The sequence below is a fragment of the Anas platyrhynchos genome, chromosome 3 (genome assembly GCF_047663525.1).
Source record: "Anas platyrhynchos isolate ZD024472 breed Pekin duck chromosome 3, IASCAAS_PekinDuck_T2T, whole genome shotgun sequence".
Taxonomy (NCBI): Eukaryota; Metazoa; Chordata; class Aves; order Anseriformes; family Anatidae; genus Anas; species Anas platyrhynchos.
In genome coordinates this window covers 36876869-37453584 of record NC_092589.1, presented here as the reverse complement: position 1 = coordinate 37453584, position 576716 = coordinate 36876869, and the positions used below count along the sequence as shown (strand labels likewise).

At 39.6% G+C, this 576716-nt stretch overlaps 2 protein-coding genes and 2 long non-coding RNA genes across 17 annotated transcripts; 2 read left to right on the top strand and 2 right to left on the bottom strand.

Annotated features, from left to right (window-relative positions):
* The first annotated feature begins 285879 nt into the window (after window positions 1-285879).
* Window positions 285880-299699, top strand: LOC106016144 (uncharacterized). Its single transcript, XR_001188638.5, has 5 exons — window positions 285880-286061; window positions 290611-290671; window positions 291693-291741; window positions 293939-294061; window positions 298381-299699. It is a non-coding gene; the product is annotated as an uncharacterized lncRNA (long non-coding RNA).
* Window positions 299700-308600: 8901 nt separating this feature from the next.
* On the bottom strand, window positions 308601-317915 carry LOC140001999 (uncharacterized). The gene is made up of 3 exons (XR_011807840.1): window positions 317574-317915; window positions 316785-316871; window positions 308601-309277 (listed from the first exon to the last, which is right to left on the bottom strand). It is a non-coding gene; the product is annotated as an uncharacterized lncRNA (long non-coding RNA).
* Window positions 317916-317969: 54 nt separating this feature from the next.
* On the top strand, window positions 317970-350184 carry MOCS1 (molybdenum cofactor synthesis 1). Of its 3 annotated transcripts, none has more exons than XM_027454044.3 (11): window positions 317970-318127; window positions 324059-324191; window positions 324833-325000; window positions 331268-331432; window positions 336230-336291; window positions 337555-337666; window positions 337992-338104; window positions 338798-338908; window positions 341220-341340; window positions 342614-342661; window positions 346451-350184. In XM_027454044.3, the coding sequence occupies exons 1-11, from the start codon at window positions 318008-318010 to the stop codon at window positions 347320-347322; spliced, it is 2025 nt and encodes a 674-aa protein (XP_027309845.3). In that variant the 5' UTR covers window positions 317970-318007; the 3' UTR covers window positions 347323-350184. The 3 variants fall into 3 exon arrangements, with proteins under 3 accessions (XP_027309845.3, XP_027309846.3, XP_027309844.3); XM_027454045.3 differs by having other exon boundaries at window positions 342614-342676; XM_027454043.3 differs by lacking the exons at window positions 317970-318127; window positions 342614-342661.
* Window positions 350185-366844: 16660 nt separating this feature from the next.
* On the bottom strand, window positions 366845-570416 carry DAAM2 (dishevelled associated activator of morphogenesis 2). Of its 12 annotated transcripts, XM_027454030.3 has the most exons (30): window positions 558209-558293; window positions 556041-556119; window positions 553678-553777; window positions 541827-541961; window positions 494166-494205; window positions 483047-483249; window positions 462115-462204; window positions 441578-441652; window positions 435143-435237; window positions 427921-428254; window positions 421142-421252; window positions 420028-420131; window positions 418118-418184; window positions 416807-416924; window positions 415115-415253; window positions 413595-413653; window positions 412993-413177; window positions 411772-412089; window positions 404750-404857; window positions 401870-401902; window positions 398135-398241; window positions 389381-389465; window positions 387752-387858; window positions 387122-387210; window positions 386188-386356; window positions 384185-384292; window positions 382607-382667; window positions 378315-378446; window positions 370205-370375; window positions 366845-368387 (listed from the first exon to the last, which is right to left on the bottom strand). In XM_027454030.3, exons 5-30 carry the CDS (start codon window positions 494173-494175, stop codon window positions 368172-368174), a joined length of 3294 nt encoding a protein of 1097 aa, XP_027309831.2. In that variant the 5' UTR covers window positions 494176-494205; window positions 541827-541961; window positions 553678-553777; window positions 556041-556119; window positions 558209-558293; the 3' UTR covers window positions 366845-368171. The 12 variants fall into 12 exon arrangements, with proteins under 12 accessions (XP_027309831.2, XP_071891814.1, XP_027309830.2 ...); XM_072035713.1 differs by lacking the exons at window positions 553678-553777; window positions 556041-556119; window positions 558209-558293 and adding exons at window positions 559267-559326; window positions 559511-559575; XM_027454029.3 differs by lacking the exon at window positions 553678-553777.
* Between the last annotated feature and the right edge of the window lie 6300 nt (window positions 570417-576716).

The following is a 576716-nucleotide window of genomic DNA, read 5'->3' as shown; positions in this document are numbered from 1 at the left end:
TCAGATTCTGGATAAAAATAAACCTTTATCAATGAAATATGGGTATTATATCAGCAATGTTAAAAAAAAATTACACTGCTTCAAGGAAATTTTGAGACATGATTCTGACCTCTTTTATATGAGTGAAAATTAGAAGCAATTAAAGACAGTGGAATTATTACAGACTTTTTCTTGTAGACATTATACTGATTAGAACGAGAAGATTTTATTTTGACCCTTGTCAGAAAATACTGAATAATAAAATTAAAAATAGTTTATGCGAGTAAGCCATTCTGCCTGAGTTTATTTTTACTCATTTTTTTCAGGAAAATATTGCAGAACTGTGCAAAACAAAGCATTTTAGCTTCTTTTCAGAAATTAAGGAAGTAGTTTTCCTTTTTTTTTTTTTTTCTTTTTTGAAATGAAATGAAATCCAATTCAACAATTAGAAAGAAATTAAAGTACAGTTTTAATTTGCATCCCAGCTGGAAAGGGATGATATTTTTTTTCAGAATCAAATTTTCATAAAACAATAAACATACTTCCTACCTTCCTACCCAGTATTAATAAAGACGTCTATACGGCTAATCAACCTTTTTGTTGTTGTTGTTGTTTGTCTTGTTTTTTAATCTCATTATCATTGACATTAAAAACAAAACAACAAAAAAGTTTTTTTTTTTAAATATAATTTTATATTTCCCTTAAGACTTTTTCAGCCACATGACATTTTTGGCAGACAGTGTACTGTGCTATGTGGTTTGTTTATGCTGCAAAGTTTAATAGAAACTATATATTTAATGTGTTTTGGCTGGTCCAGACACTGAGCAGCTCTGTATAGAACATAATTAAAGCAGTACAAAGCTATGCAGGCAAATCTTTTAAGTATGATATTCAGATTTTATGATCCTTGTGACAGTCATTGTCTTCTGTTTTACTTCTGTATGGGCTCCAGTGGTGATACAACACACATTTTCCTGCACACTAATGCAATATAAATAAGTTAACTGTATTACTTTATGGAATTTTGATACAATTCTGTTGTCACATTCCAGTCAAATTCTTAGAATAATCCTGGAAATGATAACCAAAATATTTCTAGATTCTGTTCACATTTGGGATCTCTACTTGCAAATCAAGCAATGAAGTTTTTCAAAATATTTCTCATATGTTTTGGAAATAAATTAATAATCTACCCATTATGATATTTTAACTGCTTATATGGTGCCAAGGTCATCCATAAATGGGGCAAGTAAGGTCAAATGAGATTTCTTACAGAATAAAGCAGACTTCAGACTGGATCAAAGCAATGTCAGTCTAGCCTTGCTATATCATTTCTGACAATTTTAACAGTATTTTTACAGTAGCTCTGTCACTGTAAGCTAAATATAACCCCTTTGTTTGGCTTCACAATAAAATCTACCCAACATGGTCTCACAGGCCTGGCTGAAGTCACCAGTAAACAACTCACTGGCGTTTATTTACAGTGGGAAAAAAAAATAATAAAAAAACTCACACATTCAGGTCCTTCTGGCTAATAGACAGGAGGAAAATAAAGGAAAGATTGGTTATCTCTTTCATTGAGCTGTTTGCAGCCCAGATTGAAAGTTTCCATGGTCTGCTGCTAATTCTGTTAACTCCTTTCTGGAGGTCTTACTTAATTGCTAATCTCACGACATCTCTGTAATCTTTTGATTCACCTCCTCCTGCTTGTTTCTCTGATCTGGCTGTTCCTGTGGATGCTGACTGGTGTGTGGCAAAATGATGCCATTGTCACTACCAATTACCCCTGGCAGGGAGTCCAGCCGAAGGCTGTCGTGGACCTAATGAGGTGTACCCAATCAGGAGAAAAATGTGGCTCCATTTCCATCCCCTGGGTGGTAACTTACTTTATAAGAGTGATCAATTCTTGGTTAGGTTAAGAAGTGGAAATAAACAAACCTGCATAATTACCCTGTGTGATCTCCTGCACAGCCGGGGTGGGGAGGGAATTTGGCAGCCCAGAGAAGCACTGGAAGATCCATAGGCTGAAAGTCCTTTAACACGCACTGTGTTTGTCTTTCCTATTTAATACTCGCATTTGTACCAAATAACAAGGGACATTAGGCTTGATTCTGCGCTTATGAAAAGTAATGAAAAATTCCTACTGTCTTCAGGGAGAGCAGAAGCAAGTGCTTTGCCAGGACTCGGTGCTGCTGCATGCTCGTTAGATGAGACTGTAGCAGGGGCACTGTTTAGGAAAAATATAAAATAAAGAGGATCAGAACACTTAGACTGGGATTCATCTAAAACTTAATTGCCTGATGTAGATCTGTTTCTTAGGTTTCCTCTGCAGCCATTGTGCAGAGAGACAGATGCACTTCAAGAGGCTGATCAATCCTTTCCATTCTACCAGCAGTATATAGGAGTCTTTCTTGAATTAAGATGAGGCAGTCTCCCATGAATAGAGCACATAAGCTTTCTGGATGTCCACACAAAACAAGAATGGTGAAATCCTTTCAAGAACAATCCAAAAACTGAGTCTTGTCAACAAACACTATTCTCTTTCCATCACTTTTAGCTGGTTATATATTAGTCCATATTAGCCAAGGACTATATTAACGCTGTCAAAGGACCTGGGCTACTTTGCACAAAAGATGTTTAAACCCAAAGGTACTATGGAAATGTATGGGGATAAACAGGCAGTGATAGGTAGAGGGTAAAAAACAGCTTGCTTTTTTGGCTCTCTGTGTCAGCTTTGATCTTTCCTGGCAAGCTACCTACTGGCACTTGATGCTGTGACTGTGCACGTTTGCTCATTCCTCCTCTCAAGTGGAAAATCATTCTGTGCAGGGAGAAAACAACAAGAATGCATGACACAATCCACGTAAAAACACAGATAAATTCTTGGTTTCCTATTATATCCTGCAGGAAGAAAAGTCAGGAAGAGTTTGACAGAGATGTGTTTGTCTTACTCAAAGTAAGAGTGCCTTGCAATAAATCACATTTACCAGCAGCCAGCCTCTACTGAATAGTACAGTTACTCACAAAAGAGTTGCATGAAGGATATTACAACAGGATTAATGCATAAAGCTTTATTAGTGGGGCCAGAAGGTGAAGTACGCATCAACTTCAAAGTTACTGAAGGTATTAAAAAATAAGAGGAAATGGGAGAAAGAGAAAAAAGGCAGAGAAAGGCTCTCCCTGAGGCCAAATGAGAGTCATCACCAGGCAAGCTTCCCCCTCTGTGGTCTCTCCAGCACGGCAGATTGTGATAGTGACAGTGACAAACAATCACCATCCTTGTCCACCAGCACTCTGTACTTTCCTTCAGGACCTGCTCTAGATCCTGTGAGCTGTTCTGATTCATGATCCATTCTGTGCTGACTGGACAATATCTAGTTGGGCACAGACATTGCACATGGACTGGTGCTAAGCTTTTTTTGAATGTATTTGATTAGGTAATCCAGAACAGGCATCTAGATGATTCCTGTCTACTTTATTGTGCTCTAAGTTTTGGGTTTCCCTAATAAAAACTAAAAGACATAAGAAGAGGGTAGGAAAGGGGCAGGAAGAGTTGATTATTAATGTCAATGGCAATTGCATTCTATGAGTCACCCAAACAAGTGGTATCTGGGCTTGCAGGCCCAGGGCCACAAGTAAAACCATGAGAGAACAACAGCATAAAACAACAGAAGGAAAATATTGTCCTGGCCACTCTAGAAAGCACTGCCACAAGAGCCCAGGTGAAAAGCTGCAGTGAGCTGTGAGCATAGGCAGGCTGCAAAGCAGCACGTGGAAAGTGCTCAGCTTCAAAGTGATTACAGCAACTAAGGCACAGTGCAAGAACAGAATGTGTTTTGGCTGGAGATATCTATATTCCAGAATATAGAAAAAAAAAAAAAAAAAAAAAAAAGAAAGAAAAAACCTACCAAATACACTGTGTTTGCAATTCTGAAAATTGCTGCAATCTGGCTTCCAAAGTTTCTAAACAGCAAATGTTTATATTTTCAATTAAATTAAATTGACAAAAGTGTCATATTTTCTTTCCTTCAAAATTAAATTTTAAGTGTATTTTATGAGTCTTTCTTTTGCTTAAAACAAAATGAAAACTGGAAAAAAAATATTTGTCATTTTCATTTCCGCACTTAAAAATCAAGTAATTGAGCTGAAATCAGCTTTAATGGAAAATTTTCTGAAGATAAGGTTGTTATAATGTGAAAATATTGAAACTATTTGAAGTTTATGCTGATTTTTTTTTCTTTCTCATTTACATGTTTTACTCTTTAATTCACCTTAACCATCTGCAACGGACCTTCAAATATGAATTCATGTCTTGACATATACATAGCCTGCTTTTTTGTTGTTATTCCTTTTCTTCCAATAATGCTCTCTCCTCTTCCTTCTTGTCAAATTCTCTTCACTTTCTTTGAAGATCTCTTACCCTTATCTCTTTTGCAACATGTCTAAGGCAAAATATTTGGAACTTATAATACAAAAAAGCATACCTACATGTGTCAGTGAGACAGAAACCTCTCAGCACTCATGCCCTATCCCAGAGTGTTCAAGGCCAGGCTGGATGTTTTTTTGGGGCAGCCTGGTCTAGTGAGAGGTGTCCCTGACCATGGCAGGGGGGTTGGAATTGGATGATCCTAAGGTCCCTTCCAACCCAAACCATTCTATGACTCTAATTCTCTAGGGAAATCTGATCAGATTGCATTCTCACCTTGGGAAATATTCTGAATAAAGTAGTCCTTTTCCTCACAGGAAAAGGTTCTTCCTTCATCAGGGCACCAGACCTACTCTCTTCCTTCATAAACCAAGTGACAAAGGTGTATAATTCTTCTCCCAGACAATTCAGTTTTTCTTCTTAGGGTACCTATATATAGAGAGAGGTGGCGATTGGTTAGTAAGTCAGGAAAACACAACTAAATGAAATTATTTTGACCTCAATGAATAACTAAGTTTTTGGACACTTTGCAAAATATAAAATTCCACTTTCTCTAGAAGGGGTGCACAAATTCAGTGGCAGAGCCAAGTCCTCTGATGTCTGAGTAGATTGCATATTGTACTCTGCCAGTTAAACCCTATTCGCAGAGAGCTGAAAACAAACCCATGACTGAGACTCAAGATCACATATCTTCAGAACAGCTCTTCTTCCATGTTACAGCATGTGAACAGCATGTGAACTAGTGTTCACAACCATTCTGGCTCTTCAAATGTTCTTTCCCAAATTCTTTTCCTGGGCTCAGAGTATAAGAAGACCTTAATGGTGTTTCTACTGTAAAAAATGTTCAGTTATCATAATCAGTCATGACTCAGCTCAACAGACCATAATCCACCATGAAGGTACAATGCAATTAAGACCTTAAAAGGGGGGGGGGGGGGGGGGGGGGAAGGGGAAGAAGAGAGAGAAAGAAATGGAGATTTGCCATTAACAGACACTACATCCCTCTGTACTCAGTGTTTTAAATATGTTTGTTGGAATTGTAAACTATGTATACGGTAATAGCATTGCTGATGCTGACCTTGCAAAGTACAGCTCTGCTTTATGAATCAATCATCACAGCTTGGAGCAAGAAGGAAAATAAAATTGCAGAGAATAATTTGAGAGAGAAGATGAATGAGAAGTATTTGCTGTATATGAGGACAGTGGTTCTGAATTAAGCAGAATTTGTTGGTTTACTCCTATAAGGCAAAGCCATGAAGATCAGCAAAACCCAGACATAAAAATAGTCACATTGACTGGAAGAGGTTAGGAATTAGCACCTAATAACACATCAGATGGCCTCAAGAATTAAAGGGAAGAAGAAAACTTTTTAATGGGGGAAAGGACCTTTCCAGCTGACTTGGTCCGGTGAAAAGAGCTTGTGTGATCTTGTCCTCAATTTTACCTCTGAGCAGGAGCCCCTTGCTCAGCCACCATCACAGTGCTATGGATACATGTAACCCTTCTGCTGGAGTTGCCTATTTTATCAATTCAAATGGCTAGTGGAAGAAACGCTTCTGTATTTTTATGTTTGCACATTTCCTATTCTATTGGGTGTTCAGACAGGCTCACAAGAATGGCCTTAAATGAATTAGTAGGCAAATTGCTATGCACACTGGAAGATCAGAAAGAAAATGTAAAAGAGAAAAATATACATTAATGATGTCTGCCATAAACAAAGAACTGCCTTTTTGTTTTCATATCTTCAATTACTCTTATGGGGTAAGGCAAAAAGAAGAAATTAAGCAAACAATTCTTATGAAGATGTACAGCACATACATTTCCTCTTTAACATACTACATCTAAAATGAGCATAAAATGTCATTGCTCTAATAGACAGCAAGGTCTTAGGAATATGAAGATGCAAATTACAGGAAAGTGTTAGCAGCTGAGTGGTCACATTTATGACATTACAACACCTGGGATTCCTTTACATCACAACGGTTGTGGAACTATGAACACTAATAAAAGTCACCTGCCCCTCTGTGTTTAGGAGGTTTACTCAAAACTAGAAGAGATATGCAGGAACAGATTGTTTAAAATTGAAGAATACCTTCCCCCTAAATAATGATTATAATAACACTTTGACGTGTTTTAATTGAGAAATTTCAGAAAGATGTGTGTGCTTATTTTTCCCAATATTTTTGTGAGATGGTTAAATATTATTTAGTCTTATTTATTTATTTATTTATTTATCAGGTAGATAAAGCAGCTATAATTGATTTGTCAAGTACTATGAAGAATGAATCCTTCTCAGTTCTTCAGTTCTTACTTTATTTGCAGGGTAATCTTTTGGTTCTTTCCTCTTTTCAGCTGCCAAACAGACAAGGGTTTAAAATATGAACATCAGAAAACAATACTAGAAACATGTACTTTTTTGTTTTGTTTTGTAAAAAATATAAATGTAAACAGATTTCATTAAAAAACAATTATTTTAATTGTCCAACATTCATTTCTGCAGAAAAATGACAAACAAAATAACCTTGGTTTCTGTCCAAAGGGGGTATTTGGATTATCTAAACTGTTATATTAGCAAGGGTTCTATCTAGCAGCCAAACAAGTGGTTTATATTCATTCTATTTTATATGTATTACCTTGTATGGTAACTGTAGGGCTCTAAATTTTTATGTAGCCTTTGCTCCAGAAGCATAAATGTTACTGCATAATCACAATATTTGACAGCACTGCACTTTTCACCTGCAGAGTATCAAACCTCTCAGAAGCTGTGCAAACATTGCTTTCATTTCACAGATGTGAAAAGAGAGTGCCCAGAGACACACTGCAACACAGTCCAGGAGAGAACACAGCCCTGGTAGCTTCCTGTATTGGCAAAGGCATGAATGTGTCCCACTCATTTTTTTAGCTAAGAAAGCCAAGTGAAAAGTCTCAACTGGAGGGGTAGAGGTGGGGAGCGGGGTAGGTACCACTGTAACACAACTCAGGCCAGCTCCTCTAAGATCAGATTTATCTCATTGATAATATGAGTAAAAGTTTTGGTCAAAATACCAGCCACTTTCTTGCTTCTGGCCACACTCCAGTCTAGACCAGTGACTGATATTTTTGGTACAGTGACAACACATGGTCACATAGTCGTATTTTAATATATTCACACTAGATAGATCTCTCCTAGATAAGAGCTGCCTCCATCATTTTAACTAATCCTTGGTGCTGCTTCTGGGCTGGCAATTCAAGTAATTTTCCCATTAGAAGTCCTCTTCAATGCAAATCTCAATACATCTTAACAAACAGGACAGGGGACACTATGGGCGAAGCACCATTTCAAGTGGATCGACATCAATTCTCTGAGGTTTGCAAGCCACACAGCAGTTCAATTTGTTTCACTCAAATATTAATATCTGGTTTATTTTAACATCCATTTACTGAATTTTACATTCTGAGAAAACATTGAAGTGTCAATCAACAGCCTGCACAAACTGTAGAATAGACATGCAACAGCCAAGAGATATGTGTAAATTGGAGCATCCAGTCACATCCTCTGTTACTCTGACACATACTATTCTCATTGTTTTGTTTCAAATGAACATAAGGGAGCTGAAGGAGCTGGCATTGCAAGGTCACTCTTGTTTTTGAAGCGTTGAGGCAGTTGAGGAAGGTCTCTAATGATCAGAATATACATATATGTGTGTGCATACATATATACACACATATATATACATATATAAAATAACTAATAGAATAGGTATATTCTATATCTGGTCTAGTCTGTTTAGAGATAGAAATCTGGTTTAATGTTGATATAAATGCACTTAATGTGATCTTCCAAGACTCCACTTCCCACCCCATTTGTTTTGATTTGTTTTGTTTGTTTTTTTTTAACTTTGTGGATGTTGATTTTGAAGTCTAAGGAATTTAGAGTTTCTTTATCTCATATGTTAAGAAAGCCAGTCAAGAGAAGAAATTCCCAAGAATGTGTCCACAAATACAAATCAAAGTGGACTGTAAACAATAGCATCATGATTAGTATATACACAATCATTACTATACAGCACTCTCTCTTTTTCTTTTTATACACATACTGTATATGAATACTGTATGTATAGGTGTACGCTGTATATAAAATCACAATATAGATATTTTAGGGACACACTATATATATATATTCAGTGTATAATACAATAATAATTTAAAAAATACAGAACCAAACAAATACTTTAAAAAAATAAAAGTCAATTGTTGTAGATCTAATACTGAAGCAGATACCTGACTTTCCCCCAAATAAGGTAATAATGGTCCCTATGGGGTAGACGAGAGAATCTGGTATCTCAGGAATAAAGAATCTTTCAATAGCAAAGAAATGAAATCCTCTGAGGAAAATATTTAAATTCCAGTTGTTTCCAGACCTTTAGCACCTGACACAAGGTTTTCAGAAAGTACTTCTCCAATTTTTAGGTAATTAGCTATTCTGAAATGGCAAGTATCATGCACATCACCTCTCCTACCCTTCTCTGCCCCCATTAAAGGTTTGTCATTAATTCACTGTTCATGCGGCCATTAAGGGAGCATCTTTAGAACTGTTTTCTTAGAAGTGTTCTTTCCTTTCTTCTGCAGAAACAGCTTTTCCCAGAGAGTGTGTTTCAGACAACAGAGGTGTCTAACTCTGTTTTGAATGTCCAGCTGCATCTAAAGTATTTGCATGGTGCTGGCAAACAGGACACGAGACCTATGGTGTGTCCTGCCTTTCTGGGTTGGCAATGAGAAGGCAAAGTGAGTTTATTTTACTGCCCATGTCCTTTAGTTGTGCAATTTCTTTTGGATATAGCTGGGTATCTAAACCTATATTAGATATGATTATTTAGGTAGCTAAACCCCACTCATAGTGATGGTATTTAGGAACTGGTCCTAAATACACATCCCAGCTCACAAGGCACTAAATGGGCTCTGCTGGATTTGTGAAAAGGTTCAGTATCCGCAGATTTGATGGGTTGGTTTACTTTGACCATTCTTAGTTAAAAATAATACTTTCATCCTGGGTCATTATTGCATTAGTAACACCAAAAAGGCTCATGTATTTATTATTTATTAGATTATGACTCAGTACAAACAGCAGTATAAAGTATAACTTTTGAGTAAGAAGGACTGGTTTAACAGAAGACATATCTGAATCTGGTGTGGAGCTATGCTCTGAAACCTGCATATCTCTCATTTGCCACAAGGTGGAAACAATCTCAGGAGCTCATCTCAATAACATAGCTGTAACAGTTTAAATCTAATAGTTAAATGCCATATGTTGTACATATGAATGCAGATGCAGCTGATTACTTGGAACAGCTCTGAACTGAGCACAAGGTATGGTTTTAAATAGATGCCTGAATGCCTCTTTACACCCAAGAGAACAGCATAGCTCCTGAGGTGCTGTTCCAATCTACTATTTAAATGACAGTAGTTTTATAAAATTATTTGTAAGGTTTGTTTTTCTTAATAAATTAGATAACAATAAAGAATCAGTGTACTAATGGAAGGAAGAAAAACTCAGATCCAAACATAGCTAATGTCTCCAGGTATTTATCTCTCAAAAGATTTTGAATGGGCAATTTAAGACATAAACTGCATTTCTGAGTTGAGGACAGAGGTTCTCCCTACTACATCACTGGTTTAGAAATATCTTCCAACTAACAAAGACAGTCCTTTCATGGTGGAGGAAAAAAAAAAAAAAAAAAAAAAAGCGTAACAAGTGCCCCTCTTTTTTCTTGTACAGAATAAATGATTGAAAATTCTACTAAATGTTCCTGTCCCTCCCAAATTAGGGATTAGCTAAACTCATTTGATTCAAGAGGCAGTGACGTGTGTTGCAGTGAAGTTGTTTGGCATTGCTACTGTGCCAAGCAAGCCCCGTTTATGATCTTTTTTCCCACTTGATGGAAAAATAGATTTCTCTTCCTTAGATATGTTTATACAGCAACATTACAATTTCTTAATGTTCAATTTAGAATGAGAGAAATTATAGTCTTTGACAAAAATTGATCAAAAGTTACAAAATCTTGTCTGTTAAACCTGCCATGCTCCCACTGTAGATCAGCCTATTTGTACCTTTTTATCCACAGCTACCTGTGGGCACTTCCTTCTCTTCCTTTTATGTGACATAGTAGTAAATGACTTTTAATCTGAGAATCATGTTCAGTTTGTATTTTAAAGCTGCTGACATTTTGCATCCAACACCAGTGGGGCTTATTATACATGGGAACATTCTCTGAGAAAACACTAGATTAGTAGCAAATTAGCTAATTGGAGCCTTCACAAGATAACCTGTAGCTTTAGAAACCCTTGTGTTCAGGGACATCTTCTGGCATTGTCCCACCACGGCTAACTCTAGGCCAGACCTTGCAGCACTGCAGTACAGGGAGCCCTCCAAGCCACTGTGCTGCTGTTGGTATTTCCAGCCCTGCACAGGCAAGACCTGCTTGCAGCACGGTTAGGTCTTGTAAATAATTGACAAGCGAGATGTACATTGGCAGACTCTTTTCTGCACTTTGCCATTCCCCTCCAGATATCTCACATTCCCTATTCAGTGGATTTCCAAATGCATCCACAGGGTAAACACACTCCTTCAAATTGCTTCAATTTAACGCCCTGTGATTAATCAATGTCATTGCCTCAGGCCAGGGAAGGCTTCTGGGCCCTTCTTTGTAAAGAGAAGTAAATGTTTGTTTTCCCCACTCCCATAAAGTAAGAGGGAACAATAATGACAAGTCATTAACAAGATCTTCTGTGCTTAGTTTTGCAAGTGTCAGCTGCTCCCAAGCAATCACTCATCTAAAACCAGCATTAAAACCAGACTCCTGTGGGACATGAGGACCACACCAGCAGTGATCAGCTTTCCAGTTAAGGCCAGAGTGGGTCTTACTGTGGCACTGTGTACACTGCTGACATCCCATGCTGGGACCTGTGGGGAATGCCTGCACCGGCGGGGGTCACCAGGCACCTCTTTGCTATTGGGGATGGGCTGAGGGTGTCCATGGGCCTGCATGTGGGCCAATGGCTGAGTAGGGTTGTGGGGAGCTGTAGCCTGGCCCTGATGCAGTGTAACTGGGGCAGGGACTGATGGCCCAGAGGTGGGGCTGAGGTGAATCCCATGAAATTTGTCTTTCTGCAGCTCCAGCTTTGTGGATCCAGTCCCTTGTACAGTTCAAAGGCCCTGAATATTTTTATATATAATTTTACCTGCAGCTCAGAAAGGTAAACATCTCAGTGCTGCTGCAAAACTGTTGCAAGGCCATGAGGCCTTGTACTGGCTAGGCCAAAGCCTTTGTCTCCTTGCTAGTACGTTAATGAAGTTATTCTCTGTTCAGCTAAGAGGGGCCAGTGGCATAACAGCACTGTCAGTGGCATAACAGTACACTCAAAGTTGGTTCTGTTTACCTTTTTGGGGGCCCTCCCCTGAAATCCCACACTAGAGTCAAACCAAACCCCCAGAAACCCCTTTCTCCTAGTTCTTAGAAAAATGGCTAAACTAGAAGACTGCACAGCATACTAACAACATTCAACAAGTTCCTTGAAAAATGGCTTAGAATAACCAGTGAGATATATCATAGTGCAATATATTGTACCGAGGGTTCCTTGCAGGGAGGTGGAGCAGGAGAGCATGGTCAGATTGCTGCCCTGGACTCTTGGAGAGCCAACTTCAGCCTCTTCCAGCCCCTATTTGGGAGTATCTCATGGGCTTTATTGCTAGAAGGTAAGGGTGCTTGTGAAAGCTGGGCAACATTTAAACAGTACTTCTTCCAAGCTCAGGATCTGTGCATCCCTAGCAGTAGGAAATCGGGGAAGACGGGCAGGAGGCCTGTGTGGATGAGCAAGGAGCTCATCAACAAGATCAAAAGGAAGAAGGTCTATGAAATGTGTAAGAAGGGCCTGGCCCCTTGGGAGGAGTATAGCAGTGTTGTCAGGGCCTGCAGGGATGTGACGAGGAAGGCTAAAGCCCACCTGGAGATGAATGATACTGACCACCTTCTTTGCTTCAGTCTTTGCTTCAAAGACTCCCCCCTCGACTCATGGACCCTGGAGGGTGCAGAAAGAGTCTGGTAAATGGAGAGCTCCCCTTTGTTTCAGGAGGATATGGTTTGGAAGCATCTGAGTGGGATCAAGGCACACAAATCCCTGGGCCCTGATCGGATGCATCCACTTGTGCTGAGGGAACCGGCAGAGGTGATTGCCGAACCACTCTCTCTATCATCTTTAAAAGGCCTTGGAGAACAGAAAAGGTGCCTGAAGACTGGAGGGTAGCCAATGTCACCCCGGTCTCCAAAAAGGGCAAGAAGGAGGATCTGGGAAACTACAGGCCAGTCATTCTCAACTCTGCTCCTGGAAGGGTGACGGGAAAAGCTTGTTCTGGATGCCATCTTCAAGCAATTGGAAGAAACATTATGAGGAGTAGTCAGTGTAGGTTCACCAAGGGGAAATCGTGCTCAACTAAACTCGTTGCCTTCTATGATGGCATCACCAGCTGGGTAGATGGGGGTAGAGCAGTGGGTGCCATCTACTTTGACTTTAGCAAGGCTTTTGATACTGTCTCCCATGACATCCTGCTAGCAAAGCTAAGAAAATAGGATAGAGGAGTGGACAGTAAGGTGGGCTGAGAACTGGCAGACTGGCTGACTGGCTGAGCTCAGAGGGTGGTGATCAGCGGCACAGGGTCTGTCTGGAGATCTGAACACGCTAGCGGTGTTCATGGGGGGGCAGTGCTGGGTCTGGTCTTGTTCAACATCTTCATCGATGACCTTGATGATGAATAGTGTTCCTCATTATACAGGATGTATAATGTAGAAGTATACAAAGCTGGGAGGAGTGACCAACACACCAGAAGGCTGTGCTGCCATTCAGTAAGACGTGGGCAGGCTGGAGAGCTGGGCAGGAAGAAACCAAATGAAGTTTAACAAGAACAAGAACAAGAACAAGTGTAGAGTCCTGCATGGGGGAAGGAACAACTGCATGTATCAGTACAGGCTGGGGGATGACCTGCTGGAGAGAAGGACCTGGGGGTCCTGCTGGACAAAAGGCTGACCATGAGCCAGCAGTGTGCCCTGGTGGCCAAGAAGGCCAATGGGATCCTGACATACATTAAAAGAAGCATGGTCAGCCAGTCAATGGAGGTGACCCTCTCCCTCTACTCTGCCCTGGTCAGGACTCATCTGGAGTACTGTGTCCAGTTCTGGGCTCCCTGGTACAAAACTGACAGGGATCTCCTGGAAAGAGTCCAGCAGAGGGCCACAAAGATGATGCGGGGCCTGCAACATCTCCCCTGTGAAGAAAGGCTGAGGGACCTGGTCTGTTCAACCTGGAGAAAAGAAGACTGAAAGAGGATCTTATTAACACTTAAAAATACCTTAAGTGTGGGAAACGGAGGGATTTGGCTAACCTCTTTTCAGTGGTTTGTGGGGACAGGACAAGGGGTAATGGCCACAAAATGGATCACAGGAAGTTCCTCACCAACGTGCAAAAGAACTTCTTCACGGTGATGGTGATAGAGCACTGGAACTGGCTGCCCTGGGAGGTTGTGGAGTCGTCTTTGGAGATATTCAAGGCCTGTCTGGACACCTACCCGGGCAACCTGCTCTAAGGAACCTGTTTTGGCAGGGGGCTTGGACCCGATGATCTTTTGAGGTCCCTTCCAACCCCTGAAATTCTGTGATTCTGTGATCGTGACCAGGGTAACAATTTACACCATAATTTTTGAGTCCTCATCTCTGGACTGGGAAAGAACTTCAGTGTTTGCTACTGAGTGTTATGAATTTAGCCAGTTTCAAGCCAGAAACCTGGCTGGGAGTCTCCATAGACATTCCTGGTACAAGCACAAAGTTCATGCTTCATTCTGTCAGTAATCAAATTTGTATGAAGGGAAAGCCAAACAGAAAGGAAGAACAAAAGCCCCCATGGTGGAGAGCAGAGAATCTTCTGCAACATACACTATCTGAAATGAACATAAAATGGCAGCAGCCTCCAGCAAACTCTTGGAAGTTTAAAGATGTAACACATAGAAAATAAAGCCATAACTGTTCCCAACAGTAGCAACATAAGCCATAGCTAACAATCACCTGAACCATCTGCTCCCCTAAGCAACAGCTCTTAATACTGGCACGTGATGGAAAGGTCCTTTCATTTCAGGCATATACTCAATCCACACCACAAAATGGCAACAAAAGTCAAGTGTTTTCCTCTGTACTTCAGCATGCAAGGGATTCAACAGCAGGATTATCCACAAAAAATACGAAGACAGAAATTGTACCAGCCATGAAAGTCTCTGCAACACAAGCCCAGTCTTGTTTCACACAAATGCTGACAAACTTGATAAGCACATTTTCCGTTTACAGTCAGAATATATAACCTGAAGTGGCTGTTATAATGGAAAAGTAAATGATCCCTTAATACTCAAATCAATCTTCTGAGAAATAACCTGAATAATGAGATACAATTGCAAGAGATGAAATTAAGACAAGAACAGTTAAATAAGGATCTAAAGGAACAGATAACATTTAACATGGTGTTGGGAGCCTAAATTAGATTTTAAAATGTATGCAGAGACATAGGAAGAAGGATGGGAGGGGGGATAAGGAGCTGGAGCAGAGGCCTCACATGATGATGAGCCTTTTGATGAGAAATAATCAGAAGCAGTGTCAGATTTACATTATTTGAGGAAAAATCCCCATTTCAAATAGAATTCTTGATCTACCTTTTAGAGCTTGAAACTATAGGAGGATTTTCATTTACAGTATAAAATACTTCAAAATGTTAACAACTCAAACCAACTTGTTGCAGATGTGATTAGAAATTGTCTCTAAGAGCATGCTGAAGCACAAGACATGGAACCAAATATCATCTCTTTCATTTTGCATTGTTTGGTGCCTAATGCTAATGGAAGCACTTCACCCTCACAGAAATGTAGTGACAGAAAGGTATCCTTGTTTTAAAGGAAGAGAATGAAATAGATGGCTTTTCTAAAATCAGCTAGAACACTAATAACTAACTGAAAGCATTTATTATGGAGGAAGGGGATACAGGATCCTGCAGTAAGATCTTGGCTACAAAATTTTATTTCAAACACAATTAATTCCAGGAAAAAGATATCTTAGTGACTAATACTGTAGGGTTCATTACCATGGTCTTTGTTTTCAGTCTAGATTTAGTAAAATTGAGCCTAAAATAATACAAAAAGTCAGAGCATGTAAGGATGGGATTTATCTCATATGTCTGCATATCTACGGTATAACCATTTCACTGATCACCTTAGCTTTGTATTCAATGAGGAGAAATAGATACTCCTCAGATGTGATTCAATTTGCCCTAAAACATATGTCTAATTTAGGTCAGAGGACCAATGTTAGTGAAGTTCCTATTTCTCTCATTGTCCACAAAAGGAACCTAGTGGGATTTGTTCTGATAACCCCTCAGCCACTGATGCTGCAGGCATCCATAAAATGAGAAGAGTACGTCAGTCCTTGGAAAGTGAAAAAATAAAACTTAGGCAAGATGGTCTGGTCTATATTTGGGTTATGACACCCAAAGGTGTGTCATAATAAACTTTACCTAAGGGTGACATAATAATCTTTACTGCAGCTTGCCTATTTACTTAGTCATTTAGTCTATCTACTTGTTTATCTAGTTATGCAATATTAGCTTATCCACACACTCACCTGCTCAGGGTATTGTAAGGAATCTCTCAGGTTATCAGTCACCTTGGTATCTGAATACCTGTGCTAACCCTCATAATTTTATCCTGCAGACCACACAAAAGGTGAATTGTGAAAAGATTTGAAACTCACTACCAAGAAGTTAAAAAGTAGCATTGAGCTAACAGCAAATTTTATTTTTCAGGTTGCCTCTGTAAAAAGAATAGTTACACCTGCTTTGAATTTTCCAAATAACTCTCTGCAAACATAAAAGTTGAAGAATTTTTTCTTTGAAGTGTAACATGAGGTATTAGAGAAAAGACATGAGAGAGGTCCATGTTGTTCACTGCTATCCAGTTTTGACACTGACTTAGAAAATCCAGAATATTGTCTGCTGGATTTAGTGCTGGGTTTTCCTTTGACATCAGTTGACATTAGATCAGATCCTTCTAGCACAGCCTTGATTATAATGCAGAACCTGAAAGATTTTGGAACAATCAAGCTTTCATATAATCAGGGACATATTTAAAGTATTAAATGCATACCAAGAGACATGATTGTGTAACAGCTAACAGGCAGTTACAGATCACTGACTCTGGAAAATGAAAGACAAAAACAAATCTCTTATTTCATGTTATTATTATTTCAGCAACATTTAGTAATCCAACCAAAGCCCTATTAATAAAATAATTAAGTAAGTTTTTATCTTTATTGTCTTGTGCTCTTTAATTATTTTCATGCCATCTGGACACACTCTTCTGGCTGAGGATGATTATTAAAAACAAAAGACATTGTAAATGTAAATAATTGTAAATAATAATAAATAATAAAACAATCCTTAGTAGCCATCTTTCCATAAGCAGTAGGCAAATCTCTCAATACATTGTGAGAAAAGACTGGTATGTTGCAAACAAAAACCAGAAACATGAGAAAATTTAGTGACTTTTCACCCCAACAAGCTAGTGGCAGTAGCATCACTGTAACCCAGACCATCTGTTTGATAGTGTTATTCTTTAATGATTAGTATACAGTTCTGAAGGGGTTTCTGAAATGAATTAATTCCCATTAGCACTGAGAATGCTAATTCACATAAGTCTGAATACTCGAAAGTAGCTAAATATGAAGAAGTAACTTAATTCCTACTTGTTGTTAAATCAGTAATGAAGATTCTTGCAATAGTGGATGAAAAGACATGAGTCATGGGATACCAGTGAGATTCAAGGCACAGCTTAGATTTCACATAAAATACAGGTGCCAGACTGAAGTCACCCACGAGGTAGAAGGGGGGGATTTTGAATCCAAATCACTTCTGATCAGGTCAAGGTCTTGACAATGCTATCCTGAATGAACATGCACACTACTCATGCTCTCCAGAGCTGGGTGGCTGATGCTGAGGAGGACGTAGAGATTATGATAAGCATCATAGAAATAACTCAAAGCTCTAGCAACCGTTATACATTAGACTTATATATTAAATTAACACAGGCATAATAATGGGAGGTCCCCAAAACCTTGACTGAAAAGGTGAATTCCAACTTTGAATCTAATGTACATGTACATTAGATTGAAAGATTTCTGTGAATCTTTAGGAAAACTTTATGTTGGAAGCTTCAGCAAAACTTCCAAAAGTATCATGGTTAAAGAGGATGAAATACCCCAGAGATCCTCAGAAAAGTTATCTTCATACCCAGGAAAAGGTAGGTTAAATTTGAAGAGCTTTTGTGACCTGTTACAGTCTGTACAGTAACCTCTAGAGCAGGTTGTATTTTAACTTTCAACACTTTCAGCTTCTTATCTTTTTATTCCTAACAATAACTGCTTTAAGAAAACAAAGGTGAATGTTTTGTAAGTTAGGAATTTTCCCAGATTTCCAGTTGCTGTCATTTTCTGTTTCTAGAGGAGAAATACTCTTTTTTTTTTTTTTTTCAAAACACAATTTTCTATGGGTGTGGTGATGACTTGATTATTTTTTTTAAGCTTTTTATTTTCTATTTATCCTCTCTTTTATTCTGACTTAAAAAAATAAATAAATAAAATAAAATCTGGAAATCTCCAAACCACGGTCTCACTGGCAGTGATTCATAAAGTCATTTGGATTACATGGGCTGTGAAAGGTTTTAATCAAATGATGAATACAATATTCATTTCACTCCAATCTCATTTATTTCTTGCAAGAAAACGTTGGGAGCAATTTTGCAGCACATGGCATCATAAATCCTAATTTGTGTATTTCATTTGTATTGTGTGAATGTGGACCATAGTGAACTTGACAAAATTCACTAGGTTCTCTCCAGAGAAAGTGGTAAGACTAGAAATCGTCTCTACCATGGCTTGATGGTTGTACTCTAAGAGCAGTGGTCAATGGTTTGATGTTCTGATGGTCACCAGTGACAAGTGGTGTTCCCTCAGGGTCAATATTGGGACAAGCGCTATTTATCATCTTTGTTGGTGACATGAACAGTGGGATTGAATGCAATTCAGCAAGTTTGTAGATGACACCAAGCTGTGTGATTACTGAATTTGAGGTTTGGTGAAATTATTCCATTTTTCATACTACTCTTTTGGCTTCTTAGGGATGAAAGCTATTAGAGATATCTGTAATTATACTCCAATTCATAATTAACCACTTGCAAAGCAAACAGAATTCCAGTTGACTCAAGAAAAAGGAAAGACTGATAGAAATCTTTGAGATTTCTATAGGAAAAAAAATGCAGATGACTTGTATGGGATAATTATAATTTGCAACTACTGGTGAAAAATGAACCAGAATGGAAAAAAGTACAGGAAAAGGTCAATTGGAAGAAAAGAAATGTGCCCCAAGTATAGTCCCAGTGAACAATTGCTTTCCTGCACAGCAATTACAGCAATGGTTTTCTATTCTGCTTATTCACTCTGACCTATCACTCAAGAAAAGGGAAATAAATCAGGCTGCCGCCTGACCTTTAAAAAACACTGGTTCCCAGTGAATCATCCCACCACTGACACCATTTGATTGTCTTCTCAAGTCTCTTTCTACACATCTAACAGCTGATAATAACAGAGCTCTGGGTCTAGCGTTTTCATGAAGTAGCCCAACTCCCTTGCTCCATAAGGTAAATAAAGTATAGCAATTGGAAGCAAATGAAAGAGAATTTTATCATCATATCTATGGCATAGAAAATGAATCAATGTCAAGAATGAGACCTACATGATCTTATATCTGAAAACTCAACATGGCATCAAACCATTACTTTTTAAAGTAAGTAAACCCTTTGTTTCTTTCCCTTCACAGTTATTTATAACTTGTTCCGGCTTTCACAAAGGTGGAGAAAAATGTCCAACCACCAGAAGAAATTCTTTGTGTGTTTATAGTTTGAGTTGACTCACAAAGTTCTCAGAGAAAGACAAGTTTAGGAATATTTCCAGAGAGATTGAATAAATAAATGGAAACACCCTTCTCCTGTGCACTCATCCAATCTCAACATTGAACCCAGTGACAGATTAAAAACAAGATATGAAAAGCTTTTGCTATGCACATATTTCAACAATGAAAAAGAATGTTTCATAGTTATTTATGAACATTACAAGGTTCATAGTCAAACTATGGCTATTACGCTAGCATCAAAAACTAAGAATCCATTAGCTCTGTTACACCATACTGTGCCATAAGCCATTGGAAGAGCAGATGTAAAATATAAATTGGATTCTGCTTTCATTCTCCATTCCACCTCTGCTCTAATAATTTTTTTTTCTCTTTTTACCAAAGTCAGTTATGCAGAGAAAGAAGTAGATGTGATGTGAAATGTATTGCCTTCTCTGGTGTGAGATAAGTAAAGAAAGAAAATTTGCTTTTGACCTCCAATGTAGTTTCCAGTAGATATGCTGCCATTATTCAGTTTGTGTAAGACCTACATACCTGACATGTCTAAAATCATTGTCTGTCCTCTGAATTCATGTGCAGATTCTTCTGATTCTTGTCAGCTGTGGAATATGGAATAGAAATGAACATAGGAACTTGGAACAAGTGAAAATAATAATAATAGAAAAATATTCACATAAAGGAACATCAAATTAATCCATCTTTCTTCTCGTTGGCCTTTGTGGTTGAGCTCCCTAAGAAATAATTTATCTGAGTTGTCCATTTAGGTCACCTAGGTCACTGACTCACTGCTATTGGAGGTAATAACCTCCTATAACCAACAAACAACAGTCATTTTTATGTGGTCCCCAAAAATTTCACTAAACTTCACTGATAATTTCACCCATTTCACTGTTCTTATTATTGCTACTTTTCTTATCTGTAGATTGACTTTATTCATAGCCAGTTCATATCCATTTAGTCTTATACTAATGTTTTCCTTTAGCTTAAAATGTTCCTTCTTCTTTGATGTTTATTCCCTGGCCATATTTATAGAGAATAGTAATATACCTTCTCTGTCTTCATTTTGTAAGACTTGAAAAGGCAAGTTTTCTTCTAAGTCTCTGGGGCAATAAAGTCATTATTTTGCTATTCATCTAATAACTTTTTTGTACCTCATTCAGGTTGATTTAATCTTTCTTGACTGTGGATTTCCAGAGATTTCAGTGTTGAAGAGCATTATTGCTGGCATGATTGAAAGTTTTCCACATCCAATATACATGTATATTTACTTGTGAGAAATGAATATCAATTTTATACTTTTGTCAAAACTGTCCTGTAGTTGAAGTAGCTCTCTTCCTTTACTATTGTTTATCCTCCTGTTTTATTCCTAGGTGGTAATCATCTGACTCTTCAGCTTGTGTTTTGCTAGGCTCAACAGCCTATGTTCTTTTCTTTCACAACTGGATACCTATTTTCTTAATCATTTTACCAGTCTTTCTTTTACTTTGTTCCAGTCTGAAGTCATTTTTCTCACAGTTGGTGAGACTCACTCACAGTATTCCAAATAACACCTCAACAAAAATTTGCTATTAACACCCCCATATAATTTCTAATATTATAAGGAAAACATTTCACTTTTTGATAATGGCACCATACCAGTGGCTAAATCACCAATAGATTTTGGTACTGATAGATATATCGGTACTGATATAGATATATCAGGTCGTTTTCCTTCTCTTTCAGCTCTGGCCAGTGAGATCCCAGGGCACTGTAGAAATTTTTGTTATTTGACCTGTTATATATGGCTAAGTCTCAAAATAGAATTATAATCAAAGTTTACAATTTATTGAAGGAATAAAGGTAAACAAACAGCACTGGGTGCGCTGGGAGTCTCCGCTCCACCTAGACACACACCCATTACATCAAGATGCTGATTTTTATGCTCCTAGACTAATACATATTCATTACTACTTCTAAAAAAAACCACACAGGGTTATTATAATTAGTTTCCGGAATCCAAACCCTCCTACTGGAGCATGCATATCAGTCTCTGGTGGTCCCTCTGGGGGTCTCTGGGAGTGTCTCATGCTGAAGGCTCATACTCTTCCTCTCAGGTATTTTTTCTTGTCCTTCTCCTTTGTCCATCTTGGCTGTATGTCAGAGGCTTGCACAGCATTCCCTGCAAGCTTTGTCTTTTAGCCGTCCTTCAGCTTTCCCCTTCTCCTTAATCTCCTGGCCAGATATCAGAGACTTGCATAGTGTACTATGCAATAGTCATAATAGTTAGCAGTTATTCTGAAACCTCCCAGATATCAGAGACTTAAGTAAAAACCTACAAATACATTTCCCTTCAAGCTCTCTATTGACACGAATTGCTAAAACATTCCTCACAGACCTGAGGTGTATGACATTATTGCTGGCATGATTGAAAGTTTTCCACATCCAATATATATTTACTTAAAGAGTAGCTTATTTTGACCATTTCCTATTACTCTGAATCTTCTGACATCTAATTCTTCATGGGTAATATTTCAAAGTTGATTTACAAGGTTAGTATCTCTTGTGTTTGCAGCACTTCTATTTCTGTTCCACGATTAAGATCACTCACAAAAACAATATATTAGATTGCTCCTAAGAATAATTTTTGAGAAAAAAAATACCACTTTATACCCCAGTGATTCTTGTTTTAATAATATCCTTTTTATCTTTCAATCTTTTTCTTAACAATTTTACATTTTTTTACTAATCTACATGATAGTAATCTACCTACAACAAACTAGTAGTGCACATAGCATCATAATTGAAATTACTGTCCTGGTTTTGGCTGGGATAGAGTTAATTTTCTTCCTAGCAGCTGATATTTTGCTGTGTTTTTGATTCAGGGTGAAAATAAAGTTGATAACACACTGATGTTTTAGTTGTGGCTAAGCAGTGCTTGCAGAGCAAAGGACTTTTCAGCTTGTTGTGGTGCCTTGCCAATGAGGAGGCTGGAGGTGCACAAAGAGTTGGGAGGGGACAGAACTAGGACAACTAGGACATCTGACTCAAACTAGCCAAAAGGCTATCCCATACCTGGTGACATTGTGCTCAACAATGAAACTGGGGGAGTTGGCTCTGGGGGCTGCTATTTCTCATTATATATATATATATATATATATTTGTGTATATACATATATATAGAAAAATTATTATTATTATCATCATTATTATTATTTCATTTTCTGTTCTATTACAGTGCATTTACCTCAACCAATGAGTTTTAACTTCTTATTTGTTTATTCATTTCTTATCTTCCCCATTCCAGTTGGGGTGGAGGGTGGGGGGAAGAGAATGAGTGAATGGATTTGTGGTACTTAGCTGCCTGCCAGGTTAAACCACAACACTTACTAAGTCTGGCTAAATAAGATCAGATGTGTTTCATTTCTACAGAAAAAAAAAAAAAAAAGAAATCACAAAAAGAAATCAGATTAGCCTAGCAATATTTAATAAGCACTCATTTCTTTCTTGTTCTGTTTGTCAATCTCTTCAATAATTCTTTCTTTCTGAATTCTTAACATGCTTCCAAGGTCTTACCCATGGATTTCTTGCTTTCAAAAGTACTTCTCTTTCTACTTAAAAGCATGGAAGTTTCTTCTTTCCAGTTCTATGCTCTTGCCATCTTGAAATGGAGATTTAAAATCCTTCACAAATAAATTAAGATTTCATTTGCTGATTCTTTCAGGGTGCTGGGCTGAAGATAATCAACTCCCCACCAATTGAGATCATTCAACGTTTTCAGTTCAGCTTCCTCTCGGTTTCTAATTGCAATTCTCCTTTTAATTGCCTAACCTCTCTTTGTCTTCATGTATATATATATATTTTATTTATTTTTTTTTTGTTCAGTGTCCTCTTCCCTCTGACATTTTCTTATAAAAAATTGGGAGACTCCTGAGCTTTCAGACATCTCTTTTTTCTTTTGGATAATTTTCTCCATTTACACTATGATGGCTATTTCTGCGAATGTACTTTTCTTCAGAGTGCATGGACTACTGAACTCAATAATATTTTTAGACATGCACAAAATACTACTTAAAATATCTTGAGAGAAGGCTGCATTCTGAAGAGTTGCACACTATCTGGATTTCCCTGGGTTCTGTTTTTACAAGAACAGACCGTACTGTCTCTCGCCACTCAAACAGTCCTGTGAGAGGTAACTCAAAAGGCTTATTCTCCAGTAAAGACTAATCCCAGGAAATCAATGTTAATGGCAGTTTTCCCAGCTTCAGAATAAAGACTTCTTATGATATGCAAATAATGGAAGTTTTGAGTCTCTGCCATGGCAAGAAAATAAATGAATAAATAAATGAATAAAAGTAACTGGTTCTGGTTTATTAAAACTTTATTGTTTGCTGTTTTCTTTTTTTATTATTATTATTATTCTTTTTTTCTTTTTTTTTTTTCCTACAGTAATGCTTAAGTGTTGACTGAGAAGAGAGTCTTTTTGTGCTTCAGACTGTAAAACATACAATGAATGACAATATCTGTCCCCAAAAAGCTAATCTTGTGCCATGTAAGGTATCTCCAGTGACTTCAGCAGGATTTAGAAATTCATCCATGCCTTCTGGGGTCTGAATAGCAAACATAACCAAGGAACTCTGGACTGTGCAAGTACTTTTCCATTCAGGCAGTTTCTGAAGGAGGAAAGCTGTAGAACAGAGAAGAGACAGGTACATGAGTGTAAGGGAAAAAGATAACTTTTAGTTTTTTGTATCTGTTCATGGGTCAAACAAGTGGGAGTTCTGCAAAATTTTGAGCACTGTATTGGACAAAAAGTCTTTGGTGTCATCAATATTTCTTTTTACTGACTGCATTGAACTGGTTTAGGAAATAGTCTTAGTTGTCAAGAATTAAAATCCTGTCTTATAAAATCCTTTATTTCCTTGTATCTCTGAGTAGGCTGGAGATTTAATTACAAAGAAGAAAATAATCACAAGGACCTATCAGCCTTTCCAATTTCCTTATCTGCGTTGATGACTTTCAGGGGATGGAGTAATTTATTAAGTTCTTCAGCATTAGCAACACATTATTGCATTCCCATCAGAGTTGTGTATGCATAAATAGTTATTTGAGAATGATTTCTGGAGATAGGGATAAAAAATTAGTTGTGCAATGGCCACTGAATACATGTAAATGTAACTAATTATAAAGCATATTGCTCCTCATGTACCAAGTAACATCTTGTGTGGCTCCATTGGCCCTTTTTGCTCAATTGTTGAAAATCTATTATGAGAACATATTTTAACTTGTAAATCATTATCTTCACAGCTCATCTAATGCAGAATGAAAGGAGGTAGCCAATCCAGTTCTGCGTAATCTAAGACGTTGTAACTCCAAGTAAAACTGCTTTCTATATTTTGGCCTTAATTCAGAAGAAGGAAATGCATCTGCAAAGCATTCTAACACTCCAGTATCCATGTCTCAAATGACAAGCAGAGACTCCTGTCAGGTCACAGTTCAATGCCTAGACGCCAGAGCATTTCACAAATACTTCCCTACTCAAGCAATTCTTAATGTTTTGTTCTTGCAATTCTTTAAAAACCTTCATTTACAGCCTGTAAGGCAAACTTTACCTTCTTTATCACAGATGCGTCTAGTGCATTAGAATTTCAAGGAGGGGGAAGAAGCCCAGTAGAAAATAACTGCTGAAGAGTTCATCAGTTAGTGAATGTTTTAAGCCATTAGTCCCTTATTAGTTGGCACTGCCACTTCTACTCCTAACACAGTAAATCCATCTAGCATATGAAACCATGCAAGAAGAGAGCGGCTGTGACTGAGTTTGTAAATGCTTATATGTAATCCTGGTTGGGTTAGTTCTCAGAAGAGAGATGTGAGTCTCAGTGTCTGTGATATCCATCATCTGCTTTCTTCTGAAGTTTGGGCCTATGACTTAATCTTTCAAGATAACTCATTGTTTCTTTAACCATAGACTTGGGATGCCCAAAGTTTTTAGAAATGCCTGGGGACTTTTTGTTTGTTTGTTTGTTTGTTTGTTTGTTTGTTTGTTTTCCTACAAGAATTAGGTGAGACACTTTGAGACACGTTCAGAAGGCTGGCTTCAACCATAGAGTTAGTAATTGTCTCAAATGAGCAACCATCTGGCTAGCTTTGTAAAAAAAAAGCATCTATGCTCAGCTGTGGCAAGAAGTATGTGATATATATTTCTTCTAATTAATTACTGAGTTGGAATTTCAAATGGGATAAGAGCTATGAAAGTAACTTGAATTAATACAGTCAGAGCTGCAGGATAGTACAGTCAACAATTTTTACAGTTCTCCCCAACTCCCTTCCAAAGCTGGATTGCCATTCAGCAGAGCAGTTAAACAGTTTAAAGCATATATGATTGTGTGATCTGATAAGTCAAGGCTATCTTTCAACAAAGGACCTCCCAGTACAAAACTGACAGGGATCTCCTGGAAAGTGTCCAGCAGAGGGCCACAAAGATGATACAGGGCCTGAAACATCTCCCCTGTGAAGAAAGGCTGAGGGACTTGGGTCTGTTCAGCCTGGAGAAAAGACTGAAAGAGGATCTTATTAACACTTAAAAATACCTTAAGTGTGGGAAACGGAGGGATTTGGCTAACCTCTTTTCAGTGGTTTGTGGAGACAGGACAAGGGGTAATGGCCACAAAATGGATCACATGAAGTTCCTCACCAACGTGCAAAAGAACTTCTTCACGGTGATGGTGATAGAGCACTGGAACAGGCTGCCCTGGGAGGTTGTGGAGTCATCTTTGGAGATATTCAAGGCCTGTCTGGACACCTACCCGGGCAACCTGCTCTAAGGAACCTGTTTTGGCAGGGGGCTTGGACCTGATGATCTTTTGAGGTCCTTTCCAACCCCTGCAATTCTGTGATTTTGTGATTCTGTGACCTTTCATAAACGCCACCACAGGAGAAAAAAACACATCAGTAGCCTAATACAGTCTCCACACCTTGTAGATTCAGAAATTTTATCAACTCTTTGAAAAATATATACATAGCCTATACATATACATGTGTTTTTCCTCTATGTGTGTGTATTTATCCCTGTCTAAAACAACTATAGTACAAGCACCACAAGAACAGATATCTGATGCTGCCCAAGTGAGAAACAGCATATGTACCTACCACATGGCATGGCAGGTGTTAGCAGCCAAGATTTGTTTTGTTAGCTAGTGAATAATACTGTGTATCAAGAAATAAAATCTTCTTTGGGACCAGAGAAGAAATTAACCTCGCCTCCTAAAAACTACCTCTCTCTAACTTTGTTCTTTCTCCTTGACCACCCATGAGTTTTAATAACCATAAGACTACCGGTGCTTTTTATCATTAATGTGATCCTTTGTGTTTTCTTCTTTAATAATTACCTGGCCTCACTTCCTTATTTGTCCAAGGTCTAATGGGAAGGTGTCATTTGGGCAAATCCATTGAACAGAATCCTGTATGAAGCAGCAGTCTGTAGCAATTAATTAAATGGTATGATTAATCTCACTGTCAGATAATCCCACTGCCTAATGATACACCCCTGTTGTCAGACTGCTGATGAGTTGTCAGCCATAAAGCTATTTGGAGAAGAGAAGAATTTACATATCTACCAGTGATGATCTTATTTGTCCACACTAGTTCTTAGCTCAAGGCAATGTAATGCAGAAAAATGCAGCTACCCTCTTGATTGCTGGTATGATTCAAGCTGATTGATATAGACTGACACTATTCAGCATAAGGGGAATGGGAGAATATCACAGGATTCATCTTACTCTCATTATGTCAGGCTATTCCATTCCCTACTCACTCCACTGGAGGAAGGAATGGCCCCGCAGTGAGTACCCCAAAGGCAACTGGCAGTTTGGGATCAACTTTCCTGTTCCCAGCTTGACCTACAGAGGTTCTCCTGTGATTCTCCCCAAGAATTACAACATATTCATAAATTTGTATCTCTTCCACAACTTTATCAAGGGGAGATATCTGAGTGCCTGGGCTGGAATGAAATGAACAGTTTTTGTGAAGGTTGAATGCAAGCAAAAGGAACAGATAAAATATTGGCAGACAAAAGGAGCCTAGTTATCACCAGGGAAAGAGAAGTATTGAACAAAGTGTTCTTGCCACCCACATGCTAGCTGAGGATAAGCACCATGAAAAAAAAAAAATACAATAATATAAAATAAAATAACATATAAAATAAAATAAAAAAGAGAGTAAATAAGTTTAACAAATTACTGTGACACCATGACACCTTGGCTGAAAGCCAAGATAACTTGTAGTCGTATTTCCAAGGAACTAAATTTCTTGCAGGTCTTAGTCATGTGTAAGCTGTCATCATGGTAATGCATGGGTTAAATTCAGAATCTTTATTTGCAGCTTCTGGCCAATGTTAAATGAGCCTTTTAGCCCAGCTTCTTAACATTTTCATTTAGTGGTGACTGCTAATTTTTTTGCATATCCAGGAAAGTGCTACTCAGGAAAACTCTTGAGGCATTGGGTGGCAAGAGTGGTCCAAAACTAGCAGAGGTCTACTGAATGTTGATCTGTCCATGGACAAAAATTTGTGCTTCTCATTCTCAAGCTACATGTCTTAGTGCATACCTGGAGAGTACATAGAACCATAATTTTGTAACAAATCAGACAAATTATGCTGGTTGTTTTCACTCTTGTTAAACCTCCATTTTATTATTTTGGAACACATTTTTCCAGAGATGACTGTCCTGTCCTTCACAACATTGTTGCCTGCAGCTAGGACCCTTTGGTTCTGACAAATATCCTATTTCATGCAACAAACACCTAAAGCTTATTACCCATCACTGGCTGCATAAAATTACAGGCTGTCAGTATGTGTTAGATGAATCCATCTGGAGAAGATAAAATAACCACAAATGAAACCGGGTTTAACATTCCAGATAAGCTGCTTTTTAAGGTTAAAAGGAAAAAAAAAAAAAAAAAAAAAAAAAAAAAAGACCAAAATTTAGTTGCTCTCTTTCTCTTCTTGCAAACCAGGGAAGGGGGCAAAAAGCTTTAGATAATGTAGTCAGCTTCCCAGCTGTTTCAGAATGATATTCCTCAGAGGCTGTTTCATTTGAGGTAGGGTTTTTTTGCCCAGAGGATGTTCTCTCCTCTATTATTTATCATGGTATTCTGACTCTGTCTTTTTGTAGGAAAAAGATATAGAAACAATGATTGAGAACAACAAATTTGTTCTGTCTGGAAACAAAGAACAGTAATGTTCCTTGAAAGAAAATCCTTCTTAGAAAGCTTACAGGAAAATAGGAAAAATTAGGAAAAAAAAATGTACTTGCTTGAAACTGAACCTCAGACCATCTCACATTCAGATCAGTAGTTCTGATTGCAATGATTCATGAATACTAAAATCCCTTAATACCCTTTTGGGAGCAAATATAGACAATAAAATTGTCTTAAATTATGTTTACACCCATTTCAAGAGCTTTTACATGAGGAAAGGAATGTAGAGGTTATTATACAGTGATTAACAATCCAGCCCTGTGTGAATTCTCCTGTTTACTACTACCGCAAAGAGGAAATGGACATTTGGATTAGGACTTCTGAGAATCTGAGTTAAACCATTAGGCCTGTGACATTCACTGTGCAGTCATCATAATCACAAGGCTGTCTAAGTGCTGATGTGTTAGCAAAGGACTCAACTGTTTTCATCTGGATGTGAAACATGCTACTAGTTTTTTCTGTTTCCTTCAAATGGAGATAGAGGATTTTCTTTTTGACTAAGAGATTCTTGGAGATACTTGGATCATAGTAGCTAGTTCCCCACTTACCCCACAAGTCGATAGGAGTGAAGCACCCTCATGGGAAGCCATAGAGCGTGCTTATTTCCTGGAGTGATGCCTTCAATTTCATGTTAGAATTTTACATAATTCTGTGGAATTGGAGCCATAATGCCTTGCTATAATATCTCCTGCTGCCAGAGCTGAAGGAAAGGCACAGATGGCAGACCTGACTATAACTTATTGAACATCACAGCCCAGGAAAACACACTAAAGTCCATGAAACTAACCTTAGAAAGCAGTAATATGTTAGAGTGGAGAAATACGTCTTGCGTATTTCTAATGAAGATATGGAGTCTAATCTGACAAGGTCATGACAAACCGTCATTTCATTTATATCTCACCATGTGCTTGAGGAATGAGTCCCTTTCAGCAAGCTGAAACATCAACAAAACAAAAAAAAATAATAATATCATTTCAACTTATTTGTAATAGGAAACCTGGAATGGGAACAACCTGTGGGAAATGCAATGCAGCAAAGAACAGAGCTGACCAAGAGCAGTCTGTTTCTGGTGAGCAGTAGGACACAACAGGGCATGCCATGTGAACTGTGCACACTACACCATTTATGCTCTAATTCTCATCAGGTATTATTAACAATGCTCCCAGGAACTCTCTCTTTTCCTCCTGCAATTGAAGAGCCCATGAGCTTTATACTGTAACCTGGGCAAGTGTGACCTACATCAAGTGTCTGTAGTATGGCTCACTCCAAGAAATCTATTCTACTGAGTACAATACTAATGCTGTTTAACTGAAGTACTAAGCATTTAACTGGCTGACTCTTGTGCTCCCTTCTAGCTCTTAATAGCCAGCAAGGACCCAAGGACACATAAACACTTGGGAATGGTGCAAGAAAATTGAAATTCATAGCCACATGGATACAAATTAAAAAAAAAAAAAAAAAAAGGTCAAAGTACAAGCAGCACAGCAACCCTCTGCTACAGTCTACATTTACTGTTTATGCCTCATTAAAAGGACTGGGTACAGTTTATAATGGGAAGAGGACCTAAAACTGAGCTCTTTTTATTCTTTTCATTTCAAGGCTATGACCCTGGACTGCTTGAAAGTCAAAGTGACAAAGAGGAAAAGAAAAAAAAAAAGAAGAAGAAGAAGAAAAAATGATACGCCAACAGAGAACTAGAGAGGAAGATTTCAAATGCAGAAGAAAATGGGAAGAAGTTGTATGATTGATTTTCTGTGAAAATAATTTTCTATATTACTTTTTTCACCTCATTAAAAAAGACAAATTTCTCCCTCCAATCCAACACCAGCCCACTTGGAGGCTAAATTACGCATAGGCTCTGAGCATTATGCTGACTGACATGAGCATCTTTCACTGCTGGGGTGCTATGGGACAGCAGGTGAGATATTCCTAAAATTCACAGAGGCTCAGGTTCACTTCACACCACTGAAAAACTCCCAGGATGTTACTAGTGTCATGCTAGTCTAAATTTGGCATACATTATCAAAGCCCTGTTATTAACTCACCCAAAATGTATTTTTTGGTTTATTTGGGATTTGGTTCAGGCAACAGTGATTTTATAATCTAGATAACTCCTTGAAGACCCATGAATTCAATAGTGCTATAGATACAGAAAATAACTATTTATTATTTTACTACTAAAAACAAACAAACAAAAAACTTTGATATATTATTAGAAGCTGCTCCCTTGTGCTCCTTTAAGAAAGAGACACATTAATGTCAATATGAACAGTTTGCAATAGAAGTTGCTAAACAAAAAATGTGTGAAATCTATCTTTAAAGTAGCTTCATAGCAAATTGATTACATCTAGAAGACAGAACAAAGTATAAATTTCTGTGTACAAAATATAGTCTAATTCTGAAAATGGAAGAATAGTCAAGAGAACATTCTTTGACCAAAACCAAAGTTTTGGAAAGAGATAACTGTTTTGCATAAAAACTATTTCAATCAAAGTCAACTCTCAGGCACTTTCATGTAACCTTGGCTCTGATAAGCTCTTAATTTACAATTTTAGCATTATTGTTATATGCAACCTGTTACAAATAATGAAGTCCAGTTGGAAAGTGACTGAGAAAATCAGCAGGAATTTTCTGGGGTCTAGAAAATTTCAGGGGTCTAGAAAAACGTATAAAGAAAGATTGAGAGGAAAGATTGTCTAGAAAAGGGAAACGTGAGAGGAAATATGGAAACAGAAATACGCAAGAGGATGCTCTGCAGATACAGGATATTAGCTTCCATATCCATGAGATTAAGACAAGAATCATTGGGTTTAAAGCACAATACCAGTGAATCATTAGTTAAGATATTAAGAAAAGTATTTTAATAGTAGAACACATAAATCAGAGACGTGGGTATGGAATCTCCATCATGAGATGATTTTAAGAACAGTAAGGCCAAACTTGCTTCAGAAATAGTGTAATTACAGTTAATGTTGCCAGAACAAGAGCATGAAGGATTTGTCCTCTCAATATTCCTTTAAACTCTTTCCACTTTGATTTTAAGTTCAACCTTTTCTATTTTAACATACAGATTTTTTGTTAGAAAATCAGATTGGTTTACATTTTTTTCCACTTTATGCACTTTGTTTGACATAGAAGAAAATCAAAAACAGTTTGCCTATTGAAAGATGAATTATTTGTATCATAATAAGCCTATAGTTCCATTGGGTCAAATTTAGAAACAAATTCCTGGTTTGGAAAAAAATACTGAGTACAATCTCAGTATTCCAACTCTGTTTTATTATGGGAATCGATCTTTTTAAATATCCCATTCAAAACAGTTGTATAATAAATGGAGCAATAAGCCAGAATAATCATTCAAATAAGATGCCATACCCAAAATACAATGCCAGAAAGTTCTTAAAATAGAATTTGCCATTCTGAAAGGATTTATTTTCAAGTGAAGTCTTTCATCAGTGTCTCTTTTTATGAAACAAATTTATATTTACAATATATTTATAGACTTTTTCACAACTTAAATCTCAGTGCATGGGAAATAAGTGTGGCTTTATCTTCTACATAGTGAGATATACCCAGACCTTTATATATCTACTTTGTTTCTCCTATACTGTAAACAACTATCTTCTCCTTGGAGCAAATTTCAGTGTCAGGAAGAGTTTTGAAAAGATTACCATAACCTGTTGCCTAAGGGTCATTGCTGTTATGTTTTGTTTTCCCCTTTAAGTCACACTTGATTATTCTACTCATGACCAGATGAAATAGCAGTATTCAGATTCCACGTGCTTGTGACATTTCTGTCATGTATGCAGCACAACTTTGTAAAGTACTTAAGTTACTATTTCTTATTGTGAGACTGTCTAGCCTTAAACTGGGAAGTTTCAATTTGAACCCAAAGGAACAGCTAATAATGGATTATAAACAATACTGCAGTGATAGATTGTGTAATCAATCAAATAATGTGTGATTCAGAAAACAGTCATAACAAATGCACTGTGAATCACCTGTGGGCTACAAATGGTTCATTCACATTAAATAATGAAAAGTTATAAACTTAAAAAAAAAAAAAAAAAAAAGGCACGTTATTTCATGAATGATATATTAACCCAAGCACTGGCAGAATTCATAAAACACGGCTGGGCAAGTACTACTCTTCATTTTCACAAATTGCATGGTGTCAAACACATTGTGAACCTGGACTGAAAATGCAGCCACAGAGCATTGCAGTGATCAAATGCAATTATTACATTCCCACAAATAGAGGAGAAAAAGGAGGGGAAGGAATAAGAAAAACTCTTAAAATAACAGGATTCCTTAACTGCAATTCAATAAAAGTAATTTTGCAGCTAAGACAAAGTAATGACCACATTTCCGAGATTTGTAATACATATCAGGAACTGCGCCCAAGGGCAGTGCATACTTATTACTGGTAGTGAGTATGCTCCTTCAATATCCATAAAATATTATAAAGCTTGATCTGACACAGTCAGCAGACAGTCTGCACATTTTGTTATTACAATAAGTCTAATTTCAAGAACAGCTCAGAGTCAGAAGTAAATAAATAAAATAGTAAAATAAATTAAATAAGGAAATAAGTAGAACAGCTAACCTTTCTCAGAAAAAGAAGGAAAAAGATAATTTGGCTGTCAACAAAAGGAGCTGTATTTCTGCAATGTTATCTTCTCTGAAGACCGTCCTAACTGGCAGAACTCAGGTGTTGAAAAACATCAACATCTGGAAATAAACAAGGGAAACATCACAATATCCATGATCATCAGCAGCCACAGAAAGAGTAACTGAAATGTTATGTTCTTCTGCTAAGTTCACCAGGGTTTGTTTGGCCTAACAACTCCTGCTAAAAATTTTGAGGACTCCTGAGGTTTTCTCATAATAGAGGACAAGGTACTGTTAATAACATTGACACTATGCAGAGCTTCCTGAAAGGAGTTCGTATAGCCATCCCGCCACACAGGACAAAGCTATTCCTCATAAAAATTAACAGATAAACAGATAGCTGCTCTGATTTGGATACTGTGCTTACATGAGATGGAACCAATATACAGTGTTTTGTTGTTGTTTTTGTGAGCCTTTTTCCAGGTACAAACAGGTTGCTCAAAGCCCCATCCAACCTGGCTTTGAACACTTCTAGAGTTAGGGCATCCACAGCTTCTCTGGGCAACCTGTGCCAGTGACTCACCATCCTCATAGTAAAGAATTTATTTCAAAAAAAAAAAAAAAACCAGTCTAAATCTACCCTTTTTCAGTTTAAAGACATTACCCTTTGTCTTATCACTCTCTGATAAAGGATTCCTTGCCAGCATCTCTCTACCCCCCCCCCCCCCCCCCTTAAGTACTGGAAGTATTAGAATTCCAAATTTTGGTTAAGAAACTAAGCAAACATCAGTGGGCATCTTAATGATATTGGCAGCTCCCAAAATGTAATGCGAGTAATTATCAGCACATGAGTTAATTTCACTGTACTTTTTTTTTTTTTTTTTTTTTTTTTGGCTTACACAATATAACATACTTGTGACTTAAATCAATCCATAAATGAGTATTTTATTTAATTTAATTTCTTAGATGAAACACATATTAAGGACTGGGAAACAAAAAAAAAAAAAAAAAAGGAAGATACAGTGCAGTTCAATAAATCCCTGATAAACAGCAGTGGATAGCATGTGTCTAGGAACTTTTTTTCCCTGGAGCTCTAGGAGCCTTTTTTTTCTCTGATAGAATGGATGTGTTATCTCCTAAAGTAGTTACTGAAGAAAACTTAGAGGTCAAACAAGCAATTCAAGAAGAACTATTTTTAATATGATGTCACAGGAAAAACAATAATATATATATACATCTTCGATTTAGAAGTAGTAGAAACTACAGAAGGATGAAAAGATAATATCATCTTTGGATTTGATACAAGTAAAATTGATTTCAAAACACTGATGTTCTGGTGTCCAAATGTCAAGAAAACTCTTAGGAAAAAAGAATAGGATTTCAAAGAACCACAAATATGACTTAAGACCAGGAAGCCACAGCTGGTAGCGTAAGACTCCAGAACTACATTTCCTTATTAAAGAATCTTATTTATAAGCTATATTATACTGATAAACCTGCCCAACTGCCTCCTCACAGAAAAAGTTACGCTCTGAAGCCTTTCATATTGCACTCTTCTGTCCACTTTGAGCTGCATATCAAATGTCCTAGACAAGAAAATGTAAAGCCAACTTTTCAGTCCTCAAGTATGTGCCTTCAGTTTTCAGAGAACTGAAGGATTTCTGAACTTAGGACATCAGACAACCTGAGGCAACTGCAATAGGGCATTCAAAAGTCATGAAGAAATATCCAAAGTTTCTTTTACTGTCCAGACAAAATGTGGCCATCAGAGAATATTCTGGCTTGCTAGTGTCAGCTTTTCTGAAGAAATTGAAATATATAGAACAGAAATGGCTCAGAAGTCTCTGAAATTAAATTATGTTTGCTAGGCAACCTTAAGTACCTTTTCCAATACTGAAGGTTGAATTGACTTCCTCAGACTAAACAGCCTGGTGAGTGCATTGCACCTCCTGGCAAGTTTCATTCATTTAGAGGTTCCAAAGGGGATGAATATACTTTTGTTGTATTGAAGATAGCTTGAGTTACTTATTTCAGTTGTTCACTGGATTTGAGATTGAAACCTTCTAAATCAAAATATAGAATTGACCAAAACTATGCTCAGTTTGGAATTATAATTCAATCATAAAAGACTGCAAGCAAAATTTAAATCAGAGACAAAAGATTGAGAACCAAACCAAACCAAACAAACAAACAACAAGAACAAAAGCCATATGAACAGAGGTGAAGAAAAGAAAAGAAAAGAAAAGAAAAGAAAAGAAAAGAAAAGAAAAGAAAAGAAAAGAAAAGAAAAGAAAAGAAAAGAAAAGAAAAGAAAAGAAAAGAAAAGAAAAGAAAAGAAAAGAAAAGAAAAGAAAAGAAAAGAAAAGAAAAGAAAAGAAAAGACTTCCAAAACCACATGGACTGATGTTAAGTGAAGTGACAAAAAGTGAATGATCCAACGGAGAATTTGCTATTGACATTAGTGACAACAAATCTTGACCTCCATGCTATTCAACTTAACTACTTTTTAGGGAAGTACTCTACTGGGAAAAATATTCAGAGGCTACAAAAAGACATTGATTTCTTTCAACTCATTTGATCTGATGTAGGAAAGACAAATGGCAAAGGTGTTCAATGGACAAATCTAAAATCACATAGACTAATGCATAGAGTTACAATTGCTCCCCACACCAGGACACTCTTTTCAGGTTTATTACTGACCAAGATGAAGGATGCATGTTGAAATTCAGAAATTACCCACCTATCAGCCATGCAGTTTCAGGACTTGGAAAGAAAGTCACAGCAGGCAGAAGAAAATTACCCAAGGCCTTTTCAAAGCCTAAATCTAAGACAGTTTTAATGCAGGTTTCAAAGTGCTCTGAAAATCCCCCCTGATGCAGCAAATGTGAATAGGTGGAATGTTTATAGACAGTGACTGCTGGCTGGGCAAAAGACAAGCAATTGTTCCTCACCTTATATCTTGCTCTCCAAAACCTGTTGTCTCACAGTACTAGAAAGCTCTGAGCTCCATTATGCTTAAATTGCTCTATATTACTACATTCTACTGCTGTTTGATGTGGTTTGTTATAGTTACACTCCTGCCAGGCAGGTGTAAGGAAATAAATGATACATTTTGGTACAAGCTATTTTACTGAACTAGATAGCTTAAGGAACTGGTAATAAATTTATTTTTTCTTTCCTAGGTCACTAGTGCAAATCCAGCCCAGATCGATAGTGACCATAAGTTATTGCTGTCTGACAATAAAATAAAATCCATGTGAAATGGATTGGCAGTTCTTAGCCTAGCTCCTAATGACTTGATCAAGAAATGAACACCACTCCTAACATAAATTGGCCCTAGTGAAGCTGTGTTAGCACAAGCACCCAAGGACAGAGTGGACAAGTGGGGTAGAACACTTACTCTGCTTTTCATGTGCCAGGGAGAATCAAGTTGCATTTTTTCTTGTATAAAGTTTACTTCATAAAAAAATAAATAAATGAAAATTAAATATTAATAATAACAATAACAATAATAATAATAGTTTTGCCAAGACTGAAACCTTTCTGAAGGGAAATATAAAATTCAATGTAAAAATTGATCTTTTTATGGGAAGTATCAAGTTGAATTATTTTTCATTTTATCTTAAAACATTTTTCTGCTTTGGATTTTTAGTTTAAAAAAAGGAAAAGAAATGACATGTTGCAATGAGTGTTGAAGATGACAGCTAGGGTGGGATTCATTTTACCCAACTTAGACATCCATAATGTAGGCGTTAACCTCAGAGCTAGTCACTCCAGGATTTCTTTATAGTCAATGGAGAGAAATAAGTACATTTAAGGTATGATTCATCTGATCTATTTTAAGTATCTACTTTAAGATGAATAATGATCTTGAAATGACTGCCTCTTTCCAATGACTAGAGTGTGAACCTACAGAAATTACCTCAGATACAGATCTACCTCAGACACCTACTACCAGTCAAGTAAATCATCTTCCAGTTCTCTAACTCTTTATTACATACCATTGCTTTTTAGGTTTTTTAACATTAGGAATCTGAGCTAATATGATATTTTCATTTAAAATAAAATGAAGCCTGTATTGTGTTTCAGAATTTTAATTTGAAGAATTAACTTCATTTTCAAGATAGTTTGAAATTTTCAGCAGAAAGCCCTGTTCTGTAACAGAAACCCCTCCAGCTTTTCTAAACACTTGTGTGTGTGTGTGTGTGTGTGTGTGTGTGTGTGTTTGTGTGTGTGTGCAATGAAGACCTAAGTATGTAAGACTGGCTGCTCTGGGTCATATCAAAAAACAATTCAATACCTTAAGCATTTAAAAACAAATGCTTAGGAAGATTTTTAAAACAATGCATGAACTAATAATAATAATAGCATTTCTCTAGAAAATAAATAATATTCCATATTCCATCAGTTTGCAGACCAAAGACTTAATGACTCAAAGGTGGTGGACTTCTTGTTCTGTTAAATGTATCCATTGGCCTTTTAAAGACGAAGTGCCAGCAGGCAGCTACATCTGATGACAAAGATGTTCATAGTCTAAAAATACGGTATAAAAACCTACCTAGTTCTGTTTGATCTGAGACTATACCATCTTCTATTCTAATGTGGTCATTGGCCACAACAGCAAGAGTAATGATGCTCCTTCCTTGTGAATCTTCCTGACGGCAATGCCCAGTTGTCCAGTGTCCTTTGATTGCCAGTCAACAAGATCCACATTGGAATGAATGTGAAGACATACTAAGGGACATTTTAGTAAGTAAGAAAGATGAAAAGTCATAAGTACTCTGAGTCCTATGTCTAGCATCCCATAAAGTTACTTTCACTGCCAGCTATAATGTCAACAGAGAAGCTCCAAGGCAGTTCTGTGGGATGGAGAATTCAGCCATTTTGCTTTGTGCTCAGAGCTGCAGTAGGGGAAAGGCCAAGAACAAGACAGCTAGAGCAGCAGATGGCAAGGATGGGGGCAGTTGGGACTGGTTAGGTTCCCCTGTGGGTGGAGATAACATGAAGAAAAAGATCTTCTAAAGTGCAGCTGAAAAGAAGGGACATTTGTTGAGGAGTGGAGAATGTCTGAAAGGAAGGCAGAGGTAAAAAGAAAAGGAGCTGTGGAGACATTAGCATTTTGCATTAAGTTAATAGATCCAAAATGAAGATCAGTATTTTATTACAGTTCTGATCATTGTTTCCTACATTTCTAAGCACACAGCAGAGAAGATCTGTGGTTCTTGCTTTTCCCTCTATATTTAGTGTATCCCCATTCAGCTCCAGAGCTGTTCACAGACCTCCTTCCTGCCTCTTAGCTGATATTTCTACAGATCCAATCCTTTTCATCTTTTCATTACAGACCTTTGGTTGCATTGGACTCAGTCCAGGTTTATCCACACATCTGGGAATAAAGCTCATTTTGTTCATCAGAGCCAGGTATATTGATAAAAACAAATTTACATTGATTGCCTCTGAGCCTAATACATAGACTTTCTCCATCCCTCTGCCTAACAAAGCTGTGAGGGAGATTTTTGACTTGCCAATAATTTTACAAACAAATTAACTTGATTTTTACTCCATTACTCAGGCTAATCTCTCTTGGATTTCATAGCATTTACACAGGAAATGGCTCATTCATTATAGATGGTGTGTACACTTAGCTTTTGTAATTCAAGGAATGTGTTAGGTGGTTTGTGGTGACATTTTTCTTAATAATGTGGGCAGTACTGGAATGTCTTTCTCCAACTGCTGTTCTCTAGGTACATGAACATTACTTAGACTGAGAGCAAGAAACTCTCTTAGGTGGTTTGCAGGTAGAAGAGAAAGTATCTGCTGGAAAGGTTAGAAATAAAATTGAGCTGTGCCTTTGTCTAGAAAGGAGTCCCAGACTGGTAACAGGACTTTGTGCAGGTACTTTTCAACAATCATCAGCTGCCTTTTTCCTTCATCCCTTACCCCTTCTCTTTCAGCTAAGAGGAAGCTGTTCGGTGAGTCGAAGTCAGACCAAGAGCAGGCAGGAGTTTTAGGAGTCTTTAACACTGACTCACCCTGCAACTTCATGCTAATATGTAGCTCTCTGCTTTAGTGGAACAAGTCTCTTAGGGGATGTCAAATTAACTGCACTTCTGATCCTGCACTCAGAAGCAGACTCTGATTATCACCATGCAAATCTACTCTAAAAGGCAGCCTCAGCCCAGAATCCTACCATCTCATTGCTTTAGAAATGGGCTAAAGTTCCTTTGTTTACACAGTCAAACAAGTGGTCTCCAGACATTCCAGACACACTCCTACCACTGTGTTTTCCTCACTGACCTCCAAGGAAACTATGTGGATAGATGGTGTTTTGGTCCTGAGCCATGCTGTCATTTTGATTTTTTTCACTCTTTCCCTTGTCCCCCAGATGCACTTATCTCCCAAATCCACAGGAGAGTGATATTAATATTTAAGTACAACAGCAGGTATTTTTGATGTTTGAGCTTATATGACTTGGCAATTACTTCCTTTTCTGAAAGCACAGGAAATTCTGTTTGGTTTTCTGTTCGCTCCTGTCATTCCCCTACTGGAGTTTTTCATCTCTTCACAGTCCATTCAGGCATTGGTCTGCACAGAAGACATTCGCTGCACAGAAGGGATAAGGGACACCTTATCTTCTAAAGTTCACCTAGGAAAGATCCACGCTTGAGAAAGGAAATAAAAGACCAGAGTTTTGAACTGGAAGTAGTGATTGGTAATGTGAAAACAGGAGAATCCTGGAACTTAAATGACTTTTCCCATGAATCTATAACCTACTTACAAAATACAATTTGTGTATTTTGGTTAGGAAAAATAAATAAATAATAATTAAAAAAAAAATTGTTTGAAGAGGATAGTACCACAGAGAACTAAGCAAAGATAGTATGATGATATGATAAAGGTTCGTTACTCACTCCTTTCTGTTTTTAAGGGCCAAGATAATATTTTCCAGTCCTACCTTTCTCCTAATAAGCCACAAATAAGCTTCTATCATTCCAGTACAAAATCATGTAACTTATGAAAACACTTACGTGCCTGAGCTGTGAAAGATGGTTTATTCTTACATGATTTGCCACACAGGTACTGCCTTATACAGGAGCTGCAAAAAAACAGCACTTGGTGTAGCTTACCCACATATAGTTTTACTCTTTTAGCAGCTCAGTGGGTAAGATGCTCTCTGCAACCAAATCCCTGGCAAAGCACTTTACTTATTTTTGTGACTTTCACCATAGCATCAGAGTTTCCTCCATCTTTTTTTTTTTTTTTCTCATCTTATCTTCATCTCATCCCTTCTTCCCTCCTACACGCTTTATTTGGAAAATGAACAACTCCAGAAAAACTGCAAAATTTAATGTTTCTGAAAGGCTTTAGCTTACTTCCTTGCTTCAGTGCTATCCTTTTCCCCGAGTCTAAAGCTACACCCAGAATTGCAAACTCAAAATGTAATTGCTGGAGGTGCTCAGAAAAGCACAGCCTTTACTGCATTCTCAGCAAGGTCCCACACTGTTGTGTTAGTATTTTCCCCATTCCTTTTCAGGTCATTCTCCTCCTTCATCCATTTTTATCCTACTTTTTGTCATGATTTACAACTGTGTAGATTCTCATACACACATATATATTCATATATTTATATACACTCATCTATTTCCCCTGGTTGATACTTGTATGACCTATAGTTTCATTTCAAAATGACCATTTTATTGTCACAGGCTCTCAGAAAATCTTTGAATGGTGATTTCAAAACAGGCTTAAGTATGCACATTTCTTCTGGGTTTGAGAGCTACACCATGAGAACCATGTGCCTACTGGATTGTACTAGTATCAGCAGTAAGCATTGCACATGTTTAAACGAGCTACATGTGGTGTCCTACTACACTGTCCTACCATGAGGCTTTAACATTTCTGATTTCTTACTAAATACCAGTTCATTTCAGCAGCTGAGCTGGAGTGCTCTGCAAACCTTAGCCATTTCCATCACTGTAGCATATTTATTCCAATGAAGAGCATTGCAGAGTCAATGCAGTGTTCCCCTGTCTGTAAAACGGGCTCCTCATGTCTGACCTTTAATTTCAAGTGGCTGCTGGCATCCTCAATAAACACCAAGCACAAACCTGCAATAACAAAATGTGTCTGGAGCAGTGTCCATGAGCATATGAACAACACAAAAGGTTTCTAATTTCAGCACAGAAAAGCCTAACTAAAATATTCTGTTCCAGAATCATTGCCTAATTAACAGATTATGACATTTTCGTTTGTTTCTTTGTTTCTTTGTTTTATTGTTTGTTTTCCAAAAGAAAAGAGGTAGACAAAAGGAAAAGTTTCTAGTTACTGCAAAAAATAATGCAAGGGAAATCCATTTGTTTCATGACATGCTTGTTTCAAAGCCTCTGTAAAAAATACAGAGATTTAGCCCTAGTTAGGTTCAATATTGCAGGGAGTGACAGCACTATTTTCAACCAATATTATAGAAGATAAGTGCTGAGAGCACTGTTTCTGGACTGTTTTCCATGTTGCCTTTGTCTTGATCTGCCTCTCTTGCCTCTGTTGAAAATTCAGTGAAACTCAGAAATTTGGATTTAAAAACAGCCCCCTAACAAAACTAGACAAAATTAAGCAGAAAGAAAAAGAAAAAAAAAAATAAAAGAAAGGGGAAAGGAAGGGAAGGGAAGGGAAGGGAAGGGAAGGGAAGGGAAGGGAAGGGAAGGGAAGGGAAGGGAAGGGAAGGGAAGGGAAGGGAAGGGAAGGGAAGGGAAGGGAAGGGAAGGGAAGGGAAGGGAAGGGAAGGGAAGGGAAGGGAAGGGAAGGGAAGGGAAGGGAAGGGAAGGGAAGGGAAGGGAAGGGAAGGGAAGGGAAGGGAAGGGAAGGGAAGGGAAGGGAAGGGAAGGAAGACTCAGCAATAGATAGAAACCTGTTTTGAGCCCAAATATGCTCAATTTCTATTTAAGATTTGGAGAAGCCTCTACCCCAGTCAGGTTTATTCAGTTTCTGGTTATACAAAGCAATTTCTTTAAAGAGACAACTTAGGTGGGAATCATCTGAGTAAAAGCAGATGTTTCACACATAGACGTTTATACATGAGCTAGCCAAGCATAATCCTCTTGCAGTCAGAAAGAAGAAACCTCACACATTTGTCAAGAATTCCCTCCTGGACTATTCATGTAAATTAGATCAGATTAACCACACATGCAGAGTAACTAACTTACAAATGGACATCTATTTTTCTAATGTCTAAATATAGAGAGACAGCACAAACCATTCACTCCAGAATGCAGTGGTGATACACTTACAGTAGTTCTTAATATTATATTTTATTTTTACAAAATTACTTTAGCTGTCCTTAGTAACAGGAGTCCCAAATAGAAATCAGCACAAGTTATAACACAGACTAACCGGAAGAGTCCTCAAAGCACTTACATGCTGCCTGCTGACACGTGCTGAAGCCCATATCACTACATCTTTGCAGACATCATTATTAATATTAGCTAGATCACAGCAACACAGATATGACAGCAGGCGTGTACTGCTCTCTTTTTGTTGGTCAGATAATCCCCATGTAATTCATAGGGGAAAACAAGTACCTTTTTTTTTTTTTTTTTTTTTCCTTACAGTCTCAGAAGGTAACTAGCTCTTTGTTTTAGCTGGTTTAGCTAACAGGGACTCATTTTTGCATGAAAATACAAAAAGCATACCAAGTAGGAATTCTTGTGATTCCTGACTGCACGGTTAGGCTTTAAAAGTCACCAGAGTGCTGCTATCTCTCTATTAGCTACCATGTATCCTGACTACTTTCCAAAATGATGAATCTTACCCTCATCCCTGGGAAACTATCATGGTTCCAAATCTGCAGTCTCAGCTTGGGGGAGTCCTGGAGGGGGGATGGGAGAGGGGCCACAGACACACAACACTGTCTAAGCAAAACATAAATAAGCATAAATATCCCACACAATTAATTAGGGGTTTGGAACTTAATCTGCACATCAGAAACAAATACAAGATCTGTTTATACATCACTGGAAAAAAAATCACTGATCACTCTGAACAGAAACAATTTCCCTCTTTTGGAATTAGAACTGCCCAACTGTATGCTCCTTGTCTAAACTTAACACTGATCCCTTATCCTCCAGTTGTGGTGATAAAAGTATGTGTGTAGGATACTAAATGGCCCTGAAGAGTTATCCAATGGGTCTAGAAATTGGAACAGGATTTTATGAATGTTCCTCTTTATTCACCTAAATGTGTTTCATTCCTATAACCTAATCTTTTATCTCTTCTTTCACCCATTTTCTACCCATTTTTTTTCTTGAATGCACAGATTTGCTTGAATGCAATTGTTCTGTGAAAAATATTCTATCTTGAAAAAAATTTTGAAACAAAAGAAAATGGAAATTCATTTTGTGTGAATTGCAATTTTACTTCCAAAGGTCATTTACTCATTTAAAAAATCCATTCTACCTATCTTGTTTTATTTTCACACCCATACCAAATCAAACTATTACCCAGAGTTAAATAAAATTGCTTCATTGCAATTTTTTTATGGGGGCGGAGGTAATCTTACAGTTAATATTATTTCTGGTGTCTCTCTTCTGCTTAGCGTCACCATAAATAGGAGCCACATGCCTTCTCAGCCAAGGCATTGGTTGCCTTTTCTTTGCTTGTCTTTGTACTCCACCACAAAACGATCACATGAATTCACAAAAAATTAAATCTCAAATAAGCCCAGGTTTTGTAGCAGGAGCACTGATGATGTGACAGCAAGAGAGACAGCACACCTCTATGTGTGATCGAGTTTGTTGAGTTTGAAGACCTGAGTTCTGTCACTAACTCTGTCCAGTTTTAGGTATGGCACGTATAAGTTTCTGCATTAGTGAATTGGATTTGCTGGTATCATATTTCCTTCTTCATTTTGTAATCTTTCAGTTCTAAGAGGTAAACATAGCAAAAACAGGTAATCCTACTATCAATTATAATATTTTTTGTGCTAACATAATTTTTACTGTCACAGGTTTCCTTTAACTGGATAAAAGCTACATACAGAAAGAACAGGGTATTATAGAAAAACACAATGATCACTCATTAAAGAAGTTCTGGAACAGTCTTAAAAGAAGGATAACATCAACAAACTAAGAAGGCTAGGTAATACAAGTTAGGTAGTATGTTAAATTCTAAGAACCTGTAAAATGAATGAAGTTTCTGAGCTTGACAGACAGCCTATAGAGAAGTGTCCTAAAGGTCAATATTGGGACCAGAGTTTTTAATGAATTACTAACCTAGTAAAAGAAGTAGGCAGCAAGTTATTGAAAACTGATAGAAAGTTACATTATTTCAACTAATAACAGCAGAGGATTGTAAAATTCTACAGTAATACTAAAAGTCATTGGAGATTTAGGCAGCATGATGGCAGATTAAATTAATCTTGGATAAGCAGGAAGTAGTGTACATTGGTATAGTACAAAAATCAAAATCAAAATCACTGACAATCTCTAAGCCCAGCAGTCAGTTATTCTAGTAGAGAAAGAAATGGAGGAGCTGGCACATGCAGTTTAGAAGCTAGCTGATGAACAGAGTTAAATTATCAACGTTAGAGGCAGATGTCTCCTGTAAGCTTGAGAGCAAACAGGGTGTTTAGCATGTTAAACCAGGGAGAGAGAATAACCAAGATTTTATTTTCTTTGTATAGTATAATCAGTATAATACACAGCTCACTCAAGTGCATTTTAGCAGATGTTCCTGTTAGAACAGGAATGATACTTTACGAGTAAAGGTGGTGGAATTAGGGGCCTGGCTGGATTCACAGGTAATGAAGATCATCTATGCTAGAAGTGAGTTGCCTGAAATATTTGTAGGGAGTCTTAAACGATGTGTTTAAAATTTTGAATGGTTCAATGAAATAAATATTAATTTTCCAATATGAAAAGCTGAGAGGAAAAAGAGAGAAAGAAATGGAAAAAAAAAAAAAAAAAAAAAAAGAAACAAAAATGAAGTTTGTAATGTAGGGAAGAACTCTAGAAATTGCACAGAAGCTCAGGCAATTAATACGATGTATTTTAAATATGGACCAGACAAGTTGCTAAGCAATAACATAAGTATTAAAGGTAACTGAATCCCACATTTCACAAAGCCATCTAAACCAACTTCCTATCCAATTTGGAAGGCAAAAGACAATTTTATTCCCTCCCATGGGCACTTTAAACTCTGCCTACTACAATCTTGACTACTTTACTTGAAAAAAAAAAAAAAAAAAAAAAAGATAAAAATCTCCTCTGCTTCTTCTGTCTGTTCTTTTGGAAGCCTGACAGGCCTCTCAGCTCTGAATGGTTTCTTATATCCTGTCTAAATATTCCTTTCCAGACTAGTGGTCTATCATGCTCCAATCAACTCTTTAGTTTCCTCTCACAAGAAGGCTTGGATCTTCTTTGACTCAGTTGGAGTGTTATTTTATTCTCCAGTTGTTCACTGAAATTAATGGTGCTCATCATAGGAAGTTATTATTTGACATAAATGAGAGTAAAAAGAGTGAATCTGAAAACTAAAAACATAAGGGCTTTTTTTGTCTTATAATGACCAAAAAAATTGCCTAGGTACAAAAACATACTAAAATTGCTTGTGCCAGAAATACATAGGAGAATTTGCCTAAATGTCTCTTTATCCTTAGGATAGGTTAGGATAGGTAAGGTTATCCAGTGCCCATACATGCATGGAAGGTCTGTAAAATAAAATCAACATTAGGTTCTAAAATTCCTCCTTAGGGGATCATGTATACTTAATAGAGAAACCGGTAACATAACAGAGCTTAAGTTTCAGTATTTTTTCTGAGCGCAGGTAGCCTTCTAAAGCATGGCATTATATTAAGCTATTAACCATCTCTCTGCTACTCCATTGTAAAACAAATTCAAATACATGTCAGAAGAACGAGCTCCTTGAATCATCTAATCATCTAAGGAAAAGTTGTGATGATGTTCTCCGTTATGCTTCACAATAAGAGTTTCTTTTGTCTTATTTTGCTTTCTTTAATTCCTCAAATCTCAAATCAGAAAGAGAAGGGAAAAGAAGACAAATTACTTTTTTTTTTTTTTTTCTTTTTTTTCCCCTCAGGTTCACTGAGCTTCTGAGAATGTCAGGTCTGGTCTCGCTTGCTTTCCTTAGGATTGCCCAGATGGCTCCTTTGAAATGGATGTGTCTAATTTTAGAGCAAGAAAATGAAGAAAAAAAACTATAGAGTCTAAGGCAAGGTGACTTTTTCCTGCAAGCTTTGATGTGTTAAAATTCTATTGCAACATTTTTCTCTCTTTGCCTTTTCTTGACTCTCCCTCACTCTTTTTTTTTTTTTTTACTTTTTTTTTTTTTTTTTTCCCCACAGAGATGTGCATGCCTTATCTTAAAATTAATGAAGTCCAGAGATGTCTCAGATCAACGGAGACTGATCTAGGGTTGATTGATCTGGAATGCTCTTAGCATGTAAATGACACATTTGCTTTATTGGTTTTCTGTGGTCAACCTGAGAAAAAAATCTGTTAACACCACTATAATAGCAAACTAATGGGGCAGCATATAACATGAATTCCAAATCAACAAGGAGGCTGCCAATTAAACTGAAATAATGAAATACATATATATATATTATCTTGTCATTACAGCTGAGTGTTGTTTTGTTTTGTTTTGTTTTCAGATTAATTTCATTCTTGTTAAATATGTATGCTAATTAATAAATTCTGAATTTTATGATGTAACCAAAGAATTTACCAATTCACAATGATTCCAGGGAATCATGCAGAGACAGATACATTTCTCAAAGTCCAAATAGCTAAATATTTTTGTAAAAAAAAATAAAAAATAAAAAAAAATCTTACTTTGTAATTTTCTAAACAAATCATATGTTCCATTTTTTAAGGAGTTAAAATTTTGTCCAGGCTGAAAATGAGAGATGGACAAGCAGGTATATTGACAGACAGGCAGATAACTACAGCCTAGCAATTAGGATGAAAAAATACAATTTTATTTTCATTGAATGTATATCAAACTAATGACTACAGTTTTGAAATGCATCAGCTTTCTTCAGTTTAATACAACACAAGGTGGTATAAAAAGAAAATAATAAAACATTTTAAAAGTTAAAAACTACATAATTAGATTTAAGATATGAAATTACTGCAGACAAAGGATGTAGATTTCAAGTGAGCTTGAGATAAATCTTTGACATCTTTGACCTTCTTAGTTTACTGCAGAATAGCTGGCAACAGTACTTTGAAATTGCATGCACAGTGCTTTAGATAATTTATTGTTCAGTTTGTACAGACCTATGGAATAAAAATTCAGCCTTCAAAAGCAGAGTCTATTGTGTTAGACAGGTAAAAGCCTAAGAGAAAAATAGGAAATTATATGAATGACAGGAAAGTAAACCAGCTTTGCATTTGTCTATCATGTCTGTCATCCAAAGAATAAGATCTTTGCAACAAGATCTTTTAAGGTATTCTACATTTTTACAATATGAAATATTTAGCAGAATTTCTAATACAAGAAATAAAACAAAGATTTTATAGCAAAGAATACTTAGATTGTAACTGTTCCTGTAAATCTGGCCCATTCAGGAGCTTGGCTAAGTTCTACAGGCAAAGAAAAGAGATAAGGTAGTATCTCATATACTGAGTTAAAGGACCAGAAGCTTGTGCTGTTAATTGAGATAGAATTCAGTACTACCTAAAGTTTCTTGGTTCTATCTTCAGAACTTCATCAAATTAGTTTTCTGAAGCCCTCTTCCTTCAAACAAAGGTGCATTAGATTAGATGAGCATTTTTCTCCATGTAGCTTTGAGAGATAAGGTACAGGAGGTCTTGTGGAGGAGATGCTGGCATGGATTGAGTCTTATCAGCTCTGGCCCTACCAATATAAAGGGGCAGATGAAGCCTGGACTTAGGCCAAATTAACTTCCATTTTGTCATTGACTTCAAGAACACCTGGAGTGATCTCTCACTCTCATGTCTTTCCTTTCCTGGAGATGGAAATAAGGGTCTATGGTCTTTTTTAGGTACTGTAGCAAAGTTTAGTGTAGTAGGTCTTTGAAACTCTGATGGATATTTTAAAGCAGCTTTTGAAAAGGGAGTAGCTTAGAAGTACTTATCTGCTAAGTACTTTTCCTATATTTTGTTGCATGAATGATTCATTTTGAGTAAGAAGAGAAAGGTACTGACATACACTTCACTATGAATGACCGTGACAATAGATGGGGAGACCAAGAAAAGGTTCTGCTCCTAGCACTCTGATTTTAGTGGAAAATACAAACCCTTCTACTCATTTCATTAGTGAATTCAGTAAGTGCTGTCTTTCTCTGACTGTCTCTGTATAGAAGACATACATCTTAGAATAAATATTTAGATAGAAATATAATGTAGTTATGCTTCTAGAGAGCAAGCTATTTTCAATAAACTGGAGTTGTGATGAGACATGGGAGTATTAATAGGCATAATATTACAGTGAGGCCCACTTACAAGAATGACCTGAATTATGTAGTTGTAATTCAAAGTCCCAAGTGTTTTAATGTACTCGTGAGGGTAATTACAGCTGCAGTACAACTGATGTTAAATACAGTGTTAAATACAGTTAAATACAATATTCCATTTTTTGCTTGGTTTTCTCAGTCAGAGATTCCTTCTGTTTCAGATGCTAGCTAACACAGAATCACAGAATGACTGAGGTTGGAAAGGATCTCTGGAGATCATCTGGTTCAACCCTGCCAAACAGGGTCACCTAGAGCAAGTTACACAGGATGACATCCAGGCAGTTTTCAATATTTCCAGAGAAGGAGACTCCACAGACTCTGGGCAAACTGTTCCAGTGTTCTATCAACTTCACAGTAAAGAAATGCCCTCTCATATTCAGAAAGAACATTCTGTGTTTCAGTTTGTGCCTGTTACCTCTCGTCCTGTTGCTGGGCACCACTGAAAAGAACATGGACCCATCCTCTTGACACCCTCCCTACAGATATTTATACACATTGATCGGATCCCCTCTCAGTGATTTTTTTTTTTTTTTTTTCCCCATGTTAAACAGGCCTGTATCTTTCAGCCCCTCCACGTATCACAGATTCTATGACTGTTCCAGACCACCCCACTGTACACCTACCACAAAATGAACTCCAGTTCTCACATTTAAAAGGTACACAAAACCACCTGAAGAAAGCTTTGTGTTGGGGAAATATCAATAGCTAGTGTTTGTCACAGCAGGAGATATTAAAGAACACAAAAGCTAGCACCAAAGAGCCCAGAAGCTGACCTAAGATACAATAGTGTTGTGAGGATCAGAACCAGCTCCATATCCACACAGAGAAACCAAAGTTTTCACCTGCACATCGAGAAGGGACACCCTAAAGCCTTCAGACTCAAGAGACTCTTGGAGTTTCTTGTGTTCCAGCTGCTGAAGATCTGCAAAGCCCTTTGAAAAAGTCTGGTCCTTCTGTTCTTGAGATTAAAACCAGTATGCTAGGAGCCTGCTATAAGAAGGTATTCCTGTGCCAAAGTATTTTCTTCTTACAATAAATGTTATTCTTATGTTATTTTTCTGCTAATAATGGATGTGTTTGAACATGGAAGAGAATAATCAGGGAAACAGCTGTGGAAGAACAGATTTTATTGACACAACTCAGACTTTGGACAGGACACATTATTTGATGGCAGCTTTTCATGTATTTGCCTTTCTCCAAGCACAGACAGTTGCATATCTCGTTCAATTAAAGACTGCTTTCTGCTCCCATTCATGCCAGTAAAATCTCACAAAACTCGGTGGAACAGGAGTGACAAAAGACCCTGGACCTAGGTGATTTACTTTTATGAACAAGAACTTGATGAAAGAGCGAATACAAGAAAGTCTTCAAAGATTAAGAATAATAGTACTGCAGCATTATACATCAGTAATGTTTGTCTTTTGGATTATGGACTGGTAGCAATCTGTGAAACTTGGACTTTGGAAAGTGGTCAGTGAGATAATCACAGAGGGGAAATTAAAAAACAAAGGCGTTCTCAGCTATGGTTATACCACTGAGAAAGCAGGCAAACAAACAACAAGAAATTAAATAAAACAAGTGAAAGAATGAGTGAAAGTATAACCTTTTAATTTGCATTAGTTGTAATTAAAACCATCATGGCAATAGGGTAAAAGACGGCTCATGGATCTTCCTCAGACATGCTAAGTGTTTATGGATTTTTTTGAAGGCTCAATGGCCTTTTCACAAAAGTTAGAAATATTACTATCCAACACATTAGAAGAATCGGCAGCATACATGTTGTGATTAACTCCATGTTTATTACAGTTCAGGTCATAGATACAAGGAAATACAGAGAAGTTGATGACAGAGTCAGGTGCAGGTTGTTGATAGAACCAGGTCCCAACCTATTTGTTACAGGGTCCTAGGAAATCCTGCTATAGAAAACAGAGATGAAATTTGCTGCTGGCATTATTCACCACTCTGCTTTAGTGACAGAAATAAAATTACATTCATTTACCTGTATGGGTCATGGGGGCCATGTCTCTTACTGTGGAAGTGAACATTTTGGTTTGCAAGAATATGAAATGTTTACATAAAAAAAAAAAAAAAAATCAGTTTTAATGCCTCCTGCACAGGAGCATATCATAGTATATTGGTTGTCAATAAAACATTTTTCATTGGGAAATGCTATTTCTTGTTTTCCAGAAAAGGTTTTTTCTGAAGAATTTCACATTTTAAATCAGGTAGCCAAAACAAGCCTGTCAAGTTATGTGAGATTTTATGAATTACATAACTGCATATTCCTTTCTGTTTTAACATTTAGATGATTTCATTGTGAGAAGGAGTGAAAAAAATGTTTGAAAATCAGTTTGGCCTGATTTTTCTTTCACAGACGTATGGTGCATTTGTCTTAATTCAGGACAGGAAAAAATGTAAAACATCTTGAAAATTGCCTTGGAACAGAGAAACTAGCTATAACCAGATACCTCTGAGCTCAAAATTTATCTGCTGTCTCCCACACCACAAAGATACTGCTTCAACTCTTACATTGCCACACAAGCTTATTAACCATGGGGGAAACAACTGTATCAGCCCCTCCTTTTTCTCTCTCTCCATTATTTGCTCCAAGTCAGCAGCATAAGGGTTAAGAAATAAAGTTTATCAGGGAATTTGTCAAAAGGAGATTTCTGAGAACTGTTAATTTGCAGCATGCTATTTAAAGAAAACTTCTGCTCATCAGAGGATAATCTCAGAAATCTGTGGGTTTGCAAAGTGGCAGGTACCCAGCTCTCCCTTGGCTGAAAACAGCAAAGAATTACTTTCATACCTACCTCCCACCTACAGGAGCTTTTGCCTGGATTTCTCTCTTCAGCTCCTCATGGCAAGGCATTTCAGGCCATCTATTTGTACATCGATGGAAGTTTCTTTACACATTTAAAATGAGGGATGCAGAGCCAAGCGTTAAAGCTTTCAGTAGATCTGAGACATAGGAATGTGTTGTCAAAGATGAAGAGGGGTTGTTCTATGCTCAATATTTCCAGGCTCAAATGCCAGCATTTTCCAGTAGGACAACCACGTCATCCTTTCAGTCATTTCTTTGAGCAGTTCCTGATTTTGTTAAATGCCCTTGATGAGACAACCAGAACTGAATAATTTTTCAAGATGTGAGAATATAAAGGATTTAAGATACAAAATTATCTTATAATCCAATAAATAAATAGTAAGGTAGATTAATGCTGATGTCTGAGCCAACACTGATCAACATGTCAGTGATAACTGAACTATGTCCAATACACTAAAGCTTATTAATGCTTTCAAATAGATGTCCTCATCTCATTTGATGAGATGTGTGAGTCAAAAGTCAGCTTATTATATTCATTAGTTGCTCTCTCAGGTCTGTGGTTACCCTTGATTACAAAACATAAAAAGAGATGCAGCTCAGGCAGGGGCACATTTCCACACATTATATGGGTGCTGCTGGCCTAGCCAAGCTGTACAAGAGGACATTATCTTTGCATGTACCACTTGCTGCAGCTGGTTCCTACAGCAGATTTCTATCCAGTTTTCCAGCCAGCCACCTTGGAAGCCATGCTGTTTCACATGGGGTGTTTGAACAGCTCGTCAAGATGGAAAGAGGAGTGGGAACAGAGACCACCTCTCCCCAAGACCAATCAGAGCCCCAGAAAACTTTAAAACCCCAAAAGCAGCTGCAAATCAGACATCCTTATTCACTGTTAACCCCACTCAGCTGGAAGCAGGACATACGAGGATGCAGACTGTCCGATGTTTTTTCTGTAAGCAGCAATATCTTGCTTTTCCATGCCAGGAAGTAGCACTTGCTGAGAGCTCTGCCTTGCTGAGAGCTCAATGTTCCTGTTAGCACCTTCTTAACTGTTTGCAATAGAAAAGGAAAAATTATGAGGGATGTTAGTGGGAATTTTGATGATGTGGTGCTTTGCAGTCACCCGTGTCTGCGAGAGGCGTTCAGAATCAGCTTAGCAGAGGATGAGGACAGCATGACTTTGTGTTCTGGCTGTCCCAGACTTCATCTGCAGTGGTCCTGTCTTTCTTCATTGAAAATTAATCATGATCTGCATGATGTCAGGGTTGGCAGCCCATAGGAAAAACACTTCACGCAATGGTTATGTTTGCCTGCTTTATATTTTTCTCTCAATAAGCTTGGCTAGAATCTCTGCCTCCTAAAGCAGCAGCAGACAGATTTGATCACTGAATTGAGGACAGATGAATAATAACTAATAATAAGCTCTGCAACGCAGCAAGGGGCCTGAAAGTAGAAACTTACACATCAGTGGATCTGGAACAGCAAATTTTGTCAATGAAAAATTGGTTTGGAATTTATGCTTGTCTGTGGGAGCAGCTGGGCTTGCTGGAAGTATGGGGGATGCAATTACTTTATTAGATCTTTTCTTCTTCCCCTTTTTTAATTAAGGAAGACATTTGGTACCAAAGCCTTTTAACATCTTTCCCAGTCACCTGTAAGTACAGGTAGGAAAGTCAACCTGTGCTTTATCTTGATAGCAGTCGCTCAGGGTTGGGTTTTGCTGCAGTCAGCAGCGACGTGTGTCATGAATTCAGGCAAACATTTGCTCTGATGACAGTATTTGCAGACACAAGAAACTGCATAGAAATCAGGGGCATTGTAATAAATTTGTTTCTTCCTGCCTAGCTTCTGTTCTCAGAGCTTGTGAAGGTAGGTCAGCATGGAGTAAAAAGTTAGAAGAGAAAGAACTCAAAATATACACCTATATAAACACTGTAATATACATACAGATATAGATGTTTATACATGGATTCTAAATAAGCACATGTATAATATACAAAAAGCATATGTGTACAGTGAGGAGTGTTGTTGGCGTCTACCCCCAAATACTTATTCAGCATTCTCTTCCTCTGCAAGTCTTTGCATTAGTGACCCCATAGAGTTCCTGCATTTTCAGTTCATTCCAGTACAGTAAGTGTCACTTTTGTTTGGTAGTAAATCTGGGGAAGAGTTGTGAGCTTGGCTGTTTTTTACTTCCACGTGCTAAATTAACTGCTAGGTCTTCAGTGCAGTTCTTTTGCTTTTACTGCTCTTACAGACTAGAATCAGAGTGATTGACCTACTTGTCTCTACAACACATAACTGGCATGTAATAATTGTGTTCTTTTCAGTTTTTAAGAGTTTATATGACATCTTAGCTCTGCCAGAGAGTCTAATAGCAAATAATAGGCCCAACTGAGCTCTGTGTAGCTCCACTGAATTTCAATTGAGCTACCCAAAGGAAAAATTAGGTTGTTAATTATGATTATTACTGTCTTATTATTTTCTCTTCATAATATCATCATGATTTTAAAACATAATCAATAGACACTTGTCTGGAATCCTACCGGGTACAACACAAGTACAAAAGGAATAGGAACTCCATTTGTGCAGCAAGGCACCAGTTCAGCAAAGCATATAAATCCATGCAAAACTCAAGGCACATATTTATATTCTGTTGCCTTCTATGGGACTTTATGAGTATGCCTGGGTATTTTGTGTACTCAAGTTTTGATAGACTAAATCAGCATCTTCAGCACTGTCAATGACAATGAAGTATGGAAACATCCTATTTCCCCATACACACATGAGACCACCTGGTTTCTAAACCAGAAAGGAGAAGAAGAGGAAGAGGAAGAGAGAAGAGAAGAGAAGAGAAGAGAAGAGAAGAGAAGAGAAGAGAAGAGAAGAGAAGAGAAGAGAAGAGAAGAGAAGAGAAGAGAAGAGAAGAGAAGAGAAGAGAAGAGAAGAGAAGAGAAGAGAAGAGAAGAGAAGAGAAGAGAAGAGAAGAGAAGAGAAGAGAAGAGAAGAGAAGAGAAGAGAAGAGAAGAGAAGAGAAGAGAAGAGAAGAGAAGAGAAGAGAAGAGAAGAGAAGAGAAGAGAAGAGAAGAGAAGAGAAGAGAAGAGAAGAGAAGAGAAGAGAAGAGAAGAGAAGAGAAGAGAAGAGAAGAAGAAGAAAGCCATAACTGCTGTAAGAAGAATTCTACCATGATATTAGGTTCACTCAGATACTACACAGGAAATATCTAGTCATTTTGAACATTCAGTCATTTTTTCTTTCTTTTCTTTTTTTCTTTTTTTTTTCAGATATGACACTTTGAAGTAAACATGTACATGGTACACATCCAATGTACAGCAAAGCTCTACCAAAAATAAAATAAAATTAAAAATTCATTATATAAAGGAAATGAAACAATAATATGATAATTGTATTCTAGGCAAGTAATTGGGAACTCCATGTATAAATTTCTAACAGCATTATTTTAGTCTAGCTTTATGAAAGTGTGGAATCAGACCTCAGAAATGTGGGATGTGATAATTCTATTCTGATCCATGTGCCTATCCATATGATACTGGCATTAAATCATACCAAGTTGCAAAGCACTATCCATTCACATTCCAAGTTTTTCTATCCCCATTTGTGTCACTGGCATGATTCGTTCCTTCTTCTGGACTAGAGCTTGGCAGAGGGATGTACCTGTTTTTCACAAACCAATCCCATTTGCAAGCAACTGAGAGTACTTTTGTGACAGCTGGAAGTATTTTTCTGTTATTAGAATTTTATATAGATAATGAAAAAACAGTTGAGAAAATAGGCCAGAAAGTCAGGTGGCTGTCCATCACAGTTCATAGTCTAACAGAACAGCGGATAAGTGTTTTTTGTAGAAATAATTCTTCAACTTTGTTCCACAGACTAGTGCTTGCATGGAAGATAATACTGTTTAACTGCTTGGATGCTTGGCATATTGATAAAAAATCCTTCTTCCTTTTAGACACATATCCGGGTAGTGGAGTTGTTAGCAGGGAAAAAAATCTGAATTTTAGGAACTTCTAGCACAATTTCAATTTTTTATTTTATTTATTTATGTATTTATTTATTGTAATTATCTGTGCATAAGTTGAAATCTGAGAATATTTCACCATCGATTCACAAATTAAAAATGGGAGCGTGGGCTAAATGCATCAGATGAAGTATTTATAATGCATAATTCAAGTATTGGAAAGGCAATATTCCCATCAGTTTCAAGAGGCTGGAGATATGCATTTTGATTGCCTTTGACTCTTTTTTTTTTCTTCCTCTTTTCCTTCTCTTTTTACATAACCCTGCTTTCATCTCTCGTCACTATCAAGTGATATAAGAGCTTACAGCTCTGAAGAAATAACAATTACCCCCACCCTACATTTCAGCAATTCTTGGTGAACAGATTGATTTTACATCTCAAGGTATACATAACATCAATTTATGATTGTGGGGAAACTGAGATAGAATCTCTTCAAAATCCTCTAATGAAAATTTTATGTAAAGACGTTTTTGTTTGTTTGTTTTTGTTTTTAATAATATTTCTCTTCTTTATTTGGAAAATAATCATCATGTTTTATAAGCACTGATATGTACAACTCCCATATTCTCAGCTGAGTATTTTGTATTCTTTCTCACAGGGCTAAAAGCAATAACTGGAAAAAAAAAAATAAAGAAAGGGAAAAAAAATGACAGCTCCATTTTGTCTGGATTACTATGAACCAGAGTCTTCCAGTTCTCAAACATGCCAGAAACAAACATGAATAATCTGTTATTAGCTGTGCATGGGAAAAGCACTGAGAAAATGACAATCTAGGTCAGCATGACTTGTGCATGTGGAAAAAAATCTCCTTAGTGCTTCAAATGTAACCATGCAGATCACAACTAATTTCTTATTCAGAGTGATTTGGCCAATCATTGCCACAATTAAGAAGATGAGGAGAAATAAATCAGGCCCAAATCTTCTGCCTAACAGAGGAGTCTGGGAGCTATACAAGGAGCTCACTTTAAGCAGATGTGGGAGCAGTCTTCTGTTATGTTTCAGCTTGCTCTCTAATGGTTACAAATAGGCTTAAAGTTTAATGTCCTTTTCAAAATGTGTTAGTATTCATTGCTACAGCTGTGGCTGCATTTCAAGGTATTATTTGTGAACTTGCATTGCAGTCATGCTTCACTATGTCCTGATACAATATGAAATTCAGCTGGGAAATATTTCCAAGGTAACAAGGTAATTTTCCTAAAATCTAACACTTTCAAGACTGGCTTTTAATTTTACAAGATTTCTTTCCATAATTAAATAGTCATTTCTCAGTGCATCATTTCCCTTTCCCTTCTCCCCCCTCTCCAACCTCCTTCAACACTCAAAATGAAAATCAACAAATAAATGTTTGGTTTAAAAACATCCACCTGCAGTCAAAAGATGGAAACTACTTTAATTTTTGTGAGAATGTATGGTGTATGGTCTTAGTGTGCTCAGCTGGAGAGACAGAGAGAAAGGAAAACATTGCTTATTGCCTCTCCCTGATTTTTCAACAAAACATTCTTGCCAGATTTGGGAGGTTTCCCCCAGGCAGCAAATCTCCAGAATTATTGACTTTCTTCTGTTCATGTGTTTCTCAGGTTGGGGATGGTTCCCCAAGCCGATCAAAATCCCTTGCTTGAATTGTTAACTGTGGCTAGTCTAGTAAACATTCTTTCAGACTTTCTATATTATTGTATGTTGGTGCCTCCTATCTTTAGGATGAGCAAGTGACTTCTGATCACATACACAGAAATTACAGCTGTGACTGTGCTCCTGTTTGCATTGTTCTTCTTTAATCATTGCCAGCTGCTACTGATGTAGGAAGTGTGGCAGAGATAATCATCACCTATAACATGGGACCCAGACCAGTGGTGTTTGGGGATCATTAGAGCACTGAATGACAAGACTCCAAAGACTGGAACAGACACTGAAGATCCAGGGCCCCAGGAATGCCCAGGATTTGACTGAGCCCTAATTAGCCTGTTCATGCACACATCTCTTGACCCATAGCAAGGATGGTGCACACAGCCCCATGGAAGTTCACCATATCTTGTACAGGCTGTTATTACAGAGTGACCTAGTGTGAACCTCAGCATCCAGCCAGAAATCACCATGAGAGCGGAACAGACGGTACTCTGATCTACCCAAAACCACATCCAGGGAAATGCCAGGAGCTCTTGCCTGAAACACGGATGCTCATTACGGTAGTACCCTGCCACATGTGTCCTTAGCTGGGCTCCTTGGCAGCTCTGCAATAGCAGCAGACAGCTGGGCTGTATAATTGGCCCCAGGAGAAGGTTAATCCTCTCTGTTCAAACAGCTGGATGTGTGGTACCCACGCTGTACTCAGAACAAAGAGGAAAAGAGCAAAGGGTTTCATCTGCTCTGACATAGCAGCATCCTTTTATGTTCAGAAGGCAACTTGTTGATCAAGAGAGGTACTACAGAGTGACAACTTCTCACTCCCTTAGTTTTACCTATAATTTATAAATAATGCATGATTTCAAGACATTAAAGAACAGTACTGCTAATCCAAAAAAGGCACTTTTTTTTTTTTTTTTTTTTCCCAGAGTGTTGTCTGGCCTCCTGTACCAAATAACAGTAACCTAATACATAAGAATATGGGATTTTATGAGTTTAATGTTTCTGACATCAGTAATCCATATCAAATAACGCCTGCAGTTGTATATGTTAAGGCAAAACAGATTCTTCCTCTAGGGTAAACTCTGTTCACTAAAGAAGACCAATTCTATCTCCGTTCTTCCAGTACGTGGGATTGCAAACATATATCAGTTCATTTTAGATAAAAGAGCCACTGTATTCTGAAGCAGCACAGATGTGCAACACAGAGAAAGTACTGATCACGATAAACCATTGGCATTTAACAGGGAATGAAACAAAAGATGGGTTTAATTGTAGAAGCTTGGGAGCCAACAGATTTGGCATTTCTACCAAAATGTATCCCATCCTCACTCAACTCTTCATTTTCTGTGCCTGTAAAAGGGAATTGTGCTATCAACTCCATAGCAACAGAAGCAGGCTGCTAATGTCTTTTAACTCAGTTTCCCAGCCTATTAAAATGGAAAGGCCTGTACCTCTTTCATGGGAGCATAAACACACTAATACTGGCCCTGCATGCTGAGCTCTATGTATTCGATTCTGGAATGTTATTGAAACTGATTGATGCAGCTCATTACTGGGCTATGGGCCAGACAACCATTTAAGTCCTTTCCATGGGAGCAAATTTTGGCTGTATAATAAATGCAGCCATGCCTATAAACAGATCTGTCATAAATACAACACATCTGTGATGACAAAAGCATAAGTTTACAGAGCAAAACAAAAAGTGGTGAAGTGGAGGGACTGGACCATTGTAATATTTGGTGGTCAGCCATGATCAGTGGGACACAAGTTCTCATCCCACATGAAGGCAGACTTCATTTCTTTCCCTACTATCAGATTGCTGCTATGCTGATCCCTGACACATTTAAATTAGAACACGTCTGCATGACTGCAAGAGGGTGCACACTGATCCATGTGTAGGTTGCAAAGGGGCTTGCAGGGAGGGAAGAACTCAGATCACGTTGTAATACAAATTCTCCATATGTGTTTTAGCTAATGATAATTTCTTCTTTGTCGGGGTTATTTACATATCCTATTCCGTTTAAAAAAACAAAACAAAACAAAAAAAACAAACAAACAAACAAAAAAAAACACGCAAATCCTTTCAAAATTTAAACAAGCTAGAAATAAACAAGGCCAAGATAAAACTTGCATTCGAAGATATTGGCCATAGATTCATGTGGGGGAAAAGACTGTGCTAGTTCACCCTATCTCCTTTTCCAAAACATTTTTATGACTGCATTACTCTTCCCATTTTCCATATCTTCACTCTTGCATAATGTAGTTCAGAGTGTGGAAACTAGTTTATTTCAGCCCTAGGGTCCTACCCTGTCATGTTTCATTATATCAGGTTTTATAATGATCATATATATTTTTTTCACCCTAAACTTACACAAACTGTTCTCTCTTGCTATTTACATTTTAATGTACACTTTAGTGTCTGTAAATTTCTTTCAGCTTTCTATTGTCTGTGTTTACGTAGGATCTACAAATATTGCTGCTCTGCCATGGAAAAATCAGTGACACAAGTATGTACATATGACAACAGTAACATTGTCCCGGAGATGACACAACACAGAAATGTGACTTTCACTTATGCTGCCAGAGAGGGCCTCCCTGCTAATGAAGTTTTAGTAGTTCTCAGCACAAGGAATAGCTAAGATGTTCTACTGCTATGTGACCCTTGGCTATAAAAAATGTGCCATCTGCTGAAAGGTCCTGCTCTGATGTAAGAGCCCTGAGGACTACTTTTTCCATTCAAGCTATACTTCACTGAAGGCATCTGTCTCAGGGAGCTATCCTGAGCACATTGCAGGGTGGCTCGGATCCAGATTGCATAATACTGCCAGCTTCTGGAGGAGATGAAGCTTTTTTTATCACCTACTACTACTAGCCCTATATATTTTTGAGTCCTCTATACACATCCTTGGGATAATGTGTGATTTCTCAGTCCAAAGTGCCTGAAATATCGTGGTGCAAAAAATGTGTGTTGTGTTTTGTTGTTGTTATTGTTGTTGTTTTTATACCAAGATGACAAGCTTGTATAACATCTGGCTTGGCACAAGGGGGGACTGTGGAAAAGGGGGAGTACAGAGCCTGCTGAGGTAATGCTGAAAGACTGTGTGTGGTAAAAAGTCCTAAGACTAGCATGGAGGGGTCCACACTGTTGTCCAATGATGAGTCATGAAGATGCTAAAGGGACTGGAGCATCTCTCATATGAGGACAGGCTAAGGGAGATGGGACTGCTAGGCCTGGTGAAGAGAAGGCTCAGGGCAGGGATCTTATCAAGGTATATAAGTACCTGAAGGGAGTTTGAAAAGAAGATGGAGCCAAAATCTTCCCAGATGTGCCCAGTGAAAGCACAAGGTGATCAGCACAAGACGAAACACAGGAGGCTCCACCTGAATGTGAGGAAATACATTTTTAGCATGAGGGTGACCAAGCACTGGCACAGGTTGCCCAGAAAAGCTGTGGAGACTCCCTCCTTGGAGATATGCAGAAGCCATCTGGAAATGGTCCTGAGCAGCTTGCTATAGGCAGCCCTGCTTAAGCAGGGGGATTGGACCAGAGTAGATCCAGAGGTCCCTTGCCACCTCAGTTGTTCTGCAATTCTGTGAAGCCTTTACTGGGTCTGAATTACTTGAAAACAGTAAAGTTACTTTTTTAAGCTCAAAAGTAAAAAGATTTCTAGGCTTGCCATAGGAATAATTATGATTGTTAAAGATGAAGAACATTAAATTTTTAAGTATATTTCAGTGAAAGAGGCTGAAATTTTACTTTAAAATTTTTGAATGTGACAGAGAATATATAAAGTTAGCAAGTTTTCAGAGGAATTCACATGTCTGGCCAAAGCTCCTATTTTTAATCTGTGGGCTCAGCATGACTGGCTAAACTTAGGACTGACTTATCTTCACCCCTGAAATAAAAAGGCATATGTCATTAAGGTAAAAATTGAAAGCCTTTCTGAAGAAGAATAATAGCTTCACACTTGAAGGAAAAAAAAAATATAGAAAAATTATGGCATGAAAAAACTATCTTGATTTTGTTGGGAAGAAGGAAGTCATCAAAACAAAGTTGATAATCAATTTACCTTGTTGGAAGGAAAAGAAAGACAAGAACTACAGAAACACAAAAAAAAAAAAGCACAACCACTTAACACTGATTGTGCTGGTAAGACTTCTCGCTGTGGTGTTCCTATACCTGTTAGCATCCTCTTTAAGTGTAAAACATAAAAAAATATAATGCATTTTTAAATATTTAAACTACATTTTATTTCATCTTTCTGTGAAGGTGCAAAGTTTGCTGGCAATTATTCTCTACCCATAGCTTGCAGGACTCATGCCAAAACCCTCCTCCACATGGGGTGGTATTTCAGCTGCATTTACTGAAATCAGCACATTTTCTTCAAAGCTGTTTTGGCCTGTAATTGAGATACTTCCTTTTAGTATCTTGTTTTTGTTGTTTAAACTGACACAAAGGGCAGAAATTCAGGTCACTGTAAGAAACTTCCCAGTTTTCCTCATACAGTATTGTAGTCATCACTTTTTCTCATTATGTTCAGCATCATACATCCATCTATTCATCCATCTATTCATACCATTCCTTTGGCTTTCTATCTGTCCATCCACCCATGTCATGCATACCTATCATTTATCTATGTTCACTCATTTGTCTAATGCATTAAAAATGCATTCATCGTAAGAAATCAAAATGCCCTCCAGTGCAAAAAATAAAATTGACCAGATTTTCTCCCTTATATTCACTACGACAGAAAGACACAAATATGGGGCAATTTGACTGAAGTTTATAGGGCAAGATTTCATGAACTAAGCAATACAAACTCTAATGTATACTCCACAGAGTGAAAATCAATCCCAGGTTGCTCTCTTGTCTCTGTTTCCATTGGGCTGCTTCTGTGATATTGAATGTTTTCCTAATATTAGTTTTCTAGCTGAGTTGCCACAGGGCTCTTAGAGAGTTGTTGATGTGAAAAGGAATGGAAACCAAGACGCAGGACATACATCTTAGGAGCATACAAATCTCCGCTTAGAGGCAACTGGCTAGGATTCCAGGGTAATCATTGTTTCGAGGAAAAGTACTGGTGATAGGCAGGTAGCTAACATCAAACTCAGAAAGGTTGTGGAGAAGAAACCAACAAGACAAAGCACTCTTTTAAAGCATGAGGATCGCCAAACTAGTATAGAGCTAATGAAGCCTGATGAAAGACCCAAAATTAAAACATTTCAGCAAGCATTCACAGATGCAGTATCTAAATCAAAAAGCAGCTAAAATCTTGAAGCTGATCCAGAAATACATTTCTGTGAAAATAATGAAGAATCATTTCCTTCAAATTTAATCAATATTTTCTTAGATCAAAAGCAATCAATATAATTCCTAGAACTGTACATCAATCTCTGTTGTACTGTTAATTGTCTACCTAACAAGTTCTTCAGCCCTCTATTGCTAATTTCCTTCAACATGTTTTCATGTATTCATAAAACACAGTTTTTAGTCAAATATATAGGAAGATATTTTAAATGCAACATCAGAAGTAGTTCATATTTTTTTGTAGAAGTAATATAAAATCCAAACTTAAATCTAGCTCTCAGTCATGATAGTCATCCCCATGCAAACACAGTAAACTATATCATCATAGTTGAATGTCTTCAGCACTGAAAACGCTTGAAATACAAACCGGGATCTTAAATCCAAATATAGATACAGGTATATAGCTTGAACCTCTCATTTTCTTACTAGCCAAGAACCAAGTACAAGAACTCAGAAGGAGAAAAGGAGAAGCATGAATGGTAGTCCAACACAGAAACTCTTCCTTCCTCTTCTGTATCTTCATGTTTATACTATGTCTAACATTATTTCCTACTGCACTTTCCATGGTAAGCAGTATCTATTGCTTCTTATAGGCACCCCTCCAGGATTTCCTCCTGAGCCTTTTCCTTTACATCTGATGTTTCTCCCTCAGACCCATACCCCTACAGTATGGGTATTCTTCAGATCAGAATGATTTCTGAGGCCAACACAAATTTTCTCTGATTTTGTTGCTCAAGAATGAAGGACCAACAAAACATTCAGCTATTTTTTAGTATTTCTGGAAACAGAATCAATGCCAGGGAATTAAGGTAATTACAGAAGATTAATTGCCCAAGAGGAGAAAAGGCATTTGTTGAACAGCAGTGTTGACAGTGTTGAGAATGTATGATGCCAGAGCATGCAGTCAGATACAGAAACACAGGTGTTAACTCCATTGCTTGAGATTGTTATTCAAATGATCTTATCCCTACTTGTCTCCAAGGCTATGCTTACCAAAAAGAGAGGAAATATACTATGTTGACATCTACTGAGGCAATCTCAAAAAAATCTATGCTGAGAGAATAGTCATGCATTCCTCCAAGGAAAGATTTTCATATGGTTGTTCCAGTATTTCTTATTTTGCAGATGGGACATTTTTTTCAATAGCTTAGTATCTCTTGGAAGGTTAAGGCCCATTTCTTTCTTTTCATAAACATATGTGTAGTCAGAAAGACCCAGTATGATCATCTGGTTAAAAAAAATCCAATCAGAGACCATAATATATTTTTTTTTTTTCCAGAGACTGGACTAAAGGGTGTCCAGACCTAAAGTTTTGTCTGAAAGACTTCAGACACTGGCATATCTGTCACCTCTCCCATTGAAATTCTTCCAATGTTTAATTATCCTTAGTGTTCAAAAATGTGTTTTATTTCAAGCTTGAATTTGTCTGACTTCCAGCAAATTGGATTTCATTATATCTCTGTCTGGAAGACTGCAGATTTTATTATTACCATAGTTTTCTATGTCTAAAGATTCAACAAAATGAACAGGTAATCCCTTAGTCTTTTCTGTGATAAGCTGAAGAGATCAAATTTATTGAAGCTCACATGAGAAGACTTTTTCCAGTCCTACTTTTTTTTTTTTTTTTTCTCTTCTTTAAATTCCTTAAATTTTACATTTTTCTTGAAGTGTGGTCCCAAGATTGAGATGCAGTATTGAGATAGCAATCTTAAGATTTCTGGGCAAGGGGCAAGATTGTTTTCCTATTTGCTACTTCGCCTTCTCACTATACATCCAAAGAATGCATCAGCCATTTTAACACAACACTATATCAAATGCTTATACATTGGGACATAACTATTACTCATACAGCATCTTTTTAATCCAGTGTTTTCCAAGACTATCTTCCATTCAGCTGCAGCCCAAATTCTTTGTTCACATTTTTGTTTTTGTTTTTCCAAACTCATTTTTCTGCACTGTGCACTTTGAGCAACTCAAATCAAGTAGGACAATCTTCACCACACCACTACAACAGTAACCCCAACACCTCAAATCTGTTTTCAGTGGTCATGCCTTTCAACAAAATAGCTACCACCAAACAGACAAGGCAAAAGAAAGGTACAAGAGCCTGAAGATGGGGCATGTCTAAAGCATTAACTTCCACCTCAAGTTAACTTCTTAAGAGAGACTGTAGGTAGAAAATAAATAAATATATATATATATATAAATCACTTGAAAAACACACTAGGATAAAGCCCTTCTACAAAGCATGCTTTTGTTCTTTTTCCATGTCCCCAAATACAAGGACTCATTCCTTAGCCTCTGCATTTCAATAAATAAATAAATAAATTCATGTTATATTAATTTAAGGATTGCCCAATAGCGGGTATTCTGTTCTGGCACACCGAGAATTTCAAGAGCCTGACTCAATGTCAGACACCCCCAGGTGCCTGTGACCTCCTCCTGTGAAACTGCAAGTGATGTATCGAAAGCTGCAAGCAGGAGACATAGCTGGGGAGGGAAACCATCAGCTGACAAACATTAGTTTTGGTAGGATTTTCCTGCCTAAACATGGTGGTGCCATGCTGTTCAGATTTCTAGGAGACATCCCACATGGCCCCCAGCTGCTCTTCTGGAAAGGTCTGGGTTTCTCATAATTCCTGTGTCATATTTGAATCTAGTAATTTAGTGTATTTTAAATGTCACCCGATTTATTTTATTTATTATTATTATTTTTCTTCTTACATTAATTGAATTTCACTTTCTGTGTCATGACAGAGGACTTCAGAGAAGTTAAGAAATGTAAGGGAATTCTCAGAATTTTGGCATTCTGCAGGCACTTTATCACTGGCGAATTTTACCAGGAAGACATACCAAAACAACCAATCTAAATAAACAGAGCTGCACCTGTAAATTATCTAAAGATTTTTTTTGCTGATGATCCCAAACAACTTCTGCATTTTCAGCTCTGATAGTACAATGGTTTTAATCCACTTAAATTGTGCCTTTTTTATTTCATATATACATACATATATATATATAAATATGTTGCTTTTTTCCCTTGACATGTCATGTGGTACTAATGGCCTTAGAGAAATTCAACAAATCCACTGTACCAACAATGTTGTTTTTAATCAACCTGAATTATAATCTTGCAAAAAAGATTAAAAGTTTGTTTGGCAAGGCCTTGTTTCCATGTAACTAAATTGCTTAGTATTAATTTTATTTCTACTTTTTAATGCCTCATTAGCAAAGCCCCAAATTAATAGTTCCATTATCTTATCCAGCACTGACATCAACTTAACTAGTCTACTGTTCCTTTGTTTATCTCCTTTTTGTCTCTTAACATATATAAGGTATATAAACAGCAGCCCTCTAGCAATTTATTTTTTTTTCTTTTTAAGAATTACTATATATTAACATAAGCTGTTTACAAAAAATCCTTAGCTTATTTACGATTCTTACAGAAAGTATCATAACATTGGTTTTAAAATATTTACTTTTAACACATACTGTTGAATATTGGCCTTTTTTTGTAGAGGGTGAGCCTTACTGTCTATCTGCATTATTACATAATCCAGGTAAATCTTCCTGCTTCAAGCTAGATCTTCCCAGGAAAGAACAAAAATTAGAGCTAAGAAAAATAATTCTGCATGTGCATGATGGATATAATTCTGAACTTTCTCACAGGTAGCATTCTTGGGATTTTCTCTGTTGTCTTTTAAGTCGCTGCTGCTTCTGAAAACACTTTTAAGAGTATCATGAGCAAACACTGTTTACCAACATGTATTGTTCTGTCTTGTACCTAAGGCATAGGATTCCAAATTTAAATTCCTGGATTCCATTCATATCTCTCTGATTGTCATAGAAAATACCATTGCATCAGCTCATTTCAACTCTTTGTGCTCATTTAATCTCTCTCTCTCTCTTTTTTTAACAGTAACCTCTTTGGGACAAGGATTGTCTCATGCAATCGGTAATACCTACCGAGTTCCTGTTAAATACAGGGCCTTAATGTGATGCCACTACACATATATTTAATAATATCAGTGACTATTGAATGGGCTGATGGTACTATAATTCAGATGAACTTCCTTAGATCCTTACTTACCTTTCATCTCACCAGACAATCCTTGAAACACCACTGCCAGTTGCTTACAGAGAACATACATTTCAGTTGCTTGCTTGAAATTTTAATTAGAAGGTAAGGCAGACATGATCCTTGCTACCTGCAATTGGTTCTGGCCAATGATCTTTGCTTTCTGACAGCAAGCTAACTACGAAGTGTTTTATAAAGCCCAATCATACCTGTAATTTATTATTTTAATTTTCTCTTCCCCTCTTTCATGCCCCATCTCATATATAGCTTTCCCTCCCTCCTCTTTTTCAGTGTAAGTGGAAAACTGATTGCATTACTTTATGCATGAATTTTATAGATAAGAAAGAAAAATGGTGTATGCAAATTTATAGTTAACAACCCATGCTTTCCTCCACAACAAATCTTTCCCCAACATCCCAATTGCACTTCTCCCTTTACCTTGTACTTTCTGTCAGTGCTGGAACACGCATCCAGGATGTTTTTTTAATGAGCACCCAAACACATGGCTTAACAGCAAGCTTTCATAAATAAAGGGATGTGGAGGCAACAGAACTGGTGTGCACATGTAAAAATCAAAGAAATTGAATATACATATAGGATGAGTGTCAAGTCTGGAGATGATAGGAGAGACAGTGTACAGTCGTAGATTGGTTTCACAGAACATGCACAACATGCTAGTTAGTAAGCTACAAAGGGGACTTAAGACCTTGAACCCTCTGAATGAAATGTGACGCGTAAAGTTAGCATGAACTCCTCAGGAGGTAGAGCTAACCTCTTCCAATATCTTCAAGTGTTTTTCTTCTCAGTCTTCTCCCTTCTAAGCCCTTGGCTTCAGTTATATTTGCTTTAACTCACTACTTTGATGGACCCAGCAGGCCACATGCAAAGGTGATGTTTTAAGTACAAAGGATATGAGTTGCTCACTGGGAGGCTGTTATGAACCTAAGAACTGATCTGTACAGCTCTTACAGATCTTCAAGAGCTACTAACATAAGTATGATTGCTTGTGCGGTCCAAATATTCACCAGTGTTATAGCTGCATATTCCAGACCAGGACAGAGATATCATCCTGCACTCTTATTCTTGCTTTAATATATAAAAGTCACATTCAGTAAGCATGCTTATCCTGATAAATAAAACTGTCAGCATCTATATCCCTTTAGCATCTTCACCAGCTCAGTCACTGCTTTGAGTTGACCTGAAACTTCATTCTTAAGACCCTTGATTACAGCAAATTTAAGCTCATTGTAACTCACTGGCGTATATTAATTTTTATATGTCGAACTGCCATTCTCTATCCTTGTACAAAATCTGTCTAGATTATTCACTTCTAGCTTGCAGCTTTATCTGTAAAGATGCAGATTGATTGTGGTAAAAGTACGTGCCATAAGTCACAGATGTGTACCTGTATCACTTTCACAAAGAGTACACAGCAGTAGCGATGCTAATAGTCCCAATAACTTCATACTTTTGCAGACTAATGCAGCTTTATTGTTCATTTCTCTTTGACATTTGAAAAACTCAGCAAGCTATAAGGCCTGAAGCAAATTACTTTGCAATTGGACTGGGGTATCCCCTTCTGGTCCATGGTTATGACAACCTCAGTAATCAAAATGGCTGTCAGCAAACTCATTTCTCCCTTGCTCAGTGAATTGCACTGTTCTATTTCTAAGGTCAGCACTCTCAGCCAGGGGAAGGCTAATTGCTAGTAGCTACCACCTGAGAAAAGACATACAACAACAAGTAACCCAGTATGTAACAAACGGGGAAAGAGAGAACCTATGCAGCATCCAATCATCAAATCATGTGGATCCTCCATATCTACAAAATAGACAGTTGATTCTCTTTCACTGCTGTGCCTTAGTGAAGTCTTAGACAAGTCAAATGTTGTCTGGCCATAAAACTGCAAAAAGAACTGCATGACTTTTTACCTGAGATTGATAAATTTGGATAGATGGCAGGCAAATGCAAACACTTCTGTCAGTGCCAGCACAGTATGAAAGCAGAACAAGAGATTTGCAGTTAGCTCCTTAGTCTCAGTGGGCACTATGACTGTATGAAGATGACAATTTATTCCATCCATAACAATATCACCCCAAAGGAATGTCTTGCAGCACTTAGTCTGACTTCCATTTAACCTCTTCCTAATATGAGTGGTTTGACACCATTTAGTGAAAGTAAAATCACATATAGCAATTGTATTTCTCCCATCAAGAAATTCAAATGTGTTTTCACACCTGATATTAACCAATAACAACAGAAGATGAATGTTTTTTTCCATTTATTGATGAGGGAAAGGAACAAATAAGTAAATAAGTAAATGTAGAAAGAAAGAAAGAAAAAACATATCAACAACCATAAAAAACAACACACAAGTAAACAAACCAAACCAAAACCAAACTAACCAACCAAACAACCAAAAAACAGATAATCTAAGTCCAGACTGATATGAACCTATAGATTGTCTCCACTACATGTGCTCAGGCTATAATTCACAACGCATCTTAGCAGGATCTGTGGGTATCAGAGTACAGGCACAATGAGATCTGAATATCACAAAAACGTGTGTTATGAATGGTAACTTATCCTTGACTCCTTACATAAATTGTATTTCATAGTCTGTTCAAGTTAATCCCACCATGAGAACACATCCTTAAAAAAAAAAAAAAAAAAAAAAAAAAAAAAAACAGACAAAGAACTGTATCATTTTATTTATTTATTCTTAATGGGAAGTGACAAGGACTGTAAAATGATGATTATAGTGCACAAAAGCAGTGCATTGAAATCTACCAGAATATTAGGCTATTTCTGTATACAGAGAATGGAGGATAACAGTAATTATCCATAGATTTAAAAATCAATTATGAGAGTATGAAAATGAAATAACATCAATGAAATAAATTGCTATTCATGAGTATAGCTGGCCAGTAACAGTTCTTATTCAGACAGGGCAAGGAACATGGAGCCAGAGCAGAGTCCAAGCAGACTGGAGGAATGAATAGCTCTGCTGAACCAAGCACATATGCTGCAGAAGCACTGGAAACATTTTCCACTTAACAGCATGTTCTAGCAAATCACTCCCAACAAGCCCAGTGCCTTGATTTGAGATCAGCTGCTTTCTCATTATTGATTTTCACACAGTTTGATTAGAACATATCTGTCAGGGATCTGTATTACCAGTATTCAGGTTAAACCTATATGTTTCCAACTTGTTATGTTGACTCAGTAAGCTCTCAACTTTTCCCTTCAAGAAATCTTAAACTTGTAAGAAACAGCACAGTACTCTGGGGTACCACCTTGAAGTGGTTACCAACAACTCATTCGTTTGTGCAGAAGTCTGAGCACACTTGAAACACATCGAAATAATTAAGGACCCAGAACCTCAGAACAACTAACTCACGTGTATCACAGGATGGACAGACAAGGACCGTGTCATACAAAATCAAGCATGAGCTGAGGTCTCCAGGTGATCCTGCAACAGTGAAGAGTGACCAGACCTCGGTTGTTTACTAGGTATACAGAAAAAAATACAGTAATCAAAAAATAGTGGATACATCTGAGTATGTTGGGTTATATATTTTTTCTCCCAGTTTTCTCAGTTGTTAAAGAGGATAATACTTACTGCTGTGCAACTTTCTAAGCTTGTTTATGCTCATTTCCTGTATTTCTGGAGCAATTCTGAGAAAGGCCGCCCAAGGCTGTTGAGAAGTTCATACAGGATGAATATCCCAAAAAACATCACTTATAGACTCCAAGTCCTGTTCTCCTATCACTTACATCACTGCTGGTACAGAATAACTTGGACAACCTGACAGGAACGTGAAGTATAAAATGAGAATAATTTCTCTCTGAACAAGTCAAAACACCAGCTCAGTCTTCAAACATCCACAACCTCAATGATTTTATTCACTATAATTGGATGAGAAAAGCAATATTGTCATGTGAAGACTGACTTCTCAAACACAGCTCCAGTCATGCTTGCTAGTACAATCTCCTTCCCAGGGAGCAGGAAGGAAGACTATGGCGGTGCCAGGAGATGTGCAGGAGACAGCCCCTGCAGCAGCTCAGGGTTTAGTGGCTTGCTTTTCTCATCTTTATTAACATAGTGTCATTCATTAAACCTCTCTAAGATGAAAATAAATAGATTATTCTTATCATGTCAATTATACATTCCTTAATGAAGTCTGAGAGTGCAGCTGTCAGAAAATCCTTTCTTTGCAAAGCCCATGCAGCAGTTTTGTTTAAGAGTTTCTTTCCCTCAGACATTTTTTTCTTTTTGCAAGTTCTCCATTCTATGTTAGTACCACCAGGAGAGCTGATTGTCAGGGCAGAAATGATCTTAATTCATATTGCTCCAGAGTTTCTGGTTCCTTCCAGTTGAGAATATCCACATATACTCATATTTTTGCTTTCTGTAGCTAGTCTTGCAAAACTGATCCAACTCAATAAACCTGTTTCCTGTGATAGTCTCACAGACTTCAGTATTATCATATGAGGAGTACAATTTTATTCATGTGCTCAAGTCCTATAAAAAGAATTACCTGAGTTACTCCTGCTACAATGTGCTTTAACATTGCTGTTCGCGTGGTGAGAAGGGATGAGGATGGCACACAGATGCTTTATTATACTGTGCTACAGTTACCTTGTTTTTGGCAGTCTTTGGCCACATAAAGGTGATCTGAATTGCTGCCTGGTATTTGGGAAAATTGTGGGATGGTGTGGCAAACCAAGCTATGTTGGTGAGGGAATAAACAGATAAAAGGAGAGATTTGTTTACTCCACCCATTGTGCAACTGCCTGTAGGCAGGGAGGGAAGAGAATACTCTGCATCCTCCAAATGATGTTAAGCATTGCTTGTTTCACTAGGTACTTCAATAAGAACAATTTGCTGTACAGGACATAACCACATCACTAAACCTCCCAGTATCCTTATGGGAAGCACTGTTGTGTATGCCCCCACTATGGAGGATGCAAACAACACCTCATAGCCCACAGCTACAAAGAAGATCTGACGTGTGCTACCTTCAAAATGCCATTTTCCTATCAAAAGCAAAGTTAAGCTTGAGCTCCTTTGAAAATCTACCCACAGACATTTCAAATCATTCAGTTTGCACAGCTCCAAATGATTTCTCATAATACAGTTATTCTTCTTACCTGTTGGCCTCTAAATTAGTTAGATGAATGTTTGGCTCTCTCAGCATTTGGAACCCAATTTTTTTTTTTTTTCAGAAAAGTGAAGGTGGTTGACTTCAGAAGGAGATGTTTTGTAATTTTTCATCATCTACCTATTAGACAGTGACTCTAATTTTCTCCACATTTTCTGTCTTCTTTTGATTAATCCTGACGTCTCCATTAAACTTCACAACACCATTCACATAATGATATTGCTTCCATTTTGTCTTTCCTCTTTCTATGTCTGTCTCTAACTGTAGTACAAAGTTTTCTGTGACAGCAGGATCAAAAAACCTGCAGCTAACCAAAAAAAAAAAAAAAGTTTGAATTTCAGTGACTCAACAAATTTTGCAATTTTGCAGGGTTCAAGAAAAAGCATGTATGAATTTAAATCTGTTTTCAAGCAAAGCACTCAATCACTGTTCCCTTGTTTTGCTACTGATCCTAAATAACTCTAAATCCTCCAATTTTTCAGGAAACAAAGTGTGGTTTTCTATTATTTTCTCCATTACAAATGCACCTTTGCCAGACTGTGTGTCCTGGTTTCAGTTAGGACAGAGTTAATTTTCTTCCCCCTGCTGCTGATCTGCCTTGAGCAGAGCATAACATTGGCAAAAACAACTCAGATGATTACTCAGGATCCTCATCATTTTGGTTGTTTTCCTTAAGATCATATATTTTGAGCTGTAAGGACTGACATGACACTGTTTATTTCTGAAATATTTGATTTTTGTTTAAACCCGAAAGACTACCCTCAGCTAAAATGTGCCATCTTTGTATTTTCAAACACACTTTTTAATCCATTTACTTGTCTGTTTTAAAAATATAATTATCTGTTGAAATATATAATGACATAAAGCTGTCATATACAGGTACACAATTACAAATATTAATTAATTGATAATATATTAATGATCCTATTTTGCATATAGATGTTAAGCCTTTGTTGGAGATCCTTAGCATTCATGTATCTTTCCCACTGTTGTGTTACATGCCACCAGGACCTGCAGTCAATGCTAAGCATTAGGGAAGAATCTACTCTATGTAGAAATCCTGTGTTACCAAGTCCTTGGTTGTCTTGTACAGGTTGTAGGATAGCATGTTATTTATGAGTTACCACACCCAAAAGTGCCTTACTGTTCACAAGTCACCTTGAAGATACCCTTGAAACAGGTCAGATTTAGGAATACATAAAGTTTACAGACATACTTTGTGTTATATCTCAATTTGACAGTAGGCTTCCGCTCAGATTGAACTGTCTCTCCTTTGTCCCTGAATGTCCCTGATATGAAATTTAATCAGGAAACATTTTATACTATGTTTATAAAGACCCTTTAGATTACCACTAGTTGAGATTCCTACTGAAAAGGAAGATGTAACTGCTGTCCACCTGATCCAACCTCCTCCCTTCATCCAGCCATATTGAAAACCACATCAGGTAATGGATTCAGGAAAAAAAAAAAAACAGACCTGTAAATAAAAAAGCAGAGGTCACTTTCCAGCTGGAGCTGGTTCCTGCTCTGATCACCATGGGGCTGCAAAATGTGACCTGAGGCACAAAAGAAAAGGTGACAATGGCATCCAGCACAGGGAATGGGAACAGAGGTGAGAACTAAGATTTTTGGAGTTGGATTAGATTAACATCACACAACTAGTGCTTTATCTTCTTTCCAACTACTTGGGAACCTCTAGGGCATTAACAAACCACTAGCCCCTTGTGAAGTTATTATTTCCACCCCTGGAAAGGGTGCATAAACCTGAGGCTGAAGCCTCTGTCATGCTCTGAATTCACAAAAGAATGACATTCATATACAGTACATACAAATTTAAAAATAATAGTTTCAACCCATGTTCATTGCAGACATTAATGTTAAAATGAAAAATGTTGTTTCAAACTGAAAAGTCAAAACATTCTTTTTAAAATGTTGAAATAAACGAGGTTGGCATTCATAAGTGAAAATAATTCAGTTGTGAAAAGGACTAGGGGAAATGTTCTTATCTTTTTATTTTTTTTTTCTTTTAATGTACTCTAATGTTTTTTATTGATGCTTGAATCCTGCCAGTCAGAGCCAAATACATGTATGTTTTTAACCTCTCCAAATGAATTTTGCCAAGATACTAATTATGAAAAAAAAAAAAAAAAAACCAGTCTGAAAAATTGTTCAGATTTACTAGCTACCTTTTCAGCTACCACATTTATATTTGTGTTGGGTCTGTCTGAGCTGGAGTCACCTTTTCCCTGCAACAGCCCACACAGTGCTGTGCTCTGCACTCCTAGCTGGAACAGCACTGATATCACTCCAGTGTTGTGTCTATTGCTGCGTAGTGCTGGCACAGCATCAGGACTCCTTCCGAGCCCCCAAGAGCCAGCAGGCTGGGGATGGGCAAGTGATGGGGAGGGGACATTGCCAGGGCAGCTGACCTAAACCATCCAAAGGGACATTCCATAACACCTGATGTCACACTCAGCAATAAAAGGAGGAGCTCTCATGGGGGAGGAGGCTATTCCTCCTGAACAACCACTATGCATTTTGAGGCCCTGCTTCCCAGGACGTGGCTGAACATCGCTCATTGATGGGAAGTAGAGAATAATTTTTTTCCCTCTCTCTGTGCTTCCACGCAGACTTATTGTTTCGTTTCTTTTTATCCTCCCCATTCCCTTTCCCTTTAATTAAACCTTTCTTATCTCAAACCTCGAGTTCTCTGTGTTGTATTTTCTCCCCCTTCCTCTTTGAGGAGAGGGGGAGTGAGAGAGCAGTTGTGGTGGAGCTCGGCTGCCCACCTGAGTAAAACCACCACAATATTGCATTTCTTTGTCTGACACAGCCACAGGTAAGATGTGGGATACAAAATGCCCCACACTGTTTGACACTGTTCTGTCCCAGAAAATAGCTCCTACCTCAGCATCAGCTTTTGTTCATCTCTCCAACATGCTCTGGGGATGGTCAATCAATGCACATAGTAACTCTGTAAGGTGAGTAAATACTACTGTCATACTGAAATGAAGTGATGCAAGCCAAGCCAAAAAAAAACTAACATTATTACAGTTGTTGTTGTTAGTACCATTATTACTAAAAAAAAACCACTCATGTGAAAGCCAATAATAGGACTGAAAGAATCAGACTCATAAGCTCCAGGTATTAACACCAGAGGAAGCTAAGAGTCTATATGAAAATCTTGGTGCTTATTAGGTAAATCACGCATAAAAATCTTTTTCTAGCAGCTTTTTTATCTGATCATTTCAATTTTCCCTTTGCCTGGTACACTGTGTAAGAGGCTTCTAGGCACAATTAGCAGTTGGGCCTATCACTACAGAACTGTGGAAAATTTTTTTTTTATTAATTGCAAATATTACCATCTTCACACTCACATTCAGGTGATAAAAGCAATGTATTTTATTTCTCTTTACCAGGAAGCTGGTTAGCAGGCATTAAAGTGGTGGTATTTACAACAGGTCTAGTGTTCTCTGCATTGGCCTAATGCAGCATGTGAATAATTCTGCCTCACAAAGACTTAAGGGCTATTGGCAGCCACCAAGCACTACATAGAACCAATTTTATTCAAGGGAATTTTTTTTCTGAACTCAACAGTTGAGGTCTTTTTCTCTGAACATATATATATGTTTAGCATTGTCTTTCATGTGGAAAAGAAAGAAATTTACTATTTCTTTGCCTTTAGATTCCTTATGCTGCATGTTCTTTGGGGGAACAGGCTTCATATTTGAAAAATGTTTAACACCGAGTGGAAGCTATAGACAGATAAACAAGGAATAATACACTGAAAAAGTAATATTACTATATGGACAGTGATTAGTGGGATGCAGGCTCAAATGAACATAAGGGGCTGATGAGACTTGTGTGTTTGGCTGGAATTACATGTTCCTGAGCCAGTATGCTGCTGCTGTCTACGATGAGTATGTACAAAACCAGGGTCTAAGGGTTCATCACTGTTTTGATTCACTAACTTTCCTCAGCCACTGAGGCTCACAGTTACTGTGGGTTCCCAGGCCCCCATGTAGGAAATAATATTTCCCTGGTAGTCTCTTGGTGAAAGAGACAGGACTGAATCCATGAACAGGATTCAGGCCTGGCCATGAACACCCTGAATTTTAACAGTCTCAGAATCCAGATCCAAATTATGTTACAAAGGTACAAAATGCTTTATATCTGCCTACAGATATCATATCTGCCATTCATTGTGCTGGATTCTTGAAGTGCACCATTGACATTAACAAACAAAACCTACTCAGTGTCTAATTGTCATGTCATTATTGGCATTTCAAGGGAGCTGTTGGAAAACAGTTCTGGGCTTTGCCTAGCTGTGAATATCATTAATTGATTCTGTAGTTGGTTCATTCTTTTTGCAAAAGACAAAAGTAGGAAGTTCTGGGAAGTGGAAAGTAACAGTGATGCGTCTAAGTGTCAATACAAGAATTCATTTTGTATCTATTAGGAAAGCAAGCTGTGAAATCATCTTGTTGGGACAAGAATAGAATATGCTTCTCTTAAATTTTGGCAGATCATTAACAATAAGAAAAAGTAGGCTTACAATGAGTATCAAGGTAGTACAATCTTGTTATGATGCAGCACCAAGAGTTCTCTCTACCAACTTAGATCTAAAAGTGGTTATCCACTTCTGGGTTTCTCATCACTCCTACAGGTATATTCCACTCACTCACAACATTCAGATGCCACTTGTATACTATCCATGTATTTATTTGTCATTCCTTTCATGAAGGTCTCCTGTAATTACTGAAGAATAAACTAATGCACACAGCTGAGAAACTACACTTGGGAGACCAACTAGGAAATAAAAGCACATAAACTAGCTCAGTAAAAAATGAATGTTGAAAAACTAAAAATAGTTGTTGCAAAAGCAATTAGATGAAACAAACAAGGTTTAAAAGAAAATGGACCAAAATGAGCTGTAGCTATAATACAGATGATATAATGCAGAACTGGAATTGCTGAAATGTGCCAAGACTTGTCTGAGTAAAGATAGCAATAACAGGACAAAACCTTTGAGCTTAGTTAATAAATCAAAGACACAATTCCCAGACATATGCATAAAACACTGTATCCGTGAGGGAAATAATGCCATATGAGAAATGTGCCACTGAATATATTAAGCAGGGGAGAGACAATTCTGCAGACAAACAAATGGCAAATAGCCAGTCAGTTCCCAATTAGAGATATTGACTTTGGCCAAGTATACATCACAAAACGTAAAGGAGTAAATAAAGTAGCACAGCTCTAGAAAGAAAATAAATAATTGCATTATCATCCAGAGATTATCAGAGAATAGGTGATGGCAAAAGATTTCGCTGGATTAGGATATCAATTTAGATGTACAACCACAAATACGGCTGAGTGATGATAAGGTCTCACATAAAGCGTGCACATTATTCTTTGATTGTTATAAGACCTAAAGGGGGAAATTTAGGCACCAGGAAGATTTCCATGATCTGCAGATGGATACCATACATCTGAACACATTGTTTGCTCAGACAACCGGAGAAAATGCCCAGGCTTTTGGAGCTTAACTTAGAGACAAATCATTCTGGACAGTTGGAAGCAGAGAGAGAGAAAAAACAGTGTCAGGACCAGAGAAAATAGACACAAACAGTGGACACAATTTTTTATTTTTTTTTTAGTTTAGGTAAATTTGTCTTCAACTCACAAGTTCTTGCACATTTCTTTTCAATTTTCTCCCCCCTCCCACTGCCCACAGTGAACAAATACCTGTGTAGTGTTTAGCAGCCTACTGGGTTAAAATAAAACAGGAGATAATCAATCATTGGAATAGGTTTCCCTAAAAGTTTCTGGAGACTCAATTTTTGGAGATATTCAAAATTGATCTACACACAGTTCTGGGCAATCTGCCTTAGTTAACCATGCTTTGAGCATGGGTTTGGACCAAATGGTATCCAAAGTCTCCTTCCTACTTCAGCTATTTTGTGACTCTGCAGTTTTCTGTTCCTGAGCAATACGACTTTTTTTCTTCTTCTTGAATGCTGAATATCTAATACAGTGTGATGTAAGTTTAAAAAAAAAAAAATTTTTTTTTTTTTTTTATGTAGAATTCAGTTCTTGTGACAATTTTTCTGCAAATTAAATTTGTTTATACAAGATAGTTCTTCAGAGAGACTGTGATACTTTCATCCACATTTCCAACCATAACCTCATCATACTAGTCCGGAATGATTCCTCTAACCACGTAAGATTCACCTCTCACTTAAACTAAAGATTGCTGAGAGGGCTTCCCTGAGCACTGGAAACATAATTCCTTATCAGTAATGAAATACCTTGTCTCTGAAGACAAAAGAAAGAGTTTTCATCAACATGAAAAGCTTTCCACTGGATTTCTGCCAAAATTATGAGCCATAGAAAGAAAGTGTTACTAAAATGTCTCCTTAGACATTTTAGCCTCCAGAATTTCATGAATCATTGAAGAGGAGTACATAGGTCACCATTGTCACTGAAGCTTGCTATTATAAGGACATATTTCCTACTGTAAAAACAAACAAGCAAACAAACAAACAAGAAATAGGAGAGGAGCCTTTATAACAACTAATACCTACTGTTATGGGCATATATAAAAGTCTAAATGATAAAGTGGAAATTAGTCACTTTAATGTTATCAAAATAAATTCTTCAAAAGGTCATTTGGAGCTTTCTGAAACAAAGTCTTTTTAGAATTAGTTTTTCATCTGAATTTTAATATGGAAGCACTTAATTGCAGTGGGAGGTAGGTCAGAATTTAAAAATTCAATAAATCTCTAAGAAAGAAATTTCCAAGTCTCAGCCACTATATTTTTGTTTTGACTTTGTCCTGAACTCTTCTGTATTCTGTGTTCAAGACACTGTACAGGCTGAATGAGCCCAAAACCCAAGCTGAAGTAAGTTGCCAATTTCTCAAGAGCTTTCAGTGAGTTCTCTACACCTTGCTTTGAAACAATACTTCAGATTTACAGACCTGAAGTAAAGCAGAATGTTCTTGCTGTTGCCCTCAAGGAAACCCATCTGCCATTTGATAAATTATATGCCTATGGGAATCCTAGTGTGAGCCTGGCCATTGGAGACCAGCTAGAACTTGGTAACAAGAATTAATGAAGTGACAGTGGGCCAGGAGACCAGCTAGAGCTTGGTAACAAGAAGTAATGAAGTGACAGTGGGCCAGACTTTCTCCATGGGCAGTTCTGTGCACTCAGGGACACCTGAAAGTATTGCCGTGTTACAGAGGGCAGAAATGTCTCAAAAAAAAAAAAAAAAAAAAAAAAAGCAGAGGGCTGTGGATTACATTATGTGAGGAAAAAGACAGAAAAAAGTTTCAATCTGGAAGCCTGAGGTAAAAGATTTGTAGCATCAGACATGCAACAGACTAAAGTCCATCAGATAGACATAGTTCTAGGCAAAGCTACTAATATCATGGAGGAAATACATTTTTTTTTCATTTCTTAGGTGTTGTAGTGTTGTAGTGTCTGATTTAGTAGCCTGTCACTTTGGAAAAATTTTGTCTTTTTTTTTTCCTGCAATGTAGATATTGTGAATACTGTGCAAATGCAACCAGTCCCATGCCATTAAAAAAAAAAAAAAAGTTCTAAATGACATAAAATTTAAGGTCTCAATACTGATACTAATTCAAATGGATAATCATAGCAAAAATTAGGGTTTGAGTATTGAAAGAGTAATAAGGATTTCCTCTCTTCCTACGTGCAATGTAAACACATCTTGTACAGTTTGAAAGTTGGCTTCTGAGCTGCTCCATGTGCAGATGCATTTACAGGTGTACACAAGCAGAATGTTAAGCTTTATCACACTAAAATAAGACATTTCTCATTCTCTCTCTTTCTCTCTACCATAAGACCCCCTGCAACTTAGCTTAGTTCATGGAGCAGGTTTAAACCTTGCTGCTTCAGGTCTGCTGGTGCAGTATTTATTCACAGCTTTCTATATGCAAATATGTACTCACAGTCTTTGGGTGCAGTAACAACCTCATTCATCCCAATTTCTTAAAGAGCAGGTCATGGCTTATTAGAGTGAGACAACTCTTCAGCAATAAGGAAGAAGATATAAGGGTAAAACCAGTCATATTCATCTGCTAGATACAAAGATAGGAAGCAAAAAAAAACCAGACAATTGCAAAATAACTATTTAGATCATGATATTTTCTCTCTGTAGCATTCAATGTGTTTTACAAAGACAGCGAGAATCTTTATCCTCATTTGAAAGACAGCAAAACAGAAATGCATATGGAGGTGAAATGGAGAATGCCACAGAAGGCATGAGAAACTGGGAAGAAAAGCCAGGGTGGTAATGTTGCCTTTTTAAAGTGAAGATTTAGATGAGCTGACTGAGTATCCTGCCATCAAAAGCAGAACACTTTCAAGACAAGGTGTTAGGTAAGGGACATGTCTTGGAAAGAGTATCCCCTCATCTGGGATTAGACAAGGATTAGAAAGTGTAGCCCACACAGCTCACAATAATCTCCAGGAGGACCTTTTTGTATTTTTAAGAAACTCAATAGCAGCCATCAGTCTGACAACATTTTTGGGACATGGTAGAACATGTCAGGTTGCTCTCTACTGAGAATCTAGTTGGGCTGTGGAATTTCAGCATAAATAAAATAAAGAATTTCTGTCAATCAAGACTGAGAACAGAATAACTTTCGCATCTCCATGCAGAGAGTTTATTGCATGTGAATGTGTTAGTTTTGCATGCAATAGACTGCAAATAAACTCTAGAATGATAAGAATATTTACAGGTGCACATGCACACAATAATTTTTATATGTGAGAGTAAGAAAGATTTGCAATTCCAACCTTTTGTTTTTGTTCGCTTTTGTGGATCTTTATAACATTTATATATATATTTAAAAAAAAAAAAAAAAAAAAAGTAGCTCTTGGTTTGTACTGACAATGTGCTTAATACAGTATAAGAAAATGTCCCTGCCTTAAAGAACACAGAAAAACAAGACATATTAGATGATCCGTACTGGAAGGGTTTATTTTCCCTCTTTCCCTACTCAATCTTGCTCCACTATTTTTAGATGCACTTGCCTTAGGCCTTATCAAAAGAACAGGACTGATGTACAGTATTCATAAGCAAAATCTGAAGTTCCTGAATCTAACCAGAGCTAGATATATTTCACTAAGAATTGCACTGGCTTTGCTCATCAAGGGCTTGCTTTCTCACTCGGCATCTGGACAAGCATCTCACACATTCTTCTCACTTCAAAAATCTCCAGTGCTGTAGCTTGGCAGCCTGATAAACCCCTGATCTATTCTTGTAGGCAGCTATCTCTTCAAGCTTCTCATCTTGCTGTTAACGATGACCTCCTCTTCAGCTGGAAAAAATAAAAAATACTCTGCAATTCATTCCTTGCTCCCTAAAATGGGGTTTTCTTTCACTAGTGTTTGTGTGTCCCACCTGCAATTAAATCACCTTGGCTTCTAAAGTCACAGATTAGGGATGAAATCTCTAACAATGCAGCAGACTTTGTAAACTGAAAACAGCCAGTGATTAACATACTTTTATCCAAAGCAGCCATCATATGTGTCATTTTTTCCTTTAAATCAAACAGTGATGAGGAAGATGACTCTCAGAAATGAACAGGATAGAAAAGCATAAACTGTCTATAGCTTGCTGTGGGACTTTGATTTTTTTTATGAGCTACAGTGGGTTACAGGCAATGAGATTCCCAAAAGCCTCAGTATACCATTGCTTGTGTCTGCAAATTATTATAAACTCCAACTACTTCCCTAATTAAATAGTCCCTCCTCACACAAATATCTAAAAGAATACCTTTTAGTGGCGTCTTATATTTACAATGTCTTGCAAAGGTAAGTGAACTGTGGACAATATGACTTCCTATGGCAGAAGAGTGGAAATGGGCAGAGTGAAGTAAGGGAATCACCCAAGGTCACAGAAGAAATTGTCTGCCAAGCCAAAATATGATCCCAGTTCACCTAGATATTAGTACGGTACTTTGCAGACTGATCAAGGAATTGATGATTTCCAGTTAAATTTGGTATACCTATATAACTAGAATTCCACAGTGTATTAAGCATAACTTTTCAGCAGAAAAACAAGTTTTCTGTGTGTAAATTAGGCAAAATTTAGAACTAGCAAACAGCTTGAAGACAGTGACTTTAAAAGAAAAAAGTAATATATTCAGCATTTTTATTTTTCAGGCTTAAAAGCAAGTTTGAGTAGTTCTGATGACAATCCCAGAGTGGGACAGATTAGGTTGCCAAATGAATTTGACAGAGAATTTTTTGTGATGCAGAAGGCAGAGAGGAGCCAGATTACAATTTAATTTCTGTTTAAATAAATACCTAGTGACTAGAGGCAGAAAAAAAGAGAAATATATATATATATATATATATATATATATATATATATATATATAATTTATTTTAGTAAGCCATGGCCCTCCCAAAACCTTCAAAACCAGCTGCACAGAAGTTCCCTTCTGAATGATCTGACAGAGCACCAATGCCCAGTTTTATTACACCTGATTTACAGTAAATAAGTCAACACCTAAATGTGGTCTTATCAAGAAGGAGGGGCCAGAAAAAGACTAATAGCATGTTTTTTTGAAAGAAAACCTCAATGCATAGCCTCAAAGGATCGGAGATTGAGGTAAAATTAGATGAGAATGATCCCAAGGAGAAGGACTGACTTGCAGAGGGAGAAAAAATTATTTAGCTGAATGGTGAAAGAAGAGAAGAAAGGTTACAGAGGAAGAGGAATCAGCAGTTGTGAGGGGAGATTAAGAAGTTTGAATTAACTGAGACTGACATAGCCTGATGCACTACTACAGAACACTCATACTTCACAGTGAAAGGGATATCATATAAACAGACCAGAGATTTTATAGCCGGATTTGCAAGTAAGCAGGAAAGTGCAGGAAAAGAGGTGGAATAAAACTACTAGAGCTGTAAATCAAGTCCCGTTCTGAATTAGTAACTTTGTTAAGAAAGATTTAAGGCCTTACATTTGTCTCAGACTGGATAAGCAACCAACTATTACTTGTACTATGGACAACTGTATGCTGATATTCTTGCTGTCTTAAATAATATGTGGTTTTCTACTTCTGTGAATCTGATTTTTTTATATTTTATTTTTGTATGCAAACTAGACTAAACCATCAGCCCCCTAAGGCTTTCTACAACTGTGACTTGTCATTTCTCTGTACATGTTAGACTTTCTCTTTTTTCTTCTTTTTTGAAGCACAGTAGAAAATCATTTTGTGATTTCTATTTCAAAGTTCACCTTGTTAAAAGTCTGCATTGATCCCCCTAGAGAGAGAAAGAGCACAAGAAAAGAAGAGTACATAGAAAAGAGAAAATTCAATACAAAATCAACACTGCTTGGTGACATGCAAACTGTCCTAGTGACATTTCTGACATATTTGTGAGGACACTTAACAACTTCTTTCTTTTGGAAGTTGTCATCATAGCAAAAATACTTTTTGCTTTCATTAAAATCGGAGGGTCTTGTTCTCTCACTCAAGTCAATGAAAGCTAGTCACATCCTGCAGAGAGAAGGCAGGATCACTCCTCTCCTATGACTCTCGAGCAGCAGACACAGAGACATTAGGCACCCCTGCTTGTTTCATTGCAGATACTGAGAAGTGGAAAAGTGCTCCTTTGTAAGAATTTCTGGTGTCTGAAACTAACAGAAACTCAAAATCTGCACAGATTTTTAAAGACTGGGGGAAAATAATAAAAATTAAATTAACTGCCTTAACAGCTAGCTCCTCAAAAATGATTTAATTCTCATCAATTTGCAAAATTGTTTTAATTTGTTAAATTTTTTGCTCAAAATGCTTCCTGGAATTACACGTTATATATTTAAGTAGGAATTGTGAAGAAGCCTAAGAATGAGAGATTTAAAGCTGTCAAGTTGGTGAAGGATAAATCAAATGCTGGCAAATGCTGGCAAGCAGCTCATTCATGTGCATTAATGTAGAAACTGATTCTGATAATACAGGAATAATCTTGATGTCAAGATGTAATCTGATATTTTGTCTTCCACTTAAAGGAGTTTGTTCTACTTAAACATAAACAGGTCAATCTTGAGTTAAAATGATGTATAGAAATTTGATGCTGAAGCTCCCTCCCTGTGGGAAACAACCATCAAAATTTGGAATCGGTTTGCATTAGCTGAAGTTTTCCATCTTTTTCCAGCATTTGCATTTTGCTACAAAGTGACATCTTCCCTTCCTGGGCATTTGTTTTTAATTAGGTGCAGGATGTTTGTGTTCTTTGAGCAAGATCTCGATGCAGAGAAGTGGGTTACTGCACAAACAGCCTTTATCTCAGCTTCCCACTAGTCACCCTGCAGTTCAGCTGGGAGATGCACAGAGCTTTTCCAATCATTGGTACGGACTTCCACTTCAGAGATGCTCTCTTGTATTGCCTTTTTTTTTTTTTTCTCCTTTCTTCTCCCAGAAATAAAGTGTACCCTTAGCAAATATGGTTGACTGACCTGAGTCAGGTGACAGCGGTTTTAATTAACCCTCATCATATTGACTATATTAGGAGATCAGGGAGAGAAAAATCTGTTCATTCTCACACAGATCTTTTATGTCACACCTTTATGACAGTAGCAAACAGGATTTGTCATGAAAGCCAAGTCCTCTGCCAAGCAGAAAAATTATCTACCCAAGACTCAGAGTGAACTGGATGTCTTTTTAGAAAAATCCCTCACTATCAGTGGATGCAATTGTGAAGATACATTTTCATTTTAGTTCCTAGAGTTTGGGATGACTTGGATTAAAAAAGCAGGTGGAGATCTGCCCCCACAATTCACTTGTTAAAATTGGCAATGAATGCTGTTTAATGCAGCCTTATGGTTGCTATTTTAGAGGATCATGTGTGAAACAGGACTCTGGCTCTTAATCCATTCACTAAGAAAAAGCTGTTTATAGTCTGGCATATGGATGCTGGATTTAACAGTTCACTCTGTCACAAATTTGCTTGTTCATCAATGGTCAGATCATTCAGCTTTTCTGTGTACAGTAGAACAAAGTCCAATAAAAGTTCTATATGTTTGGAATGCTGGTGGAGACAAAAATCTGAAGTGCCATGAGATACAAAGGAATAGCTAGGATGTATTTCTTTCAAATAAACTAAAAAAAAATAAAAATAAAAAATAAAAACAGTTAATAATAATAATAATAATAATAATAATAATAATAATAAAAGATAATTTATGAACAGTTCTAGTTCTTCCTCTTCTGCTGGTAGCAGCAGCAAAGTTAAAAGTGACTAAATACACTACTAACATCTCTCTTCAGTCTTCGGGGGCATTCCCTTCTCTTCATAGCCAATGTGTATATGAAGATTCAGACCTTTTAAAACTATGGCATGAGGAAGAGTCATTTCTATGCTTGTGCAGTGGTTTAAGAGAGAATACTGGACTCCAGGGCTGTCAGTCCTCAATGTCCAAGTTCCCTCCTTTATTTCACTTCTTCTCAGACTTTCCTTCTTGGTACTGAGTTTGGTGTCTTTCTCAGCTTGGTGCATCATATTTTAGGCTGGGCTTTCCCAGACCAAAAAGTTTGTGGAAAGAATATAAATTGAGCTGTCTGCCCAGCCTCTCACAAGTTCTACTGTAGCCTCTCACGAGGTCTACATGCAGTCTTTCTCTGTAAGAGCAATAATGTCTGCAAGACCCCAGAATTACAGGATATTTAAGGGCTGCCTGTTCAGCTGTTCACTAGGGCATTGCCAAAATCCACCTCACTGTCAGAACTGTTATGCCTCTTAAGTATCAGGCTTCCAGAAATCACAGAAAAATAGTGAAAATCCTCATATTTTGTCCAAAGCAGAAAAGTAAAGAAAGAGGATTTGCCTGGAAGCATCCAGTTTCATAGTTGTTCCCTTGCAGGCACATTTGGCTCTATCATTCCTCTTATTTAGTTAATCCTTATTTTTCCTGGGGTGAGGGCCAATAATGTCTGTCTTGAAAAGAAGGCTATTTCATAAGTCCCTTTCATCTTCAGAGATCAGAAAAAAAATATATATATAGTAAATTTAGCTTCACTGACTTTCCTGATATAATTTAAAGACAGACAGTATTGTATGAAATTCTCTGATCAGCTGCCCTCATCACCGGAAAGATTTAATGACATGTCATAACTCGTATTTATACTTTAGCCCCTCAAAATCAGTTAACCTTGCTTTCTCACAAAGACAAAAGTTTTTCTGATAAGCTCTAAATGCAGTGATATGCAATATACATTCCTTTTTTCTCTACAAATAAAAGGAAACATCACAAAAAAAACTTTTCTTTGGTGGTCAGATAATGAATTTAAGTCTTTCTTTATCAACCCATATGAGATTTCAGTTCAGATAAGAGAATCTGGGTCTGAAAATGTTCCTAAAGTAAGCCTTGTTTAATTTCCACTGCTGCTTGCTACTACCCCATGCTGCACAAATAGTTAAGTATTAAAAATTCTAACTCTGTCATGAGAAGATAAAATGTCATCAGATTATAACACTGAGGGCCTGATGTTGTTATGATCTTTCCCTGTTCCACATCAATATACTAAATAAGTAAATATATTTTTGCAGTTCTTTCTAATCTGTAAATATATATATATATATATATATATATATATATATATATATATAATTTAAAAAATATATTAATTTTCTCTGCACTGGATTAACTTTCAAAACTAGAGCAAAAAAATATGCTTTTGTGGGTTGTCAGCAGAAGTTATAAATAAAACCAAAGACTTTGGAGAGGGCTGGCCTCCTTCCTTTCACTAGTAAAAGTCTGCTACTTTTGTCAAATTGTTAAAAATCCACCAGGTCAACACAGTTGTATGTGTTTTCAGGCATTTTAAGTATTTCTTGGACACTGTAATTCCCAAAGACTTCATAACTGAAACGCCAGTTTAAAACTTAAAAGCAGAAAATAAAAATGATTTAGCAATGTATATACCACTAATCCTTTTTGTATCTCTTTTAGGCACATAAGTAATCCAGATGAATAAATGAGATTATGTTTAAAGTTTAATATGTATTGAACCACTCACTGAATCTGGACCTATGTGAAAATGGATCAGGATCAGCAGGGAAAGGCTAGTTCAACTTCTGCAGCCTCCAGGTAGAACTCTGTAACAGCAGAAGTGGTGCACTAACCTTCCTGGAAAGATAAGGAACAATAATCCTAGGAGAAAAATACTCCAAATACATTTCTGAAACAATGCACTTTTATTTCATTCCCCAGAGTGAATTAGATAAATATTTTTTTTAATTAAATACATTTATTCAGTATTTTGAAAATCTATGTATGTAATTAATTAACAAAAGAAAAAAAAAATCTCACTTTGATTTTATCTTCATAGACAGTGGATTTCTGAAGCTTGATTGCTGTTGCTGTTTAAGACATAGTAGAAGTCCTCCTATGACATGTTTGTCAACCTCCTCATTGAAAGGTAATTTTAAAGAGAAAAGTAATAAACCATTCTCTGTGAACACTGTGAATAAAACAAAATAAAATATAAATATGTATATATGAATAGTGTATATTTATTTGAAGAAAAAAAATAACATATTTTTGTATAACTGTCATATTAATAATCAAGTGACTTTTGTAATAAAGTCAAGCTCTCAGATGTCGTTATATTTATAACATCTCTTTGCCACAGTAGACAGAAAGTAAAGGACAGGTATTAGTAACCATTTCTTTAAAAGAGAGTATATTGCATTTATTTGACACTTTCACCCACATTTCCATGTGCCATTATCCACCTTATAACCAACCCCATGCCCAATATCTCTTTAATTTAGCTAGCAAGGTGCTATGGCAATAACACTTTTCTGTGTAGAAAGCCAAAGTAAATGACATGCACTTGCAAACAACACGAACTTCTCTCCCTTCATCCACATCAGTCATTTCAACAGAGAAGGCAATCAGGTTGTTCAGGCACAATTTGACCCTTATAAATCTCCATGCTGAAGTCTTCTAAATTATCTTCTTGTACTTCTTCCTGTGCCCAGAAACAGCTCCCTCTCTCTCTCTCTTTTTTTTTTTTTTTTTTTTAGGCTGAAGCCCATAGTCCAGATTGCTCTAATTTTCATTAAAAAACAAAACAAACAAGCAAACACTTTATAAGATTTTCAAATTCACTTAGTGTACTAGAGAACTACCTCTTCTTTCTGTTGTTGTTCGCTAGCACATAAGATTTGATGTTCTTATGTTATATTGAAGTTAATCATCATAATACTACTTTCCTAATATCATTACTCTTTTTATAGAGACAAGCAGAGGTTTTAGCTAGATCTCTTTCTGAAAACAAACAAAAACAAACAAACCAATGAAGAGTGATTTCTTGTAAGCTTACAAGAAAATTAGTTCAATACAATTCTATACTAATACTAATAAATACTAATACTAATACTAATACTAACACTAATACTAATAAATACTAATACTAATTCTATACTAATGCTAATACTAATTCTTATAAAGAATTAGTATTAGCATTAGTATAGAATTAATTGTAAAGAATTAGTTCACTAATTAGTTCACTAATTAGTTCAGCATGGGTCAGTACCATGTAGAAAGACTGATACTTCTCCAGACCATGGATTTTTAAAGTGCTCTGTGAGCTACATTGCAGCTCACACTCTTTATGCCTGGGATGCTCTGTAGGCATGATATTCATTGATATATGCCACAGGGTTCATACACATTGTATATAGGAAATTCCATAAGGAAGTATGATAAGGGAATGTAGTTTAGACATCAGTGGTTCTTTTTAAGCATTAGCATGCAGGACTGTGGAATCTCCATCTCTTGATGGATTTTAACAGAAAAACCTGCCAGGGATCCATGGATACATTCAAATTGACCTTGAATCAATGTTCAGAATCAGATGACCTATTGTTATCCCCTCCAAATGAATATTGCGTTGTTATCAGAAAGTACACATGTGATTGAGGGGGGAAAAAAAAAAAAAGACATCCGATTTCCAAGAAGTGACCCACTTTAATTTCAGTTAGTAAAACAATGCTCTAACTTAACACTGATAAATGATGTGTTTCAAGTAAAATGTACAGCATAGACCTTAAATTCTTAAATTTAGCAATTAGAAGTGTTGTTATTTTTCAGAAGACTGAATCAACTCCTTCCCAGACTGAGTCCCAGTTTCTGTCACTTGCAGTTTATTTGTCAAATGCAGCTACAGTTGGATACTCTGTTCTTCCTCCTTTTCAGCCCTAAACTGTTGGCTCTTGCAAACAGCTCCTGCCTTTCAGAAAGCCACAAAGTAATTAATTGCTCAATTGACTTCATTTTAGAGGGGATGAAGTTATTCTTGTATACTGCTGGTAGAGCTCTTCAGGATGAAAGGAGCTTTGAGAAGACAAGATAACATTATTCTAGAAGCCAAGGAGACAAAAGACCACAGTGTTAACAGACAAAGGAATTAAGTGTCTTCCAAAATCTGATATACTTCATGCCCATCATGCACTGAGACATGCACTAAAGGTGCAAAACTAGGCATGCAAGCACTCCAGCAAAAGGTGTTAGCTTATCATTTTCTGGATGCTACAAAACTTTTGTTAGGTCTCAGAACAAGATGTTTTATTTATGTACTGAACTTCACCATGGACAAGTCAATATGTATCAGTGGTATCAGGGGTGAGGTTTTGTAACAGTGAAATGTACTTCTGAATCTCTTTGGGTTTTAGTACTCATTGACTTGGACAGGTAATCAATTGCTACATCTCCGAAGGCCCATAGATATTGACTTTGGTCTCCAAAAGACTTTATAAAGAGTCATTTGGGGGATACATTCACTTCAAATTGAACTGTGAACCATTAAATCTCTTTAGTAAAATGCTGGAACAAATACTAGATGTAAATGCTCCTTTTGCATTTTTAAATAGAACAGAAATGTTTGTGGCCCAAGACAAGGTTCCTAGAAGGATCCCAGGTCATTCTTTTTCTCTGGCAGATTCTTTTAATCATTATAGATTTTATTTCCCCTACAGACAAACTGCATTAGCTGTACAATACTCACACTGCTTCCACCACAAGACAATAATATAGGTACCTCCTTAGCTTGAGGCATGGATCAGCTATGGAGATTCTGGAGAAAAGAGAGGAAAAGAAATTATATGGTAACAAATTACTTTGATATTTATCTCTTGGTTTCTTACCTACACATTTGATAAAAGACCTGAGGATGAGAGAAGATGGGAAAAATCTCATTTTAAATAGTAGCCTCTGTTGCATGTTACCTACTTTGCATCTTCACAGATGAGATTTTTCTTCCCTCTCCTGAAAAATGAATGATCCTTGCAGAATCTACAGGATTAGTAAATGTCGATGACTCAGTTTGCTTGGCAGTAGCCGGTACAGTGGTATTACTGCCATTTTGTTAGTTCACTCCTATAAACTATCAGAGTCTGATACTATCTAAATAACAAACCAGTAGCAAATATACTAGGTAGCAAATACACACACACATTCAAAAATGTAGTAGCAAGTGTTTACAAAGAAGAATGTAGTAATGCTGCAATATAGACTATACTAGACTTTTTGTTACTCATAAACAGTTTTTAGGACATTCCATATGAACAAGGCTAGGCTTTATAGCAATTGCAACACATGAATGCTATGCAATTATTTTAGCTTAATTGTATTCTCTGTATGTCTTTTTGCATGCAATACATTTACTACGACACATTTATCATGCTCAAGATTGTATATTTTGCTAAATGTTTTTTACTTCAGTTAAAAACCATTCTGCTTTGAAAACCTCTAGAGTTCCAGCTTATGCCTGTGAGCCATTACCATCCATGTGGCCTTAGCCCTCCTACAACCCAACATTGCCCTTCAGTTGCAGCTCTGTGCCAAAATCTTGCAACAAGCCAGTACTTGTGAGGTTCAGGTGCCTCTGCACTATGAGCCAGGCAGGGGTGAGAAAGCCAGGTGTGTGCCGATGCCAAATTGTCAGGCAGCTGATAGTGCAGCACTGGTTCACCAGCCACTTCTTGATTCTTCCTAGCCCTCCTGGCTTCTCTGAGCCCAGTTCCAGGCACTATATTTACCCATCCTATCCTTTCCAGGCACAAGTGCTGGTGGCTCTCTCTGCCCCTTGAAACAACACAAGTTGTCCTCAGAATATGCAAAAGTCTTCCTTGTCCCAAAGGTGGTACAAATGACACAGATAGGTGTCAGTTTGGTAGGAGGGACATGGGAAGGTATATTAGAGGTAATGGGTACCAAAAGCACCGAAACCTTCATGCATGGCAAAGTATAAAAATGTTATCTTACTATTAGATGTGTAACTACTTTCTCTTCCTGAAGTTATACTGGCTTCAAATTGGCCATTAGGAAGAGAATTCCCTGTTTCACAGAAGAGACAGCTTGTCTGTGTCACTGGGAGGCTAAAAAATGAATGTAGATAAACAGATAAAAAGGACAGATAAGCAGGCAGGCACACATACAAATTGAAAGACAGGCTGGCCTACCCCTCTATCAGCCTGAGTACTTAAAGCCCACATTAGAACATAATTCCACAGATATTCATCCAAATATATTTCCAAAGTCAATAAACAAAGATTGCTCTGACTTTGTCAGCATGTGTCCCTAGAAGTACCAGACCAGCAGCCATTTCTGCCTGCAATCTCCATTTGAGGCTGGATCTCAGTCTCTTGATCCCTTAGTTCACTAGTAGGGTCCATTGCTGTAGACTGTGAAGGATGCACACAATGCTTCCCTTTGCACGTCTGAGGAAAATGAAAACAAAACCTCCCAAAATGAAGCCTTCTGAACCTCAGTTCCCTGTGAAGAAAAACTGCCTCCTCAATGTGTCTCCTTTCCTCCACTGAACCTTTGTTCCCAGGCTGCTCTCATTGTCATGGCCTTGGGAAGTGATATGTTTTCTAAAGGGATTTGGAGAATACCAAGCATCAGACCAGTGATCTTGAACTGCATGAAGTCCAGAAGGGAAAAAGTGTTGTTGTTTGCTTTTTTTTTTTCTTGGTTGGTTGGTTTTGGGGTGGTGGAGTTGGGGGAGTGCAGGCTGCAGAGTTTAGAGCCCCTTTTAAACCATGGATAAAATTTGTAATGCTGCATTGAGGATAGACAGTGAAAATAACCTGAGTTTAAATACTACACTATGCCCAAAAAAATGCATCTAAGGAAATATGCACTGAATAATAGATGTATTCTGACCAACAAGTATAGGAAGTGTTTAAACATATCATCACTCTTATCACCATCTTATTCGTCTCTCTGGTGTTTTTATCTGATAGTAAAAGATTTTATTTTATTAGTGCCTCTCTAATCCTACTTCACAGGTATTTCTAATCTTAAATGCCAGGCTAATCTTTGATTAGACATTCTGCACATTAATTTCCCTGTGTACCAAGGGTAATTTTTGATATCAGTGCCTGAAATAATTTCTTGTTGTTCCTGCCTCTGCATCTTGTTTTGTGCCCTGTCATCTCAGTGTGCTGTTTATCCATTCTTTCCCTTCCAAGTCCAGAGCACCTTCCCTTTTCTCCAGTTGCCCCCTTAACTTTCTTCATAATTCTCAGATACCTAAGATTTGCTAAATATTTTGCCATACAGATCTCTGGCAGTTCAGGTTTGTGATCTCTCCCCTGAAGCTGGAGAACTGAAGCAATTCGAATCATGGCCGAGGGAAGGAGAGCACACAGTTCAGTTCCCCTCACTGCATCTGCATGAACCAGAATGATTTGCTGCCACACAGTGATGGGAAAACCCAACCTGGATACAAGAACAGCAGCAGCCAGAGAAATGTTTCAATGTACCTTTATTCAGATAACATCAAAGCCTTAGTGCTGCCCCATATTTCTACTTCCTTCCACGCCCTCAGAGCTCCTCACTTACGTGTGCCTGTCTGTTCATTAACATCTAATTAAGGCATACATCTGCTGCAACTTTACATCAGTACTGTATTCCCACATTAAATCTGCCTGGAGCTTTCTGTCTTCTCTTCATATTTGTTTCTGGTGCACTAACAGCAAAAGAAACTTTTTTATGCTGATTGACAAACAGAGGGAAAACAAATGCTGAGTTTTGAGAAGGATGAAAGAGCAGAATGCGCTTCTCTGTCTAAACCAATCTCTCCTCAGGGATGTGCCCCAGAGAGGCAGGGAGTTTTCTTTCGATTAATGGAGCAATGTATAGAAAAGAATAACAGAACAGTAGACACCACAGCCAGGGCAGAAACACAGTAAAAGCAGAGATTTTATTTAAACTCATTATTTACCATGGGAAGCAGTTGCACTATATCATTTTACCTCACTTATTCACCTCTTTATTTTAAGCCCATTTCTATATGACGAAAAGCTAACCCAATGCCACAGATTAATGGTCAAATCTGAGGTGATTTCTCAACCGCTCTTACCTCTTCATTTTCTCTTTGATCCACTAAACATATTACATTTCCTTACTTTTTTTTTTTTCCTAGAAAATAATATTTTCCCATTATTCTTTTCTGAATCCTTTCAAATCCTTCATCTTTTTGTTGTTGTTATTATTATTATTATTAATTTAAAGAATGACCATTAGAACTCAAAACAAAGTTTTGTCATTAGTGCCAGCGGTTCGTGACTCAGAACAAGTGTACCTGTCAGTTAAACAAATTAAATAACTAAAAGGAATCATGTGAGTCCACCTTCACACCATGAAAACAGCATAAGTATTCCCTTCATATATTATATGTATATATAATTCATATAGTATTCATATATGACTTTTCCCCGCTAATTCTTCAGAAGTTGTATTGAGCCTAAGCTACATAAGATTGTGTACTCATGTTCAGTTGCTTCACTGCTCTGGTGCTCTTCAGTGACTGATTTCACGGAGGAAAACAATTCTGTGAGGTTGACTCACTTTCTGTGTGCCTGCAAGTACAACCTTGCAAGGTGACCACAGATATAAATTTGCGTCGAACTACATGCTTATTTACTTCAGTAAGTGATAACAGTAGCAGCATCTGCCCAGAAACTGATCCAGGGGACTGTGATGACTTGACCTGTTATAGTTACTCTCACTCATTCACTACCCTGCTTCTCTGGGCTCTGTTGGTTTTCTATAGAAGCAATCTTCTCTTCAGAACACAGTGCCAGTACATCAACTGCCTCAGGATACACTATATTACAGAGACACTTTCAATGAATGCATCTGAGATCTCAGAAATGACACTGTTTGACAGGGTCTATCTTGTACGAAAGCATGCTGATGGCATTAATTATACTGCCACTCCTTTCTATTTTCCCATTTGTTTCCCATCAGTGCTTGTCCATGATTTTGCCATGAGCAGTTGCTTTATAGTTTCCTAGGCATATTTGCTGAACCTTTTAATTAATTAAAATTATAATGCATAAGTTTATATGCTGACATGTTCTTATTTTTCCAAGATAAAAAAAAAATAAATAAATAAACAAGTAAATATCTGAGTTCTTTGTCCATCCTTTTATTTTTTTTTAAAAGTACTCAACTGTTGTTCTTCAACACCTCATATGGTTAACATTATAATAGGAAGAATGTTATTGTTACTTTAATCTCTAATATATAAATATATCAGTCTGCTTCTTTTGGCGTAGCATGTATTTATAAGAATATATTGAATACTATATTTTTTGTGCATCTTAGTTGGATGTTTTTCAGACTGTACAGGTTTTTAAGATCTGTACAGGAATAGAATATCTATTTTAGCAGAAATAAATAAGGCAATTATACTTGAAAGATTTCTGGAAGTTTAGAACAAGAGATCAGAACTATACATAGATCAGAAAGAAAGGGTTCATAAGTGTGCTTCTGAATTCTCAAGTCTTATTTTACTCTTTCTTGTTCATGTACATGTATTTCCCATTTTCCTGATGGTGTCATTTTCTTCCCACAGATGAGTAGAGGTAGCAGAACAACATTTGAATTCTATCAAAATGTACTTAATACTAACAATATTGTTTTTATTGGTAAATCATAGAATCATAGAATCATAGAATATCCTGAGTTGGAAGGGACCCTTAAGGATCATCAAGTCCAACTCTTGACACCGCACAGGTCTACCCAAAAGTTCAGACCATGTGACTAAGTGCACAGTCCAATCTCTTCTTAAATTCAGACAGGCTCGGTGCAGTGACCACTTCCCTGGGGAGCCTGTTCCAGTGTGCAACCACTCTCTCTGTGAAGAACCCCCTCCTGATGTCAAGCCTAAATTTCCCCTGCCTCAGCTTAACCCCGTTCCCGTGGGTCCTGTCACTGGTGTTAATGGAGAAAAGGTCTCCTGCCTCCCGACATCCCCTTACGAGGAAGTTGTAGACTGCGATGAGGTCTCCCCTCAGCCTCCTCTTCTCCAGGCTGAACAGGCCCAGTGCCCTCAGCCGTTCCTCGTACGTATCATAATTCATGAGTAAGCAGAAGCTGTTTATAGAATTTATAACTTGGACGAGCCAAAAATAATTTTATTGCCAAAACTGTGTTTGGATTAAAAATTGTTCCAAATAAAAAAAAGTTTCACTACTGCCTAAAATCCCGGTTTATTCTGGTCCATATTCTTTAACACAGAGTATGCAAGGGTAAGAGATTTTATTTTTTTTAATCCCTTTTTATCCTGTGCTTTTGCAGTGTTGATAAACTGAGAAAAAGGAAGGGCACAGTATGAAAATGAAAAAGTAGTGTGTTTTTTCAGGGAAAAAATGTGGAAAACAATAAGAGAATAGAATTAAACTTTTTTTTTGAAAACTTTCCATGAACCATATTTCTCTCTTTTTGATTGACTCTAGTTGTGTCATCCAGAGCAGGAGCAGAAACAATCACCATGTGACACAATAGGACACAGTTTGAATGGCAAATCACTGGGGTGAAACACTCAAATCAATATTAGCTACATGAGTGAAATGGGTTGGAACAAACTATTCATCAAACAATTTCAAATAATAAACTAATTAATGCAAATTATGATGTGTTCATGGAGTACTAAATTCAAAAAGAGCAACTTTCATTGTCAAATGAATTGTTCTCGCGTAATAATTCATAGCTGCAGAAGACAGAGAAAAGAGTTGAATGCTAATATGTAGGAATAAGGAGAACACTACTACAGAAAAAGAGCTAATTTGTAGATGTCAGAAAGTCTACTGCCTCCCTAAAAAGAAAAAAAAAAAAAAGAAAAAAAAAGAAAAAAAAAGAAAAGAAAAAAACGGACTATGTACTGCTGAGCATCTTGAAAAGCCAGACATAACCTAGGTTTAAGCCCATGCATTAGGTTTTGTAAGATTAATGTTTCAGACTGTAGGGTCTCTGAAAAAGTATCTTAAAATGAACACACAGCACGCAAAAGAAACACTAAATGATAGCAGCTGTTAATAATACATGGTTATAGAACTATTTCTTTTATTCTGATAAATTTAGTATAACCTCGATAAAGTTAAACACTTATTAGAATAACCACACAAAGCAAATCCCATAGATCACTATACAGTAAGTTTAAATACAATCTGTGATCTTCAATTTTATGCATTTGTCTATATGACTGGACCCTTGCACCTGCTTTCCAGACACTGTGGCCCCAAACAACCTGTGTCTTTTTTCAGTAATGCAGAACTGTCAGAAGAGTTTTGAGTCATTTATGCATTAAACATCTTCTCAGTGTTTGCTATTTCGTTGTGGCAGAGCACAACACATACATAAATGCATACACACAAAGACCTGAATGCACAGCTCATTTTTTTTCTGGATCAGATTGATTAGTTTTGGAGAGAGGGACTTAGAGAAAGGGAATTGTGATGTCGATTGTCATTGACTTCCAAGACAAATGAGGAATTGACCAGCAAAATCCTGCCCAACCAAAATAACAGCACTTAAATACAGTCCAAGCACTAGGCAAACGATTAGCTTTGCTGAAGTATCAGAACTGCTTTTAGATAACATTAATTTCAGGTAGGTGAGTTTAGATAGTTTACTGTTTCATGACCAGGAAGACTGAATCTTTTTCTTTTTCATTTTCAGCTCTTAACTAGTTATATCCCCAGTGTGCATTATAGGATGCCCCACTGTTTACTACAAGCTGAAATTTTGGTATTCAAAAATAGCTGATTTTGTTCTGCATTCATGATCAAACCTATTTTAACAAGGTAATAATTATATGCAAGCTCTTCAGTTGTCAAATGTATGTCAAATGGAGAAACATTTATTAAATGTGAACATTAATGCCAGGAGAACCAGTTACAGCGACATTTCTTAAAAAAGAAGAGAAGAAGCTGTTCAACACCTGCATACTCTGTTTTGTACCAAGCTGCTCCAATTAGCACATTTTGAGATATGATTAGAGCACTAGAGGAAGCTTTCCAAATGCCATTAATTATGGATGTGATCTTAAATTACTCACTTTGAATAATTTTTTCTTGCTATGCCCCTTTTATCTTCCACTAACTTTTTGTTGCATCCTAGAACAGATCCAATTAAACCCCAAATGGAAGTTTGTTACGCTAAAGAAAAGATAAATTTTTTTTTTTTTTTTTTTTAAAGATGCTTGTTCTATAAAGGGAGAAGGAGAGATCTTTTTCTCATCTTAAATATTCATCATTCTCTACCTCAGCCTCTATTGGTATTGGAAGAGTGACATTCATGCAGACATTAAGCACAAAAATTTCCACCTTCTGCTAAAACTTATTACAGAATATAATAAAATATTTGCATATACATTCATTGTTATTCCTTTTAAGGATTACTAAGGAGATGATCCAAGTTATCCAAGGTTCTGGTATACCACAGACATTACCATATATCCAATAACTTGTGCTCAACTGACAAACCTTTTCCAGACTTACATGCAGCCTGACCTGGAAGAAGTCTGTGCCAAGAAAGGAGGAAGGAAGGAGACAGAGAGCACAGGAGGGCAGCAGTCATAATGTGAAAAACAGAAAAGAGAGCCAAATACAGTCCAAGGTGAGAAGCAGACCAGGAAGGAAGGAAGGGAAGAAAGAAGAAAGGAAAGAAGAATTAAGAAGAAAAAATGAAGGAAGGAAGGAGATGAGGGACCTTTTTCTTAAGGCAGCAAAGGTGTCTGTTTTCAGGTTGCTGGTGGCACAGGGTGCTATGATGTCCAGCACCAAGAACTAGCGCTGCAATCCATCACAGTTTTGATGCTGCTGCTCCCTGCATGGCTAGTCATCTAAGAAAGGTCATCTGGCCACCAGCTTTTTCTAGCCTTACAAAGACACCGTCTGGAACCCTGGACACCTGGCTCAGGTATCCAGCTCACATACACATGTCCTAAATACCTCACCAATGAAAAACACTGAGAGCATAGTAAGTACATTTCTTTCCCTCCTTCTTCTTCCTTTTATGTTTTCCTTTCCACATAGTAATCATCTGATTTACTAGTGCCCTTCACAGACACAGTGGTTTTGCAGAGAGAGAAAGAAAGAGAATTCATATTGTCTGCTTAAAAATAAATCTCTCATCTACTGAGATGTAATACACAGAGACATTAAAGAAGGCTCCTATGTATGTCCTCTGGACTAGGCAGAACACTTAAAGAGCCTAAGTGCTTGTAGTAACTGAATAGATTTTGTCTTTTTTTTTTTTTTTTCTAGATCTAAGTTCCTTCTTTACAGCTTCATCTGGGACCTGTTAGAAGCTATGAGTACATACTTGTCTTGTTAAAGACTGCTGAAAAAATCCAGTGAACAGGAATGACAATTCCCTTAAAAGGTGTTTAAAGCATATGTGGAAAAGAGAGGGACAGCTGTGCTCCAGACTGGAGTGCTACCACTTTACACAATAACCACACCCTTCTTACTATAAAACATAACTGAAGTTGGTCTCAGGATAGGAAACTTCCAAAGGAGTCATAACCAGGAATGATCAGTCTGAAGCCTGTCCACCTGCTGAGTCAGTGATATTTGGTTGATGATATGTGCGAGCTGTCCTCTTCCTGATGAGATCTGAGGGAATCTCTTTTGCATTTGGAGTCTTTAAAGCACATTAGAAAGAGTATTTCTGACATCTTCAATGAATACCTCATATGACTATTATCCACAATCTACTAAAGCACTTCTGCTGTTTAATGTTTTACCTTGTCTTATTCTTTAACTTACTCTTGTCTTGTAAATAACTATTGTGATCTTGGTGCAAGGTGCTGTATCCCCAGACCTTACCAAGAATTCAGTCAAGCTTGAGTGTGCTCAGGATCAGGCTTAAAACATGCACAGATCTCCTTCCTTATCATCTCTAAATCAATGGAGTTTGTCATCGTCTGTCACTTGGCCATCTTAGTATCAGGTCCACACCAAACAATTAGAAACCCCATAGAACTGCAAGTGAAAACATAAAGCATAATTTTCCATTCATGGATATGGGAGAGAGATCACCATTAGGTGAATAAAGTACATGTAAATTGGTGGGTTTTTGTTGTTGTTGTTGTTTTTGTTTGTTTGTTTGTTTATTTTTTCTGCCCTTTGAAACCTTGTAATCTTATCCTTTTTATTTCTCCATGTTCATACCTTGTTCTTCATTATCACTTGGGGTTCTAAACTACCATAACAAGGAGATAAGCATTTTCCATGATTTAGTCCTTCCTTGTCATCAGGGGCTTAGCATTATACACCAACAACTTTGTGTGGCAAGCAAGATGCTTTCTGCCATCTAGAACCTGCTAAAAGTTACCATCAAGTTGGAAGAGATCCAAGAAAAAGATAACATTTCTAATCAGCCCATCAGAGAAAGGAAAACCTGGTGGCAAAAGCAGATGCTTACAGACTTGAATGCTATCTTTAGTGCTTTGCACATATAGTTTGGCTTATATCTTGAAGAAAATATCTTGAAAGAAAGAAGTTATTGATTTTTTAAGTTTATGATGTTGCCTTGGCAATATTGCCAGTTGCCTGCAAAAGCATACTAGAAAAAACAAACAAACAAACAAAAAAAAAACTGTAATGGAACCTGAATATTCTGTGTTATCTTCTCTGCCTACGGTCATAAATGCATAAATACAGAACTCTAGAGTATAAAACTCCAAAGATATAATGCCAATATAACTCAGAGTAACTTCATTGACTTTCTCAGTAAAACTGAGATCAACAGAAGAATCACAATCAAAATCACTGCAAGGGATATCTCAGATATGAGCTCTGAGTTTTGGTATCATAACATTGCTTTCCATCATTAATATTTTTATAAAACATTGCCTTTAGTGTCATAGAGACATCCCAGCAGAGGATTCAGTTTCAAATGCTCTCAAAAATTGCCATGAACTGTATTTCACACATGAAATTTAACATGTTATTTATATTCGTTAATTCAGTTGTAAACACAGATCTACCTGATAACTTATTAGAACTAAATCTAGTGCTATTTAAGATGTATCCTATATGAAAAAGACATAATGTGTCCAAAATTGAAGTTGTCCATGTCATAAATGCTGTTCTCTAATTGCCCAATGTGAAGCATAACCAGATGGGCAAAGGTATCAATATATCAGATAGACTGAAGACCACCTTGACAGCTACTCCTAAAAGCCTAAAGTGGGGCATCTTAGAGAGTAAGAATCCATGTCCATTCAGTCTTATATGGATGAAGGATATTTTTAACTTGGGTGTTGCACAAGCATCTTATTCTAGAATTAAATATATTGGAGAAATTCTTAAAATAAATTAATTAATTAATTAACCCTGCCTTCACCCATTTTCAGATGCCTTAAGAGATGTTCATTATGCTTTTATTTCCATTAGGAGAGAGAGTGAGTGGAAAGGAAAGAAAGATGAATACCAGACAGTGCTGCAAAAACAGATATACTGATGCAAAAATGATGGATCTGGCAAATCTTTAATTAATCAGCACTGAGGCTTGCTGTAACCACAGATCTCCCATGGTACAGGTATATTTCCAGTCATATAAAAGTTTCTTGAGTTGCTTAGGACAGTTTATCTGCTCCACCCTGGAAAAAGGGGAGGGGAGAGGAGGAGACAGGAGGAAAGGGAAGGGGAAGGAAGTTTATTTCATTCTCCTTCTCCTTCTTCTCCCCTCAAAAATTCCAAGAAAATTCAATGTGTCCAAAATGGGGACAATTAGTAAAGAAATAACAGATAAGATCAATAAGATAAGATGATAAAATACAACATGACAGAAAATTACACAATACAGTAACTATCCTTACATTGCAGGCCAGGCAAATCCCTTGCTAATCCGTCATGCTGGAATAAACTTCCAAGAAAGTACTGTTGGGATGATTTAGGAGACTCCATATGAGGTCCTTCACTCAGTCAGGCCAAACAGGGAACAACCAGAACCCGAGTGCAGCTTCAGGTTGTGTTCCCAGCAGAAAATCTTCTGGTAGCATATCTGAGCCCATCTCCTGGGGCCACCAGCAGTGAGGCTACAGCAAAAGCCCTGTGCCTAATTGTTGCAAATTCCAAATTACTGAATGAGGAACATGCTACAATCAGTACTCTAGGTTTTTTTCCCTATTACCTCAGTTTGCATCTTCAATTGCCCTCTACATGTTTCTAAGATGCCCTCAAAGAGGTGTGTAAAATTCCTAGTTTTTTGTCACTGCTTTTAAATGGCTGACGTGTAAGGTAAATGCCGGGTGCTGCATCTGAGACAGAGCAATGCCAGACATATGTACAGACTGAGAGCCAAGTGGCTGGAGAGCAGCTCTGTGGAGAGAGACCTGGGTGTGCTGGTCTACAGCAGGCTCAGAATGAGTTGCAGTGTGCCCTGGCAGCCAAGAGGGCATTCTGCATTTTGGGATGCATCAAGCACAGCACAGCCAGTTAAAACAGTGACTCTATCACTATATTTAGCATTGGTGTGGCCTCACCTTGAATTTTGTGTGCAGTTCTGGACTCCGCAATATAAAGAAGATGTTAAGGTACTCAAATGTGTCCAGAAGAAGGCAACAAAGCTGGTAGAATGGCTGGAAAGAGTTTTCTGTGAGAAGATGCTTAGGACACTTGATTTGTCTAGTCTGGAGAAAAGAAGGCTGAAAGGTGACCTCAGGACTTTTTACAACTTCATGAGGAAGGGAAGTGGAGAGGGAGGGATGAGTGTCTTCTCCCTGTTAACCAATGACTTATATTGGATGCAGGAATTCAAAGCCAGCCTACTACTAAACAGCAAGATTGGTAAACCCTAGGTTAAGGAATTCAAGGCTCATAGATATTCATGGAGACATTTGTTTATGTTTTCACAGCCTTTCCCCATCCAGCCAGACCTGCAGTTATCACCTACACTACATCAAAACTGGTGTTCCAAATCTAGGGAAAGGTACAAATTGGATTTTGCAGTAATTAGACCTATTGAGTCCCATTGGAATTTACTTTCTACAAGTCATTTAGTACGGGAGATGATAGATCTTCACAGGAATAATAGCATCATCCTCATCTTTCTGTTTCATAACGTTTTGCTAATTATATTATAGGTGACATTTTCTTCTCCTCCCTGTGTGGAAGCAGCTCTCAGGCATGGCAGACAGAAGTGCTGTTATGCTAGAAACATTTTTCTAGATGCTTACTTTCATCTCAGTTAAAAATTACCCTTCATACCTTCTGCAAACATTAAAGATCACCTGGTGAGTTTTATGTCTGCTCAGATTCATTCTTGTCTGTGTATACCAGGACGTATTAGAGTCATCATTATTACTACTTCCACTTACAGGAGAGGAAAAAGAGTGTATTTGATTGATCTGGAATAAAGCTAAAGCAGATGTGGACTCCAGCAGCTATAAAACACATTAGCTTTTCTGCCTCTTATTTTAGTGACAAAGGAGTTTTGTAACCTCTTGTAAGAATAATTTGCCAGTCACGCAACTGTCCCCTAGTACCAGCTTGCATAGTAGGTTCTAGGTGAATCAATAGAATTGGTTCTGGGTGCCAAAAATGGGAAGTTAAGACCAAAGTTAAGGAACGACATTGGCAGGAGAAACAGTGAACATTTTTAAAGTCACAAAAGTACATTACTATTAGAAACTCAACCTTTATGTCAAAGGAAGACAAGCTTTACCCAATCGTTCAAAACATCAAAAAACTTGTGTTTTAAAACCTAAAAGCGCATATTTGTTTCTTCTTTTATTGTCTCAGTGGATGATACAGCTATTGCTGAAGATGATGAGACTATTTCCACTGATTCCACAGACAGCAGTTTAGGCCCTCATGCAGGTGAAGGCAAAAAAAAAAAAAAAAAAAAAAAAAAAGCTGTTTCTCATTCATGCTCAAGACTTGTTATTCTGTCCTGAACACATAAAGGGATCTTAAAAGGCATAACTGCAAGTTGTGCTTATTTTTAGCTCTCTCTGCATCAACCAGGATGGTGAAAAAGAATTTATATGGAGGCATGAATCAAGTCTATCATCTTCAATGATTAGTAATTCATTTAAGGGCTGACCAGCGCTTTAAAAACTTAGATATTTAGGAAATAAAAAATATTTCCCATATAGGTTTGATAGTAGTGTTAAATCTGAAGCTTTAATGAGAGATGGCAATAACCATCAGTTTATTTTCAGTATTGATTGAGACATGGACTCCTGCCAGTGTTCCCAGAGGATTCTGAAGGACAACGAAGTGTGAAAGCATGTACAGCATGACAATGCAGACAGAATAAAAGTAGGACCCTAATGTAAAGCACAACTTCTGCCCAGATTTCACCACTGTAAATTTATTTTTCTTGGCAATGTACTCCACTGATAGACCCCATGCTGCTCTAATTAAGCTACAGTGGCAATTGTATCTTTTTATCTGAATGTAAAATTTGAGGCATATTATGAAAACACAGATAACACCACAGCTAGCTGTTGATTTTGTCATTTAACAAAACTTTTGAACTATGCCTTATTTGTTTTTGCTTTAATGCTTGTAATGATATCTCCATCTCACTGATGGGAAACGGAGGAAAAGATTATGAAACATAGGGCTGTATAAAAATTCTAGCTCATTTTCTTGGACGTGCTAGAGTCCTATGACAGAAAGTTAAGAGAATCAAAATGAATTCTACAAGATCAATATAGATCAAATATCAGTCGCAGAGTTAAGAGCCAGTGCTCCTTGTTCTGACTACTTTTCCTCTAACTACCAGTAGATCTTGCTGTTCAGAAGGCAAGACTTCTGTAGTCAGCACACTTTGCTTGTTTTGCTCAACTTGTGAACAAAGCATACACCCATGGGGAAAAGGTGAGAATAACTACATCTCCCATGCTTTCTATTTAATATAAAAAATGCCAGAGTTACTTAAATACACCAGTTATAATTGGTAATGGGGAGGTGGAAGCAACATTTTTTTTTCTTCCTTGACTAAGACAATTCATAGCTATTGCAATTATAGAGCATACTGTATTTATTAACCCAGCAGGCATTCTCAAATGTTCATCAGCCACTTGCACGTAATCTGGTCAGACAGTATCTTTAATACAAAAATTGCTTTTGATGGTAAATTTACGATGTCCAGCAGTGATAGCCAATCTGTTGCATTACAAAGCTGCCCTGAGTGACAGTATTCCAGAAAAGCTTCCTGTGAACTGAGAGATTTGAGGATTGTGTCATTCAGTTCAATCAGTTTCATTACTGAAAGTGTCATTAGTATTTTTGCTGTCATTCACTTCCAGTTCCACTTCAGTTTCTGTAGGCATCAGCTGAAGAAACTTTAGAAAAGGGTTATTTCTAACCTGACCAGAATCAGGGAAGTACCTGTATTGTGGTGACAACTTTGTCCTATTAAACTTCATATCTGAATTTCTTTAAAAATAGTAAACTGTCTCCTTATATGACATGTGCATTTATTTGTTCATAGGTTGAAAAGCAAGCTATACTCAACTGTGTGCCCTAAGGTCTTCACACCATTTAAAATATATCTGTTGAAATAAATAATTTCCAAAACTTGCTTGCATAAATCAGAAGAGATTTACTGCCCCAGACTGTGCATCTGCCATGCACACAGATTGATGCTTCATTAACAAAATTAGACTTTCTGCAAAAGTTTGCACTGTTCATTTTTGATTGATTGATTGATTTTTTTTCCTGGTAAGAATGTTCTATATCATACCATACCCTGTATCAGGCACAATGTCTGTATAAATGCCTACCATAAAATCATGTGACCATTGGTTCAGCATGGATTTAAGTTAACTTAAGAAAACTGTCCTTATTTTGAAGGTAGCAAATATATCTTAAGACGTAAGTAATTTTCCATATCTCAAAGATGTTTGCATATGCATAGAAGTTTGTGACACTGACTTTACTGTCCTCTCACCATAAAGTTTTCTAGTACTGTTCCAGAGCAAGGCAGCACTATTGATGACAATGATAAGAGTGTGACCTACAAGGAATAATTGAAAAATTTTTGAAAAAATGTAGAGTGTGGAATATTCTCGCAAGGCACACTCAGCAGAAGTCAGAATGAAAAATGACCCAAATGCCAACAATGCCAGTGAATTTAGAGCAAAACTGTTGGAATAAACTTCAGATAATAAAATATAAGCACAATTTTCATTTTATTATAGCTTTGTACGAGGTAAGAAATTTCAGTCTTGGTGAATTATAAGCCTGAAGGAAAAAGGATAAAAATAGTTGTTTCTGTATGAGACTTAAAAGTCCTCAGATACCATTAGTACACTAAGGAATGTATCTTGTAGGTTTGGGTTCTCTGTCACTTTGCATCGTGCCAGTAGCATAGTATTCAAGCTTCGTAGTTTTCCTGGAAATATGATAAAACAGGGCAGGTCTGACCATAAAACAATATCATATTTTTTGTTAAAATGAACTACTGGAGGTTAAGAGAAATAGTCTGTCTGCTGACAGTCTGGAAATCTTAGAAGACCCTTTATAGTAAGATAGCCAGGAAATACTGCCCAGAAGTCAGTGTTTGAGTGCACCAGTTGCCTTCAGGGAGCTGCTCCATGAAAAAAACCTTATTGCCCTTTCTTTTTTTTTTTTTTTTTTTAATTTTACTGTTCGTCTTCCACAAGGGATTACTTCTAATCTTGATTCTTTTGTATTGAGCCTTCATCGGAATACAGTTATTGATGTCAAAGAGCTGACTGTCTCCAATCCACTCTTTCTAAATGAAAACATTGAACCATCTATGTAGATAATTCAACCTGGTATAGGCTACCCTTAAAATTTATCTGGTTGGCCTTGCTGCTCTACTAACTGCATTTGAAAAATAGGAGAAAAAATCACATAAAGTAAATCAATGCAAAGTTTTAATTCTTGATTTTGTATTAGCCAAGAATGGTTTTAGCTGCTTTTACACTAGTGCTAAGCTGAAATTCCCAAATGAGAGGAACTATCTGTCTGCCTTCCTAGGCAGGGGCCTGTCTTTATTGTAGGCAAGTAGTGTTTCTAATCATTGCCCTCTAATGAGCATATTAACCTGGATTTCTGTTTTCATTGTGATTTCTTTCAGTATTTCAGCCTAGTATTACTAAAGAAGACCATTACTGATTCAATAATAGTTGTGAATTCAGGCTTATTGCAAGGATATAAGCAAAAGGCATCTGTTTATTTAATTTCTTTCTAATCAGCTAAAGAAATGAAACTCTATTATAGATCAGCAAAGGAAAAGCTATTATAAAAAAGATCCAGTGAATTGTCTATAACAATAGTAAATGACAATAAAGTAATGCATTACTTGTTCAACCAACAGCATAAGCATTAACTGTTCAATCAGCCAATACTAACTAGTAACATGTAAAAAAAAACAAGTTAGAGGAAGGCAAAGCGATGTACCCAACAGCTCCCAGAAAAGCCAGGCAGAGCTCCAACTAGATGGTGGATATTTCTGGAGCCCTGCCCAGCATCCTGTGCCACACTCCCTGCCTGAACAGCCAGCCCTGCACATTCAGCAACTGACATCAGTGGCAAGCGTACTCAGGAGGTCCATCTGTGGTGAGGCTAATTCAGCTATCTATAGTTTTTCCTTTTCAGCACTATGAAGGGTGTGTTTCCAAATCTCTAACTGCAAATCTCTAACTCCAGGCCTACAGCTAGAAGTAGCTTCACCTCCAGTGCCAGAAAGATCTTTTCTCACTGTGGCTGACCTCATTGCTGAAGATGCATTATTTTAGCACACAACCTGACCTAAAAGCCAGTGGCTCAGCATGATGGCATAAAGACCAATGTACATTTTCTAAATTTGCCATTTCCTAAATTGTAAAAAATTGTTACTAAACACAAGGATAACACATTTTTTCACCCCTCCCCACTTCCTTTATCCCTTATGATCCTCCCCTTTTTTTTTTTTTTACTTTTTAATTTATTTTTTTTTTAGTTGCTCTACAGGAAAAGCAGAGAAAGAATCTTATTCCAAAGATATTTGTGTTCAGGTAGCCTAACAGTCTCAATGTATTGCCATTGATTTTCAAGGGGTATAAGCAAACATGGTCTCCCCCCTGACCTAATATCTCAAGGAAGAATTGTTTACTAGTTGGCCACAGTGTAAAAACAGCTTAAATATTCACATTTTGGTGACAGCTGTAAGACTACTTCTGACTTCTTCCTCAACCCTTTTTTCAGCCTCTCTTTCAAAATACTTGTACAAATTCATTGAAAGGGAATATTGCACTTTTTTCCTAAATTTATTGTATTCAAAAACAAAAGTTTTACACAATTGTATTTGCCTTGAGGAAAATATTGAGTAGTATATGAAGATCAAATCTAGCTAATAGCACTATTAAAAAGGAGAGAAAAAAGGTTATTGTCTAACTTTCCTGCACTAAAATTATTAACATTTGTCATTGAAGTAGAGGGATCTATTTTTTTCTTTTTTAGTTTTTCACACAATATGCCTATAATTTTTTGCAGTCAAGTAATTAATCAACTATTGCAAAAGTTTGTGGTGGGAGTCCAGTGATGCAGTCAGCATGGGCTTGATGAAAAGTCCCCTAAAACAATGGAAATTCTTTTGACTTAGTTGTGTTTTGCATCCAGCCATACCACACAGAGTTCCTGACACTCTTGATCTCAACGGCTAAATAAATGTTCTTTATACAAGGCCAACATCCCAGATGATGGAGAAGTAAGCAGTTACCTTCAACACTAAGAAATCCCTGTGCTTCAAGGTACTGGCTCAAGTAAAGTGCTAAAGCTTTCTCTGTTGCTTTAACACCCTTTATTACAGATCCAGACCTTTTTCAGAGTAACTCAGCATCCCCAGTGAGAGGTGCATGCTGATAAAGTTTTCCTTACAGTCAAGCAGAAGATAACTGTACGCTGTTTATTCACCAGGATAAAATGGTATACAAGATGCTGAACCTAATTTGTCCAGTTCTGAAATCCTTTGTCTTATGCTTTCAGTTAGGAATATTTGAGTTCTGCTGTGGTTAGCAGATATGAGCAGGTATTTTTGAACCAGCATGAGAATTAATAGCATCTATCCTCCTTCTTCCTATAGTTTTATTTCCTAAAACACTCATAATTACTACTTCTTCTTGAACTATGTACTCAGATCCACTTCCCATAAACCTTGTGCACATGTTGGGGATGGATGGTTTTGAAAGATACCAATATAGGAAATCATATATTTAACATCTTCATTCCCAATTTCAATTAGGAGCTTCAGAGCATGAATGAGGCACAAGAGCTGGGTAAACATGTACCTGCTACAAAGGGTTCTTTATTTCTGTCTTTCTTTCCTTATCTATACTAAAATTATATTCTCCTGGAAACAGAGCAGACTTTCCAAATAAGCCTCTTGTCATACTCAAGGGAAGCAATTACAGGTAACACAGGCCACCTGGTATGACAGTAATTGGGCTCTACATCTGTTCTTATCAGGACCCAAAGCTTCAATGTGAATCAGCTCAGAACTTTTAATTAAACCTGTAGTAACAACTTACTTCAATTTATTTATTTTTAATTATTTTATTCGAATGCAGCTGAACAGAGGGCTGAATGGCTCACTGAACTAGTAAAAACTAATACAGCTATTTTCTCTGTATTATCAGTAGATATCTGAACCACCTTAGCTGTTACCAACAGCTATTATCACAAGTATCCCTCTAGCTCTTTAACATCTTTAGAGAATTAATTTAGAGGCTCAAACCGGTGTGCAGTTAGCATTTCCTACTGTCACCTTAGACTCCATGTAAGCAAGCAGAACAATCATGGTCTGCATTTACATTAATACTAGCATAAGGGTTCAGGGCATTTTGGTGATTCTTCTCAATGTACTCATTCACCATGCACAGATTTCATTTGCAGAACCTTTTCCAGATGTGGTCCAAATTTGATAGGGACTCAGAGTGCAAATCCAAACAGCTCCAAGACCTTCACATAGCATGCTTGGTCCCGGGTAACAAGCTAAATTTGGCCTAACCAGAAACCCTTAAACCTGACATTATGAAAATGCGAGGTCTTCAGCACCATTTCTTTCAATCCACTGAACCAGTCCTATTGCGCCAAGTTTTTCATCAAGGTAGACAGTCATGTTTGGCAATTAGCCACTGGCATTTTACAAAACATTAAAGTCAAGGAGCGGATGTTATCAAAAAGTTGTGTTCATTTTCATCTATCTGTGCATGGCACTTTGAACACAAATGTATAAACAATAACCTAAACAAGACGCCCATATGCTTACTCCTTCGCAATGAAAAGTTAAACTCAATACATAACACAAGTTAGGGGATATGAGGGATATTACTAATATAATATAATATTATTGGTTTGCAACTCTGAGCTTGGGTATATTCTATCACCAGTCTCTTCCATAATGTCTAAATCTCTGTATACACTTGCAAGTACTAGCAATTCTAATGCCCAGGCTTTTATTCCACAATATCAACAAAGAAAATGGAAACAGGATCCATTGATTCCTACTGAATTAATGAATGCTCTTTCTGATTAATGCTAGTGAAGCCCAAGGTAATTCCAGGGAATTCGACAGGTCAACATTTCACTCCTATTATCCATAGCATTTGACATCCCATCCCAAGAAAGGCAAATATTCTTGGAGAAAACTGCTTCAGATTCATCTGCATAGCTGTACCTGAAATCAAAGGGGAATGCACACATGAAGACAGAATTTTGTTCTCAGTTTGAAGCCAACCCCAACTGTGAGACATTGTACTTACAAATTCTCTATATATTAAATGAAAACATGTACTATCTACCAATGTTAATTGGTGCTTTACATCAAAGCGTATCATTTGCTAGTTATGAAGTCAGAATCAGAAGACAACTGAATCTGAGAACAGAAGACAACAATCAGAATCAGAACAGACAACTTCAGCGGTAGGCAAGGGGATTCTATTTCTGGATTTGTGCCTCCATATGAGAGTGATTAACTGGAATGCTCTGTATTAAAATCATTATTCTTCAAAAGCTATTAATACAGCTCATCTGGTCCATTCCTCTTTCCAAAGTACAATTGTTTCCTGAAGTACATAACCACATTCCATTTCAATAGGATGGGATTTTATCCCCATAATACTTATATTTAAAATACCAGTAATGTGCTTTGTTCAGGCTTTACGACTAACAAAATGTTTGCAATTTAGTTTTGACTTTTCCTTAATTTATGCTCTTAATCATTCTTGACATTCCTCCTTTAGGATAAGAAATAGCATGATCTGATTCTCATAATGTCTACACAATGATAATACTGGTTTGTGCCTTTCTTATCCTTAAACTTGAAATCTGCATAATAGAACTACTATAATGATTAATAAACTTGGTTTTTTCCTTTTCAAATGGAAAAAAAAAAAAAGGGGTAGCAGTCTCTTTCTATTGAAAGGATGAAATATACTTACATCTACAATACACTCTGAAAAGCCTAAAACAAAGAAATTCTAATTATATTTAATTGGTAACCAAGGAACAATTAAAATATCTTTTTATATTATGGGGCAAGAAAATGATCTTTAGAATATTTGTTTTTACTAAAACTATAGTCACAGCTAAAATGTCCTTTATCCTCATAGATACATGTTTTCATTATATATTTTAATGACTGCCTCCATCATGTTAAGTTCATATATTTAAAAGAGAAGTTTCTGAAAAGAAAACAAACAAACAAACAAACAAAAACATTAGTGGCTTCTTCAAAGTTCAAGACACAAAGTTAAATTTCACTGATAAACTTGTTTTTACATACCTTTTACCTAGTTATATCTGCAGTTCCCAACTTGGTCATATACTTTGATGCATTCTTCCTGACCACTAGAACTTGTATTTTATATATATACATACGACTTCAAAAAACAAAAGTACCATTTTCTGACCTTATCATCAATCTTATATAAATTCTTGCAGAGATTTGCAATATGCTTTCCAAACAGCCAAACACCACCATCTCCGAGAGGCCAGTCCTGGAGACAAGAGGCAAGATTCTCCACAAGTAGGAACCCAAAGTATCATGGAGTATTGCCAGAAAAAAAGCTGTTATTCCAGGTACTTCAAACGCTTGAATAAACCAAACAGAACATCCCGCACAACTATTCTGATGGAGCTGGGAATAAAAATAATAATAATACTTTCCAAGGCAGCCAGGTCTCTGCTTCTCACAGATACCAGTCAGGTTCCAGAAGCACATTCTGAAACTGGCTGTGAGGTAACACAGTATATGGACTTTACTTTTAATATGTTCCACATTGGACATGAAACTGCACAGAAGGTTACATCTATTCCCTGAAGTAACTAGTAACACGGTAGTTTTGTGAGCATGCCAAAGCATGACTGTCATGTATATTATTAAAGCAAGAATCTCTAACCAAATAAAGAACATCACACAGCTTGCCAAAATATCCAAGAACATCTACTCTGTGCCATACCCCTATAGAACAGCCCAGGTCACAGTCACAAGGCCTGTGAAACAGTGGCTTCTAGCCAACTTCTTTCTGTGAAAGAAATGTTATGAACAGAAATGTTCTCTCCAGTAGAAATGTATCACTTTAAGAGTTTGACAGTCATCTCTGAAGTATATCAAATGAAATCAATGAAGAAGGTACAAAAAAATAAAATAAAAAAAAAATTACATATACCCATAGCAAAATGTTTTAAGACATATATGTATATACATAGGCTTTTTCTTCCACCAGCATCAGATGACAGCTTAGTGTGAGAAAGGGAAGAGACACTGTGGAACTGGAATCAGCAGATTTGAGCTCTCTGTTCCTGGCCTGTATAGTCAAAGGAGAAATTAGAGTAGCTGAGGTTATAAAATCCCTTGAGGAGATCTGAACTAAATTATTTTCAGCCAAATTTTTGGGTGGGGAGAGGTTTCCTAGCTAGTCTATATTTTGATGATAAATTGTTTCATAGATCTGGGCCATTTTACCTACATTGTTTCAACATAGAGTAGCTGGAACAAAAATTGTAAACATTTTGAACTTTTTCATCTCTTTATAAATTTTGGTTTTCTACTGCACTTTTAATTCAGAATAATATTACATGTCAGTTTTTTGACTGTTTTAGAATTATGAACAATTTAAAAGCAGTGAAAGTGAAGTGATTTTTTTTTAATTCAAACAACTATGTGTACTCTTCAAGCTGTCATCAAAAGTTAAAGTAACTAAGTAGAATGTAAGCAGATTTTATATATTTATTTATTAGGAACTGCATGCAAATTTTGAAATTATTAAGATTTGTGACTGCAGGGACAGAGAAATTTTGATACCATTGAACGATGGAATATAGAAGTGTCTTCTCAGTAGCTGCAAACGCAGTAACCTGGCATAGGAAATGAAGAATTTCATCTCCCTGCCATTCTCCCTGTGGCAAGGCAGCTCCTCACTAGCCATGTGTGACCAAACAGAGCATGGCCACTTTGATTATTATCTAATCTCTGCATGGTGTATTTAAAAATCTGGGTCATATCTCAGTTACAAGGATGCAAAACAGACTACCTCACTTCACTCTCATAATGCTACTATGGATGTGCGCAGGTGTAAGAAAAAACAGAATTAGGCCCACCATTTTCCAAAGAGAAATACCTGTCAGGGTCTCAGCACTACTGGAACCATGCATAACAACAGTACTGAGCATTGTCACAGATGTAGGGCTGATGCCTCTCAGCCCTCCAGCACTACATTCCAGCTGGAAGTCGAGACTGATGAATGATGTATTTAGACACAGAAAATGGTTCTCCACTTTCCATTGCATCACAAAAAGGAGAGTGACTTCTGAAGTTATTTTTGGTGAGTTCTATTATTTAGATGTTTTATATGGGGTTGCTGCTCGATGGTTTAACACAGCTGCATTGCTACTGTCTGAAAATATGTCAAGCTGTCAGGAAAGCAGCTTCCTAATAGCCCTTACAGCATCAATTTCAGAGTACATTACAAACACTAGTGATCCCCTCAAAATCCCTCTAAGGTACTAAGTCAATATTATTATTATTATCTTATTTTTTACAGTTGTTGAAATTGCTGTAGGGAAATACAATCATCCTTCATTACCATTACAATGTGGAGGGTAGATCCTCATGTGGCATAAAACTTGTTAATGCCATTAAAATCAAAACAGGAATGAAAGTATCATATTATGTGAGAGTCTGCACTTACAAAATGTTAGTTTCTTAATTGTTATTGTGGGTAATTTTATTAGGAGATGGCGAGCTTACAGAGAGCAAACGAATTGTGAAGACTAAAATCTTTGCTATCTACAGCTACTAAATTACATTTCAAAATAAATAGTATTTAAATACTTTTCAGTCAAAGAAATTGCTGTGATTGCCTTAGAGCTGCTACACAGAACTGGCTGCAGCTGTGACATGCTGGAGGCCTTTGCTATGCTATATCCTCCCCCTCACAGTGGACTAATAACCAAACGTGACAAGAGTGTCTGTGAGACACCATTGCATACTACAGTAGTTCCCAGTAAGAATGGGACCTTTCCATTAAGCTTTTCCCTCTTTGTTTTATTCAGTTATTGTTATATGTGGAGTGGTAATTCATGTCGAGAAAATGGTTGATATTAATAAAGAAGGGGGAGATTTGAGAGTGTGGCCATGGGGGTTGGAAAGCCCCGTGGTTGAGATAACATTAGAGTCATAACGGTGAGGCCATCGGGAATGTAAAAAAGCTTAGAGGGAACAAAGAAGGGTGATTCAGGAGATGCCATGCAGTCTTGGGTTTCTTGTTCTCCAGCGTTAAGGCATGGAAGTTTCTGGGTGTTTGCTGTTGTTGTTACATTCAAAGTTGTTTGACCAATGAAAAGTTGTTTTGAAAAGAACTGCTGTGGAGAGATGAGTATAACAGGGGAGCCTGCCCTCAAGATAAAAAAAAGGTAACACGATGAAGTTACATCAATAAAGAAGCAGGAAAAAGAAGTGAAGAGGAACAGGCTGGCAGAATGGAGACCAGGACGGGAACAGGCACTTTGATTGCCTCATGAAGATAGGTTTGGACAAACTCAGCAAGCAGCTCAGAGAAGCTCATACAGAAAGTCGCTGGAAACAGGCACACTGGAGCTGGAGAGAAGCTCGAGCTGAGAGATGCGGACCCGTGCACACAACTGCCTCTCGCTGGTAAGCAGTTATGCATTATGGGGAATCATACGCCCTTAGAAACAAAGACTGTCCTGGTAAACTTACAGCTAATTCTCCTTATTAACAATCAGACAGGCTATGAGCCTGAAATATGGGACCAAACTGAGGCCAAGGTGTGGGACTCTGCAACTAAAAATGACAAGGTTGCAGTGGGATTGCTCGGCAGCTGGTGAGCAATCTCTGAGGCCTTAAAGAGCCGTGTGGGACCACAGTCAGAAACGTGTGGTTTGCCAGATAGCGAGGGAGCTGCGGGCTCCTTTACTGATCCGACTGCTATGCCATGGGCTCCTCTGCCCCCTGTTGACCTGAACGTGCCTTTTGACCCAGGCCTATTGGCCTTGAAAAGGAGATGGATATGCTTTTCTTTGGTCTGGGAAGAACAGGATACATAAGACCTGAAGACCAAGTTGCTTGACAACTTAAAGCGAGACATATTGTTCAAAAGGAATGGAAAATGGAGACTGTTAAGTCATGGAACTTGGAGGATTGTTTGTTACCTTTCCTGATTGTACATATGTATAAGCATACTCAGGTTTAGTATGTAAAGCAATGTTCTGTATATATAGAATGTTTGATGTTTGTGCGTGTTGGTGGAGCGTAGACTCCCCACACACCCAGTGCTGTTTACTTGCCTTTTATACCTTTTAGAAATATTTGTTTTATAAATATTACAGAATTCAGATTGAGTTGGGACCTCATTTATAACAGTTATGATTTGTCTTTACTTCTGCTTAAGGTGTTTTCCAGTAAGTTGTTTCTACTCCTCCTTGTAATTAGATATAAGGTATTAGGTTGTCTATTCTGTTACAGTAACATTTTCACATGTGGCCACAAGTCTGGAGTATGAGTTTTTCTTCTGTTGGCCATTTGCTGACATGAAATTTCTGTCCCACATTGTTCAAATAAAGTAACCTTCCTATCACAAAGGCAGGAATTTCTAAGCTAAGACCAAAGCCTATTTAGGAACATGGAAAGACAAGGTCCGGAAAGCTCATCACAGTTAATTTCATTCATAAATCCAAACTAAGCCTGAATAGCTCCCTGAGTTTCTATCCACTTCATTGGCTTCAGTCTCTAAAATAAGAGAAAATGAATACAGTATTGACATGTAAGGAATGAAGTTCCAAATGCACCAAAGAATTTTGGGTAAACAGTCTAATGACTGTGACTATACAAGGAAATTCTTCATTAAGGAAAGTGAATGAAAATCAGCTATTGGCCTTTTCCAGTCATTGACTAGCTAGGTACAGACTAAGCTCCACTGAAATCAGCTCAAAGGCTCTAAATTTATTTTACTATATTGAATTTGGGATATGGTTTCTTACTTGTTTTTGTTTTCCTTCAGTCACTGTTACTGTATAGCACTCTTTATATCGTTGTTTACTTGCATTAAAAATACCTAGCACATTTGTTACAATTAAGGATTACAGCAGTAATATGTAGATGGGTGTATTTTATAAACACAAACTAGCTTTTGGGATGATTTCACTGATCATCCTTTGAGAGCAGGTGGCACTAGCAGCATGCAAGTGCAATGCTTTGGAAAGCTCATCTCCTCTTGCTCTCTAGATCTTGGTTATTTGTCCCCTACAGATATCCAGATATCCATGCCCCTCTGGTTGACACAGGTGGTTAACAGGACTCTCCTTGCAGTGAGAAGCGTGAGGGCCAGGGCAAAATAAGGTCTGCCAGGTTTGCATTTTACCTTTCCTTCCCTCACTACAAGGCACAATGTGGGTAAAATAGTAGTGAACCAAGTGGGAATCAGTGGGCATGGAGCCAGAGAGAAGCAGGAAAACAGTAAAAGCCAAGGGGCATTGTCTGCTTTGTATTTCTAAGGTCCTGAGGCAGATAACAGGACAGCAAATTGGAGTAGCCCCCAGTGGAAAATGGGAGCTACTGCAATCTCCACAAGTACTTGAATAGGGGAATTTCCCTTCTCTTCCTCCTGCATGTCTGCACTGTAAGGAACACAGACTTTCCTCAAAATATAGTTCATACTCTGGGAGCTCAGTTTAATTTCTGGGAGATGCCCAACCATTCTGAATGCTCCCAATAAGCCTGCTTTAAGATGTATTAAATTTTTAATATATTAATGTCTCTAAATAGCCAGAGACACAAGAAGGAGCCGGCATAAATAGAGGGGCCTGCCACTGTATATAACTCAGCTGATTTACCTTAGGCAACACTAAGTGGCAGAGTTTTAAAGCCATCATAGTTAGTTAGTGATGATGACAAAGAGATGTGCAAGGAGATAAATTACCTCCTGTTCTTTGCTGGCCTGCTGGACCTGTCTGTGTAAAAGAGGCTATTTACTGAATTAAGCAGCAGTTGGTTCTGGAGTGAGGCTTCTGTGTATTAAGAGGCAGACAGACAAGCTTCTGGGCTGTAAAGGCTGGGAAATCATTCATGCATCCTGCATTTGCTTAATGTTCATCTAAAAGTTAATGAAACTGTAATTTCCGTTTTAATTAGAATGTGTCTGAATGCAGCAGCAGTAGTTATTCTGGTTATTCTGCTGGACCAGCATGGCCACTTTGGGATCAGAAGGGTGATTGGTATTTGAAAATCTTTTAGTGCTTGCATGTTTCCGAAGACAGCCCACAGATCCCAGGTGTGGTGATAGCCCAGGACAAAGGCAAAGCCAGCACTCCTTTTTGTGTAAGTCACCGGCCAACCTTTCCAGACCAACAATTTTTGCTACATCCCAAGGTATGGTTTAAGTCATGTGATCTAGAGGCAAAAGTCTCCCAAATCCGCCAAGTCTTTGTTCTGGACAGTGCGCAGGCTCAGAATTTTCCCACCAAAACCAGGAAAGCTTAATCATCTCGAAGTATTGTTTTCAAAACAAGAAGAATCTCAAATGCCTTAGGTCAGCCTTTGTTTCTGAACTGGCAGAGGCAGCACAACCATGGGAATAAATTTATAGGTAGGATGAAGCTCTCTCTGCATCATAAATTTACTGCAACCGTAAAAATAACATTTCTCACACACTACAGTGTCCAACCATGCCATAAAGATTCCCCTCCCCAAACAGATCCTGACAAGTGTCAAATATGTTATTCGGTCAAAGTAAAAGCTATAATAATCCCTCTTAAATTCTCCTTGAGGAGTTGAAGCTCTGTGCTATCCTTAATACAAGCAAGTGTTTTAAGGGTGTAGTTTAATCCCGTACCAAAGCACAACCTATCAGAAATGACAATTACATTCGAATGCTTTTCCTGCTGCAGGATTTTGGAGCAATATTTTCAACTTCTGCAGCGATTTCAGCAAAGCACCTCAGAGTGTTTTAAAAGCAATAATTAATTTAAGGCCCATGAGGTAGAGAAGCAGCAATAGCATTTTCCAGACTAGGTAAATTCCCACAACATAGATTCCCTGAGGTACCACACAAGACAGGCGACAGAGCTGGAGACTGGATCCCTGGGTCCTCCAGTGCCAGTGTCCTGGATTGAACATCAGACATCCTCCTCTCCCACCCCACATATGCTCTTTTGAATGCTTGGTAAATTCTCATTATAACAAAAAGAAGGAATGCAATGAAATCTTTTTAGTACTTATTTACAGTAAATGCACATTATTATCTCTAGGTGGTTTTGTTTTAATGTCATCTTTTTTTTAAAGTGAGCTCTTCTTCCTTATTTTTAAACAACCAAAGAAGTATAGAGAGTTACCAACAGCTGACTACATTAGTCTCAAATGTCTTTTCACTGTATTAAAGTGTTTTCAATTACCTCCTAATACACCTCCAGGGAGCCTGGGAGAATGGAAGGATTAGTAGAATAATGAGTTTAAATTATTTTTTTTTTTCCCTTTCTCTCTCTCCTTTGTTATGTGACTATGTTGGATTGAATCCTAGACCAGAGATATTTGACAATACAAGCCAGGTTATATCTAATGAATGATCTTGATCTCAAATCAAAGAGTTGAAAGAAAAGGATATTAAAATGCAAATTTTCCCTTCTTCTTCAAAGAAGATACTGTAAAAAGAGTGGGGAGGTCTGTTTAATTTTGCATTGATTTAAACAAGGTGGCTGCTGTAGCAGTTATTGAAACTGATTGATAAGATAGTTGTGAATGGCAGTGAATTTATCAGGAGGATGGCAATCATGAAGAAAAAAGGCATATGATCCACTTTTATTTTATTGCATCATGATGTAATAAAACTCCAAGATTCAGGCAACTGAATTGGTGGTTGAACTGAATTCCACAAGAGGTAAACAGAGGTAGCTGAGATTTGCCTGCTTCTCTCAGACAGCTACTCGTGTGACACCGCACAAATATTTGAGCACCTCAGAGCTACCAGATGTATTTTAGCCTTATAGCATCCTGATGGGAAATTTTGTTTTGATTGCATTCAGGAACAGCAGATACTAAATCACATGCTAAAAGCTCAGAGAAATCCAGGAATGCAACCTATATCTCTTGAACCTGACCCCTAAAAAAAAAACATCCTCAGTGGAGCAAAAATCTACACAAAGCAATGAAAAGACAAGTATTGTATAGGACTGAAATGGTATGTGATGGCATAGTTTACCCATTTCCAGTCTGGTTTGTTAAATCAACGGTCTTGATGCTTTAGACTGCATTTCAAGCCTTTTCTTCTTACTACAGTTTTCTGCTTTACCCAGTTACTAAGACAAGTTTAATTTGGTTTCCCAATTAATTTTTATGAACCTGAAAAATTAGGTTGCATTTTCTCACTTCTCTCATTATGGCTGTCAATATCTTCACCATAATTAATCAAATTCCCTTCACACTGAAACCTTCTGTCCTATATGGTCATGTGGATTAAACATGGATTTGTGGATTACAGGTCCTAATGCCAGAACTCCAGTGACAGATATAGAATGGTGCTCCACATAGTTTCTAATAGATAGAATCTTTCTACATAGAAAGTATTACCAGACCTCACTGTACTTAGACCCTATGAATTGACAGCACCATAGCTGTATCAGCATTTACAAATGTACTGAATTTTAATGTAATCAATGAAAAACACAGGGGATCAGAAAAAAAATGCATCTGAAATATTTGAAATAAAATTCCCATTGGTTTATATTGTAGAATATCAACCACATATTGGTTGAAAGAGTTGAAAAAAAAATTGAGAAATTGTAGTAGGTTTGAATATTTCCAGAAACTTTTTTCCCAGCCTCAGAAGTAATCATTCAAAACCCACAAGTTTGAGGAACAAAAGCAAATACACACCTCAACAGGTACGGTATTGAACTTGAATAATAACTCATGATGTGATTGTCTCCCATACTTAGCTCTGGTGAGGCCGCATCTTGAGTACTGTGTTCAGATTTGTACCCCTCAGTACAAGGACATTTAGAAGGTATGTAGATGTGTGCCTCCTTCTGGAGGCGCCCTAGATCTTAGTTCTCTTGGTAAATCCCTATCTGCACTCATATGCACCCCAGATTGCATGCTGTAGCACAGTTATACCTGGGAACCGTAAAGTGACAGAAGATGCTTTTTACGTATATTAAACATTTCCAAATGTCCCCAGGATAATCTTCCAGCTCCAAAGTACCCAGAAGCATAGGAACCTAGAGCCACAGAAGAAGAAGGATGCATGTGTCATTTGAGTGCCCTTCTCCTGTTCTTTGTAAAATGTGTTAATGTGAATAGATAGAAAGTTTTAGCCTGAAGTAAATTAACTACATTATGTATAATGACAAATTATGCAGATTTACACCAGATAATCAGTTAGCGTGGTTGCCGCAGGAGGCAGTTGATGTCCAAACAGAATGGTTTGAACTTGAACAAATAAGTTCAAATTGTTCTCACTGGGCACATCACTTTACAGTCTTCTGGCAAAATATCTTGTCATTTTCTTTAAAAATATATTTTCCTTTATTTCAGCGTTTTAGAATTTCAGTGCAACCACCTACCTTCACCTTTCCTTAGCCACTTTATTTTAGCCACAAATACTCAACAGGATGCTAAAGTGTAGCAAACTAAAATAAATATGGTGCAGAGAGCTCCAAAGCCACTTCTGATGGCTTAGGAGCAATTCACCGGGCATTACCACTTTGTTAGACTAAGATGTTAATTATAGTTTTTAGGAAGGAAGAGGACAAAAGGTGGGGGATGATATGTCTGATGAGAGGGAAGGAAAAAAAAAACAAAAAAGGAAGACAAGCTTCGCCCAAACAACTGCACAAACACAGATAGGATTTGAGTTCCAGCTGTTCTGGAGAAACATTTTTCCTTCCAACACCATAGGGAGCACTGGCTCACTACAGAGGGATACACAAACCCATATAGTGAGAGCAATTATAGTCTTGAAATTAACCCACCGGGCTCTGACTTTGAAAGTGTTTGCAGCCACGCATGTGTGAAGTACACTCATTTTTGGTGCCTGTTCCTCCTCTTCCCTATCATTCTCTGCAGAAAGGGGCCTGAGGTGCTGGCCAGACAGCAGGCTCAACGTCCACCAGCAGTGTGCCTTAGCAGCCAAGGCAAACTGCATTTTGGAGTGCACCAAACACAGCACAGACAACTGGTCAAAGGAAGTGATTCTCCCCCTATATTTAGCATTGGTGTGACCTCACCTTGAATACTGTGTATAGTTCTGAGCTTCACCTTATAAAAAGGGGATGTTAATACCCTTGAAAGCATCCAGAGTTGGGCTAACAAAGCTGGTAGAAGGGCTGGAAGGCATGTCCTGTGAGGAGAGGCTGAGGACACTTGGGTTGTCCACTCTGGAGAAGAGGAGGCTCAGAACCCCACAACTTCTGAGCAGGGGAAGCACACAGGGAGGTGCCAGTCTCTTCCCCCTGGCCATCGATGGTAGGACATGCAGGAACAGCAAGAAGCTGTGCCAGGATATGAGGAAACATTTCCTTCCTGTGAGGGTGGTCAAACACAAGAACAGGTTTGCTAGTGAGGTGGTGGATTCCCCATGCCTGTCAGTGTTCAAGAGGCATTTGGACAATGCCCTCAAAAACAAGCCCTAACTTTTGGTTAGTCCTGAAGTGGTCAGGCAGTTGGACTTGATGATCTTTGTAGGTCTCTTCTACCCGAAATACATCAATTTTAACATGTTCAGGTGTTTCTTATCTTTACATTATGCGTAGTACTGCAGAGATCTTGTTTTGGTTAGTACTCTGTGCTAGTATAATCCCATTTCTAGAAACATACACTCACCTCGTTCCCCAGGTAAAGCAGAGCCAGATAGCAGGCAGGCATTAAACACTATTGTTTCCCCTGGGAGCTTGTGCAATGTGCATCCTTCCTGACAGAGAGGTCAGAACAATCAAACCCCTTGTACCACTTAACAGGGAGTCAAACCTGCAGACTTGCCCGAAATCTGAGCTTCACCTGAATGATCTCTTTCTCAGCTGAGGTATCCAATTTACAAAGAACAGCCCAGAAGGAAAGGAAGCCAAATTTCAGCTCTTTCCCTGAGAAGAGGAAATATTAAGCCCTTCACAGCAGCAAGTTTTTAACACTCCAGCCCTTAACCCCAAAAGAAACAGCCCAGCAGAAGCCTTCAGGCTGGACCCCTAAAGGCAGTTGCTCCACCTGGGCTTGGATGATGAACAGGAATGGGCACAGTGGCTGAACCAAGATCGAGAGATTTGCCAACCTCACCACCTTGAGTTATCAGACAGCGAGCATGGAACAGATTATAAAGTGACACTACACAGAATGGCATCCCTGATGAAGTGTCTTATTGAATAATTGCAAAATACAAGAAATTCAGGATTCCACTTTTCCCTCCCTCTCCCTTTTGACAGTACTATAAAGCTTGCATATCTGATGTGCATATTGATTTTCATTTCATGCAAAGACACTGCACATCTTGTTAGGAATAGTCTAGTGGAAGAGTACTCTTTCTAAATCATTTAATCTTCATGCTTTTTTTCTTTTTTTTTTTAATCCATCCTACCACTGTGGGTGCTGAGACCAGTGCATTAACTGATTTTTGCTTGACTTTAATGCTTACATGAAGAGCCCATATAAAATGGTCCAAACTTATTAAGCAGGATTTCTGGCATGCAGAAAAAACACTGACCACACAGTGACCTGTTAGATGTGTCCTGCCACTTCAAAGAGTTTCTAGATTGTTCTGGAAGCAGATGCATATTTTGACAATGTTTATCTGCAGTAAATAAACATTACTTCATCCTGATACATCTTAATATCAAACATCCTTTCACACAGACCCAAGTTGCTTGCCTGTCCCTACCTGAGGGATGCTTTTGCCTCATCATGCAATTTACAATAAAAAGATATTGCTGTATGTATGAGCAATTAACCAATACCAGATTGTTCATGAATTTGCTGTTCTAAGGTTTGTATTTGTACCTCAGTTATCACAGACAAATTCTACAGCACTAACAAAGCACATGACCTCTGCTGTGCAGAGCTAACACTACAGAGAAACTACAGCAGGGTTCACCACTGGAGAAGATGAAAGAGCTGCATCTGGACCCAGCACTTCAGTGAGCCACCCTCCTTGCCCTGCCTCTATCCTACCACAGCCAGGAGATCAAGGGGGATGAAAGATCCCCACGCACTCGGCAGTATAGCTGCTGCTTCAGGTAGACTTTGGGTATCTGCTGGACACACACTATGAGCAAGGCAAGATCATTGCAAAGCTGAGTACATAGGCAGCAGCTGTCAGGGCTGTTATTTCATTCTGTGAAGATCTGGAAAGCAAGTTGACAGTAGCCAGCGTAGTGCCAAAGGGGCAGAGTAGCCTTCTAGATAAGGGACTGGAGATGAGTGTTTGCTTCTCAGCATATCTGCAGGGCTGTTTTATGATCATAGACAATTCGCATAAGCTTTCCAAACCTCTATTTCCTTATCAGCACAACTGGGGTAGTGATATCTATCTCTCAGGGCTGCCAAGAAGTCAGATTCATTACAATGTATTCAAGACACTTTGCAGTCACTAGTGCTCATCCTAAACACACTGAAGGCAATAGAAATATCCCCACTGAGTTCGGTGAACTCCAGGGATTAGACATACAGAGTAGAGATTCCCTGTTACCATATGGCATAGCATGAATCCTATTAAGAACCTGAGCACCTTCTGCTTTTCAAATGAAAATGATGATTACAGGAGATATCTCCACATTTCTTAACAGCACATTCAATGGAAGCACCTGAAGCAAAGAGCCATGGAAAATCTCATCAAGAAGGGAAAATCACATCACTGAGTTTGGCTGTAGCAGCCCTTATAGTCAGAAGACTGCAAGACTCAAGATCACAAAAGTTTGCTTAAAGCAGATGCTTATGATGGGGAAAGTAGACTGTTGGCTACCTGCCTAACACACTTTAAAGTAAATGGAGGACTATATTACCTTAGTCAGTGAGCCTGCTCTAACAAATATATGTAATTTTTTGCATTTTGCATAAATTCAAGAACTCTTCTCAAAGTTTTGCGATTTTTTTCTTTAAATTTTAGAAAGAAATTCAACAATTCCAGTGTTTTTTCTATTATCAGACACTGGTAGTAAAGAGGCCTGAACACCATTGTTAGTCTCTATTGCTTTGATAAATACCAGCAAATAAAAAAGGCAGGGCATCATTATCTAAGACATACTGCCTACTGGACTGCCACAGCTTGTATTATACAGATAAACTTTCTCATAAGCTAAACAACACAGTTAAACCTCTGTTGGGACAAATCTGATTCCATTTAGTTTATTATTTACCATCCCTCAATTTATAACTGAAGAAAATTTTGTGATTTGTTTCTGAAATGAAATATAAGAATACTGGGGTAATTTGCAAAAATGTTTTAAAAAATTCAAATGAAAAAAAATGGACAGTTTTAACCTGGTCTGCATGTATTATGTTCCTACACAGTCTCCATGGTGTATTCTACTGATTTCAAGGCAGATAGGAAGTACCATATGAGAAATGAGTGACATTACATCTGGATTTCCCATATGGTCCTTCGTTCACAAGGAATTTACTTTGCTACTTCATCTCATTTTTTACATACTCAATCAATACTTGTATTGGTACGTCTAGCACAGCACATGCAGTAACAGTTATCTGAAAATTAGATCCAAGCACAAAGCACTGGTTTCTCATGAAGGAGTTGCTGCCCATATCTATGTTCTACCTATCATCCTTTATAATTAAAAAGTTTGTGTTTTCAGACCCTAATACAGTTTTGGCCCAGGCTTTTCTCCAGTGTATTTAACACCACAGAGGTGTTCTGTGAGCTACATTATTTTATGATTCAAATGTGAGAAGTTGTTTAATATTGTGGTAGCTTCTCTTTGCCTGAGTAACGATGGCAGTACTGATTACCCTTAATAACATTATTATGCTGCGTGCACAAATCAAGCACAAAGAGCAATCGGGTGGAGAATTAGATTGTTTTTTAAAAAAATGATCTTTATTCTTGCTACATGTCTACTGGACCTTGAAAACAGTAATAGGATGGCCTTTAAATTCCTACTGCTTTTATAAGAGATGAGAGGCAAAGCCAAATATATTCCTTCCAGTTTGGTAACAATAGCTAGTAAGCACTACTCAGAGTCTAGAAATTACTTAAAGTCCAAGTTACGAAAGAATTACGAAGGAGGGACTTGAACTGCTTATGTAGTTGGTAGAGAATAATATTTTAATACAATGATGACAAATTTTATGCAGATATAATTGTACATGGCTCTGCAGTGAGTTGAAAAGTATATGGAAAGACTAAATCTTTCCATACTCCACAAGACACTCAGAGGAAATTAAAAGCAAACAAAAGCATAGGAAATTCCAAGCCATCAGTAGCCAAACTGTTTTGGATGAATCAAGATCAATCTTGATAAGAAAACTTCAAAAGTCAGTAAAGTGGATTTGTCTGCAGCCACCTCCTGCTAGAGTCTGTTCACAAAATGCTTTTACATATGATTGCATAAACTGCTGCTGAGGCAGCTCTGGTTCCTCTTACACCCCAAAGTGTAAGTCAAGATATAGCCCACAGACAGATCATCCCCTTTTTAAGGAATCAAGGACTTCATAGAAGATACCTCATACATAACCATGCATCTCTTGAAAGTCTGAAGCCTTGAACACAATAGTTCTCAGCCATGTTATTTTATTTTGTCTTATAATGTCAAAGGGTTGGATATAGACAGAAAGTGAACTTAAAGACTCAGGGCAAGGAAGGCTCTTCTCAGCAAGCATCGTAATGGCTTCTTCAGTTTTTCAAGGGAGGTTCATAAGTCCTGACAATTTAAAATACAGGTATTCCATTTTGAGTCAGCAAACTGTTTAGCAACTCCCTGCAAATAACTCCAATTTGTAAACAGGTCCCTGTTGGGCTGTACTTGGACAATGTCTTCTGACTCCTTCCTTGTTTGGTTTTGTTTATGAAATAGCACAATGGGATTCATGGATAATGGACATGAAGTGTGAGGGCCCTTTCATTTTACTATCCCCACCTCTTTCAGCTATTACTCAAAGCTGTTTTACACTTTCTTCCTACTTCCTATCTTAGAAATTCCTTTCAGCCAAGGTAACTTAGACAACACTTGTACAAATGACACAAAGGACATAGGTATTTAGTCTAGTAAGCCAAGTAAAGGAAACTTCTGATGATTGATGCTGGATCAAAAAAAGTCATAACAGCTCTAATGAAGAAAAAATGGGTAAACTAAATTTCTAGGCATACTCCCTAACTCACAGCAATATCTCCAGTGTATTTTACTTTCTAATCTATTGAAGTTCATAGCCATCATGCCTGGAAAAAGGCAAGTGTCACCCTACGTATGGATTCCTGTGGGATGGAGCTTCTCTACTAAATGTGTTTCTAGAGTTTGAAGAGTTCCATCATTCACAAGCTCAGTTACTGAAACAGAGAATGTAGTTGACAAGTTTTTGGATGCACAAGGTAGCCCACCTGACCACACAGTCAAAGATGCAAAAGTACAGATGGTAAGTATACCCAAACCTTACTCCAAACTTTGCCTCCAAACCTCCAGAAAAATCCCAATGGGCATAACTCAAAGTAATACCATTATGTAGGACCTACTTCCTGAAGGGGCCTAAAACCTCAACAACACACTGGGAATTCATTCAGTGCTTCAAATTATGCAGACCAAGTGTTTTCTTATCATTGCAGTCTCAGATCATTGCATTTATAGGGTGATAATTAGTAATGCCACCATGGAACAAGTTTAACAGTGGACCTAGAGATAGGCAGATAGCAGCTAAAGCTCCCTGACAGCTCTATGCCTTCCATGACAAGGACTTGGACTTCATCTTGTGGCAAGATAAAGATTTTGCTTCTGATCTATTGGATGTCACAGCAACAGACTCAGCACCAGCCCAGTCCTTTGACTACAGAGAAGAAACATCAAGAAGCACTGCTACTTCCAATAAAGAAGGAAAAGTTAAAATTTTCTATTGACTTTCTTATGAGAAAGAGTCACTTCTCTGGGAGCAAACAAGCCAGGGCTCCTTTGTGGCTTGTCTGGTCCACCAGATGATCCCAAGCTGGCATTGTGGCTGTAGTAACACACAAAGGTTCATACACCACCAGGTTCTGGGTACAGGAAAGCAAAAGAGAGGAGTCAGAAGGAACTTCACTAATTGTGTAAGTCTGCTCCTAGGTCTGCTGCCAGCTGGCAGAAAGTACAACCGCCTCATTAAGTTTCACTAGCTGTGCTGCTCACTTTTGAGGAGCAACCTTTTCAGGAAGAGGGAGGCAGCTTTTTCCCTCCACACAAGTCAAAAGTCATAAAGAGGTATTTCCACCCACTTCACTGACGATGCCTGGCAAGAATCAGAGATGCCTCTCCAAGTCTAATGCTTTTCCAAGTGTTTTTAAGTTCTCCTCTTCGATTCACATTTAAGGCTATGTGGAGGAAATCACCCTCTTCTGGCTAGAACAGCACCAGACTGTAGAATAGAAGGTCCTGAAGAATGGCTGAGAGCCAAATAACATAAGGTGAGGAATTATGAAATCAAACAGTAGTGCCAGAGTTTCTTTATTCCTTCAGGAAGCACAGATTTTCTATTTCATAGTTAAATTAAAAGACTACTTTGCTTCAACTCTTAATTTATAGATGGAAAGCTAAGTGACTCCTGTGTTTTCCCCTGGGATCAACTGCAGGGAATTAAAAAAAAAATCATTTGAGTTTTGTGTTTTTTGTTTTAAGCACACATCAACAACACCCCACAACCACCCCAATAATACCCCTACTAAGATACTTCTGTGTTTCTGGGAAGGGTGTTTTTAGGCTGGTGGGATCCCCTAAGGCCCCTTTTCTTCACTGAGGAAGGACAGGAGTGGGACGCACTGATGCCTGCACTCCAGGTTCTGTGTTCTTTGTTTGTAAAGAGCAACATCTCTGTAGTCTGTGAGAAAGTCCCTTGCTCGGCCTCCATCCTGATGACTTTTCAAGTCTCTGGTTTTTAAAAAATATCATTTTAATCTTTATCCAGTAAGTCACCCTTCAAAATACCATTTCAAAATAGGTTGCAGGTGTTTTCCATGAGGAGACCTTGATTACTGCAACTCATTTCTTGCTTTGATAAACATAGTGCTGATGGGTCTCAGCTCCCTGTTCCCCGTTTTCTTCTCCAATGTTTTTAAAGGTAAAAAATCACAGGGTAATGCATGGGCCTGAAGGAAAGATTTTTGTATTCTCAAACAATTGAAATGTATTTATTCCTTAAATTATTTCAAGTAATAGAGGCAATGGTAAAAAAAAAAAAAAAAAAAACAAAAAAAAACCTTGGATAATAGGGTTCTGAAAATCAAAAACTCAGTTTAAACCATGCATAGGTGTTGCAGGAAGAACGGCCAAAAACACGACAGACACTAGTATGGTCAGATCATGCTGCCTCTTTATTACCCGAATAGCCTGACTTTTATAGTGAATTTAACAGGGGCGGATAGTATCTCACACAAGATTATTGGTCAAAATCACTCAGACAAACATCTGCACGAAAACAACCCCACCTGCAAGAAAACAACCCCCTTGAAGCCCACTGCTGGCAACAATATTTTTTCTAAATTCCTCAATTGGGTGATGTGGGAACACTGTCGTGGGAACACTGTCATGGGAACTTCTCATAGTCATCCTGGTAGCTTGGTTTGCTCAGCTGCAGCAAGCCATGGGATCTTTGCTGTTTCAAAAATCCCTCAACACATTGGCACCAGGGAATGGAAGGTTCTGCAGCTGGTGTGCAGAAGTTGTGGGTGCAGATTGTGTAAAACCTATACCCTTCTTCCCCATTTCAGAGTCTACCTCCCAGTTACACACCCACATGAGTCTGCAATCCATTACCAAAAAAAAGCTTTCTGGATTTAAGCACTTAAATTACCCTTCTGGAAAATGACTCATTTTGTCTTTTATAACGTGGTGGATGATGCTGCTCATCTGCTATGGATTAGCCATAGCCGAAACATTTATTAAGGACATGGCTCTCAGATCAGTGACAATCTCTAATGAAAGAAATGTAAAATCCTACCTGCAACGCAAACTGTCAAGACACAAATCTTGCTGAGTTAAACCTTCCTTGTCCCTGTGCATCTGGGCCTAGACTCTGAAATCCTGATGTCTGAAGAGAGAATAACCACCAGCTTATGTTCCCCTGCCACAGCCAGGAGCTTTACTGTTCTGACATTGTTGTGTTTTTTTTGTTTGTTTGTTTTTGTTTTGTTTTGGTTGTTGTTGTTTTGTTTTTGTTTTGTGTGTGTTGTGCTTTTTTTTTTTTTTTTTTTTTTTTTTAATTTAAGGCAAAGAACGGTCATGTAACAGCCATAAAATATCAAGGATAGGATACAGCATGTATAGGTACTCTACACCTACCAAATCAATTTTCTAATTTTGCTTAAGTCTGGCATCTCCAATTTTCTGCTTGCCCATCACTAGCTCTGTAGAATGTTTATGAATATGCATCAGCAAAACAGAGAAAGTAAGGCAGAAATCACTTTTGTCTTGTCTGTACCAAATTACTCAAAGCAATAGCAAAAATTGCAGATGAAACTAGTAACACCAACTCTTGTCCCCCTGCTTTTCTCCATCATGCAAAAGAAAAGCTGCTCCTGTCAGCAAAGCATCTGCCAAACAGGTGACTGCACGTGGGCAATTTCATACTGAACAAGGCAGGAGCCTTGGCTGCCTCCAGAACTTTTACATTCTTCTCACTGCTTGCTCCAGTGCCAACCTGCACAAACATGCCTGTGGCTGAAAGCTCAGGAATGTCATTGTCAGCTCACTTCAGCTTTGCTTAGCAGCCACATCAGGATCTGAAGGTGCTGCCTTCCAAACTAGAGCCTGTATCTGTGATTATGGAAATGCATGCAGAGGTCCTATTAGGAAGAAATCCTACCCTGTCTGGCATATAAATGGGATTTACCCTGGGAGGAACGTATTTAGTGAAAGACTTCTCAGTAGATATTCAACAGCTTTATCCCTCAATGATGATGCAAAAGTCAAGGCTGTGTATCTGATGCACGTGCTTCAAGCCTTCTCACCTATTCTTACAGGATGTAGTTGCAAAGAGGCTGATGAGCAGAGATGCAGAAAAAAAGTGCACAAGAGAGAAGGCAGACATCACAGGTCTGCTTAAAAACATATCACAACTCCTCTAAAAGATGGTCTGGAAGGGATATAATATAGTCAGAACCAAGGCAAGGAAGGTAAGTTAAGGCTTGACTATTCCACCACAAGAATTAACAGACAAGCAAGGAAAGAGCCAGGTTCAAAGTAAGAAGAGAGAGACAGGTCTTCACATTACTGTGGCAGAGCTGTGGAATTCCTTGAAGAAGGAAGATAAAATGGATGCTAGTTTCTGTGATTAGGAGAGCATTGTTTTCAAGAGCTGCAGACCAGAAATGACAAAACCTCATAGTCAACCTGAATATTTGTCTCTGCTGTCTCCTCATCACTCACACTGATGACTTCAGGATCTGCTCCACTTCCCAGTCACATGGACAGAAGTGCACCATCTATGTTTGATCATGGTACATCACCATTCAATTTTCATTAAAGGGGGTCTCTTGTGCAGGTTTTGCAGTCTTATCTAGCTCCACAAGAAATTATATAACCTGAAGATCATTCATGGATATGTTTGGAGATATTTCATATCCCAGGAACACTTAATGAGACTGAATCATAGAATTCCTCTTCTGGGATAAGCTCTTCTAGGAAAACACAACCACCTGGTTATGTTTCCCTCCTAGGACTAGAGCTAAGGAACAAGTACACTAATGGCATTAGCCATATGCAGGATGACACAAGGGCCTCTGGAACAATTCAATTAAAAGAGATGTATTTGAAAGTTCATTTCTGATCTTAAATTGGTTCATTTTGCATTTGTGCAAATACAATTAGCTTCTAGAAATTCTAGCATCCCTCTCTCTCTCATGCATATCTCAGCAGGCCCAAAATAGAAACAGCAGTAGTTCACTGTAACCACACGACTACTTCTTAAAACATCCTCTTGTGTTTAGAATCACAGGTTGTCACCTCTACCTGCCCTGAATAGGTTTCCATCCTAGCAAGTGTCTCATTGAAGCAGCAGTGCAAAGTCTCTCAGGCTTGGAGCCCCATCCCTCCACCCAAAGCAAACTCATTCAATGGAAAACAAACAAACAAACAAACAAACAACATTTCCAACACAAAATGCTAATATAAAAATCAGACATTTGTTTCAGTTACATGATAATCCAAACCTATGTGCAATCCAAATAGAGTGTGCCTACATGTATATATACATATAACTATAATTACACTTGCCAAGAAAAATCCACCAATTCATGCTTTGTTTTCCTTCCCCTTTTAAAGTTAATAATAAACTAAAAGGACTTGTGCCATTCACAGCATACTCTTCAGCCTTCTCATTAACTAGTTCTCTTCAACAAAACAAATATTTAACGTAGTGCTCCTATATGAGAACTAGACTGAGAACTCAAAAAAAAACAATATTGGGTGTCGATGTAAAAGCAATGATGATGCACGCTATCAATTTCCTACATACACCTACTTCCTTGCTAACATCCTTTAATGAGATTTTTATTAGGAAGAGAGAGTAATTCATTTTTCATAATCTCGCTCACCTTTTGGCCTCTCTACCAACTTTGACAACTAAGGGAGACAATTAGCAGCAATGGTGAGCTGGATGCATATGTTACGAGTTAGCTGACAGAGAGGATGCACTCCATTTTCTTTAATGTCTTGAGACAATGAGCTGGGGTGGACTTGAACTGTTGACCCTGTGCAATAAACCACCATGCAATATTACCACCCTCCTGAGACAGCTACTGCCACAGGAGTTTGTTTGTTTGGTTTTAATATGATTAATAGCAGTTCTTTAAGGAAGAAAAAAAAAACTAATGATCACAACACCTGCAGAGAGAAAGCACAAATTCAAGGGCTTGCTTCCCCGCCCCCAAACATAGACATATTTGCTGTGCTGGTTTTATACAGCTGGGAAGCTGAGATCCACTATAACCGCTCTCATACCCCACTCTTCAAAGGGAAGATGGAAGAAAATACGATGAAAAGGTCTCAAGGGTTGAGGTAAGGACAAGGAGATTGCTCAGCAATTATCATCACTGTTAAAATAGACTCAGAATAGGGAGATTAATGTAATTTATTACCTATTACTAACAACCTACAGCAGTGAGAAACAAAGAAAAACTAAAAACAACTACCCCACATCCACCCTCTTCCATCTCCCCTCCCTGAGCGGTGCAGAGGAACAGGGGAATGGGTTGCTGTTCCTGACACTTTGCCTCCACTGCTCCTTCATGGACACTCTGCCCCTGCTCCATGTGCGGTCCCTCCCACAGGATGTCGTCCTTCCCAAACTGAGCCTGCAGGGTCTGGCATGAGCTGCATTTTAGTCCTATTGTATGTGTCTATACAACATCACTACATATATGTATATATAGAAGCAATGAAGTGGATGTTCTCCTTGCAGAGCTAAAGCACAAGTGCCACAGTTGTACCTGACGTAAGTGATGCAAAATGCAGCAGGAAAAGAACTACATAAACCCAAGCTCTACTACACCATGGTGAAGCCTAGAAGCAGCAGGCTATTCTTTCACTAAAGGACTGCATGCTATACAGCCAATTTCATCTTTCATCCTAAGGAAATGATTTTATCTGATCAGACCAACAGTACATGCTGTAGTCCTCAGTCTAAGCCTGAATGCACATAAATGAGAGTAACAGTATTTATGAAGCAGGTTTTATCAACCAGTTAGAAAAGAAACTGAAAATTAAAGCCACTATTGGCATTTGGAAAATTACCTTCCCCTGAATAGCTCAAGTGAGGAAGTCTAAATCCTAGGCCCAGTCACTAATGTACAGGTAATTCGGCTGTGTCTACAAACACCTGGGATACCAAACTACACTGCATCGATATTTTGGGGGTCATTCCTAGTGACCCCCAAAAGGACCTTCAGATTTCTTTAAAAAACAGCATTAAAATTAATTTTAAATATGGGAGCAGAATCAATACTACAGGCACAAATAGGTTTCATCTTTGAGAAAGTTCAGAATTTGAAACAAACTTTTCACTCAGCTGTTTTGTTTCTTCTTTCTCCTGCTCTCCCATCTCCACTACCCTTTATTTTTTCATCTTTCATGTCTCCTTAGTGACAGTTTCAGTAAAGCATTCATTTGTTCAGGAAGCTTCACTGAAATGAACCCACTAACATCGTGACAGCTTTCAGCAGCAAACAACCTTTCTGTAGAAAACTGCTGATTTGGTCATCAGCTGACTAATGCATTCCCACTGTCAGAAGGGAAGCTTCAGATTGAACAAGTTTTTGATTAGTTGTATCACAAACAGGGCAGCATTTATTTTTATTTTGTTTTTAGTCATGACACTTTCCCCATCTAAAGGAAATAACTATCTAAATAGATAAACATGAATGAAACTTCATGCACTTTTTAATATTAAGAAATATTGTGCTTCATCTCTCTTCAGGAGTTTGAATGTCTCCAAACAAGACTAGACAGGATTAAAATATATTACAAGGGAAGAACATCTTAATTTGGCCCTAGGGATAGCCTGGGTGACTCAAATAATTTATCTCTAAAAGTCTATAAAAAGAGGAGTTCAGCAGAATAACGTGCAAAAACTGCCTGATGATTAAAGTTCTTAGGTCAGTTTTCTGATCTTTCATGCTGTTGTATTTACAGCCATAACTGCTCTCCCTTCCATGGAGCAACATCTGATTCATATTACATCCTTGCGGTAGCAACAGCTAGCTATTCCTGGCCAGTGAGCCTCTTCCAAGTGGACATGAAAGAGCTCCGGATGGTACAGAAATTACTTGCTGTTGTGCTTCTAATTAGTTGTGGCAGTTTGTTCTAAAGCTTAAGCACTGAGCAAAATGAAAGGAAAACTAAGGAGGTGAAGGGAGGGGTGAGGGAAGAAGAGATATCAGTGACAAATAAGGAGTTTTGAAGAATATTCCAAATAACCAGAAGCTTAAAAAACAACCATGCCAAGAGGTCCTGCTCTAATTATTTCTGTTGTGATGTGTATATTTTATAGAGTGAAACCTTACTAAATCACAGAATCATCATAGAATGCCTGATATTGGAAGGGATTTCTGGAGGTCATCTGGTCCAACCCCAGGGGGCTTTAGTGGGAATGTAGCATTGGTAACATAGGTAAGCATTTATTTAACAGTATACTAAATAAAAATAATTCCCTGAAACTTTTTTTATAATGCACAGGTACATCTACAAACCAGCTGCCTTTCCCAGACAACACATTCACCATTCATCAGTAATCTATGGAAACAGTCTGACATGTTGCTGGCCCAGGTAAATTAGTCCTTTCATACATAGGGTCCGAGTTTTGCTCTGCCCATACAGCACCTGAGGAACCACTCCTAACACATGCTCTGCACAGTGCCCCCTTTTGATGGGGTTTTAAAAGCACATATCAGCATGTGTGAAAGTCATTCCTTGCCACAGAACTCAGTGCCTGCAAACATTCCCAGGCACACTGAATTTATTACTGTGCAGACAGTTCTGCTGAATTTATATGGGTTTGCTCCAGAGGCAATTGATCAGTAACTTAACCTGGCTGACCTTGCACAGGAAAAGTTGAGGAGAGCTCCCATTAGCTGAACTAAGGGAGCAGTAACAGAAAACCTAGGGGATTTGGGACAGAATGGTCTCTTGAATTGTTATATCTGTCAAGATTACACACCTGCTTAACATTAGATGGATGAACATACTGAAGTTAAGTGTACCTTAAACCTCTGCTCTTCCAACGCCAGACAGAAGACCGACTCATGCCAAAAAGCACCATCATCCCTGCCCCAGTACTCTGCTTAGGATGCCACATTGTACTTGTATACCAGCTGTTTTGCTATGACATCCAGATACTGTTATGATCCAGATTTGGTCTGATGTCAAAGCACCTCTTCATTTCCCTTCCACTGGTATGATCCCCAACGTCATGAGTTCGGGCCTTGCTCTTCTTGTCTAACTAGATCTATGCAAGCTACCTTTTCTGTCACTTCTGATGGGTGTAACACTTTAGGAGCAGAAATTCACTCACTCACACTGACCTATAAAGTCAGAGACCCATGATTTGAAACTCCTTAGTACACAGACATTTGACTACCCACTTGACCCAGGCCCACTGTCAGAACTTAAGTGACAGCCACATTGTTTAAACAGACAGTATTACACTGCCACTAGACAAACGTTCAGTAGATTTTTAGCTCAGTGGTATTAAGTAGATTTGTCTGATTTCAGGGCTTCTGCTTCTACTTGAAGTATCATTAAAGGCCTAAGGATATAACTCCCTTAAGCACTTCAGAAATATTGCAAACAAAACAGATCAATCTATCAGCGCCTTAGTCAAATCTGACTATCATCATCCAGCCAACTTTCTCCAAGAAAACTACCAGCCACTGCTGGGACCTTGAACAGAGCATCACATCACTGAATCTGTATTTTCTCCAATTTAAAACTGCTTTTCTGATCTACCCTTGATCTCTCTGCTTTATTTCTTCTCTTTTAACAATCTTCAGAATAAAAGTAAAGGCAACCCCAGAGGCTTCAAGCAGTTTTATTTTCATTCACTCCTCATCTTCATTTTCTTGACATAGCTGACAGCAGATTGGGCTAATGGCTGTATACTCCTAGGTTATTCTCAGATGCACAAAACAGAAGAACACCCAGAAAAGCAGGGAGGTGAAGATGCCAGTCTACACAGCCACAATGCAACAGAGCCTTCAGAACTGAGGATCTCTATATTCTTTAAATTTAAGAAAAAGACAAGGACTGAAAAGACATGAAAGACAACTATAAAGAGATATAAGGACTAGAACAAAATACAGAAAGGACAGGTGACAGTTAAAAAAAAAAAAAAAAAAAAAAAACAAAAAAAAAAAACAGAGCTTAAAATCAGAGTCTAATACCTTAAAAAATATGTATACTAAGTGAAAGAAAACTCATAGCCTCAGAAAATAGGACAGAAAAATAGCCTGAAATGAAAAATGAAGAAAGGTAGAGACAAGTCCAGGTATCACTTAAAGGTACTTAACAGATGGAACAAAGACAGCAGCAGGTTATTTTAAGGTAAGCACCTAGTAGGTCCTCACTGTGGACATTCAAGAGATTACATACAATATCAGTGAGAGAGAACGTGACAAAGAAAAAAAATGTGTGACAGGCATAGGGCTAAGAGGACCAATATGGGATGCTTTTGTTTATTGTACCAACTTCTACTTGTCTTTTGAACTGCCATGCCCAGAGTAAGAGTACTAGGCACACATTAAGCCACAGCATGGGCCCCTCTGAACTGGTAGAAAAACTAGACATACTGCAACAAGAAATCCTCCCAAATATCAATTTTAAAAGTAGTCTTACATTCAAGCATTCATTCTAGGTGAAGGAGAATGAAAGATGCTTTAACCTTATTCCACCTCCTTTTCTGAAATGCTCTACCAGCTGTCAGAGGTACAGACTGAACAGGCTGACTTTACAGCCAGTAGCTCTATGGAGTAGTGACATTTGAAGAAAAGCAAGCACAGACTCTGCTGGTTAGCTGCCGGCAGGCTTTCTTAGCCTTGATGCACTGCATGCATTCTCCAGTAGAGCCCTTCCCAGAGGTTTTTGCCCAAATTCAAAGATCCAAAGAGAGAAGCTGCTGTAAGAGTCAACTTGCTACATTTTCATTCCTTTTTTTCCCCTCTAGTTTGTCAAGTGGGACAGAATGCATTTGCTTTGGCAGAACTAGGTTAGCCATTGGATCTTGTAGTTCCACATATAATTCCTCTCTTCCTCCCAAAACACTGCATGGCTTATTTAGCTGGTTAACACAATTGTATCAGCTTAGAGGCACCAAGCAGTTAATTGATCAGGTAAAACCAGAGGGGTTGAAAACTAGCATAATCCTATCTATCAGGAAAAAATTATTTGTAAACTGTTTGCTTTAACTTTGTGGGTTTAACACTTGATCTTGTTTTATTATCAGTCCCCCAGACCTCCCTAATACTCTGGACTTCCTTTTACCACCCTTGAAATCATGGCACTGACTTAAAGACTGCAAGGTCTACAGAAGAAATCAAAATGTATTTGCTCTCTGCTTCTGCTTTCTCCTCTTTGAGCCAACATGCCAGCCCTGTCTTCACATTTTCCTCTCCTATAGAGGAGGGCAACTGCATTTCATTTATTTGGTTTTGAAATGTAGGAAATATTTAATCACATGCCTCCAGCAGTCAGATCTTTAAGAAATATAAGAAATAATATAAAAAGTGGACATGGTATTAATCTGGTGCCCAACCTTTACTGTTTCCCCCAGCCTCCATTTTGCAGCTTAATGAATAATAACTACCACTCTTCTTGGCATGGTGACATATACTCCTAAGTTCATCTATAAACCCTGTAAGTTCATAGAGCAGATAGAAAAGTTATACTACCCTAATTTTACAGCTGGAGAGCTCCCACACACAGAAAATCACTTTGCTGAACTGGATGAGATTTCTGTGCATGACTAAATGCTTTGATGACCAGTGCCATAAATGATATACCACTAGAAAAAAAAAAAGGTGTCTTCTCAGAAGCTTGGTTTACTGCATTTCTTACAGGAGTCTTCACCTCCCAGCTAGGCACCTTCCTAGGAATGATATTGGACATAATTATAATCTTATGTCAAACATTTTGAGATTCTCTGACAAGAGCAAAGATGTTAACTGATCTAGTAAAACATCTATTTAGAGAATTAAAATTACAGTCCTGGCAAGATGTATGCCAAGGGAGGACATGGCACCTGGAGTTACAGACTGCTCTCAGGAGCGGGCCACTTCCACAGGGGAGAATTAATGGTCTCAGCTAATTTTGTATCCTGTTTCAGCAAACACAGCTTACACTTGGTAATTACTTCAAAACAGAAGTTATATGTCATATATCAACACTTAAGCTTCTCAGGTATATGGCACAGCTATAATTTTAATGGATGCTGAAAGATATTTTTTTTTTTTGTGGCTCAGCAAACCCATTGCTTAGAATATTTTGGAAGTAAAAAGTACTGCCTTGGGCTATAGCCCTTGATGTTTCCTCTCTGCCTCTTAAAGAAACAGCAGCTGTCCTTGCTTGTGAACCTTGTGAATCGAGATGTCAGGACCTGGATTCCCCAAGAAGTTAACCAGCACCATATGTGTTATTTGCAGCCTTCTGTCATGCCTCGTCACACAGCACATTTGCCCGCTGTCATCTTCCACAGCAATCTACTACCACTGTGCCAGACAGACAGAATGAAATGTAATCAGTGAATACAAATTTATACCCAGTTTAAAATTGCCTGTGAATTCTTCTTCCTCCAAGACTAAATGTCCAGGTGAAGCTATAGTACAAAAGCAGAATTACATAGTTATTCAAACACCTCTTGGGTTTCAAACCCTTGCTGCCATCACTGTTTCTCCCTGCTTGTCCCCACCAGGCCAATTGGTTGCTCATCTCTAGTATCCACTCACCACTCAGTTAGGATCTGCCTTCTGCAGCCTCCAGTCTCCTTCAGGATAGGGACAGATTTAGTTCTTGAAGGATCTCTTTTCCATATAGGAAGCGGCATTGGTACAAATTTTGTAACTGTCTCCTAAAATAAATAAATAAATAAATAAATACAAGTAACTAAGATCTTTGAGGTACATAATTTTAATAGAAAAATTGAGTGAGCTTGGCTACCTAGATGTTGAGTACTTTAAATATTGACCCTCAGAGTTAATCAGTATGAACTGTTTGTAGATCAAAAAGGAAGTTAAATAGGGAAATGGACTGTGAAATGCACATTACTTTGACGTTCAGCTGAAAGCTGAGTGCCTTACATCTCCAAAAGCAGCTCCAGAATGCTCCTCTGTCCAGCAGTCCCTCTGGGCAAGTCTGACAGATGCTTGTTCCAGTCAGTAGTTGAGCCCCTGTCCCCGAGTCCAGCTTCACATGCACTGCTCAGCACGTCTTACAGCTGCACAGTTCTGCCCACTGGAAGGAATCTGTAGCTGCCATTCTTCCTTGCAATTCATAACCTGACCAGCCAAGGTCTGGGGGCTCATCTGCCACAGCTCCCAGTCTCTTTGCACGGTAGGAAGTCAAACAAAAGCAAATACACTAGCAGAGTCTCTGGAATATTCCCCATAGCTGCATTTGTCACCCTTCCTAGTATAAACCAAAATATTTTCCACCCCTTCCTCCTCCCTCCCCTAGTCTCTTGCATTTAGTCCAAAAAGAATAAAAATATATCAAATATGACAGAAAAATATCTGAATAAAATACCTACTGCCACATTTTACCTTGTGTGCTTGGAAAATTTTGCCACTCCCAAATTCTGTACTAGATATTATATTTTCTTTAGTCTAGGATTATTGCCGTGTTTTCAGCACGGCTTAATTGCATATCTGCAAGGTCATGGCCCACAAATTCAGATGTGTTTCTCCCCTCAGAGATACTCCCTTCCTTGATCAGTGAGGTAGAGAACAAAGAACTTAAAGGCTAGAAAAATGATGCCAACTAGGAGGACGGGACAATGTGATTTAACAGGTCTTCACCATCTTTTTTTCTGAGAGCTGACCCAGTAGATGAGATTCGTGGAAGTGTGCATATTCCTTGGTGGTTGGATGCTAATGCTTCATGGCAGAAACTGTCTCCATATAATTAGAATACAGGCATATGTGAACTAGGAGACATCCAGTGGACTAATTAATTGTGGCAGGAAGCACATGCTTCTCCATTTTCTAGTAATTAACTGGCACTGAATCAATTTCTTTTTAAACAACCCAATTTTTTAACTAAAAAAGGTGTTCATAGAAATTCCATGATCAACATCAATTACAACAGAAGTAGTCTTCCAGAAGTACAGGATCCTGTCAAAGGTTCAAGTAAGTCTGAATGTAATAAAAGCAGACAACTGCTGCTTCCTTTACAGATTAAAAAAAAACTACAGACATTTTGCAGATTCCATACCAAGAGGTGGGAAATGGTCAGAGTTCAGATTTGAAGCTTGTGATTTAGACTGTTCAGAAATAGGAATCAGTTTGATAAGCAGCAGTTACAAACTATTCATTGCACAGATGTAGGCAATATCTAGTACAATAGATACTGTGCTGTACTAAAAAAAAAAAAAAAAAAAAAAGCTGTTCAAGTCAGATTTTTTTTTTTCTATAAAGAAACTTGCCTACAAATATTTTTAGGAAATCCTAACACAATCACATGGATGGATGGTTGGAAACTATTAGGACTGGCCACTAGGAAATGGCTACCTTCTAAGCCACTTTATTTTTCAATAGTTTTCTCACTGAAACCTCTAGGTAGGAGGAAATAGGACATGCAGTAACAATAAGACTATTCTTGCATCAATAAAAGTGATATTTTGCCCACTGTTAGAATTCATCCCTGTTTACCAGCTGCTTCTTTATAAATCATGAGTCATGCTCCTGCTTGCCAAAATCTGACATAACCAGATGGCTTCCTAGTTTCTATAGCTACTTGAACTCTGGAAAGGATGACTGGGAGGAGGGAGAAGGGAGCTTAAAGCTGTTTTTCCTCCTTTCTACAATTCTCCAGTGCACACACCCAGGGGGACATGTTGATCTGACAGAGGTTTGCACACTCGCTTGTTGCAGCTGTTGAGAAAAGCCTCAGAGGGCTTAACTCAAGGCTTTGTAAGCTTTGTATTTGCTTTTAAAATGCATTAAGAAAAGGCCACAGCTAAAATCCACATGGGTCCTCTTATGTAATTGTTGTGTAATTAACTAAAGCTCCCAGAGGGAAGCTGCTGACTTCAGCTTCAAGGTACATCCACAAAGATATGTTTGAGACAAAGGCAGAACAAATATTCAGTTATTGTTGTTAAATCGTTCAGCCGAATGGTATACCTACATTTTGGGAAACTATGGTTGCCATTATATTTTGCCTATTACCACTCAAGTTTATTCAAACATTTATCCATCTTCAGAATCACAATAAAGATTGTGTCCTTCCTTGCATCTCCCCTAATGCTCATTTCTCCAGTGGGTAAAATGTTTCCCCATATATGCAAAATTTCATGAAACACAATTGGAAGTCCCTTTGAGAACATTAAGTACGAGCAGTTTTGGGGCTGGTAGTGCAGCACTGAACAGACAGTCCCCAGAACCTCTTTCATTTACCCCATTCCTGGCTCTTCGTAGGCAGACCATCCTGGGGGAATAGGAAGGACAAAGCCCTGGTCCAGCCCTGCAAACCCTTAACACGAAAGTGTTGTGCACAGATTATCACCCAAGGACTTGACTCAAGCCATCGCAGACCCGGAAACACTGCTACACTGGCAGTCAGGAGTACCTAGCTTCAGTGCCCCATACATGCCACCAGTCTGCTTGCAGACTGGAGCAAGACTTGATGCTTGCAGAGCTTTTGTGGGGTTTTCATGGTGTCACAAAAAACACATATAATTTCATCTCAACTTGGCTGAGGGTGCAAAACCAAGTGGTATAAAGCATGCCCTTTAGTTTCCTAATGTTATAAATGAGGTCCCAACTCAATCTGAATTCTGTAATATTTATAAAACAAATATTTCTAAAAGGTATAAAAGGCAAGTAAACAGCGCTGGGTGTGCAGGGAGTCTACACTCCACCGACACACACAAACATCAAACATTCTATATATACAGAACATTGCTTTACATACTAAACCCGAGTATGCTTATACATATGTACAATCAGGAAAGGTAACAAACAATCCTCCAAGTTCCATGACTCAACAGTCTCCATTTTCCACTGCTTTTCTTGATTACATACAAGTCTCCATTTTCCATTCCTTTTGAACAGTATGTCTCGCTTTAAGTTGTCAAGCAACTCAGTCTTCAGGCCTTACGTATCTCTTTCTTCCCAGATCGAAGAAAAACATACCCATCTCCTTTTCAAGGCCAATAGGCCTGGGTCAAAAGGCATGTTCAGGTCAACAGAGGGCGTAACAGCAAAAGCCTTCGATGGCTGTAGCAGCAGAGGGGCCCATGGCATAGCAGTCGGATCAGTAAAGGAGCCCGCAGCTCCCTCACTATCTGGCAAACCACACGTTTCTGACTGTGGTCCCACACGGCTCTTTAAGGCCTCAGAGATTGCTCACCAGCTGCCGAGCAATCCCACTGCAACCTTGTCGTATTTAGTTGCAGAATCCCACACCTTGGCCTCAGTTTGGTCCCATATTTCAGGCTCATAGCCTGTCTGATTGTTAATAAGGAGAATAAGCTGTAAGTTCACCAGGACAGTCTTTGTTTCTAAGGGCGTATGATTCCCCATAATGCACAACTGCTTACCAGCGAGAGGCAGTTGTGTGCACGGGTCCGCATCTCTCAGCTCGAGCTTCTCTCCAGCTCCAGTGTGCCTGTTTCCAGCGACTTTCTGTATGAGCTTCTCTGAGCTGCTTGCTGAGTTTGTCCAAACCTATCTTCATGAGGCAATCAAAGTGCCTGTTCCCGTCCTGGTCTCCATTCTGCCAGCCTGTTCCTCTTCACTTCTTTTTCCTGCTTCTTTATTGATGTAACTTCATCACATCATGTTGCCTTCCTTTTCCCCTTTTTTTTTTTCTTCCCCTTTCTTGAGGGCAGGCTCCCCTCTTATACCCTTCTCTCCACAGCAGTTCTTTTCAAAACAACTTTTCATTGGTCAAACAACTTTGAATGTAACAACAACAGCAAACACCCAGAAACTTCCATGCCTTAACGCTGGAGAACAAGCAACCTATCTGGAGAACAAGAAACCCAAGACTGCATGGAGTCTCCTGAATCACCCTTCTTTGTTCCCTCTAAACCCTTTTATATTCCTGACGGCCTCGTTGTTATGACTCTAATGTTATCTCAATCACGGGGTTTTCCAACCCCCATGGCCACATTCCCAAATCTCCCCCTTCTTTATTAATATCAAACATTTTCTTGACACAAATTATCACTCCATATATAACACTAACTTATATGTGCAAGCCCTTTACACAGGCACTATTTTCAGGAAAGGGTCTGAACATTTTATTATAGTTTATCCATGCAGAACACTTGAGTACATTCATCCATTTCTATTTACATATGAGTAGAAAAAAAAGAAGTGTTGTATTGAGATGCGTTCTTTGCAAAATAAAAGTGGAACAATCCATTCTGGCAAGCCTGGGATACAAAGCTTGGCTGGCTTCTTAAACAACATCTCCCTGTGGCTGGAGAAACAAAAAAGCCATGCATTCAAATGCATGACCTGCCCTCCATTTCTTTTTTCCTGAGACAACACTGCTCTAGAGAGAGAGGGAGGAGGAGTAAAGGCATTTCTCATGCCATAGAAGAAGGGAAGCTTCCTTGACTCTGACATCCAGATTGATGTAATATGGTCAGGTGGAGCTGAGTAGGTGAGCATGTCAGCAATTTTGCTACAAAAAAAGATTTGAGAAAGATGAGAAGCATCAAGACAATGAAGCCTTGAATGGCCTTTGATTAGACTGCTCCTGAATTTGAGAATCGGAATGGTTTCAGAACAATACAACTGTCAGCATTACAGTGACTTCTTTTTCAGCCCTCACTGGTTTGCTATTGTAAAAAATAAATTGACATATTTGCATGTGAAAGGTTTTTGTATCATCTATGGGCTCAGGATGGATTAAGAACTAGCAGGTCTGGAAGAACGAAAAGAATAAACTTCTAATAAACTTCTCTCCAATAACAAAACAATTCCACCCCCCCATTGTCCTCTTCTTCCTCCTCCCCTAAAAGGAGAGAGATACAACCTTCTTCCCAGGTATCAAGTTACAGAGGGGAAAAGCTTTTCTGTTACTTCTCCTCCAATGTTCACTCCAAGGGATTTTCATTTTGTGCAAACCTTGAGAAGAAGAGTATAAGATAACAAAGTTCCCATTCAGAAAGTACTCATGGCTTTGGATTTTGCCCACTGGTCAAGCTGGGCTGAACAAAATACTACTTGTTCAGTCTTCCACTATTTCTTCATCACACACACTCACTTTGTTTCAACTCGAGGATGTATGAGCTGGGGGATGTTAGCTCATATGCTAAAATTTAATTACTCGTGTTGCCTCAAACTAGGGATTTAGGACGAAAAAGCACCTTTACTCTCTTTCCACACCACAACAGCTCAACCTGATGTCAATAACAGGTTATAAGAAAACAGCATGAAAAGTGAGGCCCTTATTGAACAAAGGCATCATGCGCTCTTTTTGAAATGATATCAGGGTCCATTCTGAGCCTAGACACAGATTGTAATCAGTACTTCTTTTCCCTCTTTTCTTCCCCTCCCCAAACCAGTAATTTTCTAAGGAAAATTTATAAGGAAAAGCAGACCTGTATACAAAAGAGAGCAAAACTATCGGTAACAACGAAGGTCTCCTGGATTTCAAACCTTCTAATGCTTAAGCCAACAACAAAAGTTACTGACACAAGATGAGAAAAGATAGCACAGACACATTTTACAACATCACAGATTTTAGTAGCTGCAAAGAACTGGGACAACCCCTGAAGAAGAGGACCAGACTTTCTATGCTAGCTTGACAGAACAATAAGCCTTTTAGAAAGGAGCATAAATCTCCAGAAAAATCCCATTAAGATAGCCTTGAACAAAAATGTTTAAAAATTCTAAATAGGTCCCTAAAAAAAGCAGGAACTACTCACCATGTCATGCCAAGTTTCTACAGAGCGTTTTTTTTTTTTTTTCAGTTAGGTAAGAACTACAGACTAAGGATAAAGTAGCAGAAAACAGAGTTCCTAAAAAAACCTCCTATTCTTGGTCTTCATCTAAGCTAATACTTTTCTTAGCTACCCCCTCCCAGAGAGATAAGGGGAGTTAGGGAGCTAACTCTTCCCTCATATATACTGACTTCATGATTACTCCTTGTTCATCTTTCAGATGCAAAGGTGCTAACTAACATGCATTTTCCAGGTGCATTTGAATTATAAGCCATTAGCAACCTCTCTAAAAGCTCCTAAGTTAATAATAATGTAAACAAATCCAGGCAGAGGTTACTGTCACAAACACAACAGATTGTTGATGGAACTAGATAACCCTTATAATAACTCTGTGTTCTGTTATTTCAAAAAAATTATTCATTAAAATATGGTGTTTATTGCTCCAGATCCTGTACCATCACCCTTTATTATCTAAGTCAAGCTGTGTACCCTCAGCTAAAAGCACTGTCTTCTACATGTTTTATTTCTCCTGGTAGCCAGCCATGGTGAACTGTATATGCAAACAATATTTATTGGGGGTCTTGGGATTTATTTTGCTTTTGTCAGAAATGCTGTGCTTTGTACTGCATGGTTCTTTCTTGAGTGCCCAGCTCTTGCTCAGCTGCAACCACAGACCACTTGCAGCCGGCTATTATAATGGCTTGTGACTAATGCTGCTCATCTGCAACGCTTGAACCAAATATTGGAAAGACACCATGCTGGAGGGGCTGCATAGTGCTATTTCTCTTTTCAGGAAGATCTTTTTTCTGTCTTGGTAGAGCACACTTAGAAGATTCAGATGAAAAATGTCAAAAAATACTGAGTAGAGAAAGAGGAGGATTTTATTTTTATTTTTTTAAAGGGGGTCTTTTAAGTCTCGTTTGAAATTGCAATTATTCCTACCTATCATCAACACTACACAAGCTTTTTCTAACATTTTAGAATAACTATGAGTAGCCCAAATTAACATATTTTGCATTTTGCATGAGCAACACTCTCAAGAAAGGCATAGTCTATGCTTTTTCATTTCAAATTATTAAGGCTGATGGTGTGAGAACCGGGCTTAGTGATTTACACAGCACCAATTCTTCAAATGGTTCAACACCAGAAACTGGTATTCATCTATCCGACATCATATAACTAAATAAAGAACATTCATAGTTTAAAGTCTCTTTCTTGATGGAGAGAAAAAGGCATCTCCAAGAGACATACACCACCACCACTACACCCCCTCTTTAAATCTAACTGCCTTATGATGACATCCATCCTTCCAATGACTGCAAAGAACAGGGCAACTCCATCTCCACTGACTGCAGGAACCATATATGCTTTTAGTTCCCAGATGAATATTACAGATATAAAGTAGGACCTGTAGCCTGACCAGGAAAGAGGTGTCTTCCAAATGTATCACCCAGCACTCTAATGAAAGCTGAAAAGGCTGTCTGAAGTATCTTTATTAACTAATGTCAAATTTTCAATACTTTTGAAGCTTGCTTCTTTTACAAAACCACAAAGGTATCCAGCCACCTTGCTGAGGTACCTAACTTCAGTCTACATTCCAGGTACCTGAGTACCCATCCATCTAGAAGGGTGTCCCATTTGTCTTCAGCAAGGCAGGGACTATCAATGTGCCAAAGTTTAAGTATTTAATTTAAATAGACACTTTCTGTTGACCTTCATAAGTAATATTCCCAATCCCCATATACCTAGATATCTGCAGCACTTGTTTCAGCACTGCTTCACTATCTAGCTAAAATGTGGACAGATTTGTGTTAAGCATATTAGAGTCCACTTGAAGTTGCATAAAGGAAAATTTTGGAACTGACCGAAGGGTATCAGATCTGACCTTAAGCTGAACCTTCATAGCTCCCCGAACCCAAGCCTTTTAGTAAATTTTGAAAAAAAAAAAAACCACCATCCTCCCGTTCCAAACCTTCAGGCTTTTATGTTCCTTTTCTTTCAATTGATCTGAAATCAGAGTCTTTCACATGCAATTGGTACTTCTCATACAAGCAATAGTGTAACCTTGTGTAAATGGTACTATAAACATCTTGTAGTGTGTACTTGTCTACTTTCCTCATTAAGACAACTCTGGAGAAGGAATTAATTTCATTATGTTTCATTCAACAGCAAGTGACCTGTTTACACAAGAAATCCCAGGGACCAATAATTTGCAATTCCACCCTCACTTATGATAATAAGTTCCATATTTTCTGGAATGAATAGCAAAATCATACAGCTCTTGCAATCTCACCTGTGTCTTTTAGAATTATGTCTTTTGTTGTTTGTTGTTTTTTTGTTTTTTTTTTTAGCGCCCTGAAGAAATTAATGCCTTGCATTTCTAACTTCATCAAAGCAAGTTTCTTCTCCTCCAGGCAATTTTTCACGTTTCAAGTCCTTGGGTTATGGACTGCGATAGAAGGAGCACGTACTCAGACTTCTTTATTGGTTTTATCACATTGCACAAATAAACTAGTGTGTTTGATGAAGGAGCTTGACATGAGCTATATGAAGTTTGAGTGTATAAGAGAGACAGAACTTGTGATCTGCATCTGTGATGCTTCCCAGCCTGAGAATGAACAGCTCTGTTTTGTGCTTGCTGATGTTCACTTGAGTCAAAGTCCAGCCTTTTAGTCAAAGGCGTAAGTTTCTCTCCATGGGCGTACAAGCCTGCAAAAGTTACCCTGATAACTGGTGTTGTGCATTGCATTCCCCTGCAAATGGTTGTTTTCCTCAAGTTTGACTACTCTGAGCATGAAACAAACTTAGAAAGTTCATCTGAGTCCTGGCCCTGGGGTTCTACATGGCTCTATAGGTCTATCATTGGGGAAGGGTTCCTGAGAAGAAACAAATGTTTCTGTCAGTCAGTTTGAAACCATGTCAGGGCTTCTGTATACTAAAAGGGAAACAGAAAAAATCCAAAGCAGCAAAGTGACATTTGCTTCAGTACTATTTGTTTTCAAAGGAAATCATGTTGGGATAAAGACTGAAAGTGCCTTTCATATAAACACTGGGCCCTGAATTTCCAGGAAACAAGGTATCTCACAAGCCATCTGGCAAAGAAAATCTGAAGTGAAAAAAAAAAAGAGTAAAACATCACTGAAGGTTTAGGTTCACCTTCTAACAGGTAAAAGCATGAGCAAAAAAATAATAATAAAATAAATAAATAAACAAATAAAGGAAACTTATACACACAAAAACCAAACAACCAACCAAAACCAAACAAACACAAAATAAACACAAAACCACCCTCCCCTCTTCTTGCCTACACAGACAGGAAATAACGACAGATAGTATTGACCCTAGACTAGGTCAGCTGCAACGTTGTAAGTGTCAAGTAACTGTAGGATTAGACATAACAAGAGACCGAAGTAGTGAATTAAGATTCTTCCCTTCTTTATTCCTTTAGTAATAAGTTTCTGTCAGTGGACACGGTAGATTGAAAACTGGCACTAAATAAATTCTTTGCTATATGTCTAGTCTTATTTAGATTGGCAAGGAAAGGTCAAAGTGCAATATATGCTCTTCCATCCCACAAAGATGCTGCTATTGATTACCATTCCTAGCAACCGACAAGCATGGAGTAGGGCCCCACAGATTCAGTTCCACTGGAAGAGCAAGGCTGCACTGAGCTGTAGGGTTCAGCTTTGCCCCTCACTCCCTCTCTGCAGCATGACAGTTTAACAGAGCAACCAAGCTGGAACAAGACTCAGAGTAAATGTGTGTGTAATCAAATTGTCAAAACATAAGGCAGTGTATTGCCACAGCTATATAATACAGACAACATGTTTGAAGCAACTGCACTTGCACAGAACAGGAGAGAAGGTAAGAGGTTTATATATGCTCTGGGGAATAAGTTTGTAGGCTTAATAGTTCTGCAGGACATTCCTGTGTTATTATTAACTATTACATCTCTATTTGTAGAGTGTCAGTCTGATATACCAACAAAGTGAATTATAAACTTTTCCCATAGAGCCTTGAACCTACATGGCTAATTCCTTCTCTTGGAAAGAGCACTCTGAGGGTTAAGAGTTTATTTCAGTCTCCATGTGTATTCTTTGGCTTCTCCGATGAAATTGTTGGTGGATAGTCTGATTAAATGGCAGTGTGGTATCCTCCTCCAGCCACTGCATCACTAAAACTAACACTCTATAACTGGCAAATAGAAGAGCTATTGTGCTAAATCAACTTTTGCTAGTAGTTTTCTCTCTTTGCTTCCATGTGGCCTTTGCTTGTTTATTTGTTTTGTTTGTTTATTGATGTTTTTGTTTTGTTTTGTTTTGTTTTCTCTTTCTTTTTCCTATAAGTGAATTATCTCAACCCATTTTATCCCTTTTCCTTTTCCTTTGATGAGGGGGAGTGAGAGTGATGTGGCGGAGTTTACTTGGTCATTGGTATGAAAGCACCACACCGAGGAAGTTGGTAGACCACAAAAGGCCCTAAAAAGCAAAGGGAGAAGTGAAGATGCTACCTAAGAAGGCTCCTAAGAACGATTTACTGCCTGAATATGAAATGACATTGTCTAGGCAGATCTAGAAATACATTTTATTGCAAGTGGTATGTGAAATACCGTGCTGGGTGAACAGAAGACCCTCATCCCTTTCTACCCAAAGAAGACCTGAACATAGTATCGCTTGCACCTTGGTTGCACAGGCAGACAGTCTGAACCTCAGCATGTGCCTGAACAGAAGGGTATGGAAAAAAAGAGGGACTTAGAAGTGAATCGACTCTCCCCAAGGTGCACAATCTCTCAGTAGCACAGCAAATATCCAAGGTTCCTGGTGTCTTCACTACTAAGTGGTGCAGCCATCTGTTTTGGGATCTTTTAATTTAGTGATTGGGTATTTGAAATGCTTATATCTGTCATAATATTTGAAGTTAAAATAGTCAGATTGCTGGAAAAAAATCTGAGCATATTCTTATTTCCTGTCCATAAGTTCTTTTATTGTGGTGCTCCACAGCTATCATTCCAGGAGCCCCCACAGCCATGTCACTATGGATGGTGCAGAGCAGGAGTAATCCTTTGTTCTAGTAAAGGAATTTTATCTAGAAATGGAAATAAATCTAGTAATTTAGTCTAGTAATGGAAACTGTACAGATAAAAGCAGCTGCCATCAGCACATTTTCTTCCATATCAGCACCCTGATGATGAATTCACTGTGGTTCACTGAGATCTGGGCCTGGGTCACTTTTAAGGATGAAATGAGCAGTGTCTAATATGCTCATTATGGTAACTGTTTTCAGACATATTTCTGCATCTGAGCATATAATGGCATTACATCCAGTATTATGCTTGCGTGCACGTGAGTTGGGCAGTTGCCAACCAAACATCCTTAATGTACATGTATCTTCCTTTGGGTTGGAAGCACCCACACTGATCCCCTTTCCACTCCAACAGCTTCAGTAGCCTTAGAAGTCTTTTGCTCAGTGCACCTCTCCCCCCACAAGACCCTCATTAAGGTGGACACCTGAAGTGGCTTTACGCCAGACTTCTGCTCTGCAGTCATTAGCTCATTCCAGTGCACTATGATTGTACAGGTACACAGCAGATGCCGTTATCGGAGTTGGCATTTACCAGCAATTAAAACACAATAGCTGTAGAGCTTATCAAGGCATTTTCTTTTCAAAGGATTGCTAGGTTCATTTCCATATTCATGAGCAGAAATAGCCGCAATCCCTGTTGACAAATATTGACACCTAACGTAATACAACAATTACATTGCACCTTGGGTTATTAATATTATTTTTTTAAAGCTTCCAAAACTTTGCATTTGCACTATGAAATTATGTTTCACAATATTTCAGACATATTTCTTCTTTGGAAAATAGTCATCTACTACTTATTTGTCCCATAATAGTCCTCTCCTGTACAAGCAAAGAGGGGTTAATTAATGCACCTGTAAATCCGACCTTTTGGTATCTATTTCGTATTTGCTGGGAGTGAGGGGTGTGCACCTGGGATTTGCTTGCTTTTTTGCCATCTCATCACAGATGTTGTGTAACACCACATGTGTTTTCCTCCTCCTCAGTAATCAGCACAGCTGTGAGAGGTCTATTTAACTCTTAATCAGAGCATCCTTTGAAGCAGATTTTGTATATTGCATAGTCTTATGGACACAGTAATTTCCATTGCATCAGTCTTCAATGAGAAATTGTGTCTCTGGGGGAAGTCCGAGCTCTTGTACTACCATGCACAAAAATAGCACTTACTGTTCCTCCAGAAAAGGTTTAACACCTGAATTCCACCACTAGAACTCAGCTGGCAGAAATCTAACTCTCATTACATGTGGACAAGAACTCAAGCAACATATTCTATGTTTTTCTTCATCTGCTGTAAGCCATTAAGTCTATTGGACGCAAGTGGCTTTTATTGTTACATTTATTACTAAGCGCATCTAAGAAAGAATGAATGACAACCAAGCTTCACTTTCAAAACAGAAAATCCCATTCAGTGATTCTGATATAATTGGAAATGAAATCGGGAATCTCCTTCGGGTCCCTTGGACTTCATGGCTGGGTTGGGAATGGAGAAAGTGCTAAGAATAATTAAAAAAATATAATAAAATAATAATAATAAAAAATAAAAAGACTCCTCATTGCTTTTAATTAAAGCCTTAAAGGCTCCCCTGGGTCCAGCTGGCTCCACCAAATTGTCATCTTCTGCTTCTCGACAGAATATCTCTGCTGCATCATTTATGGAGGTGTATTTGCTTAAGAGTGGTCCTCATTAAAATTCAATTACAATGAAACCATATAATCCCTCATTGTAATAACATGATAAAAAGCCCTTAACTGCCACACCACGTGCCCATTTAGCAAGGAAATTAGCTCAGCAAAGAACATAGTCCTAATTTAGCAATTAGGGTGTAGTTTGTATCAGGCTATTTCAATAAGATTGGAAGGCAATTTACAAGGTAGTTTTGATCATTGCAAACTATTAAAGGCGTGTCAATGGTGACCAGAATTTCTAGTGCATGTACGTGAAGAGAATGATGTCTTCTTGCATTTTTACAAGTCGAAAAGCTGTCATGAACAGGATATTCTATTTATAGTCATATTTGCTAAACCAATATACTTATGGAAAAAAGAATATATATTACGAGAACATGTTACAAGATGAATTGTATTTGTATAGTCCAACCCTTATTGACTTCCTTGATTTTTGGAAAGGAAATTTTATGGTCAAATTCCCCTGATAGTATCTTAGAAACATCCAGTGGGATGTAAGCTTTCATAACAGTTCCCTAAAGGAAGTGCAACGGATTTAATTTGGTTGTGCCTGGATCTGAGAATTACTTTCCATCTGCTCTAGATGACTTTCCCAGATTTTCTTATCAAAAGAAGATTACACATCCAAGGCCATGAATGCCATTCATGCAAGCTAGCAGACAGTCAGTGTGATGTTCCCTGTCTTCTCCGGATCTTTTATCATCAGGATTAGTGGTTTAAAAAATAAAAAAATCGCTGCAGCTTGCTCTCAGTACCCATTACACTCTCAGCTTTTAATTACTGTGATATATTGGAAGCAATGGGACATTTCAAATCAAAGCTAAAAATTCTTCTAGAAATGAAGTTAATGATGTCCTCCCAAAGTTTTCAGCACATTGAGGCCTACTAGTACCCCTTGCCAGTGTAGTGTAATAATAAGTTTCAAAACAAACAAACAAGTAAACAAAAAAAACATTGCTTAGGAGAACTTCAGGACTACGTCCACAACTCGGGGAAGTTTCAAGATTCCCCTGTCAAAATTGGTGGGCAAAAGTCTAAGAAAAATGAATGTTGTCCTGGCATTTAGGCTCTAACCCACAATACTGCCAATATTTATTTGGAACGGGATTTGTTGTGATCAAGACAAACTGATTTTACAGTGTCTTTTCACTAAATTCTTATACTTAGACTATGCAGAAATTGGACTCTTCTCTTATCTTCCCTTTTATAATGTTTCATGACGATATGCAGAATTCCAGTGCGGAATCCCATTGACAGAATCCAGGAAAGAGAACAAAGCTTGTACTCATTGTAGCTGTTTCTAACCCCAGCTCACTTCAACCCCACAGCACTGCAGGGAAGGTGGGATGAGAGTGTTTTAGGAATGAGGATATAATCTGACAACATTCCAAGTGGTTTTTTTGTTCATGTGCCTTCTAGACATGTTCAGTCTATATTTAGACCTTCACTTTGGTCTCTTGCTGTTTATTTTGTTATTAAGTGTTAATGGTTTAGAATTAAATGTCTCTTATTTGTACAAGTTGTTATCTCATACTAAGTCACACTCTTCGGCTTTGCTATGCTGTCTATTGAACAAATTATTAGCTTTAATTAATTGAATTAATAACTTTAATTTCTTTGGTATATTTTTAACGAAATTAAAATTATTTTCATAATTTATAAGTATATAGGTACAGATTTGTGTAGAAACAGACAAACCAATACATATGCTGTCCTCATGCATAATACCTAAAATAATATAAGGGTCTATGCAAGAAACTTCTGGTATAGTACTAAATAGGCAATTAAATAAAGTCCTTGTGTACATTTAGCTAAATACATTTTTATATGCAAAAGTATTACAACATCTATAAGTACCCTTTCTGCACAGACAACATTTTTATATGCAAAAATCTCATGCATGTAATTTCTGTTGGAAGTTAATGCTTATATTTTTTCTTTAGTAAAGGTGAGCTGCTTGACAAACACAGAGCTAGTTTAGTGCTATATCACTGCAGTTGACTTTGGGGAAGAGAGGGGTGTGCTATATTATTCACAGAATTGAAGCTTTCATACCAACAAAACAAAAGAAAATTTTTCCCTTGGCCCTTATAACGCAAACCATACTCATCGGACTCTCTCTGGTTTTCTTCATTTCTCAAGCTGAAACAGAGTCATGAAAAAGTAAATATAAGATGTATCTATATGATTACTCAAGTTTTGTCAGTTTTGAATCAGGTCACCCTGGTTATACAGCACAATTAAAAGAGTTCCATACAAAGTAGAAAAACAAAAGTCTTCAGGTGAGCAGTCTTGCTTTTACACAAGATAAACCATTTATCAGTGGCTCTGAATTCCTGCAGTCACTGCTCCAGGGGCCCCCAGCTCCCTCAGATCTCTGGTGAGCTCTTGTGATAGGGATGTGTGACTGAATCCTGAGCCTTTGCTTGCTGTCTGGTGAGGTCTTGCAAGGTTTATGTGATGTTCTTTGTAGTATGCAAGTGCCAACTAGAAAGATACAAAACAATCTGAAAATAGTTTATCTGAAGCCACACAATCTGTGACTCGTCTCCAGTCCAACAGGCTTTTCCTTTTAGAGAATTTCTCTACTTTATCACTTTTTCTCTGTACTCAGTGGTCTAAGGGAGGATGCTCCCATTGCATCGATTCAGTGACCAGTAGGAACTGAGTCATAACTGATCTTCCAGAGTGCAGCAAGACCAGGCTGCTCAGTGAAGGTGACAGCAAAGCCAGTAAAGTAATGCCCTCACTGGCCAGGACATAAACCCCCATTGTCCAAAGAAGAACAATGCAAGGGCTGGTGATGGTGTCCTCAAGCACAGGTAACCAGGGCACTCAGAAAGTAAGAGAAGAGATTGCAGTGCTTGTTTTTATATCCCTTGTCTGCTCCCAGCCTCTTAAAACAGGCAAAGTGCCATCCTGGTTTTGCTCAGAGGAGGCTCTAAGACTACATTAGGTGCATTTTGTTTCCCCTCATGTACTGCTGTGAAACATCAATGTCCTGGCTTCAGCTGGGATAGAGTTAATTTTCTTCCTAGTAGCTGGTATGGTGCTATGTTTTGTATTTAGGATGAGAAAAGTATTGATAACACAACAATGATTTAGTTGTGGTTGAGCAGTGTTTACACCAAGTCAAGGACATTTCAGCTCCTCCTGCTCCCCTGCGAGGAGACTGAGGGTGCAGCAGGAGCTGGGAGGGGACAGAACCAGGACAGCTGACCCAAACTGGCCAAAGGGATGTCCTATACCAGGTGACATTGTGCTCAGCAGTGAAACTGAGTGGGGGGACTGCTGCAGCTGCTGCCTGGGGACTCACTGGGCATCAGTCAGTCGGTGGTGAGTTATTGTATTGTGCATCACTTGTTTTTTGTATTGTTATAATTACAATTATTCAATTTCTTTTGTTCTATTAAACAGTCTTTATCCCAACTCATAAGTTTTACCTTTTTTTCTGATCTCCCCCTCCCCCCCCCAAAAAAAAAAAAAAAAAAAAGGCAAGGAGAGTGAGCAAAAGGCTGTGTGGTGCTCAGCTTAAACCACAGCACTCACCTATGACACAGCTTTGCCTCTCCAGCCCCTGGACACTACATAAACATGCAATAAGTGGACAAAGCAGGGTGAATTGTAAAGAACAATAAGGTTTATTCTGCCATAGCCCTGTGACAATCAGCATCCAAGGTAGCTGTACAGTAGTCCAGTCTGCATAATCTACCAGCACATCACAGACTGAGGTGTAAGATGCTACAGGGTCCTGAGTTTGGGTATTCTCCTGAGCCCTGTGGATTCTAGTTTCTCCACCCACAAAATAAGGCAAGCAGAAGTGTTTAGAGCATGAATTCCTGGATGTTTGTAAAAGGCTTTGAAGACCATGGGTGATATATGTCATTGAAGGGCACAACTGTCCACTTATTGGAAGCTAGCACTTGAGAGGACATGAAAGGGAAAAAACCTGGGAGCTGGACTAAAGACAAAGCATAGGTTGGAGGGGGGAATGAGAGAAGACATGTAACTGTGGTTCTTCCCTTTGGTGAGATTCATTAAAAAAATAATAAAATAAAAGGTAGTGGGATGTTGCCAAAACAGACAGGCCTGATTACATCAAAAAAAAAAAAGACCTTCCTACAGTGATTTATGGCCTAATCTCTCAGCAAGAGTGCAACTTATCAGTGAGTAGCCAGTACAATTAGTGCTGCTCCATGAATCACTTGCAGCGCTGGTTCCTCTGGAGAACTTTCACACACAGTTTATTACAACAAATGAAAGGCTTGCCTGGCCCTCCTTTCACCCGGCCCAGGAATTACTGCTATAGGCTGAAGATCACATTAGCAGGTTTCTGCAGCCTAAGCAGTGCTCTGCTTAATTGCCAGGTCTAAGCCAAAGGGACATACAGAGAGGACATGAACTGAGAATGGGGTTTGAAACTCCAAAACAGGAAGACAAGTAACATACACAGAAATGGACAGATAGATAGGTATGGCTAAGAAACAGTGCTAGGAAGCAGCATGTGATCTACTGAAAGCTAACCCATGCTCACTTTCTGGGTTTTCCCATTTTAATACAATGGGGTCTGTAAAAGGAATAGTTTAATGTTTTTGAACTGGCAGAAGTTAGTATATGTGTTTACTGTTAGCCAAATTAATGGAGAATAAATCCTCTATAAGTCATAAATAGGGAAACAGTTCTGTCCCCTTCATTCATGCTATTATATCGGCTCACAGAATTGACTGTAATTTAAAAGACCAAGATAATGCCTGGTTTACTTTCTCTGAGTCAGGGGGAAGAGCTGCTTTCACGGTTTACAGGCTAATGTTTACAAACTTTACTATCCATTATGGTTTCTGAAGAGACATTTTCAATCACATCCCTTTTGTGGAAGAGGTCTACTCTATTTCTGGGGTGCTCTGAGCCCATAATAATGCTGCTATTAAACCAGGTATAGGGAATCTCCCTAAGTATAGAGAGTCTCTGGATGATAGTTTTACCTTATGGAAATTAAAATAAATAAATGAAATTTTAAAAAGCAGAACCTCTTCCCACTTTCTTTCAGCTTGCATTAGTGTCTATATCAGCTGATCTGAAACAGGTTTCTTTGTCCAAGAAATATAGCTGAAGAGAATGATTTGGCTTTGTGCTGCATGTGAAGTAGCTCAGAGCAGCAGCACAAATGAAGGAATCAATAAAAGGGCATCGATACCACGATGAGAGGGAAGCCTTTCAAACCTTGCAGGTTTCCCCTAGGAAATGTGCTGCTGCTGCTGAAGAAATGATTGTTCATACAATGGTGCTCACTCCAAGCATGCAAAGCTATGCAGAGTTTATCCTGCCTATTCTTACTCTTCCTTATAGCTTCACATCTCCACACAGTCTGCAGAGTGGATATTATGTCCTCCAGGCACAGAACGGACTGTCAGCAAGAAGTGGGGCCTTGAGCCCAGTTCTTCTTGCACATGGGTAGAAGGAGCAATTTAGAAGTCAGCAGGATAAGGGGTTTGTCTTCCATAAGAACTATTACCTTGCAGGTAACACAGGCAATATTGAGAAGTAAGGGCACTGGGAAGACACACAGAGAATACTTACCGGAAAATTTGTCCTACAGGCCTCATTTGAGTCATGTTTTCTGCAGAGGAGGGGGAGTAAATAATATTTTATTTTATTTTTTTTTTTACAATTTCCTCCAAGTCACTGACTTTTTACTTGGATCAAAGTGGTTGAGGGGAGACCTCATTGCTCTCTACAACCACCTGAAAGGATGTTGCAGCATGGTGGATGTTGATCTCTTTTCTCAGGTGACAGAATGCAAGGAAATGGTCCCAGGTTGATCGAGAGGAAATTTAGATTGGACATTAGGATGAATTTCTTCATGGAGAGGCTGGGCAAGCATTGGAATGGGCTGCCTAGGAAAGTGGCGAAGTCCCTGTCCCTGGAGGTACTTAACAGATGTGTGGATGTTGCACTAAGGGACATGGTTTAGTGATGGGACTAGGTAGGTTGGGTTGATGGTTGGACTTTGAAGGTTATTTCCAACATAGATGATTCTATAAAATGAGTGATTTTCCTTTGGATGTATGGCAGTAACACATATAGAGCAGAAACAAGCTGAATCAAGACACTATAGTTGAAAGTGTGCAAGGACAGGGACCTGGCATCCTGTTCGCAGTCAGCCAGAAAACCAGGCTTATATCTTGATTGTGTTTGGCATCTGTATCCACAAAACAGAGAACTCAGTTTGCTTTTTGAGCCTGTAACTTTCCAGCTTTTAATTTTTTTTATTTTTCTTGAGGAGCATATTTTGACTTCAAATCAGGCATCAAGGCAAATGACAGCAAATCTGCTCTGAGGCTGTAATGGTAAGGTGAAAGGAATATAAATGAGGTACCTGCCTCTAGCCTGTAAGTTCAAAATCATTGTTTGTGTGATTTCCATTGTTAGTCAGCATCTGTGTCCAAGTTCTAATTCTATCCTTGAGATGATTGAGCATCACCAGATTTTCAACATTTTTATAAGATTTTTTCAATAACTGCCTCAGCAAAGCCACAAAATTCAGTGCAACATTTGGGGACACAGAAAGAGTTGGTATTCAAAAGTAAAGCTATGATGCTTGTTCCTGAGGAAATGAGTCATAATTATCTTCTTAAAATGCCTGACATGAGGCACGTCCAAGCCTGAGTCCAGTATCTGTGTGTTTGTGTAATGCACACATCCACTGCTGCCCAGTGAGGTGCTTGGTACCCACTTAGAGCAGAATGTGGTTTTGTCATCTTCCAGACCTACAGATGGAGATATCTTTCAAATGTCTTCACTAGTAAGTCTGCAACAATAATGATAGTGATGAATTAAGGATAATTATTCAGTAACTTATGTAGCAAAAGAAATAGGGTCCACCCAATATCAGACCAGAAGAATTAATACAAACAAAAGAAGGACCTTTTCACATACCTCAAAATAAACTAAACAAACTTGCAGAATATACTGCTGTAAGGTGTCATAGAGGACAAAGAAAGGTTCAGAAAACAATGGACAAAAATCAAACCAGGCCACTTGGGAACTATTAACCATCATGGTCCAGACACCATCTTTAATTTAGCAAGTCCTTAAGTTAAAGTTTATTGGCACTTGGGAAGGTGTTATTAGAGGAAGAGGTATGCCATACTGACACTCTTCTCACATGCAGCAGCTGCTGGAGATATGAGCGATGTACAAAAGATAAAGGTCTAACCCAAAGTAGTTATATTTCCTAAACTAGGATGTACTAAACATCCTTGTCTGCACCAACTTTGAAAATGTCAGATTTAATATTTCAGTTCTCCCTTTCTGCTGTTAGACAGCTGCTGCATTTATCCTTGGGACTGAATTTAAGTGCTGTTTGATGCCATATCTTGGGCTGTGTTAAGGTCTTGTAGCCCTAAGAGTAACAGGAATTATTCACCATTTGTTCCAAAGCCCAGCTTTAAGAGAACACTTGCCAGCTGTGTTCTGTTGTTTTTCCTCCATTGGATTAGGATAAGAAATCTTTTGGCCATTGGCGTTTCAAATGCAAATCACTGAAAACAATCCATGTCCTAAAGAAAAAGAAACAAACAAACATGTCGTCCTGTCCTGTAATCTTCAGTATCCCTAGCCAGCCCACTGAAGAGCAAAGGAAAAGCCATAATTTGTGCTGAAAAGTGTGGAAGAGGCATGGTGGGCAGTACAAGATCAAAATTAAGTGAATTCTCCCTTATTGTTTAGATAACACCTCTATCTTGAGATTAAAGTCCTATTTTGTAGGCATTGTGCATATTCAGTGCCTTCCATTCATATTATCATGCTGTTGGTCTCTGGTGTTAATTTTTATTGCCTCTGAAGATCACAGTAGGAGGAGGTGACAAGTAGGCCCATCTCAGGGGGAGTTAAAAAGTGCCTTTTTCTTATTTGATTATTTTGTCCTTATACAGAGAGATGCTAAGCACAGAACTAAGTGAGCATTAAAGTGTGAAATTAATTTCTGATCATCAAATAAAGAGGAGGATGAGACCGTATAAGAAAAACTGTAGTCACAGTGAAGAAGGCGCTTTAGAACACCTCATTTTGTCCTCCTCTGTCACTGCCATGGCACCTTCAGGAGCACCAGCTTCTATAAAGCATAAGTTCTTTCAGGCATCGGCTCAGACCATATGGCCTGGCAGTGGTGACAATCAGACCTCACTGTGTCTCCAACTCCAAAACCCTTATCTGGAGACAAGAGTCCATTACCAGTGACTATAACGACTATGAAATAGAGATGTGGCAGATGGCCCAGACCAAAGCATCATCAAGTGTGTGTGACATAAAATATCTCAGCAGTGATGTACATCTCATTTTGCAGAGGAAGAAGGGCTACAGCATTTACCACAGAGAAGAGGACAGTTCACAGCCATGTGGCAATTTCCAGGACAAGTCCCACACCTTCTCTGTGCCAAAGAAGAGGTTCAGCACCCTGCTGCAGGTGATAACCCCATTCTTGCTTGTAACTAAGCCCAACTCTGGCATATCAGAAATCTTTTATGCAACTTAGTCTGTAAGGCATGCTTCTAGCACTGTCCTAACTTGTTTCCAGTTTATCCTACCTAAATATTTTTATCTAAGAATAAAAAAAAAAAAAAAAAAAAAAAAGAATCAAGGAATTGTACAGAGCATCCTTGGATTTTTGCAGTTTCTTTTTGAAAATGCTTTTTGTGAGCTTGACCTTCCAAAGCAGTGATAACTTCTGAACACCACAGTCTCAGTCCTTTTCCATCTGGATCCAAATGAAGTGGATAGAGTGATATAAAATAAGTCCACTGCAGCTGTGTTGAAGCTAATTGCTTATCCTCCAGGAAATCAACCACTGTTTCTTTTTCAGAAAATGTTTTCTGACAGCTTCCCTGATCATCTCCATCCACCAAGGAATTATGCATCAGAGCAGTTATCCCCGTACTTTGCTGGTAACATGACTGATACAGCTACTGCTGCTGCTTTGGTATTATCCAGATTGTTTTTCCTTTCAAAGCTGCATGGATAGTGGGATCCTGTAAACCCAGGCAATCTTCACACCCATAACCCATTGCCACATTGCCCACTTTGTCTGTATTTAAAAAAAAAAAAAGTAGTCTACCACGCTGGTCCCACTGAAGAGTATCAGCAGGTCTGCCAGTGTCTGTGCACATGCTGTCATTCCCTCTGCAGTTCCCAAAATCCAGAGCTCAGAGCTGCCTACTCTGCCTGCCCCCCAGGAGGTTGCTCAGGGAGCCCCCAGGGGCCATGCACTGGGGCCCACTAAGACACTCCCCAGGCTGCCAGGCTGAACTTGTTTCAGCTAAAGCTGTATTGTGTCTAGCTATGCGACAATTTGCATTGATGGCAAACAAGGAACCGTAGTCAATATGAATGAGCACTGGTGATGTTATTGTATTTACCCTCATTACTGCAGTTATCACTTGATCTTGTGCAAAGGAGGATTCTGCACAACAGAATACTTCCAAAAACTGCCTGAAATGAAAATTGTATGAAATCCCAGCTAAGGTAACATCTTCTTTCCAAAGATTTGTAAGAGATGATGACATATTTCTGCTAAATGATTAAGCTGGGAAGTGCATGGATAGGCTGAGAAAAATTGTGAATAGAAAAGAAATCCACCCAAAATGAGACAAGATAAAAAAAAAAAAAAAAAGCAAGTCCAGGAAGGGTTATACCTCTGCACCAGACAACACTGTTAGAGAACAAGTGACTACCATGAACAGACCACAAGGGGACTAACGAAAATGTGACTACTTAGCAGCCATCAGGAATTCAAGCCTGCCTTCTAACTAGTGTTAACTGAGCCCTTAATAAACAACTGATGGAGCCTCACAGTGTACCTTCTCTATGTGAGAGTACTATTATCTTGTTTTCAGAAATGAAAACTTCAAAATTAAGTTGCTTATGCTGATTTACCATGGATAATAGAAGACAAGCAGAGAAACCTGACTTACTACTTCTATCCTTTTCATCTGCCATCATTTCCCTTCCTTTCAGATTCAGGTAGGAACTTTCCATGGCTTGGCAATCACTCTCCCCCATAAGAAGAATGTCACTCTGGTTTTAATTCCAGCCAGAAATCACTCCTACAAATGACCAGATACAGATGGACATCGTATATGCAGAATGTGCAATGAGCAAACTATTTAGTCTCTCCTTTTAGGAGCAAGTGCAAAGACAATTAACAAACATCACACGAGTTTCCATTTGAAAAGTCATTTCTTGCATGCATAAAGAAGATGAACTCCACGTCCCCTAAGGGTTTTACTGGAAAAGGGCCAGCAATTTCTCATTATTAACTACAATTGCCTTGGCTGTATGGATATTATCAATGAAGAGCCACGTTCCTCCTGCATAACTTACTAATGCCAGTGAGCATACTGCATTCTAAAGAGTATGGGATATTATTAACAACATTATTATTCAGGGGTTTCCTTCTTTGATTTTGAGCTTAATCAGAAAAGAGTTTTAGCAGGTTGGTGTTTAGTTCCCTCCCCTCCCCCCCTTTTTTTTTTCTGTAAAGGAGCTTTAATAGTTAATGTTACCTTTAAAAATATTATTGTTGAGGTTTTAAAAGCAACCAGTGTGATTTGCTGCTTATTCCTTCAGCTTCAGCACTGAGCCATTGCCTCTCACCACTTGTACTGCACCGATGCAGTGTTCCACACAGAGCTGGCTTCATTTTAATGCTATGTAATGCAAATTGCCTCCAAAGCACTTTCACTGTGAAAGTTAGGAACTCATATAAATATAACATTAACTATCCATATGCATTTCTTATATCAATGGTATCTTGTGGCTCAATAGCTGATCAGACTTACCCTGCTACAGTTAAATTTATTCATGACTCTACTTCATCCCTATCTCTACCCCTGAAGAATTTCCTCATTTCGCTTCATTTTATTTGTATCCAGGACTTTGCTGATTCCATCAATCCCTATAGTCAGATGACTTAAGCTTCAGATATACTACATACCTGAATATGCCAACACTGTACTGGTTTCCGTGCTGTCTAAAGCTCCTTTTTGCTTGTAGAAGGTATAACACAGCATAGTTACAGGCTCTTGCTCAGGAAGGAAGTTATAATTGGGATTTGTAGCACTGATGGAGAGAAGTCTGGGAATATTCAGTGATTTTCTTTGGCTTCTGATAAGCATCTTTTCAAGTTCTCTTTTTCAGTTTTGTAACTTGTTTTACTCTTGCACGTAACAACAAATTTTCAGTCTTATGTTTTACAGTTTATACACAGAATCTTATAGCACTGAACTGAACCTGAAGCAATTTCAGGTTAACATAACTACACAAAACAGTGTAACCTAAATGGCCAGTGAATTTTAAAAAAGGGTGTATTTTCACAAGAACAAGTAAGCCCTTCTGCAGCAATTCTGTGTATTTTAAAACCAAGCTTCCCCTCATGTTTCATCATCATCTGCTTACAATATGAAGAAAAGCAGATGTCTCGCTACCAAGAAAACATTTCCTTCCAAAATCTTGTGTTAAATATTTAGAGTACACTTCAAAGCACACAAGGTAAAGCTTTTAAAGATCCATGTGTGGATAGTGAACAACATTCTGTGAAGTTTTAAGATAGGGAAAACAAAAACAAAAATAATTGTTCCTAACCCCCACTCTTAGAAACATTTTCTTTCATAAAATGATGAAACTTTTTTGCAACATGTTCTATTCTCCAAATGCACCATGAAACCAGCAGCTGAAATTGTCTTATAGACAAGTCTTTCTACCCCACCACCTCATCCTCTTCTCCTCTTTCCAAAACAAAGACAAAACAGAACATGGAAAGTCACAGTTTTTTGACAATATTGAATGTTTTTAGAACAGCTGATAGAAAACCCATAATTTTTTCTTCTGGTTCTTTGTCACCTTCAAGATGAAGAGAAACATTACCATGAACAGAGCTAGATGCATGTTTTTTTTTCCAAAACTAGCTGAGTCTAGACAGAAATTACTTCTGGGGTCTATTTACTCTGTTTCCTTGCTGCCACTTCAAAGAAGTTTAATAAAGCTCTGAATATAGGGAGACCAGAGAAGCAAAAGTGAATGCACCTCAGCAAAGACTTGAAGCTAAACATGGAACAAAAGTGGCCTAACTGTTCATTAAAAAGCATATCTTTAATCAATCTCAGTCCATGGTCCTCTTACGCCCGTCTAGATGTTCTGTACGTGCTCCTGTGTGCTTTATTTTATGTGCCTTGCTATTTTGAAATTCTGCATGTCATATCTCTCTCCCAACACCTGCCATCTTAGTTTTACTGAGACTCAAGTTAAGCATGTGGAGCAGCATTCAATTCTTTTAATGCTCAACATCTACACAACAGACAGCTGCACTGAAAACGGTCACCCTCTGCTCCCCTGACAGCCATTGGGCACAAGTGACAGTGGAGATTAACTACAATGAGAAGCCCAGCTATAGATGTCTACATTGCTAACATTTACATTTGTCCAGAGAAATCCTATCCCCAGGGTCTGACTTAAAAAGCCTCCTTTGATTCCGTTCTTGTTCTTCTTCATTTCCAACCCCATTTCTGTCCCCCTAGCTGTTGACAGAGGCTGTCTTCTCCAGCTACCTGCCCTGTACTCTCATACCTTGCGCAGGTATATACAGCCATTATATTCTGTAGGGCCTGGGCATCTCCTGGAACAGAGGTCAACGATACATTTTCATGAGCTACTTTCTCACATAGAAAAAGACCCCACAGCCTCATGACAGGCTGCTAATGTACAAAATGACAGAGGTTTGCCCACTTAACGCGCTTTTGAGTTGGAGTTACAATAAGCCAGTCACCAATTTCCACTCGTTATATGCATCATATTCAGGAGCTAAGATGCAAAAATACTGATGAAATATTTCCCTGTGATTTGGTATGATATTTTACTTTCTCAAATGGAACTGCTTTGCAAAATAGCTAATGTAATATCAAAATTACACAATTTAATTCTCACCTGTTACAAGCCACCTGCTCTCCCAGGAAAGTGGGTATTGCAAGGACTATTTTCTGCCCAGCACCACAGACCTTAGGACAGAGATTTTCAAAGCTATCTACAGGACATTTAGGCCTTTGAAAATTCCATTAAAAATTCATTCTGTAGGGCATTTTGCTGCACTGCTGGATTAATTCTTTTGAATAATATTAAGTCCCCTCCAAGGCCTCCACTAAGCTCCTTCAGGACAGTTGGAATGTTAAAATTATAGGACCATACTATGTAATTATTGCTCCAGGGGTAAATAGGCAAAGCTTGAATCTGCATAGGAATAAATGTATTAACAATACAAAACACTGCCTTGCAGGGAAAAAAATAATCTTAGTTTTCAAGATCATACACCACCTGTTTGAATTCCCCTGCTGGAAGAGCAGATTCCCAAAGTCTGCTGCTTTTTCTGTCCTTTCTGATTTCCTTTGCTATGTATGAACAATGCTTTCTCCCACATGGGAAGGAGATTTTTCCTTCTTTTCCTCTTTCTTACTTGATTTTAAAGTAGCAGTTATAGATAAAAGCTTATTCTCTTGCTCTTGGAAAAAAATAAAAATATGCTCTCTCTCTGTTTTATGCATATATACTTATATATGGATAGATGTATATATATACAACATATGCAAACAAATATTATTTAGCATATCTGGAAAGTTTTTTTAACAGTAGTACTAAATGAAAACTTTTTTTATTTTAAAATAAAAATATTAAATTGTTATTCTCTCTGTGTTACTATTATTAATATGTAATTAATATGAATATGTTATTAATATGTAATATTAAATTGTTATTCTCTCTGTATTGAAATATATAAACGTTGTTGTTCTTCAAGACTGCAATTCACTTTTGTGCAGTAGGACACAATACCTGCTGTGCATACTTACTTTCATTCCTAAAGGTCAAAGTGAGTATCTCTACCATGACGCCTAATTTTTTAGTTTTCTCCTGAAGGTCATTTCTTTAATTTAGCTCTGAATTCTTCAGTGTGTATGACAACTAAGAGACTAGTAAGTGCAAACTCCAAAGTACAAACTGGACTCTGATTCTCCAAATTACAGGTTACAAATCTTTCAGAGGAGAGCAGATTTTGGTAAGGTGTGATCTCAGACTTCAGCCGCTGAGCTGTGTAAGTGGTAGATGCAGTAGATACTTCTGACCAACCTGAAGAATCTGCTGTCCTTAAAAGTGAAAACATTTTCTAATCCAAGGGCATCATTTAGATTCTTTATGTGTTAATACTGATGCATAAAAAAACATGAAAGAAAAATCACTTGGATGCAGCATGAGAAATGTTTAGCTGAGTTCAAGCACGTTGCATATGGATTAATAATTTGGATGCCCTTCAGAAAGTTCTTTCCAGCAAAGTCTTCTCAGACTCATCTGAAAACTTCACGAACCTCTTGGTCTAGGACTCTCTCCAATATTCTCCATAAAAATTGCTTTTTATAAACTGCAGGAATTTTGGTGCTGTGTGGGTTTGGCTGGACAACCCAAATGACGCCTCTCAGAGAAAGGGTCACCCTGTCCAGACACCTCCCAGGGCTGCCCCAGGAGAAACTCAACTGCGTGGTCTAGGGGTGACACCCATCAAGAAGAGTTGAGGGTGCCCTCCCATCTCTCTGCAGAGCCTTTCAGACAAAGGGGAGGTCACTGCTCAGGGTTACGTGACACAGAGGATGTGAGAGAAGTATTATTTCCGGATGGCACAAGATTTATTAGGGGATGCTTAGGGGAAGAACCAAAGTGGGGGAAACGGAGAGATCCAGGTGATTTGGGATCAAACATGGGAAAACAGGGAAAAAAAAAAAAAAAAAAAAGAATAAAAAGGGCTGGTTGCCTGTATACAGGTTGCTGGCCAGCATGTTTTTCTGGCTATGCACAGCACCTGATTAGTGCAGACCATCCTATCTTAAATTCCTTTTTTTCTTGTCCTGCATGAACATGTATATGTGGTTCTAAAGGATCAAGGGTCAGAGACTCTTGGGGTGAACTGAAGAGAATGCAAGTATGCATGTGAGCAGTAGCAATTTTCAAGCTGGGCTGCACATGGTCTGGGATGTGCATTTCTGTGAGTAATAGGTCTTTACAGCTGAAGCAGGGCTGTGGACTTCAGGAGCTCCTACGTCCAGATGCCAGAAGCTGGGGTGACTGGGATCGAGGGACCAGCTACTGTCTAAGCCCAGCTGCTGGAGGGATTCACATCATACATATGGTCACATGTGTACAGATGTATATTTTACATGCATGGACCTTCCTCCTGATCAGCCAGAAAGGGGAACAGGACAAAGCCCATGGGACTGTTTATGTTTTAAAGTGCTCACTGTGTCCATCTGTGCTGACAAGCACGTCCAGCTGTCTGTATACGTATTGTGTACATGTGTTTGTGTGTGTGTGCCTACTGGGAACCCATGCTCAGCCTCAATGTTGCTTGGCCAGGGGGGTACAGAGCTGCATCAGCCTTGCCTCTGGAAGGCTCCTGGATTTCAGACCTAAAAATTTTCATTCATTTTAATTTAGAAGCAGGACTTGAAGTAAAAAAATTCATTTTCTGTCCGGGTCACTTGAACCATTATACCTTCTGCTGAAGGTTTTGTCAGCCTAGCTTCTGCAGCGCTCACTAACAATAACAGCACCAGCACAGTGCTTACATTGCAATTTGTGTCTTCAAAGCTCTTTGAAAATATCTACTAATTAATTCAATTAATTAAAACAATTAGTCTATGAAAACACTACACACTCCTCAAGTCATCCAAGTGGAAAGCATTTCCTTTCTAACTTTCAAAAACTAAAAATATAAGTGCATTGAATTCCCTTAATACCTGTCATTCTTACTCTATGCCAATTAACAGCTCACATATTCCTACCTAATGACCAGAAATAAAGAGATACAGGGTGTGAGAGAGAAGGAAAGACTGTTTTAAGGTATTAAAGGGAATTTAATTAAATATTTGTTGAGGAGTAATTGTGCATAAATTGCATGACAATTAAGTTTTATATCATTAGTACATCTTAATTAGTGTCTTTTCATGAAGAGTGTTTAATTTACTCACAATTGTTTTGCCTTATTTTAAACTGTGTTTCTTTGTAAGCCCTTTACTTAAATCCATTACCCATGACTTTTACACTTGGTACTAGAATTGATGGTTCTGATATTACTAAATGTCTGCAGCTGCCCACTATGATCTAATTGAGTCATAACATCTCATTTCCCATATTCAGTGAAATTCTTATTATTTCCTGACTTAACTCACAGTATATTTTTATATACCTATATAAGATTTAAAAAATGTATGGGTATAGTGGGCTTGTGCACTTTGCTGAGAGCAGCAGCCTTCTCCTTAAATTTTGGAGATGAAAGGTTAATTACTTTGTGGTGCTAAAGGAAAGCTGGTATTAAATAATAGAACAGGAATATGTGAATGAGATCAAAGCATCTTTTGATTCATATTACGGAGCACTGTTAGAACAGGTGCATCAGAGCTACCTTGGCTGCTGGAGGTCATTCGGTCAAGTATTGCTGAATTATGCAGGACCAGGCAATTTTATGGATAATAAAAGCACTGATAGAGTTTTGCATAAACATATTGCCTCCAAGGAGGATGACTGACTTTTTAACTGTCTTCAGAAACATCAAATTTTTGGCAGCTCCTAAAAAATAATTTCCAATCTGTAGTAAAGCAGCAGTTCAAGACAGAAAAGTCTATATCTTGGTCACAGAGGTGGTGACAAATTGACACACCAAAAATCTGTAGGAGAACAAGTAATCAACCAATCAACCATCGGAAAAAAAATAAAAATAAAAATCATGCAAGGCAGGGCAATGTGCTCAACTGACTGTGACTAGGAGGATGCCTCTCTTTCCACATATAGTCTTCCATAAGTTAACGATACATATACCATTCCACAGGCAATATATCACATCATCTGTGGATTTTTTGTGTGTGTTTTTTGAGGTCCTTTTAATACAGAAAATATCTGTAGTCTTGGTTCTTTACTGAAAAATGGGCATGCCTGAGACAAGTTTTAACAATAATTTAAGAATAACTGACAGCATGTAGCTTTGCAAGTCAATCTGAGAACATAAGACTAGCTCTACTGAATCAGACAACTGGTGCACGTAGCCAAATGCACACCCTGATATAAAGACAATGACAGATCTACTACTCAAAATTTCAAGAGAGCAAACAGCCTGGGCTATTCCTGCAATCAATTCTGTTTATATTTCCCAGTTTTGTTCATGGATCTGGGGTCCATGAATTTGTCTAATCTTATTAAGGACTGTTGTGTTTTAACTTGGTCTGCAGCTAAACGCTACACAGCTGTTCACTCACCCTCCAACCTCCCTCTCTGGGATGGGGGAGAGAAACAGGAAAGTGAAGCCTGTGAATTGGGATAAAGATGGTTTATTAAGACAGGAAAATAATAATAATAATAATAGTACTACTAATAATAATGTGTACAAAACAAGTGATGCAGAATGAAATTGCTCACTACCTGCTGACTGATGCCCAGCCTATCACTGGGCCGACCCCCCACCCTGGCTAGTTACATAATTTAGCATGATGTCAGATGGTATGGAATAAACAATATGCATGGGGGAGGAGGGGCAAAATTCCTTGTGGACACCTGAAAGAGTTGCAAACTAATAATAAAATTTAGGTGAAGGAAAAGTTCCTTCTCTGTTGTTGTTGTTGTATTTGTTTTCTTTTCCATACAATCTTAAAATGAAGGTCCCTTTTTCTGGCCTTTGGTAGATTGTAAGCATGCCGGAACACTTCATATTATGTAGATCATATTTGTCTGAAACAATAATATCATACCTATAGTCTGCTGCAGGCTGAAATGTAGCCTATGCCTCAGGTACTGTTTTATGCCTTTGCTTTTGTTACTACATCCTTTTAAGTCTTCAACAGGGACAAGAAATTATCCTATTCAGAAGAAACACCATCCAGAAGTAACTTCAGTTGTTAGGGCCTGAATGAAACCAAAGATGGCTATAGAATCATAAAGTAGCCTGAGTTGGAATGGTCTCCTAAGGATCATCGAGTCCAACTCCTGGCACCACACAGGTCACCCAAAACTTCAGACCATGTGACTAAGTGCACAGTCCAAATGCTTCTTAAACTCCGACAGGCTTGGTGCAGTGACTGCTTCCCTGGGGAACCTTTTCCAGTGTGCAAACACCCTCTCAGTGAAGAACCTCTTCCTTATGTCTAGCCTAAACCTCCCCTGCCTCTTGACACAATTCCTATCCAGTGGGTCCCATCACTGGTAACTAAAGAGAATAGATCGGCACCTGCCCCTCCGCTCCCCCTCGTGAGGAAGCTGTAGACCACGATGAGGTCTCCCCTCAGCCTCCTCTTTTCCAGGCTAACAGGCCAAGTGACCTCAGCCGCTCCTCATACATCTTCCCCTCTAGGCCCTTCACCATCTTTGTAGCCCAGCAGCTTACTGACTTGAAGAGGCTTTAATCTATCCTGGTTTGTTTACTAGTGAAGGAGCATGAAAGAGATGCATGTCCTTCCCTCTGAAGAGTAGGTGAAGGAACAGCTAGTGCAAGGAACACAAAAATCAGTTGCGCCAGACTACTATGTGGTTGTATCTGTGCTTGGAGACTGCAACCCTCTTCAAACTTTCAGATGTAGAGGAATTCTTTGGCTGCAGCCTAAAAGCCACATGTGCATAAGCTCCCCCAAGCCAGCAAATCTTCTGCCCATGACCTTCCAGAAAAGAGCAGTGTAAGCATGTAACCAAATTAAAGCCAAAACTTTCAGCCCGGTCCTTGACCTGAATAGGGAGTGAGGATCCGGATCCTGGCATTTATACGTGATAGTTCATATGCAGCCAAAGTAAATACTGCAGTCGGAGGTCATGGCGCAAGATTTTGAAAAGTCCGGCATAAAGAAGAGATCTCAGAAAAGCAAATTTAAGCAACATTAATGTCAAGTAAAGTCTTTCTGATTGCTATATTCCTTATCTGTCATGACTAGACAGATGAAAATCTATGATGGCAATTTTGCCTTTTAGGTCATTTTCTTTTTTCTTTTATTTACTTCTTTTATTTATGTTTATGTATCTTATTTTAACAGGCTCTGTTCTACTTTTCCTCACAGAATGACTAGCAGAAATATGACCCTTACACGCCTTTTGTATTTAATTCATTAGGTCAACTCTAACCACTAAGCCCCTTGTCAGGTTCTTTCTGTTAGTGATAAAGAGCAATTGAACCTTAAACATTGCAACGAGGTTGATGAGCCTATTCCACAAGGTCTCATGACTCCACAGATGTGAAGTGAAATCTGCCAGGTGGGGATCATTTGACCTTTGCTATATAGGAAGCATGAGGAGTGATGGGAAGAATTGCTACTCCAGGGGAGTTTGAGGTTCAGGTTACTGAGGGTGCTTTTCCACCATCCTGGCAAAATGGACTCTGTGTTCCAAAGTAGGCTGCTTTTTCTTCGTGTTTTCTACCATCTCCGATAAATAGTTTTGGAGAAACTATGAGTTATTAACATTGGTGGTTACAACTCAGAACTGGAAAACACTGGTGGTGCTACTTCCCTGTGAAATTGTTCAGCAGCTGGTCAAATTCAGAAGCTGGCAGGTGAGTGTTCCTGGGTTAGAAATTTCATTTTGGTTTGGGATGGTCCCCAGGGTGCCCCGGTCCCCAGGTGCCCCTTAGTTTTTACTGACAAGCGCTCAACCTATCCATCACCCTCCCCTAGCTGGAGCTGGGTAGGCTCTAATTGCTCCTTTCCATAAGGGCAATCCCACCCCCTTCCTCCCCAGCCTGTCCTTCCTAAAGAGGTCTCAGCCCTCAATGGCAGTGTTCCAGTCATGTGAGCTGTCTACCATGTCTCAGTGATTGCAGTGAGATCATGGCCCTGCGACTGAATACAGATCTCGGTGTAAGAAGATACGGGATAGGGATAAGGAATGTTACCTTCTCTGAGGAGCCCTCAGGCAAGTTCCTTCTCTGTTGTTGTTGTTTTCTTTGTTTTCTTTTTCTGTACAGTCTTAAAATGAAGGCCTCATTTTCTGGCCTTTGGCAGATTGTAAGTATGCCAGAACACTTCATATTTTGTATATCATAGTTGTCTGAAATGATAATATCATACCTATAGTCTGCTGCAGACTGAAACGTAGCCTATGCCCCAGGTACTGTTTTATGCCTTTGCTTTTGTTACTACATCCTGGTAAGTCTTCAAAAGGGAAATTAAATTATCCTACCCAGGAGAAACACCATCCAGAAGACACTTGAGTTGCTTGGGCCTGAATTCTTACTGAAACCAAAGGCAGAGATCTTACTGACCTGAAGAAAGAGGCTTTAATCTCTCCTGGCTTCTTTACTCCTGAAAGAGCGTGAAAGAGATGCATGTCCTTGTATATGAAGAGAAGGTGAAGGAACAGCTAGTGCAAGGAACAGACAAATCCATCGTGCCAGACTAATAGGTGGTTGGCTCTGAGCTTGGAGACTGCAACACTCTTCAAAACTCCAGACTTTGAACGCAGGAACGCGTTGTCTGCAGCCAAAAGCCACGTGTACATAAGCTCCCCCAAGCCAGCCAACCTTCTTCCCATGACCTGCCATAAACAGCAATGTAGACATGCAACCAAATAAAAGCCCAAACCTTCAGCCTAGTCCTTGACCCGAATAGTGAGTGAGGATCTGGATCCTGGCATTTATATGTGATAGCTTATATGCAGCCAACAGTAATAGTGTAGTCATGGCTCATGGGGCTAGATTTTGCTAAGTCCTATGTATAGAAGAGAAAAGCAGATTTAAATAACATTAATGTCAAGAAAAGGAATTCTGATTGCTATATTCTCTATCTGTTATGACTAGACAGATGAAAATCTATGATAGCAATTTACCTTTAAGGTCATTTTCTTATTTCTTTTATTTATTTTAACAGGCTCTGTACTAATTTTCCTCACAGACTGACTAACAGGCTTATGACGCTTGGGCACCTTTAAACCTGAGAAGCAACAGGTAGTTTCTCTGTTTCCCTTGGGGCTAGTGTACTCTTCTGTATTTTGCTTCTATACAAACAGTTCAAAATTTTAACTCTTTATTCATTAGGTCAACTCTAACCACTAAGCCCCTTGTCAGATTATTTCTATTAGTGATAGGAGCAATTGACCTTAAAAGACTGAAGCCAGGTAGGTGAGCTTATTCCACAAGGTCTCTTGGCTCTATGTTTGTGAAGTGAAATCTGTCAGGTGTGGATCATTTGACCTTTGCTATATAGGAAGCCTGAGGACTTGTGGGGAATTGCCTCCCCCAGGGTGTCTGGGGGCCACATACTGACTTATACCACGTGTATTGACTTGCATATTGTGAAAACAGCATTTCTTTTATGAACAGCACATTCTCACAATTTCCATTTAGTGAAAGTAACGATAAGGCCACCAGTATCTACCTAGGTCTGTTTCTACTTACCAAAAGGCATAATTTTATTTCACTTTAAGGCACCTTTTCCACACAGTCTGTTGTTCTATCTTAATAAATACTTAAGCCTGACTTTGAGGAATATTCTTACCTGTAAGAACTTGAGCTTCTGAGTATTTTTACTTTATTATTTTATTTTTAAGGGCTGGAAAGGGCGCTTAGAATCTACATAAGTAAGTTCACTGAAAACAGACAAGCTGAGGGAAGTACTCAAACTCCTCAGCATTAAACAACTGTAGAACCCAGGAACACTAACCTGCCAGCTTCTTAAATTGAGTCACTTCCAAGCTCCTTCACAGTGAAGGTGTCCCACCATGGTTTCACTGTACTGAGAAGGCACCACCAATGTAGTTAGCACCTAGAGTCCCTAAAACTATTTCACAGCGATGGTGGAAAACATGAGGAAAAAGCAGCCTGCTGGGGAACAGAGTCTATTTCACCCAGCCTATCCCTTAGCAGCCAGCCCCCTCACCCCAGCTGGCCATCTGTATATATTGTTTAGCATGATGTTAGATAGTATGGAATACCCCTTCGGCCAGTTTGGGTCAGCTTTCCTGGGTCTGTCCCCTCACACTGACAAGTCCTTGGCTTAGTGTAAGCGCTGCTCTACAACAATTAAAACATCAGCATGTTATCAGCACTCTTCTCATCCTAATCCAAAACACAGCACCTAGTACCTATCAGGTACTAGGATGAAAACTAACTCTATCCAATCTGAAATAAGGACAAACACATTGATACCATCTGCCTCTACATCCTCCTGTGACAAAACTATTGCAGTAGTTTCAGTTATTGTTATACCTTGTTCAATCTCATCCTTCAAGGAGAAGAAGGAAATTAAAATCTCCCTGATCTTGATTGATATCCTTTCAATAACACTTTACTTTTACAAGATTCATGCCAGATTGTCTGAAAACACTTGACAAAGAACAGCAAATTTATGAGATTTACAATAGGCTGCATCCTGTTTGCCTCAAGATATCCAGTGAAGTAATAGTAAATCAAAGCCAAGATCTCTGAAGGTTTTGTCTAGCCAGTCTTAACTGCATTATATTTGGAAGGCATTGTCATCACAGATGAGGTGTGATTAACTGGAGTTTTGGGTAGAAGATGAAAAAGCACATGCAGCACACCACACCCTCAGAGTAACAGAGTTTCTGCTGTAAACAAGATGCTGGTGTGGAGGAAAAAAAAAAAAAGAGAAAGACCACGAAGTGGATGACTTAGTCATTTTAGGTCTGCAAGACACCACTACACTGTATAGACATGGGATACAGTCTTTGAAATATAGTCATGGAAGCTGAAATTAAAGACAGGTCTGAAAAGAGCTACTGTGGAAGACGAGATGAGATTAGCTCATTTAGCCTCACTAAATAGGAGGGTGAATTGAACACTCTGCCATAGCCTCATCTAGCTTTGGTTTCTTTTCTGAAACAGTGTAAGATCTAAATGCATGAAGTAAATACTCAGGGAGGAGAGAAACAATTTCTGTTATTTTATTTTATTTTATTTTAAATTAAAGGAAAAAAATGGGTGTAAAATGATGCCAAAATTAAAATGTTTCCAATGAGATTTTAAAACAACTTTTCCCCAGGAATAATAATGTAAGAAATAATTTTAAGAAGGAACTCAATTGTGTAATGGATAGGGTAAATCAAATTACCAGTGATAACTCTGTGGGTAGTTAGGGTCTGGCGGCCGGAAGATGTGGCGCTGTACGGAAAGGTGGAGCCCCTCCCTTGATGGACAGTAGCGTGTGGTCTGTAATGTAAGCAAGCTGAAGTGACGCTATGGGCCTCGGGTATATGACGCCATGTGACTCGACAATAAACGCCATTTGCCATCCACCACGTTGGTGTCTGTGAGCCGATGGACCGAGCGGCCTGGGGTTGGTCACCATGCTGTTACTGAACCAGGTCGCTACCGCCCCCTGAAGGCAACATAACTCGAGGCCAGATTTGGTGACCCAGGAATGCCTGTAATTCTAAAGACTTTCTGCTAGTAGTCTACACAGGCTTACCTTCAGAGGATAACACCCAAGGTTATTCACATGTGGAATGGAAATCTAAATTGTTCAGTAAGACAGTATGAACAACTCATATTGGGAAGCTGATGTGCAGGCAAGAGCAGTGACAGTCTCTTTCCTTTCTTGATGTGAGTTCATTGTCCTGTTGCACTCTGATTGCATCAGTACCAAATCTGATACTTTTAGAATGAATATCCACAGGTATCCTGACAGGTACCTGCTTCTGTAGAGAACTCTATGAGAAATAGCCTAGTGTCTAGCAGAAACTTGATCCTTTGGGATCATTAAGGTATATAAAAGCTGCTCATTCGATTACAGCTGTTATTTTAATGATAACTAAAGAGACATGATGAACATAAAGACAGGTAGTTCTTTGATGGCCGCTTTATTTTGGTTTACTTTTTACTTGGAAACGTAGAGACATGACAAAGCAAGAAAAGTCAAGTTAGGAAAATATTCAGAAATAAGCAGCCTAGTTCTTAACTAAAAGTAAAGGTATGGTAATTTTCAATATCATATATTATATATTGTCAATGCTGTAAACATGTGCCTTTTTACACTCTGACAATATCCCCATGTTGACATTTTAATGGCTACGTTTCCTGAAAAATTTTCTCTGACACATTTTCAATTCACCAAGAACACAAGGCCAAGTCTCAGCACAATTTACATATCTATATGCTCAGCAGCCAGGCTTTCCTATAAAACACTTGCAGACATTTTTTCAGAATAAATCAGCTCCCATTCATGTGCTTCAGGTATGGCTATATCTTACAAAATGTGCCGGATCCAGTCATTTGTAATATAACACTTAATATCAAGAACTCAGAAAAATACAGCACTGTGCTTTTCATGAAAATATGGTTCAGCTTGGGGCCCTGGACTCTTCTTAAAATTGGCCTATAAATCAGTCTGATTATTCCTCATTTATATAGCTCAGTTCCACTTTCAAAGTCAGCTGGAACTTTAACATTGACTTCAGTGGGACCACTATCATCAAGTCAATATTCTAAAGCAAGTCACCAAAGCAGCTTTTTAACAAGTAGTGCTTGATTTAAAGAAAAGAGAACAGGGTGTGCATGAGAAAGTGCAAGAGAGGGAGAGCTAATAACCACCAATAGAAAAAAAAAGAAACATTTCTGAAGGTGATATTGAGAGAAATGAGTGAGGTATCTCCATGTTTTTCCAGTGGAAAAATACAGTGATTTACTAATGGTTGATGTTGAAACCCCATCATCACCAAGTGGGGTTTAGATAAAACACCTCCACACAGAGGATAATCTTACAGTCATGTCAGGATGGAGGGTGGGATAGATAATCTATTTGATACTTCAGCTCCCGCATTTTGCAATTCTGTCTACCAACTGTGCTCACTTCTCTCTTTCATGAGGTATATAATCATTTCATTGTACCATGCACTGTTAATCTCTTGCTGTAATTTCTGAAATCTGTGAAATCACTTTTTATGCAGTATATATTTCAAATCTCTTCAGGGTAGATTTGTGGCTCTGTATTATTTTCTTTCCCTGTATGAAATGTTTCAAAAAACAAGGTGCAGTCACACAATGTTCCTTTTACTGGATGACTGTACACGTTTTTATCTTTCCGAGTATAAACATATCATCACATTCTCCCAGGAACTTGTAGTGATATAGTTGAAATAGTTTCTGTGTTATTTTATGAAAGCAATGATAACATTCATAGGCTTAAACACAGCTATGCCTTAACAACCAAGGGAAATACAATGTTTCTCACACTCAGCAAGTCTTATTAGAAGGGCATGAATAAATAATCTCAACAATTTGGGCTAAAGTATTCATCCAGCAGCTTGTCCCACTGATGGGCCCATTACTAATACCACCAATATTAATCATTATTTAACATCATGTTTAAATTTGTCATTGCCATTTAGACTACAGCATGAAGAGAATAAATTACCTGTAAAACAGAAACAGTCACTGTTTAATCTTTCCTATTTCATCTGATCTTAACTGATTACAAAGCCTAGTGTGCTATGCTTACATAGGGATTGTGATTAGGTGGGTATACAGTGAGTGACTTCTGAGCTGAGCTGAGCTCTTATTTTGATTTGTCTGCAGCAAACTACCTTTAAGTTTTACCAGTCCTGACTGTTTGCTCCCAGTGGAAAGTGCATTTACTTAAACCACCCACCAGGAAGACAATTCTGAGCCTGTCATCCCTTTAATGTCGTATAAGCAAACTAGAACGACATGCCAGTCACCACCATTTGTGAATGGTTCATTTCTACTGGTTCTTCATTGAAAATACAAGAATCAGCTTTTTATCCTTAAGTATTCCTGATACTAGAGCATATCCTCTTAACAGTTTTTGTTAATGAGGATAGAGGATTAATGAGGATTACATGTACGAAGCTTTGTTTTTAGTAGCTGATAATGGGGGAAAGAGGGAGAGGAATAGAAAGAAAAAGAAAAAAAGAAAAAAACACTAAGACCAACAAGCCTTCTTTCCTCGTTCTTTTCTTCCAACTGGAACTGGAATTTTCCTTCCAACTGCTGGGAAAAGCAGTTGTTGGGGCCCCAGGTGACAGTCCCCCTCTGGGCAGTCTCTCCAGCTTCCAGCACAACCAGGGTATGTGACAAGCTATCACCATTCCTGTCCTATAGCACTTTGTGGTTTCCATCATGGCTTGCTCCAACCCTACTGGGTTGTTTCCATTAATGATGCTCTTCATGCTGACTAGAGTATGACAGCACATTGCTTAGTCTTTGTGCATGTATTTCTTTGGGTAATCCTGACTGAGTATCTAGGTGACCACTATATGCTAAGTTTTGGGTTTCCCTAATGCAGACTAAAAGCCATAGGCCTAGTTGTAGGATCAGGGTAGGAGTGGTGATTCCCTGTGCTGATAGCAATTGCATCCCATGAGAATCCACCAAAAGATCAGTATCTGGGCTTTGGGGTGCAAGACCAAGAGGAAAACCATGTGGGAACAAAATCACAAAACACTAATAGCAAAATATTGCCCTGGCAGCTGTGGAAAAGCCTACCACAAGAGTCCAGGTGAACACTTAGAGTCAGCTGACAACATGCAACACCCTCCCACATGAAGTCTGCTTCCACAGCCTGGAGTTTGTGAGTGGAGGCCATGATGCAGAGATACCTTCCTTCATCCTGCATTCATGGGCTGAGTCTCAGATCAATATTTTTTTCCTAATAGGTTCTCTAACATCTCCCTGAGATCTGAATGGGAGTTTCCTACAGCAACCCATTTCAGCCATTATGTACTGATACTCTGTCTCAACGTCTGCAGAAGATGCTGCTAATAACTCACACGCTCTCCTGGGTTTTGCTCAGCAGAAAAGAAAAGAGTAAAAAGATGCACATGACATGTTTCTCCAACAGAATTTGCTCTTGACTTTTCATTTGCAGTTCCTCCCAAAGGAAGCAGGAAATATAAAGTGAAATTAGCCCTTTGGGAAGAGGTCAATATATTTAATTTGCACTCTAAGTAACAGAATAATATTCCTCCACAGAACCTGTGCTATTCAGGTATATAATTTTTGCTCTTATAAATTCTTCTTTTAACAAAACTTAAAAAAATAAATACATAAAACTTTCAAAATGGCAATTTCAACGCAAAGCTCCTATAACTAATATGAGCAATTGCAGAAAATCATAGCAATATTTTAAAGCCCTTAACAGTTTTTCACAGGAAACCTAGAAGATCAGTTTTAATTTCACTGACATATTTTGTATGCTAGCAGTGAATTCTTGCAAAAAGTAGTAATTGATTTATGTTTTTAATCTATATACAATGAGTGTGTTATGGAAATAGTAGAAGCTATTGGCTACTCCTAAACACACCCCTAGTAATGGTAATTTTAAAAAACAAACAAACAAACAAACAAACAAACAAAAAAAACAGCCAGCTTCTGTTTCATCATTTCATGTGAAATAGAATGAATACAGTGAACACTGGTGATATGATGAAAAGCAATGTTAAATCATCTAAAATAGCAGCAGCAGACGGAAGATATTTGCTCACTTTATTTTTTGTTTGTTTAGTATTCTCTTTCTCAAAACGTTTAAAGCGTCCAGTCAGAACGCAAAAACATTATCGTGTAAAATATGTGACTAATCCAAAACTATCCTAATGAACCAAAATGAAAGGGTTGGATTATCCATAAGTAAAAATAAATAAATAAAACCCACCTGCTTCCTGTTGCAAAGAACCTCAAGTTTTGCTGAAAAGAACATCCTGGAGAGGCTTAGATACCTCTGCACCATTCACCACATGAATGGAAAGGTTTTGTGATGGGTTGTGAACAGATGGAATTGCTTTTAGCAGGAGTTGGTGGTCATCCCAGTATTTAGTCTGCAGTCATGAACAAGTCATATAACCAAAGACACAGAATCATGGCTACAGAATATAACTGCAAATTAGATGAACAGGTGAGAGTAATAACCAGTGGGTCACAAGAAAATGGAAAAGATATGTTAGGTGGGACCCACTTTGCTTTTCTTATGTCTGGATTACCTAGCACAAATGAATTGAACAATGCAAAATACAATCCCACCACTTCACATATATTTAATTCCAGTCTAGAGAAGAGACATAGTGGAAGTACAGTGAAAGACAGGTTTAAGATTTAAAATAAATAAATAAATAATAAATAAATAATTCAGATTAAATAGCTGAAATAAATTTATAACCTAATAAGGATGAGAATGAATGAATGTGATTCAGTAAGAACTGCTAGTGACTCAAAAATGAACTGACGAATAACTGGTACTTGGCTGGTGTAAAGGGAATGGCAACTTGAAAGTAATCTGGCACAACTCAATGAGGTTAAAACAGCAAATTCAGTACAGAGATATATAATCATGAATGTCGCATACAAAAGATTCAAAGTAATCCTCCCAGTGTGCGCAGTTCTAGGCTGGACCACAGTGTGTTGGCTTTTATGTGTAATGCTTTTGGAGAGCTGTGGACTGACTAGAGAAAAAGTAGAAAGCAGTAAGAGTGATCTGAGAGTCATGATCTTGGAGAAAAGGCTGTAAGAACTGGATTTGGAAGAGAGTAGGTTAGTGTCTGTCTGGGATGGTACTTGTACTTTGATAATTTGAGGATTTGTTTCAAGTAGATGATTTCTTGAGTATCTTCTGCATTTTCTATGATTTTAAATTTATGATAGATTGTATGGTATATTGTGTTTACAGAGTTAGATAAATCCATCCATACACGTCTGTCTCTTTTGTGAACAGGATGAGTCTCCATACTGTTACAAAAAATCAGCTATGACAACACTATTCGTTTTGGTCTTTCACTTACCTATCTTGACTGTATCAGGGCAAAACCCAGACCTTTAGAAAAAGCAAAGTAATATGAGAAGGAAGGAAAGATATCACTTCCTTTCTGCCCTGAGAAAGTGTCCCATCAGTAAGCTTATGTAAAAATATATATATAAATAAATAAGTTTCAGTTATGACAAACTGACATGTTGTGATGACAAATAATGTTTCATAGAAAATTACAAACTTTGTTTTGTATTGGCAGGTAGAGGAAGGAACAAAGCTAACAATAAATGTCTTCTGTGACTGTAGTCCATAATTAAAAAGAAGATTAACAAAAACCCTGCAAGCCAAACTGCAGGAGAAAGATTACTCTCAGTTTCCTTGCCAGGAGATTTTAATTTTTAGATTCCTGCTGAGCAAGCTGAAGAATCATGAAGGACTAACCATGTTGAATGCCTCTTTTAGCTGTCTGAGTTGCAAAAAGGTTAATAATGCAGGCCATGTGACAACTCCAAAATGGGGACTAATTTCGTTATTAGGTTGCCACTCCTGGAGATATTCCAAGGAGCCCTGTGGCTTTTCATGATCAGCAGAGAAAAGAAAAGAGGAACTCCAGGCTGAACTACAGTCAGCAGATGCCCTCCCTCTGGTGTTTAATTTAATTAATTGATGTTTGTTGAAATAAAGCCAATTAACCTGGCTTATCTCTTTATCAATCTTTCTTCTGCTTCCAGCTGGAAAAATGTCATCACGTGTCTTATGGCAGACAACAGGAACAATTAAAACCAACCTGTGCTGCATTGCCTGCAGCAGGCTTTGCAAGGGGAGATGAGAAACGTTTTTTGTTTGTTTGTTTTGTTTGTTTTGTTTGTTTTGTTTGTTTGTTTGTATTTTATGTAGGACAAAGCAGTCAGGCTTTTTACTTTAGTTGTTTTCTGCCTCTGGATCCCCTTTAATTCATTTTAATATAGGGGAGAGGAGGAATTGAGGCATAACATAGTCAAAAGTTGCAATTGCTTAGGGTCTCAGGGAGCAAAACCTGATTTCTGTTCTCAGACCCCTGTTGTAGTTAGTGGGAAGCACATTGTACTCCAGTGACAACAGCCATCAAAGGATGATGTTTCTGGTTATGTGCATGTTGTTAAAGGCAACAACATGATGTGAAGATATATAAAATCTACTTCTTTTCTATCTAAAAGGCTTGTTATCTGTCACAGGATATCCTCTACTCTGCCCTGGTCAGGCCTCACCTGGAGTACTGTGTCCAGTTCTGGGCTTCCCGGTACAAGAAAGACAGGGAGCTCCTGGAAAGAGTCCAGTGGAGGGCCACAAAGATGATACGGGGCCTGGAGCATCTTCCCCAGGAAGAAAGGCTGAGACTTACCTGGGTAAGTTCAGCCTGAAAAAAGAGAAGACTGAGAGGGGATCTCCTCAGTGTATATAAATATCTGAGGGGTGGGAGACAGAAGGATGTAGCCAACCTCTTCTCAGTGGTTTGTGGGGATAGGACAAGGGGCAATGGCTGCAAGTTAGAGCACAGGAAGTTCCGCACTGACATGTGAAAGAACTTCCTCACGGTGAGGGTGATGGAGCATTGGAACAGACTGCCTAGGGAGGTTGTGGAGTCTCCTTCTCTGGAGATATTCAAGGCCTGTCTGGATGTCTACCTGGGCAGCCTGCTCTGAGGAACCTGCTTTGGCAGGGCGGTTGGACCCGATGATCTTTCGAGGTCCCTTCCAACTCCTACAGTTCTGTGATTCTGTGATATAGTTTTATATCACTTGTTCATGATAAAGACTTCCTGATTATTTGTTATCCCTTAAATATTTGCCAACAGATTGATGTTCCAACATTTCTCTAGGCATTAAAGCTTGCATTTCACTAGTTTTACCTTTTTTAAGTAGGGTTTATCTTTGCCCATTTCCAATCTTCTGGAACTCAAGTCACTCCAAAAAAAAATCAAAAGTGTTTGTTTAGAGAGTGTTGAAGGGACACAGCCCTTGATCTCCAAAGTTTCTTCCAGTACCAAAGTGCCTGCAGAAATGGACCTTTCTACATGGAGAATGTCCTCATGCAATAGAACATGTGTTTGATCCACACTTCTGGGGAAATTGTTACAGTCTTTCCATCCGCTCCTATGAATTCTGATCAGGTCTCCTATATACCTTAATTCCTTACATCGTACACTGTAGAGAATTTGAAAATGATAGTAATTATAGCAGTGAATCTCAACACTTCAATGCACAAAAGCAAAGAAATTTGCAATCTGTGATCTCTACTGCGGTGTTAACTCAGATGACTTACAAATACATTTCCTCTAGGTACAAATTAGTAGCATAAATATTCAATCAAAATCTCGTTAACTGTTCTGTGGCCAACTTTGATGTAATGTTTGCCATTATGTGTACAAAAAAAGATTATTTCCAGTCATTTAACTCCAAGCACTGTTGTTAGGGGTAGCAGTACAAGATCTATGACACATCCCCATGTAGTTCTGATTCCATACTCAAAAATGTACATAATGAATATGCACCCGCATATCAGCATGGCCTTTTTATTTTGCCTAGCTCCACCTTTACTGTGCTTTTAACGTATTTGCACTGTAGAGAGGAGACCCGTGTCTATATGTGGAATAGTGGCTCTATGATAAGCTCAAGACTGTTGTTCTCTATGTGTGCACTTTGTTTTTCTGTGACATTTTTCTTTCATTATTGTTTGTCTGGAGAGTTCTCAAAACATCTCCAGCTCAGGTATAGGAGTTATACACAGTATCTCTCCCTTCTACAGGCTCCCCAGGGAAGTGGTCACTGCACCGAGCCTGTCTGAATTTAAGAAGAGATTGGACTGTGCACTTAGTCACATGGTCTGAACTTTTGGGTAGACCTGTGCGGTGTCAAGAGTTGGACTTGATGATCCTTAAGGGTCCCTTCCAACTCAGGATATTCTATATTCTATGATTCTATATTCTAGAAAGAAGACGGGGACTCCTTTGTGCTTCCAGCAGCTATCATATGACATTTCTTTAAAGTCTTGGGAGCGAGGTGGTGATGAATGCCAGCTTCTCATGTTTATCCATCTGTACCCTAGTTGCATTGCTAGTAGAAGCACTTGAATCTGTGTTAATAAGTAGCACAAATACAGTCTCTCATCTAGACCTCAGCTATGGCTTGAAGTGGGCTAGCAGCCAATCCACTGGGTTTGGACTAAGGCAAGATTTGGTGCAGTCATGACCAGGCCTGGAGTACAGTCTGCAACCAGAGAGAAAAATTGTGGATTTATTTGTGATATTGTCACTTGGTGTCAGTTCTGTAATGGTTAATCTTGTCAAAGCAGGATACATACAGCAGCTCCTTGGTTTGCCATTGATTCCATAAGTTTTTCTAAGTTCAAAGGATTTGAAATCTTAGCTGAAATTCAGTCAATAGTTGATATAGTTGGGAGAAAAAACTATGAAAAGAACATTCCCAGTCCCTAAACCAGGCTGCCACTACACATAAGCAATATTTTTGACCCATAAATATAACACAGGCTTTTCATCATGACCATGTGTCTTTGGAGTTTCATCTCTAGCCAGATCCAGCATGAGAAAAGCAGAAAGCAGATAGACATGAAAAATGAAAACAAAACACTATGAACTTAATTTCTGTCATTGTTGTAGGCAGTCACTGGCCTCACAAAGGGACAAATAAATATGGTTGCACATACATTATTAAATGTAATTGCATTGTTACTTATCGGTTTAATTAAATACCTAGGAAAAAAATGTAATAATTCAAGGCACAGTACGAGCAGCAATGACTTTAACCCTTAATAATCATCTTTTGCCTTCACACTGTGGTAATGACCATATTAATTAGTAATGAAATGATTAAATATGAAGAGTGTGAACAATGCCATGAATCTCTATGCATGGGCACCTTGCGAGGAATAACTGCTCTTGTGTCAAGCACACCTTGAAAGGTGCAGTCAGAGAGTTTTATTATTGCTGGCTGCAGCCTCTGGGCACTGCAGGGATTCTGCAGCCAGGAGGGCTAATGTAATGGACTGCTGTTTTGGTAAATTGAATGATCTAAAACAAATACAACCAGGTTGTGCTGCCATCCTGGAAAATGCTATGACCTTGACAGCCCTGCTCCCAGCTAAACTCTGTTCCTCGCTCTTTGGAGACCAAAATCTCTCCTAATCCTGGAGATCACATATTGCCAAGTACAGGCAATCCTTTTAGCGGCCTCTTTAAAGGTGTATGCACCTGAGTGCAGCTTCAGAGTTGAGAGGGGTACCCCAGACTTAGGACATGCCAGGTGTATGTTATGCTGTACTAGAGAGGAAAGCAACAGTGCATGCTGCAGCATGCTCTTCTCACTCCTCCCACCTAAACACACACAGTGTTTCTCATCAATCTCTTTACAAAGGCTGCCAGTGAAGGCTGCTGCCCTCTTCACCATAACAGTTCTTTTCTGAAGGAGTGAAGCTACTTTGTCTGCCTTAAACCCTGTCCCTTTAGAGGGGCTGTTCTCAGAGGTTTAGTGCCAAAATTAACCAGTATTAACTTTGCAGGGGTGAGGGAGGGTGGGGGGCACATGAATTGCTCCAGAGAACACTGACAGGTTCCACAGAATGGCTGAGGTTGGTAAGGAACTCTGAAGGTCCCCTGATCCAATCCCCCAGCAGGGCCACCAAGCCCAAGTTGCCCTGGACCATGTCCAGGTTGCTTCTTAATATCTCCAAGGAGGGAGTCTCCAAAGCTTCTCTGGGCACATGTGCCACTGCTTGGTCATCCTCACAGTGAAAAAAAAGTATTTCCTGACACTCAGTTGGAGCCTCCTGTGCTCCAGTTTGTGTCTATTGCCTCTTGTCTTGTCACTGGACACTGCCAAAAAGAGTCTGGCTCTGTTCTCTGCACACACACACACACACACACACACACACACACACCCCGTAGGCATTTCTACACAGGATGTTTCTGCACACACAGGTATTTATACACTGTTTGATTACATGACTTCTGCCCCTTTGCATGTCAATCTGTATAGCTTGGATCTCAAAAAACATTTGGTGACTAACCCTCTGTAGTTCCACACCAATCAATGACACTTGCCATCAGTAGGGTGTTCAGTACAAGTCCTGCATGTTGCAGGCACATTCTGCTCTTTGTTACCCCTGAGCAATCTCAGGTCACGGTTCTGTCATCAGCAGGAGGATGCCAGATTTACTCTAACATAACTAGAAACAAGTTTTGGCTCTAGGAGGAGGTAATGTAAAACCCTCCCCATTCTGCATCATGTTTTTTCCCCTCCTAGGAATCCCAGGCTGTTCCGTGTCACCCAGTGGAGAATAAATCCTTACAAAGAGAAGAGAGAATTCATAGATCCCAGCAGTGCTTCTGTGTATTGCATTCTCTCATAGGACTGCCACAAGTCCCACTGCCTAATGCCCACTGAAAATCAACAGCAAAAACTCTTTCCTCTCATTACAGACACAAATGACAGGCTTTTAGAATGATTAGCTGGAAATTGCCTTTTCCATCAGATACAAGCCCAGAGGAAGGAGGGTGCCAGAGAAAGAAGATGCTGATATGGGTTTCTTTGTAATGCAAATGTAGGAACATGCTTTTTATCTTCAGACAAGTGCAAGTGCTTCACAAAGATTTTATTTAAGGCCTGTGTTCTCATGCATTACAAAAGTGAAGCAAAGAGACATGCCAGCATTAATGAACTTCCAGGAGCTGTATTATTAGTTCCTAGGAAGAGAGAGAAAGCAAAAGAGATAGAGAGAGAGCACATACGATTTAATGTCAGGCTTATTAACAAAGAGACAAATGCTATTCATGTGAGGAAGATGGTAGAATTGAGTCACATCTCTGTTTACTCTGGGGACCTCATATAAACACAAAAACAGTTCTATCTCCATCAACAGCTAAATCACGCCACTTTGTCCTTACAGATCCTTTTTTGGCTATTTTTCTCACATTTCCATATCACAAAGGTCTGATAGTCATGGTGACAGGAAGATGGAGTTTAAGGGAACGCATATGCCTACAAGGCACTTTCTCTGCTGTGTGCTTGCCTGGCATTTAACAATGATGTAAGTGCATAATGTCATGCCTTCCTTTCATTCACTTTTATTTCTGCTCAGAAACATGTGCAGACTGGGCTCTGCAGAATGGGCAGAGCTTTGCAGGCAAGTCAGGAGAGGTGAAAAGAAAAAAAAATCAGGGAAAAAAAATCATTCCGTTCGTATCAGCTTTATTCCCTCACACTAGCAGCTAAATCTTCAGAAAAACAGAAACTAATGTCACATCCCAATATGTTTTGTTGTTGTTGTTTTTTCCTATACTTCTCCATCTCTACTTTCACAGCTACCCTATTAACTCCTAGGTGTTGGTTTCCAACTAGGTGAGAAAAAGAATGGCTAACACACATCTAAGAGCATCCAGAAGGGGAGGTGAGGTAATGTCTTTCCCCAGATGCTCTCTGAAGCCCCAGTTAGCCATGTAACTGACCCCCATTGCCCAGGCAAGTACAGGGGCTCCAGCTGCACAGCTGGGCCAGCTCTGGGCTCAAAGGAAGTATTAACTGACTTTTTAAGATCCTTTTCTTTCTTATTTTCACAAATCAGAAATTATGTGAAATTGAAACCGGATTTGACTTATTACTAATCAAGGGAGTAGGAAAGCTTAAGATCTTATATCAAGGTATGTGAGTCCACAGCTCTTTGGTAAGGAGTTACATATTATAGCAGGTCTCACTTTCCAAATGTACCCAGCAAGGTAGAACATCTCTCTTCTTTGCCCATCATCAGAGGCTGCTGCACAGCAGGCGCAGCACTTGTCCTCACTTCTATTTGGCCATCCTTGGGAAGAAATTGATAGGCACACCTCATTTAGGATGTTGGCATGGAAACCTTCACTATAGCACATAAAACTGGTTTTCAAAAAATGCTACATTTTGAGAAGTCCTACTGAGGGAACAACTTTAGCCTAAATTAAGGCACCTCTCTGAAAAACTTTGGTTTATATATACTGCTATTAAGTCTTTTTGTGAAAAGCCTGTAAGGAAGTAGATAAAAGGGCCACTTTACTGTAGAAAGAACTGTTAAAGGATTTCTGCAGCCTGAGAACCTACTGATTAGAGGCTTTCAAGGCTGCTCATAATGGTGCATACCTGTTAAGCCAAAAAAAAACAACCCTTCATTTTACTAAAGATGGAGATGACCTCATAGAAGCTAATCATTCATGTGCCCTCTTGGACATGCTGTTTCTTAACAGAGCTCCTATTCCCATTTACCACTCCTCCCCAAACACACACACTGAGAAATGGTTTCCAATGTAGCCGAGCAATGCACACAGCCCTCTTCAAAATCTCTTTCATATGCTCAAAAACAGAATATTATTCTGTTTATTGCACTGGTAAGTGGTCATAACTCTAGGTATTCCATTCAGATGAGAAGAAAAAGGCAATGTAGTTTCCTTCCACCATTGAAACAGAGAGGGATCCATTACACATTCAATTCTGCTTCTCTCTGAACACATGACTTATACTGCTTTTATGACATGAAATTCCCCAAAGATGGAACACCCTACTCTAGGTCTTCAACAGCTGATAAAGCTCTCAAAGGCAAGAAATTTGCAGTGTTTATGCCCCTTACTCCTTTGACACCAAGCCTTCCAGTCTTCCAAATCTTCCAAGATCTTTTCAATCTTCCTCTCAACTCCCTACCCAGCTTTCAGCACTGGTGGGCCGAGGACCTTTCTGATTCTGTCATGCACATTTCACAACTCATTCATGGTGAGACTTCATCTTGCCTTCTGGTCTTCCTGACTGTGCCAAGCAAAACAACTTTTCCCTTGGTAGCTTGCTCCAGGTATTATGCTTTTGCTCTTTTCTTCAATCAGCTGTCCTGCTGCAGAAGCTGACTGTATTGCAGAAGCCAGGCAAGGCATATTGCACCTATTAATGGCTGTGAAATGGCATATAAGGTGTGGAAATAAAAACCAGAGGTTGCATAATAAAGAAGAAAATAGTTTCTTAAAAGGCTGAATAATACAAAGGAATTCCTCACCTTCCCACCTTTAGAAGGCACTACCTGCAAATGAAAAAGTCAGGATTCAGAACTCTTGCTGAATTTATCTGCTGAATAATTTATGAAAGCCAGTTCTGGGTATGCTTGAACATCTCTGCTAATCACCAAGGCTTATTTAGATATTGCCCAGTGGAACACAAGTCGGGAAAAAATATATTAAAAATGTAAAAACCTTCAGAAGAAATAAAATATCTGCTTGCAACACGTGGCTTCCAAGTAATTGGAATGACCTCTGCTTTTGTTCAAACTCCATCCTATGGTCAGAAAAATCCCACCTTTATTGCAGAGAAGGAAAGTCTTTTTTTATCTGGGCTCATTGCCATTCACTGAGACTCAGTTCCCACAGCAGGAAATCCCCAGCAGCGGAATGGCATTATAAAGCCCTGGGTTGGTACCAAGAAATGGAGTGAACCGTCAGTAAAGGACTTGCTAGGACATTAAGACTCAGACTGGAAATGAAGCCTGTTCTAGTCATTGATTTGGGTGATTGATCCTATCCATTCACCAATTCCTCCCATCTCACTACACGTTTTCAAGACTGTCTTCTAACACTTCAACAATACATGATAAAAGATCTTTGAACAAAACAAGATCTTTTGATTTCTTTCTTTGCTTAGTCCAATATTTAGGAAAGACATACTTTCCACTGAATGAACGCCAATTGTATCCCGGCTTCTGTAAGCCATGCCTGGCACATTGGGACACCAGTACATCCAGACTTGGAGAATGTGCAGCAGTTACTTCTACCAAGCCTGCCTCTCAAAGTGCCAAGGCATCAGAAATTCCCTCTTGATATGATAGTCCTGGCCACTCTATTATGGGATGGATGAGATGTAAAAGCTTAGTGACCAGGTCAAAAAAATGCTGTCCCCCATCTCTCCATTATGGGAGATGCTGGCATCACTGTCACCAACAGAATGTTGTTCTTTTGAACCCTGAACACAGCACATTCTGCAGTCATATTTTCTCGGATGGCTGAACTCCTGGTGACATTACAGTGAAGCTAGAAATGTTCAAATGGCCGTAGTAGGGGGTGGGATGTTATATTTCATGCCTTGATCTCAAGTGACCAGCTATGACAACATGTTGGAATATGAGGACAATCACCTCAAATCTTAATCTGACAAGTCTTTTGCAGAAGACATTTGGAGAAAGTTTTTAGAGATAGACACTGTCCTGGAGAGGTGGGAGGTAGAAACAGTCATGTAGAAGTGGACGTAGGGTTTAAGAGCAAGAACAGACATTAGGTGACAGCACTCTGGCAGAACTCAGAGCAGAACTTCAGATCAACCCAGCAGTCTGCAAGACTTCTTCCAGTTGTGTGCCTTCCAAGAGAACAGACTGTAAGAATTCATCCTCACTGCCCACCAGATGTGAAGGACTATCAGTAAAGATTTAATATCACATCTGATTTCATTTTGGCACCAGAGTATCTTTAAAAATCTGCAACCTAAATCTGGGGTCTAAATACCATTAAAATCCCATTACTGAAATTCTCATTATGTTACCAAGGAAGAGAACATTGTTAATGCTGCAAACTGAAAGTCTTTGGAAAAAAAAAAATAAAATAAATATATATATATATATATACACACACATATGTGTTTATTGGTTTATTGCTTCAATCACGTCCCTGCTCAAGATGTGACGGGAGGAAGAAAAAGATAGGTGAAAAGAAAATTGTGAGTGATACGCAGTTGTTCTTCATTTGCTGAAGTGGCCAGCACATTTCTTTCTCTTTAATTATAGACTTTTACAAGTCTTAAAACCTCCCTAAAGAGGTTCAAATTTTCCTGTCTATGAAGATTTAATATGCTATTAAGCAAGAGGTGATTCTTTTTTACTTTGCTCCAGTGTTCCTCTTTACCTGTATTGAAACTGTGAACAAGAATTATATCAGTTAAGTTGAGAGGCAAACCAAAAGATCCTGTAATCTACGGAATTGAATCCCTTTCTTGGGTATTTGTCCACAGAAGTAGGAAACCACTTTATTGTCAGTGTCAAGAACACACACCAAACTACATAACTCTCTAAATGGCTTACATCTGAGAATCAGATTTATTCTACAAGGAAAGCTTTCTCTTATGGTACTATTCCCTTCTCTGTTTCTTTACAAACTCAAAACTAGTAGCTTGGATTTTGATGCTAATAGCTCACCGAAATGTAATCAAGCCCAAGTAGTGTCCCCAATTCCCTCTTGAAGATTACTGTACACTATTTATTGTTCTTTGACTGCACAGAGTAGCATAAACAGATGGATCATCAGCAGGCAAGACTGAAGCTTATTGTTTCACTGGGGTATTTTTATGATTGTGGCAAGCTGATATCATCTAACAGCTTCGAAAGTGAGCACATTCATATAGCTGCAGCTGCCTTTCCTAGAGATGAAAATCAATACCTTCTCACCTTCAAAAGTATAGTTACTTTACATTTCTCTCCTTGCTATGTCTTATCTCCCACAAGGAAGAAAGGAATCCACAATACTATTTAGATGCAGATCTATAGGTGCAGTTACAGCAGTATTACTCCCATACCCTGCCTTCAGTGTACTTAATTCCTGCTGGTGGAAGGACAATATATAGAGGAAAAGAGAAATAATGAGGAAGAGTTTATTGGTTCAGCAAGGTTTTGGCCATTCCTCTGAACCAGGACTGTCCATTAAAGTGGTGCAAAGGCACTAATAGAACGCATGCCCAGGACAGGGTCAACTGCATCATCAGCTATAAGAATTTCCACATGTTTTGACTTAGAATGGGTTTGAAACAGACCTGGAGGCAAGAATCACTCAAGTTACTCAGTTCTGAAGAGCTACAGTGTTTGAAAAAGCCCACAGATACAAACTCAGGTCTAGTATTTTACCACCTTTACTGTGTACCACTCCAACAACACAGGTGTAGTCATTTACATGTATATAGCAACATAAAAATGACCAGTCTGGAACCAAATGTTGGACTCTCCAACGTGACCTCCTCACCTGGCAGAGGACATTGACAGATGCTTCAGAGTGAAGACAGAGGCTCTACAGTGCATTTATAGAATAACTAACATTGACCAGTCAAGGAAAATTAATATCTTTACACCTTCTATTGAAGTGAGAATTATTCACATTAATTTCAGTGTCAAAATGAAAGTAGAAGAAAAGGAGATCTCAGATTCTACTGATGTCAGTCTTCTATTGCTCCTAGAGATCAGCTTTATTACTTCAAGTTTCAGACCCCAGAAAACTGAAGAAGGTTGTATTGTGCAAAAGGAGCAAGTCTGACCCTTGAGGTCTGCTTTATTAATGAAGCAAATTGGTCTTTAAGATAGGTATTATATCATCAGTGATGATGAAGGGCAAGACCCCATCAGCTGACTGCAGAGTTTCTAGCCCATTATTTATTTACACAGATAATTAATTCCTCTGAAGTACAAACATTTATCAACAATTCCATTACCTAACTCTTCCCTCTTAGTTCTTTGTGGGACTAGGCACACTGACAGCTTCAGTAACCACCATCTAATTAAAGTAATTGTTGGACTGCATTTCTTATTCTGTTTCATGTATAATTATACTCCATGGGAAATCTTGGGGGATTTGAAACAGACTTTTAATCTATTCCACATGAATCAAAAACAACTCCCAAGAAAATAGCTTAATAGCCATGTTTAACAGTGTGCCATTTCATTTGCACCAGAGATTTCACAGCCTCAGTGCTATTCACAAGCCTTTTCAGTCATACAGAGACGACAAAAGGCTTTTTCAAAAAGGAAATTCTTTCTAAAATCTTTGTACATTAATTAAGTCAGTTTTAAAGGAAAATCTTTGCTGAACTGTTTGGACAAACTCTCTTAGAGTAACTGACAGTTGCTACTCCTGAAGTTTTATGTCCAGTTGTACTTTTTGACTTTGTTCCTTAGATTTGTCATGACCCATTCACGCCCTCAAGAACTCTCCTTCCTCATTACCTTACACGAGATTATTACCTATTTTGATTCAGTGACAGCATGTAATTTCACTACTAGTTTACAGCAGCAGATAGTTTCCAGATGTCTTATTCTGGCACTGATATAGCAGTTCTTCACTGTGAAGTGTTTCTACTAAAGAACACACACAAAGAAGGAACTTTTCTAGGGCTGTCACTTTGGTGGTACTTTCATGCTCAGAGTGATGGAGTTTGGGTCTAGACTAGACAGGTTCATTGGAAAGGAAGATCTCTGAGGTTACCTGTGGTTACTTTTAAATTCAACTGCTGGTGTGTACTATATCAGGACACCGGCACAACAGTGATCTAGTAGACCCAATGCAACTCCAGAAACACTTCTCATTAATTTCCTTTATGTGGAAAATAGCACACAGGAACAGCTGATGAGACTCAGGGCTCAACTCAGTATGGAGCAAGATGCTGCCAGGACCAATACTTTGACACTTGAGCAAGAAAGCATTCCTGTGTCCCTTACATTAAACGTGTCACACAGAGAGGATACAACTTTTAATTAATCTGTGAGAACCTTCAAATCTTTTCTTGCCATTTGAATAAAAGATTGTTCAAATTGCCCATGCCATATCAAGAAAAATCTCCAAACACATTTTTCTTAGGGTAGTATTCAAAACTGTACATTGATTACGGATACACAGCTTTACTTTATAGAGGCAGGCAAGGTGAAGCTGTCTAATCTTATAGGTGTGTTATATATAATACACAAACGCTTCAGACTAGGAAGCTTTCAGATATCTTTGTTTCTCCTCCTAAGTGTTAGTAGCAGTGCCTACACTTATGCTTTAGAATAATAATCCTTGCCATTCAGACTGAAACACTGTAGTTTGCCTTACTGGCAGGTTTTCACATTGGCTAAAATTGCCAGATAAGTGGATCTACAATGTTCGTCTTTCATGTTTATCTTATCACACTGTCTTTCTGTGATTACAATGTATTAAATCAGGAGTGGTCATTAGAAATAGAGCTTGCCAAGCTATTTATCAGATTGATTAATTGAGCCCCTTTTCCTGCTGTCTTATTGATTTGGCAGCCTGAAGCCAGTGGACAAACAACTTTATAGACATGTTTATTACAGTTTTAGGGGATTATATATGTATTGAACTTTACTATCGTGTCATCTGGGCCCTATCTTTGTGCTAGCCAGTATTTATATAAATGGCAATAATTTTACGTAGGCGGATCTCAACTGCCATACAGACTTCACATTGACTCATTACAGAAGAAGGAATTTCATCCACTGAAAATACTCAGTGGTTTGTCTGATATTAGCTGATAGGGTTTGCAGCTGACTAAGAAGCATGTTATTTCTTCTCCCTGGCTGGACAGCCCAAGCAGCATTGTGTGCCATGGTGACTGCAGTCAGAGCACATATCAGGCTTGTATTTCCTGTCCAGACAGCTGCTTACTGCAGGCCTGGGACCTCTTTTGGGTATTATCTGCCACCTGGCCAGCAGAAGCACCTAGCCAACATGCAAAATCAAATACTGTAAGATAGGCTGAAAACAGATTTTGTTACTATATCCCAGATCTACCTTTCTTATCACTTTGTGAAGCTTTTCTAATCTAAAACTACAATGATCATACTTGTTTATTTGTTTGTTTTTCCAAAAACTATTGGCCAAAAATGAAATTTTTAGAAATCACTTTTTCTCAGCATGATTACTGTGCCTTCACAAAGAACAAAATTCTTTGTCCTCTGATATTTCTATATTACAAACAAAGCTTTTCAGACTATTCTCTTGTGTCTTTGTAAGCAAATACCTAGCTGGTAACCCAATTAATTGTGTGTAAATGAGTTTCTATCATAATTCAGCATTAAGAGTTAGTGGTACTTGTTAAATGCTTGGACATTTTGAAAGGAAGAGAATTAATGTTATAGACAGACCACAGTGGATTTCAAAATGACAGCAAGGCCAGGGTGAATTTCCTTAGAGGGTCAGATGCATCAAAAGCATTTTAAAAAACATTCTGTTTTGCAAACACTCTTGTTTATAGAGCAGTGCATTTGCATGGGGTTTTCTTATCTTTCACCAGTCTTTATTTTCTGTAACCTCTGAACCCCTTGTAATCCTGAACAGTCTGTTTGCTTTAGGTCTGTCTTCATGCTGTGCAGGCCGGCAGCTCCCAAGGCCTGGGAGTGCTGGGAGCTGCAGCGTCACCCAGGCAGGTGCGGGGCACCAAGACAGCCCCAGCTCCAGCTCCAGTCACCTCCATGGGATTGGGGACAGGCCAAGCCCAGGCTGGGACATGGGTCCAACTTGGGCCCAGCTTGGCAGGGCCCAGGGCTGGGCAGGGCTTTGGGGAGCTGGAGACAGGCCCTGCTGTGGCCTCACCAGGCAGAGGTTAATGGCTCCTAGGCCTGTGCAGGCAGTGCTCTGGGGCCTGGCAATTTCGCTCCATTCACTGCCTGCAGAGATGATACCTGACAGTTTTTTTTTTAATTTTTTTTTTTACAGTCATCTGTGACTAAACCCTCTATTGGATCTGTTTTTATAAACAGAAGTCATCTGTGACGCTGTGCATCCTCACTTCCTATCCAGTTAGCCCTAACTAAGCAGTGCTTCAGCATGAGATCCCACCTCATCCTCAGCAGCTTCACAATACATCTCCTATCAACAGAGATGATTTACAAGTGCCACACTCAAGTTTTTAATCCTCTGTTGAAATATTGGAGTAGTGTAATTTTTAAAAATGCTGAACCCCAAACATTTTCTCATTTTCTCGTTTCCTGTGATCATACCCTGCTATCCAGCTCCACACTTTAGAAAGTGTGATAGCTACATATACAAGTGACTAAATTTAGTAATCTAATTGCTACTACACACCAACCCGTGAAGAACTTCAGTGGGCTCTGCAGACACTTATTCCTCTGAGCAAGGTTTCTACAACTCTGTCAGTGCTGGGAAAATCAAAAGAGGGTGACCAAAGGCACCTCACAGTGTGTATTCTCTCAGTTTAGCTGTATATCTATAGTGAATTAGAGCTTCCAGAATGGATTGGCTTCACTGAATACTGACAGACTAATGAATTGTGACACAAATCCAATGCATTTCAAAGTGTCAGGCACATTCTATGTGATACAGAGCTGTTTTCCCATGATTGCTGGTGATCCTCCAAGCCCCAGCCACCTGACACACAGAAGTGATATAATACTACTTTACTGGTAGACAATCTAAAAGATTACAAGAACATGAACAACACAAATTACAAGAATTCTTAAGAAAATAACTTAGAATTTACATTCACATAACATTTTATTTTTCTTATTATTATTACAATTCCAAAGCATCTCCAAAGGATCACAAAGGATCCCACTAACAGGAATCATAATCCATGTTGCTGGAAACAATATTTCTGTCATGAATAATAACAGAACAATTGTTTAAGATAACATAGATCAGGAACCCAAATATAATTTGACAAATTGAAAATTCAGGGGAAAACTGAAGAGACAGAATGCAGTGGTGCAGAATTCTTTCTAATTTACATGGACAAATGTAGAATAGGGAATACAGTTATAGAATATGCTGAGTGTATTGAGAAGATGACTACAAGTAAAGGTCATGAAAGAAAATCCCAAAGACATTTTAATTACTAGATTTAAGCTGGCTTTTATATTAAGTTATATATATATATATACATTTATATACATATATATATCAAGTTTTAGTGTCTGTCCACTTACATCTCTCTGGAGTCTATTTTCACAGCTGACTCAGAAGGAAGAACACTGTTTCTTACATTTGCAAGCTTTGGAAATCTGTATACCAACTGCAGAATAAATAAATAAACAAACTAAATCTTCCCTTCCATATTCAGATTTATTTCAATCAATATTTTCCAGACACAGCAAGACATCATGTCTTTCTGCAAATTTTCAAACCACTCCTCATCCCTACCTGACCTCCTGTCATCGCTTGAAGAAACAGGGTGTGAATACCAGCATGTCAGGATATCTCACACTAGCAATAGAAATAAAAATTATCATTTCAAACGATTCTTTTAAATAAGTATTGGATTGAATGGGCAATAGCACATCTCATCCACCTACAAACTCATACAATAAATATAAATGGTAGGTGGAAATGCACCTGCAACATCTTTAACACTTGTTAACATTGCCCAATAGAGAAGATGGAGTCAAGTTGAGATTCTGCATCATTCTTCCTTCTTAATATTCTTTATTTCATCCATTGTTTCTTCCAGTTTCGCTGGTAGTGAAGGAGAAGGGGGTAAAATATCAAAGGGCTATTGCGTCTTACGGATATATTAATGTATTTGGTTGTTTGTTAGAGCAGATGTGATATCTGCTAAAGCACCTTAAATATATTTGAGGATTATGATTACTAAGTTATGGAGTGGTCAAGCACAGAGGTTCTGTGACTGAAGCACAATCAGTCACAGCAAGGGAAAAGTCCTGATCATCAGCGCAGCACTCTGGGATATAGAATCATAGAAACATTAAGGTTGGAAATGACCTTCAGGTTCATCTGGTCCAACCATCACCCTGCTACCAATGTCACACACTAAACCATGTCCCTGTGCACCAGGTCAAACCTTTCCTTGGCTACTAAGCAATGCTCCTTATTGGTCCCTTCCAACTCGGGATATTCTATGATTCTGATTTCCTTGAACACCCCCAGGGATGGTGATTTGATCGCTTCCCTGGGGAAACCGTTCCAATACCTGACCACTCTTTCTGAGAAGAAACGTCTCCTAATTGTTTTAATTGTGGAAAAGTTGTACTCTTCTTTTATTATTTTTTTTTGTTTTAATTGTGCTTGCTAACTTTTAATGGAAGTCATGGCTAATCTATCACTCTTGTAGCTGTATGATCAGAGCTTTTGCTGCTCCAAAAATCTCCTCTCCTTTCCCATGGTTGCCCATCACACCTTTAGACATGTCATGGATGTTAACAATGATGTTATATCCTCCTGTGCTATAAAAATCAGAAGGAAAAGTAGGTATTTGTAGACCATACTAACAGAGTAACTAGTCCTCTGCCATACAAAGGATCACTTACAGTATTTTTCTTCATAGGAAAGACCAGTATAAGATCTTAAGTCCAGGAAAATCCCATTCTGATGAAAAAGACATGAGAATTTTGTGCATCAGATTGCAAAAGGTATCATTAACTTTACTAAAACTGTAGTTGAACTCTGTATTGAAAATCAAAATATTTTACAACTTTTTTGATGGGCAAATTCTAGTCCCTAGACATGATTATATTTCATCTCAGAAAAAAATATTGTCAGAAAACTATTGAAAACTAAAAGAATTTTAACTGTATGGGATTTCTACAAGGGCCCTTGGAGCTAAGCCTGTTGAGCATCTCACTGGCAACAAATGGGTCAAAGACAGAGAACAGAATTATTTGAGTTTATGCAAATTGTTTTCAGAATAGCATTTTACCTTGCTAAAAAGTCTTATTTCTTTCACCAACACCAAAAGGCAGTTTAACTTAACAAAACTTCACTGCTATTCCAATAAATGTCATCTTCCCCAGTGGCAAACTGGAGTATGGAGAGCATACATATGAAATAACATGAGTTGACTTTGTGACCTTATTTCTTTGTAATCCAAAATCCTGTCTTATAATTTTCCCAGTAAAAGCATAGTAGAGGAAAAGATGATCCATACCACATGGCTGGAAAGTAATGTGACACAAGGTCATAAGGTCCGCGGCATTAGATGATTCTTGCTGATGCAGAAATTACTTGAGAATCCTCATCAGAAACAATCTCTGAAAACCATGGAAGGGAAAGAGCTCACAACTGGTTCCCAACAGGCTGCCAGAGGCCAAGGTGAGGCAAGGGACAAGTGGACCATATAACAATGCAGCTGTTTATGTTCTCATTCTGAACTATTATGTACTATTTTGTACTATTCATTTGTAATGCATTTATCTCCATAAAAATAAAACAACAACAACAAAACAAGTTAACTCATCGCAACTCATAGTTTTCTGATACTATTGTCAAAAAAAAAAGAAGAAAAAAAAAAAAAGGACAGACTTTATAGTTTCACAGATATAGGCATCACAAATTCACGAATGTATCATTCTGTGCTCCCTTTCTGATTTGGCAATTGTGGTGGTTTTACCGTACTGGGCAACTAAACCCCACAACCGCTCTCTCACTCCCCCTCCTTTAGATGAGGAGGGGGAGAAGTAAAGCAAAGAACAACTCACGGGTTGAGATAAGGATAGTTTAATTAAAGGGAAATAATTATAATAATTAAATAAAGACTACCATGAACTAAACAATTTAACTAAGGGGAAATAAAAAGGGAAAGGGGAAAGGGAGGGGAAAAAAGGAAAATAAAAAGAAGGGAGGAAAACAAACAAACAAAATAAATGAAGGCTATATGGAAGTGCAGAGGAAAGAAATTACTCTCTACTTCCCACAAATGAGCGATGATTGACCACGTCCTTGAAGCAAGGCCTCAACGCACGCAGCCGGTGTTCGAGAGGAGGACCGACGTCTTCCAAACGAGAGCCCACCCCTCCCCTCTTCTTCCTGTTTCCACCTTTTATTGCTGAGTGTGACATCACATGGTATGGAATATCCCTTTGATTGGTTTAGGCCAGCTGCCCTAGTGATATTTCTCTCCTCACCTTTTGCCCACCCCCTAAGAGGGTTAGAGAAAGGCCTAATACTGTGCCACTGCTGCTCAGCAGCAGACACAACACTGGTGTGATAACACTGCTGTTCCAGCTACAACTGCAGAGTACGGCACTGTATGGGCTGCTGCTGGGAAAGTTAACATTCCAGCCAGACCCAATACAGCAATAAAGTCAAGTTACTTCAATGCAATGATGCCAAGCTTCTAAAAGCTGAAAGAGCTATTGCAATATCTAACATCAGTGGAAATGCTATGATGAAATGTGTTGCAAAATGGGTGAGCCATTTACTTTTTAAAGAGCAACATTTTTCTTCCATGGAAAATAACATTATTACATTTAGAGAATTTATCAGGAAGGAAAACCTACCATAAACAAAGCTGAAAGTAATCTCTTTCATAGTTCATACTAAATTGAAAGAAAAATAAATGCAAAGAAAAAAAAAAAAAAACAAGGAAAAAAAAAAAACAAAAAAACAAAAAACAACCAAACAAAAAAAAAAAACCAACCACCCAGTAAGGCAGTACTCTAATATAAGTCCAGCATACTGTTCATTCTACAGGCAAGATCAGGTGAAAAATTTATGTTGGATGACTACCTTGACAGAGTATTTTTAATGCACTTTTTGCATGGTGAAACTAACTCATAACTTGGCCAAAATGTTTAGAAATAATTATTAATTTCATTCCTCAATATTATTTATATAGGTGTAATATAAGCTGAAGTATGTATTGCTGCTATAATCAGTGCTGTATGTTTCAGCTGCTTCCCCATCCTGGAAGACCACTGTAGTTCATTCTCCTTTGCTTGGCAAAAGTGTTCATCTGTGCTAATCATGTTACTGGTCCTGTCCCCTAACACAGAAACTCAGACTATCCTTCTTAAGCTAAACAGTCTGTGAAGTATAACCTGAAATTGTTTTCAGCGTGTTTTACATGTAGTCATGATTCTGCATGGGAACATCAAGAGGCATTTCCAAAAAAGTTTGGATATTTCACACTGTACAGTAGGAGAAAGTATTCAGGTCCTTAGAACTTTGGACTGCAGAATTCAAAATTTTGGTCAGTTTCCTTTTGGGGGGGCAGATAGGGGGACAAAAGCAATAATTACATAGTGCCAACCCAACTACTGCATTACTGGAAGGTGCTGAGATAGTACTGCATATATTAAAAATATGTTTGAAGTTGGCAAGAATAAATTCAGAGTTATTATTGGTAGGATTAAAAAGAGAGCGTGCAAGTACATGAGACAGTGCCAACAAAGTTTTACTTGTCAAAGTTTGTGGAGTGAACCTTTGATTGTGTTCCTGAAGCCTTTCCTTTTAAATTTCTTTTTGTTTCTAAATTCTGTGGCTCTAGCTGTAAAACTGCTACAAAGAAAACTGGTCTTAGAGCATTTCCAGCTGCGCCAACAGTTGGAGGAAGAAGATATCTCAGGAGATACCTGCAGTTGATTATCCACATCAAAGGAATTAGAGAGAATTCTGAACTTTCTTTGCTTATCACACCATATCCTTGGCCTTTTCCAAGATATAGCTGTGAAACTGAAAGTGTTTTTCTATTATATTTGCAGTGTCTTTAAACAGGAAGCAAAATCTACCTCTTAATTGAATGGGAGTTTCCATTTTGTGTGTCAACTGAGACAATCTTCCAAACATAGTCACTGTAACTCACACTGTCACTCAAAAACCCTTAAGCATTTTTTTTTCCTTCTCACGGAATAAAGGTTAATCAGAACAAGAACATGCCTTGCCACTGAGACAATCAGAAGGAATTTGATTACTATCTTTTTTTTTTTTTTTGAGACTTTCTGAGCTCAGCCTTCAGACTGCAAACCTTCTTCTACTTTCTCTGTTTTCCATAGTATTGAGCGCTCAGCCAAAGACAATCTATTTAACATTTAGCAATCCTCACAGAAAAATCAGTTGTGAGAAAGGCTTACAAAGAACAGTTCATTTGCTTTGAAATTCTAAACCCTCCTGACAATCTTGGGATATTTTCAATTTCCATGACAACTGGGTCTTCTCCCAGCCCCTCAACTTCCATTTTCACTGAAATTTTCCTCCGATCAGATATGTCTTTAGCTTTAAGGTAGACTTAAATATCAAAAGAACCATCGTAAAATGTCAGAAATTGAAAGCACTGTAGTGTTAAATAGCTAATAAGCATTTGTATCGCAGAAGACTCCATTATAGACCTACAATCAGCAGTCTCCAATGTAGCATTAGTTTATCAGTGGTTGCAAACTCTGTATCAAAGCATATCTTTCCCTTTGAAACCAAGGCAATGTTTCTGGAACTGTGATGGATGGCTTAGCTATACCTCAGCCAGCTTTTCTGTTTGTGCGTCAGAAAGGATGGCTGGAGATGGATGCAAAGGATGGCAGCATCACTCACACTGTCAGTGGGCACCGGGGGCTCTGGAAGGTAGGTAGCTCTTCTCTGCTGCCATCCCACACTGGCTCCATGACACAGAAGCATTCCCATGTCCCTGAATGTATCTCCTGGCCTCCCACTCGAGCTGTTTAAAAGTCAAATATAATTTGCTGCAGTGTACACACAGCATGTAAATGGCAGCAAAAGTCTAAAAGCTTCCCAGATATAAATACTGTGGGAAAGGTTTCCTGGACAGATATTGAGGACTTGCTGATTTGCATTCAGTGTGAGGTGCATGATAGTTTTATTCACCATCATGCTGGAGTCTGACTCCCAACTGTGGTTTCTACAGATCTCATTTTGGAGGTTTACAAGACCTCTGAAAGAAGAAAAGGTGTTGTAAGAAGCGGGTAGGAGTGATTTGAATTGGTAAGTGTCAGTCTTCCATGGGATCTGGTACTAAACTAAAACTGCAGAAAAACAAAGAACAGTTTGTGTGACATGCTGGAATGAGACATAATTAAGTGCTGCTGCAGAAATTCAGCCATAGCTAGTCCCTCTAAAAAGGATCCTGGCTTGATTTTTATTAGAAGTTGAAGGTCAAGGTCTTTATCTGAGTGTGTTATTGTACACTTCAACATTTGGATCCATATGGAAGAGCTGGTGTTTCTTGATCAGTCCTATGTAATGTTTTCTTGGTAAACCCTGTTCAGCCCCAGATGTCCAGTGAAAGTAGACTACACATACCCCGAACCAGTAAAGATGTTTTCTAACTCCTGTCAAAATCTAGTGCATGGAAGAGTTTACTAGACAAGAAAGTTTCTCAACAGAAGAAAACACAAATAAGTCTATGAGTGCATATCAGGTCTTAAGAAACAAATTTTTTAGACAAGGTGACATACTTTCATTGGCAGCCATAGGACCATATACTATAATTCATCTAAAGTCAGTGCTAAAAATAAATAAAATAAAATAAAATAAAATAAAATAAAATAAAATAAAATAAAATAAAATAAAATAAAATAAAATAAAATAAAATAAAATAAAATAAAATAAAATAAAATAAAATAAAATAAATAAAAATCCTCCAACAGTTCCAGAAATGTGGTTTGTTTTCTAGGAGAAAATCTTCCCAATTCCTCCTGAGTCTTTGGTCCCGCATCAGTGACCACGTAATGGTCTGGCACAACTTCCTCTGAGTTAAGGTTAGCTAGCTCAAAGGTTTCCAGAGAGATTACATTGTGATTGCAGCCCCTTACACTGTCATAGATATCTTTCATTTGTTGTTAGTTTTCAAGATAGGTCTGCTGCCATGTAGAAGTCCTTTCATTGCACGGAACAAAGACAAAAATGTAAAATAAATAAATAAATAAAATAAAACTCATGTAACAGTGATATATATATAAAAAAAAAAAAGGCTGTAAGATAAGACAATCTTGAGACAAAGAATATGGAAATAATAAAATGAATAGAAGATAGGCAAAATTGCTAATTTATCACTTCCAATTTTCTAAAGAAAATTTTGACATACAGAGAAAAACATTGAATAAAAGCCACTGATTTCTGTCTCTCTCCTTAAAAGGGTACATGTTTGTATGCTTAAAGCCAGCTATAACAGAATGTGATTAATTTAATATTTTATGTTAATAAGAGAAGGGCAAGAGATAATTAGTTTACCATTCTTAGATACCCTGAATGACTCCAGCTTGTGACAAAATGTCAACATTTATCAGAAGTATAAATTTTAGTTTCAAATCTTCAGCCCCACTAGGGGTTGTTAAAATGACTATTTTCTGAGAACAAACAAACAGAAAAAGAATGAATTTCAGCATAAAGTTAGATTTTCTTTACACAGAAATTATTTTAGGAAAGAGGTAAAACAAACAAACAAAAAAAAAAAAAAAAAAAAACAAAACAGACATAACATACTGAGTAGGACACTGAGAGATGCAATAGACATTCATTCCCCTAATAGTGTGTTGTAAACACATGTAAACACATGAAGATAGATAAATAACAAGCACAGGAGAGAGTCCCCTGGGTCTACAGCCTCCCCTGTGAGAAGGCTTGGAATTAAAAAATAGTTTACTAACATGATCATGTCATGCATTCAGAGAAAGAAACTGGAAGAGTACAAGGAGAAGCAGCGAGATCACAGCTGGCTTAGGAATAGAAAGTAATATTCATTGAAGAATGTGTAATATCCATTGAACAATATACTTTGCCTTTCAACTCCTGGTTATTTTAAGTACATACGTACATATACACAGAAAAATATATCCCTCTCCACTGCTTTAGGTATACAAGAAGAACATTTATATATACAAGAAGAACATTTTTAGCATTTTAAAATAGATAAGATGCGTAAAGCCAGTTTGTGAACATTTCCAGTTCTAATCTTCTGTCTTAATTGAATGGCAAAGAAGATCTGATAGATTGTCATGGTTTTGGCTGGAATTGAGTTAATTTTCTTCACAGAGGCTCACGTGATGCTGTTTTGGATTTTTGATGGGAACAGTGGTGATACCATACCAATGTTTTAGCTGTTGCAGAGCAGTGCCTGCACAGAGCCAAGGATGTCTCTGCTCCTTGTGCTGCCCTGCCAGACGGCAGGCTGGGTGTGTGCCTGGAGCTGGGGGTTGGGGGGCACACAGCCAGGACAGCTGGCCCTAACTGACCAAAGGGATGTCCCACACCACGTGGAGTTGTGCTCAGTGATAAAACCTGGGGGAAAGAAGTAGAGTAGAAGAGGGAGACGTTTAGAGTGGTGGTGATTGTCTTCCCAAGAAACAGTTATGTATGATGAGAATTCATTTCTGCTTTAATTAAGGACAGCTTATGTAATCTATCTGTAGGTCTAAGACTAGAATAACAGAAGAATAATGAATCCTATCACATATATGTTGTAAAAGTGTAATCAAGTAACATTGCTATGTACCTGTTTTGACTCTGTCCTACCTTCAGGTCAGAACAAGACCAGGGTACAAATCTGCCCTAACAAAAATGCAGATGTTTAGACTGAAAAAGAACTTTATCATACTCCAGATAGCCTCCCAGTAGAGACAGTGGGCAGAAATGGAAAATACCAGGGTAAACATCTGTTCCTCATCTCAGGCTCAGATTGATTTCCAAGGCACAATTTAACATAAATGAAATACAGATGTCTGGGAGAGCATGACCTTGGGATGAAACACAACACGAACCAACAACACGAAGTCAAAGTACCCATTCTCCACAGTTGTCTGGGCTTCCCAGTGAAATACATCAATCTTGATGTCCCTTCCTAGAAATCAGTTATTGTGTGCTTGTAGTTCTTCTTTACCTGGCAGCCAGACACATCAGGTAGAGATCGAGAGCTTGGTACACTCTGCAATCTGAGTAGAAAAGCCATACAACAGGTGGAAGACAGAAAATATTCAGGGTAAAAATTCAGTTCAGGGTAATAGATGATAAAAGCAACATTTATATATATATATATATATATATATATATATATATATATATATATATATATATATATTTGTAACTCCAAAATCCCAAAGCATTCAAAAGTTAGGGAAAATTAGAGTTGAAAATGGAAACAAGACTTTTTTTATTTCGTTTGGGTTCAATACTCTTTTATGAGTCAGACTCCCCACCCGTACAACATGTCTAAGGAATTCTACATCCAAAGATACCTATCTTATTAAGAAACAAGATTGCAAGATTGTAGCGCAATGACATATGCAGTTCAGACAGTGGATTACTTCCAAAACTGATTTAAAGACTAAAAATCTAGATAAATATTAAGGATGTAAGCAATCTGTCAATTTTAACCTCAGTTTATGGGTTAAAACTGCAGGTTTTAGGGAAATTCTTTGGGGCATTGCCTGAAATATGTATTTCTGATTATATACCAAAGGGTCAAGACTTTCTACAGAAACATATTTAATGTAACTTTTCTTCCTCCCACGCTTATTGTCTTTTTCCTCTAAGGAGAAAGTAAAAAAACAACCACACAAGAAAACAGTTGATCAGCCTCACCCTCAGACAACAAATTAAAGTCAAGAGGTGTTATAAAACTTGCTTAAGACACCTCCAGAAGCCTAAATAAAATCACAAGCCTAAATTCAAAAGATAGAACACACAGAATAAAAGACATCATTTTAACTCATGATTGCCAGTCCTAGGTAAGGCACAAAAGCAGAACAGCACTCAGAAAATGTGTTAACTGTTTAAGCTTCAAAGACACTTGGGATTTTAGATAGACAAATCCTAGTTGCATGATAAGTTTGAAATTCAAGGAACATAATAAACTTGTCTTGGGTTTCAACAATAGTACCTACAAGATTAATTACCCTTCTCAGCTACTAGAAAGTTCAAGGACCCAGGAGAGGAAATGTTTAATTAGGATGGATAATCTATCTGGGAAGAAATGTGCATGACTAGTTGTCTTCTGCATTAAGAACAGAGGCAATGCTGACTGATTTCACTGCACTGAGGGGAATTTAAGAGATCTCTTGTGTTGACAGGATCCCTAAGGCCCCTAAGGGTAGGTATAAAAAGCACAAGAACCTTGGATAAGTTGGTCTGTTGCCAATAAACCAATAAATAATTATATATTAAGGCATTCAAATCCTTCTCATCAATTCTAGAATCGCAGAATCACAGAATACCCTGAGTTAGAAGGGACTGATCAAGTCCAACACCTGGCACAACACAGAACCACCCCAAAATCAAACCCTATGTCTGAGTCCAAATGCTACTTGAACTCCAACAGGCTTGGTGCTGTGACCATTGTAAACAACATTTGCCAGCTTACAGTCAGCTGGGACCTCTCCAGATTCCCAAGACTGCTGGAAAATAACAGAGTTTTCACAATAACATCAGCCAGGTTTTTCAGTACCATGGAATGAATCCTATCAGGCTCCATAGACTTATATGTATCTATGCATATATGCATCATGGAGAAGCAAATTCCACATTAGTTCAGAGACAACTCGGAGTTTATTGTTCCCACAGTCACAGTCCTCCAACATCATTAGTGTTGAAGACAGAGGTGAAGAAGGCAACCTGTTCCAAACCCTAACAAACCCTAACTAAGAAGATCCCTGCTCAGCCAAGCCAGCCACCTGCTTGACTTCCAGCACTTTGGAATCACCTGCTCCTGTACTCTGAAGAGATGGCTCTTAAAAAGTGACCAGCACTAACAGACCTCAATACCTTCAAAAGTGGATTCCCAGGGAACATTACTAATTTCCCTGAAATCTGCTCCCTATATCTAAGGACGAAGTTTAGCTGGCAGTTTTCTTTTGCCATTTTCTTCATTGTTATACTAGAATCTGGGGATAATTCAGAAAAATGTGCTGTGACTAATGCTCAGCACTTCTTTTTCTTAATGCTTAATATTGGTTCTATCTGTACAATATATCTGATTATCAGTGAAGAAAAAATATGGTCCTAGTTCTCTACTTTAATACTAGTTACTGTATCTTTGTGACATAAAGCGAGACACCCATTCATGGCACTGATATTCTTTATAAAAAGCAATATCTTAAGACTCAAAACAACTGTCTAAAGTGTTGTTCTTGATATTAGTACGGGGGGAAATTATTTGCTTATATTTAAATTGCACATTCATGTCCAGCCCGGAAAAAGAAGCCAGATCTCCTGAATACTAATCCTCTGATATAATAACAGGTTGTTCCTTTAATTTTAATTTCTTCCTCTCTCCTTTCTCACTTTTATTTTTTAAAAGCATTTGGACTCTACCACCAGTGCAAATTTTGAATATGCATTGGAAAGCTCACAGAGACCCAAGGCATCAAATCTGGGCTAAGATGTTCCTTTTACTTGTGTAACTTCATAGCTATTCTTTTATCCTGACCAAGTATTTCACACCTATTTCATTAGTATTTAGAATTACTTTACAGGCCATATATTGCCAATGCAATATGTTACAAGAATGTTCCCTGTAGAGAAAAGTCACAATTGAGAAGGCATTAAAATTTATTATAATTATCAAATTATTATCAATCTTAAACTGAATATACAGCCAAGACTCTGACCTTGCTGGTATGCGGGTTTGAGAACTGTTACACATAGGAGTCACAGTTATTATTATAACAAAAGCTATGTAGTCCTTAGAGGATCACAGCATTTTGAAGTCTTTTCTCTGTGGATCATCTCAAATTTTGGTTCTCTTCTTAAAGAGGAGAACTATTTATCCTCAGTAAATTTGACAAGAAGGGAAAATACAATCACATTTTCTAATCAGCTTAGCCTATAGCATGCTGGCATACTGCACACTACCAGCTGAATGAATCCTGAGGATGACTGAGATAAATAACACATCCACAAGACTTAAAGTAGTTACAGCTATATGATATTTAAGGAGCAAGAATTCAAGTTTTGCACATTTTCTTAGAGCTCCCAGCTTCAGCTCTCACATATATCTCTCTTCTGGTTAATGAAGTGGAAAATGGGTCTACATTTTACTCAGGTTTTAAAATTTCCACAATAGAAACAAATTAAATAACTTTCATTTAGGCCATCCTATCAATTATGATTTCTCCTGTTCTTATTCCTGCTTTGTCAGATTCCAGATTCTTAAATGCAAGGCAGCCAACAGCATCCACCTCTCACGTCCTGTCATTATCAATCACTTGACCAAGGCAATCTATAATTAAAGCTGAATAGATTCAGAGAATGCCTTTGGGAGAGTGGGAAGCCACATGAATTAAAATGGAAAGCAAACAAGTACACAGTTTTCGCAGGCTGGAATTTCATAAAATAAGACAGAAGAAATAGATTATTTTTTTTTTTTTCCTGAACAATGTAGAAAGAACTTGGAACAGGCTGCCCAGGGAAGTGGTGGAGTCACCCTCCCTGGAAGTCTTTAAAAGACGTTTAGATGTACAGCTTAGGGATATGGTTTAGTGGGGACTGTTAGCGTTAGGTCAGAGGTTGGACTCGATGATCTTGAGGTCTCTTCCAACCTAGAAATTCTGTGATTCTGTGATTCTGTGAACTTCTCAGGCTTCTATTCCAGTGCCTCAATTCGCCGTTTCCTCCACTGTCTGGTTCTTTGCCTGTCTCTGTACTTCCCTCATCACCCACTTGTAGGAAAGGGAGATGGACCCATATAGGAGTCCAAAACAAATATGGGCCAAGGAAATTCACACATTTCAGGCAAGCAGACAGGGAGCTGTTTCCTTGCTTACCTTACTAAGAAAGAAAAGTACTGTGACAAAACTGAAGTTCTCACAAGAAAATTTGAACTTCATTAGGAAGAATTCTCACACAAAATTTGTGCCAGAAAATTGGGAAGATTCCCATTGCCCTATATTCATCTGCTCTTATCTTTACCATAAAATGACCATCACAGACTACTTGAAAACTGTTGATTTTTACCAAGATGGAAATTCTTCCCTATGTTTCTGTTACAGTGATTTTTCCCCTTTTTCTGGAGAGTTCCTCTTCAGCTTAAGCATTTCTCCATGAAGCTCTGACATCTGTAGGACTACATCTCTGTTTTCTGACACTGTTTTTTTCAGCTATTCATAGATAACTTTATGTTCTTCAGATCTCACAGATATGTTCAATACCCGCTTCAATACAATCTTTGTCTTCTTCAACAACACATTTTTTCAGATCTAAAATGCACTTTTTTTTTTTTTTTTGTGAAGATCAGCATTTTTGTTAAAACAATAAAAACTAATACTTTTCTCGTAGACCAACACCCAGAATTTTCTAGGACATTTTTAGCCCTCACTGCTGACAAACACTGCCCCCACCCCCAATCCTGAAAACACAAACTGCAAGATTCAAAATATAGATGATGAGTGGAACTAACCTAGTTGCTGTATTGTAATAAAATGTTGTTTTGAGACTGATCCCACAAGTTCTGATGCCCAAGACATAATTTTTTTTTAAATCATTTTGGGTAAGACATACATTTTGCATCCTCTGGAGATATTTTGTCACTCCTGCTTCTCTTTCAGGTTAGAGGGATCCTGCTGCATGCCCTGCCTGCTTCTGGTAGCAGCACTAGAGCAGGCTCACATGTGGGGCCTTTATTGTTTGTAGAGCACACAGAGACCCCACAGCAGCAGAGCATCCTGGAGCTCAGCTGAACATCTGCAAGCATGTGCCTCCCCCTAAGGGAGGCGGAACCTTTTCCCAGCCACTAGCTCCAGCCTGCTGGAGAGAAAGAGAGAAGAAATGCTGACAACTCTTCTTGCTGCCAGTGCTGGTACCTGCCTCAACAAATCCCAGAGCTGTAGAAGACTGTTGTGATGTGCTTCGGTACCAGCAGTGTTGTCGTGACTCCTTCCATGTCCACACCAGTGCAAAGCACAAACATCTGCTGCAGTTTTTCTAGCTTTTCTCTGCTTTTTGATGCCACAAGTGTTTGTCGTGTACAAGAAGCACATGGCAGATTGCAATTTATCATTAGCAGCTCTGGGCTTCTAAGTCTGAAGCTTCTCCTCTTTCAATCTGCAACCCCAGGCTGACTTGCTGACAAGAAGTAATGAGGGACCATGTGAGTTCTTGTCTGTTTCAGCTACAATAAATCCTCAGCAAACCTGATTTCCAGGCACTGCACACAGCACCATGACAACCTCTCTTCACAAAGGCATGTCTTCTTAGACTGGAAGCTGTGTCCTTAATAAGATATGTCGATGTGGATGTCATTTTTGTCATAAGAGGAAAAGATTCTTTGTCCAGATAAAGACAACTGCATCGTCTCTGAGGCAGGCTGTATCTGGGAAGCAGAGTAGAACTGAACTCCAGTGCTCTTAACGACATATGGGAGTTCCTGTTTTCAGCACCAATGTGACTGTCATCATTATCTGTGGCTTTTTAAGCCCTTGGGTCCTCATGCTAAACTGCTTCTCCTGTGGCCGGGGCTGGAAGGCAATTAGATCAGCAGTCAGTGGGGAACGCAAACCAAAGCTCTCTGATGAAAGGTTCGGCCCTTTGAGATCCTTGACACAAAGTGGCAGTGGAAAAATTAACAAGCAGAAAAGCAGAGCTGCCTGCCTCATGCTTTTTCCCCTTTCTACTAAATAGTAGTAAATAAGATGTACAAATATCAGCTGTTTCTTTTTTATTATTTTTATTTATTTTTACTTTTAGCTTGGAGTTGGTTTTTGTTTGCTTGTTTGTTTCCTAGCTTTACAGATTTTTTTCATGCTTGGACAGATTTACAAAGTAGGGACTGGATTCTGACCTAGCAGGGAAGGACCCGGTTCCAGGTACAAAGTGGGAAAGTACGGATGTGCTTTCTGTGTTGCGAACAAGCAGAATCCCAAACACTTGACTCTCCTTCCCCACATGACTGCTACACAAAAGAAGGAGGATGGGGCAGTTTATTTTGTTCACAGGGGTCCCCTGCCTTCTATCACAGATGCACACTTTACACCAAGCCCCGAAAGACAACAAGTGTTATAAAAGGAAAGCCCAGCCCCACTTCTGATTTTCATTAGCAGAAAGATGCCACTTTCTGTGTGGTGCTTTCACACTTCTTCTACTGCATCCAAGGTACCTAAGGCAGAATCCAGCTGTGTGTGAAACACTGTGGATTTCACCACAAAAATGCAGTCAGCTCTGGGATGATGCAAAGCAATACTACATGTCCATCTAGGGTAATTATGAAAAAGAACTTCACAAATGAAACTGCTGGAAAAAGAAAATAATAAATTGTTGGTATAATGTGTATGCTGTGCCAAATTTGGGATATTTACATCCACAGTGGTAAGGAATTAATGCTAATGCATCTTCTCTGAAAGATGGTGCTATACTTTTTGTTCCTCGGTCTGTAATGCTATTATAGCCCTGGTAAAAAACCCAAATGTCTCCTTTTTAGTTCTCTACCAAGACAAACAGCTGAGAGTAAAATCTAAAGCTGTCTGAATTCACCCCTTCTGATGCAATTTTTTATATGCTTATCATAGCACTGTTCTTAGTATTGAAAATCTCTGCAGGATTGACTGAGGATGAAGCTAATGAAGTTTTGTAGAAATTAAAACCAGTTCTGTATTTCTATGGAATCAACAGAGAACTGTACATTCCATGCCACAGAACTGCACAACATCTAGGTGTTGGTGTTGTTTCTATCAGGTTGTTAAGAGGAATAGCAACAAGTTCTCATTCTCTGCCATTTACTGTAGGTAGTGGTCTGGGAAGAAACAGGGGATAAGTCAGACAGCAAAGAAGGAGAGATTTCAAGACAGGAACATGGTTGTTTGGTATAATATACTGTATAAATATAAAGATAAAAGTGTATCCTGCAAGGTCTCCATAAAGGTTTCACCTTGAAGCTTTTTATTGCCCCCAGAGAACAGTTATATTTCTTCTCATTACAGATGATCCTATGGTGCTAGTCTATAAATGAAGTGAAAGAGTCTGTTTCTCATGTTCCTTTGATTCTGCAGTACCCTTGGTAAGAGAGTATTGTGTGGGTTAATTCTCACCTGAGGCAGCCTGCTGCTATCTTTCAAAATCTTTGAAAAACAAAGCTATTTTCTACCTAAAAGCCACAGGCAAAAGTTATTAAACAAACAGCAGCACATAACTTTTCAAATACAGACTCAGGATTGTCTACATATTAAATACTCTCCTAAAATCCAGTGTGAGCAAATTTTGTTATAAGCATGACTTCTTTGGTTTGTTCTGTCTCTAGGCTCTTGCAAAGAAGCAGTGCTTCCCATTCTCCTTGCTGATTACAGAAGGTTGTTAGGCCGTTGTTAGGGAGAACAGATAACTTCCAAGTACTTCCTAACTTAGAACTGATATAGATCTGTCTACAGAAAAATAAATAAAAAAATCATACAGCCCCATCCATTCAATCTACTGGGCAGGAACTCTGAGCTAGTGTCACTAGGGGGGAACATTAGGGATTTTAATGACTTCGGGAGTATTCTCTCAGGCAAAATTCCCCATATCAAACTCTGCTTTGCAGGAAGAAAAGGAACAGCAAGGAAGAGAGATTGGGAGCACCAAAGCTCAGAATATCCTATATAACAGGCTTCTGGACCCCTCTGAAGGGTCCTGAATTGTCTGTTGTAAAATAGGCTAAAAAGTTATATTTACCTGTATATCACAAAGTGTAAGAGGCTGGAAGGCATTTTTTCCTGTTGATTGTTACTTCAGCATGCTCAAAGCACATACACAAGGTCAGTCCCAGAAGCAAAGACAGGCAAATGCATACCCAAGCACTTATTGATACCTAAACACTTATTGAAATAAGCCAAAGTATACAAGCATGCAAAGTAAAAATAACAGAAATGTAGACATCTGGAGATTTCAAGGCTAGGTCACAAGTAACTGCCAGAAATGGTTAGAATTTAGTAATTGGTTCAGTTAGGAACATAACTTCCCCCATCCTCTTTCTTCTTCTAATATGAGGAAGTTTTGTTTTTTTTTTTAATACTCTGCCAGTTGTGGACAGTTCAAAAAATACTATTACAGAATGTCTACTGCTGTGGTGATCATTACAAAATTATTATATACAGCCAGTAAAACTACTGAATGTAAGCTATACATAGGTGAACTATTCATCTTTTATTTATCAGCTCTGCATAATATAGAGCTTTTTAGGTTTTTCAAACTCAAGAAGAAATACAATAACACCGCAGAATCAAAGATCCATCTTAAGGATTTACTTGTACACTTCTGAGGCTGCTACAACATAAGGACAATTAAAATACCACCAATAGGAAGATAAATTAGCATGCCAACTAAACCATTGCCTATAACGATATTTACATAATCCTGGTTTGTTAATAATTTCCTCTTTTCACTTTCCATGCTTTTTCTTTTCTTTCTACCTGTATCATAAAAACATTTCTGTATGTGAAATATAAAGGTGTTTTGTGTTTTTTAAATTTATTTATTTATTTATGTTTATTCTCACTTTCAGAAAACATGTCAATAAGTCTACAGTTTAGAAGAGCCAGAACTTGATGATCTCCTTTGATCTTCTTCAGAGATCAATGGGTTCACTACAAATGACCAGATGAGAGCAGTAAATGTGTCTGAAAAAGCCAGTATAAGCCCTAATGCTTGCTAAGGATAATTCACTTGAATCACCCAAATGCTGCTTGGTCACCAGTTCCTGAGACATTTTAACCTTGGTCACTTCCAAAGTACTTGTATATGTATACACTCACTTTGATATATGTACATCTACCCAGCTTAGTTTGTTCCATTCTATTTCCATTTCAGACTTGACTCAAGATCAGTCTGCTATACTTTCACAAATACTTAGTAACTGAGGATCAAAATTCACTCCAACCTGTTATTTCTATGTCAGTCCATTTCTTCCCTACCTCTTTAATTTCTAGTCTGTAATCTGTAATCAGTCTTTAATAGCTGACATATCCCCATTGCTTACAATAACTCATATGAGTACCATTTCTATTCTTATATTTGTGAGTTGTATTGAGCTATCACCTAAGTGAAAATTTCCACTTCAGAGCAAACTGTTAAATTAAACCCTAGCTTATTTCTCAAGAAATTCAGAAAAGTAGAGCATGTGGTCTAAAACACAGGCTTCAAGGTTCTCATGGGCTCGCTCTGCATTAGCAGATAGAAGCTTGGTCAGGCTGCACTGAGACAGAATAATATCCATGAATGAAAGAAGGTTTATTTGCAGAATCATTTCTTTAAAATTGTAACCTTTATCCCCTAATTATTTTTCCTAATAATAATTAGATGCAACATGAAAATAATGAAAATAGAAAAATAAAAAAAATAAAAATAAAAGGAAAGAAACAGAGAATATTGCCCCATGATTTCCACATGACATTCCCCCACATAACTATGCAAACCAAGAGCCAGGGTCATTAGTATCAGTGTATGTTTCTTTCAAAGCTCCTGACTGGTATCCATATGGCAAAGAACACGAGTCACTTTTCTGCTTCGCTTCCCTCCTGCCCTCCCTGAAGATAGTTGAGGTGATGGCATGCACAGTATCATTAATTACATGTGACATTAATAATTGTATACTTCCTTTATTAGTCAACCCTGAAGAAAACAAAATACAGGAAACCTTATTCTAATGTCTTACACCCCAGATTATCAGCACATGCTCTTCTGAGGACTGTAAGATTTTAACAGTTAAAAAAAAAAAAAAAAAAAAAAAAAGAGAAAGAAAGAAATCAGTACTGACATCTTTCAGGGCATCTAAGAGAGAATAATGATGTGCATATTTTGAGACCAGAAAAATATTTCTTACAACAAGAATTTGCTGAAAGTATTTTCACCTTTGCCTGACCTTCCTCCACCAAGTCTTCTGTATTTCTGTGTTTTACAAAGATTGATAAGAGATCAGTGGATTCAAAGGATGAGCATGCTATACTCTGGAGCTCAGTGGGTGTTCTCCTCTGCAGTTGCTCTCTTGTATACAACTCAGCAATGTTGTTTACAGTCTCTATATGCAGGGTCTCACTAGTAGATGCAATCTACCTGTATATCCTGTAAGTATTCAGGAGTATATTTAAGTGTTTTGCATTTAGACAGATCGTATTCATATCAATGTTTTTCTATTATATTCAGAAATATGACAAGAGAAATCCTTGTATCGTATAAATCAGATTAGTTTTGACAGGTTACACCAGACAAGAACCGAGGCCAAAATGTATTAAATCCTATATGCATCAAACCTCCTAGGCTCTGTATGAGTCATTGCAATTTCAAAACCTCGCTCTGAAAATAGGCATTGTTTTCACAAGAACTCAGGGTTAGCTAGTGAAACCTGCCCAGCACAGTAGGAAATCTCCAAGCTGCAATAAATTTTAAAACTACACTCTTGTTAAAGCAGACATGGTTCACCCCACACTCGTCTGGTACCTAATCTACATAACGTGTGTATAGTCCCAACACAACTGTCTGAATACATCCATGCTGCAACTGTACGCTGTCTGGATGGAGCTGCTTCACACCACAGTAAAACAGGTGTCTCATGAGTAGCTGTACCTGGTCCATCTGGCAGTAATTTAACAATTATGCTTTTATTATTATCAGTCTATAATCAGCTCATTTTGTGATTGCCAGCCTGTTCCCCCTGCCATTTTCCTGTGTGTATGTTTGCATGTTTTCATATTTTTGTTATGAAACCAGTCTTTTGTGCCTTATGACTAGTGCGCACAACACAGACTTGAAGAATGGAGGCACATACAATGGGCCAAACAGCTGGCTTTGTGATGCCTTAGTAGAAAATGTCTAATTACAGCGGAGTACACATGCCACCATTGATGATAACACATTTGTATTAAATGCCTTTGTTCTGGGTAGAGTCCTATCATTTATCTAAATGACTATTATTTTCCCTTTTTCCTCAGAGCTTTTATTAAATCTCTGAGCAATTTCAAGCCATTAGCCCACAGATACAGGCTTTATTCAACAGGAATGCATTACTAGGAGAATGGCTGTCTGCCTAGCTTTGTCTGGCACTAGCTAGTCATGTCAGGAGTCTCACATCCAAGGGGCATGGCTCTTCTCGCTTTGATTGATGCTCCACTCCCTTAGTTTTGCTGCCAACTGAGGTTGTAATTCATGCCTGGATTATTCTGCTGTCACTTATTTCTGCATACAGTGCCTGTCTTTTTCTGGGTGTTTTTTTTTTTTAATTTCTGGGGTTTATTTCTGCTACTGCCAAAATCTGCTTGATGCTGGAGAGATTTCTTCCCCACTACAAACTAAATGAGAGGAATATCTAAGTGGAAAAGTATCGGGGTGAGGAAGAAATTGGTGCAGCCAACATATATACATCCCTCTGTTCTTCACCCAGTGACTGCTGGTGAACAGGGCACATCTGCAGTCATTTTTTCTGTGGGCTATGCTCTTGTCAACCTTCCTTGACAGATAAGATCAATCACATCATCTGCGTTCTTCTTGCCTACTTAAATTAAGCTATTTGGGCTAGGGACTGCTTTTACCTGCTTGTATATACAGCATCAGACATAGTAGGCCAAGCATAATGACACTGCTAAATTGCAAATATTCATTAATATTTTATCTTATTAAATATTTCCTGGAATGTTTTTGAAAAACAGTGGCAGCAGGGCAGTCACAACTTTTTTCAAATCACAACTGTTATTCAAAGCGCCACTCTTGCTCACCATTGCTACTCTGAACAATGTACACCAAAGGAGGAGGATTTACTATCAATCTGTTCTATTAATTTTCTTTACACATACATACATCTCTGCAAACATAATGGATAAATTAATTAAATAAATTATATTTATTACCCTGCCCCCAGATAAGACAATCTAAGTCATGCACGGGTGCACTGGGAATAAATAAATAAATAAATAAATAAATAAATAAATAAAAAATATATATAAACAAACTCAGTTTCCTTTTTCAGTCTTACACTAGTCTGATATTCTTCTTGGATCTGCAAATAACAGAATAGGCAATTGGCCAAAGGTTTAAGCTAGAGCTCAGAAGTCCCAGGCTGTGATCTGTTCAGTGTCAGAGACATCCTGTATGATCTTTCATCTTCATAGATGAAATGGAGAAAGCAACAACATCCTTCTCTCCAGAGATGGTTTGGGACACTCAAGTTAAAGTGCAATGGGGAACATGAAACCACCTAATAGACTGGAAAATTGAATAAAAGCCATGACCTATCCTTTCTTTGACCTATTTTGCAAGATCAAAGCAGATAGCTTTCAAAAATCTAAGGAGAAGGTGAGACACGCATAGGAATAAGTTTTGCATCTGTAGTGAGACTAGATAGAAAAAGATTTTAATGGCTACAAATTGCAGTTATCCCAGATTTAGAGATACAAATGACTCCTTCATACATTATCTGGTATATCCAATGACAGGATTTCCCATGTAACTATTCTCCAATGTCTTTATCCAGCATACTTCTAGAGTCTTTGTGACTTGAGGCAGAAGGTGATTTCCAGATGAGGTCATAAATAAATTTTTCCCTGTGGCACAATATAATTTCCTGAGCATGTCTGAATCAATTTATTAATTTCCAGCGAGAGACTCTACCATTTTTTTCCCACCAATTTGAAGCAGATGGCCTCATCTGAAAGCTAGTGACCTGAAGATACGCTTTTTTCCCCTCACAAGTCAACAACTCATCAGTGACCTTGAGGAGAAAAAAAAATCTAACTGAAAGAATTTGCTTGGCTAAAGGAGAAAATTAAAACATTTAAAGTGACTGATTCAAACTATCATATTAAAATTACCACGTAACCAATTAGGCACTTGTAGTAGTGCCTAAGTAGTGCTCCATGTTATCATGCATTACAAGGGATTTCAGCCCACAAGCCATCTGTAGACTTATATGTCAGTTAACTCAGACTGTAGCCTGCTTCTGGATTCTCTTTCAGGAGTCTCAGTCTGAGCAAACAGCAGTTTGTAAAGCAGGATCGTTTTTTTCTGAAGACATGTTGCTACCTCTCCCCAAACATCTTTTTCTATGTCAAGTGTCTGTGTGATTGTAAACTGCAAGAAGGGCTGAGGGGCCCAAGAGGTAGAAGAGCTCCCAGGCACAACCTGATCCTGCATTTCATCGCCTACTACTTATCCTGCTCCGAGGAATCACAGAATCACTGAGAAAAGCAACAGGAAAAGTTGCAACGGTGAGGAGGCTGTATGAATTATTTTACTCGTCACATTCCGCAAATGCAAACCATCTTTCCATGCCCCTGCTAGCTGTACACAGGCCTAAGTACAGTTGTTGATCTGCACATGAGGAGTGCAACTAGAACTGTTCTCACTTGTCTTTCTCCCAAACGCAAGGCAACTATCACAAAAATCGGGTGCAGGTTTCCTCATTTAATTCATATGAACTTTTTTTTTTTCTTGAAATCCCTGCCTGGAACTTCCTTATGTTGTGTTTTACCATCTTGTGCTGAATCCCTCTGCAGTGCTGAAGGACTTCATTTTCATATCTCTGTCTTCCATTTGTAGTCCATGGTGTCACTGCTGAGGAGAGGGTTTTTTTTTTGTTTCTTTGTTTGTTTTTCCTGAGTTTATTCTAGGCTACTGGTACAGATTCTCAGCTTCCTGAAGACCCCAAGAGCACATGAGGGCTTCCCATTGCACTGTCCAATTCCAGCTGATCTGATTTGCAGAGCAGCTTATCCAGCCGTTTGTTGGAAGACACATTGACAAAGGGCATGAGAAAGGACCGTCTCATGAGAGGTCATAAAAGACAGGAAAGAAGTAGCTATAAATGGATAATTTTTACAGTAGAAAGATAAAATAAGTGGCCCCAATACCTTTCAGGGTATTCATATAAGATGTGGAACAAAAATGCCCAGGGCAGTGAAAATAAGAATTGAAATCTTATTTCAATTATTTCAATTATCTTATTTCAAAGTTGCAGAGGGCTCTTAATGCTAAGTAACTGAGAAACAAAGCTTCAGGTGAAATTCAATGTCAGTATCTGAAAGTTATATTTTTTTCAATCTGAAGCACAAGGAAAATATAACTTTAGTTAGACATGTACAGTGTTGGTCCGTAAGTTAACATTTACTACTAAAAAAAAAAAAAAAAAAAAAAAAAGATCCTGGAAGTCATTGAAAGTGATAATTCAGTGCTCAGCATCAGGCAAACAGTGAAACTGGCTACTAGAAAGAAGTGGGAGAAAATAGTGGAGGGAAAAAAACAGAGAGAGAAAGCAGCATTACTTGCTATAATGGCAGGGAGCAGTTAAATAAGACCAATGAAAGATAAGAAGAAGATTTCAGATGAGGACAAATTAGAAGATCAGAGATCTCAATACAGGGAAAAATAAATAAATAAATAAATAAAAAAGAAGACATATTAGAGCCAGCAAAAATACCATGACTGGCATGGAGAAGGTGAACAGAGAACATTTGCCATTTCACACAATGAAAGGGCTAGAGGGAACCCAATGCAATGACTGAGCAAGAGTTTTAAACTAAAGGAAGGCAGTATTCTCTTCACATTTCGTTGCTTCAGGATATTACAGGGATCAGAATTATAAATGGTTAAGAAAGTAAATAGATTTATTCATGCAAGAAAATTCTTCAAGGAGTATTAAACACAAAGATGAGGTTATAACATCTGTCTCAGGAAATTCTTATACCAACGATTTCCAGAACCTGGGAATAAGAATGGGAGAAAACATCATTTTATACTGCTTTGTTCGTATACTTTTTCATATTCAGTGTCTACTGGACACCACGAAGAAGAGTGCACTAAGCTAAACAGACTGTTAAATAACTTGATATGGTTCATTTACCTAGTGTAGCTATTCTTAGGCCTGAACACCTTAGATTTCATCCACTCCATTTTGATTTCATGGTTAGCAGAGAAGATTTATCAACCAAAGGACCCCATGTTGAGGCCAAATTCCTTTTTGCAGTCCATCATACATTGTGGGCCAGCAGTTCAGCAAAGGTGAGTATGCAAAGGTGAGTGTATGGAGTTATATAGCATATTCCTGAATGAAGGTTTGGCACAGATTAGGTGGGGTCTCCCCTTGGCAAACAAGTTGTTTTGGAATGTATATTAGACTAACTCATAGTTTGCTCTTACTCGTCTGTTTAGTATGTTCTGTTTAGCAGTTTCACAAAGTAATTGAAGTTCTTGGTTTCCGTGGCAACATGTGATCCTCACCTGAAATTGATTATATGCTCTTGAAAGAACATTGTCTTCTTACACTTTTCTGAGGAGTAATGTTGCATGCGTCTTCGTATAAAGTACCACTGTTTAAACATGTAACATATACCGTCTTGTTAAATGGCAAGTACTCTTCTTAGTCTATCGATACATCTCGCTCTCACTAAATAACACTTCCCTGTATGAGAATTCTCATTGTCTGTTCAGGCAAGGAAGTGCTATTCAGCACCATCAAAAGCAGTAAAATCTGACTTGGAGTAAATATTAATGGCACTTTACAAAATAATAAAAATATTATTAGAACCAGAGCGTAAGATTTTATATCTAAGCGTAAGCTTCAGTAAGTACAGCTCCAAAGTGGTGTTTTATTAACTTGAAAAGGTAAACTGAGTAAAAACTCATTTCCAATCATCAAAAATGGTAAAAAGAAAAAATCTGCTTCAACTACTTAGGTATTTAGTTTGTCATCTTTGTTGATTTCAGTATGTGAGTTTGATGGATTAAATAAAAGATTCAGGTAATATTTGCAAATATTTTCAGAGTTTATTTTCTTGAAGAGCTAAAGACTAAGAGTTATTGGCATGTAGTGCTTCATGGAAAGTTATATCATTACATATTCTCCTAAGGAGTAGAAGAAAACAAACAAACAAACACGTCAAGTTACTTTAGATGTTATTTGCTCATTTCTAAACTATATATATTGAAATAAAGAACTAATTCTAGATACAATCCTCAAAAAAAAGTAAATCCATGCTGGAATCAGTACCACAATATTCCAACGTAAATTATGCTTCCATTGACATGACCATCTTATCAACTTACATAACATGAAGTGGCTCCATAAGGAAGAGCATGCTTGTAAGGCTTTACTCCAGCTAAGGATCTGCATCAAAAGAAAAATGTCAGGAAAGAGAGAGAGGTAAAAGAAGGACTATTCCACATTTAATCTCATAACAGCTAGAAAACTTCACAATACTTCAATGTGCTATTGTTAAATACTGAGGAGAAAAACACATTGTGTTGCTGACCTTAGAGGCTGCAATTTATCCACTTACTTTTCTTGTTACATTCCCCACTACATGCGGCTCAACAATTTACTAAAGCGATTGTTACTCTTTTACCAGTGGGCACTCTCTTCGAACAAGCCAAGTATTCATGAGTGCAATATGTCCCTTAATGTTAGTATTTGGCCTCTTATTTATTCTTAGCCTCCTGTATCTGGAATGATTTATGTTCATAAGCTTCTTTGTAGCCTTTTCTATCCTCCAGGCTTGTACATACATTTCCATTGCATGATTGCTTCCTTACATAATGGGATAATAATTAACAATTATTGACAATATTTCCCTTTTCTAGCTAATTTGCTTCCTGATCACAGTGCTGCCATCAGGAATGTTCAGGTGCCAAAGGTTATGATACTAGTTAGGGCTCTGAGATAGGAAATTCCCAATGCTTTTAATGCTGGTAGGTGTCACATCTGCTGGAGGTGTCCTTTTCCAGATGCGGTAGGAAGCCAGGATTTGTGTTACACTGAGTTGCTAGAAGATGATGGTGACTCCATATAGGTCATTCTCTACCTCTGATTTATCTGCAAAATTTCATCCACAGATTTAAGTAAATCTGATATTTGAAAAGTTAGTATGTGGTACAAACAGCTATCTTCTGTGCTACAGATGAAGTAATGAAGTTTGTACCAGCAACATAAAAGCAGGTCTCCTCACTGCCACAGCTTCCACAAGTTTCATTGATAAAGAATTTTTCCATATTCATTTGTGTTTCATCCATATGCATTATCTTAATTTTCTTATATAATGATAGTGCCTAAAACTGAACACCTGTCAGCTGAAGCTCACAAAACATTTGATCTACAGATGTGCAAATGTCTGAGGGTTCCAGTGACCTTAAAACCACAGATGCCTCAGAGGCAGGCCTTACCCTTCCTCCCCCGCCCCCCCCCCCCCCCCAAAAAAAAAAAAAAAAAAGACAAGTTCTAAATCTGAAACTTCAGGTACACAAAGTTATAGTGTTAAAATAGTGAAAAAGGCCTTATCTGGAATACATGTAGCTTATACAGCCTTAGTCACCCTTACTACAAAAAATAATTGTAATAAAAAAAAAAATGGAACAGGTGCAAGAAATGGATGCTAATGTGATTTAAGGGGATAGGAAGTCTATCTTGTAAGAGAGTGCTGTCCTTCCTCACTATAAACACACTGGTAGATGAAAAGTTTCCACACTTTAATTCTTTATTGTTTCTCAAGTCTCTTATCTGTTTAAATAACTGTGTCTGGAGCAAGTTTTGTCCTTAGTTACATATTTGAGCAAAGCCTTACACATTCAGTTGATGCTTTTGTAAAAGCCTCAGCATGTGGTAGCCTGCTATATGCTGTCCTTTAACTAAAGAGAAAAAAAGAAAAAAAGTACAGGAGACCAAAAGACCTTCAAATGCAAAGTTTTTCACAGCACCTAGAAAGCTTCCATCTCCATCTGATATTTGTACTACTAGTATCTGCTTCACTCTCTAGGTACAGAGATTGATACAGGGATTGTGTCAAACTCGGCATTAATGTTGGGCAAAATTAATTTACTTGGGTATTGCTGCATCAATAAATTAATCATTTTTGTGTGTGCTGACTTTCATTTACAATGGGGACCTGTCATTAATAAAATGTCTGCAATCAAAAATGGTATAATTATTTTATTTTTGATCAATGGTAATTTTGTTTTTCATAAATATAAAGATCCTACTTCTAAAACCCTTAATTCCCATGACAGCTTCTACAACAATAATGTTGATGGATTATCTTGCAAATTATGGTCATTTGTTTCCAAAAGACACCTTACAACAAACGATTGTGGCATTAGAAAGAGGCTTTTTCCCATGAGATCTGATCAACATCCTTGGTAACTTTCTTTGTAAACTGTTGTTCAGCTATCTTGAAGTAAAATAGCCATTAGTCTTGGAAAAGAAATAGACTGCACACAGGAGGCTATCTTATACTTGCAGAAGCAAAATAGATATGGTCAGCAGAAATTCATATTTTAGGAGTGGCATTTCTTATGCTACCTGGTGGATTACTTCATTCATCACAAAGCACTTTATTATACACTCTGGGGGGAAAAAAATCACCAAATAGTCAATTGTGCTGCCAAACAATAAATCTGGACTTACCAATGAAGTGTGTTTGAATGTTATGGTTAAATATATTTTATCTCTCTCTCTCTTTTTTCATTCACCTTAATAAACAATCTACAGGATATAACTGGAACTTGAGGTCAAGATAATGGTAACAAAAGGTACCTTTAGTTAGGGAGAGGTTGCATTTTATTTCTTATCGGCACACTGAATTATATATGAGAGTGGAATATACTGGCTTTTTGGAGATTCTGTTTTGTACTGGGAAAACACATAACCTACCTCTATACTTGTAATCTAAAGTCAATGGAAAAAAAATAGAGAAATCAAAATGACAGTTAGGAACTGTTTCAAATCCTGGAAGATCCCAAAGGCACAGTAAGGGAAGACAGATAAAAATCAATTTAGGGAAAAAAAAAAAAGAAGTGAAAAAAAAAAGAAAAAAAATAAAAAAGAAGCAACTGGTCATAAACAGACACAAATAAATATATTTGTGGTTTTGTAAATGAATATTCTGTCTGTGTAGTAACAGGAATATATGTCTGTGTAGTAGCTGAAGAAAAATAGAGGGTGGGTAATTAAAAGTATATATTTGAAGCTATTATTTGTATAAATGAGCATATATTAAAGTCTTTGAATTGTATTAAATTTCCAAAAATTGATTTCAATCATATGGCAGAGATTTCTTCTGAAAACAGAGTATCAGAAACTCAGGAGCCATTTTCCAAAACAGGCAAGAGACAACAGAAGAGAGAAACCTTCCTTTCAGCAAGCAGGTGATAAGTGCTCTGTTTTATTTAACCTTCTATTCAATTTCAGCTTCAGTTTATATGTGAGCACTTGTTCCAAGGCGAATCTCAAGAAAAAGCTCATCAATAGTATCTCTGTTGCCTTCTAAGGTAAATCTAAATTCTGTATCGCATTTCATTACTAGCCACATCCTCTGGAAAAAAAAATGGACTCCAATTTTATTTATAGCATTAGCGCTCCTTTCTATACTTCAGAGCTTAAAACCTCCCACAGTATAACAGTTCCTGTTAGCATGTGTTCCTTCATAACATTAGAGAGGCCTCTATTCTAATCCAACCCTTAGTATCTACAGCAGCTACCAGAAAGGGAGATGACAGTGCCTCTCCTCCAGCTTTAAGTCTGTGAAGTGAAAAAAGGGAGAGAAAGAAGACTAGGGAAAGAGTAGAAAGACAATCAAAGCACCCGTACAGAACTCAATACAGAACCACCTAGATTTGAAACCGTCTATCAGACCTGTGTTGTGGAGTCTTACTTCACACTTCACATTTTTGCAGCATAAAGCTGTGACCTCTTTCTCTTACACACTTTGGAATTGCAGACAAAAATGTTTTAAGACATAGTATGAGGGGATCTGGGTTTCTTCTCTCCTCAAAACTACATAGTCAGTGCACAGATTGCAATGTGATTAGGGTATGAGCATGGATTTTCTGTCCAAAAATTAATGATTCTTTAGGACAGGCATGAATCCAAATGTGAGAACTGCAGTTCTTGGATACATAGGACACTGGACTAGAGGAGTGGGTACAAAATCTATAGAATTGCACTGCAACTGAGAATGTTACTTCTCTTCCTCAGTGAGGGTCTTTCACTCACAGGAGCACCAGTAGAAGGCCTCCATGAAAGAGAGGTGACATGCAGCTGGTCTAAGTGGAGCTCACACCTCTGCCTTAAAAAAGTTCACAATTTTTCAGGATAAATGTTGCATATTTTAGCATATTAGCTCAAAGCCTGTTTCTGTGAATTTCACCCTGGAACAAAATCTTTCATGTGGCCTAATGCTTCCCCCAGCTTCACAACAGGGAACTTCAGCTCTGTTTCACAGAGGTTGCAGAAACAAACATTTCAACAATTTGACTTAGTTTTATTCTACTTATTTTCTTTTTTTTTTTAATTCTTTTTCCTAAGATTACATAATTGTTAGAACTGCTTTATAACAACACTAGTAAATGAGAATAAGAAGGAAAGTCTCATTACTGCTTAAAGTAAATAAATAAATAAATGTTGTCTACTTTTCCTCTTTGCTTTTTGGTGTTTTTCATTGGTAAAATTGAACAGCATGCTGTATCACAGGTGGTTAAACAGCAGTGCTGTTTATTTATCTGTAGACTAGAAATTGTATCCATATTTTTCAGTTTGAATTCCCAGAACTCCTTACAGAATAGAAACCAACCGGAGAACTTTCCCAGACAGCTTCATTTTACTCCAATAAAGAGCTATGAATCTGGTTGTCTGCAGGAGAATGATGATGTAATACCATGACAAAGCCATTAAAAATCTAGGATCACCTATATCAAATTAGATTTTGTGCACCTGCCTTAAAAACAAAACAAAACAAAGAAACAACACCACAGACACACTCCAAAACACAAAGAAGCCCTGAAAGGGTCTGTGAAGCTGAACCTGGGACTAGCAGTACCAGTCTTTACAGCTCAGCTGAAACATGTTGCATGGTTAGCTGTCAAAAGCAGAGTACTGTGATATGTTTGTGAACAAGTCAGTTATGAGAAGGTGCAGTGAGCACTGTGCATCCAGCTGCATCCATGTGATTCCTGTGTTGAGAAACAGTTGCACCATCAGAGGAACTTAAATTTCTTGGCTCAGTGCTGCTGGGAGTGACTAGGCCCTGCAAAATAATGTGGGCAGGTAGAGGTGGTAGAGGTAGGTATAGGTGGCAGGAAAGTGCAGCATATGGAGGAAGTAGTTGGAGGACACGTGTCCCTTTCCCCCTCAATAGCCTAATTTCATGCTGAAATGGCCCCGCGATGGCTGATGGTTGGCAGGCAGCCTGTGTTAGCTGAAATCACCCTGTGAGATCATTTGCTGCAGTGAGTCTTCCAGAGTACCAGAAGACACTATAACCTGGAAATGAGGGTACCTCCATTATTCTTTGACTTACACAGCATTTTGCTAGTTGTTTTTTTTTTTTTCTTTTTTTTTTTTTTCCAAGCAACATAGCTTAAATAATGTTAAATGCATTAGAGTAGGCTGATAGTCAGTGTTTATCGAGTGCCTCAGAGAATCATGTGCAATAGCTGTTTACTGCCATAACCACCTCCTCCACAAACATTACCCTGTAATTATTTCAGCCTTAGCATTTCTGCACTGGAGCATAAAGCTCTCTCTCTAAGTTCATAAGTCAGATGCCCCATGGTATTTCTTCTTCTTTGCCTATTGCAATAATATTAATATTGATTAAATGGAAATCCAAATGTTTAATCATTCCCTCTTGCATTCTGTCTTTGCTTTGTCTGCCTCACATAAAAGGGAAGGTGTTCAGGGCAGGGTTCATCTGTTTTCTGCATCATTTGCTTCCATAAGTAAATTATATCAATAGAAAAAAAGAGGAATGAGTATTAGTGGAATATAATATTCCAATCAGTGAACATAACTTGTTCTAATAGGGAATTAATTTACTTAATAAGACTCTTTTCATCTGTAACTACTGATCTGAGTCTGGCTTCAGTGAATTACCTCCCAGGAGTTATTTTTTTCTTGTCCTGCCAGCAAGTCCTCAGCCATAGGAGAGTTCATTTGGGATTTCCAAAACAGCCCTGTTGAAGGAACGGACCTGCCACAGCCAATGTTCAACACAGAGGTAGAGAAGTGGAGGGTTTTTAGCTCAAATTGGTAGTGATGACCAACAATGCCTTTTCACCTCCACTATGAAGATACTAGTAGTAGATCAAACAGTAGGGAAAAGGAGTATCAGTGGGTTTTGTGAATAGAAGACTACTTTTCCCACTTCGGGGTTTTGTTTCAAGTCATCCAAAAGAGGTTAGAGGCAGAAAATTGCTCTCTGAATAAGAGGCCATTCTGAGCTCAGAGCAAAGATGTATCTGCCATAAAACTATTCCTGAGAAAAGTATTCTGCAAATAAAAAACAACAGGCTTATCTGTCTATAATTCTAACCAAGACCCATCAATACAATCTCTTCAGTTTAAAATCCATTAAACTATTAAAGTAACAAGTGCTACACTCTTAACTTTCAGTCATGCTCTGCGTAGTTGTCAGCACAGGTTCCTGTGTTGTCCATCTCTTCATGTTCAGAGGGAGACAGAAAGAGACTGACAACAAACACATCAGCATACTTCTTCACTATGGAAAAGAATTAACAGTTCCAGCCTTCCGTTACCATGAAACTATGGTCTTGCACCCCAAATCCAGTTCTGCAAACTCTTTTTTGTATTATTTATTTATTTATCATGATAAATCTCAGAGCTCCTTAGTGTTATCGGCTCTTCAGCTGACCTTAGATAATCACCTCTTGATGACACTTGTAACACAGTCCTTGCTGCTTAATTCAACCCGCAGAAGCAGGGGACCAGGTGAGAACCCAAACAAAAGGAAAAAAGGAAAACATACATAACATGAAACTGTATGGTAGATCACAGCATTTTAAATTGCGTTCATCTCTGAAAGCAGATTTCTGTAGTAAGCAAGGAGCTCCAACAGCAGCCAGCAGAACTGAGTTTGAGATTAGTGCTATATATGACATATGTTGTGCATTACAGAACAGCAGCTGGAGGTACCCAGGGAGGGGAACAGCTCGGGACCTGATTAACCCACAACCTGAATAAAAAATGTCAGAATCATGGTCAGTAACCTGGATACCATGGTGTAGGATATGAGATACATAACCAGAGGAACCAGAAGTCATGCCACTGGTGTAAGTACACTCTAGCTACATCTTCTGAGGCATACATAAAAAAAAAAAAAAAAAAAAGTCTTAATACCTATCCCAACTGCTTCTACCAAATGTTTGTATACTTTGAGCTCAGTCTTTTTTTTTTTTTTTTTTTTTCCACTTTAAATTACATCTATCCATCTGAACATTTGTAGCAGCATAAACACCGCGTGCTTCCAGTGACAGTCCAGTCAGGATGGACAAGACAAATTAATTCATCACAATTCCTTCACTAATTTCAATGATTTCAATGCAGTCAGACAGCTGTTTGCCGGTGGTGGCAGCATCTTGGTGATGTGTTACTTTCTCTGACTTAATATTTTTCTTAATGGAAACATTAGAGGGAATAGAGCAGAGATGTGAAGCTGTTAAAGCAGAATTAAATGTCATCTGGGAACAAAGATTTAATCAAAAACCCCTCAGTTTGCCTATTAAGAGTTCAGGGAAATCTTGTCAAATTTAACCAAAGGCCAAAAGAATAATAAATAATAATAATAAAAAATGATAATAAAAAGCAAGCAAGTACAAGGAGAAAGACACAGACAAGTCATAGGAGACTGAAACTACAGATTTTGTCTGAAAGCAAATGTAGTTATTGGCTTTCTAATCAGTCCATTGAGATTTCTGTGGCTTCCTACCCACTGGTGACTGTGAGGAAGGAAATTTAACAGGGCAGTTTACCACCTTTAGTAGTGTTTGAATATAGCCAACTAAAAACACAAAAAAAGAAATGCAAAACAAAAAGAAACAAAACAAAAGAAGCAATGCAAAAGAAAACCAATTTCAATTAGACAAATATTATTGTAAATTGAAAACTCTCTGAATCAAATTTTCATGATCATTTTTCCCTGACATCACACTGACACGTGCAGTTTTAAAATAATTGCACGGATTTCAGCTATGCACCTTTCATTAATTCTTGCGGAAGGCTTAAGTGTCCCCTTGAGATTCAGAGAAAATTTGGCATGCTGTTTTGTTTTGACACCAATATCTTTCACAATTGTTGGGGTTTTAATTGTATTCTCATGAAAAATTTTATCTGCTTTCCTTGACTTTCATTGAAGTTGTCACCATCTTGCAACATTGTCATCACTTTTAAGAAATTCTATTACTTCTGAAAAGTGAAGGGTATTAAACTGCCTCTCCCCAAAGGTAAAATGAGATTCTTGACTTTGTCTGTTGAATTTTCATTAATGCTCTCTGTAGCTCTAAGCAGGAGTATTTTTTCAGTTCTGAATGCTGACATGGAGAATTGAAATAATGGTCATTATTGTAGTCATCAGTCACTTTATTCTGAGCTATGCCTTAAGGATGCCTCATATAGTATATGCCAACTGTCCCTTCCAGGACATCTGAGTCTGTGCTGAATTCTAATCACAAATTCTAATACTTGGAAGTTTTTTTCCTTCTTTCTTTCTTCTTCTTTTTAATTGCTACAGATTCATTTTTCCTTGCCTCTCCATCTTTATATACACCTCTTCTCCTTGCTCACTAATTCAGCTTGTTGAAAATCATAAAAAAACACCTTCAGAGTTTCTTAGAGGGCCTTGCAGATTTCTCTTCTCTGTTTCCTGTATAGATCTTGTCTCTTCTTTGTAACAGTAGGAACTAGGTTGGGAAAGATCTACTGATCTGCTGTATTACCCCTGAGTGGGACTGAGTTTTGTGATGTACTTTCAAGATTTGTGCCTGGAAGGAAACAGCAACTAAAGGCTATGCAAGGTTGTATGTTGCATCTGACATGCTAGAAATTGTACACAGAACAGGCCAGGTTTCAGTGCAAGCAGACTGCTCTGTCTCTGTTAGCCCCAAATAAGGACTAACTCATTTACTCACATTGAGGGTTTAGTCCACTTTGAGACACTGTCCCTCCTCACTCTTCCTGCTTGCTTGATTCAACAAGACCTTAGCTCTTGACTTAGCTCTTGACAATCACATATTCACCACGTTATAGATATGTATATACATATACTTTAATAGTAATGAAAAAGCCTCACATAGTTTAATATTTTCTTCAAAAGCCACTCTCCCATATTCACAGGAATTTATCACCCTGTACCTTGATAATGTAAGTTTTGCTCTTTTGTTTTGCTTTTTTTTAAATGGGAGAATAGTGTTGAACACAAATCCATCCTAATCTCAAAAACTAGAGGTAAAATAATAAAGCCCTAAGGCACGTTATTATTACGGTTTAAAAATTCATTATTTTTAAGACTGTCTCATCATTTTCAAGGGTGTGACTCATCATTCTAGAATGCGTGGAATTAACAATACTAAATGACAGCAAAAACAAAGCTCCATCATAGCATAAGCCCTTAGGCAATACTGTAGCAATAAAACAAACACTATCATATAGCTATGAAGCTATTTCTAGGTCCCTCTGGGTGTCAGCAGGACTTAAGCAGAGCATAAAAAGAAGTGAATTTCACAACGCGTCTAAGCCTTTGCGATAAAACATCACAGCTTCTGTGGAATTAATTCTGCTCACAAGGAGAAAAGTTTCCACCTCTACAGTATAACAGAAGTATCTAATGAACAGTTTTATTATGAAGCAACTATCAGGTGAGTTTCTATGCAGTGTTTACACTTCTTCTGTTACTGTTGTAGCTGTAGGCATCCCCTCCCCAAAGAGTACATTAGAGTTGTGTGCATTAGAAATACTGAAATGTGATAGAAAGCAGTTTTACTGCTTGACAAACTAAGCATCATTTGAAGCTTTTACAGTTTTGCTTAAAACCTCATAAACACGTGTTTGTTTTGCTAGGACAATGAAGTGCTGTTTAGCTACTGAAATCCCAATTAACTAAAATTCTGTGCTGGTGTTACTGATGTAAATCAGGCTATTAGACAGGCAGTGCAAATGAAGATGCAGAATTGGTTCCAACCATTTAGGTGCTGCTAATTGAGATGAAACGGAAGGCAACACATTGAATTTAACATTGTCTGTATAGATAGTTTAGTAGTCTTTTCTCATTGCAAGAATTTATGGACTGTGCAATGATAGCACCAATGAAAACATGACAATGTAATAGCATGACGCATTGTAATGCTTTATCCTTTATTGTAATGCAATTGGGAAATATGAGAGGTGACAGAACATTACCTCCCACATTTTCCAGTGAACCTTCCCATACTACCGTATCTCATGGGACTGCAGAAGCAAAAAACTATGGTACAGTTACTTATAAGAAAATTCTGGTCACAGGTGAGGGGTCATATTATAATTGCAAATAAAAACAACTAAAAAGTACAGACTTTCCCAGAGGAATCTCCATGTAGCAGTATTTACCCCTCCATCACTATTTTGTAAGTGGTTTGCCATTTAGGTACAGATCAGAGCAAAAAGGCCTGTGTAACACATAGGAAGAGAAAGATACCTAATATTTAATTCAACAAAGTTGATAGCACAACTGAGGAAAAGCAGAACTCAGCTGAGGAAAAAGATGAAGGGAGAAATTATTTAGACTCTACATCTCAAAGAGATTTTAATGTCTGAGCTGAAAGGCAGTACTTCCCCTGACTTGTGTTTCAGAGCTGTAAACTATTCTATAGAGTCCAGGGCCTATGCCCAGGCAGTCCTTCATTTTAAAAAAGAAAGCTACAACATCCACCATATAAGGAGGTGCTTATATGCCACCACGTGTAATTTGAAGTACAGTTTTTTCCTTCCCTCCCACTGAATCCTTCAATTTTGTAGCAAAAACAAAAAATATTGCATCAATGGAAACATACAAATGACTGAAGAGACCAGTAGTTAAAGTCATAGGTAGATAAGGTTCTGCTTCAGTAAACAGTTTACTATTTCCAGTCCAAGAGACTTAAATGGAAAGCTTCAGAGTACTTGACATCAGAACATCATCAATCTAGAGTACTCTAGGGTTAAGATACTCCTCTGAACAGTAGGAGTCCCTCTTCCAAATCAAGATGAGGAAACTATTGAACCAAATAAACTAAATACTCAGTAGTACGTGGCAGGTAACAAAGACCTAGGCTGCCACACAGATTATTATTTTTCTTTTGTTTTACTACTTTCAACAACAAACTGAATTATGACAGGAAAAGCTTTTCTCCTAGTATTCTTTAAAAGGACAAAAAAAGTATGTCTCAATGGGTATCTAGGGGTAAGATTAAATTAAAGGTTAGGCAGCCTATTTAACATTTATCCCTACATGCCTAAATTCTTCTGTTCCCTTGTTGAAGGCTTATGAATGTAGGTCCTTCCATAGCTCAGGAAGGGCCCTATTACTTGACCATGCATTCTTTCTTAAAGTTAGGTAAGGGGACTGAGGACAGTAAAGGAGCCAAGGGAAAGCACAACCTCTCAGCATCTCTAGCTGAACCTACACCAAGCCTATATAAAGCCTAGGAGATTAGTCAGTCACTGAAGATAAGAAGAGGAAATCTAAATCTATTATCCACTTCAATAAAGCAAGCCTTTTGTCACAGCAGATTATTCTGGCAAAAGCTGAAATGCATAGAGATTTTAGGTGGTAACTGAGCAAGTCTTTGGAGAATCACAGTTTTCAGTGCAGTGCCTGTATGTTCATATGTACTTTATTTATTGTCTATGATTGTCTCCCAGAAGCGCTTCTATGACTGAATTTCTCTGAAATGCATATTTCATGCAAAATATATATTACTGGCCTGCATATCTAAATGCTTGAAAGTAACAATTTTAAAATGTACTTTCTTCATGCATTGACATTTGAAATGAGTTACAATCAGCCAATCATAAAATGAAAACTCTATACCATGACTCATATGATCAAACACATGACAGCAACATGGTTCCTAGTACGAATATCTAAATTGCAAGCCAACATTACTCATATGGTTGAGCTGCAGAGGAACACAGCACATTCAAGAACAGCACCTTAATGCATTTGTGTTCATTTCTTCTGTATTGTGACATTCATTCTTTAAATTAGATTTTTTAAACACTGAAATTATTCTTGTCATAAAATGAATTGGACCTTGACAGGAGTCTTGCCTCACCTATACTGATGTGTTCCTCCTGGGCAAAACTATCAGAAACAAAAATGTCATAGGGCTCATACAATAGGGTAACAAGACTTCTGTCTGAAATATATGTGTTATGAAAAGAGATGTTTTCTTCTCTCTTTGAGAGTGTTGTCATGACGAGTTGAAAGCAAGAGCCTTTAGTTTTCCAAGATGTCTGCAGTTTAAAAATAAGGACTTAGGATAGCAGAGGGGTGTGCCACTGCACCTTTTGGAGATGTCTGTATTTTTCTTCTGGCTCAAGACTGGAGTTTGAAGCAAGAGTGAACAAACTTCTACAGAGCCTTGCCTTTCCCATACCTTGCTGTTAAATATCAGGTGTTCAGTATCAGTAACCAGAACCTAGGATAATTACACAGACACAATAGTAATAATAATATTGAAGTTTGATTGTAGTTTAAATATATCAGTTTGCACTTTAAATCTGAGCCTTTATGGACAAATCTTTACATTTTCTAAACTAGAAAACTACTGTACACTAGAATCTCAAAGGACAGATTGGCTTGTCAGTTGTTTGCTTTATGTTATATATTTCTAGGAGCAGGCAGGAGCCTTAAGAAGAAAAGCTAAATATCACTGACCCAAGAGCTGGCATTATGTTAGTCACATAAAGTAGGAATGGGGACAGTAGAAAAAAGGGGAAAAAGGCTTACAGTAAGACTGTGTATTAAGGCAGACTGAAATACACTTAAAGTACAAAAAAGGAGCATGACCACCGCTGGAACTTGATGATAAGCGAGACAGACTAATATTAAGCAACCAAAGACTACATTTTTGCACTAAAGAAAGTGAAGCTAGAGTGGGACACGTGTACCACACACAGCTGGTCTGTGCACTAAACTGTCCTACCAGCAGCATAGATGGCATATCAGGAAGAAAATGGTGATCAGGTAGAAAAAGGTGATAGAAGCATATCTGGACACCAGGAAAATTACTGTGATTTCTGTTAATGTCATTTCCATAGATACTTGAAACTAGAATTGATAAACGTGCGTTTATATTTTCAGTAGGGTGTGATTGCTGCACTGCAGTGGAACATATAAACAGGTAGTACTGTAGTTTAATCCTTTTGACATCAAACTGAATGCCCCATTGACTGCAGTGGAATTTGAAACTGGTCCTCTGAGGGTAACTAACCTTCTCCTGTACATTGTATTGAACTACGCAGAACACTTGTGTGTGACCCTTCAGAGAAACAGTGGTGGTACTTCAGGCAGGGATTATACTTGTTCTTAAAAAAACTTGTATGATATTTTTGAAGTAAGGAAGAAGAAACCTTTAATGACTCAAAGATCTCTGCTCTGAAAGAACTTGAGAAGAAAATATGGCAGACCAATTCTGAAACTGTCTTATTGGAAAAGCTCTTTGAGAAGTCAAATATTTCTCTGTACCTCAACTTCTTTGGTCTTTAATGAGGAGGGTACATATGTTGAAAGCACAGGGAGAAGATATAAGATCCCAAAAGAACAATACCAGATGATCTGAATACATTTGAAGTTTTCCTTAAAAGGTGACCTGGAATATGACATAGCATCTCAATGGTACATCAGTGAAAAATGTTTTTCAAAGTTTCTTTTTTTTTTCTTCTTTGTGTCTTGAATGTTGTCTCAGATGCCTCAATTCAGTTACTGTTGTATTTCCAGGAAACTTTAAATTTGTGTATAGCTGGAGTTCTATACAGGCCTGGATCTTACAAAATGTGAATGTGTTACATTTTTAATATGTTACCTTTGGGAATTGAAGATGCTCAGAATATAATAAAACAGGAAGAAAATGATAGAACAAAATGGGCTGTGGACACTTTTTAGCTATTACTTGCAGACATTGCAGAGTCTCAAACAATTAGAAGAGTTATGGTCATCTTAGTTTCTAAAATAGCAGGTCTTCTAGTAGAAATTCACGTTTGATTTTATGTTCTTATCAAGCACATTCAGAAGAAGTGATGAGTCAGTTGCAAATGTATCCTTGCTTTATTCTGCTCAACACTTTCTTTTACCCATCTCTCTGTCCTTCTGCACTCAAATATCTATACCAGTGCCAGTGAGAATAAAGAACTACAGGAAAGGAGAGGAAAGAGGGCAAGATGAAGCCCACATCTATTTTTGTCAATCATATGTGGTCTTTTATAGCAAGGGCTCAAGCAGGGACTGAAATGGTGAATATAAACTGGGTTAAGTGAATAGTACACATAGAAAAAAAAATTACAAAGAAACAAAATTAAGTAGAGGGAACAGGGGAACATGTACCTGTACATGTACACTGGGAAAAACAAACAAACAAAACAAACAAACAAAAAAACAACACATGTAAAAGAAGAGAACATTCAAAGAACAACGTTAAAATGGAAGAGGCCGACTATTGTAAAATGGATAGTTATATGCAACAAGATATAACTAATATTTTATAGAACTTTATGAGAAAGTTCTCTTCTTAAACTGTGAAGTTCAACATTCTTGCAATCTGCAGGAGCAGCTATCCTGTCCAAGTACAGTTGATATAGTATCAGCTGTGAGGATAATACACCTTGCATTTATAAACATTTAAAAAAAAATAAAATCATGAATTGTCGTATAGCACTAGCAATCACAGCAAAACAGCTTTGGGTAGAGATAGAAATAGACCCCAGGCTTCTGCTCAAAATACAGAGCATTGCAATACCCACTAAAACTGAAACTATCATGTAAAAAGCAAACAGCAATGGGATTCAAGAAGATTTTAAAATTAATAAGGTTAGTGGGTAAGCTTGTGACTCCTCAAGTTGATCATTTTCTATGTTTATTGAGGATAGAGAAGCTTAAGAAAAACTTTCTTAAGAAAGGCAATTCATATTTGTTCAGTGCTTCAGTGGAAAAATACCAGGTAAGAAGTTTTCTGTCTGAAAAATAAATAAATAGTTTCAAAGCAGAAAGCACAATAAAGGTCAGACAGATTCTATTCTAACATTCAAGAACACCCAGTATTTTAAATTAGAAACTCTCTAAGTCAAAGACCGTCTTCTTATCTGTCTGTCTGTGGTATGCTTCTCCTGCCCTTTCCACAGATGGATGCTTGCATGCTGCTACGCTTAAAGTATTTGAAATAGGGTGACTTGGGATCCCAAGTTTAATCTTCCTAAAGTGAAAAGTTTTCTGAAGATTTCAGATGTTTTCTTGGATGATCCCTTTCCATGTGGAGTCACTCTCCATTTGAACCTGTTGACTCAGATCGTCAAGTTCAGAATCACATTTCCCATTTTCTTTCATGGGTCATGAGTAGAAATGGAAACATAGAAGATTCCAGTCTGAACATGGATTAAGAATTTGTCTATTTCTAATTTGGACACATGGCATTTAACTTCTTTCTTTCTTTTTTTTTTTTTTAAAAAAAAAAAAAAAAAAAAAAGAAAAAATGGGCATGATTACTGACTTTTTCATATATAAAAAGCGATTTTCTCCATTTTTCCCATTATATTCCATTTTTTAGACTGTGCAAAAAAATGCACAGTTGAATTGGACAAGTATTACAGAATATATAAAAGATTTTTCAAGTATGTATGCATGTGCTGGAAGAAAACTTAGAGCAGTAGGGTTCCCCTGGAGACAAATAACATTTTTTTCAGTTATTCTTCTCCTGGAAAAACCATTCTCTTATTACAATGGAGTATCCATTTTAGAGAGTTCCTTCACATGTATCTCACCAGAGTCACCAGAGTTCATGACAAAGATCTGTCATGCTGACAGATATGATTCTTTGTGAACATGTAGAGAGATCATCGGGTTCAGCTGGCTACAGAGGAACTTCCTGGAGGTAAGGCTAGGATAGTGTAAGGAGTTACTTGGATGAAGTTACTTTGAGTCAAATATTTCAATATACATGTATATATATATATATATATATATATCACACTATGTTTCTGGAGAGGTAGTTCAGTGAAAAGAAAGAAGAAAACACACCACATTTTAATGCACATCCGTTTTAATGGTATCAATTTAGGCCATATTTGTTTGGAAGGTTGATTCATTATTCACTGAAACACTGATATAGAAACATTCAGCAAGAGGCTGCAAGGGTGATAATATCATTTCTGATTAATAAAAGTCCTACTAATGTGCCTGCCTTAATTAAATACAATATGTGGTTTCTATAGCTCAAAGGTCTGGCTGTTTTAAGCAATTTATTGCCAGTAAGGTCCAAGCCAGTGCCCCTTATAAATCTAATTCATTAAAATGGTATGCTTAATGAGAAAAAGGTTATTCTACAGAATTCAGACTGGGCACACATATTAAATTTAGAGATTGATAGACCTTTTATAATCTTTCAATAACTTTTTAACATTAAATTCTCTGCAACATATTCCTCCATATTCATGGTAGTTTCAATCAAATAAAAACACAAATGGAGGCAAATCAGAAGTAAAGCACAAACAAGTAAGTCTCCCTGTTCTGCTGAAGGGCCTTCTAGAATGTCTTATTAGAAGTAGTAAGATGTGTGTTTATATATATATTGTATTATATATATACACACACATATATTATATATATCATATTATATATAATATATATATTATATATTATATATTAATCTATATAATCCATATATGATATAATAATATATTATACATATAATACACACGTATATAATATATATAATATTTTATATATATATATATATATGAAATGAAAAAAAATAGCATTATAGAGTATAAAGATAGTATTATGGAACATCAAAAAATATGCAAAATTGAAAGCCAAAACTGCTGAATTGTATATTAAATCCAGAAAAGATGATTATGATTATTCACCTAAATCACTGCATAATATATGTCATAGAATTAGACCCAGAAAATCCTGGATCAAACACAAGTTTTTCTTCAGTTTTGAAAGCTGGTCTTCTATGTAGTTTCATTACTGTGCCAAAATAAAGATCCATGTCTTGCGTGTGGAGCCAAAGTGATGCATAAAGTACTCAGTAAATATATTTCCATTCAGTGATACAGCTCCAGATGAGGCCTAGTCTGTTCCGGACCATTTAGAGTTTTATAAATCATGTGTGCTTTCCAGCAGAGAATGGGTTAATAGTAGAATAGCCAGAGAGTGAAATACTAGGTCCCTTTCCCAATCATGGATGGATAAATGTCTTTCTGGCATTGAAATAAGTTTTTGTATCAAGAATCAAAGGAATCCAAAACCACTCAGGCTGCAAAACAGTTTGACTTTTGGCAACAGACACTGTCAATGCATACAAATGTGGCAACATTAAAAGGCTACCTTCCTTCTTCTCTCTAGCACCCCACTGGATGGATTTAGGTTTAGCCAGTTGCTTCAAAGCCACTTGCTGATTTTAGCCAGACAGTGAGACACTTGGATGACAGAGAGCTGGGCTCTGCCATAACGGATTTTCACACAGACAGCCAACAGACCCAGGTGGTCATATTTTGAAATGGGCAGCAGAAACATGTCTCTAAATCATCAAACTTAATGGATTCTGACCACAGTCACAGAAGACCTAGATTGCTATCCCAATGTTTTCCTTTTGGTAGCATTTTGTACACTTTTTGAAGGAGACAAGGTAAAGCTGAAATCCATGGGAGGCTAGGCAAATGTACAAGTGTATGCAACCTCAAAACATACCACATCTGCTGCTCATGCACAACTCAGTCCTGGCACCTATGAGACTAGCTCTGAGGCCATAGGAAACCCAAGAGCAGAAAAAGATAGACTAAGTAACACTCTACCCTGTCTCCCCACTCAACTGATTGCAAAATCTGTTTTCACCTTGTGATCAAACATGCCTTAGTCAGTGTCACTGTATTTCTCATGTCCTTATATCAGGTCTGAGTCAAACTGAGAAGTAGGTAGTCTTTAACATGACCTTTACATGAGATACTGATTCAAATGGTGTTGTGTATTACATTGGAAGACAGCTTTCTGACACTCTTACGCAGCAATGGTCATATTTTAAAGGCATATTTTGGAGACCACAGTTGCAATATTTGCAAAAGCACACCTATGCATCATTTCTAGATCTAGTGGAAAATAAAAATCTATTTCTGAAAATCTTGCTGGCACCTAAGTACCTTGAAAAACATGGCTTCATTGTGGCAACAATCATCCCTGTTTTCTCCATTACATGATTAACAACCTGCAGAGCCAGGAGGTGACAAGGAACACAATCTCAAAAACAGATGTCCTGTTTATTGTGTTGTTGCTTTCTTCTTAGTCAGGCTAATTTGGGACAGCCGTCGTTTTAAGAGATCTTTTGAGAGGTGCCTGCTTTTATGTTCAAGCTCCGTGAGTTTTCTAAGAAAGTGGAAAAGCTGTAATAGAGCATGAGTCAGGTTTCCTCTGGGGTACAAACAGAAACTGGCAAACTGTTGCTTTTAATTAGGCTACAGCTGAAAGAACAACTTCCTAACTCATCGGTTCACTTGATGTTATGTTCCACCATCCCTCCTTTTGCCCTCTCACATTTTCAGCAGGCATTGTACAGGTTGTACTTATACTGAGGTACCTAAGAACCGTAAATCAGTCTTGCCACTTGAAAAAATTAACAGTTTAATAATCTGAAGAAAAATGATAGAATGTATGGTTGTGGTGAGAGACAACTGTGGGAAGGGAGAGGCTGGAGAAAAGATGAGATGTTTTAAAATAATGCTTAAGTTCCTGTCTTTTGTTTAGCACCAGGACAGGACTAATAGGAGGGCTGAAATTTGTTGATGTTCCCTCAGTCATGTCCTCTGTCCTGCAGCCACTTCCTTAGAGTCCTGTAAAGAGACAGTACTCTCCCGTGGTGGAGAGCTGGGTTGCAACTAATAATTTTTTGTGGGTACAAATTTATAAGTGAGGAACATCAAGACAGGTGGTGACAGAGCACATATACAAGAAACAATGTTTATGCAGACAGTTGGCTCAGATTACTTAACCTTGTAAGGCAGAATTCAGGCTAAAAAAAATAATAATAAATAAAAAAAAAAAGGTAAGTAAGAGAAAAAGTATCTATTATAGCATTCTCCTGAATCAAACTGAGAACTGCAATAAATTAAAAGCAAACTTTCAAAGACCTTCATCAGACACTGAGCAGCATTTTTAAATGATTGATAAACAAATATAAATCTTCTGTCACACCTCTAGTATCATAATTCAAGTTGCATGCCTAGAGTACTGTTTAAATCAGTGGTTCGTGGCAGGAAAAATAAGTCTCGATTCTCATATGGCATTGAGTTTTCCTTCTCATTTCTACCCAGAGAATTTTCCCTCATCTAAGTTACCACAGGCTAACAAGCCAAGCAAATTCCTCACCTACAAGCTAGAAGAAAATGGCTCTTCATCTTGCCTGGATAATCACTGGACACACCCTCTGGTGGGGCTGCTTAATTGTTGTTCACAGGTGCTGAATACCCCAGGGAAACCCTTACCACTGAAGGGTATTTAGAACCAGTCTCCTGATGAAAATATTGACATCTTCTTCCAGGGAACCATGCAAAGAAACATGACATTTGGGGACTAATATTTATCACTCAACAGCAGCTGGCAAATTGCTCTCATCTGATTTGGCTGGCTGCTTCACCTTGGAAATCAATAGCAGACTGAAGATATTTCAGTCTATTAGGTACTAAATATAGAAAGTATATATATATATATTAATTATATATATATATATATAAACCGTCATTAAAGGCAGAGATTGCGTAAAATCTTCATTTGAACGTGGGTGGTATTCTATAAGCCAAGTTGCAGCCCAGTCATTACTTGTCTGCAATATATGCATAACTGCTACAATAGGTGATTAAGAACAGTCAGCCAGCTGTGCAGCTGCTTCTGTAATTCTGGAAACTATTGGGGAGTTTTATTAGTTAACGGGTTGTCTGATTAGACACTGTAGAGTAGTTACCACACACAGGCATCAGGGGGCAGCACGGATAAAGAGACCACATGCTGTAACTGAGCTGTCACATGTTCCAGCGATATGCAGCGTGGAAAAGAGATGGGATCCAAAAGCTCTTTAAACAAATCTGCCCAACACTCAGAAAAGTTAATATCTGGCTCCAGTAAAACAGAGAGGGTTTGAGGATGAACAATGGAGCTCTTCTTTATAGTTCAGGAAAATATCTGGTAGAGCTGTTTTACAGAAAAACTGGGAATATAATCAAAGTTTTATACCAAACATTGTCCCAGAGAAAGTGGAGGCCTGGAACAACACAGATTTTTGTGTCTTCAGACAGACAGACAAAACCAATGCTGGGTATTTCCTAATATTCTCTAACAAGGCTGTTTTCAGCATTGGTGAACACAAACGAGATATCTTATCACAGGACAATGTGGAACTGAGGGGCATTGGAAGAGCTCCGTTGGGAACAATGCCTGAAATACTGAAAACTAAGGAAGGTTAGGATTAGGGAATTTATTGGATTGATTTATATATGATTAAGAAACTTGTGCAAACTCTATCTCTTTTCCATTGTGTAGTTACAGATCATTACTTGACCAGGATGTCACCTTCTTCACAACTTGTTTTTTGTTTATATGTGTTCTTCTGTTGTATGTCTCCTAACATAAAACAAAGACAGAAAAACAAAGGTGAACCTCATGGTATTTCAGAATGCTGTTATTAACAACAACAAATTCAATCAAAAGACATCTCCCTTTCTAGAACTCTACTCTTTCCTGTATTCTCGCTTGCTTTTTGCTTCTTTTCTGTGTAGTTTGCTGATATCTGAGGTTTCTAGGAAATTGATTTCTGGGAAATTACTTAATTTTATATTGAATCTCTGTTAATGGCCACTGTGATGACCAAAGATTAGGCTAGGCAGGCAGAAAATGAGTTGGCATACTGACAACTGTGATTTAACACCATATGCAAAGAGCACTCTTTTCATACAAAGATTTGATCATTTGGAATAGCTTCATCTTGAGTTCTGGTTGCATTTGAATATAAAGAAGATGCAAAATGAGTGTTTTCCAGTGATTTTTTATATAGGTCATACATCTCTCTCCTTCTTCTAAAGTTCTCATATTCTTTCAATGATAAATGTATTAAATCTTTCCTGAAATCAGCAAAAGAGATGTGGAAATGGGGAATACATCAACGGCTTGAAAAAAAGAGACAATGGATGTTACGTAGCTGATTTTATTTATGTTCTGACCCACTATTAAAAATATTTAACTAAAACTTGCATTGGATAAAATTATATGCGGACATGCCTCTACAATAAATTCAGAAATGTTCAACTAACCAAAGAAAAATGGCTAAATAAACCATAAACTTCATAAGTAGAAGTGGAGAGCTATAGTTCATCGAAGTTTCCTATGCTGTCAGCTCTCCATTCTGGTCTCTTCTAGTCTAGATTCAAACTGTTAGAAAGTAGGTTTGAATGATCCTTTGTCCTTTCAGAGTAGAGCTTGTGTGCTTGAGAGAGCCTTTGTGCACTTTATGAATATTTTGGTAAACAAAATTAGAATGAATTTTAAATGTGAGTTTGAGATTATTTATTTTCAGCATAAGAAACCTTGAAAAGTCCCTGTGGAATGTTTTATTGGCTGAAAATTGACAGTACAAACAATAACGGAAATCTAAATTGGAAAACACAGGCTTTTAAGTACTTCCTATTTTTTAAGTAGAAGGAAAGGGAAAACATCTGGAAAGGTTGAAACCGATGAGAGAGGATGTCATCAAACTGAGTGAAGAGTTTCTAGACTAAGTAACTTTATACTGCTTTGGATTCAAAAAAAAAAAAAAGGGCAGAGAAGGAGAAGAAAAGGGAGTAAAGGACCAAGAAGCAAAAGATGACTTTAGAGAGCAACTCACCACCTTGCAAAAGGTCCAGTCACAGAGAGGTTCAGAAACTCTAGCATGAGATGTATTCATTTGCAGTTCAGGAGTTTAATATTGGTGAATCTTGTCTGAGGATCTGAGAAATGGTTGGGTTTGCTCTGAAAGGTGCAAAGTTATCTTAACTAGCCCAGCTCCTCAAATTCTGTCAATTTTGCTCAGGTTCTGGACTAGCAGTCGGGGAAATCCAGCTGGCATCCAGCTTCTAAAACTCTAGAAAACTTTTGGTTTTGATCTAACATTAAATGTCTTACTGAAGCAGTAAATCAAGTACCCCAGATCAGAAAACAGCAGTATGCTCAACAACAGGTATTGTTTCTATAAACTGCTCCAATATGGCTCTGCACCACAAGGTCCATCCCCCAGGAGCAAACTGCTCCAGCACCGGTCCCCCATAGGCGGTAGTTCCCCCCAGACCCCCTGCTCCTGCGTGGGCTCCTCTCCACGGGCTGCAGCTCCGGCCCAGGGCCTGCTCCTGTGGGGGCTCTCCATGGGCTGCAGCCTCCTCCAGGCCACATCCACCTGCTCCACCGGGGGCTCCTCCACAGGCTGCAGCGTGGAGATCTGCTCCATGTGGGACCCATGGGCCGCAGGGGGACAGCCTGCTCCAACAGGGGCCTCTCCACAGGCTGCAGGGGAACTGCTGCTCTGTGCCTGCAGCACCTCCTGCCCTCCTGCTGCACTGACTTGGGTCTGCAGGGCTAGTTCTGACTCCTCGCTCTCCCAGCAGCTGTTTTGCAGCAGGTGTTTTGTTTTGTTTTGTTTTGTTTTCCCTTTCTTAAATCTGCTCTCACAGAGGCACAAACACTGCTTATTGGCTTGGCTCTGGCCAGCAGCAGGTCCTTTTGGAGCCAGATGAAACTGGCCCTTATCTAACATGGGGCAGCTGCAGAACTCTTCTCACAGAAGCCACCCCTGCAGCCCTCCTGCTACCAAAGCCTTTCCACATAAGCCCAATACATAGCACTAAGATTGAGGTTTATTGAGTTGGTACACAACAGTGTATTCACACTTGTAAGATTTTTGAGCCATAAACCATACATTCCTGTGTGTCTTGCCCACACTTAAGACATTACTGTCATAATAATAGTTTTAACAATAATAGAGGATTAAAAGGGATAAGCTAGACCTTTCAACAGAGTAAGTCAAAACAATAAAGCTCCAAAGAAAGAGCAGCTTTCAGCCCTCTTCATGCCTCACAGATTTTGAGTTGTTGCTCACAGTGATTCTTGGAATAATCCTGCCTGTCACCACATTTGTTCCACTAGTTTTAAGTCTCTGACAAGTGGTCTTGTCCAAGCAGAAGTCAATGAGTGTTTTAAAAATTCAGCCAAGTAAATAGAATTATTTTAACTTTCCAAGCCTCTTTGCCTCTTTCTTTGCCTCTTTTCACAATCCCAGATCATGGGGCTTTAGAGCTGTAAAGAAATCACAGGTTTCAGTTGGGTATAGGGAAAGTGCCATACAATCCAGCAGAGTCCTGTTTCATGGGGTTTTATATCAGGTAAGAGTCACCATTTGTTGTTGTGTGGGTCTTCTAGAAACACTTCTTTCCCTCAACAGAATTGGATAGTTTTAGAATTAAAATTTTAATTGGACTGACATTTCCTAGACCACATAACTAGGAAATGTACCACAGCAGCCATTGAGTGAAAGCAAAACAAGATGAAATGAAACAAAACAAAACAAAGCAAAACAAACAAAAAAAACAACCCACAAACAAACAACAACAAAATAAATTTGCATTTAGATGGTAAAATTATTGTTGTTGTTGTTCTTTTCTTCTATTTTCTTTTGAAGAATGTAACAAGAAGAAAACCATGATAACTTCCAATTTTTGAGATAACACCCACTTGGAATAATGCCAGCCCTGATCAAATTAGGGGTCTGCCTCTTATTTAAATACATTCTTCCATCCCAGGCACAATATGTTCCTTTCTTTCAATTTTATTCTTTGCCTGTAGCATGTGGCAATAGAAACAAATCAAATCAGCTCATTTTGTGCTAAATGCAAAGAATGAATTGCTTTCAGTAATACACCCACACTTCCACGCTTTAAACAAAAAAAAAAAAAAAAAAAAAAAAAGAAAATTGTTGGCCTCACGACTTTTAAAGCTCTAGAACATTTATTTTGTTCATTAAGAAGCAGTCAGCCCTAAAAAGGTATTCAAATTGTATTGTCAAAGAAAAAAATCACTTAGAAGCAAAATGATGATGCTGTAAGTGAAATGATTCAATAGCTGAACTGCTAAATGTTTAAAGCTGGCTGTCCCAGGAGGAACAGCAGTTGTGCACCTTCTGAGAGTCAGGTTAAAATGAAGTGGAAGCTCCTACCCACTGTGCAATCACACCTTCACTTATGGTATAGACATAGACTAGGTTTCCTATCCATACCTGACAAGATTCTTGGGGTCTACAATCCAAACAGAACACAAAGGTGTTAGGTGCAACTGAAAAGAGCTGATAAAGATTCCCCATACTGGCAAATTCTTATCACATAAAGAAAGAGAGGGATAGGCTGACCTGTGGTAATTTCCAAAACTGTGAAACATTCAGGAGCATAAATTCTGTGACTCTCTACCCACATACTACACCAGCTGATTCCTAAACCAGAAACTAATTTCCAGGAATGGGGATTTCCTTTCCTTGACTAGTTTAGCGTAGGGGAAATTAAAGTGTAAGAGAACCAGCACAACCTTCCATCACCATGCAGTTGTGCCAAAGCATGAGTTAGTGTCAGCCTAGCTATGAATGTCTCAGTATGGCAATTTTCAGGAACGAGACTTTGTGGCACTGGAACCTAGATAGGAGGGTTCAAAGTGCTTAAGGGCAGTCTCTGCCTAAGTCTCCAACCACAGTCAACAGAGTTTGTATCTGAAACAACAGCCCTCCCAGTTCTGTTGGATGCACAAGCTTCAGTCCTGTGATGAGTACTGCCCTTTCCAAGCAGCTAGTTCACAAGGTAAAAGATTATTACAGTACATTGCTAAGAAAGACTTTTTTTTTTTTTCAGTAGTAAAAGGAGAAAAGATTAAAAGTGTTCACAACACAAATATAATTCCTTATAGCAACTACTTAATCCTACAGCTTATTTCAATTTCCTCCACTTATCCTGAAACTAAACTGTGCATTTACTCTGAAATTTTTATTCATGACATTGTTTATTCTCCATTCTCCTCTAACCTCAACTCTCAACTTTAACTTTGACTCAGGTTTTCTAAATACTTAGAACTCAGTACTTGGAAGGGGATTTTTGCTTGGTCTCTCAATTTGCTTTGCAAACATTAACAAACTCAGTCCATGGTATTTCCAGAAATCAGGTACTACGTGAGTTGTTACAGAAGTTTTTGACAGAGTCTGCAAAACTGCTCTCTTCACTTCCAGAACCCGTAATGTCCCCTTTTCCCCCCCTCCCTTTTTTTTAATAGGGTAGAGAATATTTTGTTCTACAAGAGCAAAATTGCACTAAATCACCTTGCTCTTGTAACTGAAGTGAAACTGCATACTACTGTTAATCAGAAACAGTTCAATCATATTTCACTGATAAAATACTATCTTGTCTGTTCTAGAATGTGTTGATTTTTGATTGAATTCTTTCTGTAGTAAGCATTTTAAAGTGATTTGATGTAAAAATGTGGTGTCTTATTTTGATTTTCTAACTTGGTTCTCTTCTGACATTTTTTTGGACAGAAGTGAATATGTTTAAAATACATGTTACTTCCAAAATACAAACTATTATGATTTGGTTGTTAACGTGCTTTAATACAGACTTTTTGAAGTTTAAAAAGAATATTTTTTGCTAAATGTTATCACTTCATAATTCATAATTTATGCAAATCAGGGAAATATCATTGAAAAATTGGAATTTCCATTGAAATGCAAATTCTAATTTTGTGAAGACTATGTGCTCATTTAATTTTTGGAGGGCCTTATAGTCAGGTCCAAATTACAAGCTTAGCCTATTGTGATTCTAAGCCCATTGCTTACATTCATACAGCCATCATCTCCATTCTGCACAGAATGTCTCCTCCACAGTCTGAAGAGCCTTTCTGACATCCCCAGTACAAAAAGAACTGAGCCAAAACAGGAAGAGATTGCAGAAAAAAAAAAAAATGAAAATATATGGTTTTTATCTTCCAAGTTAATAAACAACTGATCATCTTCTGTAGTCCAAGTAATCATTTCCTAATGGTATGTACTGGATGATATGTAATTCTTCAAGAAGAATTCCTAACAAATGTAACACGTCTGTAAGCATTGCGTTTCTATAGACATATGCCAAAATTCTGTAGGCTGCCATCAAGAATAAGCTTCTATATATTCTGAGACTTTCAGAAGAGTTGCTTCCAAAACGTGGATCTAAACTTCTTTTAGGTTATTTAACAAATATTCAAATAATTGTTATCTGATGTTATTTGTTTTTATATAGTTTTTATATAATTTGTCAAATGCACATGATTTTAATGATATGCAATGAACCAGAGCAGTATAGGTCTAACTCTAGTTTACAGCTACTAAAACCTTTGAAATGTGGTCCAAACTGGAAAAGTAATCAGTCTCCATTACTCTTTCGACCTAAAGTGGGAGATATGTTGCTCCATTCTCTTAAAATTCCTACAAAACTGAAATCTTAATTTATTCTATGGCAAAATAACAGTTATTAAAAAGGAGGTGTGATCACTTTAATTTCATATTGGAATGTGATGGATTGGTTGGTACAAAAGGAGCACAGCGCACTTACTCATTCAAAAATCAGCAAACAAACAGTAGGGCATGCAAGTTAAAAAGGAAAGTGGCTTGAGAATGTGACTGGCAAATACGGAAATAAACAGTGCTGTCAGCCAGTTGAGACATCTCTGGAAGCAAGTGGGTCAGACAGCACCAAAACATATGGGATCAGTCTTAAGCATGAGGTATTTATAATCAAGTAAGACATGAGCTTCACAGCACCTCCCATGTTCACCAAGGATCACAGCGTGACTGGAACTGACACAGTGATTCTTAACAGTTGGGTAATACACAGTGCATCAAAATAAAGCAGGTACAGATATGTGTGGGGAGAATGAATGCAAACATAAATGGTGTAATTTTTTTTCCCCCAAAGTGCTGAATACTCACAGATGTCCCTTGTGTCAATGATGCTGAAGAGCTTGGATCAGATATTGAAGGCACCTGGCTTTATAGGCAGAGGAGTGGGTGCCTATTCTCTAACAATTTCTCTGATGTTTCTGCATACATATTTAGAATATAGAAAATGCACAGGGAGTGGCCCATCCAAGCTACCTAAATATATTTGCACATGAGAGGATGTCAGAAATTTTCAGCCCAAGACCCTTCTTTCTACAGTCATCCTTCGTACGTTTTGTTGTTTTTTACACTGACATCTTTAAAATCAGAATGGCCTTTTCTCATTTAAATTCTTATCCACTGTAGAATTATCTCAAAGCTCATTTTTAAAGGTCGTGGTTTATCAGATTAGCATCATGAGGACACAGTCAGACATGAGGTATCCATAGAGAAAGCATCACCAAGGAAAGGTGAAGGTTTCCTTTTTAATCCTGATACCACATATTAATCCCAGCTAGAGAGCAACTAATGCTCAGGTAGGCATGTGTGGAAGCTAGCAAAGTGCACAGACTTAGCAGAACCTATGGCTGGGATACAAGACTCATTTTAGAGCTGAAATGCTGTTTTTTCCTAAATAAAGCAAAGACTAAAGGGGAAGATGGGGAAGCACAGGAGGAGAACAAACAATATTTACTTGGAGCTGTGGAGAGTAGACTTTTATTCAGGCATTAAAAATGAATAGAGGGAATTGAAAGAATAAATTCCAAGCAATAAATAAGAAACCAAATGTGACTAGTTTCTTTTTGTGTTATCTTGTTATCAAGCAATATGCATATCCACTGAGCTTATCACCCTAAAGGATGTTTGGGAGCTTGTGTGCCAATTTAGAATATGAGGGCTTACACTGTCAGTACAAATCTCTGTGCAAATAATCAATGGTGCTCATAATGTCCTTTAATATCTGTCAGTTCTTGTTCAGATGTTAAGGTAGAGATATGAATATCCAAGGGTCTCTTTCATGTGCCCTCAATCCAAGAGCAATAAAGTAAGGAACGGTAGTACATATTACCTGAAGGTATTCCTGAGGTCAGTGTGAGCAGATCACTAGCACAGTCTGCAAGGAAAGGTTCTTCCTTTTGCAGAACATAAAGATACTGATGGAGAGAAAACTCTGCTTTGGTTTTGTCTCTGGAGCTCTTCTGCACTCCCATAACACCATTCATTGGTCTGTTGTCAATAGTGTTCCCATATAATTAACAGAGGAAGATTACTTCAAGATGAAGAATATCATTCCCATTCAAGAGAATTTTTAAGTCTTTGCTTCTTTCTCTGGTGGGATCTTAGTATTGGCTTTCTCAGAGACAATCTTAATCTGAAGGGTGTTGTGAATGTCTTGAGAGATATCCAGATAATTTCAGCCTCCAAGAGAGAAGTTCTTTGCTATCAATGCAGCATGAATAGAAAGACTAGGGAAAAGGGGGAGCCCCATTAGAAGAGTTTGATTTTAATAAGAGGATGATGAAGTTAATTAAAGCTCAGTGCCTGTGAGCAAAGCAAAGAAGAGAGTACTTTGGGGTTTTTCCTTTTGCTTTGCTCCAGCTGTTCCTATCTCCAAGCCAAGTACGTGAGCCAAAATGATACAAGCTGGCAGCTTTTTATAGCAAAGGGGATCATCTGTTAAATGGTTAGGTTGGTTTTGTTTTTCCATAAGATTATGGGGAATATAGTTTCAAAGTTTTTAACAGGAATTTAGCCAAGCGGTTCTCACAGCTTTTTAGCTTCTCTTTTCATTCTCCTGACTGTAAATTATACAATGAAATCCCTTTCCCTCAAAGCACATCTCATGTCTGTAGTTACTCATCAGTTTCTCCTTTGCCTGTATCAACTTTAACCTATCTAAGCATTTTGTGAGTTCTGTGCTTTCATTTATAAGTTGATTATGCATTAAAAAAAAACCAACACTGTGTCCTAGCGAAGAGGCATTTGGGCATGCAAATTAGCTAATAATTGGCTAGGTCCTTAAAGATGTTAAGGTACAAAATTCTGTTGATTCTCACCTTTGGCTTGTTTCTGAAATAAATCCTCTGGTTATCTAGCTTACAATAGTTCTTATTCCTATGGGCAGTGGGAACACAACATAGGTGACTCCCTCCAATGGCTAGGTCAGCTGGGCCCATGTTGTCCTTTCAGCTAAACTATACCACAAACAGGCTGATGCATAGGCTGGTATAGACTGAAAGTTTCAAATTTCTCGATGTTTAAAATCTGTTTCTCCAAAGTGATGAATAATTTTAGAAAAAGCTTGAATGTGCTGAGATTTACTTAAGAGAAAGAGCATTTTGTATATTTAGCTTTATCTATTAGCTATTTCTTTAGCTTGTAGTTGGTCCCATAACTGATTTGATGCCAAAAGAAATTATTGACATCAGTAGACTTGCTGCTGTTTTGCTTTAACATATATAAAAGGCAAATCAGGTCTGTGCTCTGTCCTGTAGTCTTTTCTCTCATAGTTATTCATCTCTGTCTATGCTGTGTTTGGCCAAGACAGTTCCATCAAAAGTTGGAATTCAGTCAGCCCCTCACTTTTCCATACTTGCCTTTCCTGCTGATTCCCCTCATTCTTACACATTCAAATCAGAGTTTCAGGTGTGCTAAGATAGCCTCTAAAAACTGCAAGGAGGTATTTCCACTGGGCTGTACATTCAATACAAACTGTTCAATCATCAGTTGTCCTCCAAGGATCCAAATGAATTTATATAGTGGCAACATGTCAGGATCTTTAAGCTCTGCATTGCACAGTGAGGCACCTAAAATGATCTTGACTGGGAGAGTTCACCAAGTTATTAACAGGAATTAAGGAAATAAATTCTTCTCCTGGCAGTCCTCAGCTTCAATAGAAGTCAAACTTCAGACTAAGAAACCGGTTGGAGGAAACTAGAGGGATAAGATGATTTCAAATGGATGGCAATCAAGAAGGCAGCTTCTGGTATACTCAGCTGTAAACAACCTAGCTAGCAGATTAGTTTGCAGTACAACACAAGAAATCAAGCAGTTTGTCAATGTCCCTTTAAATATCAGAGGTCCTAACATTTGAAAGCAATTAACGGTGATATTTTGTACGGAACTAGAAGATACCTTTACCCTCCATAAACTGCACTGGGACACATTAGGTTTCTGGGAGAGGAATGACTAGACAGCATTGCTGAAATGGCAAAAAGACAGCCTGTGCACTAAATTTTCAAAGCCTTTGGAGAAAGACACTGAAAGCAGAAAAAAAAATACTTTGCAATGCTGAATTACAAAACATAAACACACACACAAAACACCACCACCAACTGGGATTTGTCCACCAAAGTCAAAGTGCTAAAAGACAAGGGTATAAATAAGGAAGATTGTTTTTTTGTACTTTCACTCTGTGTTTTTTAAAAGGCAATTGCAAAGCAGGCTATGTTTGCTGTCTTCTTGTCCATCACACGTGACCAGACTTCAAAGCCAGTGTATGTTGCAGTTCTTCAAAGGCTTTGTGCATTGGTTTTTGTATGATTGGAATGTCATAATTCACTCTATGTCAATTCCTAGAAGTCCTTCTGAGAGGACAGAACCTTCCACACATAACTATTACAAAGGTTTCAATTAGGCCAAATTGCAGCTTCCTTTAGAGGACATCAGACACTTCGCGGTGTTGTGACGATATTACTTGTGGCAGCTGGATTAATGAAAGTATATTATACGAGGCTGACAGAGTACCTGACTCCTGAAGAGTCAACTAAACTAACCATGTTGCCAATTTTTTCAAGATCTGTTCTGTGTTATTGTACAAGTCCGCCCGTTCATCTGTCCATCCTTCCTTCCTTCCTTCCTATCAGAGTGAGTCCAGAGTTGGGCCACAAGATGGTCAGAGGGATGGAGCACCTCTCCTCTAAAGACAGGCTGAGGGAGTTGGGGTCGTTCAGTCTGGAGAAGAGAAGGGTCTGGGCAGACCTAATAGTGGCCTTCCAGTACTTAGTGTAACTGCACTGAGTTTGCACAGTCTGGAAAGACAGACTTTCATTCAATTTTAGGGTGGATTTTGGAGATCATTGAACATCATCATATGGCAAAATCTGCTGGGAGACTAGAAGCTGTAGTTCCACTCTTTTAATTAACATATGAAAACTTATTAGAAAGGTCCAAAAACACATCACATCCAAACATTAGGTGTGAAAATGCTGAATATCTTTTGAATAGTCAAATCAAAACACTATACCTTTTTATTTTACATACAGAAATGTCCAAATAATTAGCCTGACATTGTGAACATCAGGAGCCAATCTTACTCTTAACCATTAAATTTCATTGTGATTTTATGCAGGCCATTTATTCTTCCTGAGACCCTACTCCCTTTTGTAAAATGAATATTATCGTACAGTGCCATATCTCTTAGAAGGTGAGACGTGAAGATAGCACATTAAAAATTGTGAGGTACTCAGGAATCATTCTAGATGGAGTAGATGGAGGTCTAGTAAAATATTTACAATATGTTACTAAGTCCAGCACACTGCTGTTTTTACAGCAATGCTCAACCTTTTCAGTAGTAAATTAATCATCTACTTTACAGTACTGTAAAGTGTTCCAGGCAGTTATAAATAATTCCCTCCATCAGATTCTCAGATCATACAATGTCATCAGGACCAGTGACAGATTGGGCTGGTAGTTCCTACCTTAGAGAACATAGAGTCATTTCCATGACACAGCAAAGGACTATCCTTGTCTCCTTGATCCACTAATCAAGGAGATCAGAACAAAGAAAGCCAGATGAAAATATAAATAACTGGGGGTTGCTCTCATTTTTCTGTCATAATTATTAATGATTCTTTAATCTTAACATTATGACAGTGGAGAGTTTCATTCTGTATCAGTCTAATGTGCTATATAGCTAATATTATTTGGAATTGGTAATCCAAAACCAGAGAGGCAACACCTGGTAGCATAGCTTGCCATTCTGTGCTACTTGTTCTTATTTTGACAGCTTTATTAGAGGAGAGAAACTGCAAGCCCCCCTCTCCCTTATCCAGAGATTTGGATAATTTTCCATCTCAGTTCTAAATGTGTAGGTCTGCAATATCAAATGGCACGGCAATCCAACAACTGGCACTCATTTGTGCAAGGTTTGCCTTAACCTATTATGCATAAGATATCCTCAGATTACTTGAAGGAAGGGAGGACAGTTTTACAGAGTACTGTCTTTTTGGAATTTTAGCCATGGTTGGCTGTTAATATAAGAAAATGAAGTCTCAAAAACATCTGTCAGAATGTAGGTTATCAACTCTTCGGTTACCAAGCAAACAAAGCGAGATCAACATTGCAATTAGCAAGTTATATTTACACAGGTTATCAGTATTCTGAACGCAGCAACTGAGAAAGCAGGCACAGCTCTATTTTGTTCCATGGATTTCTTTCCTACATGCAGCTGAAGCGGCTAATAACAGTCACTGCAGACTGATAGCATTATCAGCTTTTCTGAACATCTTCAAGGAAATGGTACTCAAAGGTAATAAAAGAGGCAAGTAGTCTGTGTGATGAGAGAGCAGTGCTATCAACTTTAAAGTATTTGAGTTCCAGAGAAGGAGTACTGTGCATCCTGTAGTTAAAACACTGGCCAAGAAAACAGAATAGGGCACAAGGACCCAGAACAGGGTATAAGGATTTAGAGTAGGGTAATGGTTGTTCTGTGACCTTGTACTTGCCAGACATTATCTGCCATTATGTCTTTAAGGTAAGCATTGTCTTTTCCTATCTGTTTGTGTGAAGATAACACCATGAAAAATAGGGTTCCTCTTTCACGTGTGACCTCTTAATACCAATATACTGAGTAAGCTTGAAGTCTTCTTGTACATCCTGCATCCAAACAAAAAATATATCAGTGAAATTTATAAAAAAAGTATGCCATGCAATTGCTAACACTGGAGAAAGAAATAAAGACATTAGTTGAGTATCTTTCATCAATGCCAAATTCCCTTGCACTAAATTCATAACTTGCAGTATATTGTTTCAAGACAAAATGGAAATTTTATATATAAATGAAAGCCTAGAAATTATTTTTATCCTCAGAAAGTCTAATAATCATCTATTTCAAAGATGAAGGGAAATGACTGATCATCCGTTGAAAGCAATGTAATTGATCCATATAATGAAAGACGTAGTGGGGTGAAGACTTCAACAGTGATGAAAGAAAGAAAAGTCTAAGTAACAAACACGAGAACAGCCAAAGAAACACAAGGTCAGAACATTATGTAGATTGCTCTGGTGAGGCTTGTAACTCAACCCATAAATTTAAAGGATGGTGTGCACCAATTATTTCGATTTTATACTGCTTTTGAAATGAAACAGCTCAGAACAGATAAAGGTGTAAACTCCATCCACTGCTTGTTGCTGAAACATTTAATCAATGCTTTACTAATCTTCCCATCCCTGTCTGAACTCTGTTTGGCTTTTCACAGTAAAATCAATGAAACGCTTCTAATCATTAATACTGATTCTCCTCTTGGAGTGAAACATTTGGAGATATAATTATGGCTAGAATTTCATTTGCCAAATTATAGTTTCTTCTTTAAAGACTAGAAGTCTCTAAGTTCATAGTGGAGGCCAAAGTCAAAGTCAAGACAAAGCTATTTAACAGAATACTTTATCTGGGACCTGGGCTGTCTATGACTGTTGTCCCATAATCTTGATTTGTAACAATATTATAAAAACCATCAAAATATCTGGAGTTCAGTTAGATTCCTTTCTGCCTTGCCATCTGTGAAGAACCTGTCTGGCTAATACTGTGTAATGGAAGATAAACATTACTTCTCCACACCTTTCTTCATTAAGGGGATTTTTTTTTTTAATTTTTTATTTTTTAATACTTAGACTAAATGTTTTGGATGGTTTGAGCTCTGCACAAGTGATCCCACATCCTAGGGGTAAAAAGCTTCAGAGCCAGCAGTGTGGAATGCACTAATTCAAGGCAATTTTCTTTCAGATCATTATTAACTCCAGACGAATGAAAATAAAAGGGACTGAAAGCTCTTTCTCATCTTCCTACCTCCCTTCCCCTCAGGGTATTGACTGTCTTCATCACTTTCCAGGTAACATCTCTTGTACTTAACTAAACTATTACCAAATCTTTTAATCCTTTGGATATATAATCTCCTTCCCAATTATTATGACAACATGCAAATCCCAGAGTGGATTTCTTGTTACACTTGCATTTCAAGATCAAACTGTCAGCTGATCTCATCAGTTAATAAAAGGATATGAAAGGAATAGATTAATTTCGTTTATTATGAATTCTTTATTGAGACTTGTCTGACAGTGAGTCAGGGGTGACTGAAGCCTGCTACCACTTTGAAAATTACAGTGCTGTTAGCTATGTAAAGGCAAATCTAAAGATTCTCCAATGCAGACTAAAATGTGGGGCAGATTACATTTCATCTTGAAATACGTCATACTGATTTTTCTCTGACTGTGTAGATTAGAGACTTGCTGGAGTATCCTTGCAGTCTTCCTGCCCACACAACCTGTTTTCTTTTCCACAGGAGAAGTGTGAAGACAGGGCCCCTGAACCCAGGAGCTGGGAATAGCAGGCTTTTATAAATCTGTAGGCTGGCCTTTGGAAGTAAATAAAACCACACGCACTGAATTGGTGAAACAAGCAAGGAAGCTCTGCTGAGGCATTTATGCTAGGCACTGCAGGCTCACAGGTCTTACTCTGAAGGTTCAGATTTAAAGCAGACTTAACCACGCTCATGCTAAGGGGCAGCACTTGGATCATTACAGTTGATTCCTTCAATGTTTTGCTCCTTTTGTAAATGCTCATTTTCCTCTTGGACAAGTGCCCCACAAGAACTCTACATTTCTGATTTACACAAACTGGAATATATGGGATTTGTAGAATTTACATGAAGAACAGCAGTAGGTTCTCTGTTCCTATAGCATCACTCAGCACTTTCCTCAACCTACGATGAAATCTGTTCTTAACCAGAGATCACTTGTTGGCAAAATTAATGGATTGTGCCCACTGAACCCTTTTGCCAGAATGTGGAGTTCTTGAGCATGTGAAGCTCATTTGCACCAACACTGATGCAGCCATGATAAATAGGTGATTCTTGATGAACAAAGATAGAATCATAGAATCATTTAGATTGGAAAAGACCTCTAAGATAGTCTAGTCTAACTTTTAACCTAGTACTGCCAAGTCCAGCATTTGATGGTGGACATGGTATAATTTTTCAGTGGGCCTCAACATCTTATTACAAACTGAGCTATAGCTATATCCTTGTGCTACAACTCCACTGGCAGAAACCACTGCTTCAGCAATCGAACGTTTATTTTTATTCCCATTGCACATAATTTTTGTCTGTAAAGTGAGCAGGTGATAGAGACCAGACCATAATTCTGTGCATTAAGAGACTCAAATTCCATTCTCAGCTCTGCCAGTAGCTTAACTCATGCGAGTTATGACTGTTCTTTCCTTAGCCACTGTCATCACTACTCCTGTAAAAGTCAGCTTCTGTGTCACAAAGCTGACAGCAAGCCTACCCATTGCTCTGTAAAAAAATGGAAAAATGACACTTTGAGTTCATTAAAGGTTGGTCAGAGCTCTTTAGTGCTCAAGTCCTATATCTGTAACCAAGGACAGATTTAAACCGACATCAATTTTGCTTCTATTTCCTGATATCTTTTAACTTATGACATTAACTTGCTTTATATGCATGGCCCTTCCTTAGAATAAATAGTCTCATCAGCTTAATGACACAGGGGAAGGGAGAATGTCCACGTGCAACCCACGGCCTGCTTTTTGGCAGTCACGCATACCTGATATTTTAGGAAGTCAACTGACTTTGCATCCTCATTCTAGAAAAGATCTTTCTGTGTTTATTTACCACTGCCATAAGCAATGTGTTGCTTTTCAGTCTAAAACCTATTTATACAAGCATGAACGACACAGGCACACATAAGTAGAGATTAGAAGTTCACATTTTTAAATTATCTTAAGGTCTTATTGCAGCGGACAAAAAGCCAGGAAACTGACAGCTAAGAGCTGACACTCCTCGTATCACATTCTGTCAGATTTTATTTTGTGTGCGCATGTGTGTATGCAAGTGTGACTTCTCCTTTCTGGGCTTCTTTAATGTTAATTTTTAAAAGGGACTTGAATGCTGAAACAAACTTGAGAGACAAGAACATGAACGCAAACAGACAGTGTTCTTATAAACAATAAAGGCAACACCAGCAGGCACCATCCGCTGTAATTATCTTGACATGGTGCTGTGCTTCTGTCTCCCAGGGCTACTTACATGACATTTTTAACCACAGTGCCAATGGCTTTCTCTTTTTCCTCTCTGCTCCATTTATATAATGCCATTCGGCCTCAGTATTGCACAGTCCACCCCACTCCATTTTGGGTAATGTGTCTATGTCAGAGCAGCCCGATCACAGACCACAGGAGGCTATGTAGCAGGCCACAGAAGATAATTTGGCGCATCGCAAGCACAGAACAATCATTATTTTTCCCTGTGAAGATCACCACCCAAAGGCCTCAGAATACTTCACAGAGATTAAACCTCAGTGAAGCTTCTTGTAATAAAGAGAAGCAGTGATTACTTCATGCAGGCCCACAGAGCTGCCATATAACCACCCGATCTCCTCCAGTAGAAGGCCACACTCCCCACTGAAGGTGGGCTTCCCAGGGGCAGGGCAAGAGCTCTGGGAGCAGGGGGCAAGCCCAGGGTTGCCTTCTCTTGCAAGAGGACTCCCTTGTTAAGGAGCCTGGAAACGTTTGCAATATTACAGCTTCCAGAGCAAAGCTCCAGTGGCCAAAGGCTTACACACACCATTACCTGGAAAACAGCCAGGGAACGATGAAGAAATCACTGTTTAAGAACACTCTTACTGCCAACGGTGTTACAGCCTCCCAGCAATGATGACCCTGGGTTTTTGTGTCCTGATAGACACTTAACATCAGGATGCCGGGATATCTGTGGAAAGGAAGATTTAACCAAAGCGTAGATTTAAGATTGCATACGGAGAAAGAGGACTGACAGATTTGAAGTGACTAAAATGTCTCCACGTATTCTTTTTCCCGTCTGCTGATCTTTTTCTGATATTCCCAGGTTTAGAATTTAAAACAAGGTGGGACTTACTGTTTCACAAGCGCTATCCAGTCAGCAGCAGGCAAGGATTGATCTGTAAATTCAACTTACCCTTTCCTTCTCCCTTTTCCTCCAAACACATTGATTCTTAATACCATTGTGTTTCATTACAAAGTAATTTAATTTGTTTTCTGCGGCCACCCCTAGGATTCTTTCAGCCTTGCTTCTTTTTCATTTATCTGTCTTCACTTGAATAGCATGGATTTCAAACACTATTCTCCAGATAATTTAGTTTGCATGCTATTTTCTGCCCGTGTTTTAACCTGTAGATCCTTTTTTATTATATCTGGGCCCTGACTGGCATTTATAATATTTTCCAATACACTTTCACATATTAATTATGATGTGAGGGATTTCTTTTCACTTTTTTCCAGGCAGCACAGCAGTGACTCTAGAAATAGATATGATGAATGGCTCAGAGGAATATGACCTGAGGAAGCTAACAGTGCCAGCAACAAAGATTCTGCTTGCAGATAATACTCCTCCTACATCTGTAAATATCTGCCTTTTCTTTCAAATGAGTGTTCTTCATTTTTCCAAACAACAACATCCTGTATAAAAAGGGTGCCGTCACACTTTAAATGCCCTCAGGTTCATTCATCTCAGTATTCTATACAAAGTGTTTAAAATCTTTTGAACCTCCTCGCAGCTTCCCTGAAGCTGTACCCAAGATACCTGGAAATGATCTTCTTTCTGGCCCTGACTCCCAGGCATGGCAATTGCTTTACATCCTATCTGATAGATTTAGTCATTCATCATGCTATGGGAAGAGAGGAAAGTGCCTGAAGTCCTGCCTGAGGACCTAATAAGTATAACTCTGGGTCTCACAGTGCTATAGTGGAACTAGAAACATCCAGGCTAAGAAATGCAAGTAATCTGTATGTAACCAGTACAGTCAATTCAACAGCTACTTTATGAATGTGGAGATCAGATCTAAAGGAAATATAAATGACTACCATATATAAACATCTTCAAACCAAAATACAAAACTAGCTTCCCAACATGGATATCCTATTATATCAAAAAACTATTGGAAAAAAAAAAAAAAAAAAAAAAAAAAGGAACGATGCAAAACAGACTAGCAGAATAAAATCTAGTCCTGATGAGAAAAAAAAAAAAAAAAAAAAAAAAGTGATAAAAATATCTTTAAGTGTATATTCCGGGATTGCAAAAGATAGTCAAAAACACATTAGCACTGTCTAATTGTTCAAAGACAGAAGTAGCAGAGTGATTTGAATAATGTACTTTCAACTCATTTTCCCTTTCTCCGTGCATTATTCTTGAAGACATCACTAATTTCTTGAATACATTGTTGATTTAAAATTAGTGTTCCATTATACTCTTTTCATGTATCCCATGCTGTATTTTTGTTCTTGCACTGGATGAATACCAGTCTTGGAATCAGATTTTAACTCCCCTGCAAGTTGTATGTTTATTTAATTATTAATGTAGGGTATTCACAAATATTTCCTCTTCTCAGCTACCTACTTTCTCAAGCAGAAAACAAATTCAAAAGTAATATCTGTTCCAACCCCTTAAAATATGAATACCTTTTCCAGGAATCCACATTGTTTTTCAGGGTTTTCAAAAATATTTTATGGCACTAAAATGATTAAGTGGTGCACTTTTTAAATATTTCACAGTTGAAACATCAATATTTAATGATTCTACTGAAATTGGTGCTATTCAGTGGTATTTAATGTTTGTTCATCTAGTGTATTATGTATAGTACAGTGCACCCTATACTTGAAGATGGTTTCAAGTGATACATATACAATTTTTTGAAGATCCCTGAAATCATCTTATGCAGTCATGGAGAGCTATTGTTTCCTTGGCTCTCTTTATTCCAGGATTGCAACAGAATGGTGGGCATTTGGTGGTGGGTTTTTGTTGTTTTTTGTTATTTTGTTTTTTTCATTATTTTGTGGGTTATTTTTATGTTTTTTTTTTTTTTTTTTGGTTTGGTTTTTTTTGAGTTCAACCCTTCTAGCATCTTCCTTGCTAACTATATCTGTCTTTTTCATCATGGTAAGTGGCATTTGCTGGTCTGAATGGTACTTTAGAGCAAACGGAATCTCTATTCTGTGATAGAGCTGTGGCTGAGAATTCTCATTTGTGACAATCTTTCATATTTCTGAGTATGTCCTTGTTCATACCTGAAACACAAATGAAACCTTTCGTAAGTGACTGGATGTTGTTTGTTTGCTTTTAAAAGCAGTGAAATTGTATCAGATTTTCTACTTCCAAACAGAAAGCTCCAGGACTGATCCGTAAGAGTTGTCAAAATGTCCAGAGATGAGTCATGTAGCAGCTAACATACCCCACTGAGAGCTATGAGATCAATTCCAGACCCTCTTCATCCTGAATCAAGGAAGTATTAAATCTCATTAACACCTGAAACTAGGTCCCTTGTATGCCCTAAATATTTTTAACTGTCAGATGCAGAGCAGGCTATTCAGGTTTTATTAAGATTAATTTTACAGAGGTTTATTCAAGAAAAACAAAAATATGAGGCCAACCAGACATTGCAGTCAAGTAGGGCACCTTGGAACTATGGTATCACACTGCATCTGTTCCTTGAGAAAAGCGAGAAATATGGCATCTTCTGCAGAAAGCTGGAAAAATCACACATTTAGAAGCTCTGTTAAACATAGACATAATCTACTTCTACTTTCCAGAGTGATGGATCTGGATCAGACGAAACAAGGATTCATTATTTTCAGAGGTCTTGTGTGAAGATATCAACATCTCTTATTTTTCTTGCTCATTCTCTTATCTGCTAAAAAGGGGGGTAAAAACTTTGATGTTTCACTTCAAAATGGAAACAAAACTTCAGAAATAGATGAGAAAGAGAAGAGAACTTGAACTGTAGGTCACTCCATGGTTCTTCTTTTAGTCAAAACAAAAGCAGGAAACTCAAAAAGGAACATGTTTACCCTTTTGGCACTAATGTGATGTGTGTTTTGGGGCTGGCAGAGAATACTGTCTTCTGCCAGAAATCAGTTTTAAGATCTGGCATAAAACATCCAGTTTACCTAAGGCTGAGTTAATTTTATTTCATTTCATTTTATTTTACTTTTTGTCTGAAGTGAACAGCAATTTGAATGTGTCAGTCTTCATTTGGAAAACAAAACTCCACTTTCTCCCTGACTGCTTTAATACTTCTCCCTCTGCTGGCCCTGGCTCAGCTTCCAGCAGTCCCTACTTTTTTTATTCTGAGAGCACCAACTCTTGGAGGAGCTTCTCACTATCTGGGGAGAACTGTTAAAAACATGAACTTCTTCGCATAGCTCTGTGGTCAGAGGTGCGAAATGGGTCATAAATCCCCAAAGCAGGCACGCACAGGTTATTGCTTTAGTACAAAGTCTTGTAAAAAATAGCATGTGGCAGAGCAGCCCCAGGGAGGCACAAATAGTACCCAGAGGACCTGCAGCGTAACAAGTTCAAACAAAAAAGGCCATACCAATTCACGCGAGATGCGTAAACCTCTCTTGCAAAGCAGCAAGCTGGGCTGCTGAGCCTCTTGGGATTCCATGATGATTTGACTGGTAATAGTCAGAAATGTTTGAAAAAAAACAACTTCTGACAGAAAATGCCAGTCCACTGAAAGTGAAATGTTTTGCAGAATGTGCCGGTTTGAACAGGCTGCAAACAAAACTCAGCAGTTCTCTGCCTCCTGTCTTCTTGGCTCACCCACCCAGCTGCTCAGATCTTGCTGAAGGACTGGCTCACAGCTCAGATCCCCAGGGGTTTTAAACTTCTGGGCTATTTGCCTCTCAGAGCTGCTGCCCACATTTTTAGCTCAGGAAACTTGTCTTCATAAACAGAGAGGGAAATGTATTGTTTCCAGTCTTGTTGCTGCAGTGGTCAGAGCCTGCAAATCTGGGATGGGCTCCTGGTCCCCCCATCCAGAATGAAGTATGAGGAACCGTGTTTCCGTTGCTCAGCCTGGCTACTAATGGCCCTGTGGCCTCTTGTGGCCCTGACCACTACATCTTGGGGAAACAGTTACCCTGAAAGTACAGCAGATATCTGGTCCTGTCGGAGCACTATGCAATTGGCCAGAAATATGCCCGCTTTGAGTCAGTAGACCTCAAGAATTGGGGAAGCAGATTTTTACCTATTTATTTATTTATTTATTTTCAGGAACATCAAGTTGCAGCATCTCTGAAACAAAATACTTCAGAATTTGATTTTGAAGAACACCTTTAAATTCTTGGCCTTTCTCTCTTTCTCAAGATAAAAATATTTCTGATAATGTAAAATTTATGAAGAATGGGAATGTGGTTTTCTGACCTGCTACAGTCCTTTCTAAAGGGATAACACAATAGGTTGTAGAAATAACAAGTTACTTTACTGCTTTATTGCTACCTCTCAACCTAATGCCAGTTGCTGAGGGGATGAAAATTCACATCAGCCTTCAAGAGAACGAGCAAATGCAAATATATACTCCTACTGCAAACAGAAGGCCTGATTCTTTCTCCCTTGCAGCACTGAGATTGTCCTAGTTCAGGACTTTAAGATCTTCATCCTGCAGTCCAGACACAAGGAAATCCCTGGTGTGGCAGATGCAGGAGGAAAACTAAGAAGTGTTAGTTTTTATTCATGAAATCTGTTCTCCCCTTGAAAAAGCCTTGTGCTGTAGAAGCTGTAAGTGGATTGGAACCATGATCTACAACCCTGCCACAGATCACTAACCCTTCCTAAAATTGCATGCATGCTTCACAGAAGTCCCTGCATCATACATATTGCAATGTTTATGTTTCCAGTGGGAAAGAAAGACATAGAGTGATCAAGTGTTCACAGGAAGCCACTTAGAAAGATTTTGAAAGTGTCTGGTCTAGGCCAAATATCTGAAGAGTTTCTGGTTTCATTTCTGACTATATTGCACTATCCTACTTTATTTTTATAAATGCTAACCCTTGAGGAAAAGACATACTGGTTCTACAATAATCTATACATATCACTGCCGAATCCCCTTTCTTCCCCCAGCAATAAGCAGTCCCCAAAATCTATGAATCATTCACACATCTTCAACTTTCAGATTTGGGTTTCAGGACATGAAATAGAGTGTAAGCCATTTATAAGCACTGAGGGAATGAAGTGCAGATATTGATTATCTATTAAGGTTCTGTAACATTCGGCTGGATTCAAATCAAGGACAGAGAAAAATAGGTTTGGCTAAAATAACATTTCTCACTTTTCCCTTTTATCTTTTTCTTAGCTAGCAAAGCTTTGCTCCCCAAATTACTTTGCATTAGCTGCTTCCCTCACAGTCTTTCATTGTGCTCACCCTCTGCACAGCCTTGATATATTCAGGTTTAATTTACAAAAAGACAGAGGGAAACTCTGCCAGGAAGAGCTGCATTAAGCTGAAGATGAGTAGAAAACCCAGATGAAAAGAATCTGTCAAAAAATGCTTAAAATGTCAATGACATTTTTGTCAACATTGTGAATTGCTGTCTCCAGTAAAGGAATATTTCTTTCTAGAAGATATGACTTTTTTTTTTTTTTTTTTTTATTAACCAGATATACTTCTGACATTTGGAGTAGCTTTATTTATTGAAGTACAAAGTCCATACAGTATTCAAATAGAGGTGTTTTCTCTTCCTGCAACCTCTTCAGACCTAGAGTGTGGTTCTGAATGCCACAGCTTGAACCTCACTCTGTTCACCTGAAAAACTCACATCATTATCACCATTTTGTAACCGATAGGAAACAAGACCTCTTTTGTTTCAAAGCACATCATTATGCTTTGACACTTGGAGTCTTGCCAGATTTGTTACTTGTGATGCTAAAGGATATTATAGTAGTTCCTATTCATCGATAAATATCATTCAAATGTTGAACAACTCCCAAGCCTATTATGGCAAAGTGTGAGAACACAGTCTCTGTCCAGGTGCACAGTCCGTATAAGAAAGACAAACAGTATCAGAAACTTTAGTTATGAATTCCCTACCTGAAAGCATCTGTTAAATAAAGCAAATTGTTCCATCCAACAAACAGCATGCAAATATTTTACGAGTGTTTTTGAGGGATTTTTAAGCAAAGATGATATACATATCATACATATATTCTTAGTGTCAACAGTTTCATTATTTATGTATTTCTCATATGACCATACAGCAGAACACCACATAATTTCTTCTTCTGTCTTGCCACTAAAGGTGAAGGTGCCGTAATAGAATTGACTTGCTCAGTCAGGTGGCAAAATGTTAATTAGTTTTCATAAAAGATTAATCCATTGAATTCTAAGTGAGTGAATTTGCTTCCAGGGTACTGAAAAAAAAAATCACTGTGATATGCTTTGAATTAGTATGTGATGCCTTTGAAAAACCCCTCAAAGTAATGTAGGATTTCTTGAGAGTACTATTCTGTATGTGTTCCAGTAATTTAAAGGTTAAAACACCTGGAGGTATCACAGAGAGAAAACGATGCTACTGTTTTGATGCAATATTAGCAGAATCCACATTCATACAGCTAATTATCATGAAAATCTAATCCAACAGTTTTTTGAACTCTTACTCTCTGTTATGGGGGTGTTTCTACTGCCCACAGCTGAAAAGAAATTAAAAACAACCTGGTTTAGAGAAAGGGGCTGCAAAGATTAAATGAACACAGAATAAAAGTTGATAGTAATTAATAAAACTCAGATATTAGCAATTGCAGAAGGTTGATGGGGGAGGAAAAGGATAATGGAAAAATCTGTAGCCTGTGAGATTTGGCAGATAAGAAAGATTTTGGTGGCAAAATAAAAACATGAACACAGTCCTGGCTTATTCCTACCAGGAAACAATACAAACATTGATAAAGAAGTGCAAGGGACATGTGGATACAGTAAATATTTCTGTTTCTGGGAAAAAAAAAAAAAAAAAGTATTCTTAACAACTGATGGTCTTTCAATACTTTCATTTGTGCCAGTAACACGAGAAGATAATAAGAGAGCTACTACTACTAAATATTTATTTAAGCAGCAGACCTACATAATTATGCACAAGTATGCACAAGTATTAAACTAAGTTATCTTTGATATAAAAGTTGATTTTCTTTACGTCTTGGAAAAAAGCAGATTTCCAGAGGTTACTTAGATGAAATGACCTGAGTCATTGTCAGTCTGACACTGATCACAAACACAGTAATGGGAAGGCTGATCCAGATCTAGATTAAAACCAAATTAAAGGAGGGAAATACACTTAATTACAATCACTGTGGTTTTGTGAAAACCAGATCCTGTCAATCTAACATCAGAACTCTGATAAAATTAAAACCTCATAAATATAGTAGATAAGATGTATTTCAATTTGATTTGAAAAGGTATGGTATGACATGAAAAATTTAAAAATCAAATTACAGTTACATTAAATCAAACAGTCACATATTACTTGAATTAAAAGTTGTCTAATTGGCAAGCTTCAAGAAGGTACTTGTGAATTATATTTCTGTAAAAGACCAGCTATCAGTATCATCTAGTCAGGATTCATTCTTTTTCCTAAACTGTCTGCCTGATGTAATTGCAGACTCTGAAAGTCTCAGGAGTATGAGAATGTGAGCAAACCAAGAAAAAAAAAATATCATTTTAAATGTATCCTATTCCTTGTAAGTTTTCATTAAATATTTTTTGCTGGCCATTGTTGGAGATAAGGTGGCCTAGATGGTCTACTTTAAACAGTTGCCCTCAAATAGTACTTCTTTTATTGGCAGCTCTGAAGAAAACGTAAAAAACTATTAATGTTTTCAGATAACAAAAATATTAGGAAAGTGAAGTAAAAGGGAATAGAGAGGCTAATTAGACCACCATACATATAAACAGGTCAAGCAGCTGTAGAGCAGTTGCATTGCCTCTATCTACACTTAGCAGCCTTGTAGCACTACCTGCAACACCATGCTCAGCTCTGGGGTCTGTAACCATGTAAGATATGGAATAATTGGAGAAAGCTCAGGGAGTTACCCTGAGAATGGTCAAAGAAATGAAAACACGCCCTTCTAAAAGAGATTTCAAGAGCTCATCAAAAAGGTTTACTGCATAGCAGTCTGTAAGTATCTAGTTAAATCAAAAAAAAAGGACTAGGGAAAAGGAGGGAATACATAATTCGAAAGTGTACTTTAAACACTTAGGTTATCTAAGCAAAGGATACATTATACATTTTACTGGGGCTGTTGTGGAGTTCCTACCTCTGGCATTTTTTTTAATGTCCTTCAAGTTATGATTATCTTCTTAAACTTTGCATCATGATTCTCCAAGACGTTATGGAAAACCAAAAGGGAGAAGGGTAAGAAATGTCAGAAAAGGCTTAGTAAATATTTGAGCTTAAGTAGTTCTACCCGTTTCCACAGGGAACTGTGTGAAGACTGATCATCAAATAAGGAGTTAAATTTTAAAAATATTTGGGAAAGAAGCAATTAACTCCAGAAATCCTTAAGGCCTATTACAGGAAGAAGATCAGGTGGGATAATCACTATGTCCTTTCAGTTCTTGTAATTTATTTATCTATTAATTAGACCTATGTAAGTGGGGATTTGATTGCACCACGACACTGAGCTAGAAGCTTAATTTACTGGGTCTACATGGACTTATTGTACCAGAAGTGCACGAAATTGAACTTAGAGGTTTAAATATATGTCAGTGACCCAGCAGTTGGGTTGACAAAGGGCATGGAAGTAATAAGACAGCTATGATATAGACCTTTTGCAGGTATGAGTTAGGATTTACGCCAAATGAGGATCTGTCACTCAGTTTCAAGCCTCCACTGGCCAATACGTTCTGCTATCATGAACTTACTAGAAGTTGTATTGTAATTAAGAATGGCTTCTGCATGTTTAAAACGTCCTCTAACATTTACCTAAGTCTCTTGGACTGCATTTTAGCCTCTGTATGGCTGCCGAAAGTAGAGAAGTTCTTTGAAATGCTTATATTCATTATAATAGCACCAGTTGATCAGAAATCTCTCAAAAATGTATGGTGGCTCTAGGAATACATATTTAGAATATTATTCAATAGGAAGGAAAGAAACAATGGATGGTTCTGGCTTTGTTTTGTCTTGTCCTCCCCCACCCCCCCACACCCTGTAGGAGGAAGAACACAGAGAGCAAGTATTAATTTTAACAATTCAGCATTTGTTCTGCTATTTCTTAAACAACTGGTTGGTATTTATATTGCTGTGTATTACCATTCAATATGCAAGTGCTACTCAGTCCACTGGTTCTTCATGTTATGGCAGGCAGTGATTCCCACTACTCCTTTAAACTAAGGTTAGTTAAGTAAAACAAGCAAAGAGGAGAAAATGCTCACTCTCCCATTATCTTGGCCATCTGTGTGTTTTCCTCACGGCATCTCTCCAAATGCTTTAAAAAAATACCACGTAAAGTGTTAATGACTAATGAAAATGCACAGTAGACCCTGCTCTCCTATACTTTGACCTTCTCTTCTTTTTCTTCTCAAAAAAAAAAAAAAAAAAGTAAAAATAAAAAATCAGAATATATTTGATTAAATGCTCTGTGGCCATTTGTGCTATTAAATCCTCTCAGGACTGATAGCAACTCAAACTAAAATCCTACTGCCTGTTTTTCCGGGGGAAGGGGGATGGAGTTTGTCTTGTTTCTGGATTGACACAAACCTACAGATAATCCCTGCAGTTCCCTGGTGGTGAGTGTAGCAAGTATTCCTGGGCAGATCCCTACAGACTTCAGTTTGTCCTTAGGGTGCAACAGCAAGTGCAAGACACTTCCCTTTCCTCTGGAAGCATAGAAACTAGTTGTATCATTCCTGGCTTAAGTCTGCCTATTTAACCATAAAGAAAGGCAGCACCTCCACCAGGTGCAGAGCCTGGTGAACACAGACCTAACATCAAACACTGTCTCGTATGTACCATTGATGTAAAGGCACATGGTAGTTCACAGGTGGAGAAAAGCCCTCGGATAGTGTCTGGCCAGCTCCAAGATAGACTGCAGTGTAAGTCACTTCTCATGCTAGAGGGTACTAAAGGGATTTTAGCCATCACTAGCCACCAGGGTCTTTAGCAATCACTAGCCACCAGTACCTGCAGTGATAGAATTATAAAAAAGGAATACAGCTGCAGAGACATACACCCCAAACGTGAACAGACTGGGTAACAACTGTTGGTTGGATATGTGTGCTAAATCACTGGCTATCTGCAGCCCAAGAGATGGATTCAAATGACTTATTTTTTATTTTTTTTCCCCGTGTCTCCTTCAGTATGTTTACTCACCTCCTTTTGAAATCTATAAACTATTTGGCCCCAGCTGATGGATATCATGTTAAGGGCTCTGTCTGGATGATCCTGGAGAGCAAGAACCCCATCTCCCTGTCTGCCTCTAAAACAGCATGTACACATGATTACCTATGGAAGTGAAATATCAAAAGCTAATTACAGCAGTTTCTACTAGTATCACACTATGATGTTTTCCAAACATAAGGATTCACACTTTTGGTCTTATTTTTAGAAACAAACAGTAAACACAGCATGCTTTTAGTATGGTTATCCTTTTATAAGCATTTGATCATCACAAGCTTCCCAGAAAGCTATTACTCCTTTACCTCATCTTATCTGAGTGAGACTCCCCTCCACTACTGCCCCTCACACAAAATTAATTTGTCATTGCACTTGAACAACATTATGGCTATTTTGGCTGTGATGAGTCAGCAATGATTTATCATTCTATAGAGAACCCCTGTCCTGTAAGTACCAGAAAATGAGATTAAAAGAAAAAAAAAAAAAGGAAATTCTCCGGTCTCATAGGACAGAGCAAGAACAGATTTATTGAAGACAAACAGTATGCTGGAATGTGTGGGATGTAGCACATTTCTCACTTTCAGTCATATTTTTTATGTTTCAAAATCAATGGCATCATAATTTGATATAAAAATCTGTTTGGAGAATAGGAACATGAAATTTTGTTTTGAGGTTAACATTACTTGGAAAAAAAAAAAAAGAAAGAAAAAAATGAAAAAATATATACGTTTCCTGACCAGATTTACATATTTCAAGTTTTATGAATTGAAATACAGAAGCACACAGTCCATATTCTCCTCAGGTAATCTTATGACTCTTCTTTCTCCTTGCATGTAGATTTATTATCGTGTGGCATTGACTTTTATAGGATGGTAATGTTATTGCTTTGATTTAGATTCTTTCCAAATACCACAGTCTATTAAAAGCATCAGTTCATCAAAGTCCACAGTATTAATTTTCCAGGAATATCCCCACAGGATTTTTAAAAATAATTTTGTATTATGAAATCATGCTTCAAACTGAACTAACAGAAACCTAATTATAAATGGGAGAACAGTGCTAATTAAACCACCCACTTTAGAATTAAGGCCCACTTGGGGGTATTCACATTGGTAAATTGCCAATTTAAGCTAAATTTCAGGATATAATCTCCAAGTATTGGCTAGCCCTACCTTTCTGCTCCTCTCTCTCCTTTGGTCAGCTCCATAATGATAATGTGTGGAAGGCAAGAAAACCTAAGATCTCTCAACCTTTGAAATATTTCAGTGATTAGCAGTAGCTGCTATAGTAGCAAGGGTCAATCCAAAACATGAAAGTTCCCAAGCCTTACTGTCCTCATGGTTAAAAGTAGCCTGGCATGGTGTCTAACATGCCTGACTTGACTCAGATGCTACCCCGGGTGATTTTGTTTGCCTGAGCCATGCCAAAGGACTGGGGAAGGCAGCTGTGTGTTAATTCACATTCAGAGCTCAACCATTCTCCAGTGGAGATTTCAGGTGAAAGGGAAAACCAAAGCACAGCGGCCCCAGCATTGATATGGCCCATCTACATTTTCTGCCTTGAGTTTTAATGGTAGGGGACTGGTTCTCTTTCAGAATAGTCAATAGAAACCTCTGGTCAATCCCACCTGAACTGATGGTATAAAAACTAAGTGTCATATGGGACAAAGAGCCTTGATCTTACTTATTGTAATTTAGACATTTATTTAAACATTTTTTGTTTATTATAATTTAGGTTACCCATGTGACAAGCAGCCTGTGTATGACAAAGTCACTTGCTGTGCCCTGATACTTATTTTCAGCTCTGAGTGTTCCTTTTAATGAGAAGGGAGAAAATTCAATTCCCAGTAAGCCAGCAGTGTGCTGAGAGATAGTGAGAAAGTGATGTGACTTACTCGTGGATTTCATTTCAGAGTAAGGAGAGTGGCTGATACCTTTTGCTCTGAGAGAAAGACAGCTAGGCAATAGGTGCCTCACAACTCTGATCAGACAGGGAGAAGCATGGATGGAGAAATACCACGGCAATCAGCCTTTACTAAGTGGTGATAATGTGGTCCAGGAAAGAAAGTATTTCTACCTATTGCACTAAAGCATTTGGTCTCTTAGATACCATCTGGCTGGTACCATCAAACGTTAATGAGAATTTCATGATTTTAGTGGACAGATCCACAGTCAAGCTGGGATCTTTCTGACTCTCTAGAAATGTTTCCTTCCAATCACATGTATCTGGAGAGATCCCATGAGTAACTTGGAAAGTCTTGGGTGGTATATCAGTAAGAAGACACACTGGACTATGATTTCATACAATATCTTAAATGGTGTCAAGCTTGTTCAAAAATTGGCTGAGAAATCTCCGAAGATAGCCTAGGGAAAGAAGTAGCACTAGTACTTTGCAAGTAAAAATTTCCCATACACAGAGAGCTCTGAAGCATTTATTATTGCACCCGGGTTCTGATCCTGCAAAAGGAAGGTTGTGCGACTGATTACTTGTGGTCATTAAAACAACTAAGTGTTGACCAAAGAAAGCCTATTTCCCCAACATGAAAATGAATCCTGTATGTGAAAAGTAAATTTCCTCTATATATAATGTTATTTTCTGTTGGATGTACTAGTCATCACTTTTTCCTGTATATTTATGTATCCATTTTATCTCCCGTGCTACTCTGTGTTATTAACTGCCATAATTCATAACACAGTTTTGTCTTTCCTGGAAAAAAAAAAATCCAATTTCTTTCTTTTTTTTTTTTTTTTTTAAACTCTATTCCTTTGAAAGATGTTATGTCCTTATATCTCTGCAATGGAATTCCTAGGTGACATGAGACAAAAATAGGCATGTCTGGACATACATTGGATTTGCTTGGCACTAAGACAATATTGTCAATTTCTTGAAATTTTTCTCAACTTTGACAGGCTGAGATTTGTTATCCTGAATTTTTGTCTCAAACTTTATCAGTGACCTGGAGGAGGTGGAGAGCACACTGCCATGAACTTTTCAGATGACACCAAGTTAGTGGGAACAGTCAAAACGTATGAGGGCAGGACTGTCATTCAGAGGGACATAGAGGGGATGAATAATGGCCTGACAGGAAATACAGCAAGGAAAAATGCAAAATCCTGCACTGGGGAAGGAAGGGTCCCTGTAGCGGCGCAGGCTGGGGCTCATTCAGCCTAAATAGCTAGCTTTGTGGGCAGCTAACAGCACCTTCTTGATACCTATAAGGAAGTTATCAAGAAAGAAGCCAACCTTTTCACAGTGTTGCATGGTGAGAAGATGAAGGACAATAAGTACAAACTGAAATAAGAGAGATCCGGATGGGTTATAAGCAAAAACTTTTTCAGCATGAGGACAGTCAACCGGAGGGGCAGGTTGCCCAGACAGATTATGCAGTCTCTGTTCTCTGTTCTGGAATGAAATCCTGAACAATGTGGCCTGACCTATTGGCTCTCTCTGCTTTGAGCAGGAGGTCTAACTAGAGGTCTCCTGAAGTCCCTTTTAACCAGAATTCCATGACTCCAAGATCATTTTTTTGAAAGTTTCAGTCAGGAGAGTTCAACAATTTTCAAGAATCTGTTTTTACATGTACATGTTAGAATGTTTCTTGTAGAATATTATTTTGGAAGCACTCTTTGGAGCGCTAGGCTCTAGAAAGGGCACTTATTTGAAGTGACCTCTGTGGCAAGGATGTTCCTGTTGCTGCTCCATTAAAACCCATTTAAAATAGAAACCTTTGTAAACCTCTTCTCAACAACAAAACAGGGGGAAATGTTTCGGACTTGCCAGCAAAGCTACCTGAAAACGTCCTCCGTATGTGTTGATTGCTTAAGAAGACTAGCACTGATATTCACCTTGTCTACCTTTTGATGTCTACTGTGTAGGTGTTCACTTCTGAGCTAGTCACCCCATGCTCTTTTTATAGCAGAATGTAGGAGTTAACAGCTGGTTAACTGAGTCCTGCCCTGTATGACTAGCTGAGACACAGAACTTTCGGAGGATTTAAATTAGAAGAGATGAATCTCATGACTGACAAGCAGATATCTAGTCTCTATTTATTTTTTTGCTCTTTTTATTTTATTTTTCCTTGTTACCCTGCTTCCAGAAAGCAGTATATATTACTTCATAGAAGCTCTTCTGTAGTTCCTAATTGCTTCAAACACAGGCTATGTTAACTTAAACTTGTTTTGAGACTATTATGATTCCTACTGTATAGGTGGAGGACAGCAGTATCTGCAGTAACAGATACCCACGGGTGTATTTGTCTAAAGACATCTCATCTCCAATTCCATGTCCTCAGTCTAGTTTGAGTTGGTTTGATATAACCTTACCGGAGATCTTTAAACCACCTCAAATATGGTTTCTGCAAATTTTCACCAAAACAGTACTTGAAGTACTTGACTCATATAACATATTACACTTCTCTCTCTAACTTTACTCATGTATTTATCACAAAATGTTCCACAAATGATGGTCAGCAGGGTTATCCTCATATACAAAGAGATAAACGGAGACACGAGGAGTTCAGTGTGTGAATTGTAGAAGGATGCAAGTTATCATGTTGAAGCTCTAATGGGAATTGACCTCACAGGTGTTTCTCAACTAAGAGAGAAAATACATCTGAAATACTGAGGGGGAAAGAGAGAGAAGGGGGACAGGTCCTGTGGAATCATTCCTTTCTTAACATATATGTAGAAACAGGTTTAGATGGAGAACTTAATGATTACTAAATATATTTCTCTTTTTCTTCCAGAAAAAGAATGAATCTTGAGAAAGTTGCAGGGAAAATCCAATGAGAACTGAGTGGCATGACTGATCCTACAACACATGCAGTGTTAGTAAAATAGTCACAATCCACAGCATGTGTCATTTTCTCACAGATCTCTGAGCTACTTCCTTCTTCATTATACATCTGCATTTAAAGTGTAAGTCAGATACCTGCTCTGTTGTTTTTGGAACAGATGTGTCTTTGAACAAATTGCTGGGGAAAAAAAAAATAATCTTACAAATAAGTTAAAAATGTAGATTTGGCTCATTATATTACAGTTTATTGAAGTCTTCCACTGAAGCTTACTGAGTTTGTCCAAAGCAATCTTACACTTGCTTCATAATGTTTTGTTTGTTTGTTTGTTTTGTTTTTGTTTGTTTGTTTTCCCTTGTGAGCCTAAAGGCAAAGACAGAGGAAAAGGCAACCTAAATACCGGTGCTCTATACCAAATGCTTTGTCAATGCTGCTGGGAGATCCTGGAACTGTACCGGTTCCCTGGAGCAAAATATGAAATACCTGTTTACAGCATGTTTTGCTATTGTCCATTTTTATCTGTTTAGTTCCTGGAAACTGAGAAAATGCACTAAGCAATTCTGTTACTTTTTTAATGTTTAAAGGAACAGTTTCACTGCACTGGATGTCTGGTGGAGATTTTAGTAGAGTATAAGTGCAATTTAAACCTCTTTTGAACATAGGAATTACCACATGTTCCTCATGTCCGTTGTCCTGTCATCATGTGCAAAAGCAGAGCACACTGATGGTGTTTCTTCTCCTGTTACATCTTCCCATCCCAGCACCACAGTTTAAAGGCTCCCTGAGATGGAGGTTGTAACCCAGCCTTTGTATTGAATAGCTATCAAAAGACTTTGAAGGTTCTCTACGGTTTTCAGGCAGCATAGCAAGAAAAAAAAAAAAAGTAAGGATCATGCCAACCATCTTTCAAGAAATGTGTATGTGCAGAAACCTGCAAGGTGATGATGGGGGATGCCTGGAGCGACAACGCAAAGGGCAGTGGTTCTCGTTCATTCCTACTTGCAATCTGCACTGGAGACACAGCATAGTTGTAAAAGCAGCTGCCGATATTCCAAAGACTCTGGCAGGAAATGGTCTCACTTCTGGTTCGTCATAGGCTGAAGGTGTGTCACAGACTCCCCCACACAAATTTAAAACTCATTTCCTGAGGAAGGCCAGCAATTCAGAAAGTTGTGTGCATCTGTGTTGGGAGGGTGTCTTTCCTCCCTGAGTCACACATGTAATCATTTTATTCAGAATTAATTGTATAAAAGCTGAAGGGGGACATTTTCTTTAAGCTGTTGTAAATATGTAACATTTACAAGTTGCCAGCTGGAGACATATATTTTATAGACATAATAATTGTAAAGGGTTTACAGACATGAGCCTAATTCATAGACAGTGAATGGAGCCAAACAGCGTGAAAAATCAGTCCCAAAGGATGTTTTGTATCCTTTAGAAGACACTCAGAACCTTGAAGTGAGCATCGCAATCCAGCATTCAAGGAATATCACTAGATGCAGGACCTGAACCTCTGTACCTCCAAAAATCACTCTGTTAATGGCCTATAGAATTAGGTAATATTACTCCTGGGCCTAGTGAATACTTAATGATTTATACAAAGTGCAGCTTTTGTAGACATATAGAGGCAGCTTTTGCAGACATATAGAGGCATAGAGACATAAGTTCCTGTGTCTATATGGACATACAGGGAGATGAGCACATATTAACAGTCAGAAACCCATTACTAGTGCCCAGGATGTGAGTTCAAAATTCTGCTTTCAATCAAGCACCTCTGTGATTTAAACACACTGAAAGTCAGCAAGCTGGATATAAGACTTCAAGAAAAGAGCAGTTTGGGAATGTTTCACCTAATCTACTGAAGAATACAACTGCCCTTGAAACAGAGACTCCTTTTGCTATCTGAATAGCAACTGGCTGTCCTGCTCAAGAGCTCTGATATCACCCATGAACATTACAGCATGCAAAGAACCCAGCACATTGTTTTTGTGTTTTAAACACTCTGTCCACATCTGTGCAACACGTGTATGCCCACTTTATTAAGAAAGTTCCTAAACAGAGCATCCTCTGTCATGGGTAGTATATCCTCCACAAAATTGTTGTTACATACTCTTGCCATTTATGACAGTGGTAATTACCTGTTTTCTAAATTGAGTTGAAGCTTTGACTTTTGGCTTTGGTTAGGTAGGGGAGCAGAAGAGGGTGAGCAAGTGACTGAACAAGAGGAATGAACAAGTTTAAAAAAAAAAAAAGTTATCTTCCTGCAGACATGCTTCTGCATCTAGTCATTACTTTTTGCATATGCGTGTGTGTGTAATGTAGATTTCATTGCTTATATAAGTTTCTGGTTAATATGCTTTAAAAGCTTCATGAAGAACACTATCATTTGAATTATTTATCATTACAGGCATTTCTAAGGCACTTATCACCAAGATATTTGGAAGCACTTTTTATAGCTTATATTAGGTCATTAATAGCTAAAAAGAGAGAAAAATACACCTTCCTGCTATCCTGCTCTGCTGTACTCTATAGCTGAAAGGCAAAGAAAGTGTTTTTGGCCAGTGAACTAAAAAAAACAGAAGCTCATTTCTTCAGATCAGCCCACACATAGAAGTACAATTGTAATCATTCCTGAGAAGATCCAGATACATTTCCAAGCATTTCTGATGCAAGTTGTTTGCAAAGACAGGCCTCTTTTGAGGAACGTCCTGTCTCCACATCCCAGAGCCTTCATCCTGGACCTAGAGATGCCAACATTTTATATGAGTAGAAGGCACACAATCAAGATAACTGAATCCCATTCCTTGGCCATCAAACTGATGAGGATGACATAGCACCCAGTAGCTGTCTGTTCTTGTGGGACCTATTGCCTAACTCCGTGTTGTGCACGGAATATGTGGATGCTATGGATGAAATATGGAACGAGTTTTCTGCATTATGTTATCTTCTGGCATTAGACAGAGAGTTATTTTAGCTATATTTCACTGAGTCCTCAGCTATGTCGAATTACTTTACATCTGCTTGAGGCTCTGCTAGAGACAGTTGCTGCAGACCAGTTGATGCACAATAACCTGTTACCTATGATACTCTGTGCATGCATCGAAACCATTAAATGACTCTAATACAAAGCAGGATAACCTGAAATAGTTCTCAGCTGCCAAGGGCTGGAAGTAAAAGCATAAAATGTCTTCCACAGCTTGAATACTGTCTTGTTGCTTGTTACCCTACTACATGTCCATGTGTCTAAACCATAAGCAAGATTTCTTAACCATTAGGGAAAATGATTTTCTAGGGCAAGTAGAACAGTGTTCAAATCCCACTTATTCTTGTGCAAAATGCATGCACATCCTTATTCTATCTGATTCTGAATTTTGGCAACTAACCTTCAAAGATCTGCTGAGCAGACCCTATGTTTTTCAGAGCATCAAGAGTCAAACTATTCAATACAGCACTTTCCCTACATGTCTCTCATCTTATATGGTGTATTTATTATTCATATCATGAAGCTTTCCCTGCATCATGCTGGACTTGCTGCTGCTTCTGGTGCTCTATTTCACTCACACTTTTTTTTTTATTTTTTACACTTATTTAAATAATAATAAGAAAAGCTTTCACTTTCTTGTAGTCAACCTTGTTAATCCTGCTCACTATCCAGGAGAGAATACAGCATTTTCCCTTATTAAAGCACAGTGGATCATTACCCCAGCTAGACTGAATTAGCCTGTAAAAAAAATGCACTTGTGTTGTTACAGAAAATAAAAATAACTGAATAGCCATACTGAACAGCAATCTATCACTGGTCAGTGGCACAAAGGGGTAAAAATATAAGAAAAGGATAAGTCTGCAATAAAACTTCCCTTTTATAACATCCAAGATTTCCTCAGTCACTGGTTTACAGACTTCCTGAGCCACTGTACCTCCACCTTCAACACCTTCAAACTTCATAGCAGTCGGTGGACTTGTCTTCCATTAATATATATATATATATATATATATATTATATATATATATATATATATATATATATATATATATATATTTAAGCACATGTCAGAGCCCTGCAGCAATTTGAACCAGCAAATTCTTCAGTTTCATTGTATGAAAGATACTTTCCTTTCTTTTTTTCCTTTCTTAATTTAAAAGCATCCAGCTGATTCTTTCACTTGTACTCTAGTTCCTCTACACTATTCTATGTATAGAGCTCTACCAAACCTCTCTTTGGCTCTCTTTTGCAAGCCAAAAAACCTACTGTGTTTAACCTTTCCTCATGCAAAGGCCTCTGTTCTAGCTTCTTTTTAGTGTAGCTCTGCTGACTTCTCCTTAGACTATGTCAGGACTTTATACATCTTTACCTCACTACTGTCAAGGTTGTAGGCAGAAGTTAGCTCTCCCAGCATTCACAAGACTTGACGTGTGCATTTAAGAGACAAATGTCTTAGACCTCATAATTTGTTGAGAACGCCTCAAAGAAAAGCACAAATATGTTTTCACATTCCTGGCTAAGTGTGCCATGTTCCACTACAGAAGTTGGCTTACATGAAAAAGAAGCTAACTTCTTCTGCCAGCTGTTCCAGATTTCATTCCCTGAAATAAAGTAGAAAATTCTATGCTTTAATATGGAAATTTCTTGTTTAAAATTGGCATAGAATTGTTTATCAACATTGTAGATTGAAATTTCATGATAGGATAGATTAAAAGGATTTTAAAAAAATAAAAAATAAAAAATCCCTTCTGATCAGTGACCTTCTACCATGTTGTACAGCCACAGCGGAAGTACCTGTCACACAAACAAACTTAACTTACTAAGAAAATAATAATTACAATGAGGTAAGTCATTGACATATCTCTGCAGCTCTGGGCCAGAGAAGGATGAACTGCAATCTGTATACTCATGCAAGGATATCTGATGTAGAGTGAGAAATACTGAATTATGAGATTTATCAGTCACTTTTTCCACTTTCAGACATCAAACCAGGACACCACTTTGTAGGAGTAACTCCACTATGGTCAAATGCAAAGGGAATGCACTTATCTAATTAGACCCTGCTGATACCTCTAGTAAGTAATTTAAAGCAGTAATTTTCTGCTGAGTTATTACTGACAAAAAAAATAAATAAATCAAACACTATTTCGGTGCCATCATATATGATTACATTATGCAATTCATATAAGTGGATATTCTCTCCAAACACCGAAAAGAAATATTTGAATACATTTATGCTTTTCTATATTCCTGAAAACTGCTTCCACCTATTGACATCTATATATATATATATATATATATATACACACACTTAATATAAATGTTTCCATGTTTTTTCAGCTGTAATAAATTGATATGGCATGCCAAAGTGTATAAAATACCACTTTTGATCAGCAAAGTTAAATTTAGTATTTTAGGAAAAAAATAGATTCTAACAATCCATGATTAAACTGTCAATAGTGATATGGAAAAGGTTAGCATGCAATAAGTACTATATTCTGCTTGGGAAAATATAATATGGATTTATATGATATAAGGATTTGACATGAGGGCTGAAGATACATCTTTTCTCGGATTCAAGTTATGCAAAATTAACAGATTGGAGACAGAACATAAGGTAGGTACTTTAAAACCTGGAAACTTAGCATAATGCAGCAATCCAACAGAGAAAAGGCAAACTTTGGGCTCAATAGCATTTTCAGAGAAAGCTCTATCAGGTAGGAAGAGAAGGGGGGAAACTGGCACCAATCAAAAAGCTATTTCTTTCTTTTCAAACTAGCACAGAATAGCTGTATACTAGGCAGATTGGGCATTTATCCTGCTGCCTATCAACTCATGTAAAATCTTTTGCAATTGGCATCCAATGTGCTAAACCTTGGTGCTGAGTATTCAAGACAAATTTAAAAGCCAGGGAAATGTCATTCCAACAAAGATTCTTAAAAACTAAAAATTACATTGCTTTCCTGAAAACAATGTAGAACCAGAGAAGCTGTTGAAGGATGGCACCTTTAACATCTATGGTGCCCACACTGAGAATCAACAGGTGCAGCACCAACACCGAAGGAAACTTAAAAGTAACTGAAGTGTGCACTATGAGAAAAACAAACAAACAAAAACAAAACAAACAAACAAAAAACACAGTTAAACAGTTATAACTGCTTATCAAATAAAAGGAAATTGTTTCTGAAGAAGCTTCACTGTGAGATCATGGAGACAGCAGAAGTCTATAAAGATTGTATCCAGAAAAGCCAAGTGAGACAAAGCAAGGGACATGCATTTCCTGCTTCGAGTCACAGGCTGTTAGCTCATACCTTGCAGAAAACAGCCAGCTGCTGTAAGGACACACAGCTGACAGGGTTTAGGCTGGATTTTGGCTGAAGTTTAAGCCATAGAGAGTTAACAGTTTGACCCAATTTGTAATAAGGCCTAGTTTGTAATTTGTGAATCATTCAAACACAAAATACAGGAAGCTTGGAAAGACTGGAAATAAGGGATTGGTCAGAAACTACATGTAGATGCCCCTTTCTACTATCCACCCTTCAAAAGCATCAGCTTTGTCAGCAGCCTTTAAGCAACACAATTATCCTAAACCACAGAGAAAATGGACAATGGAGTAACAGCATATGTAGAGAAAAAAAAGAGCATATTTGTGCATCAGGCATAATAAGGAAGATGTCTAGAAGAAGGGACAAACTAAGAGTAAGGAGAAAGGAATGCACAAGAACTGGGAGATGGGACACAGCTGATGGCAATATTACAAGTCATCACTTTAGCAGTAAATCCATCTGTCCTTTCTTTCCAACGATATCCCTGACTTCTGAGGCATGGAAAAATTCTCCCCCCACCCTCAGTGATACTTCTAATATTGTCTTGTGCCATTGAAATATATTATATCTCGAGCAAGAGTTATGAAATTGATATAGAATTTGACTACTGAAACACAGAGTTTGTGCTGTGCAGAAAGTCAGATGCACCTAGTGATAATCCCTTTCAGCTTTAATATCTTCTAGTCTGTATGGATCAGCTTCTCCAACAGCCTTATCTTATAATAGGAGAGCGAAGGTGACTTTACATGTACATGGCATGATGGCTGAGACCCAGGCCTGGCCTCCTGATGTACTGATTCCACAAGACTCCAGGTTACCCAGTCTTACAGCACTGGGGAAAAACACTGACCTGTGGTATGAACCACTAAGTCTTAACAGAACTAATATGCAAGCAGCTGCAGTTTCAGATTTTACACTTGACACATTGAATGCTCACTTTTCTCATCTTCATTTGTCTTTATACTTGGTTGGAAGTGGGGAGGAGGAGTTGGAGGGTTTTAACCTGCAGGGTTCATGGCTATCATTTCTATCCAGTCCCTTCTTTTGATGCTATTAATATCTCAAAAACTGCATTTTGATTTGCTTAGTAATCAATAAATGCAGGGGAGTTCAAATCTAATGGTAAATACAATTTGTCAGAAGGGAAAAGATACCTTCAAACTTAGATCATATGGCACAAATACATTTGTGATCTTAAAGGAAAACACTGGCCTGAGGTTTTAAAGGCCTCTCCTGCTATCACCTGTTTTATCACCTGCATTTGATCTAGGCAATATAGACAGGTTTGGGTACTCAAAAATAAAGCCAGGTTGCTCAAAAGAGGACAACAGTATTATAACATGGCTGTATCAACATCTCACATTTGCACTGAATTATGGGGAGAAGAAAAAAAAAAACATTTTTATGTTTTTCTTAATATTTTAATGTTAGTAGCTTACTTATTGCTATATGAGCTTGCCCCCAAAAGTGATCCATTTTGTCATCAGATTACAGCTCAACAATATTTCAATTCTACTTTTGTCCTGACAAGCCATCTAGATCACTGGTTTCAAGATGCTATTCAGTTCGACTGCTCACACACACCTTTGTCTTTTGCTGCCCTGCAACATGCCTGAGCCCAGACCCACTGTGATCATCACTAAGGCTGGGACTTACTCTTTCATGACCACTTAATCACCAGCCTCACTGCTGAAGCTGGCAACAGACGCGACAATTAGTGTGAATTACAGTGGCCATTTGCATGGTAAAAAATGGTGTCTAGAAGATCTGAGAAGAAATTTTCAACCAACATGACTTGAGAACAGAAAAGCAACATCTGAAAAACTGCAAAGTGCCTGGCTCATGAGAATAAGTAGGTGTGCAAGACATACATTCTCTTTCCACTCTAGCAAATATCTTCATCACTACAGCACTCAAAGGAAATACAATTTAATGAGGGAAAGATTTAAGTCATTGCAACCAAGTTCAGATTTAGAAGTATGGAAATGTCTTGTTCCTTGAGAAAACTGAAAATGAAATACTGCACTCTATCTGAATTTTAAAAAATGCAATGAAGTTTTGGTCATGTGGAAAAGGCTCAGTATTTCACGTTCTTATAAATCCAGGAACACAAGAAGGTTTTGGTACAAAACAGAAGCCCTGTTTTTTGCTGAGCTCTCTTGTCTAGACTGGGCATAACAGGAACTCATTTCACAGAGTAATTGCACAGGCATTAGATCAGAATGCCAGCTCTCCACTAGCCTAAACTGAGGTATAATCTATGATAGAGACACATTTTGCAAATTTGCTGTCATACTGGTACTTCCTGGAAGATGCTAAGGACTTTACAGGGAAAATATTCTTATCAAAAGATACCATAAGACGCAGTAAGGGCAGCAGCTGCTTAAAGAAAAAGATTTTAGAGCAATCCAAAGTTAATCTGTGAAGCCTGTTGCATCATGAAAACTCACAAAACCTAATATTTAGCAGTACTGAAAAATAACTGGATATTGACACAGGTAATGAGGACATCCATATGCTAATTTGAAAGTCTACAGAAATTAAGGGACTTGGAAACCTTTATGACTTTATTACCAGCTCTGAAAATGGGATAATACTAACCTGAAGGTAAGTTGTTTGCAACTGTCTATCATTCAGACACTTACAGTACTCACTGCAGAGTCCTGTTTCAGAGATAATGCAATGTTAAATGGACTGCCAAAATGATCAGGCAATGGTCTTCTTTCATTCAGTGGGATCATCTGGATGGAATGCCTCCGGATGAGCATGCAAAAACTTTCTTAACATGTAGCGTTATAAATTTACCTGTAAATCTACCTAACAGCTGCTGTAAAACTCTGTTAATGAAGACTAAACTCAGTCATCTGTATAACCAGGTAGAGTAGCTATAAAAATTGCTGTGCTTTCCTGGCAAATCCTTACATCCACAGCTACACTCTTCTTTTTCTGTTTCTGATTGAGACATCAAAGAAAAGATATGTAGAAATTATACATGATGAATCTGGAAAAATGGCTTCAAATCAGGCACTCCTACTCCTGCTATGCCTTGCTGCAGTGCAGCAATGGATCCACCCTGCTGCAGAGCAGTAGACTCACAAGCTTTCTGCTGCCTGACACCTCTGGTGAAAGTGGAACAATTTATTTGTGTCTGTTCAATAAGTGATTTAAAGCCTCCTGGAGGATCGGTGCAACCCACATGAAGCTGCTATCTAGAGTTTTGCCCTGCAGAGTCCTACACCTGTCTGACAGTGACTCTCTGGAAGGATTCCTACAGCTGTGAAATACAGATGCATAATTATTGCTGTCAGGAAAAGTGTTGTGACTGCAGTCCTGCAAACACTGCACTGCAGTTCCCTCCTATACTTCATTTCAGCACAGAAGTCATTTTTGTGAAGCTTTCAAAAAAGCAAAAGGTAAATGAGCAGCCAGTGTTTATCCATACTGCTCTTCCATTAGGGCTAATCTTGTGAGGGCTGCACTGAGTTAAGACATTCAGTAATTTTAGGCCCCAAGATGTGCCTGGAGACTCTACTGAAACCACAGTTCACTAGAAAGATGGTATTTCTGGTGCTCACCCTAAATTTTCTTTATCTAGACATTTCCTAGTTACTGCCCAAGCTGTGTCTTTCCCTCTTCCCTGCTGCACACTGAAGTTTGCAGATCTGCTTTACATGATTATCTCAAAGAAGGTTGAAAATGCAAGAAAGGACAGATATGGTAAAATTAATTTAAGTTCAGGGAGGAGCAACACTTACTGCACATTGTATAGCACACGCATTCCTCCATCAAACAGCTCAGATGCCATTGTGACTCACTAGCATAAGAAACCAGACCACGTATGTTAGGATACGTACACAGAGATGAGAATATCCATTCAGACCAGTAAAGAAGGTCCCTTAATTCATACTGACTGAAATCTAAAGCTCTGTTTTGCCTCCTGACATTTTGTTAAATAATAAAGAACTACAGTCCTTAGCAGAGTCTCTAACTAAATCCAGTTAGCAAGCAGTCTACACCATTTTCACTTCTCTGTTTTGCAACGGGAACTAGGCTGTAGCAGGAGCTGCCAAGATAGATTTAGCCTGTAACAAAAAGAAATTGACTGGTTTTCATGATATTTAAAGTGCATAGCAAACCGTCATAAATCCTGCTCTCTGTGTATATATATTGCTAAACAGGGCACCAACAGCACATATTTTAAATGGCTCAGAAATTGGTCTATTTGTAATCTTTTTAATTTACTGGCTGTGTTGCAGATTTATTTTTTGTTACCGTGCAGGTGGGAAGCACATGTTGCTCAGTCCAAAGAAGCCTGCTTTTTACCTCCAGTCTTCCTCCTTTTTCTCTGTCACTGAAGCAAATTAAAAGGGAATTAAAAATGGAGGTCGAAGAGGGACAATGGCTAACAGAGGAGAATGGGGTAGCAAAAGATCTGACAAATTAAAAATTAACCTGCACGCTGGAAAATAATTTTCCCAGTAAAGCATAATTGCAGCTTCCCCTGTTGCTCTAGTAAATGAAATTTAAATATTTAACCAGAGTGCTGGCGTCACAGCGCCCGCAGCGTGTGCCATCCCCGGCCCAGGGAGGCAGGGGAAACCTTGCAGAACTAAAGTAGCCCTGCTGCTCTCCACTGCATGGGGCTGCTTGGCTCTGCAATGCACCTACCTCTTCTGCTCCTGGCAACTCCACCAGCCTCAGGCAGCTGCAGATGGTGGTTCAAATGCCATACAAATGAGGCAGGTGGTGCCAGGTGCTTCTGCTGGTGCACTTTATATTATCTCAGATACAAGCAAAGGGCAGTGGGACACCAGACCTTCAAAAAAAGTGGTGTTGTCTACTGCATCCAGGACAAGCCATGAATCTCAGGCATGTATCATGACAAAAAAAAAAAAATAATCCAATGCAGCTTTCATGGTCACATAGATGGGAACAAGGCCATTGCTGATAAGCCATTTTCTTTTCAAAGAATTCGACTGCCAGAAGTCCTGCTAAAGCCAACTGTAGGCATAGCCACATGACACATTTAGAAAATCAGGCCATTTACCAGGTAACAGGCAGGCTCCCTGCAGAGAGGGGATGGTTCCTTGGAGTATATGCAATAGCACTCTGTCTAGTCTGCTTTTTCAAATGGTCTGTGTAACAGAGCCGCCACCAGACCCTTAATATCTATCCCGTAATCAAACAGCTCTCCCTCATTTCTTGCTGTTCTGCTAAAGCATTCCCTTCTTAATATATTTATCCTCCCCCTACCTTCTTGTACTCACTTTAAAATCACTCCTTCGTGATTCTCTTCGGGACTCCCACTTCCAAATACTTAAAGATTGATTCTCCTACATTCATTTAAATCTTAATTGCTTCCCTTTTGTAGTAACCAGAAAGAGAGAGAGCATTGTTCTCTCCTCCGTGTTTTTGCCATCCAGAAGGGATCAGGACTGTGCCATGCTTGGCTAAGGAACAGGCATAAAAGATGGACAAATGGCTTATGCAACATATGTTACTGTGGACGTTACAACTGCATCAGAACTGTGCCTACTCCAAGCTTCTTCCAGGTAATGGGCCCTCTTCTCCAATCCCCCAAAACATAAAAGTTTGGACTCTGTCCTATTATATATTTGTAATGGATTTTCCAATGCATCCTAAAGGAAACACAGATGCCTGTAATAAATGCAGCTATTTGTAGCTGAGAAAAGTTTCTGCCTGAACAGAACTCAGTCAGGAAAGACAAAAAACAGTGTGCATGAGGGTGGATTAAATGTCACTGGAAAAATGTCACTTTTTTTCCAAAATCCAAGCGAAGCCTTCAAGATGAAAATCAGATCACAGGATGACATATTTTCCTCTGACTCTGTTATTATCTCATACTGGAGCAGAAGCCCAAACCTTCTTGTGTGAGCATGCTGAGCCTGAGATCTGCATTGCTCTGTAGGCTGCAGGACATCTAATGGAGACAGGTGGGCTTCCCTTTATCCTAGTCATGATCCCTGGTAAAGAAGGCACAGGGTACTTTTAAACCAGTTTCATGCAGCCTGGTTTGCCTCCAAAGAATACATGTGGCAAATGTGAAACGCATGATGAATGCTACCCTAGTCAGGAGGCAAGAAGTTGAGGCAAGTATTTGAGGAAAAAATAAATAAATAAATAAAAATGTCTCGTCTAGCCAAAATCAACCTAAAACCCTGAAGATCATGCCTGGGTCTCATCTTTGAGATCTTTAGGTCACCCAAGGAGTATTACCTTACCTAGGAGAAGTAACAGGAAACACATGTAACATATCCTCATGGGTCTTGCAGTCACAGAGAGTAATGTCAACTGGTCTTAAAAAACTTACACTGGGAAAGAGAACACAATTCTTAGGAGTTGAGCACAGCTTGCAAGACTACTACTCTTGCTATGCTGCTCCCAAAGACTCCATTTGAATATCATTAAGTATCAGAGCTGTTTAGCAGCCACTGGGATGGTTGTCAAGTCCCATCCCTACTAAGAAAATGAAGTTACACAGCCCCTTTCCACAGATTCTGGGTCTACTCAGTATCGTCCTCCATACAGTTTGTCTGGTTATCTGGCATCAAGATTCATGGACTGAATCATCTACACAGTATGTACTACACCACAAGTCCATAACAGCTTCTATAAAGTAACTTTACAGTCACCCCTTACCTGCTTATTCATAAGCCCCTGGGCTAAGTGGCAGGAATCATCTCACAAAAACTAATACCTGTAGCACATAAAGCCCCACTGAATAACCCTCATGGTCTATTCTGGTATTAATACCTAGGAAAGTATAAGGCTTGAGTATCTATGCCTTTCTCTGCAGGTCAAAATCTATAACCACTGGCCACTTATTTCACAAGGAAAGAGCTGCAGCAAAAAAACAACCCTCTCCTTCCTAGCAGTAAAGTGTACCAAGCAAAATCTGCCTTCCTTTTATCTCTAGTGTCTCTGTCTTTTTGATTCAGAAAGCACCCTTTAACTCTGAAAGAGCCACCCTCTGCTTTCACTCTTATAAAATCAGGTGTTCAGAATCAAATGAAAACCTAAGGAGAGAACACCTAAGCTCATGGGGTCTCTGCTCATCAGAGCTATTAATCTGACCTCTCCATGTGGTCTTCTAGGAGCAGCAAGTGTTTTTATAAAGTCTTTTTACACAAGAACAGCAAAGTGATTTCTCTACGCTCCAGCATTGGTGAGAGGGTCTGGAGAAAAGTAAGTCCTTATTTGCTTTTCTTGGCTAGAACTGCTGAGACTTTACTACAGTGGTGATGAAAGGAGGCAATCCTTCAGCTAAAAGGTAGCAGGCATTTGGGGCTTAAGACCTATCTGTGTTTCTTGCTGATAGCTCCACTTACAGGGCAATGTTTCCTGTATGATACTGTTGTTCAACCACAAAGCTGCTATGGCTTCTGGATTAACTGGATTAAATATTGAAAATATAAGGTCCCTTAAGCTTCTGTGAGAGGTGAGAAACTTAGGAAAAAAAAAAAAAAAAACAAAAAAAAACAGAAGTTGAAGGGAATGTGCTAGCAAATCTTGAGGGGAATGTTGGTGGATGGGGTAGGTTGAGAACAGTTTGGTATAAATCCCTGAACATCTACAAAGACATAGACCTTAGCCAGCCTCTGTATGTGACAAGTTTAAGACCTCAACTTAGCAAGCTTTTCAGTGTATTCATATCCAGTAACAGAGAGCTCCTTAGGAAATAGACAACATCTGTGCATCTAAAGGAACTTCTAAATTAGCTAATCACTCTCTGTCAAATCCAATTTGAATATTGCACTTCTCAAAGGGACAGGACATTCTGAGTCATGCTGAAAAAGCCACAGTCTTCAGGTCACCAAGATGCTTTTCCCCCCCTCACGCTCAGAACGGTCAGATTTCAAAAAGAATCCAGGTGGATAGATGCATAATGTATAAAGTCATAAGTGTAAACCAGATTACAGTGATTATACAACAACACAGCCTGGCTGAGTTTCATCTCTGTGTTAGGCAATTCTGAGAATCGCTTGCCAAGTGATTTATTGTTGAGTTCCTCAGAAAAGTTTGGTCTCACAAGGCCCTGAAGCTGCAAACTGAAGCGAATACATTCTTCCATCAAAAATAAATATAAATAAAAATGGAGAGGTGGTGCCTTAAATCTTGGTGTATGTAAGCCTGGTTCAACATCCTTTTTGCAATAGGAAGGTGTTTCCTGTAATATGATTGCTTTTGTAGAAATCAGGAACAACTGTTCAATTAAGAACAGATTTACCTATCTTACCAGAAGAATTTTCTTCTGTAGTAGGGATCCCCTAAGCTGAGAATAAAGAAAGGTGATCTTTTGCAGCTATACCAATGTAGCAGAGTCATGCAGCACTCAAGCAAAAAGGTATGAGTCCAGCTAGCTTTGCTATTTTTCCTCCTCTAGTACTAATTTTCAGTGGCAGAACTGATCACTGCAAGCTGTTTTTTTGAAATCAGACCTCACAATACTTCCTTACTATGTGAAGGCTGCTGAAATGTTTGGGCAGAAACACCTGTGTTATGAAAACTGAAGGCCGCCTCGCCAAACAGAGCATGCAGGCTGAGAAAACCCAGGGGAAGCCAAGGAAGCTCTGTTGGTTTATGCTGGCTCAGACAGAGTCCTGGAACGTGAGGTGGAGGTGCCTAACAAATATTTATCACAAATCTTTAAATTCTTGAGAAATACCTGACATATGATCTTTATCTTCCTCAAATCTACACCAAGATGCCTATTGATCAGATCTAGGGTGAAGCTTGGTATGCTTAAGCAGAAGGGTGCTCTTGCCAGTCAGCAAGGGCCTCCGTGCAAGGATTAAAGACTAGTACGTACTTTTGCTGTACGTGGCAAAGGGCCCCATGCCCTAAGTTCAGTACTCAAGCAGTCAGATTCTACTTTCACTTAACACTGATGTAAACCTACAGTAACTCCACTGAAATTAGTGGCATTACTTTAGCTTATACCACTGTGCAATAATACCAGAACTTGGCTGTATTAACTGTCTCTTATTGTGCTCTGCACTTCTGAGGATACCTTTGCCAGAGATGTTAAATTTCTGCAGAATTGTCTATTATTTGGGGCAACTGAGAGACTTCTATCTTGGTAATATTAATTTCTTTGCTTCTATCAGAGTGGCCCTGAGGAGCCATCTTTCATCCCTGAGTGATACTGATAAATTCCTTACTATGTATACAGCTCTCCTTTTCAGTGCTTAAACTGAATACATTTATAGAGCAGATATTATTCTAATCTGGAAAACTTACCCCACCAGCGAACGTGCTATTGTTTTAATGGCTTAGCTGAGATGCTGCTGCTTTCTTCTCCCTAGTAACAGTTCTGGTTGGTGGAAGAAATCTTAACCCAAAGAGATCTAAGGGCATCTAGTGGTTCAGAGGGAAAACTGCATCTTCATGCCAGCGGTTTGTGGGTGGACTGACTGCTTTCATAAGTGAGGTGGTGATAAAGTGTGCTACAGAGGAAGAGTGTCACCTATTCCGAGCCAGGTCAGCAGCAAATCTCTGATCTCAGTCACAAAACTTCAGTCTTTTGGAGCTCTGCTTGTGTCACTTCCCCACCAGCATCATCACCATCAAATGACAGTGATGGGTACAAGATAAATTTGGGGGAACCCAGGGATTTGGTCTTTTGGCCTTTGCATCAGTTCACTGACTGCAACAGAACAGTCCAGTCCTAACTGGGCTATAAAAACTTGTGATTGTGACACAAAGCCAAATGTGGAATTCTGCCTCAGCTGTGCTTGTATGATTAATGGCAGGTATTTAAAACCTGAGGATTTACTATACAGAAATGCTACTTATTCCCACAAGAGCTGTCCTTTTGAGGACAGAAGCACAGGAGAAGGAGTGTAGCTGCCATAGCCACATACGTACCGTTCTAATTCTTATTCTTGTCCCTGTAAACGTCAATAGCTTGGATAAGAGTGTTCATTTTGCGAACTATTACACACTACTCTGAGCCTATTTTTGTATGGCCTACAGGTAGACTGCAAGGGGCTTCTTTCTAAACTCTGCATCTTGAGGGCAATTGTTAAAATTTAAGTATCCAGAGGCCCCAGCTGAGACCAGACCTTTGCTGTGCCAAGCATCGAGCAAAAGTATAAAAGAGCCCCAGGTCTAAATTAATAATCTGAAATAAACTGAGGTGAAAGGAAAGTCATTTCATTTGTAGTGCAAAGAAATAACACCAGACAGAGATGAGCAAGGAGGATGAATGGAGACTGTCTATCACTTCTGTGTCCATCACCTCCCCCAAAGGCCTCTCCAAGCTCCCCACATGAACTGCTCTGTGTTTTTTGTGGTACAAGATAAAGCATGGGCATTTAAATGCCATGTCTGGGAAAGCTACAATACACTTCCATCCTGATTGTAAATTAGATCTATACACACTTTAAGAAGCAAAAAACATTTTATTACGGTTGAAAATTCACAATGCAAAGTTAGAAAGTGGCAGAATGATGACAAAAACAGAACTTCATTTCTCTTGTGTCTCTGTCATGGCACACTTCAGTTCTGTGATTGCTTGCTATTTTTCTCAGCAGCCCCTTGACATATTTTGCAGACCTGGGCTGAACTGATCATTGAAATTATGCATGGCAACTAGCAGAAAAGCTCTCAGCTTCTAAAGAGACCTATGCTGAATTCAGTAATGCTAGCAGAAAGAGGTCTGTAGTTCACCTGAACAAAGTTAAACTTATTTATCAGCTTTTTCCAAAACAGCATACTTTTGTCAAAATCCTTCTGAAGGTAACAGGGAAGACATATGCAAAACACACAATTGATGTGCTTATCAGACAGCGGATAGTTTAATATTTAAACACACTTGGAGCCCTCAGCAAATGGATCATGCAGTGACAGAGCATAAGTTTTTGTATGTAGGAAGTCCTGGCAAACGTGCGTTGGGTTCTAGCTACTGTATGAAGAGTCACTTCACAGGAGCACACGAATGCTGTGTTACTTCATGTTTGTCTTTGCCAAAGCAAAGACATCTAAATGGTGGTTCTGGTACTAATTCAAATATGTGGCAAGGAAGATCTGAAACAAGTAGGCTGAAAAAGGCAGGCAGAGTAAATGTGAGTAGTGATGGGTAATTCTTCCAGAGCTGCTTTGTTACTAGCAAGAAGTAGAACTTCATTCAACACTACTTACTCTTGGAGCAGATAGATCACAGATTTTTTTTTTTTCCTCTGGCATACTACACAAAAACAAGGCATCCTTGAATTCCCAAGTGACTGTAGATTTGCATTTTGAGCAAATAACTTCAGCAAATGTTACCCTGTGTAAATGTCACCCACTATCATTACATTGTTCTTCACCATGTTTAAAAAAACAACCAAAGAACAACAAAAAACAGCAGGAGATGAGAGAGCTGGAATGTATCTATCTTATTCAGATTACAGAGTGCAGGTTGATGGCAAATGATGATACTGCTGGTATCAAATACCTCAGAGAGTCAGCAGCTCTGAGCAAACCAGAATGCTTGACTTAATTTCAAAGTGAAAGTATTCTGGGTAGAAGGAATATTTCAAAGGGTTGAGAAAGATACATCATGACAGAGGCCTAAAGGTAAAAAATGATTGTAGCTATGCAGTCTTTATTGATTCAATCACAGGAAAGCTACTTGAGGAAGATAAAGAGATTTAAGGTAATGTTAGATATAAAAAAGAGTAAGCTTATTCAGAGTTATTATAAAGAATAACATTATTAAGAAGTGTATTTTAATGCTGCATATCCCTGCTAGGAAGAAAACTGGGAAGAGGGCTTGTATTCCTGCTCCAAGATACTCAGTGAAAGTGGCCCTGGTAAGATCACTGAAGAGGAGGAATACTTTACTCATATATACTCATATACCATATATATATATATATGGTGTGTGTGTGTGTGTATATATATACACTCATATATATGGATAGCATACCCTTAACTATCTATGTCACTTCAGGGGTTATCTAAGGAAGACTTGTGCATATCTTTAATATTAATATATTGCCCTCTCCTTATAACTCCACTTAAATACTTAAATAATCAGTTTCCAATAAGTTCAATTAAGAAGCTACTTCTCTTCATCCATCACACAGAGCTGTGTGAGGAGTTGAGGGGAGGGGGAAGTGTCTATGAATATTCAAATGGGTTCTCTGTAGAGACATTTCTTGCTCCATGGAGGAGGAGGGTGGTTGTTTGTGTATGTGTGAGTATCTGTTTTTCCATAAAATTATGAAAACAAATATGAAAGGAAACCCTGCAACAGATCCATTGGGGGAAGATAACAAAACTCATTTCTTCATAAAAAATGTTTTGTCATCTTTCTTATATGAAGCATAAACACCATTACATGTGACCTTCTAATACTTTTTTGCCTCCTCTAAAAATAAGAAATCACTGATAATAGCTTGTAAAGTGTAGAATTGTAAGAGTGGGGTCATAAGGTTATTCTACAACCGCATCAATAAGATTGTTTAGTAAGTCCCCCCCAGCAGAACCAAGAGGGATACCAGCATTTCTTGAAGGTAATAGCACTTGATGACAGGTGAATTGACTAATTCTAAACTCATACACTACTTGTTTCAAGTGAAGAAGTAAGGCCTACTTCTACATTATCCTCTAGGGAAATCAGATAGTTTATTTCTCTCTCACTCATGTTTTTTCTTTCTTTTTTTTTTCTTTTTTTAATATTTTCTGCAGGAAAGTTCTTTTAAAGACATTCAGGACAGCAATCTAACCAATGATCTCTGGGGCAAAGATTCTGTTCAGTCTATGGTGTAACTTCATACCAAAGTCTAGCTAGTTTATCCACTTGCTAAAACTTCCCTCTTTTCCTCCTAGCATGTAAAAATTAATGAAAGTCCTACAAAAGAAGCGAGCTTTGCAACAGGTCTGTGTCAAAACTCTTTGGTTCTTTCCGCAGTTATGCTCTGATTTGCTGTGTTACCTTACAAATCAGTTGGTCAGATTTGCTTGTGCCTTGCTTTCTTCTGCTCTGTACTATGGAGGTAATTAAAAATGCCTACCTCGGGGGAATGCTTTACACTGATACTTAATGGATTAACATTTGTAAAGCTCTTTGAAAGTCTTAGATGTGGGTCTGTACACAAATTCAAAGTATTGTTGTATTGCTGGATAAACAGACTTTTCTCAAGACCAGTCCTTCTTTGTTCACAATATGTGAAAGATGATAAAATTTGGGGATTGACACACCAGTTTAATTCAGATAATATATAAAAGCTTGCTTACTTGCTTTTCCTTCTAAGAACATATCTTGTCTTTAACATTTTCTGTTTATCTTAGCCTGAAATTCTCAGTGCACATAAAGGAAACAAAGGATTTAATGACACAAATGCATGTTTTTTGAGATTCTATGTCAGGTTTTGGAGAAAATGCATATTCCAATTAGAATCCAAAACATATTTATTTATTTATTTTCTTCATGCAGTGGACAGGCTAAGAGAAAGCTTAACTTAAGCAGACATTTTCCCCATAGCTGTCAAATGATGTTATCTTTCTAAAGAAGAGGAATGTCCCCTTCTAGACCCTGGTACCAAGAACACTCAAATCTTGCTATCAGAGTTGTCTTTTAGCTTTGCCAGTAAAGGTCTGTAAAGATAAGGCATGAAAAGTCTAATTCTAGTTCTCTAGTTCTGTATGTATATGGTTTATCTAAAAATTTTGCCTGCCTACTGAGAACAGTGAGACCTTCAAGTCCGTATTTATTTCTCAAGTCCGTAACTAATCACTGTTAACAGGACAAATGTAAATGGCACACCTGAAGTCTTCAACATACATTGGATCACACAGCTCCAAAAAGAGTCATATACCCCACCACCACACCATGCACCAGCTTATGTTTTCCCCATACTTAGGTGATAATGGAAGTGAAATCCACCCAAACTAATACCAGGTTACGCTATATATGTGCCTCATGCCTCTTGGCAACAGCATGTTTTTGGAATACAGCTTTTAAGTACAGAAAGGTTTTGATCCTTGTTCTAATTTTTCTGCTACTTTCTTCCTTCCTTACAAAATAAGTCCATTTCTTTTCCTAATCCTGCCTAACACACACAGATGAAATCTCAGATCCTTTTTTTGCTGCTTATAACTAATGTGGTATTTGGCTAAAATGTTACAAGTAATCACAAAACCACTGATAATCCTAAAAACAAATAAGATAGTTGTGGTGAAGAGCCCTTTAGGGTGCAAAATAGAAAAATCGGGGCTGTGAAAATAACAACTGAGGATTTCTTCAAAGATTTGGATTTGTTTTCATCATTTATAAAAGCATTGCAAAGAGAGATATAAGCTTTCCAATAAATAAAAGATTTTCTACATATACACCAAGGGAAATTGAGAAAAGTTGACTATTTTTAGCAAAGAGATTTGGGCTACATACAAGGAGTTGCATTCTATCTAGTGGACTAATGAAACACTATACCAGGCTGTTCAGAGATGTGGAATCGCCTTTATGCATAGCTTAAAAGAGAAGCTAAACAATCTGAGAATGGTTTCCAGCTAGCTGGTCTTTTGAAAGAATAGGAGATTGGAGTGTATTAGCTGTTAACCTTGCTTCCAAGCACATAGTTCTATTTAATGTGCACGTATGGTATTTCTAGTTGTAGTGCATATCCTACTCTCAGCTTGGTTTATGCTAAGTAGTCATATATTTATGTAGCAGCCTTTAGAGGCTTGTTTTTCAAAGCAGAGCTCATTTCATAAAGCAGATGAGAATCAATATTTTTACAAGTGGTGTAGGAAAACAATGATTCCCCTGAGGTCAGTCAACAGCCTGTTTTGATATGTGACTGCATGAAACTTAAAGAAGTCAAATCTTTAAGGGTCCCTCCCTTACCTCCTGTTCAATAAGCTATACTGTTTTCTTTTTCATTGTCTCTTCTCTTACTTTAAATATTCACTTGCATTTTTTTTCTTTATTTTAATATAAATGTGCATTTGCATGTCACTTCATTTTAAGCCTTCTATTCTTTTGGAGTATTTCATTGGGTTTGTTTTATTCCAGAATGGTATTTTTGAGGGTTTTGCTACTATATCAAAGCTGATGGTGGTTTTCCATTTGCTAGTTGGCTCTGAGTCATCAGTAGAACAATGTTCACAAAAGTGGAAGCAGACAGTATCCTATTCACCCAGGAGATGTTGACACTATGGACAGAATTCAGCCTATGTCTTGTGGTGTATTGAGAAAGGTCAGTGTCATGTTTTTCTGTTGTTTGATGTTCAAAAAGAGCCAGATCATCTAGATATGTGAAGAAGCTTTCCACTATGTCTTTTCCCCCCACTCTGCCTCCCATGATATGCTAAAATGAATCCCATGGGTTTTTATACAACAGTAACCACTACAGCCTGGTGTAGGAAATGTGTTATTTGAATAGATACATTAATCTCAAGATACAAACGAAGATGCAAGATATTTCAAGTTATAGTTAAATTCTTATTTAAATCATTGGGAATGAATAAGAAAATATATGAATAAGAAAAGACCATTTCTGTGGATGTCTTCAGTTTTGCTTTGGAATAAATGAATACTGTCAATACTGGCTTTGGTTTGGTATTGTGGTTTTATTTTCAGTTTTTTGGGTTGTTTTTTTTTTTTTTTTTTGGTTGGATTGTTTGTTTTTTTTTTTTGTTTTTTTTTTGGCTGTTTTTTTTTTGGTCACAATGCACAATGAAATATTCAGCTGTGATCATGACTTCATTATGGGGAGAAAAAAGAACATCCATTTAAGTGGACTAATAAGTTGCTTTTGGCAATTTCTCATAAACAAGCAGATTCAAGAATACAATGCCAAAAGCATGCATCTATCTGTTTCTGTGGGTAAAATAGATCTGATTCAGGAATAACCTGATCAAAATACAGTTTTAAGAATTCTGGCAAGCCCGCTTGCTTCAGTGAGGCAAACAAAACCTTTTAACATTCATTAAATGTCTTCCTGATTTGATGCCTGTAATAGGAAGCATAGGGGATACTTTCTTTACCTTGTGAAATGGTATTCCATGAATTCTTCTGATTCAAATGTGTGCGCTCATACAAGATTTGCAGTTCATCTTATGAAATTTGTGCAATGGTCTAACTTAGTTTTGCAAACTGCTGTGTGTTAGTCAGTAAGCCTGTCTTCCTGCCATTACAACTTGTTCTAGATCTTACTGATATCACTGGACTTGCCCTGAAGAGGAATCTGGATGAGAAGGTCAACAAATAGCAATGCAATATACTCTTGGGACTTTGATCTGATGAGGGCATGATGATCATTAGTCCTCTGGAATCTTGTTCTGGTTGCACGCTGTTGTTTTTTTTTTTTTTTTTGTTTTTTTTTTTTTTCTTCACAGAAGTCATTCTATTGACTTCTTTTATTTCGCAACAGAATTAAGTTTGTTCCCTCTTTTGTTGCATATTTGGATACATTAATAGGTGTTTGTTGTGGGGAGAGAATGTTGAATTTCACTCACTCTTGAACAGTGGGATTCAGTGACTAACACAAGCTAGATCCTGGTCACACAGGGTATTAACCAGCATGAGCTTAACAACACAGTGTTAAAAATGAGTCACTTAATTAACAAAGGCAGGGAGTGATTAGTATAGACCAGAATAAATGATATCCAGCTAAAAATATTTTTCTCTGCTTCATTCTTTCAATTTATTTTTACTTTAAATTACGTAGATTAGGGACACCAGACTGATGTATTTCATCATGAAGTCCCAGCCTGAATTTTGCAATAACAGATAACAGCATCAGGTAAGTATGCAGCAAGTGACTCTACAGATGCTCATTTAGAGTTGTGCTGATTAGGTGAGTGTGTGCTTTGGCAGGGGAGTTTTAAGTCAGCTGACAGTAAGTCCCAGAACACTCAAAAATGTAATGTGTTCTCTATTGTGTATCTTTCTAAGCATCAGCCAGACATCTAGAGACAACACAGAAAACACCAGGCTTATTACCATAGAAATAAGGAACTTGCAGATTTATGTATGAAACTATCACATAGCCCACTTCTGACCAAAGCTGAGTACTCTCTCTTCTAATGCTTAACGTACAGCTTGTCTCTATATATTCAAACTATTGTGTTCTACCTTGCACTGCTTGTTTTCTGTCTAAATTGGAATTACTCCCACCCCATTCTGTCATGTCATTTAGTCATTCCTTGCACTGTTCTTCTAGTAAACCAAAAGGGCTGGTTAGTAGCAGGTCTTTCCTTCATCTTCAGTTTTAATTTCTGCTGTTTCTACTACTGATCACCTCATTACTGACAGCAGCTCACTAAAAACATTTTCTTTTAAATGTCAGCAAATTCTTTGTACTGCTTTCTTGACAGCTCATGTTTCCATTAGGAATAAAACAGGACTGTGAACAAGGTATTTGGTCCCACGAGCCTGCTTCCCCCTTGCCTCCAGGTTTGTAGGGATGTTCTTTTACTCCCCACCTCTAAAATGGAGATGATAATTATGTTCTACAGGAAGGAAAGGTTAAAATAGCTTATGGATTGTTTCAGTCAGATGGCAGGAGCTATACATGTATTAGAGATGTAGCAGAAAAATGCAAATCAGAACTGAGGTATGGTAGGCAACCATAACAGCAATCTCAGGACTGAAATAATAGCATGCTGCAAGATCAAGACAGAAAATGCAGTACAGGATAACTTGCTAACTTCCCCATGCTGTACAGAGCTGAAGCTACACTGATCACTCCCTTTGTTTATGTTCCTATTATCACTCATTTACTGATGGCATTTTACTTTTAAACAACTGCTCCTGATAAGCTTATTGTGGTCTCCTATGTGCCCAGAGGAGAATTACAGGAAAAGAGAATGTGATTAGAGGCAGCTGCCAAAATTGGAGGGTAGAAAGAAACAAAATTTAAGTTACATAGGAAATGAGGTGAAATGAAATGAACTAGCCCAGCTGAGATAATATAATGGTATATGCATTTGCCACACTTATAAATAAAACATTGACTTGTTATTGCACTTCCAGGGTGTACAGATCCCAGGGAATTTAACATAACATGATGCACATGTAGGGGCAGAAGGCAAGGTCATATACAAAAATGTGATGTTGGAAATGGCTTTCATGTGGTCTGTGGAGAAGGAAGGGGGAAGGAAGGGTGGGAGAAAGCAAAGAGTATTTAAAACTATACTCTTTTTTTTTTTTTTTTCTTTAGAACAAAATTCTAATCAGGACCTGGGCATAGAGAATACGTTATTTAGACTTATAGTGCAGTCACTCAAATAATACGAGATAAGTGTCACTTCATTTTTTACTGTCTTTGAAAGGTTTCTACGTCTTTTTCAATTTTTATCACCAACTCAATTCATTGAAGCTTGATGTTTTCATTTCCAGCTGATGCAAACCTTTCTGATAAACAGAAGAAAGCGTCCAAATAATGTGATGTATCTCGTTTAAAATACGCAAACATCTGGGCTTTAAAAAGCCAGTTCTTTTTCTTTAATTCCTGGTGTTTTGAAAGGAAGGAGAAACTCAATAGTGTGTGTTCCAAATGGAGTGGGCGAGAATTTGATGAATGAACAGAATACAATTCAGAGGTATCCTGCAGAATGTCTTTGATGTAAATGGGATCTCAAAGTACTTTATGAATTTAAATTAGATAGAAGGATCAAGAAATTAAAAGGCAGGAGAGGAAATTAGGAATTTTATTCAGCTCATGAGGCAGAAAGATACAGCTTTAACACAAAAGTAGAGAAAGGTCTTACACTATGGTAGTAGAAAGTTGCAATGAATAAAATATATATGGAAAGCAATTCTAAATGTGTTTATTAAATGTGTGTAAAATTCCTTGAAGGTTTGCAGTTCATTGGAAACTGAGGGTTCTAGTGGAATGGCAAATACAGAAGATTTATTTAAGAGAAGTAACTTCATAGCCTCTCTAAAGGTGCCAGGGAGGAAGAAAAACATTTTCAGCTTCTCCAGAAAGATTTTAGAGGAGGCAGGAAAAATGGCTGTTCATACAGATTAATCCATTTTCACTCTTTATGAATCATATTATGCAAACAACCTCTGTTTTTTTACATATGTATTTCTTTGGGTCATTTTTTGTTTTTGTGTTGTTGTTGTTGTTTTGCATCCATTCCTTCAAACAAGAACTTCTTTTTGTGGAGTTTTATTGGCATTTTGAAGGACAATTGACACCCAAGTTATTGATCTGTGTCTACCTGCTTACTCATCATTTTCTCAAAGTCATTCTGTATTTCATTTTAAAACCTGCAACAAACACATTAGGTTCTTCTCAGGTCTTTGTAGCATTGCTGCAACACTGAAGTCAATAAATGAGGAAATCTTTCTGTATAAGGAATTAATTTAAATCTATGACCAAACTAAAGTGTCTTTGATGACAGTGCTCATCAGAGTATTGCTATCTCCAACCACTGGGTCATTTCAGTACTGTTTGTACTGATTTCAGCTGTTCTGGACCTCAAGGAAAAAAAATCTGGTTTCTCTTGCAAAGTAGCATTGGCTTGTAGGCACAACTACTAAATTTGTCCTGTTGCTTTCCAGCCTCCCTTCATTGTTGCTGATTTCAACATTTGTCATCACAGGCAAAGGAGGACACGACAGGAATGCCATCATGTGCTACACTTGGATGCTGCCTGCTCTCACTGTATTCCTGCAGTTTAGAAATACAGCCTGGGGGAGTTACCTTTTTGTAGCAGTTTCTTGGTCATCTTGACAGCTAACTGTGTGTTGCCAGCAAAGAAGACATGATGAAAAGAAATTCTTATGTCTGATTTCTGTTGATGTTGCAGAGTGTGCAGCATTCCCAAATGCTGGATGGAGCAAGATGATTTGCATGTCATATCTTGAAGCTTTTACATAGAGGAAAGCAAATCTCTGGCATTCAGTTCTGTAGACTGTTATTTTTTACACTTAAGGGATCTAATTTCCAATTAATGTTTGGATGATTAAACATACAAAATGGTGTATCCTGTATTTGGCATCCATATATTACCTCTGAGGGTTTTCCTATACTTACAGATATCCCAACCATTTGCACTGCAGCAGAAAACTTGGTATTGCCTACTCTTACACTAAAACGTCTCAATGCATTTGGCCAGCTCTACTAAAAATGAGTTAAAATTAACTTCATTTTCCAGATCTTAAAATAAATAAATAAATAAATAATAGCCCTCACGGTCTATTTGTTCTTGAGTAACCTAAGTTGACTTACTTTTTATTGACAGCTCTACCTGTATAGCTAAAACTCTTCCAAACCAGCTGGCTAATGCCTGTGAAAAGCTCTGCATTGTGAAAGACCAGGTGTAACCAATGACCCACCCATCTGCCCCAACATCTGTGTGACAGCAGTGGAAAAATAGTTCTGCTGAACACCAGAGCACAATCCTCTGATGAATAACTGCGGCCACACTGATACCACAGTGACAAAGAGACTTCAGTGTGGGCTCAGTACTTGCCCTGTTTGCCATTTCATCAGCCTGCCACCTCCAAGATGGATACTTGCATAAGTGGGCCTGGCAGGATGCCTGCAAGCCTCTGGAGTGCTCTTGTTGTGCGTGAGGCCGTCCTCGCAGAGTTTCCATGGAAAATAGAGGCCAGCAGCCTGCAGCAGCCCACAGATGTGTATCCAACTTGAAGGGCTGCATTCTCAGGTTGATGTGCACAACTTCTAGGGTAAAATAAACCTGTATGGCCTTCACTGAGTGGGAGCCAAGCACCTGACTGTCACACATAGCTTGCAAGTGTGATTAGGAGAAGCACTAATGGAAACCTTCCTCATTCCTGTCACTATCCTGTCTACCTCATGTTCCCTGTGATAAGAATAATGGATTTTCTAATGGCATTAGTAATTTTATTTTATTTTTTACATTCAGGAAGTTTTGACTGGTAAAGGCATAAAACTAAACAAGACACAGCACAGATAAGTAGTAGGTAACATTTTTCTATACAATTCCTCTGTACACATTTTCACTGCAAATGTCACTACAAGAAAGAACTATATAATCACGGCACAAATAAAGAGCACAGAATAAATACAATAGCCCTCTTGCTGCAAGACATACAGCTTGTACTTATTGAAGTGTAAAGAGTGTACTGAACACTGAGAAATGGATCACCTGTGGTGAGATTGCTTTTCCTATGATGATATGGTTCTACGTGACGTGGTGACTCAAGAGCAGGGAGGGAGGTAGAAGAATTAGAAAGGGAAAGAAGGAACATATCTCTCCATCACAGGAGGAATGTGAAACATAAATTAGTGGAAGGGCGACCTAGCTAAGAAATTAGGTTTTGAGACCCTTCTAGTGCAGGGGGAAGTCACAGATTTTAATCCATTAAGTGATTTCAATCCCCTTGAAACTAAAGGCTAAGTTTTGTAAACAATACATGTAGCCAGCAATGTTCTGTTGCCCTTAGGGCTTCTGTTGCCCCTATGAATGCTCTCTTATGCATATGAATGCTCATTATTTTGCTTAAAAGGGCTTATAGATCTAAAACTTTTCTCCTCTGCCTTTTAACCTCTTATATAACTGACTATTTTGCTCTCTGCTGAATTCAATTTACCAGATGTGTCTGGTATTTTCAGAGCATTCCTCAAGTTTGCTGCTAGGGCCTTGAGCAGAGAAGTTCAGCCCCTCTCCTGCTCACATCTGTATTGTGGAGTTTCAGCCCAGCCTAGGTACGTGCCTGCTCTGACAGGGATTCTTCAAAGCAAGCACATGAATTTAAGCTTAGACACTAAGAATCCTTCCTTAGTAGCCCAAAAATAGGAGTATAATATCTAGGCAGTGCTTGAAAGTAGCTGGTCTCTGTGGATCATTGAAACTCGTCTGAATTTCAGTCTCAATTCAGATGGAATCCTACTCCCAGTGTGCTTGCGCATAATTCCCAAAGGGGCTATGTGACCACATGAGCTGCAGTGAGCTCTAGAACAACAGAGAAAATGAGCCTGACTTCTAGAGGGATGCATGCAGTATATGGAGAGATTCAAGATAACTAAAATTTGAGTGTTATAATATCTACTTATAGCCAGTGATGTTCTATTATTTAAGCCCTATGAAATGCTGTTCCTGTCTTTAAAATTGTGTGATCAACAGGAAGCTACAGAAACTGGAAGTAATGTCTTGAATATCTTAACAGTAATAAAAGTTCAGAGACTGACAAGGGCCTACCTACTACCCCGACACTGCATCTTCCTAGGACACACAAAGGGACAGAGCCGTACCTCTTTGCAGTCAGACTTCATCTAAATCCATAACCTGCATATTTTGTGAAGTGAGCAAAGAGATTTCAATCAGGGCAGAAAAGGAGAGACTTAATAGCTGTAAGAGGAGAGTGAATCTTCCTCTGGGATGCAACTTTGAATTTTTCCTTATTAAATACAGATACAAAATTTGTGTCTAGCTGAAGTCTGCCTTTAGTTTCTGACTAAAATTAGAAATGAAGCACACCACCTAGGTCAACTGAACACTGCCTTCTAACAATTGCATTGCTTCTCTTTGGGTTTTGCCATTAAGTTCAAGCTGGTGAGCCACACGATCCCAGTGCTCTATTAAATGCATTCATGTAGTAATGATGCATTTGCACTCCATGTCATTTATACTGTACTATGTCGTAATCTAAAAATTAGGAGATGACCTCAAATTTTAAGTTGTTAGAAAGGATGGAAAAGTTCCAACTAAAATGGTTCTGTGAACCTCAAGAGCAGTATCGAATCACTCTCTTTGGAAAATAATATTTATAAATGTACTTAGCTCGTTTCCCCAGCTACATAAGATTGCTGTGGGAGTTTCTTGACAAAATTCATACTCTTTTTGAGGAATTAGGGGAGTCGAGGAAAAGTAACTGAAAGAACTGGATAACTATTCAGGAAAAAGAATAAAATTTATATATGATATTCAAGAGGATGTCACTAGAGCACATTCTTCCATGTGCACAACAAGACCACAAGCATTAACACAAATCCTCAGTGCATGTAATCTCTTCTAGGATTTCATAACGTTCAACTCCAGTCCAAGCAAGATGATCTGCTGTGTGTTTCTGGCAGATCTCATTTCACATCTAGCACTCATGTGAATGAGCTTGATGAAGAGCTCGTACAGAACTTAAGTATGTCAGGAAACATCTCTCTTCTGGTACAGAAATTCTCCATTATTACACCAATTCTGCTGCTGCACAGGGGGATCATGCAGTGATTCTCATTTGCCTTGGGGGTGTTGTAGGACAGGGAAGAATTCTAAAGTACCTACTATTTCTGCAGCACTAGAGATGGCAAAATAGACTCTGAAGCAATTTCTGACTCAGATCATAGCCAGCTTTTGTACAATATCACGTGTAAAGTGCAAGTGCTCTTACACAGCATTGATGATTTTGTCAGGCTTGCATAAGGCTATGGCACCATCTAGCTGCAAACACTTGATTTTTGTTTATTTGTTTAATTAGTTTTAATTTTTACACTTAAAGAAGCATCTTTCAATTTGGTTGTCAGCTTTAATTCAGCTAGCACAAAACAGAGGGGTTGACTAAGCAGTTCCTACAAATCTGCTTATGGTCTGACCTATGGTTGCCCAGATATTTTCCAGGTCTTCTGCATGTGCTGGCCTGTAATTGATCTGTGATAGGGTGGTACGTGAGTGCTTAGCTATGTGCAATGACTTAGTGGAGATAATGCAGCTGTCTAGGGCTAACTAAAAATTGCAAAACTGCTCATCTGAGCCAAGTTCCTAACTTGTATTTCTTCCTTCTGTATTGGAACACATGCTTAAGTTTTATGTTTAATTACAAAATTGAGGTACCAAGCCAAACAGAAACAAGATTTAGGAATCTAAAACTAAGCACACAAAATATTATTTTAAAGTAGGAATTATGGCTGTCCTTCAAATATTAACAAACAAGTCTACCAAACTATGCTGTTTTATGGAAATTGGAAGTACTTGTTTCTGTGGATCAAATTTAGAAAAGAGTTTTGATTTCTCATAAAGGGGTAAGAAATATAAAGCTGCCCAAATGGTGTCTCTTTCATTTAACTTCTTAAAAACATGACAAATGTATTTTTGTTTAAAAACAAAATGAAGCATTATAATATTCAAGTTTATAGGAAAAAGTAAACTTAGAAATGAAACAGCTGAGGGAGCCAAAAGAAATATTTTTACTTAATAGAAAATGGTGTTTTCTCTATTTTCTTTAAATGGATATTAATTTCTATGTTAAACTAAACCAATATTCCTTCTTTTTCTATTCTGAAGCACTTCGCACAGCCACCAAACAAAATCAAATACCATGTTATTTAGCCAACTGCACAAAGAAGGCTGGAGACACATCAAGATGTATTAGTATCTTCATTGCTCTTGATTTGTTTCCCAGAAACCTGGCATAAAAGAAGTAAAATTTGACATTTACAAAATTGGTCTTTTATGTACTCAGTGGCCTTGCAGTCAGCAAAGATGCTTGAGTGGTAATGGAAAGGTCTTCATGAGTGAGTGATCATTGTATCAGGGGACGTTATTAGATTTGGTGAAAGAACAGGAAGTGGAGGTTTTACTTTGTCAGTGTTCATCTTAAAAAAAGTTCAGAAAAATGCCTTCAAGGAAGATAGAGTACATGCTTTAGAGTACAGAGAATAGTTTGGGGATTTTCTTTTTCTTAAAGATATCATTTTAGACATGTCAGCTTTCTTTTGTCTTCATAATATGGATACAGGATTCACTTAGGACATTGTGAAAAATTACTTGGAGAGATTTATAAACAACAGAGGCTTTTCTTTCCATATTATTATCAAAGGTCCTTCAGAGAAGTTGAAATGATAGCTTTAGTACAGTTGGATCTGTGCTTTCTCAGCATGCGGCCAGCTCCTTCACCCATCTCTGATGCTTCAGAAGATTTATTTTGGAAGCTGAAGGAAGCAAAAGCAAGAGATCATAACACCAATACCTTAAATCTCATGCTCCAGTCCTCAAAGACTGCTACCACAAACACAACAAAATGTGCACACTTTCTCCCCAAGCAAGTTTTCTGTTAGCAATTAACCACGCAGTGACCCAGAGTTGTAAGATTTTTATTAAGCACAGCAAGGTTGTTGCACTGCAGTAAGGCAAGCCGTTTGAACCAGAGAGGTGATTGCCTTGCATTTCATCAGTTCTATTGACGTAGAAACTTAATGGGACTCAGAAATCAACATTTACCTGCACAGTATACACAACTGCTTTTCCAAAGCTTAGTGAAGTTATCGCATCCTCCTTACAACACGAGTGCATTGACAGCTCTTCCCAGCTGCTCTTGAAATTTCCCAAAAATTAAAGGAGGAGAAAACTTTTGAATAAGTCATGTGTTCTTTCCAGCTTTCAAGAAGGTTTAGAATGAATTTCAGGGCAATGGTTTGGGACAGAATTCAGTATTCTTAATGGCTCATGCTTCCAGACTAAGTAAGTGGGGGTAACTGCTAACAAGTAAGCAAGCTATTGTGTGTGTATGCACACATACACAAACACACACGCAAATAAAAAAAAAATAAAAATAAAAAAAGGCAGACAGAAAGTCCAACCAAACTTCCCCAAGAAAAGAATAACAGGAACAGTCACTTCCCTTTTCTTCCACTTTCTGTTGATGAGTTCTTGATTTCCTGTTCCTCATGTAATAATTCCTTACTGCGTGATGCAGTCCCATGTTAACACTCCATAAATGGCTCCTGATTCTCCCAGGGAAAGGTCCCACTATACAATATTCTGAGGATTCATGTGCATATTCTTGTTTATACGCTCTCCTGTGCTGGGTGATTTATGCCACTGCTGTTTACATGCTGCTATTAGCTGGGAATGATCTAGCTCTGATCCTTATATTCTGAAAAGGATTTACCTTTAATTTGGAGGCCTTTAGACTCCTGCTTATGTCAAGATAAGGATACAGGTCAGGGAGAGGTAATTGAATCTGCATATTAATACAGGGAATCTAAACAATGAAAATGATGCCGTGTCCAATCCTAAATGATAGAAACCTGCTGCAGTAGTGATTACAAGGGAGCACGTGCTAGCTGTATGCTGTTCAGGAAAGATAAAGGCAGTAGACTAACTCTGTGCTTTAATGATGTAAAAGATTATAAAGAAATGTGGGTAATTAATTGTTGGACCAGGAGCCCAGAGGGGGTCTGGAAATCACTATACTTACTGGTTCTCAAAGCTCGACTGGACATGGACCCAAGAGGCAGAGGATGGTCCAGAACCTCCAGAGGTTCCTTGAAACACAAACTATTCTGTGGCTCTATGCAATATAAGTTTAGGGAAAGGTGAGAAAATAAATACATTTGGGGAAACTTAACATGCCAGAGGACACAAGGGTAAAAGAAAAACATACTGTTGCAGTATGCATCCATACTATTGGATATGGCTTCCCACATAGAAATTGGATAAGAAAAAAATAAAATAAAATAATAAAATAAAATAAAATAAAATAAAATAAAATAAAATAAAATAAAATAAAATAAAATAAAATAAAATAAAATATCTGTTTGTCCTAGACATTCCTTGATCCAATGGACAAGATATTTTTTTTTTTTTTTTTCCACCAGCCCCTTAACTAATAACTGCTGCTGCTTAGACTTGGTTTTGGTATGAAAGGATATTACAAAAGAATCCAAAGAAAATGGCTATACTCCCCATTACTGTATTCATTTAAAATTAAAGTCCTTAGCTACTCAGTTTAAAAGGGCAAACTTTGAGAGATAAAAGAAATTTGTTACAGCACAGGAATATAAAGCACTGAAAAGGAATATAATTTCTTCCCAAACTAAAAAAGGAGGAAGAAATTTACTCAGGGAATTAAAAAAAAAAAAAAAAAAAAAAAAAAAAAAAAAAAAAAAGCTATTATCTCCCTTTTGTTGCAGGAGTTTGCTACTCCTGCAGTATTTTACATGGCACAGTCCCTTCTGATGAGTTTGAGTATCCCTCATCTAGACCGCAGTTACGTCTGGGGTAATAAAATCCCATCTGCTATTTGCATCCCAGTCAAGGTGAAGAATCTTTAAGGATGAGCTTTGAAGCTAGCAATTACTTCCCCAAGAATATGGGGAATGAGAAATGAGAATAGGGAAGCCTTGACCAAAAAAGGGAAGTTGTGCTTTGAAGATTCAAAAGTGGAAAAACAAAACTAGTTGGTAAACATCAATGTGTGTCTTGCAGTGTTTCCTAAGTAAGTGATGACATGTAGCTTATTTGTAGAAATAAAAAGTAATAAATGAAATAAAAGTATGGAGAGGATATGGACTGAAGATAACTGATACATAAGCAAATAGTAAAGAATATCTTGTCTAGTTTTGTGTTGGCACATTCTCATAGAAAGTGCCGACAAGAAAAGGCAAGTAGCCTTGCACTTTCAATGGAGCAAGACTACTAACATGAAAGAGTGCACAGAGATGCAAAGCACACACTGAACAGGGAAACAATGGACCCATGTCTGGCAAGGTTTTTTAAAAAGCTAGTAAAAATCTAGTCTTAAATAGTCCCATGTGATTTGAGGATAAGATATTGTATTTTCTATTTAAGAATGGAATAGTGGGGTGATTCAGATAATAACTGGCCTATTATTTTGACCTCAGATGCATGCAGGACAATATTTTTTCCTCTGTAATTTTTTTTAATGGTATGAAAGTACCTGGAAAACAAAATAAAACATATACTGAATTTAGGAAGCACAAATTTTACAGATTATTTTAATATATTATTTGGTAAAATTAATACCATTTTAGAGAAGAGAAAAGCAATTATACAAGTCTTGCTTTGTAAAGGTGGTGCTGAATGACAAATAATTCAATTTGAGAGATTAGGCTCAGAAGAGAATGGCAAATTGGTTAAGAACTACCTAAAAATGACAAAAACACTTTGCTGAAACAGAAGGGCTGGAAAGAGATGACTAGCAGAGCTCTTCAGGGTTTGACTTCAGTCTTTTCCTGTCAAGTATTTCCAGTAATGATGTTGCCTCAGAAATCCGGTGCTCTGATGAAATTTGTTCCATACACTCTGCAGCCATTAGTAAATCAGAGGCGTACTGAATATCAGGAAAAACTGGATTACCATGAGTAATAGAAATGAGATGAAATTAAGTTGCACAAAACAGAAGGTCGTGCATGTGCAGCATAAATTATTGCTTGTTCCTCGGCAATGAAATGACAGAAAATCCCATGTTTACTACTCAGCTACCTGCTTGTACGTAGCTTGTCTATTACCAACACGTAACAGTATTCAAAAAGAAAAATACACCTTGGGATCATATTATGAAATAGATTTCCACCAGCATATGTACTGAGAAAGAATTAATTTTAATATATAAGGGAGAGTTCAGATTTAAGCTGCTGCAATGATGTATCCCAGAAGGTACCTCTAAGCAGCCACGCAGATGAAGATAAGGATTATCTTCTTTCTTAATACTGGAAAGAAGCAAACAGAGTGTTGGATTGTGTAGAAAAATGAACAATGTATGTGCCATGTCTAATGGCACTGGGAGTTTATAGCACTGTTACATGTCTGAGGGCCTCCAGGAATGACTTGGCCAAAAAGCAGCAATGCTCACGGGGCTCACTGCACCTAAAGAATCGTAAGAACAGCTTCAATCACCCAAGAGCAAAATGAATTATGGCAGAACAAGTGCAGGGAAATGCTTTCCATTTCCCTGCTTACCCTAACAGCACAGGAACCTAAAAGAGGTGCGTTTCTTTCAACTGCTCTGAAAAGGGGTACACATTAATGGAAACTGGGACAAAGATGTATATACAGACAGAAGCCAACTTGTGCATAAACTACGGATAATGTTGGGAGGGTCCAATCCTAGAAGAGGCTTACAGCCATCAGAGCTCCTTGGCTCTAAACCAGTTTCTCAGCAACAGCAAAGGTTCAAGCTGGTGATGTGGCCATCTCCAACAGCAGGGGACTCACCTTGATGATCCTCAGAATCTTACTAAGTTCTGTCTTAGTAAGTTTCACAGGGAATATTTTTAGCCAGCTTTTCCCCTCTCCCTTCTTTTCTCCCCCTCTGACAAGTACCGCTGTGATTATTAAAAGTGTTACTAGAAAAAGAGATGCAGAAAGGCTAGCAGGCAGCGAAACAGAATTATAAAACTCTGTTAATGGTGGTAACTCAGCCACTTAGGAAGATAAGCAGAGAGAGTATGAAATGCCAGTGGCTCTTGTTTTGGCATTACCTCTGTTGCAATATTTCTGCTTAGAATTACTTTTTGCACATTCTCATTCTCAAGACTCTCAGTTTGAACAAAGTCTCTGTAAACTTCCTCAAGACTGAGTTAATATTCTGATCATACATAAATTAGGAGGACAAGGAGCATATCCTTCCTATTAATCCAAGGACAAACTTTTTTCTCCAATTTAGCTGAAAAATTGGATCAAAGGGCTCAGTACTCTGTAGCCCTGTTCACTCATGCAGTCATTTACCAGTGCAAGATGATTGCAAATTGTTGTACAAGGCAAAAGCCAATGATGAAGCAACTGCTTGGATTATATCTTCTATTTAAAGGACTCTCTCTTCCCCCTCCAGGCATAAATCGTATTAACAAATAATGTTAGCTGTTAAACAGTTTAGTTCTTCCGAAGAAGCAGACAAACCCGCTGCCAAATTGCCTTTTTCCAAGGGAACATGTTCCACTCCATATTTTCCTGAAGTCTAAATTTTTAATGAAAAATTCTGAGAAAAAGCTTGCTGTTATTTTGTTATATTTTACATTTTTGCAAATATGTAAAAAGAAAGGAAATATATGTCGGGAAAAAAGCTGTACATACAATATTTAAAGTACTAATAAGGAAACAGAGCAAATACACTCTCAAGGTGTTCAAATTTACATACCAAAGATGATAGATTAGAATGAGCCAAAGATTAGAACATTTAATTTAATATTACAGCTATGTTTTGTCCTAAAATAAGTAAAACAGGTTTAATTGGGTTTTGTTGTTCCTTGCATACTAACCATCTTAAAGGGAAGGCTTTATTATGGCTATGTTCTAGATTACAATTTCCTATGCTAGTCAAATATATTGACAGCAAAAACAAACTGCACTGAAGTTTCCAGAACATTTCGTTGTCATGACCCACGATTAGTTAATGATTTACAGAAAGTGGAGCCACTCCAGCTGGGTGAAAATGTGTGGACTGGCATCAGGTCCTGAAGGATCGGGGTTCATTTTCTTTTCTTATGTCTCTTCCCCAGCTCCCTGGCCTTTCTTCTGTCACTCTTCTTGCCAAGTCAGAACTAAGTTCTTCAGGAGAGATGCTGTCTCCTCTGATGGGTCAGCATAAGGACTTTCGTATGGCCTGCCTGTGACAGGATTTTTGTAGCTTTTCCTGTGTGCTTGTTTGTATCCTTCTGTTCATCCACAGGTTCTGCTTGCTGCCACTACCAACCAAAGAGGTCAGGGTCTTCCAGTCTTCCCATGATGTGTCCAAATGCCTACGCAATAGTAAATACATCCTAATGCAGAAAAATTAGGAATTTGTATACGTGCATTTTGTTCCTACCCTGTACACAAGCATATTTAGCTGTTGGAGCAGTGAAGCGTTAGGATGCACTTGGGTCTGTGATAGGAAAAAAGGTTTGGTGTCAATGCGCTGTGGCAGTTTTACTGCGATGCTACTTCTTCCTGCCCCTGAGGTGTTTCAGAACAAATGAAATGCTGGCTGTTAGCAAGTGGCAGCTGCACTTTGAGCTAGGGGCTGCAGGATCCCAGCTACCAGACTACAGTGATGGGAGAAGGCAGAAAAAGGCACTGGCAGTAAAAGTGAAAAGGCATGACTGTTTCACGTCCTTAATGAGAACTCCGTTATTTAGTTCTGCTTCAGCTGTCTTGACATTCTTTCCAAAACCACATCAGCAGTGCCAAACAAGCAAAGAGCTAACGTTTCTGTGCTAGCAGGAAAGCAGGAGCTCCAGAAGCAGAACAATTTCATCAGCTCCTCGCTGCACCCACACAAATGATCTCTGTTCCGATGCAGATGCGGTGGCACTACCTGTATGTCTGTGCTTCCCTTCAGCTGAGCTGGCACCTCTGCAGGTGCAGGCTATGCAGCACGTGACTGTATGTGCTCTGCTAGCTTCAGCTCAGCAGGGTCCTGCCCTGCTATGCCACGCACTACAGGTAGTGTGTTCAGCACCAAAAGAGTGGAGCTATCCCCCAGGAACCCGGCTGACACCACGAGCTGCTTTAAAGACAGTTATCCTCCCTAAGATGTGTAAACTGAAAAAGGGCTTTCTCTGGACTGCTAACAAATGAGGCACGGAGCTGCTTTCATATTTGTCCCAAAGTCACCTCTGATTCAAAATCCATTTCTGGTAGAAGGAATCTGAACTATGCAGGTTTCCTGTCCTCTGTAACTTTGCCAGAGTCCAAAGGAAAAGTCTATAATGAAGCTCTCATAAGTGAGTGAATGCAAAATAAATTAGGTTACTATAATTAAATAAATGTGAGGATTTAAACAGCCTGATTAAATCAATGTTCCTTAGACAATTGGAGGGGGAACCATGAAAGGAAATTATTTTGTTTAGTTATCAGTCCTTGTGGCTACAAAGTTATTAACTGTCACTGGGACGGGCGTACAAATTCCAGCCAAAGAAAGGTACAGGGAGAGTCAAATCACTTCCAGGCTGGAATTAAAGTTGCAAGCGTAGCCTTTGGAAATTACAGGTAATGAGGTTGTAAATCAGCTCTTTTCTCAGAGGCAGGGTTGCACACAAGGAAAAAAAAATAAAGAAAGTTTGAAGACACCTCACTTGTCCTGGTGACCACAGAGGGACATCTCAGTATTACAATTAGAGGTCCTAACCTATGAAATATGTGAACATCTGAGCTTTCAGACAGCAAGGTTTCTAACAAAGGTTGCCCTAGGAATCATTGCCTTTTTTTTTCTTTTTTTTTCCCTGTAACTGTGAGCATTTATTTCTGCCCACTGATAAATTCTTGTGTAGAAATATATTTCTCTCACTCCCCTATCTCAGATGCAGAGCGGGCAGATGGGAGGAATGAAAGGTAAAGGTGAGGGGTTGGAAATAAGGGCTAGTAAAGGGGGTGGGCAGTGGAACAGGTGAGCAGAAGCTGAGAGATGAATTTAAGAGAGTGGAAACAATAATAAAGTAAATAAACTTTGAGAAGGAACACTTATGTAAGGGAATGAACCCAGAGTAGGCAGAGATGGATGCCAAAACCAGGGCTATTTATTTCCCTAGCTACCTGATTTTGCAACTTTAACTTCAGAATTGGCTGTGGAGGAGAATAGCCTACAATTCTGCTATTAAATTTCAAGGCTGGGGAAAAGAAAATAGAGGGAACTGCTATTACCCAATAGGGTGTGGGTTTGCAGCAGTGGACATCTGAAACTCCAAAGCAGTAACTGTCCTTTCTGTCAGTTCCAAGTCCCTCTGAACCTTCAGGCTGATGGTCTTTCTTTTACCTCTTTCTGTCCTGTTTTAAGAAATCTGACTGTTTTTCAAAGGTGCTATGTTGCATTACAGAGAGAGCTTCAATTATGTGGAGGAAAATACATCATGTTAAAGCATGCTGGAATCTTATGGAACAGTTACACAATTTAACTGAAAAGACGCAAAGTCCCTGGGTCTAAAGGTTATTTGGCTTCTTGAATGTGTAGATGTCATTTTCAGCTGTATCCGAAACCTAAAGTAAATACTAAAATCAAGAATCTTAGCCCCACTCCTCTGCTAAGTCCTTTTTCTCTCCGTTTTTTGTCATGCTGCATTTAAGTGAAATGCTCAGCCTTCCTCACGGGTATCACCCGAATGCTGTGTGTATTGATTCACGACAGCAAAATGCGGACTGACTGCCGAGCACTGTTGGGTGTCTTTTGGAAGAGGAAGTCTTCATCAAGATAAAGTTATTTTCTTTGGCCAGAAGAAGAAATAAGGTTGTAAACAGCAGCAACACAAAACCTCTTTGACTCAAATTTATAGTGCCAAAAGAGGCTTTAGTGCACTGATCTTTCCAGATTTTGAAAACAGGCAAAGCTGCCAAGCTCAACAGAAAAGAAGGAAAAAAAATTAAAAAGGCATTCCACTGTCTAAGATGGACAGACTTTCCAGTAAACAAGAGTCCATTCAGGTCATCATTGAACCAGCTTGTTCCACTTTCATGTCTTATTTTATAATTAATTTTCTTGTTTGCTTGCTTGTTTTGTTTTGTTTTTAACTTTACACCCACAGGGTTTGAAGCTGAAATGAAGGGGTCAGAAGATCAAACTTCCAGGGCTGAAGTCCTAATGAATACATCACTAGCTATGAGGAAATACAAAGTTAATAAAATGCCTTAAGTGCATCCTTCCTGTGGAATAAATAACTCATTCTCACTTCCCCACAGTGGAGTATTTCAGAGACCCAGTGGTTAGCCAGGTCTGAGCAATTACCACTGCAGTGAGTGAAAAGCTTCAGAAGAGCAGCTACTACAGAAAATAAAGGCTTTGACCTCCCAAATACACTGGGCATAGGTGTTGTAACTTTTGAAACCTCTGGCCTGGTGGCTTCGCTGAGGTTAGACTGGCTGCCATTGTTTAGATTGTAATCTCTCAAGGGCTTGATTTTCTGGAAGCTAATAGACTTTGTAGTCTATTTGTAGTGAAGGTGAGTAGCAGGAACTAAATTCTCTTCTCTAAAGACAACATTTCAGGCTTCTTTTTCCTTCATCAAAGAGACAAAACAATGAAAAAAAAAATAAATCTTTCCCAAAACATTGTCACATTTTGACTTTTTCTGGATACGCAGCTTATAAACTGGCAGTACAGAAACCTTTGGGAGAAGAAGAAATGTGAAGAGGAGAGAGTGAATCTACAAACAGCTCCTTCCCTTATATTTTTTTATTTTTTCACAAGATGATAGCCAAAGATGTGACAGGGAAATATTCAGTGAGATTCTTTTTGCTTAATCACAGTTCTTTATTGTGATTTGCAAGAGCTGATAATCCCGTAGCGCCTAGGGGATATGAAATGACAGAGAGAAATATCTGTGGAAAGCTAAATTGGGAAATGACTTACAGTATCTGCAAAAATATAATCTTTGATATAAACACCTACAAAACAATAATGTCACCAGCCCACAAAGATGCCCTGATGTTTTTATTATTTAGTTTTATTTTATTTTTTTCCATTTTTTTTGCATTGCGACTTTCTAACTTGACAAAGCCCTTTGGATATAAATTAACTTTCTTGGAATGCTGTTTGCTACGGTTTAACTTACCTTGAGGGGATGCTTAACAGGCTGGAAGTGTGCTTCTTTAGCAAAAAAATAGGCAGAAAATAAATCCTTTCCTAGGTAGATGGTACTGTGTTGTTGTGAAAGTTACAGGGCAGGTAGACATTAGAACTTAGGATGAACCAAACTGATTTCCAAGAGGCTTCAAAGAAAGCACACAAAAAAAGTCTGGAAACTTTTTGTTGGGATGTGAAGAAGAGTTTTCCCTGTTACGAATGATCATTCTTGCTTTAAAGCAAATGTGGAAAATATCCATCATATGTCATATGATCAGATTTCCAGCTAACTAAACAGCTGTTTCAAACACAAGGACCAACACCCGCATTGGAAAAGAGGTAGAACTGGAGCTACCTGAGGTAGCCCCACAGAAGTTAAGCTGAGACAGGATTTGACTCTGTCTAAACTTTCCTTTGGTTATATCTGTGACAACCTTGTTTGGTGGGGTTGTTCTGTGTCACTGTATTTATTTATTTATTTTACATTTCTCAGGGTTTAAACATGATAAGCATCCAGTTAGACCAGCAAAGCTGTGGTCAGCCCATAAAAATGACCTGCTTATCAGTAACTTTGTGTAAAGGGTGGAACTCTTGCTCCAGATTTATAAATAAATAAATAAACAAATAAGATATAGAACAGGAGGGCTAAAAGTGCTACTATTCCTCAGTTGTGTCATGCTGAATGCTTGGTGATAGCATTTCATGTAAAGGAAGAAATCCCAGGGAGAAGAGAAGAGTCATACAGAAATAAAAAAGTCAAACTCAGAGTAAATATATTTACCCTTCCTTCCTTCCTTCCTTGATTTCCTCCCTCCCTTTCAACTTTTCCCTCTCCCCTCCTTCCTTCCTTCATTTTTCCTCCCTCCCTTTCCCCCCTTTCCTACTGATAACACCCTCTGGCTTTTATGCATTTCTTGATTCTCTTTTTGTAGTGTAGCAGCGTGAAGGTAAATATAGACTTAGATTTATCACGTACAATCAGTTGGATTTGTTGGTATCCTACAGCCCATGGACATTATATACTGTTTTATCAGTCAAATAGGGAATGCTGAAACATTCATCTTTATGTGTTGCGTAGTGTTAAATTAATGTTCTTTCTTTTATTATTGTTGTGAGTATAAAAATTGGTAGACATCAAAGAAAATACAGCAAAGAAGGAGGGACAATAAGATGAGGGAAGAGAGGGTTTCTCCAGCACACAGAAGAAAAAGAGGGAGAGAAGAAGACAGCACCAACACCTGTTTTCTAACCACCATGGCTGGCTCCATACCAATGATCTTCAGAGCAGTGTAAGCAGAGTGGCTGGTTTTGTTCTGACTTCTGTACATGCACTGATGCATGTACAAATATTAATCGACATCTTATCTAGGAACACCACAACAGGTGGCAGTGTTCTCATGAGTATTTATAAAATGTCTATTTTTAACAACCACCTCTGTTTTTGACATATCCTTGTTAATTCCATGGCAGCAGAGAACTGTGGATGTTACTCTGTGTCAGCTACCAGGAATAAACACCAGGAAGGCTGTCATGCCTCTTTCTAAAGAGGAAAGCAAACTACAACTGAAATTTCTGCTTTGTCAGCAACCTAGGATTTCTCAACTGCAGATAAGAATATTCATGCAGTACTGTGCTTTGAATTGAAAATTGCTGTGAAGCTCAGGAACAACTGTGATATGTCTTAAGGCAGTCCTTCATGTATGCCCTGATGTTTAACAGCGAATCTCTATCCTAGTGGTATTTTCTTTAAATGAGTGACTATGTTGCTTATTAATAACAGACACAAAGAGGGGCGGCATTCTGCTCTCGCAAAATATAGACAAAATAATTAGAGTTGAATTTTCAAATTCAAGTTAAATTCAATTCCAGTTATTTCCTGCTCAATTTGCAGAAAGCCAGACATGGTTGCTTGCCCTAGGCTTGCTCTAGACTAGGCGTTCTTTTAGCCTTTCCTAACTGTAGCCCCAACACAAGCCCTGGCTCTGTTCCAGCCTCATGCATGGACAGGATCACATCTTCCACCTTGCCCTGTTTTTTGTTCAGGTTCCATGCCCAGTTTCATAAGGTGTTGTGAAACTCTTAATGAATGCCTAGTTTGGAGAGCAATGTAATCATGATTCAGTGTGACAGCTCCACCAGCTCACATGCTATGCTTTCTCCTTGATTTTCTTTTTGTAACTAATTCATTATTAGAAAATATTTAAAGCTTTTTCCTTATTTGAAGCATCGGAGTAGTCCAGCACTTTTTTTTTTTTTGTTCTCTCACAGAGAACACTGGAATATGGACTGGACTCTGCCCTTTCATTGCCAGGGTGGGAGTAATGCTCCTTGGCCAGCAAACTGACTTTTATGAATAGCACAGTGCAGAGTGTCTTAAGAAAAGCTAGATAATTTCTGAATGTGCAACAGTGCTGAATTAGACCCGGAAGGCATTAAGCATGAATTCAGCAAAATCTTGAAACAAATAAACAGCTAAATAAGACATGGGTAATCAAGGCTCCATGTAAGACAGAAAAGAAAGCAGCAGCGGGAAGGGCAGGCAATTGCATTGTTTGGAATTTGGACTACAGAATTACTCTGTACCAAACATAAATGAAAGTCTGCAAAATGTCTGGAAGACAGTTGAAAGCAAAGTGGCAAGTTTCTGTGGATCCTAAAACTGTCTTGGGCTTCACTAAGTGACAGTGCTTTCTTCAGTTAGATGTAGATAAGTATTATTTTGCCGTGGTAGAACATCACACACAACTTTGGATACAATGCAAGAGCATGCCACTGCACAGCATCTTGACCTAAATATACAAACCTCAAAGCTTTAATTTTTCATAGAATACTAGTTCTTCAGACAGCTGCTGAGACAAGCACAGAAACCAAACCTCCAGCTGCTGTCTCAGATGTGCAAAAACACTGACTTTTCATGACCTGTGATATAACTTTATCCCAGTAAAGTTACAAAGGAATCTTCTCAAATGAAGTTGCTCCTCAAATTTATTTTATGGTTTTGTTTAATTCTGGGCGAATGTTTCTGTCAAGCAACAGTAGCTAGTTCTGAGAGTGAGAGGTTGCCTTTGGAGTTGTAAAAGCTAGTTTTATGCTGGTTTAATGAGATATGCCTATATTTGTATGGTATAATAAAACTGGAAAAATACAAGGCTTCAGGCATGCAAAGACATTTCATTTCTTAACTCTCCTGGTATGCTCAGCCTCACCATTTTCACTTAGATTACAGATGTAAGTCAAGCTTAATATAGTCTTTAAATAATCTAAAATAACTATAGAACCAGTCCCTTCACTGTGGGTAGAAACGTTCAAGGGAGAATGATGCCATTTTTTTAGTGTTAGTTAAGCAAATTATAATTTTTGTCCCTTCCTGAGGTGTTGTAATGAATTTTGGTCTTTACTCACTTAACACTTTGTTAAACTTTTTTTTTTTTTTTTTTTTTGCAATTGAAATGTTCACTTAATTGAACAATTATGGCATTTAATATAAAGCTAAATTCCTTTCTATATTTCAGCTGTCATCATCACTTGCTGTTTAATTAAATTCAGGAAATCCTTTAATTACAGTTATTTCTATTCTACAGGGAAAGGTGATGCTTCATAAAGCTACTGTAAATGTAACCATCAAGCTTGCTTCTACATCTTTTGAAAATTGCAATTAAAATCAGTATTTGCCTAGTTATCTTCTCTATTGTTTTGATTTGTGTATGTGTTACCTTGACATCATCCCAGTGAGAGTGGTTTCATAATAGATATTTGTTCACATCATGTCATTCAAGTCTATTTCTTCTCAGATGTCTCACCTTTAAAAAAAAAGAAAAAAAAAAAAAAAAGTTAAATTGAGTTGAACCTTAATGTCTTCCTGTTAGCTTCCATTCAGCCTAGTAACTGAATAAAGTCTAAAGTCTGAATACTAAAGGCTGAATTAGAAGGCAGCATTATGACACAATGCAAGGATTTAAGTATAACCTGAGTAAAGATTTGAACCTGTACCAATACGTGTAGCTACATCTTGAAATAATGGCTGACACAAGCAATTACAGGGCCCAGTTATTCACGCATCAAGTACAGTACAGGTGAAGTGCTAAAGGATTAAGACTGTGGTTACTGAATGCAGGATTTCTCATCCACAGCTCAGCAAAGAATTGTTAATGCTTTTGTAACCATTAGTTGCAAGAGCAAATGCCCTCGAGACAGTAATTTGGTAATGAAAAACTAAATAATTTAAACTGGAAGAGTAAACATGAAAGCAGCATGGTATATAAAGGCATGAGTTGTACTTTAAGCAGCTGTAGCAATCCAAGAGCTGTAAAGTTTCAATGCCAAGAGCAATAAAAGTCATATATGGAAATGTATCTTTTGCAAGTGTAAGTGACACAATTAGGGGAAACTTTGGGGGAACCGAGCCCTCCTTTCAGGTATGAAACAAGTTCAGAACAACTGCCTCAGGTGCAGCCTGGTGCAGTGAGGCCGCGCATTGCAGAGTGCGGGCAGTTGGTACCTACCATCCCCTCCCAAGACGGGGATGGCAGGCCTTGAGACGCTTCTTCATGAGGCCCCGGGCATGTGAAAGGCTGGGTGTGCGGGGCTGGAAAACCAAGAGATTCTGTTTGTGCCCCATGAGACTAGGACAGCACTTCCATCTTTTGACAATGCCTCAAGACTCAGGCAGGACTGAGGCGGAGGGCTGTCCTTTCACAGGGCGCGTTCTCCAGCGTTGATAGCTGGCTTTCTGTCTTTCACTGATAACTGGATTTGGCTGTTTCTCTCTCACTGTCACGACAGTCTCAGGGCTGGCTGAGCGCCATCACCCCCTGAGGGCAGGGGACTACAACCCCCGGCGTGCAGCGCGGCACGGGCGGCCGCTCCCCGCCACCCACGTGATGGCGGGAGGCCGGTGCCGTGCCGGTGCCCCCCCCCGAGCGGCGGCGGCGGCCGCATGGCGGCGGCGTGGGGGCGGCGCGGGGGCTCCGCGCTCCTGCGGGGGGCGCTCGGGGCGGCCCCGGGCCGCGCCTGCAGCACCGGGGCGCCCGTCAGGGCTCCCACCGCCACGGCTCAGGTGAGATAAAGGGAGGGAGGGACGGACGAAGGCTGCGGGGCAGGTGGGGGAAGGCTCTCCCGGTGCGGGGTGGGGGGCTGCCCGGTGGAGGGGTGATAACGGGGTGTGGGGAGCCCCGCGCGGTCCCTGCGAGACCCGTGCTGAGTCATTTGGGGTGGCAGGAGTTAAAGGAGCGTGCCAGCCCGGGCGAAACTTGGCCACCGCTGTGCCCTCGCTGCGTGCGGGGGTGACATTTCAGCCCCCTGCAGCGCACCGCGGCTGGGTGCTGCCCTGCCCGGAGGAGAGGCTGCCCGGTGGCGTTCGCTTTGCCGAAATCCCATTGAAGCGCTTCGGCTGTGCGCGGGGCTGGGGTCCCAGCGGTCACCCGAGCCCTGCAGTGAAAGCAGAGCTGTGTAACAGAAACTGACTGTGACACCCAAACCGATCCCAGATGGCACTTATTGATTTATTTTATTTTTCTTTGTGACTCCGTGGCTGGCTTTAACAAGCACGAAAGAAGCTAAAGCTACCAGCGACAGTCACTGTGTCACCAGCATTCAATGCGTGCGCTACTGTTTTATTTATCTACTGAAAAAGTCAAACGGGGTTGTACAGTGCTTTGTTGAACTCCTACTCGGCGCAGTAATCTAGAGAGCATATTGAGTTTCGTTTTTCTTTTTATTTTTCTTAAACTGTATATATTTTAATAAATTCCGATCAGAATTACTTGTAATTACTTTCAGTAAATCAAGTAGCTCTTACATACAGTCAGGAGTTCTTCCGGAAGACCTTGATTACAATGCCCAGCTCTGAAACCCCTGTTTCCTTTGGGGCGGAAAGCCACAGTGGTTGGAAGCGTGGAAGTGGTTGGGAGATTTGTGTGTGCGGCACAGGAACAGTGACAAGCACGCTGGAGCACTTGCTGATACCCTGCAGGGCATGAGAAGCAAGCCAATGCAAAAGCAAAGACTGTGCAAACTTCTTAACTGTACCATGATACAGTATCTATGAAGTTGTTTGTAAATTGTTTAGAGATAAAACGCAGAACTTGATGATTATTGGACTGGTTAGTCCACATGTTTGAGCCTATTAGTATTCAGATTAGTATTCAGCTCTATTAGATAGAGCTGTCAGTCTTAGAGGTGTGACTGTCATGTCGTACAGGGTGTAATCCCCTTTTTAAGACTAGATAACACCAAGTAGCAACATGCACTCTCTGAGAGCTGCTTTTCCATGCTTGTTTGGCTGTATACAATGTTTTTTTGAGTAATTCACAATTAACAATGGAAAGTTCGATGCCAGCCTGTCATCTTGTACATATGATGGTACATGCCCAAATGATATTACTCAATTAAAAAAAAAAAAAAAGAGGATTATGTATTTCTACTACAAAACAATGTATTTTCCACCACAATAGCCAAATAGCATTTGTACTTCTTTATTGTAAGCTACAAGTTTACAGGAAAAAAAAAAAAAAGGAAGAGAGGTTTCTTGAGGTAGTGGAACTTCAAAGCAGTAACATAACATTAAGGAAATTAGCACTGTGGTTTTTTTTACCCCTTTGTAGATGTATAATTTCCAGTAATTGTCTTTGGCATCCTGCTATGAAGCTTCCTTTCCGCTTCTGCTCATGTAGATCATGTAATTCAAACATGGCTAGCTGAAATTTTCTGTGATCTCAATGAAGTCTTCACCACTGGGATAAAGGGAAGAGCCCAGCTTGCCTAGAGAAGACCTGATGTGGCCTTTCTTCTTGGCCAGTCATGCCTGAAACTCCCTGTGTCCTGGAGCTCCATTTTGTGGGTAGCTGGTCAAAGTCTGTGAGCAGCACTTTCTGTGCCAGAAGCCAGAACTGAAGCATGTTGTTTAGGGCCAACTTGTGCAGCAGTTGCGGAGCCCTCAGAAAAACATTTGTCTTGGACTTTTCAGCTCAGACCTCATTCTGGCACTTGACCTACTTAGACCCATTTCAGCCTCTGTGGTTGTATAATTTCCAGGTTGAACAAGGACACTCTGCCACTTCTTCCCTACCCAAGATGTTAAAGGTGAGGCATGAAACAGAAGAGCTTTTGCTGAGTTGTCTCTGTGATGCTGTCCCAGAGCATGAGGCATTATACTGAGGGGACAGCACTGGTGCATAGACCAACACGACTGAGAAGGGCCAGCAGGGTTTGGCAGCAGAAGCCATGCCAATGCTGATGTAAGTGCATAGGTTCTGGTGCTCCCTGAGACCTGTCCAAAAGAAACGTTCGCAAGCATTACTGTTTCAGAGCGCACAAATGTCACTGGGATAAGGTGAAGGTAGAAGGCTAGAGAAAGTTTAGTACTTGATCTTCAGCTTGATAAATAGATAAAGTTTTACTCTCTTCCCCTTGGGTTTAACTGAGCCTTTCCAGTATCTGTCAGTTTCTGGTGGTCCTGATGGTTAGTAATAATTCTGGTGGCAGCTTCCAATTTTGCTGCATTGTTAGAAGAGTTTTAGAAATTGCAGGTGAATTGGCAGGTCTGAAGGGTTGACAGCTTGTCAAAATATAGCTGCTAGGTGCAGTCATCTAAGCTCTCATTCTTTCGGTACTGGTTTAGAACATAGGATTGACAGCCCAGAGATTGAAATTACCTTTTCCTAGATCAGTTGTAGCACACTGTGACAGGGCATATTCCTATGTGCAGAAGTGTCTCCTGTCAACTGCGGAGAAGGGAATTAGGGGCTGGGAGATTATAACTATCGCTTTTAAGTGAAAAAGTTATCTGGTTGGACATTGATATGTTAGACACCTTCTTTCCCAACTTTAGGGAACTGAATAACCCATTCCCTGTAGCCTGGGAACTGTAGCTGGCAACTTTTCCTTTTTCTGTGCCCTGATGGCTCACTCAGAGGCTGCATGTGACTCTAGGTTCAGCCTCATCATATTTTACCCCTTCACAAAATCCTGCTTACCCAACTGCCTGAGAGTGAGCTTCGTCCTTGCCCAGAGTTACTGGGAAAGCAGCTGAGTTTTCAACCCTGACATTTGGTCCTCCCTAAGAAATTGATTTAAAAACAAAAAAAGTGTCAGTTCTGGGTACGCTGGCAGATTTGGTAATACAGGAGCTGAGCCGGCTGGAGCTCAACCTGGACACTCCTGAACTCCTCTCCTCATGGGTGTCTCCTAATTCCTCCTTGCTGACATCAAACTGGACAAAAAGTGTTCTAACATCTTAAAAATGTCATCCTCAGTTACTCTTTCCTCCCAGACGAACCCATCTCTGTATATGAAGGGAAGCTTATGAAAAGAAGTTCTAGTAGCTCTGTAAAACTTTTGGTTTTAACCATTCCCATTGTGTAAGTATCTTGTAGCAAGAGACAGAAGTTGTTATCTCCAACAGGAACTGTAAGGAATCTTAACACCAGCTGCCTGGTGAGTGCCTGTTCTTTAAATGCTGCTTCTTGAAGGTAAATTTCAGAGTAATTACTGAAGGTCAGTGTTATTCAGCATGTAAGTCCTTTCACTCTAGTTTCTTGTCGGTAGCAACCACCCACGTGGATGGAAGGAACAGAAAAAAACATTGCTTCCTGCATCCCACGCCACTGAAAGTTTCTTCATGAAAATAGGAAATTCTTTAAGCATGTTATTGTCTTTGAAAAGAAAGTGTGCTGTTTTGGCATCCATTCTATAAATTCGCTAGTTTCCTTGTCTTGCAAAGGACAGCGCGTCACTTTTTTTCTTGCCTGTAGTTCTCATTCTAAAACAGAGGGGCAGGAGGTTGACACTGTTCTGCCTTCAAGTGCTGTGGGTAAGGAAGCCTGGTCTTGCAGAAGGTGCAAAAATGAGTGACTAAGAAAGAAATAGGGGAGGAGTGCTCCTGCAGGGAGGACTAAAATCTTAATAAGCATAAGACTGCTTTCCCTCTCAAATATGGTCACCTTTCTAAAATGATAGGAAGCAGAACATCGGAAATCCAACCTGGCCGGAAAGCAGTGTGGTTTTCAAAGAAAATGCTGCAATGTGGATTTCAGTGAAAATACTTTTGTGTTATGATTTTTGAGATTGGCAGTATTTAAAGTGTCCTCGGGTTTAGTCTGTTCAGGGTTGAGTTTTCTAACTGGGAAACAACTACAGTTGAAATCTAAGTATTTAGCTGGGCTTTTCTGCTGCTTGTACTCTCAGAAATTTTCAGAGTAAGTACAGAAGAACCATCATTTCTAACAAAGTAAGGTCCCAGCTTTTGATTTCTTGGGGGAAGTAGAGCAGTAGAGAACTTGCAAACAATCCCAGGTGCCCAGGTGGCAGCAATTCCGCAGTGAGATTAAAAACCATGAATTGTTCTGCCTGTGCACGTGTGAAAAGATTCCTGTGCAGTAGTTCACCTACCACCTCGTGTGTATGTCTTAGACTATGAACGTGTGAGCAGTGTGCATGCCTGAGGGTTGACCAATTTTTACAGCTGTTGTCACTGACATCTCTGGTACTGCAGAGGAGGGAAGGCTGGGCCTATGGAGGACTGAGTTTTAACCACTCGGAGGTCTCCAGTTGTGGTTGTTGCGAAACAGAAACTGAAGGAGATTTTTCTTCTGGCAGAAGAGCAATTACTTGGAAACTAGAACCGCTGTTTTATCAGGGTTGAGCAGATGTGTTCTGGGCTCTGAGATCAGCCATTTTGTGTCTTCTTTATCTTCTCTAGCCCTTCCGTGGCCAAAGTTATTCTTAGAGATCTTCTTATCTAACCACAAACCCATTTGGATCAAGAAGCGTAGTAAATTGTTTAAAGGCTGGTGGGATGATTGTGCTGCCAAGAAAGACTGCTTCTGGTGTAAGGTCAACAGCAGCCGTGGTGTTGGCTCAGCTGGAGTCAACATTGCTTCAGCTGCCGGTGGCTGAACTTGAGCCTTCTCCCCAGGTGACCTTTGCTGACCGGCCTGTGTGCTCACCATGGGTGTCCTCTGCCTTCCACCCACCCCAACTCTTAGAAATACTTGCATAATAAAATATTTTGAGGGAAGTTACCAGGGTTATTTAATGTTATAGCTGACCGTTGGGGCTATTTCTGACCACTCTGCGGGATGGACTCCTGTGGTTGCTACTGATGATGACCAGAGCCAGGGAGGTGATGGCCACGGCTGTGTTTGTTTCTGCCCAGTCCCTTGGCATTGCCCCATATTGCCAATTTTAGTGTGGTTGGACATATCACAGGTCTGTTTTGTTCCAGATGGAAATTACGAGTTTTGCTCAGTTAAGCAGTGTCAATACTAGCTAATGCGTCATTTTGTCCAGCTCCTCCTTCTTCATCTTAGATTTTTGTCAAAGCTTTATTTAACCCTTTACCGACTGTGATTATCAAGACTAGCAAGCATGATTTTGACTGGAGGTGCAATTCTGTGGCTGAATTTTTACCTTCATGTTTATTTTTTTTCATAGCATTTTGTACACCACTGTATCCAAAAATGGTTTGGTAGGTGCTTTGTCACTGGAGATGAAGTTCACTGTACTTCCAGGAATCCTTTGTCTCTCCACTGATTTTCTTAGCTAGCTATTCAGTGTTTTTGTGTGGTTTTGTTTGTTTGTGTGTTTTTGTGTGTGATTAACAAGGTCACTGTGAAGGTGGTTCCTGCTAGCAGGGTTCCTGGATCATTGGTTCTAGCAAGTGAAGAGACAAGTGATTGAAAAAGCTACCTTCTCTTCTGCACAAAAAGCCTAAAGCACCTGTGGCAAAGTGGCTATATCTTAAAATGTACAGGGAAAATTTCTAGTACTATTGTATGGAATTAAGTAGGGTGTAAAAATTAATCACTGAATATCTGGGTTTGCCCATGAAGAGAAAACATTGTGTGTTTTTTTTTCTTGTGCTGCTGTCCTGACTGAGGGGAGGAGGGAATTGGATAATAATTATCATTTGAGTTCAAAGTTAATATTTATACATCAAGTTTGTAATAAGGATAGCTATTCAAATGTTTAGCTCTTTCTTTTCATACAGGAACTTCAAAGCTCAGGAAGAGGACGTTTTCTACTAGAACATGCTGCTCCCTTCTCTGCTTTTTTGACAGACAGCTTCGGGCGTCAGCACAACTACTTGCGAATTTCTTTGACAGAGAAATGCAACCTCAGGTGTAAGTGTCTGCTTTTTTGCATAAATCTCTTAGGCACCAGTAGACAGAAACATTGTGCAAATGCCAAGAATTGAGTTAGAATACTAATTGCTGTATTAGCCCTGTGTTATGTTCCTCATCTTGGCAAAACAATGATACAAGATAATTAGAAACCGATTCATGTTGAACTGCTGATAGGAGCAAGCCTCAGGATCTGCCGGAGGCGGGTCTTTCGTCAGACTTGGCATGGTTTGGATGATAGTGTTCATGGCTGTTTGTATACCATATTTAAAGTATGTGATAAGCATGAGAGCTCATACCTAGACAGTCCCACAATTACATCGACAAAGTCTGCAGCAATGTTCCCATTTTGGCAGGTCAGACTGGTGTCTGTCTGAATGCAGGTACAATAGAAATAAGGTTAGCTTTTCCTTTGAAGTGGGTCTATTTCAATTTAAAGACCCATCAAATGAGTCTTGAGCTTTCTTTTGAAACAAGGAAATTGCTTGTAAGATCCGGTGTATGGTCTTATCTGTATTTAGGAAAGGCAGAGTCAGATGACATCCGTTAAAGGTAGTCACAGTTTGTGCGTTTTGCATATCAGTGTTAAATTGACTGCTGCTGAATATTTTTGACATGCATTTCTGTATTCTTTCTTTCAGGTCAGTATTGTATGCCAGAGGAAGGTGTTCAGCTGACTCCAAAATCAGAGCTACTTACTGCTCAGGAGATAATCACCCTAGCCAGACTGTTTGTGAAAGAAGGTGTGGAGAAGATCCGTCTGACGGGAGGAGAGCCACTTATCCGACCTGATGTGGTTGATATTGTAGGTGAGTTCCAAATAAATAAGCCGTATTTCAAAGTGGCTTGCTATATAGTCCTCTGCTTATACACCAATAAATATCTACTAATACAGTCCCACAACCTGAAGAGTATATGTGAAGTGGTGATGATTTTTCCCAACACTGTGAAATGTAAGGTAGTTCCCATTAGAAAACGTCCAATTCTGCTCTTTTGCTTGGATAAAACTTGTCTCTTGTCACTTCATAATGTAACAGCTGAACTTGTGCATTGCGTTCATATTCAACATTTATTAGAACACCTTGCAGTTATGCAGTGTAGGGGTGAAAAATCAAGAACTGATTCGACCAGGTCCTGATGGGGGAAGAGGTGATACTTTTTTACAAACTAGAGGACAAAACAGGTTCTTTTTTGTTTTGTTTGTTTTTTGATGTCACTTGCTCATCTGTGTTTAGTCAGGAATGGCAGGAATGTCTGAGCTTTTGTAGTTATTTTTTTTAGCTATATTTTTATATAGTTATATTTTATAGCTATTGATAAGAATGTGTGCTTCAATGGAAGATAAATTACTGGATAAAACTTTGAAGTCCATCTCCTTTTGATTTATCTTGTGTTGATTGACTGCGTCAGCTTTTATCTCAAGCCAGTTGCTTTTTAACTTGTCCAAAGTATCGTATATTACGGACATTACAACAGCTTGGTGTAGTAGTAATGTATTAGATTACAGCTATGATGGTAGGTGTGCTTTGCTGTATTGTTGGCAGTGGAACTTTTGTTTCTGCAAGTATACTCCTATAAGTGCTGAATTTAAGGAGGGGTTCGCGAAATGTGAAGATCTTGAGAAACGTAGAGTTCCTACTGATAGACTGGACTTTGCTGCATGCAATACTTGGTCTCTGTTCCTGCCCTGTTTTATTCAGAGCAGTGTTATATAGAGAGCTGGAAAAAGCATGGCTGGAGTGAGCTGGCTTGAGCTATGCTTGAATCTCAGTTGTGAGGAGTCCCAAACCTGTACTAACTTCACTTTTTTGGAACTCTGTTTAATAGCATCCTCTTGGATATTTAGTCCATACATGATAAATTATTTGTATTTAGGATTGAGAGTTCTGTGCGCCTTTTAAGAAGTATGGTGCTTGTGTTTCTCGCAATAAAAGGTGTAATTATTTTAGCCATCTTTTTCTAGCCAAAAGGGAAGCAGACTCATAAAATTACATCCAGCTAAAAAAGCTTTATTAATAGTGTTGGTATGAAAACAAATTGAAATCAATACCATTGTCTATTTAGTGCAGTTTTCTTTGCTAGTGCTTGTGCCTTCTTGATTTATCAGCAGTAGCTGATGGCTTTTTATACTGAACACTACCACTCCGATGTTGAAGGTGTACTTTGAGTAGCCAGTTGGATGCAATATAATTCTGTCATTGCTACAATTCTGAACCATTGATATTGGAACGATCAAAAGCTTGTTTTATTTATTTTACTGCAGTGATAGCATTTTCAAAGACTTATTTTTATGGCTAAAGGAGGGAGACAGATCTTTTTGAACCACTGGACTTTAATTATTCTGCCTGTGTTCTTGTTCACAGTTGAACTCTGACAGAATCCTAGTGGTCATTTTATTAACAGATGAGAGGAAATTAGTCAGCTTGAGGTAAAGGTAATGGATGTTAAGATGATTGTACTGTTGCATTAGTTTCTTCTGTAATGAGTTTGTATTATGGCTGTTTTTTTCTCAGCCATGTTAAAAACTTAGAAAATAAAGTCTATATACGCTTCCTCTCTTCTACAACTGTGTTCTATGGTGCACGTTTGGGATCAAGAGTAAGTTGTCAAAACTAAATAGATCACGTCTAACAGCTAGGGGAAAAATCACTGAGGCAAAACAATTCCAAAAATGCTTCCTGCAAGATTTGAAGAATGCAGTTTTATTGAAGCCATATTATCACAAGATAATTACAAAATTGTACCAGAAGTGAGCATCTCAAGCTCTGAAGATCTCTGCTTTGTAATATTATCTCAAGAAATAAATGCCTTATTTTATAACCTGAGGTTGTTGCAGTGTACTGCAAGCAGCAAACAAAAATGTTTGATCCATTCTGTGCCCAAGTGGCAAGAGCTGTGCTTCTCTAGGAGGACTTTTCTTGGCAGTATATTCATTAAATGAGCTACTGCTGCAGGCCAAAAGCTGTCTCTATACTTTGTGCTTTCTGGTTCTTGGGTAAGAACTGAAGAAGCAAAAATTGTGCTGATTCAGGGCTAGCAGAATTATAGCATTTGTGATTCCTTTAACAGGCTGGTAGGAAAAACTTGACTGACATAGAAGGAGGCTGAGGCACAATCAGAAGTTCTGCATTGTTTTATCTAGTGATTCCATGAGTGTCTTCGAATTCAGTATTTAGTCTAAAATATGAGCTGTAGCGGATTACACGGTTCTACTGTACTCTAAAAATCCTACTTCTAGTTACATAGGAAGAAACTGCTGGGCTTAAGATCCAAACACTATTGTCAAGAATTTGAATTCTTCAGGTTTTCTGAAACAGTCTGAGATTGAAAATGTTAATAGAACCTGGGGTGGTGCTGTTAATTTTCATGATGCTGTGCTGTACTGCCCATATTTCCAACCACCTTGCTTAATGTCGACTTGCCCTTGCAGGACTATTTGTTGTTTGTTTGTTTTATAACTCTTTGAAATATGTCTCCATTGTTAAGGTGTCATTACCCTGGTCAGGTCTTTCTGACTTCAGCAAGCTTGCTGATAAGATCAGCGTATAGAATTTTGGCACACGCAAGTCTGTTTGCAGCTTTTCATGGCTCTGACCTACATTTCTTTTTTATTGGAGTGCCAAGAAGTGCAAAACATTCTATGCTGTTAATGTATGTTGGAGTTGAATTGCTCCTCCTAGAGGCTTGTTGAAAACTGTTAGCATTTGCCATAAGTGATGGCCCTCTAACTCCAGCCTAAATGCTCTTGTATGAAAGTAGTTTACCTAGTAAATGGTGTCAAATGATAACAGTTTTGAAAATCTGAAGGTCCACAATATCGGAAAAAATGGTTAGCAATTGCTTACTGTGGTTTTCATTTATTAATATCATACAGGAAAATGTTCAAACTTGTGGAACGTCAGCTTTAGAATCCCAGAATAGTTAAAAACCAAAACTTAGCTATGATAAGATTGTAGTAGCAAAATCACTGATGATTTCACTCTAAATTGTCATTAAAATGAGTGTTCACATGTCAATTGATTTACTTTCAACTCTGTATAACAATATTACATACATATGAACACGAAATAAGATATCTAAAACAGCCTAAGACTCAAGGGTTTATTGTCCAAAAGCATACATTAGACTGTAAAAACTGAAGGTTTCAAAATTGCGTTATTGACTTGTTTCTGATGTTTCCTAGTTTGGATACTCAAGTCCCAGCCATGTCTGACATTGCAGATGGTTTATGGAAGATAGCCACAATGCCTCAGGTGGTGAATTGCATTGAGATTTAAGCTAGGTTTGTTCTCAGCAAGCATCTCTTAAACATAAATGATGTGTGGAACACTGATAAAGCTCATGAATATTAATACTAGGTTATTACTACCATATTTTCCTAATTCTCAGACTCCAGCTTTTTGTTGCTATTGTTTCAGTGAGCAAAAGTTATTTGAAGGTACTATAGGAGACGAGGCCATTGAGAGGCCATCTACAATTCCTTTAGATTATTGCAAGTCACCTTTTACTGTGTGCACATACATAAGCTCTGACTCAGCAGCTAACGCTTGCTGAAAGCCCTATCACTTCCTAGTGACTGCCAAAACCACGTACATTTGTTTGAGGCTTTTCTGAAGCGGCTGATAATGGAATATGGAATCCATCTCCTTTGGGGTACTCTAAACTTAAATTAGCGCTGGGCTTAACCTGTGAGAGCTGTTTATTATCATCTGAGAAGTGCAGCTCTCCACTGACAAAATCATTTTCCAGGGCGGGCTTTTTATAGCAGCATACATATTTCCAGAGTGATGCTGTGCAGGGTAGATTTGTTAATGCACGTATTAGGAGATAAAAATACCTTTTCTGGGCTCAGTCAGGAGAAATATAATTGAATAAACTGCTGGAGGAGAACATATAAGAAACTCATGTATTTAAGGAGATGCTTCTGATTTTAACCGAAAATGTAAATGTAAAGGGCTTTATTTGATGGCTTGAGCTGCACAAATAAGTTTTTATCTTCATGCTATTGAATTACAGCATCTGTTCTGTTTCCTGTTTTACTTGATAGTTTTATCAATTGCATTTGCTTATGCTGATTGTTGCTAAAGCACTCAAGACTTAAACAGGTAAAAGGTGAGTTACAACATTATGAAACCTCTTTAATCCATTTTGAAATTAGAAGACAACAACAATAAAAAAAAAAAACCTGCAGGTGTTCCACTTATCTAAACAGTGTACTGACTGGTTCATTTTCATCTGTTGGTCACAGCTCTAAGTCTCCATCTCCAGTTTCTTATAGTTGGGTTCTATCCAAATTATTACAGATGGTTCTACATATTAGAGTATTTCCAATGCCTCATCCTGTATCTCATCCTGGCATGGGAGGAAGAAAATGCATTGATGAGAGCTGCTGCCTGCACTAAGTGACCTAAAGAGTTCATGCTTTTTTTTTTTTTTTTTTTTTAGTTTTCCATTTTAAGGCTGCAGTATGGGTTCAGTTTTATTCTATGCCTTTATGCATTTTACATTTCTAGCAGTGAAGCCTGTATGGCAGCTAGTTTTTTCTTCTCTCTTAGGAGTTTAAGTATTTTGTATGTTCTGAGGCTGTAAATAAAAGTAGTGGTGTTCATGTCCTTTCCCCTGACTGCAGAGTGTATCCCATGCTGTCAGAAAGACAAGCCTGCTTAATGTTAGCTAGCGTTAAATGATTTTTTTGCAAACTTAGGCCAATAGCACTTATCTTCCAGGAGAAGGTTATTCTTGGTCAATAGGGAGGATTTTGTGAGGTGAATAGAAGCATGCCAGAAAAAATCAGTTCTCAGTAAAGTCTGCTCTTCTGTTACGATATTAGGTTCTAGATATCTTTACAGGGCTTTTAATCATGATGCAAAATGCTGCTGATGTATGCTTCAGCATCCTTGGTGTTATCCTGTTTGTCCCGTTCCAGAGTTCTGGACTGAACTTAGGTTGAATGTTTTCAAGAGCAGCTGGGAAATGAAATAAAGCAGAAGTAAAACCCTTATCAACATGAACAAATAGAGGTAAAATAGGCAGTGAAGAAGGGACTGTGAAATATTTGCGTTGTAACTAAAGCTGCCCCAAGAACAGGGTTCTTAAAATATTTTTCATGTAATTAGAGTTGGCACTATGAGAGAAGGAAGGAGGAGGGAAAATAAGAAAAGAAAATGACTGCTTTGGTTATGCTTCTGTGAGTGGTTTATGAGGTTTAGGACTTTTTTTTTTTTTTCCTATTAGTTCTTATACTGATAACTGGGGTTTGAAAGGCTGCCTTCTGGAAATCTGATATGCTGAGGATTTCCTCATCTAGTTTATGAGGAGGCAGCTATTTTTTAATCTCATGCTGTTAACTGTTTCTTTTGTGGTTTTATTTTGTTTTGAGTGTCTTGCATTAGCCCTCTTCAGCTGGCTGGCGTGCGTCAGTGTGTAATGGAAAGATTTCAGTTGTCAAGGTGCTTTTGTCCACTGGATGTTGCATCAGATAGTCTGTAACAGTCTGATATGCTGGCCTTTTTTTTGTCTGGTTGGGGGTATAGATGCTATTTCTTTCGGCAGTTTGAAGTCACTACTGCTGGCAGCTGCCTCTAGGTTAGGACTTACTTTTCTGAAGCATAACAGGTTAAATGTTGCTACATAAATGCAGCTAGTTGCAGGTGCCAGGTGTGAAAGGGATGGCTTATTATAATTATTATTATTATTATTACAGAGCACAGAATTCAGTTTGCAAGGCTAGATTGAGGAAAAGGTGAAAAAGGAGATCAGAGGCTTTCTAACACTAAAGTAGGTGTTTAAGAAACAAAACAAAATTAGCATGCATTTTCAAAGTTCTTTATAATCAGTTTTGCTTACTACAAACTGCTGTCATTTATACCTTCTGAAATGGGTTTGTGTTAAAATGGATCTCTTAAAACCAGCACAGCTGGACGAAGGCTAAAATGCTGGTGTCCTTGGTTTCCACACACCCTCAGTGAATTCTTTTGTTTCATAACTCTTCTGGATTTTTCCCATGTATCTTACAGTTGAATTAATACTTTTTCTAAAGTGTTCCTGTTATTTTTCTTCATGTTTTGTTTTCCTAGGTCAACTGAACAAGCTAGAAGGGCTGAAAACCATTGCCATCACAACCAACGGGATCAACTTAGCCAGACTGCTGCCCCGACTGAAGGAGGCAGGCGTGAATGCCGTTAACATTAGCCTGGATACTTTGGTCCCAGCTAAATATGAATTCATTGTCCGGAGGAAAGGTATAGGCTTGTCACCTAAGGCAATGTTGTTAACACTTATAGTAACGTTGTGAGTTGCTTGGTTTGTCTTTCACACTCAGTTGTTCTGGGAGAGCGATGAGTTACTACCATTTTGAGGCTAGGGAAAACAACCTCCATGAGCAATTTTGATGGTGACTTTCTTTCTACAGCCCTTAGAGAGGCAGAGCCTTTTCAGTCAGAGCTGGGAGAGGCAGAGAGACTCAGCTCACCAACAGGCAGTGGGACTGTGCCTACAGCTGCCAGTAACTGGCTTAGTAACAGTTAGTAATGGAAATCAAGAGGACTCTGCAAATCTTGTGCTGGTCTCATGTCGCTGTTCTCTAACATTGTTCAAAGATCAGGTTTTCCCACTGTAGCAGCCAAGGACTAATATGCCACAAAAATTAATTCCTTTGTCACAAATAGCAGCAGTTTCTGAAAGTTATGATTGGGATGTGCTAGCTGTGGTTTCATTTGTGATTAGTGGTGTTCCCTACAGCACTGCATTTTAATAGGACTAAAAATAAACTGCCTGCATTCATTTGAGGAGGGCTGCTAGCTTTGTAACTTCTCTCTGATTGAGCTAGTAATTCCAGACACAGTTTCAAAAATGCTTAGATGTGTCCAGTGTTACCCATTCTTGTTTAAATGAATCCTAAAGTTCCTCATGAAGTTCAGTCGTAAATGTTTGGGCTTCTTTCCAGCCTAAAACTGATACAGTCTTGTATCATTCTGTTTCTGTGTAATAATCCAACTTTGTCATTCTGTGAACTGGTAATTCAGACAAAACTTCCAGGTAGCCACTAGATGGTGCAATAACCTAAGCTAAGTGTATGTGGCAAGAGCTGAACAAATCTGGGACGCTGTGAAAAGTAATTCCAACGTTTCACAGAATCACTCCACTATCAAATTGAATTTCTGCTGACAGGTGTAGAAAGGGGTTCTTGTCTACAGTCTCTCTGGGAGCGCTTCTTCAGGTTTCTACTTCACAGTGCAGAAATGTGTTGCTTTTCACAAATCTGACTGGAACAGTATCCTTCCAGCTTAGGCTGTTTTATTAATGTGATTGTGTCATGGCATAATTGGCATGCAGAGAAATATCTGGGATAATCAAAAGCAGGTGTTAACTGTGCTCTTTTCCTCTGCCCTCTGCATTTGAATGTTACCTGATTTGTGACATTCACTGGAAACAGGCCCCTCATTGCTACTGCAGTGGCAAATACTTACATAAATGTTCTCTTCTTCTCCTCTTTAAAGAAAAAAAGACTAACCACACAGAGTGAAAATGCTCTCATAAATAGCAGAGAGAATGAACAGGGAAACTTCTGAGTCAGTATTTTTTAAAGAGGAAAATAGACTCTAGATACTTTTTAAAAAAAAAAATCAAGATCAGGTAAAAAATAGCATTGCTGAGCGGTTTTATATATTTTTTTTCCTTTTGTTAAGGGCTGAAATTATGTAAAAATATTTTTAATTGTTTTTGAGGGTTTTTATTTAATAGGAGATTTCCAAGTATGGAATGAGCAGAGAATAAAGCGTCTGCCGTACTGTGCTACCCTGTCTCGTGTGGCAGTTCCAGAGGCTTCAGGATATAGCTGTATTAAGGTGAGAGGGATTCCTGGTCATAGACTCCAACAGTCCGGTAATTTCTGTGGAAGGCAAAGGTGTCATCTAAGCGGAGCTACCCAGGAACTCAAGAAACTTGAAATAATTTTTTCTGCTCCTCTGGAAACTCATTCTAAGGTTGTGATTTTGTATCTTTAATGCAGATGACCTGCATTACACCTGCTTTTATTCCCAAATGGTTGGGGTATAGAGAACAGCTGTGAGATGATCAGAGAGATCACTGATGAGTGAAAGCAAGTTAGAGGACCATAAGATTTCTTCTATTCCCTATCTACTACATTCCAAGGGATGAACAAATGAAAAGTATTTGGCATTGCACGAAGCCAGTCTAACCTGCTTCGCTGCCTGTCCCCTCTTTTTGTTCAGTACAAAGAAAATGAGATGATATTTTACTGTAATTAGATCATTAAACATTGTCTCGAAACCTTTGTTCTTGCAAGGATGAAATGTTGGGAGGTGTTGTCCCACATGGGATAATTCTGGATGTGGTGAAGAATCTCTGCAGAATACTGCTTGCAAGCACTGTAACTGTGCTAAAGTTGGCTAAGGTTATGGTTCAGAAGAAATTTGAAAAGATGAAAATACTGAAAATTTGTATTGGCTGGAGCACGGGGTGGGTTGTAATGTTGAACTGTGAAACAAAATGTTGAGAACTTTTTCTGTGTCTGGACAATCTTTCCTGACACAATGACGTCTAGTACTCATTTTTGCTCTCAAGTTTTGAAATATTTCAGATTTATTCTGTTTGCAATTCCATTACCACATAAGGATTTTGATCTAGAAGGGAAGCTTCATCAAGTACTTTATGGCAATACAGATAAACTCCTAACAGCTTTCCAAAAAGAAAAATAGAAAACAGTTAACTTTAAAATATGAAACGCAGTTACAAATTTACTTATTACTCTATCAATTTTTTGTTTTAAATAATTACCCTGCTCCCTAAATCTTTTAGTGGAAACAAGCTCATAATGGTTGTTAATCAAAATAGTGTTTTTTTGGTAGAGGTTTTTGACAGCTGTTATAAACAGCATTCTTGTGCTAGAGTAGTAAGTGGTAAGAGACTGAACTGGTTAGAACATTAATTTGGATGCATTGCAAGCTGTAGTCTTCTTCCATACCTTTACGTGCCTACTTGTTTGGGGTTTTTGATGCTCGCTAGTGATTGCTTTCTGTCCTTTTTAGTTGATTTCAGTTTCACCTTTCTGCAATCCTGAAGTTGCACATAAGATTTTCTGAGCTGTTGCAGAGCTTTTTGATCCCATTCATGGCTCTGGGATGCGTTTACAGCAAGGTGTCATCTCTCATGCCACATTCAGTGCACAAACTTGTTTAATTGGAAGGAAAGCTGTCACCAGTGCTGCAGGCTTCCTGGGTGCATGCAAAACAACTAGTTGGTGGAGAAGGGTGAGAAGTTATAACATCAAACAGTTGTTTGCAATAGTTACTTTACTGTCCCCTCCTTGCTCTTCACCTCTTTTTGCATCCAGGAGTAGCATTGTGACCTGTTCATAAAGTGATTAGTGTCTTCTGTTTTCCTGTGTCCGTGCTTAATATCTTTACCAACCAGGAAGCAGTTAAGTGAAACCTGCACGTCTCTCCTTTTTGTTCTGATCTGGAACACATCGAGTATCACGCACACACAGATTATGAAGTGAGCTATTTTTATTGAATCTATGATCTTCTCACCAGAGAACCTGAGTTTCCACTAGATAAGAGATACAGGAAGGAGGCTGATGGACCTACCCAGAAAAAGATATGAATAACAACAGCACAGGGATTATCAGCACAAGCTTCGAAAAGATACTGCCCCTTTGTTAGCATATGTAAACTTATTTGCTGTTGGAGGCTACAGCTGTGGGAGGAGTTGCTCAGTCTCATGCAGTAGTTTGTCACCTGAGGTTGGAGTGTAAAAGAGTAAGGGTGCTCAGTCTAGTACATAACTGGTTAGGAGAGATGTTCACAAACACAATACTAACAGCTGTGCACATCCACTCACCAGAAATGTACCCAATGGTTAGCAGCTTTCCATTTCATTCTTGCTACTATCACCTTGTTTCTCTGCCAGCTGGTGAGCGTAGCAGGGAAGGAGCGATATGTCAAATCTAAAAGTGATAATCTCAATGAAAGGTCTTAACTTTAAAGTTGACAGAAGGTGTGGTATGAATGAGGTGATTAAGAGGTTTCCCTAAAGGCCTTTGGAATCGTGAAATTACATACCTCCTTTTTTTTTCTTTTTTTTTTTCTTTTTTTCTTTCCTGTGTAGGAGGTGCATGTAGGGGGAGAAAGTGCTTGCTCGTAATTAACTCTATCTCTGTGTCTGGGAGCAGTTGACAGGTGTAGACCATGCTAAAGGGTAGTGTGAGTCTGGGCACTTCATTCCTTGAAGTCACTGCAGCTCTTGACACATTTAATATGTTTTCAAGGGCCAAAAGACGACTGAGTTGCTTTCCTAAATGCTCTGACCCATGCTCCCCACACATTGTGGTCACCAAATCCACATGTTCGAAGTAGTCATAAAATGATGATCCTGTAAAACACTGCTTGTGAACTCTAAAGGATCGTCAGTAGCTTTGGGAAACCAATTTCATCTGTAGGTAGGGATGAATGGGGAACTGGGGGGCTTTTGTTTGTTCCTAACTCTGCTTCTCCCCACGTGCACTTTTAGAAAGATCCTTTTAAATTCACTTAGCAACAGTGTAAGTATCTGATTCAGACCAGTGAGATTCTGTTGTTTTAGCAAAGACACATGTGCTATTATTATCAAATAAACATGACTTTAGTATTCTTTCTTCATTGCATCTGGAGGCAATTCACAAATGTTTGCCACTCCCTTTAAGAAGGACACAATACAAGGCAAAGCTGAAGTATGGGGGACTGGAGAGTCGTATGTTAATGATATATGGATGTCCAAAGATGGAAAAAAGCATCCCAATATTTTTGACACAAATACCTAGTTAAAAAAAAATTATCTCACTGACTTGACCATAGTAACACTGGCAGCCATTAGGGGAGGGAGAGTGTTTCCCTGAAAGTCTCTCTGCAGCTCATCGTACTTTTAACGCAATACCTTCTGAATTGGATTGTTTTTTATTTGTCATCCTTTTGTCCTCTACCTTCTTCTGTGTTCTGTTTTTATACAAGAAAAATGATCTTATCCCTTCTATATCTTAGGCTTTCACAAGGTAATGGAAGGAATCCACAAAGCTACTGAACTTGGCTACCATCCTGTTAAGGTAAAGGCAGTGTTTATTTACTCTAGAACTGTTGTTTTACTGTAACTTGTGATAAAAGTTACAGCTCACCTGATGAGGAATTTGTTCCCCCCTACACCTCTCTGAATAATTTTTGGTAAGTCTGAAGATCACATCACGAGGTGATGGGGAAATTCATATTACCTGAGGCAGCTGAGGACATGGGTTCACACTGCCACAAAGCCCATTGACTGCCTAGCTGCAGGCTCCAGGGTGGTCCTGCACTGTGCTTACCTCCTCCTACCCCCTCTGTAGAGTTGGCACTTGTCTGACCCAGCTGTGAACTTTGCCAAGGGAGTTAACAGGCAGAAAACAACCCTGCAGAAAGACATAAATTTTCTCCTAGTTTATCTCCTTCAGCTGCTTACAGCAGACTCTGATGAGTGCCAGAGAGACAGGCAAAGGGAGTTCTGCTTTGGGGGTGCAGGTAGAGCTGCTTAGCTGTAACGTGAAACTTCACTTAACTCAGCTGTTTGCAGTTCTGCAGCTGTAGTTCCCCTCTGTTTCACCAGTGTTTTTTAAGATCAAATATGTGTAAGTGGCATAGGCTATAGAGCTATGCAAAGCATTTAAAATGAAACTAGATTTTAGGCTTTTCCTGCAAGATTGTAAGCCTGATGGCATTCTACACTTGTCTGCCTTGCTAACAGGGAAGAGATAAAGGAGATAAGATAAAGAGGAGAGGACCTGAGGCTCTTGATGATCTTGGAGGTCTTTTCCAGCCATTATGATTTTATGACTATTCATGAGGATAGCGAAAAAAGCTCAGTTTTAACCTCCCTTTGGAGGGAGGCATAGATAGCTGTCCTGCAGCCTATCAGTGCAGAGTGCTCTGTGAATTTATCCTGGTCTGGGACATTTTCCTGTGGTCTGCCGAAAAGAGTGCTATAGAAGCTCCCCTGACAGTGCTTTTACAGAAGCTGTACAATGTGGATCTAGGGAGTGAAGCTGTCATTTTAGACAGCAAAACTGTCATGCATTAGATGGCTAAGACAGTCTCTGTGTTATGTAGCTTTAACTAGCATGGCAAAAATTGTTAGATTGGATGTAAAAAATTAAAGGTGAGTTTGACAGAAACAATTGCCTGTACCATTTCAGTGCTTCCAACTTCTCTCATGATCTTTTCTTTTAAAATAAATTGTTCTTTCCATCTACTTTGTGTTCTGCAAGGACTACAAAACCTTCTGTAAAATATAAGGAAGTCATGTTCTGCTCACTAATTTCAGGTGTCTGCTTTTCCTGCAGGTAAACTGTGTGGTTATGCGAGGCTTCAATGAGGATGAACTGCTGGGCTTTGTGGAGTTCACAAAGGATCTTCCCCTGGATGTGCGGTTCATAGAATACATGCCCTTTGATGGTAAACAATTCTCTGAGATTCTTTGTGGCATGTGGTGTGCCGTGGGTATATGCGAATTCGCTTGGGGCTATTTACTTCTTGGGCTTGTCTCCAGAAGTTTTGATGAGCTCCTTTGGGGAATTAGGAATTGCCTTAAGTTTTATGTTGTTTCTTTTACAGTTTATGCATCTTCCCTGGGTATGTTGGAGAAGGATTAGTAGCAGGATTACTTGGGATTGGGATGCCTACAGGGAAAACTGAGAGTTGTGGAGAAATGTAAAGGTGGTTCTTCTCTAATTAAAATAAAATCCACATTCTAAAGTAGTGCTGGTTTTGTTAATTCTAGGCAATAAGTGGAACTTCAAGAAGATGGTGAGCTACAAAGAAATGCTTGATACAATTAAACAGCGATGGCCTGAATTGGAGAAATTGCCCTGTGAAGCTTCCAGTACAGCCAAGGTGGGGATAGACAGAACATATGAAATACACTCCTACTCTTTCCCCTCTTCCTGCCCCACATTACTTAATTCTGACAAGTTCAGTATTTGTATGTGACAAGCAAAGTTGTTTTGTTTTGTTTCTAATTTTTTTAAAAATAGAGTGTAGTAATTGTGGGATTTTGGTGGGATGAGTGCCTGCATGTGGTTTGGCTCTTACTTAAAACACTGGTCATAATCTTTACCTGTAGAAACACAATGAGTTCATTAGATGCCTTGGACGGATATAAAGAACGGCAGGATTATATCCTGTATTCACAGCTTTTGAAACTTCTGGCAATCCAAGTTTGTGTGTCTGAATAAACATTAATAAGCCTGATGAACCAGTTGTTCAGTGAAATAACATTGCTTTGGAGTGTGCAGTGGCACATTGGGAATTTCTAGCCTGTGTGAATCTGTGTCTCATCTGAGTAAGAAAATCCATTTTAGCATTACCTACCAGTTGATAACTACAAGAGAAAATGTAACAAGTACATGAATTTCCAGGAGAAAGGAAAGGGTAGAATAGGCTGGAACGGCTGACAAAGCTGACTTTGTTTTTTTGTCTTGCGTGACCTTAGAACCAATGAAGTGTCTTCTGGTCTTCGGGCACATGGAGCTTTTAAAAATGAGGAGTCTAATATAAACTTTTTTTTTCTCCCCTGCATTTCTTTAGAGTTATAAAGTGCCACATTTCCAGGGACAAATCAGCTTTATTACCTCCATGTCAGAGCACTTCTGTGGATCCTGCAATAGGCTGAGGATAACAGCAGATGGGAACCTGAAGGTTGGTGGTGAAACGTGGTTCTCTTTTTGTTTTCATGAAGCTAAACTGATGTTGTAATTTTCCCCTGAAAAGTAGCTGGGATGTAAGGTAGCTGGTAATAATTAAGCATCTTTCCTTCCGAACTCCAGCTTATCTGTCCTTCGATTTGTTGCAGTATTTGTTCCTGTTCAAGTTTCCTGGGCTGTTAGGGAACTGTTACATCATGTTTTTTGGTTTCTCTGTTTTGCTAACATAGCTAACTTCAGTTGTAAAACATCGGTTTCAAGGCCAGTAAATATAAACATTTATTTAAATCTTTGATTCAAAATCATCTTAAACATGTGACAAGCAGATGATTTCCCGCTTAAGAGAGAAGAGTAAAGATCCAAGCAGCTGTTAGGGCTTGGATTTTTTGTTCCCCAAGGATCCTGTCCTGTTTCACCAAACATCATCTTGGAACTCTTCTCATTCAAGAGCAGGCTGTACATTTGCTCAGCGGCTGTAGAAAGGGGAGGGATAACCGTTTCCTGCCACGTTAAAACTGGCAGTTTCTGGGGAAAAATTAAAGTTTTCAATTAAAAATTGGCACTTACACATTGTCACCTGATATTGACAACAGCTGTGCTGCTGTCTAATGTCAGATGACCGAGGCAGCCTGAAGGCCCAATGAGCTTAGGTTACGTAAACTTTTCAGGCTGTCTGTGTGTGGACATGGAGAGAGAGAAAGAAAATCTCCATAAAGCTTTTTCTTTAATAGACTAGACCTCTTCAAAACTCTTTACTTTGAGGTAACTGAGAAATTCTTGTAAACAATGACATGCAGTAATAATAGAACCGAACCTTAGCTGTATGACAGAGAACAACAGAGCCCTAAAAGTAGAACTAGAAGGATGATGAATTGAGGTTTGTATGGTAAAGCAGACTGATGAGGTCTGGAGAGAGAGCAGGGGAAAGAAAAGAGTAGCTATCCTATAAACTGGAGCCAGACTATGAGAGTTGATAGTCAAAGAAGTGCTCTGCTGCATAATATCGGCATTTTCCAGCATGGTATCTACTCGGTTAAAGAAGAAAAAGAACTAAATTTAATAAAAGCTCACTTCCTGTTTTAGATAGGGTTGTGTCAGTAGATTTTCCTTTTTGAGGAAGTCAGGCTTGTGCAGTCAAGCATGTAAAAGGTAGCCATGCTTCTATGTAGGTCACTGTTTTAGTTTTCTGTCACGGTTTTTAACTTACTAGTTCACTTCAGTGAGAATTACTGGAAGGGTTTACACATGAAATATACGCTTCTCTGTCCCACTTCCTTAAAATAAATGATTTGTCTCAGGTGATGAGCTCAAAAAACTATTACTAGACTGCTTCACCCCCAAAAAGAGACAAGCAACAGGTGAGTGATGTTAAGGGATTCATAATTCCCATTTAAATTTCCAGGTAAATTGCCCTTTTTAGTTTTTTGCCTTCCACCTCTCTGAGGTGGATCTGTTGATTCAAGACCAGTTACTGAGCAAAAATGCGTAGTTGCTTTTCTAGTGCTCCATAGAGGGTAATGACACAAGGTTTTGATGATGCAGTCACATCTTAAAAGTTACAGAAGACACATTTGTATTGTTCTGCTTTAAAACTACTGCTGTAATTAAAAACTGAATCCCCAAAGTGACTCATGGTTTATCATTAGGATCAGTATGGACATGTGTTCAGAAATCTCTCAGCATCTAAAATCTGAATCCAAGAAAGGACGTGGTTGTTGGCTCCATTAGTCAGCTGTCTATCATGTACCCATGGCTTCTTTCCCCAGTATCAGAGTAGTGAAAGGGACGAGTAGTTTCACAGCATTACTTCACAATGTTAGCAGAGTACTGTACTGACTTGCTAGCATAAACCTTCTTAATCTCACTGCATTGATCCTACTGGAATTGAATTAATTATTTGGTAGCCTAGTAAACCACTGCTTTATGTTGTCAAGTGGCAGTTATACTTAATCCTACTAATAGTGAAATGTTTGTTTTGTTTCAGCTCATTCTGTCCTTAGCCACAAATAATCACTGGGATATGCCTTCCCTTTAAGCTGACCATGGCGAGCTGCTCTGGCTGTCTTTGCTTGCTTACCAGCCAGAACGCCAACCTTTAGAACAGTGTTATGGTGTCACCTTCAGAGCCTGACAACTGTAGGAGTCTGTGCAATAAGAGAGTGTTGTCCTAGGCTGCAGCCATGCAGCTGAACAGAGACTGCTACTTTACAGAAATCTCTTTTATCATTGACCTAAACCTTGTGTGTTGCAGGACTGCTTATTTTAATCTTTCTCACTTCTCTTTTGTTTCCTTGGGTTGACTGCAGGTGTGCCTTTTTGGGAGTTCAGAAGTGTCCTTGAGAGATCACCTACGGTCGGGTGCCTCGCAGGAAGAATTGGTTGAAATAATTGGAGCAGCAGTGAGCAGGAAAAAGAAACAGCATGCTGGTAGGTTTGCTGGATTGGAGTCTGGATTGGAGGCTGGATTGGTCACTGCCGAATGGCAGTGACCAGGGCAAAAAGTGTCCTACTGCAGTGGGATGCAATGACTCAACAGTAGAAAGAGGGAAGGAAAAGGTTCTTGAATGGGGCTGCATTACTTAAAGAATTTTCCCATCTGATAAAAGAGCATTTTCTGCTAGAAAGTTGGTCCTTTCCCAGTTGTACAGTTACTCCAAAATTTGGGTGCCAGTTTTGAATTTCCTAACCCTCCACAAGACCTGGAACCCAGACTGTCTAGCAGTCTTTCGGACTGATTTTTGTCTTCAAAGAGGTGCAAATACCACTGCTAATGATCACAACAGCAAAGTGTAAAGCTAAGTAGAAATTGATGGAGTTGTACCAGATCCCTCTTTTCCAAATGCTAGCATTCTGTAAAATACGTACTGAAGTTAAACTGAGTTGTCAGTTCAACTACTTTCTAGAAGTGGTGACTCCTTTTTTGAGTATCTAGAACTGTGTAGCTACTCTGTATAAGGTAATGACACTTAAAAAAATATATGTAAAAAAATTGCTTTGGCCCTTTTTTACTCTTGCAGGTTCTGTCAGGTTAGTAACAGTTGTTTTTGCTTTTCTGTAGTTACATGTCAAACAAATTTAAAAGAAGTTTGTAAGCCTGAGTATAGATGTTCTTGCAAAATGTGTTGCTCTTACCCAGATTAAATAGTACTTTATAAAGGTAAAGTGTGTGTGTGATTGATTCCTTTTTGCATTTCTGATTTGAGAAGGAGACGGGGGGAGTGTTCTCCCATCTGGTAAAGGCTTTTTGGCCATCAACGACATTTATCTGGCACTTTCTTCCTCTGACTTGTGTTAATCCCAGTATTATCCTTAAGGCCTTTTGTGATTAGACCTCTTTGACCAGGAACACTGTTAACAGCTTACCCCTAGAACTCATTAACTAGTTAAGAAATAAGGTAGTCCTGAGTTGTTTGAATTCTGTACTAGATAGACTGTAATTCAGATTGTGAAAAATGTTTTCTGAAAAGGTTCTACAGTACAATAGATACATAGTAGCTGGATGCTTGGAGACTGTGGCAGCAATGTTTTTAAATATCACGCTCAATTCTTCCTCCCCTAGTTCCCTTCATCTTTATTGAGCTTTGGTTTTCCTAGCGTGCAGGTTGCACTGTGAAGAGCAGAAACCTAAATATATAAACCAGATGCATGAATTAAACCCTAAAAAGCTAGGATTTTTATGTGTTCCTTATTTTATTTCTAGGCATGTTTAACATTTCCCAGATGAAAAACCGTCCAATGATCCTGATTGGTGGGTGACAAATCAGTACGTAATAAACATACCATGATTTTGTTTGGTTTATGTCTTTGGGGGAGCAGAGCGGATTGGGCTTTTAATTCTTGTACAGTTCTGCTTTAGGTTTAGGCAGAGAAATGGGTTTCTTAAAATGCTGTTATGGTTAAAATTAAGCTGAAGTTGAAAAGAAGGAAAGGTTTTGTGTCTCTACCAAGCCTTATATGATCTTCTGACTGACAGCACAGCTTGTGTGTTCTCTAATTTTGAAAGTGTATTACTTTTACCAAAGAAAAATAGCTTCCTATCTCCTGTCTGCTTCCTTTGTACTTAACAACAATAATATAATAATTAATAGGGCAGTTTGGGGTGAGCTTTTTGAAATTTACCAAACTGCAATATGAACATAAAAGATGCAGGGCTTATTTTTGTTTCTGAATTACAAAATTCAACTTTGATCACATAATGTAGAAGCAGGGACATGACAAAAGTACAAGTTTTTATCTCCTATTTTCTTTACCTTGGAATTCAGAAATTGCAGTTTCTTACTTTTTAAATGGCCTCCTAATGTTTAAAGGGCTTAGAGCATAACTTTTTAAACTGTAGTATCTGCTGTATCACCAGTCCTGGGGGAAAGAACTGTTTTCCTTGTTAGGTCCAGCAAAGATGTTTGCTAACTGTCCCTTCTGCTTGAAGCTCTGTCCGTGACTGAAGTAGCACTAAAGGGGATGCTCTTACAGATTTAGCAAATACCCTTCACTGTGTTTCTGCCTCTTCTGTGCCTACTTTTCTCTATCTTGTACTATATCTACCTTTGCAAATACCTTGCCATTTTCAGACAACTTAAATGATTGTGCGAGCTAGCTCTGTGAGATGTGTTGGACATTGTTCTGGTGGTTTTTTTATCTGTGAAAGGAAAAAAAATGCAGCAAGGGTGGGAGAGAGAGAAACGTTAAATATCAAACCCAAACTCTCATCCTCCCATTGATGCTGTGGAGCAGGTTAGCTACTATGCAGCTAAAAATACAGCCTTTAAAACAAGTTAGTGTGCTGGGAAGGGTAATGTAACATTGGCATGTCTCTGCTTTGCTACAAGAGATATAGTAACTGTTGTCTTTTAAAGCAAGACCCTAGTGCTTTTACTTCTGTTGCCTTTATTGCAAAATACATTCTTCCAGGAAAGGGGAAAGAACTATTGTTTAAAGTGTGTACTCACTTGTTGCAAAAAGAAAATCTGTATTTTTTTAAAGATGATGGAAAATACGACCTTAAATTTCTGACAGTGTACTGGAACCTACATAATTTTACAAGATGCTTTTGGGAAAAAAAATTTTTTGAGAAAATACACTCCAAAATTAACATTCATAGCAATGTTTGGGTATGTACAGATCAGACCTACGTAATTGCCTTTTGAAAAATATTCTGACTTTGTCTAACATACAGTAGGAAAGAGCCTGTCCAGGTCCTCCCCAGCTGTTCCATGTCCCTCTGAGACTAACTGCTGGCAGTCTCTGCATCCAGAGAGTGCAGAGTCCATAACTGGAGATGAGTAGAGACTCTCACTATGCCACATGGGGAATCAGTAGGAGATTTCCTAATGGTGTTTTGAATTATTTACAAGCTTCAAATAATGTTGGCGTGCAAGTAGTCAGTGGAGGGAATATGGAATTCATTTAAAGAAACTTAATGAACACTGTGGAAATCACTGATTGGTTTTGCTAGTCCCAGTAAGCCAAAGCTGATCTCTTCCCTACACTGCAATTGGCTGGTTCTTTGCTGTAATGTGGTTTTTATCATATTTCCCATCACTGAACTAGTCCTTTCAGCAGGTTGTTCTTCTCCCAGGTTCACTTCAGTTATGGAAAGTTCATCTTTAAGTATCTCCTGGCTTCTTTTTTTCCACCCTTGACACGGTGCTAGCTGGAATCTAACACGCTTAACTTCCATGTGCATTAGTAGGCTACAACAACAGGCAGTGTGTCAGATACATACAGTTGTATAATGCAACTGAAACTATTTCTACTGCTGTAGAAAATAATCATCCATTTTTTATTTATATGAGCAAGATGTGAAGATGAAGACAAATAAGACAAAGAAAAGGTAGGTTGTTAGGAAAAACAGATGTCTTGCATGCATTGCTCTCTATTGCTCTATTTTTACTTCCTACTCTACTTGAGCAAACATTACTTCTGTCCTCCCTGTTCCCATGGCTTTGTGCTTAGCCTATGGAACTAAGTACTTACCTGCCTCCACAGTCCAGCTTTTCCTGGAGACAAGGTACTCCACAGAGGTGTAGCTTTGAAGCTAATCATGGAAACCAGAAGAACAGAGTACTTTGAGTTCCTGGCTTTTTAAAGGAATATTCAGATTAACCTCTGCTGTATATAAAGGGAAAGAAAAGAACAATAAGCACGATTTTCTGTTCTTCTACAGCAGAGCCATGTTGTATTCAAAACATTCTTGTTTACTTAACCCATTCCTTCTGAGGGTAAATACATTACCAACTTACAAGAATCTTAATTGTGGTGGATAGGCCACCAGCTGTGGACCTGAAAGTGCCCTTGCCTGAATTTATATACACTTTAATCACAGCAATAATATATATAAAATGATTGATTATACTTCAGCAATTGGTATTTTCAGATCAACAGTTGGAAGGTATTCTGGTTGAGAAGCATTTAAGTGCATCGGTCTCTTGTTATGGCAGTGTCTGGGACTAACAAGGAAGAGATTTGGTTTTTTGAAACAAAAAGGTGAGGAATACAGCCAGTGTGTTACCCACGTTGTTATTGCAATATGGACAGTCCAGCTGTAGGTCTGGGCAGTAGAGGTAGCTCAGCAAGGTACTCCAAGTTCCTCACAGTAGAGCAGAGAGACCAGGAACTCCAGAAGAGAAGGCTGGTTCTCAGTGAGGCTGAGAAACTAGAGTTTAGCCACTTACCTCTAGACTGCTTTCTCTGTGCTTCTTTTACAGATCACTTCTTTCATGTGAAAGACTTCTTCTGTCTTGACGCTTGGCATTAATCCCTGTGCAGATGCCAAAACCAAGGGATTAAATGGTGAAAAGGGCAGGAGGGCTTACTACCTCTCTGCCAGCTGGGAGCTATGCCAGCTCAACTTGGAACATAGCTCTGAGTAGATTTAAAATCTGTCAATGAGGGGAGTGTGATTTTTCCAGTGCTTAAACTTCAGCTGTCATTAATGCGGTAAGAGCTGGCAGTAATAAGGAAGGTTCTCATCACAGAGCCACCCCGTGAGCTGTAGATGGTGCAGTTACAGATGGTGCTTCTGGTCCCTGCTGTCCTCAAGCACTGCCATGACCCTTCTCTGCAGAATGAAGCAGTAAAAGTATGTGCCTGTGCTGAGAGAAGATGTTTGGAAAGGAGGAACCGAGAACTTGAGGGCTAGAGTTTTGTACTTACAATGCCAAGCTTTCACAAGACAACTGGAACTGGGAGAGTCTCAAATGAGATGCTGTGACTTGCTTATCTTTAGGACTGCATTCTTCTAAGCTTTCTTGGCTGTTATTTCTCAGGAAGTGTTTATGCTTTTTGAAAGCAAGTTGTTTCCTCTTGTCAGGGACCATGAAATAGGTGTTTTAAGTCCTGGCATTTATGTTAACAAAAGAGCAAATTCTGGCACACTGGTAAGACAGAAGAGAAGAGTGGATGGTTTCAGGCTTCTTCAAGTTTTTGTAATGCAGGAAGTCCCAAGCAGTGCTCTGACAGGGTTCTCAGCTATTGCAGACTTAGCTTTGCTCTGCTTCCTGGTTAGTAACACACCTTCATTTTTTTTTCTCTTTTTCAGAGCCTGCATTGATGTCATTTCCACTACGCCAAGATGCCCTGCAGTATCCCCCAAATTCAAAACAGTGCGGCCACACATCTAGCCACTGGCCAACTTTGAGAGCAAGTTTATCCAAACAAATGGAAAAAGCATTACTGAAAAATAAACTTCCAGGACAGCTTATCCTGCCGGTATCTCACCCAGAGCAACAGTGCTACATAAGGACAAGAATTCTACAAACCCAGATGAGAGGCTTCTGTGTCTTCCAGAAGGACACGAGCTCCACATTTGACACAAAGTGCCTTGAGGCTTCTCCTGTTGGCCAAGTTTCTGCGGACTGTCAGCTCAAAGAGGCAAGTCCAGGATCTGAATTCTGTACCAGGGATTCAGCATCTTGCTCCGAGGTCCCTCGTGCCTCAGATAATTTGACTCACACTGATGAGGAAGGACGGGCCACCATGGTAGATGTCGGAGGGAAGCCGGATTCCAGAAGAAGGGCTGTTGCTGGTGCTGTTGTCCGCCTGGGTGAGAAGGCATTTGGGATGGTGAGGCAGAACCAAATGAAGAAAGGGGATGTGCTGGCAGTAGCCCAGATTGCAGGAATTCAGGGAGCCAAACTGACGAGCCAGTTGATCCCATTGTGTCACAACATCCCTCTCAGTCACGTGGAGGTGTCTCTGAGCCTGGATGAGGCCCGGTGTGCAGTGGTGATCCACTGCTCCTGCCAGACCTGGGGGAAGACAGGCGTGGAGATGGAAGCTCTGACAGCTGCCAGCCTGGCTGCCCTGACTGTGTACGACATGTGCAAAGCAGTTACTCACGACATCGTGATCGAGGAGGTGAAGTTGCTCAGTAAAACAGGCGGGCAGAGGGGAGACTTCTCAAGGGCATAGAGCATATCCAGACACCTCCAGCCCTCCAGGTAACCACTGCTCACACACAGCTGCTCACATTATCTGTGCCACTCAGCTGTGGTAGGCTTGGAGATCTCAGTAGGTGTAGCACACAACTCTGTCAGCTTACTGCTGAGTGAACAGAGGAGCCACTTACCCCAGCTGTTGAGGATGTGTGTTTTCTGGAGGACAGACTTCTCCACTCAGCCAGTAGTTCCATTTCAGTGTCCTCACCATGAGCTTGAACAAAGCTTCCTAGTTATACCACAGAGGGTTTTTTTTCTTCATGCTGTGAAATATTCACAGCTGCTGTCATCACACCATGCAAGTGTGAGCTCTGGAAATGAAGGAAGTGCTGAAAGTACTGTTATTTGACAACTATTTTTAAGTCAAGGATTAGGATTTCAGAGTTCTTTCTGTCTGCCTGTGCCTCCATCCCTGCCAGTTGCATTTAGAGAGTGACAGTAAGAAGAAAACAGCTCTGGGACCCTACCACACAGCAGAGATGATAGCTGAGGAACAGCTAGGGTCAGAGGGGCAGCTCCCGTCCCTTTGAATTGGTATTGCTTCCCTTGCCCACAATTGGGAAACACCCACCTGTCAGCTTTGAAAGAAAAAAAGAGGGCAGCTGCCCAGCTCTCTGCCGTGAATGCTGTGAAATGATCTAAAACAGAGGGTTGCTGGTGTTAGACTTATTTTGCTGATCTGAAAGGTAAGTTTTGCAGTTTTGGAAGCATATTGCAGCGTTCTGACCTTAGCACTCAAATACATTGAGGCACTGTGTCTGCACTCTTAAGGGCTTAATGATATCAAGCATGGAAGTAGGTGTCAGCTCGCCCTAACTTTAGACTAAACTGTCACACCAAGCCCCAGAAGGTTCCACTTTTTCCTTCCTACAACACAGCTCCTAGCAGCCAGCAAGCTGCGTGGTCCTGACAGCCGAGACTAAGACCAGTAGCAACTTGCTTGGAAGAACAGGAGAGGTGCTGTTGCCCCACCTGGAGAGTTTTCCTGCACGATTTTTTAACTTGATTTCATGAAATCTTCTGACCTTTGAGCATTTAAGTGGCCCCATGTTAAGTAGCTGAGGGGGGGATTATCATGTAGCTCTATATAGTTTTGATAATTGACTATCCTAGATATTAATTGACATTGTTTTGTTGATATAGACTGATCCTTTTTTAAACACTCATTTAAATGCACTAAAGGGGAGGATGTTTTCAACCCTGTTTTATGTGTTTTCTAGTGTTTATGCCTAATGTGAGCTCCCATATGATTCAGGATTTTCCCTTTCAATATAGAGTCAAAGACAACTCTAAGTTAAAGAGGTTACTGGAAAAGTGTCTTAAACTTGGCAAGTAGTTGCTTCTAATGCAATAAGATTAAAATGTGAGCATCAGGAAAGCACATACCAGTCACGCACACCCTGCTCGCTTAAAGTAAGCGTAGGTTTAAGCTAAGGAGGCAATAGGTTACATTACAAATGTATTTACTTGTGCACTACAAGTCTCATACAGTGGTTAACACAGAAGGAGCTTTGTCCAGAGCAGATTGATTTTTTACCATTGTTACTGAGGTAAGGCGCACACAGCAGCTGCTGCTGAGCAAGCTCAGAAAAGGAGGAGAGAGTCTGGGAAGCCTGATAAGAGAGGTGCCCAACTCCGTAACCATTTGTATGCCTACATTCAGTATTGTAGTCCTGATTCCATCAATGTCACTGATCTGTCTGTAAATCAATAGTAAGTCAACTTAACATTGTACAGGAGATAGATAGTGAATTATCTCTTTGTGTGGCATCAAGCCAGGCAAGAAGCTTCAGGTCCTCCTTCCCAAAGAGGCTAAACCATGCTTGCTTTTGAGGAGATTGCCAGGTATCTCTGCTAGCTGAAGCACAACTGAAGAACAACAAAAAAGTCAGTTGCCTTCTAGGTTACAAAGGAGCAAGAAACCCAGAGTGGCTTTAGCTAACAAAGGAGACTATAAAGCAGTAACTGGAAGAAAGAGCACTTCACCTTTCCTATGACTGCATCGAGGAACACACAGCTCCCAGGTTGTGTGAGGAAGCTGAGCGATGAACTTTAGGCTGCCTACAACCAAGACACCGTGCCACCTTCAGCAGCACACACCTACCTTCCTGCCTGCCTCCCTGGGGCACTGTGGAGGCTTCCCCTGCAGGGCACGCAGCCTGACTGCACCAAGCATTTCAGCTCACCCTGCAGCGACAGCGCTCATCAGTGGAGCTGCTGTGCACAGCAGCTTCCCTCATTTGGCACAGAAGCAAAGCCTCTGGAAAAGGAAGCACGTCTGGAACCTGCTAAGGTACTGCCTCACACAGGCACTGCACTAAGCCCCACCACGCACAACGCACCCTGCCCTCCCTGCCTTCACCCAGCCTCCAGCCAGTTTTGAGAGCTAAAAGGAAACTAGGCAACTCAGTAGTGATAAAATGAGACTTTGGGGCATGATTCTTCGGCTTCTGAGAAGTTTGCTGTCATGCTGTAAAGCTCACACTTGAGGCCCTACAAAGCACACGCATGACTGCCACGCACACATCCCAGTATTTACGCACACTTCACTACATTTTCTTGGGTTGAGAGTGACTGGAAGCTTCAGACGAACAGACTTTGGTGCCATTTTATGCTCATGTTTGTAGTATAAAGTCTTGAAACTATGCACATTTACAGATAATGAAGCCAGCATAAGTCAACAGAATATTTTGCAAGAGAAACAAGCTGGTAGCACTGTATGTTTCGGTGGTTCTGGGTGGGCTATGGTGTAAGATGTTGATGAATACTTTTTGGAGGCTTGCTTTTTTTTTTGTGTGTGTCCACTGTTTTTAATAAATACTAGTTGTAATTGTTCCATGTGATTTTGAATGCGTTTTTCATTCATTCAAATAAACCTTTATGTTTTAATCCATAAGCTTCTATAAATATTTAACTGAGGGTGAGCACCAAGACAGACTTTATGTTGCCATGATTAGTCAGCAATTAGTAGCTTCCCTACAGTAGTAAGTTATCTTGACTGATCTCTTGCTATTTCATTGTTGTTGTTGAATGAAACTCAGCTCTATTTGGCCCTTCTTAAACTGAATAATCCTGTAGATTTAGCATCATAATTTTTCATTTCTTATCTTTAACCCAGCTTCTCCTACTTGCCTGTTCTGAGCCAGTGGGCACACATAACGTAGCACTGCTTTGTGCTGCAGTCACGTAAGGAACTGGTACCTCAAGCACTCTGACTCTTAGCCTGAGGAACTGCAGACTGAAACGGCCCCAAAATGCTGCAGATCCTGGAACCATGGCACAAAGCTCTACACCCCCCTTTCTAGGGGATGCTTCCTAATTTGGAAGTGATTTTTTGTCAATTTAAGCAGAAGAAACAGAGTAAAGCATTAGCCCACCACATCCTTCTCCTGGAAGGTGCCCTAAGAGCACCAGCAGCACCGCTACCACCATACACACCAAACCCAACTGGAACACAAAGTGTTGCTGACCGTGGCAGCCCTTACAAGGCACCATTTGTCATTTCCTCCAGAAAGGTCTCGCTTGTCCCAGCTAATTTCCCATTTGTGTTTTATTGTCAGTTCCCTGCCAACGTAGCCTGCATCTTCCTTCGTGGCCACATCCTGAGGCTAGCCACCCCACCCTTAGACTGCCCTGGAAAAAACTGGATGCAGAGACTAAAAGGGAAGCCAGCAGAAGCTGGTCACTAAGTATTCATGAAGCCATGAACTGTGTCAAAGAGAGCAGTGCTTTCAGAAAAGTGCCAGGGGAAGAAGAGTAGGGAATAGAAGGAAGGCATGGCCTGAAATACCTTAGAAAGGGACCTCCTTTTCCAGAACAGGAACCACTCAAACCATACCCTAAAAATAACAACAGCTGAACACTAAAAATGGGGACAAACTTTTAGCTATTTTAAACCACTGGTGACCTGCAGTAATTCTTCCTAAATCCCTAAAGTTACTCAGCTTTACACAGGCTTTGACTGAACAGAATCTGGCTCCACATCCCACCCCCTCCTTGGCCCATAGCTCGTTTGTGGCTCCTGGCTGCCTCAGCAACACTTATGCAGGCGTGTTACAGCTTAAAAATGCCTGTAACTTCGTGTGTGTGCTTTGGCCAGGACCTAGGACTGCTAATTAGTTAAATAGAAACAGTTTACTTCCCTCCATTTATTACAGCCTTGTTCCAAGAGCAGCTTAGCATTTCAGCAAAGGTGAAAACAGGAGTTGCTGGATGCAGTGGACTAAGCAATTGTGGTGGTTTGTGGGTTTTTTTTTTGTTTGTTTTTTTTGATGCTTTAGCATGAAGTCTCAAAATGTGTCTCCATATCAAGTGATCTGATGATGGCAACTCCTGACACATCTGGCACACTCCCTGGAAAGGCACAGGGTGGAGCGGCTGAACCCTTTTTCACAAGCTGGGCCTGAAAGGCTTTGGGTGAGCTCAGTGCAGGCTGTCATAATAAGAGCACATTTTCATTGTGGTCACAAGAAGCCTATGCAGCAGTAGCCGGGACACAAATCCAGCCAGCTCTACCTTCCTCTCCCTCCGTGCTGCCATGGCTGGGTTTAGAAAGCCTTGGGTTTAGCACATCTAATTTTGAACTCATCCTACTTGCTCCTTTGATGAGGAGACAGTACCCAAAATTGTAGTGGTTAAGCAGGGCTGAGTACAAGTTTACTGGAAGGGCTGGATGCCCTTGGACACTTGCTTGGAGCAGAGCTGTGCGACAAACCAAGCATTGCTCAGCTCCACTTTCACAGCCTGACTGCAAGGGCAGGGCCATCACCAGGCAAGCTGCCTAATGGCTGTGGCTCTCCCCAGTGCCACGCACACAACTTCTGCTCCATCTTGCTGCTGCCAAGCTTCACCTTGCATGGCTGACTCAGGCTTCCCCAAGCAACAACTGTTACAGATACCATTGCTTCTTCAATAGCCTCAGCAGAAAAGAGCAGAGTTTATCCTCAAATTCTGGACAGCCTGCACAAAAACAGAAGATCTCCATCCTTCTAAGCTGTTCCCACATAGACTTAGTCTCAAACTTCTCTCCTCTATACCCATGACACTTCCAGGGCACACAACTGAAAAGAGGCAAGGCCAGAAAAAGCAAGGTTTCTGGTTCCACCGTGAAGGGCAGCTTGGCTGCAAAGCGTGCCCAAGTGACAGGAGGCAGGGGAGGAAGAGGGGAAGACAGCAAAAGGGACAGGCAACTGTAAAGTTGTGTTAATATTATGCTTGGAAAAAACGTGTGCCAGCAGATACACAGCTGCTCTGTTACTAGTGCCCTAGGCCAGTTAGCAGCTGGTGCAAGTCGTGGCACGGCTCCATCGCCAGCAGCGGAGCTGCGCAGCCTGCTACCAGGTAGCATCTGCTCCTGAGGGCCTGGGAGAGGGGTTTCAGCTTTGACCTCCCACTACCACCACTTTCCAAGTCCTTAAGGAACAGCCTGTTTAATTAATGGGATCATTCCAGCACTTGAGAGTCTCCCCATGTGCAAAGTTGCAGCTGAGCTGGAATTGCTGCTGTCCCGGGGCAGCGCGTGGGGCTGCATCCTCCCTCCCCTCCAGCTGCCTCCCCGGCTGCCACCCACAGCCTCTGTGCTTCCCCACCCAGGGCCTGACGCTGAATGGAAATGTTTTAGCTCTGTGCGGCTCGTTTGGCTTCTGCAGATCAGCTCCTGGGGCCATCCTCAGCCCAGATCCAAGAAATAAGCGGAGCCGAGGGGAGGGAATCGTTTCTGCTGCCCTTGAATCCTCTTCTCTCCTATTGCAGCTGGCAGCTCAGAAGGCTCCATCCTGCCAAGACCGAATCTTAATTGGGTTCAGTGGAAACACAGGCTGCTGCCAGGGCTGCCGTGAGCCCCACCTTATAGGGAACACGGGCAGAGCTCGCCTGGCCCCTCATGAGGGTTTAGAACAAATAAATAAATAAATCTCTCCAGACTTGGGATATCAGTGGGAGCCATGGGCTGAGGAGGAGAGGAGATGGCTTAACCAGGCAGTTCGCAGAGCAGCCGTGAGGAGGAGCAGGCAGAATCATGGCTGTGGAAAATCCTCCCCGCCCTGGCAGCCCTCAGGGAAGGGAAGTCACCAGCTCAGCCAAGGGGCAGCCAGCAGCCCCCAGGCCCCACAGTGAATTCACAAACTAAACCTGAACACACAAAACCTATCACGTTTTTGCACAGAACACTCCTCCCAAGGGCTGTGGGGATATGAAGGACAAGATATGCTTGTCTTCTTACACAGGAAGGGGCAGAGCAAAACCTCTCCAAGCGTCCTTGCCTGCATATGACAAGAGGATGCTACATAAAACTTTTTCCAAGCCACAGACGCCGATTTCAAACCCAATCGCTACAAAGACGGTTGCCAGAGCTCACTCATACCTCTGCGATTAGGCACAGTCTAGCCACCCCTTTGGCTTTGAGGAGGCACCCAGAGTGCTGCTGCCAACTCCTAATGCACCCAAGATGGGTGCTCCTGACCCAATTTCCTTAAAAGCACAGCATCCTGTCGGCTTTGCCACCGTATTGTCCCAGCAGCAGCAGCATGCAGTGGGAGGAAATTCACAACAAAGCCAGTAGCCAGCAGTCAGGGTAATTTTAACACCATTTGTTCCATCTAGCAGATTTTAGGTGCGTCAGAGGAAGGCCATCACAGTAAGATCTTGCTTAGACTGGGAGCCCAAGAGCTTGCCCTGCTGATTCAGGGTGACAGGGTTACAATTGGCTTATGCAACAGATGCCATGCAGGCATCTCAGAGCTGCTGGACCCGAGAGTGCAAACAGGCTCTTGCTCTGGTAAAATGGCTTTAACAGGATTTTCCAGCCAGCAAGCAAGCTTTGACAGACACACCCAGGACACTCAGCCATAAGCAACACAACTGCGTGCAGAAGGCTCTTGGCCAGCCAGACGCCAGACTGGGAGGGGTATTTAAACACAAGTTTCTTGCATTCATCTTTATAGCCTGCTATTTCCCCCAAAGCTTGCCGAGGATGCCTAAGGAGCACATCCTTCTGGGATGTCCCAGATGCAGCAAAGGCATGGACAGTAACACTTAGCTGATGGCTGGTAAACCATAGCTGTTGCAAACCTACTCCAGAGAACTCTAGCTGAACCCCAGCAGCTGGAGGCGTTTTCATTTCCACTTCTCCGAGGCTGGTATTTCAAGGTGTTTTTATTTCTTTTTAATCAATGCACATGGCCAGCTCAGGAGGGGGTCGAAGTAGGGGAGGGAGGCAATGCAGCCACTGTATCTGCACAAAGTAGTTCCACATGCAAGAGAAACAGGGCTCGACTTGCTCGGTGCGTGTTTTGCAGTGCGGTTATGGGCCGTCATTCCACCTCGACAAAGCTGTTATTTATTTACTTAAAGACTTGCATTCCGTGGAAAAAGATGCCCCAAGATAGCACTGTGTTTCTAAAATTAAACCCAGCTGGCTGGAGCAGGCGAGCAAGCACTCCTGTGCTTCACCAGCAGCAGGAGCCGGGCTCCCCACGTCCTGGCCTCCCCTCCCTCACTGAGCTTGACAAGATCTCCCCATGCCCTCAGCCAACAGCGAGGCAGCTCCTGGGGTTCCAGGCTTGGATTGAGCACCTCACGTGAGAGCAGGGGTACCACCACATCCTACGGTGTGGGATGAGGTCTCAGTAGCAGCAGTTTGCTCCCTTCACCTCTCACTCTGCCACATGACAGTGGACATCCTGCTAGATGTCTGACACAAGTCCGTGCGTGGCTGAGAGAAGTCCTTTAACAATTTGTGGGAACAGGTTGCATTCCTGATCCCCAACTCCTACCCAATCTAGCCAAGATCTTCCTCCAGTTCATGGGTCACTGGGAGCTCCCTCTTTACAGCAAAGCTCATCATTCCCTCACTGATGTAACCTAAGTTAAGAAACCTGTTTTAAACGTAACCATTTATAGAAGTGAAGAGCGCAGAGCCCAAGTGTTCCTCCACCCTGGCCTGGCACCAGCAAGAATTTCCCCTGCAGACACACTTTTGGCACCTGTTCCCCTGCGGACACATGTGCACAGAGGCCATGTCCACATCAGTGAGGAGCTCAATGGGGAAACGAGTACTCGGGCCTGTCAGAGCAGCTGGTGCTGGAGCTGCTGTTCAGGGGTTTTACTGCGGCCTAGATTTAGCCTCACCCCTCAGACAAGGTGTCTCCACACACACATGGTTGCAGCTTGCTGAAGGACCGGCTGGTCTCCAGTTGAGCCCCTGCATCAATTGGGGCTGGGAGCATCTCTGAGGCATTTGGGAAGCAAAGCTGCTGGGGGTGGCAGAGGAGCTCTGTGAGGTTTGGCCCCAAACCTCACAGCTCTGTGCCAGGGGGCCCACACAGAGCGAGAGCAGAGAAGCCTAACCTGGGCCCAGAACCAGCAGTGGAAGAGACAGAGATGGCTGGTGGAGGCCAAAGAGCAAGGAGGGGGAAATGGGGGAAGTGCTGGCGATGCTGTGGAGCCACTGACCCACAGGTGCACAGAGGTCCCCCATTGCCCAAGCACCATGTCCTGTCCTGGACACAGGCAGGGAGCAGGGAAATGGTCCCTGGCATCCCACGTAGCTTGCTAGGACCAAGGCAGGAAGAAGAGGACAGTCCTACTGCTACAGGCCTGGACCGCGACCCAGGAAGACCTGACCACAGGGCTTTAGGCCAGACCAACGCGTTGTGCTTGCTAAGTCACTCAAATTATTGTTTGCAGATGGGGACACTATTCCAACCTTCCCATTGCTCCATGCACTTGGCAGTGATCACCCATGATCAGATCTTCAGACTTGAGTGCTTCATGTCTGACATATATCTGGAAAAGTTAATATTTGCCATCAAGTTCACATGGTTGCTTTTAGCAGACATGGCTTCTGCCCCTCAGCTTCTTCCAATTGTTTAATGAAGATTTCACCTTCCTGCCTCCCAAGGAGAAAAATCCACTTCCACTAATGACAGCCTAGGTCCCATTTCAGTGACTGCAAAAGGCACAGGCAATTAGTAGTGGTAAAGCTCTTTGCAGAGCTGATGGGAAGTGCTGGAAGGAGTAAGAAAGAATACAACTGGCCACCACTCCTCCAAGAAGTTCTCAGGAAAGAGCCTACTCCTCATCAGAGCTCAGCTATTTGTATGATTATGTTCAGTTGCCCATAATTATACTGGTTCTGCTCTGTGCAGTACTGTCAGCACTACTGATCCCTGTCCAAGCTCCTGCTGTCTTTCTGTCTTGATTAGGATGCCAGCCTGGGTTAAAAATTAGAGACTGAGATTGTTTCAATATCTGATTTAGCCCCTTTCTCCTCCCATCCCATTTTGGGTTTGGGACGTGCCAGTCAGCATCCCCTGGGAGAGGGTTAATCAGGAACAGATTGGCAACTGGCAGCTGCCTCACAAGGACAAGTCCCATAGCTAAGATCAAGATGATGTCTCCCCCTTTGACCTTGTTGAAAGTCCAAGACATGCCTGCTGATGCAGCCCAGCACTGACACCCCAGGAGCTGGCACAAGATCAGCATCCCCAAGGCCACAGCTAGCTTGGTCCCAATGTCACATTGCCTCAGCTCTGGAGCTGCTTCAGCAGTGAAAGGCCCTGCGTCCCCACTGGCCCCAGAGGCAGCTTCAGCTCTCCAGCTGCAAAAGTTGCTTCCTCCCTGCTAAAGGACAAGCTTTCATTCCAGAGACCAGAAGAAGGGAAGATGATTTGTTATTATTTTAAAAGAGCCACATTTTACATGTGAGAAGGTTCATACCAGGGATGATCTTCTGCAAGGGGCTCTAATCAGAGCCCAACCTCCAGCAGTTGCTACTGCCACAGAGAAAGGGCAGCAAATCCTCCTGAGGCAAGTAGCAAAGGGCCATAGTGACAAAGAAGACAAAAGGGAGGTGAAGAGGGCTCCAGTGTTGAGGAGCATCAGGAGCAGAGGTTGCTTACAGCAGAACAAGGCATGGCACTGAACAGTTGTTACCCTGTTTGGGAGCCCAGCAGGAAAGAAAACGCTGCCAAAAAAAAAAAAAAAACTACCTTTGGGTGTTAACTGAAATAAGAGCAGATCCAGACTTGCCTGGGAAGACAGAGCCCATGTTACCTGAGGAAAGTCTTGTCCAGTTAAAATCCTGAGGTACCACAGTAACCCCTCAAAACTGCTTCCACTTTACCACCATGATGGCGGACAACTGGCAAAGGCCTTGCTATATATAACACATTAGACACCACACTATAGATACCACTGATAGATTTCAGCCAGACAAAAGCCTTCTTCCACATCTTGCACAGTTCAGTAAGTTATGACGTCCTCTTCATAATTTTTCCTCCTCCATTTTCTGGTTGTTATTTTTCTAGCTAATGTAACTACAGACACATTCTGCTTTTATGAGCACTGCAAAGACTTGCCTCAACACTACAGTACTGCACATCTAAAATAAAGTGGGCAAAGAGCATTCCCTGGGCTCCCACATTAACTTAAGCCCGGCATTTGAGCGGTGACCCCAAGGATTTGATGTTGTTGTGGTAGGAAAATGCAGCAGCCCTCCCCAAAGGAAAGCCCCCAGCGCACCACAAACCCTCTTTGGGCCTGTGGTTGCCATAACCTAAGGCAGTAGCTGGTGCAGAGGGGAAGAGAGTCAGGACCAAAACTACCCATCCTTTCAGCAGAAGGAGTGAGGAGACAGGGAAGGTTTCTCTCACCCCCATCTCCACCACTCAGCAAGTACGTGAGCCATCCCTGAAGCCACAAGCTCGGGTGCCAGAGGCAACACTCCACAGTGCTCTGTCAGGGATTTCTGCCTCCACTTCACAGGCAGATAGGCAGGCCCAGGTGGCACAGTCACACCGACATGCTCTGCCTCAAGTAACCCCAGCTTTATAGTCCAGAGGCAGACCTTCAGCCCAGATGCCGCGGGTACCCCAATAAGAGCAGGCCTGCAGGTACAGCCCAGCAGCTGCAGGACCTCTGCTTGGATTTGCATTAACAGCCTTCAGGGCCTGCCTCAGCCCCTCCAACTCATACAAAGGTTCTCCAAGACCAAGTGAGAAGAAAGACTGGCTTGGAGGGACAGTGGCAGCAGCACAATGAAGTGCTCAGTTTAAATTTTACCATTAAAAACAGAAAATAAACAAGTGTCGTGGTTCCGCTCGAGTGGGCAGCCGAGCACCACCACAGCCGCTCTCTCACTCCCCCTCCTCAAAGAGGAATGGGGAGAAAATATGTGAAAGGGGCTCAAGGATTGAGATAAGGACGAGAAAATCACGCAATAATTAGTGTAACGGGCAAAACAGACTCAGCATAAGAAGACAGATAGTAAGATTTATTGCTCATTACTAACAAGCTGGAGAAGTGAGAAACAAAGGAAAGTAACCAAAAGCACCTCCCCCCCCATCCACCCTCTTCCACCTCCTCCCCCCGAGCGGCGCAGGGGAACGGGGGAATGGGGGTTATGGTCAGTCTACAGCACTTCTTCTCTGCCGCTCCTTCTTGGTCACTCTTGTCCCCTGTGCTGTGGGGTCCCACCCACGGGATGCAGTCCTTGACGAACTGATCCAGCGTGGGCTTCCCACAGGCAGCAGCTCTTCCAGAGCTGCTCCAGATATGGGTCCGTACCACGGGGTCCATCCCTCAGGAGAAAACTGCTCCAACCTGGCTCCCCTACGGGCAGCAGCTCCTGCCAGGTCACCTGCTCCTGCATGGTCTCCTCTCCACGGGCTACAGGTCCGGCCTAGAATCTGCTCCGGCAGGGGTCTTCCACAGGCGGCAGCCTCCATCGGTGCAGGGCCACCTGCTCCTGCGTGGTCTCCTCCACGGGCTGCAGCATGGAACTCTGCTCCACCGTGGTACTCCATGGACTGCAGGGGGACATCCTGCTTCACCATGGTCCTCACCACAGGCCACAGGGGACTTCTGCTCCGGCGCCTGGAGCACCTCTCCCCCTCCTTCTACACTGACCTTGGCACCTGCAAGGCTGTTTCTCACTCCCTTGACTCTCCCGGCTGCTGTGTGGCGCAGCGTTTTTTCCCTGTCTTAAATATGCTCTCACAGAGGCGCAAAACAACATCGCTTATTGGCTCAGATCTGGAAAACAATGGGGCCCTTCCCAAACATGGGGCAGCTTCTAGATCTTTCACACAGAAACCACCCCTAAGGCCCCCTGCTACCAAAACCTTGCCATGTAAACCCACTACAACAAGCAAACAAGAGTCTACAGCCACTAGTATAGATACTAGTAACTATCCAAGTATCTCAAGGAATAGGCCCTGCAGAGACATACAGCTGCCCTGGCCCAAAGCACTGAGAGTGGGCATGGAGCTGCTCCCCTAGGCAGGCCAGGGGTGCCTGGTACCCCTGTCCTCGCCCCAAGTGACCACAGGCAGTGGGAGACCCCAGGGAGAGGCAGTAAGCGAGCTGGAACACCTCACCATATTCATGTAGTTTTTCATGCTTTGATCATGGCTGGATAGGGTTGGGCTTTGTGGTTTTTTTCTTCCCCCTTTTGAACCAGAAGGCTCCTCCTCATTTATTAAGCATAGGAAGAAAGAGGGGAGCAGACAAATATTTGTCCTTAAAAAAGCAAAAGTTAACCCTTTGAAAGAATCTTTACTTGCAGAAATATACAGACTAAAAGAAACAAACAGATTAAAACCAGGTATGCCAAACTGACATCCAATCCTGTTTTATTCCTCCTCTGCTTCATTCTCTCATCAGAGCACATGTGAGCAAGGCATTTTGCCTTCTTAATGCATTATTTCATTACTATCTCACATGAAAATTCAGTCTGACAGGCTGATGGTCATACAGATGAGCAGACCCTTCCCCTGCCCCAGTACAAAAAATAAAATAAAATAAATAAAATCATAAGTATAGAAAAAAAAGTCAGAAGAAGAAGACAGGGAAAAAGAAAGACAGACAAAAGGACCTTCCCTCCTGGTGAGAGTCTGAGCAAAGTAGAGATAAACAGCAGCTATGTCTCAGAGGCAACAGAAAGAAGCCATCACAGAAATGTGTAATAAACAAACAAAATCTAGTACAACAACCTTGAAAACCTTCTGGGCTCTAGGAGGAAGTGAAGCAGGGGGGCAAAAGTTTTTCATTATTTTGTTTTCAATCAATAGAAACCAGTTCCCAAATGGCTAAACAGATTTCCAGCAGAAAAATTCCTATCTGCTACGGCAGAGATAACAGTCATCTTTGTTTAAAGACAAGCCAAAGGTTAAAGAAAGGGGAAACCAATGAATAATAGATCCTCAGACTTTCCTAGCAAGGGAGAAGAGCTCCCCTTATACTTCTCCTCACTGCCACTCACTCATGGCAGCTAAACCCTGATGCTAGCTTTGCTCAGAAAAAAAGCCAGGAGGCACTTACCTTGCTTCTGCACAGTGATGACAAGGACAGGCAGGTCCATGGCCATAAGGAGAAGTCAAACGAGAAGACTGAAGGAAACTTCTGTAGGAAAGCCATCCTGTAGGGCAGAACAGCAGCCCCTTGCTGTGGGCTCCAAAACCAGCCAAAATATTAAAGAAAGAAAAATCTTCTTCCTATAATTCCAGTAGGATACATCTCTGTTTGCGCAAAGTAGAATGCAAATGCTGCTGGGCTTGACCTCCAAGAAGAGGAAAAGCAATGGTCTGGCCTCCTTTACTGCAACTCAAGGAAAGGAGATAGGCAAGTCTCTGCATTTTCATTTTCTCTCTGCCACTCATATCCTGCATGGATTTCAGAAACATTTCTTTGCCTCTACCTTTGCATCTGTAAAACAAGAACCTTGTAGCGAAGACTCAAAGCAAAGCCTGACTCAGATAGAGTCCTTTCAACGAGTACAAAACAAGAGCTTTCCCACACAGCACTCAGAGCCCCCACCTGCTGTCCATTGGCCCTCAGCTTGTGCAAGCAATTATCCCCTTATCCTTGCTTTTGCTCATTGCCATGGCCCTTCCCACCTGAGAGCCAGAACTCAGAGCAGGAGCTTTGTTTGAGGTCCCTGGAAGCCATGCACTGCAGGAGTATGCTGCTCAGCAAGCAAGACCCCCCCCCCCCCATCAAAGCTAGGCACCAGACGCACCGGAGCTCACAGTTAAAACATCACCCCTTGATGGGCTGAAGATAAACATGAAAAGTTGTGGCTTAAGGATGAATTTTGTCAGCAAGCTATTTCTGTGATCAGAGACACGGGGATCTGTGTGTAAATGAACCAGCTGTGTCTAAGATGAAAATGAGGTTCTGCCCTTGAGCTCCAAGGAATTCTTTGGCATTCACCCGCTCGTCAAGTGCACACAGATTAGCCCTAGCTCTTATATGCCTCCTGCCTGCACCGCTGTTGCATCTAACTCCTCTCCCCCCTCACCTCCTGCATCTCTGAAGGCTTTAGGCCTGATGTTGGCTCTCCCGGCTTCTTTTCTTATTTAACTCCTGCCTTTGAAGCCATCATCTCCTCTCAATCACACTCTTGCAGTGAGTTTATGGCCAGCCCTGCAGCCTTTCCTGCTGGTGTACTAGCATGTCCACATGAGGATTATGAGCTCTTAGATAGCATGAGCTCTTAGATAGCAGGCTTTTTTTCTTTTTCTTTTTTTCTTTTTTTTTTTGGTTGTTTGTTTGTGTATGAACCCCAGGGTTGCCTGTTGTTCCACCTTGCTGCCAGAACAACCTGTGAAGTTTCTCACCAGCTCTGCAGTGCCTTTGTCACTTGAAGAGCTACAAGCTCTTGACCAAAGAGAAAGACATAGAGCCAAGCAAAAAAAAAAGTATACCCAGACTTCAACTTACCTTTAAGACTTTCCAGCAAAAGCACACAAAATGCAACTACAAAGAAATTACTGAGACACAGTGGGGGCAATATATCTTTAATTTTTTTTTTTTGCTTTTGGTTTTGTGGTTTTTTTTTTTTTTAGTATTACAGTATATTCTTATAAAAAGATACAGATAAAAAGGACACTACAGGATTTGTACATTTAATTCACTTATAGTCTTAAACTGACTAAGAAATGAGGATACGCCAAGGCATTACAGCAGCTTGCAGCCTCCCACTCAGTAAGCAGCACTGTACTTTCCAAGCTCAGCAGGCAGGGGCACCTCCCAAAACGACCTACAAGTTTCAAGCTGAGCAGGCTTGCAGGGGTGGAGGGTGCCTGAAGATGGAGATGGTTTGGAAGGGAGAAGTGTTGAGTGTGGTACCTGGTATCCCTTTACAACCTAAAACTGCGAAGGCTTCTAAAGAGCCTTTTTACGGGGAAGTGTAAAGATGGGGAGGGAGGGGTAGGTTGTGAATGACATGCCATAGAGACTTTTCTAGATAAGCTGCATGAGAGCTCCTAGCAGTGGACAGCTGAAAGGACTTTTGCAAAAGCCCTTCACAAGCTCCATGGAACATCTTGTGAACAGCCAAAGCTGTTTAAAGGGGAGTTTTGATCCAGATGCTGCTATGAATTATGCTGGTGTAAACACAGAGCAACTTGTACTGGGTATACTGGATCTATTCTACATTAACACCAGTAACATAAGACTCTGGATTGCAAGATCTACTGAGCATCCGGACCCTCTTTAGAAATTAGGTGCCATAACGCCTTTCTAAACTGATGGCACCCTTCTCAGCAGGCACAGCAAGCATAATCTGGCCAGCTTTAGGAGATTCAGGTCATCAAAACTACTCCTTAGAGTAGCAGATAGCTTTAATATATATATATATATAAAGTCTACATTTTTAGTTAGCCAAATTGTGGTAGATTGGTTTCTTCATCCTTTAATAACAGAAGTAAAGGTGGCCAATGGTGGCTAACTCTTTGGATGGCAGGCAATCAGAAATCTCCCAAGTCCAGTACAGAACCCAAGGAGCCATCACTAAACATGTAGTGATGGCTAGAGAGTTCATGGGTACAAAACTAATCTGCCAAAAAACTTTGTTTACCTGGATAATCTGAGGAGGTGGAGTGGAGGAGGAAAGAGGGAAAGTAGCAAAAATCCTTCTTCCTTGGCCCTGAAGATGGGAAGGAATCTTAGCTCTGAGGAAGGAGAACTGTCCAAGTTTGTCCCACCAACATGTTAACTCTGGTGAAAAGTTACAGGGCATGAAGCACTTTCACACATCTCTCAAAGCTTCTCTGACATTAAAGACAGTATTTGGGTTGAAGGGTGAAGTTTGAGCTAGCAGCTGTGCAGTTTTGCTCTTCTTAATCTTCTAACCATGACTGATAACAAGAAATTTATTTTTTTTTTCTTTAGGAAGTGTTCTAAAATAACCCACCTGCATCAGTTCACCACATGCTTTAAAAGCCACGTTTTCCCAGGTTGAGTATCACTGGGGCAGAGTGATTATGATGAAAGCAAAAGGGAATTTTTCCCTTCCGTCCCTTCCCACACCAAGGCTGCTCACACACAGCCCCTCACCTGGCTCAACTTGCTGCTGAATAGCCACGCTGGCTGTCTCGCTGGTGTAATGCCCTGGCACGGTCTCAATAGTCTTTGCTGCAATGCAGTGTATACATACAAACATAGCAAACTAAAATAAGGCAAAATAAATAGAGGTGTCAGATTTACAGGTTCCCCTTAGAGATTCCTAAAACCTTTTTTTTTTTTTAAAAAAAAAATCATTTAACCCCCAAACAAAAAAGAAAAACAAAACAACAAAACAACCAACCCAGAAACAAAACTGCATATATCATGTACATCATCAACTGTACAACTGATTTCCTTTCCCCTCAAAGAAACTCCTGACACAAGCTTCTCCATGCAACCCAGCTCAGAGTGCGAGCTTTCCTAAAAAAGAGGAAAGATTCAGCCAGTGGGGCTGACCGTTGTGGAAACACCTGCCCCACAGTTCTCCATCAGGGCCCTTCACAATTCCTTTCCCTTCCTCAGACACTGTGAACACATTACAGAAAAGCTTCTGAAGGATGCTCAAGTTGTCTCTCTAGCAGGGAGTCTCTCTCCCCGAACATTAGTCCTGCTTCTGCTCTTGTAGGGAACCGGTGCCCAGACGATAGCTATGCTGCACAGCATGGAAGGGCCTCACTGCCCTGAAGTCACTTTACCTTGTAGTGTTGCCAGAGACTTATGGCCAACTGAGAGGAGTGACACAGACCAAAGGGAGTGTGGTGTGTGTGTGTAGGGGAGTTCTGTAGTCTTTTCTGGGGTCATCCTAATGCAATCTGCTTAAGAACAGTGCAGAGACACGCAGTTAAGTGAGGAAGCACTAAACTTCTACGGACAAGAAGTGGAGAATTAGAAAGCACCTCCTCTTCTAGGTGTGAAGAACTTCACCATAAAGTTAGCAACAACTACACTTCTGTAGGAAGAGTAACGCAGAACAAGCCCTCAATTATAACCTTCTGTTACACTTTTCTTCCTCCTCTACTTATTTCCAAAGACAGAGTGATTTCCATGTAAAATGCTGGTGCTAGGCACAGCTGCAAGGACAACAGCAGACTTTGGTTCTTCTCTGGCTCTCAGAGTGTGAGGAAGAGGTTCTGCCTCAGTGTCCTGACTGCTTGCCATACCTGTTCAGGCTGTGTTAGCACTAGAGGACAAGGAATAAGATTTTCCCTTCAGCGCTAAGCAACTCTAGCACAACCGAATACGAAGAACAGAGCATAGCTGCACTCACAGCACCCAAGGGACTAGAAGCAAGGACAAACTTGGCTTCAGCAAAAATCTGAAGCCAGGCCCTACAGCAGAGCCAACTTTTTCCTTATCTCCTGTGTGGCCAGCCCCATCTCATATGGTAGACATATTAATGGGCCTCTCCGCCTGTCACCACTTCAATGAAATAACTGCTTGCCTCAGTGAGTAATCAAATGCTTTTCATGAACATTCACCATGGAGTGCACAGCCAGGGGAGACGGTTTAGCACGCTGAAAGAAGCCTTCAGCCACCATCACAGATTCAAACCAAACGTCTGGGGCTGTGGAGTGCTAGGAAAGCTGAGCTGCAACGAATCAGGGGCATGGCTCTGGGCTGTCTGTCAGTCCCACTAACGTATCCCACAGCTGATTTACAGGAGTTGCACAATCTCTTATTACTGGTGTATGAATCGAGGAGGTGGCAAAGCTACAGCAGCTTTCTTTGACTCCGTCAGTGTGGCTGGAGCGCCGCGTACCATCACACAACTTTTCAAATCAGGACCAAACTGTGTACACGAACGGGCAGAGGGCTTAGCACTCTCCCTGCTTTTGCTACATCTGTGGCCTGGCAAAGTGACTTCAGTTGCAAAAAGCACACCACAAAACTGGTTTGAAAAATACCAGAAGGGGGGTGCTGTATTTATATTCAAGGGTTTTGCCCTGAGCTGTTTCTTCTCTAACAGCACTGCCATGCTGACAGCCTGCTTTATCAAACAAGTACCTGGGGAGCAAGCAAGCAGCCGTAAGTTCGACAGAGCCACAGGTCACATCTTCTTGCACCAGGGCTGACCTTGGCACTACACCTGAACTTCTGGGTAAGTCCTAAAACCAAGGAGAATGAAGAGGGGAAAAATCTACAATGTCCTAATCCCTAAAAACATCATCTTTGGAATTCAGGGATTATCAAAATCTAAACTCAACTGTATACCAATTTGGCACATATTATCACCTCTCATATGGCTTACATGGCATAGGTTATACGGCATGCTTTAAAACAAGACAAACAAAACAGGGCTGGGATATAGCATGTCTACTTCAGGGAGCAGCAAGGAGCTTGTTAATATAATTTACAAGAGACATTTCTAAAAATCCATTTTGTAATTTAAAATAAAAATGCTTAAAAAAGTGAGAGTTTTTCTTAAACTTTCAAAAACCTTTAAGAAATACAGTCTTTCTTCTACAAGGTGCTTGTGTCCGCTGCAATGGATATTGCTGTTAATAGCTAATCCCAGAAGGGGAGTGGGATAGTAAGGGAGGAGAATGCACCCAGCTCTTGTAAGATACCAGCTCTTTACGATGAGTATTATACAGAGGCGCGGCAGTCTGGAATGTCGTAAATAGGGTGATTCTGGGGTGGGAGACTCGAAATTCAGTAAACAATGAAACATTAGAGTTTAACAATTCTGACTTTTTTGCTTCTTTCCATAGTTTACATAATTACTTTAGTGTTCAGAAAACCACCACAGTTGGTTTCTCCAATATTGGTAGTGTGTAATACTGATCAGGCAGCGTGCATGGCAGAGAAAGTTCTGTTCTGCAGACTCAGTGCAGAGCCTGAGGTTAAGTGACATTCAGAGAAAAAAATCAAACCAAATGATTAAAGTGACTGATGGAGTTTTTTCACTTCCCTGGGATTCCTTGACTTTTGGCGCTGTTTACTGTTGATGCATAGTTTGTATGTGGTGGGCCCCTCTTCTCAAATGTTCTTGTTTTCTGCTCGTCTAGGAGGAAGAATCCATCACCATTTTTTTCTTTTCCCTCTCCAGGGAAGATAATCAAAAAGGAAGACAAGATTTAAAAAAAAAAATAAAAGGTCACAACAGCCTGCATAATCCAATCCCTTTCCTAGAGCCATGAAGATGCACCAAATTCATAATTCAGTCCTCTTCTTGGGGTCCGTGCTTCATACATGTAGCTTAAATGCAATTTTCTTTTTTTTTTTTTTTTTTTTTTCTTATGAATTCACCCATCTCCAAAGCCTGCTTGGCTTACACAATTTTGTGTCCTCCTGAAAAAAGTTCTTAGTTTTCCTTACAGGACCTTCCACTGGTTCACGCTAAATAATCCCTTCTAAATGGAACAGGCCATGGGCTCCACAGCTCTCCTTTGACACCATTTATATCCTACTATACTATGTGATTCCCCTAAGGAGGAGTGGGGTGTGTGCAGTGAAGGTCAGCCTGTTAAACAGAAAGTCCAGTCCATCCCAACAGCAATTGCAGCTAGCATCAAGTGGAAAAGAAATCTCATTTCTTGCAGCTTTTGACCCCGTTTGCTTTTTGCCACTTACGACCTGTGGATGATACTGGGGAGCTCCCAGTTTCCATTGGGCTCCACTAAGAAACCTTGCACAAACAGGTAAGAAATGTTCAGTTGTTTCCTTCCCACCCTCCAGCAATTACAACAGGCTCCACAATCATCTAGGTGTAACTCCAACATGCCAGTGGCATAGTTTTCTAAAAAGCCAGAACTTCTTTCCTAGAAGAGGCATTTCATCGCTTTGAGGCTCTACCATCAACAAGTTCCAGAAAATCGTTTCTAAAAAAGCAGAATCCAACAGACTTTTGCAAAATGTTTTATGTTGATCCTGATTCTTGAATTCCATTTTCTTCCAGAACCAATTACTTCCTTCTGAGCATCACTTGCATTGGACAATGTAGGTCACACAAAAATACTATACAGAACATGGTATCAAAAGTATTTTTCAGGCTCTAATCAATATGGCTTATAAAAATCCAATTCTGGGAGGGAACTTGTAACCTCAAAAACCACATCTTGACAAGCCCCCGAAGGCCAATCTAGATCCTGAAGAAGTGACAGGTGTTTACAGAGCTCTTCTGAAATTCGTCTTGCTTATTATCAGCAAGATGGAGATCGTAGCACATTTTTACTTTGGCACACAGAAAATTATCTTTCTCCAGCTGTGAGGCAGTCTGCAAGGCCCAAGTACTTTCTGTCATCACCATGAGGCCTTTGATGACACAATAAACTCCCAGAAGCAAATCTGTCAGCTCTGCATGGCCCAGTCACAGACCCTGCTGGCTCCACAGAGGCACTTTTATAATGGTTCAAATTAGGAGCACAGAGGGGGGATGAGAGGAAAGCTGATCATGGAAAGGTAACGTCTCTAGCCACAGACCAAAGAAATCCTTTGGGGCAGCTGTCAGCCAGGAGCCATCACACACATCCATCTTCCTTGTTTTGCACTTTTTCATCACCTTCTTTCGGTTGTTTATTTTTCTTTCTCTTGTAATTAATAATTTAGCTTTGTCACCACCCGCTCCCGGCTTGAATCTAAGCCTTGGTTCCCCGAACGCTTGCGGTTACGCTTGAGCTTGGATAAGTCTTTGTCAAAGACTTCACCCGACCTTAATGCTGATACCAGGTCATCAAATTCCCCGGTTTCTTCAGAGATGCTTCCTGCTTTCGCTTTCTTTTGTCGCCTCTCTTTTTCCCTTTGCTCTTTCAGCTGTGGAGAAAGACACATTTAGGTTTTAGGATTAGCTGACCAAGATGCCAGGTCACTACATACACTGTGTCAAAGAGTGGCTAAGATGTGTTAGTTTAGGAAAAAAAAAAAAAAAAAAGAATCAGGATCCTATCCACAAGGCCATCACCTATGCCAAGGGCAACAGATGAGCATGCTGGGCTTCCCTTCTGCAGAGGTGAGCAGAGAGCAGGAGAGATGAGGAATGAGTAGCATCTTTTATTTGCCACACAAAGCATTACCATCCCGCAGCAAAAAGGACACATGGCAGCACCTACTGTGTTCACAATACCTAACGTGGTGAGTTTAAAGTTAGTCTGATGTGTCTGCACAAACCAGTCACTACTACAGTCACAAACAGCTCTGCACTTGGGGCATGGGCAGCTACATTCAGAAAGGCAGAAAAGTCACAATCCTGCAGAAGGAGGAAAGTAAGAAGGGAAAAACATCAGAGAGCCATGGGCTAAACATAACAAAAAAGGAAAATTGTGTGAGATATCAAAACGTCAACAGAAGCTCATGAAACAGCTCATGTATGGATGCTGCAGTGGTGGGAATATGGAACATTGCCTCGACTCTGCAAAGAGAAACTAGTTACATATATAAATAGAAAGAGCAATGAAACAGAACTACTGATTTTACAAAAAAAACCAAATGGATAAGTCCCACTGTCAAGGCGATGCCCTCAGTCTCCCTAGGGTAGCAACAGGGAGCTCAGTTATCTCCCACACTGCTCAGCTCCAAGATAAGTGGAAGTGCCAAGGCATCAATATGTGCTCTAGTCCCATGTTGCAGGAATATTATTCTCATAAGCAAACTGCAACCTCTCTTGGTGCATCAGGCCTACTAAAGCATCCTAGTAGTGCTTTAACAGACACTTTCTAGACTGGCTGAAAGGAAACTTGAGCCTAAGTCTTGGCATTTTATCTCTGTGTCCAACAGTTCCAGGAAGTCTGCTGGCATCCTAGAGTTTTACCTCTCTCCTCTTCTGAAAGGAACAAAAATCTGCTTTTGGCACAGCAAACACCTGAAGTAGCAATGCCCCTCAGTGAGGCCTGAGGCCATGGCAGCAGCCAGGGTTAAAGCATTGGCAAGGTGGAAAGAGGCAGGGGAACACTAGGCCATTCTCATCATCCCCAAGGAAAGCCTGAGGTCAGAGGGGGAGGCTGGTTCACACGAACCCCTGGGGACATAACACACTGAGCTCCCGGCAGCAAAATCACTAATGCACAGAAGCCCACTTGCCACATCAAGGGCAAACACAACCCCAGTAATCAAGGCATTAAGGCCAGCCAGAGAGAAACACTGCCAGTGCAGGCTCCAGCAGGCGCCAGGGCATTTGCTGTGTCACCATTCACTGTCAGGGGACAAGCACACAGCAGATGATGATAGAGTCTGAGTGGAAGCTGACCAGCTGGCAGGACAAAGAGAGACCTGGCTCCAAGAGCTTTTGCACAGCCTGAAAACAAGAGTCTGGCACTGGGCAGTGGGAACACCATCTTGCAAGTTGCTGTGGCAGAAAAGGTAGGGCTAGATTTGGGTACCCGAACCCAAAGAAGAGAAATTTGGAAGCCAAACTTTGCAAATAAACTTTTTTTTTTTGTCAGCTTCTGAAAGCTGACAGGACAACCAACAGGAAAACACCATTGCTTGTGAGGAGAAGGATAGCAAATAGAGGTGGCAAGAAGGAGAACATAAAACAGTAACAGCAATGAGCACTGGAATTGGGTCTCTCAACCTTTCTCTGGAGACACGAACAGGTGATGAAAAGAAACCCCTTCCTGTGCCCAGGTTCTCACCATGGCCTCCATGCGTGCCCTGCGCTCCTCCTCTTCCTTTTTCTTCCTCATATTCTCCAGATCTTGCTTTGCCTCTGCAAACGACTGCAAGAAAGTGTCGAAGATGCCAAAAAATTCATCTGGCTGCATCTTGCCCTCATTCTCTCCAAAATGCTTCAGTGCCTTGGCATACTGTCAAGGGGGCAGAAAACACAAGAGCAACAATTAGGCAGGCAGGCTGATGAAGACAGCAAGGAAAGCTTATGCGTAACCACACTGGTAATTCAATACCCCCCGAGCATTCATGTGGTGAGCAGAAACTCCTCCCCCAGCCAGCAAGAAAAATGCCTCTCGTTATGGCAGGTGCCTCTGTCCTGAGGAATCTGCTCTCATGGGTATCCTTTGGGCAACACAGGGCAATGGTGTTGGAAAGCACCATCTATCCCGCTGATGCCAAAAAAAATGTTCAGTGCTTGAGGGGGATGGCACAATTTCAGAGGGTGACCATCTGGCTACAGCTGTGGGACAGCAGGGGCATGAAAGGCAGTGAGTAAGCTAGCTGGAGAACAACTACCAAAGTAGCCCAGACTTTCACCTTCCACCTTCCCTTTCCCCCTCAAATCCACAGTAAAAGGGCTGACTTCAGAGGTTTTGAGAAATAATGTTGTAGCCTATCCTTTCAGGAGCCTTTTGTCATGTCATCCATCAGTCTGCAGTTCTAAGTCCATGTTGCCTGGGAGAGGAGACTGAGGACAGGCATGGCATGAGAGAGGGGCAAGGAAAGCAGCCAGGGCTCCCGGGCAGACTTAAAAGAGAGTGAATACATCACAAGTGGCTTTTATTTTAAAAGGCAAATGTTGAGGCTGCAGGATGCATGTGGAGGGAGCCAACTGGCAGGACTTCAGTCATAGGGCAGTCCTGATCTGGATGTGGTAAATTCACAGCAACCTCTGTCTCCTGGACATCAGTCCTGCAGTACCCGTACTCTGTTAATCACTCCTTTCTCCTCACAAACGTACCTCTGTGCTCACCAAAATGCATGCTGTCTACAGCATGTATGCACTAACTCCTATAAAACTGTACACATCCCCAAACTGCATCATTGTCCTTCACTCACACACCTCCGTGCTGCATCAGGCAGCATCAGCATCACACTCCTGATACTGCTGGTGCCCTGGTGCACCACTGCCCTGGCCTTCCCTGCTCACACCTTAAGGTACCACCACTGAGGAGAGCATCCTCACAGACATCCATGGTTACCAGACCAAACCCCAACTCTCCCAGGCTACAGACTGTCTTCAGATAATCTTGTGTGTGTGCTCAGCTCGTACTAACACAGCCCAGCTTCTCTTCCCTTTTGTGGGTACTCTTGCAGAATGGAAAAGAGCAAGCACAGTTCAGGCTCAGCTCCCAAGCACAACATGAGTTTGGAAGCAGGACTTATAAACCCCTCTGGCCCTGTACCAGGTGAAGTACAAACAATGTCTCCCAGTCAACTGCAGGGGGAAGAAATCTCCAAGGAAAACAGCTTCCTTCTGGCACAGCGCGAGAGATTTAGCATCTCCCCTCCTCTGCTTTCCCTGCCAGGCCCACGAGGCAGTTTGAAGCACTGGCTTCTTTTTTTCCTTAAAAAAAGGCTGTGTTCTCAGCCAGAAACAAACAAAGAAACCCAAAGTTTCTGAAAATGAAAAGAAAAAAAAAAGTGTTGGAAGAAATGCAAGTTGCTTTGAGCTACCAAACATGGCAGGAGTTGAAGGAAGCACTACAACAGCAGCAAGTCGTGGAGGGACTTCAGGGTTTGGAAACAGCAACAGATTACTTCTCTATTTAACTCCTTTTCCCTGAAACCTCTGAAGACAAATGCATGCACATATGCACACCAACTCCCTCTCCCTCAGTTTCCCTCTATATATTTATTCTCTCTATACATTATGTACACATAGTCTACTTAAATACTCAGAAAACTGCAGCAGATTCACAGTAACACACAGTGACCAGCACTAGCTTTTCAGCAGAGAGGATACAGGCTGTGAATACCACAAGCAGTATAACGTATCTCCATGTGCTGTATTTTGTTGGCTTGTGGCCACCAGTGTGGCCATCAGCCAGGGAACTGGAGGCACCACAGGAAGACTTGAGTGGCACACAGACATTGCCACTGGTGCCTAACCACACGGAGCACCTACAGCTTAGTGCTGCTCATGGGAGATGTGCTACCTGGAATCTCTTCCCTCTTAACTTGTGCTTAACCCCTGTGAAAACTGAAAATTAGGCCCAAATTAAGAGCAGCAACTTCAGCTGCCAGCTAGGAGGAAGCCTGACAGCGTTATTTTTCAGCTTTAGCCCAGAGGAGTCAGCTGTTGTACCAGTGGTGCACCGTTTCTCTTCCCTCAGCTCCTCAATGCTGCTGTGCACAGTGAAGATGAGTGCTGGGGTCTGCAGGAGCTGTGCTGCTTTGAGCCCGTGGGTGCTTGTTTCCTGGTCTTTTAGGGAGGCTGGGGGTTGAAGAGGAAAAAGGTCCTTGCTTGGGGCTGTTAGATCCTACATACACAAAAGTCTCCATTAGAGGGTGGTGTTGTCTGCAAATGTTCTTCACGTGGCCTGTCACCCAACTACCAGCACCAACTAATTCTTGTCACACTGGAAGAGAGGTTTTTGACACTGCCTCCCCAAAGCTGCCCAGAAGAGGAGCAGTGTTGCTGTGCTGGAAGGGCCCAGCACTCTGGGTGCTGTGGTCTCTGCGCAGCAGCAGGGAGGATGAATCCTGAGAACAGCCTGACTTTGGCGCCCAGTTACATGGCTTAGCAGATCACAATCATGTGTGGAAAAGCAGTCAAAGATGAAAAGTAAAAATCTGTGAGCAAGATGTCCCAAAATAACTGCAATAGAGAAATCTGAAGTTCTATGAAGTAAACATTTTCCCTCTTTCTCTGCTGCCTCCAGAAAGACGTGACAGGTCAGAGGGAGGCAGGACAGGAGATCCAGCTAAAGTTGCAAGCTTTGCCCATGATGTGGCTTGGGAGCTCATTTTCCTCTCTAAGCCTCTACTTTCTGCATTTGTTAAAGAACAGAAAATGTTGCTCCACAAATCTGATACAGGACAAAGAAAAAACCCTCATTTCACAGCAATAGGGCGCGACACTTATTCAGCGCACTACTGTAAAGAGAGCCACACGGTCTTTTCACTGCTTAAACTCCAACAGACCCCTCTGTTTTTATTCCTTCTTCTGTTTCCCTGTAACTCTGGTGCTGCCATCACATGTGCTTTTACAAGGTATTGGTGGTGGGATGAGGGGCAGTATGCAGCTGGAGGCAGCATCCTCAGCCCTGGAGCCAAGCCCAGGCTCCGAGCTGCATGCCGGGGCTCACAATGGCTTGGGGCGTTGCGGGTAGAGCAGCGTGGCACAGCACAAGCAGCAAATTCCCTGCATAACAGTACCCAGTTTTGGGTAGGCTGTGAAACCCGGAGCTCAGTCCCCAGGCGCGTTCAATCCTTCCCAGAATTTGGTGACGTGCTGTAGTATCACAGGGAGCGGTCTTTGAAACTTGCGTATTCCTCAAGTCATTTGGGGACAGATGACATGGGCAAAAGCAAGATGGAAAACTGTGTTTCAGCACGTTTTCCACTGTAATACAGGATGGTATCTCTTTTTTTTTCATTAAAAAATTCATTTCCACACCATAAGGGCCCCCAAGCTCCATGATATAACAGGTCCACGAGCTCAGTGCCAGCTCTGCTTCCTCTGCCAAACTTTCCACTGAATTCATCCCCTTGCCAAAGCAAATCGTTTAGACAGTTGTTTATTTTAAAAAGCCATTTTAGCAAGGAGAGGGAAAGCGGGACAGCAGCGCACACACTCTCTGCTGTGCTTGCCAACGAAATGTTAAACAGTGGCAGAAGAGCTCTGGAAACGGCAGGAACGGGACTCCGGGAGGAGGAGGAAAAACAGCCATGATAAAAATTTCCTGCTGTCTGTGCTGTCCACTATCAAGGGAGAAGCCAACACAAAAATGAATTATACCATGCAACATGAACTGTCTTCCCCAGAACAGTAATCCCCAGTTTGCTGTTACAAAGAAACCAATCCTGTACCAAGGCAGTTCAAATAAATGTCTGTTCTCTTTATGGGACAGATTCAGATCAGTTAATGGAAAGAGACCTGCTGGTTTCAGGCAGGACTATGCCCAGCTCTCTTTGCAACTTCATGCTCTAAAAGGATTCCTCCAGAAGACCAACAGTGACTCTGGAAGCCCCAAAGCCTAGATACAAGTGCTGTAAACATTTCCGATATGCTAGATACCGACCTGCCCTGAAGCATTTACAGTCCTAATCACAAGAGCTACACAATTTGGTCACCAAATGGCTGTTTCTGATGGCAGGCTGTGTGGCCTTCCCCTGCCTTTGGAACGCACCCTGCCCTGACATCCTCCATCTCTGTCCTGATCCTTTCCTCCTCCGCCAGCCCCAGAGGCTGACAGAAAATAACAGTCCCCCAAATGAATGACCGAAGTGCACAGCCTGTAACTGGCACTTGGAGCACAGTATTTGCATGTGCTTCATAGCCATGCAATGCTATGATTGCGTTAATTTTGCCATTAATGGCTACTTTCTGAAATGGATTTTGGCTTTCACTGCCTTGCAGCTCTTCAAAACAATTAATACATGTGCTAAGCTTATTAAAAGCATGCACGGAGTCTGAACTTTGGTCTCAACAATGCTAAACACAAACACTTTGCCTGCCTGGGTTTAGCTGTCATGAGAAAGCCTGGAGATGGACATTTTTCCTGCCCTTCTCATCAGCCTTGCCCACAGTGTGGTCCCTGAATGAAAAGTCACAAAATGAAACCCTATTCGGTAGAAGAGTTATACAGCAATATAGTGATTTAAGTCCATACCTGTCAACATTCAAGTGTATTGTAAAGTTACACATAGGGCAAATGTTACTATTCGAGTAAGGAAATCAAATTCACGCAATGGGGGGACACTGTTTGTCTCCCTGGGCATTTTCATTGCCTCCCCACAGGAAGCACAGGGAAGAATTTTCACAGACAAAATTTAACCCCATTCTGTTTTTTTTTCTGATGTGAAAAAGTCAAGGTTTCATCTGTTCAAGCATGTAAAAACTGGTGAAAGATTCCAGGGCAGAATTTCACTTTCTTCTACCCCCACCTTCCGGTTTTATGGGAAATGGCAGAAAACATTATCCCTTGATCTAATCTATATATTCCCTTATAAAGTGGTATTGGAAGTGAAAAAAAAAAATCACACAAAAAGAACAAGAAGCAGCTGTGCTGGGGAGCCTATTTAAAGAGTAGGTCTAAGTTTTCAATCACTTTTTAACCAAGCCATCTGTTTACTGCATGGAGATAAGTATAGTTACAAAGCTTCCTCTGCAAAAACGGGTGGCTGCATCTTACAATCTGGCTCTTTAAATTTTAAATACCACTTCTTTTCTGTGACTACTAACAGTAAATAGTCCCATTTCAGCATAAAGGCCAAAAAAAGTACTGAATGGGATTGTGAAATATATCCTTTACAGAGAAGGTCAGCACCACACCTTAGTAATGGGCCGTTTCCAGAACTTCAATACTGAAATTACTTTTGCCAGTACTAAAGATATTTCAAAAATAAAAAGCTTCCCAGGTTTGAAATGATAATTTGTATTGTTTTAAATCCCAGCTGAGGAAACATGGCTCTGATTAGCTCATGGCAATCAATTAGCCACATCTATATTTAGAAAGATACCCAACTCCAGCTGTTAAAACTAGGGCTTCATTATTATTAATAATTCTGTGAACTAGACCAATTCTTCCTGGGCTCCTTTAAGTATTTTTAAAAGTCTTCCCTCTCCCACTACTTTTTTTTTTTTTTTAATTATTATTATTAGCTTTGCTTTGAGAAATGAAAAAAAAGAACAGGATAATCAGATGTCTTAGTCCCTCTCTTCCTTTAATTGGCTAGTTGGAGTAGGTTTCCATGGTAAGAAAAAAGCTCCCGATTCAACAAACACAGAGAGCCCACTGAGAATGGAAGATGTTATAGGCTTTGCAAAGCACATCTGGTTTGTTGAAAATTTCCAGCTTTTTTTTTTTTTTTTTTTTAAGAAAAAGAAGAAAAAGAGGAAGAAGGGAGGGGAAAAGTAATATGAGGCAAACATGAGAAATAGCTCAGCATTGGTAAGGACAGACAGTTCCCTTTCAGGAGTCCAAAAGCAGCTTATTGCCAGTTGAAGAAGCAAAGCCATAGGTTGAAGAGAAGTTGGAAGGGCATGTGTTCAAACATAGTAAGGGTGTGTGAGGAGAGGTAGAAAACTGTTTCCTAAGCGTGTTATAGTCATTAAAGTAAAACATCTCTTTTTGTCAAGGGCTTTATGTTGGCTATGTCTAAAAAAAGTGTACAACAACTTCCAGACATATCAGTCCATGTGCAGGGAGACTCTCTGGTTGTTCTTAAAGCAAAGGAATACATTTTTCCTGCAACTGATTGAAAGTTGCATTGCTGTGCTGGATGTGTACCACTTGCTGGGTTTTAGCCCATAACTGACCTTGTAAACAAATCACATTGGGCTGTAAGCCATAGCGTGGCAAAGGAAAGGTCCACCTCTATCTATAACATCAAACCAAAAGCCAAGGACATTCACTTGCAGAAATGGAACTATAATGAAATTGAAAATGTACCCAATCATAAAATGGAAGCCTCCAAACCATAGAAAAATGTGTTTTCCCCAGTAAATTCAGTGGAGGCATGGAATGCAAAATACTGCTTTTGTGATTAGAAAGCAAGCATGATGTGAACATCATTCTGCTGGAAGTGGTTTGAACATTCTCAAGCAACACAACAACTATGAAAAAATTAGGCACATTATTCTCCACAAAATGTCCTTACAACATTAACAAGTGTTATATTGCCCATCTTTGTCTTCAAAGTGAAGTAATCACTACTGCCCCACTGGCATTTGCCAGGATAGCTAGCTCTAACTGAGACCCTGTGGCTCCCCTTGTTTGTAGGTGGGAGTCACCAAAAGTATCTCCACAGCAAGGAAATGCTTTTGAATTGCAGAATGGCATTACTGAAGAGCGATTGGATGAGTGAGGACTCTTACTCTCCACATCCTTGGCCTGTATTTTGCCTGTCCTTCAAAATCTAAGGCCTACCAACCCAAAGGTACAGGTTTCATTAATAATGCAACAGGTCCCTTAACACTGCTATGTATCCCTGCAAGGTCTGACACCAGCAGTGGAAACAACTCAATCCAAAAGAAATAACACATTTGCTTCATAAAGCCAAGCACTTTTAATATGCCAGCCAACAAGGGTAGATTTGCCATTACATACCGTTTACTTTAGAACTTGCTCTTCTCTAAACATTTTCATATGCTTATGATCTTTTCCTATAAATTCTTCCTGATTCAACTGAGAGACAGAGAGGGTTAGTGCCAGACTCCAATCACCAGCAAAGAGCAAGCACCTCCTTAGCTGTACAAATCTGGTAAAGGAGGTGCAGACAGTGGAAGTACAACATGATCACAGTAGCACCTGAAGAGTAACACACCTGGTACTGGCTCTGTGAGAAGGATCCAAGAAGGTCTGACAAACTGCATGTTTGGGATCTCTGTGCTTGCAATCAAATACAAGCAGAAACAGAGAAGTGCAAATGGAAAATACTGGGTATTCAGCATTATCAAACTAGCCAGAGGTGCACTTTTAAAGGAAAGAAATGAAGTCCAAACAGCCCCAGTTGAATGAGCAGGATGAGATGAAGTCTGAAGCGGAAGTTAAAAGGTATCAGCTCTGTATCCAATCACCAAAGGACCTGGTTTTGAGAAACTGCTTAAAAGGCTGTCCCTTCAACTCCACAGCATGGTAGTGTCCTGCTATCCTGGCATGGACATCACCATCACAGTTCTCTGTCACACACAGATAATGTTAAGGAAGACTAACAAAATGTGGGCAAGTACGATGAACCTTCTTTTAATCCTAAAATGTGTTCTAAATTGCTATACACCAGATTAGAAAAAGATGAAAACTTCAGCCTAAAACATGTTCAGTGTCTATTATAGTTTTCGCTATATGCCCAGCATCTGAAATTGCTGCTTCCATTTTAATGCATGTTTTCAAGAGGTATTCATACCTTGTCTCTAGCTTCGTTGAGAAGGTCTTCTAACTCTGAGAAGCTGAAACTGGCCACAGTGATGAAATCACTCATGACGGGAACAAACCTGTCACCTGATTCCCGTATGCGTCTCTTCTGATAATCCAGCTCCTGAAAGAGAAGAAGTAGGAGATATAGTTCTTTGGTAAGCACTGTCTGGACAGCAAAAAAGATGCTAAAATTGGTTCTCCTACAGAAGAACATGCATAAAAATATCAGGTATAACATTTGCCAGCCCACTGCTAAATAGTAAGCATTTGCTTGGATGTCACAAAAGTCATGGAGTTATAAACTGTGGCTATTGTGATATGATTTATAGGACAAAACAAAACATAATCCCATAAGAAATTAAGCTCTATTTGTCTGCTACTCAAAAATAAAATATATTTTTTTTAATCTTTCTTTGTGGCTCAAGTTTTTTTAGTGTTAAACCAAGATTATCCATGTCACCACTTCTTGTATTCTATTCACCATGCCTGAGGCACTGAAAAAGCTACAGAACTTCTCAAAATGACTAAACTATAGTAAGACTGGCACTCTCCCATGCCTGTGCTCAGCTTGTATGCAGCTGACAGGCTCATGGGGACAATTAAATGGTAATCTGGTACTCAACTTTATTCTCAGCTGAATAATCAGCGGGAATGATAAAGTCATGCTTTCTCTGTAGGGAAAAACAGAAGGTCAAGTTATGATCTGACCTTCTGTTCCATTTGGAAAAAATATTTTCCTGCTGGCTGCAACTTCAGCTACATGTATGTTTGGTGGTCACTGTCACTGTTCCTCAAAATAGCGTTTCACAGAGCCAAATGAGTGGGTTTATAAGAATCTATTCAGAGAAACACCTTGGGATTTGCTCTACAGCACTGATGAATGCAAAGAATGACTTTGGCTATCAACAATGTAAAATCAGATGTGACATCTATTCTCTTCTGATGTGAATTGGAAAGAGAATGTAACCACTACAAAGAAAGACCACAAGGTAGAAAAGTGACAGGAAAAACAATGAGTAGGTGGCTAGAGAACAGTCCATGTTAAAGAAGTGCTACCTTCCCTGATTTATATTACATCCTCTTCTCCACTGGTTTTCCTAATACACCATCAGGGATTGTCCCAGGAGTACTATTCAGTTACATCACTTCACAGTGCATTGCCTCTATGCTACAATTGCTCTGAGTTGGACCTTAGAAATAAAGGAAATGTCACTTCACATGCTTCCTAGAATTACTCATATTTTTTTCTCATTCTAATTTTTAAGTTATTTTTAGCTGAAAGTTGCTCTACTTGTCCCTCACCCTTCTCTAGCCCCCTCTGCTCCTTGAGCAGGTAAGTGTAATAGTTTTGTTATCTTACTCACGCTGTTGAAAACTATGGCACTTGGGACTGTTACTGGAGAGCAATGTGTTTCAAAGTAAAATTAAGATTAGATTGTCTATTCTTCAATTTCAAATCCAGTCCTTCCCTGCAGAGTAATTCTTCCAAATTAAGAAAACCCACAAAAGTAACCAGCATGATTATGTAATCAGCCCAAGAGCAATGCCAGAGAATAAGAAACTCCTCTGTATCTTCTAGAAATGGCATCTACTAGTCATAACAGCACGGCAAGCTAGCACTGCTCTTGGTGGTCCGGGCTGCTGGATCTCTGTAGGCATGAAATGATTCAGTCATGGCAGGGACTTCTCAAGTGGAGGTCATGATCTCCTTGTTGTGTGAGAGAAGGGCTCCGCTGACAGAATTCATTTCTGATTTGGAGAAGACCAAGAATTACTTAGCTGTTCTTCTGGGAGCATCCTACGCAAAGGCAATAGCTGTCTTGACAAAGGAATGTATCTTATTTTTACAAAAAAGCCGCAAGTCCATGCAAATGAAGGGTTAATAGTACCTTTAAGAACATCTGACTGTGAAACTATTTTTAGCTTTCTATTCTTAAGGGGCCTTGAAGAAACTTCTCAGTCACTGGAGCCAAGGCTGTGGTGAGAACACACTGGACTGGAATCAAGAATCGCACCTTCCCCTCCTCCCCCTTCCACCTGACAGCGATCTCTTATTGCTGCTATAGTGCCGCTTTTTACATGCCAGAAAACCGCGAATTGAGCAAGCAGACTGGGAGGTGCTGGCAGCCCCAGATGATAAATACCATGGCAAAAAGAGTGAGGGGGGAAGACAGTGATTGAATGGGAAGAGAGATTGCCCATTGAACCCATGTATAGGAAAGAGAAGAAAAATTGGCTGCAAAGGGAAAAGGACAAATAACCCAATCACAGACAGTACAACAGAAGTAGGTACTCACATTTCAACAGGGGGGAATTGCCTGCCCCAGCCAAAACTGGGCCTCTATTCAAGTCATGAACTTTATGTCAGCCTTCACTTTACAGGTACTTTTAATTCCCAAACATGGCTTCCTGAGAATGCAGCAGTATCTCTTCCCATTGCTGCCTTCCTCTTACCCCAACAACCCAGAAATAAGGGTTGGAAGACTTGCCTTTTCCCAGGAGGATCACTGACTAATTAGATGATGAACTGCTGGAGACAGCCAGAGAACCTGGTAGGCTGCTGGTAGGCCCCACAGTCCTTTCTCTATCCCCAGGATGCAAACCAAACTCAGGCCAGGTGAAAGGAAAATGAAGTCATCACTGCCTGTCTCAAAGCAGGTATGGGGGACTGGAGAGTCCTGGTTTAGTTTCTTCTAGATAGGTAATCATTTCACAGAAACCACCCAATGCGATTCCCCAAAAGTGGTCCCTTTGCCAGCAGTCCCATGGCAGGAGCTGCAGAGAAACAGCAGAGGACAAAAGCAGCAGAGGACATCTGCCAGAAGACAGAATTTTCCTCTAGGATGGTGCTAAGGCCCCGTGCCTGGAACATGTGGAAGAAAGTCACACATTAAAGCTGCTGCTGTTACCAGTATTGCCCCTACTGAGACACTGGTGACACTCAGAGTCAGCCATCTAAAATGCTCCACTAGCAGTACACTGTATTGATTTTAAAAAGTCAGGTAAAACATAGCTTCCTGAAGACAGAGGGACACTGAAAAGTGTGGCTAAAGAAACCCTGGTTGAAAAGGCAAGAAACAGATAACCACTGGAAGGACCTTCTTGGCTTCCGAAGACCTCTGTCTTGCCTCTCTTCAGCACCACCTGCGCCTCAGTATATCCAACAGGCAAGAGGTGCCAGCACCAAACTGAACATATGAGTTTGTTCCTTGTAGTAACAGATTTCTGTTCTTAGGGGCAGAGCATATTTATTTGTGCAGATAATGGGAGATGTTAAGAGACTGAGAGAAAAGAGTAATGCTGGCGTTTAATCTTTATTTCCTCAAGCATTTTGTGAACACTATTTTGCTATGTACCATGTCAGCCTTTGTGAGAGGTAGGTATTTATAACTGCCATATAGACCTTCACAGAAATGAAGCAAACACATGAGGCTGTTCAAAGCCATGCATATAGGGCAATGGCATAACCAAGAAGCAAATATGAGAGTTCCTAGATCTTGCACCATACATGGTGTCCCGCACTATGCTCTCCTACTTCAGGAAGGAAAGAGCCATTCCCCAGGAAGAAAATCAACATTCTAACTAAAGAAGGCTTCAGTATAGGGGAATCACAGATGACACATGAATTTGTGACTCAAGGGAGCATTCAGACCCATACCCTCAGCTTTAACTCCTACAGTTCAATATACACAGCTGCATCAATGCACCATTTGTACTGCTGTCTACTGAGATGGGAGTCTCTGCACTATGTACAGATTAAAAACAGGCAACCTAAGTCCAGCTTAAAGGGTTTTCATTAATAGCTGGAACATTTCAGCTTTGCTTGACAGCTCAACTCCCTCATCCTTAACTAGTCTGTCTTTTCCTTTGTTTTCCCAAGGAGTGCTTACGATACTTTAGGGTTGCATATAACAGTGCACTACCTGTTTACTAGTACTCCAAGAGGCACGTGAAACATTTTCTCAGCAGTCATCCATCCCCCAGTAAGAAAGAGAAAGAATTTTATTTTTCCTTCCAGTGCATGCCGTTTGTCAAACTGTCCTTTTACTCTCCAGACCGAGATCAAACAAGCTTTTCATTGGGCCTAAGTCTGCTAAGATCATCAGCAGGAGCTCCACATGAGAAGCTTTTATTTGTTTTTTCTTGGTTAATGCATTCTGGAAAGGAATGGAAAGGAACTGAAAAAGAAAGCGCACCTTCTCTTATCATAAAATATATAGTGCCCCTGATTCTGAGTGAGATATTTTAAGTATGGAGCTTTGGAAACCTTCAGATACTTACAGCTTCAACAGCTTTCAATCCGGTCTTTATGTTGTTGACTTCCTTCTCCAGCTCTACCAGGCTGCACAGGAGACAGACACAGAGCAGATAAAACAAAAAGAGCAGTGTTACACAGGAATACAGGAACTGTGTAGCAGAACAGACCATTGGCCCATCAAGTCTGGTATCCGGTCTCTGGCACCAGCCACAGCAGATGATTAGAAATGAGGGGAAAGGGGTCTGTTCGTGCTCTGTGTTGCTTTTTGTATGAAATGTAAGATGAGGCAGATCCTGCTTGCCCGTGGACACATTAAAGATAGCGATTTTCCTGGGAAGAAGCAGGGGGTTGCCCTCAGAACATCTGCCCTGTGAGCTGAGCCTGACCCTCCAGCAAGGAGTGGCCAGCCTGCAAAAAACTGCCTGACACATTACAGGGTCCCCAGATTTAGCATACACATTACTGTGGTCTCAGATTGTCTCTGCATATAATTCATGAACCAGTCGACTATTAAGTTCCATTATAAATATATTGACTTGTGATTTTTGTCTTCCTTATGGTCCAAAAATTGCTGATTTTTTCCATCTGTATCTCTACCATATTGTAGTCCTTGCAAACTTGCACTGTAACTGAGCATATAAATTTCCTGTTAATAAATACTTCCCCGGACACAACTGGCATACTGATTTTCTGCCCATCATATGCAAACAAGAAATTTTCTCTAGGACTTTTATGAAAAAAGACTTTTCATTTTCAGGTAACCAGTTGGCAGTTATTTGTGAGTCAGCAGGCATCTCCTCTAAGTATTTGCTAAGGCGTAGATAACACCTCCGAAACACCACTATAGCCTTAATAAATGTCTTTAGGTGTGAGCCTACTTTTTTTTTTTTTTTTTTTTTTCTTTAACTCCTCTTTCAGTAGCTGGTGTAGTTCCCTGTACAAAGAACCATAGCTGGGCAAATAATATGCAAAGGTTATTTTTGAACAGTGCAACAGTGCTTTGTAAAGAAAAAAAATGCTAGCATTTTAGGGGATGGCTTGTGTATTCATTTTCAACAAACATCTACAGAAATGGAAAAAGTCATCCTTGAAATTTGTGCAGAAAATACAATTCTTTTTAAATTTCTGTGCAAAACTGATTTGTGCAAAATTTTGAAGGATCTTCTTGCAAATGACTTAATTTAGCCTCTGTGCCTAACTGACACTAGTTTAGGATTATCCAGAAAATCATCCAGATAATTAACCAAATTCTTCAGAAAAAAATGGCACAGGACATAGATGACCTGCCACAAAGTATGGTGAGTGAATTACAAACAACAACCAGCCTAGTTACAATATCTGATTCAGAAACAGAGCAGATATAAACATATCTGAATAAAGTAGTCATTTTATTTACACAAATGGTTTTGGACAAAAATTCTCTGGTCATCTACATCTGAATAACATCAAAGATATCAGCAAAGGCATTTCAGGTACTCCAGCTGGAGGGATGGCCATGCGTTTGTTAGACAGCAAAGAAAGAAAGAAAACAAATAATCATTAAGTTAACAGAAATCACTGGGAACTCCAGCTCTGGGAATAAGCAAGAGGATTAGACTTACTTGACTTTTGCTGCTTCTGGAAGATGCTGCAACTCAGATTGAATATCTAGGATATCTGGATAATTCTTCTCAAAGATCATAATCAAGTAGTGCAACAGTGTAATGTTCCTTTTAAAAAAAAAAGAAGAAATGAAGGAAAATGATAATGAGTAGGACAAGGAAAGTGCGAGGATTGTGGCGAAACAGTGAAAAATATTTAGGTAGGAAATGTGCTTGACTGAGCAAAACAAGCAATAGAGCAGCGGTTAGCAGTTTTGTTATTGAAATAAAAGTAACACAGACAAAAATGAATTAGCCCTTTATGAACCATTCTTACTAAAGCCCCAAGCGATATATTCCACTTCAATTTATTCCAGAAACAACAACATGCTTCCAGCCATCTGTGTAGATGGTATAATGGAAAAGAAAATTGCATAACACTCTATACTATTAGTCCCGTATATTCCAGAGAATAAACAAGCAAAAATACTAAAGTGACATCAACTATCAAGGCAGAAGTGAATTTGTTCTCAGAGGCAATGTGGAAAAATATGAGTTCATTGAAAAGAAGAAAAGATTCTTGAAGACTGAAGAAGGTGCAAAAAAGATTCCTACAGTAAAATAGCTAAACTTAAATATAGCTATATTAATATATATATATATATTTATATATATATATTATATACATATATAATACAATATAATATATAATATATACGTGTAATATATATATAAAATACATTATATATTATATATAATAATATAGCTATATTAAATATACTTAAATATAGGATGGTTCCCTTCTACAAAAGCAATGGCAGCTCAAATAGGAGTGGAAAAAAGTAATATCGAGGAAGATGCAGGAGCAGGTTTAAGATTTGTAAAGTAAATGGTGAATTTTGTATGTAGAGAGAGCAGCCAGCCCTAACAGCTTCTTGAAGTGGGTGTTGTGTGGTTAACAGACAGGCAAGAAAGCATATGGTCACTGTTTCACACAGACTAGAGCCTGGGAACTGGAGAGAGCACAGAATCTGCAGAGGACATTTAATATACGGAAAATCAAGTCAAGTTACATTAAGGCTAAAAAAATGTTCAACGCTAGCTACACAAGTGTTAGCCTTGGAATATGGAAAGGACATCATGGTAGTCAAAACAGAGTCCTGTTATTTCAAACTCTATTAGGTAGGGAAGAATTTCCTATGGCTTCTTACAGCCATTATTTATTCTGTCACAACCTAAAGTCATTTCACCACAACTGTGGTCTCAGCAGGTCTCACAAGTCAAGAAAGGTGCAAGCTGGTATGAACCAGTGTAGGAAATCTCCAAGGGATTAGCGCTGCTGAAGCCAAAGGTGATATTCTTTTCCCAGTCACAGATGGACTAATTCCCAGAACACTATGGGGATGTGGAGCAAAACCTGCAGCCCACGTCCATAAACAATAAGCTCTAGCATATTCCCTTCTACTCCCCCCAAAAAACAGCTATTTTCCTTAACTGATCTAGATCTAACCAAACTCAGTCTCACTGAGCTATGCCTTGTGGTTCTATTGCTGGTGTAGGTAGAGAGCCAGTTTATGATAGTTCTGCATCAGAAACACATGCCGTATTCCCACGTTCCACAGGATGTGTAAGACTGTGGTCAGAGATTTTTATGTTTTCTTTTTTTGCAAAACCATGGCCATAAACCTTTGGTATAAAGGGCAAATTCCATAGAAATCTTCCTTCCCCAAAAACTTACTTCAGTTATTTGTGTAATACTACATTTTGTCATCTTTGCACAGTGTTCCAGAAACCCAATCCAACAACAGATGTGCACTGCCCAAAGAAATGGCAAAATTTGAGTGGTCTGTTAATATCTGGTCTTAAAAGCTTCAGAATATTTTAGAATTAAAAGCACTACTTAAATGCTAAATTATTTTAAATGGTCTACAGAGTTTAAAACACAACCAAAAAAACCCCTCACTTTCATTGCTGTGATAGAAGATGCAGCAGCACAGTAACTCATTTAGAGCCTTCTAGCCTACCTGTCTATGCTGGATTTGGTGTCTGCAATTTTGTTCAAGCTGGAGACTTTGAAGCCATATGCACTTCCCCTTTGGCCCTTGTTCATATAATTGCCAAAGGCCAGAACCACCTCCAGGAGTTGCCTCAAACGTTTGCTGCGGATGAGTTCTTTGGATGCCAGAAGAATGGCTTGAAAAGAGGGGAAAAAATGAACAAGTTATTGTACAGTGGCTTTTTTTAACATATGTTAACCCATAATTTGAATTGCCCTAAATGCCCATCTGACTAGTGCACAGTAAATGCTACAATGTAGTCTGCCCATGTACTGTCCTTCCCTCATCCACATGCCCAGAACCAGGACAACTAGAAGGAAGATGCACCCCATCTAACCCACACCTCTGAACCCAGGAGTGGGGCTGTTCTCCTATATCTCCCACTCTAAAAACATAGGTAGAAAGAACAGGGGGAAGGCTTGATCTCATCTGAAAATGCAGAATGGAAGACACTCTCCTCCTCTCTTTGATAACCAGAGATGTTGCACAGGAGCCATGCACCCCCTCTTTGTAAGCAACACATTTCCAGAATACCACCATCCCGAGGTACCTATCCTAACTGCCCCAAGGACAGGGATGGTGCAAAGACCAGGGGGTGAGAAGGGGAGGCTGACCTGCATGGAAAGGCCATAGAAGCGTTTGGCAGATCAGTAATACTTGGTAGTACATTGACATATCTGTCAGGTCATATATACAGCATAACAATCACAATGCTGATTTTATTAAGTCAACGGGTGTAAAAAGCATATCAGACAGAATTTGTTTCCCAGCACATGACATGTCTTGGACTCACTGGATTTACAACTATAGCATGTAATGTAACAGCACTTCCTTTGAAGACAAGACTGTCTTGACTTTTCCTGCCCCTTTATCCAGCTCCTAACAGAGGCTTTAACTATACCTTCTACTTTTGGCTTTGCTTCTGCCAGCCTCTCTGGAAACTTCTTCTTAAAGAATAATGCTTGGAGCCGCTGCTGGTAGTGGTCAATCCTGTACAAAAAGTAGAGCAAAGTCAGAACTGAACTTGAACCATATTTTGAAGACCAGGGCCAGTACATTGCCTACATAAACTAATTATTGGATGTTGAGTCCCACAAAGTCTGTGCATGGGATTATGGACATAGTTCAAAAATCTAACTCTACTTAATCAACACAGTTTGGAAAATGGAGGACCTGAAGGCATGAGGTCCAGATGAAAGCGAGCTGGAAGAATTCCCGTTACACTTAAAATATGAGAGTCATGAGACTCCTTTTTGTGTGAACAAAGCCAAGCAGAGGAGACAGATTTCTGCTTGTCATTAGGGGGCTGTCCTTAAATGACAGCATGGAGACAGTTTATTATCAATAAAAAGTTTGTGTAAAGAATGCAAACATTTGTAATATTTGTGGGCTTCGGGGAAACACAGGGTATGATGCTGGCTCACAGACTCTTGTATATTCCCCCTCAGTGCTAGACAATCCATTTTCAATAACAATTACAAGTGCTTCTAGGAAGCACTCGGTGCATATTCACATAATGCATCAAACAGACCTGCTCATTTCAAAGAGGAAACGATCTGCCCGGGCCATGCGCTCGATTTCATGTTTATGCTCCTCCAACAGGTCGGTATCACTCTTCTCAGGAACAAACTTCAGTAGCTGGAGTGGCAGAGACAAACCAAACACCAAAGTGAGAGATTTCTCTTCCACCATGGGGAAGCATTGCTTTGATTCAGCCATGCGACTGTAACTTCAAGAAAGTGCAGCTGTGGCTACAAACCTGACCTTTGTTAAATCTCTGCTTGCTGTTCTGTCTTTATCCTTCCCTGACTTTATTAGATTCACTTTCATTTCCAAGGGGGGGGTTCCCATTTCCAAATCCTAAAGGCCAAATGCTACTGTAGCTTACCAAGGGAAAGTACAGAAAGAACTTTGATTCCCACAGACTTACTTCAAGTTTAGATTGGAGCAAACAGGAGCAGGATGTGTCCCAATCAGTGTGAACTACCCATCGTGCACACACAAAGACTCATCTATCTCTCTCAGGCCTGCCCTACTCTGCGGAAACAATAAACAATAACCAAGCCACTAGATGTGTATCTGACACTAGCTGCTATTCATGTGCTGACCTTAAAAGCTCATACTTTGACAGATTTTTGACATATCTGGTGGTAGCTGTGCTTTAGTCTTGTTATAAATATTGCCATGCACACAACCTCAGCACACACCCACATGGAGAAAACTGCTTGCAAGGCACACCAAGCACTTTGCTTTACACCACTTCTTTAATACCTTATCCCACCCTTCAAAAATGTAATATTCAAAGGTGTGGAGCATCAGAAGCTTGTAGAGACTTTAAGAGCAGCTGCAAGCATTCAGTTAAGATGACAAGCAGGCTATAAATTTCTGAAACGGAAAAGCTTTTTGTGTATGATTAAATACTGTGACTGCACACAAAGAAGGAATCACACTTGTCATGAAGCTGAGAACTTTGCACAGTCGTAAAGAATTTTATCATATGCATCTTTGGTCAAAGTATCATCTTTCACCCTCTATAAATGGGGGAAATTGGACAATGGTGGTTTAATTGTTTTAATTGGTGTTTTTTTTGTTTTTGTTTTGGTTTTGGTTTGGTTTCCCTACAAGCTATGCAGTGAACAAAGTGCGGAGGACAGAAGTCTCTCACTCCCTTTCTAACCATTCTAGCAAGAATGCAAGTTCCCAGAGGTTAGAGTCCATTGACATACATGGCCTGATTCATGACATTTCCCAATGGAAAAGCTGGGGGAGTGGGGTGAGGGGTAGAGGGTAGGGAAGAGATTAAGAAAATAAAAAGATCAACAGTATAAAGAGTTACAGGAAAGTCACAGGTAAGAAGAGAGGGCATGAAAGGAAATCCCACACCAATAGTAATCATGTGTATTTTGCATCAGGAAAAGTATACTGTTATGAAATCCAAAAGCCTGAGGGATCAAATTCAAACTGAAATACACAGGGAAGGAAACACGAGGGAAGTATGTTTGATGACACTGGGAAAAATAACATGTCTCATGCTCCAGCATGCAGTTTAAATCTGCAGACATACCAGCATAACCAGTACATATATCCACATACCTCAGATGAAAAAAGGCAGTGAGGAAATTATCCAGAATAAGATATAGCTGACTGTAATCGTTCTCACCTGCTCAAGCATATCTTTTGCTAGGTCTTCTTGTTCATCCATCTTCAAGATTGCTTGTCGGATTTCTTCATTAGACAGCTTCAGCCTTTCAACAGTATCAATATTGTACCATTAGTGCAAAGTTTAAGTGACTCTGACAATTCAGAAAAAAGGAGGTCTGAAAAGCTGCTCTAAAAAAGCACAAAAGAACCAGAGGAAGGTCCAATATGAAGCTATGTTGTAAAGACTGAGATTTTCCAGATCATGTTTTCAGCTTTCTTTTTTTAAATCCCCTTCAGCTAATCAAACATCGAAGATTATACGTTGATTAAGAAGAATCAGGTCCTCACAGATCAAAAGTGCTTCCAACTTCCCTTGTATCAAAATACCTCCCTCATCAAGTTTTTACTGTACTAAAATCCCTCAAATCCACATTGCTAGAAAGTGATTGTGAATCTACATTTCACCTCTACTTGTAAATATTAGAGTCTCCCAGGGTAACAAGTAATGACACTGATCTTTCCTTAACAGATCTGAGAAAAGGGTTTCTGGTTGTGCTTGGTAAGTTCATTCTGTCAGCAGTCACAGATGAAAAAGGAACTGACAGCACAGAAAAATTTGTACTTCATATCCGATATGAAACAAGCCTTAAAACCAAGATTTTATCCAAAGTATTAAAATTATATTATCCTTCCCATCTATTTCTGTCTATCTGTGTGCAATGAGTAGGGGTAATCAGTTAAAAGAAAACAGAGAATGAATTAAAAAATCCTCAAGGTCTCCACTTTAAATCCAGGGCATACCAGAACCAGTCAAAATTTGTGATAATAGAGAGGATGTTTGATAGTTTGCCTGAAGTGAACTTAGTAGTTCTCAGTGTGGGAGACAACAAATAAATGTGCAAGCAAAAAAATCTGTCCTACCATCCCCAACCCACAACACCCTCATCACTGACTATAAGAGTAGGGCAGAACTGAATGAACCATAATGAAAAGACTATCCATAAGAAAACCTCAATCTGAGGACTGAAACAGGAAAGTGTGAAAAGAAATATTTGAGGAGTGAAGTCTGCAGTCTCCATGGGCCTTCTACAATCAATATAATTAATTAACAGCAGAAAGAGAAAATACAAATATAAACGAGAGGCAGGCTGATGCATGAGCCAGAATGTTTTTGTCTTCTGTGTTAACAAATTCCATGCTGAAATTTCATGTTGCTAATGCCATTTGGATGGAATCACATTTTTGGAACTATGTAAAAGCAAAAAAAAAAAAAAACCAAAAAAAAACTTTATTTGTACAGACAGGAAATATTACTAAATCTGAGAAAGTTAGAACATTTTAATATTGCCCAATATAACCAACAGCTGGAAACTAAAATATGAATCAGCAGACATTTAAAAGCTTTTAAATATTACACCTCTTAATTAGTTACTTGCACTCTGTTCCTAACTAGTCATTTTGTCTGTTTTTGACAAGGAGGGCAAACTGATACCTGCTAAGTAAGATAAAGGCTACTGAATTTCCAGAAAACCTATGAAATCAGGCCATACTTGGATGAGATAGAAGGATCAGAAGTTTTACAGTGAAAGGCTGGAAACTTTTAGCTTTGAGTCATCAGTTTGATTCCGATCAAAACAACAAACCTCAGTACAAGGACTTTTGCAAAAGTCCTACTGTCTCAATCAGAACGCCGAAGGGTTTCTTTTTGCTTTAATAATCATGAATTGTAAAGTCCATGGTTGTGTGACCCAGAGCTGATCAAACCTTATTACCACATGACGATTCAGAAGCACGTTGTTGGGTGCAGGCCTGGCTCCTAGCAGTCACGCGTACACGTCCAGACAATTTGGTGCCTACAGTTTGGAAAGCGTTACAGTGCACCTTTATTTTCCAGGATCTGGCCTTCACACAGCGGACATGTATCTCGTGACACAGGCACATAGCCTGTCAGAGGAGACACAACAGGCCAACTCATGAATGCCAGCATGTTGTGTTTTTTTTTTTTTTTTGTTGGTTTTGGTTTTGCTACTTTCACTGAAGTTTAAAAAAAAAAGGGGCGGGGGGAAAGGGTGAGTTTCATGTTTTTTTTTTTACGCAAATAACTCAAGCAATTATTACACTGATCACCCCTTACATCGAGCAAGTTCCTCTGTGTGTTTGGGAGTGCAGTAAACAAGACCAGCTAGAAAGGTTTGAGGCACATTAACACCACAGAAGGTATAGCTTACATTACTGCTGATCTCGCTATTCTGTCCAGGAGCCTGAGGACTTCAGACTCCAAGCTTCTCTGTCTGCCGCCATTCGTCACCACTAAATACACTTTAAAACATCATCTGTTCAAAAATTATTGAGAGCCCCAAGGACAGACAGTTATACAAACACTTTGATTTCTTGAATGATGCTGTGCCCTGCCATCAGCAGGAAAACATCTGGCTTGGATGGTTTAGCCCACAGTAGAGAGAATCAGAAAGCTTGCCAGCCCCCTGCTGAAAACAGTTTAACTTAGTCACTTACAGGCCTGTAATGGGGTCACAGTGCCTGCAGGTGTGCATCCTCAATTATTACCAATCCAATTACAAGTACAGAAAAATTTATGGCAAAGCAAGTTTACTTTTCCGAAGCGGGCTTGTTCCTTGTTGGAAGCAGGATGCGTTTCAAGAGCTGCAAGCATCAATAGCACAAAACAGGGATCTTCCCAGTAAAAACTGGCTGGAATACTGACCAAAGAGTTGTTACTCAAGTGATTCTTCATCTATTTTCAAAATTCATGCCCAGCCATGCAGTAGATCTTAAAGATGGCCAGTGGTAATGTGAAACACATGTGCTGCTTTAAACAGAAACAGGTGAACTGATTAAAGAGGAACCTAAAGCAGATGCGTAAAATCTTTCCATTTAGAACTGAATAGAGGCATCCCTCAGAGCCTAAAACTCATGTGGGACAGACATCAAGTTAAAGTGGAGCTATAGCCCAGAAATTTACACTATAGAAATTACATTTCAGTAATTCCAGGATCTATTGGAAAGCCTGCAATGACTTTCTTACAAGGTTTGCAGATCCAGGCTCTCTTCCTCCAGCTGCTGGAGATGACTCAATTCAGAACAGTGTACAATCCAAGCTGTATTCTCTCTGTGTCACACTTCTTAACCAAATCAGGGATCTAACTCAGGAAGCAAACGTGACCAGAATAAACCACTGTGGCCCTTTCCTCAGTTGCAACACATCCATTCATTGACAGTGGTTTTGTTTAACACTGACCTGATGCTGGTCAGATGAGCAACAAAAAGGATCCTTACAGAGAATGCTCCCTCCTTCTCTCCCCTTACCCATACATCTGGTGGCAGCGTATGGAAGTCCAACTGCTTGAGTCATCTTCAAGCAATGTTAAAACTCAACAAGTACCAAATAACTTCTGATATGGTACTTAGCCTGCCTCCCTCTATCCCCTCCGGCTTCATAAATAATCTCTATTGACTCTGCAGAGTAATTCATCACTAATCTCCCCAGGACACCTCGGCTGATTTAACACCAGTTTCACTTGCAGACATCAAGTGGTTTATTGTTTCGTCCTCTCAGAGAAAGCCGGCAGCCTGACTCTGAACATGCCTGGGAGACATGTTGCAGTTTTACATCAACTTCCCTTACAGACATCCAGCACTCGCTCATTTTTCCTTCTTAAATATACCCATTGATTTAAGTCACAGTAACCTCCCCCCTTCATTCCTCCCTCCCATGGATCAAAACAGAATATTTGTCGCTCATTAACCGTCTCCCCCCACAGAAGAAAATGTGAGTCACTTCATGGGTTTGTTCCTTGGATCTTGCTTAGCTTTTGAGAAAGAAGCGTGGCTGCCTGCTACCAGAGAGCCCTGAATCTTGTTGCAGCTACATTAATATCCTATACCACATGGATTCCATTCCCACTCTTCCTTTTTCTTTGGAGAAAGGGACTGCTTGTCATTTACTGAGACCATTGCCTCTTCTAACTGAACTGAACCACAGTGCTTCCAAAGATCCTAGCAGTAGTAGTTGTGACACTGCTGCTTGTAGAGAGGGCGGCAGTGAAATAGCCCTTGCCCCTTCCTCATGCATGAGCATGACCCCACACACATGCACATACTTAGCTGTATCCTAAAGCCAGTTTGGACGGCTCATCCAAATCTTAGCTTTTGCTGACTGCAGACTTCTCCATCTCCACAACTCATTTCGCACAGGCTCCTAGTTAATTCGCTCCCAAACTTTGGGACACGAACCTTCTCTAACTCCTGAGCTCTCCTAAGGTCCTGTATGACTGCCAAGCTGCACGCTGATGTTAAATAGCTACCTTCTGGGAATACTGTCTCTACTTTCAGAAGAAGCATTCAGGAATGTCAGGCTGTCAGGCTAGTCTAACTGCAAATTCACCCAGAAGATACTGAAGCCTCTTTTTTTTTTTTTTCTTTTTTTTTTTTTCAGCACTTCATTGTGAAAGTATTTTGCTAAGTGCATAAAGAAAGAAACAGGCCTTTCTTTTACTCCTTCAGAGAAAGCTCATGAGTGGCAAAGATACTTTCCATCCAAACACTCTCAGTTTCCTGCTGTGAAGGATCTGAGATGGCCATCTTTCCAAGCCAAGCAGAGCAAAGCAGGGACAAACTCGACAATCTCCAAATTACAGTGGTGTATTGATGAGACAGTGGTTCATCCTTTGTGACAGCCCTATGTACTGGTTCCTGGTCATGGTCTAAGACAGGACAGCATTGGCTGATGTGTTCAGTTTAACCCTGGGGTTTATCATACCCTGGATAGCCGTTAAAGTCATTTATTGTGGACATTTACTTAAAAAAAATCCTCCAGGAAACCAAGAAGTGGTGTTTATTGCCTAGTGTTTTTCAAGGCAGCACATCAAGGAACTGAACTGCTAAGTTCAATGACCTGTTTCTGCATCAGGACATGATCTGTACCCCAAACTACCATAATGCTTGGGATCTGCCTTGATATAAGGGTGAACAAGATATGGCCACATAGCAGAAAGGCACGCAGGGGTTGGGGGCACAGCAGAAGGAGCACATGGAGATTGGCATTGACTGAATAGCATGTACTGTTAACGTCTGAGCTGAAAGGGTTTAGAACTTGTGAGAAGGCAGAGCTCTGTGAGAAAAATACTCAGTCTCTTTAGTGTTCTGGTTGGAAATGATGCACCGGTCCCTTCTCCCTTACTGCTAGATGTTTGAATCAACAGTCACGAAAGCCACAAACATTTAGTAAAGCTGCCTTCTAAGCCTGGTTCACAGTATCTAATGACTATGATATTCACATTTAAAACTATTTTTATGTAGTTAGATTGTGTAGCCTTCTCCTGCTACTATATTTATGACATTTTCCTAGCATTCCTACTGTTTCCAGCCTCTTGAGGAGGTTTCTGCTAACTAGCTGGGCCACAGGAATAACAAACACGTCTCAGAACAGCTTTGACATAATGATTTTTCTGGAATTCAAGCAAAATAACTTGTGCAAAAATGTTCCATAAATATACATTCAACCTCCATGTTCAACGTGAGCAATGTGTCTCACAGAACCAGAGCATTTCTCTTAGACGCATGCTATAGGCGTGTTCTGCAGAGAACATTTAAAGATGTGCTACAACAATAACACTAGAGCGGTGAAAATACTCTCTGTTGCTTAAGTAATAGAGGGAGAGAAGCCATACTGGTGAGAGAAGTCAGAGAAATTTCCAGCTGTGAGGTGAAAGCAGGGAAGCACAGGGATCTGGGATGGCTCTTCCAGACCACACAAGTCTGACAGTAAATCTCCAGCCTGGTGGAAACTGAAGACATCAGGAAACTCATGAGGGATAGCAGATTTCCAGTGTGACAGAAATAACCGTATGTTGGAAACACCATTAAGAAAGCCAAACTCGAAGACGGTGGGTGCCTGGACTCACCACAGACAGATGGTTCCATGTCTTGGTTGAATTATAGCCTACTGGAAATAATGTGAGATCAACTGATCTTGTGCCTGTTCAAACCTTTACAGTTGGCCTATGGGACAAAGCTTGGTTCTGGGTCCATCTGACCCCACTGAACATGGACAAGTACATCCTTCCATTGAAGGAAAACTGAATGTTGTTATCAAATAGCTGAAATAAAGCTTTCTATAAAATAGAGATGAGAACAAGGAGGAGATCTTACAAATTGCAGTGTTAACTGTCAGCAAAAATTAGCTAACAATTGAATTTTCATCTCATTTCAGCCTACCATGCTCCAGTCTCTCTGTGAAAGAAAAGCAAGAGACATATATTTCTCACTCTAGCTAAGTTTTGGCTTGTTGGACCATATGAAATATGAGCTCTGCCTGACCCCTTCTAACACAGTGTTAGTAAAACAAAAACATTTGAGTAGTGGAGGGAAAGAAAACCCAACCCATGCAGCTATTTTACTTTAAAGGACACGACAGTTTAGTGTAAACAAAGGGGGAATAAACTACAGGGATAAATGCACAGTTAGAGTAAATTGGAAACAGCTGTTGGCAGATGCTATGGCAACCTGAATGCTGGAGCTCCAGCTCAGGGTTGCACAAACTCTCTTTGTTTGTCACCATTTTTAAATCTCTTCTCACTGTGTTTGTGTGCACACCCACAAGTGCATGTGTAAGGTGTGCTGCGGGAGAAGCAAGGACATGGCAGCAGCCAGGGATGGTTTGGCTGGAAGCGTCTCTCAGAGTTTAACCTAATGGAGGAGGAAGAAGTGTAGTAATGAAAAAAAAAAAAAAAAAAAGCTGCAAGGGGTCAAAGGAGTCGTATAATCCTGTCAATTATTGTCTACAGCCAATCCTCCCAATTGCTATCTTTAACAGTAGATCCATATAAGCAGAAACAGTAGTTAGAGGCATGAATATAGACAGAGGTGCAATTTTAGTTTCCAATAATTTTTTGCTCTTCTAGTTGCTTTGAAAGGGAGGTATGGGAAGAAGTAGCAATCCTGTGCCAAGCTGTAAGATCTTTCAGATATCCTGGGTGTAACACTACCCATTACAAACATTAAATGATCTAAGCCAGTGATAGCCCTGCTGATGGGCCATTCCCATAGCATAGCACAGCAAAGCTAACAGGGTATGATGCAAACTGGCAGGATCCTTAGGGGCAGTGAGATCAGCCTCAAAATCTCCGTCATCCATGTTAGGCCTGCTAACAATAAGACCAGTATATTTCTTAGTGGAGAAGGTGGTGGACACAAAACACAGCTTTTCAGCTCTTGAGTCCCAACTAGCAACTTGAGGCAGACGGGTGTCATGGCACACCTGGAGTGGCCACATGCTGTGTACCCTGAAGAGCAAGTCTAATGCTGCAAGGCCACTTTTCTGGAGGCAACAGGGGGAAAGACAAAGCACAGGGACTGTCCTTTGTCTCTCTCTCACTGTTTAGAGAGGATTAGGCCAGATTTATATGGCGGAAGAGGTGATTGGTGACAAACATGCTGATGCCATCCATACCACTTCTGTTCTGGGGATAGCAAATATTTAAAAATAAACATCTTGAGTCATAGCGAGTCACCTTCCTGGATCCTCCTCAACCCAGCCACCTGCACACACTATGTTACCACTCTAGGAAATGTTTCATGTGCTTACATGACTTAATCTGAACCCAGGCACACTTTCACAGGTCTGTCAAACAGCATGAAAATCCTGTTGCCCCTATACCTTCAGCATCCCTCTGCCTGAGTCTGCAGACAGCTGCCAACACCAGCAAAGACATGTGTTGGCAAATACTGCAGGGAGAGAAATGTAAGCCTTCTCTCCTTGCTAGTTTGGATGGCAGGGGTCCTGTTGACATGCAGGCTAATGCCACATAAGTAGCATAATGAGAGAGACTCCATGGTTTTCACTAAGCAGTGGAAAGAACATATTCCAATCCTGGTGGTCTGGCTGCAACTTTGCTTTTAACTGTTACTTTGCTAGAGCAGACAAGCAATCACATGAAACATGTATTTTCTGCTGATCAATTAAACTGTTAACTTGTGCAGTACTGTTATAGGTTTCCTAGCACCTGTCTCCAGCCTTGCTATCCTTTCTCTGGCAGAAAAAACAACCTTCTTGGGTGGATCAGTGCCTGCACAAATTTGCTGCTCAGTGACATCCAGCCCAGTACTCTTGTTGGTAGAAAATCATGAAAACCCTAGAGAGCTCTGATGTCACAACATTTTAAGACATTAGAGTCATTGCAGGAGCATGCAAAGACAGATCATGGTTTCCAAAGCCTACCTTGCAAATACAAGACCTAATTCTTGAATATCTCTTCTTACATTTATCATCTTTCCCTTGAAGTGCCAAAAATAACAAAGATGAACACCACTCTCAACACTGCTGTATTCCAGGGAGATGCTCACATTAACATTTAGAAAACAACACGTAGAACAAGCAGAGCCAAATGGCACACTAAAAGCGTGGGGGACACATCACATAGAGTGAAGTAGAAGCACTGCCAAGCAGCTGCTTTCATCTGCCTATAAGTATTGACAGTTTTCTAGTGATGAGTATTCAGATAAATCCTGGTGTCTATGTTTATCTGTTCAATGCACAAAATGTGTATGTGAATATGTGTGTGTGTAGTAAGAGAGCTAACACTTCACCAAAGGCATGTGCTTTTATCACACTGCAAGAGAGGTTTGTCTGAAGTGCAACAGGTATTAGACAGCAGGTCTAGGTGAGAAAAGAACATGTCCATTTGTTAAATTTCATTCCCTCTTGCCTCTACATTGACCACAGCACATGCTGTGAGCTAAGGCTCAGCACACTTACTTGGAAAGGAGAATGACACAATTCTGGGCCCTCCGGCCATCAATCACAGAGAGCTCTTTCACCTTCCGTGTGGAGAGGTAAAGGTCTTCTGTTGAACCCATCTCTTTCTGCATATAATTCAAAAGGGGGGAAAACAGTCAGTATCATGTTTTTTTCCTTATCTACTCACCCAACACTGATAGATTTAGCTGAGTGTGATGAAAAAAAAAACACAACAAACACAAAACACAACATCCCAACTTGAGAAAATCCACCCACGTGGTGAGAAAAGGAGACAGGAAGGCCAGAAGACATGTAAGCAGAGCCTGTATTACTAGACAAACAGAAGTAACTCATTACAACCTGTAAGATCATCTTTGACTGAAAATACTGGACCTGATTCCAACCTATTGGACTCATCTACTTGTATTATTATACTCATCACTTGTATTATTATGATGTTCTGGTGTAAAATTAGGGTGACATGAAAACTGGGCACATGATGGTAAAGCCCACTGGTGTCACAGCATATCCTTCTGTGGATGTTTCCTGCAGAGTTTACACAGCACTTTTGAAAGGCTGCAGCCCTATGAGGAATAAAGCTCACACCGTCTCTTAAGGCTGCCACTGGGCCAGTCCAATCCATATTATGCGGGACATGCAAACAGTAGGACAAGATGGCATTTATCTTACAAACGTATTTTACCAAAAGGTCAACATGTGAACTAGCCTCTCTTTTAAAATGAATTAATACCATTAATCATGAAGAAACTACCTTTTCCCAAAGTTTTCTGTATATCCCCATTGCAAAACTCATCACTTGGGAAAACCCTGGAAAATCCCAGTCCAGAATGTTTGACATAGAACATAAAAACTAACTGCAGACCCAGTCTGACCATCCAGAAATCTCTGTCTCCTTGTTCTGCCTATGTACCAGACTCAGGGCTTTTGTTTCATTTCCAGAGATTGGCTTTCTGTAGTTACTTTGAGTGTCTTTTAACACCATTCCTTAAACGGAGTAGAGGTAATGATAAAAAGTGGTAATCCTCGATAATAGCTCCCTTGTAACCAACAGAGAAGAGGAAATTGGAAACAGGACCATTTTTATCTTCCCAGCTAGCAGCTGCTGGAACCTCTTCAAAAATGCATTTTCATGATACCCATATTGTCATTGCTTGAGATTTTGAAACTAATGAGTATAATCCAGCTTTGAATGCATCCAACAAGCTAACAATCTCTCTTCTTTCTTAGGACATAACAGCAAGCATGCTGGGTCAGACCAAGAGGTCCATCTACCCCACTTTCCCGTATCTGAGTGAGATCAGCAGCAGACACCCGTGGAAAGATGTAAGACCATGGCAATCATGGAATTCCCAGCATTAATTCCCAGGACTGAAAGTTCTGCAGTTCAGGCCTTCCTTCTCTTAGTGTCTGATTTAGTTACTAACTCCTAATATGATGTTTTTGAACGGTTTATTACTCTCCTGATTAACCCACTTCAAGATTGTTTTTTATGCAAATATTTAAGATGTAAATGTAAGCCATAAAGAGATTCATACTGTTACTTGTCATTGAGTTCATGCTACAACCAGCTACACTCAGCTTGTGTTGCTACTGGATATACAAAGGATTCATACAACATACAACTGCACATAAACGTGTTGCAGTGAGCCACCACCAATATTAAGCAGCATTGATAAGCAGGTACCGTGCACCACCTGAAGACACACACACTATAGGTCTGCTGGAGGTACCCAATGTGTCTAGCTTGGCAGAAAAAAAAATGCATCTCTATGGGATACATCAAATAGTGTTTCTAAGAAAGGAAAAGTTGAGCATTTGACAAGTTTGTTATTTTTGAGGAAAACTAACAAAAGCAAAGAGCAGTGCACCCTAAGGATGCATTATCTGATATGCAGAGATGTCAGGGGAATAGGGCAATAGGCAGCTGTTGAACAGTGAGAAAGGTATTGGTAGGTCTGTACTTTGCTCCTGGTTTAAAAGCCTCACTGCCCCTCACTGGCTAGTGTTTGCAGACAAGCACAGCTGGTTACCATTATTCAGCACCCATTCCAAGGAAAAAAAAATTAAATAAAATTTCAGGGCTCGTCTACCCACTGTGTGTGTGTTCAGATGGTTTCCCCTAAAGCCATATAACAGGGATTGGTGTAACAGTCTCCATCTCGTTTCAATTCCCCAGCCCTGAAGGTTCAACAGAGATGAATACCTGAACTATTCAGACATGGCCCACTCCTTGTGACCAAGGATTGGGCTGGTCTCATCTAAAAATATATTCTCTTGAACTCATATTGAGGAGAGGGATATTTATAGACACTTGGAGTTATGTGTAAGCAAAAGCAGATGAAGCCTCAGGTTTTACTGAAGCCAGATTTCAAGTTTAGCTGAAGGAAAACAGATTACATATGGACTATCTGCATTTTCTTAGACAGAAAAAGAGGAGCAAGGGGGCAGTAGTGACCAGCTTTTGTGAGATAAGTCAAGCACGCAAAGTAAGAACAGTTGGAGCTGCTGTCAAGCTAATAGACAACATCCCTACATTTTATTCCATCTTGCTTTACCAACTTTCCATGTGGACTAATATTGTGTTATATGCTTCAAAGAGCATTTCAGATTTGAGATTTTAATTGCAAATTCAAAGATCAGCTAAAAAATTCACTACTGATATGACTAGACATATGGGATACATTTCTCATACTGCTGTACTGTTTCAAATACAATTTGAGTTTGGTGAACTGCAGAACATGTGGTCTGGTACCACAGCAGTATGCTAGGTTTCAGTAATTGTCAATACTTTTGGAACCATTTCTATCACACTGACTTGCTTCATGGTGCACATTGCCATGATGATAACCCAGGTTCATGACCCAGATCATATCAGCCTCCTCCAGTGGCGGAGGAAACTTTCTAGATACAGTTCCCTGAGCACTCACAGTGAGGACTGCTTTCTTATAAAGACATGAGGGATGACATCTGAAAAATCCCTTATGAGAGTGTTGCTCTTCCCAAAAGTTCTCCCACAAATTTTGCTTAAGATGATGAATAAAGTGAGAGGTAGCCAGTTTGAAGACACACTGGCAGTCTGATATCTCTGCATCATCTAAACACTATTTCAATCTTGCACTGAACTCTCTGAGGCTTTCAGCAATCCTAAATGTGGTAGGTTTCCCTCTAGTCTAACCCTTCTGCTTCTCTCAGTTGGCACAAATCCTTTTGTCCAACTGAAGTGCATCCTTGTTCTACAGAAAGAAAGATTTTCTTTATCAGGAAGCCTGTGGCTGGTGAACACATCTGAAGACTTCAGTCGTGTCCAAAGCAGATGCACCGAAGATGGGAACAGTGGGAATGAAGGCTGCCTTACAACCCCTTTGTTCTCCACTGGAGAAATTATTATCATAGTGAAGGAAGAGTTCACATTCACATCTCCTCTGTCCTTGGTCTTTTTGCCCAGGATCATCAAAAAGAGAACTACAGAGACATGGGCAGAAAGTACAGTGAGGTTATAGCTAACTGAAAGAAAGGAACTATGTCTTCCTATTGCAGAGCTGATACAACCAAAGGATTTTTATTTTTTTTTTTAATTTCTATTTTATTTATACTTTCCTCACCCAGAAAACAGAGGTGCAAGGACATATGAAAAACTGTCATGAGATGAGGCATGATCCTGTAACAGCACGGTGCAGTGCTTCATCTTCCCAAGCACTAAGAGAGGATCAGAAGGCAGACAATGATACTCACCTGCTTACAGGAGGAGGGGTTAGTTAGCAGGTCCTATGCAGGCAGCAGCCGCAAATAACAAAGAAGGAAACATGCCAAGAATCAGTCACAGAGAAGGATACCAAGTTTAACAAGGCAGCTGAATTTAGACACACACTGTTTTCTAAGAGAATAAAATGCTTAGCAAGTAATACTGGGCCAGATGGTTTAAAGGTATTTCAGCATTTCTTTGCATATTTTAAATCAGCAGGTGTTAGGGAAATAAGAGTTCTTGGTCTTTTCAGAAAAGAATAAATTTGGTCTCCAAACCATAAATCTCTCAGGTCTCGAAACATTAACTACGATAATGCTTAAATACCTTTACAAATCTAGTCCAGAGCCTTACTGAAAGAACTGCCAAGGTTAAAAATCAAGGGTCAGTTCTCCTCTCCTGATGCAGAGGCACAGTTTGCCGTTAACAGTAACAACTTGTTTCAATAGCACATTATACCCTTTAACAACTTATAGCCAACAACTTATAGCCAAAAGCACTCTGTAACCACTAAAAAAATCTTACAGCACCACTGGGTAACAAACACCAACTGTTTCATAACTTATTTCGTACTCCAGGAAAACATCAAATATACTGAATCAAAAGGTCAATATTACACAGTCAGATTGGAGCAAAGTCAAAAGACAAGTTTTAAGAACTCTTGGTCCAGTATTCTGTATGCTGGACAATTTTGCTTTCCCTGATAGGCACCCAAAATGGCACACTGGGCTTGAGAGAGGAGAAAAGATCCTTTGACATTAAAAAAAAATGACGAAGAAAGAAAAGAAGCTGTTTAATATAAATGAAACTGAAAAAATATGAAGATCATGTTAATAGCAGCAAAGAAAGAAATGTCTTTATTTGAATTCGTTCAACATTTCAGATGTAAAAGAGCAGAGTTTTGCATTGACATTTTTCTTTATAGACATTTGGATGAAGCTTAAAAGTCACAAACCCAGGGTAAACACATACTTGGCCAGAGTGGTATATTTAAAGAAAGAAAAGAGGAGAGAAGACTATGTGTGAATCAACTGGAAAAGTTCTCATAAGAATTTGATTCAAAAGCAATTTTGGTTGCCTGGACTTAAAATTAAAAAAAATAAAAATAATGAGAATTTGTTGATTGGAATCCAGTTCACTTTGGAGTAAGTATGGATGAAATAGGAAGTATAAATTAAAGTAATAACAATGGAATATTTAAGGAAAAAATTAGCAGTGAAAAATCAGAATGAAAGATGGAAGGGTAGCAATACACTTAACTACATAAAAATATGATTAGCTTATACAAGTGACACTCCAGCGTCTGGAGTCACTGTCATAAAGTGTGCTTAATAAGGATTGAAGAGGACTCTTCTGAGACTCATGGAGGTCACTGATGATGGCTCCATTCCAGTGGGAAGATTTAGGTTTAATGTCTGTTTAAGGTCAGCTTTACTTATGGCTGAATAGGCCAGGCTACTTTGCAGTGGTTGGTTACACATCCATTAATGTTTTGCTTCTGAGAGTCTGCAGACCAGGATGCCTTTGGCTTTGGATTTTGGAGACCAAAGGAGGCAAGGCTTTTGGAGGTTGTTTCTAGTGAGGAAACTGCAATGTTTGCAGCTGAAATGGCATGTGTTGACACAAAACCACAACACTGAAATGGCACCTTCATGGTTGCTCTTGTGCACAGATGGTAGTCAGGCTACTTGTGTGACTCCTAGGAGCTCACTGCCATAACTAAGCTGTAGGCAACAGGGTCTAATCCCAGTGCAATTTTCTGTGCCTTTCTTTCCCTCTGTGAACCAAGTTCTTATTTCAATGAATGGGATTCACAGGCTGAGAAAGAGAGGAACCCACAGAAACAGCAGCAGCTATTTGCAGGAGCATAAGAAATTAAATCTCATTGTACAACGTTCACATTAGGATGCTTATCTGGATGGTTGTAAGATAGTAAATCAGAAGAATTGTTCATTAGTTATTTATTATGTTCATTGAATTAGACAGGGAAAAAATGAGAGAGATAAAGAAAGGAACAGATGGAAAAGTCCAAAGACAAGGGTTTTGCGTGTTAATTCTAAGGTACTGAATAATTACAATGAAGTTACCATCATCACTGTAGAGCTTAATCATAAAGGCTGTTTATGGTAATTATGTCTGTGTCTTTTCCTAAAATTCCAAAGAAATGATCTGATTCCACAGAGTAGCAAAGATTGAATTTCTCTAAGCACATTCCAAAAACAAATGAAAGCTGGGGGAGTTCAGGGAATGCAAGTACAATCCCTCTCCTGCTAAATTTCATTCAATGGAGATAGATGGATTGAAGGTGACTTGCTTTCCAAGAAAAAGAGGAGGGAAAAAAGACATTCTAATAAATGGCTACTTTTAAAGCATGCTGTTTGTATTATAATCTCTCATTCAGACAGTTTCTGTCACCTAGCCAGTTGGATCAGTTGGCTGTTTAAGAAACAAAGATACAAAGCAAAAGACAGCTAATGCTGTCACCTTGCTTCAGTACTTGGGCAACTACAGACTTTTTCCTTGGGAAATAGAGAAGTAGAAAGATATGAGAGAAATAAAAAGATGGCTAGTAAGCATGAATGTAAAGCTCAGGAGCTGTTGGAAGCCAGTGGCTGCTGAGGTCAAACTGAGCATTACCTGTTGGGGATTGTTGTCTCAGAGCTGTCTATTAGTATTAAGATAACAGAAGGTTATACTCTGCCCACTGTATCCTCCCATCTTCTTTTGATGTTGTCATTTTTTAAACAGTGACAGAACAGCAAATAATGCAGCCTGACTGCAGGTGGGCAGGAATCCAAATCACTGTAATAAGTGTTCCTTTCTCCTCCAGAAATTCAAGGAAGACAAGGTATGGAAGAGTTCACCCCTACCTGGTGTCTCTGATATGCTGAGAACATCTTTTCAAAATCTTCTAGATCCAGCACCTTGAATGCCTTTAAATCATCAATCTCATTCCAGATTGTGCCATGGATCCTCTCCTGAAAGAAAAGGATGTATTTTAATGAGATAGCAAAACCTTTTAGCTAAGCACATCCAATGCCATTTTGGTGTCGCTGGGTTTTGTTTTGTTTTTTAAACATTAGTGTGAAAAAATAGCCTGAAAAATCATCACAGCAAGCCTCTGATGAAAGGCCACATTCTAAGTCTAGCAGACCATATCTCAAGCAATATCCATGATTCTACAGTAATTTTTCGTTCAGGATTGACCATCTCTTTAACACGATGGTTATGGTCACGTGAAAGAAGTGTCATCATCATGAAGAAAAAGCTCAGGAAGGACACTAATGTATGACAAACCCAAGACATGTATTCCCATCTGCCAATTTTGCCAGGTTCTGGTGCAAACCCCAAAGGGTGTGTAGTTTCTGCCTGCCTGCTAAAGTAATTTAAGATTTTATTTTACTTTTAAGGCCCTGAGTCTTTGAAGTCAAATTGTTTCCTGTTATGTGATCTCTCCTGTTTATCTGAGTTCTTTTTTGACTCATGCACAAGCTATACCCAGATGTCTGAGAGAGCATCATCCACACTAATTGGAAATATGCAACAGCACAGACTCCTCCTTCAATTTTGCTGTTCATCAGCCCTGGACCAAATAAGCTCTTATAATACAAGTATTATCTAATCATAAAATCGTAGAATCACAGAATGGTTTGGGTTGCAAGGGACCTTACAGATCATATAGTTCCAATCCCCCCACCACAATTAGCAGTCACACTAAGCTAGGAGAGGATTTGGGGTCTCCTGTTGATATTCTCAGGACAGATGTCCTTGCCAGAAAAGGGGACACAATGATTGAGCTACTTTCTCCTTCCTGGTGACTGTTAAGGTGCATGTGGAGTGGGATAAGCTTTGGGCAAGTACCCATTCAGAACAGGGTTCATTCACACCCATTCAGGGCTCTTCACACCTGACCACACTGTCTTTCAGTTCATTTAGTTAATAAAGTGTACGTTTAATGTATACTTTATTAGCTGGAAAAATAAGGAAGGTGTTGATTAAAAGAAAAAGAGAAAGGACAGAAAGGACTGTAAAGAGACCTAAGCAAACCTCAGGAGATGAAAAAACATCAGAACACCGGTGGAGAGAAAGCCAGGAACAGCAAGCAATGGCAATGAAACCCTCACACAGGCTCCAGCTCTGAAGTACCTGACTTGCACCTACACAGCAAAGTGCATTAACACTTCATTATCAGAACTAATTAGGAACAGGCTCTACTTCCCATTCACAGTCATCAAAGGAATGAGGGAAATGTGCTAAGCCACAAGGCTCAAGGAGCAAGGAAAAACACCTGATGAGAAAATGAAATGAGGGGGAAATAAAAGTGTGAAGTGTTCTGGAGGAAATTCCTGGCGGAGCAGACACTGTGGAGGAAAACCAACACCCTCCCTCCAGAGGCAGCCTGTGAGTGCCCGAGGGGAGGGAGGGCTGTCTGGCTGAGATTGCTGCAATGCTGTTTGCAGTGAGAGTGTGTGCTAGATGGGAGCACATACCCCTGAATAGGCTCACCAATATCTTTGTATCACTCCTTGCAATCAGTGCGGCTCTCCTTTCCATAAAAGCAAAAACATGACCCTGTGACTACAATACAACAAACAAGTTTGGGAAGCTCATCTCAGCTAAAGGAATATGAGACAAAGTTAATTTTTGTTTTATCCTAATGTTGGCTTCTACTGCCAGTCTTAGCCAGAAGCATCCAGGCTGGGTGTTCAATCTCACTTGGTTTCCAGGCTGGCTTTATAAACCTTGCATTATAAATACTAAGGGATGTATTTGAACTTGGGAATGTTTCTCTGAGTTCCTCCCTGTTTCAGATTGTCCCATCAAACATTGAGATGAAAAAATATATCTTGAGGAGAGCCAGTGGTCAGAAATTCATAGAATCATTAAGGTTGTAAAAGACCTCCAAGATCATCTGGTCTAACCATCACCCTTATCACCAATATCACACACTAAACCATGTCCTTAAGCACCACGTCCAACCTTTAAAGGCACTGGACCTTCTTCAGGAACCATCCATAGAGTTGTCATTGGGACAGAACCCTGGGGATGCCAAGAGCTACGTGCTGTGTTTGGCAGGCACCAGGAGCTGTATGCTGTGCTTGGATGTGACTCAAGCGACAGCTACTTATGAGAGTCTTGCCCATCTACCTGTCAGGCTGGAAAGCCCTCATGGGAGTGAAGTTTCCCCACGAATGGCAAGACTGATGAAAGCACTACAGAATGGGCTGGTCTTACTGGATTGCAGAGGTGCCTGAACAGGCAGTTCTGAGACTCACAAAGGGATCGCAGAGAGTGGTTCTTATCTGTATCTTCCAGAAAAAAAGGAACCAAGGAAGTTAAAATGATTCCTGTTTCATTCATATTCATTTTAAGACTTGGGTTAAATCTGATCCCAAATAAGCTGGTTTGTGTGCTACATAAAGCATGAAGACAAACTCCAAAGCAGCACTCATTGCAATGGTGTGCACAAACAGAACTTTGACCCAAGGAACCCATCTTAGTGCTTAAAAAACAAGCTAACTAGTCCAGTCAAAGAAAAACTTAGGCAGGCATAGGTATAAACAACCTTTGCTTGCAATGGGATTGTCCTTTCTATTTCTATCCTAAGTTCTGCCCTTGAAAACTTCATTGTTTTTGCCAGATAATTTCCTACACTGACCTCTTCCTACTCAGTTATGGATTAACTGGCTGATTGTGCCTTGTCATCAGCCAGAGAGACTGAGAGTTTTAGGAGAAACAGACTTGTGTAACATGGGTGCTATGATAAATGATTCCCTCAGCACCAGAAAGAATACTTATGGTCCCTAACTCAAAGTTCTAAAATAAAGAAAATTCTTATTTCTTCTTCCCTTTCTTTCTTCCTCCTTAAAAAGGAAAAAAGAGAGGTCACTTAATCAACGAGCTTTCTCCCATCTTTATGTATTTATTTACGCATTTATTCATTCAACAAGTCTACCAAGACCTGTGGTTTCTCTGCTTTACAAAGCCTTGGCCCATTTTAAGAAACACACCCTCTGAACTACTTTTCCCAGAGTTCTATCGAAATGGTAGTACATACTAGTTAAGGAAATATCTTATTTACAGAACAATTATTTACAAGACATTTGCTGCATCAAGTTGAAGTTTTGGTAAGTTGCATTTAATAATTAGCTCACTGGAGCTGCTACAATTGTTATTCCACCTTTGTAATGAAGCACAATTTGTGGACAAAACAACGAAGATTAGAGAATAGGAGTGCTTCTAGGAGCTAGAAATCATACCAAGCTATCCTCTGCTACATCCAATGGATGATTTTATTTACCCTGAAGAACAAATAATGATACTCTGCAGCAAGTCATCAAAATCCATCATGACTCAACAACCTCACAGAAAAGTGAAAGCTAACAGTACTTTGGGTCAGCCTTTCATTTATCCTGCAGGGCTAGAAAAACCATAGAAACTATGTGTGTTCTGCAAATACTGAACCAGACAATCCCCAAATGTTTGTAAATTTAAACCACCAAAAAGTGTAAAACCTTAGAATTTTGATTCATAATTCCATTATGTATCTGAAAAAGGATGTTCAAGGCCAGTTTGGATGGGGTCTTGGGCAACCTGATCTAGTGGGTGGCATCCCTGCCCATGGAAGGGGGGTTGGAACTGGATTATTTCTAAGGTTCCTTTTGATCCAAACCATGCTATGATTCTAAATTTCTTTCTTAATATCAGATCCTTTTCTCAATGGAAGAAAAATCCACTGTGTACAAAAATTGTATTTCTGGCATCTTTGTTAACTGAGACAGCTGTTTTATCTCAGCGTAGGACTGGGCACCACCAAAGCTATTACGAGCAGCTTCACACAGAGATCTTGCAGGAATCTTTCCATTAAGTTTGAATTTCTGGCAGAAATCCTGTATCATTGTCTGCTGTGATCCTCAGGCTGTTTTAAGGAAGAAAGTTCCAGAAATCAGAATAATCAATAATATTACACGCACAAGTTCACCCAGGTCTGGATCATTTGCTGGAGTCATTACCAGCCTGTCTCATAATGGGATATTTCTTCTCTAGCCATGAGATAACAAGCACCACAGTGGACAGTTGACTTGGTTCACTCTGACAACTTCAAATTATTATGTTTATGTTTATTAAAGAGTTAATTATATGAATCCATAGTTCCAGAGTGCTTGAAGCCACTCCATTGTTTGGATGAACCATAAATGTCTGGACCCTGTTTGATCTTGGGTGTTATGTAAAATCCGGGCTGGGAGAGCAAACTCTACATTCTGTTTAGAAAGAAAGACAGGAATCTTTCCAGGGCATTACAGTAGTTACACTGCAGTATCTTTTTCTTGAAAAACAGAGATCCTTGGCACCAGCAGTACTCTAGTGCTGTATGAATGGAATTCACAGACAATGCTACAGTGCTGTATGAATGCAGCTATGGTGTGGAAGGGCTTAACCAGAATTCAGCCCACGTATGCATCCAAATGGCTTTGCCACTGACCATCAGCTCATATCAAAGCTAGTACAAAATCTGTAATTCCCAGAAGAAATTAGTGGGTTTTTGGAGTTTCCTTGTTAGAAGCATGAATACTTTCCAATCAAGCTCTTTCTAATTGTACCCATGGGAACTGCGGACAATCTGTTATTGTCAACTGCTAAGAGTTAGAATATATTTGATCATTCTTGTAACGCCCAGCAGATCAATCCTTTCCTTCCTAAGACAGTACTGGGGCTGGGGAAAAAAAAATAAAAATCACACCAATTGCCCCAGAGAACAGCCTTAATTCCTCTGCTAAGAAAGTATACCATAGACAAATCCCTCATGGTCAGCCCTATTCACACTCATCTAGGGCTCTGTCAGCTTTCTTTCACTCCATGGACAGAAAGGGGGTCAAAATCACGTGGGCTGCCTCAGTCAGAGCATCATCTTTTTACTACACAGCTTAGGATAGAGAGCCTGCACTAACTACTTTGAAGGGTGGGCACAACAGGATGCAAAGAGCTGAATAACATACTCGATCTGGCTACAGCCCTAAGTGCATGTGCAGCTCTGTTTCCAGCACTAGGTCACTGCACCCTGCTGTGTTGCATGGTGGAAGCATACCCTTACCTTTGCTATCCGGACCAGCTTTTAAAGATAAAGAAAAACACGGTATCAGATGTATTTTTTCTCAAACTGTTTTTTGGGGGGAAAACTTGCATCCATATGAACTGGAAGTTAAGCACTACCATGAACCAAAATAACATAATATTATAATAATATTATAAAATAATACTATGCACACTTCCAGGCCTCGGTTTCCCCATGCTCAAGAACTGGAGATATGCTGTCCCCCGCCAGTATGCTGTTTCTGAGTCTTTGTTACTTTATATATAGCTACTTTGACAGTTAAGGAGAACATCGTTAAAGTGCTGCAATAGTAAAGAAATGCAAGATGAGGCTATCTGACCTACTCATGACTTTGTATCCAGAAAATTCATAACCACGTGAACAGAAAATGAGTGCCTTGTACTGAAGCAGGGAAACCAGGATAACTGATGAAGGTGGACAAAATCCAGCACCTTCTCCAGCAGACAGCGGAATTATTTAATTCCATAACAAAGGGTACCCAAAGAACAAGACAAATGTAGCTCTTCACCTCAACCTCTGCAGTTTTGCAGGGACCTCACTAGGTCAAAATGCTAACACAAACACCCCAAAATGAAAACTCCTCCCTCTTATGTCCATTTTTCCATCTATTCTGCCTTCTTCAAAATACCACGTTTTACCTACCTCACCACCCAGGTCTTCAATTTTATTAGTACAGCTGCCTTCACTCCTAACCAGAGGGCAGGATAAGCCTACAGTTACTGTACACTAAACAGAAACACCTGTGGCTCTCCCTTTTTCATATATATTCATATATATATACACATATATTAGTTATTATTTCTTTTTTTTCAGAGCACTAAGTCCCATGTTCTGCAAAGGAAAATAAATCCCCGTCTTTACATTCTCTCCCACACCCCCCACGTGGCCTTGACAGACAAGCACAGACGGTGCAGCAAATATTTCACTTCACTTTATTTTAAAGAAAAGGAGAGAGGGGGAGAGAGAATTCTTGTGGCATTCCAGAGGTCCCTGGACACTCATTCCAAATGCCTGAGTTGGGCCCTGGGTGAGTTTCAGTCTAAAAGAGAACCTGGGTTTCTAGGCAGCCATCCAAACTCAATACAGACACTTTTTTTCTTTGTAAATCAGTTAAAAAAATTAAGACCTAAAGAGAAAGGGAGAAAAGGAAAAAAAAAAATCAGGGAGAGGAGTGGAAAGGAGGTAAAGGCAACTAAGATAGCAGAATATGAGTGCAACAGGAGGAATCCAATTCCTCTGCTTTTATTTCCACTTCAGAGTTTTATTCTCAAGTGGCAAAGCTGTAACCATGCAAGGAGAAGGGCAGCTAGCCTCATGGCCACGAGTGAATGGTGAGGAGAAACAGGCCACCTTTCTCTCCTTGGAGACTGCTCCTGTCAGGGTAGAGGAGGCTAGTTTGGAAGCTGGTCCTCACTGTGCTTTGCTTGCACTGGCTCTAACTGTCCCTTTCCATGATGTGCAAGTGAGGGCAGTTCTGGCATACCAGCCCTAGAGATGTCCAGCTATGGCTTACAACATTTAGTCCCACTGCAGCTATGCTGAACCACTGGTATGCTCAGATCCACTGCAGCTCAACCTAACTGGCACCTTGGTCATGACAGGAGATGTGTTGTGCTACTGCTGGAGAAGTGGGGAGGCTCCCTCAGGACAGTTACTGACTCCTACTGACTCAGCCTAAGGAAAGCCACAATATCACTGGCTTCAGTCACCATGGCATTAATCAACACTGATTCACACTCGGAAAGTTAATTAATTGCTGAGAGTACTGCAGCTTCTTACCTCACTCAGCTTAGCCCAGTTGAAGGATTTCAGTGGGTGTGAAGGCTGCGGGATAGATTTCTTCTTCAGGCTGGTGCCACTGCTGCTGAAGGTGGTTGTTGAAGGAGGGGGCATCCCCATGCTGAAGAAGGGTGGTGCTCCTGGTGGGGGAGGAGGTCCTCCTGGAGGAGGTGGTGGAGCAGGAGGAGGGGGGCAGCTGGAGAAGGGCAGAGGAGGTGGCAGCGGGGGCAAATTCTCAGACATGAGAGAAGACGACAAAGCCAGTGGGCCACCTGGAGGAGGGGGTGGTGGGGGTGGGAAGGAAATACTGCCCCCGTGCTGGAAAAAAAACACACAGAAAAAGAAAGCAAACGGTTTAAAAGGCACAATAACTCCATGTTGCCAGCTGATGTGATTTTATTACAAGTCTCAAAATATTTGATGTTTTCTTTAAAGCCTCCTGCACTCAAAGCCATGCAATAAAGGGAGGAATCTCAGCTTTCATTTAAGAGAAAGTTTCAAGCCCTTGAAGTTGTGGAGAAGAGCTTGAAAAAGGGAACCATAAATGGCTCAGAAAAACAGAAAGCTAGTAAAAGAAGCCAAAATGTATTATTTTCTCCTTATGTATGAAAAAAGAGAAAAGTTCAATCTTATGAACTTTTGAACTCCTGGGTTTTAAACCTTGGGTTTGAAAAACTGAATACCTGTCATTAGGCCCCACCAACATAAAGTGGGAGAGGGAGGAGGGAATGAATCTGCTTTTTGCAGTGTCTAACTTCAGGCCTCTGTCCTGCGAGTTGAAGCTCCGGCACACTACTGGAACAGGCAGGAAGAAGCAGATGCAAATGTCTCTTCTGCAGAGCTCCAGGGTAGCACAGGCCCTCCTGAAGCACAATGGGAATCCTCTTTCATCGCTAAATTTGCTTTCATATCTGGGAGATTTCTCTATATTCCACCAAAATATTCCTCCAGTCAGGACCACCTCAGCAGTAAAAAGAGTGCCTAGAGGAGGACATGTGTGCCTCAGCAGCTTCTACAGAGAAGTTGGCTGAAAAGAAGGAATGGAGCAGGCCATTCATTCATTACCCATTCTATACCACCAGCTCAGGGATTTTGGTCCAAACTGAAAGCTGAACAGCTTCTATGTGTTCATCTTTGCAGCTGGCTAGATAATGTACTTTTGTTCATCATTCACTTGTTAGCAGGCTTTAAACAAGATTGGGAAGAATCCCAGTCTCTTACCGAGAACTCATTAAGTTGAGCTACCAGGTCATTCATCTGGTCCCGAGTCTGGCGCAACTCCAAGGATTCCTTCTGCAGCTTATCCTTCATTTTGTTCAGTGTCTTCATCATTTCATCTTTCTCCTGGGTCTTTGTCTCACATTCCCGCTCCTTCTTCTCTAGCCTGCTCATCAGCTCGGCATGATCTAGGAAGAACAGGTAAGTGGGGCTAATGAAATAAAGCTCATGGACAGTTCCCAAAGAAACGGAGGTTACACTGAAATAAAGTTGACAACTCTGTCAGTTCATCTGGGGATGTTTAATGAAAGTAGAGAAAAGAAAATGGAGTATGACTGTTCTGATGGTAATATTCAGTGATCAATAGAGCAACGCCCAAGTTTCACTTACATTGTAAAATCACTTCATGTGAGGATTGAGGGAAGCCCTATCCTATGAAGCAGATAAACTCATCATAAGACGAAATATACTGGAAGGGACAAAGCAGGTTTAGTCCATGAAGGAAAACTTGGACATCCAATTGTGCCTAGCTTTGTTGCCCACTGCCCTGTGACTGAATCATGCTCTTCCTCGCTTTCACCCCCAAACACAAAGGACACACTTACCTTTCCGAAACTTCTCTGCCTGATCCCTCCACTGCTTGACTTCATTTTCGTTCACCAGCCTGAAAGACGAAATCGGATCATTTAAATTTGTTCTGAGCTATCCAGCCTAAAAGGCAAGTGGCCATTGTGTGAAGTGATCAGCAAAAGACAACCTGGTGAATTTACATTTAATCAGGATCATACCAGTGGTCAGTCTGGGTCCAAATCCTGATCCCTATTGTAGTTAGCAGCTTATATTAAAAAGGTGATATCCTGTAGCTTGAAGTCCTAAAGAGGAATAAAGGAATGTCTGGGGGAAAAAAATTCTGGCATTTCCATGTCTTCAGGTAATACCATCAAGGTGCCAAGGCTACTTATTCTGAAAGGCAGAAGTCATAGCTAAAATCATCCTGCCATGGGATACAAATTATCCTATCATTAATACAAGGCTGGATTGCCTTCCTTTTTTATTTTTTCCTTTTTTTTTTTTTTTTTTTCCCTTTTTCTGTTTTTTTCTTCCTTAAGAGAAGGGAGGATGCTTATCTGTTGGGTAATATATCAGTAACAAGGCAATGCTCGTATCTCACACTGGCACAGCTATTTCCTATTACTGACAGAAAATATGCAGGGCATGCTGGAGACTGATTAGATATGCAAAATGAGTAGTAGTTATGAAAGTAGAAATGGAAGATTAGGCAAAAGTTCTAGAATGGAGTCTGATATCCAGACAGACAGAAAGAGATCAGCACCGGTGTACTTTTCCACTATGAGAAACCAATTTTGATTTTGACTCATGCCTGTAACAGGATGGACTGTAGAATTTTTAGTACAGGAGAACTTGATTTCATCTGAGGCTTATGTTCTATAAGAATGCTCTACCCAGTAGATATTTCAGAAGGTTAATGGGCCATGAATTACCTGAGGTAGATGGATGGGATGGAGACTCCAAAAGTTTGGCTAAAAAAGGACTGTGAACAGGGAAGTAGAGATGAGAGCCAGCTAATGTAGCTAGACTTCTCAAATGATGCGCCCTATGGGAAAAAATAATGGTAGAACCCTTGGCCAAGTCTGTGGGTGAACACATGCAGATGCTTTACTGAGAGGTAAAAGGTTTTATGTGCTAGATGGGGACTATTTTCAACTATTTCAAATCTTTCTAAACTATGTGCTCATTAATGAGGAATCAGATCTAAGTAGAAATGACAACATTTTGGGGAGAATATCAATGAAAGCTTCCATCAACATTTTGAAAGAAAAAGGAAAAATGAGATAGTTTTGTTATACTATCACTTTTTTTTTCTCTGCTCTTCTAACTAATATTAAAATAAATTAGAAACCAAAAGCAAGGACTTTGCTAGAAAATAACATCTGTTGAAGACATCATTAAAGGGAAACTTGGCTATAAGACTAGCAAGTCAACAAGAAGCTGTAAATTAACACAGGTAATTCTTCAGGTAAGATATTTTATTTCCAAAGTACCTGCATACTTATCATATACTTATACCTTTATAAGAGAAACTAACAATAATGCTGCAGCTTACATTTTAATTATATTTTTGACATTGAAGTTTTCCAGCGGAGCTATATCTGGATCATCTCCTCGTTCATCCTGCAGGACAATTTGTTGGAGTATTCTGTCCAACAGCTGCCATTGCTGAAAATTTCCTCCATTCCTCTTATCTGTAAGGAAAATGACCAACCCATGAGAACTTCAATTTTCATGCCAAAGTGCATAGATCTACTGACAAACTGGCATTCCTTCCTTTCCGGTTCCCATATTAATCTCTTATATAGTAAATTACAGTACACAGAACCTAACACTGATTTGAGGCTAGAAGATTATTTACAAACACTTGGCATATTAAAACAGCACATAACAAGCATTTGCAACTCTATGTCTGTCTTGCATGTTCAGGCTGTGCAATCCTTTTGACAGACTAGCTCCAGCTTGCACTTTAGATGAATTCAGAATTGATTCTGTCATGATCATGATGGCTGTTACTCAGTAATTTATGGGGATTGATAGCTTTTTGCTTTGTTTTTTATGCACCTAGGTAATATCGTGACCAAGCACTATAAAAACAATTAGATGTTCTATCTGCATGCTCAGTTATTCAGTTGTCTGCAGATCAGTGAAACTCAACTGACACAAAAAGTTCATACAAACATGATCAAAATGTGTTGAGAGAAAGAACAGAAACTGAACAAAATGGACTGATCCCATGCATGTCAAATAAAAGAGCCAGAGGAACATAAAATTCACTTTAGCTCCCTTAGCTACATAACCTAGACCTTAAATTATTTTAAATTGCTCCAGTACAATCCTGTCCTACCCTAGAAGGACTTAACTCTTCTGCCACCAAACACTCCAGGTCGATACCCAAAGCTCAAGTATTGTCTTAAATGGTAATAGCAAGGAGGCCACTGGGACAAACAACTGCTTGAATTTGTGCATGGCAGTACTTAAACGTAATCAGTGCCTGAAAACATATCACACTACCTCCTGAAAAAGCTCACTGCATACTTCTTCCTAAAGTTGACTTAGTTTGACTGTTCAAATATGGCTGAAAGTAACCAAAACCAGCCCCTGATACCTAACAGGATTAAGGCAAGTAGTTCTTATGTGAACTTGCTATGCTTTCATGCAGCTGCTACACTCTTAAAACATGACTGAATTACTTTATTACAGTTAACAAGTAGATTTCTATCACCTCTCTTGAAAACAAATGCCAATGTTATTTTTCAGTTTGAGTTAAGGAGCCCTCAGCTGACATTTTGCCACAAGATAGCAGCCCGAAGACTTATTGTGGAATTTCCCAGTGAAAGAACAGCTTTCAGTACTGTATTGTTTCACCAGAAAAATTCCTCACTGCATTTTGTTAACATTCAAAATGGTGTCTATTTCTGAGAATTCTCTGATCTGAAGCACAAGGGCTCTTTCTTTTTTAAAGCTCCTAATTTAAAGTCACTAAGAGCTCTGTCAGTGACTAACTGGAATGTCTCCAGCTACTTAGTTTTATTTGCAAGTGCAAAGAAGTCAAGCTGCTGCTTTAAGTATTGCACAAAATCTGCTGGGTGGGATCAGTGCAAGATACTAAGTCCCTTAGGCACTGCCAAGTTCTGAATGGAGGACAAAAGCAGTGTGTGTTCTGGTAACTGTGACCCTGCACCCATGCCAAAACTTCACCCATTTCTGCAACACCCCTTCCTCTGGAAAACTGTGATGTACTCACATGGCATCTGCAAGCAGTGCTGGAGGATGGATAACAAATAGGGATAGGCATCTGTGTGCTTCAATCTTTTCTTGATCAATTCAAACATCTGAGAGGCACTTTTTGTATCAATGTGGATCTGAAATTAGGAAAGGCAGTGCAAGGGCAAGTCAGAGAAAAAACATGCACATTGAAAGCCTGACTAACTGTGAAAGGTCAGACCAACACGGAGACAGCAACTGGACCTCTGCAGTCTCTTGGAATGTCCAGCTATAATCTCAGTGAGGAGCTTGTACATAGGTCTCTGAGATATGCATTAACCTACTCCAGAACAGAAAAAGATCCCCAAGGCAAAGGGTTAGAAAGGTGGTTAGTAAGTCACATAGAGCCACCAAGACACCTAGAGCTGTCCTGAAGCAAGCAAAATAAATAAATAAGTAAGATACCCCATCACTCAAAGTGTCCAAGATCAGACTGTGTGGGGCTTTGAGCAACATAGATTCATAGAATGGCTTGGGTTGGAAGAGACCTTAAAGATCACCTAATTCCAACCCCCCTGGTCTAGTGAAAGATGCTTGTTGCTGCCCATTGCAAGGAAGTTGGACTAAGTAATCTTTAAAGGTTCCTTCCAACCCAAACCATCCAATGATTCTATAAGAATCTTTGGGTCCAAGGAGTTGGTGGCATAAATAATAGACAATAAGCAGGGAAGGATTAGTTTTTCTGTATCAGTGTTTGGCAGGAACTGATTCAAAAAAAGAAGAAACTACAACTGTTCTGGATCCTACAGCTCCTTACTGTTGCTAGAGGTTGTGGAAACTGTTCTTGTTTTATGATCATCTCAAACTCCACCCATTCTAAAGTACTGATTCTCTCCACAGTCTCTGAGGTGGCAGTATTCAGGAGTTTCCTGTGATCTATTGGGAAAAGCATCAAAAATGAGCCCAAGTCCTGTAAAGAACCCATACTCCTGTAATAGAGATGTCTGAAATTAGAATGCATCTTGATCGTTAGGACTGAAAACATGCCTAGGACTGAAAACATGCCTAACAGTGTTGATAACCACTTCTGCTCCTGAACCTTCAGCTAAACAAAATAAAGAAGGCTTTGTAAAAGACATTGCAGAAGCCCTGTTCTGTGATCATTGTTTTAATTGCTCATAGATCAGAGATCACCTACATGCTACATGAGAAATGGTGAAAACAAGAGTACCAGCCACGCTCAGCACCAAAGACAATCATTGCTTTCAGGGAACACAAGGGGAAGTTGCATCAAAGATACAAAAAAGATGTTCAGCCTTGGAAAGTGAAGGTACACCATAGAAAATCTTACCAGGTCAAACCGCTTGGCAAGTTCCAGGTCGTCTTCATTTCTGACCATTTCAAAGAAATCTAAGTGCCTAAGAGAAAATAGAAAAAGAAAACCAAAAACCACCAATGGTCATGGCATAATTCAGACTTAAACTAAGTGTGCCGCCACAGAAGAAGCAACACTTGGAAGTTGGCAAGCCTTTCTTACATAAAATGTTGGAACATGTATGCAAAGCAACCCATGGGGGCTAATATCAGGCCAAAAGAAATGATCAGCTGTGGTCAAAATGTACTTTAACCCTTGTGCTAAGTCACGGTGTTGAAGTAAGTGTCTAAAAATAAACATACAATTGAAAAAGGATATTCCACTTGTAGTTAATGCAATGCCTACACTGGTAATGCATTCTAGAAAGTCCACCCCATACTTGTTAACTAGACAACATTAGCTGCATCTAGAAAGTCCATGCCATGTCAGGCAACATTAACAAGCTGTTTCTTTTATGTGGTGGAGTAGAGATGCATTCAGTGGATTAGTTAAAGATCCCTTCCAACCCAAACCATTCTATGATTGTGTGATAAACAGCATAGTTTGCAGCTGTCTTTCCATTTACCTATTAAGCACAACAGCATGCTTCTGGTGGGATCTGGGGGACCTGGTGAGAGATGCAGTTGACCAAGGCATATGGACTTATCTTTCACAGAGATCAGAGCATAGGAGATGCTGTGGAAAAAGGCTGTGGCACATCTCCTTTTCTTGGCTTGGCATACAGCCTACATAATCTAGACATCTGGGATCCTCTCAAACCCCTGTATCATTCTCATTGCTATAACTTGTAAGATCCACAAGTTCCTAAAATCTTAAGCTCTTTCTATACGTCCTGGTTACTAGCCAAATGAACAGGGAGTCATACAGAACAGATCCTTTTCTTGGTTATAATGTTGTAGACAAAAACCAACATTACTTGTTCCAGCTTTTCAGCAAACACAGCCACAAAACTGTATGTAATCTTTCCCTGTAGCATTAATAGATAGATACAAGCCTCTCCCTGCTCAAAGACATGAGGTCCTTCTTCATAATAGGCAGTTGGTGCTAACCACTTGCTTATGCAGAATCCCAGAAGCATTATATGCTCCATCACCCTACAGCAACTCCTAACAGTGGATATTTGAGAAAACGGTCCCTTGAAAGCTGCAGACATAGGCCTGATTAGTATTTTTTCACCATATACTTCGGCAAACTTGACATTCCTACCTAGAAAGTCCTAGATACCTACAGACCAGCCCTGCTCTGTAGGAAGGGGCTTGGAGTAGCAGACAGTAAGGGACAGCAACACACTTGCCAGCAAGTATAAACTGTTAAATTTTGCACAGTAACAAAGACATTTAAAATAGCTACCTGTTTTCCTCTTTTGTCTGCTTGACATCTCTACCCCTTTGCCCACCATAGGTTCCTTTTCTCTTACAGTTGTGCCAGTGCTACTGTGTGGAGGGTTGTGTTACAAAATAGATCATAAAAATGAGTGAGGTTAAAGAAAAATCTTGGAAACCCAGAACCTGCACAATGTCCACACATACTCAGTCTCAATGAAATCAATGAACTGGTTTATTTCCCTCCAACCGGGACAGGCTTTTGTTACACTTTTGCTATACAAGAAAAGAATTACAACATTTATTTTTTCATTCTGGTTGTCATCCTCAGCTTAGAAGAAAAACAATTCATGAAATCCTTGTCACAGCCACTTCCAGTTTAGCATGTGTGTTTCCTACTTCATCTGCTGATTTTAATTTTAAGGACAAATCTCCTTTTTGTCTTTAAAGGGAGACAGTTATAGGGAGAGACAGAGACAACTTTGTGCTTAAATCTGAAACCCAAATATAGGAGATCAATGTTTCTCTCTGCTGATAAATGACAGTTCTCAGAAAATGTCTTACCTGTCAAGTGTTGCATTGTCATGTCCTCTTAGCTTGTCAATAACAGGCTGAATTCCCAGCATTAGAAATTCATATCGTAGGTGTAATCGGAACTCCAAATTGTCCTTATAAAGTGGGGGAAAACAAGTTACATGGTTCCAGAAGCTTTTAATCACACTAAAAAAAATTGCTTAAATCCTTAATATTTCCTTTCTTAATAACCTCTATCCTGACACCAAATACACATGATGATTACAGGATTCTAGTAAAGTAAGTAAAAAAAATTAAAGTCTTTGCCTCTGTTTCTCTTAAAAATACTGCCCTCCTGTATCTACAACGAATTCTGCAAGGCCAGTCACAACGATAGCACACTTCGTGTTCCAAAAAGAGCAAAAGTTATGAGTGCTTGCCTTGCTAGTCAATTAGAGATTTACCTTCTGTTTACAGATGTACAGAACTACAGTTCATCCTCACATTTTTTATAGATATTTGTCATAAATTCACCATATACTCTGCTAAATGATACCTAGTCAGTAGGACTTTACAGGGCTGTTGCAGATACAGCCAAATACACTCCCAGAAAGAGCTCTTACAAGATTGTTGTCTACTGTGGTTTAACCAGAAAAAAAAAAGAAAAAAAAAAAGTGAAAGTTACACTGCTAGTGAAACAAAATCAGCTTAAACTATTCTCCAGACACAAAAGAAAGAGTTGCTAATGAATGAAAAACAACAAACTGACTTTTCTGAAAGCCTTTGACATTTTTAAATTAAGATGTTTTGAGTTTGGCTTTGAGTCAAAACATATTAACATTTCAAAACATTTCAGAAGGTAAACCAAGATGTTTTCTAAAAGACTGATATGAAAAAGGTAAATGCTTTGCAGTTCTTAAAAAAATAACAAAACCGAAAACCACAATCATTTCAGTGAGGTATGTTATATTAGAAGAATCAGAAGAGACGGGGGAATGAAATAATATTAAGACATTGTAGGACTGAACTTAACAATTAAGCATTACTTTACACAAACTATATATGCTCAGGAACACAAGATTTGTGACATAATCTGCTAGCCTTATCCAAGGTAAATTAATTCAAGCATGACATTCGAGATGGATTTTCTAGGGCAGTGACTCACCTCACCAGCCCCAGCATTCAGAACAGCATTGATAAAGGACATGATAGCTGTTTTGAGATTTACTTCATCTCGATATCGCCCCATACTTCGGTCTAGCTCATTCAACAATGTCTGAAACAGAACAATAGATTAGGTTAGATGATACAATCTAATTCCTTAGACCATTTTGCATACTGCTCCTGGGACCTGCAAACAGTCATCTGATTTGCTATACACTTGCTTAAATAAATAACTTTTTTTTCAGGCAAGATTGTTAACAGTCTTGGCCATGCCACAATAACTAAAGAAGAACAGTGATAGGAATAAAATACCCACATGATCCTAATAAAAAAAAAAAGTTTTTTAAAACAAGCTATTTGAGAAAAAGCAGATGCCCTTTACAGTTCCTGCCAACATGATCTAAGAAAGAAACAGAATGATATCTGTCCTTAACAGTTAACTCTATGGGGAATATGATGGGGAGTTTATACATGCAGAAAGCATGTTCCTTCACTTACAACCATTTCACATGAAGTAGACAATTACCTGCCTCTTGGTAAGCTCCTTTTAAGGATTTTCAAATAATAGGAATATCCCCAGGTCCACACTTATTGCAGCTTAAAGGTGAATTACAGAGCTCAAGCAGAAGTGCAGTTAAATTCATATTTCCTTATTACGTCTCCGTATTAACCAAATAGCAGGGGTATTTAGCACTCAGCAAATATTTAGTACAGAAATACTGTTGGTCTAATCTCTACGTACATATAGATGGGTCATCATAATCTTGTGAACACCAAGAGAAAGAACAGAGGAGAAAAAAGCAAAACACTAGGCAAATAATGTTGGTAGCCTCTGCTCTATACAGTCAATTTAGGACTGCATTGATTTAATTCCAACTGAATATTTACTGAAGAGGTTATATGTAAGAACTGATTAGCCACAGAAGCAACTCTACTTATAGCTTTGTGCTGATGATTTTGAATCTTCTCTTCAGGATCTTCTCTGATCAGTTCATAATTCTAGGGATGATTTTCCTTACTGGAAGAGAAACAAATTCCACTTGAGCTCTGTCAATTCAATTGTATGGATCTCATTCCAGCGTTAATAATAAACACACCGCACTGATGTTTGTTTTGCTGATGCACTAGAAAAGATGGAATTCTTTTTACTCTTCCCAAGAAGTTCTGGCCATAAAGGGAGAATGAAGACAGAGGTAACTTCTTAGTGTTCAGCTCAGCAGATCCATCTAAGTAACATCTTGAAGCTATGATGCTGAGTAAAGAAGTTCATTTTCCTTTAGTTAGTCTTCTGTTCCTGGCTACTGAAAGTGTTCATTCATAGCAAAATCTTTCCCATGCTAGTCATCAGTTTCATAGGTCTGTCTTGCTTCCTGTAGAAAATGGACATCACCATTATCCTATGCCTGGGGAAAAGGCATCCCCTGAGGAAAGAAATCCTTCCTGTCTTCATGTGAACCCTTTGTTTGTTTTTGTGCAAAAATATTTTGATCTATCGTACAATGCTACAAAAGCTGTTCTTATATCTGAGCACAGTGTGTTTGACTTCACTATCAAGCTTGCTTGATTTCATAAACTCCTTTTTCCTGCATCTTCTGAATTGGCCAGATGGCACCTGTCTATGTCCATTCTCCTGGAATTTAAGCTTCCACCATGTCCATGATTTCCCAATAGTCATGTTATGACCAAACAGCAAACCTTCCCCCAAGCTTGTTAGCAGTGGGAATGAGTCTTACATAAAAATACAAGAAATGGCCTATTGAGTCAGACTGATGGTCAATCCAATCCATGTCTGATAATGGCAATAGGATACTAATTAAGCAGTCTTTAACTCACCCCCCACATCCCCAGTTTTACTCTTCAACTTGCAAAATAAGCAGAAGTGAAACAAATGAGAGTATTTAGTTCTGTTACTGCCGGACTTGACACCAAAATACAAAGCATACATGTCTTGGAATAATTTAAACAGCCATTACTATAAAAGCATCAAAACAAATTAATGTTTTGCTGGTTTTCTTCAGAGGCCTCATTCCTACCATATATTCTTATAGACGTTTCAGAGCACACTAGAATCTATACAACAACGTGCATGACAGCATCAAGAGGCTGAATGATGTTAGCTAAAGTTTTCTATCTCCTATTTCAGAAGGCTGAAGTAGGAGCAGAACACAGGGGCAAGGGGGCAAGCCAAAGAGCAAGAGCAACAAAAGCTCTAGCCTGTAATATACTCATTAAAGAACAGCGCATCCTCATGTGGTTGTTCAGCTCTAGAAGGAAACACTACGAGGTCAGGCAATTCCTAAAGATCAGATTCTACGCCCACACTATGGCCAAATTCCAGTATCTCTAACCCTTTGCAAATGGCTGACATTCAAGTCTTCACTTGAACATTTTCTGTGAAAAAGATTTCACCACGCCTCTTGGCAGCCAATTCTGTGGCCTAATTGATCTTATGGTTGTAAAGGTTTTTCCTACTATTTAAGCAAAACTTTCCTCACTTAATCCTATTATTCCTCATCACTGACATCCAGTAAGATTTCATTGAATCTACAGCAAACCTCAAAAGGCTTTGGATGAGCCCCGAGGGGCAGAAGCAACTCAAGTGGGAATACAGGGTTTTAATTTGTTCCTTTTTAGTTCCTCTACTACATTTCCAAATTGATCAGATTTCTCTCTACACAACATGCTCTGTACTGATGGTGCTTAATGCAAACCAGGCAATGGGGCTCTGGAAGGAATGTTTCTAATCTCCACCTTTTCGACCGACGATACCAAGCTTCCTTTACTCTTTCACCTTAAGCTTTACAATTTCTAGTAGCATTTAGGAGGAAAAACAAGAGTGTTCTGTCCAAAGCAGCCCAGTTAATATTTTCACCAGCAAGTGAAATCAGCTCCTTTCAGTCTGAATTGAACATCTATGTTCACTCCAGACTAAAAGGAAAATTCTTTCTCCCCAAACGGGGCCGCAGCTGTATGGGTGTTTCAGACAGCAAGTTAGTCTGGAAGGTACTGGCATGTCCTGAAATACTTTCCTGGGCCACTATAGCACTATGAGTTTGTAACATCAGTTTGACAGAGAGGAGCAGAGTACAATTTATAGGCAAATTAGCACATTTCAAATGAAAATTGGGTGAAGCAAAGGCAGAGCTTTTCCCAAATTGCCTCAGGAATGAGATTTAAGGAATGTCTTTATATTATTGTGGTATTTGAGTAAAGATGAAATATTTATGTGAAGAGGTCAGTTTTCAATGAATATTTTATTTTTATCCACTATTTTTAATTATCCATTATTGATTTATCCTTTATTTTTATCCATTTTGTGGACTGCCTGCCTGTTGGACATTTAAAGGAGAATTATTCCAGGCAGAAGGGCAGCATAAAGAAAAAGTCAAAAATTAAAGAAGGTAAGGGGACCAGCTCAGGCAAGAAGCTGACAAATGTGAGAATATAGGAATAGCCACAACAAAAATTCAGTCACAGACAAATTAGAGAGTCTTGTCACAAGTACGAAGAGAAAGCTGCTGGTGATGGCCCTGTGAACACACTGAGCGATGGAGATATAGAGTGAACTTGTAGTACTCGAATGCATTCATTTAAGTGAAGACTGAAGTTTCAAAGGAGAAGAGTAAGTTCTGGTATTTAGGTACTTACTCCTGTATCTGTAAAGTGACTTATCTTGGAAGTTAAGGATTGCATTGAATTTTTCAGTCAAATCCATAAAGGAAATGCTGGTAGTTTTTCCAAAACATTACAGCACAGTTTTAGAATAGTGATCTTCAGTTGGTGTACCCTAGTTCAATTTAATTAAATTGGGATTACAACTGTTTAAAACACCCAGGAATCTCACTCTAATTTGGATTTTGACTGCAGAAACACAAATATAAAACTGCAAGTTCCCTATCAAAACACAAGGAGTTGTAACAACACACAGGCAATGATGCAAGTGTAGGAAGAACCACACATGAAGTCCCAGCTTTCCTTCTCTACTAATTCACCAGTTGCTGGTGCTTCTGACTACTCTTGGCTGCCTGTGCCAGGTAGTAAGTGTTGTGCTTAGAAAACTGAGCAGCAACAGCTTCTGACATTCAACTGAACATGCAGTGTTTTATGGTAACATATTAAATATATAACCTGCACATCACTCCACCACACTTTAACATGTGCAAATTGGAAATAAACAGTGTTTCAATCCAAAGCTGTCAGCAGCAAGTTATCCACAAGGTCATGTTTTAGATGGCTGCCAGTAAATAGTTCTGAACATCACTTCCTCATTCTTACAAAACAGAGTGGAACTAGAACGATACAACCCACAATTTTTACTCAGCACCATGACATCCTTATGAAAAGGTAGGAAGGAAATAAGGAAGGAAGGAAGGAAACAAGGAAGGGAATAAAGAGGAAGGAAGGGAGAGAGAGAGAGAAGACAAATTGTACTGGGGAAAAGCAGTTTCGTGTTTCACACGTTTACATCTTGATTTCTCAATATACGCACTGCCGGTCATCACAGTTGATATGAAGAGAATGGAACATTAAGATTTACTACTATCCGCAAGAGTGGAAAATAATCCAAACACATAGTATACAAATAAAGTGCCAGCTTTCACAGATGAGGATTAATCAACTGACAGTGAAAAGGTTGATAGGAATGAAGAATATTTCCAACCACTGTTGCAAGGAGGGTAACTTAAGGAAGAGGACCAATTACATTGATGTTGTCAGAGGTCAGTATTACATCTACGTTATTTATTGGATATTCCAACAAAAGTAAGCTCAGTAAAGCTTCCAGAAGGCCCTGTGCTTTTTTACTTAACAAGAACTTTTTGATTTCCAAATCTGAGAGTCTGAGATTATTCTCCTCTTGGTTATTTTGTCCTTAATTAGGCCATTGTCTTATAGAACTACATCTAGCTGTCCCTTTACAGTTCCCATTTTCTTTTCTTTTTTTTTTTTTTTTAACTTCTCACATTAGGATCAGTCTTCAATAATGAACATAGAGCCAAAGGAATTCGCTCCTACTCTGCACATTCCAAATATATTTCTCCCATTCCTGAAGTTTAGTTCTTTTTTTAATTACTTTTCACAGAAAAAAATATATATTAAAAAAAATATCTCATTTTCCTGTCCTGCCAGATCCCCAGTTGTGGGAGATAATTTTCAACATAACAGTGATTAGGTGTGGCCAGTTAAAGTTAACCTAAAGTGGCAAGCTCTAAGCTGTTTGGACACTTCAATATACCGATTGGTACTGCTAATTGCTCAAGATACAGGAAATACCTCCCTAAAGAGTTTGATTTAAAATCTGAAGGAGCTCTTCTGGTATTTGCAAAGTCTAGTTTACAAAGCTTACATTCAGGACTAGGATGAAGAAAAAACAGGCTTTCACTAGCTTGTCTACAACTTCATTGTACATTATGTCTTTGAAGTTTAAAGAAAGGCATAGGATAAGCAGTCAGTTCATCCTTTCCTTAAGTTGGCCTCCTATAGGTTCAATGAGTTACAATGGATGCTGCTTTCTTGATAATAACCTGCAAGATGATTCTGAGGTACAGGTGTGGGACAACGAAGCCACACACTTGAATGAAAAGAGGCAAAAAGATACAGCACTCTCTTAACTCACAAATCCTAGAGTATCAGAAAACCTTCCACTAAAATCTAAGGAAGACCATGACCACATTTGTTCAATCAGTGTTCTGAATATCGCCACTGTCCCTCTATTAGAAGAAAATGACTGAAGGCAAATGGAGGAGGTCTTTGGATGAATGCTTACCTCCTCAAAATTAGGAGAAAAACTGTTAAAACTCAAGCTATCACTGAGTGTAGTGGAAAAAAGCATTCCAGCTTCAAGATACAATTGTTTGTAAACAATTTTGTAAACTCCTGCTAAATCAGGTATGTTCAGTCTTAATGACAAACATTGGCAGCTACTGTTCTTGAGCACAGATTGTTCTCCATTTACTTTTACATTTGCGAGCTCATTGTACCCCGAAATCTACCAAAAGGTACTGTGGTAGAAGGTAATGGCTGACACAGACCAGGATCCAGGGCCTATTGGTCGAACACCACCCTTACCATTTGACCTAAGAAAGAGTAGCAAATGGGTGAGGCTACCCCAAAGTTTAGGAACTAAAGGTTCATACACAGCAACAGATTCTTTTGCATCTTTTTGTAAAGGTGCTCAGTTCACTAGGAAGAGGAACAGCCAGCAGTATCCACAATAAAAGCCTGTCAATAATATAGTGACCTACCAAGGTTTCTGAGATTCAGGAAGTTTCCCTTCTATTCTGTGAATAGGAGATATATGAGGCAGCATTTGATAGGTGGTGATGATTTGTAACTGATTGTTAAGTGATGATTTAAATGCTCCAATGTTCATTATTTAATCCACTGTTGCCATTATTTAATTTACACCTCTTGTGTTACTAAACAAACTTAAAATCAGGACAGAGGCTCCTGGAATTCTGTGTCTTCAGCTTCCAGGAAAAAATAAATCATTAGCACCCCAATGACATCAGGTTATAGTATGAACAGATTAACAGCTTTCATTTAACTTAGCAACTCCCCATTCTAACGTAAAATACAGGAAATTATAAATCAGCATTAATGACAAGCAATCAGGTCTTGAGAAAAAAATAATAAAAAAAAAGATAATCTATTTGAAGTGTTTTTCCTAAAACACAATGAGAAATATTGCCTTTTGACTGCTTAGCAATATTGCAATATGTGCACTGTAAAAATCACTCCTTGGCAGAGATGGCTATTCCTGTCCAAGCATCCTCCCCATACCTGGAATCTTGTCCTTTCTGCAGCATAGACTTGATAGTGAAGCATGGCTTGCAAGACTTTCTTGTGACCATCTGGTACCAAGCAGACAGCCCCTAGGATCTCTAGCACAGCAATCTTGGTCTTGATGTTCTCAGTCCGTAAGCTTTGGGAGATGATGTTGATACTCTCTGGATGAGCCAGGACATGAGCCCGTCCTTGGGAGTTGTTCATCAGTGCCTTGATACACCCTATAACGGATGTGTGTATACGGCTCTCTGAGGTCTCATAGTCCATGCTCTTCAGGAAGTTCAGCAAACAGCTCAGGCCATCCAGCTCAATGAACCTGGTCACAAACCTGAAAAAGCAGGTAGGGAAAATAACAAAAACAATACAAAGGTAATTTATTTATTCAAAAGATACTCAACCCTGTGATCCCAGCATCTGCAAAAGCTGGCTAGCTTAAAGATCACAGGGTAATTCCCAGGTATTCAAGGGGAAAAAAAGAAAAAAAAAAAAGAGAGAGAGAGAGAAAGACAGAAAAAAAAAAAAAGCACAGTTCCACTGTAACTATCAGCTGTACTGACCCAAGTCCAGACTCCACACTCTGATCCCATTACATATGCAAAGAAACATAATATATGTAAGAGGCACATGTTTTCTGAAGTCTCTTACAATAGCCTTGGCTGCATTGGTGTTTTTTTGTTGTTATTTGCTTGCTTTTGGTTTGAGGAGCTATATTAAGGATGCAGTAGGGCCTCTGTCAACCTGTAGTAGCAATATGTATTGTAATAACACCATAAATTACGGAAATATAGAATTATTCAATTACCTAATGTCAAATGACTAAGCCTACACTGGAAGAAGTGTATTTAGACTACTGAGATCACTGGAGTTCTTTTTCTACCATATTCTAGTATAAAATTTGCCTTTCTTCAGATTAAGATCATGGAAACAGTATGGAAATAATACAGAGGAAATTCAAACTAGACCATACAGACAGCCTGCTAGACAAGTCAACAGAAACTGATGGGGTTATACAAATCTGTTCAAACTAATAATTCTAGCAATGTTTCATTTTGAGCTTCCTGAATTAAAAATGGGGATGCAAAGATATGAAATGGGCTGCAAATCATTTCTCAGGATAGCTCTGTTTACCTCCTGCCTCCTCTAGCAGGTCATTCAGGTAGATGCAGGTTTTTTTAGAATGCCTGAATACAAACCCATGTGAATTAAATTTGAATCTACCAAAATGTAATCAAGAACAATATGACCATGACCATGTCCTAAACAGCATAATATAGATGGTTATCTCAAAGAAATGAAAAGATTGTTAACAATTGTCACATGTATAACAAATTAAGAAGACCTAAGTATTCTTATGCCTGTATTATTAAGTCTGTATCTTGGAGCTTTTACCCAGCCCCTCTTTCTCCCTGTTGGATATTCCCTAACGTGCTGTCTTTCTCTTATCAATTAATAAGTGAGATGCTGTTCCTAATATCCATCAGGTGGGAAATTTCATATGGAAAGACTCCCAACATTTCAGTGATCTCTGTTAATGTCTCTGCACCGGCAAGACAAACCTTAGACATATATCTCCTGGATAATATGGACTTGACACATGTGGTTACACCTCACACCACACAGGAATTTTCAGGGCCTACCTGAAAGCTATGCTCATTATGCTGATGGATTTGCCAACTTTCAGCTTATTTGGGCCAGCAATTTGACCAGAAACATGGCAAAGCCTGGTGCTTTCAACAAAGCTTCAGTCTGAGGTTTGGATTTTGTTCAAAACTGAATTTCAAAGTGAATATCAGAATAAGGGCAAGCACACACAGGAACACATGCACACCAAAAATGAAAACAAGGTTTAGTTGAACCCTTCTAAGATGGCCTGCCAAGTTTCACACAGGTCTGACTGCACATTCTTTGGATGCATCATCTTGTGTACCCTAACAAATCACAGGAGGATAAGCCCCTCTGCCTCTAGGCTAGATAGCGGGATCACACATTGTGCAACAGGAATTTAGTAAGTCACTTCAAGCAGTTTGTTACTTAAACTGGTTATAGAAAGATTAAAAGTTAGCTCACTTTCTGTAATGCTGCTAGAATGCAAAGAAAAACTGGAATAAGCACATTCATGGCTAAAGGAGTTGCTAAGGATTTCCTGGGAACCCAAATAAGAACGACCTCGATTTGTTATCAAACAATGCAAAGCCGATGCCTTTAGAACATTTCTTTAAACCTGGGACTAAAAAGCTGTGTGGATCTTTGCCTGTACTATGGGAGGACTAGTTTAAATTCTCCTTGCTCCTCTTTACCTCCAAGGTTCAGCTCTGTGAATCCACCCTACACCTTAGCTATTCCTTCTAAATCCCTTTGTGCACACACACACAAAGGAAAAAATAAAAATAAAAAAATAATGCACATGTTTCACTGTTCTCCTCAGTTCATGGCTGCAGGAAGGCATAAGATGGATACCTTTCTCAAGGCATGGAGCTCTATCGGCATCCTTAAGAAGCAGCTGAACAAAGGGTCCCTAAAACCTACTTTCAGATGGAACACCTGCTCTTATGACAAACATACAAGATACTACAACCTTTATGCATCTTGGCCTGCTCTTATGAACAGATGAAAAAAATGTGAAATGCACAAAAATCACATTGTACCAATTAAGTACAATCCCTTACTAAATTCGTTGGCAGAGCAATTTTTTCTAGGACTGTCTGGATGAGGTCATTCCAAAAAGAAGGCATGCGCAGGAAAGTGGTGTGTGTCACGGACTTTGATTAATGACATAATTTAAAACAATGTTGGGATTTTCCTGTGCTCTTCCTAGTCCAAAGAGCAAACAGTAAGCTGCATTACTCAATAGGAAGCAAAATCAAGTACCTTCCCATTTCAGCTGACATCAGAAGCAGGAATCTAATGATGATTTTCACCTTCCTTCCAAAACACTTAGTCCCCTATTCTCCGGAAAAGACAGAAATCATGCAGGAGGGAGATAAAAGGAGAAATGGTGATAGTTATTTCTGGACAAACAGTCTCAGTATTAGGACCTGCTTGATGTGACCAGGGAAGTATGTGTGTAAATGTCTGTACAAAAAAGAAAAAGAAGTGGGAGTTCAGCTGACAAGCTGAGCACCATAATCTTCATGCTGTTTGATGTTTGTGTATCTGTATGCCTGTAAACACAGATGTGTGTGTATGCACTCACATGTGCAAAGGCAAACCCAATTTATGCAAATAAACAACCTTCTTCCCCACTATATATGCATGCCATAACTAACTGCCATCTTATAAGCCTTGTGTGCTGCAAAGTAAGGTTTTGTTCTAGACTGAAAGGTGTAAAGTTAAGCGTATTTGCCAATGCATTCTGGCTAACATACTTAAAAACTCAAGTGTAAATAAAGTAGGGTGTGTTTTAATAGGTGCTAAACAAGCATATTAAAGCCTAACCTCACCTCAGACTCTCACTTGACCAGTTTAGCACACATTAAAAGGCACAGCACCTTTTAGTCTTTCAAGTTTTAGAGAGTGTTGATCAGAACATGTTAGCTAGCTCTAATAACAAACCCTTCATCCAAATACAGATGAAGCCTAAGAGGTAATGACCCACTGATGGATTCCAAGTGCCGTGGGGGAAAACTTCCCTGTGAGGCTTGATCCAGTGCAGGAAAGACAGAAAGATCATATGCTGTGGGTGTGCAGAAGGCAGGATGTTCCCACCCAGCTAACAGCCAAGGTTGCACTTCCCTAAAGAATCAGGGGACACACATAATCCTGACAACCACTGGACTGCTGAAAAATTCATCAAAATGGGTTTTGCTTGCTAGAAACATAAATGTTCATCTCCAGTATGAACTGGAATGCAACATGACTAAATCAAGCAAAAATAACAAGAGGTAAATCTGAGTTGAACAGAAGGAGAAAAGCAGACAGAAAAGGGAGTTAGTGCTGATGATTCAGACTAAAGGAGGTATTCTTTTGTGAGTCCAAAAAGTTATTTTTTTCCAGACCTTTGTAAGTTTTTACTTCTGCTGCACTTCTGAACCTCCATTTTTGGGCATTAAAAAAAAAGGGGGGGAGGAAAAAAAAGCTCTTCTCTCCTGCTTCTGTCCAACAGTTTGTCATCACACTTGTTTATAGTCATAAGTTCTTAGAAACCTAAAAGAAAATCTGTTTCCTTACAAGATGCAGATGTGGGGGTTTTGTTCTCTAAGGCTAGGGTTGTTCTTGCATGCTGGGACATAACCTGGCTTTATTATTTCAGGGCAGCTCCTAAATACCAGAACAAAATGGATTTTCTCAGAGTGAGCCAACTAGCTGCCCAAGGATGCTTCTGCCACCTTTTCTCTAAGGGGAAAAGGAACTTGAGTTTAGGAAGATCTGCTTCAGTTTTTGTTGGGGTTAGAACTACTAGACTGGAATACAGGCACAGATTAGTGCCATTACTCTGTGTTTAACACTAGAAGAGATGCAGTTCTACAGTAAAATGAAACCTAGAGCCACACATGCTTTTTTATTATTTTGGGTCCTCTAGATTGGAGAATTCAAGCAGAGGACCCTGTTGGTGAACTGTCAGAGATCCTCTGTACCCTACCCACCATCAACGGATTCCAGACAATCTATCCTGTGTGAATTTAGGTCTCTATTTTCTTCAGAGCTCTGATCAACAGAAGTGGCACGGAAAACAGGATTAGATGTCCAAATTCAACTAGAAAGACTAGTATTTTGAAGGCTGGGGTATAGTACTGCTTATGAGAGGGATTTGATGGAGCTGAGGGCCTCTCTACTGCAACCTTTCCATCAAGAAGAAATTGGCTTGTTGATCAGGCATTGGCACGCAGCCCATTTGGCAGCTAACGAATTGAGTCGCTGGAAATTAGTTGAGACATAGGACTTAACTCAAAATTTGGCTTGGCTTAACTATTTTTAAAAAAAAGCCCCATAACCATCGCCAGCGATTTAGAAGAGAACACTTTATAGGGCAGCTCATAGATGCTTGTACTGAAGCTTGTTAGGGTTATTATAAACAGATGAAGCAACAGCCTGTTGTCAAGGGGACCCAGCAGAAGCAATATAGGTCTGGTCTGGAAAACCTTGCAAGATTTTGAGCAAAAGACATTTCTTTCTCTTCTCTTTTGCCTTGCTCTCAGAAAGGAGGCTGAGCTATCCTACTCAAAATGTCAGAGTACAACTACCAAATGGTGGCCACCAAAGTACTTCAGCTAGACAGAACAGAGATGCCTGGCTGCTCTGGATATGCTCAATGATATGAGAAAGCTATCACTTTCAGAGGAAACATCACACCAGTTCCAAATTAATGTAACAGAGTTGCTACATAATGTCTCAGTGGTACAGGTCTTTGGTTAAAAATCCCTGTAAATTTGGAGCGTGACTGTTGTCTTTAGCTTCCATTTTATCATTAAGTCAAGCTGCCTTTTACCATTTTCAATAGTGATAGGATCAAACTGTCACTTGTTCTCTTGGACTCTTTCTCAGCACAGGCTACTGTTTCTCCAGTTCCATGTTAAAAGCAGTTACTGTACCCACATGACTAAAATTACCAAAGCCTGATGAATCCCTATGCTTCAGAATCTGTCTGTGCTCTTTTACAGCCCAGTAAAATAGGAGGTAAACCACCAAGGTTTAAGGTGATGTGCTCAACCTTGCACTTGCTGTGAGCTGAGAAGCTCCATGCAGTCAATGCTAGAAGCTCTGCTGATAATGAAGTAACTTAGCTAAGAGACTGCATTTACATATGTGAGCCCAAAGAAAAGATGTTGCCCCCTGCAATATAGCTGCAGCTACAAATCTCCCACCACAAAGGGCTACAACACCCGAGGTGTGATTGCAACTGAATCTCAGCACAAGTTCCATAGTGCTGGAGACTTCCTCCTACCTTTTGTCTTCCTTATTCACTTATCTCTTAGTAATCACTCAGTATCTTGTCATTCACGCGTGAAGAAAGAGACCATAATGATGGCCTCTCTGTATTTGCTTGCTGGCTGCAGAGAGGCAATGTTCTAGCACTTTAAATTCCTAGAGCTCCCTCAGTCTCCTTCACATCTAGCTTTGTACAACAGAGGAGCAGGCTCAACTGCATGAAGCAAGGATGCTTGTCAGGGAGGACTCCTTCTCCAAGTGCTTTCTTAAAGGGCTTTTCTTTTGTTCCCGCCCAGAAGAAACATTAAACATCATGGAAAGAAGAGATGCACATAATCAGCACTTATCTCTGCAAGGACTCATAAAAATATTTTCACTTCACAGAATCACAGAATTTCTAGGTTGGAAGAGACCTCAAGATCATCGAGTCCAACACTCAGTCTAACTACAGTGCAAATTCTCTTGTGATTATTTTCTGTGGTCTACTCTTCTTTTTATTTATTTGTTTTGTTTACTTTTTTTTTTTTTAATTTTTAAATTCCAGAAGATCTGTGTGATTGTACATTGCTGAAGGCCTCTGAAACTATGACTTCAGCATAGTGTGGATGTAAGCACATTTGGTTTATTTTGGGCTTAATACAAAGACATTCAGAAACTTTTTGTTCAAGTTTCTGAATACTTCCCCAAATTGTATCAACTGAATATTTCCCCAAATTGTATCAACTATGGTTATTGCTTCAGCACAATGTCCTTCTAAGTGTTAAATGCAAAAGATTTCTATGCTAGTTAGTTTGCAATTGCTCAGAGCATTGTTCCCAGAAAAACAAAGATGACCTTACCTTCAAACACACTGTACACAACAAAGACTCGTAACATTTCTGCATGCCACGGTTACACACAGAGCAGGAAGAATGCCAAACCAGGTAAAGTCAGATAGCTGCTTTGTGCCAAAAAAGTTCACATTACTAATGATAGGAAGCTTGAATTCAAAATTCATAGTAGAGGCTGAGATCTTGCCCATCATGAGTTAAATCACATAGGATGTTCAGGGGTCTATGAAGTCTGTAAGTTTGATCTTCACAGTCCTTACCTGTTTGCACAGATCTGCCATATGTTTTTCAGAACAGAATTTGTCTTTTATTTTCCTGAAGCTATATGCTTCAGCATTACTGTGCCCTTCCAGCTAGACAGGTTCAGAACAGGAACTGTAGGGCTCTCTGTGGATTGTATGAACTATCAGAGAACGCTTGTGTGAGGTGAGACAAAGAGGTTTCTGTCCTTGCCACTCCTTCTTGTGCCCCATCTGACCATTGGGAGGCAGTGAATTGTGATGAAAGATGAACAACATTACCTCATGGGCTGAGTCCGCAGAGCTGTCTTCAAGTCTTCAACTATTTTATTTTTCATTTCTGTTTCTTCTTCATCGAAAGCATACAGCGTCTGCATCTGTTCAGAAAAGGAGATGACAATCAGAAAAGCCCGAGCTGCCTGGAAGCTAAGAGACAGGCCAGGAATTATGAAAAACAACTATCCTATCAACCCACGGAGAGGTGCCTGCCGACCTCTCACCAGGAAAGCAGTGCCTCAGCTACAAAACTCAATCCAGATGAGGCTGCTTATGTGGACTGGCAGCAGCATAGAGCCTTGCCACACTGCCTAAAACTAGGGATCTCACATTACCCCCAAAAAATCATACTTGCCAGGATGCCCTCAGAAAACTACCTAATTTAGAACAGTGATCCACTGTGGTGATCTATGGATATATGAGGCAAAGTTTGTAGACTGACTTATTAGACTGACTTGGCTGGAGGGATTTGGAGTTAAAAAAAAAAAAAAAAAAAAAATATATATATATATATATATATACACACTATATATATATATAAAAAAAAGAAAAAGAAGAAAAAGAAAAGACAACAGACTTCTGTGTCAGGTTTCAAAGCAGAAAAGCTTTTTCTTCAGTTGACTAGACAGCCTACAAGTACCCTGAATTATAGTTTGTGTACCCAAAAGTTTGACTTCCTTTATCCTTTTTTTTCAACCTGGTTTAAGATATTAATTTTCTCTATGCACTTTGTCCTTGCTAATTGGAAACATTTACTACAAAAAGCGAGAGCATCATAAAATCCTTGTCCCTGTGTTTTAACATGTAAACTGAAGCATGCAGAAAATAGAGCCTATATTTTCATGTTTCTTCCTATTGGGAGCTACCTCTGTCATTTTTCTCCCTGGTATGCAGCTTGCAGGAATTGAAGATTCTGTGGGTCACGGTAAATTAGGGTGAGAGGTGATGAGGGAAATACACACAAAATACAAGGTTCTGAAAATCAGACAAAGCCATTAAGAAAAAAGCGGTATAGCAGGAAATCAGGGCTTCAGATCTACACTTAGCACCACCAGAACCTTGCGATATGAAGCAAGACTCTTCAGCACCCACCCATGTACCATTCGGGCTCACAACTTCAATGAGCGGCTTCATAAACAGTCAAGACACAATGCTGGAAATTCGAAGCCTATAGTAATGTCTTCTTAGCCTCTTTAATTGTACAACAGAGATGATAAAAGCTTTTCTTATTGGAAGGAGTTCTGGGGGATATCGCTCAGTGGGATCTGGAAAGCAGTTCTGAACCGCCTCCCAAATGAATACCCCAATTAAACCAGTGTTATCTATCAAGGGTCAGATATTATACCTCTCTGTGGTGGAATCTGAGTACCTAAAATTATGGCCCACTACTGTGAAATATAGAAGTCTTTATTTAAGTATTTAGCATGCTGAAAAGGAAACCTTCCTCTCACTGGAACTTCCTTTAACTCTCCCACCCTCCCACCCCACCACCTCACTTCCCTTGGAAATGCTCCCATGTTGCTTGCTTTTGCAAACCCCGTGGTGCCAACACATGTCAGATCCTGAGGGTGGTCATTTGGCTACGGGCCGTTGCTGTCTTATGCTGACCAGCTGGCATAAGAAGATGTGTTTAACTCTAGGGGTCCTCTCTCTGATCCTCGCTAAAGTCAAATTCACTCAGTAACAGAGCGAGCTATTTCCTGCCCTAATGGAATGACAGAGCGCTACTGATGGAAAATGAGCTGATGATGCTTTATCTTTTGCCAGCATCCCCCGACAGCCAGAAACATAAATTGAAATGCTTAAGCCAAGCCATATATGATTCCCCTCTTTGAAAAATAAACAGAAATCCTGAACAGGCATTATAGAATCTCAATGGCAGAATCCTGGGGTGTGATTTGGGGTTTGATTTGTATTTTCTTGGGTGACGGCCCATCTGGTCACCTTTCCCTTGGCCCATAAATGCTTCTTTGAAAGGCTCCCACTCCTACAACAGCTTAATTTCTGCTCTGAGCCATTGTGGGGGGGAAGCGAATGGATGGCAGGAAGGTGCTCAACAGTATTTCGTTGAGAGTGAAAAAGGCCCACTTCCAAATGAAACAAATACAAATAATCCTGCCTTTACAACTGAGGGCGATTATAGAAAACCCCTTTTCTAAAGCTGCAGGCAGCCAAGAGCCCTTCATTTCTCACCCCTGTGCATGGCCAGGAACTCAAATCCTCATGCCCTCTCTAAAGACAGCCTCGTCGGTCATGCATTTACATTATGAAATAACTTTCTCGGCAAGAGTTATAGAAAACACAACTGTCCCTGGGAGACAGAGGGGAGGGAACTGTCGTTATTTGAGGCTGGATTTCATTAATGTGGCTGGCTGATGCACTGCTTCCCTGAACTACAAACCGTACTCTAGGACTAACATCTGCTGGGCTGAGGATGCAGCTAGCTACTGTCAGTTAACCAAAACTGTTTCACCCAAGGAATAGCAAGCAAAACAGTGCCAGGTCCTCATCTGGTCCCTAAAAGGCAGTATACATATGAATCTGTTTCATAAGCATATTTTGCATATTTTAAATTTTCCAGATTAAGGGCATCACCCAGGAAAGCATGACATCTAGCTATCTGATTTGCCAAGTCAAAAAAAAAAAAGTATATGTGAAAAAATCATTCACACAGAACTGTACGTGTAAAACTTCAGGTAGTCCAAGAAATTGCTTTTGAAAATCTTAGTTTTATTCAAAGCATCAAGTAAATTCTCACACCTTATTCTAATAGCTAATCATTCCCCTAAACTACCGGGAAAGCAAATAGACCACCATAATGACAGCACATTAGGAAAGAGGCACCAATAATAATAATAAATATATCAACTAACCGCAGAAAGGAACTATATGATTGACCTAGTTTCATGCTGATCTCACACAAATGAAAAGAAAAATGAAGCAAACAGAGTAAGTAGTGAAAAAGCAACCTAGATATTCCAACTTATCACTATAGACCAAGTTCTTTCTTTAGGTCTTACCTAAATCATAACTATTATCACTACTGAAATAATTTCCAAACAAATAGAAGTGAAATTAAAGTTTAATAATAAATTATTGTATTGCATGCCTCTTATGACATATCTGGACAACACTATTTTAAAACATTTCTTTAAAGAAAAGAGGTCAGTTGAAATTCAAGGTGCACCACATCTCTAGCTATATTGAGGCCAAACTAAGAGAGCAAACTACAAATCATAAACTATGAATAAGCTACAAATAGATGTATTACAAAAACAAACAAACAAAAAAATCTTTCAGGCAAATAATTTCGAAGTAACACAGATGTCACCTAACCCAGAAGAGAAGAGTTACCGTCCTCTTGCTAAATTCTGGTGAATGGGCATCCACCCATCTCATACTCTCATCTGAGCAATCTCTCCAGAAAAACACTGTTCACATTAAAATCTCTCTCTGGAAATGCAGGTACAGCCAAGCTCATCAACGCACTGCTGTGCTGTCAGAACTTTTCCTTTCCAGTAAAATGAAGGCTGTGTTTATTTGTGCTGCCAAGCAGGTAGTATCATGGAGTAATGGGGGCGAGGAGCACAGGGAAGTTTCTTGTGATATAAACAGGGCAGCTGCTGCATTTTTAAGAAAAGTTCTGTCTGTTGATAAATCAGCAGAAGATAGCAATGACCTTGATAATGGAAACGATCTCTGACTGTGGGCCTGCAACCTGCCTGCAGTCACCAGCCTTATTGACATCATGATGTCAACATCAGCATGTTGACATTAGAGGACTGGGCAAATTTGGAGGCTCCTCTTTCTAACTTAGATATCATTAGCAACCATGTCTTTCTCTTAGGGGTGGGTCTAGAAGACATTCTACCAAGGATCTTCTTGAGACTTTCCTCCCAGTCCTGAAGGATGGGACATTCCCCTCCACAGGAATTGTGTACTACGAATTAGTAAAGAGATCCGGTTTTACTGTTATACACTCTCATGAGAATTAGGATTAAAAACTACTAACATTTTAAAAGTCACGGTAACAGAAACAATTGTGGGAACAGACTTGTGCCTAAAATGCATGGCTTTTTGAACTACTGTGAAAGTGCTTCCCAACATAGTGGTCTAAGGTTACAAGTAGGGAATGTCAAACATGTCAGGAATCACCACATTGCTCTCAAGCATAATCTATGAGGGACAGATATGATTGGTAACGCTGCAGCAGATCTTCTGAGAAAATGATCCCTGAGTGCAGGGGCCTTGGCCTCCTGAAATCCACAAAAAGATACCTAATGATATCCATGGGATGCCATTTTCATTTTATCAGCGGGTAGGAAGAACTATTTTGCCAAGCTAGTATTTAGAACAGAACCTCATATTTAAAGAAAATTATATCAAAAAAGACGTGAAAGCTGCATGTAAAATGATTCTTATGTACTTACTTCACAGAAGATGCAAAGATTAAATTTTATTTTTAAAAAACTTTTTATTTTTTAAAGCATTTTAAACTAACACTTCTGTGATCATTGCTACCATTTCAACTCTAATACTTCTTGCCATATTTCTAATTAAAATACAGCAATACCTGATAGTGCCCAGGAGACGCAAACTGAAATAGACTAGACAGTGTCAGGAAGCAACATGAAACATGCTTTTCTTTCACCACTTCTTAGCCAACTGTATTTGGATGAAGTTAAAAAAAATTACAAAAAAAAACCCCTCCATCACTAAATTTAGGACTGAAATTATAAGGGACCCAAAATAACCATTTGGAAGTTCAGAATCTCAGAGGTCTAAATAATAATGAAGAGAACATGTCTTTTAAAGCGTGTTGGAGCTGGTTCTCAGCTCTGTTACTCCAGTTTTCCGCTGATACGATTCCAGTGAAATCAAGTCAACTAAGTTTCACCTGCCTAAAACTGAAGCAATTAAGTGGAAAATCAGATGCAGGGGTTTAACCCCACTGTATCTTCTTAATACTTCAAATATAAGAGTAAATTACGAGGCTTGAAGCCAAGTAAAAGGTTATCAGTCATTCAATGCTGAGCCATGCAAACAATGTTACCAGGGCTAGTGTTTATTGGTGCTCTTAAAATGTGTTTAAAATTAGAAACATGGGCCAAAATATAGTCTCATTCCATGGAAGTGCTCCAGTTTTGCAACAGTGACATACATATACTGTCTCCAGATTTACATCAAGATCATTTAAAGACTAGTCCAAAAGCCACTGAAATCAATGGAAAAAACTCAGTAGATTCAAAAGGCCTTGGATCAAATCCTACCAGAAGTATTTGGCTCAGTGACTTTGCAAGGTTTCATACCTATTTTTTCCTTAATAGCCCTTGTAGAGTGAATTTGTTCAATCAGGAAATCAAAGCACAATGCCATGCCAGCACAAAATCTCAACCTCTTTTTTTTCAAAACCAGCCTATAGTCTTTCTGTTCCATTACTCTGCCGCCAAAAAATCTGGCGTGAAGGAAGGTGATCATTTTGGTTATTCATGACTCAGAGTAGAAAGCAGCTTTTATTTTATCCTATTACAATGGGTTATAGTGGCTTGTAAAGTCTTCTTTTTTTTTTTTTTTTACTGAGCAAGACATATTTCACTACAAGAAATATATCAGTATTGACATATAAAGTATCCATTAAGGCATTTTTTTTTATGAAATTATTTTATGCCTCATAACCATGACGGAAAAGGTGCAGAGAAGCCTTCAGAAATCAAACATAAAAGTGTAAGCAAACAAGCAAAGTGTGCTACCTTGGATGCTAGGAAATGAATTCTATCCACCACCGCACACATGCAAAAAAAAAAAAAAAAAAGCTGAGTAGACACTGCACATAAATAACTGGAGGCAAAAATTGACTATAAAATTAGTAACAAGATCAAATTCCAAAATGTAAGGTCTACCATGTCACAGGAGATCAGTGAATACTATGTGCAGGTGTTCTACTTGTGCTGGTGGCCAGATCTACAGCATGCTTCAGAGGAAGGCACACCTTCCTCAGCTATTGAACAAGGACAGTTAAAGACAGTTTACCACAAATAACCTGCCTTGTATCTGATGTCTGAGGTGTTACAGACTTACGTTTCTCTGTTTACCTGCTTTTATATAAGCGGCTATTACCTTATGTGAAGAACTACTTTTTATTTATTTTTTTTTACTAAACTATTAATCCCAGTGTTATTTTTTAGATTAGGTAGAAATACATTTAAAACCCTCTATCATTGAAGTAAAAACTGGAAAATGCCTGGTGTTATCTAGTCTTTTCTTCTGCTAAAGCAGGGCCCTTTCTTAAGACATATGTTATTCTTTCAAAAGTCCTGTTTCAAACAAGTCATGCACTTGGACTAACATCCTTCTTTTGGGTTTTCTTCCTAAAAAAAAAAAAAACAAAAACAGATCTCTATGATAGGAAACCTTCCCTGCTGTGCAGAAGAGGTAACTTACTGCTGCCATGGAATTGATGCGGTCAATGTAGTAGTCTGGCCAGCTGGTGGCAAGCTTATTGGGATCTTCTTGTTCCTGAAACAAAAAGTTAAATAAGGTTACACAAGAAGTCTTTGTAGGATGAAGTGCCACTGTAGAACCACCTGGGATTTTTCACTGCACTGTTCTTTACTGTAGTATCTCCTCCCCACGTTCTTATATAAACACCACAAGCCTATGTCCATTATTACAAACATTTCTGAAAGTGTAATACTAGCACTGTCACCTTGGTGTGTCAGAGAAAAAAAGACTTCCCTTCAGCTAAGATTATTAAACAAAGAATTACAAAGTTTGTTGGAGACATGATTATCTTTGGCATCTAAGTGGCAAACCTTAACCCCTTAAACATACTGACAACATTTCTAAGTAGAAGGATAGCACATTTATAGATAACAGGTTTACATTTTGTAGCTGTATACTGACATATCTTTGAAATTATTCTGCCTCACTGCTGCTGAAATGATGGTAGGATTCACCAATAAAGGCATTTAACATCTGCTATGGAGGAAAAAAAAAAAAAAGAGTTAAGAAATCTAAAATGAAACCAAAGGGCTGCCTCATTTTGACTTGAAAAATAACAAAAGTTATTTAAAACCTCAAAACACCTGAAGGAACATCCCTTCAATTACAGTAGGAATTAAGAACAGAATCACCTTTCTCAAACGAAGCAATAGGTTTTGCTGTTTTTCCCTTATTCCCATTCCTGACCATTGTCAGAGCAATCTGATAAACCCAAATCCATAACAAATGACGCATTACAGAAATCACAGAATCATAGAATATCCTGAGTTGGAAGGAACCCACAAAGATCATAAGGTCCAACACAGGGATCCACACAATATCACCCAAAAATTAAACCCTATGTCTGAGAGCATTGTCCTGAGAGTGTTCTTGAATTCCAGCATGCTTTCTGCTGTGACCACATTCCTGGGGAGACTGTTTCAGTACCCAACCACCCTCCCAGTGAAGAACCTTTTCCTAAGATTCATCCTGACCCTCCTCTGTGACAGCTCCATGCCATTCCCTTGGGTCCTGTCACTGTCCCAGAGAGCAGAGCTGAGCACCTGCCCCTCCGCTCCCCTCGTGAGGGAGCTGCAGGCCACCATGAGCCCTCCCCTCAGCCTGCTCTGCTCTTGGCTGAACAAACCAAGGGACCTCAGCCACTCCTGATGTGTCTTCCCCTCTAGAACCTTCATCATCTTTGTATCCCTCCTTTGGACACTCCCTAATAGTTCTATGTCCTTCTTATATTGTGGCATCCAAAACTGCACACAGTACTCAAGGTGGGGCCACACCAGTGCAGAACAGAAGAGACTGTACATACATCCAGGATTACTCTGTCCCAGGTGCAGAATCCAGCTCTTGCTCTTGTTCAACTTCATGTGGTTGGTGATTGCCCAACCCTCTAATTTGCCAAGATCGCTCTGCAAGGCATTTCTGCACCTGAGGGATTCAACAGCTCCTCGCAATTTAGCATCATCCACAAACTTAGTATACCTTTGAAGTCCTGCATCCCAGTCATTTATGAAAACATTAAAGAGAACAAGTCCTAAAACAGAGCCCTGCAGAACTCCACTAGTGACTGGCCACCAGCCTGATGTAACCCCATTTACTATAACCCTATAAGGCTGACCCATCAGGCAAATATTCATCCATCACATCACATCACGTTTTTGTTTAGCTGTGTGCTGGACATTTTGTCCAGAAGGATACTGTGAGACACAGTATCGAAAGCTTTACTGAAATCCAAAAAGATTACATCAATTGGCTTCCCTTGGTTAACTAGATGGGTGACCTTGTCACAAAAGGTTATTAACTTCATTAAACAGGACCTTCCCCTCATGAGCTCGTGATGGCTGTGACCAATGACTGCATTGTCTTTTACATGTTTTTCAATAACTCCCAAAGTAATCTCCTCCATAATTTTACCAGGCACTGAATTTAAATCAACAGGCCTGTAATTACACGGGTCTTCCTTCTTTCCCTTCTTGAAAATTGGAACAACATTTGCCAGCTTCCAGTCAACTAGGACCTCTCCAGATTCCCAAAACTGTTGAAAAATTGAGAGAGAGATCACGATAGCATCTGACAGGTCTTTCAGTACCCTGGATTAAATTCAATCAGGCCCCATATGCAACCAGCTGGAGCAGCAAATCCTGCACAAGTTTGGGATTGGTGGGAGTTTATCATTACCACAGTCATGGTCCTCCAACTCAGGGCTCTGGGGGATCCAGAGTCCATTACTGGTGTTGAAGACAGAGGTGAAGAAAGTATTAAACGTCTCTACTTTGTCTATGTCCTTATTTGTGAGGTGACCATCCTCATCAAGTAATGAACCAATGTTATCTCGAGTCCTCCTTTTACTCTTAACATATTTAAAAAAAACAAAAAAACTTTACATTGTTCCCCACAATACTAGCCAGCTTCAACTCTAATGCAGTTTGGGGTGCATGAATTTTCTTCCTACAATGGATAATAGCATCTTTGTAGTACTCCCATGTTGCCTGACCACACTTCCAGTGGCCACACCATTTCTTTTTCCACATTTTCTTTTTCTAATCTCTAGAAGAAGATCCCTGCTCAGCCAAGCTGACCTTCTGCCTCACCTGGTTGATTTCCAGCATTTTGGAATTGCCTGTTGCTGTGCTCTTAAGAGGTGGTACTTAAAAAGTGACCAGCACTGATGAACCCCAATACCTTCAAAAGCAGTTTTCCAGGGGTCCTTACTAACTAGTTCCCTGAGCAGCCTGAAGTCTGCTCTCCCCATATCCAGGGTTGAAGTTTTGGTGCCAGTTTTCCTCCTGTCACCAAAGATTTTAAACTTGACTACTTCATGGTCATTGTGACCAAGACAGCCACCAATTGCCACTTCACCCATGAGACTCTCTGTTTACAAGTAACAAACCTAGGAGGGCACCTTTCCTAGTAAGCTCCCTTCGTACCTGCATCAAGATGTTATCATCAAGGTGTTTTAGGAATCTCCTCCTGCTTGTATCACCTGTGAAGTATGCCCAGTTAACGTCTGGCAAGCTAATGTCACCCATGAGGACAAGGGCAGCTGATCTAGAGGTATCTCAGTCCCTTAAAGAGTAAGTCATTGGTGTTGTCATCCTGGCAGGGTGGCCTATAGTAGACTCCCACAACAATATCCACTTTATTTGCTTGTCCTTTAACCCTTATCCAGAGGGTCTCAACCATGTCATTGCCAGCTGCAAGCTTGTTACAGAAATACGCAACTCCCTCCCAGTAGATAGTTAGAATCACCGCTCCATGTGTTATTGATACACTGCCTTTCAGTGCCTGATTTCCCTGTAGCATACATGGTGGCAGTAACACACCTGACAATCGTTTTGCACTCAGCAGACTATAACCGCCCATGCAAAACTCAAAATAGGACCTTGATGATGGAAAAATAAATCAAAGCTTGCAATTGGTAAATACACCATAATTTTTAGAAGATAATCTTATCAACCACAAAGAGAACAATTGAAATGGGGATCTAATCTAGACGTAGTGAAGTAAAAGTCATTCTGTAGGGAACCAGGTTAAGCCACCAATAGGAAGTGCAAGGCCTGCTCATATGCCCTTCTGAAGTTTTCTCTCTGCATAGAATTATAAAAGTGCAAATAACAGCTGTAATTTTTGAAGAGTATAAGCAACAAGAAGATAGGAACAGGAATCCCAGTCATCGTCCCTGGGGGTGTTCAAGGAAAGGTTGGACCTGGTGCTTAGGGACATGGGTTAGTGGGTGACATTGGTAGTAGGGTGATGGTTGGACCAGATGATCTTGAAGGTCTTTTCCAACCTTATTGATTCTGTGATTGTTGAAATAGGGAATACGTACATTCCTTATACTCCTTGTGCCTTCATTCCAAGCTCCAATGAACAAATACAAATTAAGGACTTGCTGAATCCATCCTTTAAGTCTGAAAATAAGCTACAATACTTTTCTCCCTGGAATTTTTTAATGGGGAAAAAATATTAAATCCAGAATGCCACAACTAATTTTTCTAAATATCTAGTATAGACATGTGACCTCAAGAACATCAGGAAAGATACACAAAAATATTCAGAATCCTGGATGCTCTCCTACCAACACCCAAACCATTAGAAATTTCACAAACAGAACTACAGATGAGAATACTCTGATCCCCTAAATTTTATCTGTATATTTGGATAGATTGGCAAATGAAATAAGGTCCTTGGTGAATCCTGCTTTTGACCATTCTCCGTCCACTACAAATTGGTGTGAACTTTTAGCCCATAAGGATGGTATAATTTTTGGTTTTAGTTAGAACTAGGATAAAATTGGTTTCAGTGGAACACAGCAAGTGTAAGATTTTTTTATTATTTTTTTTTCTTATTTGAAGCTCAGACTGAAGCTGTATATTGGTGAGGTTAAAAATTTTGATCAGATAATCCTCTTTGCAGTCCTTGCTTTCTAAAGTTGTTTTGGTCCAGAAGCAGATCCTACATAGCAAACAGAAAAGCCTATCTAACTTTAGTGACCCCCTCATACTGTCTGTTCAGACCACAATTTTACAGATGTCAGTGTGTTTTGTTTCACTGGAATAAATGTGATTATATATTTAAAACTGGTACTCTATTTCCATTATGAAGCACCACAAAACTACTTATACTTTCACTGGACATACAGATTTTCATCCAGTCCCCTTAAGACATCAGGTGTCACAGTGTTATTTATAAGTCACCTGGGCAGCATTTTCACAAAAGGCACCAGTTCACACCTGTAGCATTAGGGCCATTGGAGAAAATTTCATTGCCCAAATTATGATGAGTGCTGTCGATGGTAAGAAATTGTTGTACCATGTCTCCTCACAGAGAAGGCAAGATAAACCAAAAATGCACAGCAATTCTTTTTTTTATTATTATTATTTTATTTTATTTTTGTGTATATTTGATGTATTTTCAGGGAGGAAGAAGTAGGGAATGGGGGGGAGGTGTGCAATGACAGAGTGGTGTTTATTGTGTTTGGTATTTTTTTTGTATTCCTTAATGTCTTCAGGATTTTGATCCTCCGACAAAACCTCAGAAACTTCAGACATCTTGATGATGATGGCATAACCCTTCCTTGCTCCAGGAGATTCAGAAAAAAAGAAGGAAAAAAAAAAAAAAAAGAGGTCCCAACATACAAAGCCACATAGGCATCAAAAGCTGGAAACAATAACCCATCTGTGTAAGGGAAAACATCAGCTGAAGGAATCTATTAAAGCAAAGCCTTCTTTTAGCTCCTTGAATAATGTAAATATTACATTAAAAAACAGACGTCAGCTTGTGGACTTTATAAGGGGCCATATCATTCTTCACTGGAGTAACAACTATGTAACTGCTGTGAAAACAGGATCCTGATACGATACAAGCCTGTAATATAGCCAAGGTATTATACAGGCTTTGACACTAATTTGGACAGGCTCCATCCCTTGGTGGAAAGTGGAACTTTTGACTTCATCCAAAATAGGATTTAATGGAGTAGGGCAAGGATTTGGACCATCTGAACCAATCAAAATGAAACAAAATACAACAAAGTATTGTCTGCACAGCTAAGCTTATCCTGAAAATCTTTTTGAGAATCCTGGGAGTCTGGATGCATCGGGCAAGCCATTCTCTAGAGAGCAGAAACCTTTGGTGACTGCCATTTCAGAACAAGCACTTGCAATACAAAGACTGCCATCATAACAGACATAATCTAGAAGTACCAAACACAAGAACTGCAGAAGCCATGTGAAAATGCCAAATATTTTGTATTAGTGGATCATGAAAACGAAAGGCACTGCATATATGATGACTGCTTCTTCCAAGATGTTTTGAGTCTTTTAAGAAACAACAGAGGAAAAGTCTGGACAAAACTGCCTGCACTGATGCTCTTCTGGGGCAAGCACTGGGTTTCAGTTTCCAGTGAAGATGCATTGGTATCTCACACTGCACCAAAAGGACCCCAAACAATGTCAAGCAGTCCTCTAGAGCATTTCCTGAAAATCTGACCATGTGCAGGCATTAAGAAATATATCCATAAAATCAGAAGCAGTACAAGGCTTCCTTCCTGCAGATGGAGGAAAGGAGAGAGTGACATGACGATTAAAACTCATCCAGGAAATCACTAGCAGAGTTAGGAACCAGCACTGATCTGACATTGAATCCAGAGTTCTCCTGTTTCCACCATATAGATTGTTTTTATGCAATGTTGACAAATCCCAGCTCCATGGGACCAGTGGGTGCTTGGCATCCCTGGGTGTCCAACCATTGCATGGACTTTGCTACTACCTGTACACACAATCCTGTGGGAAATTGCCAGGGCTGAGGATTCATGAAGCTTTCTAACATACAAACTGAAATAGCACTTCCTCCTGGAACTGTTGCATCAAGACATACACTACATATAATGGATGTCACGTGATAATCATGGGTTATGATTATTATAGGGATGATATCTATTCACTGGAAACATGACTTTCTCCTCAAAACCATCTGCAAGCAGCTGACCTTACTGTTTTGCACTGTTGAGAACAAAACAGGAAAAAGCCATGTATCTGGTGCTGAAAAATGGAAGTTTAAAACCTGTTGCTGGCAAGGAACCATGATACTATCACTGAGTTCCTCTCTACATCAGTGAAAACAGCATGCAAGCACAGATGAAGAATATGAAATGAGGCTACTGTAATAAAAATTCCTGTTCCAGCTTGTATACTATATTCTGTCCAGAGACTGTACGCCTAAATTTATACTTGGGTCACAAAGAATTGAATTTGCCTGCAGAACTCACATTAAGGTTAATGCAGTTCTTCCTCTCAGCAGCCTGCATGCACCATTCTAGCACCTCATAGAACTGAGAAACAGGTTATGTGGTGTAAAGAGTAGAGTAGAGTAGAGTAGAGTAGAGTAGAGTAGAGTAGAGTAGAGTAGAGTAGAGTAGAGTAGAGTAGAGTAGAGTAGAGTAGAGTAGTTGGAAAGGACCTATAAAGACCATGGGGTCAGCATCATCACATACAGTTCAGAAGATATAAATCATATAAATCAATATAAGAAACTATAATATTTTAAGAAAAAATGAAATATGTTATTTGTTTGTCATAATGAGTATGTCCCTTTAGCTTTTTTCTTTTTCTTTTCTTTTTTTTACATAATTCTTATTAAAAGGCAATGGAAATTAGGATCTTGATTATGAATAAGTGGGGATTTTGCAGTGATTTTTTTTTTTAACTCCAGTTCATTGAAACTTCTAATGTTCTAACGTGACTTACATCAACTGATGTGAAAGCTTTGCCGTAGAAAAATTCTCTGCTTCTGGATGAAGCCCTCCCACACTCTCTAGAACAACAGCTTAGCTGGTAAAATGTTTATTTGAGATGTGCAGGATTCAGACTCATGTTCATGTTCTGCGTCTTTCAAAGTGAAGTACATGAACCTTGCTCTCCACATGAATATTCTGGCCACTATAAACTAGGTTGGGTATTTGATTGTTTTGGGGGTGGAGAATGGCTATCACTTGTGTTTCATTTCCCAAAAGTGCTACTCTGCTCCCTTCAGATACTTTTTAAAATGACTCAACTTATTGCAACATCTGCTATTAATGCTGAATACAATACAATCCTGTAACACCTTGCACTCTACACTGTCAAAGGTCTTTAAAGAAATTCATGCATTAGGTTTTTCAGTCTCCCTTTCAGTGAGATCAGCAGAAAGAGGGAAAATGGGATGCAGACAACTACAGAGTTCGCAGTCACACAGGAAATCTGTAGCACAGCCAAGAATCAATCGACACTGAAGTTGTACATCCTGCACTCTCATCCAAATCACCATTCTCCCTTTTTTCCATGACTGACTTACTGCCTTTTCTTGAAGTTCACTTTAAGGAGAAGTACAGCTTTCAAAGAAACATTTACCTGTTCATTAACACACTGTTCATCCATTAACATCTGTCTCAGTTCAGAGCAGCCAAAGTTGCATAAATAAAAAGCACTTTCATTAAAAGACAAAAAATGTGTTTGATCTGCTGTGGGACGAAATACTAATTCAGAAGTGGAGCTAAAATACATCCAAGCTTTTCAGACAGTTTACGCGTCCAAAAAACCAGCCATGTCCCAGGAGATGCTAATTTTGAAACAGGGCAGACCATAGGACCGAGCCATTCAGTAGACAGATGTGGTCACTGCTCCATTTCTCAGACGCCATGACTAGCGTTTACACAAATATTCTCAGGGTTTGGGGGAAGGAGGGAGCTATACCCAAGTACTTTAAGTACAATTTATCCAGAGTGAGAAAAACAAACATTACTTCTCTCCCTGGAATTAAGTTATTGATGTGCAGATAATAATCCTTCTGCCACAAAAGCAGTCTACTGTATAACTTATTAAAATGGAATACTCATTAATTACCAGCTGGAGCAAGTAACTGAGTTCTAATGGCCTCTTATAAAGGTCAGGTATAGCCATACATGCTTCCAGTTCACTGGATTATGACACAGGAATATTCTACCTAACAGAGCGTAAACAGAGCGTAGGATTTTTTTTTATTATTTTTTTTCTCTCTCTTTTTTTTTTTTCCTTTTTTTTTTCCTTTATTTAGCCTGATCTTTGCCCTGCTGCCAGCAACTTGACTGGCCTGACAATGACCTCTGGTGCTGGTTACTAACTAGTCTTTCAAGGGAAGAATCAAAGTCTTCATATTATTATTCATATTAGAAAATGCCTTATACTGCCAAACCAATTGTGGAACTCACTGCCACAAAATATAATAGAATCTAAAAGCACAGAAGAGAAAAAGGGATACAGTTTTTGAAGAATGAAGATTCCTTCTTATAAATCTTTTCATAATACTGAAAGAAGTTTCAATGCTGCTCAAGTTCACCAGTCTTTAAAAATTAAAATGGACTATCAATCATTTGTGAAAGATGGTTTGCCCTACCACAGGCTGAACATTTTCCAATAAAGTTACAACCATGCTTTTTTTGAACTGCTTATACCATCCATCACCATTTTTGCTTCCCAAACACTCAGACACAGCAGAGGTTCTACACTGTACACACATAATGTGCTACTTCCAACTTCATCTAAACTCAGAACCACTTCAAAATAATTAATTCTAATTAGTAGCAGCCTAATAAAGACCATGTTTTTATTTTTTATATTCAAGAAAACATTCCAGATCCTGTTCATAGATACACAGATACATAGTTTCTTACTGAAAATGGACTGGATTGCCCTAACCGACAGGGGGAAATGTTGCCGGTGCACTTTAATGAGCTGAAGATAAGGGCTATTTTTTTTTTTTTTCTGAAACTGAGAGAGATCAGAAATCTCAACCACTGATTTCAGTAAACTGAATAATTGGAGTATTTAAAACAAAATTAAGTTTTACAATAACCATGCCTGGCACAAGACATCTGTAGATTACTGGACAGAAACCCATTTTAAGGAACTTTAAATGATAGCAAGATTGCACAGTACATTTTAACTTTTAAGAATGTCCTTATGTTTAATTCTCTTTCCTCTTCTATTTGTATTTTTTTTTTATCATCCTCATCAATGCAGATATGTAAAATTGCTGCCAGGGCTGACTACATCAACTCCCCCTTGTTATTTATAGATCACTCAAGTGTGCTTGTCCCTGGGCAAACACATTTAACACTACTGTAGGATGTGGATCCCCCATTAACAGGCACTGATTTATGCATATAGTGCAGTGACCAAGAGGAGAGGTTCTGCCTGTATTTACAGATCTACTGAAATTACAGCTGATGCCGCACTGAATTATGCAACTCCTTACACCCTCAGGATAAAGCTTACTTGCCAAATTGAAGCCTACCGGTATTACACATTGCTCCCCTGTGAAAGTTTCACCTTTCTCATGGACACTGTTCTCCCATTGAACATATTCTCCTGACTATTTTGCTGCTGACAATCATTCTTTCCTATTAACTGAACTCCGTATTCATGTTTAAAACCTCTTATTGCTCTACTTTCCACCAGCCCCAATCAACTGATATTTTGCAGTTGGTAGGTGGATAGCTTAAATAATGAGCTGCCAAATTAAGTAATTCATGACTTCTCTGCAAATTCAATGAAGGAGCTCTTAGGAGACAACTTTCCCTTGCATCATTTCATCTTCTTTTGGATGTGAAGAGAAATGCCCACTGTGAAGCACCCCACTATTTAGAAGTCAATTCAGGTTCATTCTACACAGATGGTCTTCAAGAGAAGGCAAAACACATCTCTCATGACACAGCCTGCTCTTCAGTGTGACCTGGGACTGAGATTGTCCTCCTGGAGTACAGCTCTGTCCCTGCAAACCTGTGGTGAGCTTGAGATCAGGGTCAAGATCCTGTGGTGATTCCTGTGGCAGGTGAAGCCAACAACCTGCCTCTATCCCAACAGCTTCCAAGAAGCAGCATCACTGGGACATACTCTACAGTTTCACTAACATTCAAGCTCTAATTTGTCTCTACTACTCTTTTGACTCTGCGCTACATAAAAATATTGTGAATAAATTTCCATTCTAGCATCGACCATCTCACTGTACAATCTTACAGCCTCCTTGAATTCCTACTGTGAACACAGAAAGGGACTTTCTTACTCCACAGCTGGCTTGCTGCTTTTAGCTTACCTTGCTCCCTTTCCAAGAGCACTGCTTCAACTATACCCTGCTGGTACTTATTTCATTTGGACTGTGAGAAAAAACTCCCTTTTTCATTCTCCTTCCTCACTTCCTTTCCTCCTCCTCCTCCCGCCATTCTTTTGCCAACAGTGAAAAGCCACAGAGCAAGCCCAGCCTGCGTAACTGAACCTCCCACCTGCCACATGCCTGCGTTCAAAGTTTATCTTTTTGTCCTGCTCTGTTTATCTCCAGCAAGCAACCACTTACAATCTTCTCTAAATAAAATGAAAAGTCACCTACCATTCATAGCAGTCACCCTATTCGTTGCTTGATGAAGGCAATGAAAGGTCACTAGCCCTGTTCAAAGGCACAAGGAACAACCTAGAACACAACTACCCAGAGTTGGCACAGCTACCTAGGACAAATCTCTCTGGGAGCACACAGAATTAGCTAATGACAAACTCTAAAAGGTTTTTCTTCATTGTCTTAACAGTGTGGAAAATGTGGACAACATGTCCATTGTGCTTCCAGTGGCACCACGTCATGCTTTAGTTCACTTCTGCTTCTACAGAGACGGATGACAAAGTTGGATGGTGAGAGTAGACACGTATTTTCAGTTTGTTTCCCTCCTTTAAACTCAGTCAGTATTTGAAAAACCAGGAGAGTTAAGAGCTGTTGGACAGGTGAACAAATGGAATAAACAGAGACTGGGGGGGCAATGTTTTTTTAAATTGCTAATCAAATATTTGAGTTTATCATTTAGGTGCTGGGTCTCTCCCCTTTCCATAAACTTGGATAAAACTATATCTTGTCTCCCAACCTTCATTTCTCTCACTTATTTTATCTGTAAAACCTTTGGGATCCCAGATGCGTTTCAACAGGTTACCGAATATGAGGCAAGATTATGTGACTTTCACCTTGATTCGGGTGCATAGCTGAAACTACCATATCTGACTGTAATGAAAACATGGTTGTCAGTGGATCCTGGCAACAACTCTTCATTGTTCCTATTTATAAACTTGTCACTGAAACAATAGGAAGTCCAGCAACTCTTCATGTTCAGTATTCGCTGGCTTTTGAAGGGCTGGTGAGCATTCAGTGAAATGCAGAATGCAGAGAAAAACGAGCTCTGGTCTGTGCCAAATCTACTTCTCACATACCAGAGACACATACTCGTTATTTACATATTCTCTGCTCTTGCTTATCCACCTGAGACTAGTCAGAACAGTGAGAACTACATTGCACAGAGTATGTATTATTACTGCTGCATACCATCAGCAGGATCAACTCATACTTGGATTGTGGAGACCCAGAACTTTCAAAAGAGGACAGACAAGGACAGAACAGAATACAGGGACAGCACCTAAATCACACAATCAGCATTTACATGTACTTCCCACGCAGCAAAATCGGATTGCTCACCATTATTTTTCTTTTTTAAGTACAGCAAATTACACCATCTTAGAGGGATGACAGCTGGGTAAATGTTTTGGATTTTTTTTTTTCCATGATAGGGTCAAATCTGCTCCCACTGAGCTCTCCCAATTTCCCACAGAATGCAAGCCTAATGCAAAACACAACATTAGGCACTATGATGACAATTTTCCAGCTATCACTGTATAAACTCGAAACTATTTTTGGCCAGAGTTTTGAGTTCTAATTTCAATGGAAGAACTAGTAGCACACCTGAAAAATGCAGAATCTGGAAGATGGGCACTCAAATTCTACATGTTGTGAGTATCTATAGCAAATCCACAGCAAGTTTATGGAGTTTATGTCTTCAGCAGTCTGAACCAAAGACCCGTAAAGGCATTTTCTAAGAAATGACTAACTTTTCTTATTGGAGAGAGAGACAGAGAGAGGAAGAAACTAAAAATATTCCATGCTGTTCCCATGGGGGGGTGGGGAAGAGAAGACTTTTTGATTATACGTAAATAAATATATAATTTCAAGGCCCTGACCCAAAATAACCTCTCATACTAAAATAAATAAATGAGTCTGTAACTGTTAGCATTGCAGCATGGAAAACATAAACCAAGTAAAAATTGTTTGGAAAAATCTCCTCTTATGTCTGCTACAATGTGCTTTTTCAGGTATCACAATTCTATACTGCACTAATAGTGTATCAGCTGAACTGTGTAAGCATTTTTTCCTCGACACCAAATTCATCCTTTAAACTGCTACAGAAGTAAATCTGGGCTAAAAACTTTTTTTTAAGAGAAGTACCTCTCCTCATTACATCTACTATATTGTTTCTCAAAGTAACCTCTTGGGAGTATTTCTAAAAGGGAAAATATCAATGTGAAAAAAAGAAATAAAAATATATTTTTTTAAAAAAAAACAAACACAACACAATGGCCAAATGTTCTTCTCAGGTATGATGATCCGCACAAGGAGCAATGGGGTCAACATCAACACATTGATGTGAGATGAGAAAAAAGCCTAAGTTCATTGTGTGGAAGTATATGAAAATGAAATTGCATCTTAAAGGAATTTCAAGTTTTATTCTGGCAGATGAAACACCTACTCTGCATAAAACGATGTAGAAGGAAATACATACTATTCTAAGGTTTATTTTACATTCTTCTAACAATGTTGCCCAAATCTGGGAGCTACTATTTCAGCCTACAATACACACTGGAAAATGCCATCAATCAAACAGCTCCTTCAGACTGAAAAGATCTAAGTACAGTGCTAATCAGGAAATATGTGTAACTGCTGCATGAGTGACACTCAGTGCATTTTGTTGGTTCCCATCTTGTTTGGTGTTTGTCTTAGTTTCTGAATTTTCTGCTCTAAAGCCTACATGCATTTTTTACAGAGTAATTTCTGAAGCCTTGTGCACGTCTTCAATACCTATACTAAGGATACAGAAATCACCCGATGTCAGTATCAAGCTAACAAATCATCCCAAACATCTGAGCATGAAGTCATTCTGTTAACAGAAAAAGGAACAGATGCTGGTGGGAAAAAAGCAAGTTAACTCCACAACTGCTGGCATTTTCCAGACATCCAGCTGAAAGAATGCCGCGGTTTGCAAAGGGCAACATCCTCCCACCGCGACTTACCAGCATTACGAGATTTCCACTGAGCCATAGGCTAACAGAAAGCAAGGCTATTTTCAGAGAATTCATCTGAGAAGTTCCACATTTCAGACTATTTCACCAGCTGTCTCCTGAGTTAAGGAAGTCAGACAGTCACTCAGACCAAAGCAACCATGGATCCCAGGCACTGGGAGGGGACCAAATAACTTCTACTAAAGCTTGTTTCAAGGAGTTCATCTCATAGCAGAAACGCCGGAAACAGTGGATTGCACAGAGCCTTACTGTTGCCCCTTGCTTTATAGGGCCATACAGCTGCTTTCCTAGTTTGGCTTACGGTCAGTTCACAGAATCACAGAACAAGTTAGGGTGGAAGGGGCCTCAGGCAGAAAGGGCCTGCGCAAAGTAGGGCTAATTGCAAAGTTAGATCAAGTTATTCGGGTCCTTGTCAAGGTTTGAATACTGAGTTCAATCAAAATGTTGACTGAAGACCTGAATTCCTGCCATGAACTTCTAAAGCATCGGTAGGAACAGAAAAAGTTACCTGATGCACAAAAAACTTCTAATTGTTCAGCTCCAACATATAAAGCAGGCTTTGCCCTGCGTGCATCAGATATCCTCATTGTTTTTGCCAGCAATGCACTTGCACTCAGCTCTCCAAGTCCCACACAGCTTCTTCAGCCTCCTGCTGTCTACCAGTTGCTCCTGGTTTTAGCTTATCATGTGTGCTGTGTGTGTTATTTTTTTTTCCTGCCTTCCCAGATGAAGAGAAGAGAGCAACACCCCTCTCCCCCCAAACATTTCATGCAAAGCTCAGACAAAAGCCTTCACAAAGTGATATCCAAGCCTTGTCAAACTGAGATTGCTTACAAAGGGCTTCTCAAATACTGTAGAAAATCATGTTGTGTGTTCATGTCTTCTACTCCCAGAAACAGTGTGTGGAATAACAACTCTAAAGAAGGGAACTTATAAGCGACATATTAAGTGCTCCTTACAGCTATAAATCCATAACCAAAACAGTTGAATATTCCAAATCAACAACAGACTCTAAAAGTATTTCAAAGAGGAAAAAATACTTCAAGAAGATAGAATTGAAAACAATACAACTTCAAACCACCCACTTCATTTATTATAAGACAACCACGTGCTTGGCACTCTTCGCACAGAAAGGATGAACCCCAAAGGGCTTTCATAGCTCAGATCAGACAATACAAAACCAAAAACCCACACTCAGACAACACAATGGTGTGATCTTCATCTGCTATATTGTATCTCTAAATGAGACCAGATGAAGATCCATTCTCCCTCTTCTTCAGGGAATATCTATCTTCCTCTGACTATCTCCATGCATTATAAAGAACATACATTTCTTCAGGTTCCCTTTCCTATAGCAAAAAATGCAGAACTCCTATCCAAACACAACAGATGCGATGCAACTTCTTGCCTTAGAGCCTCCACATGAAGCTTAAATGCACAGAAAATACCTCAGGGTTTTGGAAGAAAAGTCCTACCAGTTCATGTCTAGTTGAAAAATAACTGCCCCTTCATCTTAACCAAGCTGATACTACACTTTACAGTACAAAAACAAAGAGCAGAACAACACAAGAACAAACAGTAGGTGCAAGAATTTGCATTCAGCTCAGAAAGCTTCCTCCCAAATCACAGAGGACTCCAGCTTTTATACCTGTATCCCTCTTCCACTTCATCCCCACCAGCTTAAGGAAATTATGCCAAAATCTGCAAATGCAGCTCCAACAAATTTTGCATAATGTTATATACGTGTGTGTATGTATATGAATTGATACATTTTATATGAGTTATTTTTAATATTTATAGTTTTAACAGGAGTGTGCGTCCTACGTAGAGGGTGAAATGTGTTCTCTGGAAGCTGGAACTGTAGCTGGGCTTCAAGCAGGGTTCATAGCAGTAACACAGGCTGATGTTGGACTGGGGATTCTGCTTAGAGCTCTGCAGGAGTCTGAAGGCAGGCCTGGCCATGGTGGTGGAGGACAGAAGTATCTTACGCTATATCCAGCTGCACAATATCAAGCTCTATTTTTTATAGTGACATTTTGCTGACAATGCGAGCCACAAGGGTAAAGCTCAGAGAAACCCTCAAAGAAAATTAAGTGATATATAGACATTATTTTCATTAATGTTAGACAGTCGTCATGGGACCAAAGTGGGAGTTTGCGAAATAGAGCTACTAATGTTATAAAAAGCCTTCAGAAAAATTGCTAAAAGTTAGACTAAGGCTAGGATTCCCAAGGGCATTCTGAAGCCAAATGTAGAGCTAGACACACCCTTCAAGTTAGGAAAAGGGAACTGAACGTCAGGTGATGCAGCAGTATCTGCTGCTGTTTGGTGGAAGAAGCATAAACATTTTTTAGAAGCACTTCTGGGACACTGAACCTGGAATACAGCCTCAGTACTGAACTGAGCCTCAGTCCAAAGGACTTAGGCTCTTTAGTGCTGCTGTAATGCACAGAAGTGCCTTCCGCTTCATTCTTCCTGCTCCTTGCAGTGAGCTCTCCCAAGTACAGACACTTCACCACAAAATCCCTTCCTACAAGGATGCTAAACCTATCTGTCTTTTAAGTTAATGCAAAATAATGAACAGTGATTAATCGGAGATTGTCTCTTAAAAAAATAAAAATTAAAAAAAAATGGGTATGTGGTTTGCAGCCAAGGCATGTGTATAAAATAGGGAAAAAAGGCATGAGAGGATGACATGACCAGAACACGGCCACAAGGTTTCCCTAGATTTACTATTTTGCCATTCTTTCTTTCAGATAGAGAGAAGTGCATTTATATATAAACATAGTGATGACAAATTCTTTGAAATTAGACAGCAATTTAGATCAGAGACTTTTAGAAACAAGTTCCTGACTCTTATTTTCATATTCAGTTTCCTAGTTTTCCTATTCATCACATAGATGAAAAATATAATTGACAAACATTTCTCATTTCTGCATATTGTCTGTCACAGCATGTATTTTAAATAATTTTCCATCAGAATTGTTTTAAGCCTGTTTTGCTATTGTAGAGAAGTCTTTCTCTGGATCTTCTTCTGGTAACAGAAAAAGTACAATCAATTTGAGGATTATACACATGTACACTTTTTCAGATGCCATAATTACTTCTTTCCAGAAAGTTGCTATTCTGTGACTGTTGCTTCACTACTTGACTTGGAATGATGTCACTTGAACAGGTACTGCATGAACAACTCAATACGGTTACTATTCAGTGCAACTAAAATGGAAAAAATAAAAAATAATCCCAACGTATCTAGGAAAGTTCAACACACTTGGTTATTAGGACTGAGCTTTTAGTTGGCTTTGTTTGGAGGGAAGCTGTATGGTATAGTTAGTCCAGTTTGACTGTACTTTGCAAAGAGATTTGCTACCAAATTTTCCTCCGAGAAACATGGAAGTTAAAAGCAACAACAACAACAAAGTTGTTTAACTCAGCAAAATATGTTTTCTTCCTACTGAAATCTGCTCAACTGAAGGTTTACAGATTAGCCTCTGGAGGCAGGCAAAGGCCATAAAAATAAAACAACTTGAATTGCTATTCAATAGTAAAAAGTCTATGAGCTTGTAGGATAGTACAGGAGGCAATAAGCTGTTGCCTGCACACTGAGGCCTCATTCTTAGAAATGCAGGCTGCATCCAAAGCAACGTGTCAAAGCAGTTCAATATGTGAGTTTTGTATCCTTTTTGGAATCCCAATATGAACCATATCATTAGCTGATCAGTATTTAACTAGACTGTATACCTTAGCACCAGCTCCAGGTAAAACAGTACTAAGCAACTGCATTTTTCTAAATGTTGGCATCAGAAATTTTACCCTTTTCAAATACATCTGAAAACATGGTCTAGTACTTGATCTAATTCCTGCAAAACATACAACAGGAAATCTAGAGAAGATTTTACAGGAAGGAATTACAGGAGTGAACTTTTTTAACTCAGAATAAAAGTACATGAAGTGGGGGAGGATGCCATCATTCACATTCTGTCTCCATATGGCTCTACTTAAAACTGTATGGCATCAGGACAAGTTCATACTGCAGAGACAGGGGCAATCTGAACTCGTAGGACTGGTGTTTTGGGTAGTGTCAGGGTGCCAAAAGGGGACTGATTAATGGTTGTTCTGATGCAAGTGGAAAACTGTATCTCTCACTATCCAGTCTGTACAGATTAAAGGCAAGGTAGAGGAATGGCTGAGACTGAGAAGACGTTATCATTTTAGAGCAGAGCAATCTTTATTCATCTATTATGGTTTTAGTACTGGAGGTTTCAGGTGCAAACCTAGAATGACCAGCAGTGCCCAAAGCAAGCATGGCTGTATGATGCAATGAGAGCACTCCATTGTAGATACCACCCCCTATCACAAAACTCCCATACAAAACTGAGTCTCCTTTGATTATGTGGGAACTTTGACTGGCAAGCTGTGCCCTCAGGATATAATTTTAAATGCACTGACACATACATCTTAATTTCTTTAGAAGGAGTTGGTATCAGAAACAGGCGGAATGAAACTTTTGATACAATAATGACTTTCTGCTAGCACAGTGGGAACAAGTGCTGTGAAAAACTATAACTGAAGTCTAACTGCCAAGAAAAATGGACAGTGTGCCTACAATAAGGAGTGCTCTTCATTTCTGCAGGTGACATTTGTTTACTTCAGGCTGCTGATTAACCTTGCCACCTTTGGAGCCGATTGGGACGCTCTGACCTCCCATTATTTTTTGGACTAGCAAAGGCATCTGAGATTAATGAATGAACAGTTTCCTCAACTTGTACTTTTTGACCTTCTAGTTCATAGCATTTTCACTTCCCATGTTACAGAGCTTTTCCTCGTGGTGGATGCAGAGCCCTCACTTCCCAAAAAACAGAGAACTCAGCATCAGCAAGACAGAGCTCGTTGGGGGGTAGTCCTGGATGGCTGACAGAGCTCTGTCAAGTGAGAAATCGGGCCCTTTGTGGCTAAAATCAGATTATGAACACTTCAGGGAAGGCTGCAACATGCTTTTCTGTCACTGTAGAACAATAATGATAGGTGGATTAGGTAGTAGGCTAGAGAGAGATGTGTCAGCACCGATCATCTGACTGACTGTGAAGGGAAGAAATGAATAACATTGGACAGTTAAAGTTTCAAGTAATTGAAAGTATCTACAATGTAATGAATAGACATCTGGCAACAGTATAGTGTTTCAGTTAGCACATCATTTTGGATAGCTGGAGTTCAGCTAACTGAGGTTTCACTATAAATGCATTATAAAGATTTTCCAGTATGCAGCTCCTTTAACTCTGGAGGTCTTCAGGATTCTTATATCAAATCCACTACTTTAAGGGAAGACAAAAAAAAAAAAAGTGTAATGTAGTGAATCCAACCAACATATTAAATGCATTAAAGCCTGTATCTTCCTGCCAAGGCTGACTGGTCCAGGAGATGGAATGTGTGTTTCTCTAAGACGACTACAAATAGATCCTCTCCCACCAGAGCTGAAAAAGCCAGCTGAGCCTGCCAGCAAAAATGTAAAGCAGACATTGATCACAGCAGCCTGCACCTTCCCTCCACGTGCAAGCTCTATGTACTAGCAGGAAGATGAATGAAGAACACCAAGCACAACTGAGCCTAGGCTGCTTTTATGCACTTCTTGAATTATTGCTAGCTCAGAGGCACTGTAACTAATTTGACGCTATTAACTTCTCTGTGTGATGCATCTCAAACAAAAATAAGATACATGCAAAATGTCCATGTGATTGGTTTGACTGAGATTTTATTTAATATACATGGTAAGAAAGCTGATCTTATACATGTTTATTATTTGCTGAGGAAAGAAGCCAAGCCAGCAGTCTCGGAAACCAAAGGCCTTCATCTACTCATAAAAAAACCACCTGAAAGTTAGCAAACACAATGACCTCAGAAGGATCATTATCAGGGTTTCAATGTCCCACCTTCGATATAGAAATCTAAACCTCCTCTTACAGCTTCTGTTATGCAAATATATATATAAAGAGAAATACTCTCATAGCATGACTTGCATGTTTGGGAAATATAACTATTGAACTTACCGCCTATTTTTCTAACATTTACTGTTAATGAATACATACTACCAGGGCTATCTTTGCTTCCAATTACCTGCTTCCTTCCTACAGCAGCAAAAAATTTCCACTCCACCACTCCTGCAGAAATTCCTCTTTTACAAATTTCACATCAGTGACACAACCTTTCAGTTCACTTGGCCGTCATTCTTCTAGTGACAAAGTACTCAGTGTGAGGTACCAGCCTCTGATGTTCTGGTCCTCTCACCGGTTTGTTTGAGGTTCAAAAACCTTGACTGGAGAAAACTCACACAGAAATTGACAAGAGCAAGTCCTTCTTCAATTTCCAATGCAATGCAGAGCCTTTCCTACTAGCTCTGAAAGATTTTAAAGCTAGGTTTTAAGATACCGTTATTATGCACTTTACAGATATTTGAAGCCATCCTGAAATATCTCTGTAATAAATTTTCTATTCTAAGCAATCTACAAAAGTTTTTTTAAATGCCTTAAAGCATTTCCACTACAGCTTTTGTTCCAGCTCAAACAAGAAACCTTAAAGCTTCAACATGGAGCAACATATGATTTTAACTTATTAAAAACTCTTCAAAACTCACACATGCACACACTACTTGTGAGAAAGTTGTACCATATTCATGCCAATAAAAATCCTTAAATCGATTATGTTCTTGAGAAAACAGTGGTGAACTTATAATTCACATCTAGATATGTATCAGTAATTATGTTCATGCACACAGAATTTATTGGAAAGCTACTTCAGTTAGGACATCGGTAATACCTTCTTTTTGCTGCAGTAAATCTGCCATTTCTTCTCTGGAGGGAGTGCAAACATAGCCTCTCTGTTCTTGTCTGTAAGATCCAATTCATCCTGGAGATTGTGAAAAAGAAAAAGAACATGGTCAACAGCTGCACTGGTGATTTCTAACGTATTGAGAGGAATCTGAATCAGATACATTGACTAACATTCAATCAAAAGGCAGAAGACTTTGTGCCCCCCAAAGACCCCAAATATTACTGGTTTTGTAATCTTTGCATTGCTACTGCAAGCTCTCCCTGTCAGAGCACAACGTATGGCGCAGGCAGCCTGAACAACCGCCATGTCAGACTTCCATTACTTGTAATTAGTAAGGGATGGGAAAGACCACATTAAAGGGATGAAGTTAAGAACTCAAAGTACTGGCTTATGTAACACTGATGCTCCTTAAGGTTCTTGGAGAAAGGCTAAAAATTCAATACAATTTTTTTCTGGACTGCAGTACCAGCTTGGTCTTCCAGTTAAAACTGCCAATGGATTTATGGCACGTGCCACTTTCTTCTATTTCTGGGCAGAAATTGAGAGATAAAAATAGTGGTTTGTTTCTTCCCAGGGCTGACAACCATCTAGAACAAGAACAATGAAGTCACCATATCTTTTAAACAAAGGTCACAAGGCTGTAGTCTAGAAGCAGTAATGCCATCAGCAACTTATAGGTTGAAAAGGTTTCAGTACTCTTGTGTTTGTCCTCTGGACCACACAGTCCCTGGTAAAATACAAATAGCAGTTCAGAATCAGAGGACCTAACTCCACACAACTTTACATCAGGTTAAACAGATCAGCAAATTCAGTCTCCATTAAGAGAAATGAGTTCAGCAGAAGACACCCTGTTAGAACCTAGCCAATCTCACATTAACAAAATGAGGAATAATGCTGTGATCTGGAACTGACTGCCAGCTGTGTCAGGAGCCCCCTCTGGATATGCCACTGAATTTCCCAGCATCAGTTTCTCTCCTGTAACAGGTAGATACCAATAGCCTCATTTCCTATTCATGGCTCTATAAATCATCTCAGCAGAGACAGCCACTTGCTCTCTGCTCACTCGGTGCTGACCAGAACAGGACTCCAGTCCCAGCTGGCCATTTCAGTTGCTGGTGGGAACAAGTAGGGATGGTCTTCAGAGCACGCAGCCTGCATGAGCAGGGACAGACAAAGGTGTCTAAGGGAGAGTTACAGCGATAAAAAGACAAGCTGCCAGTAGTATTTCAATAAATCAGTTTTGGCAGGGATTCCTTCTTCCTATCTATTTGAAAGTGTTTGGAGAAGGAAGCGTCCAGGGCCCACTATCTAGATGACATCGCAGTGCTGAGAACGCCACACATGCAGATTCTGGCACCCACACTAACCTAACCCAAGCACAGACAATACCTCTTTAACTCAGCCCAACAATGGCTCATTTGGAAAGCTTTCAGGGCTGGGAAACTTGTGAAAACAGTGAGCTAAATTGCACACTGAGCCTGGTAGCGGCTGCTGACAGATTTAAAAGCCCATAGAGATTTCAGCTGCAAAAAGGTACAAAAGAAATGCAAACAGTAACAAGGCAAGGTCAGTGCCAGCAGCCCAAGGTAGAAGAAGCTGGAGTGTTTTGTTTTGTTTTAACACAAGAAGAAGTTTAAAAGAAAAGATGAAAAAAAAAAAAAACTCGAGCTGTGCAAAAAAAGTACAAACCATGTGGAAATGTTTAGGGTGAGTTTCCAAACAAGAGGGCAGCCAAGCGAGGCAAGGAGTTTTATCCTTGCTACACACAATTAGAAAGCTCAGGCCAGGATCGCATTCTTGGGGAGAGAGGGAGAGTGAAACGACATGTAAGGTCTTAAGACAAGCAAAGGAATGCTGTTGGAGGTCAAGCATGTGGGAGGGAAAGGAGGGGCAGACAGGGAATCAGAAATGCCAGGTTTGGAAGAACCACCAAAGGGGCCAGAATACACATCTGAAAAGGGCTGGCTGGTCTCAGCTAAATTCTTAGAAAAATTACGATTGTTTTATTGAATGGCTTAATGATCTTAGCCTTTTTAAAATATAGTAATAATAATAATAATAATAATAATAATAATAATAATAATAATAATAATAATAATAATAAAGCTGAATTCCACTGCAGCAGCAAGCTGAGAGGTTAACTGATTCTGCTTGGTTCTCACAGCAGCTTTGCCCACTAGACCAGCCTGCTGGCCTGTTCTCAAAAATGATGATCTCAAGCAATCCATCACAAGATAATCATTTCATCAAAAGAACGCTCCTATTGACTGAATGCACCCGGAGGGCAGGATGCTGCCACTTAGTGACTTCTGGACATTCCCACAGACACTGGTGGTATCAGGGACATAAAGAACGCTCTGCCTTCAGCGGGGCAATGAGAATATGCGACTTCTAGTCAAGTAATTTTGCATCGTGAGAGCATTCTTTTCAAGATATAAGTTTAGAAAGGCTGCTTGAAGGGATGGAAGATCCAGTGGGAACAAAGGGCTTCTGCACCCTACTTCATCATGACTCAGGAGGGTAGATGAAGCTAGAAGAGTGAAAGAAGTCATTACATTAGCTCAGGGAGCATAGTAACAACACAGAAAGCTGCTCTAGGTTACAGGCATAACATGCCCTGCTCTACCTAAACCCTTAATCAAATCCCAGCCTATGAAGAACCACAAAACCTTGCAAAATACAATAGATACGAAGCCTCCTTCAAGAACCCTCTGAATTCTCTTGCGTCTCCTATCTGCAGGCCCCTTCTGCAGCAGAAGGAAGAGAAGACCTTCACGACTGCATTGGCAACAACGACCTAGCTGAAAAAGAAGATCCTTCATCAGATGGAGCATTTTCCTATTTGGACATGGGATCTAACAGACAGCATGTAAAGAAACCTGCTGCTTTCAAGGGAAGCAGGAATAGCTACAGAAAGAGCTGTATGTATTTCTGAAAGGTAATTTGCTTCATGAATTTGCTTCTGACATGACTACAAAGACAAACCTGTCAAAAAGTAAAATTTCAAGCCCGAAGACTTAGCTCAGTAACAGCAAGCAGCGACTGAAGAAGAAAGGAACTGCAAAGACTGGCAGGAGAGTGGAGAACTACAGACTCTGAATGGAGTCATCACGCCTGGGGCTGGAGCCAGGTTTAGGAAGCCAATGTGACTGAATGTCCAGGAAACAAGCATGAAGGGCAAGAAAATAGGGTTTGTCAGAACAAAAGCGTGAAAACGCCCTCCTCTACCGCCCAAGCCCATTTCCCAACAGAGACATAGTAGCTCTTCTGCCATGCCTTGGATGGAGGGCTCGACTCCAGCAGTTCATGCCAGCATGACCCTGCACAATGGATCTTAGCCTCTTGGCTCTTAAAATACTTGATGTTGCAAGTGTTCTCATGAAATACAGATTAAAAAGACATTTGCCAGGCTGTCCTGAGGGAGATGTAAAGTACCTCCAGTTAATACTCCTTGCATTTCTCTCCTTTATCTATTTCCTATTTTATTTTATTTACTGAGAGAGGGATACGTTCAGTTAATTTCACTTTCATGTGGGCATTTTTTACTGAGAGATTGAATTTCAATGATAAAACATTTAATACGTACTGGAGCTGGATTTAAGGTTCGAATATTTCCAGCCCAGTTCTTGGGCCAAAAGGGAAGATGGCCTCCATTCAAAATGGCTACAAACCAAGGAAATAAGAGACAGAGAAAGAAAGGGAGTGAGAAGGAGGAATGGGCAGGAAACATAAAAGAGTATTTTGTGGGATTTAAAACCACATTATGTCCCTTGTTTTTGGGAACATTTATCAAAGTGAGAAAGCTGGATCTGATACTTGGTAGCCATCAGCTTGATAATGATATCACTCAAAGCCCCAAAAGAGCTGAACAGAAAGGCATTTCTCACCTAGACTGGGCAGCACTTTTCTTAGTGATGTGAAATGAAATAATGTAGAGGAAAAAGGAATATTCTGGGAATGTAGAAGAGCGGTTCTTCTGGAGAGCCTTTAATGCCTACCAAAACCTCTGTACCAAGATATATATTGCCTCTCTGCCATTCAGTCATTTATGGGAGGCTGGGACAGAGTTAAGTGTAAATAAACTTTCAGAAGGGCTTGTTTGTTTGTTTTTACACTATATAAACAGAAATACACTTAGAATTCCCTTTCCAGAAGAAATGCAGAAATTCCTCATCTGGTTTGGAGTGAAAACTTTTTTTCAAACTATTAGAAATGACTTTGAAATTGAAACATAGCTCTAATTTACTATAACCTCAAAATCTGCACTAAAACTTACTAAAAATCATAAAAGTGCAATGAATTATGCATAGCATTTCCAGCACAACATGGCACAGAATTCTGATATGATATGTTTTGTTCACTACAGGCGATAATTTCATTAGCATGGATGTAACACACATTTTGCCAGGAGGGAAATGAGATTTTGTATATTTTCTGATGTTTAGCTGGATACCTGTCTTTTTTCATTAAGTTCTTATGGATTCAGCTATGGATAGTTGAATTGTATTTTTAATTTCTGTCTGTAGGTCACACTCTCTCTTACGATGTTCTTGAAAGCACATCCTTTCCATTGTCGCTTTCTCTAATTATCCATCTCAGGCCTGTGTTTCACATTTAATGGCTTTTATGATTGGAAGTAGTTAACGACATTTAAAAGCACATTCTCATTTCTTAATGTTTACTTCTGCCTACAAATTCATGCAATTATTAAAGAATTATTACACAATAATTACAGAACTATTATAGAATGTAAACCTTCTGCTGTCCCCAAGGGGAATAGCTTTGGCATGAAATCAATCTTTACATCACAGAATGCAGCTACGAGATGCAATACACTGACAAATAGAATCATCACTTCTGTTCTTCACAGAGCTGCCTATTTTGACTGTCTGATTACAGTTCTACTGCACCGTTTGGCTCTTCAGCAGAAGATGGGTACTCCAGCACAAGGACAGCCAGGTCCCAGCACTAACAAGCACCATGGGAACCAAACTCTCAGATGGCACAAACTGGCAACACTCCACAGAAAAGTTAAACTTTACTCTCCATTGTTAAACTCAAAATGGAAGCTCATGTTCATCCAGAAGAAATTAGACTAGCAGTTATCTGACCTGTGACCAGCACCATGACCTTCAGATGGCCATGCAAAAGCCCTGCAAGTTCAAAGCTACAGAATAAACTATGTAGAGAGTCAAACACTTCCTGACTTCCTGCCTCAAAAGTCGGGCTGATTCTGTGATGCTAAGGTCCCTTTCAAGGTGGGGACAGCATTGGTATCTGCAAGTATTTTTTCTCCTGCTCAGTCATGCCAGCATGGTTCTCTGTGAGCCATCAAACAGGGAACAAAATTGAACAAGTAGAAATGATATTAAGGTGCCTTTAGAAACAGGCTCTAGAAAACCTCCACGATTTGAACATTTTCTGTTTGAATAACTTGTTTGCCTACCTACCTCAAAAATGCAGGTTCCAAGATTTTCATGTTATGACCTTGCACGGCATGAATTCTAGTTAAATGCATCACGTGTATCCTGCTTCCTGTTCACATCCCTATTCTCTATTTTTTTCCTTCTCTTGTACATACATACCTTTAACTTTTTGTCCCCCTCTCTAATCTTTTTCTCATTCCCCTTTACCTTTTTTTCCTGTCACACACGAATGCACTCTCCCTTACCAACCTCATCAATCATTCTCTCAGTCTCTTAACACCATCAAAGCCACCCAAGTTACAAAGTGAAGTATAATACACTGCTGTCAGTGTAATAAATTCCCCGTACCATATCATACCTCTTGCCTCAGGTTCCACAAGGTCATTTATACACGTCTGTCACTGTGCCCCAAAGGAAAGGCCATATTCCAGTTCTACTGATGCTCCCAGGTAGCACAGTAGAGCTGATGACCTTATGCACTAGATGAATTTATTTAAATCCTGTACGAAGTAAACAGCAGTTGTGACACAGCATGGCATCCCATTCAACATGTGCTGCCAGGCCCCAGAGAAGGTTCGTGTTCTCTGTGCAGTCACTGTGAGGGAATAGCTGCTGGTGGGTTAATTGATGTTGAGTACAGTTCAGACTGATATGTGATAAATAGCTCTGACATCTCTGGGACAATAGAGGAAGGGGAAGCAGAGGGAAGAGATCAGGGAGGGGGCTCTCAGCGACGTGCTTCAAGCCTTTGCAGTAGAGGATCCAATCCAGCATAACAAACCTTCCCTATTTAGTCACTGCGATCACCTCCAGGGGACAGTAGAGGATTGCTCCCCTACAGTTTTCCTTCCATGGCTTTGTTCAATCCAGCTCACCAGGCTGACAGATGAGAGGCAGCCCGCTGAAAGACTCCCCATTAGTGATACTGAGGAAGCCGATGAGGCTTTCTGAGAGGCTGCCCGGCCAAGCTGTCAGTAAATGAGGTTCATTTGACTAAACAACCTGATGTAAACACCAGTGCAAAAGAAGTAGCACTCAGCAAAGCCCCCTGCATATATGCAGGCAGTGTGATTGAGACTGACTTTGAGAGAGGGAAACAGAGCCCTCTTCTCTAGACAAGTGTTTCCCAGCCCCAGGGTCTCAGAGCAGGGCCTGGCACAATTCATGGCTGGTTGCCATAAATTTTAACCAGCCATCAGGTCAGGTAAAGTTCCCACTTGGATACTTGATCTATCTCCCAAGTCTTCTTGTAATCCATGAAGGAAAAAAGCAAGAGAATCCCCCCAAACAAACCCTTCTCCTCACCAAATTCTTGCACCTCATCCTAGCTTCCGCAGTTAAAAGCAATCTCTGTGAAGTATGAGGAAATAATGCACCACATGAGGCTGGAGAGCAACATTTTGATCAGTTTCACAATTAATAAGAATTAAGTGGATCACTGGTAAACATCAGTGGGTTTCTATGTGTCTGCATTCACTCATTGTATGCATGTGCAGATGCATATGCCACTTGCACCTGAAGTACACTAGAACTATATATATAACACATATACCATCCACCAATACCTACAACGTTTCATTGTTACATTTGTGCATGATGAAAACACCTTGCTCGCAGGAGCTTCTCCCACGGCCTGCTGGCACAAGAAGCGATGTTTCTGTTTCAGCTACTGCCATAGATCTAATTGCAAAGCAGACAGACAAAAGGCTTTGATTCTCACTATACTCTTTTTCCTTCTTGCTTTTTCAAAGAGATGCAGCTTTAAAACACCCTCATTACTGGGGGCCCAAATCTCTTGATTCTCAGTTATAACATTTCATTACAAAGCAGAAAGCACCTGATGTTAGCATACTGGGAGATATGTTTCTCCTCTAAGCTGCCAACACAGAAGTTATTCATTCTTATGACTCAGCTTCAGCATAAGAATTTCATCTATCAAGGGCACTGCTTTTTGGCAGAGAAACGTATCTAACAAAAAGCCAATTAATTCCTCAGGACCCCACCCTTTAAACACAGCCACCACCACCCTCTGCTGTGCTGCTCCCATTTTTCCTCCTTAATCACAAGTTAATTGTTTTGTTTGCTTCCCAAAGAGCTAAATCCTGTCTCGCTCCTACTCCTCTCTATAACTTGACAGCATACCAAGACATACAAGCAGCAAGGCTGATTGTGGCAGTCGCCTTTTACAGGCCACTAGAAACAGCTGTCTGCTGCTCATTTCTCTGCCCTTTGCAGGCAAAGCACGTGGATAAGACAACAATCTGCTGGGGCAAATAGAAAGAGAAAGAATGAGGAAAACCAGTACCTACTTATGCAACAGCACACACAGATGTTTGCAGAGAGATCATGCTTTAGATACACATTCTCACATATGCAGGGATATAATATGGGTATGGCAAGAGGGAAGCCCCGTGGATATTCCTCTTGGGTGGGCATGTGAGGACGACAATGCAAAAAGTTGACTGTCATCACTGCTATTTCTGTTAAGATGGGCTGCGTGTCCATGTCAGTGAATTGGAACGAGCCCAATGATAGGGATGGGGATGGAAACTGAATAGTCAGGCTCATGTCTAATCTAAATCCCTGCTGCTGCAATTTAAGCCTATTACTTCCGGCCCTATCAACCACAGACATGGTGAGCAGATTTTTTCCTTCCTCTTGATAACAGTTTTCAAGCCTATTAAAGGCTGTTGTAATGTCCCTCCTCAGTCTTCTTTCTTGAGGCTAAACAAGGCCAGCTCTTTCAGTCTTTCTTAGAGGTCACATCCTCTGGACCTCTCATTCCTCCTCTAATTGACTTCTGGGCTACCCCCGGTCAAAGTACTTCTTTTTTGAAGTGTACTGTTCAAAAGCGGGGACAGTGTTCGAGCTGAGACCTTATCAATACTGAGTGCAAAGATTACTTCACGCATCTTCCATGTCACATTCCTGGTTATATATTCCATGAAGATGATTTTTTTATTACTGTTTATTTTAATAAACAAAGAAACAGCATGACTCATGCTCACTCGTGATCCACTATAATCCTTACTTTCTTTTCTGTAGAAGTGTACCTACCTGGCTGCTTTCCATTCTGCATTATCAGACTTGCTCCTAAAAGAAGCCCATTTTATCTGCCCACCCTTTTTCATGCAATTTTTCCTTGTGTTATGCATGTCTTTTAACATGCCTGGTGTTTGCAGCTTAGTGAAACCTGCACAGTTGATAGGTGTACCCTGTGTCCCACTGTCCAGTCAACTGAATGAACACACTGAACAGACCTGAAACCATTTATTCTGCTTGATACATCTTTTCACTGTGACAAGTTGGAAGTCCTCCGAGGCAAGCAGCACATTTATCTCCATGTTCTGGTTATGCACAGTATATCAGACACCTCTCAAACAGAGCTCCCAGTATCACCGTATATAACACTAAATAACAATAAATCTGCTGTTTCAGCACAGTGCCCGTTCCCCACCCCTTGCTTCCCTTCCTTCTCCTCCCCTTATTTCCCCCTCCCTGGGCCAGGGTCTGTTTTTCATGCCAAGGTCCTTCAGATGAGACCCCATACGGGAAGGTAGGTGTGGGAAAGGTTATTAGGAAATGGCCGTCTAAACTGCTACCTTTCCGGCTTCCCCACCCTCTCCCTCCCTACAAAGTCTCTTCTGTTCTGTTTTAATACTAATGAGTTCAGAGGAGGTTCCTATGCTGGAGCAATTCACAGCAAGAACTGTGCCAAAGCACACAGGCACACACCTCTCTGATCGCTTCCTGCCCAAACACAGTCCTGCTGGCTCAACCCACAGAACGTGGGCTGGGAATTGCTGTTGCAGCCCCGTGCCAAGGGTAGGCTGAATTTCCAGGGGCGTCGGTGCTACCTACTCCTCTCCTCCCAGCTTTATCCTCTTGTGCGCATCCTATTTGCCATATGCCCCCATGGAGGAAACACGGGTAAGTCAGAGCTTGGCTGACCTTTAAATCTCCAATAAAATATTACGTAAAAGGGCAGGAGGAACTGAGAGGTTGGTTAAGAAATTCATGAGCAAAATTAACATCTTATCAAGCTTTGTTTGTGGTGCTCAAACACACATGCTCGAAATCAGCTCTTAAATGCAAGGGTATAACCAAAGGAACTCCAATAAATCAACATAATTTCTGGCACTGGTTCAGGTTTAGACAGATAGAAATGAAACTAGAAGCTGGCTTTAGTCCTTCTCTTGCTCTCAGAATAACTACCCCAGATTTAGTAGTGCAAACCAGAGATGAGAATGTATCCTAACTCTACTGAAGTGAGTGAAGTTACCCTGGATTTATGCCAGTGCAAAGTATCAATCTCTCTCCCAATTTACCTGCTTTAAATTGTAACGGAGACTAAATGTCTTGGCTAGACAACCTTTAATATAGTCTCACTCAACCGCCTACAACCCAGGCTTCAGGAATAGAATAGACTTAGCAGTCTATCAGTCCCCTTTTTGCTAATAGTTAAATTCTACTTCAATAAATGGAGATGAGCTGTATTTACTATTAATCTATCCAGATCAGCTACAAGAACACCCACTTATGAGGCTTCTCTCATCTCCTCTGGGGTGAGGTGGAGGACAATTCCACAATAGTCTTGCTCGCAAACTGAATATTTCCACAGTCAAACACTGAGCTGAAGGCATGACAGTGTATTTGGTTATTCACTCACACCCTGTCCTGTCTCATTGCTCAAGTACTCTGATAATCAGAACAGCAACTACTGCACTGACATCACTGGGTTTCAGAAAGCACCAGCCAATTTTTTTTTCTCTAAGTATTTTTTAAGAATGAACTTATCAGAAACATTCAGAAAATATAGCAAAAGGAATAAGAGAAAGATGAGCATTTGCCTTGCAGACCAAATTTGTCCCCTAGATGCAATGAGGATTTGTTGTTATTTGGTTAAGCATTCGTAATCCCAAAGTTTCTCTCTCCTTGTTGAAGCAGAAGCCAACAACTTTACACTGTCTGACAAACTCATCCAGCTGTTGCTCTCTGTACAAGATGTAATGCTGAAACACAGCCACTAAAGCAATCCCAATGGTTTTCCATGACTCAGGGATCTCCCTGGACAACTTCCAAATTGGGAAACTGCAATCTGCTTTCCCCTTGTAATTTCCTTTGGAGAAGTTATTCTTCAAACCTCCACCTAGTAAACCATTGCATAACAATGTTGTGCGCACTGCTAAATTCTTTTCAAAAGATGTTTGTGTTATTGGCCTGGGGAGCCTCTCCCTTTATGTGGTCAACAAATGATGGGAAACTGCAAAATAAAAAGGTGCCCTTGAGTGTTTTTAATATAAAAGTGCCTAGAATACACAGATGCTGGCTGGGGTGCTTTGGCACATAGCACTGGGTCCACATGTAAGAGAAAGGAGGGTTAGCCCAGGAAGGCTACAGAATCTCATGTCAGATTCCACATGAAAAAAAGAGCAGGGCAATGTGTACAACAGGATGCAGTAGCAGGGATTTGCTCCCAAGATCTTCAAATACAACACATTTTGCCACTGAAAGGCTTCTGTGCTTCCTGTGACCTCCATGTGCTGCATCTTTTCAGCACCTTTTCAATCTGGCCACAGTTCTGTACTAAAGCTGGTTTAAGAAGCACTACTATTCCCTGTTTCACACTCTGAAAGCAAACTCATGAATGCATGATACGAGTTGTGTGAGTGAGTCCTAGGAAAAGGACCCTGAAAAAAAAAAAAAAAGGAAAAAAAAAAAGTAGCGCTCTTTAAATAAGTTTTCCTCCCAGCAAGCTTACAGCCTTTGCCAGTTAGAGAAGTAGCAGTACCTATCGTTCCAAGCTGTGGATAAGTGCTGTTCCCATGCCAGGTGGAAGACATCTGTCTGTACTTCCTCTGGACTAAACATGTCAAAGACAGCACCTGCGGATGCGGCCCAGTGCGATGAGTGACAGAAAAAGCACCTTCTGATGCCTGCCTTCCATGCGCTGCTCCCATCCGGTGCCGAAGCAACAAGCAGAAGTGCCACTCGTTGTCTGCATTTAGTGACACCAACAGCTCCCCCTCAGCAGCTGCAGAGGAAGATGCCTGGAAACTTCTGACCGGAAAGCCTCGTACCCTGAAAAAGTGCCTCTCCTTCCACTCAGCCTCACCTGTGGCACCTTGCTTCCCTCACTGCAGTCTTGCAGGCCAGGCACACGACAGGTGAAGATGGTCATTTCCCACCAACCCTGAAAGAGCCATGCCAGATACCTTAACAGGTAACAATAACTACCTGAACGATAAGCAGCCTTGAGCACTGTTTGAAGACAAAATCCACCTAGAGAAGGACACAGGCAGGCATGAAATAATTGTAAACTTCCCTCCTCCACCCCCCCGGGCTATACTATACACTATTTGCATGATTATTATATCTGATATAAACTGCTATTAGATGAGCACATACAGAAACTGATTTGAATCAAGACATTAAAAAGATAATCCTTACTGACTGTTATCTACGTCTTGATTCAATTACCTTGTTTTGCTAACAGTTTCTCCTGTACCCCAGCTACTTTACCTCAATAGGTGCAACTGCTTACCCTGCAAAACACTCACACCCAGACCTCTTTCACAGCCTTTCCTCCTCACAGGAAAACTTCATTGCCTCCCCAGCTTCAGGTGGTTACTTTTACAATTTAATTTTATTATAAATTTTATAAGGGCTTCATCATCACAGAGACCTGGCTCCCCTTTTCTTGCTCAGATCAGACTAAATGACAAATTATTCCTCCTAAGACATCTCAGAGCTGACCCTTCTTCTCTGAGCTGCAGAAGAAACACACATCTGTCATTCAGCTTCCCTTCATCAACACGCAAGCTCTCCCTCCAAAACCACAGCCAGAAGATCATCTTGGCCTGGCATTTGTGCCATGTCACCTCCCTCTTTGCACCCTCTCTTGCCTCTCCCTTCAGCACCACAGCTACTTCATTTGCTTTGTATTTCCTGCAATGCTTTGGAAAACATTGTCTCTCCTTATCACAATCTCCTACCCATAACAATCCAGCCATCACGCTCTTTGCGTAACTCAATGCTTTCCTCTGCCATTTCTCCCAGATTCATCTCCAGGTGGCTCCTTCTCACCTCAAATGATCTCTCTGACTTGATCCATTCTCCCACCCATCCTCAGCAAACCAAATCTAGAATTCAAATGTCCTCTCTAAAGGGTGTTTGTAGGACATTTAGTACAGCTTTGAACAACATAAGACACTAATAAACAGAAGTAAAGAAAGAAAAGAAACTGCAGAAGGGCAAGAATCCTGCTCTGAGAAGCCATGTCAAAGGTGCAGACCAGTAGGATGTCTCTGTCCTGCTGCTGGCTCTATTTCCACTAGAGATGGCAGAACCTGTTACTTTAAGTCAGCAGATGTCAAACTGGCAGGAATTTTATAAGATTGCCAGTTCAGTTCTAGGAGGCAGTAGGAAGTTGTCTACTTTGTATTTATCCAATTGGAGCTGAAAGTCCATGGAACTTGAAATAAATTAATTTCATCCTTCCAGTTAGCACATATGACTCTTACTATTATAATCTCAATGTTTTATCACTTCAGCAGCCTTCAGACTCAGTCCAGGAAGTTCCTGGCTCATCATTACAGACATAATGAGACATCAAACCTTACATGTACTAATGATGCCTTAACAAGAGAAAGGCCACAGTAAAGTTTTAAATTATTATTATTTTTTATTTTTATATAACACTGCCCATCACTAAATGCACTTGCAGCTGTACTGAAACATGGCAGTGTTCTCCAGTCAGCTGGTAAGGTATTAGAAACACTTGGGCAGATGTCTGAACAGCAAACACATCCACCCTACCAATGGCTTAGGGGGATATCATGACAGTTTCCAAATGTTCAGGAGAGGGAAGACACAAGATAGACTTTGAAAGCACATTGATTCTCTAGTGCCAGGAATCTGTTCCTCCCCCTCTTTTTGCACCCCAAGCTATGTCTCTGCCGTGCTTTCAAACTCTAGTGCTGCTCCTTTCATGCTCTAGATGGATTATATGCATTTCCTCAATCAGGGAACATCATGGTTATCCCATTACAAACATGTAGCCCAGCAAGTAGGTGTTCCTCAGGTGTTTCCTGTCTACTGTAAGCAAATCATACCCAGAACATACACAAAGGGAATGTTTGAACATTCCCTTCAAACATTCCCACCATGACCACAACCTTCCCCACCTCTCAGGAAGGCAGCCAGTATGCTCTGCTTGGGATATTCAGCTTCCAGCAGTCCCCACAGATACAGAAAACACCACACAGGCCAAATTTCAGGCAACGCAGAATGATGCAACGCTACTACTGTCCTCAGTGGAACCGAGCTGCTTTGTATCAGCTAAGAATCTACCCATAAGTCTCGCAGTAAAGCAACAAGATCAGCAAAGCAATGTATCCCCGCACAAATGCCTTGTAACTACACAGGTACTTTGGAAACTGCCCTGGCTTCTTCACACCCAAATCCGGCATGTAAGCCTAGGTCTGTTTTTGCATTTGTTTATACAACCCTACTGATTGTCATGCACGGAGTGTGAGACATGGTTTGCTGGCTCCCATCTCATGCTCCTCTCACTGCATCTGGGTCTCACACGTCTGCAGCCCAGCAACTGCTGCTCCTCACACAGCTGGTCAGGGAGCTGGGAGCTGCCAACCAGCTGTGCCTATTGGACAGGAGCCTGGAGAGAGGAAGAGTGCGGTGCCGTGCTCAGTGCCACGAGCCTGTCTCCTACTCCACAAGTAGGTGAGTGTGAAGGGCAGAGTTAACTCTGCCATGAAATCTAAAACGTAACATACCTCGTGTAGCAGGACCTGAGTAACTCCAGAAAGCTGCCTGTAGTGATACGTGTTAGAATCAGGACTTGGACACGTGTACTGCACGTGGGACATGTGTAAAGCAGGCCTGACATTATGAAAAAATTTATTTGAAGAGCTGAAAGTAAAGAGGAAAAAAGAGATGGGAAAAGAGACAGGGATCCTGGATATGTGCAGTTAAACAGTTGTTTTGTTGTTGTTTTTAAAGTATCAATCTTGGACTGAAGAACTGTGCTGGACATAAAGGAACATCTGTGCATAACCAGACAGACTGTGATACTAGGGAGAGATTTTGCCTCCCAAGCCTCAGTCTCCTAATAGCTTCAGAAACCTTAAACCATCCAGTACTTCTGCCATGATTATAATAGAAGACAAGTGCATCTGAATGTATGAAAAATGTTAATCTGACAACTACAAACCAACCCAAGAGAAAGGAAAGTTTTGTGGCCTGGCCCCCATCAGCTAGGAAAGCGATCTGCTGCCTCAAATTGCTGCCCATTCTGCCTCTGGAGGCAGTGCCTTACACTCAGAGGGCAATGCTAAGCCTTCTTCCTGGATAGGAGCCTCACATCATGAAAAATCCAACTTAGTCTCATAATCTGTATTTTCTTCTAGCCTCCACTGGCACACTCTCATCAAGTGCAAGAAAACAAGAGCAATAATTTGGGGCGGGGAATCTCCCCTGGGCCAAGGCCAGCAAGTCAGAGCAGTCAGTTTGCTGAAGTCAGAGCTCATTGCATGCAAATAAAAATGAAGGACCTCTGCAGATCTTGATTGCATTTGGCACTACACAACCTTCCGGACTGATTAGGTACAGTCATTCATTAAAGGAAAGCACAGAAGGGATGGGCACAAGGAATAAAGGAGCCTCATCTTACAGTAAAAATGACACAAAGGCACTTTGAAAATATGGCTGCAGAGAAAATTGCATTGATAACAACTCAAAGCCACAGGCCTGTCAGAGGTACAGTCTGAAACTGAGATTTACATGTAACACAAGCGACACAAGTTAAAACCCTGTATTAAAAAGAATCCAGGAAGAAGATAGAATGACTCAGAAGATTAATAAAGTGAAACTGAAATACTCAAACCTTGGCAACACGCCTGAATTTAAATGTGATTAAATACTGTGATCAATATACGACACGTGTTTGGGGTTTGAAGTGAGGGCCTATGGATGTATTTCTAAGCCACAAAATTTCAGTGAGAAACTATGGACTAAATAAGCTTAAGAAATGAAGGATACTTTTCTGGAAAGGTGGTGCTCCACGCTGGGCACCCAGACACAGAAGAACCAACTCTATGTGTATTTCCCTCAGCTCCCCTGGAAGGCTGCCGGGGAACAACAGAGAACTTTGTTCTCCAGGCCTGTCAACAAGCACAGAGAAAGGCAGCTGATGTCCTCTTCTGCCTACATACATAGACTAATGTCTAAGGCAGTCTATATTCACAATAGAGGCAATTCTTTTACTTTTTACCCAATAAATACTCTTGCAGGTTGCAGAGCCAAAGAGGGGCCTCATGAACACTGCCACAGCTAGGACTTGGCAAGCTTGAGTGGGGCTGGTGATATATGGGAGTACTTATTCAATGTGGTGAAGCCTAGTTTTCATCTGAGGTTTATGTTGTATCCATTACATTAAATGGCCTGCAAGGGAGAGCTAAGCAAGAAGGAAAGTTGCTACTTCCAAGTCAGCTGTTTGCAGCGGGAACTGCTACTACTGTTATTTCGACTTGGATCTCATCTCCCTGTGGCTCTTGATGAAAGCGTGTTATCCAGTACGTGTCGCACTGATGCCTTGCTCAGAAATTGTTTTGCTTTCTCTGATAAATTAAGTAAATGAATTCTCAGATAGTTCCATGCATTTTTGATTTTCAGTGGTCTTGTTGATCAGGACCATATACCAATTCAGTGTGTGTCTTCTCTATGACAACAAAAGCTGGGGTTTAAGGCCAGAAAACATGATCTATTCACAGAGAGAGAGGGAGGGAGGGAGGGAGGGAGGAAGGCAGAGAAGAATGTACGTTGCCTCACCCAAGTAGCAACCTACCTCTTTTGGCAATTAAAGAATGCCAGGGCCCTATATGGAACTGCCATTTAAATCAACAAGAAGAAACAAAGGCAGACCAAGGCAAATGCTGGGTAATTCTGGTAATTCTGAAGTTTTTAAAAACAGAGTTCAAAAGTATTTATGCTACTTATTACCTGTAACTAATGTAACTTAGTGGGCACTGTTAGCAGCATAAGGTCTAAAGTTTAGTTCTGGCAAAGCTGGGGAGGTTTGTAAATAGTAAAGTAGGTAAAGAGCTTTTGTGAATCTATAAAGTCAACACAACCTCTTACTTAGGGGCTCTGGAGGGGGGAAAGAAAAACAAAAAACCACAACGATCCATGTTTAAATGCAATGTAAGACAAATGAACCATGATAGGAGAATCCAGTCAATGTCCTACCTGAGCTAAATACCAAAATGCTCCAATGACTGAGGAGATAAAGGCAAATATTTCTCAAATCTTAGTTTAACAATCTAGTATGGTACAAGTAACTCAGATAAGGATATTATCATTCAAGTTTGCAGACTGTAGTAATGTGATCAACTTTGAAAATGGTAGCTTAAAATGACAACTCCACTTCTTCCTCAAAGACCTTCCCTCCTAAAATAGACCATGTTGAATTCCACCTTCTCAAACACCATGACCACCTCAACAGAGACACTAACAACAGAAAAAGAGAAAAACATCAAAAGCACAAACACTGCTCTTTCCTCTGTGCTAACATTCTTTATATTTTCCTTCTTTCCCTGAATTTCCAGCATCTATATTACCCTTAGTACGATCTGAGTTCACATTTGGGATCCAGTTGCAGCTGTAAGAGAGATATAGATGGCAACATCTTTACTGTCAAGCAACCCACTATCTTAACAAACAAGAGGAGTCCAGGACTTTTAATACTGAACAAAAGGAATCAGAATCCACTGTGGCAAGAACACACTACTGCTAACAAATTTGAACAAGGAGTCAGAGAAGCATTTTCATGAAAAAATTGATTTTCCCTTGCCTTGCAATAGTTCTTCCAGATTATTCTGCAGTTCCTGTTCAGTCAATAAATCTGTGCAAGGAAAAACACATGTGCTTAGCACAGCCATTTTTGCCAGCAGGCACAAAACCAGCTTGGCACTTGCTGAATAGACCACCAACTGCAGCAGCACTTTACTACATGGTACTCCACACAGTGCCAGCTGAGAAGAGACTGAAGGAAAAAGAAGTGATGCTGGCTAGAACAACCTTGACAGTCAGGTAGGGCCATTTTTAAAATTTATGAGGTACAGGGCCACTCCACATACCCTTCCTACTGTATAGAGCTTCTCTTCCTCGCCTGTTCATTGAAGAAGAGATGCTAAAGCCAGCTGTTTTCCCCTCTTTCAGTTGGAAGCATGAAAGTGGCCCTTTGAGGAGCGAAGTTTGTGGTTACATGTAATTGTTTGCTTTGTTTCTTGTGCATTTAGACATGTGCAGCAGCACAAATGCTTGAGATCCATCCTAGAACTGTTCTTCTGGTTGAGCAGCATCGAGAGCAGACATTTCAGCTGAGATCAGCATCAGCTTGTCATTCAGCACTGCCATGAAAGAGTCCAGTTAGGGCAGCTGTCATTCCTCGGCTGGTTGATCTGGGTGCCCCAAAACAGAGCAGCCCACACATGTAAACCTGCCTCAGCTCGGATTCCTCACCAGCAGGTTTACAAGCTCTGGAGGTGTTTGTGATCCTAACCCAAATAAAGGATCCCAACACATTCCTAGTTCCTCAATCTCCTCCTCTTGCACAATGTATGTCTCCAACTGCATTTTTATGATACCAACTGAAAGACCACAAGACAAGAGAAGTACCTCAAAGTGCCCATTTTCCTCAAAAAGGGGGTGGAAATGTACTGAATATTTACTGGACTGGAAAACCCATCACAGGGGAGGCTTTTCCAGAACAGCTAGGCTTAGCTCTTCTTGTCATTAACTCTTGTATAGGACAATGCCCCAGATTTTAACTGCAACAAGGGGAAAATAGGGCTTTTAAAAATTCATTCAAGCACACCAATATGTTTCATTATACCCTTTGTAGAGCAGATGGCAAGATGAGGATTTACCCTCTGGGCCTGCTTGAGGAAGCAAACGCAAATGCTTTTCTCACTACAGATCTCAGATGATGTTGGTGTCATCATTTCACTTGGGGATTTGGGTCAAAAGGCTTTACACTCAAATCTGTCTTTTATATAGTACAAGTGCACCCACACTAGACCCTAACGGATAAGCAGTGGGGAGGCTGGTATGCAGCAAAGAGCCCTCTCAGGCACTTCCAGGTCGCTGACTTACACTGGCACATTTACAGACTGAATCTTTCTAATCCAATTAAAATCTCATCTGAGCTGTCAATACAAATGTAGCCTGTTTTATTTTAGTGTCTCGTGGAACATGCATTAATCTGAACCTGTGGACAAACAAGCCCTTCTGGGCAAATTCTGCATTCTGCTAGCCCAGTTTCTCTCCTAGGTTCTCCCACTCGTAAAGCTCTTGCTGATCTCACATCATCTGCCTGCACAGGAACTCCTATGGACACACACAATCATCCTACCTGAATGCTTTATGAAAATGTGATATAATTCATTAACCTGAAAAGTAGCACTTTCCTCTCCTAGCTCACTTCTCATGCAATGATGGGTAGGGTACTATCATTAAATACAAGAACACAAATTTCATCCATTTTTATTTCAATGGCTTCATTTGTTTGAAATATATATGCCAGTTACAGGCTGTCAGCACACTTGAGAAGTTATAGCACAGACTAACAACTCACAAACTCCTGGGCCAAAATTTTTTGCAGCTCATCATGTATACTTGTCATTACATTTTGCACCGAAAACATTATAAATCTTACCATTTAATAGACTTCCACAGGACAGCTGCAAATTATTTTGCCACAAGCACATAGAAGAGAAATATTTGCCATAAAGCAAAAAGCTAAAAGCACCCTAAATACCACCACAAACTCAAACCTCTCGTAGAACCTGATACCCTTCTCAGTAAGCAAAAGCCCAGCAGCAAATACAAACAGGTCTTTCACTAGGACCTGAAGGTGACAAGTTCAAGTTAGGGCAAGCCAAGATCAGGAGCAAAGCACCTCTACTGGTGACATCTTCAGGAAAGCTAGACTGAATGCTTCAATGGCATTGGATAGGGATGAACTTTCATACAGGTGTTAAAGCCTTGCATGTGAAAACCAATTCTTAAGCAGCATCAGAAATAAATAGCAGAGCAGATTACAGATTACGCTCTTACTCAGGACAGATACCACACACAATTCTCCAGTCAGTCAGCTGCATTTTCCAAGAGGAATTCAAGTAGCCTCACAGAGAAAACAAACTGACTTAAATAAAGACCCATACTTTGTGAACCACGCTCATAAGAAGAGATTCTCCATCAGCTGGTTAGTCTGAAGCAAGGAGATGCTTTCTTCTGTTCATGCCCTATTCGTACTGAAACAACTGCAAGTCTTACCATCTCGTTCCCACACCCTGCCACTGAACACTGCAAATGCTAAACATTTTCATAGCTTCTAGGGATGACAGAAAGAGATCACAGAGAAGAAATTCATACTAATTTATTATGTATGCAGAAAGCAGCTTTAACCAAGGAAATGCTTTGAGCTCAAATTACTAGAGGGTGGGAGAGTATTCTGGCAAAGGCCTTTCTATGGCTGCACCCTGGGCATCTGTTTTTTCTGCATTCTTCCCTGGGCATCTGATTTTCACCAGCATCTGAAATAGTAGCCTAGGCTAGGTAGGCAGATCATCGTTCTGACAAACTATAGCTGTCCATGTCTTTGATCTGACATAGTATAGTTGTCCATATGTTCACCTCCACCTGCATACCCAAATTATATAGCCATTTTTATTGCTACAGCACTTTGAAGCCACGCTCATACAAAAAAAAAAAATACTGGGGTAATGTTATGTAAGTGTAATATTGAAAGATTTTTGGCAAACTCCTCCATTCTGAGATCCAATATGCTCTGTGCTATTTCTCACTCAGTAGCAGAACTCAGGCATAGATTACAGGTACCTCACTTTACATAACTCCCAAGCTCAGAGTGATGATGAGACAGCTATCAACTGCATCAAATGGTCATCACCTTTCTGATGGAGGTCCCAAAACAGCACCTACGACCTCTGCAGTGGTTCGCACAAATGCTGAACAAGAGGAAAAGATAGCAAGGCTCTTTGATGCCAGGCATGAACAGCAACTGACTGCTACTGGTAATCTACAACAGCATTTACCATAGAAGCAAACTACAAAGTTCATCTGAAATACCTGCTTATTTTCATGTTTACATCTGCTGCTGCAATAGCAACAGTTCATGGATCAAAGGCAACCGGACGATGAAACACAATGAGCATGGTCACCTGATTGTTATGCCTCATCAGCAGTATGTTGCCCATCAATAAACCAGTATAGTCCTTATTGACTGTTAGGGATCTGTTCTCTAGAGCACTTACACGGTTTCTTCTAATAGACTCAATCCTACACCTGAAGAAGTCCTGTCAGAATAAATCACCATATTTAAGCATTTTGTTTTACTTTTTATATAATTCATCCACCCTCTAAAATATAACAATCTGCCAGCAGAAACTTACCACAAGTTCAGAGAACCTGGCATTGAGCTCCTCTGCAGGTGGTATTGGGACAGAAAACTCAAGGAACTGGAGGGGGTTGTTGTCCTTGAGGTTGATTTCAGGGAGGTCACTACCTCCAAAACAACAAAGAAACCCCAACGCATGACGATTCCTCTTCCGTGGGGCCATGATCATTGTGTATGATGCTATCTTCTGATCATGTTCTGAAAGGAAAAAAAGAGGAGAAAAAAAGATGAGTGAGACTCCACCGGATCTGTACAGCTCTCTGCAATTACAATGGTCATCATTGGTGTAACAGTCTGGATAGAATGATTTGAGATACAAAAGACCAAAATAAACATTCAAGCTAGACAAGGTAGTTAGCTTTAATATAGAATTACAGAATCACAGAATCACTTAAGTTAGAAAAGACCTCTAGAATCATCAAGTCCAACCATTAACATGTTCTTGAATGGCAATGTAGAATCGCTTCTCCCAAAGTTTCTCAAAAGGTTTTACTAACTCAGTGATCTTCCAACAGACATATTTATCAGTAAAGCTCACCAGCCAAGGTTGAATGCTATCATTGGATACCAGTTTTGGACTTTTGCTCACTGCTACAGTAAAGGAACTAAAGTATGTACTGAAGTATTTACCCAGAAGGAATGGGAGAATCCTCCAAAGACGTGCCATTTGATCAAAATAAAACAACAACAACAAAATATCAACAATGAAACGATAAAACAGAAGTAATTTTTTTCACCACTCTGGACGCATACTGGCAAACATTCATTTATCCCTTTATGGCCAGGATTATTGCAGTAGGACCATTTTGTCTATCATGTTTTCAAACACATGTAACCAGTTTGGGCTGCTTTATGTATCCAGGGGAGAAATTGCACAGTGCTAATGCACGCTTTCAGATTTACATTTGAGCTGCCAGATCCAATCTTGACAGGACCCAGGCTTGAGGGGCTTTGGTATCAAGGAGCGTAAAGGGAGGCAAAAGGAGGCCTGAAGTTGGATTTGGAAAGTGACTGATTTCACCACACAACACCGTTTGTGAACAGCCCATCCAAACAGGAAGCCTCCTGCCAGCAGTTTGAAAGGAGGGATCTGTGCAGTCCACAGAGAGCCGCATATTTTGCCCTTTTAAGGGACTTGTTGTTTGACAGCTCAGGGGCTTATTTGTGTTATATTTTTTAAGGACTTCACTTTTTCACTTAATCTGCAGAATAAGCCTTATCCTTAGAGAGTAAATAATTAAAGCCTGTTGCAAACCCTGGCTCCCTGGGCACAAGGCGGAGGAGCAGCGAGGGAGGTGGCAGGTGAACGGAGCCGCGGGATGCTGGATGCTGTAACTGCAGCAACACAGCTGAGCTTTGTCATCGGAGCAGCTGCTGCCCTAACCTGCCCCACAATGCTTTGGCCTGTTTGCTTGCCAGAACAAGGCTGCTTTGAGCTCTCAGAGAGACTAAGTGGCTGTGCTAGGAAAAGCACCTTTAGGTCAGCAGTTGCATCGTGGGACTTAACATACTGCATTCAGCCAGAAGCTCTACAGGGAAACTTTGTGTAGAAATCTGAGCACACTTGCTTAAGAATAAAAAAAGAAAACAAACAAGCAAACAAAAAAATAACCCCAAACCCCCAGCCTCGATGCACTATGTGCTTGGCAAGAACCAGAAGGCTTCTTTGTGCTGGAACTAACTTACCTAGCACCTCCTTTTACACACTGGGGGACACCAACTCTCATGCAGACTGAGCTTGTATCAGGCCCTTTGCATGCCTGTTTTCCTTTGCTCTCCATGCCAGGTTTGCGATGGCTGCTACGTCTCAGCAGGACCCAAGAGAGCAGCATGATGCCAGCTTCACCAGTACATTGATAAAATCATTGGATTCTCACTAAGAGAGGCCAAAGGCCAGCTTAACCCTGGAACCTGGCCTCTGACGCTGATCTTACAAAAAGCAAAATGTCCTCAGTTCCAGCACAACAATGTACGCAACTTAATTTCCTCTCAGTGGGGTAGATTAAAAGGCTGAGTTCTTAGAAGATTTCACAAGAGAACTTCAGAAGAAGTTGATCTTGTTCACTGCAGATCTTCTCCTCAGGGACTTCTCTGAGTGCAATGTCCTTTATGGTAGCCTGGCCATGGATAAGGCCAGAACCCATTATTTTGACATACCATTAGTTTGGAAGGAACTCATACCAATGAGTCAAGCCTGATTTACATCCAGTATAACTACATTTCCATCAATTTTGTTGCAACTAAATTCTGATCTACTGTTGAGATACTTCCTCACCAACCACCAAAATTCTCTGGGTGCATGGAGTGAATCCTACTTGTAAAAACTGGCTTAGACACTGAAACAATAGCACCACAATATCTTCCTTTATGAGCTCAGGTCAAGATTTTGGTAAGCACCGCTCCAAAAGAGGCACTTTACCAGTAAATAAGTACTACAGAGAAGGCCATGAAGGTCAGCATTTTCTGTGGGTTAAGTACTGCCCTGGTCAGGGTACCACAGGATGCCTTGAACTGACATTTTATCATTCAGCTTTCATTTTAAGCAGGCTCACCAGAGATGAGCAGTCATTCTGTAGGCCTTCTTCATCCATAATACTGAAAAATACATGGGCTTGTTCCTGCAATGCTTTAATGAAATTGGCACCTGTTCCTTAGGATCCATACTTAAGACACTCAACAAAGCTATTCAACTTTGATTAGTTTGCAAAAGTAGGCAGAGCTCACACAAGGAGAAGCCTTGTAGTACATCGTTTTCACAGAACATTCCATTGCACAGCCTGTACTCTGGCATTTTCCGGGTCCATCTCTAAGAGACATGCAGGAAATTAATACTGACATGGAAGGGTTACATGGCCCTTCTGTATTGCTACAACACTGTAATTGTAGAGAGGTGACGTGTCTAGATGGATTTAAAATAAAAAATAAGAGAGAGAGAGAGAGAAAGAGAGAGAGAGAACTGCTAGAAAGGAATCCAACATAGGTTCATGAATCACTGATTGAATAAATTAATATATATTTCTAGCTGGGAGCACTGTCTTTCTAAAGATTAAGGCTGACAACCACAGGATTCAGAGAAGCATTTACTTAAGTAACTGGTTATGCTATTCAATATTAATAAATGTTTATTATATTTACTATTTATTCTCTTTGAGAATGAATTACTTCTCCTTGTTTTTTGTTTGTGAGTATAGTTTTGAACAAAATAAACATTTTCCGATACCCTCTAAATCATTATTTTTTTCTTCTTTTCTTTCTCTTTGTCTTTTCAAGAAACAAATCTGGGGGGAAAAAAAGGTGTTTCCAAGGAAAAAAGGGAAAAAGAAGGATGAAGCAAAAATCTTTAATTTTTCAGAGTGGCAACCAATAACAAAGATCTCATAAAAATTCTTTTAGAAGCTCACAAAAGTAACAAGTTTTACATTTTTATCTTCCTAAAGAAAGATCTGTTACCTTTCAACTTCTTACAAGCAAAGCAACTGTAGAAATGAAACAAACGTGAAATTATCCATTTCTAAACACCTCCCGTGAGAATCAATGGGAAATCTCTCTCTGGAGGGAATCCCACTATTCAACATAATTCCCTTCCCGAGCTCTTCTTGGTTGCATTATCTTGCCCTTTTGCACAACCCGAAGAACTTGCTGTCATTTCAACAGCTAACCGCACATCCTCGCCTCATAGCGAGCCCCCTCGTGCTTCCCAGCCCCATCTGTGGTTCGGCTCAGGTCAGGAGTCACAGTCTGGAACTTTGCCCAAGGTCTAATTATAACAATGTCCTCTTCCCCTAACAGAGCGTACGTGTTCATTTCTAAACCATTTGGCCCAGTGACCAAACATAATTAAGCTAATGCTTTTTTTTTTTTTTTTTTTTTTTTTTTTTTTTTTTTAAGTCTTATCAGAAGTTTTAGCCACATGGGATGGGATCCCTGCTGACTGCACACAAGGCTCTTTCAATTGCAGACTCCTAATTGTTTCTCCAGTCCCACTGGAGAAATATCCTAACTGAGCAGTGTTCCACAAAGAGCAAGACACCTGAAAATGCTGTGTCAGCAGCAATGCTGTGTAGAAAGCTGAACATTATAGTTTTTACCTCATCACTGCCCTCTCCTTCACCATAGTGAACAGCCAGGGCATAACCAAAACAGAGAAACTGACTTTCATACCCACCATCTTTTGGAAAACAGAAGGAAGAGTGAGAACTCTGTGGGTTGACTAAACACACACACAGCTTGAAAAAACAGTTTGCAACATAAGGAAGCATTAATAGAAACCACTGATGCACCATCTTCCAGAGCTGAATCCCTACTATCCTCACCAGATGCAAAATGTCAGTGGGTGCAGCCTAGGCTCTCATCTGCGAAGGAAGAACGGGACAGCATAATGTAGAATCACTATCTCCACTAGTTTATTCTAACAGGTGAGGAAACAAAGTGAGCCATTTCCATTTCCCTGGTAGATCTCTATTTCTACAGCAGAATGGAATGTATAAATTTGATGCAATGCTGCAGAAGTAACAAGAAACCTGAATCTGGACTGACTTGGAGCAGAAACTAATACCACCACCCCAAATCCAAGTTACATTTCTACATTATTCAACTATTTAATAAACCATCAGAACTTCGTGGTATTATAATAGCTACCTTCATCTTCACTTACTGGATTGTGAAATGAAGAAAACAAGCACCATGCTGAAAATCATCAAAATGTGCATACAGTTTGGTAAAGCTAAACAGTCCCGTTCTCCTAATCCTATACTCAGTTCCCTGGACTACATTGCTTCTCCGGTACACAGATGGTGTTGGGCTTCATGGCACGTTCCAATTACCATGCACATGTTCCACACATGTCACGTGTAACATGACAGATGTCGTGTGTAATACGAGGCATTTGCAGCATGGGGGGTGATGAAGGGAGAGTGTGTGGAAGCAATCCATTTGTTCCATCTGCAGTTAACTCAGCTCCTTGGATTTGGTTTTGCCAGCACAGTTAGGAGTCCTGGCCTCTAGGGGCACAAAACAGCAGCAAAATAACCAACTACTTAAAACCCACTAAGTTGAAGTCTTTCTTTCAGGAAGGAGGGCAGTCCTTCCTGAGGAGCACGCCTGCCTACTGTGTCGAACAGGAAAGCACCAGACCTGAGCAAACAGATCAATTGATCACAGGAAGGAAATTTTTAATTCTTTATTGATGGATGGATGACTAATGGCTACTAACGTTAGTCTGTTAATGCCCACAAATCCAATAGTGTTTTTACCTTTCACCTGACACCAGCTGACCAACACAAAAAAGCTACCAAGAACCCTCTTTCTCTTTTCAAAGGCTAATTTGTACCTCTTTCACTGTGTTCATTTGGGAATTACCAAGAAACAAAACAAAACAAGCAAACAAAATACCACAGAAATACCTGCACATTCTTCATGTCCTTCCCAATCCACTGATTTACCTTTATAGAAAACCAATTTCAAAAGAACAGTGAAATCAAGATTCAAAACCCAAAGCAAAGAAAGCAATGAAGTATTTAGTCAACATCATAAATCCTCCTAGTGTTTATTCGTTATGTCTTTACACATTTTTCCACCTTTTAACCAAGCACAGATCAGTAATTCGCTACATCTGAGGTGACTGACCAACCCATTCCTTCTCTTACCTGACAAGAAGTTACTTTATTTTCACAATTTTACTGGTTTATTATAACTCTGACTCCACCCAATTTGAAGGGTCAAAACTAATCTGTCCTCTTAGACACCAAAACCAAAAATCCTGTATATTATTTAGATGCAAGTAAATCTGCAACATTTGTGAATGGTGATGTGACCATTGCAGATTAAACTGCAGACAAAACAACTAAAATTAACAGCCTAAGTGTTTATCCAGTATGTATACATCCTTCATCACCACAGTGTCTAAGCATACAGAATATTTGGCCAAGAGGGGAGGCAGAAATGTCTGACTAAACAGCAAGTTTGGAGGCCAAAATACATTTTCCTTAGTGCTTATTGTACTGGTTCCCATCCTAATTCATCAATTCTGTGCATAGGCAAGCTTGCCAACACCTCACTCTCAACAGGCCCAACCATTCTGCTATTTTTAGGTGGTGAATCCAATGGGATTGTGTACCCCCAGACACAAGGAACCTTTCTGTTTGAATACAGTACTCTAGAGCCCACCATCTTTCTTTCCTTGCCCCTACTCTGTCACTACTTCCAAGTCTTTTGGAAGTGCAGCACTACAGTTTCCATAACATCTGAAGATACTGAAGATACACTTCCTTCTAAGAAAGTCTGTACTGTTACCTACTTTTCCTAATTTTCCTTTCTCAGCAGAAACCACATTTTTTTCTGTTTGTATATATCACTAAATATTGCCCCATTGCCTTCTACGGAAAAAAAAAAAAAGTGGCAAAAGAATAAAAGTGGCCAAAAAATGAGGTGGTAAAAAAAAAAAATAATAAATAAATTCTCCATTAGCCAAGGAAGAACAGCACTTTCCAGTTCTAATCTTAGTTCTCTCACTCTTTTCTACCAGTTTATTTTTTTTTTCTACTTTTTTCCATTCCATTCCACTCCATTCCATTCCATTCCAATATTCTTGCTTTCTTTCACGACAACTCTTAAACGGCTTCTAGTACCCACTTCATGCACTTCAAAATGCAAAAATCCTCTTTTTTTTAAGCAAGTATTAAAGAAAAAAAAATAAGTGAGACAGCCACTGCATGACACATGCTGTAAAGACTGTACTACACTCTGTGTATGTTTTATGTTTGCTGTATTATACTCTGTTGCCTTAGCCAAAGCACAGGGGTCGTAGCTTCTCCAAGGTAGGTTCTTAGTTACATACTTAACTCAAATCAGTCATCGTATAGCGCCAAGTAAATTTATGTTACCCTACAAATAACAATAAAAACACTGTTTTGCAGAATGTAATCACCCAAATGGAATCTGTTCGGGACACCACGGTTCACACCCCAGTAGTGACACAGCTGTAGGGGCAGCATGTAGCAGTGTCTACAAATCCAGTGTGAATAAATTTATGTTTTATGAAATAAAGGAATTTATGTGATGGTTTCCCCTGCCACAGCATTAACTTCACTAGATGGGTTGGTTTGTATGTCATTGTTCTTCTCCAAATCACTGTGATTGTAAGAGCCTGTGGGAAATAAACTACATAAAAGCAAACATGGGAAAAGAATCCCACAAACCCCACAGATGTCACCCCTGGATGCAATCATAGCCAAGGAGAAGACCATCCAGCAGGAAGAATTTGCAAATGTACTCTGCAATACCCAGATTTTATTCTTGAAAACAATCATGTGACAAAAATGTTGGTTTTAGGACTTCCCAGGAATATACTGTAATCTTAGGGCCATGAAATTCAGGACAGGACTGTGATCCAAGCTTCATTTATACTACCCAACTGAGCTGGCCTGAACTGCCTCTTCTGCAAGCTGTGGATCTAGACAGCATAGCTTGGGCTAGACTCTCCAATTTTCCATTCTCTCTGTTGGTGTTCAGTATGACAACGATACAATTTCACAGGAGAAACAAGGGACCAGCGCATTGGAAGCTGGAGCAAGGTGAACCCTTTATCTGATATAATAAATTCACAGAGTGAAAATGAAATATGTCATCTGTCAAGCAGACATAAACACTGATTGCCAGAAACAGCACATGGTTCTGGCAATAAAGTTTAGTTCCTATAGTTTAGTCCTATAGTTCCAATGCAAAATACTTATTTCCTCTACAGTAAGATAAAGCGCTAGGCCTTTTACAGGTCTTACAATATCAAATGCCTTTAATGCCATCGGTCTGAAACTGGCCCTAATTAGTAATAGCTGTCAGTTCTGTCCATGTCTTATGGACAGCTTCAGACAGCTCCAGAGAAAGGATATTGACACCCCAGAGCCAAGTTTTTGGTCACCTCAATAAAGAAGTCAAGGATAGAGTGATCTGGAGAACAAACTGTCTCACTCATCCCTCTATGTCAAAAGACCAGGAATTCTGGTAGTGTAGATTAGTACAATAACTTGGTCTAGGGACTTGACATCTCTGCAATATGTGTATTGGGAAGAGTGGGATTTAGTCACAAGGATTATCGGTTCAGAGTTTCCCAGTAGCATTATGTACCACTATCTTCAGAAGAATGAATGAACAAAATCCCATTACTAAGAGCATCCCTGTCTTGTTTGAGTCATTGTAAATTTTCCATTCTGTCATTGCCCAACTATTTCCAGACATGATGTAACTATTTTGCCAGGGGATTTGGGAGTCAAAATGTTGCTGTTGTTGTCATCGTTATCCTGGGTGCCTGAATTTTCCAGACAAAATAAGCAGCTGAGGGCATTAGAGTGCCTCTGTTGAGAGAGAAATAATCTGTAAGAGCTGCCAGTGTGCTCCAAGAAAAACAAACAAATGGTAAAGGTCCAATTACATCTTCCCAAACTGCAGGTCATTTCCATGTAAAATGTTGTTTTCTTTTTTCAGACAATTAGCAGAAGAATGTTTCATCCCTGGTCCGATGTCATCACAGAGTACAAAAAATTGATTTCCATTCTAACATTGGGTTCAGGGCCAGTACAGAACATCAAAGCTTGACTTGACTGGAAATATGCCTTGATTATAACCACTGACAACCAGCCACAGATGTAGGTGTACAGGCATAATCTTCCCTATTGATGGGCAAATCAATTATTTGCACCAGTGATTTTTTCTTCAAGTTTTGTCATTGGAAAGAGCAACTTGGTCTTTATAGTAAATGGGTATAACTGGGGAGAAATCCAATAGAGACAACGTGAACTTTTCCTTTTTTTTTTTTTTTTTTTGGGGGGGGGGGGCAGGGGGGGAGGGGCGGTACAGATCTCTTTAAAACTTCTGTTTAACAATGCCATGTGGGAAAGCCACCTTCCAGATCTGCTGCTTTCCTATTTAGCGCACCTGCAAAAGTAGAGTGTATTTCTGTTTGTCACTGCAAACATGGAAATAATGGTGGTGGTTGTCAGTTCAGTTCCATATACTGAAAAGCAACTGATTGAGATGATAGCTAAAAGGTTTCTTTAGTGATCCAGTAAATGGAAAAGACAGTCAGTAGATGCAGCACAAAGGGAACAGGTCTTAAGATTTTAATGCTCTCTCCATCTTAGGGATGGTTTCTCTAGGTCAAGGCAGAGACAGGGTCAAAGTGTCGCTGATTTTATATACCTGTTTTTTAAGCTACTCAGATTCCATGGTTGTCAATTTGGCACCAACAATAAATTCACTCCAGAAAATGAAATTAAGAAAAGGTCACATACAGTATTTTATTCCAGCATTTTTATTTTTGTTCAACATTCTGACAAGGGATAATGTGGGTTCATTGCCCTGAAACCTCAACATTACGCAAGTAGGTTTGGACTTCAAGCCAGCAGCTTGGTGAAATTGTTGAACTTTTAACCTAACGTGTCTTCGTGAAGAATGGATATTTGGAAAGAGCTCTGCTCAAGGATTTGGGTTGTTTTCTGTGTGTATTTTTAAGTGGTATCCAGATAAAATATATTTTCTGGCTGCCGTAATATTTATAGGAGGAGACTGTACACCAACACTGAAAGCTGGTTTCAGAGCTGTGACCTGCTGCTTTAGGTTTCAGGGCTGGTGTTTTATGACATTAGGGTGAACAAGTCCTCATCTACATCTAAATCAAATTCCATAGAGATAATGCTTTGAATTATACAGGTAGTGATTATGAGGGTCTGAAAAAGAAACTGCTACCAAAAACCAGCCACCTTCCTTGAATAATCAGTGAGCTCTTTTTGCCAGCAGCAGCATGTTGCAAAGAGTGTGGTAAAAGGAAGGATGGAGGAGAATGGGGGGAACCCCCCTAAAATATCCAATGTGAGGATCTTCCCTATAGTGGTACATATCCATAGACAACATGGTATAGAGCATATGGTACACAAGAACGTAGTACCCATGCACACCATGCCAGTCACCACCATCTCTATTTTACTGCTTTATCCAGCTTGTGAATTGTTAGTTCTGGTCTCCCAGATTCTCATGGCAAGAAGTCACGTCCACCTCAAGGCCCTTTACTGTCCACAATTACGAAAAGTTTAAGTAGTGAAGTATAACTACAGAAGATTTCCTAGAACTGTAACTGACCAACACCCTGTTCTTCCCCAAAGAGAACTCATTTGCCTAATGACTGCAGAGAAGCTGCATACAGCGGATGTTTGGGTATTGTCTCTGGACCTCTAAGTACCTGCGGCGAGCCCATAGCCTGCCCAAAGACACAGCAAGTTCTTTCAACCTCTGAACCAAAGCTCTTGCATCTTATTGACAAAGATTTGAGTACAGTCCACAGAAAGCCAGACTGCACTATAAAATTCCTTTAACTCCCTAGCACAGCTGCACACTAGAAAAAAAAAAAAAAAAAAAAAAAAAAAAAAAAAAAAAAGGAAGAAAAACACCCTGCTTCTAAACAGCCACTTGATCTGGGTACACAGTCCTTTGACATGATTTGAAAAGAAGATTCATTGTATACAAACGGGACAGAACTCTACCCTCTCTTAGGGAAGGAACATCATCTTAATCCCCTTAGGGCTGCAAACATTATTATTATGTGCAGTTATGCATGACTTTGCAGAACATGTACCAATATCACTGCTTGTTATCTCTAGTTCTGTACAGCACTGAATTATTTGATAGATTGCACAGGATTTGATCCAAATCATTACCTGATACATTTTGTTTTGTCTTATACTTTGGAGGCATATTTAAAAGTCACTTAAAAAAGTATTTATTACATATATTACATCTTAAATGTGTGGATAGTATACATACAACTAAAGACAGCAAACAGTAAAACATTGCCTCTTAAAACTTATTCAGGTGTTGGCTCTGCTGCCCTGACTGTGCAGGGACATTTACAAACTAAATACATATTATGCAAGATTATTTCTCACTGCAAGAAAAAAATGAAATTACTGTTTCTCCAATTTCTACTTGCTTTCGAGAAGACACAGGCAACCAGCACCAAAACCTTTCCAGTAACAAGAAGTCATATCAGCATTTGACTCTCCCCCTGCACAGAAAGCCCTCTGAACAAAGAAGCACTCCTGACTTTTCACATGGCACTTTGTACCTACCTTCCAGCATAATCAGTGGAACTGCAAGATGTCAGAAGCTCTGAAAAAAAAAAATTGAGACCAACTACATATGCAGACTGGATAGCAAATTCAAGCAGAAATAACTTATATACAACTGAAAAATCTGCATGCAGGCTGACAGGCTATCACTAAATTTTAAGTCTTGTCTAATGGACCAGCAAATACGATATGAAAAGGGCATATCTAACATTACTGAATTCCTTTGTTTGAATTTATATTTTTCCTTAGCTATGCATAATACAAGCAAAGGGTACAAATACACTACAGTGGTGCCTGGCAATGCTTAAAACAGAGGAAATTGTAGAGAGAAGGAGCTCCGTCTCTGAAAAGAAGATAAACCAGATGTGTAATGCAAACATTGAACCCACACCACTGAGACACTCTTCAGGGCGACCTCTTCCCTAGTGCTCATTCTGCGCATACCCTATCATCAGTCAAATGGAGCCTGTAAGAAGCGTGGCTACTGCCCAGGAAATGTTCTTAGTGCTGGGTTTACACTGTTATCAGCTATTAATCACAAAAAGCTCCACTGGGATAACCCCAGAACTAAACAACTCAAACTGAGCAATGCAAGCCTAGAGAGGGGCGTCGGTGTGGATAGTACTTTAAAGGAACGTTCTTTTGTTTCCAAGAAAAAAAACGTTCTTTAGACAGGCAAGAGAGTCCACAAGGTCTTAGAATATCCTGTTCATGCTGAGATTTCAAACACACACAAAGATTTTCTACATTTTTAAGAGGTCATGCACGATAAGGAAACAATTCATCTCCAATGGGGCCTACTAATAGCAGCACTAACTCTTCTTAATCCCCAAAGCACATTTCATATCCATATCAATATTGCAGGATACATTTCCAGCTTTTACTGGAATGTTCCTACAGTGAGAGTTTCCCCCCCATGTGAATTGCAATAGTACAACTACATAGGCAACTGATCTCAACCATCAAATGCCAGAATGATAGCCACCAGGTCACCTGCAAGGGACAGATTTTCAGAGCAGTTAGGAAACCTCTGTGCAAAAGAGGTTGGAAAATATAATGATGCTCAAGGGAAAGAACAATAATAAGCTTTAGTACTGGGACTTGATACACCTGGAGAAGCAGTTTTGACACATTTTTTAATAGAAAGGAGCCAACCCTGACAACATCTTGGAAATGAGACGTCTCTACCCTCTAACTGACCACTCTGGACCAAAGAAAGCATTCTGAAAGCAAGAGGAGTATCTCTAACAACCCAAGTTAGAGATTGAGTTAGTAAAGAAATGAACAGAGAATCTGCTTATCACAGGAAATGGAACAAAGGGCAAGATGAAAGTTTTTTTGTTTGTTTGTCTGTTTTCTGGCTAGAATGCTCCCCTAATGTGTGAGCACTACAGCTAGTCATGTACTGGTGTGGACACACACGGTGGTGTAGAGGTAAAATCAGTAATCAACCAGCCAATAGTTCAGTCAAGAAAATGTACATGCCTTTGTATTCAATTCGTCAAATATTTATGCTGACACCTGATATTTATGGTGACACCTGAGGAAATCTCTTATCAGGTACGAAGTGTCTTACACGCTGTAAAAGGATTGACTTAAGATCTTTGTTAGGGAATCCCAGGAAATATTTCTGTAGATAAATCTAGGAGGAAAGATAAAAGGAAATAAGAAGCATTTCACACTTCTCTACAGGAAGATACCAGAAGGGATACTCAAGATTTTGTTCACCTTATCCCTTGATAATTTCAGGGTGCATGTATTACTGGAATTAAGTTATAGAGATTCTACAAGAGCCTTTCATTCTTTAGATGAGTAAACAACATACATTTCTTATATAATTTCCATTACGAGTCTATAACAGACTCCTATTAATGCTGATGGAAACACACAACCTTGTAAAACAAGACACCAGCTCTTCCAAACAGAACTTGGACTCAGTTCATTTCTGGCGAAATGTCCTTCAGTGGAATTGTGCCAGGTAGGCACCTGAGATTATTTTTCTTAGAAAATGAAATATTTCATTTTCTGCAAAGGCCTTCTGGAGCTGACTTTAGCAACATCAAAGTAGAGCATCCAAATCATCATTTCCTGACTCCTGGGGAAAATATTCCAAGTCATATGCATACTTTAGTAGGGGCTGGTATGAATGCCTATTTTTTAACTGCATTCACCCATGCAATTTCTATGATTAAAAAGGAAAAGGAAATCTGACTATGCTAGGAGCAGTGTTGACAGAGAAATTTCTTTCTTTTAATAGCTGAGATTTAAAAGAAACAGATTGGAGATAAAACACCTTTTCATTTGGGCTATAAAGCTGTTCTCCTCACTCTACTTCAAGAAGTGAGCAACATAGTGAAGCTGAAATGTAAATCTAAATTTGAGGTAGTACACTGGAGCAAGAAAGCATTCATGTACATGGTTAGTGTTGCACAGACCTCTTGTCCGGCTGGATATACTCCAAAAAGGTTTAGTTTCCAACCTTAATCCTAACTCTGTTAAAGTCCCTGACCACAGAAAAAGCAATATATGCCATAGCGTATTAGGTTTATGCTTCAGCTACCCTTCTACCCTTCCCCTTAAGCCATCCTTGCCCAGGAATACTCTCTCATATTGCCTACAAAACCTCAAGCAAATCGCCTCAAATCATAAAGAGAGGGAAGAGTCATCATTGCAAGTAGAAGCTGCTCTCACACTGCACAGAAAGTCAAAGCTTTCCTTTTTCTCTGAACCCTGAGGGGAGCCTCTGCACCTTTACCAGCCACCATCTGGATATTCAGTGCTGTACCACAGTTATACATCCTGGACTGCATTGCAATAACCTTCAGCCCTCTCCATCCTGTGTCCCTATCTTCACCGCCAGCAAAGACCAAGACCTAGGGGCACTTTCCTCACTGTTCTCCTTCACCCAGATATTTCCAATGTGTCACAGTGCAGCAGCAGAAAATCAGCACTCACACTGGAGAGGATACTAAAAGGGGAAAGTGACCCCAGATTCAGACTTTTTCCCATTGACTGAAGAACTTGTTGAGTTTTGCCAAAGTGTTATGAATGTGACTTAGCTGATTTTAAATGATTTTCAATTTTGTCTTTGCTTCTTACTTCAATTTACAGATTCTCTTCACCTGCTATATCCTTGAAGCTCATAAAGCAAAATGGCTCTCACCTGCCTACCACTTCTCAGACAACCCCATGGAAACAAACTCGTCTGAGAATCTGCTCAACAACCACATAAGCTATTCAGTATCAGCCTATCAGCCATACATGAATAACTTTGATGCATTCACAACCCAAGGTGCTGTCAGACAGCCGGTAAATAATAAAACAGTGTCCTCCTGTTCTGCTGGTCAGTTAAGCTCCCACAAATAACTTGTGAATAAACACATTAAAAATAGATAACAAATTTGGCTGGTAGAACACATACTTGAAGCTCAACTACTAAAATGAGAGACAAAATTGTAAGCTTCTTTCACTGCTTTGGTCGCATATCCTTTGCTTTCAGCACAAGGTGTTTGCACACAGTAAATATTTGTAGGCTAACAAAAATAAACAAGCACCCCACCAGCAGCACCCAGATCATTTCTAAAAGGAATTACTTTGGTAAGGAGATTTAAAGATAGACAGCCTAAAAGAAAGCTTTAATATGGTCCTGATATGTATCGTTCCCTGTTCTCATTCCCACCATTAGACTGACCCAAAAGCCCATGATGTTTTGATAAACACACCAAAAGTAGATGAGGACGTAAGTATGAAAACATGCACAGTGAGTTTATTTTATGCCACTTTGTTTAATGGCTCTCCTCCAGCATTTTGGATGCGCAACTTCACTAGGGTCACAGTGCTAAAATTTTCCTTAAACAAGTCCCACCCAAACGTTTAGGCCTCTTCTTCACCCTCTATACCACCTGCTTTCCAACAATCCTGAGAAAAACAACACTTACCCTGGGCAGAAAAGAATAATGTTGTGTATCAGTACAGAGGGATGTACAGTGATGTACAGTCCTCTCCTGACTTGGCCTGTGCTGTGCCATGTGTTTCTCCATCAATACAGTTTTCCCAAGCAGAAGGAGGGGAAGGGATCTGTACAAAGCTGAAAGGCCAACTGCATCGGCTTATTGTGTTCAGAAGCTGTTGGGGATGAAACCTGGGAGCTTTGAAACAAACACAGAAGAATAGCTATAGCACCCTGCTCCCCTCAAAGCCTTAGTGAGATGAGACTACAGCCAGGGTTCCCTCAAGTATTACATCCCACAATAGCTTTACACACACAAAAAGCCTCGTCTCCCAAGGCTCTGATGCCCCATCTTATGCTCCAATACATTCGTCTCCATTGCTAGGCCATTAGAATCCCAAACCACACACCCCCAAGTGGTACAAGCTTTATTCTGTTCCTATCTGAAAGGTAGAAACAATTATAAGTCTACATTATTTTACCAGAGAATAAAGGCTAGTCTATATGAAACATATGGAAGAAAAAGAATGGCTATAGGGAAGATAAAAATGAACACAATGCCTGCAGCCTTACTGAAAAAAATATGTATCTATATATCTCTCAGGCAACAATGATTCTTTCACACACTTATAAAGAGAATTTCTCTTATTTGCAAACACTGCAGTGTAAAACTAAAAACAAAATAAAAACAAACAAACAAACAAAAAATTCCTAGATTAACATAGAAGAGCTCAAAGGTTTTTGTTAAGAAGCAGACCAAACAATTCTTGGAGCAGCTGGAGCCATGTCATTGAGCCATGACACCTTTCATTCAGAAGTTGATAAACAAGTTCTGAGCAACTGGTGGAGGAAGAGAAAAGAGAACAGGAAAGTGTGAAATGACAACTCCAACTACCACCTTAAAAACAAGAAAAGCATGGGTTTGGTCTGAAAGAGGGATTAAAAACAGCATTTAGAGGCAAGGTGTGCAACTAAGGATCTTTTCCAAGTATGGCTCAACTTCCCTACCCCAGAAGCAACGTGACAAAAACATTCACATGGTCAAATGACTGCAGTTCTAGTACCATCCATAGCATAGACACTATCCCTGCATTAACACTGGTAGAGATGGTGACAAGTACAAAGGACACGAATGTCTGCTGGTTCCCATACCAGGTAAAATGGGGCTATTCCTAATCCACTGGCTTGCTCCAAGACATTCCCTAGACAGCTAGTCTACAGCCTCATTACTTCACTGCTTGGGAATAAGTTTTTGCTCCTGGAGACTATCCAAATTGAGAAACTTGAGTCTGGGTTTTAATTCTTCAGAAGTTTAGGGCTTTGCAGAATTGTTCCCTTTGTACCACTCAGCTACTTGTACTGAAGTCAGTGGATGTTTGACCACTGATTTCTGTGGGAACAGGATGGGATTTTAGCCACAGCAGGACTCCTAACCACTACCATCTAGTAGTTGCCCTTTGGAAGCTTTTCAAGCCAAATGCTCAGAAAGTAGTTGAATTCAGTTTTTATAAGTAAAGCCCAGAAAAAAAAAAAAACAAAAAACCTTTCCCAGAGGTCAAGCCCTGTTCCCTGAGGCCTGGGAGCAAGCTTTCTGGCAGGATTTCTCCTGAGCCTGTTGTGTGGAAGATAAGGAATGTGAATGATTTCCTGCTCAGCAGCATGTAGCTCACCAAACATCTGACAGTTTATGTACTAGGGATGGTCTCCACAGTAACCTGGCTGGAGAGACGACGATGCTGAAAATGACAGCTTTCCAGTAGCGAGAAGGTCATCTTCACGCCCTTGCACTCTCCATCTCTTTCTACTTTCTAACTTTATTCTCATCTGTAGTTTATCCGAAGCACACCTGAACACACAATTTCTCCACCCAACCACCTCAGAAGGAAAGGATATTACCTCCCACACCAATGCAGCACTGCTGCATATAAAGCCGCTCCCCAAGGGATCCTGAAATCAAACACACTCTTCCCATTCACCTACACATCATGTGCCAAGTGAACGTACACTTGGCCCTGACTTGTCACCCTTCTGCACTACGTATGTTATCTCTCAGATATGCTTTAGATAGTGCCCTTGGGTGATGTCTTCTTCATAACTGTTTCAAAATCAAAAGTGCCTCCCCTCAAGACAGCTTGATCTTTATCTCTGAAGACTTAAAAGACAGAGGAAAAATAAAAGCAACCCTTACACTTCGGGTTATCCCAGAACAGGGCTGTGTGCACCCCTTTGCCAGAAATACCAAGTAGGCCCCCAGGGACTAAAAGCTGGGTGTTCTCTCTTCAGGCAACCTTTTACCATGCCACCGCTTGGTCTCTTCAGGCTATTTGCCTGCTAGACTATACCCAGCAGATGCTATACATAAGGTGCTTTCCAGTAAAATTGCCCAACGTTCCTTGGGGCTGGGCTGATCACACAGACAAGTTGAGTTTATGCATGGCAGGGTTGTTGTAGCCTAATGGAATTAGTCCTTGAAGAGTAAGAGGGATTTGGCACAACACAGTTCTAAAGGCTTACCTGAAACCATGCCTGCAAAGATGCAATGGCCTCTCCAAGTTATACGTGGCCCTTCAGGGCATTCATTCAAAATGGGGATTAATTGAAGAGGACATCTCAATCAGCTGTTGCTTTTTCTGTTCAACAGTATGCTATAAAAGGAGCATTTTACTATTTAGAGGAAGCGCAGGAAATCCTTTCTCTAAATGCACTGATCTTATCAGTCTGCTCTGCAGCTGATCCTTCTTCACCACTGTCACTTACAAGAATAGGATTATACATATGATGAGCAAACTTCACTTGCCATGCTTGTACAAGACACACTTGAATTTCAACAATTAGAATTAATTTTAAACAGAGCTTGGCCCCTGCCATCAAGAACATGTTTTGTCAAAACTGTCCAGCTTCCATTTCAGCACAAAACAGCAGGCAGATGTCCAAAAAGAGTGGACAGAGCTGCTCCAATGGAAAAAGAACTGCCTTCAAAAAAGAAAAAAATCATATTGAAAAAAAAAAAAAAAAAGAAGGCTATTTTAGTGCTCAGAATTCTATAGATGCCTTTTGAGTTTGTTTGTTTTTAAGGAAAATAAAAACTGAACAAGTTTCCCATTTCACTAAATCACTTCCCCTCCTACTGAACCCCAAAGGAATAAAAATAAAATATAATTTAGAATAACCTATCACCATTGACTTTTTTAATTTTTTTTTTTTTTTTTTGCATTTGGCAGCATAAAAAAAAAGGAAGAAGGAAATAGTTACAAATAAACACATGTTTCTAGTGTGATTTATCACAAATTTTGAAATATCCAGTTCTCATAAGAATGTGGAAACATTCGGGAAACTCTATGTTTTCAAAATTTGCCAATTCTGAGATCAGACCTTTTCATGAGAAAATCTCAATGGAAAAATGTGCGAGACATACTGAGCTCTTTTGAAAGCCTAACCACCAGTGTCCGTGAGGCACAGGAACTCTTACCACGAGCTGGTCTGTCTTCTCAGAACAGTGCCTCAATCAGCCAAGGGATTCTTGTTTCCAACCTACGTGGCCATTTCAGCACCTGTAGGCTATTACCAGCTGCGGTCCTTCAGCAACAGCAGTCATTTAGCTGCTAGTTTGGTCAGGAATAGAGACTTCTACTTTACCCCTGAGCTGCCTGATCCACTTTGAACAAGAAGTACAGCACAACAGGAGGAGACTTTTAACAAGACCAACTGGGCTAGTTGCCTTGTTGGGAGAAATAAAGGATCTCCATCCGATCTGCTGGGCAAGTGTCTGAAGCATGGGGAGCAACCTCACATTCAAGGACCCCTTCTTTTGCTAATTTTCAAAGGTACTGGGGGAAAAAATAAAAAAAAAAAGACAAAAAAAAGACACAAAATCATCATCACAAATACACATGCATATCCCACGTCAGTCATTGCCAAAGGGACAGCAGAGCAGGAATGTCCAGCTGTGTCCACAATCTGATCTGCTTCCTTTTAGATCTGCTCAAGCCTTCTCACCTTTCAACTCACACTTCTAAAAAAAAGTGAATAAAACAACAACAACTAAAAAGAAACATCCCGCAATTTACAGGCACACGTGGAAGGTACATAGCAAGCTAAGTGGCACAAGGCAGTGCTAAGTAGATAAAAGCAATGCAGAAGGATATTTCCACGTGTTAGCTGGCTAACAAGCCAATACAGGCTCGAAGTGAGAAGGATGTGAAAGAAGGCAGTGTAAAAAGCTCTGACCTCGGGTTTATTTTGCTTCCACTGGCTTCAGTGAGACTTGCACTCACAAATTTGAGGACAATCTTATGAACTACGAAGCAGAAAGGGTTGTACCAATCAGCTAGGCTGACCTCATGCATAACACATGCCACAGGATTGCCATAAATTAATTCCTGTCTGAAGTAGAATATAACTTTTCAATAGGCATCTCATTTGATTTAAAGATTTCCAGCAACAGAAAATCTACCACAACCCTCAGTAAACTGTCTCTCACTTCAGAAATTTGTGCTTCATCTGCCAAGTTTCAATCCCCTGAGCCTGGTTCCTGACTTGATTTTCCTAGCCTGAAGAATGCTATCACCAAATATTCTCTATATAGCTAATTATAAATGGTGATGAACAAATCACCTTTTAAGTACCTCCTTAAATAATTAAAGGATAAGCTTTTGAGTCTTGCCCATCAATAGAGGGGATTAATCAATGTTAAATTCTGTAACCTTCCATTTAGCACCTCTACAGCAGTCTGTCACATGTACAGCAGTCACTTCACAGTGGCTCACTCTTGGATTGGAAAATTATTTAAATCTAAACCAGAACTTGTGTATCATGGCTACCTGGAAAGACACAAGGATTCACAATACAGGCATGAAGACCGTGACGGTCTGCTTAAGACCTACAACAAGCAAGTGGCAGAGCCCAAAGTAATACCAATTAATTCTGATTTTAAATCCCTGTCTTTGTTCCCAATGCCATCTTCCTGCACGATACAAGACAGGAGTTATGCTAGAAACAAAACAAAAAACCCACATCCCGGAATCTCTCCAGACTTTGAGCAAAGTTTGAGAGTTATTTGCATGCAACTGAAAGTAATATAGAAAAAATCTTGGGATCTGCATAATAGTATCCTTCCTGATTATTTTGAGGCATAGAAAGCATACCAACCAAATGAAATGCTGAGGCCTGCACCCACAACAGGCCCACTCGCAGATTCTTGTTCTTCTGCAACTTCAGAGGTGCTTGCCAAGACCAGGTTTAGCAGCCTACTGAGGCTTTACTATCGGTTTGATTTCTAAGAACTAAGAAGTCAACAAATTCTCTTAGTTCCAATTTTACGTCTGTCCCACAAATTCCAGCCTGCTAATGTAAACACCATAAAGAAAAACAACTTTAAAAACAAAATATTTGAAAGTCAGTTTCCCTTCTTTACTAGCTGCCAAGAGCAGAGTTCAGGGCTCTGGGCTTCTTGAGTTGATGAAATCATTAACACCTACAGCAGCGTAAGGAATGTAACGCTGCCCTCAGGACTTGGTAAGTAATAAGAAACCGGTGTCAGTTTCACCTTTAAAAAACAGTTCCAAGTAATAAATTTCCAATTTCAGATCCGGATGGAAACCCGGCCCAAACAGCACAGGAGAGTCACAATTCAGAGCGCTGGGTTCAAAAGGCATCAACACTGGCAATTGTGCCAGTAAGACGCTCGTGAAAACAATCAGAAGACGCCCACCCAAAAACGACGCCTCGCCGCACACTGCATCCAGCACCGTGCACAGGGAGCTATTGCAGAAACACAGTGCACAACGCTCAAAGCACAGAAAACTGGATTCATTTTCTCTTCAGCCTGTAGCGCTGATGGTCCTTTCCTTGCTACAGACGCCAGACCAAGAATTAGGGAAACCTTGTGTGGCAACAGCAGGCAGCCAGTCTGGAAGCTGGAGAGCCAGTGTGAATTACAGGGTCTGTACGCATTCAGCCATCTCCATAAAGGACTCCCTTTATACTCATTACAACACATTTCTGTCTTTGCTACTACAAGGGGGAATACAGAGGAGGGATTTGCAGCTGTTGCTTGGAAAAAGCAAGGTTTTCTAACAGCATGAAAGTGGGGTGCATCTCTTTCCAGCAATGTGAGCCTCAAGTGCCCTACACCACGTGCCAAGAACTTCATAGCAGCTCATCCACATCTTCCCCAAACACAGCACAGCAGGCACCATCCTACACAACTTGGACGTGCCCTTTTCCATTTCAGGGGAGAGGGAGTCATGACTGGAAGTTCAATACTATCCTCATGCCATTAATTTATTTAGGGCTGCCCATGAGATGCGTAGATGGCTTTCCAGTGCACTTAACCTACCACTCCCCTCATTGTGCTACCTCCACCCCATTCCCTCTGGGCTTCAGGCCTGGAGCAGAAGCTGCTGCTTTTCCCTCTCTGCTATTTCCACGTTCCTCAGCTGAATTCACTCCAGCATTGTAAAGCATGGTGGAAAATAAATGCTACAGTGATAAATTGCCATTTAATCTGTATACATTTCAAGCTCTAGGCAAGCTCTCTCTTCAGCTTCCATCCTGTTAGGATGGGATGCTCAGAGCATCCTAGCATGCTGAATATCCTGCAAACTGTTGTGTATATTGATGCCAATGCTGTGTTTTGTTCCTCTCCATAAGCATGCGTCAGATACCCTTCCTGAAAACACCTCCTCTGGCATGTGCTCTCATGCGCTGCTGGTACTGCATGCCACTCCTCCTGTAAAATTCAATTCCTTACATCCTACCAATAGCCCAAGAGTCCAGGATTCTCAGTCATTTCCCGTCCCTGGGATTAGCATCCAACGATGTCCTGTTTACATTTCAGGGCTGTGGTGGAAATAAACACCATAATGTCAGGACATTCCATCAGCAGGATTCCAGCGCAGCCATGCTGGGCTCCAAGCAGGATGCTGAACCACGTATGGTCTTACTTTTTATTTTCTCTTCTTTCCTCTTCCTTATACTTCCATTACCTAACTGAAATAGCAGAGGGTGCCTTCTAATGAGTCTGTGCAAGTAGTTAACATACTGGAAAGACCTTTACAATTGTGAAGTTACTAAATCAAGGGAATCAACAAGCAAGCAAATAAACAAAACAAGCAATGAAGGGCTACTGCATCACAAAAATGATATTATTTCTTTAGTAAACAGAAATCTGAAGCAACATTGTAACCTCCTTCCCCACCCGCATCAGGCAGATGATGAAATTGAGGCATGGACAAGACAAAGCCATTTTCCACTTAGCTGTCTGTAAGGACTAAATTCTGCTGTCAACTGTGGTACAAGTAAGAGTAAACATCGTTCAAAAAATTATTGATTTCAATTCTTCTTAATTACATTTCACCTACATAGTTAAATAGCAACGCCTGAATAATCAGAGGAGACAACACAAATGCATCTGCTATGAAATCTCTGCCAAGAGAGTAGGTTATAAAACTTCCAGACTAGAAGAGCCTGTTAACAAATAGGCTGTCCCGTAGTATGATTAAGAACTCTATTTCTCACCCCAGCAATGTACAAACAAATGCTGTCTTCTCCATTCCAATAAGAATATTAAATATAAATATTTTGAAGAGGGATCTCTCAGGACACACAAACTGGACGGCTACCAAGGACAGCCTGAATACTCTGAAAATGACATTTTCTATGATGCAACAGATCTCTCAGAATCAGAGAAAACAAAGGGAAAGATATACCAGGCTTCTACGCCCTGTTTGTCCCAATGCAAAACCACTGTGCTGTACAATATTCTGTTGAGTGGTTAGTCCAATCTAGATTTCTAGTGTTGTCATTTTATGTGTGGTAGACCTACTGCACAGGTATTGATCCTTGATGGAATATAACTGGAAACCAGATATTGGAATAAATGCTTGCATTTGGGATTGAATTGGCACGGAAATGACTCCCTAGCACTTGCATGAGATTCCACGTGACTTGGAGATCCATGAGATCTGCAATTTGCAGCCCAGGCTAGAGCTGGCTGTGGCAGTTTTGTACAATGCTTTAGTCTCATAGTATCTCATTAGTTAAGAGTCCCTCTCTTTCAGGATAGCTCTGATGGTCACCTAGAAACTCCAGGAAGCGTGATGAGAGCTGCACTCCACCCCTAAATAAAGCCAGGGTGACAATACCTGTGCACCGGGCTGTCAATGGCCTCCCTCCCCACTTCTATGTGTTCCTTATTAGCCACCATTCACCGAGTGCACTATCTCTGCCAAAATGCCACGTATGACAAGGACAGCTTTGAGAATCAGGTGCCACAATGCTACACGGAGCATTTTCTGCAACATTTGTTTCAGAAGAAACGTATGGAAGACTACGCCTCACCGCATTTAGACCATGATGCAAGACTCACCTCTTTGTCCAAAACTTAGCACGATCTGTAGACTCAGAACCCCCTGGCACTTTTCCATAAGCTGTATTTTTCTTTCTGCTTGTCCCTGAAGTTTACAAGCATATTGTTGGAGGCAGGTAGGGAGTACTGGTGCTTTTGCTCCCCCTATTTGGGAAGCCGTTGATTTAAACCATGTGCACACGCTGAAGTCTCAGCAAGGACATTATAAATGCATGTAACGATGTGACGGCTGCTGGCGATCAATGGAAAGAAAATAGGGGGGAGGGCGAAGTTTACTGGGTCTTGGGCCAGCTCCTAATGGACAAGCTCCCACATCACCAAACCAAACGCTGCAGCTGCCGCTAATCACATCAGTCAGCCGGCTCCCCTGCTCGGCCAAGAAGCGCACACAGAGGCTGCCTGAGCTGCTGTCTCCCAGTGTGCTGCTGCAGGACTCCGGAGGGCACTGGCGAGACAGGGCACGAGGAAAGTTCACGTCCATTGCCTACATTTCGCCTGCTGTTTTAGCGTCTTCCACAAATACTACGCTAACTTTAAAAATATTCGGTGGGCCCATGTTAAAAATAAAGTGCAAGCTGGCTTCCATGAGAAAGCAACTGAGCCAATGCCATTTATAGTAATTCGATGTGTCACTGAATAGCATCATTTTTATAAATACACTGAAAGCCGGACATGAAATAACTGGTTAACAGCTCCCTAATCACAAGGGCTTCCTCTGCTACACATTTTTCCTATTTATCCAATGGCTTCTGTTTTATATCTAGTTTGCTAATGGAAAGAGGGGAAGGGGGAGGGGGAAAATTGGCCTAAACTGATCCAGCAGATGCACAGAGCAGGGGCCTCAAACACTGGCTTCTTTTCTGCAGCCACCAAAGGGCGGTGGGGGAGAGACATTTCAGCAAAATTCTTTCTCTGCAGCAACTACCGCAGAAACACATTTCCCTCTGTTTGGAGCCACTCAAAATAACTGCAGCTCAAATGCCAGAAGAGTATTTTGTGCTTCCTGCATTCAGAAGGAGAAAGAGATGGGAAAACACTGAAGAAAGTTCCTAGTATGGTGGTCTCAAGGCAGCAGTAGCAGGCTTTAAGGGAAAAGAAAAAGAAAAAAAAAAAAAAACAACACACTCTCTCATAAAGAAAGCAAAACAAAACTAGCCCCCAAATATTTGTTCTTTAATGATCCCAAAGTGTTTCACAGCTATGCATAGGAAACGTGTTATTTTATGGGACAGCCCATCTTCTAGGCCATGCAGACCAGTCAGATTTTTCCAGTTCTTCTGTGTACCCAGTTTCTCCCAACTGCCAGGAATCCCTGCACAGTGTGACTGCCTGCAGCACATGCAGCTATCATCATTTCTGCATGCACTAAACTAAGTCAACAAGGCCTCCTCAAGCATGTTGACTTCTGTGTCTGCACTACTTACAAGGGTAGGCTGCCAAAGCCCACGGGAGATGACAAGGAGAGGAGACCTGTTGAAGCATGAGGCTGCAACCTCCATCCATCCTGCCTCAACGGCATCATCCCACCCAGCCCCGCCGTGTTGCTTCAGCTTCTCCTTGTCCCCAGTCAGGAAGCTGGCAGCCTGATGGCACATCCATGGCTGGCAGCCTGTCCTGTGTCACCTTACGGGGGCAGAGGGTGAGTGGGAGGAGGCTTCACACTGTCCCAAAATCATGCACCAAGACAGGTTACAGGATTCAACTTCTCCTCAACGCTACATCTACCTACTCAGTGGTTTTACTGTGCAGAGGTGGATGAGGGTGCACAGCACATGCAAGCAGAACGTGACTGAGCGCTATCCAAACTGAACCCAGCAGCAGAGGCAAGAGGCAAACTCCCTGTGTTGTGTGCTCCTGCCCACGATGCCCTCAGCTACAGGGAATAATGTTCTGCTCTCACCCCTCCTTCTAAACGGCAGCATTAGCCCCAGAAAGAGGCATGCAGATCTCCTATGCTAACCACACTGCCAGCATCTTCATATCAAAACTACACCTATGTTACCGAGTCCTCACAGGCCACCATCTGCACCTGAAGCAATGAAGTTGTCTGTGTTGTGATGACTTAAATTCACTTCCCAGTCAATTGTAAAAAAAACTATCTGGAAGGAAAGAGACAGTGACAAATACAGTGGGGTAGTGGCACTGGAACAGTTTTACCTCTGCACTCACTGCACTGTGGGCAGGTTGTAGCCCCTGACCTCTCTCTCCAACTGCTTAGGGTAACCTGTGCTGCAAGCACCTCCAGGTCTGGGTCAAAGGGATTTCTCCTTGTGAACGGTACGAGTGGATGTGGTGAAAATGTAGGTATGTGTCAGGAGAAACTGGACCCTGAAGACTTGATTTCATTTCAGAATTGAAAATAAATATGTAACTTTAAAATTAACATTTACTTACAAACAAAGAGCCGAGTATATCCACTTGGTAGCTTTGCCCCAGTTTGCGAAGCAGGCAATTTATGGCTAGGTTTTGTATTTCCCAGCTAAGGAATCCCAGTGTAACAGGAGACAACCAAACTAGCCATGTGCTGATTGACTCCAGTGCACAGCCTTTGCCACCAGTGGAGTAGGCAAAGGAGAAAAAGAAAGCGAGAAGCAATCTGCACTGGAACTATGGGCACATGCATGCCAAGGATACCATGAGATCTGTTCCCTCCTGCTCCCCCTTGTTTCTCTGTCTCCTTTGACTTGCAGTGTTCACAGAAGCAACACAGTGGCTTTCTGTGTAAATAATGCAGTGCTGCAGAGAGCAGTTCTTCCCTTCTTGCTGAAGAGTAAGGAGAAAACTCGGCTCAAAGGGGCTGGCATCGCTGGACCAAATGCACACGCCTCGCCTTGTGCTGCATCAAGTCAGAAAACATGATGGCCCAGCAGCAATGCCTTGACGTGCCGAGTGGGATTACAAACCGGGGCCTGCACTTTGTATGGAAAAGCAGCAAGCAGACTGCCAAGACCCCTCTCTAAATACATTTCAAAGTGGGTTATTGTGAGGAGTGTGAGCACTATGATCTCAGCTGCCAACAAGTACTTCTGTGGGAAGCAGTCTGGAAGCAGGAACTCATTCTCCCAACAATCCAGGCTTTGACCCACATTCGTGCTGTGCAGTTAATCTAAGTGGAATTAGTGCTGGTGAAAGGGGCCATATGGACAGCCCTTGAGACAGAAATCTTATTTACCCACAGAAATTCCCCTGCGGCCAGCAACATTGTAAGATACATTTTGCATGCATGTGCCAAAGCCACGTGTGCTTCTCTCCAGCTCAAAACAACAAATCCTGGTCTATCCAACCCCAACCTTCTGTAAGATTACATGGAAAGATTTTGCAATTCCTATGTTCATGCAAAGTAAACAGCAGAGCGACTCAAAAGCATTTTTGCACAACACTATCAGCCTTTCCTTATTTGTGCCATATTTGTATGGAGCTGAGCAGAGGATATCAAAAAACACATTGGTAGTATTCTGGTCAAATTGCAAAATAAACATATTGTGCTACAACCAAAATGCACCTCGCCATACCTGCTGTATACTGTTTTATTTTCTCTCTTCTCAGGCTGCAGTTCCTGTAGCTCCACCCCAGGACTGCTTACTAATGACAGACCAAAGCTTCCAGTTAACATGTCTTTTAGGTATCATGAGGTATGGAAGCCACATGAACAACACCAACTCAGCAAGGCAGAAGATAAGCCTGGACTTAGATTCTACTTTTCCTGGAAAGCAAGGCTTATAATGTAATTCCCCTGTGTCTTCACAAGACACATGGACTGTGTCTACACAAACTTTGGAGGACTCCATGCATACTCCTCACATGCAAGATAGCACCATATCACACAGCTGTCAGAGAAGCATCCCTTGTTAACATTCTTTAGCTTGTTTTATGAACTGAGATATTGCAGAGGAAAAAGAAAATTGAAGAAGCTGTCTAAAACCAGCACTGTTTGATGGTCCGTGAGTAGAGACTGGCAAAGATAGGTGCACCAGAGATCTGTGCAATGACTAAGTAAACCAGAACATTTTTTCTCTCAGCTATATTAGATGTGATTGAACAACTACAGTAGCCCAGGGACCTTTCATTTCTCAAAACACAATGGTAGGTGGTGTTAAAAAAAAATGCAGTTGAATTTGCTGTTTTTCAGCAAGTGTCAACAGAAACAACATTTGGCTTGCTTGCTTGTATTTCTCTAAGTTTTCACATGGAAATATTCCTTTGTTAATAACTTTCTAGACACCCTACACAAAGCATCCCCCACACACTTCTCTGGTGGATTCTCCTACAGGAGTGTAGGTTGAAATATTAAAGTAACTCATTGGCTTTTGGTATCATATGTTTCCATGCTAATCATTGAAATTCTGGACTGACCATGACTGACAGGTATTGAGGCAATTCAAAACCTCATTGCTGCAGACATCATGAAACTAACAGCAAGCACATAAGGTTACCAGCAGAACAGGTACAGCTTCAAGCAAGCAGAAAGCCTCGCTGCTACCCTGTACCCTGTCATCCCTGACCACCATCTCTGCCTGATGAGAAGACATTCATCTTTCAACAGTGTGAGGAGAGAGCAGAGGCTCTGAATCCTGAGTCCATCCCTGGAGGAGGATATGCTTATGCTTACATGCCATCACCTTTTTGCTCATTCCTGAGGCAGACTACTCAGTCTTCACCTGGCTTCTGCCATCGAGGTCTGTATGTTTCAGGAGTTAGGGCAGGCATTCATTGGCAGCGCCTCTGCTTTCAGCCCTGGGAAATGAGGCTGGCACAAGGTTCACTCCCACCTTCCTCCTGAACTTAGGGGTAAATCACAGTTCAGGACTGAATGAAAAACATTTTACCCAGGAAACTGGAAGCCAGCAAGTGTTTACCTTGGAACTGAACCCTCTGTTCCACCAAAGCAGTGTGCTGGAACAGTTATGCACCAGGACAGCCCTCTCAGATAGGAAGCGCTTGGGGAACTCACAATAATGCCTGATCCAGCCTGAAATCCCACTTGGCCACAGTTCACAAAATACTAGTCCTTTCCCCCTCGAAACAGTAAAGTGGTGTTAAACATCTCCATAAAAGTGAACCCCAGTCCTGCTTTTGCTTTTCAGGCTAGTACTGTTCCCACAAACTCTCCTGTATCAGTTCCTTAGCTTGTTTATATTGCAAGTTCCTTGGAGCAGTGGCAGCTTCTCCTTTTGCTTCTCATTGGAGCTTAGTTACAAAGAATAATAGTCAAATCTGCATTGGCAACATCTTCTATGGCCAGGCAAAAAGCCCAGAGAAAGCGTCAGAAATTCTCTGACCTTAAATATATTCTTCTATGCTTGTTCTGCATTCTCAGTCACAGCTTTTGTTCACTTCAGAGCGATGAGTTTGCCTTTGAACACATTGATTATGATCATCCAATCATAGCAACACCTTCCCAAAACCTTGCTAATACCAGACCACCCAGAATGGTATCACAGTGAACATGTGGGCAATGGGATGAACAAATTCACTTTAGATGAAATACTAGGCACTGAATTCACCAACCCAGGCTAGCACTGCTATTTACTGATTACAATACCTACACACACGAGGCTTTATGCCATGAGGTCTTCCATTCCAAAAATATATACACTGTAATGCAGATGGCAGAGAAAAAGTGGGCAGAGGAAAACTTAAACACTCCTCCCCTTGGATTAGACCCCCTTGCAGAAGCCCGTTCTCCCTCCACAAGTCTACTCTGAAAGACCACTGCAAGTGTTCTGAATGATGAGCAGGAGATGCTTTGTTTCATACTCTAACTCAACCCTAAGCTTCATGTTTTATGGATAAAAGCACAGCCCCTGCTCCCCAGCACCCAACAGAAAGACGAGATGAAGGTCAGAATGGACCAGTATGGCCATCAGACCTGACTTCTGCAGACCACAAACTGCAGGATCTCATCTAATAACTTCTGCAACCCTGGTCTCTCATAGAGATAGAAACAGAGCTGGCATCATATGGTGGAATACAAATAAATAAATATGATATATTAGGATAAATAAATTTTATCCTAAACTGTTTTCTGTCTTTGTGTAAATATAACACCACCTTGAATCTGCAGGATATGGGCTTCACCACAAAACATCTTTCTACAGCTCACCAAGCACCCTCTCCCCGATCACTGCTTACTAGATTACCAAATTGCAGTTGATCAAGTCAAACTAGCTGTAATTCTCAAACACCACAAAGGAAACATTAAGGAGTCCTGCTTAAGAACAATTTTCTTTCCAGTCTAATTAGCATTTGTGACAAGACAGAAAACATCTACACTACCACAAAGCTAAGCAGCAGCTACAATTTTGATGCCTCTGGACAAATTCTTTGCTCAGTCACGGAAGAACAAATTTGTTTGTCTTCAGCAGGATTTTCTTGGTATTTTAAAGGTGCCTTTGGTCTCCAGAGGAAGGACAAGGTGTAAATGAGCCAAGAATTTGATCCAAAATTACCTACTGTCACTACTTTTTATGATGCTGTTATTTTGCTCCAGTCAATGGCACCCAAACCAAGTGGCTTTCCTGCTGACCTGCTAAGAGATACTTGTCATTTTCCAGGCTGACCCTAATCACCATTCAGTGTTCTTAGAAAGGTACGGCCTCCTTCTCCTCTTTGCTTTTGAAGAAGTCTGAGCACTCTGGTACAACCCTTTTGAATTGCATTAAGTTCCCCTTGATTTTAATGAAGTTCCCTCTCTCAGAAACAGCAAGTAGGTTCCTCCACTACGTCTGGCACAAACTGTGATCACCGTCACAGACAAATATTTCTGAAGCCAAAGAAATCCTGTGTGTGCTATGAGAACACAGTGGAAAAGAACACCTTGAGATGTGAGATAAGCAGAGTAACTAGCATAAAAAACTATGAAAAACTGTATTTGAAACCTTCAGGATATAAGCCAATCTCTGAAGGAGTCAGGAAGAATATGCCCTCTCCGCCACTCTTCTGTACTTGAAACAAACAAACAAACAAACACGCTCCCTGTGAGATCTGAACAAAGTTGAATAGCTCCAGATCACAGGATGAGAAACATGACCTCTTCCAAAAAACATAAATTATGGGAACCTTAAACTGCAATTTCTGTTCAGTGGAGATGATGGAACACCATCAAGTTTAGCTCATCGTTTCCTCAGCACAACACTTTTCTATTTTCCTTGCCAAAGTCATTATTCTTCAAGACACAAGCTGAGCGGAGGTTGAGAACGGGGACAGTTACCCCTGTAACTGGCAGGCTGCTTTTGTGAGGAATGCAGGGGAACGTGCATTGGCTGCCATCAGAGACAAGATTCCAGCTGAAATGATTATTTGGTCCCTTTTGGCATGACAGTTGTTGAACTGCTACACTTTGCTACTGTAATAGGACTTTGTAACCTTGCTCTTTCTGTACTGGTTCAACATTGATTTGGGTTGAAGTTGCTGCCAATGTAACATCCTGAAATACAGGGCCCCACCACAGTCAGAGGGAAAAGAAGGTATGATGGAACCAGGGAGGGGTTAAAGAAAACACAGAGAAGAACATTGTACTTGGCTGAACAAGTAACTTGTGAATATGTCTTGAGAAACGTCCTGGATTATCAACTGTAATAAAATCCATCAATGAGGAAAACAGGGATGTCCGAGAGAACTGTAAGTTCTGGTTTTCTGTGTTCATTTCATGCATGGTTTGAAAAAATCCCTTTATAAAACAATGAAGAAAAAAAAAAGGAAAAGAAAAAAAGAGAGGAAGGAGAAAGAAAAAGGGGAAAAGGGGGAGGAAAAAAAAAAAAAAAAGGGTAATGAAATGCAACCATAGAAAGCTCAGTTTTCCAGGTAACTAGACACTGATTTATGCACTCCTCCACTTAGGAGGATGACAGCAAACTAATATTTGGGACAGGGATGGATGAGCAAGGATGCAGAAATAAAGTTTTTAAGTTAAGTTGGAGACTGAGAGCCTGCCTGTTAGTTCAGGGAGCAGCAGTTCCTTTATGGAGAATGCATCTGAAGGACGGAGGGGGAAGTGGGGCAGAAACAAGAACCAAAGAACAAAATGGTCCCCAAATTACATAGGTGTATACTTGAGGTGGGTAGCTGGTCCTCAGGCAAGAAGACTTCAGAAGCAGCAGTAAAGATCTCCAATTTTTTCCTCTCAGAGTTCTTACAGCATGATCCTCCCTTTATCATATGCACTGGAGACGTCCTTTTTCCAATCTTAAAGCAACATTTAGTAATACCTTTAAGATATGGGCCGGAAAGAGCTTTCTGCACAGTTACAGCACTAATTACTTCCCCTGAGTTTGAGGAAGACTATCCAAGTTTCCACACAAGTTCTCTGTTTCCTATTGAAACAGAATGGCTTAGCACGTGAATGTTTCTCTCCCTCCAGCACCTGGATTCGTTTGGGTAGGAATAAGTAACTAGCCAAGCTGCTCCTTTATCTAAAGCCATGGAAGCCTATAATTTTCTTGTTGATATCCTAAGATCTCTGCATGCCAGAAACACAGGACAAGTATCCGCATGCACTACTTGGATAGAAGGCTACTTGTTTGTTTTTTTTTAATGTATGCTGTAGTCCCATCTTGATATGGTTGAAAACTACTTCAGTTTCCAACTCCCTACCTGTTGAAGTTAGGCTGGCGTGTTTGCTATTAAATTTTTTCGTGATAGCCAAGTATGAAAAACTATTCTTTCTAAACAGAGGAGTGACCTCGAGCAATCCAGCAGTCTGTTGCAAATGTTGGTTAAGGGGATAAGCTCTGCTTTATCTCCAGCGTCCTTTTAGGATGCCTAACTACGTGCAGGAACAAAACGCAATAAAAAGTTTTAAGAAAGGCAAAAGAGCAAGCAACAAACCTTATCTTCCTATCTTCATCATAAACATGCAAAGCTACCCATATGGCCCACTGCAAAAGAATGCATTTCCTGGAGGCACTGTGCTGTCTCACTAATGCACACATACAAGATGTACTGTACAGATATCAACTGGAGGTCACAAAATCCCACTGCTGACCAGCACAAAAAATAAAAAATCCTCATATTTCACAGTTAGGAGATTCTCACACAGCCACATTTCACAACACAGCAGCTGAGTAAGGATTTTTCAAAACAGCAAAAACATCAAAGTATGTTGAAGGGCCCAGATACATGATTCCTGCTCAAAATCAAAAATGTCTGTTCCCGCTGCTCTGCAGAAGAGAGAGCTGGATGCATTTGTGGGTTTGTATAATGATGTGCATGCACAGCATCATGCTAGGAAACTTGCAGATCTCTGATGAAGAGTACAAGTGTATGTTCATTTATCCCATGACAGAAGTGTGCGATCGCATGCCCTGTTGCATTCTCAAGGGGTGCACACGTTGGTCAAGCAGGATGAGGGGAGAAACACAAGTACACACACATGCAATTCTTGCTTCTTTTTTGTATACAAAATACAGATTTAGAGCCTGAGTGCTACATCTTGGCAGTCAGAAAAGAGTGATGTTTCTCATGTAGCAAATACCACCCAAGCTGCAAAAGCCATTTTTCTTGTTGCTCTTCCACTCCATGTGCATGTTGGCACCTCATGCCGACATGAAGTCATAGTATATTCCAGGAACAGCTCTAGCTTTTTCTTTTCATTTCTTTTTTTTTTTCTTCTTCTTCTTCTTTAAAGGAAAGGAAAAAAAAATGAGTAAAAAAAAAAAAGTGGCAAGCTTACCAAAATTGGTTTAAACCATAAAGACTGAGACCCTGAAAGGCATGAACATGCTTTAATCACAGGGCAAGCATCCTCCAAGAGAAATCTTGGGAATCTTTATTCCTGTGAACTCCAGCAGAGTCAAAACCACAGTGAGGTCATTTGATGACTGTGGAAGAAGACAGAGGCTTCTGTAGGCTCTTATCCAGTTTGCCTGCACTGTATTAATAACCTGGGACTTCTGACATACATAATACAATCCAGTCATTTCTGATAAAAACAGAAGAGGATTATGTACGTTTCACTGTATATGACAGCATCAAATGAGGCTTTGAAGCAATGCTGTGGGTCTTGGATGGCTTTTCTACTTTTTTAAGCCACTGGCTGCTTCAATTGGAACCCAAACCGTGCTTTTCTGTGATGTGTCTTCTTTCACAGACATTAATTATTTTCTAGAGCATTCTAGGCCATCTAATAGAACAAAGGACTGGAAATGCAAACAGCTTCTCTGGCTGCTCAGGGCTGCTACCAATCTAAGATTTTCAAGGTCCCTGAAACCACAGAACCTATCTTCTCCAGTTTCCCAAAGCTGTGCCACAGGATCCATATCCTGTCCCGACAATTTCTAACCCACCAACGGAACGACAGGAGCCTGAGGCATTACAGCAACGTTCAGCAGGCGCCGCTGGAATTCCAGGCAGAGAATTAAAAGCTGGTTTTGCTTTGTAGTAACAAGAAATTATTCCAGCTAACAAATGTTCTGCAGCAGGAAGAGACAATGACTTTGTCATCTCTATCAACTCTGAACAGCAAGAAACTCACAGCAGAAATCAAATGTTACAGAACCTTACCGCTGACTAATATTGGTGCTTCTTTAACCCCTGTGCTGGTGACCCTAACGCCAGACTGACAGCTTTGGAGGATGCTGGAAAGGATGGGTTCTCCAAAGGTATGACTGCTCATTGTTAAACCAGATAAAGGATGATAGTTCTCCATCAGTCGACAATGTTTCCAGCCACACAGTTTTGGTGGTGTTTTTTGTTGTTTGTTTTTGTGGTTGTTTTTGTTTTGGTTTGGCTTTGGCTTGGACCGAAAGTGAAAAGAAACACTCTGCATTGCTCTGAACACTGACGTAGGTATTCTTGTTGAATTTTGTTTCCCAATCTTCCAAGTCTGGTATTGGAAACTCTTCATTATCAGGGCTAAAATGCCACTAAAATCCTTAGATAAAAGAGCAACCTGATGACAGGTATTCTTTCCTAAATATGTTTAGCCACATGTATAGAGAAGAAAAGAACACATTATCAAGGGATTGAGAGCAACTTCAAATACACCAGTTCTATCACATTTTCCAACTTGCTGCATTGGTCTCAATCACACAAGAGTCATTTTTTTTTGCTTTGTCCTCTAAGCAAAGCTCAGTTAAAGAACACAACTCCCTTTTATTCTGAAGTATGTGGACTGCAAAGAATCCAGACAATTTTTCAAGCTTAGATGCCACAGGGGAAGAAGAGGGAATGATCCCCAGGTCATGCTATTTTTAAGGCTTGCCTCCCCACCATGTCATCACTTCTACGCCACTTCTACAGAGAATGGTAGCTTTGGAACAGCTTCAGTGAAGAAGATATGAAAGTCATATAAGAAGTGTAATTAGTGGGTTCCTACTGTGAAAAGTGTCAAGTCACAGCCTATCCTTAAGACCTTTGTGTTTAGACCCCCAACGCAAAAGCGATGATCAGTTTACCCCATTAGTTGCAAGTACTGAAAAAATCGTAGACAAACCACATAATGAAACATCCATGAATTTAAAGCTCTTCATAAAGGCACCAAGTTTCAGGATCAAAGGAATGTTTGCAGACCAGCCAGTTCCAAAAGCATCTTTTGATGTTTATGGACTGAAACTGTTCCATTTTCTCCCTGTTCAGTTATACACTGTTTGCAATCTTTGTTATCATGGCAGGGAGAGTGAAGGAGGAAGGGGGAAATCGTCATCTACTGATCATCTGGGGGTTTAAGAAAGTTTTTGTTTGAAGGAGAAAGTGGTGAGGAAAAGGCTAATCTCAGGGATAAAAATTAACTCTGTTTTCTCTGTAGCTGGATATGCAAAAAGATCTTAGAACTGGGAGCTAAAAGTGGAAAAATAAATCTGCCCAGGAACAAAGATATTCAGAAGAAGAAAAGAATTTATCTAGAGAGCCATTTGCAATCTTTAATTTTAATGGGAAATCAGACATTAAATCAGACTAAACACCACTCAACTGCCTCATGAGGGACTCATAAAAGGACTCTCTATCAGGGAGTACAGCAATAAGACAAGTGGTAATGGCTTTAAACTAAAAGAGGGCAGATTTAGATTAGACATTAGGAAGAAATTCTTTACTCAGAGGGTGGTGAGGCACTTGCACAGGTTGCCCAGAGAAACTGTGGATGCCCCATCCCTGGAATTGTTCAAGGCCAGGTTGGATGGGGCTTTGGGCAACCTGGTCTTGTGAGAGGTGTCCCTGCAGGGGGCTTGGAACTAGGTGGTCTTTAATGTCCCTCCCAGTCCAAACCATTCTGTGATTCTATAATCACCAATTCAGGTTTATCCCCATCTGAATGTATCCTAGATTCTGTTTCCTGAAAAAAATCCTACATGGACTGAAATCTCAAAAAAAAAGATTTGCTGTTGACTTCTAATCATTGGTAGGATTTCAACATGATATTTGGCTAGTAAGAACTCTGAAGTTATTTCACAGTGACCACAGGTCTGGCTGGGTGTTTTAGCCTGTGCACGTCTGTGCTGCTTCAAGTTTATCAGTATTGGTTTAGAATTTTCTCTTTGCATGGAAATAGTATCTGTTTTAGTATCATTTTTAATTGTACAGCTGGAGCTGAAAAAGAAAACAGGTTATTTCATCTTTTGGTTTCCAATAGCCAACCTTTAAGTCTAGACCACCAAAGTTTATGCAGAACAGTCCTTTATGTTGCCAACCTCTACTGACTTATTCTAATCATCCTCTATGCATTTCCTGGTATGTTGGCAGAGAGGCTGAGACAGATGAAGTCATTAGATGAAGGGGTCAATACTGGTGAATGTTAACTAGGCAAAGTATTAGCGCCACAATTCAGCTGACCACAGCCCTTCACGTCTCTGAAGCATCAAGGTACAAAGAGGATATGTGTACATAGAGGAACTGAGATACAGGAAGAGCGAGAGACTTCATGCACAGTAAAACCAAGGAAATATGAAGACAGACCCCAAAAAGGCACGCAAGTTATTTTTTTAACTCACTAACTATATGAGGATTTGTGGTTGTTTCTAGCTTAATTAAAGGTCAGACTGTGGTGCATGAAGCTATTGCCTGTATTCAGTACCATGTCCATTGTGGCACAGAATTAAATTGTGTTGCCTTTAAAGTGGCAATAAAAATCACTTTATATCAAAGAAGTACTGTTGCACTACATTAATTGTAACATAAGCACTATTCTTACTCTTGGATGTTTAAATCAAACCTTGTAAATTCATCAATTCAAGTGATAGTCTCGGAAGCTCTTTCTTATTCAAACTCATTCTTGGTGGGACAGAGTAGTAATTTTCTGAACTATTGTATCGCAGACTGCCTCAGAATCACCTTAACATTATCACAGAGGTCACATTAAGAGTTCATGTGGATGAATGAACTTCAGGAAAATCTGTACTATCCCTCAACATGGAAGGTCAAGATGGGAGGTCTGAATGCACAACCAAATAAGCACAAGCTAAGGAAAAGGTCAAAAGGAAAAAAAAAATGGAAGAAAGGTGAGAATGGAAGACTAATCAGAGCTACAAATTCTGAGAGGACAAATATTTCAAGAGGGCCCAATCAACAAGTAAAATGTGGTTAAGCAAAATCTCAAGCCACTCAAGTTCAGTTTAAAGATATCCCCAAGAGAAAAAACAGACAAAAATGCCATAGAGGTAAGCCAGTGTCTGTGACATGAGAAGAGACATAGAAGGTGAGGACAATTTAAATGAAACTTAAGTGCACAGAAATGGAATGCACAAAGCCAACAAGCAAGTGGAAAGCCTGCCTGAGCCACTTCTACATAGATGCTCTGGGCACCACTTCCACCAACCTGACAGATGACAAATAAAAAAAATAGTAACACTGCAACACAGGAATTTGTGGAAGTTTTTGTTTTTTAGGAAAAAAAAAAAAAGATGACAAAACCGGGGAGTATATGAGTATATTTTAAGTACCTTAAAATTGTCAGTTGGGGGGCAATTTGTCTGCTTAAGTTCTAGCTAAAGCGGGCAGTGAAAAGCAGAAGAAACGTAGTCCCAAACACTATGATTTGGAGAGGTTAGACAACTGTAGATGGATTTTGTATATCTCAGCATATGTATGTACGTACCTATATGTACATGTGTATCCGTGCAACATAAAAGTGAGGAAGAGGGAAAATTTTCCATGGAATGACTTGAATCTCCAGCCTAAACACACACAATCTTACTGTTATGTGTAAGGATGGATTGGCAAGGATGGATTTCATCCCTTTTAATTAGGAAAGGAGCTTTCAAACTCATTCACCATTTCTCTCACTGTATTATATTCCTTTCATCCTAGGGACTCCGCACAATTAGATGGATTAAATCCACCCATTTAAGCCTACCCACTCTTGAAAGGAGACAAAGAACAGACAGAGAAACAAATGTTAACAAACTGTCAAATTTTGGGAAGTACCACATGCATCTGTGACATGTAGGACCATGACGGCTGAGAACTTTGATAAAAATCTAGCTCCAAAACAGATGATTACATAGAAATAAATCTCACTCTCTGAGAAAGAATAGACTCTCAGAGAAGCCAAAGTAAGGGTGCTGGCACCAACTCTAACAAAGTCTGGATCCCACCCAGAATAGTTAGGTGATTCACCAAAGTTAGACAGCGAGCCAGTCTTCAGACTCACACACCACTCTTCTATACCACACAAACACATAGTATATACTCAACAACCCAGGAATGACTGGAGAGTGCAGTAATGCATAGTTCCTCCTACAAGTTGCCTTGAAAAGGTAAGTCTGGAGTGCCATCTGTTACTCATTGTGATCTCTGTCTGCGTAAGAGAATGAGTTCATAATTGAATTATGATTACGTTAAATTACGATTGTAAGTTAAAACAAGAGGAAAGGAAGAGCTGCTTCTGGGTTGTTCAAAGAAAACTGGGATAAGAGCTTTCTTGTTTCAGGCTGGCCCTAGAGATCTCACTAAAAGAGACATTTAGTTATTTGTAAGAAAAGCTAAAGTACCATAAACTTTCACTTTCCAGGTTACAGAACAAATCCAGAACTGGACTATGTTCAGACAAGTTGGGAAGGGTATAGTTCATGTTGATAAATAAAAAACAGTAAGCATTGCCCAGAAAACAGCACGGCAGCCTGCCTCAGGAAAGCAGAACTCTATTTAAAACCACTTAAAAAGGACACTTTCTACAAATTAAGATTTGGTAATGAGTAAAAAAAGATCAGAGGCAAAACTACATGCTGATTATGAGAGAACTTAATTAAGGAAATTGCACCCATCTGCACAAAGTTGAAATGGAAACATGTTCGTTTCCAGAATTACCAATATTCCTGCTTCACAAGAAAAATCAAAATGATGCCCAGGCTAAAGCCAGGTTCATAACCTAATAGCGGTGTCCATGTGTATTTTGGATGTTTATCTCATATATTAAGGACATGTAGCAAGCTCTGGGTTCCTCACAGAGATATTTTCAAGCAAAAGCAAGGCATGAATGTCAGACTTGCATAATTGATTAAGAAGATAATCAACTCGAAGCAGCTAAACTTCAATCTCACATAATGAATAGTTAGAGCAAAGTCAGTGGCAAAGCTCTACAGTATGTCTGTAAAACAAGATTTTGGCCAGCTTTGTTTGACCTACATTTTTTTCCTTACCCACCATGAATGGACCCAGACCATTTCCCATCAAACTCAGTTGTGTTTCAGAAGAATAATCTCTTGAGAGTACATGCTAAATAAAGTCCTGCATAAGATCCACCAGGAGAGTTTTCCTGCCTCCACATCTGCCAACAGCTATGGTCATCCTGACCCCACACTTGGCACTGACTACTGCCAGCCAGTCAAAGGGAATCCTGCTTTTTACATTAGAAACACATTAAGTACCTTTGGTGCTGTTACTACAAAGGGTGTCTGAACTGACCAAGCAGGCAGCTGTGCACAAAGCTTCTGTGAATAAATGTGAAGCACACAATGACAAAAGACAGTAAGTAGGGCACGGACAAAAACAGTTCAGCAGGAGACCCATATTCAGAATGGAAAGATAGCCCACTGGACTGAAAGACAAAAATCACCTGCAAACTAAATCTCAGGCTGCTAATATCAGAGAGCCAAAGAAGCTCATCTAAAAACAACGCTACTAAAAACATCACTGAAACTGAAAGTCTTTTTAACAATTAAACTTTCCCAATACACACTTTTGATTGCTTACCTAGCCTTTTAATTGATCTTGATACGGAGAATGAAGATGCTGTTCTTTTAAAACAACCCATCAAATTCTTCTTCAGGCTACATCAAGACAATGTATTAAAAGATAGAAAGGAAAAAAAAAGTCTTTCATTATATGGCAATCTCATCAATTAAAATCTATGTGCTTTCTGCTCAGACTAGACTACACTTTCTTCTCATGTCACTGGTTAAACTGCCTATCACATAGATTTTAAAGACTTTTCCCTTTCCCCAGCATTAGTGCTATCATATGCCCAGGAGATTTTAGGCATGTCTTTTTCCTGAAAACGCTGCCTTGCTGGAACAAGACAGTTTTGGTCATTTGCCTTGGCCTTTTGGATGAATGGCAACCATGAGCTGTGGACAAAGAACTGAGCTGCATGTGCAACTGCTCCTTATACAGAGTATCACAGATGTACATACTTACTAAGAAAGTAAAGAAAACACAGGAGGAATGTCCAGCATCAGGCCCTCAAAGATTTAACCCATTAAAGTGAATTCAATATCACATTTGCCTGGGAGGGTGGAAGACAATACCAAAGCAAGGAATTTTCTCATTCTTGGAAGTTGAATCCAGTAATTTGTTTCCTTCTATGGCCATTACATAGCCTTTTAAAAGCATGTTTATTTCTGGCTCTGCCTGTCCTGTGTGAACCTTCTACCCAGGATCTTGGAGGGAGAAAATGCAACTAATCCTAACCAAGGACCTCTAGCAAAAATCTCCAGCAGGATTCAGAGCACAACCACTGTCATAACCATCTACTTCAGTTTCTGTACAGCAAGTGAAGAGTTGAAAAGAAGAGAACAATGAGGGACTGTCAACTGATGCTTGATTAGAGCCCCTAGAAAGCTGCCCCACACTTCTGGTCGTGGATAAGACCATGACACGGCAGGTATCTGAAGAGACTGTGGCCAAATGGAAAATGCTGTGCCAGAGCAGGTACATCTCGAAGTGACCGTGGCTGTGGATAAATCCTTGCAGCACGTATACCTCTGAAGAGGCTGTGGCCAATGGACAAGCCCAGGCTGGAGCAGGGGCAAGGGGAAGAGTTCATTGCAATGTTAAGCCCTATGGCTTGGTCCAAAATGACAAGAGGTAGAGATTGTAATGGATATGTCTGTATGCTGTTGTACCCCATGATCTGAGTTGCATGTTCTAGGAAGTAATATAGCAGGAACCACTCAAACCGACAGAGGAAAAGCCTCACAAGACGCAGGCAAGTACATCAGTGACCCAACCTGAGCTGCCTTTGGCATCCAAAAACTCCACGAATAACACCACTTCTCCTGACCTGAGCAACCACTCTAAAAGACAGAAGCTAAGTCATAAACTAACAGAACACAGTGCATAGTTTATGAACATTTTATGGACATTTCACAGGGATGGTGCACAGACTAAGGGAATGGTATCTGTGTATTAATCAAAAGGCTGTAATTAATGAGGATATGTTGGAAAGTGTGGTATCTGAGCATGACATAAATGGTACATAGTAAAGTATGGATTCTGTCATGGTCTTGTCTGGTATAATTTTCTTTGTAGAGGCGTATATGATGCCGTGTTTTGGATTTTTGATGAGAACAGAGGTGATACCACACCAATGTATGAGTTGTTGCAGAGTAGTACTTGCACAGAGCCAAGGCCTTTCTTGCTCCTTGTGCTGCCCTGCCAGCGGACAGGCTGGGGCTGCACAGCCAACAGGTGACCCGAACCGACTAAAGGGGTGTCACACACCACGTGCCGTTGTGCCTAGCAATAAAATCTGGGGTAAAGAGAACAGAAGGAGGGTGATATTCAGAGTGATGGCATCTGTCTTCCCAAGAAACCATGATGCATGCTGAGCCCTGCTGTCCTGGATGTGGCTGAACACCTGCCTGCCGATGGGAAGTGGTGAATGGATTCCTTCTTTGGCTTTACCTGCACATGCACCTTTTGCTTTACCCAGTAAGCTGTCCTTATCTCAACTCATGAGTTCTTGCACTTGTACTTTTCCAATTCTCTTCCCCATTCCACCTGGGGAGAGTGAGTAAGCAGCTGTGTGGTACTGAGCTGCCTGCCAGGGCTAAACCACAACAGTGTTTTAGGGACTCTCAGGAACCTTGTGATGCCATTGAGCAGGAGTAACTGTCCAGTGCCCAGAAAATCAAGCTGCAAGTGAACATATCAAGGTCATAGCAAACCATGCTCAGCTCTCTCTCCTCTCCATGCTTGCCCCTCAACTGCAGTATAGCGTGGGATCCTGACAGCAGGAGGTTCCCACTGCAGGCCTTTGGCTTCAGCTCTCCGTTGGCCCCAGGACTCTCTGCTCTTCTCAGGGACTCTCCATGCACTCTGAAGAAGAAAGATTCCAGGCATTCATCTGGGGCTCTGGGAGTCGCTTGCCTCATTCCTTCTGAGGAAACGGCTGGAAACGTGCCCTCAAAGACTCGTTTGTGAACTGCATTCCCTCCAAAACTGTTATCAGCTTGTTCATTTCAAACAGATTTTTGCAAAGGGATAGGAGAGTTGGGATGGATGAAAGAACTGCATCAGTGCTTTTGCCTATCCCAGACATATTCTTCTCAGACCCAAGTCACTCTTCATAAAGTCCATAGTGAAAGCTCTTTTCAAAGATGCACAAAGATGCAGGCCACTTTATCCTTCTCTTCATCTCCTCCTCCTGATCCCAGAGTTAACGTATTCTCTGCCTACCAAGTAAAACATGAACAGCCACCTTCTCCTGCATATCTGAGAACTGACCAGAAAGACCAAAGAGCTCCCAGAACTGTAGAATTTGTCAAACCAAGGCACAATGACACTGATAATAATGCACATTGCAATAAGAAGCACAATAGTAATTATGTTCCCTTTTTCAGGAAAAACAGAGAAGGAGAGAAAGTCAAGAATGCTCTCAGATCACAGGAGGATTGTTAGAAAAGTGAAGAGCTATTAAAGTTAGAGATCAACACTGGCACAAAACCAAATGGGCATGAACTGGCCATGAACAAATTTAGTTTTGAAATTAGAAGCAGATTTCTAAAAACCAGAGGAGTGAGGTTCTTGAATGGTTTCCCAATAGGAAACAACAGGAGCAAAAGCCATTTTGTTTTCAGACGGAGACTGATAATTTACAAAGGGAATCCTGCAACTTAGTTTTCTGCAATTACAGAAATCTGTACTCCATGACTCAGGTCTCTTTCAGTCTTGTATATCTCATCCTCAGCTGAGCCAAGGAAGGAAAAAATAATAATAAAATCCAGAGCTGAGGTGCAATAGAACCATAATATTACCAGGGCAATTACAAGGGTAAGTCTACTTTCTTTATTAAGCATATTTATGTTTTTTTGTTTGTTTGTTTTGCTTTGTTTTTTGAGCAGAATGCATTCACCTCTAGGGACTTCAGTATTTTCAGGTAAAAATTTGGATCATAAGGGAAGATTGAATAGGGACTGAAGTTCTGTAATATCTATGACCACCTGCAAAGAACAGCATGGAAGCGAAACCTCCCATCTATCCTGCTAACATTTGACTAGACTGTGAGAAGTCATCTTCACAGACCTGTATCCAGGGATTACAGCTGTCAAAGGAACTGTATAAAGGGGTAGGTAAGTGAGAACCTTAAAACACCAACTGATTCAGGAAGAATCTGAGTAAAACAAAAAAAGTCTTACAGTTGCAAAATGTACAAATGGGTACAGAAATGATGTCTTCTTCCAGACTTGCCTGAAATCTTACTGGAAAGAAGTCTCTGCAACCATTAAAGAAAGTCAGCAGGGAGAAATCTTTTCACATTGTATTTCTCTATTGAAAAACCCAGGATAATACCCCCCTTTTCTGCACACAGAAGAAAAAGCAAAGTACACAAAGCTGAGAAAGCATGAAAAATCCAGTACTGTAACATAAGAAGTCATCTGTGAACTCTCCCGTAGCACATCAAACATGAGGTATTCATTCATTCTCACAAATGGAGTCAGTGTTGATCTATAAGCTGCAGCTCTGTATTACACATTTCAGTTTCATGCGTTTAAGCCAGACAAACATTCCCAGGGGATTGAAAGAACCCGCTACAGTGAGTTGTGGTTCTATTTCGGATCATATCGCAGCATAACAAATCACAGTTTCAGACACTGGGATAAGGGGCTCAATAAACCAAGTAGCATGATAACTTCATGTATATCCCTTCCACACACATAGCCATGTGTGGAATCAAATCCACCTAAGGCCCTTCAAACTGTACAGCCACAATGCAATGATCAGTCTCATACTGACATACATCCATACAGCATTATTCATCCCAACATACATTCTTGTATACACATTGTCTTACAGCAGTAGTTATCTAGCCCTGTCCACACGTAGCAAACCTCTTTACCAGATCTGACCTCTGCTGTTTGAGGAAACAGAAAAGGACATGATTCTTTTCAATGCAGAAAGTTCTTCTGACACTGCTGGTTCCAGTGGATTTTTAACTGTTATCCATAGGAAGTAGTCCTCAAAAGCAGCATCACTAGAGCTACCTGGTAACTCAGCAGTTCCCTGTGACTGCTGTCCTGCAAGAAATCTGAGTGCTGAGAATGATGCACTGGTCTGTTGTTGGTCTGGTATATTTTTAGTCAGAATGGTTTGCAAATTAAGTCTTCAGCAAAATCAGTAACTTCACGGCTGGATTGGAAAAACAGCTATGTTGCAAGTACCCTGTACTGGAACTTAAACCTACTGATCTTTGCTCCGGTTCCCAGAGAATTAAGATTACAACATAAAAGGTCATAAACATTTGTCTCTCTTAGTAAAGATCTGATCTGTACAGGTTGCTGTGAGATCTTTTCGTAGTACGGAAGGACTCCTGCTAACCCTCTGAGTAAAGACAAGAGGTGAGACTTCCAAGAGAGTTCAAATATTGCTGAGGTAGAAGTAGCTTTTCATACATTTTCATAGACTTTTGCACATTAGATGTGTGACGAGTCATGTCATTTGGTTGCCTTCTCAGGATGACAACCTGAAAATGTAACTGAACTATTCGGACTATCTGGGCCTTAGGACATGAAGAAGGTCAAAGTGGCAAGCAGGAGCATAGGTCTCCAAATCCTGAGAGTCACACTTCTTGTTCTCTCTATATTTACTGCTGCGCTCAAAGTCAAAACTCTGCAGCAGTTGCCTTCTTTCCACTTAATTAAGGTGTCTTGAAAAGATAAATGAAACAGACAAAAAGAACCTGTCTGAAGTAAATTTTCATTTTTCCATTTTAATTTCACCTATGAGGAATACACAAGTCAGCCACCTTAGGCACGACACTGAATGGACAGCAAAAGCATACTATTGACTAGAGCTTATTTGGGGGTATTTTCTTAAGAGGAAAAATGTTCAAAATGAGTAAATCTTTGAAGAGCTTCCAACCCAAACACTGCACAGTATTAGGCAATGAAAGACCAGTTAGCAAAATGAGCACGAAACAGGAAGTTGGAACTACCTGGCCAAGTTTCACTCTGTAACCTGAATTAAGTGTAATTAAAAAATAACCAGCACAAAGAGTGAAAAACAGCTTCCAGTAAAGAAAAATAGGCTTTTATGACCAAGTACTCTATCAACAGATTTTTTTTTCCTCCAGAGGATATGATTAAAGGGCAATTACTGTCTAAAGGTCAGGAAAAAAAAAGAAGGGAACAAGACATATATATACACTTGAAAATACAACGTTTGTGAAATGTTTTCAAATAGTATCTTTTTTTAGTACAACATCCTGCCAAAAGTTTAGTCTGTGCTAAAATTATTACACATCGTTTTAGGTATTACCACAACCTCTGCACCACAGTCACACGTACTGCCTCTATCCCACCTTCAAGCCTGAAAGAAAGTTATTACAGTTTGCATTCTTTGACTCGTGCATGAGCTAAATGCAAAAGCCCTAAATGCAACTTTCCCAAGGGCCTCTGGATAAGGCAAAGAATGCAGAGTCTAAAAGCACAGATTTTGTGCAATGCAAGTGGAGAACTGAAAAAACACATCAGGTGACTGAATGATTCAGAGAGCTGGGAATGGAATACAGTATGTCCTTCCTCCCGGTCACTAGCCTGAATCTGTTGTGGATAACAAGCAAAAATCATTACTGTTTAATGGCTGCCCTTGTGAAATGAATCAATCAAGGCTCTCCTGATAGCTGACTGACTTTGCCATGGTATTATTTGTCACTTGAAATAAAAAGATCACAAGGACCTTTGTTGGCATAGGAAGCCGTCCCAAAACTGAGTAGCCAGCCCCTCGCTGGCAACTGGGCAATGCAGGTTAGAGAAAATGAAGTTGAAAAGAAAGATGCTGAGCTTCAGGTTTGATCCTCTGACTGGACCAAAACACACAGCTAGAGAGCAGCACTGGGGCTGCTGACTCAGCCGTGGTCCAAGGCATCATTTGTTCTGTGGCTGAACAAAGGCACCGTGGTCTTTCAGGACTGTCACTTTAGCACCTTTCACCAGAACCAAATTACTTTTGCCTTCTTAAAATGAATACAATAGAAGTCCAACTCACTGGTGAATCTGTCAAGACTTTTTGAAATAATCTTTCAGCTTACTGGGATCTGCACTTACCAGATCGATGTGGATTCCAAGGGGTAAGGGATGCCACAGTTCCCGGTGCACCTTTCTGTTCAAGTAAACCCAGCTTCCTGCCTTCTAGCACACAGAAATTGGGCACATATCATCTAGTCACTGCTCAAATTGCCAGAAAAAATGTTTTGTTTGCCTACCAGTGGATAAAATTAAGCCTTTAGAATGTTTTCTTCATAAATAAATAATCACTATTTTTATGCAAACTATTTTGAAGTTTTGATTTTAGCTGGGTCTGTTTCAGAGAGGGAAGGAGAAGAAACCTGTAAACCTCTACTGTTTCACTAAGTCCTGTACCTGAAAGTATATGATAATGCACAGACTGCCGTCAGAGGCACAAGCTGTCAATGCAAGAGTGAAGCACTCCTGTATGCGTGCACATACATGCACACACATACGCACAGTATTTATAAAACTGCTGCTGTAAGGGATTTGGGGTTTATTTTTTTAATTAACTGAAAATGATAACACAAGAGCTTTTCATCTGGCATGAGCTTAGGTTTCATCAGCTGCTGGAAAAGATTCCCTTGGAAAAATGCAATTACAGTGTTTCTCCCTGTACTTTTTGTGGATTTCAAAATAAACGCAGCTATATGATCATGCCAGTTAATAGACAGATGTAGGTAAAATTACAGGTCCTGATACATCTGTAAAGAGGCTGCAGAACTGGACACACAATCTGGGTAATGTATCACATTGGCTAAACCGCAGAACGCCTGGTTAAAACAATGGCTCCAGTACAGATGAGAAGCACTGGGAAGGGCAGTTGCAAGGAGTGCCCTTAGTCTCCCTGCTGCACCTCATTATTGCATTGTACACCATGTGGCACAAAGGACAATGCCTTATTTGATGATCCTGCTGCCCATCCACATTTCTCACCCTGCTAAAGATCTCAAGTAGAGCAATGCATGAGAGCAGGAATCTAAAAATGATATGGATGATCAGAATAAACTGATCTCACTCCATGCTCTACTTGAAAAGTCAGCAGTTCCGCTGTAAATCAGATTACGCCCCCCAAAAAAGGAGGATTTGACAAGAAGGTAAGCTACAGCTCCTGAGTATAAAACTTACACTTTCCAATGAAGACACTGAAAAACACAGCATGTTCTAAATAACAGCACTGCCAGCTGCCACTTTGGATTTTTCTTCTCATATGGAACCTTACAAACCATGGCCTCTTGAAATTATCTGATTATACAATAGGAAGGAGGATCTTAGCAGGGCCTTTTTTGGTCCCTAGGAGTCTAGAAATTCCCACTTCTTTTCCCCATTTCATCCTCCAGAAGACATCAGCTTGATACATGCTTTTGCTAAGTGCTCAGAAGATTATTTCATGGCTTTCAGGGTGTAGCAAAGAGAACAAAAGGGATTTCGCCATTGCTTTGATTTACTGGCTGGCAAGGTCAGTGCAGTATTTAAATGTGATTATTTAATCATATATTATGTCACTATCATGTTTTTGCAAGTATAATTAAACTGGTAGAAAGCCTAAAAGTGTTTGAAAGTCTTCTTGTTCATTATTTTTGACATTTAAGAAATAATCTCTCAATAATGGATTGAGATTGAACAGAGTGAAATTTTCCAAGGACTCTGACGAATCTGGTTAAGAAGAAAAGAATTTTGGAGCTACAGATAAAAACAAAAGAACAGCTCAGTCATCAACTGTTTCAGACACAAGATGACAGCTGTACATATGTGAAGATGGAAAGAAATTAATTCCTTAGAGGACGTTTGTGCATATAAGCATTGCTGACCTGATGGAGTCTGGAAAGGCTGCGACTAGCTGCACTCTGGTCTCTACTCCACTGCAGTTATTCTTTGGGGAACACATTCCTGCAGTAATTCCTTTCCATCTCCACCTTCAGAGCCATTAAATCTTATTTATTTTCCTTCACCAATTCCAAATGATTACAAAAGTAAAGACAGGCAAACAAATCACAGATGAAACCAACCTCTATCACTATCCAGTTTAAAAAATTATCTGTGAAATCTGTTATCAGAGAACAAGGCAGGTTACTATGCTGTCAGCACAGTGAGTCTTTGGCATGCAACTGAGGTTTCAAGTTGTGAGCTTGCTTCTGTTATATAAAGCAAAAGGAAGTTCTACCTACAATGGAGAATAAGGCCAGATCCGGCTCAGCTACAAGAGCATCAGAAACCTTCACAACCTGCGGTAATGTACTGCTCTACAAGAACCAGAAACGTTCTTAGAAAAAGGATTTTACAGTAAGCTTCATTAATTAGACTATGATAATGTGCTCAATGCTGAATGAACAAGAAAACCTGCAAAACAATGACCCAAACTAGTAATATTAGAAACTGAACTGTCAGCAGTTTGTTAAGTAACCATGAGTCTTGCTTTGGCTAGACTCACTCAGCAAAGTTAGTGTCAACGTAAGCAAGTAGTAGACAAGCACTCCAATGGCAGGCACAGAATTCACAGCAGTCACAGACAACATCGTAAGTATCTACTGGTGGGTAAAAACAGCAGTCTCTACTGAAAAAAGCTGTTCAAGGAATCTCTTTAATTTGGCATAGATATAGGTGCTGGTGGGTTGTCACACTTTAAATATCACACACATGTCATTTTAAGCTAATGTTTTGAAGACTCTGGAGGAGTTAACTGCATGACCCCAGCATCAGCCACTGACAGACTTACAGTATGGGCTCTCTGGTACAAAGTAACTCAAAGAAAAACACTCAGGAGCAAAATAAAATACATCCTAAAGTGAATTTCCTAAGAGCACAGTAAAAAACAGGACCAGTCACATCAAACTGTCTCTTCCATGTATAAAACACAGATTTTAATTTGAGATATAAGCAAGTAGGAAAACGGTACTTAGAACTGAAATCAGTTGGAGTAACATATCAAAGTGATCTTGACCAATGGAATAGAGGGGAGATGCAACTGATAAGAGCTTAGCTGAACATCAATGGCTGTGGAGATGACATGCTTTCAATTAATAAATTAGCCTCCTACCAAGAGAAGCATCTGTTAGGGTCAAATGCCTCAGGAAGCCTGTTAGCTTTATGCATCCTCAGTAAACTTGCTCCACTGCCAAGGGGTGCACCATATTCTCCACAATACAAGGGGGACATCTGAGTAATCCCATCACGTAGTTTGCAGGAAGGGAAGGGGAAAAGAAAAGATTCTTCAACAAGTTACTGAAGCTGCAGGCTGACATCTCTGAACTAGTAGGCACCAGTGAGATGAGCTGAAGAGGGAAATCCTTCCCTTGATCCAGTAAATCATCTCGAAGGACCATTCATACATGGGTGTTTAATGAACAAGTGTAAAGAAATTGCTTTTTTTTCCTTATGAAATTCTAATATCTCAAGGATGCATGGACTCACAGTAACTGTTTAACAGTCTCTTGCAGTTAAGAAAGTTGACTTTGCTCTCATACTCCACTGAATCAGCAGATGCAGTAGCAGTCTGAACTCCTCAATGAGGTGCAATAATTGTGAGTCTGAATGACTGGAGTCCATACGGTCATTCAGTTCTTTTAATCTGCTTTGCCCAGCATGCCTCACATTAGGGACTCAAAACGTGCAAATCTTTCCATTCCGCTGCAAGTGATTTTTAAGTAACAGGAATAAAGCCAGACAGAAACACCTTGTTCAAGGCACAGCCAAAGCCCCGGGACATAACAGAAACATCAAGTTCAAATAGATGGTGCATGAGACAGGAACTTGATGGCTCTGGTCCTTCTCTATTCACAGTAGAACTACATTGGTTAAAATAAATAACTTTATTCCTTTCAAAGCCTTTGATTCAAGGAAACACAAATTCCTAGTCCACAGAGCAGCAGAGTGTCATTATACTCATCTAGCCGTGCATATGCAAGCATCATACCCAACAGTATGGTTACTCTACTACTGTATTCTCTAACTCTTCTTCTCTATATACAGAAAGGATATAGCACAATTATTTGCCTCTTGTCCCAGTAGCAGGACCAGAATTTCTATGAAGAACGCTTATGCCAGCCTGAACACGTGCCTTCTTTCCCCAAACTACCTGACAATAAGAGGTTCGGTGACTGGGGTTAAAAGGTCTTAATGTTCAGTTTCTAGGTCTCCAACCTCTGCAGCACGTTTGTGCTAGACATAAAGGATGTTTCTGCATCAGATGCCTAATTCCAGCCTGCAGTTTGAGTAACACTGAGTGAGAGTGCTTCCTTATACCCTACATCAGTAGTAAAATAACATTTATGTCAAGAGACTCTACGCTTTTCCTCTCCTTCTCAACCAGGCTGACCCCACAACATCTTCCAGAAAAGATAGCAGGAACATTATTCAAATTATAATTTCTGAACCTGATCTGATCATCAGAATTTATATTTTTCTTTGTAAGTCAGATTATCACTTTAAAAACAAAGAAACAAAAACTCTTAAGAGAACAAAATTGAAACCACTGACTGCTCTGATTGAATGTTATATGCTGTAATTTTCTGCATGCGTGAAAAATTTCTGTTTTAATTGTTTAAACCACTTTATCTCTGCTTGATTTTTCACGAGTTTTACCAGCTCCCTGGTTTCTTCAAGGTTATGCCAGATGCAGCAACAGCGCCCTCTGTCCAATGCCGAGAAAAATGCATTTAATGCCTCTTTTCCAGAGCTGCCAATGTATTTAGTTAAATCTAAACATACACATGCAACATTTGCTCAGCAGTCCTTCTGCATCCAGATTTCCACCGATAACGCGTTTTTTAAAAGGATTCTTATCCCTGCCGCACGCACCTGACCGCGTTTTAGAAGCGTTTAACACCATATTTGCTTTTACTCTGGAAAAGTAAATGACAAGTCCCTTCAAGCTTCGTGGAAGTCTTTCTTTCAAATCTCCCTCTTTAATCATCTTCACGAGAAAAGCCAATTGCGACTCTTCCCAGCTTTCTTCCCCCCCGTGCAAAAAACACTTGCCGGTTTCCCCTTCCCCACTCGTGCAGCAAAGCGTCAACGCGAAAAGAGGATTGCAAACCAGGAGAGCAAACAGTGACAAATGCTCAAAGATTTTTTTTTTTTTTTACACTTTTGTTTAGCCTCCATGTTTTCCCAGCTGCTCCGCTCAGAAGTCGATTTAAAAAAAAAAAAAAAAAAAAAAAAAGCGGCCTGCTAAAAGCATTACAAATGAAGAGACTGGAAAACTGCAGCCCGGAGAGGAGGATGTGACTTGCGTTTGACTTACCGATTTCATCCAGCTGTGGATTTTCCTGCTCGCTTTTTACAGCCGCTGAGCTCAGCGCTCAGGCACGTCCATCCCGCGTCCGGGAGCCAGGCGGGAGCGCTCAGCTCCTCGCCGCTGGATGCTGCTGAGGGAGCGAGCGGGGCCGCGGCGGCTGCTGCTGCTGCTGCTGCTGCTGCGTGCGCTCGCTCGCTCGCTCGCTCGCTCGCTCGGACCCAGCCCGAGAGGAACTGCTCCCCGGAGCCGGAGCCAGCCCCGAGCCGGCCCCAGCCCCGCTGCAGGGCTGCGGGAGGCAGGAGGCAGGGCCTGCCCCTGCTACCGCGCTGCGCCTTCTTAAAGGGGCCCGCTCCGCACGCCGGCTGCGCGCCCGGGGCGGCAGCCTCGCAGCTCCCGGAGAAGGCTTTCGGGCGCTGCCGTGTGGCCGTGGCCCGCCTGCTTCCCTTCCCTTCCCTTCCCTTCCCTTCCCTTCCCTTCCCTTCCCTTCCCTTCCCTTCCCTTCCCTTCCCTTCCCTTCCCTTCCCTTCCCTTCCCTTCCCTTCCCTTCCCTTCCCTTCCCTTCCCTTCCCTCTCAGGAGTTTGACACCTCCACTCTCACCCTGCGCACCCCTGGCCACATCCCCACGTTTGGTCCCTAAGTGATTTCATCCCCTGTAGTGGAGAGGATGCAGCCTGACTGTTAAAGCCCTGCTTTCCCAGTTTTTCCTCCTTGCTCACTCTTCAGAGAGCTTTAAGGCAGTGTAACCCGCTGCTCCCAGCCTCATTTCTGCTTTCTGACTTCACTTTCAACCGCACCTGATATTAACAGCTAGATTAATACAGGGATTTTTCTGCCCATGTGTGCTGCCGTCTGCAGTGGGAGAAGCCGCATTCTCTGTGAGACAGGAACGCTGAAGTTCAGAGACAGTAACACCATCTGCAAAATCTCTCTGTAACCCCTGGAAATATATGGTTTGCTCTCCGTATGTGTAAGCCATTTGTTTTCATTACAATAACCAAGCTCTCATGCTGACAACACACATCAACACAGCGCAAGGCAAAGTCATATACATACAAATACGTACGGGTGTAACGGTGCAACTGAAAAAGGCAGAGTTACCTGGAAAAATCCCCCTTCAGGTCAGCAGGCCAAACCAAATGAGATGAAGCTGAATCACCCCCATCCTGCCCCTTCTGCACTTACATCCACCAAGCACAGAGAGCACATGAAGGGTACATACTGGATATAACAGCCTGACGTGGTGCCTTTCTGTTCTTTGACCCTATGGTGAAAGGAGGTGGGTGCTAAACAAAGGGAGAATCCAGCCTTTTCAGTGCCAATGGTCCCTCACAAACAGGCTCAGTAGGTATCCGCTAACTACTGGCACGTACACCTTCTGCCCTGTAAGCAAAGTAGCCGCTTAGCCACGCTGCTAAATTATAATCTTCAGCATTAATAGCCTTGTATTAAACCACAGGGACCCATCAGCGTTCCTCTAGCATGAGCTGTGCTATGCTCCTGCCTTTCTCAGCGTAAAGCTTGGGAAAGTTTTACATGATTTACACATGCAAATCAGATGTGATGCACAGCAGATGAGATCTGATGACTGTCAGAGCCCCCTTCCACTCACATTTCCATTGGTCTATTAATCCCCAGTTTGCATTCACAGCTCTGCCCACTGTTTCCTTCATCTCATCCTCTAAGTCCTGCCCCTGCACTCCTCTTCCCCCTTCTGCATGACATTGGTTCTTCTGTAGAGAAGTAGAGACCTTCTCCCTTCCCTTGCCAGTGCTGTCTATCTGGCTTTGTCGCCCCTTTTTCCCCCATCTCCTCAGTTTCTCATAGGAAGAGGAAAGAAGAGCTGAGAGGAGAGGCAGAACTGATTCCTTCTCTTGCTGTCCCTGTGTTGTCCCCTTCGAACAGCAAAGGACCTGGAGCCAGAGCGCTGTACCCAGCTGGGAACGAACCTGCAGCAGCAGGCCAAGGGACAAAGGCTAGATGGGTTCACATTACCAGCACAACCTCACTTAGAGCACTCTGCCATTTATTATGATACAGCGTAGTGAGATAAATGGCCTTTGTCTTGATCATTAGTTAAAAGTTAACAACACTCTCATCTTTAAGGCAAAGCTCATGCTCCAGTTGATATTTCAGCTAAGGTTAGGCCGATATGTTCAAAACAGCTAGGCAGTCTGCCTACAAGAAGGCAGTTAGCTGCTGCAGCAGATGGGGATCTGAATGGCAAAAAAACGATGATGGAGAGAAACTGGGCCTTGGGGGGAGTGAAAGCGGTGCTCTATCACTCTGCACACACGAAACAGGAACGTGCAAAACACCAGAAAGCACCCAGCAGGAAACAGGCGTGTGCCATTGGACTAGAATGATCGAACCACTATAAATGTTAAGATAAATTAAGAATATCTGCTATTCCTTACATATGTTGTTCCTTAGAGTCCTTATAAACCCATGCGAAAGCCGTCCCCCCTCTCTCACCGCAGCATCTGGATGTTCCATTGACAGAGCATTGTCTAATGGTTACAGCACAACTCCTGGTTTCTATTACTGGCTGCAGGAGAAACGTGTGGTATATTAAATAAAATAAAGGACACAGCATTCAGATCCTGCTGCACGCTTCGATATTCAGTCAGAACTACATTCAACTAGATAAATCATTGATCCTTTCTGTGACCGCTTCCCCAAAACAGAAAAGTACATTAAACTGGGGTGTTATATAATTCAGTACTTGTATTAATAACAGCCCGGGATGAAGGCTGCTGGAGAAGCCAGCTTTTTTATTAGTACAGACTGAACTGCAGATACCTCAGTGAAAGCTGAAATGTGTTGTAGTTTGCAAAAATGTTTAATTCTGCAGAGTAATCCCCTTGCACAAGAGGTGACCTTCAATAGTAAGTATTTTGGTGTGTTCAGCTTACAGGGGACAAATTCAGAAGCTACCAAGCAAGAAAACTGACATTGCTTTCTCTGAGCAGCATATGACATAGTTTCTATGTCCCAGGACTGCACAAATGTACTTACACAGGCAGTTCCTCTAGAATTTAGGAATAAAACCATCAAAGCATTTTTAGGCTCTGACCATCAAAGTGAGAAACAAAAGCTATAGTATTATTTATGGAGAGTGACAGACTCCATGGATGAAGCCCACAAAGTACTGGCCCCACTGACAACACCAAACCAAAGACTTTCCCCCCAGTTTCTTACTTTCTCGTGTTTTATTTATTTATTTATTTATTATTATTGCTCCCTTGTGTGAAAAATACCGGTCCCAAACTGCAGACATTCAGCCCTCAAAAACTCACATCTAATTGCTCTGAACTGGAAGAAGCAAATGGGTCAAACATCTATATAGATTTAAACAGAGCCCTTTGGGGGCCCTGAAAGGAATGAAAAGACAAGGGTAAAGGGACATCCCAAACAAAAGAGATGATGTGCTGCTCAAAAACAGATTCCTTGTAGAATGCAGAAGCAAAAGCTTCTGTAAGATGTCGCTCCACCTCTGGAAATCTAAATTGTTTGTCTGATTCATTGTTAACACAAAAGGACACGGGTATATTAATCTAACAACAACAGTGCCCATTGTGAGAGCAGACCCAGTGCCAGGCTGCCTGTTCCATCTGACAATGAGATTAAACACCATAGCTCTGTGAGCTCGGCTGCCTTCCATGCCTGACACCACCACCCAGTGCAGATACAGGGTCAAAGGCTTCTTCTGCTCAGTCACCACAGGCTACAGAATTAGTAGGGTTTTCACGCCCTCCCTACTACAGATGTTATTTCTGCATGTCTGCCAGTCTCTGAAATGCCACACAATATTTTGCACATCTCTTGAGTGTGCCATGCAGGGTAAATTTATTTTTTTTAATTTATTATTTGCTTTTATTTATTTTTATTAGTAGTATGCAGTGACATAGGATGTAGCATGGGTGACGGGACACAACTACCCTAATCACAGAACCACAGGAGATTGTCCCCTATCTCTGAGGGGCTGAAACAAGGAGTATATAGTCAGTACAATACAGACATGCATATACATTCTTTTAGATAATATAATTCTTCTAAAATTCTTTAAAACTGTTTTTATCTTTGGGTTCAAACCAGACCATCAGATCTGAGGCTTAAATTCCACACCCACTGACTTTCTGACAACTGAGGATGGGGAGTATACATACACAATTCTGGGGTATATAAATTTCAGATAAGAGCTTTTGAACCCTAACCCACGTTATTGTGTTAATCCAGAAGTTTGAGAACATGTTTTGAACTTTAAAAAAGTAGGAATCTGGACAATGCTCATCTGAAATAATAGTCATTATTAATTGAAAAATTAAAATATTAATTGAAAATTAAAATTATTAAAGACATGAGATTGCATTTCACCTGATTAATAACAATATACGTACATACATGTGTATGTGTATATTTACATATGTGCACACATGTAGATGTTTGAGTAAAACTGTGACAGAGCCTATTGCTATTTAAGTTAGCTTGCATCTGATGCATTGTATTCCTGACACTGTGGAAAACTATTTTTTCCTTGTATTCATTTTATTTCCTTTCACTTGTGTGCATATTCATTTATTTCCTTTTATTTACATCCATGGATTTGTTTAGCTGCATGGCAGGGAGGGACTCAAGAGCTTGTTCTAAGTTTTGGAAGCATTTACGGAACGTCTGATATTGTATTGACCATCACTGAATTAGCAATGACAAAGACCACTGTGTCTTGTTCCAAACAAGAACAGACATTAAAACAGCCAGAAACATAGGTGTTCTGTAGCTATGAATACACAGACCTCAGTGACCTTCAAAAAAAAAAAGTCAAAGCAAAGTCTATGTGAAGGAACTAGTAGCTGGAAATGTACATGGTACAAAAAAAAAATCAATGAAGTTTCAAAAGTTGGGAAAGGCAAAGGATATTTCTACTTTTTAATTTGTGACAGGATCTAGGCCATATCTCTATCTTTGGTTGAATTCTGGCTAGCACAAGACCACAGTAAAGAAGTAATTGCTGTTTTTAAATTGGCCTGCTGTCTTTGCAGTCTATAACTGATCAAGGTACATTAAGATTGATGCCAGCTTAGAACAGTTCTGGATTTTGTAAAGGACTCGTGGCTCTTGAAACAGCTGTTCAGCAGACAGGGAGCTCCAGCTAAATATGCTTTTCTTTACACTACTAGTGACGGAGCTATCACACTGCTCCTATTCTGCCTAGGAACACTCTTCCTTCAAAAGTGACTTCAAGGTTGCCAGTTCTTCTAAGAGCTTTGTAGCACCTCAGAGGAAGTAAGCAGCTGGAGGAACAAGTCCTGGTTCCACCTGTGATGCCAGGCAGGGAACAACGTTTGCTTATTGTGTATTCTTTGCAGAAGAGCAAGAGGGATTATTAGTTATGGTCAGTGCAGCTTGCTAAACTTAGATTATTCATATCCTCTGAAGTTTACATGCAAACTAATTGGCAGCACTGATCCCTTAGTAAGAAGCTGAAATCAATTAGGAAGCCAGCTGACCTTATTACAGCAATTAATTACAAATGACATTTAGTCTCAGTACTCAATGGCCAAGCTCTTTATTCTGGCTTTTGAGGCTTTGGCTGTTTTTTCTTTTTCCTCTGTTGCACCATGGCTAACCCACCCTGATTTTCCTGGACATAACTTCCATCACATAGAAGCTGCCCTAATTTGTGACACACACTTTCCTGGAGAATACTTGGCTTTCTTTACAGGAATTCCTGTATGCTTAGGAGTCCTGGAAATGGGACAAAGTTCCTACGGAAATGTGGCTCCTTACTTTTCAGCAAAGGATGCTGAGTTGCTCTCTTGGAAACCTCCTTGACTGTAAAGGGTGAAGGCTGTGGAGAAGAAGGGTGTAAGCCATCTTTGTTGGACTTGGCAAGACAGTGAAGCTCACTGGGAATGAAGAGCACCCATGCTCTAGTGGGGTGCTGAATGGTATGTGTGTGATTACCAGCAAGACTGAGTTGCTCTGGAGACAAAAAATGCATTGCTCTCTCTGTGAAGCAGTTGACTGGGATATGAAGAGGGACACACCCAGGTTTTGCAAGGTTTAATTCCATCAGTGGCAGCTTGAGCCAGAAGATTTGGCATATGCCAAGAAAGCAGCATATATTTAACGAGGTACTGGCCTTGATTCTTTGTAAGAGGTACATACATATACTGGGCTCCTAAAAGCACTCTTTGTTCCTGAACCACTACACATGCCAGAAAACAAACTGGTCACCTCGAGGGATGCAGCTAATAGAGAATTAACTAGTTTTCCACAAGATTTCAAAGACATAAAATGCTAATGATTTAAAATTATGTGGTGTAAACATGTTCCTCTTCAATACATATTCATATACACCTAGGAAAATAAAGCTGTGAGCAAAACATCATACTTTGTTTTAGGCAACAGAATCTGAAGTTTAGCATTTGTATTTTTTTCTGTCAGCTGTTTCTGAGGTTCTAAAATTTGGGTTCTCCCCATTTAAAATATCGAAAAAAGGGCAGGATTATGCTTCTGGAGACAACTGCAGAAGACTTACTGCTCAATTCAGCAGAAGTATGATTGAGCTTGAGCCCTGACAACTGATTCACCACTGCCCTACTACTTGATATACTCCTTTACATCCACTGAAGCATGCACCATCACCCACACAACCTCACAGTATTTTGGATCCTGTACAGTGGAAATATTACGTGAAAGAGGTTTCACACTTTTTTTTTTTCCTGTGATTGCTGCAAGCACTATGAAAGAAACAGAAAGGATGCTGAAAATGATGAGGTGTTAGGTATAATCAGACTTGGCACACAAACTGAATACACAAACTCTTCTTAATAGACTGAAGCTCTGAAGGATTCTAAATTGCACTCAGGAGGAAGATGCTGACATTAAGTTTTCTTCTAATTGGTGGTCACTGTAGAAGAATAGAGGAGTGAAAAAGGAAGGAAAGAGGGAAATTAGAGCATAAAATCAAGAACATGACTAAATTACCATTTCAAATGTGCTTATTTACAAGACTTAGAAGAAAGTTAACTTATGAGAAATGCCTCCAGTTTAGATTAATTCTAATCAAAACAAGGTTGTTATGTTGTCCCTCAAACTGAGTGACGGCACGACTAACACTTGTAGCATAGCCTGGATTCAAGTTCTGTTCTATTTTATTTAAATGACATGGTAAAGAGAACAGAAGGGGTAGGAGTTTACAATTTTGATGACATTAGGAGTTACATTGCTTCCAAACACACCTGGCTTGTATATAGTTAGGGACAGTAAGTGTTTGCTGTAACCTTGCTGTGTTGAAAACCACCTTGCAATCAGTGGAAGATCCTTCTTGCCTGCGGAATGTAGGTTTTATCATGAAAGATAAACAGAACAAAAAGTGACAGCTAAAATCCCATTCCCAGTATTTTTAGGATTTCTACTCCCATGCCCATCCTGTAAATCAGAACTAACCTGGATGATCTGTGTAGTTTCTGATTTGTTCTTCTCTCTCTGTATAGTTCTGTGTTCAGTTCAAGGCCTTGTCACGTAGGAAAACTTCACCTTCAGATGACTTAGTACAGCTGCTGCGACAGTAGAGATGGTTTTCTGGAGAAACAATTACAGATACATAGTTTGTTAGCTTTCTATCAATATAAAAGGCATCTACAATGTTTCAGTGACTCTGAAATGAAATTACAGAAGAAATGTGTACAGAAGTTCCAGTATGGCCTCTATTAACTTCAGTAAAGGGTTGGCCTTCCAGTGTTTTGGTGGAATCACTTTGTCTGAAAACAGAATGATTGATATGTACATACTTGGTATAAGAAGATTCAGGCAGTGGGTGCTATTTGGGTGCTATCAATTGCATCTGCATTGTAGCAAAACTGTCAATTGGTTACTCAACCCTTATCTTTGAGTGTGAGGAAATGATCCTAAGTGATCATTGTTAGAAGAAAAAAAAAGTCCTTGCAGTGTGATTAACATACACAAAGATGGTTTTCAGCTGACAGAGAGCTATTGGCTCTGACTTCTTGTATCAGCTGCTCTAGAGAAATGACTTCGAACATTTAGGAGAAGAGATCTGTTATGAATTTATTACTTTTATCAGTCAGCTAATTTTCTTGTTATTGTTTTGTTGGTTATTCCCCCCCCTTCCCCCCCCCCCCCCTTTTTTTTGGTATTATTAAAGCCAAATGATTATGCTCCAAGACATTCCACAATTGCTGCTGTACTGTCATTTTAGGAAATGCCATTAAAGTGACCTTCTCTTTGTTTGCTTCCCATGGCATTTAACTAAGCTGTTTTAAGAGAAACATCATTAAAATCATCAGTTATTCCGTGGGTGCATTAACTTTATTCATAGAAACTGAAGTCTTTGGGGGGCCTTGTTTTCACTTCACTAACCTAATTTTCCACTGAAGAAACAGTATCAGTTTTAACACAGATTCGTCAACATGGGGCAAACTCAGGATTTATTTGTTTATCTATTTCTTTGAGAACTTGGTACTGATGAAAGATGACACATTAGAAACTTGAGAGAGTGAGGTCCTCTACTCAACCTCCAATTATATATAGCACAAGAAGCAATTCTACATGTCCTCCAGAAACCTTTCACCACAGTTTCTCATTTTTGCCCTGAAATAACTTATTTTAAGAGGACATAGGACAGGACATCCCAAATAGTACTTGGTCTTGCTCATAAGTGCCACCTGTGATCATAGTTGTTTTGACTCAGTCATAAGAAAAAAACAAGTAAGACTCACTGAACAGCTGAGGTTGGAAGAGACCTTTGGCAATCGTCTACTCCAAAGCCCCTGCTCAAAGAAGGGGCAACAAAAGCAGGTTGCTTAGGGCACCATCCCATCAGGTTTTGAGAGTCTCCATGCATGGTGCCTCCACAACCTCTCTGGGCAGCCTGTTCCAGTGTTCGATTACCCTCACAGTAAAAGAATGTTGTTTTTATTTGTATTGTTTTGTTTTTAATGTTTGAATGGAATTTCCTGTATTTCAATTAGTGCCCATTAACTCCTGCCCTGTCTCGGGGCACCACTGAGAAGCATCTCATTACATCTGCTTTACTCCTCCCCATCAGCTATTTATATACATGGATAAGACCTCTTTAAGCCTTTTCTTCTCCAGGATAAACAGCTTCATCTCTCCCAGCTTCTCCTCCTATATCAGATGCTCCAGACTCTTAATCATCTTCACAGACCATTGTTGGACTCTTTCTGGTATGTCCAGGTCTCTCTGCTGAAGGTTATCTCCTCTCATTCCTTGTATTAGTACTTTATGAGTCAGTCTATCCTGATATTCCCTTAAGAGCTATCCTTAGCCACGTGATTCACATGGCATTATATCTTCTCATCCATGAGTCTGAAAGTAGGGTAGCTTACCCTATGACACCTGCAATTGTAACAATTTTCCATTCTGATCCACTGAAACTGAATGTGAACAGCTGACCACATTTGTTTTGCCACAAGTAATAATTAGAAGCTTATTTATCAAGCAGACCTGCTTATTTCTACAGCATTGTTGACGATCATGCTGTTTGATTCTGCATTTGTACCTTTGCATCTGTCAGTGACACAGGATCTCACTACCCAATCACATGACCTTTACACGTTTTTCAAAAGCCTTCTGCTCATATTTTAGCCATGTCAACATGTAGCCACATAACTAAATCCTATCCTAACTTGTGACAGTGTTTCTACAATACCTATCGTCCCCTAAAAGAAGTGAGCAAAGGAAACATGAATAAATACATGACTCAACAAAGTAAAGTGGCAGAAATTAAAACCTTTGATAATACCAAGTAAGCATACAGATTTTTTTACTGGGATAAGTTGAGCAACTCACTCATGGCTCAACCACTTATGAATAATGTGGTCATCCTAAACACACAGAAATAAAAACTTTACAGCATCTTACAGCTGTGTTCATTCATTCATTCACTCACTCTTTCTTTGTCTCACAACTCTATAAAACCCATTCCTCATCTCGACAAAGAGAGTCGAAATACTCTGTTTAGATTTTCAGCCAGTGGTACAGCCACTGGTATTTCTATTAATTAATCTGGATGGCTGGAAAAACACAATTTTCTTTTTTTCTTAAGCCACTCAATCCATAATAAGACATCTCATTTGAGACCACAACTCTGTAGGAGGAGGCTAGATTTAATGCAAGGGAGACGGGACCTGATGCCAAGATTCTCTATCCACTTCTCTCCTTGACTCCCTCATGCTGTTGAAAAAATTACTTGGGGATATGGGGTAATTTTTCAACAAGGCAGGATGAGTTTGCCTTGGAAAGTGTGTTGGTATTTGTTCATCCCCAGCTGAATTGTGTAGTGAATTTGAGAAATTATGATTCTGTATGTGTCACCGCAAGAGAAAACTCATCAGTAAAGTGCAACCTCTTTGACTAGTCTTCACTAACTTGAACATTTTTCCATGCATCTGAGCAGTCAGAGGAATAGATAAACCTTAAGATTTTTGTTGTTGTTGTTGCCACATCCAAATCATGAAGCTAATTCTCCACCTTTTCCTCTGCTCCAGTGCCAGCATAACAGGTCAATATTCCTTTACCATAAGGGGAAGCAAAGAATTTGTCTTCAGATGCCCAATCTGCTCCCCAGTGCTGTTCCAGGAACACAAGTATATTCCAGAAAGCTTCCCTGTTTCAGCTTTCACTATTGCTATGGCTTCTGGAAAACAGATGTACCATAGACATAGATATTTTATCACTTCTGTGCAAATGATTTTTTTTTTTTTTTCTGGTTAGAGAGCCAATGCAACAAAACTCCCAGTTCTACAACATACGCCTAATACCTTATACAACCTTCTATCCATCCTGTCCTTCAAGTTAAGTCTAATAAATGAGCGTTCAAAGCTGGGGAAAAGGCATGAAGAGCATTCCCATTAATTCTGCATCTTTTCAAAGGAGCAAGCTGCAGGCCTAACCCCAAGCGACCGGGAAAGTGGAAAAACCCTGGCACCAAGTCCCCATCTTCCTAACACAACACGTAACAGGACTAGGATGTAACATCTGAGAAGAACAAGCAACAGGCACGCTTCTGTGTAGTCCTCATTCATCGCAAAGAAAGCTCCTGCCTCAGCTGACACTGGGGCAGTGTACCCCTGGGGCTTAAGAAGCATTGCCTGGCGCATTATCCATATGCAGTCCTAAGTGATTTTCTCAAAACAGCTGGTGGAGATGGAGCAGAGAAAGAGTGGTTTAATGCCAAATTTCTTCACTTGATGCAAATATCAACCCCCTTGAGTACCAATTTGGCATTCCTCAGCACAGACACACTCTGCTTTTGAAATATTTACCTTTCCTTTATTTTATAACCTTAAGAAAATGCTGGGAGGAATGTGAACTGTTTTGTTTTTTGTCTTCCTATGACGGCAGAGATTTATTTATAGCTAGGAACTGGAGGACAGTTCTCACGTGGCTGCTGAAAATTAAAACAGCATGTAGGGTTTTGTTTTGTTTTGCTTTTATGCTTTTGCCGCTACAATCTCTCCCTGCGTTCCCTAAACCCATGTTATTGTAACCAGAGCCACATTTTGCATTGCTACAATTGCAGGGTTATGTAAATTCCAAAGGCTTTAAAGGAAAGGGCCTGCAGATTCTGCTCTCAGCCTAGGGAAGTTGACACACACAGTTATGCCCAACATCTAGGGAGAGGCAAAGGCATTCAAAAACTATCAACAGACAGGAAACACAAGTCTCAACCTCAGCATCGACTTGACGTTTTCTAAATCTTTTAGAACTTGCTGCTTTCCGTTACATTGGTTGTTCTCTAATTTTCAGTGTTGTGTTTTGCTATGGCAAGGGAATTTTCCTTCTACCACTCTCGCATGTCCTCTCTTGCTTTCCACTAGTACACACCAGTTTGTCTAGGAGAGCCAGCAACAGAAAGCTCTACAGTTACAAACAATCCAGGCTCAAGGAGACATTTTTATAGTTATGAAACTGCAACACATTGACTAGGATTACTTTATTCATGAACAGTTTTAGATTAAAAATAAAATTACACTAAAAAGAGAAAAAGCATACTCATGAAAGACAGCAATAGAACAAGGAGTATGCATCTGACCACTGCACGAGAAGCATCCCTACTTTACAGCAAGTAGGGTAGGAGCAAGTGTGATACATGGTGCACGTCCGTGTTTGCCTGAGTAACCAAGCTGTAATGCTGACTCTAGCTGTGCATTTCTGTGTGGGCATGGGCAAGCCAATTCTTGTTTCTGACTCTCTAAAAGAGGGATAATAACGCCTGACTCAGAGTCAATATCAGAAGGCTTTGTGCAAGCTCGTCTTCTCCAGTTCCAGTATTAGACAACTCAGCTAAACAAGAAAAATATTTAGCATGCTTCTCCAGCCTTGCTTCTTGTTCAGCTCTAAATCACCACTCGTCAAGTTCCACTGAAACCTCAGAAAAAAACCTAGATCACATTATCTGTGAAGTATGTGGAGGTTTTGCACAGTATGGTGCACCCTGTTCACAGAAACATGTTAGTGAGAGCTCAGGGGAATTACTGCATTTGTGCAAAGGAGCAGACAGAACTCCCCAACAAATTCAGCTTACACACACAGAAGGATGAGGCTGTGACACTACTCCAGCATGCTGCTTTCTACACTTGTTGAATTTTCCAGGCAACCTCAATCTTAGCGCAGCAGGTATGGAAAAGCAGGGGTTGCTGCATTGTTTACCCATCTCTTGTACCACATGGAGCTAGTCACAGTAAGTTGTCAGGAAAGTAACCAAGAAGCACTGCCTCACAGCCAGGTAGGTCAGTGCCAAGCCAACGTATGAAGAGACAGTCCAAGCAACTCCCAAGCTGTGGTATTTTAAAAACAGTCACTGCACTGGAAGAGATGACCTCAGTAGCAGACAATAGTCCCTACTCAGCTGGTACTTACCATTGCTACACAGGTAGTGATAGCTGTTCTTGCCAAAGTGTAGCTGTTTAAATCTTAAGAAAGATGAGACCCATTACTGGAGCTGCAGCTACAGAGGACACCCACATCACAAACTGTACAAAATTAGAATGTAAAAACTGAAGGATCCACAAGTAATTAATATTTCTTGTAAATGTGGTCCTGAAGTTGGCCCAGTAGAAAATAACTCCCAGACACAGAGAGGTGGAGTCCAAGAGATGATCTATATCAATTTCTTTTTGAAAGAGGACAGTTTGTTAAGGGTCTGTGGAGAGTCAGAAACAAGCAGCCAGAGGACAAACAGAAACCAGAAATAAAAGGCAGCTGTATTAAACTGTGTCCCACTCATAGTGTGCCTCATGACAAGTACCTGAGAACTACACATTTTGCTACACAAACCTTTAATCCTTACCTCAGAGATGACTAATTTAGTGCTCCAAAGCACTGTGAAGCACAGGCAAGAAACTTTGATACCCCATTAATATCAAATTCCTCTCAGATTTCAGTCTTAAACCTGCATCAAAGTTTATATAAGCCTCTAAATTACCAGCACTGCTTCCTATAGACATTGGTCTCTCATCCAAGTATTAAGAAAGGTGGAGGTTGCTTGGCTTTTGGTACTTGAAAAGTGTGCAGCCTGTAATTAATGGCCAAAGCCCAAAGCAGCAGCATCGCTCCCATCTACAGCTCATTTGTTTGCTTGAGTAAACAAAACCCTTCCTTCCCTTCCATGTACTTTGACAGATACTGCTTGGCTCAGCACAGTTAGCAAAGCAGGCAGGACAAGGGGCCACTTAGTCAGCTCTGTGACACCATTTGCCAGCTGGAGACCTCCAATAGCTGACACAGTCCAAGCAAGGCAAAAAATCATAAAGTGCTAATAAACGTAACCACACTGACTCTTTGATACAGCACACAGGCCTGATGAAACAGGAATATAATGAAATCTTCCTACTGATACCAAATGGCAATAAGAAAATGAAAGGCCTGTGTCAGCCCTGTGGTTCAGTGTGGTGGGGTCTGGTTAGGCCATATTAGATTCTCAGGACTATCATGTTCCACTGCTGGGTAAAGGAAGAAGGACAGAAAGAAATAACAGTTGTGACTATATGGATAGAAGGTGCATGTGTGCGTGTGCAAGGAAAGCTAAAAAAACAAAACATGAAATGTTCTAATGCTCTCTAATGATGTAACTCAGGTGAGCTGCACATCATCCTCCAAGCAGCAGACTTCTCTTATCCTCTGTCCTTGCTGCAATCAGCTACACCCAAAAATATCTGGAGGGAAAATTATATCTGACACAGCCATGTTAAAAATGACCCAAACTAAGAAGTGGCAACTCTGAGGGTGTGGGAAAGTCTGCAAACAAATCACTGGGTGTGTCAGATACGCAGACGCTAATATAATGCGGTGATTACTGTGTCTCCTCAGTGAATATGTAAAAGTTAGCTTGGTGTTTTAAGAACCACGCACAGTGACCGATAAACAAACTTAAGTCTGGCTGTGTTTACCCAGGAGTAGTACAACGTTGACTGTAACCCCAAGGCTTCATGGGACACTCAGAACATAACTCAAGTCCAGAGATCCCGAACAAATCCAGCTTGGCATCTTTGATACATGGAGACTTCTTAGACTATTTCAAGGTATCACTGAACTGGGAGAAGTGCTTTTTGTGATACCCACCAGTACATTTGTTGGGGAACTTCACTGTAGCTACAGTGCTCACCATTCCCCATTTTATCAGCCTCATAAGATATAGACTGTGTGATCCAATCAAATGGCCAAATCAGGCACTAGAAACAAGCCCCCAAAACTTTGGTGTGAAATTCAGCTTTAGAAATCCAAATGCAACTATAGGAACCTAGGGAACTCATGAACTTATGGCTATGCAGTTTAAACAGGAAACATACAAAATACAGCTTATGCATTCACACAGCCTGGGCTGTTTCATTACAAACAGGTGGGCAGGTACACAAACAAATAGATAACACATTGGAAAGCACATATCCTGACATGTGCAAACACCTAAGGACAATTAATAGTAGTGGCCAGCCAGCAGAAGCAAGCCCAAGATAGAAAAAGGTGGATTTTTAATGGAAGTCTTGAGGATATTTCCTATTTCTCTGGAGGTGTTGTCATCAAGTCTGGCAACAAATTGTCAAGCGCCCTCTAGCTTCTTTGTGAATTATATTTATTCCTGAAAGAGCTAAAGAATCCCAAAAGACCATGACTAACGAGCACTCCAAGGGATATCTGAAGTCTCTCCATATCCCTCGTACACTGTGTGTAACCATTCAGTATTGAGTACCCAGAACTGAACACGGCGTTTCCAGCGCTGTTTCATCATATCTCAGAGACATACTTCCTCAGCAGGCTATTTGGATCAAAGACTTAAGGCAACATCCCTGAAAGACAAGACAAGGCAACACACAGGGGAGACTTTTTCACCATCTGTGTCCATTTTAATTTGCTGCACTCCCATATGTCACCAGGGGCTGTAGGATGTTCAATTGGATCCTGTGTCATGTGCATTCATGGGAGTATAGGACAACAAGGTCTTCATGTCCTGTTTCCTACAGCCTCAGACAATGCAGCCCAGGAGACTCCACAGAACATTTATCCCACTAATGTCACACATCAACTTTCCAAACGACCAGTGAGAAGTAGAATAAGGTAAGTTTTATGGCCTGAAGTGAGGCAGCCATTCTCATTCTTAGTTTAAAGCAGCTGACAATGACAAATTAGGCATTTTACAGAGGTAAAATGTACAGAGGTATAGTATCATTTCCCTGATCTTTGATACCTGATTATAGAGAGCATAATTTCTTATTTGAAGAAGAATGCTCTATGGATAAAAATACATAAATCTGTGGATATTATATCTGAAAAGTGAGAAAAAGCAAAATACTGATGTGCACATAATCTGAATTGTAGGTGCAGACAAGTCCGTTCCTCCAGTTAGCTCTGTTGACATATCTTGCAAAAATCAAGGCCAGTAACTGAAAAATTAATTCTCAAGTCTGATGAAGCAGTTTTCTTCAACCACTTTTTATGAAAAGTACAGTGATACAATATTTTTATATTGATGTTTTATATTAGGTCAACTCCAGTTTGTATTTACAGTAAGTATTTTCTTAGATAAGGCTCCCATTTCACAGTAGCTTAGCTACACTAACAGATGTGTAAATCAGAAAGAGTATGGGCCTCTAGAGATGGCCCAATAGATGTGAACATACTAAACATCACCATTGTAAGTAAGCAGGAGATGAGGCAGTGTGGAGTTGCCTGCTAAATTTTGCCTCTGTTTAAACATAAAATGTGTCACAAAGGGCACAGTTGGACATTTATAGCTTAACACATGTCCCCCAGCAGGTACATGAAGCTACTCTAGATAAGCCCAGACACAGCTGGAAAACAGTTCATGGGTCCCCCAAGGCAAATTTCACCTAGTCAGAAAATGCATCTGTTTTTCTCCCTATAACGTAGCAATGGTGAGTGCCAAAGACTTTGTAACATTCACACAGGCTGCCTGAATCCTGCTGACGATGAAAGGCTAAGGTCAAGCTTTGTACTTCTGGCATTGGCAACACATTTCAGGGCCTCTAAAACAGAGTCAGAGAAATTCACTCATTGGGATGCCTGACCCTCAGGGCAGTAAAAGTATGAAACAAGCAAGGAGGGCAAGTTCATATCTCAGTAGGGCACAGTTGGAAGACAGTTCATATTGGCAGGGCCCTAGCATGGTTATTACTCTACCCCTGCATAACAGTGCAGGAAGATGCTGACAGATCAGAGCACAGGCGAGAACAAAACCAACTGTCTCTCTGTGCATTCAGCTGTTAGAAACATAGTTTAATTGGTTCCCTCTGTATACACGGCTGCAAAAGTAGCAAAGGACTAACGTCCCCTCATGTTTGGTCAAGATCTTGCTTTCTTTCATCTGTTGTGCAGATGCTGATGGGGTCGCCTGCCTGGAGGGGGTCAGGATTCTGCCAAATGGATTTAAGCAGGGTACTCACAGTCCAGGCATCTCAGCTTAATAGCCAGTGACTCAGTGAGAAAACCAAGACTGTCTGCACAAAAGGATGGCTCCATTCCTGACAACATTTGTAAGAAAGAATGACACCCTGACAAACCCTCTCTGCAATTTTGTGCTGTTTAATCTAACAAGTAAACCCATTCTACCTAGTTAGAGCAGGTCTCTTACAAGCAGTCATTACTGGAAGTACCTAAGTGTGAGTACCACTCTCAGTGCAGGCAAAAGCCTAAATGAAGGGTGGAGGTGGTAAAGAGAAGAATTGGGAAATATAAGTAGATGCTTTGGGGGGGGCAGAACATAGGTTTAGGAGAAGAAAGGAAGGGGAGGAGTGCAAATCCTTTGCAGTAGGGTGATACACTTGTATTCTAGAAGCAGAGTTTGGGTGAATACATGGCTTACCTAAAAGGCAGGAGACAAAAGATAACAATGATAAAGGTGGTGTTACAATATTTTAGTTAATTGCCATGCCTTCATCAAAGTAACATGTCAGAGGATATAGAATCATAGAATATCCTGAGTTGGAAGGGACCCTTAAGGATCATCAAGTCCAACTCTTGACACCGCACAGGTCTACCCAAAAGTTCAGACCATGTGACTAAGTGCACAGTCCAATCTCTTCTTAAATTCAGTCAGGCTCGGTGCAGTGACCACTTCCCTGGGGAGCCTGTTCCAGTGTGCAACCACTCTCTCTGTGAAGAACTTCCTCCTGATGTCAAGCCTAAACTTCCCCTGCCTCAGCTTAACCCCGTTCCCGCGGGTCCTGTCGCTGGTGTTAATGGAGAAAAGGTCTCCTGCCTCTCGACACCCCCTTACGAGGAAGTTGTAGACTGCGATGAGGTCTCCCCTCAGCCTCCTCTTCTCCAGGCTGAACAGGCCCAGTGCCCTCAGCCGTTCCTCGTACGTCTTCCCCTCCAGGCCTTTCACCATCTTCGTAGCCCTCCTCTGGACACTCTCCAACAGTTTCGTGTCCTTTTCATACTGTGGTGCCCAGAACTGCACACAGTACTCGAGGTGAGGCCGCACCAGCGCAGAGTAGAGCGGGACAATCACCTCCCTCGACCTACTAGCGATGCCGTGCTTGATGCACCCCAGGACACGGTTAGCCCTCCTGGCTGCCAGGGCACACTGCTGGCTCATATTGAACTTGCTGTCTACCACGACCATACACATAACTGAAAAATAAAAAGGAGGAGGGGGTGTCTAACCTACCTGCAATGAGAGTGTTTATACAATAGTGCAGACTCCTGTCAGGTTGCAGGCATCTGAATAAGCCATGCTTCAGTTTCATGGAGTGCTAAGTCCATTAATATTTGTAAAGTGCTTGGAAATTTTTCAAAGGAAACTGCTGAATGGAAAAATAAATTGCTAACTATATAAAATCTCTTCCCTTTATCCTCACACATTGATATAATGTAAGATTGAAGACAATATTCTCATGGTTTAACTTATGCTGGTTAAATAGAGCATTGCTTCAGTTCCGTCAGAAACAATCTGGTTAATGAGCATACCATACCCACTGCACTCAAGGGCTTGATCTTAAATCAATGGGAAATACAGATCCAGTGGCTGATGATATATTGACTACAGGTTTTCATAGAGGAACTGGACTGTTGTAACATTTTGGGGGAACAAAATAGTTCCATGTCAGAGGGAAATCTTACATGTTACATGTTAAAAGTTAAAAGAGTCCAGGAAACTTCTACACACAGATCAGCAGAGGCAAGGACGCTTATAGGATTCTACAGTAGTTTCATTCCTTCTTGAAAAGGTTGCTCTCTTTGACCTGACAAGGAAAGGAGCAGAATTGGCAGGCTGATGCAGAGCAACATGGAATTCCCACATATTTCTGTCACAGCCTTCTGAGATTTGAAAGAAAACAGATGACAGCCTAGGACCAAGAGCGTGCAAATAGATTAATGATTTTTCAAGACCAGCCTGAAACATCTAAAAATAGCTTTAAACATTTTTTAAAAGCACTGAGCTTCCCTAGAAAATGGAAGCACTGGCAATATTTGTTATTCATTAAACATAGTATTGATAAGTACACCTGATTAAAACGTTGAGATTTAGAGAAATATTTAAATCAAAAGAAAATGCAAAGCATTTCTAAAAATAACTGGAGGAGTGCTAGCAAATTAAATCCTTTCTGCAAAAAATTGATAGTGTTTGTAATCCAGTTTTGAAATGGGGAACAGGGAGAGCTGCCAGTCGCTTTCTTTCACTGGCAAGAAGGTACAGACAGTACTAAAAATGAAAGTATATTTTCTCCATGTTCATTCTTGACATTGAAAAGACTTCTCTAAAACATGAATAAGTTTCTGAAGGTTTATGAAGTACCTGATCAGGCTCCTCATCCCACATTTTAGGAGTATGACTGTTTCTCCTGCACAGAACAGCTGAAACATCCAAGGATCTTCAGTGTTTTGACTCTTGAAGACTACAGGAATATAGAAATTGACTTCAATGGCTCAGGTCAGAAGTCCATCAAAACTAGTATCTTATCTCCAAGATACTTCTAGTAGTATCTTATAGTATCTTCTTGTATCTTGTAGTATCTTCTTGTAGTACTTCTTGTAGTATCTTATCTCCAAGATACTACAAGATTGGTCAGCTGTAAATGGTTAGGGATATCAAACAAAAATACCATACATAGTCTGATCCTACTCCTGCTCAATTCTTTTAGTTGTTCAGGACCAGAAGATGGGAGTACAGCCAGATAATCAGGTTTAATAGCTACCAGTGGACCTATCCCCTGAGATTTCTCATCTCTTCCCACAGCTTTGTCCTGGGAGAAGTGTTTTGCTGCATGATATCAAAGCCATGAAATGTAGACTTGCATGATCAAACCCAGCCTTGATTATGCTCATTGGCAGAAGTGTTCCTTCTCCCTGCAGTACATGTATTTCCTTTTTTAATTTACAGAAATTCCCTGGGAACATATCTTCAGCACAGACCTTAAAAAGCAAAATTGGACCTGATGACTTATTTTTAAGATGAATATTTTCCTATGGGGGTATTGTGTAAACTGCAGTGTCTTAAGACTTCATGGCTTATTAATTCAGCTATTTAAGCAGATAAAAGCATTGTTCCTTGAAAGAGCAAACAAAATACAAAGCCCCTCAAACCAGGCTTGTTCACTACCTTGAAAAATAAAAGCTGTAAGAGTAAAAATGCTTCCTTGTTAATACCTTCTTTAAAAAGTGATACACCAAGGAGACAAAGGAGAGCTTTTGGGTACCACAGATATGCTTTGTCCTCAGTTCAGAGAAGATTTGGGCTGGCACAAGCATTGCCTGCATTTAAGTCATTCTGGGACACAGTGAAGAAGAAAATACTCTGAATGAAAGCAAATGTCAACTTCAAAGCTCATGACCAGTAATATCAACTGCAGTTATTATTACTTTGAAGTCAGCAAAACTAGGAAATGAGCAAGCACTTGTTATTCAGGGAGGGAGCCTATTCCTCCCTCACTGCCAAGTTTTCCTCTATTCCTCAAGGTTACTTCTCTTTCCATTTTCCTGCAGTCTAAACACATCATTCTGATCTCCCGCCCCTACTCCTTAAATTCCATCTTGTCCCTTTCTTATCTACTTCCCTCTTTCCACCTTAAGTCTCTCTAATTCCTAACTCCAGAGAACCCTTATCACTGGTATAAGCCTGCAATACTCTCAGAATAACTTTTCTACTAAATCCAGAAACCACAGGAGCTTCTCTTGGTCAGGTTTGTTACTCAGCGTTGTCCCCAAACTAAAAAACTCCTACTATGAGAAGATATTATCTGACACCACAGAGATCACTGGAGAAGCCAGAATTTCAAGCGTTGAAATACCACATGGAAAACAAATTGAAAATATAACTAACATGCAACATGAAATCTGGACAACATGTACACTGGACACAAACCTTAAGGGAAATACTTGGTAGGGAAAAGCATGCTTGACCATTATCAGGCCCACATTTAACAGACAGCCCTAAGAAATCTTGAGCCTGTGTTGCCAGCGGGAATGCTTAGTGTGCGATGTGTTCATGGTCATGTGGCTACGTGGTTCTCAGCAAATCAAAGCAGGGCACATCCTGGATATTTCAAGAAAAACAGAATATGAGCACAGGACTGACATACCAAAGCTCATGGGAGCTTCTGGCAACATGGGATACATTCCTCTGTGACTTCTGCTGCTGTGAAACAGCAGTAACTTCGCTGACTTGCAGAGAGTTACACTGCTGTAAAAAGCACGTGAGAAGAATCAAACCCACTGTGTAGATTTGCCCAAGCCAGTCAGCCAACATTTCAAAAGCAGCTTATAATTTTGGCTGTCTTAGTTTTCAAGCATCTCAGTGCCTTAACGAGACACTAAAAATAAAGAGCCAAAATTACAGGTTACTTTGCACAACTTGGGACTCAGTTTCTCTGGACCAAATTCTGATGCTATTTGAACTTACTTCTAATTGAAGCCTAGAATAAGTTTTCTGAACAATACAGAATTACAAAAAATGTTTGACTAGTACAAATGACAGCAGGCTTGCACTGTCTGTGCCTCAGGTCACTCATTACCACTATGAAGGCACTGAGCCAAATCCTCAGCTGAAATACATTTGTCCTAGCTACATGGGAGCCCCACACCTATTTACACTGGCTGAGAACCCATCCTAATAAATCCCATTTAACTAATTTACATAGCTCTATGAAATTTAATACCTACACAGAGCTTGGAAGATAAGTCCTCAGCCTGATACACACAGAGTAGTACCAAACAGAAGGAACTTCAGTGTTAAATGGAACTGCCAAAAGAGGAGAAATGAGTTAAATTTATTGTGTGTTAGTATAGATCCTGAGTCATACAACTACCAGTTTTCTGGAATTACATCATTTCAAAGGAGCGGATTATTAGGAAGCATGGCTAGTGAAACAGAAGAGTATTAGAGACACTACTGTCAATCAATAACACAACAAAAAGCAGAAGAAAATACACACAAATTATTCCACCCAATGAAAATTAGAGCAGTCAGTTTTCTTTTAGTTGAGGAACATGCTGTGCTCACCTGGGGCTGCAGGAGCAGGGAAGAGAGAGGGTCAGATCACCATAGGATTGACCCAGGTTTGAAAATTCATAACAATTAAAGCACCAAGAGCCAAACCTCCCACACATCCTTCCCCTAAGTGTCAGGAAATGGTGTCCCCTGATTGCTCAACAGCTGGGTCAGATGGCTGGCCTGGGGTGACTAGATGGTTTTTTGGGATTCCATCGGACCTTGGGGGAAATTTTATGGCAATTAAGGCAGATGGAGCAAAACCAGAACTATCTGAGATGCCTTCGAGCTCTCGTTGTGCCTCCCTGCCAAAAAAATGTAGTCAGTGCATGCCATGTCTGGACTTAGGAAAATTTTTGGAACTGATTTCAAGATGAACCGAATGATCTCTGCTCTACGTGAGGAGCACAATCAAAATAACCAGCAGGAACAGCAGCAAAGTGATACAGTGTGGTAAGGCCACTAAGATATTCAGAGAATTTGCTTACTCAGCTCTCTGAAACCATGAGACAGCATTTCAGTACACATAATATAGACCTCTAAAACCTCAGGGCTGCACTGTGACTGTACTAAACTCTAATAGGGAACTGCTTTCTGTTTCACAAAGCAAAACTGAAAAGACATCTGCCCTGTCTGCATAGTGATTATTTCATACACATCTAAGGGTAGTGTCCATCAGTGGAAGAACTATCATTTCCCTGGCTGATATAGGGAATCTAAACTCAAGGATGCTGAGTGATAGCCCGTGACTTCTTATGAGACGCTGTTTATCTCTTGCAAGATCAGTAACTCTTTTCCCAGTTCCCTTCCCATCCTTCCCCCACAGGGGATAACTTCTCCCCTGTACAGCCCACAAGGAACTTCCAAACTCACAGCACCCTGCAGGTTGTGTAATTCCCCAGTGGGATTCCAGGGTGGAGGACAGAGTGAGAAACTGAAACGGAAAGGAAGCAGTCAGCTTAAATTACCACAAATGTGGAATTTTCTCCTCCTTGGTCCCTCTTCCCACCCTCGCAGCTTTCTCCAGTTAGTTCTAAATTGCCCAATGCACTTGAAACAGATCAAGTGCTGAATCAAATAAAGTATCCTTTGCTCCCAGACACTTGTCTCAGATGTTAAAGCTCTCAAGCTTTTACTGGGGCAAACAGGTTCCTAACAAATTATTAGAGTTTTTAAGGATTTGTTTTCCTTCACATTGCCAGCCAACATGATAAAGTAGTTTCTAGGAAAAGGAGCTGCTAAGCTGCAGGGAGCAAAATCTGATAAGAAATAAAGCAGAAAAAGGAAAAGGGTTCTGATATATCAGGGTAAAGCAGCGCAAACCCCAAATCAACTCCTTCCAAGTCCGGAGGCTCCACTTCCAAAGTACATTCCCAGCTCTAAGATCACAGGCTCCCTTACACACGCACTCAGTACGGTCACTTTTTCTCAAGCTCAATCTACCTCGCTTTGCACAGCATGGCACCCCCAGCAGCAATTAGCCCTTCAATATCTGCCCAGTAAGGGCCACCCCATCACACCACCCAACACAGTGGCTATTTCAACCACACAGCCACAGAGATAGGGACGTGCCTGCAGTTGCTTTCAGGACAGCTAATTCTGCCCAGTTGCATCTGCAGGGGTGATTCCTGTAAAACTCTCTTCTCCCCATCCTCACCTTCACTTCCTCCTGCCTCATCAACCCACTCTGCCACCTCCAGGGGTAAAAGCATTTGCAGCCTTATTCTCTCACCAAAACAACTCAGCCCAGGGAGCAGTAACTTGCAACAACCTTTCTTGCAACTGCTTGTTGGCTGAAGCCAATTACAAGCAGCATACCGCACTACATTGTGCAACTCACTTAGCTCCTGCTTCTCAGCTCACCTTCATGCTCATGTTCAAGAGCATCAGGTCTCCCTCCAGCACCTGTCCACAGCAAGCACCCTCTAAATGGCAAATAACTTTCCAGAGCTGCAAGTGCTAGCTAAGTACACCAGCTTCATACAGGAAGCAACAAACACTTCCACCCACCTGGGGAAGCCAGCTGGTTCTGTCAAGGGTTTGATTAGGGAAGATGCCACTGAGGATGACAGCTGTGGCCCCAAAACTGCTCCCACCTCTGCTGAGGATTGAATGAGGGGCATCCAGGTGGGTGAGGGTAGAGGGAGGTAAGGTTAACGGCACTAAATTTTAACTGTAAATAAATAAACTTGAGTGCCCCACTGAAAACACCTCATCTCCGTGGGGCAGGATTGGGAATCTCTGGATTGCTGAGGTTAAAAAAAAAAGAAAAAAAGAAAAAAAAGAAAAAGAATCACTAAGAATACTTAAGATTTACACTGTTTGTCTGCAGTATTACCTCTGCAGGTTTTTCACTAAGAGAATTCTATTCCAGTAGCTGCCTCCTGCATGTGTCACCCTGTTACAGCTAATTTCTGGATGTGAGATGCCTTTTCCCTCTGCAGAAACAGTGGTTTCCCGTAATATCAAGCTATTGCAGACTCAAGGCACTAAGTTTGTCAGACTTAGCAAGCAATATCCTATACTCGCATTAGGATTTTTTACCATCAAGAGCCTGGCAAACAGAAGTAGGATAGGACTGCACTGTCAGAGAGCCAGGAAGTTTCCTGACCTCCCCGTAAGGAAAGAGGAGCTATTTGCTGGACAACATGACAAGGGATTAAAGAGTTAAACAGATTCTACATTGTGAAATGCACTAAGGAAGTTGGGTTTTGCCTAGGGATTATATGGGATTTTGCTATTCTGATACCAGAACATGAAGGAGATGGATTTTAGTTAATTTTGTAGTCTTCCAAAGATATGTCCTTCCCTCTCCTTTCCCACCCTCCCTCATCCCCCATCACCTCCATCCATTTACAGAGTCATGCAATAGCCTGCATGGTCAGCCCCTCTGCATACCTTTGGGAGACGCAATCAAGCCAAACCTGAATCCTTGTGCTGCCAAGCTGGCTTCAGGATCTTTCAGAGAAGAATTAAAAAGAAAGGAAAAGAAGAAAAAAAAAAAAAAAAAAGAAAAGAAAAGGAAAAAAAAAAAAAAAAAAGAAAAGAAAAGGAAAAAAAAAAAAGCAAGCAGTACTTGTAGGGATTTGTTCTTGAAAACAAGCAAAAACATGAGAAGAGTTGCTGCAGCAGCTGCACTTACACTGTAGTGCCTGTGTCTCTGTGCAGTTCTTCCCTGTTCTGCAGCCCTATAATCCACATAGAGAAATGCCTCTGCTGTTCCTCTCGCTGGCTGTACTGTTGCAGTGAGACTGGAACTGCTGCTGTTTTCAGTTTCAGACCAGCCTCTCTCTCCAAATCCTCTGACGTCAGGCAGCCTCTAAGAGATATTTATGGCATGAACGGTCTAAAAGTTTCTCTAGGTAAAGCCTAGATTGCAGTTCTTTGGGATTTGTAAATTTTACACCTTTGGATAGAAACCACTCCAAGGGGGGTCAGGGAGGAAATGGTGGGCAACTACAGATGTGGTTGTGTAAGTCCCTGGCAAAAGGCAATCCCTGTACTTTTCTGCCCATGGTATATTATATCCACACCCAGGATGTAACTATCTGCCATGCAAGTCCCCATTTGGAAAGCAGTATTTTCCAGTCTCTCAGTTGTGCCTAAACAGTGTTCGCTTCAAGCCTGGCAAAGAGGCCTCGCTCCTAGCCCACAGCCCTCCGCTGTGTCTAGGCTTTGACTGGATTTAACCAAAAGAGGAGTGAAACAGCCCTCTCAAGCATCTTGTCCACATCCTCTTTCAGTTTTGCACTAAACCCTTCCAGCTGGAACATTTTTCCAGACGTGTGGGCCAGCTTCCCTCCTAACTTTAAAATACCTTCTAGAAGTGTCTCATCTCAGATAAATACCAGCTCAGAAAATTCATTTGATCTTTGATCTGTATTATTCTCTGCCTATTTGCATCTCTATTTCTGTTATTTCTTTGGTACATGCCAGCTTACTGCACAGTACTATATATTCCACTTGCTGTGAAAGCCACCTGTTACGTAAAAGATATGTTAGAGCAAAAACCAAAGCAGAAGTAGTAGCATTAATGTTAAGCAGTACCTGAGGAGCAAAATGCTCTCATGGTATAATCCTTTTAAGGGAAGTGGTGACAAATTTCAACTGATAAGACCTCTTTGTTTTGCATGTAGGAGCTGAGGTTGGCTGTAAGCCTGTAAGTATCCACAGTTCCATCTAAGAGATGAGGAAACTGAGGCTTGAAGGTGAAGTGATATATGTTGAAAGTTCTTGAGTGGTGGTTACAGACAGACCTCTATAAGAAGTTTAAAACTTACTCAACATCTTCTGGATGGAGGAGTCTACAAATGTGCTGCTATTATAAGCAACTGTTATTTTTTTTATACCCCATCATTTCCATTTGTAAACAGTTAAAAGAATTCTGTGTCCTGGTACCACTTTTGGAGATGCGAGTGCTATTTCAAAACTTAAAGCCAAAGCTCTTTTCAGTGCAACTTACTGGCAGAGTAATTTTACCATGTGAAGCTGTGTGGATTGTTTTTTTCATGAGCATATGCTTTCTCTCTTCTGCTTCTCTCTTCTCATCATCATCTTTGGGCATGGGCCAGGGCTCTTTCAAATCAATAAATATTATCTGATCAACTTCAAAAGGCTTCAAATCAAGTTTCTTCTGATAGTTTTCTGATGGCAGCTATCCCCATACATTGCTGTATCATCACTATGACTAAAAAACCTTGAGAGAAACTCCAAAAGAAAAGGGTGTCTTTCTGAAAAGATTTCCATTTTTGTACTTATGAGATAGGTTTAAGAATCTGGCAGATTCAGGAGCAAGAAAATATTCTCAGCCCCAAAGCAGTATTCTGTTGAGCAAAGGAAGTAAAATATTTTTGTGTAAAAGAAAAGTACCCACTTAGAACTATGCAATTCAAACATCAGAAAAGCAAGGGTACTGGCTATTAGATTTGCCACTTGTCATTTTAAGATTAGCAAGGATAATTCAGGATGTGACTCCCCACCCTGCCATGCTGCACACTCTTCTTGAAGATCAGCCCTGGAGTTCAGTCACTGCCTGTTGGCAGCTTGTCCCAAAACAATCTGCAGGAAATTCTGAAGGGCAGAACGATTCAGGGCTTCACTGTAAAATAGCAGAGCTGTTCCTTGTGGATTGTTCCACCTCTGAGCTGTTTTCACTGACTCAGCTGCTGTGGTTAATAAACTTTCAAAAGCACAGCAAAGACTTCTGTTGTTAGCTGAAGATAAGATGTTTATCCATGACTCCTGCTTTCTCTGATGAATATATAGGATTATAATATATCTACTTCCTTAAGAGGGGAAAAGGAAGAACAGTGGAAATTGTGACTATCACACAGAAGTTAACCATTAATAACTGTAGCCTGTCTTACGCTGTGACCTAACTGCAAGTGGGATGTCTTCATTATAAAAGACTCTGCAACAAGACTGAAATGCCAAGAGACTGAAATGCTCTGGCTACCCATGATACAGGCAATGACAGGGAAAGCTGCCTGTGTCCCAGTAGCACACTTCATTTCTGTCCTGAAGGGATATGCCTCTTAACATGTAGTTAGCTCACAGATACACAAGGCAGAACATCCATCCCCACTCAGAAGTGCTACAGCATTCCACTTACTGCCGATTAAGACAATATTTCCACAAATCTGTTGTATTTCTTTCCAGAAAATATATATTTTTGAAGTATATCCAATTGTGTATGGTTGCATACTCATAACCTGTACACTGAATCACATAAGACTTCCCTCCACAAGAAGCAACAGGAGCCCTTTGCAGAACACAACACTATGATATGAAGAGCATGATGATCCCATCTGCAGACAATACATAATTTTGTTTCATATACAGGAGAACCAGGGCCTTCTCCAGTGGACTAGGAGTGTGTGTACGTGTGTGAGCACAATTTGCTCCATTTTAAACATGATTTATTTAAAACAGCACTTCTCCCAAAAGATTCTAGAGGAAGGCACCTTTAGAGGGTGAAAATCATCTTTGTGCACAGGACCAACAGAAATGTAGGCGTTACTCAGTCCTAAAAAGCAGAGAATAGAGTGGGACCCTCTGCATCACTAGCACATGACTGGCAAAACAAGAGAGCATGTGTTCCTCAGCTCCAAAACAGTCTTGTTATATATTCACAGGAGCAACCACTCTAGTTATCACTCCCTTAGTGCTGTGTAACAAAATAATAAACCAAAGGAAATGAAACCGTATTCAAATACCATTCTTGCTGCCATAGTGGAACAGACCATTCAGATCCCTAGGCCTGTACGCCGCCTCAAGCAGTAGATACCTGATGATTCAGAGCATGAAGAATGGAAAACACGATACATCCAGCCAGCTGTGGACTGTAACATTACATAAGAAATGGGGGGGGGGGGGGGGGGGAAGATAGAAAATACTTTCTTTAACTCCACGGTTGATCGTTTACACCCTGAAGCATAAGGTTCATTCAGATGCTGTCTTTTCCCTTGCACTACATTGCTATGAATGTTATTTCTGCATATATTTCAGCTCTGGCAACCAGCCAGTGTTTTTTTTGTTTTGTTTTGTTTTGTTTTGTTTTTTTCCAATCCACTGAAGTCAGGAAACGCAAAGTTATGGCATATGTTCAAAAGAATAGCACACACCAAAGCATGCAGAGAGCTCTATCTTTGTCCTCAGATGCACACAGCCTTGGCCGTAGTTTTTAAATCCACCCGGTGATTTTCCTTTCATTTTGCATGACAGAATCCTATCCTCTGTGTATTTTGGCACCCAGATTTAATTCACTACTGGACTGACCAGATTGAAACCATTTGCAGATCTCCTAAATGCCTTCACTTCTAATGCATGGAACAGCACCATGGTTTGCCAGGTGCCAGTAACCAGGTGAGAAGGGAAGCTGGTGCTATGTTGTAGATGGGCATGTGCCAGCAAGAAGGATCATTCTAAGACACTGCCACGTCCTACACAAGGGATTGTACTTTGCGTATCGGATAAGGGGGAAGGAGACACATTCTGGTGCGGTACTACAGTGTGTGTGAGATGTCCCCTTTGTCACATGGGATCATGTGGAGGATGGTTAAGTGTCTGAGTATCAATGCATGACACTAGACAAACGAGTATTTACAGCCAGACAGTAAAAAGACAGCACCTTTCACTCCATTTCTTCTAGTATCAAAGTCAATAAAAATTCAGATTTGGGGGAGAATGAGGCTCACAAAACTAAAGAAGGGCTTCCAATTAGAAGTGGCACAGTGTTAGAATAAGGCTTACAAAGCCAGCATCTCTGCTACACACTGCAGACTGAACTCAGAGACTGAGGAATAAACTGAGTTCCTTAAACTAAATTTAGCAATAGTCTTAACCTTGCTGTAGAGTACTCATACATGGAGGTAGGCAGAGAGAGCACACGCTGAGCACGCCCTGCCTCTGCCACTGGCAGAACAGGAGGCAGGAAAGAGAGAGCTCTGTCCCACGTTGGGAGTTGTGGCTTAGCTCTGACTCCTTTGCTCCAGTCAAGGAGACCAAAGAGAATTGAGCAGGCCAGACTATTTGGACAGTTGTAAACTAGAATTGTTCTGCTGATATATAATATCAGAATTAAACATCATTTTTGTAATATATCACAGCCCAACTAGTTATTCCCAGAGCTAACTTAGATTTATTTCATTTTCCACCAAAAACTATATAGTGAATTCAGGTTAACCAGGGTCCTTTGAGAGCTTTGTGGGACAACAGTTTCTTGGCTTCTTTCTCACACATACTGGTTTGAGCACGGTTGGAGCACAGATGCTTCAAAGAAGCTAGAGATATATGTGGAGGAAAAAAAAATACATACACAGAAGACATACAGACAGAAGTGGCACCAATGATACACCATGTTAACAGCAATCACCATATGTTATAAAACATCGTGTAATCTGGTTGGGAAGGAAAGTTAAATTATGTGGACTGTATCAAATTTAAGTGTTGACTGGCATCATATGTTTCTTTTATTTCCTAGACATTCTCTCTTCTTGCAAAGGATTTATATTTAAAAGACTCCAGGAAGCCAAGAGAGCCTATTAGACTAGCAATTATCCTGAGTCACTTCCTATCATGGTTTAAAACAATTTTTCAGAAAATCTCTTCTGTGGGGGTGGATGCAAGTATATCAGTGGCCCACAGAGTCAGACCAGCAAACCTGAAAGTCATAATAAACTATAGCTAACTACATTACACTTTTAACAACATTAGAAGAACACTAAGGCTGGAAGAACAAACGTTGGAAAACGACAGATATCAAAATTTAAAAAAATCCATGTGAACTTACATGAAATACTTTATGATAGGGATGTGTTTATCCACCACCCATTTAAAACAGCTGTGGCAGAATGTGGGATGGGACACAGCTCCCTGACTTTTAGCTCAAGACAATTCTATTTCTCCTTGCAGCCCTTGCCAAAGCTGATGCGTGCCTGATGCATGGGATGCAACAGTATCTACAAAATGTGAGTAGTGCAAGCAGGGTTTGTGCTGTAACTTTCGCACTCCCACACTTCCAGGTGTTTTGGTTTACCAATGATTAAGTTCTTTACTGTTGTTATTTCAATATCATTTGCTAATTGTAGGAAAAAAAAAATCCAAAACCTTTTTCATGTAATCCTACCAAATTTACAAGTTATCAGCATCTCTTGAAGTCACCTGAGTACAGGAGATTTGCTCTACTGCTGTTGTGTGACCATACCACCCTTCTCTCTCTTGCAGAGTTGCCATTTTAGGATGTGATACAGTCTGGCCATGACATACCTAAGTGTTTTTTGGGGCATCAAAATCTAAGAAAGTTGTTGACTTCTTCTGAAGTGTGGTACAATCTTTCAGGCACAAGCAGAAAGACTTGGCACAAATATTCTAGGAACTGTAGGGACTGCTATGCTTGAGACCCAGGTTTATCACTAGACCAGCCTAAAGTGACCCTGTGCATCCTTGGTTACTTCAGCTGCAGATGGGAGAATTAAGATAGCCTTACAGGATCTTGACTGATTGATCAAGAAGCATTTCACAATATTTTACAATGTAAGAAATGAAAAAAGAAACAGAACAAAATTAAACCATAACATTTAGGTATTCTGTCTCCTTTATTATTTTGGTATTAAATACAAAAAAAATTAAGAAAAAATTATCATGTGACATATATATTTGTTGTGAACATTATGTTTCTGTCACCTGCCCAATAATTTATGGAAATGAGTAAATTCATGGGATTAAACAGAAAGCTACGAAACTCCTCTTTTTTTTTTTTTTTTTTTTTTTTTTTTTGGACTAGAACTGGGGAGTGGTGACTCTATGATAGCAGCATATTCAGACTTCTGGTGAAGACAAACAGCCTTAGAAATTTATTCTAAAAGCATGCTGATTCCCCTGGGTCTTAGCATCTGTATATTTAGCCATGGTTTAAGATATTCAATATCGCATAGCATCAGGTTTTTTTTTTGTCTGAAGTAGACCAAACAAAACAATGAGACACTGAACAGCTATGACTGTCCTTAGGAAAAAAGACAAGTGCTATTTCCATATTATTTTCACAAAGACTATACAGAATTGTGATTCATCCTGGGAGTACAAAGATTGGCAAATTAATTTTGTAACATGAAGAAAAGAGACAGCTGCTAAGAAATATCTTGCAGGCAATGACAAATACTGACTTTGCAGAAAACAATGAGAGTGGGAGCGTGTCAAAGGAATGGGTCCACATCTAAGTGAACTAAACTCTTTTGTCTCATTGTCTTTAAACAGCAGCAGATGCAGAGACCAGAACTGAGAAAATAATTTGAACTGCACAGAAGAAAGTGAGGGGACTTAAAATTGTCCCCACAGTACAAGAGGAAAAAGAAGTATCTCACTAGAGTAAGTACATTATGTAATGGGATGGTGCTGTGGGTTAACCACACAATTATTTCACATAATAAAAACTTATCCAGAACTTCACTAAAACCTGAGAAGATGGAAATTCTCAAAAATAAACCAGAATACCAATTGTCATATGTCTAAGCCCATTGCTCTCCTGAATCACATAATCATAGAATGTTTTGGGTTGGAAGGGATCTTAAAGCCAGTCTAATTTTAACCCTCTGACAGGGGCAGTGACACCTCCCGTCAGAACAGTTTGCTCAAAGCCCCATCCAGCCTGGCCTTGAACACTTCCAGGGATGGGGCATCCACAGCTTCTCTGGGCAACCTGTGCCAGTGCCTCACCCCTATCAGAGTAAAGAATTTCCTCCTAACATGTAATCTCAGTCTCCTCTCTTTTAGTTTAAAACCATTCTCCCTTGTCCTATCACTACCTGCCCATGTAAAAATGCACTCTCCATCTTTTTTTATAAGCCCCCTTCAAGTACCAAAAGGCTGCAATGAGGTCTCCCTGGAGTCTTCTTTTCTCCATGCTGAACATCCCCAGATGTCTCAGCCTTTCTTCACAGGAAAGGTACTCTATCCCTCTGATCATCTTCATGGATCTGCTCTAACAGGCCTACATCTTTCTTGTGCAGGGAGCCCCAGATCTGGATGTAGCACTCCAAGTGGGGCCCACACAGAATGTGTTCCTTAGAATCCCAAAGCAGTTTGAAATGAATGAAGTCAGGATGCTCAGTGTCAGGATGCTAAGACTAAGATACAACATACTGTCATATGTGCTACAAATTTGTCCATTTTGTTCTTATATACACGTATATAGGAGAAGACAAGGCATTGGTGAAAATTAGCAGTGGCGAACCGTCTCAGATAGAACTTTTTTAACCAGTGGATCAATAATAGGCTACACATTTTTGATTTGTCTTTTCCTTTTATTATTCCAATATAGATGGAAAGGTGACAGGCTCAAACAACTTTATGACTTTTTGTGTCATTTTATAAAATTTTGTGTCATAAAAAAATGTTATTAGAAGACTCACGTCCTGATTAGGTGCAGAAATTGTCTAAAATCAAAAAGCTTTGTTCCTGCACTTTTTTTTTTTTTTTTTTTTTTTTCAAATGAATTTTGCAGATATAGGAGGGTGTAACAATTTAATTACATTTGCATCAACTTAACCAAGACATGAAAGTGGCAGTTTGTGCAGAACATGTACATGTGTTTTTGGTCCTGGAGTACTTCATTTATCTGGGTCTGTTTCTTCACCTGTAAAATGGGTATTACAGATCTGAGTGCTTGACATGAATGCTGTGAACTTAATATCATTCCTCTTTCTAAAGATCTGTGAGCATTTCAGACTGGAAAAGCTGAAGAACAACAACTTATTTTCATTTAGTGCTTGCATTGCCAGTACACAATTGGATGAGATGATAAAGAATAATCTTATGTGAGCACTTTCCTTGCTTTATCCTTCTCTGTTGGATTACCTGATTTGACAGGGTTTCTGATAATATGTTTCATATGCACTAAACACAACAACTGGGCAATTATTTCTGATGACTGTGCTTGTCTTCCTGAATATCTTGATAGCAGAAAAATACTTTTGAATAACATAAGAAAATGGCAAAGGTTTTTCTGTGTGTGTGTCATGTCGTATTAAACTAACATAAGTTATATGGAATTAGCATACAGACGAGAGAAAATCACTGGCATGGAGGCAATTACAAAACTCTCTCTATACTTTTCTTATCAGGGATGGCAAATATATTGTTTCTAAGGAAAGGAAAGATGCGCATTCACAAAAAGTGTCAGGAAGCCCAAAACAGTCAAACGGATGCGCAAAAATACATTGCTTTACAGACACTGTGCTTATTTAAACATATACAAGTGCAGAAGGTGGTAACAGTGGATCCCACTCATCTTTCTTAATACAATTTTCAAAATTCAGCAGTAAGTCCTTATTTTTGTTTTGGGAAGGAAAAGGCTGCTTTCCATTTGCTCTGTATTTTGTTCATTCTATATGAAAACACAAGTTGCTCATAAGAAAAATGCTCAAAGCATGTGAGTATTCAATGGTCTATATAGGAAATAATCATGCAATACAATGTTATTGATATTTAAAAACAATATTATTCTATTTCATTATAATATTATAAATTATAAGAAAAAGGATATTTTTATGATTGGTGGCAAAAGACCAAAGCCTTAAGCATGTGATCTGATATAAATAATACCAGCTTAAATGGGTAGAAAAAAGCAATGAGGGCTGAAATGTAGTACAGGGCTAGTCAACCTGAAGAAAGAGACTGTATTTGTTGTGCTGGGACTACTGAATAGTGAATTGCAGCTAAAACATTATCAGCTAAGCACTGGCATGGATGCCTGCCTTGGTTGAAAATAACAGGATGAAGACACTTTTGCTTCCTCCTCAACTCTGAAACTGATGAAAATTGCTCTATATTAAGCCCAGACACAGTAGCCCTCAGAAGCCATTCCAGAAGCACAGGACTACTGGCGTACATTAAGGCTTGGAAGTGGTAGAAGAGATCACAAAATGACTTCCTTCATGTAGAAATAAACCCTCAGAGGATAATTAATTTATATGAGAGATTGGCCATGAGCATCCACAGAAACTAGGGATTGTAATAGCAACCCAAATGCTGGAGAGTAATTAGGAACTGGTGAATGAAGTATTTTGTGAAACTTTGTACTGGCAGAATAGCACAAAGCTGCTAACTGGGGCAAAGATACATTTTTGGCAACGAATTACTTAGCCAGCTTCTTTTCTTCACACTGGTGTTACAAGTCTGATTTTGTTGATATCTGTAAATGGCTTTGAGATCTTCCAATGGAAATTACTATTCAAGTTTTTAAAAAAATATTATATAAAGCAAAAGTTACAGTGCCAGAATATATACAATGAATCTATGGGAAATCATCATTCTTCCATGTTTCAAGAATTGTTTGACAAGTTTTTAAATTATTTCTCTGGGAACTGGTCTGGCTTAAATGTGTTTATCCTTTGCCTTTTGTTAACTCATGTTTGCATTTACTGTCTATTAATAATAGATGAACACAACAGCCTAAGGTACTTGATTCTTTTATGAACTGTAGATAATTCCACATTTCAGTCCTACATAACATCAACAGCATAGGGAAAAATGGAATGTGGCAAGAAGCCCAGGAAAAGGCAAGTTGAGTTGGACTGGGAATTAGCTGGAAGGATAATAATCCTGCAAGCCAATATTCATTAAGTAATTTTATGTACAGCGGAAGAAAATTATGATACACACTTGGCACCTGGAGACTTTCAAATGTAAAGAAAAATATTTCAATAACTGTACGAATTAGTTAACAATTGAAACATGAAACAATTATTTCAAAGGAACGTTATGCCAACATGATTCAGTTCTACCCAGCACTATTCTGAAACTCCAATAAGTAATCTAAAGAATTGCTTATCAGTCAGTCTAGCTGTTTTCTGAGATGTTATACAATCCTTCCCAGTATTTTTCTTTTTGCAGCCATCATTTGGGCTACTTCCAAATCACATTTACTTCAACAACATGAGATTAAGCTTCTGGAGGTGCTCTGGCATACTCTAGGCCTTGTAGCACAACTGTAGAATAAAAATTTTAAATGTTCAATAACTAATAATAGAAGGACACTTATTAGTAGTAATTATGATAAAAGTACACCTTTAAATATACTGTTTGGAAAACAGCATACTTAAACTTGATTAAATTCCTGCCTGTTCTTAAGTTATTTAAATAAGCCAAAATAAGACTAACCTATATGAAGGTAAGATGATTAATTCCTATCGTGATGGGTGATTTGCACCAAATGGTGTTTTATTGCTGCAACTTTTCTTTTAAATTACTCAATAGGCACTGCAAACAATGTGAGTTCCATTAAAAGATAAATTCCTAGTGACAATTTAGTTTCTTAACGTAGCTGTGTAACTCACTTAGAAGGAGAGTTTCTTTCTTCTTAGGTCGCTCAAAATCACTCTCTTAGGTGAGACTACTGGAATATCTCATTTGAAAAGTGACAGAACCTACTCTGTATATGTGGATTTCTGTTCAGTAGTTAAATAGCTATTATTTACCTGAAAGTAAGCAGTAGACAGGGATTTTGTTTTCCTACTTTTCCTTTTCAAGTATTGTTCCTTTTCATATGTTTTCAGTGGATCAAACTTCACCTCTGTAAATATAAAACAAAAGAAAACAAAAAAAATGTAGGGAGTCCTTACACATCTTGTTAGATTTATACAGCTCAAAAAGTGGACAAGCTTTTGGACACACAAACTCCTTACTGCATATCTTTTTTTTTGTTTGTTTGTTTTGTAACTATCATTTTGTCTAATATAAACTATTGCATCTCTTATATCCCTAGACTACAGTCACACTGACATATTTTTCATTGTTCACAAAAGAATAGCTTCTTTGGTGGCAGTAACTGTTAACAATCTTATCTGTTGTTATAAAAGCAAGTACCTATAGGCTACTTATTTGCAATAAAAATTGTGTTCTGGAGAAAATCTTGAATTTATATACAAGTGAAACTCCTGTTTTTCACGGAGACGGTCTGGCATATGAGTTGGTCCATGTTTTCAAATATCATATCTAGGACTTAATAGTTATTATAAGCAACCTTTGTATAGCTTTGGAAAAATCTAACTGGAGTGTGTTCAAACCACTGCCCTCTTCTGGGGGACACAGAACAATGCAAAGTTGAGCAACTACAGGGCTCCTGATCTTGTTACTGTATCTATAGTGTAGATAATATATCTAATATACTATTAGATTAATAATAATATACCTTCATGAATGCTACTGGTATGTGTTTGTCTGTCAGAAAAACTACCTCTAAGGTCTTTAGGAACATCACTTTCTGACATTAGGATATACAGGCAATGGTGTTGCATTTATGACTCATCATTTCAGTTATAAACATCATGTGAAAGATCAAAAACAATTGTAATTTTCTTGAGAATTATTATAACAAGACTCTGATTCTGTGAAGAAATAAAGGAGAAAAAATGCAACATACCTGTTAACTATTAAAATGTTGTTTGCTATTTTGGATTTAAATTCTTTATTTTTTCTCATTTTTTGCCAATTTACGTAATTTCTGTGTTCTTCAGTCATACATGAAAGATAGGTAAAATACATCTTGTTACTTCTGTTGGTAAACTCAGGGTCCTAGATTTAGCCTAGATTTGAAGAGAATTTAATTCCAAATTGAAACTCACTGATTTTTTATATGCTTGGGGAGTCTTAAGTGAAACATGCTAGATAAGTCTAAATAACAACTAACTACAGGATCCATGGCCAAGACACAGATGTAAGAGCAACATTGAGTAAACAAACCTTTTTTTTTTTTTCATTTTAATGTAGTGACTCAGGCAGGAAGTCTGCCTCTTCACATTGGCAAATAACTGATGTCTGCAGTCCCTGGATACCAACCCTTACCCATTTATAAGATTTCTCAACTGTAGACGCACAGTATTAGCATGTGACAAAATCACCCAGCCTTAAAAGCATCTGGCATTCAAGACTTGAATGAGCAATAGTAGTTGGTTTACTTAAACCAGAAAAATGAACTTTGCCTGAAAAAAAAAATATTTTTTTTTCCTTCATTACTTTAAAATATGTAGGAAAAAATAAACTAAAAATAATATAATAAAAATAGAAATAATACAAAGTAGAAAAAGCAGCAGAAAATGAAGAAGAAGAAGGAGAAAGAGAAAAGAAAGAGGAAAAAAAAAGGAAGAGGAAAAGAAAAAGGAAGAGGAAAGGAAATGAAAAAGGAAAAGAGAAAGAGAAAGAGGAAAGGAAAGGGAAAAGGAAAAGGAAAAGGAAAAGGAAAAGGAAAAGGAAAAAGAAAGAGAAAAAGAAAAAGAAAAAGAAAAAGAAAAAGAAAAAGAAAAAGAAAAAGAAAAAGAAAAAGAAAAAGAAAAAGAAAAAGAAAAAGAAAAAGAAAAAGAAAAAGAAAAAGAAAAAGAAAAACTGTGGGAATACTGTTGCAACATGCCTAAATAAAAGCTATTCTATTTGGTTTCAAACAGTTCAAGAACACTTGGTTTTACATTGCTTTGATGTCAGTCTTCCATAAGTCATTCTGTTTCTTTCTTTTTAGTTTGGAAAACACTGCTTTCTGTAGCTATTAGGATGCTGTATGAGTCAGCATGCATAGATCCCACCTATTCACAGAATTATATGGGGGGAAACAGTATTAAAAACCACATGCCAGGAGAACGGCCACTTTACCAGTGCTAGCACATGAACACAGCCACACTGACTTGTACATTGTTCTGTTCACCCCTTATTTATGTCAGGATGCAAATACATGGAAAGTTTAGTTGGAAGGTTGGTGGTGGTCTTTTAAGGTATTTAGTGACTTGGTAATGAGGACACCGTTTTTCCCTATTTTCACTTCAGGCTCTGCTTGCACAATTCGACACATTGCACAATTTCTCCATGCCTTAATCTTCTCCTCTAAGAAAAAGGGATAACCAACTCCGCAGCTAAACGTGCTAATGTCAGGACTGCCTGGCTACAGCATGTGTATAGACAAATGAGCCTGTGTAAGTACTTAACTATGCTCACTATGGCAGCTTCTTGAGATGAATGTAACTAGGAAGTATGATTTTCCCTAGTTTTAGCCATACCGTGTTACTCAGGCTATGATGCAAACTTTTGCTTCTCTATAGAGAGACTTCTTGTACAACTCCCTCCATCTCATTGCAGATACAAAAACTCTATCTACTCACCTAATCATGTCCTGTGACATATTCTAGTCACCCTGTCCTAATGTATCTTCTCCTAAGAGCAACTATTACCTTTTGTTTCTTAATTACTCACTCTCCCCTCTCCACTCAGAGCATGCTTCAGTCTTTTCCATCCAAAATGGGCAGACCAAAAGCCCACGAGTTGTCCAATACCTTTGTTTCTCTTTGCCTCCAAACTAACACTTCAATTTCCCGACTCCTTTCCATTTTTACTTTATCTAAGGCATGCCAATTATTTTACTGGCTGGAGTTCTCCTTTTTACATATATTCTAGACCTTCCATCAATATACCTCTTTGCATCACACCCTTAATTTTCATTTAATGATAACAGTGAAACTCAGAGCCAGGCCTTTACCCTTGCCCTTTAGAACTACAAAACTGAATTTTACTCCACGACTGTAATCACCTTCCATCATGTTTTCCTCTCTGCACATACATTCAGAAAGCTATTGCAAAAATCATCTTTTCAGCTATCATGTAGTTCATGCTGCTGGTGACTGTGCATCCTCCAATAACTCTCCCTTCTTTATTACATTATTTTGCTTGTTTTTAAGGTCCTTGTCTATTCTATAACATTACAGTCATCACAGCTTGATAGGAGAGTTCTAGCCTCTGAGTACTTTGCTAATATTTTCCACATTGTTTCCATTTAATTCCTTCTTTTCTTGCATTGCCTCCTGTCCTAAACTAAGCAGAGCTGTTTGGTGCAGGTATATTTCCGCCCTCCTTCCCTCCCTCCCTCCCTTCTTTCCTTCCTTCCCTTCTTTTTCTTTCTCTTCCTTTCTGTCTCTTTCCTTCTTTTCCTTAACTTACACAGAGCCCAACAAAGCTCCTAGTCCATGACTTTGATTTCTAAGTAATATTATAAATCAATGACTGATAATTATGTTTCATAATGTTCTGTTGAAGCTGATGGGACTATAATACTCTTCAAACAAGAGCAAACATTTAAATGACCATAGAAGGATTTATGTGTTGAGTGGAACTGAACACAAGACTCTGAATTTCTCACCATTTTTTAGATTAAAAAACAAAACAAAACAAAACAAAAAACCACCAAACTACCCAACAATAACAAACCACAGCCTTTTCTACTCACTGTCACCCAGCATTTTATCTATGCCTTGGTCAGAGATAGACCAACAAGAGGCTTTGGGAGGTTTCATGACATAATAATGAATAAAAAACCCTATAATGCTAAAGAAGGATGTGAGAGGGAGGTAGATAAATTGTGCAGAAAACATCAGCATTGCATTCGAAGCATGTTAATTTGAGTGTCCTGCTAACACTTATGACATTGTAGTTTGCAACAAAGGATGCAGTTTACCATTTAGAAGGGAGAAGAAAAACAAAACAAACAAACAACAACAAGAAAAAAAAACAGCTTTAACAAAAAGATGTGTTGCTAGTTCAGTCAGACTCCTCAGGATGCTTCAATTTCACCATAGGATTTGGAAATAAACAAATACATGTATGCATGTATGTATGTATATATAGAAGAGCTCAGGAGGATATTTTAAGATTTTCTGTCTTGGCTGAGTCTATCAAGACATACATTTTTAGGAAACATATGCATTTTGCATCAGAACAGCAGTGAAATCTTAAAGTAGTTTCCAACTCTATCTGTAATGCATAAGAAGATGTAGTCCTGTGCCTAAGAAACAGATGGGAACAATAGCCAACAAGAAACATCTCTTCTCAAAGGGCTGGACTAGTAGAAGCTGAACAAGGCAATTTACACAGAAAAATGCATTTTTTCAGTACTGAATTCACAAGGAGAAAAAGCAAAGGCTATAGGGTTTGGGGACAATACCTGAAATATCAAAAAATATTTTTTAATTTAAATTTATTTATTTTTATTCTACTCAGATATAGGTATGTATACTTCTCTATTACCACATCTCTTATAAATAAAGGTTGCACTGTTCCCGGTGAAGCTGATAGAACATATTCAACTGATATTATACTTAAATTTAGGCCAAGTTTCAGATCTTAAATTCTGGTCATTTAAGAAAATAAGGGAAGGGTTTTTGGTCATGTAGAAGATACACATTTGGCACTAATGTTTCCAGGAGCTGGATGATGAGGCATACTCAGACTTTGGCAAGATTTTTGGCCCTTCATCCATTCCTGTTGATCTATGGAAAGATTTTAATGTTCTAGCTTCTAATCAGTATCTCAGCCAAATGGCATGATAGTTGCCAAGAATAAGTAAAGTCCATGAAAAGTAAAACTCTGGAAGAAAAAAAAAGGAAAAAAAAAAAAAAAAAGGAAGAAAAAAAAAAGGACTTAAAAGTTTGGGCTATTATAAAACTTACAAGGCTGTTTATTTGGAAGCATGTGAAGTTGCTAGGTGACATAATGGAACACAAGCCCTTGAACTGACAGCTCCAGTGTATCCTATGGCCTGTATTATTTTTGAATTGGAAGAAAACTACAAGAATGAAAGCAGATGATTAGTTAGGATGCTACAGCTATTAATTCCGAATGCAAAGGTTGAGCTTTTTAAAACACACAATTGCCAGATCCTGTAACTCTAATCTTATACACAGTCATGTAATCATTTCAAGCCCATAGGTTGCTCGTGTTCTGTGGAGCACTTTCTCAAAAACTGTGACTGAAGAAAGTTCAACCCTTATCTCTAAGATTTAGAAAAAATGCAAATGCTGAAAATTCTTCAAGTACTATGTGATTTCCCAGGGAAAACATAAAGCAGATTTTAAATATTCAAAGTTTCTTAGGCCTCCAGCATACAATACAATTTCTAGACTAGTACACAGCTGAAATAGTTAGCTGTCATTTTCAGGCTCCATTTTTCAAGACTTCCTCAAAGCAGTAGGAAATAAAAATACTGAAAACAGTTCTTTCTGTCTGGTATCAAAAAGAAGATTTCCTACAATTCTTTCATCTTTGTAACCAGCTCTTTACTGTTTTCTCTAATAACAGGCACTTTTCCAAAACTTTTTCTCAGTTATGAATTTAACTGAAGACTCCCTACAGCATAAAAATTATAACTGTCTTTCAGGTAAAACATGCTCCTTTTTACAAGCTCCACACTATCTACTGACAATGACCTTATACAAAAGATAGATACACATTTCTCCCACATATGGAGATATCAGCATGATTAAATTGAACTAAACAGGTTAACTTCCATCATGTGGCTTGGCAGAAGAGAAAACACTCAAACTTTATTTGGCTGTTCATTCCTAGTATGCTTCTAAAAAGACATTTCAATGATCTTTAAAAAGACTTTTTGAAACAGAAGTTCTTGATTTCACATTCTGTATCAAACCTCTCCAAATGTAAGTGATCAGGCAGTACCTTTTCACAACTTTATCATGCTTCCTGAGTATTTGAAGGCACCAGTTGAGCTAAACACATCTAATTTTCTTCTGATTTCCAGTGTTTGCATTTACATTATTTCCATTTGTTCTTATGTTTATCTTAGAAGATTTTTTCACTTCCACAGCAATTCCCCATAGTATATTTCTACACACACATAAACCCTCTCTGCTTTTCCTTTGCTAAATAGTTCATTTATTTTTTTTGTGACAAAGATATTGAAATATTACATGTCTCCTCACAAAAGTTCACTAATAACTTCCTTACAGTCCAACAATAACCTTTTCCTTAACAAAGTATAGTAGATAAACCTTTAACTAGTTTCTCACTTATTTTATAATTCT

Bases quoted from the DNA above. Each gene is read 5' to 3' on its own strand.
- MOCS1 (XM_027454044.3), top strand. From the start codon at position 318,008: ATGGCGGCGGCGTGGGGGCGGCGCGGGGGCTCCGCGCTCCTGCGGGGG. The intron at 336,292-337,554 runs GTAAAGGCAGTG...CTTTTCCTGCAG, and splicing joins TTGGCTACCATCCTGTTAAG to GTAAACTGTGTGGTTATGCG. The intron at 338,105-338,797 runs GTGGGGATAGAC...GCATTTCTTTAG, and splicing joins AAGCTTCCAGTACAGCCAAG to AGTTATAAAGTGCCACATTT.
- DAAM2 (XM_072035714.1), bottom strand. The intron at 462,205-483,046 runs GTAAGTTTCTGC...CACAATCTCCAG, and splicing joins CCAGGTTCTCTGAACTTGTG to GATGAATTGGATCTTACAGA. The intron at 413,654-415,114 runs GTAAGCTGCAGC...TTCGTCTTTCAG, and splicing joins GTCAAAAATATAATTAAAAT to GCTGGTGAACGAAAATGAAG.